This window comes from Delphinapterus leucas, chromosome 19 (assembly GCF_059928025.1).
Source record: "Delphinapterus leucas isolate spDelLeu-1000000601 "Yukka" chromosome 19, BTC_Dleu_Yukka2, whole genome shotgun sequence".
NCBI classification, from domain to species: Eukaryota; Metazoa; Chordata; class Mammalia; order Artiodactyla; family Monodontidae; genus Delphinapterus; species Delphinapterus leucas.
In genome coordinates, this window is record NC_143147.1 from 53641472 (window position 1) to 54201329 (window position 559858).

Genomic DNA, 559858 nt, shown 5'->3' on the forward strand with positions numbered 1-559858 from the left:
CTGCCGATGCAGGGGACACGGGTTCGTGCCCCGGTCTGGGAAGATCCCACATGCCACGGAGCGGCTAGGCCCGTGAGCCATGGCCGCTGAGCCTGCGCATCTGGAGCCTGTGCTCCGCAACGGGAGAGGCCACAACAGTGAGAGGCCCGCGTACCGCAAAAAAAAAAAAATAATAAAACACTTAAAGTTAGGGCCCAAATCACAGACCTTCCCATCAGGGCCGGGTGCTCTTTCAGTTTCTTTTTACTTCTTTTCTTTTCTTGCCATCCCCAAAGGCAAGGGGTTTAAATTTTGAAGACTTTGATTCAAGCTCTGGCTGTGCCATTAATAAGTCATGGGAATCAGGTATCTGAGGGCCCTGAAGAAGTGTGAGGAAGAGGGCTGCTGGCCCTCCTCTCTGGCTCTGTATTGACCTGCCGTGTGACCTCGGACAAGTCATTCTATCTGTTCCTGGGTTTCCTCCCATACAAAGCAAGGAGCTGGACTAGGTGGTCTCTAAGATCATTCCAGTACTTTTCTCTCTCCCATGACACTCTGCCTCGAGGGGCAACCAGCCTCTCAAGTAAATTAGGCCAGCGGAGCTGTCTGTGGTGCTGAACATCTGTCTGTTGAGCTCCTGGGCCACATCCTTTTCTCAATAGATCATGGCTATTCTCAGCACTCCCAGAGACTGGCGGACTCAGGCCGCCTCCATCAGGAGTCTAGGGACCTGCTTGCAGCTGGAGAGGAGACTCCAGAGGGTCTTGGAGTTCAGAGAGCACTGGAGGAGGAATCTAGAGGTGTGCTCCCAGCCTGACTCTGACATTTGCTGTCAATGGGTTTTTGATGAAGCCACACTTTCCCTGTGGACCTTTGTTTTCTCATCAATGAGACTAAGATGGGGACTAAGATGATCCCTAACACCCGATGGGCCAGAATAGTCCTGGGAAGCTTGCCTGGGCTACAGGGGACAGGAGAGCCCATACATATTCAGCCCATCCCCACCTGTCCCAAGGCTCAGGCTTCTCTAGTAGGACTGACGATGATGAACAAAGCACACTCCCTTGTTAGGCACATATGTTCTTTTGTCTGGAAGAACAGACAGGCCGTGAGCAGATGTGGCATTTACACTTTCTCAAGTGACAACCGAACACTGACGATGATTAGTGCTTGTCATGCAATGTGTCAAAACTATAATAAAACCTCCAACTTATATCATCCGCCTACTTATCTGATTACCTTTCCAGAATCTGCTTCACTTCTCAGTATCACAGGATGAAAAAGGCAAAGGGAGGGAAGCTCAAAGGCAGTTCACACCAGGAGGGACACAGACACCACAATTCTCTCTGAAACATGTTTTTCACCCTTCAACTCCCCCATTTGTTGACATAATGGGATGTTTGGGAGTGTGGAGTCCGTAATCAAGAAGGGCCCCTTGGGCTTCCCTGGTGGCGCAGTGGTTGAGAGTCCGCCTGCCGATGCAGGGGACACGGGTTCGTGCCCCGGTCCGGGAGGATCCCACATGCCGCGGAGCGGCTGGGCCCGTGAGCCATGGCCGCTGAGCCTGTGCCCCGCAAGGGGAGAGGCCACGACAGTGAGAGGCCCGCGTACCGCAAAAAAAAAAAAAAAAAAAAAAAGGGCCCTTAATTCAAGTCCTGCTTCTGCTCCTTATCAGCTATAAGACATGCTTTCCAAGCTTCAGTTTCTTCGTTTGTAAAATGGGGGTTAATGACACATACCTTTTTTTTAAATTTTTTTTATTTTTTGTGGTACGCGGGCCTCTCACTGTTATGGCCTCTCCCGTTGCAGAGCACAGGCTCCGGACGCGCAGGCCCAGCGGCCATGGCTCACGGGCCCAGCCGCTCCGTGGCATGTAGGATCTTCCCGGACGGGGGCACGAACTCGTGTACCCTGCATCGGCAGGCGGACTCTCAACCACTGCGCCACCAGGGAAGTCCTCTTGTCTAGTATTTTATTTCCACCTTTCTTTTTTAAACTCTCCCCAAAGTAGTCGTTAAAAATGTCTGTTTATTTTTAAAATTACATACAGTGAAATTCACTTATTTCTGGTGTATGGTACTAGGTGTTTTGACAAATGCTTCGAGTTGTGTAATCACCAACACAATCAAGATACAGAACAGTTCTACCAGACAAACACAGTTCCTCATGCTGCCACTTTGTAGTCAAATCCTCCCTCCTTCCTTTAACCCCTGACAATCACTGACTTGTTCTCTGTCCTTATGGTTTTTCTTTTCCAGAATGTCAAATCAATGGAACCATGAGATATATAGCCTTTCCAGTTTGGCTTCTTACACTTAGCTTAATGCTTCCACATTGCTGCGCATACCAATAGTCCGTTCTTTTTTATCGTTGAGTAGTATTCCATCATATGAATGCATCACAGATTTTTAAAATTAATTTTTGATTTTTATCTATCTCCAGCTGAAGGACATTTGGGTTGTATCAGTTTTTGGTGATTATGAAAAATCCATCACAATCATGTACAGTTTTGTTTGTATGTGTACAAAAATTTTTCATTTCTCTTGGGTAAATACCTAGAAGGGGGATTGTTGCGTCATATAGAAAGTATATACTTAACTCTACAAGAAACTGCCCAAGTGTCTTCCACAGTGGACGTCACACTTTGCATTCCCATCAGCAATGTGCAAATGTTTTAGTTGCTCTGCATCCTCACCAGCACTTGGTAATGTCAGGGTTATTATAATTTTTGTATTTTATTTGTACATGTGTCTTTCTAGTATGTGTGTAGCAATATCTCACTGAGTTAAATTTCTATTTTCTAATGAATGGTGGTGTTGAAAATCTTTTCATGGGCTCATCTGTCATCTGCATGTCTTCTTGAGTGAAGCGTCTTTTGCTCAGTTTTAAAGTTGGGTTGTTAGTTTCTGATTGTTGACTTCTGTATAGTTTGGATACAGTCTTTTGGCCGATTGTGATTTGTGAATATTTTTTCCCAGCCTATGCCTTGTCTTTTCATTCTCTTAACAGAGTCTCTCACAGAGTTCCATACCTCCCCCAACCACTGCCACCCCCACCACCGCTACTGTGTCCCCAGTACCTAGCTAGCACCTGCATGGCAGGGACGCCACAGATGTCTGTTGAGTGGATGATATAATAGTGAATGAAGAGGTGACTCACTCTGGTCTGGGCTTTGCATCACTCAGGTCTATTGCCTTCTTGCGCTGGTTCTCTGCTCTCCAAGTGGCTTTCTGATCTTTATTTTGGCTTCCCTGGTCTCCTGACTCCAAGAAAGGAGTCCCCAGAATAGTGAGCATGGGTAGTCCAGTGACTGAAAAGGCAGCCTCCATCCCTTCCATCCTGAGTTTAGGAAGTGATGCTCTGGTTGCTCATCACTGAGTCTGGTCAGTCCAGAGAGGCTGTGGCCACTGTTGAGGGTCCTGGCCCAACGTCTGGACCCTAATGAAGCCTGGACCATGATGGTCACTCTGAAGTCCACCCTGTGAGGTCCTGCCTGAGGGCCCAGACAACCTTTCTCAGATGGCACCTCTCTTGCATCTCTCTCTTCCCTGCTCAGTCCAGAAGGTGAGGGAGGGAAGTCAGCTCCAGGGTGGGAGGATTGGCTTCTGGGGACCCCCAGGGATGGAAGGACTTTCCGTGGTTAGAGAGATAAAAAGGGAGGAGAAAAGTTTTGGGGGTGGAGAGTGGGAGGGCAAAGGAGAGAGCCTGGAACAAAACAAGTGTTCAGGAAATACTCTAGCTTAATCCCTTCTCACCATCGTTCAGTGTAAAGGGATTGCTATCTGTGGGGGTTGGTAGAGAAGTTTTATTTCCAAATGCAGCAGAGCCTTCTTTGCTCTAGAGATAGAGTCAACTTGCCTTTTTTCTTAGTTCCCCAAAGAAAGATGGAGAACTTCTCCTTTCTCCAGGGTTTTGAATGCAGTGTCAGGAATGCAATGGGGGACCTAAGTGTGGTCGTGATCTACAGGATCTGAAAAACAGTCAGTGGTTCTTGAGCACTACCAGACAAAGAGAAGTAAACTTAGAAGTCGGGGTGGGGTAGTGGTAGATTTAGGCTTTTCCAAAAAAGAAAGCAGAATACTTTTCCTTTTGAGCCAAACCTCTTCTGAAAAATTTAAAGACTGGAGGTCATGCACTTTGCTGACTGCTCTCCGTCAGTCTGTCCATCTGTCTGCTGCTAGGAAGCAGGTGATGCTTCTGCTGCTAAGGCACCCTCTGCCCCCACCTTCCCACCAGCTCCCTGGTACTGCTCTCTGGCCACACTTAGGTCTCCCCTTGCATTCCTGACACTGACTCACTTGTCCTAGGCTCTGCCTGTGGAGGAGAGCCTTGGGCACACCTAATTTTGTCAAGCTGTCCTGCCTGGACACATGGAGACCTCTTGTCTTTGCATTGGAATTTACTTTGGTAAAGCATTTCCCATCTCACACTACTCATTCAGCCTTGTACTAGTTCTTCAAGGTAGGTTGTACATTTCACTGCTGGGGAAACTGAGGGGTCATACAGCAAGTTGGGGGATGGAGTGGGCTAGAGCCCATGTTCTCTCAACCCACATCCATGTGGGGGGTTTTCATGGACTGGACTCAGTCTTCAGGCAGACTCAAACTCCCCAGAGCCCCTGACTTCCCAGGAAGTTGGGTCCACCCCTTGTCCCCATCCCACGACCTCTGGAGGCAGGGAGAACTCTTGTGCACCGGACGTGGGTGGTGGGAGGGACGATGCCCTGATGGCCCAGTCCTCACCCCTGAGCTGGCACATCCTCCTGGAGTGTTCTGCAGCTAGGCCTCAGAGTAGCTCATCTTTAAGTCTCCTTCCAGCTCCCCCTTCCAATGGGTCTTGGCTTAGTCAGGCTCTGAGACGCCTTGGCTCCTGCCATCAGCACTTCCTTCAGTTTAAGAATAAAAGGAAGCCATCCTCTGAGCCCCCACGCGCATCTCCCACCCCCAGAGTCTTCTTTGCTAGCTCCTGCTGTTGCGGCTGTCAGGAGTAGATTTTTGGGTAATTGTTGCCATGGAGACCCTGTCTTGAACTATTGTGCAAATGTGTCCCATCTTTCTCCTTATTTGGTGTGTGATATGAATGCGGGTAAAATGGGGAGGCTGAAGGCGCGCCCTTGCCATGCAAGTTGGTTTACCTGGGCCCGAGCTTCTTGGTAGCCTGCACCCCGTTCCTGTCTTCATCAAGGTCTCTGGCCAGTTGCTGCCAATGGAAAGAAAGTCCTGGACAAGTTCAGAGACACCTATTTCTATAAATTACAAAATGCTTGACAGGGGAGGGCCCATGTCAGTCTTACTCATAGCTACATATACAGCATTTAGCAATGTGCCTGTATATAACAGACACTTAATCACTATTTCTTGCATGAATGTTGAATAAGCATAGATCCGCAAGAGTAATCTTATTGATCCTTAAGTACATACTTCAGTGGCTTCAGTAAGAATGAGTCCTCTTGTTCTATGTGTTTATCCCTCGTGGGAATGGAAACACCTTCAGGATGCTTCGTGACTTCTAAGGTTACACACACCTCTGGCAGAGCTCAGCCAGGTGCAGCTGAGGACAAGGAGACCTGCTCTCCACGGGTTGAACGGGATCACCCAGATCCACTGACTTTTGGCAGCAACAGATCCCCAAAGCAGTAGCCCCGATTCCTGGAGCCATCATCCCCTTGGGGAATTAAGCCAGAGCTCCCAGCACCTTCCTCCAAGAGATGAAGCCTGTCTAAAAGATGAGGACTCACTCACCTAGACCCCAGCTCCAACCCACTTCCATAATCAACAGCAGGCACACCAATCCTGCCCAGAATCCAGGCTTAGCACCTCGCCTCCGTTTCCCCGAGCACTCAGCCTCCCACATGCAGATGACTGGATCACTCGCACTATTTTTATCACGTCTCTTTCCTATCCAAGATCTGTCCTCATCTCCCCACTGCTTTTTCTACCAGATACAGACTCAACTTGCATTCAAGGGCTTTCATCAATTCCTTCCTCTCCCACCAAACAAGCCAGCCCTTCATGCCCTCTCCACCTTGCCCCTCCTCACCTTGGCTCCCTGCCCTCTGTACTTCCAGGTCAGCTCTCCGAGAGCAGCCTCACCCACCGTGCTCAGACTGGCTTTACTCAGGCTCTGTCCTCCCCGAATGACTTTCTCTGACCCTTGTTGGGAATCCATCACCTTCTCCGAGAACTTACGTTAGCATCCTTCCTCCACAATGGCTCACTGCACAGCTGCTGTTGAAAAGGCTTGAGTGTTGGAATGGGGGCAGGAGGTACAAAGACAGGGTAGCGTGTTGAAGAGAGCGGGAGGGTGGTATTGTGTCCCACCAGCACTGTCAGCTACACAGGCTACTCCAGGGCTGCCATCCAACAGGAGCCACGAGACAGAAAACATACGGCCACCCCCTCGGTGTCTACGTGGATTTGACAAGCTTCCCAATAAAGGATTCATTGTTACCCAACAGACAAGGAACAAGGGAAGCAAGAAGGCTTATAAGGCAGAATTCTGGCCTTGTGTGGGGAGCTTTCTGTTTACGCTGCTACACAGGAGGGAACAGGAGCTGAGTTAGAATATTTCTGGAGTTGCTGAATAGCATTCCGATCCAGGACTAACCTTATGGGCTTTTCATCAGCTTTCCCCGGAAGGTTAAGACGGACCCTCCTGTGAGTGAGGAGGGCCACTCTTACCCCCTTCGTCCAGCTCTCCATTTCTGCGGGGCTGTAGTCAGACCGCATTTTCCTGCCTTGCCGATGAGGCTACGTGAGGCACGGAGAGGTGACTCTAGATTGCACAGCGCCTAGTCTGACGTGAGGAGAGGCAGCATCTGGATCCCCGATCTAACAGGGGAGTTAGAGTCCCCGCCCCCAGAAGGTTCCTAGACTGATGGTGGAGACACTGCCCCTGTTCTAAAAAGCTCTTTAGTCAGTTGGCCAGGGGTGAGGTGAGAGGGATGACACACACACAGCTACGCTCAAATAATACATCTAACCAAGTACAGCTGGACCAAAGTGTTAGCAAAAGCAAGGAATCACAAAGCGAGGAATGGTGATGAAGTTAAGACCTGGTTTGGAAGGCTACCTGGAGGAGGTGAGCGCTGAAGGAATGGTTTGGTGAAGAGAAGGGATTCCAAGCCATGCACTGCATGGGAGGTGTGCTTGGCCTGAGACGTCCACAGAGAATTGATGAGTGTGTTCCTTAATGAGTCTGGTTCAGAAATCAAGTCCTTCCAAGCTCTACTTTGACTCCTGTCAAGACAAAAATTTGGGGGGCTCAAGGTCTATTGAGTTAATATTTACTGTGTGCCAGCTTTGCATCTAGCATCTTATAATGTAAATAACTTCGGAGGAGAGAACAGAGACAGACAAAGGCATGGCTTTGGTCTTGTAGAGGGTTTCCTTCTGAGCCTTCAATGAAAGACACAGAAACCCAGCTTAAGTAGGAAAGGGATCTACTGGCTCCCTAAATCGGGAAGTTCTGAGGGCATGGCTCAATCCAGGGGCTTAACTGATACTGTTCCCTCTCTCTCTCCCTCCCTCCCCCCTCTCTTTTCTCCTCTCTCTCTCCATCTCTTGGCTGTGCTTTCCTCTTGGAGGGCTTCGTTCTCAGGCAGCCTCTCCACATGGCTGGAACAAAAGCTCCAGGTTAAGATGTCTTGCTCTCACGGAGGCAGTGATCAGTTAGAATTAGTACTAAAGGGGCCATGCCAGTCTGAGTCTGTTCCTTTTGAAACTTTCCCGGAAGTCCCTTCCAGCAACTTCTCCCCACATCCTGTTGACCAGAACTGGGTGACATAACTTCTCCCACTGCAAGAAAGCCTGCAGAGGCAAGTATTTTCAACTGGGCTTCCAATAAAATTAGGGTTTTGTTATTGAGAACCAAAGGGAGAAAGGACATTGGTGGGGCAGCCAGCACTGTCTATAGGAATACCAAGGAAGATTCTTATTGGCTCTGCATGGTCATGTGGTCATCCCTTAACCGACCACTAGGGCCTACGGATAGAGTCCTCTGATTGGCCGGGCTTGCTTCAGGGGCTTCCCCCTGTTGAAGAAGGCAGCCCTAGCTGAATCCCATGGAACAGATTTTTCCATAGGAAGGAGAGATTATGTTACCAGCAGAAGGGGATAACGGCTTGTAGTCCAAAGAGGGGATGCTGGGCAGATAAACAACATACGCCCACGACAAGAATTCTCCAGTACAGAAAGAAAACATACCGGAAAAAAAAAAAAGCTTTAAAAAGAAAAATAGCTTCAGGAATCTCCTCCTCTCCCTGACACAATATATACAAAGTTATACTGCAGGAACCAAATAGAGCTGCACTGAGAAAAATGGTTTAGAAAGGAAGACATCCTGGTGGGAGTGAACTTGGAGTTGGGCTGTGAAGGAGGTGATGGCTAGAGAGGAGGAGCAGGGAGGCAAAAGCCCAGAGGGAGAAGCGCTACACAGAGGCCAGGAACAGGGCTGGCTGGGAAAGAGAGGGGAGGAGGAGTGGACAGCCCACCCTGAGGCTGTGAGGGTGGGGTCCTCCCTGAGTGTACCTGGTCCCCAGAAAACTGGAGGCTTCCCTTTCCCACCTGGGTCACTGTCTGGCTTTGGTGCAGCAGTGGCTGAGAATCCGCCTGCCAATGCAGGGGACACGGGTTTGATCCCTGGTCCAGGAAGATCCCACATGCCGCGGAGCAACTAAGCCTGTGCGCCACAACTATTAAGCCTGTGCTCTAGAGCCCGCGAGCCACAACTACTGAAGCCTGCGCGCTACAACTACTGAGCTCACGTGCCCCAACTACTGAAGCCGTACGCTCTAGGGCCCGTGTGCCACAACTACTAAAGCCTGCGCACCTACAGCCCATGCTCTGCAACAAGAGAAGCCACTGCAATGAAAAGCCCGGGCACCGCAACGAAGAGTAGCTCCCGCTCGCCGCAACTAGAGAAAGCCCGCACGCAGCAACGAAGGCCTAACGGAGCCAAAAATAAATTTAAAAAAAAAAGAATTATCTTGGCCTGGGAGGTGGGGCAGAGGGGTACGGGGAAGACCTCCAATGCCAAATTGCAGGGGAGAGGAGGGAGGTGGCTCTGACATGGCAGCAAGAGGGAGCCACTGAGAGCAAGTTCCTAACCCAGTAAGGGCTATGCCAGTTATCAGACACATCCCAGGCGGCTCTACCTGGCAGCGTGACAATTCACCATTAAACCTGGGATCTGGTGCCGGCTGATGCAGCCGCTGGGCGAGGAGCCCAGGCACAGACAGCTCTGGTGGGAATCTTTAAGGATGAAAATGATGGGAAAGGAACTTGCTGTTTCCATGGAAACTGACTCTGGGAGGATGAAAAATGGTCCAATGGGTAACCCGAGGGGAGAATGGCACCCACCACCAGGTTTTCACTGTGGGCGGCAAGCGGGCACCTCTGGAAGCGCCGTTTCAGCCACGTTCGTGGTCTCTGTCCACCTCTGTCTGCATTCTCTTAGGGACATCACAATCTGGCAATGTGCGTGCCAGATCACGTCAATATCTGAGGGGCCTGGGGAGATACCCCCTAATCAGAGAAGACTTGGCATGGCTCCTGCCACCCTGAGTTAGCTGTGCCTGGCAAGAGTATGGTACAGTGCCAGGCAATGGGACTGTAGCTCGGGCGAGGGCCACAGGCTAGGATTAGGACAAGCTGGCAAGGTGAGAATGCCCATGGCAGGGGTGAAATGGCAGAAGCACTGGACTGGGAGTAGGGGACCTCCATTCTGACTTCAGATCTGTTATTACAACTGACTGAGTGATCCCTAGCAAGTCACTCTCCCAGAAGGTCCCTAAGACCCTTCCAGCTCCACTTTTCCTCTCTTCTGGGATTTGGAACCTGACAGTTTTGATCTCATCAGCCCCACATCTCAGCCCACTGCACTACCCCACCACGGCACAGGGTGTCCCCCACAGAGACCAGTCCCGGCTCTTCTCAGGCTGCTGAGCAGGTTCTGAGACAGGTAAGATGCTGCGGCAGCCCCCAATCCCGCTGGCCTTCGCTGCTCGGGGCCATCTTGCTCCTGAGCTTGGGGGTGTCTGAGCACGCAGACAGACACTCCTGAAGCTCCCAGCTGCCCCCCGCATGCTCCCGTGACTGACATTCTTCCCTCCGAAAGGGAGTGTAGGGCTTGTGACTGCCATAGACCAAGGAGTATGGCAGAACTGATGCCGTGTGACTTCTGGGGCTTGGTCATAAATAGGATACAGCTCCCCCCAGGCTCTTACCCTTGGGGTGCTCACTCTTGGAACCTCGCCGTCATGCTGTGAGGAAGCCCTGGCTGCATGGAGAGGCCTCGTGCAGGTGCTCCAGTGGACAGGTCCAGCCAAGGAGCTCAGCGGACATCCAAGCTCCTATGTGAGTGAACCTCCAGATGATTCCCATCCCCAGCCCTGGAATCTTCCAGCTGAAGCTCCAGACGTTATGGAGCAGAGATGAGCCGTCCCAGCCCTGTCCTAGTTCCAGATCTTTAGAAACAGTGAGATACAACAGTGGAGTACTGCTATCTTAAGCCCCTATGTTTTGTGGTGACATGTTATGCAAAAGTAATGCAGGTGCGACCTCGTGAATCACGTTTGTACTACAAGGCCCAGCCCCATGATGATACATAGAGGGCGCCCAATTAGTATTTACTGAATGACTGAATGACTGAACTTCAGCAGGTGACAATTCTAGTCTAACCTTTCAACCATCACTCTCACCTCTCCTACATCCTCTCCCCAGAGTTCCCCTGCTCTCAGGGAACCCAGGCAGTCCCAAGCCGGCCCTGGATGACATCACTGAGCCCTGAATCAACCAACCCTGCAGGCTACTTCAGCTCCATCGGTTCTTTAAGCTACTTGGAGTTGCCTGTGCTTGCAGCCCAGAGCATCCTCACTGGTCCATGCAATTGATCGTTTTGTCCTCACCACAGTTCTGTGAAGTAGGTCATTATTACCATCCCCATTTCATACCTGAGGACACTGAGGCTGAGAGAGACAGTAAGCAACTGATAATAAGTAATAAAGCAGAGATTTGAATTCAGATCTTCCGATGCCAAATGCATTATTATATCCACGACATCATACCTGTTCACAAATAAAGTCTAACTGTGAATGTCTGCTGTACTTTCTTTAGGGATATCGGGTCCTTGACTAACAGCCACGTCAGCTGAACGAGAATGTACCAGACCTAGGTCTTATACAATACCAATTAACAATTAAAAAAAAAACCTTCGGCTACCATCTTCTTACGTCCCAGGCTGTGCAGAAGCACTTTATATACACTGCAGTGTTCACTGGCTCCCAGCCTCCCATTGGGATGGGCATAATTTATCCCTAAGAGATCCCAAGAGAGCAGAGTCTTGGGATAGGTGATATGACTTGCTTGAGGTAACACAATAATGACAGAGATGGGCTGCATACCCAGGCCTGCTTGATTCCAACCACTTAAACTTTTCTGCCTCTTAACAAATCACTTCCATTGACTGCCAAGACCTCAAATATGGGCACATAAGGCACCCTTATGAGGTAGCTATTATTATTCCCGTCACACAGATGAGGAAACAGGTTTGGACAATTAAGCCCAAGGTTATCTTGCTAAGAAGTGGCTAAGCCATGTCTGCCAACCCCATCACAAATACCATCCCACCACCCTCGTCGTGCTAGCTGCATCTCACAAGATCACGTCAAGGTCCTTGGTGGCCAGGTCCTCCCAGGAGAGCTGAACTTGTCCACACCACACGTTAGACTAACAGCTTCTCCACCAAGTCTCATCAGCATGTCACAAATGAGCTGTGGTGAGCTCTCAGGGTATGTGGCAGTGCCAGCCGCTGCCTCCACAACCTGTGCCCGTTTGGTGGTTGCTCCATGTCTGAGGAGTTCAGACCCAGGGGCTCCTGAGAAAGACTGGCTACCCGGAGCCCCAGTAAACCCTCCCTCCTGTACACTTACACCAGAGAGCAGGCTTTAACCCAGACCCTCATGGCGAGGCTGGCTTAGGAGCATCCCCCCTCCTCCTTCCTGAGTCCACAGAGCTCAGGGTGTGCGCAGGGATCCTTCCCACTGCTCCGGTTTCAGGACAACAACTAAGGATCCTTACATCTGCGTTCACAGCAGGGCCTTCCTCCACCCCCAGCGCCAGCTTCCTACCCAATACTTTCCCACTCTTTCCACAGGCCGCTCTGAAACCCGGCCAGCTGAGAACTGAGCTCATACTCCTCCCCTTCAAAGCAGCACCCCTCCCCAGGGAGGGATGTCCTGCGAGGACATCAGTCAGTACCATCCTCGGCCACTGACCTATTCTCCACCCGGCCCCTGTCCTCCCTCCTCCAGGAAGCACTCCAACACCACTCCGTCCCCATCTCGATAAGCTCTCGTCTTGCGTATCTACCCTGCCCTGTGACACCTCCTGTAGGTATTAAATCGACTTCTTATGTTAAAAGGGTACAATACTAGGGGTGAGCTTTTTTTTTCCTTAAGTGAATATCCCAGCCCTTCTACATCTTTAATTGAGCGCTGTTCCCTCCAAATGAATGATCTCAGAAAATTTGTTTCAAGATGCTTTCTCATTCGAGGAGGTGACCAAGGTTCCCAATCTGGAATTCTGCCCCGGGGGCTGCCTGCCAAGGGTCTCCCAAGGCCTGTGGGCCGCGGTAAGAGAGGCTGCTCCCTGCCACAGCGGTGAAGGAGGGAGAAGAAAGAAATGGTTTCCTGGACACTGACTTTTGCGCCCACATATGCATGCAGCAACAAGAACTCACACAACATCCAGGAGCGTTCAGAATTTTATCTTTTGATATTCACAACAACATGGGAGAGTTGCAGGGGACAGCGATGATTACTCTCTGCTCCTACAGAGGTCCCAGCTCTCCGACCCGTTGCCCCTGTCCCTGCACAGGCCCTAGCATGAGGAACTCTTAGCAGAGCATGCCGACAGGTGCCAGGAGGTGAGCAGAGCCAGAGGCTAGGCCTTGCCCCAGATGTCTTGGTTGAAAGAAGGGGGGGCCGTGGCCCAGGCTGGAAAGGGGAAGGGGGAGTGGAACCGTCTCCTGCACAGCCCACACCTGCTCGCCCCTGATGAGCGACAGCCCACCAAGGCTTCAGCCCCATTTCAGGCTTCTTGAGACTCTGAGCATCAACCACTTCTCCGATGGGCTGGGAGCCAAGCAGACGACGGCAGTCAGCCCTCCCAGCGGCTCTCCCTCGCCGCCTTTGACACTTAAGAGGCTGATTAGAGCTTGTTAACTCCCCCATGCCAGCCACCTCCCCTTCAACTTCTCCCACGACTCTTCCTCTCCTTCAAGCATCTCGCAGCCATCACCGAGCTCTCTCCCAGAAAGCCCATCCTAGTTAATGCCCCACTGAGACAGCCACTCTAAACTGCTGTCCCTCCACCTTGGGAGATTCTGCATGCTACTTTGTCCTCTGCTTGGTTTATGCGACTAGTTCTTGCCTTTCCAGTTAAACAGGAATAACCTATCACACCTGGAAGGCATTTAGAGCAGAGGTTCTCAACCTTGGCTGCACGTGAGAATCTCTTGGAAGGTTAAAAAAAAAAAAAATCCTGAAATCCAGGCCAAACCCCTGATCAAGTAGCTCAGATCCTCTGGGGGCAAGATCCAGAATCAAGACTTTTTAAAGCTCCCCCGTAAGTGGCCTAGGCTGAGAAGCACTTCTTCAGACCTCTGGAGTCTGCTACAAACACTAGGTTATTTGGGCCCCGTGTCCACCCTGGGAAGGGACAAAGACAGGTGTTACTCCCATTCTAGGAGGAGCGAGCTTAGGTTCAGAGAGGTGCCTGCCATGTGGCTGCTGCCAGCAGGGCTGCGACTTGAGGCCAGGCGTCCGCATCCTAGATTCAGGGCTTTTACTGCTGCGTTGTGCCTCTTTAATTACTGCTAGCCGCAGAGGGCAGAGGCTGCTCCCAACCCCTCTGTCTGCCCTGAAACAGCTAACACGGTGCTGGGCATATGCCAGGGCTCTGGTAGCTGGGTACCCAAGGCTGAGGAGGTGGAAGGCTTCCCTGCTGGGCCTGGGCAAGTCTATGTCAGCTCTCCAGGAGGAGGGGCTGGCGAGACACCACCAACAGAACTGCTAGGCCAGGGAGACAGCCTCCACAGCCACAGTCCCCTCTTCCTGGGTGCCCTGAATCAGTCACAGTCTTTAGTGTCCACAGGGTGACCAACCACCCTGGTTTACTCCAGCCTGAGGAGGTCACCAGGATTCAGGACTTTCAGCTTTAAAGCCAGAACGAATTAGCTGCCCCCTTGTCTCTCCCCAAACAGTGCTGGTTGGCGCGTTTTCCCTCCCGTGCCTCGCCTGCTTTCACAGTGACCATCGCTGCTGTTGAGGGCCTACAAGCACAAGGCCAGTGCCACCAGTGGCCTTCACCCTTCCGGCTCCCTCCTGGCCTAGTCACAGCAACGCAGCTGGTCCATGGCCTCCATTCTCAGAAGTCTGTCAGCTGCCTGGGCCGGGCTCAAGTGCCCTCCTACAGGCCACAACCCAATACCTGTGGAGCGCCTACTGTGTGCACAGGATGCACAAGAAAGGTCCCTGCGGTGACGACACCTCAACAACTACCATTCCCCAGGGACTGTGTGGTGCTACAGGTATGTTGGGGGTGGAAACAAAGATGCAGATGTACAAAAGGGCATGGCATGTTCCCAGAAGGCCAAGCAGTCCAGGGAGGATGGAGAACCGGGCAGGGGTGGTAGGGAGGGCCAGGAGGTGCACTGGAGGGGCACAGGCTGGCCTGTCACACTAAGGTACCGTCCTCAGCAGACACAGAGGCATCAGTCAACGAGGGGGTCCACAGGCCAGGAAGGATCTGGCCCCTTCCCAAACCACATGGGAGAAGTAAGCTTCTACCCCATCCCCAGCTGGTCTGGGGAAGTGGTCCCCCGCCTTGCCTTGGGTAGAACCCTCCTGTGCTAGACCAGTCTCTCTCACCCTTGTCTACACATTACAAATGCCTGGGCAACCCTTAAAACTCCCCATATCCAGGCTGCAACCCAAGCCAATTATATCAGAGCGGATCAGGGTAAGACCCACACACAGGTATCTTTAAAAGCTCTGGAGGGAATCCCGATGTGGAGCCAAGGTTGGGAGCCCTCTGCTAGCGGGACGTGGGGATGAGGGGGGGCCTGCTCATCAAGGAGGTTCTATGGTGGGGGGGCTTGCCAACCGCACCTGAGCGGGCCAAGGACCTGCACAGTCCCCTCACCGCCATGCCACTTCCCTCCTCTCCCATGTGTCACATGACACGAAAGGACACAAAAAGGGGAGAAGGAACTGACATCACACCGCGGAACACTTTCCACCCTTGTTTGCAATATGCCCGTGTGCTGAGGGAAAGACTGAAAGGGGAGGGGAGCCCTAGAAACCACAATGAACTAGGGTTTCAGAAGGCATTTGGGGCCATACCCTGAGAGCTCCAGGGAGCTCGAAGGGAGCCCGAAGCCGCTACTCGGCAGGGAATTTCTGGATCTGAAGCAAACTAAATCTGCAAGTGTTTCCTCCTCTTCCAAGTACACCAGCCCTAAGGCAGAGCCGAGTTCTGGGCAGACCAGCCAGAAAGGGTTATGTCGCCCCCTAGTGGCAAGATCTGAGTACACCTTCCATTCTCCACTCCAGAAGCTCCTCCTCAAATTCTCTCTCCCCCTTCAAATAAGGAAAATACTTCAGAGCAGAGAACCTGCCATGTAAGGTGCACCAAACGCGTTACTGCCCTTTACCCAATCCCAGAAAGCTGCCTTGGTCTCCTGCATCTCGTCCCGAGCACGGGTGCAGTGTTTATCAGCCTGGGCTATGAAGCCGGACAGAGGAGGGGTTGGTTCCTCCAGGACTCCCTGTGGGGCCTTGAGAAAAGTCACTAAAGCTCCATCCCTTCATCTGCACAAAGGAAATGACACATAGCCTAACTCAGAGGGTTTGTGACGATTAGAGGGAAGACCCGGGAAACTAACCATGCCTGACTTCCAGTAAGGGCCACAGGCAAGCTAGCAGTAGTCAAGGTCTGGGCTCTCCTCTGAGCAAATATGACATCCTACCCTTCAACAGACAGTAACAGATCATGCTTCTCTCTTTGCTTTGGCTCCAGACCTAATCAGGGATTCCCCAGAGTGTTTTTGTGGGGCTTCATGACTTGCATGTGTCTTTTTCTTGGCACTGACATTCTACTGACTTGTTCTTGGTTCTCACTTCTTTATATTTCACTGTCTTAGTTATTTCCTCTAAGTCTCCTCAAGTCTTTCCTGGAATAAGTTATAAACAAATTAAGACTTAATTTTGGACTCGATAAGTTTTGCTCTTCACTCATATATGCTTAGTTCGCATGTTTTCAAATGCTATAGTCTTTGATTAAAACAAAAGCCTCTGGGGCTTCCCTGGTGGCGCAGTGGTTGGGAGTCCGCCTGCCGATGCAGGGGACACGGGTTCGTGCCCCGGTCTGGGAAGATCCCACACGCCGCGGAGCGGCTAGGCCCGTGAGCCATGGCCGCTGAGCCTGCACGTCCGGAGCCTGTGCTCCGCAACAGAAGAGGCCACAATAGTGAGAGGCCCGCGTACCGCAAAAAAAACCAAAAAACAAAAACAAAAAAGCAAAAACACAAAAGCCTCTGTCTACCGCTTCCCTGGTGGCGCAGTGGTTAAGAATCTGCCTGCTAATGCAGGGGATAAGGGTTCGAGCCCTGGTCCAGGAAGATCCCACATGCTGCAGAGCAACTAAGCCCGTGTGCTACAACTACTAATCCTGTGCTCTAGAGCCCGCAAGCAACAACTAGAGAACCCTCGTGCCGCAACTACTGAAGCCCGCGCACCTAGAGCCCGTGCTCCGCAACGAGAAGCCACCGCAATGAGAAGCCCGTGCACCACAACAAAGAGTAGCCCTCGCTCGCCGCAACTAGAGAAAGCCCGCATGCAGCAACAAAGACCCAACTCAGCCAAATATAAAATACCTAAATAAATGTGGAAAATAAATAAAAGACACACATCAGAATTACCTTAGAGACTTAAAAAATATTCTAATGCAGAAGGTCTGGGGTAGGCCGGAGGAATCCATAATTTTTAAAAAGTTTCCCAGCTACTGCTGAGGCAGCCAACCCACCCCTCGTCTCGGAACAGTGTTTCTGAATCTCTGGCCTGAGAGAAAAAAAGGGTCATTGGTTATGACGACGAATGTCAAATTCCTTTACAAAATGTAATTTTCTAAATAAAATAAACAGCAACTTTATTCAACTGATGTGTTTCAAAAACAATGAGTGTAAAGCCAAATTTGCAAATCAAACCCATTTAAACTCATCAGGGCAAAGGACAGGAAAAATCCCAGCAGCGAAGCTTTCTATAAAATGAAGACTCTCCTACTTACTTGGTCGTGGAGTTCAGCTTTTCTTAAGGTTATCACACCTGGAGTACACATCCACGGAATGAAGATTCTCCAAGTTCCTTGACAACCCACCTGTCTTAAACCACAATAGGTGCACCAAAATCCTGTACAAGGTCGCAGAGGCAGCTCCTGGAGATTCTTGCACCTGAGAATTCACCCCAACTCCACTAGAGGGTGCTCCTTCCCTGGCCTGGAGACCCTGCCCTATACTCTGAGGACTGTGGAGACAAAGTGTGTTGCTCACAGAGCATTCAAAGCCAATGTGTGACAGGGAAGGGCAAGCACACGATGACACGAGGTGCCCCAGGGTCTCCAGACATACTGTGGCTGCTGTTCCTTAGCTCCAGGTGGTGAAGACCCACGAACTGCCCCCCCTCTATTTTTATTACAAAGTAGGGAGAATGGCTCTGAAGGTGCAGCACGAAGGAAGGCCTTACTTCCGGTTCGTCGAGGCCAACAATCACTAGAAAGGCAAGTGTGGAAACAGACTGGTGTACATTACAAATAGGTGTCACATCAGCCAACAGAGGGCAGAGGGTGGGGGGAGTTTCTGCCTCCCCAGAGTTCGAGTCCAAATGGCTTAGCTGCTCCTTGTACATCTTCTTCCAAAGTGCACTGTCTGGCAGGATCCTCAGGTGCCCAGGCTCAGAGCCAAGTCTGTGCAGTTTAAAAACCCATTTCATGCACTGCTAAGAGACCTGTGCTGGGTCCCTGGGATGGCAGGGGTGCTGGGTATGATGGAAATTTCCAACTGGGCCTCCCCAAAGTCAGAGCTAGTCTGAAGATGCTTCCACCCCTCTGTCCATCCACCAGGCCAATGTTTTCACTCTGGCAGAGCCTTCAATCCTTTTATGAAGGGATCAAAGATTCCCCTTTCCTTGGAAACCCAGGGCCCCTGTTTAGCCCAGACAAGTAAGAGCAACAGAGATCCTACCAAAAGTGTGAAATCAGTACCCAGGAAACTCATGTTAAAAATCTGTGACAGGGCTTCCCTGGTGGCGCAGTGGTTGAGAGTCTGCCTGCCGATGCAGGGGACGCGGGTTCGTGCCCCGGTCCGGGAGGATACCACATGCCGCGGAGCGGCTGGGCCCGTGAGCCATGGCCGCTGAGCCTGCGCGTCCGGAGCCTGTGCTCCGCAGCGGGAGAGGCCACAACAGTGAGAGTCCCGCGTACAGCAAAAAAAAACAAAAAAACAAAACCTGTGACAATTAAGAATCATTCCCCCAAAAGGGATCTACGCCACAGATGTGCCTACAAAGACCAATACTGCTACAGAAACAGGTTGGGGGGGGGGTGGTAAAGAAGGAAGGTGGAAGAGAAAACACACAGAAAAGAGAAAGATGACAGAAGATAGTCCAAATGACAAGAAACAAAGGCGGGAAGTAGGTAGGGCAAGACAGTCAAAGGTGGGGTTAATACTGACCAGGTTTACAGTTCCTCTGGGAAACTCTGAGTGTTATTTATGTCTTGCCATACTGAGCCTAGGGCTGGTAGGGCCTGTGACAGATGAAAAAATAGGCTAACCAGGTCTTTCTGGTACTTTCAGTGATTAGTCTTCTTGAACAGACTGGCTTTACAATAAATCCCACAATACGCCGGGTACCGGTACAACCTTAATCTAGGGTTGGTCCGAGAAGGAGAAAGGTCCTGGTCCCTGAAAACAGAGTCTTACAAGGACATACACACCAGAGACGTCTCCAGGGTGGCATGTGCTCACACTGGCTGGGCAGAACGGAGGCTTGGCTGGCAGTTGCTAATATATCTCAAGGAAGGGAAGAGAGCCAATTATTAATTAGAGACACTAAAACTAGAGATGAGACTGTAAAAGACAAATCACTAACCTCTGCTCACAGCTACCTGATAAGGGGCAAACGCCCACCAAAGCCTGGACACGGGTGCCAGGCTGCAGTCTTAAAAGCCAACCATTAACTACTGGGAAAAATATCGGTGACTAGGGTCTTCAGTTTCAAGACTGACCGTTCCCAGGGAGTTAACAGTGGCCTTACTTTAGAAAGGAGAAACACCCAACATCCGTGATGTGGAAAATCTTGCTATCAGCAACAGCGCCAATGCCTCTGTTTCCTCTAGGTAGCTGCTTCCGGGGAAGGACGACGAGTATTAGCAGTCAGTCATTGGCATGTCATTATTTTTTGGAGGGGTGTGGGGGAAGGTGGCTAGTAGCAAGAGCATGTGAACCCACCTACTGTAGTGGGTGCAGGAAAAGAAGGCCTCTTTCCCCTCCTCTCTTTGCTTCTGCTCTAGACTATCTACTAGGAGCCAGGAAGGCCAGTGGATGGCAAAGAGTGGACAGTCCTGTCTGCAAGCTCACCGTGAAAGCCTTCCTGGGTGCACATCAGCTACGAGGACAAAAACCACCAAGGCCATCCTCTTCCTCCCCTCTCCCTGGTCCTCCCTTACCCTTGCATCACTTCCTCCCCCAGTGAGAGTGACAGCGAGCATGAGAGAGAACAGACACTTCGTTCATTTCCTAAGCACCACATCTTGGTAGCACGAGTTTCCCCTCCAAGACGCCACAAAAAACAGAGGTTTGAAACTCCCACCAGGTTGCAGGCCACAATTACTTCTGAGTGGTCTTCACAGTTAAGATGGGCACGCGTTTCAGAAGGCAGCCTCCGGGCCTCCCTCTCTTTGCACACTCACACTCACACACTCTCTCACGCCGTGGGACCGTTGTTCAGCCACGGGGCCTGGCTGGCTCAGGTCAGGTACTGCACCACAAGGAACATGACCACACAGGTGAGCAGCATCCCACCGATCATGAAGTACTTGTCCTGGAAAGCTCGCTTCTCGATGAGCCGCATCACTGTGTTGGACAAGCCGAGCATATTGGCAATGTCGAGGAGCTTCTTCTGGGTCCCCTGGGACAGACAAGAAGAGGAAGAGAAACAAAGATCAACTCCTTCTACCAAGGATGGGTGAATGTCATCATGAGATGGGGCTTTACCAACAGACAGTCTCTTGGTCATGCCTAAAGCATACAAGAAGCAGCAGCCACCAGAAACAGATCACGCTCCTATGGCCAAATGACTTTTGGTCAAGGTTGTAGAGCAAAGCAAGGGGGAAAGGAAAGTCTTCCACAAATGTGCTGGAACAAATGGTGTATAATGAGTATCACATGCATGTATCATATACATACAGGCACATATATGTCTGTATATAATACATATGTGTTAAAAAAGACCTTTGATTCATATTATACATAAAAATTAATTCGTTCATAGAATTAAACAAAAACGCTAAAACTATAATAAAGCTTCTAGAAGAAAACAGAAGAATGCCCCCAAACTGGAAACAATCCAGGTGTGTATCAACCAGAGGATGGATTAACAGTGTGTGTTCTGTGCACAACGGGATATGCTGGGCGATAAAAAGGACCTGATTACGACATGTAACAATACGAACGAGCCTGGAAAACACTCCTGAGAGGAAGAAGTCACACACAAAATCGTAATGTGAATACATTTACATTAAGTTCAATAACAGTCAAAACTAATAAATGGTGAAATCAATCAGAACAGTGGTTGCCTGGGGCAGGCAGAGGGAGCAGGGGTAGACTGACTGGGAAAGGGCACAAGGGATCTTTCAGGGGTGGTGAAAACGGTCTGTGCCTTGACAGCAGTGTGAGTTACAAAGACGGATGTATGTATTTGTCAAAATTCAATGATCTGTACAAATAAGATCTGTATACCTCACCGTATGCACATTATACCTCCATTAAAAAAAGTTTTAAATTAGAATATTTTATATTGAAAAAAAGGCAACATCAAAAAACTTCTCTCTGCTCCCTGGCTCTAAAATGCTTGCTCTCAGCCTGTGTACTCTGTAGAGCAGAAACCGCAGGGATTCTGCTGAGTACAACGTATGGGTCTGTGTCCACGTTCATAAGAGAGTTTGAAGGGGGCAAGATGGAACCACAGAAACACAACTGGCAGACACCAACCCAAGGACCTACAACTCCTTATATGAATGTCACCACCCACCACCCAAAACAAAAGGGTATTTTATTCCTAAACCAACAGCCCAAGCCACCCAGGCCACCCTTCCTCTCTGCTTTCTAATTTTCATTTTTAAGCACATTCAATTTCATATGAAGTAACAAATATAAATGAAAGCTGGGCAGACCACAACTTAACTTACACACATCACCGACTGCATCTGTATGACGGCATCTAACCTAGTGTTCTGCAACCATTTTTTAAGTGAACACGGTAACGAGCAACTGAGAGAAGGTGCAAGAGAGGTGAGAACACAAGGCATCACGGACAGGAGTTCAAGACCCACGCTCTGCCCAGACAATGACATACAAGCCTCACGGAGAGAGATCTCTCAGGTCAAACTTTATCTCTGCCAGAGACCAGAGACATGTCTTTCCCGTAACAATGGTGGTATAAACTCGACTGTCACTAACGACTCCGCTGAGCTCTGAGAGAGCACATTATTTCACCACTCTGTGAAGTTCAAGTACCAAAGCTTCGAAACCACTTGAAAATTAACATGAATTTCAAAAATGTTATTCATTTTCCACCCCAAATCAAGGTCCGGTTCCTTCACGCTCCCTCCTATGTTCCTTTTAAATGGTTTGGGCAGAAACTTCCCTGACAGAAGTGGGGTAGGAGGCAGGTGGAGGGAACCAAGAGGCAAAAGACAGGTATAGTAGGCGTGCAGAGGAAACGGAATTAGAAACCTCTCATTCCAGCCCCTGACTGCCCACCAGACTTCCCGGCGCTTCACCTCTGGGGGCAGTGTTGGGGCAGAAGTTGCTTGGACTCCTCAGTGACACCAGACTTCGGGAAGAAGCTGACATGCGCTTTAACAATAAGCTCTGACCCGCAGCGGGTCAACTTGAGTGTGACATGGTGAGTCTCGTCCTAAAAGGGTTTTACTGTTTTTCTGAGATATGGGAAGGAGGCCAGCAGTTTTCTAAAGAAAGGGAGGATTAACCATCATGTATCAGTTTAGATTACTGCAGGTGGCTGTTCTGAAAGGGGGGCACCCACGGAGCTGTCAGAGACCACGCTTCCAGACCATCTGAAGCGCTGCGGCCATCAGCAAGAGATAAGTGTCACTCGCAGCTCGCCTGACCTTCTCCTGGGTAAAGGTGGCAGGCGCTGCTCAGAAATGTACAGAAGTCCCATAGAGCTGACAGGCTCAACACGGTCCAACAAAAACTAAGATAAAGCTCACGCTTCCGAGTGACTGCTTCTCACAGCTCAGTGGCTGGGAGGGCTTCGTCCACTGGGGACCACACCCTGATAACAGACACAGCCCACACCCCATTATCCATCAGGGTTGACACAGGAAAAGGGCTGAGGCTGAAACATCATGACTGACATCAGAGGCTGTGTAATGTTTCTGTAAACCACTCCCAGGGGTTTTGAGTCTCAGCCAATGGGGCAGGGCTTCTAGGAATACCTGTTGCTAAAGAGAGAGTGAAGAGTCACTGGGGATCACCAGCCTGTGCTCTAGAAGGCACCCGCTGCTAGTCAACCAAGGCAGCCCTAAGACCCCCTTCAGTTGCTGCAGTACAGAGGTCTCGGCTATAAGGCCGTCCACCGGTGGGCGCGGGGTGGGTTGGGGGCGCCACACAGGAAAACCGAAAGAGAGCGAGAGGCCAAGTACAGCTGCGTCTTCCTTCTTGCGAGAGCGGATTCTGTAACAGAATTTCCCAGTCCATTACTGCTTCCTCTCATAGCAGCAGTCACTTTACATTAAGTTCAGGAAATGGAAAAAGACCTGGATACCAAGAGATGCCACATTATGGTTCATTGCAAACACAAGAAACACCTACTCGCAAAGGGAATCTGGCTCCTTTTGGACTCATAATAATTCAATTCCAACAGAAAGGAACCCAAACTCAAAGGCTCTGCCTATCACAGTATCACAATTTAGGGGTATGCGATCAAAAGGTAAACGCAGGTCCCACACTTTTGGATAAAGCCAAAACAAAAGGCCTTCTCCCTGTCCCCCAAGAGGGCCCCCACCTTCATGGTCAGTCTCTGGGCCCTCAGTCCCTCCAGAATACTGTGCCCGCCTCCAATGAGGTCATCCATGCCGTGGTGAATTTTCTGGAGGGAGGAGTTGAACTGCAGTGATTCATCCATTGGTATGGTGGTGTCGGAGTCCTGTGAAAGAAACGCAGGCGCTTGGTTACTCTGCTTGCTGGTCAGCTCCAGGGGCCCCACCACATCTGACCGCTCTGCCTCCTGGCCAAGGTCACGCCGGAAAAACAGCCAGAGGGAATGGTGCGAGAATCAGAGGAACTTAACAGAGAAGAAAAAGCAGAGATCTGGGGTGGCCTCTGTTCACTCAGAGGAAAAGGAATTCTCAGACTTATCACTCTGCAAGTGGGTTCCACCACACAAGTCTTGTTCATCCCTGCCTCCATATCATTCCCCCAACTTAGGAAAAACTCTATTCTTCTAAGACCTTGCTGGGCTTCTCCTAAAGGCTTTCTCTGACTCCTTGCTAACTAGCTTATTCCAAATGTTCCTTTACTTGGCTTTCCCTCAGTGCAGTGTTAAAGGTTTGCTTTTGTCCTCCGGCTATTTTATCTACAGCTTATCCCTCCAATTAGACAGACTGACTAAGGAGAGAAGAGACTGTTTTCTATTAAAGGCCTAACGGTGTTGAGGATGGGTCTATCCACCTGAGCAGGGAAGAAAAGTCTATAAAGAAACGAAGGGAGAAAAAACTAATACTGATCAAGTGCTTTCCACTCTGCATGCTCTTTACCCTAAGCTCACTTAACCCTCACTCTACCCTTACACAGTAGTTATGATATTATCCCTGTTTTAGATGAAGAAACGGAAACCCAGAGAGGCGGAATGACTTGTTCAAGAGTACGCAGAGCTGGTAAGACGTCCAGCGGGGCACGAATCCCAGTGCTGGGTGCAGAGCCTGCCCTCTTAACCATCCTGTAGGGAGAAAAGCAAGACCAATCCCAGGGCTCCACTTTTACACGGCAAGTGGGAAGGACACAGAAGCAGGGCACGACCAGCCACAGCACTGTCTTCTCTCCCACCTCCTGACCATTACAAACTCTTCTGCCAAGCGGTGCCACTTTTGCCACTTTCCATCATCGTGAAGAGGTTAAAGCACCTTTTCTTGGCTGCTCAAGTTCACAATCATTTTTCATTCAGGTATACGTCCCCCCACCCTAACACGGGAGTTTCTCAGAGGTAGGAGTCATGGTTTTTAATTTACACACGCTTTACTCTCGGTACCTTAAACAGCATTCTGCATAAGCTGATGCTCTGTGGGTCAAGGCTCCAGTGTTTGAATCAATTAGAGACTTCTTTTCATTTATCTGACAAATATTTATTGAATGCCTTTTATATACAAATCTTTCTTACCCTCCCATCTGAAAAGGTATAGTTGATGGGCTGTTATCTCTCAGAAAAATGTATTATACCTCCCGATCGTAGAAAGACCAGGAAGAAGTTCATTCGGCCAATCAGTTTTTATTAAGGGCCCAGTGTATGCACAGCATCACACTAGGCTGGTAAGAAACAAAATAATTCTGAGCCATCATCCATGGCCTAAAAAGGCTGGAATAACCAATGCCACCACCTTTTCGTGTGTTGTACAGTTCTCTACTCTTTTGAAAGGCAGCTCTGCTTACCATTATACCACCAACACATGTTCATTGAACTTCTGAAGTGTTAATCACGGTTACCTGACTGCTTGCGCTAGAGAAACCAAACTACATAGGCACATTATGAAGCACCTGGGGACATTATTCCAAGTGTGGACACAGCAAAGAGAGTTAAATGTCTGCAAAGCGGGAGCTGATCTGAATTCTGATGATAGGCTTAGAAAGCTAAGATCTCTTTAGAAAATGAAACTCTCTGTAAAAACAAACAAAACAAACAAGCAACTCTCCCCCCCACACACCAAGACCCACCTAATTTGGTGGAATACATTATGCAGGACACGACAAAGGCCAGTATGTTCTACAGCCATGTGTGGGAAATGATCCTCTTGAGACCAAAGGACACGGACAAGGGTGTTCTAAGAAATCCAACGTGCAAACCAAGAGGCCACTTTCAAACAGGCTCGAGTCAAGCAATCCCGCTAAAATGAAATATCTGTTAACAAATCCCTCCAAACTGCCGCTCAGACTAGGGGCAAAAACATTTTAATGCATCTGACACTGGAACCACACACACACACACACCCCCCACACACACCACAACCCCCCCCCCCATGGCAACTGCCTGAAGGCAGCTTTGAAACGCTGCCCTCACTGCAAACAGCCTGAGCTCTAATCACCTGTCTCGATCTGGTCAGGAAAACATTTCCACCATGTGAATGTCCACCTCTCTGCATCGGACCAGTCAAACCAGGTAATTTTCACCTCTGCTCGTTCCCTCAATTTAACTGCTTCCTCTTCAGGTTTTTGTGACAGAGAAAGAGATTCCCTGCTTAGGTCTAGTCTCTGTGGCAACGCACAAAGTCTGCCGTCACTTCCGGTTGCTCTCCTCCTGTCCGATCAGTCTGCTTCAGACACCCCCTAAAAGACCGCCGCTCAGAGCCCTGAGCTGCAGCTCCCACAGGCTGTCGAGTTCCCGCAGATCCCACCCAGGAGCCTGGCTTACATTAGTGGTGAAGGTGCGGGACAGAAGCTCTTCTCGCTGTCTTTCCTGCTGCTCCTTTGCGTATCGCTGATGCTGGAAGTTTCGGAGAGCAGTCTGCAGGTGCTGGACATCATACTTTAACTGGTCGACACGACTAGAATTGACAGAGAGATTAAATTCCAGGAGTCCAGAGCAGCAATGATTGGAGGTAGCCAGGCTTTGTCTTCAGGAAAAAAGACATTTCCTTACTTCCCCCTACACCACTCCATGCCATCCATCCCCCACAAATAATCTGATTTTGATCAATGATGTTGAAATTAAAGAAGGAGCTTGTGGTTAGAGCAGGGTGGTAGCACATGAGATTCCAGCAGCTTTACTTAAGTATCTGCTGGTCTCTGATTCTGGATGCATGACAGGGAACAGGTGACAGGAAGCAGGTTTGATGACCTCTTCCTGACCTTCTAGGGGTTATATCACTCTCCTGGAAGAAGCCCAAGGGCATCTTTGGAGTAAAGCATCAACGAAGTTTCATAAAACTTTTGGGAGCAGGGGCTGGGGTAGAGATGGTGAGGGTGATTTCATTTTAATTTCATGGGGGTGTATCAAACATTAGATCAGTATTTCATTATAAATACACCGACTGGAGTGATTAAGAGCAAGATATTTCAACCCAAGAATGTAGTGGGAACCAAAGAGCAGACTGAAACTCCCCGGTAGCATTAGGTTTCAAGTGGCCATGGGTCTGGTCAGAAAAACAGTACTGGGGGCAAAATTTCTAAATGACACCAACGAGAAAAGGAGACATGAGGCTTCTGAGCCACTAACCTGACAGGCTTTTTATTCCTTTTTTTAAAAAAATTGAAGTATAGTTGATATACAATATGATATAAGTTACAGGTATACAATATGGTGATTCACAAGCTTTAAAGGTTATACTCCATTCACAGTTATCATAAAACATTGGCTCTATTCCCCGTGTTATACAACACAGGCTTTTTACTCCGAGGGGGTACCAATCAAACAGAATTGTGCTCTTTATGGGACTTTATCTTTTCATAGTCTCAGTTTTTCAATGTATAAATGGGATTTTCACAATATGTGATGGCCTCCCCTGGGAGAAAGGCCTGCTGTGATAGGCCTGGGGTGTCAGAGTACTCACAGTTTGGCATTCTGTCTTTTGTTAGGAGGCTCCTTGCTGGACAAGATCTCCAGACGCTCTAGATGGCTGAATACCTGGTCTATGCTTGCTTGGATTTCGTTTTCTACTACTGCATAAAAGAGAAAAAAGAATAATTACTGGAAAAATAATAAATACAGTCATTTACCTTATCCCTTTCGATAAACAGTTAAAATGACCTCTTTTCCATTTCTAATCATGTACCAACGAGATTGCTGGGAAGGCAAACAGAGTCAAAGAATAACTGCTGGAAGAATAATAATAACAGTGAACTTAAATTGGAAGAAATCAAACGTATCTTTTTTCTATATCAAATGGACTCAAAAATATGTATTTCAAAAGGAGAAAAATGCATACACTAATGATGATGGGGAAAAAATTCAAATTATAGTAAGTGACTGTAAACGTTTCAAAAAAAATATATATATATATAGCTGTTAATGCCATAACAATGCCAATTTTTTAAAAAGCTGAAGATACATCTGTAGAAATAAATTTCCTGCCTTTAGAAAATAAAATGAACATTTAAAGATTGTCCAAATAAATATTTTAAGCAAAATGTAATATTTTCTGATACAAAGTGAGGCCTCTTTTCATTTGAGATTATTTTCAGATATGGGTTATAAATATCTCGTAGAAAGACTGCCAACTGAACTCCCCACAGAACATAATGAGGTTAAAAAAAAAAAAAAAAAAGCTCAAAGGGAAAGATTTAGTATGTAAAACATAGAGAAGAGTTCCCTTAAGAATGGGCAGACTGATGTTGGAGTCCCCAGAATAGACCGAATATCAACAGGAAAGAATCCACAGAGGTAACGATATGATAAATACAGTCATTTACCTTATCCCTTTCGATAAACAGTCAAAATGACCACTTTTCCATTTCTAATCATGTACCAACGAGATTGCTGGGAAGGCAAACAAAGTGAACAGACAGAAGCAGCTGAACTGCGCAGAAGAAGGCGTCCAGACTGCCTCCTGCCCGAAACAGAAACGACAGCAGAGACAGAAATGTCACCTTCCTAGGGGAGCCCACAGCTAACGAGCACGGCTCAGAACAAGGTGTGGCACAAGACCAAGAGACCAGGTGCTTTTGGAGCTGCAGAAAGCGGACGTGAGAAAACAGGAGAAATGGGCACGGCGCCAGCCAGGAGTGAGAGGAGGGGACCGCATCTGCAGTGGGTGGGGGATCAGCAATGCCTGTGTGACCGACTCAGAAAAATGACCTTTTCTTTCAACAGAGAAGAAACGAAAACACAGAAAGCAGCACTCTTCTAAAAGGAAATCACGGTGTGGGAACTAAACCAATTAATACTGCTCATCGTTTCTGAATAATCCGCCTAAAAAGCCACAGTTCTCAGCTCAGAAGAAATGGCCAATTCCAGTTAAACATCTCTGAATTTTTATGGACCACATTCCTCTACAGACTAGGTAATGAGATTAAGACAGATGGAGGAGAGGACTTCCATTCCCATAGGGCCATGTCAGGTTGAGTGGAGGGGTAATGGGGGATAAGACTTGTGGGATTCCAAAGGGCACAATCAGGGAAATCAGTGACTTTGCCATAGGGTTTTTCTGTCCACCCTAACAACAGAACTCATTCCATGCTGAATCATTAAGCCCCTGAGGCAGAAACGCAGTCAGGAAACCCAGCCCATTAGCACCGTGTCATCAGAGAAAGGACTCTGGTCTCCATAGTTAATTACTCACAGTGCAGAGACTGCTTGTCGGCCGTCTCCAGGCGTCCCATGTGAGACTGGATCTCGTGGACCTGCCTATCAAAGGAAGAGGGAGGAAATGAGTGAGACAGGAGTAATCAACAGCGCTTCGGTCAGGAAAGACAAATTTTCTAATGCCAACATCTAACTGATTTAAATTGACAGTATCGCTGAACTGTAAAATTTGTATGTGGCACTTCAGGTCACATGTTTTGGCACGGTTTCTAACATTTTAACATTAATATTAATAATAATACTGACAGGCAGCACTTAGTGAGTGCTTACTGCATCTGACACATTCTGCAAAGTCAATAACCCTATGAGGAAAGTACTATTATCATCCTCATTTTGTAAATAAGACAACCGAAGCCCAGAAAGGTTATGTAACTTGTTCAAGGTCACACACCAAGTGACAGACCTCGATCTGGACGCAGCCAACCCCACTCTCTGTTCTTTGACCCAATGTGCTGAGCACTGGTCTGTACTAGGGAGAGTCAAAGGGCAAGAGAGATATAATCCTTGTCCTTGAGAAACAGTGTAATTAGGAAGGACAGGCCAGATAGACATGTAAAGTCCCAAGAAGATTTAAGAGAACACTAACACATAGAAGTGTAAACAAAAAGAAAGCTGAGGAGCTACACGCAGCAGTGCTAAGCAAAGGCAATGAACAGAAGAGTGAGCTGGGGAAAGCTTTGTGGGTGAAGGGAGTTCTCAACATCATTTTGAAGAAGACAGACGTGATTTGGTGAAGGAAGATGTGGAGAAAATGACATGCAAAAAGGCCTGCAAGGCACATCACGTGCGTTACCAGCAGGCTGGCCTGCCTGAGGGTTGGGGTCAGAGGGAAGAAGGGGATGAGGGATTAGCTGGAGGAAACCATTAGAGGAAGGCCCTGAAAGATACGGATCTCCTGTTTGGTCAACATCTTTCCCTGGCAATATGAGGAGACTGTCATCTCACTTGGAAACGCCAACACTGCACCCAGAACCTCTGGCATGGTCCCAGACATCAGGCCCCAGAGCATCTTTTGGAGGCTCCCCGGGGATTGGGCAAGGTCACCTACCCGCTGAGCCCTTCCGAGCCGTCCTCTGTGATCAGTCCTGGGGATACTGTTTATCCTACTCCAACAACCGCCTCCTGGTGCCTCTGGTCTCTCCACGTGAGAGCCACATGAGAGGGACCTGTGAGCTCTTCCATCATCACCAACCCTTGAGGGAAAGGTCAGCAACCATCCTCCACCGTGAGCACCACAAACTGTGACCCTAAATTTACCAATGTGAGCCAGGAGCCCAAATTTCATTTGAACTTGCCTCTAGTCTTTTCCAGGGTGTCCCTGTGGCCTCTAAACATGACCCATGGCCCCAGAAGCAAAAGCAGCTCTCTAACGACTCTCAGAGCGCTCCTGGGCAAGACCCATGGTCCTGAGAGGCACCAGGAAATCACTCCTAGAACCTGCTACTTCAGGAAGGCAAGTCTGGATGCTTCAGAATGGAGGCATGTGGAGATATGGAGGCAGATGTAGAAAGGCAGCTTGAAGAAACCAACATCTGGATCAGGGCAACTGTGAAAACAGCCAGAGAGGACTGGATGGCAATGCTGAGATGGAAAAGAGAACTAGGACTTCCCTGAAGGCCTGGATGTGGGCAGTGAGGTAAACTTCTAATGGCAGTGGGAAAAGAATGGACTACAATAAGTGCTGATGGCTCAGCTCGTTATCCACATGGAAAAAAGACACCTCATGCAATAGTACACAAAGATAAACTCAAGATGGTTTAAAGCCTAAATGTAAAAAGTGAGGCTTTAGAACTTTCCGAAGAAAATATAGGCATGCATATTATGACTTCAGGTTAAAGAAGGATTTCTTAAACAAGACAAAAACCAAAACTACCCCCAAAACCCCACAAACCACAAAAGAAAAGACTGATAGATCTGGCTACATTAAAACAAAACCCTTTTTACACCAAAGGCACAATTTACCAAAAAAAAAGACAGGCAGAGACTGGAAGATACCTGCAGCAGGGAACAAGGGAATAGTATTCAGAATGTATAAGGAACTGCTACAAATCAATAGGAAAAGTCAAACAAAGCAATTTTTAAAATGGGCAAAGGGCAACTGACAGAAAAGGAAACCCAAATGGCCAATAAATATATGAAGAGACTCTCTTCTAGTAATCAGGAAAATGCAAATCAAAAACAATGACATCATGGTGGTGCAGTGGTTAAGAATCCGCCTGTCAATGCGGGGGACACGGGTTCGAGCCCTGGTCCAGGAAGATCCCACATGCCACAGAGCAGCTAAGCCCATGTGCCACAACTACTGAAGCCTGCGCTCTGCAACAAGAAAAGCCACTGCAATGAGAAACCCGTGCACCGCAACGAAGAGTAGCTCTCGCGCAACTAGAGAAAAGCCCGCGCACAGCAACAAAGACCCAACACCATCAAAAATAAACAAAATAAATAAATTTATTTTAAAAAATAATAAACAATGACATCATATTTCTCCCATTAGATTGACAAATATTTTAAACTTTAAAGATGAGGGACTCATAGCAGGCAAAACCATGGTCCCCATGGTCCCTAATGGTTTCCTCCAGCTAATCCCTCATCCCCCAAGGGATCCTGGGAAGACTTCCAGGTTCCACCAAAGGACTGCCTTTGGCTCTGTGTTTTGCTCAGCGTTTTTTAAAAATCAACGTTTGAGGGCTTCCCTGGTGGCGCAGCGGTTGAGAGTCTGCCTGCCAATGCAGGGGACACGGGTTCGGGCCCTAGTCTGGGAGGATCCCACATGCCTCGGAGCAGCTGGGCCCGTGAGCCACAGCTACTGAGCCTGTGCTCCGCAACAAGAGAGGCCATGACAGTGAGAGGCCCGCGCACCACGATGAAGAGTGGCCCCCACACGCCGCAACTAGAGAAAGCCCTCGCACAGAAACAAAGACCCAACACAGCCAAAAATTAATTAATTAATTAATTAACTTTTAAAAATCAACGTTTGATTATGAAATTTGCACATGATTCTGTGCTCTAGTGAGTGCTTAGGATATTGTACCACAAAACAAATATTAACATTTTTCATTTAGGCTAAAGTAGTAAGATGAATTTGTCAGGGATAAAACACATTTTGTGTAAAACAGATAGCTAGTGGGAAGCAGCCACATAGCACAGGGAGATCAGCTCGGTGGTTTGTGACCACCTAGAGGGGTGGGATAGGGAGGGTGGGAGGGAGGGAGACGCAAGAGGGAGGAGATATGGGAACATATGTACATGTATAACTGATTCACTTTGTTATACAGCAGAAACTAACACATCACTGTAAAGCAATTATACTCCAATAAAGATGTTAAAGAAAAAAACCCACACATTTTGACTTGAGGTTAAAAAAAAAAGTCAAATGCACAATATAGACTGGCATTCAACTTTGGGAGCCATCTGCTAAAGGAACCCTACCAATTAAAGGTTTCTCCCAATGGAAGATGAACAGGACGGCTGGAAAAGAGTTTAGAAGTCAAGTTATGAAGAGGAATGGTCAAAAGAGCTAGTGATAATGATCCTCTGAGAAAAGAAAAGAAAAAACTAAACTAAAATGGGGCAGCTGGGGCTCTTCAAGTAGCTGGAGATGGCATACAGAAAGAGGAGTGGGCTTGTTCTCTGTTTCTGCTCCTCAAGGGAGACCCAGAACCAAAAGGTACAAATTTCAAGATGACAGATTTCAGCTCAACCCCAGGAAAAATGAGAACAATTACAAACTCTCTCTTCAAGAATAGGGGGAAAAAAAGAGCTCCGGCATGTTTAAACACAGAGTACATGAACTACCTTGAGTTTATAAAGGGTCTTCCCAACCAAAGTGAGTTGGAATGGAAGATCCTGCCAGTCACTTTCAATTCCGAAATTCTACGATGACAGCAGGAGAGATGATGCCCATACCCACAAAACCCTATAACCACTCTTCAGCTGGCTTTTACAGTTTTCTAAGCTACAATGGATAAACTTTAAATTGCAGGGAAACGTTACTGACTTTTTCCATCCAATCTCTATTTGCTATGAATGAACTGAAAAAGTTAGAGCCAATAAAGCAATACAATCTCTACATGTCATGCCCGAGAGGAAATAAATGCAAAACAACAAAGCAAGCATGAATGGCATGGTGGGAACTGCCGTGCCGAGTGGCAGATCTGTTTTATACTGAACTGGGAATTCGGACACACATTTGAAGCCAATACGGAACAGCTGCTACACAAGCATGACTTGGGAGTGTGGACACTAGAAATCAGAAGTCCTAGCCCTGCCTAGCATGGGGTCCATGGTGGGCTTGGGTGAAAACATAACCAAGCAGAGACCTAGTAGCAAATAAGCAAGGGTCACTGTTGCTGATTAAAAAAAAAAAAAAAAAAAAGTCTGTAGAAGATCTAGGAAGAATTTTAAAACAGAATTGTTTTTTAAAAGTCCATGGAACTACCCCAGCCCCATCATATACACCCACTTTGCACCCATGCTGCCTCTGACCAACTTGAGCAGGAAACAGGGTTTTGGAGTAAAAAGATCTGAGATGACATTCTAGTGCCACTGTGCAGTAGCTGAGGGACACTGAACAAGTCATTTAATTCCTTGGTGCCTCGGTGTTCTCAACTGTAAAACGGGGTACTGATAATCATAATTATTTAAAGCGTAGATCCAAATGCAATATGGAACTGCTGTGTAACCCATACAGCACCATACAGAAGTTTGTTGTTTTTACTCAGCTTTGCTTAAAAGTAGTGGGAACCATCTGGGCATTTTCACTCACCCACTTTAACTCTACTATATTTAGCCTCTCATCAGAAGGGAAAATCAAAAAAAGGAAAAGCTGGTTTTGAGATAAGGTAGCAGTCTTTAAACCCAGCTGTTCATCAAAATCACCTGGAGAGCTTGTTAAAAATAGAGCTTCTTGTGCTCCAAACCTATTGAATCAGAATCTCTAGTGATAATAAGGTCCAGGGCACTGAATGATCCTGGACAAATATGGGCACCTTTCCAAGCACTGGGATCTCAAAAATAGAAGCCTGGCTATTAGCTCCTCTATAAAGTTCATCCTAACACAGTATTATTTAAGTGCAAAATGTTTAACCTGTTTTTCATCTTTTTTCTTTTCATTCATTGTTCAGGTAGTTCAGGCGTTTTCAAGATACACACTTTAAAATGTTGATCTAATTTCAATGTACTTTCAGGGACGTGGCAAGAGATAACTACAAATTGGGTTCAAAGTTCCAGTAAAATTAATACTTTCAGTTACTGTTGTGTCCGTTCAGCTGCAATCACTAATTTCTGCAGCTGCAAAAGTTAACTGCTGATGCGCACAGGATTCTGTGTGTTTCCTGTTAAAGACACTCAATCACCAGTATTATGGAGCTGAAAGGAGCCTTACAGTTTAATCAGCCCCAAACCTTCATTTCACAGATGAGGAAAACAAGGTGAAGAGGTCTAGAACCAGAATCCGCAGTCCTGGTTCAGTCCTTGAGGGGAAAGGAGGCAGATCAGAATATACTGCAGCGTGAAACAAGGTAAACTCCCTAAGGGCAGGGCTGTACAGTTAGCACTGGGAATGGTGCCTGACACAAAGCAGGTGCTAAATAAATGAATGAATGAACCACTGCATAGTAGAAGGCCTAGCAGTGCTTGGCCAGATCTTGCCCCTTGTCTGTTTTTGTAATAAAGTTTTATTGGAATACAGTCACATCCATTTGTTTACATATTGTCTTACAGCTGCTTGCCCACTATAATAGCAGAGTTGAGCAGCTGCTACAGAGACCGTACGGCCTGTAAGGCCTGTAATATTTACTATCTGGCTCTTGACAGAAAGAGTTGGCAAGCTCTGCTATAGACTCTAAGGGTCTCCAGAGTTTGAGGGTAAATCACTGGAGGCCTGCAGAGGTAAGCAGTTCATCTACACTCCACAAATCTTGTTTGGGACACCGTTGAGTATTGCTCCTCTAAGTTTACATAGAATTGAGCTTCCTAGTTTACTATGTGATCAGCTACCTGCTGCAATGATAACAGGTAGTCTGAGACTCTGTGAACAAAATTATTCTTAAAAATAAACTGGGTCGTGGCCTCCTTAGCAACATCCTTTAACCAAATTAACCAGATGAGACTGTACATCACAGATCAACTTCAAAGCACTACTCAGTCCATTGAGCCTTATTATTATAAAAGATCTGCCCTTTCTTAATAACATGAGCATAATTTCCTGTTTCATTCCTTTTCCAACTGACTCTCAGATCTAGTTTTTAAAGTTCCTTCCTATAATTATTATATGAGAATAGGGCTCCCCAGTGTAAGACCAATTCTGTCATTTCAATACTATTACAAAGTAGGCTCTACATTTTCACCCACCCAAACCAAACACTTAATCAATAAAGTAAAAAGAAAGAAAAGTATAAAATGAAACAGTAACTTAATGAAACATAAACTTAGAAAATGAAACAATAACTGGATCATCTTCCTCTTATTCTAATGCTCCAAAGTATTGCTTTTGTTGTGAATCCATTAGAGAGGTGGGTCCCCATTTTCTTTCTTTCCCAGGCCCTGGAGGTGTGATTTTAAGTGTTTTCTTCAGCACAAAACTACAGCATATATTTGAAAGTTGTTAGAATAGGATAGGTATAGGCATACACTCCAAAAAAATTGAAAACAGAGACTCAAACAGATATTTGTATACCAATGTTCTCAGCAGTATTATTGACAACAGCCAGAAGGTGGAAACAACCCAAGTGTCCATCAGTAGATGAATGGATAACGAAACGTGGTGTGTGTGTGTGTGTGTGTGTGTGTGTGCGCGTGTGTGTATCCACAAAAGAATATTATTCAGCCATAAAAAGGAACGATGCTCTGATACACACTATGACATACATGAACCTTGGAAACGTTATGCTAAATGAAATAAGCCAAATATTATATTATTCAACTTATATGAGATATACAGAATTGGCAAATTCAGAAACAGAAAGCAGAACAGGTTACCAGGGGCTTGGGGAAGAATGGGGAGGTACTGCTTAATGGGTACATGAGTTTCTGATTGGGATAATGAAAAAGTTCTTGAAATGGATAATGTTGATGGTTACACGACACTGTGAATGTACTTAATGTCACTGAACTGTACACTTAGAAATGATTATAGGGACTTCCCTGGTGGCGCAGTGGTTAAGAACCCGCCTGCCAATGCAGGGGACATGGGTTTGAGCCTTGGTTGGGGAAGATCCCACATACTGCGGAACAACTAAGCCCATGTGCCACAACTACTGAGCCTGTGCTCTAGAGCCCCTGAGCCACAACTACTGAGCCCGTGTGCCACAACTACTGAAGCCCGCACACCTAAAGCCCGAGCTCCGCAACAAAAAGAAGCCACCGCAAGGAGAAGCCCGCACACCACAACGAAGAGTAGCCCCACTCACCACAACTAGAGAAAGCCCGTGTGCAGCAACGAGGACCCAATGCAGCCATACATACATACATAAATAAATAAAATATAAAAAAGAAATGATTATAATTTTAAATGGTAAACTGAATGATACTGGTAACAATTAAAAATTAAATGGTTAACTTTAAAATGGTAAATTTTTACGTTAATGCATGTCTGACCACAATGAAAGATAAATCATCCCCGCAAATACGATAGGTATGATCTTGTTTCCATATTCAATTACACATTTCAGCAAGTTCCAAAAATGCAGGACAATATGAATAAAGGACACTACCAAGGAATTTAAGTTATGAGAAGCTAAACCAAAATTCAATTTCCTTAAAGGTAACCTGTAACCAGATATGAATAACAAGTACCGTATAATACTGAATGCTATCTGAGCAATTTCTTTGTATTATAAAAATAGTCTTTAGTATAAACCAAAATCAGAATAAAAGAAAAAAATCACAGTGTAGAAGCAACAAGTTTTGAGTCAAAGAGTAGGGACTAACATCATTTAGGAGCTGTGAGCTATTAATTAAACTTTTTCTGACGACCTTATCCCAGTGATGGATCCTTCTAAATTACTTAAGGAGATCCTGCTGGTACTGCTCATTTACCTTCCACCTCATTGTGCCACACATTAGACCTTTTTTCGTACACGTCCTGACTCTCCAACTAGTAAACTCCTCTGTGCCGGGGCCCTGAGTCCGCACCAGCTCTACCAAATCGGACCATAGAGTTGGCAGGTGCTGGACAAAGTGCGACTTCCCCTTCACCTAGTCTACCCAGCGGGCAGTCATGGCCTCCAAGGTCCCCGGAAGCATTCGGCCCAATGTCCTCGGGCACCAGGTCGGACCCTCCGGCCTCCGCTACCTGGGCATCCCGCCAAAGACTGAGCACTTCCGAGCTGCTCCCCCCTGAAGCGCCCGGACGGAAGGACTCGGCCTCCATACCGGCGGACGCCCGAGGCCCCAGCCAGGGGGCAGGCCTCGCCCAGCCTGGCTTTGCCCCAGCCCGTGCCCGACTCGTCCCTCACTTGTGCGTTTGCTGGTACAGCGGCTCCATATTGCCGGCCCCGCCAGGTCCCGCGCTGGCTTCCACAGAACACGTACTCACAGCCCCACTTCCGGCTTCCGGCTTCCGGCTTCCGGTCTCAGGACCCTCCCTTCCCTGCCGGCTAGGGCTGCCCCAACGCGCGCCCTACTGGTGGTGACTGCGAGAAAGGAGAAGGGAAACGAGTAAAGGGGCCTGAGAAGAAGGCTAAGTGTAGTCAGAGGTTCTGCCTCAGACGGGGGACGAGGAAGCCTAGGTTTTGGCCGGAGGCCGTCTCCAGCATTGAGTTAGGCATTGGTAAGGGCAGTCGCAAGGTACCGACGTGGGGTCCTCAGAGCAAGTTTGGAGACCAGAGGACAGCAGTTCATCTTTGCGGGACGAAGTGTGGGAAGATTCCTGCTTGGCTTCGCTTCAAACTGTTTGTTGTGGGTCTGAAGATTTCACTCTTCGCTGGAGTCTCTGGTGCAAGCATCTCCTGTCTCGTCCCCCACCCCATTTATCCGTCTAATAAACCCAGAGTGAATGAGTAGTTACCATGTATCACATGTTCTTTGGAGGAAACCGGTTCTTCTTGCCCTCAAAGAGGTCTTGGTATAGGAAAGGAAATAAGATGTGTGTACAAATAAACATCTACAAGGTAGAAAGTCTGAAGAGGTTGAGCGAGCTGGAGTCGGCTCCAGTGAGAGATTCAGGAAAGACAATGTAGGAGTTGGCGTTTGAGTTAGGGCTTCAAGGATTTGGACACTTGCCTCTCCACGTAGACCTAATCCGTTTCCATCCTCCCAGGCTTATCTACCATTCCTCCCAAGGGAGGAGATGTTCCTCTTCCTTTGACAAGTTGATGCTTCTATTTTCCTGTATCCTGGATCCCACCCAGTTTTGTGCCCCAAGGGACTGTCCACCCATGTACCTTCTTTCCCTAACATTATTTTTGCACTTATTCTAATATTTATTAATGAGTACCTGCTATTACCAGGCACAGATACTCGGGGGGGGGGGCGGAGGAATAGAAGTAAGACACAGCCCTAGAGAAACAGACTAGAATGATCCCAGCCACTTAAGGAGGACTTAGAAAAAATTTAAAATAGCACTCCAAAGCGTGGGACACCCTGAGGCCCGGGACCTGGGCCAGGGACTTGGCTTGCCTAGGTCTTAGGACAATCTTGTGTGGTAGAATAAAGATGGTTTCGTATTCTTTGCTACTGTTCCGATTAAAAGGTGGAGTCTAATTCCATTCTTTTTTAATCTGAGCTGGCCTTAGTGACTTGCTTGAGCAACGGAATGTAGCAAGAGTGAAATTCTAGGGCTTCCAAGGCCAAGTCATAAGAAGCCTTGCAGCTTCTACTCAGCCCTCTAAAGGAGCACTCACTCTGGTGATCCTGAGTCACCTTGGAAGAAGTTTGACTACCTTGAAGCCATCATGCTGGAAAGGCCATGTCTATGTGTGTTCTAGTCAACAGGCCTAGCTGAGCCCACTCTTCCAGCCAAGGCACCAGACTTGTAAGTGAAGCCATCTTGTACCCTCAATACTAGTCTGTCCGTCAGCTGACTCCCACCAAGTGACCTCTGTAGACTCCACATGGAACAAAAGAATTGCCCAACTGAGCCTGTGCCTGAATTCCTGTCCAGGAAATCAAGAGATACAGTAAAGTGGGTGATATTTTAAGCCACTAAATTTTGGGGTAGTTCATTTTGCAGCAATAGATACCCGACCTCAAAAAGCTTATCAGCTAGTTAGACAGGGTACAGGGATTATGAAAAGGTAACAGTGCAAGACAATGGATGAATGTGTAATGAGTAGTAAAGACAATTAGTTTCTGTCATAACATAGGGAAGGAAGAGATCCCTTTCAATTTGGTGATGAAGGAAGGCTTTCCAGAAGAGATGAGATTTCAGCTAAACCTTGAAGTACAAGAAGGATTAAGATGTATGGAGATGCAGGGCACAGGGAGTTCTTGGCAAGCAGAGGGAGAAATTTTCAGAAGCTGTAGGTAGTCCCAGGCAGTTGGTGTGGTTCCTCTTGGCTAGAGCAGAGGGTTTCTGCAGTAGAGGAATAAACACAAACAGGAAAGATGCTTTGCCTCCACCTTGTGGAACATCTGGAGGGCTTTGAGCCTTGGGTAATGGAATCAAGTTTCCACTGATTTCAGGAAAATCAATATGATGACTTTATGCCCTCTCCTTTTATCTGAACTTTAAGAGGTGTCCCAAAGTTCTACTGTTCCAGGATTTGGTAAACTAATCCATATTCCGCCTGTTTCTTCCCTTTGTGGTAGGATAAACTTCAATACTCTGAAGAGCATTTTTTAAAATTTGTTTATTTTTATTTTTGGCTGCGTTGGGTCTTCGCTGCTGCACACAGGCTTTCTCTAGTTGTGGCGAGCGGGCGCTACTCCTCGCTGCGGTGCACGGGCCTCTCATTGCGTTGGCCTCTCCTGCTGCGGAGCCTGGGCTCCAGGCACGCAGGCTTCAGTAGCCGTGGCACACGGGCCCAGCCACTCTGCGGCATGTGGGATCCTCCCGGACCAGGGCTCAAACCCATGTCCCCCATGTTGGCAGGTAGACTCTCAACCACTGCACCACCAGGGAAGTCCCTGAAGAGTATTTTTGATGTGTCCAATTTGAGGAGCTTAATTCTTCTCTCTGAAGCCATTAATCTGTTGTGTCTCTCTGGTCAACTCAATCAGATGGAATAGAACAATTCTGTTATCCCTTCTACCAAACCATCACTGCTCCCTATACTGCCCCTGCCCTGGTGTCTACCGCCCTCCCAGTGCACCTTCTGATTCTGTTGCCTCCTAAGCCCCCCTCCCCCTATTGTCTATCCCACCTGTGTCAATGCTCGTGCAGCACCTTGCACAATTGGTACCAGCTGTGAATATGTCCCACTTCCCCTACCAAACCTGAGAGAGAGAGGCCCTCATCATTCCTCAACCACTCCCTCCCCTTTCCAATCATTCTCTTCAATGTTCAGCCTTTTGATAGCTCCCTGGTGCCTAAAGAACACAGTAACAAATTCTTATCTTGGCAGACAGAGCTCTCCTTACTGGCCACATCTCTGGCCTCTTCCCCCATCCTAACTAGAGTAATTGGAGTTCTTCTCTCAAGGGCCTTTGTGTCCTCTGGCCTTTGCATGCACTGTTCCCTGTGCTTCAAACACCCTTCCCTCTGCCTCAAGCCTGATGAACTCATTCAAGTCTCAGCTCTGGTTTCACCTCCCTTGGGGAGGGCCTCTGACACTGAGGCTGGATCTGAGCTCCTCCCCTGTGCTCCTCTGGCACCTGGTGCCCCTTCTCAGGACTTATCACAAGTATCCCAATTCTCTGTCCACCAGCCCAAGGGCAGGAGGTGTGTCTTTCATCCCTGTATCTTCCTAGCATCCAGCTCAGTGACTGGTATAAGGTAGGTGCTTGTTAAATATCTTGTTGCCTTGAAATGGACTCCATTTAATCAACTCACTCTCCTAAGTGTTCCACCTGCCTGCCATTTCAGAAGCCCAGAATTATTTGAAAGTTGACTTTTAGGCAATTAAAAACTGCCTGCATCAGAAGAGCCATTCTTGTTGAAAGCCTTGTCACTTGAAATCAGTGCAGAGCGCTAAACAAAATGTCTCCTCTTTAAGCGATTTCACAACAGTTTCTCATCCTGTGCTCATAACCACCCGGTCAGAGGCAGGACAGGCATCACCATCCTGGTTTCCTAGACAAGCATCCTGAGCGTCAGAGATTAACTTGCTTGCCTAAGCTGACTGTGGGTGAGGGGAACGAGGTCCAGGCTGCAGTCACACACCGCCCTCCAGGTAGCTGCTCTGTCATCCTGCCTCTTTGACTCCGAGGTCCTTGCACAGATAAATAAAACACCTCTGATGGTTTCTGCTTTGGACAGCAACAAAACCCTAGTCACCCCCGCCCCCAAAGCCGGAGAAACATAATCTCACCGCCTCTGGGTTTTCTCCCTAACCCCTTCGATTAAAGCTGAGCAGACAGAAAGGATGACATTTCTGAATTCAGAGGCTGCAATGAACTGAGCACAGCAAGCATCTGGGGCCCCTTCCAGGACCCACCAGGTGGAGGAGATGTTGCCCCGGGTGCTGTGGGAGGTGGGGAGAGGTCTCCAGGGAAGCTGCCCTCCACAGAGAGTCCATCAGCAAATTGTCTCATGTAGCCATAACAGCCAGGAGCAAGGTCGGGGAGCAGGGTTTGGTCTGAGGAGAGCCAGTGTATTGTAAACAGGATAAAAGGGGCTGGAAAGCCCCACTTATCACGGACTAATGTGTCCCCAGGTCATCGGGGAGCTGGACCCCCACCAGCAGCCCTGAGGGAGGGAAAGAGAATTCCCGATTAACCCCATCACCTGTGAGCGGAGCCAGGGCAGAGGTCTGCCTTTCCCCTTGCTAAGTGATTTCCATGGTCATTAGGCACTTGTGGGGCTCAGCACAGTTTCTAGGAAGCCCTCTGCCAGACTGGAGAAATGCCTTCTGAGGCCCCTGCTCTTTGGGGCCACCTAGAGCAGGGCATATGTGGAGGCATCTGTGGAAAGAGAGGTAGTCTGAGGAAGGCAGAGGTAGCAGGAGGCTGGTAGTTGGAGGGGAGAAGGAGGCTTGGGCGTCAGCACGTGGAGCCAAGGGTTGGCTTAATTTAGACTTGAGGGACTGACCGGGAGCTCCGTGTCTCTGGGCTCTAATGATCTCATTCATTCCTTACAACCCCATGTGTGGCAGGTGTCTTAATCTATAGATGACAAAACTGAGGTTCAGAGAGGTTAAGTGTCCACAGTAAACAGTGGGTGAGTGACCAGCTGAGACCTGAACTCAGGCCTTGCTGACTCCCAGTCTGGGCACTTCAGTGTCAATTGGACCAGATGCACCACATCAGTATTTAAGTGTGAAGACTTCCAAGGGATGCTTAGATCAAGTGAGTTCAGCTTTTCTCTGAATATACTTCACCCCTCCAGGGAGCCTTCCTTGGTCATCTCTGTCTCCTCCTTTCGGGCCCCCATTTTCCTGGACCCCTGAGCATGGGATAGAAAGAGTTCAGAGTTTGATACAGGGGGCCTGAGTCTGATTTTCCAACTTGGTCCCTTTGGCCAAATCAATCAGTTCCTCTGAGCCTAAGTTTCTTTTTCTGTCAGATGGGGACATTAATATCCACTCTCGGTATTTCACCAGGTTGAAGGAGGATTAAATGTGAAGGGATTTGCAAGTGATTTGAGTGTTAATTTCACAGTGATTGTCATGGGACCTCCTGAGTGAATTTGTGGCCTCTAGTTTTCACCTCCTCAGCCACCTGCCTCTGCAGGAATATTGCCTTCAGATTCACATACATAACATACCACCTTATGCATGTCTCCTGCTCAGGAACCATCAGTGTCTCCCTGCTACTGCTTCCTTGGCCTGAAACTCACCTTTCCAGAACTGGCTCACTTCTCACTCCCAAAGCTGGAGCCTCTGCTCCCCTGCCCGACCATGGCCTTGAGTCACGGATCCTACTTGAGGTGTCTAAACACACTGTGTGTTCTCAAACCTGTGCGCCTGGGCTGGCTCCTTGTAGAGATTTGTCCCCTCTTCCAAGTTGGCTCAGATCCCAACCCCTCGTCCAGCTGGCTTCCTTACCACCCATCCTGTCGCACCCTCTCCACCCTCTTGTCTTTATCATTCTCTGTTCCTTAACATTCACTTCCTAGGCATGTTGGCTTTCCATGTATAACCAGTCTCCACATTAGATGATCAGCTTCTTGAGGACAAAGACCTGTCTGCGTCTTTCAAAGAATCTGCTCAACAAATCTAGGCTAGAGAGGCAGTGAGCTTAAGGGGAGGTCCTCAGGACTCCATCCATCTACAAGTCAGGAGAAAGTGTTAACCTGCCACGTGAGCCCCTTGAGCAGTGCTGCTTTGAGGATCTGGCTCACTGGAGGGATCATTGTACATCCATGAGTTGATGTGAGCCATGGCAGGCCAATATGGAGGCGGGGATTGTTTTTGGCTGGTGGCAACTTTGTGGGACCTGGCCAAGATTACCAACCTAGAAGCCCTCTATTCTACAGCCCATAGGGCTTGCCCTGAGCATACAGGAGCCTCTGTGTCATCCCCTTTCATCTCCACCATTCAATAAGTCCTCAGGGATTCTGGTGGCAAGCAGGAGTATTGAGGAATTTTCCTCCCATGCCCTTGATAACCAATGAACTGATGACCATTCAACCTGCTCATCTACCTAGAGAGAAACTGAGGCCCCAAGAGGGGTGTGACCTATCCATATCACACAGAGTTCAAAGCCCAGCTGGGGCTGGAACCTGCATGTCCTGACTCCAGTGCAGGGCTCAGCTCCCTACCTCACACTATCTCTTGGGTGACACACACAGGTCAAGGTCCGCAGGCAAGGATTCCGGCAGTACAGGCCTGGGAACCAGCCTCCCCCATTGAAATAGCCTTTAATCTGCCAGGGGGTGGAGTAGGCCCACCCAGACTGAAAAGTTTCCAAGAAGGAATCTCTAAGCCCCTCTCCAAAACTCCTAAACCTGCCATACCTTGGTGCGGCCTGTTTTTTTCTCCCCTTGAAATGAAGGTGCTGTCACCATAGCCTAAGCCACCTGGTCTAGGGCTGCCCTGTCCAATACGCTCACTAGCTGTTAGCCACATGTGGCTATTGGGCACTTGAAGTGTGGCCAGTGCAAATCGGCTTGTGTTGTAAGTGTGAGATATCCACCGGCTTTCAAAAGCTTAGTACAAAATAACGTCAAATACCTCAATACTTTTTTACATTGATTCATGTTGAAACGATACATTTTTGGATGTCTTGGGTTAAATAAAATATATTATTCCTTTTTTTTTTTTTTTTTTAGCTGCGCCACACCATGCAGCATGCGGGATCTTAGTTCCCTGACCAGGGATCGAACCCGCATCCCCTGCAGTGGGAACATCCCAGGCCTGGCACGTGCTGATGCACAGATTGTGTCCCCAGTTCTCCAGACTGAAGAGCCCCTCCTTGTGCGCTCCTCTGAGGTCCACTTAGATCCAAAGAGTCTCAGAGTTAGGGTATGAAGGCAGTCAAGGCAGTCTTCCTGTTGGAGGCGAAGGGAGCTTCAGAGCGGGATGAGGCAAGCCAGGTACCCAGGTCACAAAATTTCAGGAGGAACTCACTCTCAGGGTGGCGCAGGGACTGAGCCCAGGTGCTTTGCTTGCTGCTCGCCCTGTTCCCTGCCCTGTCAGGCTCCAATACGGTCCCTTCAGTGGGGCCCGGGCAGGAGCCACATCGCCACAGAGGTCCACAGCTGAGCTCGCCGCCGTCCCAGGGTGGTCCTAATAGCCCACACCTCGCATGGGCAAAACCCCCACCCAACAGCCACCACGCCGGCCCCAAAGAGCCAGATCAAGCCCAGGTCTTCAGTAGCCAGGGCCTCCTCGCCCTACTTTCAGTGCGCTCCAGGAGACAAGCTGCATTAATGGCGATAATTTTGCAGCTTTGAAAGGGAAGCACCCAAAACCCCGAGGCCTGGGGCTAGAGGAGCCCTCTGAGGCAAGGGCCAGACAGCAGGCATCTCTCAGAGGCCTCCGTCCTGCTGCAGGCCATGCGGCCAACGTGTCCCAACACTGACAGGCTTCCTTGCACAAGCCAGACCTCACAGAGTGAGGGGGGCACGTGAGGAGGGGGGACGAGGAGGCTCGACAGGAGGGTCGTGGGCTCATCCATCAAGAACCGTCAAACAGTAGGGCCACAGGCCTGCCTGAACATTTGGCTTTTTAAAGGGGCCTTCTGCAGCACCCCCCAACCCCCCAAACCTTAGCCTCCCGGAATCAAGCACATTCCATTGGTGGGGGATTAGGGGGTCGGCAACCCAGGCTGGGCCGCCCCCCTGGCCCCGCCCCGTCCTGCTTACTCACGGTGCAGGGACAAATCTCCTATACGCCACCCAGCAGCTGGAGCTGTGGTTAGGGGCCCAGGGCAAAATAGAAATTGGTGGGGCCTTTTTGTCTGCCCCTGCTTTTAAGAAAATAGCACACAAATTGAGAGGCAATCTTGACTATCTTTTCTTTTTCTAAAATCAGGAGAGCTGGCTTGCACTGGGGGGGTCTCCAAAGGCTTGTTTATGCCAAGAGCTGGGGCTGGAGAGTGGGGCTGGAGAGTGGGAAGGGTCCCTCAGATAAGAGCAGAGGGCCGCTTATCCTCCCCACCCGGTCCATCACCTGCACCTGGTTCGCCCTCCTAAAGCACCAGGGGTCAGCCGGCCTCAGATGTGCTGAGTGCTTACGTCCACGGCCAGGCCCTCCCTGCCAGGTAGGACAAGAGCATGGACTTCCCATCTCTCCTTCCCTCCCAAGGGAGCCCCAACTGGGGGACTGCAGTCCTGACTACAGCAGGGCCAAGAAGAGCCCCAAGCCTTGGCAGTTGCTCATTGAGGCATCAGAGAGGCCTGTGTTTGAATCCTGACTCAGCCCCCCTTGTTGCCCTTTGACCTTGGCATGCTACTTGAATTCTCTGAGCTCCATTTCCTTAATTGGTGTGCTCCTAGTATATACTCCTAGTACAGTGGAAAGACATCTGGCCTTGCTATCAGAGAGATGTGGCTTGGGCCAGTGGCTAGCTATACATCTTTGAATAAGTCACTTGACTACTCTGACCATTTTCCTTATGAGATTTTTGCAAGGATTCAATGAAATCACGTATTTGAAAGTACCTGGCACAATACATAGTGGGTGCTGCCATCAGGTGGAATTCATGCTTCTGTCTCCCGCCCTCCTACTTCCCTAGATACCTTCACAATATAGCTCCAATCACACTAATTGCCCTAACTTCAGTGTAACTGTGGCATAGTTATATGCTGGGCTCCTGAGTGGTGGGCTCCAGGCAAGACCCCGTGATAGCGCCCAGCACACACATGGTGTTCAGGCAGTGCTCTTATTTTTATACCTTTGGGAAGTAGGGTTGCATATCAGTTTAGAGCATAACTCTGCAGTCTGAGTTCAAATCCGGTCTCTGCCACTTACTAGCTGGGCAATCTCAGGCCAGTTGCTTAACTTCTCTGTGCCTCAGCCTCCTCATTTGTAAAATGGGCATAATGATGGCACCTTCTTTCTAGGGTTGTTGTGGGATTTAAATAAGGTAAGAATTATAAAGGGCACATGATACAAGCTACAGGAGTGTTTTGTCAAATGAAATTTATTGACCACCTTCCCTGCCCAGAGATGCGCACCATCCATCTGCTGGTCCCCGTGCAGGCTTTTTGCAGAAACTGTCCTGTTCAGGGAAGTCCCTTCTGACCCTGTATCTATTTTCTTATAGGATGGGGAGGGAGTTGAGCTCCAGAAGAGGCAGGGTGAACGCCTTGGCTTGGTCACTGGTCCTTGCCTCCCACCCCACCCGTGAGCACTGGTCAGAAGCCAGGGCCTGTAGCTCCTTCCCTGCGCTGGTTTTCTCGCGAGTGGGGGCTGGGCTGGGCTAGACAAACTGCTTCTCACGGCTCAGGAAGAGACCATCAGGCAGGGGACACACTGGTGACCGCCCAGTGGTCAGCACAAAGGTGGCTGCGGGAGGAGCTTCCTCTCTGGGAGGAAGGGAGAAGGTCAGTGGCCCACATCCGGCCCTGCCCATTCCTCCCAGATGCTGTGGAAAGATGTCCTAGCCACTTCGTCATTGCTGGGCGGGGTCTTTCCTTCACACTGGGGCAGGCCCCTTGGAGGACCCTGGTCTGCAGGGCTGGGTACACACTCACAGGCACACAATGCCCAATCGCCACACGCACACATACGCACAGTCCCGGGGCTGTGGGATGAAGCAACCAGTTGTCGACTTGGCTGTCTGCTTGACATTCCACTGGGCTGTCCCGGGCTGCAAGGCCCCACTGTCCGGATGCAAAATGGGCTGTTGGGAGTGATGGCTTAGCTGTCAGTGTTCATTGCCCAAGAGGTCAAGGTCATGGGTCAATCCTTAGATAGGACCATGGATTTCCTTCTCTCCCATAGTCACAGACGTCACCCTGCACCAGAGCTTGCTCTCTCAAACATGTGTAACATGTCCAAAAGGGATCAGCTCATGACTCAGCAGAAAGAGAAAACTGTGTCTTCTTGCTACTGCCCACTCTGGCTGGGGGTGGGTTATTCCAAGCATCATCTTCACAGGGGACCTTTGGATGCTGGGATGCAGGCTATCTAAGAAGGTCATCTCACTAGGACCACTGTGGTTCCCCTTTATCCAATGTAGCAACAGCGGCTTTGGGACACATAGAGACCAGCTCCAAGATTCCAGAGCTGGTTCCTTTGTGGTAGGGGTGGGCATTTCCTGCTCTGCACACTGGGAGGGGACCCCCAAGGAGACATGAGTGCCTTATCTCCAGAGGAGAGGCAGTTCTGGGCAAGGGGCTCTTTCTGAGATCTTTGCTGGGAAGATCATGGTTTTCCTGGCAGGCCCAGGCGCAGCTCAGCCCTGTGTTCACGTGGAGGCTTCATGCAGGTCTCCCGAGTTTGAGACTTTATGCTTCTTCAGGGCCCTCTGAACTTGATCAAGGATAAAATGCAAACTAGAAGAGCAAATGCTAGAACAAAGATGCTGTGGGAGATGGTGAGCTCTATCCATCCGTCTGTCTATCCATCCATCCCTCTGCTCAGCAACCACGATAAGCCAGGCTTCACGATGGGTGCTGGAGATCCAGAAGAGAGGAGGCCATGGTCCTTACTTTCAAATTGTTTTCCAGTGAGGAAGACAACATTGATTAGGATAGAAGTACCTGGGAGCCCTGCCTGAAATGGCTCAAACAACAAGGAAAACTTATCTCACATGGCAAGAGGGCCAACTGTGATTGGTCAATTTAGGGACTCAATGGTGTCACTGAGAATTTAGATTTTTTTAAAATTTTCCACCTGCCTACCCTCCAAGTGCCTGCCAGCTCACCTCATGTTGTCAAAGTGGCTGCCACACGTCCATGTACTGCAGGCCAATACTGTAAACTACTGAAGTGTAAGAGGAACAGTTTCTTCTTGCATCCCTTTTTAAGAGAGAGGAGACCTTTCCCACAAACCCCAGCAGACATTGCCTTCAACTCTCATTGGCTGGCATTTCATCACCTGCCCAAACTCAAGTTAATCTCTGAAAAGGGTTAGGTGAATCAGGGTTTACCCCTGAAGTGGAGATCCCTTCCTTAGGGAGGATGGCTATCCCACCAGAACTGGGGTTCTCTTTACTGAGAAGAAGGAGAAGGTGGCTACTCATAGTACCTGTTGGTAACCAGAAGAAAAACCCCAGCGTTTTGTGTTTCTTCCCCCACCCCGTGAGCAGCTTGGGAAACCCATCCCTGCCTTTCTCAGCCCCCTGATCTGTTTGTTTTTCCCTCTAGACTGACTGCTTGGCCACAAACTGCTCTTTGTTTGTTGTTAAAACTTGGCCATGTGAAAACTTCCTGCCATGGTGTTCTTTCTCCCCATCTCAGTCTTACAACACACGCACGCACACACGCGCGCGCGCACACACACACACACACACACACAATCTAGGTGTCCACTGAATTACTCTAAATCCTACATCTACATGAGAAGCATGCCTGTTCTGGTGCATTGCCCCCTCCCCAGTACAGACACCACCATTCATTTCTGACAAGGTTTGCACAAGTCGGCATCTTTGAACCTCCATTTCTTCATAAACAACTCACAGCCAAAGACTGGACTTGATCTAAAGCAAAGGAAAAGCGACATCTAACCTCATGTGCTCTATGTGGCCCATCCAGAAGGAAGATGCTTATGGGACAGCATTCAGGGAGGGAGGCTGCTTATCCAGTTGCGTCTGTAGCAAGCACCGAAAGGAATCTCAGTGGTAAAATATTTTGCTCCATCCAGCCCAGAGACAGTGCATGGCAGCTGGACATTGTGGAGAAAACCCAAAGATTTGTTGTGAATGACTCAACCTTCACCTCATTGCCATAAGCATAAAGAGACACCATGCTAGATATAGTCCTTGGGAGGCTACTGTTCCCTTTTGGTTCCCTGTCACAGCAAATCTAAGAGAACCTTCCTGTGGCAGCCAAGCACACTAAATACAAAAATCAAGTCCCTGATGCAGACTTGCTCGCTGTGTGTAGCAGGACCTATGCCTACTCCGGGACCTCCCCTTGCTCACTCCCACTTGCTGCCTTAGCTACAGCCACCCTGGCCTTCTTGCTGTTCTTTAAATGTGCCAGGCTTGTTCCCTCTCCCTCAAATGCCCTCCTCCTAATCTTAGCTCAGAAGCCAGCTTTTCAGAGAAAGCTTCCTTGAACACCTAGATAAGGAAGTCCCTTCCACCTTTGTTTGATTTACTTTAATGGCATTATAGCTGATCAGAAAATACGTTCTTTATAGATTTACTTCTTTATTATCTATCATCACCACCCGCACTAGAATAGAAGCCCTATGAGGGCCAGACCCTGGACTGTCTTGGTCCCAACCCTATCCTGGAACACAGAGCTTGGCCTGTAGATAGTGGTCAACAATGAATTAATTAATGATGTTCCAGCCCAGGCCACTTTTCTGGGATGAAATGAACAACAACAACAACAAAGAATAAATGTAAACCTCCTTCCAAAGTGCCTGACAGAGATTAGCTACAACTATAGTCTCCCCACCCTGCAATGCTGATCACGCAGGAGTGAGTTGACAGAGAGAAGCAGGTGGAAGACTTTCTCGTAAATGCTTCTCCTTCTCCTCTAAGGGTGATTGCACTTCAGGAGGCTTGAGAAATAGAAAATGATGGGAAGACAGTGTGAAGGAAGCATCTCTAATGATAATGATGCCTACACACTCCAGGTACTGTGCTGTGTGTGTAACACACAGATCAGTGTGCCCATTTTACAGATGAGAACTCTGAGGCTCATGAAGGTCAAGAGACTTGTTCAAGGTCCTTGAACTAGTAGAAGGTGGAGTTGAGGTTGTACATTAGCAATCATTGCCATTCCCTCCTCTCCCTAGTCCTAGGCAACCACTACTCTATTTTCTGCCTCTATGGGTTTTTCTGTTCTATCCATTTCATATAAATGGAATCATTCAATAGATGGTGTTTTGTGATTGGTTTCTTCTATTCAGTAGGATATTTTCAAGGCTCACCATGTTATAGCACGCATTGGTACATTTTTTTTTTAGTAAATTTATTTTTGACTGCATCGGGTCTTCGTTGCAGCGCGCGGGCTTCTCATTGTGGCTTCTCTTGTTGCGGAGCACAGGCTCTAGAGTGCAGGCTCAGTAGTTGTGGCGCACGGGCTTAGTTGCTCCGCAGCACGTGGGATCTTCCCGGATTAGGGATTGAACCCATGTCCCCTGCATTGGCAGGCAGATTCTTTACCACTGCACCACCAGGGAAGTCCTGGTACTTCTTTTTCTGATGGCCTAATGACCACATTCATTTATCCATTCACCAGTTGGTGGACTCTGAGTTGTTTCCAGCTTTCCACTTTTACGAATAATGCTGCTTGGAACATTCCTATGTAAGTTTCTGCATAGACATATGTTTCAGTTCTCTTGGGTAAACACCCAGGAGTGTAATTGCTGAGTCATATGATAACCCTATGTTTAACATTTTGAGGAATATTCAGAGTGCTTTCCAAAGCAGCTGCACCATTTTATGTTCCCACCAGCAATGTAGGAGTGTTACAATGCATGAAGGATGCTAGGTGCTCTTGTATTACTGTTGAAATATATGGTTGACTAGAGCCTCCTGAATTTTGAGGTTCTGCAAGGCAAGAACCCCCAGCATGACTTTTATTTTTGTTTGGTTGTCTCTCCACTCCACCTGCCTTCTTACTTTCCTCTTTGCCCTAATCGCTAACTCTCCCCCAATCCTGTTTTCCCCACGGTTCTCACCTGTGCCCTGCTCATACACCGTGCGGTGGCTGAAGGCCCTGGTGGACCAGAGATGAGGCCAGGTTTCATGAGAACAGCCAAGTTCACCTGTACCATTTTTCTAGACTCCACAAACAAACGATATTTGTTTTTCTCTTTCTGACTTACTTCACTCTATATGACAATCTCTAGGTCCATCCACGTCTCTGCAATTCCTTTTTATGGCTGAGTAATATTCCATTGTATATATGGACCACATCTTCTTTCCATTGTATATATGGACCACATCTTCTTTATCCACTCCTCTGTCGATGGACATTTAGGTTGTTTCCGTGGCCTAGCTGTTCTGAATAGTGATGCAATGAACATTGGGGTGCATACATCCTTTTGAATTATGGTTTTCTCCGGATATATGCCTAGGAGCGGGATTAAAATGTACATTAAAATCAAAATCACTAAGATTTCAGCTAAGAGCTTGAAACTTTTTCTGTGTACACTTGTGATATTTTGAAGCTGGGTATTTGTTGGCTGGGGGTGGGTGGGGAGGTGGAAAGAGAAAAGTCCTTTCCCACATCTTCCCTGGGGTATCTCAGCAAGGTCACAGCACTGTCCAGGGCTGAAAAGTGTGGAGAAGGGCTGGCCCTGGGGTGGGTGGGATGGAGAGGGTATGATTTAGAGAGGTCCTGGTCCCAGTGACCAGTCCCCGATAATGTTCTGCTCTGTCCCTGGGGCATTAATGCTGCCTCCTCCAGGAAGTCCTTTGATCCTACTCCCCAAAGAACTTTCTGGAAAAAGAGGGGACCACGTTAGGAGGCCATGCACTCTCTCCCTTGCTGAACAGGCCCCACTCAGGGATGGACACTGGGTGTGCAGGATCCACCTATGTGACACATGCTACCTCTTTTTTCCCTCTGGAAAGTTCACAGTGAGAATCCAGGACCCAAGTAGGCGAGGAGCCCTTCGGTTCAGGCAGTGGAAGAAGTGGCCCAGGAGTGTCTGGGATATTTCATTGCCGAGCAGAGTCAGTGAAGGGAAATATTCCCAGAGCCTATCTGAGGAAAACCGTTCACTAAGCGCCATCAGGAGCTTACTACGAAGTTCCTCGGTCCAGCATGTGTCCAAGGATGCGCGACACATTGGTGACTCAACATGATGACTCGAAAGATCTAGTTTACGGCCGCCCTGGGTGAGCCCTTCTGGGGCTCCAGGTGCCTGTGTCCTGTGGGTCTAAGTGGCTCCAGGTGTCAGCAGCACCAGGCAAATTTAGCCCTGGGTTTCCAGGTGAAGGTGGCCCTGGCTAATGGTAACCTCTGATTCTAGGCATCGGTGGCCCTGTTTATGACCCTAGGAGGTGGTGGCTCTAGATGTTGGTAGCCATGGGCAATCTGGGTGCTGGTGACCCTGTGGCATTAGTGATGGAGGCCCCATGGCTCTAGGTGCTGGCAGCCTCTGGCACTAGGTGACCAATGAGTCTGTGGGCATTAACCTGGGCTGGTTGGAGAAGAAGAGAAAAGGAGCTTGGCCAGGATTGTCCCATGCTCCTGGGGTGCAGCTCCTGAGCCTGCATGGTTAAGCCCTTGGCCGGCCGCGGCTGCTTCTGAGCTGAGCGATCTGGAAGCACTTCGTAAGGGACAGGCCCCGCGCACAAGTTAGTTATTATAAGCCACTGACGGGGCGGAGCCGGGGGGATCCCAACCAGCAGTCCCCGCACTGACCGGCAGCTGAACCCAGGCTGGGCTCCCTGCCCTGGAAGCAGGGCAATGCCTGGGGACGGATGGTCCCGTGCCCTCTCGGCCTGGCCCCGTGGGAGCCTGAGGCTACCTCCCAGTGGGCTCTGTCGAGGTACAGGAAGGGGCTGCTGCTGAGGAAGGTGGGATCCAGCAGGTCTGGGCAGGTCTGTTCTGCCGAGGCCGGGCCCTCTCCCGGGTGGCTGGGACGCCCCAGAGCGGGCAGGCAAGCACGTCCGAGCTCAGGCCCCTGCCCGGGAGGCCCGGCTAATGACCCCGCGCATTCCGGCCTGCATGGGCCCGAGAATTGGCTGAGGGCAGGCCCATTAGCTGGAATTCTCCCAATGCTCACACATCAGAGTGGAAGGTGGGGGAGAAGTGAAAACTTGAAAAAGAGCTAATTATCGCTTTTATCAGAGCGGGTGGGTTGATGGGTCCTGCCCCAGGGCAGCTGGGACTGCATTAAAGATTAAACGCCAGGTAGGGGGGAGTGGGGCTCGTCATTCCACAGGAGGGAGGCCGCCCTATGGAGACCTGGTGGCAGGCGGCAGCCTTAGATCTGTCAGCCGAGCCCTCCGTCCCAGCGCCCACCATGGCCACATTCCACCAGGGGACCCCCGCGGCGCCCGGCGCTTCCGCCCCTGCGGGGAGTGCAGCTGAGGTCCACATCTGCTTCCTCAAGGGATGAGGGGTCGGGGCAAGCCTAATTATCCAATTGGTAGGTTTCCTGGCCCCTGTCTTAGGGGGACTTAAATGATTCCTGCACATCACCCAGTGACCTTAAGTGTAGAACCTACATTGGAATTATATGAGCCTGGCAAGGACTCAGGGTCAGGGAGTCTGACCCTCCTCGTTATTACAGAGCAGGAACCCAAGGCCCAGAGAAGTAAAGGGACTCAGCAATCAGGCAGCCATGTGGTTAGTCCCATGGGGTTGTAAGTCCCTTGAGGATGGGGGCTACATCTTTAATTCTCCTCTTTATACCTAGAGTATTGAGGCTAAGGGAACTGGGGTTATTAGCTTAGAGTAATCAAGGCCAGGGTGACTTCATTATGCCACTGAACCCAACAGTGTTTTGAACACCATGGGTGTTCAGTGAGCATTTGTTTCTTGTGTGGATGATAAAAAGTTTGCACCTAAGAAGCATAATGATCATTTGGAGCATCCTGCAAATCTTCGGAGCCAATTCACTGGCCATGAAGAATGGATGTAGGTGAGAACCATGGTCTGGAGTCACCAGGACAAACGAAGGCACGAGTGGGGAGTGGGTTGCTGAGTGCCACAGGCAGACGGACTATAGGCAGGTGGTGTCGAGGCAGCCAGCTGTGCCAATCCAGCTGTGCTAGTCTTTACTATGTGTGTCTTGACAAAGATGTCCACTAAGCCATCTCCGCCCCCACGGGGACCCTGGAAGCATGATGTCCATTATCTGGCTCCACTAGGGATCCACAGCCCTGTTTGGCCAACTGGGCTCTGAGGAGATGCCCTTGCCCAGGAGAATGAATTAGCCTCCTTGCTTCTTTCTCTTTTCCCAGCCTCTAGAAGCCAGAGCATCTCCAGTTTGATTTCTTCAGGCTTCTAACCTCAACTTCAAATTTGATGCTGTTCTCACCTCTATGCATGGTGAGCAAATCCCACAAATGATGTGTAGGTCAAGACCGGTCCAAGACAAAGAGGCCCTGGCCTTCCCAGCATTTCCCATACACTGTCCCACTGACCTAGTCTAGACCGGGCTAGTAGATCCCCTAGAAATGCCAGGTGAGGGGAATGAATGAGTCTGAGCAAGAATAAATAGAAAGGATCTGGGGTTCATAAAGGACCACAAGCTGAAACTACACCGGCCACACGGATGTTCTGCGTCAAACCAACAGGATGCTGGAGTGCTAGGAAAGATTTGAAGGTGGCAACCTGCTCTTCACCATCAGGTGCTTCTTAAGAAAGCTCAGGTAGTCCTGGCCCATATAACCCTGCATGCGTCTTCAACAGACCACTTACCACAGTGCTAATCAATCTTTTGATTAATTGTATGCGTATTTGATAATCAATCTTTTGATTAATTGTATGCGTATTTGATTATCTATCTACAGCCTCCACTAAACTGTAAACTCCATGACTACTGGGACTGTGTCTTTTTGTTCACCTCTGAACCCCCAGCACCTGGCTTGGCACATTACAAGACTGAAAAATATGTATTGAAGGACAGAGGGGAAGAGAGAGGGAGAGAAGAAGGAAGGAAGAAAGGGAAGAACTTTTTCAGGGATTGAGATGGATGAGAGTCAGGCCTTGTTTACAAGGAGCTCACAGTCCAGTGGGGGAGAGAAAGAGAGAGGTGGACACACAGTTGCTCACAGTGAAGGGTGATTGGTGCAAATGGAAAAGAAAAAGCAGCCTGATGGTGGGGGGTGGGGGGCTAAGAGGAGAGAGTGATTCACTCTGGGGAGCGTTGGAAGTTCATAATTGAGTCTTTAGGGCCGAGCAGGACTGAGTCAGGTGGACACAGGTAGGAGAGTCATTCTCAGCAGGACTGGATGGCAAAGGAACAGAGGTGGGAAAATGGGCCACATTCAGGGAGAGGTGAAGTGGCTCAGCTGAATGGGGTGTGGGGCACTTTGAGCAGGGCCCAGAGGCCTGGACTGGGAGGGCGGGGAAGGGCTGAGGTGCTCGCCTGGAGATAAACAGCCAAGGTTTTCAAGCAGGGGTGTGAAATGTCCACCTACCAAGAAACCCTGAGGACTGGAATGAACCTTCACTAAAAACAGAGACCATTTCATTTAGAGCCAAGAAAGCTCTGGGGTCCCTGAAGCCCCTGCAGAGAGCGGCCCTCTGGCCCATGGGAGCAGAGCACAAAGAAGGACTGGGACCTGGTGGCAGGGCGAGATGGGGCCACCTGTGAGGACGTTTCCAGCGGGAAGGCTGTTGGGATGAGTGGAATGGGAGCTATTTCCTGGCAATTTTCCCCCTGGTGTTCTCTACATGCAAGCTGAGGTCTTCCCGACTGGACTGATGGACTGGGACAGGAGAAGGTTTGAGGGCCCCAGATGAGATCCCACCCTTGCTCGGGTACCCACGGGAAGCCTCTCAGCTCTTGGGGCAGCACAGCTGGAAACTCTGCAGAGGGTGGGGAAATCAGAGCGCAGTGTCTCCACTCTGCACATTGGATTGAGTTCTGGTTCAGTCACCTTCCACCTGTGACCTTGGCAAGGTGGTCCTCACCTCTCTGAGCCTTGGTTTCCTCATCTGCGAAAGGGGACGATAAGCCTCCATCTACCCTGCGAACTACGGTGGGGGGGGCGGGACCAACAAAGGAAGAAGGGCCATGGGAGATGCTTTGTAAGTGGGAACGCCCTACACAAAAGCCAGCTGTGATCGTGAACATGTCACACCTGAGTCACAGAGCAGGGACAGCCCAGACATAGAAGGTCAGGGCTCTGCACCCAGATCTGCTAGGGGCTGGGCCTAGCCACAGAGAGCCCCGGACTCCACTGGGGGCCCTCCTTCTGTCTCTCGTCGTCAGACGCTCTGCAATGGAGACCGACCAACCTGAGTTCCCATTCTGCTTTTCCCCTTCTAGCCGTGTGACCTTGGGCAAGGCACTTCCTATCTCTGTGCCTCTGTTTCCTCACCTGTACAGCTGTGACAGGAGTGTCTACCCCAGGGGGCGGTTGTGGGAATTAAGGGCCGTGGCCAGACTGCAGGCTCTGAAAGCACTCACCAGAGTGGTTGTTTGTCCTCTTATCCTCCTCATCATGCTCAGCCCCCTCCCATTCCTCTGTGCCCACTTTTGTCACTTCCTGGGAACCTCCCTAGTGTTCCCTGTGGCCGGTCAGACCCCCGGAGCTTGGGCCTGAGGAAGGCAGTGGTGAGGTCTGAGAAGGTCTGAGCGGAGAAGCCACACCAGTGGCCGAAGGAGCTGGACCCCAGAGTGAGGGCCGGGCCCAGTGGTTTTGCTGGGAACCTCCCAGGTGCAGAATTTCGCAACTCTGGGACACTTCTCAGACTGAGTGACCAAGACACAGTCCTCAGTGTGGTTCTATCTGTCACGGGACACTGGGCTGGGAGTCTACCCCAGGGCAATGGGGCCAAGATTCTAAGACATCCAGTTCCCTGGTGTCCTGAGCGCAGCCCACAGAGGAGTCGCTCCTCCTGGGCACCCCACCCCCAACCCCTGCCAACTCCAGCCGCATCTCTGATCGGCAGGAATCTGGGAAAGCCCACCTGGGCAACTCACAGACCTGCATTCTTCCTCCCAAAGCTTCCTCCAGCTGGGCAGCCCTTGCCTCTCGTGGAGCACTTTAGGCAGAGCTGGGAAACCACAGAAATGTTAAGCCGAGATGAAGGGACGTAACGGGCTCTAATCTGAGTTGACAGTAGTGTTATTAGCCAGCCAAGGGCTGCGGGAGCAGCGGGATAGCAGCGAGGGGAGGGGAGAGAGAGGAGGAACGGGGACAAAAGACAGACAGCAGACACAGGCAGCACCGCAGGGATGGAGACTCCAGCGGGGCTGAGGAGGTGTGAGAGGGGCTGCCCAGGAGACTGGGGCACAGCCTTAGCAATAGCAATGGTGGTGACGATGATAATAATAATAATAGCAGCTATTGCTTCTTTAGAGCTGCAATGAGCCAGACTCCGTTCCAAGCTCTCATATCAACGCATGTAATCCTCACGATGTAGGTGTTAGTATTACTGCCCTGTTTTGACAGTGTAAAAATGATGGAACAGGGAGGTCCATCATCAATAAAGAACACCCATCCTAATCGCAAGGCTGGCGTCTGGCTGCTCACAGAGGCCTTCTTCTTCCGTCTAAAGGTCAAATGTCAAAGGCTGAGCTCAGGAGTCAGTGAGATGCTAGCTGTGTGGGACCCTTCTGCCCAGGGTCTGGAACAGAAGAAAGGACACGCACTCATAACCACCACCCAGGCCTGAATGATGCGGGCCAAGTGAGTGCCAGGGAGAGGAGGGACCAGGAACACAGAGGTCAGAGGTCTTCATTAGCCCTTAGGAGTCAGAGGTCAGAGGTCCATGTAGCCAATCAGGGGCTGGAGGCCATGACCAGTGACGGTTGGCTGAACTCTGACAAGGCCATGTCGAAGCGGTGGGTCAAGATGTGACTCCCACTTTCTACCGTGGAAAGAGGGGACATAGTCACCAGCATGGCTTCCCTGGGGTCAAGGCTCTTCCTCTCTGGCCCCCAGCCACCGGGGGAGACATGCTGAGCCCCCTCCTGAGGGACACACTTCCTGTTGGGCTGAGGCCGTCCTGCCCCACGGGGCCTGATTCGGAAGGGAACACCTCTAAATGAGCAGCGTACCACCCCCCACCCCCACCCCCGCCATCCTGCCTCTAGATGGAGTCAGCTCCTGACCATCTGGCCTCCCTGGGAATCAGATGTTCACGATTTTATTGGTGTCATCATGGGTTCTACATCCAGGACACAAAGAAGGTTTCAGTCATGCTTAGTGGGCTCACTGAGTTGGAGGAAATGGTCTTCCTCCTGTGGCAGGGACGCGCTAAGCAGACAAGCAGAGAACATTTGAGACATGGGAGCTCTGCTTCAGGGCCTGCAAGGGGCTAAGAGAGGGCCTGCAAGGGGCTAAGAGGCCGCCTGGGGGGGGCGGGGTCAAAGCCTGATCATGTGACCTCATGAAGGCTCCTTAACCCTTGCACGCCTCAGCGTCCTCATCTGGAAAATGGGGCTAGTAATCTTAGTACCTCGCTCCTGGGAGGATGGTTGTTAGCGCGTTATCCGTGCTCATAGCACTGGTTCTCATTTGCTATGCTATGTAGCGCCTTGAGCCTGAGGCTGGGAGGGGATTCCGTCCCTTCTCTTCCCAGCCTGGGGAGGTTTCTTGGTCTGTGACGTGAAATGAAACAACCTGGGCAGCTGTCCCCTGCGTCAGACGGTCTGGGCTTGTTTGGGTGCTGTGTCTTAGGCGGGGCGGATTCCAGAAGATCCAAGGCCTCCCCCTGCACCATGTGCCCTGAGTTTAGGCCTTCTCTCTGCCTTCCTGCCCCAGGGCTGGGTGCATGTAAACCGTAACATGCTGCAGCAGTGCCAGGAGTTCCTGCCACCATGGGACCCCTAGATGCCCAGGAATATGTCAGAGTCAGCGGCAGCATGAGGGCCCCTCTCCCTAGCCCCTGCCAACGGTAGCAACTATAATTGGGGAATAATAATAGCAGTGGCTACCATGCATTAAGCACGTCCTGCGTGCCAGTCACTTTCTAGAGACGCCCTCTAATGCTCCTAATGACCCTGCAAGTTTGTTTTTATCACCCCATGCCGTAACCTTCCCGCTGACACCTGCATCCCCCTCCCTCTCAAACTCCTCACCTGGCCAAGACCCCATTAAGCTTCAGGCTGGAGCTGGGCTATCACTCCTTTGGGAAGCCTTGTCTCACTTCCCCTTGGCCAGGTCTGCTCACAACCCCGACTCAGGGGTCCCATCAGCAGCCTGTTCTTACCCTTTGTTAACCCTCATTACACTTTATTTTTATTCCGTTTTTAGTTTTATTTATTTGGGGGTAAGCAATGCATTCACATGATTCGAAATCCAAAAGCCACAACAAGGGATACCGTGGAAAGTCGTCCTGCTCTCCTACTCCTGTTCCCCAGCCACTGAGTTCAGCCGCCTGAGGCCCAGGGCTGTCAGTTTCATCACACCAAACAGTGATGACTTGTTTATCTGTCTTCTGTCCTTTAGGACCAGGGGCTAGGCCTGTCTTGTTAACTGCTTCGTTCCCAGGGCCCAGCACAGTGCCTGGCATATAGTAGAAGTTCTATGTATATAATCGCTCTTTCTCTCTGAGAGATATCTATACAGACTTTTTTGTTGTTTTGCTTTGTTTTCATGAATGAGGCTCAGAGAAGAAAGTTAACTTGGCTGCTTGGCTCTAACTCCCAAGACAGTGCTCACCCAGGGATTCTGTTTATCTGACTTTTGTTTTTGGGCCTCGCCGTGCGGCTTATGGGATTTTAGTTCCCAGACCAGGGATTGAAGCCGGGCTCTCGGCAGTGAGAGCACGGAGTCCCTAACCACTGGACCTCCAGGGAATTCCCTGTTTATCTGACTTTTAGAGGCCACCTGTCCCTCCTTGGACTTTTGACCGTCCTGTGAAATGATTTCATTTTTTAAGTTCAATTTTTTAATTGGAACAGAAATAGTACCCCTTGATAGGTTATCACAGAACAAAGAGCCATGTTTCAGGAAACAGAGCATCATCATATTTTCAGAAGTCTCCCTGGTCCTGCCCAATCCCGGCCCCAGTGTTGTAGCCCCAGGATGTTATTGCTGCTGTGGCTGCTTACCTTGGGCCTCAGTCTCCTCTTCTGTAAAATGGGAAGGGACCCATTAGGTCTGAAGTTCTATGGATCTTTTACGTCTTCTCTGTCTTTACCCCTTCCAGCTGATGCTGTTTTATGCCAGCACTAAATGAAATGATAGCTGTGAAAGTCTTTTGATTAAAGCTAATATTTGATACCAAGGCAACAAATGCTTGATGTGGGTCAGGACAGTTTTCTCCTCGTCAGCCAATCTGGCCATGTTCCTAGCTCTGGCCCTGGTCAAGGGTCAAGCACACACAGCTATAGGTCCTCTGAAGAGCTGGAGGGAGAGGCAGGAGGGAGAAATTCATCCTGGGGAAGCAGTTAGAGCTGAGTGGTGAGGACCACGTTGGGGAAGGTGGGTTGGCCCATGCACCATCTTTACCAGGGGACCAGTGGGCTGCTTTCCAGCTAGATTAGCTCATCCCCTGCCTGGGGATTCAGCAAGCAGCCCGCATCTTGTGGAAACTCCAGGTTCAGGCTTCTGCAGGGCCTTGTTCCTGGTGGTTGAGGCAGTCAGGGATTCTGGGGATTGGGTAGGGGAGGAAAGAGGGAGTGAGGGGAAGGAAAGGGAGAAGAGAAAAGAGCAGGGAGCGTGGCTAGAGAGGAGTCAGTGTGTCAGGGAGGGACACGGTTCCAGGAAGCCTGTTATGGTAAGGTGCTGCTGGGGAGGGAAATGGAGAAGGGGCAACAGGACAGAGAGCAAGAGTCATAAATTCATTTGTTCATCTTTTCCTTCATTCATCCAGTAAAACGAAGGATGCCAGTGTTGTGATAATTGCTAATCAAGATACAGGTATATGCAAAATGCTACGAAAATTTAAAGAAGGAGCAAATAACTCTTTGGGGGGTTGCAGGAGTGGGAAAGTTAGGGGAGCAGGCAGATTTCACTGAAGATATTTAGGTCAAGCCATGAAGCAAGCAAAGGAGAAATCAGGCCCCAAGTCCTCCCCGGCTCTGTGGCCCAGCTCTTCCCAGACCTCCAAATCCCAGTCCAGCTGTTGCCCTCACTGGGTTTGAGTCTGAGCTCTGCTACGTGCTTGTTGTGTGACCTCAAGGAAGTGATCTAACCTCTCTGAACCTCCATTTTCTCAGCTGTAAAGTAGGGACGCCGCCGACTTAGAGGGTAGTCGTGAGATTCAAATATGACAGTGCGTGAGAGGCACTTTGAAGGGTGCCTGGCCCCTGTATAGCACATGCTCAGAATGATCTGCTGTTGATATTGTCAGTATCAGCAGTGGCAGCAACTTCATTCCCCCAAGTCTGGGCCTCTGTCTTTGGGCGGAGAGGAAAGCAGAGGCTGCTCCCATCATCCCCCATCCCTGGCCCCCCTGGCCCTTAGGGAAATATGAGAAGCAGAGCTTGAGGATCTAATGTGTGCCCCCCACGCCCCTTAATCCTTCCTGAACTTGGGGGGGTTGGGTGCGGGGTGGGGGGCGGTACCACTGTAACACCTGCACAGCTCTGACATCTCCTGCCTCTGGGCAGAGAAAGCAATTTCAGAAATGACATGTTGCCAACAAGCAGAAATCAGCTTCTGAATTAAAATGTGTCGGCGTCAGGTGACCCCAGGCTTGGAGGGCTGGCTGCACGAAGACAGCTGAGATTAGGGCCTGTCAGCCAGGGGAGGGGCTGTGCGGGAAGGGGTGCGGGGACCCCAGGGGCTACCGTTGGCCACCCGGGATTTGTTCGGACAGGGGGGCAGGAATTCGGACACTGGGTCAGGTTCTCCTGCGGCTCTGACCAGCCACCACCTCGCAACTGTCTGCTCTCCATGGTGGGGGGCGGGGTGGGAGTGCCCGGGCTCTGCTCCCCTGGGATGGCTCCAGCGTAAACACTCTAATGGGCCCGAGAGAGCCAGGGAGGAATGTGGGCCCCACAGCCCCTGAGGACTCGAGGACGGATGGGAGTAGAGGGGATAAGACACCCAAGAGGCTGTCAGCCTCAGCTCTGCAGGTATGCAGGGAAGAGAGAGAGGGAGAGGGAAGGAGAGGAAGATGAGAAGCAGGCGGCCCGAGGGAGAGGCAGGAAGATGCCACCGGCCAGGCTGAATCCTTGCAATTCCCCCATGCCGCCTGCTCCCTGGTGTCCAGGCCTTAGCGCAAACTGTGCTCTACACTGTGGGAGAAGATGCATGAAGAGGCCGTTTAATTTTCAGCCCTGCTATTTATTGTAGGGCTTTGGGCGTGGCAGGGAGCCTCTCTGAGCTTTAGTTTCCTCCTCTATAAAATGGGGTCGTGGTTGTATGTACCCCTAGGGTTGCCATATCAGTTAAATGAGATAATACATGGAGATGGCGCAAGGGTTTCGGTGTAGTCGGGCGCCTGTCACAGTGCTTAACCACTAGGGATCTCACTCCTTGTCTGTCTCTTTGTCTGTGACTCCGTGAAGGCCGGGCCTAAGTCTTGTCACCACGGCACCCCGGCACGTTCCTGGCACACTCTTTAGGTGGCCAGTCAGTGTTCGCTGAGTGAGCATTTCCATGAATGGACCAGGTGTGAGATGTGTAAGTAAAGAGTGGGAAATGAAAGGGGGGGGAGGGTCGGGGCTTCCCTGGTGGCGCAGTGGTTAACAGTCCGCCTGCAAATGCAGGGAACGCAGGTTCGATCCCTCATCGGGAAGATTCCCACATGCCGCGGAACAACTAAGCCCGTGCGCCACGACTACTGAGCCTGCACTCTAGGGCCCGCGAGCCACAACTTCTGAAGCCCACGCGCCTAGAGCCCGTGCCCCACAGCAAGAGAAGCCTCCGCGATGAGAAGCCCGAGCACCGCAACGAAGAGTAGCCCCCACTCGCCACAACTAGAGAAAGCCCGCGTGCAGCAACGAAGACCCAACGCAGCCAAAAATAAAGTAAATAAACTTCTTTTTTAAAAATAAAATAAGTGAAAGGGGAGGGTTGGGGTAGGCAGGGGACCCCACTGCCACTGTCCCTCCAGAATGTCCCCACTCCGACCACAGGTCATCCCTCTGGCCTTTCTTCTAGAGCAGAGCTTAGGCAGGACGTGCTTGCTGGCCGGACGGTGACCGCATCTCCCCAAAGGAAACCGGACGTAGGGGATCATTGGGCAGTCATCAACCTTGGGCCCATCTGAGGAGCTGCAGGACTTGGGGTCACCACAGTCATGTTCCACAGCTCCGGGAACCCAGCAAGGACAGAGCGGGGCTGGCAGGGGTGAGGGGCCCACAGGGGCAGCAAAGAGGGAGGCTGAGGCACTGCTGAGCCTCTAAGGTGGAAGGCGGGTCAGGGAGGCTGGAGCAAGGCTGTCTCATGATTGCAAGAATGGAAATCTCCCTTCCTGACCCCCCTCGAGTGCTACTCTAAACGCCTTCCCCACCTGCTACAGGAATTCCATCAGGAGAAGGCATGGCTTCTCCCCCCTGCTCAGAGCTAAGTCATCAGAGAAGAAACCCAGGAATTGGAGAAGATTCTAGAAGGCAGTGGGTATGAGCTCAGGCATGAAAAAGGCCTGAGTTTGAACCCCAGCTCTGCCACCCACTCAGTGAATGTTTCAAGCTTCCGGAAACTCCATTTCCTCATCTGTAGAATGGGGGTGGCAATTCTTACCCTGCAGGGTGATGGTGAAAATTAAAAGGAATGGTATGGTGGTAACAGAGAAGAAAAAGCTCTTCTTTACAGAAGAACACCAACTGAAAAATAGGCAAGGAATTATGGAATCAAAAAATCACCATTTGCAATTGATTTGGACAAGGATCACCAATGGATGCTGAAACTACTGGGTAAAGCGTTGCTGGGCAACAGGACGGTCCCAGAGTCTCCAAGCATCACCCTACAGATGAGTCATGAACGACAAAGGGAAAAAAGTAACTTTACATGGGAGAGATCTGGGGGAAACCACCTAAACCAAGTGATGAAATTCAGCATCACCAGTAACGTTGACAAATGGTGGCCCCTGACAGCATGCACAGAGAACGGTGCACACCACCAAGTAGATCTCTTGACAAAATGTTTAACCAAAATCTAATCATAAGGAAACAATCAGACAAATCTCAGTTGAGAGACATTCTACACGACAGCCAGCCTGAACTCTTCAAAACATCAATGTCGTGAAAACAAAGAAGGCAAGGAGACTCTGCTAGATTAGAGGGGGCTAGAGAGACATGACAGCGCATTCAATGCCCAGTTCTTGAGTGGATCCTGGATCAGGAAAAAAAGCTATGAAGGATATTTTGAGGGACAATTAGGGAAGTTTGAATAAGGAGTGTGTGGTAGATAATATTGTGTCAATGTTAAATCTCTCAGATGTGATGACAGCCTTGTGATTCTTTTGGTGAATGTTCTGGTTTTTAGGAGATTGGTGATAAATTATTTGTGTCTTGGTGTCTGCAGTGTTCTCACAAATGGATCAACAATATATACATGTATTTCCCTCTCTCTCTCCCCAGCCCCATCTACATAGGTATATATATATATATCTGCTCCTTGTGGCACCTCTGTCACTGCTCAGAACCAGCCCGTCTCCAGGCCCAGGAACACAGGGTAGAAGGAACACGTCAGAACAGGCACGCAGGTGGAAATGCAGGTGCCCTCATGGTTGGACTGCGAATCTCCTTCTGCCTGCCTCCCCGGAGACCCCGTGTGGACCCCAGCAGGCTGAAGAGCCAGGGCAGGGCAGGGACAAGGCTTCTCTGCTGACCTTTGCTCCCAAAAGAGGCCTCCTCCCCCATCAGACTCCCAGGAGCAGCAGCTGGTTGGGGACATGCACTTGCACTTCCCAAAGCATGCTGGGAGGGCAGTGGCCAGGGAGGGACTCTGAGGCTGACAAGTAAATGACCAGAACCATTGCACGGCCGTGTGTCTCATTTCTCCTACGGAACCGTAAGTCCCTGAAGGCTCCAGCTCTGCCTTAACTTGCCCCACCCCAACCTGCATGGCTGGCCATAGGATGCGGGCACTAAAAATACTTGTCATCTCCAGGAGGGTACCCAGGCTCTGGCCTGGTCCAACCAGGTATATAACCTTGGATGGGTCGCCTCTTTCCTCTGGGCCTCAGCTTCCCCAGAATCCATAGAATGGGATGACCCATCCCCGTGCTACATACTTCTGAGGGGAGGCAAGAACTCATACTTCGGAGGCCAGCAGCTCTGTGCTCTAATCCTGAGGCCGAAGCTTGCCAGTGGCATTCGGGAGCCTTCACACCTCACAGCCTCCGTTTCCTTGACCAGTGGCATTCGGGAGCCTTCACACCTCACAGCCTCCGTTTCCTTGACCAGTGGCATTCGGGAGCCTTCACACCTCGTAGCCTCCGTTTCCTTGACCAGTGGCATTCGGGAGCCTTCACACCTCGTAGCCTCCGTTTCCTTGACCAGTGGCATTCGGGAGCCTTCACACCTCACAGCCTCCGTTTCCTTGACCAGTGGCATTCGGGAGCCTTCACACCTCACAGCCTCCGTTTCCTTGACCAGTGGCATTCGGGAGCCTTCACACCTCGTAGCCTCCGTTTCCTTGACCATGAGATGGGCGTGGTCGTGTCCAATACGCAGAGTTATTGCAATAAAGCGAGACAAAATAGGTACAAAGAGCTGACACGTGGTTTATTGGTTTATTGTCTCTCTCTCTCCCGCTAGAGTGGCAGCCCCACGAGGCAGGGACTTGGTCTCCTTCACTGCTGCACCCCAGCACCCGGGGTGGTGGCTGGCCCTCAGTAGGAGCTCCCTAAACCATCGCTGACTGAATGGATGAACAGAACAGGTGCTCGATATACTATAGGTCTGGTTGTGATTCTAAAGTGTGCTGAGACAAAAGCTTTTGAAGTTCATGGTTGTTGAGAAAGGAAATTCTGGAAAGTAAGAAATAATCTTCAGGGTTGGCATGGGTGTCTCTGTCGCTCTGTCGGCCAGTGGAGGACACCAGGGAAGCTGGGCTTATCTGGACCAGGGGAAGACATGATGTGCCCACAAGAGCCAGGCGGCAGCATGCACAAGTGAGGTGGGAGGTACTTAGCAAACTGGGGAGCCCCCGTGCATCCTGTCTGATAGGGGTCCCTCTCTCTAGCTGACTGCGGCCAAGGTGGGAATGCAGGACCAATTTGCCAGTGCAGCTGATTTTACAAGAGAAGCCAGAAAGCCAATTGAAGACAGATCATTTTTAAAAGAAAAACACAGATGAGAGCAAACAAAGCCCATCTGTGGGCTGGCAGGGGCCCTGTGTCGTAACCCAACCCTCTCAGGCAGTGTGGGCAGAAGGAGGGAGGGCCCAGTGGTGGGGCCCCTGGAGTGGCGTCTACGGGGTCCTCATCTCTCCAGGCCTCTCAGGCAGTCCCAGCCCCTGAGACACAGGAAATGCTGACATGCTGCCGAGATCCAAAAGGCAGGGTCGCACACAGCCAGGGAAGCAGCCGCATCCCTGGGTTCTTGGACTCAGGGTGGATCCAGACTTGGGGCTCCCAGGCTCTGGGTAAGTCAGCACCCATAATCTGGCCCAGGTTAAAGTTCAATAAATATTCACTGAAAGAACCTCTTCAGTGTGACTCTGAACACAGACCTCCATCTCTGGGCCACATCTTGTAAAATGGGCACAGTTATGTAGCCGCCCCTACCTCACGGGGATAATGGGGAAATCAAGTGAGATTAAAGGGACAAAAGTGTTTCCAAAGATCAAAAGTGCTTTACAAATGCAAAGTGTGGTCGTCCTTGTCATCATTATTACCATGAGCAAGACAAGTTTGGCCAGAGCAGAAGAGGGGGCCTGGGACCCAGAAGAGCAGAGAATTTACAACGACTTTACAAGGAGGATCCGGATCAAGCCCATCAGAGCTCTTGTGCAGAAGGGATGCTGCTCACGAGCTCTGGGACAGACCGCGTCAAGGGACACGGAGCCCACAAGACCTTCTCCCCGGCCACCTGGTGTCCAGCTGGGTGGGCGCCCCAGTCAGGGCAGCTGCATCTCCCCAGATAGACGGCTTCCAGCAGAATACACAAGCCCCAGAGCAGCTGCCCATAAAATATAGAGACTATATAAATAACATAAATATTTTCTCATATATCTTAGCTATATAAATTATTCTCTTTTGCCCTAAAAACTATACATGCGAGGTAGACAAAAAAAATACCCTGTGAGTGTTTCCCTTAAAGCTGTAGAAGGAGAGGTCCGTGGTCACTGGTCCCAGGGGCCCCAGCGGGGCTGAGGTGGACTTTTGGGGGCAATTGGAAGAGAAAGGGGTGGGAACAGGGAAGTAGAAGAGGGGAGATGGCTGCACAGGGAAGACCTCATGGGCCGAGGGGCCCTCAGAGCCTGACCCGTGCCCTTGGCCTGGTCAGTGTTAGTGGCCGACTGTGGCCACAGTCCCTCAGAGGCTACCCTTTATCTTCCTGCCGCCCCGGCACTGCCAGCCATGGACTTGGATGCAGATGGCATGTTGGTGGACTGGGCGCCCTCTTCCTGCTGCCTTATGCCTAGGGCTGAGCCAGGGTGGAGGCAGGGCTGGGGTCTCAGAGCAGGAGGATAGAGCGGGCTGGCAGAGAGAAAGTCTCCTTGCGGTTGGGGAGTGGAAGAAACTAGGGAAACAGCCCTCTGTCCTTTTTCTCTTCCTGCCAAGATGTGGGCCAGCTGCTTGGGTCAGCAAAGTCACTCTCGGAAGGGGCCTCAGGTCAATTTGGCTTCTCATCAGAGCCTCTGCTGCCAAAGATCCTTCCAGCATCCCTCTGGAGGCTGCCTGATCCACCGAAGACGGGGCAGCTTCTCCTCACCCTTGGAGATCACGGGGAGCCCCGGGGGCTTCATCCTGGGCCTGCACAGATGGTTTCTCAGCATTCGGCTGATTCTGAAGAGTTTCCTGTCTCAGCAAAGGGTCAGCAACTCTGGGTTCCGGGAGAAAGGAAGCTGACAGAGGGCGCGGCAGGGCCAGCAAAGCAGCCAAGGGCGTCCCGAAGGAGGTCACTTCCTCCTGGCTGGCATCGGGCTCTGCTCTGGGAAAGCACACAGCTTCCAGCAAAGTGACCCCTGCAAGGTCTTGATCCTGAACCAGAGAGGTGTGTGTCACTGAATGAGAGCCCTCAGCCTGGCAGGTCCAAGGGGTGTGCATGCATGTGGGGGGGGGGGTGCCTGTGTGCACCCGTGTGTATGTACCATCTTCTCTCTCCTCCCTCTCAGGGCCTCAGTAGGCAGCAATGGAAAGGTCCACAGGATCAGAGGGAATTAGCAGTCACTTCTCTTCCTCAGGTAAGAGCCAAAGTGGAGGACCATTAGTAAATGAAGGGGTCCCCCAAGGCGCCAGGCTTAGCAAAGACTTTCCCACGCCTATAACGCTAGCCCTGGTAAAAATCTTAATTAGATGAGTAGCTGTGAGTGTACAAACGTAACCGAATCAGAACTCATAAACCAAGTCTTGTGTATCACGAATGCCAGCTGCACTGGGGCCTCACAGCACAAGTGGACCCCCGGTCACACTTACAGCTGGACTGACCCATCCCAGGCAGACTCCGGCCTTTGCTTCTGACTGACCCTGCCTCCCTGAGCCTTCCTGGCCCAGAAGCTCACCTCCCAACATCTTGCTGGCTTTAGGCCACTAATCCCAGGAATCGAGATGGCGGGATGCACCCCGTCTCCTCTCCAAAACCTCAGTCCTGCCCTTCTCTTGGCCTCCCTTATTTCCCTCCACATCCTTCCCACTCTGCCCTCCCACTCCAAGTCCTCAACAAGGCTGGGGACCCTTGGGTTCAGGGGTGGGGCTCCCACCTTTTGAGTTGAGGGAGGGGAAGCCTGATGGGACCCAGTGGGGAGAGGAACACATGTGCACTGGCATGCACGTGGGTGAGTGCATGCACGCTGCGTGCACCTGCCCAGGGGGGCTGGCTGGACATCTAGGTGGCCTCGAGGTGGCCCGGTGCCATGCGAGGTCCTGGCAGAGTCCAGCTGGCACACTGGGCAGGGGGCCTAATGCTTACAGGTGTACACAAGCTCCTCCTGCACGCACTGCTGGCACTCCACGTAGCAACACCACTGCACCTGGCAGTGGCAGGAGAAGGCCACCAGGCGGCTCTGGGTGTCATAGCCCCGCCCACAGCATAGGCTGCCGCAGCTGGCCTCCCGGGAGCACACCCTGCCCGCTGTGCCGGGCGAGTACTTGCTGCGCCGGCAGAAACTGGGTGAGTCCTCCATGTAGACCAGGTCCCCAGGCCGTGGGGCCGGGCCCTTGGTGGAGCTGCCTGCTCTGGCTGGTGCCCACAGTTCCAGGCGGCCCAAGGCCTCGTTGGTGGCACTGGACACCTTGACGGCTGAGTCGTGGCGCAGCTTTAACACCTGGCCTGTCTCGCGGAATGGGGAGAGCTGCTTCCAGCAGGTGCGCACGGCGCAGGAGCCCGACACGCCGTGGCACTTACACGTGGTCCTGAGGCCACTCTTCACGGCCTGCGAGGAGAGGCAGAAGGGAGGCGTGGTCAGAGACCCGGGCCCACAGACCCTAGAGCACCAACCCTGGCTGGGGAACAACAGGAGGATGGGAAAGAGACAGGGGAAGGTCCCCATGGGGGGGTGCAGATAAGACTCTAGCTGGCCCACGTGGCACCTTAGTGCAAACTAGCTCTAGGCGCCCCTTCCTCTGGGCAGAGACGGTCCTCACATCTTGGTGAGAGCAGTGTGGGCTGGATGTTAGCCCCAGCTCCTCCCCTGGCCCAAAGTCCTTGTGGAGCAGACAGCTTGCACAACTGAGCACAGCAGCCCTGGTTTACACAAATTCAGTGATAAGGAAACAGAACACAGAACTCAATTTCTTAAAGAAATGGAGGCCTAGCCTCTCCCAGCTTTCTGGTCCGAGTAGACCTAGATACTTTTTACCCTCCCACCCTCCCACTACTGTGTGACCTCAGCCAATTTCCTTCCCCTCTCTGGGCCTCCTCTGTCTTCCCATCTGTAAAATGGAGAAGGGACAGGGGTTGTACCAGCTCAGTTTTCAAACTACCTTGGCTTCTAGGACCTCCAGGAAGGCCAGTGCTTGGAATGGAGACCCTTCTCCAAACACGTTTCTGCCTCACCAAGGCCCCATCCTGAGCCAAGCTCCCACCTGCTGCCCAGCCGACAGTGATGCCCAGGATCCTTCTCTACTTCCTGGTACCTGGTAATGGTCCAGAATGGATGCCCAAGGAATGTTGGTTGCAAGGATGAGGTTCATTCTGGGCCGGCTCTATGTGTGTGCTAGGGGGCAGGGCGGATAATGGCCTAGAGACCTCGCTCCCCAGCCCTGCACTCTGGCTGGGAAGGGCTTGGGTGACCCGGGAACGTGCTCACCTTGATGCCCACGTGGGTGTTGTGGGCGTCTACCCGTGCCCGCAGGTCTTTGCTTCCTCTCTTGGGCCCCAGGAAGTTGTTCAGGAACTTGGTGCTGTACTTGAGGTTGTCGCCGCACACGCCCCACTGCCAGGCCTGCCGGCTCTCCAGGCCTGGAGAGTCATCACAGGTGCAACGCTCCATGCGCCCGGCGCTGCAGGCCCGGGCCAGAGTGTGCGTGAGGGCGGCCGAGGACACCGCATACAGGAAAGCCGTCTCCTTGAAACCTGGGCCGGGCCCCGGGGGGATCGGGAGGGAGGAGGAGAGTGGGCTCAGGGGCTGTCTGCTGCCCTCTGAGGATAGAGTGGGTGGTGGGGCCACTGTGGCAAGCAGGATGAAGGGCCTGTGAACCTGAGGGCACAACTCAGGGCAGCCTCCCTGTCACCTGCCCTTTAAACTCAGCATGCAAGTTGCTGTTTAAATGGAACTTCCAATTCCCAAGGAAGTGTGTGCCCAGGTTCTAAGGGCAGCAAGACAGGGGCTTCTCCTTCTACTAAACAGGTGAGAACACAGATGCAGAGAGAAGTGACATGGGCATCTGGCGAGTGGCGAAGCTGCGTTAAACCATTGATCTTGACTCCAAGCTGATGTGTGAGCAAGTTGGACCAACCCGTTTCTGAGCCCCTGATCCTCTGAAAACAATCACAACGCTTGCACTATGGGATGCAGCCCAGAGCTGGCCTCCCCTGTGAGCTCGCTACCTTCTACCTGCTCTCTGATATACCTGGGGTGCTTGTGACACTGAGGTGTGGGGGGGGCATCAGCTCTGCTCAGACGCTCCCAGCCACAGGGAACAGTTGCCTAAAAGGGGGTGGGCTGCTCTGATCCACCATCGCTCCCTTTTTTGTCAAAAACCCATTGATGCTTGGTGATAGTCACAGGATGACCTTTTCCCCCACTTGAGCTGAATGCTTTCTGAGGGGAGATGGGGTCTTGTTCGGCTCCGTATCTCCAGCATCCAGCACAGTGTGGCTCACGGAGAGCCTCACCAGATGCTTACTGAAATGATGGCCAAGTGGAGACATGGGGTGGGCGGGGAGGGAGGGAGGGAGCGTGGGAATGGAAGGGAGGGAGGGAGGGAGCGTGGGAATGGAAGGGAGGGAGGGAGGGATAGACTGATGCTTATGACCAACAAAGAAGCAGGTGAGTCAATGAACAAATGAAGTCTGTTGTTGGCCTGTGTCATGTCACTTGGCCAACTATTAATTGCCATCCCTCCTTAACTGCTCTCATACCTTTGTGAGTGTTAGTGTGTGTGTGTGTGTGTGTGTGTGTGTATGGAGGCTGAGGGAAGGGACTGGGGGACCACCCGTCTCATCTGTGGGCTCTTCCAGGAATGGGTTGTGCTCCTCCTCTCTTCTCTTGTGTCCTCCTTGCTCCCCTGCCCCCGCCAAACAGGGAAAAGCTAGGCCTCATTAGCTCCAGGACCCTTCTTACTCAGGACTGCGCTGGGCTCGTAAGGGCAACGTGGTCTTGGGAACGTTGGAGTGGGAAAGGCAGCCTCCTCCTCACCAATCCTCCTCCCTCCCAGCCCTCCTCCCTCCCAGCCCTCCTCCCCCCAGCCCTCCTCCTTCCCAGCCCTCCTCCCTCCCAGCCCTCCTCCCCCCAGCCCTCCTCCCTCCCAGCCCTCCTCCCCCAGCCCTCCTCCCTCCCAGCCCTCCTCCCCCCAGCCCTCCTCCCTCCCAGCCCTCCTCCCCCCAGCCCTCCTCCCTCCCAGCCCTCCTCCCCCCAGCCTTCCTCCTCTTAGTCCTCCCCCCAGCCCTCCTCCTCCCAGCCCGCCTCCCTACCTCTCTTGAGCAGTCCCGTCCTCCCCTCTAGGCTGCAGTTCCAGCGCTCATGCCGGAACTGAAACTGGCACTCGAGCAGGCTGAGGTGTGCGGCATCCTGCAGGGTCTCAGCCAGGCCTGGCTCCCGCCGGCAGAGCTGCTTCTGCCGGCGGGACAGCTTCAGGAGGTCACACTGCTTCAGGTGGGCCCCACCCTGTGCTGGGGCAGGGGCGGTGCCCAGACCCGGGAAGGGTGTCAGGACCTCCCGCCCGGTTAGGCTAGAGGGGGCAAGAAAGAAGGGAGACCAGTGACCCTTGGGTCGTGACAGGGGAGGAGGAAGAATGACAATCCCTAAGAATGTGGGGCAGGTGAGTGGAAGGGCCTCCCTGGGGGCTGTACTATTCGCCCTTCTAGGAGGGAGGCTGGCCCCATGGGGTCATGCCCCCATTTTACAGAGCAGGAAACCAAGGTGCTTATAACAAGAGCTAGTACAAGATCTCAAACCCAAGTTTTCCAGAAGCCAAAGTCTCTGCTCTTCTTACCCACCTTATTCCCCAAACTTGCCCAATCAGAAAAATCATCTGAGGTGCTTATTAAAAATACAGATGCCCAGGATCTATACTTAGCAATTCTGCTTCTCTTGGTCTGGAACAGGACCTGGGAATCTGTATATTTTCCACATTCCCTGGGCAGCTTTGGGGATCAGGGCAGTTTGGGAAACATTGCACATAGCATAGGCTGCTGCCTGGCTTGTATGTTCCTAAGAGGGGCAGGCAGAGGGATGTCGACAGTAAGAAGACGTCCAGCCAATTTCCCTGGTATCCCTCTCTCCCTTACATTAGGTTGCTGCCCAAGTAATGCCATGCCAACCTAACTTGTTTCCATAATCCCCAGAGAGATCTTTAATCATCGGGCCACTCCATGCCTGTTACAAAAAGATACTTAGGGAATACCTGAATGGATGGAAAGGTGGAAGGATGGAGAGGTGAAGGGAGGAAGGAAGGATGGGTGGATGGACTGACAGGTGGATGAACATGAAGGAAGTATATTTGCATCAGGCCACCAGCTCCAGACTCTTTGCTCTACTATATCTGAAGTCCATGGATGCTGACGTCAGGCTGCCACGTTCCAGTGGCCTGTCACTTCCTAGCTGTGTAACCTAGAAGCACTGATTTTCTCCTCTGGAAAATGGAAAGTGTGATCCTCACTACCTCCTGGGGCTGCTGGGAGGACTATTTGAAAAGTTACTAACCACAGGGCCTGGGACTTGCTGTTTCACTTTCCTGCTAGCTGGAGTTTCTCAAAACTCTTTCCTCTTGCAAGATGTTTTACTCTCTAACCTGGGCAGAGTCTTCCCTTTGTACAGATAAGGAAACAAAGGTTTTACAAAGAGGCAGTGACTAACTTGAGTCTTACAGCAGATCAGCAGCAAGGTGGGGACTACAGTGATTTTTTTTTTTTTTTTTTTGGCTGTGCCCCGCGGCATCTTATTTCCCCCACCAGGGATCGAACCCATGCCCTCTGGACTACAAAAGAGCTCACCCTCCCTCCGCCCAGAAGCGGTCCATGAGATGTTTCTCCCAGTTCAAAATATATGCTGTCCTGTACCCTGGTGGCCCTCGGAGTGGGTGAAATATATATCATTCCGGCACCCAGGCTGGAGGAAGCAGCCCCTTTCTGGAATTTGCTGGCCTTGTGGCCGTGGTAAAAGATCAAAGGTGGAACCAGGCGATGGCTCTTAAAGCTCCTGCTTGGATGTGGCACTTGTCACTTGTGTGGCCAGGTCTGGGCTGCACCCCATAGTGCTCAAGTGCCCCCAGCCAAGGCAAGCCCTGTGGCCAAGCCCTGAGTGGTCAGAGAGGCGCACATCCCACAGAGCCAAGGGCACGGCTCTCCTGTTTGGAGCCACCTGCCCCAGCCAGGACATCTGGCTGGATGCCACACCTTCCCCGTCTACCCCAGGGAGGGTGTGGGTCCTGGCCGGGTCCCAGCTGCCCCCAGAAAGTGCCCGTAGATCCCAAATCCATCAGGTGCAGCCATCCCAGTGTGGAGAAAATCTCGGAAACCCCCGAGCAGAGACAGATGCTATCAGGCTCCTCCTGGCCCAGCCTGGCCCTGGGCTCCCCTCCCAGACAGGGTGAGGGCAGGGACCCGTTAATCATTAATCTGGGGGCAAATGGGTAAATTTCCAGTCCACCAGGTCTACACCCAAACCCCTCCCTGCAGTCTGGCAGGAAACCCTTAGAGCTTGACCCTTGGCAGGTCCAGAGCAGAACCCAATGTCAACTCCAGCCCAGGAGACCCCACCCTGACTGACTTCCGGTGTGGAGGGCAGCTTGGGGGCTGCAGCCATCTAGCCCCTCAAATGTCTTCCTCCCCACACCAGGGACTGGTGTGAGGGGCAACTTCTGTTCACGCAGTTCTTGTGTTTCAGAAGTTGGGATCTCCCTTGTAGTAGTGATTAACAGATGAGAGAATGAGCAGGGAATGATGGGAATTTTGGCCAACAGGACAGCAGATCCTTCAAGGATCAAATTCCATTATAAGAACAATAGCTATTATTTTTATATCATTATAGCTATATTATATAATATATAATGTATAATTTATATTCTATTATATAATATTATCTACCACGGGGTTTTTTTTGGCCATGCCATGTGGCTTGTGGGGTCTTAATCCCCTGACCAGGGATTGAACCCAGGCCCAACAGTGAAAGTGCCAAGTCTTAACCACTGGACCATCAGGGAATTCCCTTATCTACCACATTTTGAGTGCTTATTACTAAGCCCTTTAAATTACTCTTTCAGACACTTGTTGGGTTGGCTGCCTACCTGTTCCTTCTATCTACATGGCTACACTGTCGGCCATTTTATACCATATGATCTTGCTGCTCTGGCCTGCTGATTGGACTACTGAGGATCACATGACCCAGGCTGGGCCAATCAGTTCTTTCTCTGGGAATTTGGAATTTGACTTAAGAGAGCATACATTTGCTTTCTCTCTTTCTTCGACTTAAGAGAGCATACAGTTGTTTTCTCTTTCTTTGGGCTTGTAACTCAAGAGATAGAAAGCTGGTCCAAAGAGAGAGAAAAAGAATGAACCAAAGCCATAGAGAGGAACAGAGGTGAAAACGGGAGGGAGAATTTGGGGAGCTTTTCAGCGCCTGGCCCCAGAGTCTCCCTGTGGTCATCTCTGTTCTTACTTGAGACACTCCTATCTGTAGAACAATGTCAAGGCTGAGAGTCAGTCTGTCTAATTAAGGGTGCCGTCCCTGATCACCACCTTCTGACAGCTGTGGAGTACCAGCACACCCTACGCTGCACTTGTGAGCCAGGCTCGGCAAACACATTTTCCTCCCATCAACAGGCCACTGTTTTTTTAATTTCGTGTAATAGACGCTGTGATTGATGGCCCCAGGAGTCCAGTATAAAGTCGGTTAATTTTATTAGCAGTAATGACACTTAGTAGCGATTAATGGTCAGGAAAGGCAGCCAACCGCACAGGAGCTTCAGGCCGTACTGGGCCCTGGTCTGCCCAGGGCTGCTCTCCAAAAAGGCCCCCTCACACTGCCTCAGGGGCCCCCATAGGACCTAGGAAGACAACCGAGAGACATACCAGGACCCAGTTTCCCTTTCATTTGTTTTCTATGTTGCACTTTGGGACCATTTTTTCTTTGAAGAAATAGTGGCAGGACATCAAACTTAGAAAATACCTCAACTGATTTCCTTAAACAGTGCTAGTAAATGCTCTGACACATGCCCTGTGGATGCCATGGCATCTGCTAGAGACGGTTTCTTCTTGGACCTCAGAAGAATTCTAGGTGTTGTAGGTTCCAATCTATTCCGGGGTCCGTGGGCATGATCCGTTCCCATTGAAGAAACCATTCTATCTGGCACTCCAAGCCTGAGAACCCCACCCCCCAAGCCCTTCTGCAAAAAGCTCTACATGTTAGTTGCATCTTGAGGGTAAGATGTACAACCAGAGAAGATCGAGTGAGCTTTGTTGAGTCTAAGGAGTCCAGACAAAATCTGGGGTTTTAATGAAGACACCTCCCCATGGTCAGGTGGGACGCTATCAGTCAAGCAAGCGAGCGGTGTTCTGGACTGAAGAGCAGAGGACAAATAACCTGTAAACTTGCTGGTTACCCTTCTGGGCTGAGGGATAAGAGCACCTTCAGGTTCCTGCCTGACTCAAGTGCCCCTGAGCCACCTGGGACCAACCCTTCCCCATCAGTTGCATCTGCTTTGGCCCAGCTGGTCTGTCTCCCCCATTCCTGTTTCCTGTCGGGCTCTCCCAGGTTGACTTCCGGCCTCTTTTGTCCCATTAGGAAAGCAACCACCCCACGTGACCGGCTCCGTTCACCTCCCTTCTTTGCCCCCAGCCTGTGCCCCTCTGTCCTTTGCACCCTCAGCCCATGGCCCTTGGTGGTCAGGTCGATAAGACTGGAAGCCCCCACCCTCACACAATGAGATGCCTTTGGCTTTGACCCCAGAGCCTCCCCAGCCACTTTCCAGGCCACCACATCTCCATCCAAAGTGGGAAAAGCCAAGGGTGCCCCTCCGGACTTCATCTCACATCCCGCGCCCCCAGACCCCCTCTGTCCATGCCTGGTCTTTCCCGCCCATGCCTTCTTTCACCCTGCGCAAGGCTCACACCATCCAGTTTTGGCTAAAGCTGCCCCATCTGGGATGACCTTGAAGGAAGCAAAAGTAGGTTCTCCCAGGCTTTGGGGAAGCCTCCCAGGAGACTGCTTTGGTCTATGGTCAACAGGACACCAGGGACCAGCGAACCCCTGAGCAGAACTAGAGTTCACCCTGGAATGATCACCCACCACTTGCTAGAGTGTGGGGACCAAAGGACCTCAGGCCCCCAAAGCTGTTCTGGCCTGGGTAGTCTGGTCCCAGGTCTGCCCTCACTCACTGGTGACCCCAGGGATGTCCACTCACCCCCTGAGCTCATTCTATCTAACAAATACACCTTGACTAGTGGGAGAGCATGACTGGAGCCTCAGTTCAAATCCCACCTCCGCCTCTTACTAGCTGTTCTAACTTGGGCAAGGCACTTCACCTCTCTGTGCCTGATCTGTGAAATGCAGATAATCACAGGACCTATTTCACATGGTTATTGTGAGGATTAAATGAATTAACATCTGTAGAGCTCTTAGAACAGTATCTGGCACACGGTAAGCTCCAGCTAAGTGTCATTCTTAAGCATCTACTACGTGCCAGGTGCTGTGCTGGGTGCTGGGACACACACTCATAACCTCAAGGAGCTCACAGTCTGGAGGGAACTTGGCTGGATTCAGAGCACTGCAAACTCTCCCCAGACCCCAAGGGGCAGGGAAGGAGAAGGCTCTGAACCAGCCCAGGTCCCAGAGGAACAATAGCTGCTCAGGGACCTGGATCAGATCTCCTAACACCATCTGGGTAAGACCCTGACCTCAGCCAGTCCCCTCCTGCCTGTAGTGGGAGGCCCGGGGTGGAGAGGTGGCTGAAGGAAGCTCTTGGGAGCTCTCTGGAGAAGGCTCGGCAGGTGTAGAGCACTTCCCATCACCTGGGGGTGCCCAGGCTCTGTTCTCCCACCCCCACCCCCATCCCTGTTTCTGCTTGAGAGGGTCTGATGGTTCCAGAGGAGACCGCCCCTGGGATGTGGGTGGGTGAGCAGGTGGGTGGCACAGGACAAGACTGGCGGTTCCCAGGACACCAGGTAATGCCAGCCTGTCTGGACACTTAGCTGGAGGGACCAGGAGCTGTTCCTGGCACCAGGGCTGGTGCCAACTGCAGGCAGCTACCTGGGAACCAGGAAAGCCTTGCCCTGCCTGGAGCATTGGCCTTGGCCCCGCAAAACCCTATTAGATGCTCCGATAACAGGCTTCCTCCGCTGCAGGGCCATTTGCATGGTAAGTGCACCTTTTGTGCTTTCATCTCAAATATCTTGGCCCACCTCTCCCGCCCTCACTAAATCCCCCTACACACACACACACACACACACACACACACACTCACACTGACACTTACACTCCCCACCCCCACCTGCCCTCTCCAGTCCCCACCTCTTCCCAGCAGGGGAGAGTTAGTGAGGACAGTGTCTGGCCCAGGAAAAGAGGGCACATGGCTCCGGGCAGTCCTTCTTCAGAGAGGGGCCCCCTCCACACCCCTGGCTCCTCTCCTCTCCTCCCGCCATCTGAGGGGCCCTGAGGTTTACTCTGCTGAGAAGCACATCCCTCTCTCCATCCTTCAGACTCCTCTCTCCTTGACAAGACTCACTGTCACCTCATACGTCCTCCATGAGGATGTCCTTACTGAGCAGCCTTAATGGCAAATTTGGCAGGTACCGTTTCCCACTTTTCCTCCAACTCCCCCTCCCCCATCCCTTCACTCACTCTTTTATTTAAATATCAATATTGAGCATCAGCTTCAGGCCACAGAAGACCAAAACAAACCAGACTGCTCCCTACATCCCTGTCTGGGTCTCAGCCTTCCTTTCCTCCCCACCTCTTAGCCTCAGAACCCACCTTGAGGACTGAATCAGCACACCTCCCCGCCCCCCACCAGCCCACCCCTGGCTCAGAGAGAAAAGAGACTGGCCCAGCTGTGGGCTTTATCTCTCCCAGAACAGCTCCACTTCCTGTTTTGCAGCCGCCCGACTCGGCTGCCTGCTGAGGATGGCATCGTGGAGACCGGTGCGCAGGAGCTAAGTGGGCAGCAAGCAGGCCGCCCAACAAGCTTGCTTTGCATCTCAACAATCTCGGGTATTTAGAGCCTGGCTGGTGCAACATCTGTGGAGGAAATGCTTCCCCCTTCCTCCTCCTGTCTCCCTGCCACTCCACTCAGGCTCAGGCTGAAGCTGAGGAGGGGAAGTCTTTGTCCCTGGCATGGATGGATCAGGTGGCACAGTGGCCATGGAGGGTACCAAAATCACTCCTGTGCAAAGGAATCCCTCCCCTTCACAAGTCTGGGATGATAAGCATCTCCCCCACTTCCCTGGCTGGGTCCAAATGTACACCACTTGAATCATTATATTCTAGGGCTGGGGAAACCCTTCAGGATCACCCAGTCCAGATGTTTTGCCCTGATGGCTTCTGGGAGGTACCCCAGAGGCTTCTGCAGTGCAGGCAGGAAGGCAAGAGGTTTGCCAAGTATGCAAGTCTCTGCTTTGATCTGTCTGGTGCCCTGGAAGTTCATGTAAGATTTTTGTCCAAGATGATCCACTGAGTTGGTGGCAGGGCTGGGACTGCACCCCGGGTCTCTCTGCTTTCAGTTTTAATGTAACACTTCAGGGAAGCAAAAGCAGCCTTCACCATAGTAAATGTCTACGGTGATCGGAACGCAAGGCTGGTAGGATTGAAGGGAAGGAAGACTGGTCAGGACTCCTCTGGCCCCCTGAGCAGCTGAAAGGAGAGAGGACCCTAGTCTAAAACTCAGTTTCTTTTCAGCCAAGAGTCAGAAATAAAGCTTGGAGCAGTGGCCTGCCAATTCATACTGAAGTGTGAGAGTCTGATATAATAATGCCAGTACCTGAGAACATACTTTGCTAGACAGAGGAAGCTCAAAGGAGAGAGCCTGGGATCATGAAGAGAAGAGAGAAAGGGGAAGTCTGGGGTGAGGAAAGGAAGGGGAGGAGAGAAGGGGGGCTGGAAGCCTTAAGATAAGCTTCCCCAGCTTCTTGGGTTCACAGGCCCAGCCCTGACCCAGGGGAGGAGTCGTTTAGGGGACACAGCATGGGGATGGCAGGGAAAGGCAAGTAGTCGCTGATGCTGTATCATCTTGGGGCAGCCAACACCCACACCCAGCTCTGCCCCGACCATGGGATCCTGGCTCATGGGCTGGCCAACTTTGGCCAAGTTTTTTTTTTTTTTTTTTTGCGGTACGCGGGCCTCTCACTGTTGTGGCCTCTCCCGTTGCGGAGCACAGGCTCCGGACGCGCAGGCTCAGCGGCCATGGCTCACGGGCCCAGCCGCTCCGCGGCATGTGGGATCTTCCCGGACCAGGGCATGAACCCGTGTCCCCTGCATCGGCAGGTGGACTCTCAACCACTGTGCCACCAGGGAAGCCCTGGCCAAGTTTTTTTAACCATGGTAAGTTGACCAACTAACCAGCTTGGCAGGCTCTTGGATGGTCACCCTTATCCCTGTGGACAGGCAGGCTCAGGCTGGGCTGTGGGCCCTGGGAGGGCCTGGCCCCTGGTGAATGCCTTGTGTGTGATCACCCTGTGATGTGGACAATTCCACAGTTTACATATGCTCTCGGAGGAGATGTTCCATGCTGCAGATTCCATTTGTCCTCCTGCAGGTCCCAGGGATGGCTCATGCCCCTCCACACCCCTCCCCTCAGCCCTAAGGATAGCAGGAACCTCCAGCCTGGTCAAGGAGCCGCTCCCTGAGTATGCCTAGTGAGGGCCCGAGTGGTCAGGACAGCCCCAGGGTATGGATGGAGTTATAAATGGCTTCCCTGAGAATACAGCAGGGTCCTCCAGAGCAGGACCAGGACAACTTCCCACCTCGGAATCTCCTGGATGCAGAGCCAACCAGGGTTGTAACAAAGGGCCCCTCCCCTCACGCCAGGCCATGCTCTTCCTTGTCTTCCTGCCATGGCTAACTCAGTCCAACCTCCATGCCTTTCTTCATGCTGTAATTGCTACCTGGGTTGCCTTTCCCAGTCTAAAAGCCCTCGTGGATCCCCTGGACTCTTATAACCACAGCCTTTTTCAACACTTGACTCAAAAATGCAGGGAATGGGAAAGGTGATCCTGAGGCCCTATCCAGCTCTAGTAGCCTAAGATGCTTGTCTGCCTCTTCCAGGAAGTCCTCCTTACTTGCCAGCCCCATCCCACTCTAACCATCCAACTTCTTTGTCTTCTCCCAGTTTTTCGGATGTAGTACCATTAGTTCTGCACGGCTCACTTATTTTCTTCCTCCTCAGGGCTGTATAGACAGTCTCTCCAAGTAGGCTGTAACCCCCTTGGCAGAGGTCCTGGTTTCTCATCCCCTGAGGCGCCCCCATCCCCAACCCAGGCACCTGCTGACTGCATACATCCCTCAGGTATTAACTGCCAGGCAGAGTATAGCTCCAGGCTCTCCCTCAGTCCCCTCCACTCCCAGGTCCAAACCACTGGCCTCCCTGCTGTCTCACTCCCAGGCTGCAGGGGTTACCTAATATCCCCCATCCTCACCACCAGACCTTCCCAAGCTCAAGCCTCGAAGGCTCTGGAAGGGCGTGGCCCTGGAGAGGTGTGGCTCTGGAGAAGCTTCCCTGTGGCCATGCCTGCCCCAGCCCTCAAACTGGGATCTGGACCGACCCAGATCTCAGGGCAGTCTGGCCTCAGTCAGTCAGACCCTGACTCCTCCAACCAGCTCAGCCCCTATGGGGACAGGGAGAGCCAGGCTGCCTCCCTCTGAACCCCAGTTTCTGGGGATAAGCTGTGCTTGGGCAGCCAGAGCCTCCCTTTGATACACAGTGAGAACTCGGCCCAGGTCTTTCTTTAAAACTCAATGTACCCAACCTCTCGTGATGACACGTGACAGGTTCACAAAATTTTATCCAAGATTCCAGACTCCAGAAATCTCCGACAACTACAATTTTGGGGTACAGTTGTGGCGAACTCATATGGCAGCAAGACTTGGCCTGAGCCAAAGTGAGAATATTTATGGTCTATATTTATCCCAGCATGTAGATGTTTTTCTGCAAAAATAATCGTGTCCGATTACTGGGGGCTGCCCTATACCTTGCTAGGGATATGATGTTATACGTGGTATGAGTATTATATTATCTTGCTAAAATTTGAAACCTCCTGAAATCTGAAACACATCTGGCCTCAAAGGGATTGTCACTATGGGGAAAGCAGACCTTCTCTGCTCTTGCCCTAAAACTGGTCTCTTTGGAATTTCCAAGACAGACTGAACATGGTGGTTTGATTTTCTCTTGACTCTTTGAGACCCTTCACCCTCTCTCTTCAGCCTCTCCAGTGAGAGGGTCTGGGCTTGAGGTGTCTGCCCCACCCCCAGCTCATCTCCGCTGCCCCCAGGATTCCCATGGAAGGCCAGGTGTGGTTGACCTCCGGAGTCTGATGGGGGCTAGTGCCTGCTCTCTGCTTTGCTTCCCATTCCTATGCTGACAGAGGCCAGGTCGTGGCCAAGCAGCATGTGCCTGAGAGGGCCATGCAGAAAGAGCAAACATGATGGGGCAGAGAGGGAGGTTCTGGGGGCGAGGAAGGGTCAGCAAAAGGGAGAGGGGACTGCCCACTCCGACACTCACTGTGGACCAGGAAGCAATGCTAGGGACCGTGGGTGGAGTCAACCAACAACAGGGCCCCAAGACTTCCGCTTAAAGGGCGCTATGCACGAATCGGAGACGTGAGCACACAAAAAATTAGGTAACAAAGCAAGAGTTGAAGACATGCAGTGCGAGAGATACCTACGACATATGCCAAGTGAGAGATGTAGGCTACGGGGTGGAGGGCTCAGAGGGTCAGAGCTGCCCAGGGGAAGGCAGGCCTCAGCTGGTAGTCAACAGGCGCAGGAGGCAGGGTTGAAGAGGTTGGCTCCGGGTTCTGACAGACTAGAATTCAAATCTAGGTGCTGCCCGCCACTGGCTCTGTGACTGTGGGCAAGGCACTTGGCCTCTCTGAGCTTGCCCCCACACCCCCACTCACCTGTAAATGAGGATAATTCCACCAGCATTTACCTCCTGGGATGTCACAATGGTTAAATGAGATTATGCACATAAAGGGCTGAGTATGGGAAGGATTCAAATTATATAACGACTGGATAAAGATGAAGAGAGGAAGGAACAGATGTCAAAAAGATACTCCTTAACCTGGGATGCTCTAAGACAGGCCACTAGATTTCCTGGACTCCATACATGTGGAGAGCATTTCAGCACTTTTATATACATAAAACCCTCATAACGACCCTACAAGGTAAGGACAAGCCCATTTTATAGATGGGAAAACTGAGGTCAGAGCAGTTAACTGACTTGCTCTGGGTCACAACTAGTAAGTGGTTGGCTGGAGGATTTGAACTCGATCTGTGTGATTCCAAGTCCAGCGCTCCTTACACTATAGCAGGGCATTAGGCTGGCTCCCATCCTGCTCAGGCTGATGCCAGGGTGAGGGTCTCCCTCACAGCACCTGGCCCACCTCCTCCTGAGCCCAACTTCTACCTGAGCACACAAGCCTAAAGGCACCAGGACCTCTCTTCCTTAGGAGATTCCAGCGCAGGTGTCCCCCAGACCCCTTGCTCCTCTCTCTTCTGTTTCCTCCCCACTCAGCCTCAGAAACTCCACCACCGTCCACTGAGGAGGCTGGTTTGACCCTAGCTCTAGAGCCCAGCTCCTCACGGGTTACAGCTGAGCCCAGAGACAAGCTAGCCTAAATTCCTTCCCCCAATACAATGATTCTTATCAGTGATGTTTGGCTTGCAATCCACCACCCCAAAGCAGTAACATTTCTTTTACCCTTTCTTCCCTCCAACCGTGTTTTTCTCAGGACCCGGTCAATTCCTAAAACTGTTTTTAAAAAAACATCCAAATACATAAAACACTTAGGAATAATTTTTTAAATGTTTGCAAGACCTATACACTGAAAATTACAAAACGCTGCTGAAAGAAACCTTAAAAGCCCCCAAAAGAGAGATACGGGCGGTTTATGAACCTGAAGACTCAATTGGTTAGAATGCCAATCATCTGTAAGTTGATTTATAGATGCAATGCAATCCCAGTCAAAATCCCAGCGGTCCTTCCTGCAGGTATTGACAAGCTGATACTAAAATGTATGTGGAAATACAAAGGATCTAGAGTAGCCAAAACCATTTTGAAAAAGAAGGACAGAACTTATAGTACTTGGTTTCAAGACTTACCATACAGCTACGGTAATCAAGACTGTGGTATTGGCCTAAAGATATGCTTATGGAATAGAATAGAGAGTCCAGAAATAAGCCCTTATATATTGGGTCAATTAATTTGCAACAAAGATGACGATGAAAAAAGGATCATCTTTTTGACAAATGGTGCTGGAACAAGTGGATATCTACGTGGAAAACAATAAACTTCAATGCTTACCTCACACCATCCACACAAATTAACCCCAAAAGAATCATAGACCCGAGTGTAAAAGCTAAAACTATGAAGTTTCTAGAAGAAAACATAGGAGGAAATCTTTGCAGCCTCTAATAGGCAGAGATTTCTTGGATGAGACACACAAAAAGCACAAACCATACAAGAAAAAGTTCAAAAGTTGTACTTCATCACAATTAAAATCTTCTGTTCTTCATAAGATAACAATAAGAAAATGAAAAGGCAAGCTACAGACAGGGAAAAAATATTGCCAATACCTTCTGACACAGGACTTATATCCAAAATATGTAAAGAACTCTTACAACTCAATAAGGCAAATAACCCAAAGAAAAAGACATTCAAATGACCATATGATCCAAATATCCAGTCCTAGATATGTATTCAAGAGAAATAAAAACATGTCCACAAAAAGGGATGAACATGAATGTTCATAGCAGCTTTATTTGGAATAGCCCCAAACTGGAAACGATCCAAATGTCTATCAACTGGTGAATAAATAAACAAATTGCAGTACATCCATACAGTGGAATACTACTCAGCAGGGAAAAAGGAATGTGCTACTGATACATGCAACAACATGGATGAATCTCAAAAAATTATTTTGAGCAAAAGAATTCATACACAAAAGGCTATATACCATATGATTCCATTTATATGAAATTCTACAATGGGCAAAACTAAAGTGACAGAAAGCAGGGAAGTGGTGAAGGGGGTGCTGGTGGGAGAGTGTTGACTGCAAAGGAGCACAAGGGATCCTTTGGGATGATGGCACTGTTCCATATAGCAATCATGGTGGTGGTTACACAGGGTATACATTTGTTAAAACCCAAACCATGGGGGCTTCCCTGGTGGTGCAGTGGTTGAGAGTCCACCTGCCGATGCAGGGGACATGGGTTTGTGCCCCGGTCCGGGAGGATCCCACATGCCGTGGAGCAGCTGGGCCCGTGAGCCATGGCCCCTGAACCTGCGTGTCCAGAGCCTGTGCTCCACAACGGGAGAGGCCGCAACAGTGAGAGGCCCGCGTACCACAAAAAAAAAAAAAAAGAAAAAAAAACCCAAACCGTGCACTTAGAATACATGCATTTTATTGCATGTAATGTTGATTTGGAAAAAAAAATTAAGGTTGTGTTTTGCTTCTTCACAATGATGACACTTCCACAACCCAAGGAGATGGTTAGAACCCTAGCAACCACCAAGAGTGAGCCTGTACTGAGCACTTAGTATGTGCCAGGCACCCTACCAGGCCCTTTCATTCGTTGTCTGAATTAAGCCTCACACCAGCCTTTAGGATGGGTATTATCATCACCCAAAGCTCAGACAGGTTAAGACATGTGCCTGGAGTCACACAGCTAGCAACAGGCAAAACCAGGATTCAAACTAAGTTCTAGATGACTCAAAAGCCTGTGCTTTCATAAACGGATCTGTACCATCCCTAGATAGGAAAGAAACCCAAACAGGGCAGAGGTCACACATTTAAAGAGCACCACCAAAGTCAACTACGATTTTAAAAGCTGCATCCGCAGGAACTATTTCTAGATACAAAATTCACTGAGATGACTTTTGACAAGGCCTAACATATACCCAGCTCATCACATAATACAGTGAGTGTTCATTTATAAAACACCACAGAACTTAATATTTGCAGAATTCCCAAGCCATTTGAGCCAAAACATGAGCTCGTGAGTAATCCTAGACTTCCAAGCCAGGACCAGCTGGTTAGGGAACATTAGGACCTCCAGGTGCTAAAGAACTTGAAGGCAAGTGACTCGATCGTGGACAACACTGAGAGTGGTCCAGAGCCAGGACAAACCTGGTCCACCTTCCATCCCACTGTCATCGTGCCATCCTCTGGGAGCCCACCTGATACCCGAGCAGGGCTCAGTGCATCCTATCTCACTGCTGAGGACAGAGGAGAATGCTGTGACCTCACCCATCCCGCTACAGCCAAGAATCTAACAGATTTAACCAAGTAGGGGAGGGGGCAACCCTCTACCTCCTCACCCTCTGCAGCTCCTTTGCAGCTGCAGCTCTCCTGGGTGACCACACAGTATTAGCTCTAGTGGCTAATACTCTCTGTAGAACAAAGAGTCCAGATTGGCGGCAGGACCTGGTTTCTATCCTGCCTCTCCCACTAGCCTGCTGTGCGACATAGCGTGAGTCACTGAAACTTTCTCACCCTCAGTTTCCTTTTGGGAACTATTTACACCCATCCTGTATACCTCAAGAATGGGTCTGAGGATCAGATGGCAGAGGGGCTGAACAAGAAAATTATTTGTAAACTGCAATACTAGTTACGTTATTATCGGCATCACCAGAATTAGGTACTAGGCTCAAGTAAAAGCACCAGAAGCAGTTGCTGGCTCACTGATTTGGGGATGATGGTTCTTTCATCTGAAAAACAGGAATAATAATACATGACCTGCGTGAAGCAGGGAGTTAGACCAGAGAAACTTTGGGGGTCACTTCCAACTCTAAAGCCTGATTCTATGATCTTAAAAGCCCCAAGAAGATTGGCCTCACCTGCTCTCCTGATGTCTGAATTTTCTTTTATCAGGATGCCAAAACACTTGATCTTATAATCAGAAATGAGACTTCAGATGCAAATGACCTAGAGGGGGGAGAAGCACATTGCCTCACATTCTCACTACAGTGTTATAGATTCCTTCCAGAGAGCGAATTCGGATAGTACGATGGAGAACCTGGCCTAACTGAGTCATGAAAGGGCTTCCTCAGTGAGAATTCGGGCTGCATCCTGTCTGTTCTCTGAGACCAAACACAGAACAGCACAAAACCCCAGTTTTAGCTTATTCTCTGAACATTTTTCCTCCTCCCCAGACTGGGGTGGTGGTGGCTTGAGTGTATTTTGCCAGCTCTGTCCAGGGGGGCTCACGACTTGGAAGAGGTTCCCTCTCAGCCCCAACCCATGCCTGATCCACCATCTCCCTTTTCATTTCCAAGACTGCCCCCTTGCTCACGGCCCTCAAATTCTAAACCCGTGCACTGCCACAAACTCCTTTCCCTTCCAACCACACCAGCCTGGGTGGCTCCAGCTTCCTGGAGCCCCTCTCCTCCCATCTCATCTGGCCCTTGCCCCATCCTCAACCTCCAAACCCAAGCAAACACAAGGATTGTGAAAATGAACTGATATCCAAGAGGATGCAGGCACCATTTGTCCACACCCCTCTCCTGCCCCCACTTTCCATTCCAGCTCAGAAACCCCTGCTGGGGCTGGAATATCAAGACACTGTATCTCCTTAATAATTAGTAACATTAGTTGAGCATTTACTATGTGCCAGACCCTGTTCTAAGTGCTTTACATGTACTAACTCACATGATCCTCATATGAAATAAGCACTATTATTCTCATTTTAAGGATAAGAAACTGAGGTACAGAAAGGTTAAGTGACTTGGCCAAGAGCACACAGCTAGCAACCAGATGGATTGGGGATTGAGCCCAGAGTCTGTGCCCTATAACCATTTTATCCTGTCTGCTGAGGCAGGAGCAGTGCCTTTTCAAGACTGAAATCATTGGGAAACGAACATGAATGCACAGTGCTCTTGAAGTGGATAGAGAGGCTCAGTCATATCAAGTTTAGCCCCTTCTCTGTACAAAAGGGAACAATGAGGCCAGAGACTAAGTGATCTTCCCAAGTCACCAGCAAGCTGAGCCCTGAGCTAGGGTCTGGGCTGATGCCACCCGCTATATATTTCAGGAGCGGCCACTGCCCACAGCCAAGGCGTGTTTTAACCAGGGGTCATGACCTGGAAATTAGCCCACAGCCCTTATTCCAGCCTGTGCAGGACCTCTCAGACCCTCTCAGACCCTTATTCGCCCCCTCCCTGCCAGGTCCTTAAGAGCAGTCTCTGGCAGGTCACTTGCTTGGTGGTTTATGTTTTTTGGTTTTTGCTTGTTTGTTTTTGCCTTTGCTGGGGTCAGACTGTAAACCTCACCTTGATTTGGGGTGAGGATCACAAAAAGTGCCATGATTTAAAGTAAGAGACTGTATATATTTAGAACAGGCTTTGGGTGGAGGTCAGGAAAGTCCCTTCACACCCACGACCCCATCTCCCACCCCAAGTCCCTGCAATTCAGGGTCAGAGAAGGGGGGACAATTGCCCTGTAACTTGCTCTTCAAACACTGCCCACTCCCACCCATTCTCTCCCCAGCTGTCACCCCCAACTCTGACCCTCCTTTTCCAATCATGTATACCGCCTCCCCTCTTACTCTCTTCGTCATTCTCCTGAGAAGTCACCCGACGCCAGGTCTGAGATTTGGTTGGGTTTCCCCCACAGACGGTTCCCTCCCGCTCTCCAGTTGACACTCCCCACGGTCCGCAGGTTCCCGCATCCCTCTTGGATCAGCGCGATCCCCTCCCCCGGCCTCGGTAAAAACCCACCCCACCCATCCAGCCTCCGGGTCTCCGCTCTGCGGGGCGAAGGCAGAGGGTCGGCAGGGAGCCCCAGGCAAGGACGGGTGGCTGGACAGAGCCCAGGACGGGGGCGGACAGGGCACCGAGTGAGGATCCGAGAGGGCATCCGAGCGCGGGAGGGACGCTTTGGACAGGCAGGGACAGGGAGCCCCGGGGAGGACGGGGACAAGGTCCGAAACGCCTGCAGAGTCCGGGAGCTTGGGTGGGGGTCTGAGACCCGGCCGAGTGGGCGGGATGAGGCCTCGGACAGGACGGGGTGAGAAGAGCGGCGGTGAAGGGGACCAGAGCTCGGACGCTAGAAGGTGGGATCCGGGTCTGAGTCGGGGAAGCCAGAGAAGGCGTTCTGGGCGCGAACTCCGACCCCGAGATGGGGCTGGGTATCACCGGGGCTAAGGTCTGAGTTCGAGATCCCGCCGGGGCCAGGGCCAGCGGAAGGGAAAAGTTGGCCTTGCTGCAGCGGGAGGAGGGGAAGGCAGGCGGGCCGGGGCGCGGCGGGCACTGACCCGAAGTAGGCGGCGGCGGCGGCGGCGGGCAGCGCCAGCAGGCAGAGCGCGGCCAGGGCCAGCGCGGGCGGGGGGCGCATGATGCCGGCGGCGCGGCGCCCTGTCGCATCTCCTCGCGCCGCTCAGCGCTAGCAGCGCCGCCACCAGCCGCCCGCGGGGCTTTAAACCCCGGAGGGGCGGAGCGGGCGGGCGGACAGGAGCGGCGCTGGCTGCGCACCCCCGCAGGCGGCGAGCCCCCCGCCTCATTGGCCCCGCCGGCTTGCCCCGCCCCGTCGCGGGTGGGGCCACCGCCCCGGGTCCGCCCCCGCCCCGCCCCCAGCTCCCGCGCCCACCCTCCCCAGGTGAGAGCTCACCTGACGCGGTGCGGGCCTGGAGACGCGGTGGCTGAACGTGAAGGTCCCGCGCCTGGAGAGGCGAAGATGGGGGTACGAGCCGGGGACCAGGGAGTTTTTGCCCCTCCGGGCGGGGTGGAGGCACACGCAGGATACCTTCCCCCAAAGAACAAGGCGGCGTAGAAAGAGGAAGGCGCCTGGAGTCTGAGCAGAAGTAGTGTCTCGTCCGCTCTCTAGACGGGCCGGTGCGGGTCCCTCTGCCCAGCCTCCACGACTCCGAAGGCAGGGCCGGCTGTGGATGCAGAGCCGCTCTTCCAGAGCAGGAGAAATGCACGTCTAACGGCAAAGGGAGTCCTGGTTGGGGCAGGGGGGGGGTCCCTTGGTCAGAGCGGAGTGGGGAGAAGGGAGCCCAGTTTCTAAACAGGAGACTGTCAGGGAGGACGTCTCAGTGAGCATTTGCTGATGTTCATGGAACAAAAATGCAGATCCTCTGGTCAGTGGGGGCAGGCAGAGCCAGGATCGGGGTGGGAGAGGAACCTGCTTTCTTCCAAAGAGTGTAGACGCCAGAACTTCTGTCAGATAGGGTGGAGGTGTCCAGTGTTGGGCCATAAAGCTCTGTCTTGCTTATTCTTTTTTAAAGTTTAACCCCAATTCCTGCAGCGAAGGTGCAGTGATCAAGGCAGTGTGTGGCACCCATCTAGGAGGGAGGCATACAACAAATGGCCCAAGCAAGATTTAATATGTTTTTGAGAGTCTTGAACACTGGGTCAAATCAAGCAAAACAAAATAGAACTTGCACTGAATGTCAAGATCTGCATGTAAAGTTTCCAAAAAATCAACCATGCATGCAGAACATCAGGTGACAGTGACCTTGGCTTTGTGAACACAAAGGCGCTGGGAGACTGGTGGGAAGACGGGAGCTGCAATATTAACAGAGGAAGCCCCCAGCCATAGTGAGCCTCTCTGGGCTCAGTTCCCCTGTCCAATGAGGGGAGTGATTAGCTAATGAATGATCTTTAACAACTCTGACAGCGATATCGCATCTCATGGTTCTGTTTATTGAGGCACACGGTCCAGTGTGGTGGCCAGAGACATGAATTCAAATCATGTAAATTATGAACCTCAGATATGAAATGGGGATGACGATAAATATCTCACAGGATTTTTGTGCAAATAAGAGTGCATGCCATGGGAGTTCCCTGGAGGTCCAGTGGTTAGGACTCCATGCTTTCACTGCCAAGGGCACAGGTTCAATCCCTGGTCAGGGAACGAAAATCCTGCAAGCAGCGTGGTACGGCCAAAAAATAAAAAAAAAAAAGTGATGCCAAATGCCTAGCAGGTGCTGGCACTCAATATCAGGGGTTGTTATAACTGCAGGTATGACCAGTGGTGTGCTGCATTGCGGGGTGGGTGGGAGTCTGATTTATATCATTTGCAGATTCCCGTGCTGCAAATGTTGCCACCGTGGCTGATTTCAAGCTACCAATGTGGCATCATCCTTGATCTAAGGAGTTAGGAAGAGATTTGCACAGGTGGCTCCACAAGCCAGTCCAAACCAGCTCCAGCACACAACTAGTAAGACCTTGAACCAGGCTCAACGAGGCTCAGAGGAGGGGAGGCCAAGCTGGACCAGTGTGAGTCAGAGAGGAAAAAGAGCCCCCACCAGGCGCCAGCCACCCCAATGGGCACCTGAGTTCGGGCAGGTGAGGAGGGAGCTGCCCCAGCTGCCCCTCCTGTCCTCATGCCCATGGGCACCCACCATACATACAAGTACACACAAGCATCCACATGCCTGGAGGGGGGGGTGAGGAGGGGGAGGCACATTCTCCCAAAGTGACACATTTCCAACGTTTCATAAAAGTTACATGTTGACATCTGACAGTTAAAGCTGTGATGCAGGGAAATTGGAGAAAACACCAAAGATTCACTGGGGACGTTAGTGGTTGGATGGTGAGATACACATGGAAATATCCAGAAGGAAGTTCTTTTTAAAAAAATTTTATTTTAAGTATAGTTGATTTACAATGTTGTGTTAATTTCTACTGTACAGCAAAGTGATTCAGTTATACGTATATATACATTCTTTTGCATATTCTTTTCCATTATGGTTTATCACAGGATATTGAAATAGTTCCCCATGCTATACAATAGGACCTTATTGTTTATCCATTCTATATGTAATAGTCTGCATCTGCTCATCCCAAACTCAGAAGGAAGTTCTTGAGCCTCCACCAGCCAATGGTGTGAACCCCACCCTTGGGTCCAGCACGTCTCACTGAAGCCTCAAGCCTCCTGAGAGGTTAGGGCAATCATTATTCCCATTGCACAGATGAGTTAAGTGAAGCTCAGGAGGATTAAGTAGCTGGTGCTTGTGACCCAGCTGGAAGTAGTGGAAGCAAGAGTTAAGCCCAGCCCCAGTGGGTCGGTCACACTGCTTGTCACTCATGATTGGCCACGGCTGGCTGAGGGCCACCCAGGCATAGCCTGACTCACAGTGGCCTTTTGCATAATTCATCCTTACAGAGCATCATGTACCTCCTAAGTGCCAATCATCATTAAGGGGCTCTAGTCTGGAGGAGGAGATGATGGTGAAAACAGATTATCTCCACAGTTGTGATATTGTGGGACCCCTGAGGAAAGACACAAGGATCAGCCCTCAGGACTTACAGCCTGGGCCATAATGATTTGTTCCTCACACCTCCCGCTCTGCCCCGTGAGCTCCTCAATGGGGGGTGGGGGGGAGGGGGGGAGGGTGAGTTTTACTTCTTTCTCTATCTCCAGGGCCTGACACAGGGCCTAGCCCTTAGTATGTACTCAGGTAATGTGTGTTGTCGTCAGCTTGTAACTTAGGTCTAAGGCCTTTTTATGGGGCTGCAGAGATAGAAAGTGTTGTTCTGACACAGTGCATGCTCACAGAAACACCCCCTCCCGTGCCCAGACACATGCTCCATCGCACACGCACACACACGCACACCTTGACACTCTACAACACAAGTCCAGGCATTCAGTGACACACAGACTCCCCCATACCTCCCCCGTGGCTGTCTAAATTCCTAGGCAGACCCACAGCTGCTCCCGGACCTACACGTTCACACAGGTATGCCAGAGAAGCATTCTTAGACATCCACATGCAGCTACCTGTCTCCAAGAACCAGCCCAAGGCAGCCACGGCTTGGGGATGGAGTTCTCCTGGCCCCCTGCGCGCGCAAGCGCACATACACACACACCATGGAGGTCACAAATGAGTGATCTGAAAGGCTTGTGTAGGCTGTATCAAATCCAGCTTCAGGCCTCTTCATCCTCCCTGCAAACCTGCCCCCAGACCAGGCCACCCTGCCTGAAGCAAACCCCCAGGAGCCATTCATCCTTGTCTGACCCCAGGTCCCCCAGAGCTCCAAAGTCAAGCCCAGGCCCCAGGCAGAGCCCGGCACTCACACGACCCTCTGTGCTCACCACCAGGCTGTGAGCAAGTGGAAATGAGGGATTCCAGGCTGGCAATCTCTCTCTAACCACCCTCAGGGCTGCACCGGAAATAGACTCGACCCAACAGGAAGTGGGGCAAGTGATACCCAGTGGCTCGGAGGGAAGGCACCAGCGCCCAAGCCAAGCCCGAGGCATGGCTGCTCAGGGGAGCTGGTCCCGGGGAGGACCCAACCGGACAGGTGTGGGCGCGCTCACTTGTCCCTCTGCCTGGGCTCCCCCACTCCCTGCGACCTAGCTTTCTGTGTTATGGCCTCATTGTAACCAGTTCTGTTCTGACCACTCCCATCCGTCCTACCCCAGCACATCTGAACTGGCCTTAACTCTCTCTCTCTCTCTGATTTGGTCCCAGGGGCCCATGAGGTATCACATGGGGCATCGCTGTCCCCCCTCTACAGATAGGACACTGGAGTTCAGAAAGGTAAGTAACGTCTTCAGCATTATGGGACTGATCGGCACTTGGTGGCTGGGTACTTGATCTTTCCAGAACATCAGACTGAAATAGGACTGAAACTAAGTGGGAAAAGTGGGCCACAGAATTCCACACGTGGGAGACACAACTATGCTTGAAAACAGCCAAAAAGATGGGAGAGAAGGATACGAAGATATTACTTTTTTGTGGGTGCCTTGGAGGTTGCGAATGTGTGTTAAAAATGTTTTTATCCTCTTTGTATTTTCCAATTTTCTATCGCAAGCATATTTAACATTTATAATGAAATTTTTTTTTCTTAAATGTGGGAGGGAACAAAGGCACAAGAATAAATCTCTAATGGTAGAACTTTTTTTTTTCCCCCATTTTTTGGCCACACCATGAGGCATGTGGGATCTTAGCTCCCCAACCAGGGATCGAACCCGGGCCCCCTGCATTGGAAGCGCAGAGTCTCAACCACTGGACTGCCAGGGAAGTCCCTCTAATGGTAGAACTTTAAGCATTGGCAGGAAAAATATTTGGGAGGGGAACCGGGAAGGTATTCCTGGACATTCTCCTATGGCATCCATCTACCTATTCTTCTATAGGAAGGGCTCCTGTCCTCTCTTGGGGAGCTTGTGCTATAGCTGGCAGGGCACACGTCACCCATGGCAATTCCAATTCGAGCCCTTCTTACCTCTGTTCCTTCCTCCCTTCCTAGCCTTCTTTGCTCCTGAACTATGATCTGAGTGGAGGTTGTGTTGTATGGAAGGTGGTATGACGCTTCCTTGCACCTCCGCCCCTGCTTCAGGCCCTTCTCCAGCCTTGATTCAACAGCATCTTTTTTTTTGGCCACACCGTATAGCATGCAGGATTTTAGTTCCCCGACCAAGGATAGAACCCATGCCCCCTGCATTGGGAGCATGGAGTCTTAACCACTGGACCACCAGGGAAGTCCCACAACAGCATCTTTGAGCTTGACCAAGGAAGACTGAATGCAGAGGTAGGTAGAGAAATGGCAATCTGGATGGACAACCCCAATTTCAAACAGCCTGCTCCATTGTCCCCAAAAGTGAACTCAGAACCGTCAGGTGACATATATGCCTGTGCTCTGCCTGGGTACTGGGCTCACCATGAATATACATACCCACCCCCTGGGTTCCCACTTCCAGAAGCATTAGAACACAGTGAGATGACCGGGCAAGCAGCACCGAGCAGCATGCTTTCTGCCTTCAACTACTGAGAATCCACTCCAGAGCTATCCCACTGGCAAAGCGCTAATGAAAGAGTCTACTTTTGGGTGTTTTATAACAGAAAGGTGTTCTGGACAAGCCACGGCTACTAACACGGCTCAAAAGAAAGAAAACAAGGAAGGAAGGAAGGGTACGAGGAAGACAAGAAAAACAACTTTCTAAGGAAATAGAAATGAGAAATCATCCAGAATTTACTATCAATAATATTCTGAAGATTCGACTCTGAACAGAGGCACACTTCACGTATTCTTTTTGTATAGTATGTTTTCATCTGAGTAACTTCTTGCTTCTGAAAGGGAAGGGTGAGAGGAAAGCGTTCCCATCTTGTTCAGAATGTTTAGCTGGTGCCTGGAGGAATGCAATCCGTTGCATTAGTTCTAGAAGGTGTCCATCACAGACCACCTTCTCCAGGTCACATTTGCACAACCACAGGTACACATGAGTTTGCAGGAAGTGCTCACTAACAAAGTCTTACTAGTAGACAGTTGGACCACAGCATGTATTCCTAAACTCAATGTGTGCGTTCAATGGCCCAGCCAGAGGTCTTCCTTGAAACTGGGGAGAGGCTCAAATCTTAATTTATCTCTGGGAAACAGTAAGCTCAGGCTTAACTCCTCACACACAAGTGTGCACACACACACACACACAGAGTGACTAACTCCATTTTACTACAAAATTTCCTTTTCATAGAAAGTATGATTATATACTATTCAATTTAACAAACTTTGACCATCTGATGTTAAGCCCTGGGAGTAAGAGATGATGAACCAGGTCCTGTCCTTGAGGAGCACAGAGTTTGTTGGGAAAGACGTGTCCATAAGTACATATAGCATTTTGACATTTCTATATCAGTATAAGCCGTTATTGAGTACTTACTATGTGCCAAGCATTGTTATAAATCCTATAGGAATATTAACTCATTTTAGCCCCAGAACATTTTACAGATGAAGAAACTGAGGCACAGGGAGGTTAAGTAACTGCCCAGCTAGTAAGCTTTGGATTAGAAACCAGGGAGCCGGTATGTTTCACCACTGAACTGCAGCAAAGAGAAGGAACTGCCAAATGAGATGGGAACCAGGCAAGAGGACGAGCCATTCATTGTTCCAGGGAAGGTATGCCTGGGACAATACTGAGATGTAGTGATATTTGAGCAGGATCTTGCAGAGTGACTTTTCTTCAGTCCATGTTTCTTCACTTTGCCAAATGGTACAATCCATCCTAATTTGCCACATAAATGTTTGAGAAGGAATCAAGTTTTACCACTGGTTGTCATTATAATTCTAAGAGATGATCCTGTGGAGAATCCCTTTGCTATTCTGAGTTCACCTTTGGAGTGAGAAGTAGATTGAAAGGGTGTTGGGGACTTTAGAATAGGAAATGCCTTTGAGACTTGCTGAACCTTGTCGCTCTGTGTTATTGACTCTGGAATCTCATTTTTAGCCCCCAGCTCCAATGTCAAAGTGTCCTCCGGTCTCTCCTTCTCTGGATTTTGCACCCAGGTTGTGCCTACATGTCTCCTCATGACCAGGCATTGTGTCCGCTAAGACCTGGATGTAATACAACGAGTCTCCAATAGGGGTCGCTGACCACAACGGGATGGACACCTGCAGTCGAGCGGAGAGAACCCTGGGTCCTAACTTAACTTTGTCCTGTGACCTCGGTTTCCTCATCCATCAAATGGATATAACACTCCCTGTCTGTCTCCCTCACACAACAGTGGTGAGAAGTGTGAGGATGAACGTGGACACCTTGCAGTGTCACTCAGAAGAGGCAGCTCCTGTCTGACTTTCTCACAGCTCCGGTCTAGATGATTTCAAAAACCCAGTCATTCCGCATCTGTTCAGCATTACTCATTGTGCCAGCGCCATATAGACTCCAGAAGTCATTTCCACCTTTACATAAAAGGACTTCGAGGGCTTCCCTGGTGGCGCAGTGGTTGAGAGTCCGCCTGCCGATGCAGGGGACACGGGTTCGTACTCCGGTCCGGGAGGATCCCACATGCCGCGGAGTGGCTGGGCCCGTGAGCCATGGCCGCTGAGCCTGCGCGTCCGGAGCCTGTGCACCGCAACGGGAGAGGCCACAACAGTGAGAGGCCCGCGTACCGCAAAAAAAAAAAAAAAAGGACTTCGAGTAAAAGTTTAAAGCAAACTGTAATCCTGACGGCGAGGGGGAGGCTCTGGTGGGCAGTAAAAGCAGCATCCCCCGTCCTGGGAAAGATCATGGAGTGTGAAATGGCAGGACATCTACTTGTCCTGGACACCTACTGTGGTTGGAAGTCTTTCCCACCCAATAACTCGTCTCTTCTTCCCATAACCCAAAAAACAGAGGCACAGAAAAGGGAAGTGACCGGCCCCCAAACCTGGATTCCAGGAACCTCCCTGCCAGCTAATCCCAGAAAGTGGGGTGGGAAGGAGCAGTGCGGGAAGACGAGTGACCCGAGAGGGCTGGGAGGGACGGAGAAGGGAGGACCTTCCTGTTCTGACCCCCTGGCCAGGCAGACGGAGCCGAGGGCGGCCGCGGCGGCCAGCCTTCTGCAGGAGCGCCCCCTGCTGCTCAGCGGTGCCGCCCGTTGCGGAGGCAGCCGGTGGAGGACGATGCTCCGCGCTGGAAGGGCTGTTCTCTAGGCGAGCCGAGACGCCCCCAGAGTAGAGAGCAGGGAGGACCCAGAGGAGTCGCCCCAACCTCTTCACTTTGCACATGGCACGCGAAGCTCGGAGGAGGAAGTGACTTGCTCAAGGGCCCTCAGCGAGCCAGCAGGAGGCGGGTCTCTCAGATGTCCTGCCTGACACCGCAGAGCCCATCTCCCCTCCCCTCCTACTCCGGGTTCCTGAGCCCAGAGGGCGCCTCCCTCCATGCACTGCGCCTGGCCAGCCCCCCCCCCCACCCATTCCTCCTCTCCAGTCCCTACCCGCCCCACAAGCCCATCTCCTCCAGGAACCCTCCGGCACTGCAGCCCCAGAACTCTCCCTTCTCCGAAGCCCTATTGCCTCCAGGGGCCGCGATGACTTTCAATTCGGAGACATGGCTTTGTCAGGCAGTTGGCACGGTCTTGGGAACCATAAATGAGGCCTCTTTCTTTGGAATTCTCTACTCACCTCCCCGCCAGCCTCTCCCCACGCAGAAGTGCCTGGTATAGGGCTGAACTCACTGGGTGATGAATGTTGATGAACGTCTTTTTCTTCTTCCCACTGCAAAGCAGCCCAGCAGTATCTGTAGCCCTGGACAGCCAGGATGCCTGTGCTGGCATTGGGGCTCTCCTTCTGAGCCGGTGACCTTGGGCAAGTCACTTGAAATCTCTCAGAGCCCTGTTTCCCGACTGTAAAATCAGGCAGGGATAAAGCTATTCTTTGGGCTGGTTGTGAGGATTAAATGAGGTAACGTGTACAGTGTGCCTGGAACATTGTAGGTGCTCAATAATCGGCAAGGTTGATCAGTCAGGCTTCCAAGGAACCTTAGGTTGGTCTCTCTGGCCTCATCCTTCTTCTAGCTGGAATCCTCTTTCCTAGATGTGAACCTTCCAACCCTAAGCTCCCCACCTCCTGTCCGCTGTTGTAAGCGGCATCAGGGAAGGGGACACACGGTGGCTATGTAAGGATCATAGGAAAGGAGGATGCTGTTGGAAGACAGAAAAGGCTACACAGTGGGGGGTAGTCAAGTCACACTGCCAGGCTGATGCTTCTACTAACAAGGCTCTCAGGTACCTTGGTCTGCCTCTCTCGCTCCCCTCTTTGTGCTGGCTTCCTCCCCCTGCACTCTTTCTAAACAGGTCTTTCTGCTTCTGCTTCTATTAACTCCTCGTTCCTGTTTCTTTCCTGTTTCTCTCAGAACTTACAGCCGGCACGTGGCTCATCATGGCTGCTGTGACACCCCCATGGTGCCACGGCCATTCAGCTCTGGGGCCCAGTGGCATCTGCCATGTATCCTAACACATGTCTGAGGGAGAAAGGGGGACCCCACACTGGCACTTCCGGGACCTGTCAAAGGCTGTGGCCAGTTGTGAACTGGGTCAGGCAGCCACACCTGGTCCAGTTGGCTGTGGTCGTGGGGACAGGGTATCTGCTGCAAGCATGGCCACCAACATAGTTGCATGTCTAATAGAATAAATATTCAATAGACACTGTTATTATTAATAATAACAACAATAATAATAGAAACTCATGGAAATTCAGTTGAAATTCATTAGTAAAGGAAACAACCTCTTGTGAGCTGCTCTATGTGGTGAATAATTCCCTCTACCTGCACAGACCTCATGCCATATTATCTGTTTTGTACACCCAGATTTTATGGACTGCATCTGCTGGAAGCTTGATATACTCATATGCTTGTTACAACAAATACTGCTCCAGGAAACAGTCCCAGGGTCCCCAAACTTGACCGAGGCTATTGAGAGGACTTTCCCCTTTCCCCAAATGATCTTTGATGTTATTTAAAAAATGAATTTGTGATGTGAAAAAAAAAAAGGCAGCCCCTGCTCTACATCTTCCTTTGGGCTCACCCAAGGAGCTCCAGACTCTTCCTTTCCTCTCCCTCCTTCCCTTCCCTCCCTCCTCCCCAGTTATGAGGTCCTGCCCCAGCAAGCAGAGCAAAAGCCTGAACCTTCAGCCAGGAATCTCTGAGAGGAGACAGCAGGACAGGGGGACAGTGAGGGCTTTCACTCCCTGTTGCCCCTCTGATGAGTGCTGGGAGCAACGAGATGGGGCAGAAAATGTTCCTCCACTTCCAACACCTGCTCACTCCCTTGGGCGGAGGTCTCAAGGAAGATGTGATGTACGTGTGGGAAAGGCTGGCAGGACACTGCCCAGCCACCATGAAGTCCCCCCGAATTATTTAGAAACAGCTATTTCCTCCTCCAGGCATTTTATTTCCAACTGTCAGAAATAGTCACCCCAGATATGCCTGTGATGCGGATGGCGCCCTCCTATGTGGGGTACCCTTTTGCAGTGCACAACCTGAGCAGTTGTACATGGCAGTCCTAACGGTGTATACCCGATCGTCTTCTGCCCCATGAGTGGGAAACTGGGCCTTGCTGACCATTGGCTATCTATTCCCCCAAACATTCCTCCATACCCATTCCGAGCGGGGTCACCACCACCTTTCTGTGTACCCAGCCCCAGCCCTTTGGAGTCACCCCTCACTTCCTGGCTTCAGAGTGAGGTGGACCTGGATGCACGTCCCCGTTCCAGCACTTACTAGGACTGTGACCTTGGCTAGGTCACACAGCCTCCCTGGGCCACAAGTCCCTTATTTGTTGTTGTGGTTGTTTTGGCCATGCTGTGTGGCTTGTGGGATCTTAGTTCCCCGACCAGTGATCAAACCTGGGCCCTGTAGTGAAACCACAGAGTTCTAATCCCTGGACCACCAGGGAATTCCCACAAGTCCCTTATTTGTGAAGTGAGAGTGGTGCCAGGTCTCATGTGGGGCTTTATTGAGGATTAGATGGGAAAGCAAATGAAACCCACCAAGACCAGGGCCTGGCGCCTGCTGAGTCCCCAACATTAATCCCGCTCCCCAAATTCTCCCATTTACACTCCACACTCTGGCCAAGGAAGAGCATCAGCATCTGGCTAAATGGGTAGGCTAGCTCTGTAGCCCTGTCGTTGCTGGTGGAGTTCGATTATCCAAGTTAAGGGGTGTAAGAGCAAAACAGATGATATGTGAAATACTTGCAAGAATCCTAGACTGGGTTCTTCCCGAAGTGAAGGGTTATTTGGCAAACTGAAACCCTTACCCCTGAATTTCTGTATTCGCACATCTGACTCTATTTATCCCAGGGAGTTAGAAGCAGCACACCTCCACGTTAGAAGGACGCAGCTCAGCGGATGGCTTCCAACCAAGACATCAACCAGCCTGTGGCCCTGGGCACCTCTGCTCCCCTCCAGCCTGGCTCACCAGGGAGGCCGATCACCTTCCACCGTGGAGGAATTGCCCTAACATATCGAGTATTTATCAGGTGTCAGGCACTGTGCTAATTCATTTCACTATCTTATTTATTCCTCCCAACTTCTTCAGAAATTGACTTTACAGTGATCACCTGAACTGTTTTTATTTTTTGTTTTAAAGGGCTTCAAATGCTTGGCTTTTTATTTATTTATTTATTTATTTATGGCTGTGTTGGGTGTTCATTTCTGTGCGAGGGCTTTCTCTAATTGCGGCAAGCGGGGGCCACGCTTCATCGCGGTGCACGGGCCTCTTACTATCGCGGCCTCTTGTTGCGGAGCACAGGCTCCAGACGCGCAGGCTCAGTAGTTGTGGCACACGGGCCTAGTTGCTCCACGGCATGTGGGATCTTCCCAGACCAGGGCTCGAACCCATGTCCCCTGCATTAGCAGGCAGATTCCCAACCACTGCGCCACCAGGGAAGCCCAGAACTGTTTTTAATCATTGACGTTTGCAGTATTACATACTTTTCTTCCTCTCATGAAGGAGATAAAACACAAAGATATACAAAACGTGTCCTTGTTCTTTGCCCTTAAAACTTCATAGAAATGCAGAGAACAACCTCAGACTTCCTCTGGGTACATCCCTAGAAAACAGACTCTGAATGAAGTTCAAAAACTACCACCGGTTCCAAGGAATGCAGCTCATGTCCCTGGGAGCCCCAGGTGGAATTCCCCACGCCCTGTTCCCTGTGCATCTTCTTGTGCTTCCCTCCTGGAAAGGGGATGAGGGTTTAATAGCTGAGGCGAATTTCAGGATCTGTGGTGAGATGTTACACCAACTGCCCCTAACCACCGCCCCACACCCGGCAACACTCATTGTCTGTGCTTCCCCAGCTGCTTGTCCTAGAAGCCCCAGCAGGTGTCACTGTGACCCCGGCCATCCTCACAGGCTCCAGTTCTGGGTCGGTGCACGTAACACGTTTGTGGCCTGGGGGACTCTCAGAGGTGGGACCTCACCACTAAGGAGTCCCACAGGGAGGGTCTTGTCCCAGAGAGAAGGGCCCTGTCTCTGCTTCACTCTTTTCCAGGACCATTTTAGGGAATGGCTGTGGTTCAGTGAAGGTTCAACCTCATGGTCAAGGGGCTGAGGGTGCAGAGGGTGGAGAGTGAAGGGCGCAGAGGGGATCTAGACCCTCCTCCCTTCCCTCCAACCCAGCGGGATATCTTCTTCCATTGCATTAGGAGAGTGTCCCCCCCACCAAGCCCCCTCCCCACTTCAACCCCCCTGACCACCAGCCCCGAGTTTTGGGGACTAATCTTGTTGACTGCTGAGGGCCCCTCAGGATCAGGAATCACTATATTGATGAGGAGCTAGAAGGCACAAAGAGGGCTGTAGGTCAGGGAGGCTTCCTGGAGGAGGTGAGTGTGGACCCAAGAGATTAATTCATGGCTCTGCCCCACATTGAGAACAAGGGAGATGAGGGGCCAATCTGGGGGATTCAGTACTGTCTTGGGGGAGAAATGCCACTGGGTGAGTTCATCAGTGGCCATTTGGGGAGATGTTTCTGGGGTCAGGGTGGGCTTCTCTCCCCCCACAAGTCAGAGAAGCAGGAGCCACAGAATAAGAGGGTGTGAGGGTATGGGAGAAGCTGGGCAGGAGTTATAAGGGGAAAACAGGACGCTGAGCTGTGAAAGCGGAGAGGGAGACCTCCCTTCCAGGCTAAAACTGGGTCCTCTGAATGGGGGAGGGGTGTGACAGCCCATGGAGTGGGAGGGGGCAGGGAGGAAGGACTAAACCCCGTGCCTAGCCTTCAGAACAGCGCTGAGCCACCAGGGGTGTTTGCATCCTTGAGCCCTTGGCCTTTCTTGGAATAGAAAGTCAGTGACAAGCCAGGGAGATGGGCTTTTCCACGAAAGACTCTCAACACCTCCCGTTGTAAAACCCAACCAGAGGACTTCCCTGGTGGCGCAGTGGTTAAGAATCCGTCTGCCAATGCAGGGGACACGGGTTCGAGCCCTAGGTCCAGGAAGACCCCACATGCCGCGGAGCAACTAAGCCCGTGTGTCACAGCTACTGAGCCTGCGCTCTAGAGCCTGCGAGCCACAACTACTGAGCCCGTGCACCACAACTACTGCAGCCCGCGCACCACAACTACTGCAGCCCGCGCGCCTAGAGCCTGTGCTCCACAACAAGAGAAGCCACCGCAATGAGAAGTCCGCGCGCGGTAACGAAGAGTAGCCCCCGCGCGCCTCAAGTAGAGAAAGCCTGCGCGCAGCAACGAAGACCCAACACAGCCAACAGTAAATAAACAAGCAAATAAATAAACAAATAAGTAATTATTTACAAAAGAAACCCAACCAGACCTCAGAGGGCCCAGCAGAACTTCCCGGTCCCCTAATGGCCCATCTCTCCACCTCTAACCCTAACCCTTCTGCCCAGCCAGCCTGCCCTCCCCCAGAGAGCCTCAGGCAATCAGTACTAGTCACCACCCACCCCCCTAGCCACTGAGCAGGACACCACCACCCCCTACACCCACACCCCATTCTCCCCTCTGAGAGTTTGCAAGTTTGCCCTTTTGGTTATCACCTCATGGAGATTTGGCCCTTCTGGAAACAAGTCTTGACACCTGGGGTGGGGCCTGGCCCCGGGTGGATGAGGACAGGAAAGAAGAGAACCAGGACAAACACACGCTTCAGCAGGAACAAGATGCAAAAGAAGTTGGAGGAAGAGCAAGCCTTCGCACCAGGAGCCGCAGACAGACAGCTTCTAGTGGGCAGTCTCACCCGCCTGCTCTCTCCAGGAGTCCTGTTTTCCTGGACACTGCCTCGCATGGAAAACATCTCAATGCAGACATACGTGCAAAGTAAGAGATTTCTTTGAAGATGCAGCGACTTCTCCATTTTGTGCAGAACTGGCCTCTGCTGAGCTATTTCTCTCCCTCACTCACTCCCCGGGGGCCAACTCCGAGGGGCAGCAGGGGATGCAGGGCTGCCCACTGCCCGGGGCAGGAAACAGGTGTTGGAGCCCAGGCAAGCCTCCGGCAGTGCCCCTGAAATTCAAACAGAACTTCCCAGACGACCAGCTGGGAAGCTGGGGCGGGCTGGCTAGCTGTGTCTTTCCAGCACTAACACTTTGATGCTTCGAAGGGGGTTGGGAAGGCTCACAGGACTAGAACTCAGACCTTAGCGGCTTCCGGGGGAGCAGAAGAAACCCCTCCTCCTCTAATTTGACTGCTACACGAAGCAACAGATATGGCAGCCTGTTTTCAGGGGGGCACAAGAACACAATGCTGAAGGAACCCTTATACCACGGAGCTCACACTCAAGTCCATTACGACCGGTCGGGCCTCCAGATGAGCTGCCAGGCGCACCTAGCAGAGGATGCCCTGGTCTCATTTACTGACAGCCCCTGGGCTGAGCGCACCATGCACAGCCCTCACGGTTGACATCCATCGATTGACAGCCGGGGCCTGGGACACCGGAGTCCTCGTGTTGCCAGCGGCCCTCACCCTCCATCTACCCCTGTGGCTGTGTGGCCGACTCCTCATGGAAACAGACGCAGTCACCAACTGACCAGGCTGCAAAGATACTGTCCCCAGGTGCCAAGGCACAGCCTAGGGCAGCCTGTTTCCACATGGGATCTGTGACAAGGACCAAAGGGCCAGAGTGCAGGCAGGGGGACTTGTCAGCCCCCCAGCCTACCCTTCTAAGTCCCCAGTTGAGGATTCCCAGACACCTGGACACCCCCAGGCGCTAATGGCCCATCCTGAGCCCACAGAATACTGTGACCTGCCTTGTCGGATTCCCCCAGTAACCCCATCCCGATGCCGCCGGCCCTGCCAGCTTCCTGGGGACCCTGGCTGGTGAGTTTCACCCCAGAGGTGGCTGTGGCATTTTGGTGGCCAGGGCCACCGCCTTCCCGAGTCCTTTTCCGTTGCTCTGTAGCCCAATCTCGTTCATCCATAACCCTCAGGAGCGGGTGGCAGGGCTGGGGGCGACAGGGGCTCTCTCCAGGCAGCGGCGGGGGCGGGGCCGGGGGCTCCCCTAACTGCAGAGGCTAGCCTTACACACCCAGCAACACATGTCCCCCTTTATGGACAGGGCTTTCTCTCCTTGCTTAAAGGCAACTGTGAAAAGAGCAGGGCTGATTCTAGCTGCCTAGCCGTCTCCTGGCAACAGGCCTGGCAGGAGGTCTTTCTTTCTCCACCCCCCCACCTCCCTTCTCTCCTCCACCCCCCACCCCTTTCTTTCCCCCCTGTGTCTTGTGTTGTGTATCATTAAAACTTCCCTCCCAGCCACTTCGCAGCCAACAACCAGGCCCTTCTGGGGCCAGTTCCCTTGGGGCAGCTCAGCCAGCCGGGCCCTGGGGGTGGGGGACCTGAGGGGTCAAGCCCCCAGAGAAGAGCCTTTGTGTTCTGGAACCAAGGCTTAAACTCAGTTTGGCAACCTTCGGCATGTTCACGAGAGCAGCCACTAGAACTGCCTCCACCCAGGCACCTCTCCCTTCTCTCCTCTCCTCCCTCCTTCCCTCCCAGGGCTCCGTCTCTCCTGTTAGTGCCTTAAGCCTGCCAATAGGGCCCCTGGGCACTGCCCAGCCCTGCTAGAGCCTCACCGGGCTGGACACCAACAACCCCTCACCTAGAAGGACAGTCCCAGCCACAGGCCTGCAGCCAGCGCTGGCCAGTGTCCTAGTCTGCCCTGAAAGGGGCAGGAACACAAAGGGTGGCGGTCGCGGGAATCATGGGGAAGGGGACCATCCAGTCCATGATGTCAGGACCAGAAGGACTCCTCACTTGGCCACTGTAATCTAGAGAGACACCGGGACCCAGGGAGGGTAAGTGCCTTGCCAAGGACACATAGCCAGTTGGGAGAAAGCTGAGGCTGCAGCCCTGGTTTCTGGTCTCCCTCTTCTGTGGCTCTTTACACCCCTTACAGGAGGGAAACAGGTGGCTCTCTGAGGCCGATGCACCTTCTGGGGCTTGATCTGCCTCCTCAAGTCCTTCTGGCTCCCCCATACAGAGAGCCTCTGTCAGGCCTGGACTGGAGATTCGGCTTCCCCCTCCACCCCTCCCCTGATGGGAGTATCTGGGTCACCAAGGCCTGGTGCTGGGCCACCCTGTCATCCAACACATTCGTAAGGCTGGATGGCTGGCCCCAAGGCTCCTATCTGATACCTCAAGGCAGGGACGATGCTGGGGTGATTCTCAGCTCACAGCAGGGGTAGCTGCCACTTACGACTCCAGTGCCCTCCCATTCTACCAGCTTCTGGAGATAGGTCACCCCCCGGGGCCCTGGCCAATCGTCAGGTGCCGGCCCCTAAGGTGCCCTGACCACACAGTGGGACTTGCAGGGCACCCTGAGTGCAAGCGCTCAGCTCTGTTGTCCCCACGATCCAGTGTTTTCCAGACTGCAGGCATTTCCATGCCGCCTTCACTTCACGGGTGTTCTGCTATTACCACTTTTCTTTAAATTCATTTGCTTTCCTTTTAATAACTTCAATTACAGAGGAAACTTTAGATCACTATGATTTTCAACAATTTCTTTCTAACCAGAGGCTACGCCCCTCCAAAGACTGAATGTGTGACCTTCTCTCTTTATTACAAAGGAACCTTAGTAAGCGTTGCTTTAGCACCAGACAGACTCTCTCCTCCCTCGACAATAATCAGGAGGAGTGAAGGGAACAGGGATAGGAAATGTGAATAAATGAGATTTCTCACGTGTGACTCCACGTGATTTAACACCACGCTTCATCTCATGGGGCATCCACGGTCCTCTCCGGCCTCTGAGAAACATTACCATTAGCCATGAAAATGCTCTTGAAATTCTAGCCTTTGGCCAAACTGTATTTCAGACTTTCTTAAATTCTGGAGCAGAAAAAAAAAAAGAAAAAAAGATAAGAGAAAAGAAAGTAAAAGAAAAATATTTTGGTTATGCCACGTTCTCTGATTTGGGTTTCAGAAAATGATTTTTCCTCTTAGTACTACCCTCTTAAATATGTAGAACAAAAGGCAGAGGGGAGACGGTCAAACTCGGGGTAGGTAAGGAGGACGAGTGGAAGGAAGCCTTTCGGACCACGCAAAGCAGGGAAGCTGGGAACATCATTGTGGTCACCATCAGCCTTGAATCAGGAGACGGTCTGGTCAAGATTTTGCCATTTGTTTGGTCACAAGTTAATAATAAGTTTTGGGGAACCAGCATTTGTGGTCAACTGTATGCCCCCAGCTCTTGGGGTAAATTATGCCATTTGACCCTGTGAGCTGTGGTATTAGTACATGTACCCATTTGCCAGATAAGGAAACAGGCACACAGAAGTCTAAATAACTTGCCCAAAGTCACAGCTAAGCAGTAGAGTCAGGGTTGGAAATTGCCCTTGTCTGATCACAGAGCCCATGCATCCCCACAGTATTATTCTGACACCCTCTCCCCAAACCCGAGGCCATCTGGCCAGTGCGGACAGACCCGAGGAGATCCTGGTCCCTCAGATAAAAGGGTGAGGCTGATGCGCAGAGGCCTGAAAACGGTGCGTGGAAAGTAGAACTCAGCTCTCTGTTCACAGATGAGTCTTCCGCCAGCCCCTCCGAGCAGCCTCAGAAAGTGGTGCATGGATGTGTGGGACGGGGGAGCCTGAGGAGGCCAGCGACTGTAGGGCCGAGATCACAGGTGGAGGAGAGAGTGTGGAAGGAAGGCAGGGGAGTTGCTGCAGCTTGTTTTTCTTTTTTTAAAAAAATGAAGATATAATTCGCACACCGTGAAATCCACCCGTTTACAGTATACCATTCAGTGGCTTTTGGTATATTCAGTAAGTTGTGCAAACATCACCATTATCTAATTCCAAAACATTTCATCACCTCTAAAAGATACTCTATACCCGTTAGCAGTCAAGCTGCCGTTTCTTAAGGAAAAGGAAAAGGCAACACCAGATGGAACGCTATTCCGGATTAGTTTTAAGCCCCACCTCAACCCTACACACCCTCCCTTTTGTTGTTTCCTTCTTCCCCCAAGCCACCTCAGAGTGAGTCTCCCAGCTCCAGGCTCCAATTGCAACCTCATCCCCAACCAGACTAAACCCCCAAACCAAGAAAAAGAAAACCAACCAGCCCTTAAATTAAAGCAACTCAATTTGTAAGTTAATTAACAACACTTTACCTAACTGCCCTATGCCAGACACTATGGGCAGGAGGATACAGAATTCAGTTAGAAGGACTTTGGGTGCAAGTAACAGCCTGAAGTAGCCTAAACAACAAGGAAAATACGTTATTTCACATAAAAAGAATTTCCGAGGCAGGACTCCCCTGGGGTCAGCTAATATGTCAGCAATGGTGTCAGAGACCCAGCTTCTTTCTCTCTTTTTCTTCTTTTCTTCCTCTGCTAGTCAGCCTCATCCTCAGGCAGCTTCCCTCATGGCACAGAATGGCTGCTGCAGCTCCAGGCATCACACCCAGACACAATAATGTCCAAAAACAGGAAAAAGGGACATGTCTTAGTATCATTTTAAGAGCCCCAGAAAACTTAGGGCAGAAAAGTTTTTGTACCCTCCAGCAGACCTCCCCTCATGTCTCATTAGCCTAAACCGGGCCCCATGCCTGCCCTTAAACAAATCCCTGGCAAGGGGAATGGGTGTCCATGATTGGCTTAGATGAATCAGAATTTAACCACTGAGCCAGGTTGGGGAGCCAGAACAAACTGGGGACCCTTGCCAGCCTGGAGCAAGAGGCCACCAGCAGTGTGGGCTACACTACAGCCTAAATAGAAGTCTTTGCCTTTGAGAGGCTCAAGAAAGAGCAGCTGACTGTCACAGAGGAATGGAAGGGGCACTTACCCATCACTGAACATGTCCCAGGTGCCATTTCTGACACTGCAGGAATCACTCCACTGAACAAGCAACAGCCCTTTGAAGCAGCTGTTATTATACCCATTTTGCAGGTGAGGAAACAGGCTCAGAGAGGATAGGTAATGTGCTCAGTGTCACACAGTTGAGAGGCAGCACTGGGATTCATTGGGGTTGTGGTGGTGCCATGAGATCTGGGCTCTAAGACCACCACTCAGACAGAGGGTCTCTCCAGACAGATATAGGAAACTCCATTCAGGCCTTACCTGGAAGCCAAGGCAAATGAGCAGAGGAGGTGGGCTATGCCAGGTGTGGAACAATGCCAGACAGGTGCCCCTGGTCTGCCCAAGGACTCGCCTACACCTGTGCGAGCCACAGCTACCTGTTCCTGGGTACCTGCTGGTGAGGCAGCTCTGACCCCATTGCAAGCCCACTGGATCCACATCCATATGTCCAGGCTCCCTGGACCCAGAGCCAATGGTTGGGCCCATGTGAGTTTCCAGCAATGGCTGCTACTGGCTGCATTGTTCTGTGGGGAAGATAATTAGCTGGCAGAACTCTGGAGGGTGCAAGCCAGGATTTGACCAGAAATTTCTGTGTCATCTCCAAGGATAACATTAGGCTTGCTCTATCCCATCTCCCTAATGGGCCCCCACAAAAGTCTCCCCACGAAGACGCCTGAGATGAAAAGAATCTTCACAGCTCTTACCTTGGTTTAAAGGAAATATTTATTTGATCTTCTGTTGGAAGACTGTCTCTCCCACAGATGGCAAGGCCTGGACAGTTTTTGGTCATCAGCACTTACCCTGTGCTCTATGAAAATGTGTTGAATGAATGAGCCATCCCCCCACCCTGTGCACACAGAGCACCTACCGTGCTCCTGGGGTCCCCTTGAGGATGGACCATTCCTCCCCCAGAGCTTGGCCTCAGGCTTTGCCCACAGCAGGCGCAAAGTATGTGTTTGTGGGTGATGGGAAAAACAGAAACACTTTCCTGCCCTGAAGCCCAGGTGAAAGGGGCCACAGCTTGGCTGAGGTTGGAGACAGAAGAAAGCAGAGATGGTTCCTGGGTTGCATCTGGGGCTCCCCTTCCTGGTTATGTCCCACCCACTGGGAAATGGAAAGAACACTGGGACCAAGAGAAACTACGTCAGCCACACACAGACAGCCACGCAGAGGTCTGGCTCGACTTCCTCAAGGAAGGAGCACTTCCCCGGGCAGGAACGGACCTTGGGTTAGAGCCCCAAGGCCTCAGGCAGGCCCGTCATGTCTGGGTGTGGGCTCAGGGCTTGGAGGCAAAGGCAGAATAAAGAAGGATGGAAAAAGACTGAAGAGTTGGAAGAAACGGGGGAGGGAAAGAGGGGCAGAGATGGGGGCTGGCAGCACGAGGCCCACCAAGCCCCAGGTGTCCTGTGTTGTGGTAACTTCCCGACAGGCTGCCAACCCCTGATCTCAGCCCGCTTGGGGCAGTGCAGGTGTCATCTGAGGGGGAAGCAGGTGCCAAACCCAGAGTAGGGTAGCTAGGGGGGAGTGGCGAACTCTAGGTGCCAAGATCTCAAGATGGGGACCCCAAAGGGCCATAAGGACCTCAGACAATGGTCCCCCATCTGAGGCCTCAGCCTCTGCCTCCCCCCTTACTCCCTCAGCCAGTCATCGGCGGCGTTTATAAGGGCCTGCGCCAGATCCTGCTCTGGGTGTTGGGCCTTCAGCAGAACTGAGATTTTCGAGTAGGAAAGAGACAACATTAAATGGGCAACTTAACAGACACATTCAATATGGAATATATGAAATACAAGGTCAGTGTTTAGGGCTATGCAGAAAAATAAAGTGGAGTAAGAGGCCCAGAGGGACAAGGTGGCGGAGCAGCTAGGAGGATGGGGCTGAGGGTCTCGCCGAAAAGGAGATTTTGAGGTGGGTCTCAAGTTGGGGTGTCAAACAAGATTTTCCTGAACAAATCCTTCTGGCAGAGGCTCCTGGGCGCCTGAGGAGCTGCTTAGCTGAGGCTGACAGGAGCAGAAAAAGCAACCCAAGACAGCCACTTACTCCTCAGCCCCTAAGAGGAGAAGAAAGAAACCCAGTATTTATTATTCGCCATCCTCGGTCTGGCGTTCTGTCAGCACGGTTCTCATTTAACGCTGACAACTCCCTATGAGATATTAAGTATTGTCTCCACCTCGGATGGCACAGAGGAGGCTCAGAGATAACAGGCAGCTGGCCAGGGGTGCCCCCAGCCCATTTTTCTGTTGTCCCCTCCCTTCTAAAGGACTTTGACCCCAAATCCCTTTCCAAAATGCCCTTGGGGAACTAGAGATGACTAAGACAGGAGGAACTACTGGGACAGGGAAAACCCCTTACCGCCCCACAGGTGGCACCTGTGATCTTGGGGTGCTGGTGGGCCAGGCCAGGAAGGACTCAGTGACATCACCCTGCCGTTTGCAGCCTTCCGTGTCTCGACACAAGGTTGAGGCAGCTGCACAGAACCTGCCTGATGCCCAGGAGTGGGAGCCCGGGGCCTCACATCACCCCGCCCGCGCCCGCGTCCTGCATCTCGGGCGTCCTGCGTCTGTGGCGCGGCCCACTCTCCCAGGGGAGCCACCTGGGTGGGGAGGAGAGGGGAGCCTGAAGCCACGCACACCTTATCCCCAGCTAAGCTCGGGGATTGCGAAGTAGATTAAAGGCATTCACTCACGAGGATGCCTACTTAACCGGGATCCCCAAAGATCCGGGCTGCTCACCGACAAAGGCTCCGGCTCCCAGCCCGCGGGGTCGGGGGCGGGGCGGAGCCACCTTCCTCGCCTGCAGACTTCCTGCCTTATTATCAGCACCGCCGCCAGGGGGCGCGCCGGGGCCGGGAGACCGAGAGGCTAGTGGGCTCCGGGTCGCCTTTGTGCGTTCGGTTGGCGTTTGTTGCTCACCTATGTGCTTACCCAGTGCACGCTTCCGGCATTTCCAGGACGCTGCCTCTACACTGGGCGGTTTAAAGAAATCTCGTTTGATTAATTCCTGCGCCACCACCCACGCTGTGGACCACCTGCCTCCTGGTTGCCCTCTCCGGTTGTCTAGCTTTCTTTCTAGTGGCCTCCAAGGAGAACCTCGCTTGAAACCGTTCTGCGGCTCCTGTAGCTCTTGGGGTAAAGTTAAAAGCCCCTCTCTCGGTCGGAGTCCGTGGAGGGAGCTCCCACGCGCCCCCTTCATGCTGTTCCCCGCGGGAGTCGCGAGGTTGCAGACCTTCCGCACTTGCTGCTTCCCCCGCCCGCAGCAGCTTTGCCCTCTCCCCTCACCCTCCCCAGGCTGGTCTGGGCTCCTGGCTCCCTGGGCCCCAGCAGCCTTCGGGCAAGTTTCGAGCAAAAGTGAAGCGCACAGCCCTGGATCGAAGATGTCCTCCTCCTCCCTCCCCGCGATAGACGGGTAGCCCGCTGCGGGCGGGGACAAGGCTGCCCCGTCCTTTGTCTCGGCGGTGCCTCCGCAGGGGGCCCGGTTGAGCGGCGCTGAATACACAGCGGCCGACTGCTTGCCCCGGGGGAGCGCACGTAAAAGGGAACCTCGGGGCAGCTAGAGAGGTGGAGGTGGGATGGAGATGGGCGGTCACTCGGTCGGTCTGAGGTCCCGGACACTCACACAACACAGAGTGCTTCCCACGTGCCACCCCTCAGCCCCCAGGTCCCTTTCAAGAGGCCACCCTCCCACTCAGGCGGAGGCCTCGGGGTCCAACGCCCGGGAGCCTCCACCTCACCCGCCCTGGCTGGCCTTGGAGTGAATTTAACCCTTTCCCCACCGCGTGCAACCCTTCGTGCGGTTCGGGTGCCCATGAGAGAGGGCGTTTCCGTTCGTGACACTTGGCTCTGGGGTGCCCTCCCCCTCCTGGGCAGGGACCATTCCTGTGTCCCCACTGGCAGCGCTGGGCCGGCAGGAGGAAGGAAATTAAGCCTGTGTTGAAGGAAGGACACCTGGCAGGGGAGGGAAAGGGCTCAGGAATCCCCTCTTCTGGGGAGCTTTCAAATGGGGGGAAACCCCCACACAGTTTCCATTCTCCAGGGCGCCTTGCCCGGCCGCTAGCAGGTTCCCACATCGCCCCATCCAGTCCTCTCCTTCTTCACTTCCTCAGTGTGAGGCTAGCAAAAGTCTGGGACTCCACCCTACCACCCACTTGTGTCCCTGTCTCTCTTCCATTCTCTGCCCCATGCTCAGGATCGGGATCTCCAGGTGCTCCCAGGCTGCCTGGAGAAGGCATCAGGTATACACGCATCCCTTCAGGGAAAGGCCAGCCTTGCCTACACAGCCCAGGGCCACTGGCTGGGCGAGCCAACCCCCACCCCACCTGCAGCCTCGGGCATCTCCTGCCCCCACCTCCCAGGCTGGCACCTATGGAATTTGGGGACCCAGAAATGACCCCGAAGAGATCATCTAGTCCATCCCCCACCTGCCTCCTGGCCACCCTGAATCTGCAGTGGTGTCTTGGTGGCCAGGGAAATGTAGCCCTCCTCAGCTCTCAGAAAGACGATTGTGGGGCTCCAGAGCCCCCCAAACTGACAGGCAGGATTGGAGTTCCAGCGGGCACGTCTGATCAGAAAACCAGCTGAGAGCCCCCGTTGGGGAGGACAGAGCTCCGGGTAGGACTTAGGGTGTGTGTGGAGGGCTCTCTACCCCTAGAGTCGGGGCCCTGAGGCTCCGCAGTCAGGGAAAATGGCAAATCCTCCGCAACCCCCTTTCCAGGTGAATCAGAAATACGGCACACCGGAATCAGCCCGCCACGGGGCCATCTCTGAAGGTCCCCATCTCTGCATCCTCCACCCCGTCCACTGTCCAGGGCAGGTTGGGGTTTTCTCTTCGCCTTGTTCATCCTTCCCCGTCTCTGCCTCTCCCTCCCCTCTTCTTCCCCTTCTTTCTCCGTGGGCTCCCTCTGCTAGTCTCCCCTCCCTCTCCTCTCTCTCTCTTTCTCTCTCAGGCCCTCGCTTGTGCTCTCTCTCTTTTTTCACTACTCTGTCTCTCCCTTTTCTCCCCTTCCCTCCCCTCCTCTCTTTCATCTCCCCCCCACCCCCCCTCCAGTCGAACACCGGGCTAGGAACGCGGCAGAAGCGGTGACAAGCCCAGGCGGCTCTCCCGACCCTTGATGCCCCCGGGCCAGTTTTCCAAGCTCCCCGCGCCCATCACAGCCTTGTGCGGAGAGGGCTCTCGGGATGGGCAGGGGCAGTGGGTTCAAGTTATGGGCACGGGTGGCCCAGATCCAAGGCTAGGAATGTCTGGCCCTGGCGTGGACTTCCTCCAGCCATGCCCCCATCTGGCAGAGGGCCTGCCACTCCCAGCCTTGCACCACTGGGGGTCAGCTCATTTGCTGCCCCTTCTGCCACAGTTCTGGGAGTCACTGCCCTCAATCCCTCTTACTGCCCTTGCTTTCTTTGCCCCAGGCCCAGGGATGATGCTCCAGCACCCATCCCTCGCCTGGGGTGCCTCTGGGGGCCTTGAGTGGCCTGGGAGCAGGGTTGCGGGGCAGGTGCCCAGGTGACAGAGGTCAAGGGCCCCCAAATCTGGCTTCAGTCTCAGCACCACTTAAGGCAGACCTAATTCCTTGACTCTGGAGAGGGAGAAGAGAGAAAGAACCCACGGAGGCCTTGGAAGGACTTTTTTCCTATGGCGAGGGGTGGGGTATTGGGATACATTTGGTGTCCACACAGGAAAGGGGGACGTTATCACCAAACCCCAGGTTGGAGCCCAGGGCCTCAGGCAGGAGAGTTGGGCAGGGAAGGGGGTCTCGATGGCAAGGAGGTCCTCCGAGGACCCCAGCTGCTCCCTATTGGGGCTACTGCGTTTCACGTGCCCCAAACTGTTCATCCACAAGATCCAAATGGGATCGCGGGTCCTCCTTCTGACCTGAGCCTGAGGCCGGGCCTGAACCCCTCTAGGAGGAGAAAGTGACCCGGCTCCCCGCGCAGGAAATGCAACTGGCCGCTGGTGTCAGTTGCAGGAAATGCAAAGGCAGCAGGAGGTCCCGATACCGATCTGATCCCTGACAAAAGACTCAAATGACACTCGGCTCTGTCCCCCGGCGCCGCCCGCAGCCAGACCTTCGAGCCTCCGCGGACCCTTCTGCGCGCCTCTCGGATGCCCGGGAAGCGACCTCCCGCGGCTGGGTCGCGTGGCCGGCCCGCTCGCGGGCTCGGGAGGCTGGGAGGGGTTGCATTTTCCAACCCCCTCCGAGACCCTCGGATCCTGTCCTGCCCGAGCGAAGCTTCTGGAAACATCCCTGTGCTTTCTACTCTCGATTCCTCATAGGCCCAAGTCCCAAGAGGTCACGGTCTCCCGAGGGAAAAGGAGCCACCCATCAATACCCACGCCAACCTGGCACCACGTGAACGCCCCAGTCACAGCCCCGGCTCCCTAAACCTGGCTGGCGGGGGGCCGCGGCGGTCCCGCGCCAGCAGAGGGTCCAACGTGCCGTGTCCCCCCAAGTTCCCACTGTGTCCGGGGTGCGGGCTTTGCCCAAGTTTGCTGGGCGATGCCCTTCCCGGAGCCCGACTCGTGGGCCGGGCGGGAGGGGCGCGTGATTGACAGGCTGAACTACAGACTCATCTCTTACCTTAGGCCGCGGGCGCTGATTGGCTGCTCGCTGACATCCTCAAACCCGGCTGCTCCGCGCTGGGCTCGGGAGGGGGGCAGCTGCGGGTGGAGGTGCGCTTCTGACAAGCCCGAAAGTCATTTCCAATCTCAAGTGGACTTTGTTCCAACTATTGGGGGCGTCGCTCCCCCTCTTCATGGTCGCGGGCAAACTTCCTCCTCGGCGCCGCTTCTAATGGAGCCCCACCTGCTCGGGCTGCTCCTCGGCCTCCTGCTCTGTGGCACCAGGGTCCTCGCCGGCTACCCAATTTGGTGGTAAGACTCGCCTCTTATCTGCCCGCGGCCAGATTTCTCCGCGGAGCCCCAGGGAGGTGGGGGGCGCTAGCTGGGGGTGGGCTGCGGCAGGGCTGGGGCTCCTTTCTTCTTACCTCCCTCCAGCACCCCGACTCGCCCACCTCCCTGGATTTTCTGCTGGTGTCGCCTTCAGAATCCAACTCCTGGTTTCTCTGATAATCACCATTTTCCCTGCTATTCGCTGCAGAGGCTGGAGGACTTTCCCCGTCTCAGAATGTCTCTTATTCTTAGATCCTAACCCTCCACCCGTCCCAGTCTGGGGGCCCCGAAGACCCTCCATTTGCTTGCAGTTGTCTTTCTGGCAATCCATCGATGTCCCTGGGGCCCAGCCACTCCTCTTCTCCATTTTGGGGTCTTCATGGGCAAAATCATCCTGTTCCTTCATTGCCACCCTCACCTCCTCCGGCGCCTCCATCAGGAGATTTCCCCACAATAACCCCCCTGTGCCTTCAGATTTTAGACCCCAGTCGCTTCAGGGATCCCCCAGGGCAGGGGGGTGGGGGGTGGATTTCATCAGATTCTCCCCACTCTGCTCTAGATTAATCTGGAGCCTCAGAAGTGAATATGGTATTTGCTGATCCGAGATGCCATTGAATTCAGATTTAATTCATTTCTTGCTTGTCCATCCTGGCAAAAGCGGGGCTTCTTGAAAATGTAGTTGTTTGGGAGGGGGTGGGTTTGTTCTTTGACCAAAAACCCAATTCTCCATGTCAAATTCGTTCCTTTTGGAAAAACCCGAGGACCGAGGAGAAAGGGAGAGAGGGAGAGGAGGATCCCGGTCCCCGAGAAATGTGGATACAAAAGACATTTTTAGTAAATAAGGCTGGGAAACCAGGCGCGGTGTTTTGGCGGGGGCCGGGTGGGGGGTTGTGCGTGTATGGGGGAACTGGCCGTGGAGTAAACAGCCCTTTGGGAGCCCCAGTTCCAGGGAGTCCCCTTGTTTTCCAAGCGGCCTCATCGACACCCAGCAGGTCCCAGAGGCCAGAGGGGAAAGACACACTGAAACCAGTTCTCTAAATTACACCCCGCCTCTCCTCAGTCTCCAGCCCCCTGCATTCCGGAAAACTTTAATTAAAGAATCTTCCCCTCCTGGATGTAGGAGAGGCTCGGCCAGGGGGTGGGGGGTGGGGGGTGGAAGGTGAGGAGGAAGAATTTGGGATCTGTGAGTTAGCAGAGGGACTGTGGCCCTGGAATGAAAGTCAGAGAGGAGTGCCACCTGCGTGTCCGCCTTTCCCTTAACCACCCTTTGCCCAGCTTGGGATAGGGGGAGCAGAGCAAGGAGATTTGGGGCCACACCCCGAGTCTGCCTGCAGCTGTTTGGGGGTGGCAGCATTTGTGTCTGGGTGTTTGGGGGGGTCAGGATGGGAATAAGAGCAGTGTATGGCCAAGGGTCTCCATTTAGAGGGTACTGAGAGTTGCTCCCAGGACAGACATCCGAGGGGAGGTCTTTCTTCTGCCCAGCCCTTCCTTCCCCGTGGCGATGGGCTGGCCTGAGGCCTCCTGTACATAAAGAAGTCCCCAGGGTGGCCAGGGCAGCCAGGGATGCCAGGTTGGGGACTTTGCCAGTTGCGAGGAAGGCTGCTGCAGAAACCAATCCTGCCCCACTGGCCCTTCCCGACCCTCTTCCCATCCCCTGCCCAAGGCCATGCTGTTCTCTTCTTTCACAGGGACCTTGGGGGTGGGCGGGGAGGGTGGGAAGAGAGGGCTTGGAGCCCCATAGGCTGCAGGAACCAAGGGGGGAAGACCAGCTTCCCCTATCCTATGAACTGGACAAGAGCACTTCCGGGGTCAATGCTGGTGGCTGGGGGGTCTGCTGTGTAATGGTGTATTGGGGAGCATCCCGGTAGGGACCACCCAATAGGAAGGTGTTGGAAAAACCTGGAAAGCCAGGACATTGGCCCTAACATAACGCTGGACACATGGCTTGTTTGGGGTTGGCGGGGACAGGGATGCTGCTTTGTCTGAGCAGTGTGTGTGTGTGTGTGTGTGTGTGTGTGTGTGTGTGTGTGTGTGTAGGCCTATGACCCTAAGGAGTGTCATCTGTACACTAGTGTGCCTCTGTGTGAAGGAGTGTCTGTACCTGCAACTGGATGACTGTGGACGTGAACTTGTGTGAGATGTGCCTGAGGGTTCCATGGCCCGTGACAGGGTGTACTGTGTATCTGCACACAAGTGTCGGCAAGTGGTTGATTCTCTGTGAGCGCGTGTGTATGTGTATGAGACAGAGAAAGTCTAGAAGTGTCTATGCCCACATAAAGGTCAGCACCTGTGTCTGCTTATGACGCCACATGACTATGTTCATGACCAGGCATGTGAGCGGTGCGTGTGCGCGTCTGCATGCGTGCACGTGTCTTCATGATTGTGTAAGGGGAAAGCTCCACAGATGTCTTTGTGCATGGATATCAGTGCTTATGGCCATGAGCCGATTGTGAGTATGAGTGTGGTGAGGGCTATGTCTGAGTTTGCCTGTGACCCTGTCCTCAAGTGCTAGTGACCATGGCTGGGCCCATGGCTATGGATAGGTTTGCAGACATATGACCTGTAAGCGTGAATGACATCCCAAACTTGGGTGCTTGGTGGGCGTCCATGGTCCTGGAGGGACAGTCCAGCAGACACAGACAAGGGTCTAATGAGGAAGCTGCAAGGGCCACAGTGACCTGGGATCCGGGGCTGGGCAGCATGGGGAAGGGGGACGGCGCAGAGCCTTCTGTGGCACAAGCTCATCCTGTCTGTCTGAGGACTATGGTCACCAGCCCTCCCCTCTTACACCGTTTGTCTTTGGGCTTGGAGCTAGGGTGGTGGGTGTCATGTTCTCAGGGCCGGGGCAGGGGGCCAGGGCTGGGACAGTGACAGTAGAGTAGAGGGGCCTCAGATTCCTATCCCTGCTCTGCCCCCAGGGCAGCCAGATACCAGTTCTTTAGCCCATCACGGCCTGCCCTCTTTGGCCCTCCCAGCTCACACATTCCCTAGGAGAGACTTTAGGGGGAAATAATTCAGCTGGGATTTCTGCCCCTATCACCCCTCAAGGAAGGCACCCCCATCCCAAGCGTCCTGTGCTGCTCAGGCCCCAGCCCTGAGAGAAGGTAGACCAGAAGCCTGAGCTACAAGGGGCCTCAGACAGAGGCTCATGGAAGGAAGAGACACGTTCCAGGGCCTCGCAGCCAGGTAGTGGCGGAGCTGGGACAGGAAGCAGTGGCAGCAGCACTGATTTCTATAATTCTTCTTGTCAGTCCCAGTTAGCGCCTGGTAGAGGAAGTTGTCTTTCTTCTCCTTCCTGGGGGAAAAATGAACGATCTTATTAGGGCCTAGCCTAGTGCCTGCTGCATTCCGGAGGCAGAGGCCCTGATGCAAGGGGCCTGTGCTGGGGGTCGGGAGCCCACCTCTGTGGGACACATCCCTCTGGGTCTCTGTTTCCTTACTCAGGAATCACCAGCCTGCCCCTGCTTCACAGCTTGGGTGAAAGTGCTCCGCAGAAGTCAAGGGCAGTGAGCCGGGCAATAACAGCTGAGTTCTCTCTCCACCATCCTGGGAGCCATTTCCCCACTCGAGCACTTGCCCTAAGCCCTGCCTCAGTTTCCCCATCTGTCCGATGTCCCGCTGCCTCCCCCACCCACTCCCACCTCCACCCGCCTTTCAGAGGCTTGTGAACATGTTCAGTCAAACCCCGTGGGGGTCAGTGGGCTGGGCCCAGGGAGGCACCTGGAGACTGCGGGGGAGGAAGGCCCCAGGCCAGGTGTTAACACTTGTAACAGGCAGGAATTACAGCTGGCTGGGGCTGGGGCTGGCGAGGAGCTGAGCTGGCTGGAGGCTGTTGATCCCACAGACAGACAGACAGACAGACAGATGGGCAGATACCAGATCGGATGGCCAGGCTTTAACCGGGTGGTCTCTCCCTTCCAGGGCAGGCCTTAGCCTGGGGGGATGTGGTGGGGAAATTAATCCAGGTCTCTTGGAAGTGAGTTAACAGCCCTCCTGCCCGCCCCACCCCCCATTGTGGGCGGGGCTTGCTGTCCAAAGGGAGCAAAATTGGTTACTGATCTGTTTGTCTTCTGATGGGACCACATTTTCCCTAAAAAACAAAAACAAAAACAAACCAAACAAACAAAGCAACAACGACAAAACGCAGGTCAAATGTTACTCTAATACCAGGAGCCTGGAGCTGAGTTATGTTCTTGGAAGAACCTGCTTTAATATGTGGGGGGGAAGGTATGGGGGGTGGGAAGGGGTAGCAGTCGGGGAAAATTCTCCCAGAATCTCAGAGCATTTTATCAACAGCTCTGTGGCCATGAGGTGAGGGATGGGTAGTATCTGGGTCTTGAGCATCTCCCTCACCCCAGGTATCCTGAGGGCCTCTGGTCTGGGAGGGCCTGGGACAGCTGCTTGGTGGAAAGAACTTTTGGGGGGAGGTCAAAAGAGGCAGGAGCTGGACTGCAGTGCCAAGTCCTTTAGTGGGCACGCTCCCCTCCCTTCCTGCAGCTTTCCCAGTGGCAAACCCGGCCAGGCCCTGCCAGCACCCACACCCTGTGGCATCTGGGTGCTTGCTCAATCACTGGTGCAGGTGGAGAAACTGAGGCAGACAGAGAGGGCCTTAGGTAGAAATCCCCAAAGAATAGGCTCAGCCAAGCAGGTATCTCCCATCCTTCCCACTACAGAACTTAATGCTAACAAACCTGAATGGTACTCAGGCAGATGTAGGATGGAGAAGGTGTTATGGACACCAAGTGGGCGAAGGGAGCTATGAGCTTGGGGTTTTCCTCTAGACTTTGAATAGCTCTCTCCTGGGTCTGGGCAGGAGACAAGGAGCTTGGGGTTGGGGCAGGAGAGGTGACTCTTCTCAGAGGATGTAGCTATCGGACCCTTCCAGGGAGCGTGGGAAAAACCAAGACCTTTCTGGCTTCAGAATGTGGTCAGCCCAGGGGTTGAGGAGGACCTGGTCTTCTAGCCTTTTCTGCCCACCCTGCCATGAGCCACAGAATCCTTCTAAAGCCACCAAGGAGGGAAAGGACATTCTCTACTCCCTATCCCTAGTTGGGGGAGGAGGTTAGCCTAACCCCTTCCTCAAAGGTTAGTGCCATCCTGATGCTACATCTACACATTCATGTTACCTGGGTGCCAGGAAGTGGGTAGAGCTTGAATGCAGGGACCTGTGTCTGGGTGTGGAGTTTACCAGTGACTGGCTGTGTGACCCAGGAAGAGTCCCTTTCCTCTTCTGTGCTTTAAGCCCTGTCCTCCCTCTGGGCTTCATTTTTCTTGAGCAGCCTGAGGGATGCCTTCTGCCTCTTGGAGTCTACAGGGCTATGACAGGGAGCTGATTCACGGCTGTGAAGCAGGGAGCTCCAGGTGGCCCCAGTGCCACTACCCCCGGGAGCCTATCTCCCCCAACCCTCCCTCGCCATTCAGACAGTCAGAGCCTGCCTTAAGCAGCCCAGCCCTTTCGTTCTGCAGCCCCATCTGACCTACATCCCAAAGCTGGCTGCCCCACTACTGCCAAGCCTGCCTGCTTGCACCCCCAAACCTCATTTTCCCCAAACACTCACGTTCCTCTGGAGCCAGGCTGCCTACATTCACGTTCACACGCTGGGTAACCTAGGGCAAGTTCACCTCTCCGAGCCTCAGTTTCCCCATCTGTAAAATGAGAACAGTGACTGTTTCTACCTCACAGGGTTGTTGTGAAGATTAAATGAGTGAGTACACGTAAAGCTCCCTAAATAATGCCTGGCATACCGGAAGTACTATATACATATTATTTTCACCCCCTGTGCGCAAGCTATTTTGACTCCTTTAAGTCCTGGATCTAAACTTGCCTCTTCCAAGAAGCCCTCCCAGGTTGGCCCCACATGGCTCTGTTTTCTCCTTATCCTCAGAGCCAGCTTGCCCTGTTATACTTGGTACTGGTGACCATGAGCCTGTGGCTTTATGCTTAACCTGAGGAAGTTAGGCTGGGCTAACCTAAGCTCAGCTGTTTGCCTGCCCAGGAAAGGGGTGGGTAGAGAGGGCACTGTAGTCTCCCCTAACCCTCCTCCCATCCTACAGTTTGCTGGACTCTTGCAGCCACTGCCATTTCCAGCTGAGCCACCTTGGGCTAGGCCAGGGAGGGGTAGGGGAGGCAGGTTCACGGCAGGGGGGTTGGGAGGGGGGGAGTGGCACTGGGGCCGCCTGGAGCAGCCCGAGCAGAAGTTACTCCTCCAGGAGCTGAGAGATGATTCAGAAGGTGATTTACAGACGGAAGGCAGAAAGCTTGGCTCCTGGCAGAGGCCTGCTGCTTAATTACATTCTTTGGCGGGTGGAGGTATGAGTGGGGCAGCAGCAGGGGAGCATCTTCTACCCCCTCCCCCTCCAGATCTTGTCCCTGTAGCTGCCCCAACTCCAAGCAGGGTCCCTTGGTCTCATGCTGCTAGAGAGGGAATTCCCTGTTCTCAATGAGGGACTAGGCCGGGGGGCAGGAAGAGCTTCTGGGGGTCAAGCGGGTGGAGAAAAAGGGAAGAGGCCGGAGTCCCAGCTCCTGGGACTCCTGCAGGGGAGTCTGGGATGCAGAGGGGGCTGGAGATCACTTGGTCTCCTCCCTGCTCCTGGGCAGGTGAATAGCTAACCCACCTGGGCAGAGGGTTTCTAGAATCTTCCTGAGGGTGCAACCCCATACTTTCCCCCCAGTGGCCTATCCTACAGCTGCTTCAGGGTTCTTCCTTCAAGTTGGCTCCATTTCTGTTGCTTGGTTCTCAGTGGGCTGGGGGCTGGGGATCTGGCTCTGTGCTCAGAGATTGAAACCCAGTTCTTCGGCGTTAGGCAACCTGTGGTACGTGGCACAGTGGCCGCCTTAGATCCAGAAGGTTCTCCAGGCAGGGTCAGCCTTGCATCGGAGGGAGAGAAACTTTCTTATCCTCACATTAAACTAATGTCTCAGGGAGTTGCCACAATTCAACTGCTAAAGCTAAAATCACTTCTGTGCTGCTAACAAGCAGTCCCCGTTCTGTCGGTTACTGGCTGTGGTGATGTCTGGGTTCCCTCTATGAACACTGACCCGTGCGGCAACCAGCCTGACATCTCTCCACTGTTCCTTAGTTCCCATGCAGCCTCCATCACAGCTTTGAAACCCCCAAACTCCGCCTCTAGTTCTTGAGGCCAGCAAGGTGTGTCGGGGGCAGGGGGTAGGGAAGCCCAGGACGATGGAGTCTGTTTAGCATGCACAGCCGGGAGGAGTTGGCAGGGGTCAGGATGGGGACACTAGACAGCTCTCTGGTTCCCCCTGAGGCGAGCCTTCTCAAAATGGCCTCATTATGTGTGTGGAGTGAATTCCAGAAATGTCAGGCACACCCATACATCTAGGGGAAGTATGTTGGGAGACAAGAGGGGGCAGTGTGGGGCGGTGGGAGGTTTCTGGGCAGGGAGTTAGGAGACCTGAGACCCGGCTCTGCCACTGGCTGCAGTGTGACATTAGGCAAGTCCCTTCACTGTTCTTGACTCAGTAAATAGGGGAGTTGAACAAGCTGCTGGCCTTGGACTTCCAGCTATTCGGATTATCTGTGTCTGGTACGTGGGTGGGGGCAGTCACTTGAGAGCTGACCTCAGGGCAGTGTGGGGAGGACTGAGCCCAAAACTTTATACTCAAACAGCTGTGAGATCATGGATGAGTCTCTAACCTCCCCAGGCCTCAGTTTTCTCATCTGCAAAACGGGCCATGATAAGGCTGTTAAGAGCTTCAGAGGAATACTCTTTATGAAAGCCCTGGAGAAATATGAAGTTCTTTCCAGAGAAGCTCTCTGTCATTGCTGGTCCTACCAGAAAAGAGGAGTAAGAGCCAGCCCCTAGTCAAAGGGTGCTAAGGATGGACCTGGCAGGACTCTCTGAGTCTTTGAGCTTGAGATTTGGTATTTCCAGCAGAGGAGGAAGGAATGGGAGCCGGACAGGGGAGTTCTCAGCTCCTTCCTGAGGGGGTCTTGAGGTTCAGTGGGGAACACCGAGGGGAGAGAGCAGAGGTCGGAGGTCAAGTGGCCACAGGGCATGCCCAGGTTCACCCAAACTAGTGCAGAGATCACAGGCCTGACCTGGGCTTAGCCAGGTGTAGGATTTCTAAGCAGGGACACAGTGGTGGGAGATGGGAGTAGAGGTTAGGAGGAGTAAGGGGAGAGGGCCAGGAGCTGGAAGGGGCTCTTCTGAGGTCTGTGGCCATCAGGAAATCCAATCACCTGGATGGGCACCAGCAAACTGGGAAACCATTCACTCAAGCTAGGCTGGAAAAACAGGAAGGACCGTGTGTGTGTGTGTGTGTGTGTGTGTGTGTGTGTGTGTGTGTGTGTCCCTCTCTCTCTCTCTCTCTCTCTCTCTCTCTCTCTCTCTCTCTCTCTCTCTCTCTCTCTCTCTCTCTCTCTCTCTCTCGGTGGTGAGGGGGATGGGAGCAACAGGACCAAACGCCCTGCCCCTGGGCACAGAGTCCCACTTATCTGCCAGAGCCAGCTGGGCCAGCGAGGAAAACCGAGGAAAACCAATCTCTCCTCGCAGGGCCCATTGGGAATGCAAATAGGGGCTGCGGCAGCGGGAGTGAGCCAGCCTCCTACATCCTGTCCGGCTCACCACGTATCTCCCTAACCTGGCTTTCTGAGGCTGTCTCTCCCCTGCTCTAAAACCTCCCATGGTTCCCCACTTCTTGTCTGGCACCGAGGCTCCCTAGGCTTGGCCTCCACCCATATCAGCTGTACCTTTCATAATCCCCCACGAGCCTCCCAACATCCCTCTGTGCCTGTTCATGGAAATACTTCGCCACCTCCTCTCTCCCCTCCCCACACGCAACTGCTGAAATTCCATTTTGCTTTCCAGACCCAGACCAAAATCCTCTTCCTTTGGGAAGCCCTCCTAGATTCCCGAACCATTGCCCTGCAAGCAGGGAATATGTCATCACTCCCTTCCCTCCCCACCTCCCCCCAGCCATGCCATGTATTCCCACCACCTTCTCCCACGGGCTGTGGCGTCTTCTGCTCCTCTACCAGACTACAGATACCTTTTAGCCACCTCGTGCTCTCCTCCCCCAGTGCCGAGCCTATGGTGGGGGTCAGTAAACAAAAACACAGCTCTGTGCTGCGTGTAAAGGCAAGCGGGCAAAAGAGGTTCTGAAGAGAGCCAGCTTTACACGGTGAATCACGACAGTGCCGTGAGCGGACTGGAGGAGCAGAATGAATTAAAACCTCGTCCCTGGGTGTGACCCGGGGTTCAGGGCTCGGAGCACAGTGCTTCTACTGACTTTGGAAGGCAGCTGAAACTGATTCCCATTGCTCAGCTCAGGCCCCACGTGGCTAACAGCCCCTAGGTTCAGAGGGTACCCAAGAGGATGGGACCCTGATCTGAGTAGGCTGCCGTCCCAGAAGCTGAGGTGCACCTTGTCTCCATGGGCTCAGTTCCCCTGGGATTATTTTTTCCATCCCAGCTCCATTTGCAAATGTTTCCTATCCGTGTCATATTTCTCCCTCACAGCTCACACGATGCTTAGGTGTCTGAGTCTTTAGCTTAAAAATCCCATTCGGTGGGACTTGTTTCCCTATCCAGGCGTGGGTCAGTATGTTTGTTAATGGTGTGTATGTGCCGGTCCCTATACACCCATCATGATTTAGAACGAAACCCTGCCCATTTTACAGATGAGGACTCAGGTCACAAAGCCTGTGCTCTGAACCCAGGCTCTGTTGGGCCCAAAGCTTTTTCCTTCTACCACCATTCAGACTCAAAAGTGGATTTCTTGGGAATTCCCTGGCAGTCCAGTGGTTAGGATTCCACGCTTCCACTGCAGGGGACCCGGATTCGAGCCCTGGTTGGGGAATTAAGATCCTGCAATCCGGCATGGCCAAAAAAAAAAAAAAAGTGGACTTCTTACATGCGGCAGGAATTTACTTATTCATATTCTATGTTGGTCCTCAAAGGATGGCTTTGAGTCAAGATTACATTTGACCTTCAACTTGAAAGCTGCTGCTTTGTGTTTGTTGATACTATTTCTGAACCTCTGGGAGGTCTCTTATTTGGGGACATGTGCAAGTCACTGGCAAGCTTTCCACATCTACGAAACTGGCAGTAGTGGCCCTGTGACTGTTTTGTTGCCTGGGTGGGAGTGGAGGGAGGGTGGCCTTGGGCAAGTCACTACTTCCCGGGCCTTCGTTTTCTCACCTGTGAAATAGGAAGAAGGTAGAGTCATGACCTCTCACCCCTCACATTACTTCCAGCTGTAAGATTTCTCATTCTACTTAATCCCTTATGCTCCTTTGCATCCAGCCCCCATCACACATACCAGAAAACAATAGGACAGAATCCTCTTTCTTGCCCAAAACAATTCTTGTGTTAGTATCTCTGATATAGATGATTTTTTACTTGACTTTTATACTTCAATATTCACCTTGATCTCTCTCTGAGGAGCTAGGATGATTCCTCCTTGCAGTTAAAGTATGTTTCCCTTTCTGTCCTGACTGTGAGAAAACTAAGTCAAACGTGAGCTCAGTCCTTGCACCTGTATTGACCTTGACTTGGTGTATTTGTCATCTTCTTCACCTTAATCCTGATTTTCTATTTTCATTTTGTTATTCAATCCCATGTTTTTTTTTTGTTTTTTGTTTTTTGTTTTTGCGGTACGCGGGCCTCTCACTGTTGTGGCTTCTCCCGTTGCGGAGCACAGGCTCCGGACGTGCAGGCTCAGCGGCCATGGCTCACGGGCCCAGCTGCTCCGCGGCATGTGGGATCTTCCCAGACCGGGGCACAAACCCGTGTCCCCTGCATCGGCAGGCAGACTCTCAACCACTGCGCCACCAGGGAAGCCCCCAATCCCATGTGTTTTGTGTTATAAATTCCTTGAGGGCAGGCACTGTCTCCACACCGCTGTCTTCTCTGTGACTGGCAAGTACGTAGTAGTTGCTCAATAAATATTTGTTGCCTTTGGAATTTGTTGCCTCAGGCACTTCAAATCCTTCTGGAAAGAGGCAAGGCATACATAAATTTAAAATATTGCTATATCAGAGAGCTGGCCCTCACTGGATTGTTTTGGGTTGCAGGAATTCTGATCAGTTTCTTTCTGTTTCTTTATCGTCAGAGTGTCCTCCAAGTCTACAGAAGCTTTTTCTTTGGGGAAGTCACCATCTTTTCTTTTCTCCATGATCTTCTTCATTCTAAACTTGAAGCTGATACATAATTTTCCTCTTGGGAAGCTCTCTTATTTCTGGCCAATGGTTGTGCTTTCCTCTTTCCCTGTCTCCCTTCACCCCTGGTTCCTCCCGCCTTCCTTTGCCCTGGAAGGCAGCCAGTGCTATTGAGGCCATTCTGCAGGTGACGGGATGCCCTGGTAGCATCCACCCTGTCTCTCCAGCTGGGCTGCTCCCACCTCCCGCCCCCCAGCCATCTTGAGAACTGCTGTCACTGTGGGCACAGGTGGGAAGGAAGAGGGAGGCCCGGGCAAACATCGCACACATCCCTCGCTGCCAGCCAGGCCCTTCCCATTAGCAAAACCCTAGCGGGGCACTGGCTTGACCTGGGAGGTGCTAAGCCCCCATCAGTGGGGGGAGCCTCAAGGAGGGACAGAGAATGGCTGGCGAAGGGGGGCCAGGCTGGCCTCACCCATCCGCCAGCAAGGTGTCCTCTTAGCCTCTCACCTCCTCTCTGCTTCTGCACCTCTGGGACCACCCTCCTCAGCCCCTAGACTTCAGGAAGGAGAATGCCGAACCACAGGCCGGGTGGTCCTCCATCCTAACTGAAGCTTCTGCAGGAGAGACTCTGCAGCCTTCCTCAGCTATCAGTAAGGAAGGAGTCTATGACCTTGGCACTGTCCTTGAAGCTAAAAGAGCCCCATGAGATTGGCATCTTCATCCCCATTTAATCTGTGAGAAAATGGAGACTCTCAGAGCCCAAGCAAGGAGCTGGGAAGCAAGTGGGGAGGCAGGATTTAACGTTCAGCTGATAATTCATTGTGTATGGTGTGTGCTGAGGGAACACAGCACACACTTGAACTCATCCTCCCAACACCCTCGGGAGGCAGATACTCTTGCTATCCCCATTCTACAGATGAGGAAACTGAGGTCCTGAGGAATCCACTCCATTGCCCAAGGCTCCACAGCTGGCAAACCCCAGAGCTCCAACCATGACACAAACTGCCTGGAGCCGAGCTCGCCAGGCTTCACAGCCTGTGACACCACATCTCAACAGTCAGGAAGTTCCTCCTTAGGTCTGACTGCAGTCTTTCCTGACTTAGTCCAAGCCCAGATTCTCTCATTTGGTCTCCTGGGGTCATGAGCTTCATAGTAGATTTTCAGCTTGACTCAAGGACCAGGATGCATTGCTCACTGAGTCTTCCTTTTTCCAGAACAATCCCTCCCAGATGACCCAGTCTCCTGCACACCTTTAACCATCTTGTTCTCCTTCTGATCTCTCTCCAGCTTCTCTACGTCCTTTTGCCAGTGCTGTGACTCATAGCACAGCTGTTAGAACAGGGCAAGGGGGTCCTGCCAGGCCCTTCAATTTAGAGGGCTCCACTCTGGTGTCCTAAGGCTGCACCCCTCCCCGCAGGGCAAGGAATCTGGGGCCCAAGGGGTCATACCCACAACACCTCACCCCCAGCCATGCTCTGGGTGCTCAGAAGTATCTGCAAGGCACCCTGAAGAGCCTAGCTTCAGTGGCTGTGAGTCTGCTTCTGGGCTGGGCGGACCTCTGCCTGGGGTTCATCCTATCAGGTCAGGCCATGCTGCTGGTGTGTGTGCCCCTAGGGATGAGAGTGATAAAGGAGAGGCCGTTTGCAGGGCCTGTGAACGGAGCCTGGCGGTTCAGTCGGGGTGACCAGTGTGGATGAAGCAGGGATGAGGGGGCTGCTGGCTGTGAGCTGGGGGCTGGTTCTCTCCATGTCACTTTCTAGCTCAGAACGCCGTGGAGAACCTAGCCTTCCAGGTGGTGAATAAGACGATAGAATTTTTTTAGCTTATTATTGAAGAATACCTAAATAAAAGTACATGAATTATAAGTGTACAGCTCATCGAGTTGGATAGAATATATATATATATTTTTTTTTAATTGAAGTATAATTAATTTACAATGTTGTGTTCGTTTCAAGTATACCACAAAGTGATTCAGTTATACATATATATATATATATATATTCTTTTCAGATTCTTTTCCATTATAGGTTATGAAAAGATATTGAGTATAATTCCCTGTGCTATACAGTAGGTCCCTGTTGTTTACCTATTTTATATATAGAAAAGATATTTTATTTAACAGTATTTTAACCTGACATGAAATTTTTAAATATTGGGCGCCTGGTGGATGAGGCTTCCTTTAGTACTCTCACCCCAGGTCCTGTAAGTGTTCCAGCCAGACCTGGGGACTTGGACAGGAAACGGGGTTCCCCGGGGTCTGACTACCACAGAAGCTGGAAGAAGCCCTGCTTTCTCCATCTCTGCATCATCTTATCATCTTTCTCCATTTCTGCATCATCTTCCTACCTTAGTAGGCTGACTTCCTTCTACATCAACAACACTTCTACCTCCCTTGCAGTCTGTGGTCACCTCTCAGCTTCAAGTCCCTTTTGATAAACTGGGACCTTGTCTTACACAGTCTTGGCCTCAAAGGATTTTCCTTCATAGTTGGTCAGTTTTGTCTTCTTTCTTTATTTATCTGTTTAATAAAGACATATAATCCAGGCTGGATTATATTCATTTTTTCTCTTTCTGATTTTTAAAAAAATATTTACTTATTTACTTTATTTATTTTCTTTCTTTTTTTTTTTTTTTTGTCTGTGTCGGGTCTTAGTTGCGGCATGTGGGGTCTTCGCTGAGGCATGCGGGATCTTTCACTGCGGAGTGGGCTTCTCTCTAGTTGTGGCACGCGGGCTCCAGAGTGTGTGGGCTCTGTAGTTTGAGACACGTGGTCTCTCTAGTTGAGGCATGCGGGCTCAGTAGTTGTGGTGTGCGCAGGCTTAACTGCCCTGTGGCATGTAGGATCTTAGTTCCCTGGCCAGGGATTGAACCTGCGTCACCTGCATTGGAAGGCGGATTCTTTACCACTGGACCACCAGGGAAGTCCCAGTTTTGTCTTTTTTTTTTTTTTTTTAAATTTATTTTGGCTGCATTGGGTCTTCGTTGCTGTGCACAGGCTTTTCTCTAGTTGTGGCGAGCAGGGGCTACTCTTCATTGAGATACATGGGCTTCTCACTGTGGTGGTGGCTTCCCTGTTGCAGAGCACGGGCTCTAGGCGTGTGGGCTTCAGTAGTTGTGGCACTTGGGCTCAGTAGTTGTGGCACTTGGGCTCAGTAGTTGTGGCACATGGGCTTTGTTGCTCCACGGCATGTGGGATCTTCGCAGAACAGGGCTCGAACCCGTGTCCCCTGCATTGTCAGGCAGATTCTTAACCACTGCACCACCAGGGAAGCTCCCAGTTTTGTCATTTTTAAATGGCCCAACAGAAGAGCATTCAACCAGCAGGTCTGACTGTGATGTTCCACCCTCTTTTTTTTTTTTCTTTTTTAATTAAAATTTTTTCTTTATTTCTTTTTTAAAAAATTTTTATTGAAATATAGTTGAGGGCTTCCCTGGTGGCGCAGTGGTTGAGAGTCTGCCTGCCGATGCAGGGGACACGGGTTCGTGCTCCGGTCCGGGAAGATCCCACATGCCGCGGAGCGGCTGGGCCCGTGAGCCATGGCCGCTGAGCCTGCGCGTCCGGAGCCTGTGCTCCGCAACGGGAGAGGCCACAACAGTGAGAGGCCCGCGTACCACAAAAAAAAAAAAAAAAAAAAAAAGAAATATAGTTGATTTACAATGTTGTGTTAGTTTCAGGTGGTGTTCCACCCTCTTTAGCATGGCCTGTGAAACCCGGAATGATCTCGCCCCTTCCTGACTCTCCACCCTAACTCACCTCCCACCACCACATCCTCACCCTATGACCTACTTTCACCTGCACAGGCGAGAGCCTGGACGTTGGGTGACAGCAGTCCTGGGCTCTAGATCGTTCTGCCTTTAATATCTTGGTGACCTGAACCTGTCTGAGCCTCAGCTTTCTCTCTGTAAAACGAGGAGTAAAGGATGAGGTAACACATGAGAGACTTAGTATAGTGTCTGGTGTCCACCCTTTGCCATCAATGTTTCTTTATCATTTGGGTTGTTCTTACACTACCTCCCATCTCCAGGCCTTTGCGTTTGCCCCACCTTCTTTGGAATGACTTCTGTGAACTCCCCTTCGTTCTTCAAAGCACAGTCCAGGCACCACCTTCTCTGGGCTTCCTTCTTTCACACCTGGCCCCAGCTCAGCCCCTTCCGGGTGTATCTGTTTCATTGATTAGACTGTGAGCGCCCCGCAGGCAGGACCGGGTCTCCATCACCTTTGCGCCCACATCACAAGGATAACGCAGGGCACACATTGCATCCTCTATGATGGGTGGTAGGATGAAGGGACACCATTGAGAGACACCTGCCAGTTGCAGGCTCAGTCTGCAGCCCCAGCTAGATTCCCATTGCCTCTGTGAGGCCCTCCTAGGAAGACCTGCGGCCCCTGTCACTAGTTACCTCTTCACGTGCATCTGGCTTGTCTTCCCAACTAGAGGGTCAGCCCCTTGAGGGCATGATTCTGCTTTGTATTTCTTCATATCCCAAGTGAGCCCCACACGTCATCCTGAATATTGCAGGAGCACAGCTGGTAATAGTATTGGTTGGTTGGCTAATGCTCCGGGCTCCTTCCCAGGCAAGCTTGAGTCCAGGCCCAGCTGGTTCCCACTCTCTGGGACAGTTTTCCCCTCACTCTGTGATTTCCCAGCTCTGAGCTTCTAGCCTCTGTGCTGGAAGGCAGCATGGTGTTCCAGGAAGAGGAGTCAAACCGGCCTTGATGTGAATCTCAGAAGTGCTACTTAATAGCTCTGGAACTTTGGGTTGTTAAAAAAAAAAGTGAACCTCAATTTGTTCATCTGTAAAGTGGGAGCAGATTCCGATCTCAGGGCAGTTGTGAGGAAGAAATGAAATAGTACTCAGGAACTGAGTTAAAGATAAAGAAGTATTAAATGAATTAAGGATGTTCTGAAGTCATTCCAATGTATCAAGGGTCATAAGATATTCTATCCCAGACCAGGCTTCTTTGGAATAGGAAGATCTGAATTCCTTCCAAAACAGGAAAGGCCATACTCAGGGAAAGCTCTACACTTCGTGGCTGTTGGAGTTTTTTTGGGGGGGTTCCTAGGACTGGTCTGTGTAGGTTTAACATGGCCCTAGCTAATGGCTAGACACTGGCCATTTCAGCCCTGCTAAGCACAGTGAGAAAGTTTGACTGGGGTACCAGGCGGCCTGGGTGGGATGCAGGCTGACCCAGGGATGGCAGTCACTGTACACTTCCAACCTTTAGGGGAGAAGAGCCTGCTGGACCATAGGAAGGAAGGTGAGGAAACCGAAGCACAGAGAGGCCACATAATGCTTTCTGTTCTTAAAAACATTTTTGATTGCAGACTGATACCAAATGTTTTTTTATGATGTGACGCTTGATGCACATGAGAGAGTAAACATACCATAAATACAGGATATAATAACAAGATAAAAACAACCTGGGCCTTACCACACCCCTGAAGAACCAGAATATGATCAAGGTCATTGCATCTATCTGTGGGGTTCTCCCCGTCCTATCCCCGTATCTCCCTCCAGGCATGATCACATTCTGAATTTTGTATATTTATTCCATCATTTTATTATTTTTTAAATTTTTATTTACTTATTTATTTTTGGCTGCGTTGGGTCTTCGTTGCTGCATGTGGGCTTTCTCTAGTTGCGGCGAGCAGGGGCTACTCTTTGCTATGGTGCAGGGGCTTCTCACTGTGGTGGCTTCTCTTGTTGCGGAGCATGGGCTCTAGGTGCACGGGGTTCAGTAGTTGTGGAGTGCGGGCATCAGTAGTTTTGGCACGTGGGCTCAGTAGTTGTGGTTTGCGGGCTCCAGAGCACAGGCTCCGTAGTTGTGGCTCACAGGCTTAGTGGCTCTGCAGCACGTGGGATCTTCCCAGACCAGGGCTGGAACCCGTGTCCCCTGCATTGGCAGGCAGATTCTTAACCACTGCGCCACCAGGGAAGTCACTATTCCATCACTTTAAAATAATAGTTCTCCCAGCTAGGAATGCCTAGACAATATATATTTTTTGTTTATTTTATTTTATTAAAAAATTTTTAATTGAAGTATGGTTGATTTACAATGTTGTGTTAGTTTCAGGTGTGTAGCAAAGTGATTCAGTTATATATATATATATATATATATATATGTGTGTGTTTGTATATATTGGGTTGGCCAAAAAGTTCGTTAGGGTTTTTATCAGAAGATGTTTGTCTGTTCCATCTCCTGTCAGTGGGCGAGTGTCTTGAGGTGCACATGAGGGAGAGTAGCTCTCTGGGAGGGGTACCTACCCAGGAGTGGAACTTTGGGGCTGCAGGACGTGTGAAAGTTCTACTTTGCAAGTTGATGCTAAACTGTCTTCCAAAGAAGTTGTGCCCATCTGCACTCTCGTCTTTGCTCTACATTTTCACCGACACTTGAACTCGAGTGAGTTCACTCTTGTCAGTCTGGCAGCTGTAGAATGTGGTCTGTGGTCTTCATTGGCAGAGGTGGGACTGCTTTAAGGTCCCAGAGTTGGGAGAAGCAGAGGCAGGGCTGGGACCCTGGGGTTCATGTCAACACATAAAAATGTGCATTTGGGGGAATTCCCTGGTGGTCCAGTGGTTAGGACTCTAATGCTTTCACTGCCAGGGCCCGGGTTCAATCTCTGATCAGGGAACCAAGATCCCACAAGCCGCACGGTGCAGCCAAAAAAGAAATGTGCATTTGGAAGAACATATGGCCACGTCTGGTGTGTCTGGTGGACATCCTCCCCGACCGCCAGCGCCTCACGTTGTCGGCCCGAAGGGCCAGAGGGCGCCACTGGCCATTTGGTGGCAGGGGCAAAAGTAGCTAACGGAGCTCCAGCCTTCACTTCCCTGGCTCACCTCTTCCCCCCACCATCTTCCCCTTCGTACCCTCACTGGCTGTGAATGCCCTGCCCAGTATTCAGAGATAAGGCCACTCTTCCCAGGAGTCCCCATCCCATCAGCCCCACCAGAGCCAGGGCACATTTTCCTCCTGGCCGCCTCTCTGCCCTTCTGTCCCAATGGGCCACCCTGCCTGAGTTACAGCAATAGCATCTCTCAGGTGCCAGTTTATGCTTTTTTTTTTTTTTGCGGTACACGGGCCTCTCACTGCTGTGGCCTCTGTGGCCTCTCCCGTTGCGGAGCACAGGCTCTGGACGTGCAGGCTCAGCAGGCATGGCTCACGAGCCCAGCCGCTCCACGGCATGTGGGATCTTCCCGGACCGGGGCACGAACCTGCGTCCCCTGCATCGGCAGGCGGACTCTCAACCACTGCGCCACCAGGGAAGCCCTATGCCATTGTTTTCTTTTGGCTGTGCTGTGCAACTTGCGGGATCTTAGTTCCAAGCGTGGAGTCCTAACTACTGGACTGCCAGGGCATTCCCTCAGGCGCCTTTTCAGGGAATACCAGCAGGTGACCTTCTTCCCCCAAGCCTTCATCCAAGTGCTGGGACTCCCTCCTTCTGAAAGAAAAGCCATGAGCTCTTCAGTGCACATCAGAAACCAGATGCGGCTGCCATCACCTACTGGCATCTCTGTCCTCACTGTTTGGTCCTTATTCATCCTCCCTTCCTGCCCTGGAGCAAAATGGTACTTCCTCGGGCCTCCATTATAAAGATAAAGTGGTCTTAGGACCCCTTTCCTGACCAAAAAATTCTTTTCCATCACTCCTCCATCTGGCCATGACCTTCCTGGAATTTTTCAGAATCCCGTTCAGAGCTGTCACCTTCCTGGGAATCTTCCCAGTCTAACTTCCACCCTCTCTCCCAGGTCTTCTGCACACCTTTTGGGTCAGAGCAGGAAGTTGCAAACTGTGTTTCTTACACCAGTCCCACATAATCCTGCTGAGGAGGGCTTTTGGCGACAAATAAGTTTGGGAGGTGCCACCTGCTACTTTCAGGCTCTAGGTGTTTGTGGTGCTCATTAGCATATTAGCATCTTGTATTAGCAACACAGAGAGGCCTGCAGGCATGATCCTTGTTTTCATTTGTTTAGTCTGTTTTCCAAAAATATTTACTCTCTCAAGTAACAACTTATTACCTGTTTGGAAAATGTGATCTAGGAGATTCTCCTGTCCCTTTGTCCTTGTGGTCTTATTCATCTCAGCAATTGGGCTATGATTCCTCCGACTTTTAAAAATCATTCTGTGTGAACTAGTTCAGTCCAGAGCACCCATCCCAGAGAGTCTTGAGTTGAATGAATGCATGAATGGATGAATGAAGCAATCAGCTAATCAACTGGTCAATTTAGCTGAATCCCCTTTCCTGTGAGGCTGGCAGAAACCAGGCCCAGCTGATCTCCGTACCCTGGGGACATGGGTCTCTCTGGCCAGTGTCAGACCCTTCCCACAGTGTTTCTACAAAGCCTAACCCCATCACCCCGGTAGAATGCATCTCTTGCATTAGGTCTCCTATCGTTTTCGTTTTAGGCATCTGTCTCCCTATGAATCTGGGAGCCTCTGCAGGGCAGGGACCATGTCACACTCACCTCTCTGTATTCCCATGAACGGGTGCTCGGTCCCCACCTGCTGAGTGAGTAATGAAGCTCTCCACCGACCTCTTCCAGAGAGCCGGTAGAGCACTGTGGTTAAGGCTGAAGGCTCTGGAGTCAGGCTGGATGCGCTCCAGACTACCTGGGTAACCTCCAGCAAACTACGTAATCTCTGCAGTTCAATTTCCCTCCCCCCCGAGGGTGATGATAACAGTACCCTCCTCACAGGGTCGTTGGGAGGATTAAATGAGTTAATACGGGTAAAGCACATGAAATAGTACCCGGCATAGAGATGGCATTGGTCTGTGTTAGCACTTATAACAATAGCAACTACCATCCATTGTGCCAGGGATCGTGATAAGGGCTTTACCTACATCCTTTCGATGACTCCTCCCTCCAGTCTCTTTGAAGTAGGTGATGTTTACAATTCTCCACCTCATGAACTGGTGGTAGCAAAGGGACCAGGACTCAGGTCAGCCAGATCGGCCCGTAGTAGGCGGTGCTGCTCTCCACTCAGGGATTGGGCGTCTCCTCTACCTCTTTTCACCTATAATTAACCCCAATGAGAACCTGACTTGTCCTCTAGCCTTCCCAATAAGACGGAAATCCATCGCAGGGTTGGGTTTTACGTGTACGCATGCGCATAACAGAGAGCACATTCGCGCGAGAACGAGAAAGGCCGCGGTTGTTGCCAGCACCTTCGTGGCTGACCCAGAAAGACCAAGATACTGAGGCAGGACTTTGAGACTACACAGCAGAAAGTCACCCGTGAGTCAGCAATGCTGCCGAAAAGGCAGAGAGGTCCTGGAATTGCTTGGTATCACCGCCCCCCAGCACCTCGCCGCGGGCCCCGGGTGAGCCTGGGAAATGTTCGCAGGCAGGACGACTGTGGTGGCGTTTACCCAGTTTGGTTATCCTGGTGAAAGATGGAAAGATTCCTGAGGGTTATAAAGGGGCACCCGGATTTGCGGGGGAGGGGGCGCATCTCCCCGACTTCTGAAATGAGCAACCTGGAGTTCCCTTCCGCACGTGGCAGCTGGGCTTCTCAGACCCCGGAGGCGGACTCCATTCTTCCCCAGCGGTCACGGGGTTGACCGTCCTCCTCTTTCCGTACTGGCCAGGGCTTTATTCTAGCACCTTCCCCGGTCTGGCCGCACAACAGAAGTGAGAAGTGGGGGCCTTGGGAGAGGGGCTGAAGCTGGTTATGCGAACCAGGAGATTTAAGATGCACATGCCAGGGTTTCCCTGGTGGCTCAGTGGTTGGGAGTCTGCCTGCCGATGCAGGGGACGCGGGTTCGTGCCCCGGTACGGGAGGATTCCACATGCCGCGGAGCGGCTGGGCCCGTGAGCCATGGCCGCTGGGCCTGCGCGTCCGGAGCCTGTGCTCCGCAGCGGGAGAGGCCACAACAGTGAGAGGCCCACGTACCGCAAAAAAAAAAAAAAAAGAAAAGAAAAGATGCACATGCCAGAGGCTGTTTCTCTTGGAGCAGAGAAGGTTGGGGGACTTCATTCCAGGCAGGTGAGCGGCTGCTGCTTCAACACCTGAGCACAGGTCACGGGGGCCCAAATGGCGGCCGGAGGGCTGGCGGTGCGGTGAGCGGGGAAGATCTCCCACCAGCTGTCATGAGGCAAAGGCACCCCCGAATGGAAGCAGCCAGTGTATCTGGCAGAGGGAGTGAGAGAAGGGGGTGCTGAGGTCTTCCTGGCCTGGAAAGAAGAGGGAATTCCCAGGAATCCCTCTACTGATTGGGCTAGCAAAAGCTTGAGTCTGGTAAGGTGTCAGCTTTTAGATTTTTATCCTCTCCACATGGTGCAGTGTGTTTGTTCTGTGAACAAAGGAGAATCTGAATTCCCTGAAGGCTTGGAAGCACCCCCCCTTCCCCCAGTTGGCTGAGTTGCCCAGCACCTCAGCTTCTGGGACCCCAAGTGAACTCCCCCATCTGGGCCATGGAGCCTCCTGGGGGCCTTTGTTTTGTTCCAGCTTCCCCCAGCATTCCTTCCAGCTCTGAGGGACCCCTTTCCAGGGGTCCAGCCCTGTGTACGGCCCGGGCCTCTTTCAGGTCCATAGGTGGTCCCCACTTCCCTGACTATGGGATCTAAACTCATCAGCTGGGACCTCAAGCCCTGGCCTCCTCCCTCTTTGCTCCTCGGGTTTCAGTGTTTTGAGTCACATCACTGTCTCAGAAGTGCCCTTCCTCTTCCTTTTCTCTCATAAAGATCTACCCCAGAGCACAGCCCTTTGAGGTCTTGTGGATTATCCGCACCCATCCCGCTCTGCGTGTTCCTTCCATCTCCACCAGGACGGTCTGTGTGCTGGCTGGTCCTCTGTTCCTGTGCACGTGGCCTGCCCGTTCCGTTTTACCCTCCTCCAGGTCAAGGACGTGACACTGTCCTGTGCCCAGTTCCGTACCGAGCACACAGTGGGTGCTGAATCAATGCGTTTTGCTTGAATGAACTGGTCATCACCAGTGGGTGGAATCTCCACAGTGGAGCAAAGTAGCAACAGTACAGGATTTGGGGTCAGACAGACAAGGGTCAAACCCCACTGCCACTTACTGGCTTATGCTGCCCTGTCTGAACCTCAGTTTCCTCATTTGTAAAGAGACAGTATTTACCTCCCAGGGCTGTTGTGAGGATTTCACTGAGATGCCATTGATGCTTTGCAAACTGGAAGGTGCTAGAACATGTGTCATCTACCCTGACCTCTCTTGGAAGAGGTCCTGAATTCATGTGTCCTGTCTCACACACAAACCTCTTCAGCCCTCAGATGGCGGTCTCCTCTCCCCGGGGAAGCCTTGAGTGTGGGTCTGGCCTTGTCTGAGATACAGAGAAGTAAACCTCGAGTGTGGAAGATCCATGGCAACATTCAAAGGAAGAAAGATCAATAGGCAGGGGGCCCAACATTTGAATTTATAGGGCTGTTAATCCAGGGAGCAGCCTGAGTAGCCCCCCCCCCTCAGCCTTCCACCAACACACTCCATACAGACCTTGTCCTAATGTCTCACCTCATTGCTGTAGTGGCCAACTCAGCACCACCATATCCTAGCTGTGTGACCGCAGACAAGTTACTTAGCCTCTCTGAACCCATGTCACATGGGGATAATAATAACCTCATAGGGTTCTTTGGCAAATTAAAATATATGTTCTATGTTAAGTGCTTTACATGGCTCCTGGCACTAGTCAGGGCTCAATAAATGTTAGCTATTATTAGTAGTAATAATGACCATTCTGAGTGCCCCAGTAACTTGGTCCCCTCACTACCTTACACAGTTCAGTAAATTATTTCCTCATGACCTTATTAACCACCCTCTACCCACATAAATGCACTCACGTGATCTTATGCACCGCTGGGTGTGCACCTGTAAAGGCCTTCCGCTTTATTTTATTTACAGATCTGCATGTCCCTATTACATCGCTCTGTGTTTTGTGGCTACCTTCTCCTGTCTGTGGTACTCAGGCCTTCTCTTAGCCCAGGTGATTTATGAAGGACCCTTAACTGGAGCTAATTGCTATGATATTTTTCCCCTCATGTTGAACACACATCCTATTAGTAGAGAAATTGGTAATTAATTAAAAATTTTTTTTTACTTTAAATGTCTGCTCTGTGTGTGTGTGTGTGTGTTTGTGAAAGAGAGAGAGAGAGAGAGAGAGAGAGAGAGAGAGAGAGACTGATTTTATCCTTTCTGTCCAAAGTGTATTTCCCCTGGAAGAAATACTTTTGTAACAAATGTGACTAGGAACACAGGACTGAAAATATGGAAATTGCCTGTGGCACCAGCACTCGTGCAGGGATGCAGCTGGTCTGGTGGGACAACGGTGTATGCAGTGAGCAGAGGTGAGGGAGGGGAAAGTGAGGACAGACCGAGAGGAGGCGGGTGGACAGGAGGGCTCCACCGTGGATGTGTGGAGAGAAAGCACTGCCGGTGAGAGATGAGTGGGGAACTTGAAATCCTAGACAAAAACAAAGTAGCTGTGGGCAAGAACCAAGAAAGATGGGGAAGAAAGGAGGAGAAAGGCCTTGGTACCTTGAACCCCAAGAGTGTTTGGTGGCGTCCTGCATTTCTGCAGAGAGAATTTCCACTTAACAAACATATACCCCACCACTGCAAGGCTAAGAAAAGGACGCAGGATTGAAGGCTTGGGTGGGAGGTCACTAGATGAGGCTGTAGGAGGAAATGATTCTTTTGAAATATACTTGCTATCTTGTCTTTTTCCAGTGCATGTTAGCGTGTGTTTTGTAATGCACCTGAAAGGTGAGCATGGTGGCAGGCTGGCGTGTGATTTAGACCTAATGTATGTAAATGGAGGGGCATGCCCAAACACTTTTTACTGATGTGTTGCCGGATCAAAAAAGTTTTGCTTCCGTTCCCATAAAGATGGAGATTTGTTGGGAGGCCAGGAGAGAGACGATGAGGGAGAGCTGCTTCATGAGAGGATGTGGACAAAACCGTGGTTGTAAAGGATGGGTTAGTGCTGGCGCAGGAGGAGGTAGGACCCTTGGGGATGGATGGCAGAGGGCTGAGGAGGCCCAGCTATGCCCCCGCCCGACCCCCGGTGACCACTGGCAGGTTCTGAGCCTTGTCTGTGACCGAGGACAGTGTTTCTCCTCCATCTTGCCTCCTCTTTTATTTTTTTGGTCCCCGACCAGGGATCCAACCGGTGCCCCCTGCAGCGGAAGCGTGGAGTCTTAAAACACTGGACCACCAGGGAGGTTCCTTGTGTCCTCCTCTTATAATGGAGGAAGGGAGGCTACCACAGAGAGGAGTGGGCACCCAGACCAATTGAATCCCTTTCTCTGGGGATGGGGCCCCAGCATCAGTAGTTTTAAACTCCCCCGGGGCCATGTGACATGCAGCCAGGGTTGAGAGCCGGTGACCCACCCCTCTGAGTGCTGGAACATTTAAAGGTCCTGCATGGGTCTGCGGTAGACCCGAATATGACTCCTAATAGGTGCTGAGTAGATGCTTGCAAAACTCAGGCGCCTGTGGCGAGGGGGCCCTTGAGAAGAAAGGACAGGGGGAGTGAGTGCAACGACACTGCAGAGGAATTGGCGGCGGGACTCCGGGACTGATGAATTTGGAGGGGCGCAGGGGAAGATGTTGAGGCTCGCTCGGGCTGCCTCGCCTGAGGATGGGGATGGGGCCGGGAGGGAGGGGCAGCCACCGCTTTGAACTTGCGTGGAGCCTCCCTAAACAGAGCGGGGGGTGGGGTAGGAGTCCAGGTGCCGGGCAGGGCTGTTTCCCACCTGCGCGTGCTCAGCGCCGTGGGGGGACCAGGCTCAAGGAAGGGCTTCTGGGAACGTGGTGGAAGTACCCGCCCTGAAAGGCGGGGAGCGGACGGCGCCTTGAGCGCCCAGCGATGGCGCAGTGCACCCCCACCCCGCCCACCCGCCCCGTTGGGTGCACCTGCTGCCGCAGGGGCCACGGCGGGTCCGGAGACTTGGCCACCCTCCGTGCTCGGGGCGGGCCAGGTGCGAGCCCCGCGCGGGTCGTGTCCAGAAGTCCCCACGAATTAGTTGGAGTTTATGTTCCTTCTAACTTTTATTATGAAAATTGTTAATCAGGAAAACAGAAAAAATAATTCCAGGAGCACCCACGTACACACCTCCTAGTTCAAGTGTTTTTCATTTTGCCGTAATTGCTCCCCACTCCCCTTTCTCTCCTCCCTCCTCGCCCCCCATCCCCTACACAGTGTTTGGTTTACTGAACCATTTCAAAGTAAGTTATAGTCATCATGACTCTTCACCTCTGTATTTTACAATGTAAGGATGACGCCTATGACCACGTACCATTATCACACTTAACCCAATTATTAATGATTCACATTTCCCCGATTATCCTCAAAATGCCTTCATGGCTAGGATTTTCAAACCAGCTTCCAATTATTTGATTGTTCTGTCTCATAAGTTTATTTTAATCGAAAACATCCCTCCCCTCCTTCCCCCAACACACACACACGCACACACACACACACACACACACTTTTTAAAAGTGACTTGGACTTTGGAGAGTTCAGGCCTGTAGCCTTGTGAATTTGTCTGGTCGCTTCCCCATAGTGTCATTTGGTTTGTTCCTGTATCCCTCGTGTTTCCTGATAGCTGAAAGTTACTTCTAAAGGCTTGTGGAGATTCAGGTTAAACATCTTTGGCCAGAGAACTTTCTAGGGTATGCTGGATACTTCGCATTGCATCATCTTATACTGTGCTGTTGTCACACTCTGGAGGAGGTTTTTCACGATCCAGCTTCCTGGACTCCTCCCCTGAGAGTCTGATTCAGCAGGGCTAGCTTTGGAGCCCAGCTGTCTGTATTTTTCAAAACCACTGCAAGTGATCTGAGTCCCGTAGTGCCATGGCCTGCACCCCCGAATAGCAGCCAGCTGGTAAAATCATGTTCTTGGTCCTCCAAAAGGCGTGGTGTAAGGGAGTGTGGGTGGGATGGTCGAGGCAGGTGAAGTCCTCAGGGCCCCAGCCCTCACCAGGGCAGGTGGTCCTTGCTGTGTGGGTGTGAGGCAGGGTGGGTGGGCACACCGGCCCCGGTCAGGGAGGAGTGTGGGCTACCTGGGGCAGTGCCCAGGCTCAGCTGGGAGCTCATGCAACACCAGGGGTGCCCCAGGCACCACAGGGCCTGACCTACCATGAATATTTGTTGAGTTGAAGACATAGGGCTTTCAGAGGAGCCCTAGGGAGCCACTGTGAGAGTGAACTCCCAGCCAAGCAGCTCTGATTTCCAAGTTCCCTCCTGGGCTTCTTCCTAAGATTCAGATAAAGGATTTCCAGACAGTGGAAGCAGAGGCTGTGTGATAAGGCCCAGAGGACCAGTGTGGCCATCACCTGCCCTCAGCTTGTCCTGGTGGCAGCCTGTGGGATTTGGGGGAGGTGAGGAGGTTGGGGTAATCCGGTGGAGCCGCTCAGTGTGGCAGAAGGAGGAGGTGTGCTGGGCCTGTTGGTGAACCAAGCACTCTGTCCGCCCAGCCTACAAAAATGAAAGAAATGGTTCCTCCTCTCAAAAAACTGCTTTAGTGGAAAAACACAGCGTCAATGGACAATTCAATGGAAAGTGTCTGAGTTTCCCTCTGAAGTATATATAAGAACTGGGAAATACCCAGAGGGAACAGTTTAAACTGGACACATTAAGAGGGGCTTTTAAAATTGGATCTTGATGGATGAATAGGAGCCCAAAGTAAATAAGAGGGCTGATGGGCTTCCCTGGTGGCGCAGTGGTTAAGAATCCGCCTGCCAATGCAGGGGACATGGGTTCGAGCCCTGGTCCGGGAGGATCCCACATGCCGCGGAGCAACTAAGCCCATGTGCCACAACTACTGAGCCCACGCGTCACATCTACTGAAGCCCATGTGCTCTAGAGCCTGTGCTTGGCAACAAGAGAAGCCCATGCACTGCAACGAAGAGTAGCCCCCACTTGCTGCAACTAGAGAAAGCCCGCACGCAGCAACGAGGACTCAACACAGCCAAAAATAATAAATAAATAAAAATAGATAAATTTATCAAAAACGAAAAGAAAGAAGGAACTGCGTGGTGGAAGGGAAGCAGAGTTGTGGCTGGGGGCATCTCAGGCCTGGGCTGTGCTCCCTGCACTGTCTCAAGCCTGGAGGTACCCTGGGCAAGTCTGGGCTTCAGCCGGAACTGGACCAGATAGCGGCCAGGGTCCCACCAACCTGGACACTGTGCGGCCTGGTACTGTGATAGAGTAACTAAGGCCTGTGGCCGCTCACAGAAGGCTTTATAAAGCCTCTGTAGGGCATCTCATGTCCCTCCCCCGCCCCGCCTCCTCCAACTAGCAAGAGACGGCAGGGGAACCTTCTCAGGCTGACACTTTCGTTCCCCAGGCTTTTATCAAGCATCTACCTTTGTACCCAGTGAGCACCCCAGAGACCTGGTCCCACCGTGGTTTCTAGAATGCTCAGTGCCTCTCAAGTTGCTAAGGCTGGACTCGTTTGGAGAGAAGACATTTGGCTACCTTTGTACCCAGTGAGCACCCCAGAGACCTGGTCCCACCGTGGTTTCTGCTCAGCGTCTCTCAAGTTGCTAAGGCACCCAGTGAGCACCCCAGAGACCTGGTCCCACCGTGGTTTCTAGAACGCTCAGCATCTCTCAAGTTGCTAAGGCTGGACTCGTTTGGAGAGAAGCCATTTGGCAGAAGTATCCTGAACCCCAAGCCAGTCATTTAACGTCTTCAGGCCCCAGCTGCCTCCGCTGTGAAACAGCATAACCATCTGTGCGGGTCTGGGGGCAGAGGGCAGAGGCTGGGCCGCAGCTTCCAGCTCTGAAGGGTCAGGACTCAACAAGTGTGATGTGTTTTTTTGTTTTTGTTTTTTAAATTATTTTATTTATTTATTTTTGGCTGTGTTGGGTCTTCGTTGCTGTGTGCGGGCTTTCTCTTGTTGCAGTGAGTAGGGGCTACTCTTCGTTGTGGTGCGCAGGCTTCTCATTGCGGTGGCTTCTCTTGTTGTGGAGCACGGGCTCTAGGCGCGCGGGCTTAGTAGTTGTGGCACACGGGCTTAGTTGCTCTGCGGCATGTGGGATCTTCCCGGACCAGGACTTGAACCTGTGTCCCCTGCATGGGCAGGCGGATTCTTAACCACTGCGCCACCAGGGAAGCCCATGACGTGGTTTAAAGGGCTCGCCTGTGAGTTCCGAAGTGCTCGACGAAGCCCGTGCACTTGGGAGTGCATCCCTCTGTGTCACCTGGAAACATTGTCCACCAGGGGTCTTGGTGACCCTCGGGAGACCCTTTCGGGGTCTGAGGAGTGAGGCCCTGGGCCCCCTTTCGCTTCTCTCTGGACACCCACCTGGGCTCAGGCCCAGTCTTCCCAGGCTAATACCTGCCTGAAGGAAGAGGCCGAGAGCTCGTGTGTCCTCTCGGTGCGAGGAGGACACAGCCCTGAGGACCCAAGCTGGAGCCGCTGACGGGCCAGAGAGGCAGGAGCCCCTCCCCCTTCTCCAAGGCCTCTGTCCCCCTGCTTCCTCTCAGTTCTCACCCTCTCTTCCTCCTCCCCAGGTCTGACCATCCTGCCCTGTGCCACCCCCCTCCCCCTGCAATTTGCCTGAAGGGGTCGATCCCTCTCTCTTACCTCCTCCCCTTCTCCACTCTGATCAACTCCACTTTCCTATGAAATTGAGAAGGCAAAAAAAAACCCTAACGCTCACAACACAACAAAAAACAGGTTTCAACATTTTACAGGTTTCAACATTTTTCAGGCCGCCTTGTCACATCTTATCAGATCAGCCAGGAGCCTCAGGCCAGGCACTCTGGGAGCCGCTTTGGAGAACAGAAGCTGTAACATTCCAGCCGAGGCCCTGCCCCACCCTCTGCACCCCTCTCTTCCCTCCCCCCTCCCCACCTTCTTCTCCCCAAAGAAACGTCCCGCAGGGCCCACCCCTCCCTCTTACTGGGAACTCCACAGGACCTTGGCTTTGGGTGTCCCCCCCACTCGCTTCTCTCGCTTCCATGGCTGTGGCCCCTCTGAGCTCTCAGGTGGTCTGAGGTGCCCACTCGGTCCTGAAAGGTGGCTTCTAGAAGTTGGGCAGCAGAGGGGAGTTGTCATAGCCACTCACAGAGTGCACAAGTGGCCACTTGGCCAGTAGGGCCCTGAGTTGTGCTGGAGAGTTTAGGGCACCGTGGCCAGTCCTCAGGGGCTGCTGCCAATGGGAGGGAACGGCTTTTTACTTTGGTTCCATTTGGGGGGGGGATGTGTGGGTTTTGTCACCCATGGCGATGCGGACTGCTGGCCTGGAATACCCCCTTTCCCCCACATTCACACCAGTACAGATCCAGGAAGTGCTGACCGAAGTCCAAAGGGCCAGATTTCAGCCAAAACAACCTGAGGGAGCAACCCAGATCCTGGGTCCCAGGGCGAGCGGGACGAGCTCCCCGGGGTGGGGGTGGGGCAGGCTGGGAGGTCCCACTGTGAGCACAGAGAGGTGCCTCCACCCCACCCCGCAGGAGGACAGGGCTGTGAACTGAAGGCTTAGGGTGCATCACCCAGGGAGGAGGGTGGGGACAAAAGTGGAAGAGGGAAGGAGCAGAGGAAAGGGAGGAAGGAAGGGCGTGGTGACTCGCTCTGTCCAAGGCTATTGGCTGCACGTCTCCTGATCAGGAATACCTGCAAGAAAACAGACCCGGGTGCTTGGTGCCCGTGTTGGCAGAGCCCAGCCCGACCAGCCTGCCTCCTGCCGGGTTTTGAAAAGCCCTCCCCACCTCTTGGCCTGAAGTTCTAGCCCCCGTGGTGTGAGGGCCCTGTCTCCACCCTCGTGCCTCCTCCCTCCCTCCCTTGGCACATGGCATCCACCGCCGCCACCATGAGGCTCCCCGATTGTCTCACCCTTTTTCCGGGTGCCCCCTGGGGGAGACAAGGCCTCGAGTACTATTCAACTGTTAGCTCCGGGACAGATTCCCAGATCTGAACTTCTAGCCTTGCTCTTTCCCTTGGGCTCCAGCTCTGCACCCCCGGTGCTGTCTGGACCTGGGTGCCTGCAGGTCTCACCAGGCCCCACAAACTTCCTCTTTTTTCCCCAAACTGCTTTGCCTCTTACGTCCCCTTTCTCGGTTGACGGCATCTCCATCTTTCTGGTCATCCTGGCTCAAAATCTTGGTCATCCTTTCCTCCTTCCTGTTGTTTCCATGTGACCCATGCTTACTCACTGCTTCTCTTTTGTTTTTTGTTTTTAATTTATTTAATTTATTTTTTTGGCTGTGTCGGGTCTTAGTTGGGGTGCACGGGCTCCAGAGCGCATGGGCTCTGTAGAGTGTGGCCTGCGAGCTCAGTAGGTGTGGTATGCAGGTCTTAGTTGCCCCGCAGCATGTGGGATCTTAGGTTGGGATCAAACCCACGTCTCTTGCATTGGAAGGCGGATTCTTAACCACTGGACCACCAGGGAAGTCCCTTCCTCTCTGCTTCTAAGGCCACTGTCCTGAGACCCAGAGCCACAGGCCCTGCTAAACTAAATGGGAGGGGCTCGGGCCCCAGGCCAAAGAGGTTCACCCCTGACCCCTGAAACCTGTCCCCCTGGGGGACTGTAATACGCAGACAGGCCTGAGACTCTCCTTAGCATAGAGTGTCACCCCGGCCACCTCACCCCCACTCCTTTCCCAGCCTTGGGTCTCTTAGTGCCCACCCCCTGGCCCCATTCTGCAGTTAGACGTTGTCTAATAGGTTAATATTCCAAAGCCCAGCTCAGGAAACTTCAATGGCTGCACATGTTGCCAGAGTAAAACTTGGCCCTCGGGGCCCCCTTCCCCTCCTCTGCTCCTTCGTAAGGTCCCTGGACTCCAGATGGGGTGGGCCCACCGCTGTTCTCTCCCACCTCTTGCCTGGGGCTCTTCCCGGGCACCCCAGCTCCCCCTGAGGGAGCCCCAGCCATCCTTCGCCAGCTCAGTGCCTGCCAGCGTGCTTCATGGTCACCACTGCCTGGGACTCGCTCGCCCCTCTTCCAGGATGCCCCCGCTCTTACCATGTGCTTTCTGGCATGAGGGTTACTTGGGTGCTAAACTACAGGTGCCTGGGGACCCTTTGTCACTCATGGCACACATGGCACCCAGACCTAGTAGGTGCTGGAAAAACGCTTGTTGGTCTGTAATTGACAGATGCCTCCTGGTCTGGGTGCCCCATGGGTGTGGCTCAGTTCATCTCCATGTTTCCAGTGCTTGGCACTCGGCCCCATTCAGTGGTCACTTAAATGTGTGTTGAGTGAATAGGTGGGGAATGAATTTGTTTACCAAGGGAAGGCTTTAACCTACTCTGCTAAGGGCAGGCACCTCTATGCGCTCCACGTGTTTACTGCTCTTGGGGTCAGGTTCTTGCAGTTGCTTCTTCAGTGACTCCTCTCTGGACCTTGGGTCCCGGTTCAGTGTGTGGATGCTTTCTACCCTCACCCTTCCCTTCCTGTGTATAAACAAGGGTGGCCCTGTAGCTCTTCTTGGGACACATGAGAACCAGAGGACTCATCCATGCCTACTGAGTGAATGGACCAGCTGCTGACCGGAAAGGTCCAGGGAGATGTTGATGAAAGGCACCTGCTGGGGTATCTAGGCCTGCTCTGAGGACTACGGGACCACGTGAGCCCTTTGGACTCAGAAGCAACTCCCTCCCTTTGGCTCGTACTGAGATGGGTTCAGGGTTGGGTTGGGACGGTATAGAGCTGTGCTTAGCACCCGTGGGGTCCACATGTGCTCCAGGGAGGATAAGCGGATGGGTAGAAAAAAGTGGGAGCTTGTGACTCTTGACCTAAGGCCCTCCTCTTGCTTTGTCACAAGCTCCCTGCCAGAGCACCAGGGTGAGTGGCCCTTGCCACTCGTGTTTAAGCTCTTTGGAAGTTCCAGGAGTTGGGTGCATCAGGGCCCACTAGGCCCTGCCCTCCCCTACCGCACTGGGTACATGTGCCCCTGAACTTGTCAGGCTCCCCTCATGATGTCCACCAGCCCTGAGTGGCCTCTTGAGCTAAGTAGAAAGGTAGTAACCTTGAGTTCCAAGGCCAATGCTGGATCTTTACTTTCTGCCCATTTTCAAGATTTTCTTTCCCATTCTGGAAGTTTCCATCTTGCCCCAGGCCAGGGTTGGGCCCCTCTGGACCCAGGAACAGGAAGGCCATCTGTCCAGTACTGTCCAGGAGCCAGCTGGTAGAGCACCAAGCACTGGGCTATTGTTTCCAGAAACACGGTGGTCACTCTGGAGGAAAGAGACAAAGGACCACAAAGGAGGTGGTTCTGATTCCTCCCTTTTTCCATCTCCTTCCCTTCCTCCTGAACTCATGGCAGTCAGCTTAGGAGGCACCGGTTCTTTGGGTCAGCATCTTCAGGTGGCCTGTCTGGGGCTAGCAGAGATGGTCAGTCCTCGCCGTTGGAAAAGGTGAGGCCGAGAGGACCATGACTCCAAGAAAGGCAAGACCAGGGGAGGCTTGGCCACGGAGCTCACGCTGAGACTGGAGAGCAGAGGTGGGGACCCCGGAGCCTTTCCCTGGGCTGCACCCTTGGATCCACCTTCCACAGCCCCGCCCATATGTGACTGTGTGACCTGGGAAAATAACAAACTCTCTCTGGGTCTCAGTCTTCCCATCCAGGGGAGGAAGGGATTAGATAAGACCAGTGGTTCTCAGACTGCATCCTGCAGAGGGGCCACAGGTGAGAGCAAGGGGGAAGGTCAAGGCATAGGTCTCTGGGCCCCTGCCCTTCTTTTTTTTTTTCCTTCAATTTAACCATTTTTAAGTGTACAAATCAGTGGCATCAAGTAGGTTTGCGATGTTGTCCAACCGTCACCACTGTTTCCAGAACTTTTCATCGTCCCAAACAGAAACTCATACTCATTAAGCTGTAACTTCCCCTCCCAGCCCCCAGCTACCTCTAACCTACTCTTGGCCACTATGCATTTGCCTATTCTTGGTACCTCATGTAAATGGAATCATACTATATCTGTCCTTCTGTGTCTGGCTTATTTCACTTGGTCTAATGTTGCCAGGGTTCATCCATGTTGTAGCATGTATCAGAGCATCATTCTTTTTTGTGGCTGAATAATATTCCACGGTATGGATTTACCATGTTTTGTTATCCATTCATCTGCTGATGGACACTCAGGTTGTTTCCACCTTTTGGCTGTTGTGAATAGTGCTGCCGTGAACACTGGTGTACAAGTATCGCTTGGACCCCTGCTTTCAATTCTCCAGGCTCTACACCTAGGAGTGGAATTGCTGGGTCACATGAGGATTCTGTCTTTAGCTTTTTGATGAAGGGTCCCTCTTTTTATCTGTTCTATGTACCAGGGAGGGTGGGGGGAGGATGTATATTAGGAAAAAATGGCTAACAAATAAGAAACACCCTAAACTAGATGACTCCTGAGGCCCCTCCAATCTCTCAAATACTATAATGTTGGAAGAGTCGAAGGTCAAAAATGTAGGAAAGTTTGAGTGCAGGGGAGGGCACCTGGTTGGGTGTAGGGCTCCAACCCACGTGGCTCGTTAAGGGGAGCAGGGCGGGGACGCCGGCAGGTCATTGCTGGGTGGACGGCGGAGTCTGTGGGTCCACGGTGCCACGGTCACTGAACAGGCTGTGCTGTGTGGGACCCTTGTAGGCCTCTCACTATGTGCTGTGTGCCTAGGCTGGCTCAGCACTGAGGTGGCCTGTGCTCACCATGCAGGCCCACCTCCAGCTTCTGGAGGCCGAAGGCGCCGAGCGGGGCGGTGAATGGCTTGGTGGGGCTGGGAGGCTGATTAGACCGTGCATGGCATTTAAGCCTGGCCTGTTTGGAGAGGGGGTTTCATCCTCAGAGGTCAACATCGAGGCCTCTGGAGCAGGCTGTCGCTGGCTGGCACCTGCCACCCATCCTCCTGGCTGCCTGTGTCTGTCCTCAGCCCAGCTGGGCAGTGGGTGGTTGGGCGGAGGATGAACTGTCCTTAGGGGAGGGTGGCAGGGCCCTTGGCCCGGGCAGGGCCAGGAGCTGGGTATAAATAGGCTTGGCGGTGCCCTCCCCCCTCCCCCTCACCAGCTGCCAGTGCCAGGCAGGTCCCCACCTCCCTTGGGAGCCCAGCCACTGTCTCGGGTCCTAAACGTAGGAACTTCCTCAGCAGAACTGAGGAATCTTGTCCTGTGTGTAGGTGGAACCTCCGGATGCCTGGAGGCCTGGGGAGTTTGGCTGAGGGGCTGCAAGACTGGGGGTGGATCAGACCGGCCTTTTGGGAAGGAGTCGTTCGTTTATTCCACCCCTGGAGAATCAGCGAGTACCTGGCATGGGCCTGGCCCTTTGGTCGGCCAAGTGTGCTTGTGTGGGTGCTTGTGTGTATGTGTGTGTGTGTGTGTGTGTGTGTCTGGTATGGTGAGAGGTGTTGGTGGGGGATGGGAAGAGATGCAACACAACCTCTATCCTCAGGGAACTCACACTAGCACAGCCAGATGGAATTGGAAACAAGTCAGTTCAGCCCTTTGAGATAAGTAGAGGAGAAACAGAGGGAGGAGAGCTTACTTCTGTCTGGGGGCCCACGAAATCCTTCAGAATGGAGGCGACCCAGGAACTGGAGGTTGAAGGATGGGTAAGATGTTTGCCGGGGACTTGGGCAGTGGAGAGGCGATGGCGGGCTGCTCATCCGCCAGCAGGCCGCTCACACTTGGGTGCGAAGAACTGAGGGGCGTGAGGCTCGCTGTGTGGCCTCCTCCAGGGGAACATGCACTTCGCTGGTGGGGACAAAAGGAGCTGTGAGTCAAGTTAACGCATCTGTGGTGGTGGAATCTCAGACATGCGCATGTGTGGGTAGGAGGCTCAGGGGTCGGGTGGCAGGGCGTATTTGGGGGAGGGCAGCTCTCCTGCAGAAATCAATCCCATGGCCACAGCCCCATTAGCCCCAGCACCAGCCCTCAGAGCTAAACCCCCATCCCTAGAGGCCCTTGCTCATCACCGGCAGGATGTCCAGATCTGAGCTGAAATCCTTGAACGGAGCATCCTGGAAAGGTCCCTATGCCCTTGCCCTTTGGGTTAACTTTAACACTCGGCCAGATCACAGATGTCTTTTCAGCCACCCTGGTTAGGACTGAGCTTCCGGGAAAGGGGCCAGCTTTGCATCCTTCCCAGTGATGGATGGGAAGGGGCTCTGAAAATTCCGATGTGTTCTGTCAAGTCAGGGATGGGAGGGCTGAGAAATGAGGTTGATGACGTAGCAGGGGACAAAGTGCTGGGGACAGCCCCTAAACACATGGTAACCACCATGACCACCGTGACTTGAGGGCTTCCTATGTGCCAGGAGCTTTCTATCCTTTATCCCTCCCATTATGTCTATTTAATAGGTGAAGAAACTGAGGCACGAGGGGTTAAGTAAACTGCTTGAGATCAGCAGCTCGGAAACAGCAGAGCTGGATTTGAATGCAGGCAGCCTGGCTCCAGGTGCACGATGGACCTGGACAGCAGGAAGGAGACAGGGTTTGGTGGGAGGAGGGAAAAGAACTCATCGTCTCTGAGGCTGGGAGTTATTCTTGGAGGATATCATCCCTGGAGTCAGATAAACCTATGGTTGCCCAACTTCTCTGCCTCAGTTTCCTCATCTGTAAAACTGAGATGACCGTACCCACGTCATAGAGCTCTTGTTGAGGATTAAGTGACATGATATCTGTGAAGTGCCTGGCATATAAGTGCTAAATAAGTGGTTGTCGTGATGATCGCTAGTGTTGAATGCGACTGCAGAGGAAAGGAAATCTGCTTGGTCAGAGGAGAGATTGCAACTGTCCAGGAGGAAGGATTCACAGTCAAGGGCTTGGTGCCCCGGAGGAGAGCGCAGGGGACCGTGGCAGCTCCCTACTGGGAGATGTTTGGGGGACAGCTCTGGCCTTTGCAGCCAACCAAGCCCTGCCGGCCAGTGTGTAGGGCTTGGGCATTTTGCTGGGCTGGGTAGGCCCACCTGGGACCCACTGGGGTGGGGATGCTGGTGAAATGAGGGAGCAGGGAGCCGCTTGGAGGGCTGGGATCAGGGGCAGCCTCACTGAGTGGAAATGAAGAGCCAGCCGGGGATTCCCCACAGCCCCCCACCCCCACCCCGCCCCCTGCAGCGGCACCAGCTGCACCTGGCTCCGTGCATCTGGCTGTGTGGCCTTGAGCAAGCTGCTTCTCTCTGTGGGCCTCTGCTTTCTCATCTGTATAATGGGCTTTGTGCTCTCTAAAGGCATCTCTTGTAGGTTCTTATTCTGATCCAGCTTAGGGTGCCCAGGCCTGCAGAAGTGCCAACGGGTGTAGGGCAAAGGCCACTAGAGGGCAAGGAAGGAGGAGAGGGACAGAGGATGTGGAAGGAGTAAAGGAAGGAGCCCTGGGGCCCTGGTGTGGTTGGTAAGCAGACCAGTAAATGGGGGACGACATGGGACAGAGCCCCCTGGTGCCAGAGGTGATCGTGACACAGGCCTGACCAGGTTGGAGTTTGCAGTGGGTCCAGGAGGCCAGGTTGAAGGAGCGCGTGGGCTCCTCAAGGCCAGTCCATCCCTCTAGGGACAGGCATGGATGGAGCTGCCTTTTGGGGGGAGACCGGGGAGGGCTCTGGCCGAAGGGGAGGGACACGGAGGCTGGGCAGTTGGTGCCAGGTCTCCCCATGATGCTCTGGGACACTCAGGGACCAGGCTGGGTATGAGGAGGTGGCAAAGAATCGCCATATTCCTTTAGAGGGGTCCTCAAGGCCCACGCTCAGAACCAAACCCAGGTGAGGCCATGGGGGTAGCAGCGACCTCCATCTGGCCCCAGCTCCCCTCTCCAGCTGTCTGCATATAGGGCTTTGGGGCCTAAACGTCAGAGGAGGGAGTGGGAAAGGCATGGCCTTCTTCCCTTCCTCCCATGATGGCCCAATGCTGAGTCATCTGCACTGAACCCTGGCTCGGTTTCTCTATCCGGTGGTTGCAGTGCCACTGGGGCAGCTGCAGGGCAGGCCTGGATGTGCTGGTTAAGAGCACGTGGAGAGGCAGCCTGAGCTGGGGCGGGAGGCTCAACTCTGCCGCTGCACAGTCCTGCAGACTTGGGCAGTTTACTAAGCTCCCTGGCCTCAGTTTCCTTGTCTATGAAATGGGATGTTGACGATGATAATGAAGTTCCTACTTCACAGGCTTGCTGTGAGGTTTCCATAAGGTAAGACATGAGCACTCAGAACCGGTCCAGCACATAATAAATGATAGGTGTTTGATTATCATTATTATCACAATAACCAGTTTATAACTGTAAACAGGGCAGGGGCAGGAGAGGGCAACCTGCAAAGCCCTGTCAGATGCTGTGTGTGTCTTGGTGTGCATCAGGGGGCTCTGGGCTGACCTGCTCTATCACTCAGGTCCAGTCTTAAGGCCCAGGGTGCAGACGGGCCAGGCCTGCAGTCACTCCCACCCCTCAGGACCCAGGCAGGCACCGCAGAAGGCAGGGTGGTCCGTGGTTAGCCCCACCTAGACTGACAGACTACTGACTGAAAAATGAGGGACATTAGAGTGACGTGACGTGATTTGATCAAGGTCACTTGAATTGGATGGGGGGAGTACGATCTGAGGTCTTCTCCCTCCTGACCCTGAGCTAGACTTTCATGAAACAAAGCCAAGCTCCAATCTCTGGTCAGAAAAGAGATGGTGCTCCAGAAACTTCTAGGGAGCTGCAAAGATGGTCACAGAGGCCCTGGCGGACAAAGACCTGGGGAGAGACACTGGGAGGCTCTGGGCTGGGCAGGCATCGTCCCAGGGAAGAGGCTGAGAGGCATTGCCACAGGTGGTATGTGTGTATGTATGAGTGCAAGCTTGCACACGTGCAAGCTCCCTGCTAGGACTGAGGCTTCTCTACTTCCTGCTTTCTCTGAGATGTGATGGGGGTCAAGCCAGCTCCTGCCATCTTCGTCTCCATAGATTTTGTTTCCTTCTGATGGATCATTGAAAGTCTCCATGTGGCCCTAGAAACTGAAACTCCCAACCTGACCTCTCCCCATCAGGGAAACTGGCCCAGAGCCTGGGAGGGACTTGACCTGGGCCTCTAATACCATCTTTCCATCCAGGGTTCTTTTCATAGAATTGCATTGCTCCCGGGTGCCCCTGCAAACAGGAAATGCCCATGGCAGAGGGCCGACTCCCTGGATCAGAGCTCTGCTCTTCAAGGGACAGTATACACGCCAGGTCGAAGGTAGTGCATTCAGATGCCAGGTTTCTCAGGGCCATGGCTTCAGGCTCACAGGCCCTCCATGGCTCCACCTACCCTGAGTACTCACGGAGAAGAAACGATGCCCACAGTGGGCCGCGTGCTTTGTGCCTGCAGTGCCACTGCCTTCTGTCTGCCTGCAGGTCCCTGGCCCTGGGCCAGCAGTACACATCCCTGGGCTCACAGCCCCTGCTCTGCGGCTCCATCCCAGGCCTGGTCCCCAAGCAACTGCGCTTCTGCCGCAATTACATCGAAATCATGCCCAGCGTGGCCGAGGGCGTGAAGCTGGGCATCCAGGAGTGCCAGCACCAGTTCCGGGGCCGCCGCTGGAACTGCACCACCATCGACGACAGCCTGGCCATCTTCGGGCCCGTCCTCGACAAAGGTACCGTCTCTGGGTGGGTAGGAGGTGCGCGAGGAGGTGGGGGGAGGGCATCAGGGCACAGTCACTCTTCCACATCAGGGCGTCTCAGCTCTGAGCCCAGGGTCACCAGGGGAGGGCGATAGAGCTGGTCACGACCCGCGGCCTCCACAGAAAGTGGGCCAGGTCCCTCTCTGGCCTGACCCAGGCTGTTGTCGGTGGTTGCCACACTTTCCCAGGTGCTGCTGGGGGCTGGGCAGCCTTGAGATCCCATCCCGAGATCCTAGGGTAGGCTAGGAGGCTGCAGCCTTCCTTTCCTCCTGGCCGGCACAGTGGGTGGCCCCAGGCTTTGATGTGGACTTTTGTGACGTTTTCCCAATGCTGTGTTAAGTGCTATGTAAATCTAGTTTTGGGGTGGGGTGAGAGCATTGTCCCCCTTAGGTCCCTCCCATGTAGAAAATTCTGGAGTTGAGGAAGCTGCCTTGTGCTGGTGGCACTGCATTGCCCCCAGGTGCTTCCGTGGGAAGCTTCAACTGGTCCCCATGCCCCTGATAGCTGGATATGCCCACGGATTGTGGTGGGGCTAGAGGGTGTGCTGGCTTTTGGGTAACTTGCATCTTGCAACCTGGGAGTCTCATTGGCTGTGTCGCAAATGAATGGGATTCACATTACTTGACTTTGAACATGAAGGCACTGGGAGAGAGGCATGAGAGGCACAACTGCTCCCAAGAAGGGGATTTTGGGGCTGGTGAGTTCTGGGCTGAAGTTGGGCTACTCTTTGAGCAATCGCAGTGTCTAGGAATGTAATGACCCAGCTGGCCTCCCGGGAGCTACCATTCCTTTTCCTCAGCAACTTGAACACTCCTCCGGCCACCGCCAGGGCTTTGGCACCCAAACAGGTGAACCGGGCCCTCCCTCCTTTTAGAAGAGTTGCATTTACAGCCAGAAAGAAAAGGGATCTGAGAACCAGCTGGACCTGGGGAAGGGTTGCGGGGGAGTGGCAGGGAATGAGTGGGGCGAAGCCGACCCCCCATTTTAGAGTGGAGTCCCCCTTTACCTGTGTCTCAGGTGCACCTTGTAAGTCCGACCTACAGGCTATTGTCATGGGACAGAAGGGCAATTAGCGAATCAATGGATGATGATTCTGCTTACGCTTCTATTACCAAAGCTAATTATTCCTTGTTTACATAAAAGGTTTGGCCTCCAATTGGGGCCAAGTGGCGGTGGTTTGCATTTCAAACCTGATCTTGCCGGCGTGTCAGTCTCCTCGCCTTCCGGTGCCCCACCTCGGGCCAGGTAGTGCTTAATCAAACAGCCTAGCGTCTAGACGCGCTCCCCAAAGCAAGACTCACCTTCTGATTGCTCTTCCCCGCGCGGGACGTTAGCCTGTGAAAACCGGGTCTCTGAGCTTATTATCCCTTCACGTCTGTGTTTAACGTTTTAAATCACCGTTGTAGGTTCTAGGACTTGCCTACATCTCGAAATTGCAAGAGAGCAGTTTTGTGTGGGGGGAGGGAGGGAAGGTGTCAGAGACACTGGGAATCTGAGGGAAGCTCTGCGGTCTCCGGGAGGAAGGCCCCGCATGCACGCACGCCCCAGCGCCCAGAGCCCGGCGGGAACGGGTTCGAACGCAGCTCTAGGCTCCACGCTCGGGCCCCGCTTCTGGCGAGTCCCGCACCCCTGCCGTGTGGGCCGCCAGGGTAGACCTCTGCCCACGGTTTTGAGACCCAGGGTGGCAGGGAGGCGGTCTGCTCCGGGGCGCGCATCTTCCGCGGACGCCGGGGACCGACTCCCCGGGGCTGGCCCGCCCGGAGTAGAGGCCGGGGCGGGGCTGCACCCGGGCGCGGGGGGCGCAGGGGTCAGCGGCCGGAAGGCGCAAGGCTGCGACGGCGGGGTGCGGGCGGCGGGGGATCGCGGTCCCCGGGCGGGGCGGGCGGCCCGGAGGGGCTTAGGCGGCTTGAAAAGGGGCCCGAGAGCCGCCCCCCACCGCGCGGCCCATCCCCGCGCCCGCTGCGGCCGCCGAGCCATTCACACGCCCTCTGGCCATTCGGCGCGGCGCGGGGGCGGGGGGCGCCGCTTCAATGGGGATTTCGCGGGCCGGCGCCGGGGCCGGGGGCGCGGCCCGGCCGCGGGAGCCGCCCGTTGCTACGCGGTGGCGGCCGGCCCGGCGGCCCGGGCCCGGCGGCCGCATTATGCGGGTAATGCGGTGTGACACCGCGCGAACAAAGGCGGATTGAGCGGCCCAGCGGGCCCCGCCGGACGGGGACCAGCACAGCAGGGCTGTCAGCGCCGCTCCCAGGCTAATCCCCGCCCCGCCCCCGCCGCCCCCGCGTCCCCGGGGCTGGGAACCGAGCGCGGCCCGGGGCCCGGGCGCCGCCGCCGCCGCGAGAGGCCGCGGGCCGGCCGGAAGCGCGGCGCTCGCCCTCGGCGCCCCCGGCCCCCGGGTCGCTGAGGGGTGGGCAGCCGGGGCCGGGGTCGGAGCAAGGGCGCAGCGCCTCAGGCCTCGGCCGCGCCGTGTCGCAGTCGGCGCTGGCTGCGCGGGTCCACTGCCCAGGCGGGGACCGCTCCCACTCCCCGCCGGCCTGCTCGGGAAGGGGGACGCACCCTCCTCTGCAGGTGGCCCACGAGGGCCCCGGGGCCTCTGAAGAGATGGCAGTGGCCACGAGGGGTTACCAGGCTCCCTCGTCCGCCGAGCTGCCCTCAGCGCTCAGGACCAGAGCCACAGCCCAGGAAAGGAGGCATCCAGGCCAGCAGCCCGGCGTTTTGCAACCTGCCTGGCCTTGGGCAGGTCACCTCCCTGCTCTGGGTTCCTCACCAGTAAGGAGAGAGATGGTTGGACTGCAGGTCTTTCAGGCCTTTGCCTCCCTAGTTGTCAATGTCTGTATCTGCTAAATGGGCCTGTAATAAGACTTTCTGCCTCACAGGGGTGAGAGGATTAAATGGGATAAAGCACACGAAGGGCAGAATCTGGTGCAAACCCAACACTCAAAGGTAGTTATCATTATAATGATGTCGGCGGGGTGGTGGGGCACCCTGAGAATCTCTTCTTTCTCTTTGCTGGACCCTGGGGCAGAAGCAGGGAAGTGCCCTGTGTCCCTCCATCCTCCCGGGAGGGGCTTGGCCTTCTCAGTCCAAAACCTTGGCTTTGTCTGGGTGGAGGACAGGAGAATGGAAGGGGGAAGCTGACATGCTGACCACTGCACTCCTGGTCAGGAACTCTGGTGGCAGAGGGAAGTTGTACCCACCTGCCAGAGTTGTCTTTCCACCCCTGTTTCTAACAGGCTCCACTCTGCCAGCTGTTAAAGCCCTGGGTTAATCAGCAGCTCTGGGCCTCAGTTTGTTCATCTGTAAACTGGGGATACCCACTAGGGGCTAGGCCAACCAAAGAGGAAAAGGCACTTCTTCTCCCTTGGGGCTGCAGAGCCCCTTTTCGCAGCTGGGGAGGTCAGGGCAGGGCAGCCGCGTCCCAGGGCCCGGCCTGAGCAGCGCCTCCCAATGCCTTCCCCACAGCCACCCGCGAATCGGCCTTCGTGCACGCCATCGCCTCAGCCGGCGTGGCCTTCGCCGTCACACGCTCCTGTGCCGAGGGCACCTCCACCATCTGTGGCTGCGACTCGCATCATAAAGGACCGCCCGGGGAAGGCTGGAAGTGGGGAGGCTGCAGCGAGGACGCCGACTTCGGGGTGCTTGTGTCCCGGGAGTTCGCGGACGCACGTGAGAACAGGCCGGACGCGCGCTCGGCCATGAACAAGCACAACAACGAGGCTGGCCGCACGGTGAGCCCTGGCCGCCCTCGCCCCAGCCCTGCGCAAGACCCCTTTTCCGGACCTGTCCCTGCCCCTCCCTGTGGCCCTTGTGCATTCCTGGCTCCCTGCTCTCCTCTTTCCCCCTCCTTTCTCCTCGGACTGCTCCGGGTCCCCACCCCCACCCACCCTGGGGATGCGGCAGCCCGCGAGCGCAGGTACCAGCCAGCCCATCCGGTGCACTTCAGCTGCCTGTGTAGGGCTGTGAGACCCATGGACCTGGCTTTGAATTCAGCCTCCATCCTTTCTTATGGTTGCTTGACCTAGGGCTAGTCACTTAAGCTCCCAGCCAGTTTCCCTATCTGTTACACGGGAATAACAATCCTTTCCTAGGGCTTTGAGAAGTGGATGTGATTTCTGCCAGTGCTTGGGGTGTGAAGGGGAGGGAAACAAGGTCATCATTCTTTAGGTCTGAGCCTCAGTCCCCAGTCAGTTCTCACCCTGGCATAGTGTAGGAATAGAGAAGGCTTCAGCGATGGGGGTGGGTGGGTCAGAGTGGGAGGGCCTGGGTGTGCTCCCAGGTGGGGTCAGTCTGGGGACCAGCTGCTACTCGTACTCTTTCTAGACCATCCTGGACCACATGCACCTCAAGTGCAAGTGCCACGGGCTGTCGGGCAGCTGTGAGGTGAAGACCTGCTGGTGGGCCCAGCCCGACTTCCGCGCCATCGGGGACTTCCTCAAGGACAAGTACGACAGCGCCTCGGAGATGGTGGTGGAGAAGCACCGGGAGTCCCGTGGCTGGGTGGAGACCCTCCGCGCCAAGTACGCGCTCTTCAAGCCGCCCACTGAGAGGGACCTGGTCTACTACGAGAACTCCCCCAACTTTTGCGAGCCCAACCCCGAGACGGGCTCCTTCGGCACCAGGGACCGGACTTGCAATGTCACCTCCCACGGCATCGATGGCTGCGACCTGCTCTGCTGCGGCCGTGGCCACAACACAAGGACGGAGAAGCGGAAGGAGAAATGCCACTGCATCTTCCACTGGTGCTGCTACGTGAGCTGCCAGGAGTGTATCCGCATCTACGATGTGCACACCTGCAAGTAGGGAGCCAGGTAGGGTGGCCCGGTGGGGAGGCTGAGGTGCCTTGGTGCAGGGCCCTGGGTTTGGCTGTCTCCTCTTCTTGGCAACCCTGTTCTGTTTCTGGGCGGTCCAGGACACGTTTCCAAAGCCAAGGTAGGAAGCCAGGATTTCCCAAGCTTCAGTGGGAACGGTCCTTGGGCAGTGTCTTGGTGGATTACACAAAGCACAGATAATAACCAAGTGTGTACACACGAGGCTGCAATTGATTAAATTTGTGTACAAGTTAGTAAGTAAATTAGGAGCCAGGTCAATTTTTCGCACAGCCACTAGCTATCATTATTGAACATCTGTGGAGCCAGAGGAGGGACTGTGGGGTTGGAGGCTGGGACGCCCGACTTCTGGTCTTGACTGTGCTCCTAACTTCCTGTTCTTTCACTTCTTTGGGCCTCAGGTTCTTACTGTAAAGTGAGGGGGTTAAAATACTTGAAACAGCAGGCCAAAAAGTCTCTTGTACCCCTGAGGCAGAGTCGTTTTGCATCCACCTTGAACTTAGAGGGCAGGTTTTTGTGCAAGCGTTAACTCCTACCACCCTCAAGGAGGTGGGCGGGAGGAAGCAGTGTATAAGCCCATATCCCGGCAGATCTGAAGCTTGGGTGGAGCGGGGCACACTCTCACCGTGTTTATGGACGGTGATGGGGAGGAGGAAGGAGTCAAGCTCAGAGTGACGGTGGTGAGTAATCAAGGGATCAAAGGCTGGTGGATTAGGCTCCCACGCTTCCCAGAGGTGGCCTGCGTGGGAGACACTCTTGCCCGGCCCTCGGGTCCATAGGTCCCCAGGACAGGTCAAGATTGGCGTGTGGTGGTCCTGGTCTTGGAGGGTCTCTAAGGCCCAAGGGGGAGGGTTTCTCCCCTTTCTCTGCCCTGAGAAGGGGCCTAATCTACAGGGGTCCGAGCCCTGGTCCAGCTTCCACCACTCGCCCACCTCGTGACCCAAACAAGAACATCTCCTCATCTGTCATCCTCCCCAGAGGTGCTGTGAGGAACAAAGTGAAGGACACTGGAGACAGTGCTTGAACTGTTGTGAAGGACTCCCCTGCCTGGGTCATCGCTGCCTGGGGCTGTGTCAGCGAGGGCACCCCACTGGGCGATGCGGTCCCACACAGGGCGGGACTGGGGGAGGGGTCGGACTTCTGTGCTGCATGGAGGGACCTCACGTGCTGGGGAGAGCTCTGCTGGAGGGGTGGCTCAGCCAGTCTGGGAAGCCCCTCTGTGTAGCTCAAGTTCCGTCCTGGCAGGGGCAGAGTCTGGGAAGACAGCAGGAGGCACCACTTTTCTTGGTGTCTGAATAAAAGCAGTGTGGGGAGTGGAAAGAGGACAGAGGCAGTTCTACCTCCACCACTTCCCAGCTGGAAGCCCAGTTTCCTCATCTGTACAGCAGTGGTGATGATGTGGGCCTAGCAGAATTTTCCTGCGGTTCAAGCAAGCCAGCAGATGTGAATGCTCGTCTGAATAGGGTGCTAATAGAAAGTGATAAATGCCATGAGAGCCAGGACGTGAGGGCAGTCATCGTGCAAGGAAACGGTGTCATCACTTGGGCACTTTCATCTACTGCTTTTCAAAACGATGGAAGAGAAGTCAGTGAATAAGAGAGAACGCCCAGGCTCCCTGTGGCTTGTCAGGTCGAAGGAATGTTTGAAACCTGCAGTGCTTCCTTCCTCTGATGTCCACTCTGGCCAGAGGCAACAGTGTCCCCGCTGTCAAGCAGGACACGGCTCTGGCCATTCTGAGAGGAGGCTGGGGGGAAATCGGAATTTCAGAACACTAGCCCTGGAGGGGGCACAGAGGGCCGTTTGTCTAGCCTGCCCATTGCACAGATAAGGACACTGAGCCCAGGGCTCTGCCTCCAGAAAGGCCCCATATGTGGGTCCTGCAGAGGCCACAGCGGCAGCAGCCCAGGCCCCGGCAGTGGCTCTACGGGGCTCCAGGGTGTCACAGCTCTGTTCCAGCACCTCCCCTCCCCTCCCCTCCCCTCAGTGAGCAGCCGAGAGAAGCCATCTGCCAAGTGGGAAGGAGATGCTGGGTTTGCCCTCAGTGTCCATAAAAATCCCCCGCCTGCGATCTGATACTGATCGTAAGAAGAGTCAACACTCTCCATCAGCCTTCTGTTCCCCGTTTCTGAAACAGAATGGCATTGCCCCCAGTCTTATGGAAAGTACTACGTGGATGTGGTTTCAACATGCCACACCCAGGTAGATGGTGGCCCCCCGGGCCCTCATATATGGATACTCTGGAGTCCTTGCTCTGGGACAAGTGGAGAATTGTCCCCCAGTGTGGTGCCTTTCTGACAAACACTCAGTTTGGTGAGTGACTTGGGGCAAGTTGTTTTGCCTCCGAGCCCCAGTTCCCTCACCTGTGGACTAGAGGTCATCCATACAAACAGCCCTGGCACAGGGTCCAAGGAAGCAGCAAAAGATTCCGAGGCTGAGTGGAGCTTACCTCCAAGGGCGACTTTCCCCCAGGCCTTCTGCTGGTCTGGAGCCACAGGCTGAGACCAGCTACCTTTCCTGTCCTTTCATCCACACCGACACTCTGCAGGCAAGATGAGAACTTTCGAGACAGGCTGGCAGGGACTTCAGGGAACAGAGCCTGCAGCCTTTCTCTTGGCTGCACTGTCTCCAGTGCAGGTGGGAGAGAGAAGGGCGCCCCAGAGCAGGACGTGTACCCTCCACACTCTCAGGGAGGAGCCCCAGTCAAGATGCTTTATGCCACAGGAAGGCCAGAGTCCTGGGCTTTCCTTGTGGGGAAACCTCTTTCCATTGCTTGTAGATTTTGTCCAGTGTCTCAGGCTAACCACTGATTTCCTACCTTACGAGTTCCAGGCTTATTCCTTGTTATCCAGATTGTGTGAGCACAGTAAGCTGGAAAGGGCTCTGCGTGAGAGTCAGGTGGCCTGGCTGACCCCAAGTCCTGGGTCTGTCACTGTCTTGCTGCGAGACTTTGGACGTGTCCTTTTAATCTTGCTGAGTCTGTTTCTCTCCATGTAAAAGTCTACTGGCCAAGGAGTTGGGGGTTGATTGGGAACACCCGTCAGAGCCCTTTGGGCTTAAATCCTTTGTGACATGTAAATTCAAATACAAATGAAGAAGATGTACACATCGGTGCTCCTATGAGAAGGAATTATTCATAATGTAATAGACTGTCTTCTGTTTGGAGAGCCTGATACAGAAACACAGTGTACAGGAGTCTATGAAGTTGGGAATTGGGCCCTAGATCTGCAAGGTTTCTCCCAGTCTCTATGCAAGACAGGTTCCTATATCAGTCTAGTTACCTGCTACTGGGCTTCCTGTTGCCCAAGCCCCAGCTAGAGGGTGGAGAGGTAGGATGTGGATCCCAGCGTGTAGACGCTGAAGCTCTACTGTTCTGTAGCTCACACGCCCTTCCTCAGTGGTAGACCCCAGGTAGCGGAGGGAGCATGGAACAGCCACTGGAGTCTCCTGTTACCTCCAAGTTCAAGAGAAATGCTGAGACACCTGATCAGGAGCCTCTGAGCTTTGCACCCTGTGGGTGGTCTCTCTGGGAAAATAATCATGTTCCTAATTCTTCCTCTTTACTTTCCAAAGGGCACTGGGAACGGGTGAAGTGTGTGGCTGGGCAGATTCACCGAAGTCCTATGGGAAGCGGGACCCAGAGCCGGGCTCAGCCCTCAGCATCAGACAGCAAGGAATCCGGACTGTTGCCAGATGCACGTGTGGTAAATTACCTGGATCCAACCCGCCCGCTGCCTGGGAGGCCTCCCTCCCTTCTCTCTCATCTTAAGTTTCTCACCCTACTCTGGATGGTGTGTGGTTTTTAAAGAAGGGGCTTTCTTTTTAGTTCTCTGGGGTCTGATAGGAACAGACCCGAGGCTTATCTTTGCACATGTTAAAGAAAATAAAAATGGAAAAAAATAACCCCCCACAGAAAACCACTTCTACTCCAACAGAACAGGCTGGGCTCATGTGAGCGCTCTGCCTGGTGGTAAAGACATCAACGTGGGCAAGATTCTGTTTCCCAGCTGCTTCTTCTGGTGACATTCCAAGATGCCTGCGAGGTGAGAGTTAGGAAGTAGGACAAAGCCCTGCAGTCTCCTTTTCTCTGTCTACTCCCATTCAAATCTGATAGACTTTCACATTCTGATAAAAGCCATAGGTTTAGCTGGGATCAAGTGGTAGGGAGGCCCAAGGCAATCGTTAGAGTCAGGTTTTGAGTTTGAAGAACCGGGAGTTCCAGGCAGCCTGGTAAAGCTGTTTGAAGAGCAGCGGTATGTTCTTCTCAGTCCCATTTTCTCTGTAACCCTGTTCTGCACGAGAGGCTCTTGGGAACTGCAGTCAGATCTCAAAAATCTTTTTCTACCATTCTGCAGTTTCCACCATTAACGCAGTACTTTTTTTTTTTTTTTTTTTCTTCTGTAGTGAACGTTGTAAATAGGTTATGTGTGGGGGGCAAGCCTCCTCTAGCTCCAATGGCTTCCTGAAGAAAGTGGTATCTTTAAAGGGGCCATTCTGTCCCTCCCAGCCCTGCTCACCTGCAGATTCTCCATTAAAAACAAACTCCAGGTTGAGCAGTTGGACTGTAGGTCACCTTAGTATAAATTAGACAAAGGGTCAGAGGGAGAGTAGCAATATATTCCTGAAGTTCCAATGTTGTGGCTAGTAGATGGGGAGGATACCGATGATTCCTTCGTTTCCTCTCCTATAAGGACACGTCGTCCTGCATCCTTGTCTTTCGTTGGCCTGCGTGAGGAAACAGAAATGCAGAGTTCCTTCACACAGGTCTTCCGGCCTCACCTGTATGCTGACAGCATCAATCCGTGCAGACACCAAGGATCAGCATTAGGTGTTCAAAGTGGGGCAAGCCGTCACTTGCTCCCTTGGGTAAAGCGTCTCACAGCTGAGTTCTCCTTGATCCACACGGGTCCTCTGGAGTGTCCTAGAGGAAGCGAGCACAGTGGAGGCAAACGGGTCTGATGGTACGAGTCAGTGCAACAGCTCTGCCTTAAGAGTCAGAAAGAAGAGATGCAGCAGGGGCACGGTACAGAACACAGTGATTTCTTCCTCTTCCCCCTTCTCTCTTTGCCTAACACTGACCTAAGGTACCGGGTCAAGCCATCTTCCTATGTGCTCAGGCAGGTTCGCCAAGACGATTGTCTAGAAGCCGTGCCTGCACTCTTGAATCTGCTGGCAGTGAGCCCTGCTAAAAAGATACACATCCCATCCCCTCTAGAGAGTCTGAAATGCCCCTCCCCATCTCAGACTGAAGTTTTAAATCATGTCAACCAGATAATGCTTGCTTTATGTGAGAATTCTTTCAGCAGAATGGATACAAATTTTCAAAACAGTCTTTTCATATCTATGTATTCTATATTAAAAGTGATAAAGTCATGTTTCTGGGGCGTATTCAAGTAGCTGACAAGTAATTATTTAATAATAGTACATTGAGTGCATTGTAATTATTCTCGCCATAGTCAGGTAATAGTATCCAACAGAAATTTCCTACCAACCTGCTGTATCCAAAGTTTTGTAAAAAGTTGTAGAAGTTGTTGATCTTTTTGATTTTATATTCAAAAAGTCTCTTTTTATAAATATTATTTATTATACAATGTATATACCTTTGAGTTAACTAAGATTATATATTATATAAATATATATATATTTGGAGAAAATATATTTCATCATGCAGTTTTTTTCTGTTAAGTCATTAAAGAGAAGGTAAACAAACTTAAAACGGATACATTGTACAATGTGTGGAGTTTCCAGATTAATGCTTAGGAGGTCAAGAATATGAGATTCTGAATGTGGTTGCCTCCACTTTCACTCTGAAATTAGTGGCCCAAATTAAGGTAATTTCCTTTGTTTTCTAAGCAAGATCATCTGAGATGTCGTGGACAGTAAGTCTTATCTACTAAAGGACTTTCTTACAGGCTTACTTTGTTCTAAATCAGCTTCTAACAGAGAATTTCCAGTTTCAGAAGTCAGCAATTGGGGCAGTAATTCACCTCATACACCCCAGCACTTCCAATGCACAAATTAATGTCACAAACACTGAGATACGGCTCGAGGCCCACAGACCATGGGGTTGGCCACCGACTTAATCCCTTTCTAACCCATGTTTTCAACTCCATTTATTGGGAAAAAAGGATTTGCTTTACTGAAAATGAAACTTGAGTGGACATGGCTCTCCCCTGCTAGTTCCACTTGAGAGCTAAGCTTCGGAAAGGGTAGGTTGGCAGGAAAGAAGAAATGGTGTGTCCTGGGCTCTGGAACAGGTGCCGTTTGAGGGTTTAGATCTGTTTGGGCAGAACAGACCCACTAGTGGGCATGCTCTTGGGAAGGCCATTCTCTCCTTGGACTGAGGCTCCTAAAGGACTCACCTGAAGCTAATAGGTAACGCCTTTTCATCAATGAGATGCTGTAACTCAGTCTTATGACCACAGACAATCCTTTGGTCTTCAGACCTACCCATAAAATGTCACCTTCGGTTTACTTGGCACAGCAAAAATGTTTTCTCTTCCTTTTTCTTTCTCCTGATTTACCTTTAGTAGGAGTAAGTAAATTCATCTCACTTCACAGAAAAAACAACAGAAAAATAGAGGGGTCTGCCTTGTGCGGTGGAGATGGGCTGCCTGTGCTCTAACCTTAGATTAGGGATGGCTACTAGAAGTTCATGAACTTTCTTTTGCCCGTGACATGTCTTTATTTAGTACCTGAAAAGCTCAAATCACAAAAATGGTGGTTTCGGCTGTGCAATGAATCGGACGTGGAAAGGATACAGATCTCCCCGTCTCATGGAGCTGCTCATCTTTGTATTTCACTTTCACATGAAGCTAATACTCATCTACCCCAGTATTTTGGGCACTTTTTTTTTAACCTATAAAATCGCCAAATATTTAAATGGCCCCTGGTCACACTCACCAAGGCCATTGGTAATCCTTTCTATGATTGATTAATTATATTCTATGATGATTTAAGAGAATACAGTTTATAGCAGTGCTTGAACATTTAGTTTCTCCATAAGCATGAATACTATTAAACATCTAAAAACAAGAGGAAGATCCGCCCCCCCAAAAAAATCCAAAAGAAAGAAAAGATAATATAACGGGAATCATTATTATCTTTCAAAGCAGTATTATTTTATGAAGAAAGAAGGGAAGGGAAGTGTGTGAGAGAGTTCAAGGATGAGGGGATGAGGTACAAATAAAGGCAGAAGGAAGAGGCAAGGCTAGGGGAACGATGATGGTGAGATTATTCTAGGTGCGTCAGATGGTGGTGTCCAACGAGCCAACGGTGTATCCACACCGGCCCTGGGGATGTGGATGTGTGCTAATGTGCGTGGCTCACCTACACGCACACACAAGTGAAGTTATTTCAGCAAAATTATGGCTGCTATAGTGTCATCATTTCTCCTAGCTCAACAGAGGACTTTCTAGGAGGCAAAAAATGATCTTACCATTAATCTTAAACTCCCAAAATGGAGTGACAGAGTCAGCTGTGTGGAGACTGTACGCTGGGAAAATTTCAAACCTGAATCCCCCTTGCAAACTGTCTCCGCTCCTTGGGATTCTTGCCGATCGCAGGCGCCATCTCCTGCATCTTAATGTCACGGTGTCCACACAGCACACGCCCTCTGTGGGCCCAGCTCCAAGACCCAGTCTCGGCACTGCTTGCCAGCTGAAGAGAAACTTTGGATCATTTTGCAATAACTTCTGAAATCTACATGCTTTTTTGAACTCTCGTACACACCTTTCCCAGTCACTTCTTTGAAGAGGCTTATGGATCACGTTGCCAGGCAAGGAAGATGAAATCTTGCTTTTACCTTCTGTGTTTGGGCTGGGTCGGTTGTTTATAGCTGACTCAGTGCTTCAGCAAGTCTGTTTACCAGGATTTGATTATTATACACACTTAAATCTACTTCAAGACTTGTTGCTGAAACTTAGGGAGGCTGTTCACTGTAGTTTTTAGGATATGAAAAAGCCTTAAAGTAAAACAAATTTCAGGTTTGACCGTCATTATCCAGGTTTTCTGTGTTACATTAAAAAAAAAAAAAAGGTGTTTCAGGGAAGTTGTACAACTTTAGAAAGGATAAAAGAACCTCCTTTTCTGAGGTTTTAATTACATCTTCTGATAAAAAGTACCCTGTTAACAGTTCATCCATAGAAGAAGCAAGCTAAGGCAGCAGATGGTGCAGTCTCCTTTGCTTTATCACCAGGCCGTGCTGTAATCGCGAACGCTCTCTGCCCAGCGTCGGCTTTGAAGAGTTCCGGGATGGCTTTAAGACATTCTCAAGGCTACGCAGGGACCAGGTGACCTCAGGGTCCTCCTCCCAGGAGGGTGTGGACAGCTCCTGGGGAGCTGACCCTGCTGTTGGAGGAGCCCTGAGGTTGACCTCTCCCCACAAGCCTTGCTGATTTTCTGGGTGGCTTTTACTCCTAACCCGAGCCACCTCTAAGGATCAGGGTTTAGGCTAAAAGATCTGATAGCTCAGAAACATGCAAAATGGATGAAGGATACCAAAACGAACCATGTGAAGAAATCTCACTGAGAGTGTTTGAGTCCCTTGGCTTGTACGTATCATAGGAAGGAGTAATTCTACTTGAGAAACAATTTTCCCTTCCGGTTTATTACTAACCCGCTTATGGCGTTGGTACACTTCAGTTTTTTAGTAAAGGGAAATAAGTAAAAGAGGTATAAAGATTCTTATTGTGCACTAACTTTATAAAATATGCTATCAATCTGTATTTCCTTTATTTATTTTTACATCTTTATTGGAGTATAATTGCTTTACAGTGGTGTGTTAGTTTCTGCTTTATAACAAAGTGAATCAGTTATACATGTACATATGTTCCCATATCTCTTCCCTCTTGCGTCTCCCTCCCTCCCACCCTCCCTATCCCACCCTTCTAGGTGGTCACAAAGCACCGAGCTGATCTCCCTGTGCCATGCGGCTACTTCCCACTAGCTATCTATTTTACATTTGGTAGTGTATATATGTCCATGCCACTCTCTCACTTTGTCACAGCTTACCCTTCCCCCTCCCCATGTCCTCAAGTCCATTCTCTAGTAGGTCTGTGTATTTCCTTTAAATTAACTATATTTTCTGAATGATTAAAATCAGAGATTTTAAAATAAAAATCATCCATCTCCTTACACTAGTTAAAACAAGGAGGGGCTTTTCTGATCCCTTTCTTCATACACTCATATCAGTTATGTATATTGTTTTGTACAAAATATTGGTCTACAGAATGTTTTCAAGTATATGTACTCTTTATTGCATTCCTTCATTTGCATTAAACAATATTTATATTTTTTCAATATAGTTTTGGACAAAACACAAAGACATTAACCGTATTTAACAAGACACATAAGTTAATACAATGTGTGCTGCTTTCACGGGAAGAGAAAAAAGAGGCAAGATCTAAAACAGATAAGGGAATCCAGGATACTGGCCACCAGCAATCACAGAATTTCACAATACAATCCACCTAAAAAAAACACAACAAAACAGCCACAAAATAAGCTAGGGATGAAAACCCAAAAGAAAGTTGTTGTTACATACAAGTCTACCGAAAATATACAGAGAGCAAGATCTGGAGATAATTTACCTTCTACCATGGGGACAGATGACATAGCTACACCCAAGTACCTGATGCGTGACAAGCCTTACAGGTGGTGTTAGGTACCTTCAGGTGGCTCCTGATTGCTTGTCCTAGAAGTTTAAGCAGCAACGGAGAGAGAGTGGCATGTTCCACAAGTCTCCTCACCAAACATGACGACCTGATTAAATTTCTTCAGACTCGGCTCACACCACCGTTCTCCTTCTCTTTGGAAGAAGTGCGTAGCGGGGAAAGGAAATGTCTTCAGTGTATTGGAATGGATGTTAAAAGACTGAGGGGAGAGGACTAGAAAGTGGTTTATTTTTTCTGGAAAATAGTGTTTTATTTATGCTAGGTAGTACAGATAATTTGAAGGAAGGATACATTCTAAGTAAGTCATTAAGCTAAGGAAAAAGGAAAAGTGGTGATACTAGATAAACCTTTAATACTAAACTAAGGGACTGACCCATTTAGAGTTGGACACTAATGAGTGCTGAGAGGGTTTTAAGTTACTTTCAGGACGCCTTTCTGTTTAGGGGTGTGTGTTTGTCCATACACATCTCTCACAAGCTGTTAACATCTACCAAATGGTAATGATTAGCATATCTCTTGCCACAGAGCAAATTACTTATATTAAGGGGGTGTCACAGCCAACATGGTAATAATCTGACTTTCTGTTAAGAAAGATTTCCTGACTGCAACTTGGAAACATCTCTGAAAATGACTGAGAACAGCATCTTAGAAATTCAAAGCCCTGTTTCTTTAGGCAAAGATAACCGGGCTTCCGGGAGAACCTTTAACCGTATATCCAATTACCTTTAGTGTTAGCACAAGGAAGTTACAAAATAATCCCTTTGAACCCATACCTCTATTCACTGCTCCTGGTTTACATGTAGAAAGTCTTCCTTCTACTCCGTGAACTGCTGTTTTGCAACATCGTTGCGTTTATTGAGAGTTTTTGGCTGACGGTGGTGGTAGGGAGCTTAGAATGTGTAGTGTTCACAAGCACAGTATGTTTCCCACGTTTAAAGACTGAGCAAGAAGGAATCGGCTTGCACGGAAAGGTGAGCACAGCATATTCTAAAGCAAATTTATACCTTCCACAAAACTGGGTATCTCAATAAGCACAAGGAAGCGAGTTTCACTGCACTAATCATGCAGAGCGGGCACGTGTTGAAGGTAGGGAACATTTCACTTTGTCCAGTATCTTGAGTAAGTTGAGTGAAGATCCCAGGCCACCTTCACCTTGGTCCCTTTCCTTGGTCACTTTGTATCTGAAAATAGTTCATTTTCAAAGTCGAGGGGGCTACTGAAAAAGACATATCCAAAACACAAAAAACAGATGACGGTCTGCAAAAAGCTGTTCATCACAAAACCACACTAAGAGCTTCTTAGTGGCTTTTCTACATTTTTCACTATGTATTTGCTATTAGATGAGCATTTCACAAAAGAAAATGGTTATGCTCCATGCAATTTAAAAGCAGGTTCCAATAAATATGTACCATTGAGCTTTTTCCTGCCTTGTGACAAGGAAGTTTTGCAAAGCAGGACAGGGAGAGCAAACCAAAAGTACAACCCATTTCCTTGCGTGGTCTCCTAGACCTACAACACAGCCAAGAATTCTAATAAATGGAAACAAAGTTGTCCAAGAGAGGCTGAGAATTCAAATTCACATGCACTGTACAGCAACTCTTAGAATAGGCACATGGGTTTAAAAGAGTGGGAAGTCTGGCTGGCGGTCTTAAGTGTCGCATGTACTTACGCTCCTTCTTCTCTCAAGAGGGCCAAGAATTTTCTCACACGGTACTCAGGATCCATCTAAACACATCAGAAGAAATAAAGACAACGGGTTAGTGGTGCCTTCTAATAATGATGCACTTACTTCAAGCCAAGAAAATGATCGGGTTTATACTTCCTTAGCGCTTTGCTGAGTCACAGAAATGTGTTACCTGCTCCTTGACCAGTATTCTGATACACAGCAAAGCAGACTGTGTCACTCAAGGGAAGTGAATGGGATTTCCCAGCATAGAGAATCGCCATGCACGAGGTTGCGAATGACCCAGCTGGTCATCCACAGGCACCTCAGTTGAGCGCTCCCTTAGCTAGCACCGGGTGAGGAGGCAGCACTGAGAGGCACCAAGTGTGAGACCGGGGCTGCCCATTCATGGGGGTGCACACGGCATCCAATTCATAGGGTTCATCGAAGGCATCAAAGTAAGACCAAAACTGAAGAAACCAATTGGTGTTGATTAAGCAACTAGAAAATAGCTTATTAACTCTATATAATGGACACTTGAGCTTTTCTTAGCCTTGGTCTCTCTTGCATAGTTTCTTCTTTGCAATTAATGAAAAAAATTGTGCTGAAACTAAAAAAAAAAAGAACAGTGGGGCTGATTCCTCTGACACGCTCTCTGGATAATCCGGGTCTCTTGTGACTGAGAACCACATTGTGAGTCTAAAAAAAAGATGGGGGAGTTAGTTCTGGCTCAGGTTGTAGGTTCAGGTTGTTGTTATTAATTATCCCTACTCATTTTCATTTCATATTCATATTTCTACTAATTTGTTTAATTATATTCTCATTGGTCCACCAGAGATGTGAAGTAATCTAAAAAATGATCATTAGAAACATCTTTAATGGGGCTTCCCTGGTGGCGCAGTGGTTAAGAATCCGCCTGGCCAATGCAGGGGACATGGGTTCGAGCCCTGGTCCGGGAAGATCCCACATGCTGCGGAGCAACGAAGCCCGTGCGCCACAAATACTGAGCCTCTGCTCTAGAGCCCACGTGCCACAACTACCGAGCCCGCATGCCACAACTACTGAAGCCTGTGCGCCTAGAGCCCATGCTCCACAACAAGAGAAGCCACCGCAATGAAAAGCCCGCGCACTGCAACGAAGAGTAGGCCCCACTCGCCACAACTAGAGAAAACCCTGCGCGCAGCAACGAAAACCCAATGCAGCCAAAAATAAACAAATTTATAAAAATTTAATTCCTTAGGATTAATTTTTATTGTAAGAAACACAATAAATTTTTATTGTAAGAGACACACCTAACTTTTTAAAAAATGTTCCAGGGCAAGGAGTCTGTTTCCCAAGAGGGAACTCCCTGCCCTCCAGGAATAGCTTTCAAATGCTCAGTGCAGCTGTGGGTAAATGTGCAATTGGATTCCCCCCTCCAACCACTATTTTTTTTTTTTTTTAAGATTCCTTCTCTTCTATCCCAGAAAAACATCTGAACAGAAGTTTCAAATGTATCAAAGTTAAGAGGTCAGACTACAAAGGACTAAGAAAAAGTGTGAATATTTAACAAGAGAAACATTTTTCCTCTTTGGGAATAGAATTACATATGAGTCAATTGTCAAGTTCTTTAAAAAAAAAATGGAACTGGCTGGAGTTCCGCTGTAGTCAGTACTTGCAGGTCTTTGCCCATTAAATATATTTAATATGTGTGAGCAAGGACTTACTGACTTGCCTGTAGCTATGGAATTAAAAGTCAAGAGAAAGGGAGGAAAAAAGTAATCTAGATAAATGACTTTATTCCCTCAGGTGACATCCAGTCAGAGCAGATCCTCAGCACTGTGCAAGTTTTAACAGAATTGTGTATAGTGAACAGAGAGGTAACATGACTTACATTCTGCTAAACTACATGCCTCCTCACTTAGGCTCGGTCTCTCTAAGGCAGATCTAAAGAGAATTCACTCAGCTGCACCAAATCCATTTGATGTGAAGGGGTTCAAACTCAGAGGCCCATGAAGTGTCAGTCGCCGAAGATTAGGCCCGAGTGCCCCACTCTCACTTTCCACCCCACATACAGAGGAAGCATTAACTCAATCACTGACCGGTGGGCATCAAAGGAAGAGGAAGGGGTAGGGATTGGGGAGAAAAACCCACATAGTTTCTTCTATGCAATTATTGAAAAAAAATTGTGCTGAAACTTAAAAATTGAAGAGTAGAGCTGACTATCTGACAAATTTATCTTTTCCAAGGAAAGAGCCAATGTATATGCACCTTTACCAAGAATAATCCTAAGCAAAGTGATTTGTCTGTAACTTTAATTTACTGCTCAAAATGAAAAATAAATAAATTGGCTTTAAAATAGTCCAGCTGAAAGTTCAGTAAATTAAACTTTAGGTTTCCGAAAGCTACAATTTTATTTTAAAATAAATTTACTGGACTTCCCTGGTGGCGCAGTGGTTAAGAATCCGCCTGCCAATGCAGGGGACACGGGTTCGAGCCCTGGTCCAGGAAGATCCCACATGCCATGGAGCAACTAAGCCCGTGTGCCACAAATACTGAGCCTGTGCTCTAGAGCCCACAAGCCACAACTACTGAGCCCGTGTGCCACAGCCACTGAAGCCCATGTGCCTAGAGCCCGTGTTCCACAGCAAGAGAAGCCACCGCAATGAGAAGCCCACGCGCCACAACAAAGAGTAGCCCCTGCTCGCCACAACTAGAGAAAGCCTGCGCACAGCAATGAAGACCCAATGCAGCCAAAATTAAATAAAAATAAAATAAATAAATGTATATAAAAAAAAGAAATTTACCAGCAAAGATTAAAAAGCATTTGCTTCGTGATTCCAATTTGTTATTGGTCCAAGAGGCTATTTCAGAAGTAAGTGAAACTTAAATTTCACCTCATCCACCCACAGCTCGCACTGCTGGAAGAGCAGGACTGAGCATAATACATGACTCTCAAAATGCAGCCAGCCTGTCCACCTAAGACCTGGGAGAGATTCATCCAACGGAAGTTTACTGAGTGCCCAACTATGTGTCCAGTTCTGTTCCAGGGGCTGTGGATTTAGTAGGGAGTGAGAGCCAAGGTCCCTGAACTCACAAAGCTTGGAAGTGATTTATTATCTAACTAGTATGTCAGATAAGGACAAAAAGACACAGGATGTGCACACGGAGGGGTGGAGTTACAAAAAGAAGAAAGGGAAGTTGCCCGTAGACGTGAGAAAGTCCCAAAGAGGTTTCATCTGTTTTTGCCCAGGCAGTAGCCAGGGGCTTAGTTTTCTATGTGATCCTGGACGCTTCAACCCTACAGTGGTTTGCGTAAAATTTCTAGGAGCCCTGCCAGGGGAGAATATACACAGCTTAAGTCCAATCTGTACACTCAATTACCTTGTCCCTTGAAACTGTCTCCCAGGCCCCTTTTGGTGTCTGTGCATCGCTTCCTGACCTCTGATGGACAACGCCATCCCACCCTCCGACCCCTGTAGATAACTGGCTGTGACCCTGCATAACTCATTGACAAACCGGTGGGACACTCAGGACCCTCACCTCTAAAATGAGGGGGCAGCAGAACAATTGTTCTTTTAAGTCCTTTCTAGTTCGAAGACCTAGTGACTCCCTAAGTTAAAACTTAAAGTAACTCTATATTCTTTTCTTCTATTTTTGAATTTTAAGAAGTAGGAAAGAAAAGTACCAGTAAGTTATTGTTTGATCTCAGAAGCAGGCTACTAACACCAACCTGATTCTGGAAATAATATAAAAGAATTATAATTTAAAACCTCAGCGAGAGGGAATGATAAAAACTCTTGGGATATATCGTGAAGCTTCTATGTCTGAACCATACGGAGAAGGAAGCATCTTACCTGTAGGGACATCTCGATCAACATTAGTAACTTCTTGATTCCTATCCACACCTTCTTCCCTTTGACTTGCTGTGCAATTGTGGTACGTTCTTTATCCCTGAAGTTGCCCAACAGCTACAAAAACAACAAAAAAAACGAAAGCACTTCTATAAGTGCATCAACATTAGTTAATTCCCACATTTACCCTTAAAAGAACAGTGATAAGAAGTACCTAACTGGTTCAAGCTGACAGAATTCTCTCATATTTTAAAATCTAACCTGACTTGCCTGAAATCCATTAGCTGCAATCATGAAAATGAAAACTGGTATCCTAAGCTCTGTTTTCTTACGGACCTTGATTATAATTTAGAGATATATTTGCTGGGGGAAAAATAGCTCCAATCCATAATAAATATCAGTTAAAATTTTTAACATTCCTTTCTAGGAATAATCTGTTATGTGTCAAAGCAGACTAAATTTAATTCTCTTACTCAACCCCAGCACAAAAACTGCTCAAACAGGTAAGCTGGAAACATTTATCATATAGATAGTTTCTATTTTGTTGGGAGTATGCCCCAATTGTATGGGTCTTGAGGATTTTTTTTTTTTTTGCGGGCCTCTCACTGTTGTGGCCTCTCCCGTTGCGGAGCACAAGCTCCGGACACGCAGGCTCAGCGGCCATGGCTCACGGGCCCAGCCACTCCACGGCATGTGAGATCTTCCCGGACCGGGGCACGAACCCGTGTCCCCTGCATCAGCAGGCGAACTCTCAACCACTGCGCCACCAGGGAAGCCCCGGGTCTTGAGGATTTTAAGAAGCCTTCCTGGGCTTCCCTGGTGGCGCGGTGGTTGAGAGTCCGCCTGCCGATGCAGGGGACACGGGTTCGTGCCCCGGTCTGGGAAGATCCCACATGCCGCAGAGCAGCTGGGCCCGTGAGCCATGGCTGCTGAGCCTGCACATCTGGAGCCTGTGCTCCGCGACGGGAGAGGCTGCGACAGTGAGAGGCCCGCGTACCGCAAAAAAAAAAAACCAAAAAGAAGCCTTCCTGACTCTCACTGCTGAACAAGTCACTAGATAATATTTTCTAACACCTCATCAAGTCATTTGTGCACATTGATATTAATCAAAAGTTTAATAAAAGATATATATTTTTTAAAATTAAAGACTATGTCATCCTCAAAAAAATATTTCCACATTATGAACTTGTTAATAAAGGGGTTGCTTTTACTTCTATAGCTTTTTTCAAGTTTCTAAGGCTTTAACCATTGCTCCAATTTATTAAATGCAAGTAAATGGGCTGAAAGCAACTATGAATAACTGAATTTTCTATTTATTGATTACTCTCCTCCCTTGCCCCATTCCAAGTTTCTGGTCCATGTAATCTATATGCATTAGTCATGCTGGGCACAAAGTAATTCACTTCTGTCAGTGTGTATGCTGCTTCCACCAAGGAATGAGGAATTACTTCACTCTCACTTATATTTATCTCTTCTTCCTCTAATTCCTGAAAATGACTGCAGGTGTATCCCAGGTTCCGTGTTCTAGGTTAACACAGAAACTAAACACCAGGTGTGATGTCTGGGGCACCCTTAGCATTAATCCAACCTCAATTCCTTTCTTTGAACGGTGTGCACTCCACTGGCTCATTCTCACCTCCAAAGCCTCTAGCAGCTGCTCTCCTGTGGCAATGCTGGGCACATGGATGGTGGTGCTGAAGGCGTTAAGCATTTCCATCTCCTGAAGGACATCTTTGCGGCTCGTGGTCCCAATGATAAGAAGCTTGCGGCCCTGATCATAGGGAGAAAATGTGTTAAAACACATGTGAAAGGACTGATTAGGAAACTAGAGTAAGCCTGAACAATATCCATTTATTTAATCGCAGAAATGCAAATGATTAGGCAAAAGAGAAGGAAAAAAATTCAGAATTGTCCTCTTGAAAATCCTTTTTTTTGGGCCGTGCTGCGCGGCATGTGGGATCTTAGTTCCTGCCTGCAGTGGAAGCACAGAGTCTTAACCACTAGACCGCCAAGGAAGTCCCTTGAAAATCTTAAAAAAATGTATCAACAACATGATTCAGAAAGAGCAACACTTTCTTCAGCACGTGGTTCAGAAAGAGGCAACTGCTCTTCCTCCTTATCCATATCAATAACATCATGGATCAGTACATCAGGAAGATACACAAACCAAATAGCAAGATACCTGAGTATATGTTTGTAATTCATTTTTCACAGCCAACATAGTATCAATATATGTATGGTTGGGAAAAAAATGAAATGAATGAATGGAAACCCCATGCCACCCACTTAGCAAGGCTTTATTACGGTTTTTAGGAGAGGTAGGATAATAATAATAGCTTACATTTATGCAGCAGTTAACTGTGAAAGGCATGGTGCTAAGTGCTTTACATAATTGTCTCACTTAATATCTTTAATTTCTTTTTAATTTTTAACCCCAAAATATATAAGGAATGTTTAAAAACTATAGCAGGCCTAGGCCACCACTCCTGATTCCCTCTCTCCAGAAGCAACCATTTTCTACTCTCTTAGTTTTTCTTCTTGTATTTACTTCCTTATCTTTAAATAACAATGGTACACTATTATTTTTTCTTTTCACCTTTAAACATTATTTCCTGAATTCCTATTATGGAAGAGGGAGAGTTAATATTAATTTTGCACAGCCCCCCACCCCAATATGTCCTTTTTCTCATCCTTCCAATTACTTCACAGTCTTTAGTTAAATCTATATTCAGTATTTATTATGATTATATAAATATGATTTACAGCTAAGCCATGTAGTGTACTATTAAATTTCCTTTCTTGGGCAACATTTTGTTTTTATTAGAGTTAATAATTGCCATCCCCCCCACCCCTTTGCTTAGTTTATCAAATACTTACCACAAGTTCATCCCAAACAAATACAGCCATGGATATCATACCAATATGTTCAAACATGTTAGGGAATTTTAAAGTTTTGGCTGTTTTTTCTCAAAGACATTCCCCTCCTGGAGTCCTCTGTTCTCAAAGTTCAATCTGAACTGACTGTTCTCTAGGCCTGCTGCACAGCTGTAGCCCTAGAACTTTCTTCTCTCCTCTGTTAGATCCCCTGTCTCCTCACCTTCCTTTGTTTTTTCATTTACACTCTCTTTCCATGGTACATATACTTCAAAAGCTTCCTGAGAAAGGGTGTATGGGAGGTAAAAATTTTAAGACCTGGAAATGCCTTTATTCCACCCTTAATACTGTACACTTTATACTTGATAGTTTGGCTAGGTATAGAGAACAAGGTTAGAAACAATTTTCCCCAAAGAATTTTCAAGGCATTGTTCTATTGTCTTTTAATTTTCAGTGTTGCTGACTAGAAGACTGATGCCATTCTGATTTTCTGACTCATTGTTTCTAACTTTTAAAAATAAATACAATTTTAAAAGAATCTTTTCTTTATCCGTATGTTCTATAAGTTATGAACCTTGAGATAAGTCACTCTTTCTTGTTTACTGAATGTTTCTTTTTTAAAAAAATTACATCCTATTATATTTCATGGATACTACCTTATTTTAGATCTCTGTGAATACTACACATTTTAAAAAATGTTTTCTTCTTTTCTCTGCTTTGTCTCCTCTGAGTTCCTTTTTCTTTTCTTTCCTTTTTTTTTTTTCTTATTTGTTCATTGGTGGTTTTCTTCAAGTGTCTGGTGATTGTTGGATTACTATTCACACTTAAGAGTTAAACTAGTGACTGGAAGCTCTGAGTCTGAGAGCTTCATGATAGGATGATAAGACTTGGCTGATTACTGGGCGTCCCTCAAAGGTCAGGATGTGTACATTTTCCCCGGAGAATCTTCCAGTCTCCTTCCTGAGGGTTATAGAGACTAGTTCCCAACATACTACATGGGAGTCGATGGGGGAAGGAGTCTGGGTACCTCACCACTCAATATGGAGACTTCCATTTACTCCTATTTGCAGTATGGCACCTCTTTAGATCAATCTATCATTCAGTGTCCATTATAATCCTAAGAATTAAGTATGAGCATTATCTCTATTTTACTGATGAAGCTACTGAGTCTTATAGATTTAACTAATTTGTTCAAGGTCTAATAACTAATAAATGATGAAGCCAGGAATGGAAACCAGATCCAGAATCCAAAATTGTATACTGCCTTTTTTCATGAAGAAAAACACGTTTTAAAAATGTTTACTCAGAAAATGGAAGAGGAATGGATTTTAAACTATGTCACTAGATTTATGATACATACTCATTCCACAGATAAGCCTTTAATACAATTAAACCTTTCACAGATCTTAGAAACTCAGGGCATTAAAATAAATGAGAAAATTTAAAAATTATGTGAAAATTAAATTAAATGTAGGAAAAGATTTTAAGAAATTGAAGATCAGATGCCAAAACAATTTCAATTGGGGTTTTGTAAATATTAAACCACTATTGCTAATAAGGTGTGCTAGCCTTCCTCAGTCTTACTGATTGCTTTTGTCCATCTGTTGTGCCAAGAATGGATGATGCACCAACATAAACAAAGGCCTACCAAAGAAACAAGGTTGAGGCTTTCTGGTATAATTAGTAACTGGCATACCAAATGCCTGTGCAAAGACTGTGAGAGAGAAGTATACCTCTGAAGTATACACTTAAAGGGTAATCATTGTTATTATTCAAGAAACCAACTAGCTAAAAATCAAACACATTGTCAACAGACCTTTACCAAGCTCCTGGATGAATACGGAACAGGCCTCGTATATACAGAGAGACAGATACAAAACAGATCATTATAATACAATATGGAAAGGTAGAGGTATTGCACATAGGATGTCATGGTAGAGGGAAGAAATGTGTGGCAGAGACACATTTTCTTTTTCTCTGGAGGAGACAATATCTGAACTGAGTCTTAAGGAGTGAGTGGGGTGATTAGGAGACGAAGGGGAAGGACATCCAAGCCAGAAGGAACAGAAACAGATAAATCCAAAGGCAAAATAACAAAAACAAAAACTGGGGTGCTGGGGTAATTACGAACACATAAAGACATATAAGCTTCTACTATGTAACAGAAAAGTGGTGCATTTACACTCGAACTATTTTTCAACTATTTTAAAATTCTCTTTGTAAACTTAGGAACATATCCTTGAAGGCTCATAGATGCCAAAAGCCACATAGGCTGGTATATCTTCATTACAATTAAAGATAACTGTTACTTTGCTTTTTTCCTTAAGTTTTTAATGTTCCAGAGTCCATAATTCAAACCCCCTCATCTTGCCCCTCTCTTACAGAGGACAACACTGGCCCTAGAAGAATGGCTCCTTACCCATTCCCGAAGGCTGGAATTGCCATTTTCCTAGTGACACTTTGTCTTATGTTACCAGTGACTATGCTCTTCACAGTGTTAAGACTGGGAAATGTAGAGCAACTTATAATGGAGATGTTAATTTATGTTCTGCTTTTCTTCTTGTTTAACAAGACTGCAAACACTGCAGAGGTCATGACCCAGGGAAGTTCAGGCCTTGACTTGTTAGCATCATCTTTAAGAAAACACCGAAAAACATTACCAAATAATTAAATTGTGCTGGGTCATTCTGTATATTAATTAGTGGTAATACTCATGAGGACGCTTTACCATGAAAAACCAGCTCTGAATATATTAATATCACAAATCACACTGGAGAACATTTTGGAGAAAAAGTTGCCAGCAGCATGAAATGAGAAGGCCAGCTTTAAAAATAAAAGTAGAGCTTAACCCAGAAAGAGAAATCCAACTACTAGTGGCTACTAGTCTGAGTCTATAACGCCAAAACACGCCCCTTGATGGAAAGAAAAAAAGCTGAGCGACAACTTACTTGGAAAAAATCGTCCCCAGCATACTCTTCACTGAGATTTTCTAGTCCTGATGCAATAAAGAAAAGGCCTAAATAAAACGACTATCTGCCAATCGGATTATGATAAACATTGTTCCAAGGTTAAATAAGTATTAGTTAACTAATTCTTAGTACCATAAGAAGCAACTCAGGTGAAAACATTACCATGAAAAAGGCAGGGCTCAGTCAGGTGTTGATCCTTCAGAAAAACCACTTCTTTACATGATGAAGAATGAGCCAAGTACTAAGCAGTATCTAAGCCTTTTGCCACACAAAGGACTAACCAGATAATCCACACCCTTTCATAGGTCCTGCCCATTGATTGGCCCCAATAAACTGATTTGCAACAAAAGTTCATGTGGAAGAAAGCTTTTTTTTCCCTCCCTTAAATAAAAATGCCACCAATATAATACTGCAGTGAAATGGAAGGTCTGATTTTAACCTGCTAACAAAAGTAAAGTCAGTTATGCAGTAAAGAAAGGCCAATTATTTCCATATCATTCAATGCTGAGCAAGGGCAATACACCCTTGCTAAGAAGAATGAACTGTGAACAACTGGAAACCCTGAAATGGATTAAGGAGTGAGTGTGCCGGGGGCCTTAAACTTTATTTTCTCGTTGTTAGAATTTGAGGCTTTTGTAAACAAAAGTGAAATTTTTCAGAATTCAGAATTTATAAGCCAAGTTAAAGATAAAATAGATTAGTTGATCAGACCATTAACATGAATTGACTCTGTTCAGGTATTTATGGAATTATGAGATTCAGTTTGTGCCTCTAAAGTGAGTACAATCTGGCTGGGGAGACCAAGTAAATATTCAGGGACCACTGCCAAGTAACACACCAGCAAACACCAATGAATAATGGCTGAGGGGACACAGCTTATGGGCACAGCTTCACTGGCATGGGGTCATCCGGGAAGATTCCTACAGTATCATAGAGGCACTGATGAAGAGGAGGCCCTGGAGGAGAAGGGACAGGCCTTCCATGCTCCTAATTCCCATGTGGGTGGTGGAGGCAGCTGAGCCAGAGCCCTCAGGGCTGAAAACGAAGTCTTTTTAGAGAGATGCGGAGTAGGCAGCCGACAAAAGGAAGACTCAGAATGCCAAACTAAGAAAGGAGATTTAGTATAAAAAGCAACAGGAAACTAAAGAAGGTGCTGGAGGAGGAAGAACTGTGATGACGAGAAAGATGATCCCAGCAGCTTCATGCCGGCAGTCCGGCAGCCTGTGAGGGGGCTGCTGCGGGAAAGGCGGCTCTGAGAGAGGGTCTCAGAGTGAGCGCGCCTGGGAAGGGTCGGCGCCTCGTCATCAGTGATGCACACACGTGCCTTCCATTTCAACGCAAGCCCAGGGTGGGCAGAAAGCAAGGGAGGAGAGGCAAGTCCCCTGATGGACAGGTGGCTTGGTGCCATACAAAAAGTACAGGCTCCACCATTCATAGCTGGGTGATTTGGGCTAGATTACTGAACTTCTCAGCACCTGTTTCATCCTCAACCATAAAAGCGGGATTAAAAATCCTACCTACTTGTCAGAGTAGAGCATGAGGTGAGAATGTGTGGGGGAGGGAGGCCTTTGCCATCACTGTCAGAGGAGGCAGGAGTGAAAGGAAGTGAGAGCTTGAACGATGGTCTTGAGAGGAACCTGAAAAACTGTCCTCTGCCTGGGATGTCAGGAATCTATGACATCGGGTTGGGTGGGCGAGCAGTGGGGCACCTGAGAATTCCTCTCTTCTCAACAATGCACGGCACTGGCCGCAAACGATGCCAAGAGAGTGCATTCTCCCAGAAGGCCAAGATTCACTCTGCATTAGGGGGAGATGAGCGCACCGATCTTCAGCTTAACGACAGTTAGTCAAGGCCCAGACGAGGCCTGAAGCTAAAGATCAAACGCCCCTCAGAAGCAGCCGTGACAGCAGGTTGAGAGTGAGGGGCCTCCGTGAGAGGCAGGGACTCTGAGGAAGAAATCAGCTCAGGGCAGAGGATGTGAAGCTTTTCTGGTAAGAGGTGCTTCAGTTTGTCACACTAGCTTCATTCTTGAAATGGGAGTAATGTCTGATATTTTAACTTAGTTTGTTATTATTCAGTGCAGATTAAATAAAAAATTCTATCCACCATAGAGCTTATACAACTTTACCACTGCATTTATTTGCAAGTCTGAATCTTGTTTCTAGCTTGTCAGCTCCCTGGGGGCGGGGCCATGTTTTATTCATCTCTGTCCTTGCAGGTCTTTAGCACAGCATGCCTGGCACACAGAAGATACTCTGATGTTCCCTCTACCTAGAATGCTCTTCCCTTATACATCCACATGGTTCTCTGCCTCAAAGTCAGGGCTCTGCTCCGGTGTCACCTTTCCCACAAGGCCCACCCCCCCCCCACCCCCGCTTCATCTCCCTTTATCCTGCTCTTTCCCCCCACAGTAGGATCACCTCTTAACATACTATATACTTTACTCATTTACTGTCTTTACTTATGTATTCTATTTATTGCTGGTCTTCCCTCATAAGGACAGGACTTGTGCCTGTTTGGTTTCACTGATGGATCCAGGGCTAGCATAGTGCCTTGAACATAGTGACAGGTTGATACATTTGTGTTGAATGAATGAATGGTGATCTCAGTGTAGGTTTCAAGGGCTGCAGATCACTCCTTCCTTGTTACACTTCTCTTCTGGCCCTGAATAATGCACACTATACCAAATGTTCAACAGGAAAATAACTACCATTTCAGAGTCTATACATCTGAGCCCCAAGTGTTGAATACTATGATAACAAGCCAACAAGTTTTAAAGAAAACAATCCAGAATGATCAGCATGTATGCTTCATTTACAATATAACTAGATGCAAAGGATGTCATACCGCTTTCTTTTAGCTAATCAATTGATCGTCAATAGTTAAGCTATTCATAACTATTCATAATACAGACTTCTCTAACAGAGAAAAGGTAAGACTCATTAGAAGCCATTAATTTAAGCTAGCGAGATAACTATTATTAAGCATCTCCTACAACTCTTGGTTTCCCCAAATCAAGGGAAAAATTTGACTACTATTAAAAACAACCAAAAGTCTGGACAGCAAAAGGAGAGGAATGGGGCCTCTTTGCATATCCTGCATGCATTTGATTTCTCACGCTCAAATGTCTGTAACTTCTTTTTTTGGTAGTTAAATGTTTAAGTTGAATACCAAAGGAAGGATGTTTCAAATAAATCATGTTACAACTAGGCAGACAACTACATTTAAACTCTCCATTAGATTTTACCCTGAAGCAAATTCTTGGCCTACTGTCTTTGTAACCATCCTCCTGGTGCTGTAGGCAGGACAGAGGACAATAAAGAGGGGGAATTCATAATACATATTGAATATGAAATAAGGAACTTAACCCCAAATAATTTTTTAAAATTACTATAGGCAAGAGCAGACCACTCTGAGATATTAAAGAATATTCTAGTACCAGTTTGTGAAAAAGACATGGAATCATCAGATTTTATACTCGGAGCAGCTCTGAAAGCTTGCCTAGTTCTCTCCTCCTCCCTCTCCTCTCCTGGCTATTTTGTAGGTGAGAAACGGGGGTAAGATTTTACATCCAGGGAGGGAGCTGAAACCAGAGTTCAGGCCTCACCGATATTCCCACTATGCTTTGCTGTCCACTCTTTTTTTTTTTTTTTTTTGCAGTACGCGGGCCTCTCACTGTTGTGGCCTCTCCCATTGCGGAGCACAGGCTCTGGACGCGCAGGCCCAGCGGCCGTGGCTCACGGGCCCAGCCGCTCGGCGGCATGTGGGATCCTCCTGGACCGGGGCACGAACCTGTGTCCCCTGCATCGGCAGGCGGACTCTCAACCACTGCGCCACCAGGGAAGCCCTGCTGTCCATTCTTATTTGTGTAATTTTTAACTTATATCAGCAATGGCTGATCTCTTAATTATGAGTTAGATATATCACCTAGAAATTACGACCTCTGAGCTCTTAGGAGAAAAGGTTAAATAAATTAAGAAAATAAGGACGTACTGATGTACGGTATTCTTAGTGCCCAGTTTTGCAGGTGCTCTCATTAGAAACTTAACTAAGATGATCATCACTGACTCATCAGCAAATCCGGACTCTTCCACCTGGCACCCACAGTGCACTTCCCCTCCCTCCCTCCGCTTTTAGCTGAGATGCCCTAAAATGACCCCTGTGCTCTAATCAGTTCAATTCTCTTCTTCTTTCTCATTTAACTTCTACCTCTGTGATTTTTATCCATAGCATTCCTCTTTATTAAAATGCTTTCCAGAGTTTTCTACCAGTTCGCAATTATCCCTTATGTTCAAGATATTTCAGAACTTGCCTTCTCTCCACATTCTGCCCTCCTTTAACCCTACACAACCCAGTTTGCTCCTTCAGGCTCCACCCTCTCCGAGCATGGATTCAATATGCCCAGTAAAAACACCTCATTTATCTGGAGGCCAATTTACTGAACAATTTCAACTATCTAGAACATAGCCAAGAACCAAGATATATGCAAAGTTCTCTAACTTCTAGAACTGAAAAAACACAATAAATGAGGTTCAAGTGACTACTCACAGGTAGTACCAACTTATCCACTGGGCACAGCGGGCACAGGGGCAAGGGCCCACAAAAATATTCTAATTTCTTCTAAAATCAGAAGAAAAATAAAAGAACTTTCAGGTTGAGGAAAATGTTTTAAATACCAACAGTTGGAAAATAAAAGTTTAACATTTTCTTTATGAAGAAAGGGATCCACGGAATTCACGACATGGCCCTGCTGGCAGGAAGCTCCTCTGCCTCTCATCAGAGTCTAGTTGCTCTCACTTTACAGACAACTCAAGGGTCCTGGAGGTTGCCTTTCTTAGCTCACAGCTAAGAAGCAGCAAATTAGACGAGGGGGAATTGTCAGAGGCAGGCAGACTGACACAACTGACTTGAATTCCTCAAGTAAAAGCTGATAGCAAAACCATTAAAAACAAGAAAAAGTACAACAAACTCAAAAAAACAGGGCACACTAGGTCTACTTAATGACTCCCAGGGCAGAGTCCTCTACATTCCAATAGTTCTTGCATAATCGCCATGTGATTATGGTTTGTAATGAAGATCCTTATTCATTGACGTAGTGTTTATAATACTTTGCTTCAGACACCAAAGATGTATGTAGCATTTCTTTCCTTTTAAAAAAGGCTAAAGTATTAGAGCAATTAATATTTAAAGAGGTTAAGCTTCAGTCGTTTCGGAAAAATGAAGCCTTTGATTTCTTACTAATTCCTATTCTTCCCTCCAGTGAAACTGAATATGCCATATGAAGCCTAAGATAAGTAACTGTACACAAAACGTATCCTTAAATTCCCAAGTATCAGTTAGTATGTAAATAATAAAAATGTGCTAGTTCTGGCGCAGGCATATCCTTCACCATCTCTGCCCACTGCTGCAGAGCTGGAATTCCTCAGCACAGCATAATGGTCCTGATCAATCTCCCTTTTACTCATCTTTCAAGGCCAGGATCAAGAACTACTATTTGTGAAATACTTGCAGATTTTCTCGGGCAAAATGGACCATACTTTCCTCCATAGTCCACTGGAACCCACATAAGTTATAAAAACTTAACTATTTACATCATCATGTTTACACATCTTTCTCCCTCACTGGATTGTGTCAGGGACACTAGTTGGCCTGCATACAGAGAAGAAAAAAAATACCCCTCCTAGGTGGATGAATTAGAAAAAAGCAGTCATCTAGGTATATGTAGCCACCCTTGTCCCCATCTCCTAAAGCCCCAGCACCTTGTATGAGTAAAAAGGCACCCCTTTTCCTCTTCCTCAGGCTAGGGTTGCCAGATAAAGCCCTGAGTATAAGTATGTCCCAAACAATGCATGGGATATACTTACACTAAAAGATTATTTGGTGTCTTTCTGAAATTCAAATTTAACTTGGCATCCTATATCCTCATCTACTAAATGTGGCAACCCTACTCAGCTGGGCAGTTACAGCCCACGTCAGGGTACACGGCTCACAGGGCGACTGGAGTGTGGGCTGGATGTTAACCCCCACTTGCCAGTTGACCTTGTGCACAGCTTGTGCCCAAACTGCGCAACTGAATAGGTGGTCCTGGATTATGAGCTCTTTGAGGGCAGGTAGCATGTCTTACTCATCTTTGTTATTTCTATAGTACAGAACAAAAGTTTATGAAATGTACATCCTAATAAAAGCATATAGAAAGAAATATTTCAAACTTGCATTTCAAAAGAAATATTTTTGGATAGAAAGAAACTTCTCATCTCCTTTCCATGAAGCTTAGTAGAACTGTCACCATCTATCCTGGTCAACCTTGGTCACATTGGCATTCAACCATCGTTAAGTTCAGCCTGGAAGCACAGCACTGAGCTGAATGCCAGGTGGGTGTCCAAGGACAACCGTGAGAGTCAGGGGGCACCTACATACACACTTTTACTTGCAGGACCACAGAGTATCTTACAGACCAGACCTTAAATTAAATCAGCTTTAAAGAAAAAACAAGGCTAACAAAATATATTGCATACAGACAAGCTTAGATACAAAGGTAGATTCATTTAACGGTTATTGTTAGTCAAGCAGCAACTTAGTTGCAAAGGACTGGAATTTTGACAGTTATACTGCTGAGTTAAAAATAAAAATGACTGGGCTTCCTTGGTGGCACAGTGGTTGAGAGTCCGCCTGCCGATGCAGGGAACACGGGTTTGTTCCCCCATCTGGGAGGATCCCACATGCTAGGCCCGTGAGCCATGGCTGCTGAGCCTGCGTGTCCGGAGCCTGTGCTCTGCAACGGGAGAGGCCACAAAAGTGAGAGGCCCGCGTACCGCAAAAAAAAAAAAAAATAAATAAATAAAATAATAATAATAAAAAATAAAAACGACTGTATACACATTAAGTTTTTATTTTTCCTGATTATAAAGTAACAAATGCTTATTGTAGAAAACGTATAAAATGTAAGAAATAATAAAGCAGAAAAACCCACCTATGATCTACCATCTGAGAGCAGTTGTCTTTAAGATGGAGAAATAATAGAACTTCCTTTAACTTTTGTTTTTCTCTTCATTCTTTTTAAAAATTCCTTTTTTGTACATTTTAAAATGAACATCAACTAATAGAATAATAAATGCATTAAAATATTGGGAGGATGAGCTCAAACTTTTTTTTCAAAATTTTGAGGCAATCACAGAAAACAATTTTGGCATATTTCCTCCAGTCCCTTTTTCTTCATAACTGAAATCACACTTAGAGAATAACTGAGGATTAAGTGGAAGGTGATTTGATCCTTAGGCAGGCAGTTTCTGACACGGGCCCACTTTATATAGATAATGGATCACTAGCAGGGCGGCCACCAAGCTTTTCATCTCCCTGCTCTGGCTGGTATTTCTCCCTGTTCTCCCTTCCCATTATTACTCCTTACTTGGGGAACTGGCATCCTTCTTCCACCTGCTCCAGGGCTAGCCCCAGCAGGGTCTGCAGGAGCCCGATGGCTGGCAGCTAGAGGGAAAGGAAGCTGTCATTCCTGCTGACATTTCTAGGGCTGGCTTCTTCCGCAGCAGCCACCTGGAGCCTAGCTCCTTTGATATGGGTTGGTTACTTTGTTGGTTTTACGTATTTTTTATGTGAGGAAAGACAGAGTCAGAATTTTCTTTAAAGTGAATAATAAACTAACAATTGAGTTGTGATTTGCAGTTTACAAAGAACTATAATCAACATTTATCTTATTTAATTCTCACGATCTAAATATTAGTTAAATATTACTACTGTTCCCATTTTACTATGAGAAAACTGAGGCTCAGAAATTAAGTGACTGAATTCAAGTTCAAGTCTTCTAATTCTAACTCCTGAGCTCTTATTTACACTGCCAATGCCAGTTCTACATGTAGACTCACCATCTTCAAGATATCCATTCAACAAATATCATCATCTATGTAGCCTAAACAGGTCTGCAAAGAGAGAGAGAGGGGAAGAGAAGAAGAGAGGAAGAGAGGAAGGAAGGAAGGGGGGAAGGAAGGAAGAGGAGAAAGGGAAGGGAGGAAGGGGGAGGGAGGGAGGAAGGAAGGGGAGGAAGGGGAGGAAAGAAGGAAGGAAGGAAGGGGAGGAAAGAAGGAAGGAAGGAAGGGGAGGAAAAGAGAAAGAGAAAGAAAGAAGGGAAGGGAGGGTCTAGGCAGATTGTCTGGAGCTTTCCTTGTGAAAAGCACTCTTGACATTTGCCATTCCCCAATGTGAGAGGTAAACAGGATTGTCAAGATGAAAACGTGGTTACAGACCAAGCTGTGACGTGAAAAGATCAAGGTCTTGTTCCATCTACATTCCAATAACTATCAGGAATATTGACAGATTGTTTTGGACCCTTTGTAAGGTTCCCCTTATTGGTTCTTCTCACCCAATAGTTGTTATGTCATATAGTATAAACCCTTGTGGATCTTCAAAGATCTGTGTATTTGTTTTGGGGAAAGGTAGGTAGAAGAGAAGCTGTGAAATGCTATTCTGTCCCACCTTGGATTAGAAAAAGAGGTGAACTTTAGTCACAAGCAACAGGTAGCTACAGGGAAAAAGGAAGGAGGGCCAGTCCCTGGAGGCTAAGGACAAGTGTAATTGGTAGTGTACTTGGGATCCCACAATGGCCAGAAGCCCTGGCTCTCTCTCTACTCCTCACGCTGTTGAACTCTGAAATTCCTGTTTCTACTTCATTCTCCCTTTTATAATAGGGATCTCCAATCCCCAGACCAGAGTATTTGTCTTAGGACTCAGGAAGCTTCTAAACTTCAGTGAATGGGTGATGGGGAAGCAGGGTGCCTTTACTTCTTTTTCCAGTATTGCAAATGAGAGAAGTTGAACCTGGGCATTCCAACTTGAAACACTGAACTCACTTTCCATGGAAATTTGCTATATACAGTTACATTCTTTAGTTTTCCTATCTTAAATGCTAAAGAGGTTCTGTGGACTATCTAAAGGCACCTCTTTTCTTAAAACAACAGCTGGGAAATACATTTCTAGTTCTATACAACAGCCTTAATAAAATACTAAACCCCTAAGAACTTTGAAACATTAAGAAAACAGGAAGAAACAGAATCTTAGATGTCAACCCCTAGGCTCCAAGCAATGGAAACATTCAAATCACGCAAGAGAAACATTCATCCTTTTTTAAGGATAGGACTTTATAAACTGATTCTTTACAAATGACCTTCTCTGTGGAAACAGCATACTCCTACTTCTCAGTAACTCTATGCTTTTCACAGTAAGGCATTAATACCTTATATCTGTGCAGCCCGCAGGTTTACATAGAACTTACATTATGTGAGTTGGCCGTCACTGTGGTAGGTAAGGAGGAATTATCTTCATTTTACAGATGAAGAAATAGACACAAAGGTATTAAGGGACTAGTTCAAGACTAAAATGCCAGGGCTGTGCTAAGACTCAAACTCAGGTTTTCTGACTCCAAGTCCAATACAATGAGTGAGTTGTGCAGAGAGGATACTCATAACTAGATTCATGGCCCCATGGAACATTATGATGGTATAGTCAACACTTTTCTAATGCTGATGTCAAGTCGCAGTAATATATTTAAGGCGGTGAGAGGATATTTTGTCTCAGCACCATTAGTATTTTTCTATGATTAAAATTTAGATATTTAATTTTGAGCTACCTGAAAATGGTGTGTGTGTATGTATATATTTATCTTATAATTTTTTGCATTAATTAATACATATTTTAGATGTGCTCTACTGAAAAACAAAACAAAAAGCCCTGTTTTGAAAAACATGATTTAGCAGATATCTGCAGCAATGTTTTATGAAAGGACTCACCAAATTTCTTTCACTGTTTTTTCTTTTTTTTTTTTTAACATCTTTATTGGAGTATAATTGCTTTACAATGGTGTGTTAGTTTCTGCTTTATAACAAAGTGAATCAGTTATACATATACATATGTTCCCATATCTCTTCCCTCTTGTGTCTCCCTCCCTCCCACCCTCCCTATCCCACCCCTCTAGGTGGTCACAAACCACTGAGCTGATCTCCCTGTGCTGTGCGGCTGCTTCCCACTAGCTATCTATTTTACATTTGGTAGTGTATATATGTCCATGCCACTCTTTCACTTTGTCACAGCTTACCCTTCCCCCTCCCCATATCCTCAAGTCCACTCTCTAGTAGGTCTGTGTCTTTATTCCTGTCTTACCCTTAAGTGTCCATCAACAGATGAATGGATAAAGAAGATGTGGCACATATATACAATGGAATATTACTCAGCCATAAAAAGAAACAAAATTGAGTTATTTGTAGTGAGGTGGATGGACCTAGAGTCTGTCATACAGAGTGAAGTAAGTCAGAAAGAGAAAAACAAATACCATATGCTAACACATATATATGGAGTCTAAGGAAAAAAAAAAGGTCTTTCACTGTTTTTTGATGAACTTGAAATTGTTCTCTCTCTCTCTCTCTATATATATATATATATTCAATTTACATAGAACTTTCTGAGATAACCTAGTAAGTAAAGTACACTTTTAGAGAATTTTTAAAACTATAGTAGCCATCTAACGTCACTGACTTAATAAATGAGAAAACTGGGCTACTAAACAGTCAATCATCACACAGATTTTTTATAAAGAAGTCCAATGCAGAAGTCACCACATCAGTGATTACAATTAATGTGTCTGGCAAAACTACTAAACCTCTCTCTTAAAGTGGTTATATATCTTCTTGAGTCATATTGTAGTCATTAGCCAGAGTTAATTTTGAACAGATAGACAGAGAGATATTCATGTTTAGGCCTGTGTGATTTGGAATCTCTTCCATTATTTGGTTATTTTGCTAAAGCAATCCAAAGACTGAAGAGTTGCTTAATATCACCAAGACTCCTAATAACATATCCGAAGTAAGATTGCACTGAGATGTCATATAAGGATTACAGAAAAAGCAATCTTGTAGAGAGACTGGTGATCTTAAATTAAACCCATGGAGAAACAAATATGCCTGCCTGAGTTCCCACCAGGAATTTACTAACAGTCTTATTGTTAGTTATGCCCTTCCCAGCTCTAAGCCCTACTTCTTTCTTATCAGGTAATATTCCTAAGTGCCAGAGCAGTAAGGAAGTAATTTTTTTCAACAACTTTATTTTTCAGCTAAAATTCTAACTGTCAGGTCCAAGTTCTACTTCAGTAATATTGCTATTAATTTGGAGTGATCTTCTTTTGTAAAAGTTTACAGTTTCCAAAGAGTTTTCCAGCTGGCATGCTGTGAATGAATTAAGTGTTCTAAGATATCAATTCTCGTCAGCCCTTGGGAAGGCTGAGTGGCACTTGGCGTGGCTGCATCTCTGGCCAGCTGTGAATGGCCTCATCTACTTACCCAAGTACATCATCAGATGTTATCATTTTCTACATGCCATGATATGAAAAAGGCTGGGAAGCACTGAAGTGAAAAAGGAGTGGTTCTCCATTAGTTACAAGGTTATTCTGGTACATATGGATGAAGTCTTCCAAGCTGATTTGCAAAAGTGTCAGGTAAACATTAAAGCAGTCAGGGTAATGGGCTTAACTACTCTCACACTTGTTGAGGAAACTGGAAGTCATGTCATTTTACAGCTGAGGAGTTCCTTTTCAGGCACTTTGTCTCCCAAAAAGAAAAAAAAGAAGGTGCCAGAAGAGACCTATGAGGAAAATCATAAAGCCGCTGGTGCTGCAGTTTGCAGGAAGATTTACCTGGCCTTACTGCATTACTACTGCCTCTTCCTTGACACGAAGACTAAGGCTTTCATGCTCCTGATCCTGAAAGGCACATTCCCTTCGACTTCCATAAATCTGCAAAGCTTGAAAAGAGCCCCAGTGTCATCAAGCAAAAGAGCCGGCTTTAGGAATCTCACTGGAAGGAGGGGTGTCTTCAAGCCTCTCACTGCTAAGCCGGACATTTCCTAACACTGGACAAATTGTACGTCCAGCTCAGGGAGGGTGAACTGCAGTGGTCTTTTACCCTCCAAGCCAATTGTTAGCTTTTCACAAGAATCAGCAGGGAAGCACATGTGAAACCTCTGTGGTGATGGTGAGCACCCCCATGCCTTGTGTGACTCTGCATGTAGATGAAGCAGGCTGGGAGCTTTCTTAGCTACTGCTGCTGAGTTCTCAGAGCAGCCCTTTTCTGCGGCGTGGCTCCCTGCTGGGACAGCCCTTTTCAATTTTTCTATCCCCCCTCGATCTCTTCTCCTGCAGAACACAGGGAAACTTGATTGAAATAAAGACTTAGGGAACATGTTTTATTTTCTCCTGTTCAATCCATTTTAGAAAAGCTTTTAATTGGTTTTAAAAAGATGCTAAACAAAATGTGATGATGTTTTTCAGTCTTCATGAACTACAGATACCACTTTTTATACTTTCAAAGGGCTAATAAATCAATCATGAAATTAACTCTCCAGCTAAATTTAAAGCAAATCCACTGAATACTGGGTTCATTAAAAATCTATGCATTAACTTAGAAAAATTTTAAATTCAAAGAAAATTATCCTAGTAACTGAAATCTGACTTGAATTTTCAGTCCTACACTGAAAATCCAAGACCAAAGCAATCACAAAGGGAAAAAAGGAAGGCTTGTGAACCAGTTTTAATAAGCCAATTTACAATGAGGGAGGGGAGATGGGGGAGGGGGAGAAGTAGAAAAAAAGAATATCTTGATACATAACAACATAGTACCCCTGAAGGGATTCTTTTATTTGAGCATGTGCACACATGCACATACAATTTTTCTATGTGAAAGCTGAATTACAACAAATGCAAAATTAAGGATTCTGTGACTGATATGATTACTGTATTGTATGCATGTACAGTTCCTCTTTTGAAAGAAAAATGCCTACAACTTTTCTGTTTTCTTGACAGTGATAAAATAATAGCTTTCTATCAGTCTATGCATCTCTACAACATTCAGATTCATATACATTTAATATTTAATTGAAAACATCTGAAAAACCTACATGATAATGGTTTGGTAAAGTAAATGCTTCTACTTTAGAATGACAAATAGTCTTGACACTGGATCAGCCTGAAAAATTTTCCCTTATTGTCCTGAGAGAATACAAACTAATTTAAAAAAGCAAGGTGGTACAGAGAAAGCATATTTTTATTTTGTTAAATATATGCCAACTAGAAATATTTTAAATCTTACCTTCTTCTCCCACTGATTCACTTATACAGCAGGTCATCTAGCAGTCCAGGTCAGAGTCACCAAATTCTGATTAAGGACAGGCTGGTATTCTCTTAAAAGAGAATCCCCACCATTTCCAATCACTAAGGCAACTAGATCTATCTTCTACTTCTTACATGCTCCTATATCCTTCCTTTCCAATCCTTAGAGAAATTCATTCCACAGCCCTTTTTTAAGGATTCAACTCCTGTTTCTAAGATTTCTTCCAATCTGGGCCATGTATGTTGTATGCTCACTCCTTACCTCTAGCTCTGCATGGAATCCTCCTTTCATCATTTAAGCTTCTGACACTATCTATCTATGTATCTATCTATTGTAACCATTTTATCAAGATGTAACTCATATAACACACGGTTCACTGACCCTGTCACTGACCCTGTACAATTCAGTGTACAATTCAATGGTTTTTAGTAGATTGCACGGATACGTGCAACCATCACTGGAATCAATTTTAGAACGTATTCATCATCCCCCAAAGAAACCCTGTACCCATTATCAGTCACCTCTCATTCTCCCTATCCACCCCTCCAGTCCTAGGCAACCACTGATCTGTTTTCTATCTCTATAGATTTGCCAGTTCTGGACATTTCATATAAATGGAATCATACAATATGTAGTTGTTTGTGACTGGCTTCTTTTGTTTAGCATGTTTTCAAGGTTCATCCATGTTATAGCATGTATTAGTACTTCATTTCTTTTAAATGCCAAATAATACTCCATTGTATGTATATACCATAGTTTATTTTACTTGATGAACATTTGGGTTGTTTCCACTTTTTGGCAATTATGAATAATGTTGCTATGAATATTCATGTACAAGCTTTTGTGTGGATATATATTTTCATTTCTTTGGGGTATATACCTAGAAATAGAATTGCTGGGTCATATGGTAACACTATCTTTAACTTTTTGAGTGCGAGACTGTTTTTCAAAGGCTGCACAATTTACCTATTCCCACCAACAGTGTATAAGGATTCTAATTTCTCCATATGCATATCAATACTTGTTATTATCTGACTTTTTGATTATGGTAATCCTAGATGATATAAAGTGACATCTCACTGTGGCTTTGATTTGCATTTCCCTGATGGCTAATGATGTTGAGTATCTTTTTGTGTGCTTATTGGCCATTTGAACTTTACTTATTTTTGAATGTTTTCACTTTAGTCATATCTTGCCAAATATAAACTACAGCAATACTAAATACTCAATCCCACCAAAATGAGGGGACACTCAAAAAATATTTAAAAGTTTATATATATATGTGTGTGTGTGTGTATATATATATATATATATATTTGAATAAGTTATTCATGAAGCATATCTGTATAAACCTCAGTGCCAGATGCTGTAAGATTTAAAAGCATAAGACAATGTTCCTTTCCTCAAGGGTGTTAACAATTATTTTTATAAAACAAAAAGTTATTCCTAAGTCTTCATTCAAGATTTTGCAAATCATTTGTCAATATGTTCTATTTATTTCTATTAGTATCTATTTTGGATTACAAATAATTCTCAGGGGATGTCTCTGTTTAAATCCATGTGTATAGTATTTAACAATGTAAAGGGATAAGCAGTTTAAAAAGTACCATTGAAAAATTATTCTTTCTTCTTTCAAACGGCTTGTAGCATAAATTATTTTTAGCTAAAAACCTGAATATTATAAGAAGTAAATTTTAATACCTGGGAAAAGTCTCCTAATCTTAAATGCTGATTTCATAAAAAGGATTTTTTTTGTGTGTGATATATATATTTTAAAAATTTATTTATTGGGGTTATTTTTATTCTAGAAACTTTAGATATATCTATATACATTAAAAAATTTTTTTAACATCTTTATTGGAATATAATTGCTTTACAATGGTGTGTTAGTTTCTGCTTTATAACTATATACATATTTTTTGAAGGAATCAGAAAAGAAAAAAATTCTCACTTCTCTAATTTCAGCTTCGATATAAGCTAAAACTCCAACTCCTGGGAATAATAGTTTACAGAAAAATGATTTTAAAAAATCCTTTCACCGTGCAAATATGTAGTAAATTTTCAAGGTTGTTGTATGTTTCTTTTCACTAGTTTAGGGGAAAAAAAAAAACCCCTAGAAAGTCAAGACAAGTCCTTTACCTTTAGGCCTAACACATACACACATATAATTTTAAATGTTAAATTAAATATTAGATTCACCAGCTTAACACTAAATATTTTCCATACAGCTTAGTTTATATCTCTAACTTCAAATATGAGATTCCCATACAGACATTAAGATGTTTTTTAAGTTAGTGCTTCACCCCTTTGTATCTGCCTTTGATTGGCATTTCTTCAAGGTTACAACACGCAGAATCAACCAAGAGAATTCATGTCTTATGTCATAGCCAAACATGCGCAGCCTCTACATAATTAACATATTTAACCAACCCTCACAGGTTAGTTTAAATGTGTCAACCTATCAAAATCACCAGTCTCCAACAGCCACATGAGTAAAAACTACAACCACATGAACCAAGGTTCTGGCTATAAACTCACTCTTCAAAACTGCCACATTACACAAGAAAATAACTCAAGCTCATCCGTAAAAACTAAAAACAAAACAAAACTCCCTACAGGATGTAAATTACCCCAAATACAAATTCTTAGGAAAACTTATGAAATGAAAAACAAAACAAATGGGAACACGTGTTTAATCCCTTCTACATTACTATCATGTATTAATATCTCTCATGGGAAACGGAGGGAAGTAGGGATGTGTAATATGGTGGTGAAGTTATAAAGCAACACAGAATACTAACTGAAACTGGGATTTTGAGATCTTCAGAAAAAGAACAGAAAATTTCTCTGATTAAGAAAAGTGATTAAGAAAATCATTTACCTTAAGGCAGAAGGCCAGACCAGACAACCTTTCAAAATCTCTTCAACAAGAAAATTTTATATGTTTATGATAATCTGCTTATTTAGAGAGTGCACCGTTGTATAATTTACTGGAGAAACTCTGTGAAAATGTTCCTTATATTATTTTTACCTGAGGAGGCGCCTTTTTCAGTAACACAAGAAGAGCCTGTAATACCAGATTAGAAAATCGAGGGCCAATAGGGACATAATCTGAAAGAGAAACATTGCTATGTTTAGGGATTCGATATACATATGCACATATTCCAAACATTCTGATTTTTCTGCATAAAGAGTCCTGGGGGGTGGTGGTAGGATGAACTGGGAGATTGGGATTGACATATATACACCAATATGTACAAAATTGATAATCAATAAGAACCTGCTGTATAAAAATAAGATAAAAAAAAATTCCAAAAAAAAGAGTAAACACAGTCCTAAATAACAGTCAAGCAACTAACGATAACAAGACAAAATATCTACAATAACTTAAATGCTTAAAATAGTACATAAGAACTCTTATCTGTAAATTTTTTAAAAAGCGTCTAAATATCCATTTTGAGTTCATGCAGACATCTCTGTCTGATATTCAGAGACAGTTTTGTTTTTTTTTTTAAAAGAGGAAAAAAAAATCTCCAGGAGTATTTACTAAACATTTCCAAGAAGTTACTGCAAACCGTGGTAATACAGTGAGTACACAGGCAACAAAACATGATACTAGAAAATGGGTAGAGGGGGAAATGGCAAGTAATAATAATGTAAGTAAGGTACTTCAATACAACTGAAATGATGGTAAAGCCACTAAGATTGGTCCACAGATGGTGAAGAACAGTGAACTTCTCAAATAACTTTCTACCTGTTAAAACTTCTACCCATCCTTCAAGATTCGACACTAATGCCACCCCCTTTGCTTTCTCTGCATGTTGTACATGCACCCTTGCCCTGCGCTTAGAGCTGCCTTCAGGCATCAGCCCTCTGAAGTCAAAAGTGATCCTCCCCTTTCTGAATATCCAGAACACATGGCACATTCTACTTTGTATTAATTTTTGCCAATGTATGTCATAATGACAGCATCTTACTGCTTATTTTTCTGAAACCCTAATAATTCTAGCACAGTGGTAAGGGCTCAGCAAATGCTTACTGAATAAAGGAACAAATAAGTACGGATAATAACTATTCATACAAGTGAAAATATACTCAGAGGGCACACATTCCTGACATAGTACTGTTGCTATGACCACACATCTCAATTGTGTTTAGATAAAGGACTTTACACAGAGCTATGAGTATGTGCCTAAAAGCTTTTAAAGAAATAATCCCAGAAGCTGAGCTGAAGTGTATCAAAAATAGCAGACCCAAAACCCAGGTCACTAGATAAAACTATTGATTTAAGAAGACCTCATAGATATACCTGCTTTGCTTTGTAATAAACATTGCCTTAGGAAACAGGAAAATAAAGAAGTAATAGAGGACGTAACGCAGGTCTGAAAATCATGGGAAAAATGTAGTAAGAACAGTTAACGTGAAATCATTACTACACCATTATGGACCCCTTAATGAAGAAGGGGTTAGTTAACCAGGTGCTGGCAGTATTTTCAGATACTTATTAAGTTACCAGGTAGGTTCAATTTCAATCAAGTTTATTATAGCATCCTGAGCCATTGTTACAATGAATTTATTCCAGATTTATCTATTTTTTTGCAATGAAATAAAATGTAAGAGTAATAACACTGTTCTGGCATTTATTTGTAGCATACATCTTATGAGCTGAGTACAGGGGCTGTTTTATTCATCTTTGTATTCTGTAGGAGTGCACTTAAACATAGGAGATGTTTAATAGGTATTTTAAAAAATTACTGTAGAGCACTTTTAACTTTCAGAATGTTTTCAACTTTCACAATATTATCTCATTTTTGTCTTTACAATTACCCTGTGGGATAAGTAAGGAAGAGAATACAGTCTCTTTTTTATGTGAGCAGAAACTGATGTACAAAGAGATTACAACTTCTGCCCCAAGTGTTATAGCTAACCTGTAGATTTCACTCCAGCCCTAAACCCTTCTTTCCTTAGTTCTGTCAAAGTTCACAAATGGAATCCCTAAGCTACAGGCAGCTCAGAAATAGTATACAGCAAATATATCCATCAACGAAAATTACTAATCATTTATTATGGGCAGGGAACTCTGTGAAAGATACAAAATAATATGAGACATGGGCCCTTATAGGAAAGCAGTTTATAATGTAGCTACGGTCATAAGGCATATTTAACATGAATACTATTGTTGACTTCAGATGTAAGCGATAGTGTTATATTTCCTTATTAGACAAAGAAAGGTATTTCTATTGCCCTATAGGTTATAAACACTTGTATTTTCTCTTGTAATTTGTGAGACATTAGCTGTAATGTGGCAAGGATAGTACGATGGCAAAAGTTATGACTCACCAAGCAGTCTCTCAATGTCATCCACAACCACACAACTGAGCTGGGATTTATATGCATCATCAAAGATCTAGAAGAAAGCAAAACCATTTATTATCTCACTGCCCTCCATAATTATGACAATTTCCAAGAAGACAAAATTTAGCTAATTCTTGACCAATGCTCAAACAAAACACAGTAAAACACCCAATATTTCTGACTACACAAAACTAGAATTTAATAGAGCTTCAGAACTTGAAGAGTTCTTACAATTTTAAAAAATTAATTAATTTATTTATTTTTGGCTGTGTTGGGTCTTCGTTGCTGTGTGTGGGCTTTCTCTAGTTGTGGTGAGCAGGGGCTACTCTTCGTTGAGGTGTGTGGGCTTCTCACTGCGATGACTTTTGTTGCTGTGGAGCACGGGCTCTAGGCACGCAGGCTTCAGTAGTTGTGGCTCGGGGGCTCTAGAGTGCAGTCTCAGTAGTTGTGGCGCATGGGCTTAGCTGCTCTGCGGCATGTGGGATCTTCCTGGATCAGGGATAGAACCTGGGTCCCCTGCACTGGGGATAGAACCACTGCCCCACCAGGGAAGCCCAAGAGTTCTTACAATTTAAAAGAGAGGAAACTGAGGCCCAAAGCAGTTAAATGACTTGCCCAAGATGTCACAGCTGGATCATGGCTGAGCAAGGGCAGGGTAATGCTGCTTTCAGCTCTAAGAGCTGGATGTGTCACACTGGGGCGTGCTGAGGAACAGCTGGAATTAATCAACTGACAAATCCATCAAGTTTATCATAATGGTCTCTCCTATCTATGTCAGAAGCATGACTTCAGTGTTATGACTCAAGAGCTAGATGGAGCCACAGGGATGTGCAGGGTAGAACTGAATATCATTTTATTATCTATAAGAATTGTGGCCTGTCAAACAGGAATAACACAGAAAGCAGAGAATTCTGTCAACTCAAATCAGACCACAGCAACCAAAGTGTTTACAAAAGAATTAAAGCTGGTATAAAGGATCAGATAGATGCATGTTAGAACTAGACAAAAGATAACAGAACATTATCTTAAGATAACCAAAGAAATGCAAATTAAGCAAACAGTGAAGGAAGCTGTTATATGCTGGCAAGGATGTAGCAATTTCAAGCCAGACAGAAGAATTAATTTATGTATAAATTTAATGTCAGTGCTCAAGGCCTTGAGACCAGCCTTTCTGTAAATGTTGGGCATTCCTATTCCAGTGACCATAACTGGGGCTCAGTGAATCCCACTGGTGTCATCTGTAAGAATTAATTCCTGTATCCCAGCCTAATCTGATTGATAAGTAACCTCAGTGCACCAAGATGGTAACCACGCCTCTCCCAAGTTTGTTTGTAGTAGCACAATATTCCTTACTGGGTATCTTTTAACTATAGAAGATTAAGAATTAGGTATAGAAATAAAGTAAATTAAACCTAAAATATTAATCTTTTTCATATTAAGTATAAAGACAATCTGTGAATAGTTGGTCTTTAAACTTCTGTAACAATTAACTTACCATGTTAGATTAACAGATTAGCCTTGTTAGTTCAATTTAAAATATGCAGTTGAATAATTAATTTTGATAAACTTTTATGTTGGAAGGTAAAATATAACTTTAATAGCCCTCCAAATGGTAATGGTAATCTGAGATTCACCATAGTTATATTATTAGTTTTAATTTATTACTAAGTAAATGTACTTATAGATTTACTTTGAAATTTAGAATGTTTTGTTTGTTAAACAATTGAAGTACATCAAAGAGAAAATAAAATATTTTAAATGTGTAAATATTGTTTAAAATATTTAAAGAAATTTGTTATAAAAGTCTCTTTTTGAACTACCTTTTACTAGACTTACAAATAGAATAAAAGAAGTGGACTTAATTTATTTTTATTTATTATGTATTTATTTATTTTAATTATTTGTTTTTATTTTTGGCTGTATTGGGTCTGCGTTGCTGCGCGTGGGCTTTCTCTAGTTGCAGCGAGCAGGGGGGCTACTCTTCATTGCGTTGCGCGGGTTTCTCATTGTTGTGGCTTCTCTTGTTGCACAGCACGGGCTCTAGGCTCGTGGGCTTCAGTAGTTGTGGCGTGCAGGCTCTAGAGCGCAGGCTCAGTAGTTGTGGAGCACGGGCTTAGTTGCTCCCCGGCATGTGGGATCTTCCTGGGCCAGGGATCGAACCCGTGTCCCCTGCATTGACAGGCGGATTCTTAACCACTGCGCCACCAGGGAAGTCCCAGGGGTGGACCTTTTTAAAGTTTAAGTTTTCTTTTGTGTTGAAAAACTGGATTTTAAATTATATAATTTTAATATGTTGAATTTTAATTTTTTAGACCTCAAATTAGCTACACGTGGTCTTTTCTATGCTCAAAAGTCGCCCTCACAGATGCAAAAACAACAAAAACAAAAGCAAAATAATAACTCATGTTGACAATCTAGATGGTAAGTTCCTCCCCAACATACTGTATATATATATATATTTTTTCTTTTTTTTGTATATTCTTTAAGGTAGGAATTGTCTTCCTCAGTATTATGTTTTCAGGGTCTGATGCCTCACAGGTGCCTAATAAATGTTTGCTGTATGCATGCATGAAAGAATGCCTCTGTTGCTTTCCTTTGCACCATCCCCCATACCCCTCAGTCACCCTCCCACATTGTATCAAAATCTCACCTACCCTTTCGTCCTTAGCTACCTGTCTCCTCACTGGACTGTGAGGTGGAAAAAGAACTTTATTCATGTTATCCTCAGTACCCAGCATAGAAGAGTATTTAGTAATAATATTTGCTCAATGGATTCAATGGTTGAAACAACACAAGTTCTAATTCCATCTTGCCGTAAGTCACTTGTTTCTCTTCTCCTTTGGTATAGCATTTTGTATATTGTGTATATATTAACGGATTCATTGTATTCTTCCCTATATTACACTAGATTTTAAGCCCTGTGAAGGCAAGTACTATTGTATTTATCTCTGTATCCACATCACTTCATATAATGCCTTATCAGAAAGTAATCAATAAATATTTACTGAAGGAATAAATTTAAATTTATGCATTAAATTCAAGTAGAAATACCAAGTAAGTAGTTGGAGATATAAGATTGAAGTCAGGGTATGGACATCACCCTCAGGGCAATGACTGCTGAAACCATGAGAGAGGCATGTGATCTTCAAGGAGAAATGGTAGAACTAGAAGAATAAAGAGCTAAGGACTGAATCTTGGAGTGTTGTTCTATTCATTCATTCAACAAATATTTTTGAATTCCTATTATGTGTCAAGCACTAATGAAGGCAATGGAAAGAGTAATGAGTAAGGTCACATGTAACTATAATAAAGCATGGCATCACGATGTTAGAGGAAATACCAGATGATGTGCTGGTATACAGCACGGGAGCGGTGGTAGTCCTTGGGGATACCCTACACATCCTGGTTCTCTCTCTGGCACATGGTAGGATTGTACTTCCTTACCCCCTCTTAAGTTAGGGATGATTATGGGGTTTGCTTTAAGTAGTAAAATGTGAGTACAGAGTATATCACTTTCTGAAAGGAGCTTTAAGAGCCACTGCTTGATTCATCATACATCCTTTATCCTGCTTTGGCTATCATGGAATCGCATGTGAGATGGAGTCTCTATTACCTATTAGCTTGAATCTCTGAGAAACTATGGCAGAGCTTCCCCTCTGAGTCATGATGGACATGTAATGTGGGCAAGAAATAAACTTTGTTGTGTTAAGCCCCTGAGATTTTCAGTGTTGTTCATTATCGCAGCATAACTTAGCCTATTGCTACTGATAAGAGCTTATGGAGTCAACGATGGTCTCCTAAATTTAGGAAGTGACATTTAAGCTGAGACCTGAAGGATGAACAGTGCAGTAAAAACCAGGAAAGAAAGTGTTCTAAGCAGAGTGTACTGATTATTACGAGGCACAGAGATGAGAAAATTTAGGAGCACTGCAGGAACTAACATACAGTCAATAAGAATTAAAATGAAGAGGTGTCAGCGTTGGTGCTGTGTGTATGGGGAGTGGTGGGTGAGAGATGAAGCAGAAGAGAAATGGAAGAGACAATGGAAAAGTTTAGAAGCAGTTCCACTGTGGTTCTTTGCTCTTTTTTGAAAACTGGACCATATAGCAGCCAATGTGGTATCCTGCAAACTCCGGTGATTTTAAGAAGTCACTGAAAAAAATGCTTGGCTCTTTAAAACATTTGTTCAGAATTCTACTAAGGGCTCTGATGCAAGCATATCATTCTGTCTGGCAGGCTGTAATATCGTGGATTAAAGCCACAGGGGCCCAAGACATCATGGACTGGCTACTTGCATTAGTTTTACACTTTCCTTGAATCAGCCCTTCTCCCTTCTTAAAGCTTACAGGGCTACAGGAACCTTATTCAGGACTCTGCTGGGGTCTAAACTGATGATAAATTTATATGCAGTCTCACTAACTTATCTCAGATACTGTGATTCACAAAGCATTACAAATCATTTCACAGCTGACGACATGGGTTACCTATAACATTTTAGAAGAAAAATACCTAGAGCAGTCTTTAATTTAGTTTTTTTTACAGACAGCTCTTAATGTACTAATTACTACCACGGGGATAGGGGTACTCACAGCAAACTCTCTTAACAACATACTAACCATGACAAACGCTATGCAATTCCAGTTGTAATCTGACCAGTTTCAGTTAACTCTGCTTTAATTTAAATACACACACACACCTTTCACTTCTTACACACACATTCTTTTCCTTATGTAGTCACGAGTGTAATATAAGGTCATCACTCTTTCCCTGAATCCATGTTTCTGCCTAGTCTCCTCAGCCTCTTCCATTCTTGGCTTCCTGGCCCAATGCTAAATAAGGAGATACTCAGATTCCACTGGCAAATATATGCGATTAGCTGCCAGACTAAAATCTAAGTGAGATATTTACATACTGAGCTGGGAAGTTCTACCATAACTTTAGGTAGATAAACCCAAAAAGGAGGAGAGGTACAAGAAGGAAAGATGAAAGAAAAGTAAAATTGTACAAACTGCCGCAGCTCGAATTGAAGAACTAAAGTGCCAAACTTGCCGTCAGTAACCGCACACAGCAAATACACAGTGCCTGCTCCAGACCAAACGTCCAAACAACATTTAGCCAGGTGGGCTGAAGCTGGGGCTACTAGTGGTATCTTACAGACTCTTTAAAAAATTAACTTAAATTTTGATCCTTTCATTTAGTAAGATGAAAGTATGATGCTCAAGTCTTTTCTTGCTGAAGAGGTTATCAGAAGGGGATCATAGAAGTTATCATGCAAAGCAGGACACTTGAAAGGTGGGAGTTGTTAATAATCATGCTGGAACAACAGGTAAAAACCATGATTGCACACAGCACATTGGAGTGTATGGTCATCCTAGTTCTATCAGGGAGTTTCCTGTAGAGTAGGTAAAATTAGCAGAATAGACGTATTCTTAGAGTCAGGTGAGAAGTCTGAAAGAGAAGGCTAAAGAAACAGAATGGAAGAACGGAAGAAAGGAAAAATGTGGAAAAGAGTGTCAATAGTCAACAGGGAAAAAATGAGAGGTCTATTCTAGAAGATGAAGAACGTCTCTAGAAAACAGAGTTCCATAGTCTATCTCTAGCTGTGGACATAATGAGGTTGTCATCATTAAACTCTCTGGTGCCTCCACTGTTGCGTGCAAAGGCAGGTGTAGTGCGTCATGAGAGACAACGTGGAATGTGTGGGGCCTGGGACTGCAGCAAAGGCATGCTGGAGGCCCTGTGAGAGGAGGTGTGGGGCTCCTGCTGCCAAGGGTTTAGGGGCAGGTCTGTTATGGTCCTGAAGGACACAGCAAGCTCTCAAGGCACAGAGCCCGCTCCTGGAATCTTCAGACAAGCTGGGAGCCACCTGTGTGCAGGGGAGGGGCAGCAGCTGCAGACGCTGGAGTCTACACGAATACAAATGGGAACACGCCAGCATTAGCTCCATGTTAATCCCAGCCTTTCAGAATCACAAACCACAGCAAAGCGTGTTCTAAGTAGATTCTGTCCTCCTTTTTCTATAACCTCTAGCGCTCTGAGGTAAGTGAAGCCAAATTTTCAGGTTCTTTGGGGGCTGTAAGAGCTCATCTCAGTTCTGAAGTGGCTGGCATGAAGTACCTAGTTAGTAGAAATCTGATGACAGTAGGAATTTGATGACTTAGAAAATCCCTAATGTAGTAAATCTGTCAGCAATTAGTTGAAAGAATACTCTAATCATATTTGGTAGCACATAAAAACGTAAATGAGCAAATTCAAATTGGTGCTATCAGTAATAATCTCTAGTTTCTAAAAATAACTTGGGAGCAGACCAAGCAAACATTAGTTGTCTTCTAGTGAAACTGCCTCAGGAAGTGGACCTAAACTTTTGGCAAAGCACTCAAGCTTCCTGGAATGACCTTAAAATCCCTTATTTGTTCTCCCTGCTTTTCAGGAAAAATTCTTAAATTTTCACATGACATGAGCGACAGAGTGGGGTATTTTTAATAATATAAAAAGTCACAAGATCTGAAAGTTAAATTCCACTATAGAGCTACACCATCTTCCTTTGTGTGCCGAACAGATACAAACATCAAAAGACAGAGTGTATTAAACAAAAACAACAAGTGCTCGTCCCCCAGCAGTACAGGGACCTGTAGTCACTTCCGGGGTGTCCACTTCTCTCAGTTAATGCATGCACAATCTTCAACAAATCAGCTACATGATATATTAGGATGTTAACCAAAAACATCCAAATTCTGTTGCTTAGTAACTGCTGTCAAAAGATCCAATTTCCAGCTCTGCTCTTTGTATGGACTAAACCATGAAAAGAGGAGGATTAGGCACCACGATTCTGTTCTGTGCAGACTACAATTTGCAGTGGGATTTACAGGAGGATATTCAAAGAAGATTATTTCTTTCTTGCAAAGCTAGTGGAAAGGAAAATTTCTTCCATTAATTTTCAGTCCTTTTAAAAACAAGACTATATTATGCTATTAATGGGTATAGTTTTATAAATCACTAATTTTCTACTTAATTTTGTTCAAACAATGTAGTCACATCAGATTGTTCTATTTCACCTCTGTACTGATTGTATACTCGGAAAGCACCAACATTAGGTAATTAGTTAAAATCAAATTCTACTGCTTTGTTCTTTTGTTCATTTAATGCCATTAATAGAACTAGTAAAATAGGGTTTTTTTTTTAAGTATACATGCAAAAATGGATAAAGGAATGAAAATTTTTAAACAGAATAAAGTTGGGGAAACAAAAATAAAATGGGGGAGAAGAGAAAGATCTGTGAACACTTCAAATATCTTAATGGAACACATAGTATCCCCCCCAGAATGTAAGGATAATACTTCATACAGACTTTGCTAGTACTGAGGAGTTTATCTATGGAGAAAGGATTTATTAAGCAGATTAAGTATAAGGTGAATTTTAAATTAATTGAGAATAAACTACTTTCATATATTTTAGCACCATCTGTATGTGAATAAGAATACCTTAGTTGCAATTAAATCTTAGATACTCATTAAAGCAAGCCTAATGGCCCTCTCTACTAACAAAAACTCATCTCTTGGTTTAAGTAATAAAATGGTATATAAAGATATTCTATGACTTAAGTATTCAGACCACCTCTAAGAAAAATTAATGTATTATAATATTTCTGAGTTTCACAAACTATTGCCATTGCAAAACATTTTGAAAAATCTTTAAAACTGAGGATCTAGTCATTAAAATGTAGGTGAATAAATGATTTTAATGCCAATCTTTTACCTATCAAATTTGCAAAAAATATATATATATTTTTAACATCTTTATTGGAGTATAATTGTTTTACAATGTTATGTTAGTTTCTGCAAAAAATATTTTAACAACATCAAGTTCGGGCAAGAGCCCAAGGAAACTGACACTCTTATATGATGGGGCTGCAAGTGTAAATTAGCACAACTTTCTTAAGAGGTGGGCTTTATAAACATTAGTATTTTTACATAAGTTTTAATAGCAATACTTATAAAAATTTGAAAACCATTAATATTTTTACCTTAGCAATCTCAATTCTGAGAATTTATCCTAAAGAAATAACCAGAAGTGTATGTGCAATAATAATAAGTAAAAACAACCACTATACTTTACTGAGCACATATTATATCCCAAGGCACTACGTGACACCGTACATAAATCACCATCTCATTTAATTCTCGTAACAACCCAATGAGGCAGCTGTTAATATTATCTTCATTTGGTAGATGAGAAAACAGAGGCTTATATGTTAAGTGACTATAAGAGCTGGTAAGAGCAGTGGAGCTGGGATTCAAATTCAGGTCTATTTGAAACCTAAGTCCAAATTCTCAGCCAGTAAATCAGGATGCTACTCTCAGAAAAATGTAATAAGAAAATGGGGGCAGTGATTGGGAGTTCTACAGAATATTGTTTATAATTGTGAAAAAACCTGGAAACAACATAAATGTTCAACAAAAAAGCAATGTTTAAATGGATATTATACAGCTATTAATTTAACATAATATTGAGATACATTTAATGACAATGAAAAAATTTCATATTAAGTGAAAGAACCAGGTTTAAAACAGTATGTCCAATGTGATCCCCAATATATGTGTGTGTGTATGTGTATCAGAGTAGAGAAGAAAATAGAAGGACAAATATGGGCTTTATTTTCTTCTGTATCCTTTTCTGCATTTTCTAAATTATTTTTGAAATTGGGAAAAGCTACATTTTGGGGGTGGGAGGGAAGCATTTAAAAGGAAAGAAATGTCTTCTCCCTAATGATAAAGAATTATAAATTATTTGTGCTTTGAAAAAAAAAATCTTTCCATCTTCACACTAAAAAAAAAGAAGGGAATAGAACAATGGTGGGAGGGAGACTAGAACTACTAAATAATGGCATTAATATTTCATTTTCAAAAGCAAACTGGAAGACTTAGCACCTTTAGATGGGTTTGAGCCCTCAGGCTTTTGTCAATCTATCATTAGGCAACAATGTGAAAACTATTTGCAGGGAAAGATTTTGCAGTATTTCTAATATATTTCTAAGACACCTATGCTTCATTCTTTTCTCTGTTCTGTTCTTTAGTCACAAGGAATAATATTTTCCCCCAAGGAAAACCCAAAAAGTCTTAATATGAATTTATTATACTGTTGAAGCAGAAATGATTTTTGTAACTTTAAGGGTACAAGGATGATCCAGACAGTGAATCATGAATCCAAACCATTTCAAGTAAGCTTGTATAGACACTTATTTTTATACACCTTAGCCTTCTACTCATCTGAAACCCTACCTTGAAAGGCTTCAACAATTTAAAGATTAAATCATAAGTTATTAAGCCATTAATTTAACCATTTAAGCCTCCAAAATCAGCACATATTACCTTCCCCCCTCAAGTCAATTTGCAAGAGATTGAAATAATAAAAATGATAATATCTCACACTTGCAAAGCAGCTTTGATGTGCAGGAGCCTAAAATACTTCAAAAAAAAACTTTATAGAAAAAACCAGGACCATCCACCCACATCTCAGAGTACATGTGAGGTAGAAGCTGGCAGCTGGTGGAAAGCAGTGGAGTAATTTACCATATGCACAGAAGACGACTACTTTGAACAAGTATAAGGAATAGATGGAGTTAGGAAAATAGAATCAGCTGTTCAATTAAATGCTAAGTTCAATGGCCACCAATTCCAAGGGTTATTTAAATTTTCAACAAAAGCGGTTTAAAGGTTCCCTTTAAAGGGAAAAAGACCAAAAAATAAAGAAAAGCAACCTCTACCTACATTAGGGAGGTTACTGGTCCTAGTGATTCTGTCCAGATTTTCCTGGGAAGGATAGATACTACAGGTCTCACTTCAGACACAGAATAAACAGACTATGATATTTAAGTTCTTGATCTACAACATTTCCCTTGCTTTCACACTCAACTTCAAAGACCTTACGCAGAATATTTACCTTGACGTTTTGGTGTGGAATCCTGTTCCAAGCTCCGCCTCCTCTATCCATTTCAAGCAATCTACACAAATGATTTTCTGCTACCTGCACAAACATGAGACTAACTTCTCAAACTTATATTTTTTTGGAGTCTGCTTTTGAAAGAATGTATTTTCCTCTTCAATCTCTTCCCTAAAGAAAAACTAAGGTAATTCTATCCTACATCTTTATAAAGTGAGGGCCTAAGAACAAGGTAAAAGAACATCTGAGCTGTCTTTACTAGGCAGCAAGCCCATTCTCAAGATTCTTTCCCCTCATTCTGATTTTCTCACATCTCTTTAACTTACAGTAAGTTCTTATTTATAAAAGATCAAGCATGAAAAAAAGGATTTAAGTAAAATAAATACTTCAACTAAATATATAAAAAAGAATCTTTCTTCACTGTCTGGGAGTATGCAAAATCAGAATATCAGTGGAAATTAAGTGAGGTGAAACAGGCATTAAGAGTGTTCAGCATTGATTTTTGTTGTTTTTGTTTTCTGTTTTTAATGAGCAACCACCTACTATCCTAAATGCCTTACATGGTACCTGCTTGAATGTAAGAGCGATGAACCAGACGATCTTAGAGTTCTTTCAGCGCTAGGATTCTATGTTGTTCTAACTTTCACCAGTGGTTCAAAGCAGCTGTATTAAGAAGGTGACAAATGGCACTTGGAGAAAGGCAAAAAGACAAGGACCGCACTAAGTCTGCCAAGCAGACTGATTACTATCTAATATACCACCATCTTTCTGTAGGGGTTTTGAGAATATCTTTCCAATGATACACCTCTGTTCTTTCCCAAACTATACAGTCAATTTAATTGACCCTAGTCTGACTTTTTACATTGATGAAAGAACTTAAAAAATCCTAAATGAATTTGCTCCACTCTACTCAAACAATCTTAACTGTGATCTTTCAATCAAGACAATACAAACTTAAGAAATGAAAATTAGTCATAATACACACTAAACAAAGCATAATTTGGAAGATAAGGATACTCTACTAAAAATGCATTACAAAGTTAAATACTATGTCTAAAACAGTTGCTGTTTCCCACCAAATTCTGCTGATAATTTAATTCTACTTGAGAAGAACATAACTGCCATGGCATATATATATACACACACAAGGACAGATATATATGTACATGTGTACGTACACACGCACACGCGCGTGCACACACATCTAAGAGATAGGAAATTAAAATGAAAGTAAAAATCCTGATACCTTCTTCATGGCCTGACACTTGGCTGTCTCAGAAAAGCCAATCATCTTATCAGGAGAACAGATCTTGATGAAGGGGAAGTTGGATTCCTCTGCGATCTTTGCAGCCAAAGCAGTCTTCCCACTGTGAGGAGGACCTGCATAACAATACGAGCAAGTCAGGGGAAAAAAGCCAACCTAAGCAAAGAGGAATAAAACAAGTTTAAACTTTTATCCACAATGTACTGAGGCCTCAACTAGTTGCTCATTAACATTTCCTGACACAATTTCATGGCAGACATGTTTTCTCTTATTTATTAGCAACTAAATTTAATGAACTGATTAGCACTTCTCAAAAGTATATTGAAATATATTCCTTCTTTCTTTCTCACATAACCTTAATCTTTCAAACTTCTGGCTAAATATACAAAATGCAAGCATTTTGCTTCTTTAAAAAGAAAGAGAATGCATTCAAATGCATATCAGTACCTATGTTATTAGTTCTATCAAATCATTTGTCTGACAAAAAAATACAATCTTCTTAGGAGGTGATATTAGGGGCAGGGAAAACTGCCTTATTAGAAGCAAACGTGACTTAAAGAGCTAGGAAACTAAAGACTCAGGTCTTCTCATGAAAGCAACCAAAGCTACAAACTTACTTAATATTTAGACATCTCCTCCTTCCCTTCTGTGTAATAAAAGATGTGCCCCTCTTCCAACCATAAACTGACCAATCATTCTTTCCCATCTTCTCAGGAACCTGACATTATTATTATTTTTTTTAATTTTATTTTTTATACAGCAGGTTCTTATTAGTTATCCATTTTATACATATTAGTGTATACATGTCAATCCCAATCTCCCAATTTATCACACACACACACACACACACACACACACCACTTTCCCCCTTGGTGTCCATACATTTGTTCTCTACATCTGTAAGGAACCTGAAATTATTGACTGTACCCTCTCCCCCATATGTTCCACCCCTCCCTCTTCCCTGGAGCCTTACCAACGGCATTTAAACACGCTCTAGTCTACTGACAGTTTAATAAACAAAACAAAAAAAACCTCTTTCTTGACTTCACTACTCTCAACACTACTCTGCCTTCTCCCTTCGAAATGGAACCTCCCTAAATAATCATTTACACCAGCTGCCTTCACTCTTCACCTTCCATCCATCCTCAAACAAACGCTATGGCTTCCATTGCCATTACATGGGACAGGCTCCCATCAGGGTCACCAATGACCTCCACGTCACCAAATCCAACACTTTATCTGTTGGTCTCTCAGGAATATTTGAAACAACTGATAACTCTCCTCTTTATTTATTTTTCTTTTTTTTTATAATTAATTTTTATTGGAGTATAGCTGCTTTACAATGTTGTGTTAGTTTCTACTGTACAGCAAAGTGAATCAGCTATACCTCTCTTCTTTCCTTAAATACTTTTCTTGGCTTCTGTGACAGCACATTCTCTTTTCCCCCCTCTTACCTCTCTGGTTATTTTTGCTCAATCTCCTTTGTCAACTGTTCCTGCTCTACTTAGTCCTTAAATGTTGACACACCTCAGAGATTAGTCCTAGGCGCCCCATTTCTTCTCAACCTACCCTTTCTGTAAGTGACTTCATCCACTCCCATGGATTCAACAACAGTCTACACACTGACAACTCATGAATGTATACTGCCAGCGAGACCTCTCTTCTAAGCACTAGACCCACATATCCAGTGGGCTACTCAACATTTCCCATTCAATTATCCTATAGGAACCATGAACTTAATGTGTCCAAAACTGAACTCATGATCTTTCTTTCTGAAATGTTACTTCTCCACTAGCGTTCCCAGTCTTAGTAAACAATAGCATTTACCAGCCGTGAATACCAGAAACCTGGGGATCATGTTTGATCTCTCCCCATTTTCAGTCTACTTACTATTTCTAAGCTTCAGCTTCCTTATCTACAAAATAGGGATAACAGCAGCATCTGCCCCCACAGGACTGAAGTGGGGTTTAAATGAGAAAGTATATGTAAAGTGCTAGTAGACTGACTGGCAAATAGTTAAGAGTTCAAAGAATGTTAGCTTAATTATGCTTAATAATTAATTAATCATTATTATAATTACCATAAAGTCTCTTTTATTCTCCCTCCTAAATATTTCTCAAAATGGTCTACATAACTCCATCTCTCCTACCACTACAGTACTTCAAACCATAATCAGCTCTCATTAAAACTAATGCAACTGCTTCTCACCATTGGTCTTTCCTGTGTATTCTTGCCACTCTAATCCTTTCTCTATCACAAAGCAGTCATGATGTTTTGAAAATATAAATCTGATCATGTCACTTCACTGCTTAAAATCCTACAAACGGCTCCCCACTGCCCCCTGGACAGAGTCTAAATCCTTAACATGGTCTACAAGGCTTTGCATGAACTGGCTCCTGTCTACTTCTTCAGTCTCATGTCTTAGCCAATCTCCCTTTCTGGTTCAGTCTCCTTCCAGCCCAGGGCTTTTTCACACGCTGGTCCCTCTGTTTAGAACATCTTCCGCAGTTACTATGCACGCCCAGCTTCTCCTCGTCCTTTAGGTCTTGGCTTAATGTGTTTCTCTCAGGGAGCCCCCACCCCTAGCCCTTTGGAAGGGGCTGGATTCCCCTGTCATGTGGACTCACTGAACTTTTCTGTTGTTCTACTAATTATAACTATAAAAAATAATTGGCAGAATGTCCTTCCTTTTTTGTCTACTTGGTAAAATCCTAACTGATCCTACAAAATCTAAATTGAACACTTTCTTTGACCACCCCTGGGCAAAATGACTTGCATTCACATACCCTTACACACATACATGGTAGTTAGGTATTTGTCTACATGGCTTTTTTCATGACCAGACTCAACTCTGTGAATGTCTTTGTGTCTCCAGCGACCAGTTCAATGCCTAAGACATAGTAAATACTCAGTGAATATTTTTTTAATTGAATTGAATATTATGTGGTATCGTAGAGTCTATTAAGTAACATAGAAATTTAGATACATCTTATAAGAAAACTAGTTGCTATCATTCATTAGTAACATTCTAACCCAAGAAGATTTAAATTCGTGCACAATATCGGAACACAGAATGGATTGCTATTTTCAAATCATGAACAGGTTTAGAACTGAAAATAATTCATTTTTCTGGAATGGGCTAAATGGCTTTGTAAAAGTGCTTCTTTTTCTTTTTTCATCTTTTGATGCTATCACATCATTTTTTCTCACCTTCCAGAAGGACGCTAACCAATGGTGTGCGGTCACTGTTTTTAGTCTGTTGGACCAGCAGCTCCCCATCTTCTAGAACTCGAGTAACTGGATCACCCCATTTGATGATACCATTCATAATGTAACTTGCATAATCCTCTTGGTTTGTGCCAAATGCCTATGAAGGAAAAGGACAGTTTAAAGCATTTTCAGCGTCAGTATTAAAAATTAAATATTTAAAGGTATAAAGGATGAGTAATAATTCCTACATGCTAGGGCTATAGCAATATCCCATATTAATATAAAAAGCCTGAAAAGAAAAGAAAAACTTTTATAATTTCTCATTTAACTTTTTACCCAATTGGAGCAAAAACTGCTTCACGTGACTTAATGGAATAAAAAATATATTCTAGGCTCAGATTCTGTGAGGGCTCAAGCCCTCGCAATCCCTGAGAAAGGGTATGTTCCAACGTGCTTGTTTCTATAAGGAGTACATGGGTTGTGGCCTTCTGTCAAGAGCAAAGAGAAAGAGAGAATATGGATTTAGAAATTAGAAACAGTTGGCTCAGCACACAAAGATACTATCCTAACACTGACTGTAGGTGTCAGATATTAAAATGGAAATATGAAATGGTAATGAGGAGATCTTGTCCACATACGCTTGGTGGTAGGGGATATAAGTCGAATCGCACCAAAAGGTAAGTGTGTGTGTAAATGTAAGATTTAGAACGAGCTAGAAATGAGCAGAGGTAATGAAGATTGAAGGGTTAGGGAAAGGAAAGAAAAGCAATTGCTATATATAATCATTTCATTTGTACTATATATTGGGGCATAAATCACAACCCTTTTCATTTTCAACTTCTAATCTCAAATTGTAACGCCCATCAAACCAGCTACCAAAAGTAGTTAAAAACTTTAGTACTTATTTACTTAATTGAATAGCATTTCCACAAGGTTAACAGGAGAAGAAATGAGTAGGAAAATATAACCCAATGTAATATGAAGCTCATATAGCTTGACAATTTCTAATTTAAAAAAATTATCACAACCCTCAAGTCAAGTTCTCACTCCCCAATGTCTGGAATAACTTTAACAGCTCTTTAGAACTTGCACCTAACAGAAAGTCATCCTTTGTAATACTGTTTATAAACAGTATACAGTGGTCTCATCACTCTGTTACTTTGCCACCAAATCAGTTTTCAGACCACTCTTTGGTCCTTGCATACACTAGTGCTTTGATTCCTGAGTACAGAGTAAAGTTCTTATTCCCTGGTCTGAATATGGTAAATGCAGTGGCTGTGTAAAAAGTTATAAAGGAAGAGCCTAATAAATACTGGTTGGAAGGCTGTTGTAGGAAATATGTAGATTGGCTGGCTTTTGTCTAACAGCACTGAGATACATGAACCAGAAAACAGTGACCCTCCCAAGCTATATAGTATGTATGAGCCATCCTTACTTATCCTGTCATTTCAGTTTTTGTTTTATCCCCCAGATCCCTGGAATAAATAAAAGTTACTGCTTACTTAACTAAGTTATCTTAGTTGCCCCTTTCCTTGTAGCCAAATTACCTGCCTTGAAAAAATTTTAAGATAGATCAGTTAGGCTGGGCTCTAATATTTTTGGTAACTATTACGAATAATAACAGCAAAAGATTAAACCATTTCCACTGCTGAGTAACTTTTGAAAAGTCAGTTAAAAGTCAGAATAGTCATAAAAAAGCAGACAGGGGGCTTCTCTGGTGGCATAGTGGTTAAGAATCCGCCTGCCAATGCAGGGGACACGGGTTTGAGCCCTGGTCTGGGAAGATCCCACATGCCACAGAGCAACTAAGCCTGTGCGCCACAACTACTGAGCCTGCGCTCTAGAGCCTGTGCGCCGCAACTACTGAAGCCAGTGAGCCACAACTACTGAGCCCGCGAGCCACAACTACTGAGCCCGCGAGCCACAACTACTGAAGCCCACGTGCCTAGAGCCCATGCTCTGCAACAAGAGAAGTCACCACAATGAAAAGCCCGCACAACACAACGAAGAGAGTAGCCCCCGCTCGCCACAACTAGAGAAAGCCCACGCGCAGCAACAAAGACCCAACGCAGTCAAAAATAAATAAATAAATTAATTTTTTAAAAAAGCAGATGGGCTAAAACAAGTTGATTTTTGTCTTTAAAGGAGATACTTGCAACAAATAATTGTTGTCAAGGATATATAAAGAACTTATACAGATCAAATAAAAATAAACAATACAACAGAAAAATAGGCAAAACACATGAATGGCATCTCACAGAAGATACTCATATGGCCAATAAACATATGGAGAAATACTTCATAGGTAATCAGTGAAATGAAAATCAAGACCAAAATGTGATCCCATTTTACATCCAACTGAATGGCAAAAAATAAGTCTGACAATACCAAGTGTTGTAGAGGATGTAGAGAACAGGATCTCTTTTACATTATTGGGGGAAGTGTTCATTGGTTCAACCACTGAAAAAAACAGCTTGAAAGTCTTAGTTTGAATTGTACATTCATATACCCAGCAACCCAGCAATTTAATTCCTAAACATATATCTAGGAGAAACTCATTCAAGAATGCTTTAGCAGCAGTTGTTTGTAATAACAAAAAACTGGTAATGTTCCAACTGCCCATTGACAGGAAAACAGACAAATTGTGTTAGTCACACAATGGAAGGCTATTCAGCAATGAAAATAAATGAGGCATAGCACAATCATATAGATGACTTGATAATAAAATACATAATAAAATAGCAAGTCTCAAAAAATCAATACATACCATATTTTATTTTATACACTGTAGACTAATGACAGTATGTCATGAATTAAAGATTAAGGTTAATCTAATTCTGTGCACCCAAGGTCCATTGAAGAAAGAAAAACAACATACACACCTTTTTAAGGTTCTACAATTTGTTTTTGTATTAATATAGGACTCCAAATAATGGTTACTCAAACATGAGTGGTTGTTTTATAGAAAAATGGGTTAATGACCTTATAATGTATTCTAAAACTCCAACTATGACTATTGAGTTTTGAGTATATTTTAAGAAAATTGACACCTTTTTAAAAAAGGGCACTGAAAATGGTTAAAAGTTTTAGAAACTATAGCAGTTAGAGGAACTGGAGGTATTGAGCAAGAAAAAGGGATGCCTTGGAGGAGGGTGGGGAAAGGGAGAGAGAAAGGAGATGAGAATTACTTTTAAACATAATAACTAACATATGAAGGATGGATGAATTAGGATGAATTTAGGTTTCCGTAGCTTCAGATTATATAAGAACTAATGAGAAAACTATTTCTAGTTCAGAACAATTTAAGAACTAATAATTAGAAAGTCTCAAAATTGAATGGTCTGCCTTACAAGATGGTGAGCTCCCTATCATGAGAAATATTTCAGTAAGTCTTGGTTAATTACCCAGCCATCAGAGTTACTGAACAGATGTTTCTTATATTGGACAGTTCCAGTACTGAGATTTTATGATTTTTTTAAAAACTACATGTGATATAACCTTCCAAAATATTGGGTAAAATGGCACTTATTTTTCCCCTGAATTATTATTATTATTTTTGGCTTATACATCACTCGGTATTCATACTCACTGGTTTGATATCATTCTCCAAAGAAGCAAGGAAGTCTCCTCTTGTCACCTGCAGGCTCTCTGCTTTCTCCATGTCCACTTCCACTTTAGTACTGGCCTGATTAGAAATGAAAACAAAACGTTAAGGACTTCCAAGATTTAAGAATATTTTCAGCCTAAGAATATAACACCTGAGGATATAAAAGGCGTATTTCCACAGACAAAAAAAATCTCTCTCAAATTCACAAACATACACACACACACACACACACACCCCTACATATACATATATTATGCCTTTTGCCTGAACAACTCCACTTCTAGGTGTTTATCCCATGAATATACTCACAAATGTGCACAAAGTTATATGTACCAGGATATCTACTAGAGTAATTTGTAATAGCCGAAGACTGGAAGCAAATTAAATGTCCACGAAGAGGGTACCAGTCAAGTAAATTATCACATATCTTTACCAAAGGGCACTGGATAGAGTTTTTTTTGTTTTTATTTTTCAAAATGAGGCACGAGGAGGAGAAACTATATAGAGAGGGTCTCTAGGAACAGTGGTTTTCATCCTCGGCTGCCTATCAGAATAATGCCTAGAGTCTTTAAAGATATACACACACACACACCTACATACTTATATAGATGCCCAGCCCCACCCTGCAGGATTTTGATTTAACAGGTCCAACAGAGGGTCCATGCATTTACATTTTTATAAAGTGCACAGGTGGTTCTGATGCTCAACCAGGTCTGTGAACCATTATTCTAGGAGACCAAGGACCTACAACTTTGATTTTTACTCATACTCTCTGCTTGAGAATCTATGTGCCAGCTCCAAATATTCTGCTTATTGCACCTGAAGCTACCACTTAGAACAGACATCTGCAGAAGCATCAAGGCCTTTATCAGCACTTGGAGCTGTCTGGACCTGATGAGTGATTGAGATACCAACACACTTTTTAATGTGACTGGGCTCACTCCCAATAGCACAAGACAAGTGAGTCTAATTTTTAAAATGGTACTATGGGCTTTAAAAAAAACATATCTTCAAAAAAATCTGACTACAAAACCAAAGCATGTTAAGCAGTATCAACCTTCCAAAGGTTATTATAAAATATGAGTCATGTTCCTTTAGGAATGGACTGCTGAGACAAATAAAATGACAAACATTCTGTAAAACTCAGCCTTATGGGACAAAAAGAACTGTCAGAAAACTAGATCAAGATGGCAAACAGAACACTTTTATTTGTCTCCCTTCCTGCCCCAAATCCCATGAAATGACAGAAAGTGAGAGAGAATGGTTAAAAAGTATGGAACATGTATCTGGAAGTTTTAACACTGATCTAAGAGGAGTCTCAGAAGGAAGAGAAAAAAACAATAAAAGACAGAAGAAAAAAAATTTCTCCGGCTGAAGAGAGGTGTATCTTTGTAATTTAAAGGTTTCAATGAGTGATCAGGGTAAATGAAAAGAAACCCACATCTGTCTAGACACAGTGTTGTAAACTATCAGAACACCAAAGGTGAAGAGAAATTTCTAGAACCTTTTTGAGAGACAAAAACAGGTCACCTGTAAAAGGAACCAGAATAAACACTAGAAACTAGAAGACAATGTAACCATGTCTTCAAAAATCCATCTGGCTATCTATCTATCCTAGAAAATGATTCTCGTATGTACACAGGGAGGCATAGGCAAGCATCTTCATAACAGTGTTATGAAATACTATTATGATTTCCTTTTAGAGTGAAACTGAATTCAAATGACAGAAACATATAGCAATATGAAGGGAAAATCTTGTCTATCTTTCAGCATTTGCTGAAAAATATGACAGATTTCAGGACTGCAGCTGGTATGAACCTTGCATTTTTACTACTAAGAAAGAACTCACCCAATGAATTAAAGTGAATTAAGATGGCTGGGGGACAGTTATTTTAGAACAAGTTGTTTTTAGACACTCCAGGAATTTCAGAAGTCACCTAATTGTAAGTAATCAATACTACAATGATAAACCTTTCATACCTATTCATTAAAATAAGTTTAAGGACTTCTCTTGGCTAACTTTTACTATTTTGTCAAAATCTCAAAATGTTATTTAAAAAAATCTACAATTCTGAATTTTTACTCATTCAGAAAACCTTTTCTTATTTGTCTGAATTAATGTGATTTTTTCTGCATTTTATTTATAACAGCTAATCAATATGGAAGAGGCAACATCTTTCAGCTTATACCTGCAGAAACTAATAAACTTGTATTTCAACACTAGCAAATATCCAGTGGTCACACTTAAATTTCATAACCTTTTAAATCTGACCTTTCAAAGTTCTTATCATTCCTCTTAAATTAAGGGTAGAATGACCGTAATCATTCAAAATTCTACAGAAAATAAAAAAGAATTTTATTGAAATTCTGAAAACATAAATCAGCTTTGATTCAGTTGTAAAGTGTGTGTGTTTGTGTGTGTGTGTGTGTCCTCAATTTATTTCCTTATAACAGATTAGAGCAGAAGAAATTTGTGTTATCTTCTCTACCTGAAGCAGAAATTCCTTTCAAGCTAAAAACAACCAAATGTCACATGAATTTTAGTTGACCACAAACATGGATTCAAGCACAAGTGACATGCACATCAGGTGTTCATGACTGGATTTTCCACTTGCTTCAAAAAACCTGAAAGAACAGTTTAACAGGGAAGGCTTGTTTAGTTTATTCCACCTGACTTTGTTTAAACCTAATTCTTTTGAAAAGGAAGCAAAATAACACTAATAATGGCTTTTTTCTTGGCCATGCCAGTAGACTTGCGGGATCTCAGTTCCCCGACCAGGGATTGAACCCAGGTCCTGGCAGTGAGAGCACCGAATCCTAACCACTGGACTGCCAGGGAATTCCCAATAATGGCTTTTTATAATACAAACAAAGAACATCATAATAAACAGATGAATGTTGTGTATAAGTTCTACACCAACTGAGGCACTTCCACAAACAGTATTTGATTTCATTTTCACAAAAACTTGATGAAATAGGTAGTTATTTCCCCTTGACAAATCAGAAACAAAAAAAGTGGGAAGAACTGTAACACATAACCACACCTTCTGACTACAAAACTTGTGATTTTTCCACCGTTTCTCATTTCCTCGTGTGTAAATAAATCCAATACATGCTTAAAGAAAGCATGTTTCTTGACAATGGCTTAGAGACACTTTGGGATAAGATTATTGTGATAAAAATGACAAATGACTAAATAAGATAAAAAATCCAGTGGCTAATGATATGAAAAATCTGATACCTAATAAACTAGCTATTGTGGATTATAGTATCAAGAAGCACTGATGTGGTCTGAGGTGAAAGATCGGTATCGTGGGGAGTAATTTTCACATCATTTATACAATTTTTCTTGAAGTCACCATCACTTTTTCTAAGACATTTCTTATGACAAGGAGAAAGAATGGATGAATGAAATGAATGGGTCCATTCTATAAAGGACCCAATACTATATTTCCCACACTATCCAGTCCTTCAGCATTCTCAATTTTTTTTTTGTTTTGTTTTAATGCAGTAGTACTAGTATCCTCCTCCCCACTGGGCCTCCGGTATTTTAAAGAGGTTTACCACCTTGTCTAAAGTGGCCTCTTCCATTATGGCATTCTTGAGCTAGAACAAAGTCAGTTCCATTATGTAGGGGAATTATGGCTTATAGAAAGAGTTTGATACAGAATACATATTTACTAATTTAAAAAATATTTACTAAACAGCTACCATATTCTCAGTATTAAGACCTATATGAAATACTGTGGGAGATTCAGAAATGAATAAGATATGGACTTAAAGTCTACAACAGGGGTTGACAAACTTTTTCTGCAAAGGGCCAGATAGTAAATATTTTAGGCTTTGTGGGCCATGCAGTCTCTTTTGCAAATACTCAACTCTGCCATGGTAGCATGAAAGCAGCCACAGACAATACATAAATGAACAAGGGTGGCTGTGTTCCAAAAAAACTTTATTTATAAAAACTGGTGGTTGGCTGGATACGGCCCATGGGCCACAATTTACCGACCCTTGGTTTAAAACCATTGCCAGGGTATACCCGAATAAAACATACTCAACCTGACTGTTCAGGCTTTTACTACTTCCTGCGTGAATTGTTATACAAGTTCCCCTCTCTTGTCTTATGTCACCAACTTCACTCCCCTAAATACTCCACTCGACAAAGCTGCCAGAGTGAGCTTATGTTTTAACACTATGTCACTGCTATTCTTAAAACTCTTCAATGGCTTAGCACTACTCACAGAAAAGAAGTCCATACTTCTTAGCACAGTATAAAAGGCTCTTTGTGCTCCATCCCCTGCTTTAGCCTCCTGACTTATCCCCCACATCTCTTTCTACCTCCCCTTCCCTACCTTTTATGCTGCAGCAGTACTGAATTACTGTAACACACCATGCTGTTTGTGTGTCTCTGTTCCTTTGCATATTTGTTCTTTCTACCTAAAATGCCTGACTCCATCAGGAAACATATCCACCCAGAAATTCCTCTGTGAAGGCTCCTCTCACCCGACAAGCTGACCACACCTGACACCTTTTCACTTCCTTACCCCATATGTACTTTCTATTACTGCATGTGGCGGATTAGACTGTGAGCTGCTCAAGGGTAGGCAATTGGAGCATTAACCCCTAGTACAGTGTCTGGCACACACTAGGCTAGATAAATCCACTGATCGAAAGTCAACAGAAGGTATTGTAAATGATGCGTTACTATTTCTTTTTTTTTTTTTGGCCGCACTGTGTGGCTTGCGGGATCTTAGTTTCCCCACCAGGGATTGAACCTGGGCCACCGCAGTGAAACCACCAAGTCCTAACTACTGGACCGCCAGGGAATTTCCGATACACTACTAGTTCAAGAAGGAACAGAACATACCATTCTTGAAAGGGAGAATGAGAAAAAGTTTGAAGAAAGTGGTGGTACATGAGCCAGGTATTGAAAAAATAAGTAAACATAGAGGGTAAACGTTCTCAGTGAAGAAAAAAAAAAAAAAGAGGTAACAGCAGAGAAGTAGAAAAATACATTAATATCTGATGACTGGTAAATATTCAATATTTTAGTTTGGCTAAAGTGTATGGAGGGCTTCCCTGGTGGCACAGTGGTTGAGAGTCCACCTGCCAATGCAGGGGACACAGGTTTGAGCCCTGGTCTGGGAAGATCCCACATGCTGCGGAGCGGCTAAGCCCATGAGCCACAACTACTGAAGCCCATGAGCCTAGAGCCCGTGCTCTGCAACAAGAGAGGCCACCATAATGAGAAGCCTGCGCACCAAAACAGAGAGTCCCCGCTCGCTGCAACTAGAGAAAGACCGTGTGCAGCAATGAAGACTCAACGCAGCCAAAAATAAATAAATAAATAAATAAATTTATAAAGTGTATGGAGAATAACCGGGAACACATCAGGAAAGGCCAATTTAGGGTCAGATCTAAGAGGACCTTAAAGACCAGACTAAGACTTCTGTACTTTGTTCTGTAGATCATGGTGAGTCACTGAAAGTTTCTGAAGAATAGAATGGTGTGAAACAGGAAGGTTAATCAAACAGAAGACAGGTGGTGGCAATGAGAACTGAAAGATACCGCCAAGATAGAACTGACAAAATTTGGCAAATAACTTGATGTAGGACACAGTAGAGTGGTAGAAATCAAAGATAATCTTGGAGTTTTAAGCTTGGGAAATTGGGATAAACAGGGAGGTAGGAGCAGGTAAGAAAAAACAACAACAAAAAAGTGAATTTGGTTTTGGAATATTAAATTTGAGACCTGATAACATATCCAGGTAGAGGTATTTGGTATAAATCTGAAAGTGAGAGAAAGATACTTTCAAGAGATGAGACATAAATTTGGGAGTCATCTAACTACAGGTGATAAGTAAAACCTCAAGAGAAGCGATGGTCAAGGATCAAATGTACTTTATCAAATTTTATTTACCAAAATGAAAGTATCCTTTGTATGTATTTCTACCAAAGTATCAATAACATTATTGTATTAATTTGCAAACATATCCATTTCCCTGACTCTCTACTCCTTGTGGGAAAAGGTCGTGCTTTATTATCTTTGTGTCTCCTGCTTAATACCTTGAAAATAGCAGGTATTCAATACATTTACTTAATGAAGCAGCCCCCGTAATTCTAGCATGTAGAAAATCCAACTTCCTATGTCATGATACAAGTCAACACAGCACAAATTTTTAAAAAATTCTTCAAAATCTTCATCTTCACGTGTCTGTATCAAATGGTGGCCACCTAAGGTAAATGGGTCAGTGGTTACCATGGGGCAGATGCTACCATTATCTTTTTTCCAACTACTCGGAAGATTTAGCAGTTGACAATTAATCCCTATACCTTTTACCATGTCTATTCTCCATCAAAAGTCAGTATTACCCTAGTCCTTAGTATGCTTGAAAGGAAAGAGAAAGAATACTGGCATGGTATTTACAGGGCTGCAGACTCCTAATACACGGTAGTTGATTTCACTGACCTTTATGTGTCTGTTCATAGCAGTGGACTGCGCTGCTCGCACCAGACCCTCGAGCTCAGCACCGCTGAAGTTCTTGGTCTCTACGGCCAGTTCTTTTATGTCTACATCAGCAGAGAGCAACTGATGCCCTCTCATCCTTGCTGTGTGGATGTGAAGGATCTGGAGTCGGCCTTTCTCATCTGGTAAGCCTGATAAAATTGAAAATAAAATAGACATTATTATAATCTTAATGTTTTTCTTATAGGTACTCAAGCGTGTAAATACCTGCTTCTGATACACAACTTTTCTAACAAATATTAAGTTATATGACTTTGCTCCTGCTAATGAACTCTAATTACACTCCCCTCCCCCAATCAGTGACAGATCTATTTACCTATCTCCATTTTAACTTCCAGTCTTCCAGGTCGAAGGAGAGCCTCATCTATGAGATCTGGTCTGTTGGTCATTCCTGAGCACAGTTGTTAAAACAAAACAACACACAAATTATCAGAATTCAAAAATAAGATAAAATGCCCCTTCAGTATGTGTAAGAACAGCAATTTCCCTGACAAGCTAAGAGGACATTTTATAAAAGTCAAATAGAAAAGCAGTCATTTTCAAAAATATCATTTGTTCTCGAACTAATGAAAATACCTGGGGACTTTGCTTTAGTATTTCACTACTGTACAGGCCAGTGGAATATAAATGTAATGAAATCTTCAAATATTTAAAAAGAAAATTTTAGGTTCAGAGAAGGTAAGTAAACTATCAAAGTGAGACAGGGGCAATGTGAACATGATCTGTCTGACCCCAACATCCCTTCTCTTTTTTGTAGGCCAATGGTTTTCAACCTTCATAAACGGCAGAATTTTTGTTTTGTTTTGTTTTCAAAGTCATCTTAAGAAGAACTTCAGTACATAAAGCAGTTAAAAAGATAAGTTATAATAGGGATGCATGATCTGAAGCTCAAACCCTGGCCGCACAGACCCTGAAGTAGCTCTGAGGACTCCTGGAGGCCTACAGGACCCAGTTTGAAAACCACTGCATTACATCGTGCAGCCTTTTTCACCTGTTAACTATAAGTTTAAAGCCATGAGTTGGGACTTCCCTGGTGGTCCAGTGGTTAAGAATCCGCCTTCCAATGCAGGGGACGCGGGTTCGATCCCTGGTCGGGGAACTAAGATCCCACATGCCACAGGGCAACTAAGCCCACATGCCACAACTAGAGAGAAGCCCGTGTGCCGCAACGAAGAGCCCGCGTGCTGCAACAAAAGATCCCACATGCCACAACTAAGACCCAACGCAGCCAAAAATAATAAAAAATGAATTTTAAAAAAAAGTGAGGAGTTTTATTAAAAGAAAAAAAAAAGCCATGAGTCACTAAAACCCATTTTTCATTTGTCCTATTAAGGCTAGACATTAAAATAGTGAAATTCTTCAATATCACTTGATTCTAATTTGGAAACACTGGCAAAATAGTATAATTACAAGCTACACAAATCTGAATTCAGAACCTATGTATCTAATGTTTTTGAAATCATAGTACCTTTTTTTTTTAAACCAAGCAAACATACCAATGACTAAGATGTTGTTTAGTTGCTCTACCCCATCAATTTTGGACAGCAACTGGTTGACGACAGTGTCATGAACTCCTGTGCTACCAGCCATGCTCCCTCTCTGTTTGCAGATGGCATCAATTTCATCAAAGATGATGATGTGCAAACCACTGTTAGCACCAAGCTAGTAAAAGAAATAACATTAAAGATCATAATTTGAATATATTATTAAACAAACTAATCAAAAGAGCAAAACAAAGCTTTCTCGCTTTTTGATTAATAAATGTAGCCAATATAATCATGACTGCTGCCCTCTCAAAGGTGTTGGAACTGCAGTCTCAGAATTCTGCAAAGTGAAAAGGCATTCCAGAACCTCATATTTAATAGACATAAAACGAAAACACACATTATATACTGATGAAAATGAATAGTCCATCATAACTAACTATTCATTCACACACATTTCTTATCTCACTCTTTGAAAGAAGAACTGTCAAGCATTTCTTAAGTCAATGAACGGCAGCTCCCTCCCATTTCCCCTGAGTTTTGGTGAGAGGATAGCCCCCAAAGCAGTAAGTTTAATATTTGTCATACTATATAGCTGAAGAGTAACTCCACACAGAGGTGGACTGGGAATTGGGCAAATGGGAGAAGATACTGAACTTGATTCATATTCAGTTATATCGTATGAAAACAGATTGCTTCTTCTGAACAGTAAAGTGAGAACAGAGACAAAGTTTATAAAAAGAACATGATCAAGCAGATGCTGTTTCTTCTACATAGTGATTTCTGTTTTACTTTGTCAGATATAGAGTTATCATTAAAAGAAATCAGTTTATATATTTTGAACTTTTAATAGATGCAAATACTTTTAAATGCCAATAGTTCACTAGGTTAAGTTAACATGGACCTTCTAGCAATTTATATTTAAGTAATTAAGCCTCTTGTTAGGAACCAAAGGGGGAAGTGCATTGCAGAGATTTTTTTTTTTTTTTTTAACAAAAACCATTAGGGATTAGCAAAACAAAACAGGTGAAAATGAACATAACCTAAATATGACAACATACGGATGGTATAAATGATGGGCATAATGAGATTCAAGATTAGATATGGTTGGTATTCACTAAAACTCTGGCAAGGATACCATTTTTTTTTTAAATGGACTTAAAAATTTTACTATGAAAGTACTAGATGTTAACTGAGCAAAAGTTATAAAACAAATAGAAATAAGTTAAAAATAAACTATATTATATTGCTTAAAGATAAATGCTGTTAATGCAGATTTATTTCTGTTTTAATTTTATTTTAATTAAAAATTGGAAACTCACTGCATCTTGCATTCTCTTGAACATTAACTGTTTTTTAAAAACAATTTAAAATTGTTATTTTGGGTTCTAATTGCAAAATACATGATCACTATAGAAAACTTTAAAAAATACCAAAAGATGTAAAGAAATCTCAATCATCCAAAATTCAACTAGCTAGAAATAACTGATATTATTAATTTGGTACTACATAAAAAGTTTGTATCTCTTTTTTTCAGCCCAGATATTATCTTAAGCCCTTTCCCATGTCTATAAATACAGCTATACATTATGAGTTTTAATGGCTCCATAATGTTTCATCATATGACTGGTTTCACAATTTAATTCCCCTACTCCACATTAATTCTTTACTGTCACATATTCAACAATTTCAAAGTTTTTAGTATCAAGAAGTTGTTGCAATGAACTTTTTTTTTTTTTTAAAGAAGATATTGGGGGTAGGAGTTTATTAATTTATTTATTTTTGCTGTGATGGGTCTCGGTTTCTGTGCGAGGGCTTTCTCTAGTTTTGGCAAGTGGGGGGCCACTCTTCATCGCGGTGCACGGGCCTCTCATTACCACGGCCTCTCTTGTTGCGGAGCACAGGCTCCAGACACGCAGGCTCAGTAGTTGCGGCTCACGGGCCTAGTTGCTCCGCAGCATGTGGGATCCTCCCAGACCAGGGCTCGAACCCGTGTCCCCTGCATTAGCAGGCAGATTCTCAACGACCGCGCCACCAGGGAAGCCCGCAGTGAACATTTTTATACTTAAATCTTTGACAATATGTATGATTACTTCATGAAGGCAAATTGTTATGTTAAAAGGTGCTTTGAGTATTTTAATGCTCTTGAAATAGGCTTTCAAATATTTTTCTAGAAAGGTTTTTATCATTTTGTAACAATCCTACCACCGTATATGACAGTGACTATCTTGGTATATCCTCGAAAGTAATGAATACTAGAAAATTTTTAAAGTAGTTATCAACTTGATGGATGAATAATGATATTTTTCCATCATTTTTAATTGGCATTTGTCTAATTATTGACGAGGCTAGCACTTTTTAAAATCATTTTTTTTACCATTGATAATTTTTCTCTTATTTGTTCATGTCCTCTGTACATTTTTCTGTTGGGATTTAATAATTTTTATTGATTTATAAAAATTATTTATATATTAAGGGTATTATTATATTTGTTATAAACGTTTTATCCCAGTTTGCTATTTGTCTTTTAATTTTATTTATGGTATATTTTTGATAAATGGAAGGGTTTTAAAAAATGTATTTTTACTATTTAAACAGCCAACATTATCAATTTTTATTTTTATGATGTTTTCCATTACTTTTATCCTTAAAATCCTCTCCCATTACAGACGCTGGTAGTCACCTACATTTTCTTCTCTTGTAAATTTTTACTTTACATATAATTCTTTAGTGTATCTGGAATTTTATTTTTGTATATGGTACAAGTGAAGTAAGAATCCAAGTAATTCTTCAAAGAGTTAACTAACTGATCCAATATTGTTGACTAAATAACCTTTTCTTCATTGACTGAGATGCCATTTCTATCAGGCTTTATATTTTCATATATGCTAGACTATTTCCAGCCTATACTATGGACCATAGCAGTGGTTTGGGCAAGCTCTTACCCTCCACACATTCTTCTTCTTTTTTATAACTGTCTTGGCTACTTTCAACCATGTTTACTTCCTGACGATTATTAGAATCATTCTACTAGAGCAAAAACAACTTTCTCCAATGAAAAACAAACAAAAAAAGTAAAAAGTGAACAAAAAAGCCAAGCTTTGATTGGAATTAGATTCAATCTCTAAATCAGCTTAGGAAGTACTAATATCTTTATAGCACATTCAGTTCTTAAGAATATGTCTCCAATTATTCAAGTCTTTTACATCTCCCAATAAAGTTTTGTACTTTTTGTCATACTAATTCATTCATAACATTCCTAACTATTTATGTTTTTTGGTTGCAGTTGTGCATGGGATTTTTACATTATATTTCAAAAACAGTATATATGAAGAAATATTAATTTTTGTATATTTATTTTATATCTGGCTACTTAACTTTCTTCTAACATCTAAGTTTTTTTAGTTGATTCTTTTGAATTTTCTAAGTAGACAATCATATTACCTGCAAATACAACTTTGTGTCCTCCTAAATCACAGGTATACTTGTTTTGGGGTATGAGAAATTATTCCTGAACAAAGACATGTAGAAGGAGAAAGAGAGGGCCTAACAGATAGAATTTAGAAGCATGCAGGGCTACTTGAGCAAACGGCTAAGAGGCAATCCAGGCCCTATAAAAGGGATAATAAAATTTACCTAACGTGAGAAACAAAAGTTATAGTACTAACACAACAGGGAGCAGGCCTTTCTATTGAAACTCTCTCTCTCTCTCCCCCTCTCACACACACACACACACACACACACACACACACACACACACTTGCAAAAGCAGAATGCTCTTTATGTAAGATGATTTTAATCCTGACTTTAGGATGGAAACGGAGAAACACGTAGTTGGAAGGTCAGTGAGAAACAATGGTATGTAAATGAGGTAAACAGAATCTGTAAGAGTTTTGGTGATGGGAGTAGTGATGACTAAAAAGCCAAGTCCTAGGTTTGGTTACTCCCTACAAGTAGAAGGGGAAGTAACAGCAAAGGTAAGAAATTATCTTGTAGTTATGATAAGAAAGCTGTAGAAGGGAAAAGATGAAAGGGAAAAAAATTTTTTTAAGTTTCTACCATAAGAAGATTAAAGAGTTAACAGGACATCTAATTAGAAATGTCCTCCAGAGAATAAGATATAAACTGAACAAAACAGGTGAGAAAGATAGATCTGAAAGTCATCTACAAATGGTAAAGAAGAGTATAGTAGCAAACTAGATTCTGTAAGAAGATGAATCATATAATTAAGCTGGAGGCATATAAAAGCAAGACAGATTCTGGGCTACAACACCAGAAGATGACTCCAATAAAGGCAACCCAAAGGAAAAAGGATCAAGCAAACATGACAAAGATAAAAGATGAAATGTTACATCAGAAGTAGGAAGAAAAACAGTTCTAAAAATGACCTGAAGGAAATTGGATTGGATCTAAAACACATCTGAATATATATTAAAAAAAATAAAAAACAGATAAAACACTGTATGATCAAGCAATTCCACTCCTTGGTTTATAGCAGCTCTACTCATAACTGCCCCAAACTAGAACCAACCCAAATGCGCTCTAGTGGGTGAGTGAATAAACAAACTATGGTACATCCATAAGATGGAATACTACTCAACAGTAAAAAGGGATGTTTGATACATGTGACAACTTGGATGAATCTCAAAGGCAATATGATGAGTGAAAGAAGCCAGTCTGAAAAAGAAGAAACTGGTCATAGTTACATACTATGATCCCATTTATATGACACTCGAAAAGACAAAACTATAGGGATGGAAAACAGATCAGTAGTTACCAGGAGTTATTAGCAAAGGGACAGCATGAGGGAATTTTGGGGGGTGATGTAAATATTCTGCATGTAGATTTTGGTGGTGGTTACATGAAACTATACACATGTTAAAACCTATAAAATGGTACACCAGAAAAGTTAGTTCTACTTCATAATAATAAACAAAAAATAGATACAGTATCTTATAATACTTACATTTTATTATTCATTATTTGGAGTACTATTCATTCTTTAATGCATTCTTATGCAAGATGATACTCATGTGTTCATTAAGGTTCCAAAATTTAACTAAGTTTCATTATATTTTTTCCTGAACATAACTTACAAATTGTTCTCTTTCCACAATTGTTTTAAAACTAAATTAAAACCTGAAAAAATTAACTTTATTTCTCAATTACTGTCATATTTATTGAACAGATGTCTGATGATAAGTGATAGCTTGTTGCTTAAAAAAATTTCAACACCAAAAACTATTCACCTTTCCATCTGTAGAGAAGACAGAGAATGAAGAATTGGAACAACAACCTTAGCTTTGCCAAACACTTCTATATAGTAGAGCATTAATGCTTGCTGCCTTCAAAGAAAAACTAGGACACTCCTGTTTGTGACTAAAAAGCTGTGAGATTCTACATTATTTTTAGAAAACAATTTTATTCAAAGTTGTCTGTCAATACAGCATAAAACAAAAAGCTGTTATAATGTATGAATTTTGCTATCAATGTGCCTTATGTTAACCACTGGAATCATGACTTCCTTCTCAGTCGAAACTCAAAAATCATCTATGTGGAAGGGAAGCCAGAGACAATAAGGATACTGTGCTTGATTTAATGATCACAGGAGCAATCTTCCCTAAACATAATTCAGTACAATTCTGACCTTTTCAGAACCTTGCTAATCTTATGACTTGTCATCAGGTCCCTTCCGCCAACCTACTGAGTATGATAACATCAATTTCTACAGGTGTGTTACTTAAATAAAGGCAAGTTCTTACTGCAATAAATTAAGAATCAGGTAAGGAAGATGTCAAGATTAATGTTCACAGATTAATATAGCTGAATTATCAATAAACCCTTTACCAAAGAGTTTAAAGTTCCACAATGCAATTCTCTTCAACTCACTGACTTCTAGCTCTGTTCTTACCATTTGCAAAGTCTTCCCCCATAGAAACAGAGCTGATGCTGTTGAGCCCCTGGCAACAGCCTTGGAAAATGGCTGTTCTATATTTAGCTAGTTTGACCTATATGCAAGTGTTCATCTTTGTCAGCCTGGACTGTCCAGAATCACAGAGGTGATGCTTTTCTTTATTATGTAACACATATATATACTCTCCATGGGGTCATTAACTGAATATACCAAGCCTTTCTGGATATAAGGATTGAGAAAAGTATATCAGAAAAAGCTGGCTATGATTAATATCTACCTAGAAATTCTTTGCCAACTCAGTTTTATTATTAATAGTGTCATACTTAAACTGTCTGCAAGTTTAAAAACAGCACCAAAGATACCCATGCAGCCATGTGGAAACTATCACAACAGATTTTATAAAATGCTTCTCACCTGCACCTAATAATTTAATCCTCAGTATACCATTAGGGTCCACTTGAAAAACAATTTCAGTTTTTAATTTTCACTGTTAAGCAGTTTTAACTACTTATAAAGATTGATATCTCATGACTACGTTTTTTCTAGAAGTATTCCACAGGAACAAAACGGAAAATATATATTTTTAAAAACAGAAAAAAAACTCACTCTATCTTGCAATTACTGTATGGGTCCACTGGATCTTTTTTTTTTTTTTTTTCCCACTGGATCTTTTTATAAATCTAAGATATATTATACTATTTCAAAATTCTAGAAATTATGTCATCATTACTCATGTTGGAAGGTCCCACATGCTGTGGAGCAAATAAGCCCATGCGCCACAACTACTCAGCCTGCACTCTAGAGCCCGCGAGCCGCAACCACTGAAGCCCACGAGCCTATAGCCTGGGCTTCGCAACAAGAGAAGCCACTGCAATGAGAAGCCCACGCACTGCAAGGAAAATAGCCCGTGCTCGCCACAACTAGAGAAAGCCCACATGCAGTAACGAAGACCCAATGCAGCCATAAATAAATAAAGTTAAAATGATGCTTTAAAAAAATTAGATTGGGGCTTCGCTGGTGGCACAGTGGTTGAGAGTCCGCCTGCCGATGCAGGGGATGCGGGTTCGTGCCCCAGTCCAGGAGGATCCCACATGCCGCGGAGCGGCTGGGCCCGTGGGCCATGGCCGCTGGGCCTGCACGTCCGGAGCCTGTTCTCCGCAACGGGGGAGACCAAAGCGGTGAGAGGCCCGCGTACCGCAAAAAAAAAAAAAAAAAAAAAAATTAGATTGGCCATTCTAAAAGGTGTATACAAATCTAAAAGCCAAAGATTTTTTTAAAAACTCTTCAAGTATTGTCTTGACGACGCAAGTAGAAGAACAAGAAGTAATGATAAGCTATAATCTATTAGAGATGTATTTGAAATTTAGAATCAGTGTACAACTTCACGCATGACAACTGATGAACAGTTAGTTACATACAGAGGCTCCTGCGCACTTTGGGTATATATCTATCGATCAATCAGTAGATATCTTCAAACCCAGGAAAATATGGAATAAAAATTTGGTTTGCTATATTTAAGCTCTATTAAATATTTTAATAGTCTCTACTTCCCTTTATTTTTGTTTGTAAGTGATCTGTAATCAACTTAAAAACAATTTTTAAAAAGAAGTTCTTTCAACCCAGATAGTAAATGGTAATGACTATTTTTCTTGGTATTCTGAGAGGTAAAAAGATATCTGAAACAAAAAATATTGTAGTATTAGGAACGAATTGTAAAACCGAATTGGTTCTGGGACTGTCTGAAGAGTTGAGATCAGTTATTAGACTTGCAATAATATACCAGGATGCAATGGAGCTGAGATGGCTAGAGATCTGAATATGAACAAGAACTTAATGGGATATAGGGAAGCAGGGGAGAAAACCACCTTGTGTAAAACTGAAATGATTAAGCACCCAACGAGTAGATTTGAAGCAGTAGAAGGGTTGTTATAAAGGCAATGTTTAAAATTTATTTTTACCATCAACAAAAATAAGAAAAAGTAGGAAATGACAGGATAAATTAGATTTAATAAAGCTTACTAGATTAAAAAATAGATATTATGTTTCTGGGTGTTACGCATATTGATCCATGTAAATCTGTTATTTATTTTAATGTCTAAGATGATATTCCATTTCCTATTGAGAAGAATCAAGATGTTTCTAGCTTTCCCCCCATTGCATATAGTGTGGCAATCAACATTCTGGTACACGTGATTTGGTGCACAAGTGCAAGAGTATTTCTCTAGGGTAGCTGTCTTGAAGTAGAACTCATGGGTCATGAGGTTTGTGCATCTTCATTTTTGTAAGATGTCAAATTAATCTGCACAATATTACTATTTTTCTAATTTATACTATGACTAGTAATGTATATGAAGCCCTGTTTCTCCATAACCTCATCAACTTCTGGCATTATTGGCCTTTGTAAATTTTATCAGGTTGTTTATAAAGTGATTTCTCTTTTATTATGCATTTTCCTGAGCATTGTTTCATCTGCTTATCGTCAGTTGGGTTCTTCCTCTGAGAAATTGCCTATTCGTATCCTTTGCCAGTTTTTTAAAAAAATTGTGGTGTTTGTCTTTTTCTTACTTATTATATAGGAGTTATTAAAGAGAATTTATTATAGAGGAATACCAATTTTTTGTGGATTATATGGGTTGCAAATATCTTCTCTAGTTTGAGACATTTGTATCCAGTGTAATTTGTCAGAGAGAATTTTCTTTATATTAATGTAGCCAAATAAACTTTTTTTTCTTTTATGGATTTAATTTCTATATCTTATTAAGAAATTCTTCCCTAGCCTCAATTCTTAATGCCTTTCCCTAGTTTTCTTCTAAAAATTTTCTCTTGTAAGTTTTAGTTTTGTTTTTTGCAAATCTATTTTGTAATTCTGTATGAAGCGAGACAGGGACTGCATTTTATCTTTTTCCAAACAGAGAGCCAATGATCTCAGTCCCATCTTGGAACAGTATATCATTTCCCCTCTGATTTGTATTGCCACTTTTCACGTAACAAGTTCTTCCTGTGTTCCTCTATTTCCATGGTTTGTTTTTTCATGAATATATAAAATTGTTTCAATTACTATAGGTTTCCAGTAAGTCTTGATATCTGAATAAGTAACTTTTCATTATTCTCCAAAATTTTCATGACTCTTCAAGCATCCAAAAAAAAAAGTGTCAAATTCCAAAAAAGTCCTGTTAGACTTGACTGGAAAAGCACTGAACTTACAGATTAATATGGGCAGAACTGTCATTTTTATGATAATGTCAGGATTCCCATGTGAAAATGTTCTATCTTACCATTTATTAGCTCTTGAAAAAAGATTTTCAAAAATGTTTATAATTTTCTCCTTTAACGTTCCTGTTAGATTTAATCCTAGTTATCTTATCATTCTGAATGCTATTCTAAGTGAAATCTTTTTAAAAGTTACGTTTTCAGTATCTTCACATTTTCTTTGAGTCTTGTTATTCCTTTCTTGCCTTCTAAAGTATTTGAGTTTTCTTTATTCCTTCCCCCACTCCTCCCTCATGCCTTGAAAAAGCTTGAGAACTATAAACAATTTTCACATAAACATTTACTTAAGTTTTATGTTAATTAACATGTCTAACTTCTTCCCAAATAATACAAGGATCTTACATGGATTCAACCCACTTCCCACATGTTTTGTTCCATATTTTAGTTCTATCCTTAAAAAGATATATTGATCATCATTATTATTTTGTACAGTGAATCCTTCTTAAATTTAACCTCTTTTAAACGTTTTTATTGTGGAATATGACATACACAGAGGGAAAGTTCCACAAATGTGAATGTATGTCTGAAGGAACTGTCACAAAATGAACATCCATGTAACCATAACAAGACGCAGAAGAGTGCCAGCATCCTGGCAGTGCCTCCTCACCACCCTTCCCCAACACCCCTCCCCTCCGTGCCCCAAAGGCAACCACAATCTGATTTTTAAGGTAATTATTTCTCACTTTCCTTTATAGTTTTACCAACTTAGAAGCATGCATCATTAAACACTGTACTTTAGTTGAGCTGTATATAAATGGAATCATATAGTATATATGATCCTTTCTTGTGTCTTCTTTTGCTCAACATTTATTTGTTAGATTCACAACTGTGTACAGCCAGTCTATTTTTATTACAATACAGTACTTTATTGTATATTTACATGACAATGTAAATTCTAAGTTGACAGCTATTCTCTTAAAAAATGACATTCAACTGATTTCTGATTTTCATCATTTCTGTTGAGAAGACAGCTGCCAGCTAATTGCTGTTTATTGGAAGGTAATCCTTTTTTTTCTCTAGCTGCTTTTAAGATTTCTCTCTCTCTCCTTTTTTTATTTTCAGCCATTTAACAATGATTATAAGTGTAGAATTCTTCAGTATTTCTTTTGCTTGAGGTTTATATCACTGCTGGAATCCATGGACTGATGTTCACCCATTTTAGAAAGTTCTAAACCCTTTTCTCTTCAAATACTGCTTTTGCCCCATCGTCTTTCTCCTGACTTCCTGGAAATTTAAATTGTGCACTAGACTTTCTTGTGGTATTTATCTCTCTTCATTCCTTTCATCCTTTGTCTGTAGTTATTTTTGTCTAACATCTTTCAGTTCACTAATTCTCTCTTTAGATGTGTCTAATCTGTTGTTTAAACTTGAGTTAATTTACTGAATTTCTCATTCCCAGAATTTCCATTTGATTTTTTTAAGTTTCTAGTGCTCTGCCAAAATTTTCAATCTTGTTTCTCTTTGAATGTAATAAGTATACTTATTTTAAAAGTCTGTATCTGAGAATTCCAGTATCTTGAGGCCCAATTTCTATCATCTTTTGTTTCTCTTTCTTCATGTTGTTTATGTCTTTGTGTATCTGATTGCTTTTGATTATAAGCCAGGCATTGCATTTGCAAACTATAGAAATAGTTTATGGCCTTGCATGATACTACCTTCCACCAGGAAGTATCTACAATTCTGCCAAATGTCTGGGGGCACTAGTGGTTTAGGAACCCTCAGCCTAATTTTAGAGAATGACATGACTCAAAGCTGATCTGTAGCCTCTGTAACAGCATGTCTGCTTCTGGTTAATGCTTGCTCCTATGGTGTAGCCCTTCAGAGTCCCAGCTCAAAATGAGGCATGTTCATCAGACGTCCCCTCTTTGTGGGCCATAGGCTCTAATCTCTGTCCCCCTTATACCCACTAGCCCGTCAAGAGGGCTGCATAGCTGTTTAGCAGCTCCCTCCAGAAATGGCTAATTTCTCCAGAGGAACAGTGACCCCCATAAACTGGGACCTTTTTTTCTGGGCCTCCATTCTCCCCCTAGATCTTGTAAGCTCTCTGATACCTCCAAGCACATAAAAAAAAAAAAAAAAAATTAAACATTTTGTTGAGCTTTTCCAGTAGTCTTCAGTGGCAGGCATGATTCAAATTACCTAATCTGCCACAACTAGAAGTAGAAGTTCCAGCTTTTATCTACATTTTTACCAATTTCATTGCTCACCATTGTTTCTCGCATCCACTGCTTTCCTTCTGGGTTCAATTTTCTTCATTCTCAAATATATCCTGCTTCACATTCTTCCAACAAGCTTCTGTGACTAGTTAATTCTATTAGACTTTGTCTGAAAAAATATCTTCATTTCATCTTATTCCTGAATGAGAATTAAGCTGGGTATAAAATTTTAAGTTGACAGTTATTTTTACTTAGCTCTGTGAAGATATTCTTCCACTCTTTTCTGGTCTCTCTTGCTGTTGTTAAAAAGTTTACTGTCAACATAATGGATATTCCTTTGGATGTCATCATCATTTTTTTGTTGATACTAAGACATTTCTCTTTTTTTCTTTGGCATTCTCCAGTTTCACTACAATGCATCTAGATATAAATTTCTACTTATCCCATTTGGGCTCATGGTGCTACATGAATCTAAGTATTTATGTTTATTAATTCTAGAACATTCTCAGCCATTCTATCTTTGAATATTGCCTCTACACTATTCTTTCTATTTGGACTTCTCATTTTAACTCTGTTATCTCAATTTCTCTTTCATATTTTCCATCTCTCTATCTCTCTGTGCTACATTCTGGGTGATTTCTTTAGATCTATTCTACTGTTTATCACTTCTCTCCTCAGCTGAAACTACTGCTTATGTTTAACCTAGTTGCTGAGTTTAAAATTTTGATGATGACATTTTCCATTTATTGGAGCTATTTTAGCTTCCCCTGTGAGAATCTCTTGTGGCCTGGCTTTGTTGGAGTATCCCTTGGGGTGTGCTTATATCTAACAACCCTATGTGGTAACATTGGCCCAGGATTCATTTTAAAATTAATTTCTCAATTTTGGGGCCCCAGACTATATAGTGGGGTATTTGTGTGTGTGTGTGTGTGTGTGTGTGTGTGTGTGTGTGTGTGTGTGTGTGTTTTCAAATCCTAAACATGAGTTAAAGATCCATGGGTTAGAATTCCCATGGCAGATTCCTCATCTCCCACTCTAGAACCCAGGCAAATAGTTAAAAGGTTTTGTTATTGCTCTGTGCTGGTAGGGAAATATTTTCTAGTCATGCTTTTCATTGATGACAGAGCTGCTTTGAAGGTTCCAGTTCCTAGGCCACACCTTAAGTAAGTTCAAGGACTCATTTTATGTCCCCTAGTGGATGATAAAACCCAAATGCACACATTACCAGAACCAAAAGCTGCAGCTCATTATCTTTACTACTCTAGTTTTCAGTTTTCTTTTGATTTCTGAAGACTTCCTTTTCTTTCCTGAGAGCTCAATTGTGCATTTGAAATGATTTTAGCTGGATTATATTTTATCCAGCATTTGAAGATTTTTGTAGAAGGAAGATTTTCAGGTTACCTAGTCTACTGTATTGCCAGAACCAGAAATCCCACAATACTGTTTTTAAACTTTCCTTTAATGAAACAAATATATTAATACTAGTATATTAGTCAAAGTTTTCCAGAGAAACAGAATCAATAGATCTATAGATCTAGTCTATCTATTCTATTGGTACCTGAAAAAAAAAAGTATATATATATATATATATATATATATATATATAATCTATCTATCCATCTATCTATCTAGAGATTAAATGTAAGGAGCTGGCTAACATAATTATGTAGGCTGACAAGTCCCAAGTTCTGCAGCTGGCAAACTGGAGACACAGAGAGCTGATGGTGTATATACTGGAACCAGTCCAAAGGCCTACAAGCTTGAGAGCCAGGAAGAGGTGTTTCAGTTTGAGTCTGAAGGCAGGAAAAAACTGATATCCCAGGTCAGGCAGTAGGAAATTCCCTCTTACTCAAGGGAAGGTAAGCCTTTTTGTTCTATTCAGGCCTTCAACGGATTGGATGGCATATTAGGGACAGTCTACAGATTCAAATGGTAAACACAACCCACCCAGAATAATGTTTAACCGATGTCCGGGCACCCTGAGGCCCAGGCAAATTAGCACAAAATTAACCATCACAATTAGTAAACTCTGGCTTGATTTTTAGTTAATTTTATTTTTTTCTAAGACCCCAATCAAGTTCTCCTTTGAGATCTAACAACTTATACCTGTCACTACAGCTGAGTTAAGTCAGTGGTAAGTAAACTAGCTTTCTGCACATGAACCTTACACATACTTAATTCTACAAGTCCCTTTATGGATTTAATTTCTCTCTTTTAGGATAAATGAGTTCAAGTCTCTGGAAGTAATGTGGAATAAAAGTGTCACTTAAATATATATTCATGATCTGTTTTGCAAAACCTTTGGCTCATATAATCATCTATCTTTGTATTATGAACGTGTGGATATTGACATCTGCTCACAACATGTAAATCTCCCATAATCCCAGTTCAGTGACATAACTCGGTTCAAAATAAATTTTATCTGCAATTTCTTCAAACTATAAATCACAGCAACAAGTCTTCCACCATAACTCTGGGTTTCAATCATCATATCAGTGATAACAAACTTTCACTAAATTGTACTTATATTACCCTCCTTTGCTCCTCTTCAGCATCAGCAAAGAGTTTACGAATGTTAGCCTCTGATTCTCCCACATATTTGTTGAGGATTTCCGGCCCATTGACCACTTTAGGCTCTCTTGCATTCAACATCTTGCCAATCTGTCGAGCCAAGAGAGTCTTACCACAACCTGGAGGCCCATATAACAGGATGCCTTTAACATGTTTGCAACCTAAAAAGGAAAAGAAAACAGTCTTACATCAACTAACTAAAATCCAAGTAAGACATCAAAGTTTTCTTTCTTCTTCACATGAATGTCAGGAAGAATACAGCAATAGTATTAACATATATTAATATCTAGGTGCTATGAACAGAACAAGAATGAACTGAAGATCTTTTTAAAATAGAAAATCCACAAACAATTCCTACACCAATACCAAAAGTTGAGGGGGAAAGCTGCCAATTAAAGGTCTTTGGAAAAGTATATTTGAATTATCATTGAGAACGAATACTTTTAACTCTGAAAATGTCTCTTTGACCTAAATACCTAATTAGGAAATACTACTTCTTTTTCATTATCCTTTACTTTAAAGCCAGGGGGAAAAAAGATCTGTTTTTAGGCAAGTTTAACCCAAAACAGATCTATTATGATACGACAGGCTACGGAAACTGTATCTTAGTCAAAGAAATTACAGGTCTACCTGTCAATACAAGCACTTGAAGAAAAGGCAGACATGTCTGAGTTGGGTGGGTATAGAGCAATCCATAGGATCCAGATGGATGTTACAGACTTTGTGGATGAAGTCGAATGCCCTATTTCACGTGACTATGCCAAGTGAGAAACGTGTTTTCTCAGAGCCACCAGGATGAAAATGAAACTGAAGCTTCACGAGAACAGTATTCAATTCTTTTCTAGGCAACCATTGCTAAATGCCTTAAAGGTATCATTAACAATAGCAAAATAGCAAGACTAATGATTTAGACTCCCTGGGATTTCTTTAGCCCACTCTACACAAGCATTTACTCCATTTCTTAAGATTAAGATGAAATTTGGTTTCTGTTTACTCACTCTAGGAATTCTCACCTATTTAAGTTTCACACTTAAGATGCATGACTCTTTACTTATGCGTTTTTTCTTTATACTACACCAAAAAAGCACTCTGTGAAATAATGAATTCTTAGATTTCAAGCGTTACACTCAAAACTACAGGTGAACGAGAAAATTTCTGGAAATGGGATACAGTGTATTTTTATGGAAAATGTCCTCATTTGGAACAAAATCCTTAAAAAATTATATCTTTAAGAAAAATTACGACAATACATCAAATGACTCAATAAAGGAAACCACAAGATTCAACCAACTCTACTAGAAATTTTAGATTCTGAGGAGGAAGATATTTTGGGTTGCCAGTACAGCCATTGCTTCTATATTTGTTTCAAAAAAAGACTCCCTTTTAAATCCTTAAAAGTAATGAGATCTGTGCTTCTGGTTAGACTTGGAGAGACAGGGGGAACTTAGTGGAAACCCTTAAAGGCTTAGATTCTTAACCCTTCTCATCACAGAGTAAATTCCTGTCCTAAGAACTGTGGCCCAGGGACTTCCCTGGTGGCTCAGTGGTTAAGAATCCGCCTGCCAGTGCAGGGGACACGGGTTCGATCCCTGGGCCAGGAAGATCCCGCATGCTGTGGAGCAACTACGCCCGTGTGCCACAACTACCGAGCTCGTGCTCTAGAGCCCGCGAGCCACAACTACTGAGCCTGTGTGCCACAACTATTGAAGTCCACGCGCCTAGAGCCCGTGCTCTACAACAAGAGAAGCCACCGCAATGGGAAGCCCGTGCACCATAATGAAGAGTAGCCCCCACTCACCGCAACTAGAGAAGGCCCGTGCGCAGCAACAAAGACCCAATGCAGCCAAAAATAAATAAATTAAATTAAAAAAAAGAACTATGGCCCATAAAATGTCTTTGCCCTTGTCCCACCCTTGGGGGATAAGCCTTGAGCTTCTCCTAGAGGCCAACACCACCAGGCACTGTCAGCATCCAAGCCACTGGGACACATCTGATGAGGACTTTGGAACCTGGCTCCTAGCCTTCCTCTCCAAACCAACTGCTATTATCATGATTTGAAACTATTTGTATAAACCATTAAAGAGGCAGGTGGTGGTGGAGGGAGTGAAACAGGCACAAGGAGGGGAGAGCCAGGAAGGATAAAATGAAGACTTGCTAAGTACCTACAAAGTACCAGCCCTTAGCCACATCTCTCCAGTCTCAACCTTCTCCAATTTTATCAACTTCCTTCTAACCACACTTCCTTCCATATTAAGCCATGCTTTCTTTCAAAGACTCTCACCTCCTCAGCATTCTTATACTTCTGTTATACCTACCCTATGAACCCTGAACACAATATGGCTTTACTGCACCTAAACATTGGCCAGAGCATGACCAGAGAAAATTATACCACTGTGCTGACTGATATCCTAACAGTCTCATGCTATCTGATTTCAGTTCTACTCTCACTGCTTTCTCAATATTGCATGCCACCCCTTACCTGTTTCTGTTCATCTCCCATTCTCCTTAGTTATTATCCAGACTTCACTGTTCTCTTCTCAAGCACTACCCATGCCATTAATTCTTAGAGATGATCTAGTTTCCTACTTTTCATATTAAAAATAAAAAAAAAAAAGACTATCAGGTATGAACTCCCTTCAGCTCCCTGCTTCTTTTTCTCTCCTTTTGGCCCCCCTCTTTTTTTAAACACTGCAAATTTACTATTTCACAGTTCTTTAAGTCAGAAGTTTGGGTGGCTCTGCTCCATTTTTCATAAGACTGAAATCAAGGTGTGGGCCAATGGGGCTCTGGGAAGAATCCACTTCCAAGTTTACGTGGGTTGTTGATAGAATCTATTTTCTTGTAACTATAAGACTGAGATCCCTCTTTCTTTGCTGGCTGTCAGCTAGGGGTCAGGTTGATCTTTTCTCCTAGAGGCTGCCTACTTTCCTTTTGACACTTTCCATGTGGTCTGCCTCCAGCAAGTGACTGAGTTTCTCTTATGCTTCAGTTCTCTTCAGCTTCTCTTTCTGACACATCTCTCTGCCTCTTCTGCCTTAAACTACCTTATGTGATTATGTTGGGCCCACCCAGATATTTCAGGTTAATCTCCCTATCTTTTGATGAGGTTATTAGTAATCTTAATTACATCTCCAACCCCCCTTCACATCCCTGCTTCTTTATCTACAAATTTATCTGCAGGCATCTCTTTTCTCAGCCTCAGCATCAGTTCTCAAAGAAGGAGCTTCCTTCCTCTTCTCCAAAGTTTAAATTGCAATTATTTGTTTATATACTTTCTTTTCTCTTAAGACTGTAAACTGTTCAAGGGCAGGTACTGTCTCATCAATCCTCAATTGCAGACACCCAGCCTAATGCCTAGTACATAATATGTACTCAATAAATGGCTGAATAAGTAAATTATTCTTTTCCTACAAAACTCAGAGAAAATGGGAGGATAGAAGATGGTTTTTAAAAATTATTTGAGTAAGACAGGAATAAAGACGCAGACCTACTGGAGAACGGACTTGAGGATATGGGGAGGGGGAAGGGTGAGCTGTGACAGGGCGAGAGAGAGTCATGGACACATACACACTAACAAACGTAAGGTAGATAGCTAGTGGGAAGCAGCCGCATGGCACAGGGATATTGGCTCGGTGCTTTGTGACCGCCTGGAGGGGTGGGATAGGGAGGGTGGGAGGGAGGGAGACGCAAGAGGGAAGACATGTGGGAACATATGTATATATATAACTGATTCACTTTGTTATAAAGCAGAAACTAACACACCATTGTAAAGCAATTATACCCCAATAAAGATGTTTAAAAAATTATTTGAAGCTCTTAAATTATGAACAGTATGTACTTTCATGGCTGAACTAATTTAAATACCTAAAAAACACCTTTGCAATGACTGGGACTTACAAATTTAGCAAGACAAACTACATAATACATAAATACTAGATTTTTAACTCTGTAACTCTGTTTTTGTACGTGGGAAATGCTCAATTTAATGTGTTCTGAATTAAATTGACTCAGATGTCATAAAATAAATAACCCACAAAATATCACCATGACGCTTGAAAGATAAAATGCACATCTGTGGAACTTATATGTAATACAGATCTGTGAAATTACAGAATCTATTCAATATAACATCAATAAGAATGTCATAGAAACTCTAGTCTGCATGAGAACCATAATTCTTTTAGGATGTCAAGAAAACACATCAAAAGTATACAATGGGGCTTCCCCGGTGGCGCAGTGGTTGAGAGTCCGCCTGCCAATGCAGGGGACACGGGTTCGTGCCCTGGTCCGGGAAGATCCCACATGCCGCGGAGAGGCTGGGCCCATGAGCCATGGCCGCTGAGCCTGCACGTCCGGAGCCTGTGCTCCGCAACCGGAGAGGCCACAACAGTGAGAGGCCCGCGTATGGCAAAAAAAAAAAAAAAAAAAAAAAAAAAAAAAAATATATATATATATATATATATATATACACAATGACATGTGAAGATTTTCAAAATCCACTTCCACAAAGGAAGCAGTTACTTGAATAAGCAGTGGAAATGGGACTTTGTTATTCCTATTATTATCATAGCCTTTCTGACTTATTAAATAAGCACTGGTCTCTAATTTAAATGAGTCATAAAAACTCTGCATAAGTAATTCCATTCAACAAAAGTGTATTAAGCTCCTGTTTGGACTGGGCACGAAACTAGGTGTGTGGGATACAAACATGAAAAAGGCAGTCCCTACCTGCAGGGCATTTCTGATTTAGTAGGAAAGACAAATAAAAATAGGTTATCTACAACATAATATGACATTATCAGAGATGTGCATGAAATGTTTTTTGGAACCTAGCCAAGAGAGACTGATTCTGCTAGAGTGATGGCAGAAAATTAGGGATGGACACAGGGGAAGAGGTAACATACAGTCTGGGTCTTGAAGGCCAGTTTGAGGTTCATGGTTGGGCAAGTGAAGGGAAATGGCACCCTAAAGAGAGAGATTAGCATTAGATTAGGCATGGCAGTATGGACCTAGAAGTTGTCCTCTCAAAACAGCCAGTTATCACCTTCTGTGGCTGGGAGCCTTGGAGGTGAGTGCCTGAGTAAGGGGATGACAGGTTCCCAACTAAGGAAGGCCTTGACACCATGTCCGGGAGTTTTTAATTTGTTTTGTAAAAACCCAGTGTTTTTTAATCAGGGAGGATACATAATGAGATGTGTGCTTAAAAACTAACCGGCAGTGGAGTAGACAAAGGACTAGAGAACAAAGATCAGAGGGCGGGAGTCTAGTTGGAGGAATGTTCTTAACCTTTTTCTGGGGACACTGCCTCACTGGCTGGCTCTGGATTTTTGCCAATTAAGCTTTCCTTTTCCTATCCCTCCAAGTCCCTCCGAGCACATAAACAACTGGGTCCAGAGGCCTCAGAAGGCTGCCTCCCTACTGATACCCCAGCTTTCCCCTGAGCTTCTCCAGGACATTAAGGCCTAGCTCTGATGCTGGGGAGCCTCTGATCTCTGGCTGCTGGACTGTCTGACTGTGAGCTGTACTGTTCCTTTTTTTTTTCCTTTATGTCTTACATGCCCCCTCACTACTCAGAGATCAGTTCCCTGGGTTAGGGAACTACATAGCAAAGGGCAGGCACAGAAGAATGAGAAATCAGTGGAACTGACTTGTTTAAAATGTCATATTCTCTCATTCTATCTCTCATTTTCTTTCCCATGGAATAGTCTAATGGACCTGCCCAGAAAAAATGCCCATGTACAAAAATTTGCATCCAATTTTGAGAAGATTTTTTGATCCTCTGGGGTCCAATCATGAAATTCAAATGAAAATCCCTGAATGTACTACTGAAATAATCCAGACAAGAGACCAGGAATGGAAAGAGGTAATAATCTTAAGAAATAGTAGTAGGAAAAGAATGGAAGAGAGGAGAGATATTCATCAGAGCTTAGAGACCAAATGAAAATAAGAAAAAAAGGAAGAGTCAAGGATGACCTTAAGGCATCTAGCCTGGGGGCACATGGGAAAAATGATAGTAATCTCAGAAAACAACCAAGAGGTTAGCAAGAGGAAATCATAACTTTGTTTTTGGCTATAAGGCATTTGAGATTCAGGCAGTAATGTCCATTAAGAAAGACTTGTTGAAAGCTCAGAGAAGATATCAAAACTACTGGTTCAATATTTTTGAATGCCCGCTCTGGGCACATGAAAAGCCTCAAAAAGCTTTAAGCAGAGGAATGTGACAATAGGGACAAATGCTCCGGAGACAAAGGATGAGGCCTGGAAAGAGAACATCAGATTTAAAAATCAGAAAGTTCATGCTGATCTGGGTCAGATCATTTTGGGTTGTGGTAGGAGAAGGAAGCTAAGTAGCATAAGCAAGAACAGACAGAGATCACACTTTCAGGAACTCTGGCAACAAAGAGTAGGGATTTAAGGAGACAGCTGCAAGGAAATTTCTTCTGAGACTAGTTAAGTAAAGAGAAGAGGAAGTAAGCTGAGGTTATGCCTGTTGGGTTCTGTTTACTATGTGAAGTAGGGGGCTTAGGTCATCTACAAAATGCAGGATGAGGAGATGATATTGGGAAACATGGTAAAAGGTTTGGAAAGAACGTGGGGAATTGGGAAAACGTGTGGGGAAATGTGCTTGAGCAGACAGATGCCATTGGGTAAGTGAGCTCAGCATACGAAATTCAGGTTACTGAGGGACTCTCCTCTTTGCTGTAATTATATAAGCAACTTACAGTTAGGTAAGGTAGGTTCTTACTCAATTATATAAATATAAATTTTATCAAAGCTGGCATAAGAATATTGACTTTTTTGGTTTTAAACATCTTTTTTCAAAACTGAATCTTAAAGTTTAGCAACACAAGGTAAAGTATTAATTTAATTTGAAGTTTATTATCTAATTTTAGCTAGAGTCTATTATCTAATTTTTGCTCATGTCTATTATCTAATTTTCCATCCAAAAAAATCCAAAACTATCACATGGCCTGTTTTCAACATTCTCCCTCCATTCTCCACCAAGTTTGAGGCTTTAGTCTTCATTTCTAAGTCTTCGCACCTTTTCTCCTTCCTCCATAACTTACATAAGTAATAACTAATGTGGGCTAATGGTATAATCACATATAGTGCCAAAGCAGTTCTTCTCTTCATTTCCTGAGTTCAGTTATTTAACTGCTTATTTTATTAACTGCTCCTGTTAATCATCTTCCTAAAAATAACTAATTTTTATTTGGATGAGGCAAAACCTAACAACTCTTGGTTACAGTAACATAAAGGAAGGTGGTAGTGAAAAGCGTAATTCAAAATGGCCAAAAATGGCTTTATATATTTGGTTTTGGAATTTTAAGTTGCTAATTATATTTGAATATAGGAGTAAATGAAGTTCTGGGATATCATGTTCTTTGATTCATTCAACAAATGCTACATTTGGAGGTGGGAAGATGAAGCAGTTCTCTTCTGATTATTTCTATTTTCTCAGTGAAATAAAGATTCCAGGTCATCAGCTGCTGGTGAGGATGGAAGGATGGAAGAGGTGGTGTTGGATGTTTGAGAAGAATGGAGAGGAACCAGTCATCTCAGAGAGTAGGTGAGGAAACTGATGAGGCTAAGGAAATACATCCCCTCTCGGCCTTTTGGCTAAGATCAAGTGTAGGTTAAGGAAATACAGAAGGAATGCAAGGAAATACTGATTCCAAGAAATACTGAGGGCTCGCCTGAGATTTGGTTCTTAAATTTAAAGTGAGGTCAAATACCATGGTTTTGTGTTTTTCTTAAGCCATATTTAAGTCTGGGTACTGATACAGAGTAAGCAGGTAGCTGAGAAACACCTGACATATACAAGATGAGGAGCAAGGCTGTTAAGGGTGTATGTGAGGAGGGTGAAGGTGATAGACCATGGAATCTAAGCTGGGTAAAGATGACAAAAAGGCTGGGAAGTGACAGAGTAAATTAACTGGAAGGTCCCCATGTCAAACTTGCTGGAGTTGGGGTAAGGGCTATGCTAGAAGAAAGCAAGGAAAAAATGGGAGGTGGCTAGAGAGGAAGATGCTTAAAACTGAGATCCCCGAAGTCGTGGTTATTAGTGATGGTGCAGTCTTGGGTATGACCAAAGAGTGAGCAGCTGAGATGGAGTGAAAGAAAAGTTAAATGGAAATGAGAACTCCAAAGAACTGTGAAGACAGACTGTTGAACAAATCACCAACAAGAATACTGAAGTCGCCAATGACACATAGATAAATAAAGCAAACAATGAGGATTACAGTTAGAGCAACAAGTAAGCCAGACAACTTCTTTGTCTGGTTCCCCTGTTCATTCTTCTCTAGCAGGGCTACTCTTGTTCTCTTCCATTTTGTTCTCCATATGTTAGGGACAATGAAAAGTATTAATATCTATTAATATATCATTACGTAATAGCTATTAATAAGAGTACAAATAATGTAAAACACCAAAGAAATAAACATAGCAAATGGTAACGCCATTGTTTACTAAGGATTTAAGTGAACATGACCCTGGAACCTCACTATAAGACTACATTCTGTAAATAATTTAGTATAAGGCTTGTTTGTATCTCATTCTAGAGCCCTTGTCATAAAGTATTTTTAATGATTTCCTAAAATATGAACCGCAAAGCTGCATTTCAATTATATTTCACAACAGATATTTGTCAAATGGATGAAAGTATGACTTGTGGTCAGGTGCCAGATAGGTGAGGACTGATTGGATTAAGTGCATTAGGAAATAAATCAAGTGAAAAAATCTCTAGAGAACATTAAAAATTAGTGACTAAGAGTCCCATTTTTCTGACCAGTGATTCTCAGACTTAGATTTCCAAAACTAGCTAAACAACTTCTTTTTTAAAAAATATCTGGAGATTAGTGTTGTCACTGGGTTGCTTAGTTTTTAATTTGCAAGGTAAAGATTTCTTAAACAGAAATATCAAACCTGGCATCTTCTATCAGCACCACTTCATATAAGAAAATATACTGTAATATCAAAAGGTAGGGTGGACATAATCTCAGAATAAAGGACAGCTTTTTGTATTAAATAAATTCAAAAGTGGGGGCTCTGGAGTCAGCTTGCCTGGATTCAAGTCCTGGTTCTTCCACTTACTAACTGGAAATAATAGCAACTACCTCAGAAGATTATTATGAAGGTTAAGTATAATGCACATAAGGCACTTAGAATACTTCCTGGCACATAGGAAGATCTCGTAAATATTGGCTTAATAAATATTAACTTATTTTTTATCACCTTGCTATAGAGGAGTGATGAAATGGAACCAGACTCCCAACTGTTAATGTGAGAATTAGATCATTGTTAGGTGACTGTAAAGCTTGAAAATAAGTGACAATCTTGCTTGTGAAATTCTTTCTGAGACTATTGTGACCATCTGGCCCCTTAGGCACTTTATCTAAAACACAAGTGTCACTTGGACACTGCAAATTATAGTGCCCATTCCTTTGATGAATCTCAAACTCCAAATTAACACTGTAGTAAATGAGTTGTAACACAGCAGTTTCACAAAGATTTTACTAGTGTTCAGTAGAGCAGGATTCTCTGTAGCTTTAGTCTCTCTCTTCCAGGTGGATTACTATCAGAATCAATCCTGCCTGCTTCTCTTATGCCTTAGGCAGAATTCAATTCACACCTATTTCTCAAGCCTTCCAACTTCATTCAGGGTCAAGATGTAGCTCCATCCATAAAAACCAAGCTACCACAACTATCAGTTCCATGTGTACACATCCTTCTATCATCTTTCTCCCCAACCTGTTCTATTAAAATAAATATTTCTTTTCCAAAGTTCCCCTTATCCTCCCAATTGCACCCACTCTCATAGCCCTTAACTACCAGATATTAGAAAGCTGCCCCTCCTCTTTCTTACGGGGGCACACACCTCACTCTGCTAGCACCCACCTGGGATGATTTGGTTCTACTGAGAGGAACTGGGGCTATTTCTGGGTTCTTCACCCAAAAGGTCATTTGCAATGCTAGATTACCACTGCCCATCCTTTGCCTCTTAGTTTGAGGTAGGTTAGTATGATATGCACTTCTCACCTTAATTCTAACTACCACTCTCTGCCAGTTGAATTAGCAATTCTCCAACAATGTAAAAATTTGCAGCCCCAGGTACTGATATTCACTGATACTGATATTCAGTGATTATAATCATACAAATTTTGGTGGAGAGAACTTTAGGAGGCTTTAAGTGTGTGCTATGAATAGCTTGAAATGATTTTTGACCTAGAAGTCTAAATATAATAAGAACTTATCCATTATAATAAGGCTTATGTAGCCCCTCTGATGAAAATAATACATGAAAATATGTATGAGACCTAATATACTAATTGTAATCTCTTTTCTTAAAATAGCTCAATGAAAAATACATAGCCTATTTCTGCAGTAAAATGAATAAATAGTAATGTTTATAATCTTTCAAATATTATCCATAAAAGTGACAAATTTGTATTTGCTAATCTCTTCAATTTTAAAAAGCAGTGAATTTTCTTTGCTTTCCTGAGATTATATCAGAGGCAAGCTGCACTGAGGAAAAATTGTCAGTCAACTTTTAGGTATCCAAAAGAGGAAAAAATTACAGCAAACACTAATTTTACACAACAGTAAGCAGAATAATAATAAATTAGGAGGAATGTCTGTCAAATTAGCATCAGGATAAAGAGTGTTTAATTTATTTTGTGGGAAACATGATCTATAAAGAGAGAGAAGTGTGAAGTGGGTTTTGTGATGTTTAAAGGGGAATCCCAAGTAGCTTCCAGTTCAAATGCAGACAGATTTGCCAAGTTTGCCAAAATAGGGAGGCTATCAACAGACTAGCAGCAAGTCAGGACATATTCACAAGTCTTGCAAGCCTCTCTCTGCAGTTGTGCAAACCAGATTTGAATGCTTATTTTTAAGTCATGCATGCACTTGCAGAAAATACAATCACAAATTAACATCAATATTTAATCTTTTAAAGTTTGCATAATTCTAACTTCTCCTAGAATTATGAGTATTTTCTTAGTTCTATTCAACTTCTCATTTTAGTAGTACAATATGATTATTTACACTAAGAAACAGTTTTCCAACCATGCAATGAGGACCTGGAGAATAGCTTCCATCAACTCATAATATAGGAGGGCTTTTTGTTTGTTTGTTTCAAAGATCGTCAGTCAGCCTCTAAAATGAGTTATCTATATTTGCTTAGCTGGGCACTTAGCAAATCTTTAAGAAAAGGAAGTACTTAAGACTAAAAACACAACTTCTGACCCCATTTGAGCAGTCAGGTCTTTGATCATCTAATCTCTGGGTATCATTTTGTCCAGTAGAGACCTGCTGTTGCCCCATCAACTTTAAAATGCCAAGAGCACCTTGAGTTCCGTTATGATAAAGTGGAAAAGGCCTGTGCCCTAAGCACCAAGCATCTATGCAGGATGCCTACCACCCAACTAGTCTATATCCAAATTAGTCACCTGAGATTCACTATAGATCCTCTCATTAGATAGCCTAGAACTAAAGATGGGGTATGTGTAGTAACTCTCCAAACTAATCTTTGCTGACACCCCCATCCGTTTTTTACTCCCTCAGAGGGTGTGGCCTGGTATTTCACAAATTCTTGATGACAAAGATCATGCTTCTACTATAGCAGGTCCTGCCTTGCTGCCATCTGGCAGCATGTATCTTTATTAGTTTCAGAATTTTACAGCTTTTCCTTTCTTCTTTTTTTCCCTCTGTCCCTTAGCTTTAAACCCATTTTACTTGCAGTCCCCAATGGAGCCTCTTAAAATGCAGATTTCCAAGCATTACTCCTAGAAATTTGAATTCATTAAGTCTGGAGTGGAGCTGGGGAAGCTATTTAACAAGCACCCTCCAGGTGACTGTAATGCAGGCCAGAGGACACTCTGAGAAACATCATTCATAGTTATAACTGACACTACATTAAGCTGCCTTCTAAGAGTTCTTAGGTTTTTATTTTATTTAGTGTACATGTTCTATAGCATTAATTAAATCATAAGCTAATAAGGATATTTTTTTATTCCTCGACAAGTTGTAGCTGTTGAAAAGCAAAGAGCTATTCCAACAAGATAAAAGTTACCAAGAATAAATGTAAGGGACCTCCTTGGCAGTCCAGTGGTTAACACTCCACGCTTCCACTGCAGGGGGCACAGGTTCAAACCCTGGTCTGGGAACTAAGATCCCACATGTCACGAGGCGTGGCCAAAAAATTAAAAATTAAAAAAAAATAAATAAATGCGGGACTTCCCTGGTGGTGCAGTGGTTAAGAATCTGCCTGCCAATGCAGGGGACATGGGTTCGATCCCTGGTCCAGGAAGATCCCACATGCTGCGAAGCAACTAAGCCCGTGCACCACAACTGCTGAGCCTGTGCTCTAGAGCCCGTGAGCCACAACTACTGAGACCACGTGCCACAACTACTGAAGCCTGTGTACCTAGAACCCGTGCTCCGCAACAAGAGAAGTCACTGCAATGAGAAGTCTGCGCAATGAAACAAAGAGTAGCCCCCACTCGCCACAACTAGAGAAAGCCTGCGCACAGCAATGAAGACCCAACGCAGCCAAAAATAAATAATTTTTAAAAAGAATAAATGTAAGATTTCTACACTTGAGTACAATTGGGGGAGATATGGTTTTGTGAGAGATGACTTGGGGGTTTTACTCAACAATAAAGTCGGTATGAGTCAAGATAGAATGTGGATGTCAAAAATGTTAACGCAATTTCATCCTGCATTGAAAGGAGATTGATGTTTTGAACAAAGGATGGATAGTTCTGGTCTACGGCATGACACGGACTACACTTGCAGTAATCGAAGTACTCCACTGATTTCTGAGTTTCATAACTTAAAGCAAACATAAACAGATGTTAAAGTTCAGAGAAATGAGAATAGAATGGTAGAGGAATAAAAATTAAGTTATAAAAGGGTTTACTAGAAGAACCAATCAAGCTGGGAGTTTTAGCTTAGGGAAAACATGAATCTGAGGAGAGTTTAGTTCTGGACAGAATAGCTTTCTTCACATACCTAAAGGGCTTTCACAGGGAAGCAGGATTATCCTTGTTCTGTATAGTCTTAGGGGAAGAAATAGAGTTTGCAGAGAAGCTACAAGGACATGTATTTCATCTTAAGTTAAGGAAGACTCAAATCAACAGTTGTCCAAAAAATGGAACGCAGTGTTCAGAAAGAATGAGTTTCCTGTTATTGAAGGAATTCAAGCTTAGCCTAAAGAACTTGGCAGAAGCTATTCAGCAGAAATGGAGAGAAAATGTAAACAAAAGACAAGTATGTGAATTAAATGACTTTTAAGATCCCTTGCAATGCTGAGATTCTATAATTCCTTTGATATTCTGATAGAAACAGCTAGTTTTGCAAAGATAGTAATATTTAAAATAAATATTCCAGGATGGGAACAAAGGAGACCGAAGGCTAGTAAGACAATAAAGAAGCTATTGCTATAATTCAAGTGTAATTTACTGAAGCTATGAAAAAGATAAGAGGAATGACCCAAAAAACAAAGCAGAAACAAAATTAGGAGTAGTCAATAATGGATTTGAAAAAAATGCATGCACACATGAATAGAGCCAACTGATCTTTGACAAATAATCAAAGGCAATACAATGGGGCAAAAATAGTCTTTTCAAGAAAGTGGTGCTAGAACAATTGGACATCAACATGCAAAAAAAAAAACTGATACAGACTTTATACCCTTCACAAAAATTAATGCAAAATCGATCACAGACCTAAATGTAAAACGCAAAACTACAAAACTAAATGTAAAACGCAAAAACTACGAAAGTATAAAACTTCTAGAAGATAAAGCATGACCTTGGGTCTAGATGACCTTGGGTATGGCAGTTTCTTTTTTTTTTTTTTGCGGTACACAGGCCTCTCACTGCTGTGGCCTCTCTAGTTGTGGAGCACAGGCTCCGGAGGCGCAGGCTCAGCGGCCATGGCTCACGGGCCCATCCGCTCCGCGGCATGTGGGATCCTCCCAGACCAGGACACGAACCCGTGTCCCCTGCATCGGCAGGCGGACTCTCAACCACTGCACCACCAGGGAAGCCCCTGGCAGTTCCTTTTTAGATACAACACCAAAGGCACAATCCATGAAAGAAAGAATTGATAAGCTGGACTTCATTAAAATAAAAAACTTCTGCTCTATTAAGAACAATGTCAAGAGAATGAGAACACAAGCCACAGAATGGGAGAAAATATTTACAAAAGACACATCTGATAAAGTATTATTATCCAAAATACACAAAGAATGGGACTTCCCTGGTGGCACAGTGGTTAAGAATCCGGCTGCCAATGCAGGGAACATGGGTTCGATCCCTAGTCCGGGAAGATCCCACATGCTGCAAAGCAACTCAGCCCATACGCCACAACTACTGAGCCTGCACTCTAGAGCCCGTGAGTCACAACTACTGAAGCCCACGTGTCTAGAGCCCATGCTCCTCAATAAGAGAAGCTACCACAATGAGAAGCCCACACACAGCAACGAAGAGTAGCCCTCACTCACTGCAACTAGAGAAAGCCCGTGCGCAGCAACAAAGACCCAACGCAGCCAAAATAAAATGAATTTAACAAAAACAAAGAACCCAAAATACACAAAGAACTCTTAAAACTCAACAATAAGAAAACAACCCAATTAAAAAGTGGGCCAAAGACCTTACAGACACTTTACCAAATAATATAAACAGATGACAAATAAGCATATGAAAAGATGCTCTACATAATATGTCATCAGAGAAATGCAAATTAAAACAACAGTGAGATATCACTATATACCTATTTGAGTGGCCAAAACCCAGAAGACTGACAACACTAAATGCTGGTAAGGCTATGGAGCACTGGGATTCTCATTCATTGCTGGTGGGAATGCAAAGTAGTACCGGCACTTTGGAAGACAGTTTGGCAGCTTCTTACGATCCTAAACATATTCTTTCCATTTGATCCAGCAACCGCTCTCCTTGGTGTTTACCCAAAGGCGTTGAAAACACATCTAAACTAAAGCCTGCACACAGATGTTTACAGGAGCTTTATTCATAACTGCAAAACTTGGAAGCAACCACAATGTCCTTTGGTAGGTGAACGAATAAATAAACTGTGGAACATCCAGACAATGGAATATTATTCAGGACCAAAAAGGAATGAGGTATCAAGCGACAAAAAGACATGAAGAAACCTTAACTGCATATTACTAATCCAAAAGGGCTACTATATGACATTCTGGAAAAGACAAAACTATGGACACAGTAAAAAGATCAGTGGTTGCCAGGGATGGGTGGGCGTGGCAGAGAGTATGTTTAGGGCAGTGAAAATACTCTGTATGATACCATAATGATGGATACACATCATTATATATTTGTTCAGACTCAGAGAATGTACAACACCAAGAGTAAACTGTAAGGTAAACTGTGGACCTGTGTGTGATTATGACATGTCAAAGTATGTTCATCAGTTGTAACAAAGGTATGACTTTGGTGGAGGATGGTGATAATGGGGGAGGCTGTGCATGTGTGGGAACAGGAAATCTCTGTCCTTTCCCCTCTATTTTCCTGTGAGCCTAAAACTGCTCTAAAAAAAAAAGTCAATTAAAACATGCATACAAAGCAAAAATGATATGACTGATAAGGGATTAATATCCAACATAAACAAACAGTTCATACAACTCAACACCAAAAAAAAAAAAAGACAAGCCGACTGAAAAATGGGCAGAAGAACTGAATAGACATTTTTCCAAAGAGGAAATGCAGATGGCCAACAGGCACATGAAAAGATGCTCAACATAGCTAATCATCAGGGAAATGCAAATCAGAACCACAAAGAGGTATCACCTCACACCTGTCAGAATGGCTATCATCAAAAAGAACACAAATAACATGTTGGTGAGGATGTGAAGAAAAGGGAACCCTTGTACACTGTTGGTGGGCATGTAAATTGGTGCAGCTACTGTGGAAAACAGTATGGTGGTTTCTCAAAAAACTAAAAATAGAACTACCATATGACCCAGCAACTCCACTCCTGGGTATATATCCCAAAAAAACGAAAACACTAATTTAAAAAGATAAATGCACCCCAACATTCCTAGCAGCATTATTTACAACTGCCAAGATATGGAAGCAACCTAAGTGTCCATCAACAGATGAATGGATAAAGAAGATGGTGTGTGTGTGTGTGTGTGTGTGTGTATGCACACACATACATACACAATGGAATACTACTCAGTCATAAAAAACAACGAAGTTTTGCCATTTGCAGCAACATGGATGGATTTGCAGGGCATCATGCTAAGTGAAATCAGTCAGACTGAGAAAGGCAAATACTGTATGATATCACTTATATGTGGAATCTAAAAAATACAACTAGTGAATATAACAAAAAAGAAGCAGACTCACAGATACAGAGAACAAACTAGTGGTTACCAGTGGAGAGGGAGGGGAGGAGTAATACAGGGGCAGAGGAGTGGGAGGTACAAACTATTGGGTATAAGATAGGCTCAAAGATGTATTATACGACATGGGGAATATAGCCAATATTTTGTAATAACTGTAAACAGAAAATAACCTTTAAAACTGTAGTAAAAATGTGTAGAAAAAATAAAAATAATAAAAAGTTAAGAAAAAAAAAAGCATGCAAAGCAAAGGAAAAAGGGAAGAAAACATGACTCCAAGGACCTAGAAAATAAAGGTAACTGGGAAGACAGAACTATTTGTGGGATGGGGAAAAAAATGTTTAATAAACGTAACAAAGTTTTGAACATTTCAAGAATTCACTTCAGTAAGAATTCTAATGGGAGATGGTGAAAGCATCTGGAGATACAGTCATACATTACATACAGTAAAGGTGATCTAAAAATTACCACTAAATGCTTGGATAAAAGGAAATAAGCCTCCGGAAAATAGTGAAGCTTATTCTAGAGAATGGGTAGTGTGGCTTCACATCCAAGTTGTGAAATCTAGAATAAGAAACCTAATAGTAAATCAACTCATTTAAAATGCTGAATCAAGAAGCCTAAAGAGCACCAGACTGGGAGTAAGGCAACCTGCATCCTAGCCCCTACTGTGACTCTAGCTTAAATAAATTGTTTACCCTCCTGGGGCCCCAAAATCCTCATCTATGAAATAAGCTTTTCTCAAACTGGCGTTCCTTGAAACATTAATAGTTATATCTTTATGTCCATATGTTTGTTAAGTAAGTTTAAGTAAATTTGGAAAATGTCAGACTAGAAAATTTCTATGGTCTGCTGCTCTAACATGGTGAAATTCTGATCCAAATATATAGTTACCTTAATGAATTTAAATCTAATGTATATACAGATATACTATTTGCTTTTGATTATCTCATAGAGAGGAGTATCAAAGAATGTAAAATGGGTGACAATCCTTTTTAGAAAATTTCATACCTCGACAGTGGCGATTGAGAGCAGAAAGCAAAGAGTCTAATAACAAGAGGGACAAAAACTGAGAAAGGACTGGATAATTAACGTAATAAATGTAAATAATGCCTTTCATTCTGTTTGTCTATCCTTCTAAATGATCTTTTCCTTCAAATTCTTAGACAAGGTGCTAAGAACAGAATTACCCAACTACAGGTTCAACCCATTTGATTTTTTAAAAATTCATTTTTAGGCAAAATGGAGAAAAGGATTCAATCTTTTAACCGTGGCAATAAACTATCATCTTTATGTTACACACAGTGTCTCACCTGGAGCCATTACTACATATAAGACAAATATGAATTTTGAATGGCTGAGTTCTATATCATTTAGTATGACATATGGTCAGCCTTCTGTAGCCAGATAAACAAAGATCAGACTACAGAGAATTTGTAACACAATAAAGTGGGTCTTCCTATCTCCCTTTTTCTAAGCTTTCACAGCTACAGTTGGTTGCCTAAATGAAGGGTTATGTTCTGGGCAGTTTTTTGCTAACATTATTGTTAATTCTTTCTTCCACTTCCCTTCCTACAACAACCTATTCTCTATAGTGTCTATCAAGATGGTTGTTGTTTTTCTAAGTCAGTATACCACATACAAGAAGAAACTGATGAGATTTATGGAAGGAAGTGACAGAGCATTTATCAGCTCTCCTCTGATGGAATGTGATAAAAAGTAAATATAAATCAGCCAAAGTATGAGTTCACAAACAAAGAAAACATATTTCTAGGTGTTCCCTTGACCACCTTATCAACAAACACTGTTCAAAATGGGTAATTACAAAATAGCATACGAGGATAATCTAAGGCGTAAACTATTTTGAACAGCAACAAAAGTTTAAGATAAGGATTTGATTAAAGGGAATAGATTAAATATTTTTGTCTTTCATAAAATTACTTTTTGGCAATATAATCATACCAACCACCATCTACATAGTACCTTGCTCACTGTGAACACTATGTTAGAAAATTTATATACATTAATGCTATACTGACAATAAACATACAAAGTAAATAATTTTGCAGGTGAGGGTACCAAGACTCAGAGAGTCTAGGGCCCAGGGCCCTTAAATATTAAGAGGCCCAGGACCATACAAGTGACAAGTGCAGCAATGGTAGACTCAAAGCAAGCCTTGTTTTGGCATACCCAAGAGCCTTCTTACTGCTGAGGAAGAGATGCTAATTTACCAGTACAGAGCTTACCTGGATACAATTTTGCTAATACTATTTATCTTAAAAAAAAAAGTTATCTACCTGTTCTTTCTTGGAAAAAAGCTCATGACACACTACTAAGTAGAGAAAAAAGTTACAGAAAAATGACTAGTATGATCCTATCTAAACAGAAAAATAACCTATACATGAGTACAGACAATCAAAAATACATATGTGTATAAATGCCTGAGCAAAATACTTTCCCCCTTCTTATTTCTGTAGTCTAGTTCCATCTGGGGCCAATAAAAGAGGTCTTTCCTAGATTAAGAAGGAATCTCAGAGGATCAATGTAGATTTAGTAACTTTTTAAAGACATGGCTCAAGTCTTTACTCCTTGAGTAAAGTGCATCAGCAGTGCATCTGCTGCTTCCTCATATTGCCTACTTTGTTAATTTGGTTCACAATGTGCCTTATACTTTACACAACACTGCTCTGCGGGACTTCCCTGGTGGTCCAGTGGTAAAGAATCCACCTTACAATGCAGGGGATGCGGGTTCGATCCCTGGTCGGGTAACTAAGATCCCACGTGCCACAGGGCAACTAAGCCCACGCAACACAATTACTGAGCTCACAGTCCTCAACTAGGGAGCCCGCGTGTGGCAAATTACAGAGCCCATGCGCTCTGGAGCCTGCACAACACAACTAGAGAGAGAAAACCCACACGCCACAACTAGAAAGAAGCCCGCACGCCACAGTGAACGATCCTGTATGCCTCAACGAAGATCCCATGCGCAGCAAATAAGACCCATCGCAGCCAAAAATAAATAAATAATAAATAAATCTTAAAAAAAATACTGCTCTGGGATGTGCAAATATAGTGTTAGCCCCAAATACACTGTAAGCATCTTGAGGGCAGGACTTGGGTCTAACCAACTAAAGTGTTCCACAACTGAGATTAATCAAGTTCTCAGCGTTTATTCTTTTCCTGAAAATTTATACTATGAGCCAGGCACCAGCACAGGAGCAGAACATACACTAGTAACCAAATAAACAAGGTCTCTTCCTTACTGAATTTATATTATGCTTGTGGGGGGTAGGGGCATGCAGGGGGCTGGAATATATGTAATAAGCAGTTATGCTACAAGGTAATAATGCATAAAAGAACACATGGAATTACTGGAACACCTAGGAGGACACTAAAGTCAAAGCATTCTGAAAAAAGTGAGATCAAAGCTGAGGCCTAAAGGATAAACAGAAGTTGGATAAAAAGATGGTGAAAAAGTACCCTCAGATATAGAGGTAAGAAACAGTAGCATGGCAAATTAGATGAACTGAAAATAGCACAGGTTGGCTGGAACCCAGAGCATGGGAGAGGGGGCAGAGGCTGAAAGAAAGGGTGGGAAAGTCTGGCAGGGGGCAGACCACATAGGGCTTGTAAGCCATGGATGGAGTTAAGGAGAGCTACTAAAGAGTTTTAACCAGTGGAGTGACAGGATCAGACTTGCCTTTTTATAAAAATCGCTCCAGTTACAGTGTGGAGAATGGATTAGGGAAGGGCAAGGCTGAAGGCTTAAGGAGCAATTCAGGCAAGAGATAATGGTGGCCTGAAGGAAGGCAGTGGCGGGGGAGATGGAGAGAACTGGATAGATTTGAGATTCTGAGAAGACTGCAGCACTGACAGGAAATGGGAGGTGAGGGAAAGAGATGAGTTAAAGAGGGTGCCCAGATTCTCAGCTAGAGCATTGCCTGAGCTAGAAAACAGAAGTATGTTTAGGGAGGATGGAGGGGGCAGTTGAATGAGTTTGACTGTGAATTTACTGTATGATCATGAGATAGCCAAGAAGTTATGCTGCTAAGAGCTCTAAGTTAAGACTGTGATGGAATATGCATATTTGAGAGTTAATGGCATAAAGACACTAATTTAACCTGCGGAAATGGATGTGATCAATTTGGGGGAGAACAATTACAGAGTGAGGAAAAGAGTAGCTCTGAGACAGACTCCTGAGGAACTCCACTGTAAAGGACACAAAAGAGACTGAGAAGGGACACCCAGAGAGGTCAAAGGAAGATAAGAAATCCTTGGAGGGAGAAAAATCAAGTAATGAGATTATTTCAAGAAAGAGTGTTCCACAGTGCGTTTCTTAAATGTGTGTAGACTGACTGAAGCTCCCCTTCAGTAAAAGTAAATATCAGCAATTCTTCCTTCTATCCTCAATTCAGCTTCCAGCTTCTTTTTGTGGTGATGAAAATATGTGCAATGATTATTCTCCACTCCCCCCAAATGAGGTCCTCCTGATTTTCTTATTTCTAACATTTCCTCACTGAGACATGAGTCTCACCTCCAATTCTGTCACCACAGTAAATAATGACCAAACTCTGCCAATTTCATCTTTGTAATTGTTTTCACATCTTTTCTTCCCTTTCCATTCCCACTGTCACCGCCCTAATCCAGGTTCTAAGTACCATACAACTGGACAATTATGGTCTACTGGTCTCCCACTATTCCATCTTTCACTTCCTCTCTAGAGCAATGCTTTTCACATAGAATAACCATATTAATTATTTAAAATATTAACTTTAATTGCTTTATGCCACTGCTGAAAATTCCCCAATGATTTCCCATTATAATTGTTCACAAATTTCATTCATTTAGCAAATATTTATGTAGGGTAGTACTTCTCAAACTACCTATGCTAAGGTCCTGTTGTTTTTCTTTTTCTTTGAAGTTTTCAATCCATTGCAGACCAATATTGTAAAATGCAATAAAAAACGTTGTGGTAATGTTAAATTCCTAAAAAAAGTTTCTAAATTCTTGTTTTCAATTTTGATATTTATTTTATCGTGGACTGGTAACAACAGTTCATGGTCCAGCAGTGATCTGTAGACCATATTCCAAACAGCCCCAGTGTTGATAATACATGGATAAAAAGACATTACAGTTCTGCCTTCAATGCATGCACTCAATGCAGGGCAATTCTGCAATTCCGGGGAGACATTTTTGATTGTCACACAGGAGAAAGGAGGGAACTACTGGCATTGAGTGAATAGAGCCCAGAGATGCTGCTAAACATCCTATAATGAACAGGATATACCCCCTCCAACAAAGAATTATCCAGCCTAAAATGTCAAAAATGTCAAAAATGTCAAGGTTGAGAAACTCTGCTTTACAAGTGTAATGCAAATGAATAATTAGAAGACATTAAGAACAGAGCTATACACCCGAGAACTTGCAGTGTGTTTCACTGGCATAGTTTCACCCATTGTTGGAGCCCATTGGGCTGGCCAGCCTCCCGCCTCTCCACCAGTGTGTCACGCATTCCTTCCGCATCTACCTACTTGAAAGCATCCCTCCGTGATGAGGATGGGGTGGTGGTCCACAGAGTCCAGTGCCAAGAGGGAAAACCGTGTGGCTGACAGGGTCTTGGTGCTCTGGCCGGGTGTCAGGCCTGAGCCTCTGAGGTGGGAGAGCTGAGTTCAGGACATTGGACCACCAGAGACCTCCCAGCCCCATGTAATATCAATCAGCGAGAGCTCTCCCAGAGATCTCCATCTCAACTCTAAGACCCAGCTCCACTCAACGACCAGCAAGCTCCAGTGCTGGACACCTCATGCCAAACCATTAGCAGGACAGGAACACAACCCCACCTATTAGCAGAGAGGCTGCCTAAAATCATAAGTTCACAGACACCCCAAAATACACCACCAGACACAGTCCTGCCCACCAGAAAGACAAGATCCAGCCTCATCTACCAGAACACAGGCATCAGTCCCCTCTACCAGGAAGCCTACACAACCCACTGAACCAACCTTACCCACTCTGGGCAGACACCAAAAACAACAGGAACTAAGAACCTGCAGCCTGTGAAAAGGAGACCCCAAACACAGTACGTTAAGCAAAATGAGAAGACAGAGAAATACACAGCAGATAAAGGAGCAACGTAAAAACCCACTACACCAAACAAATGAAGAGGAAATAGGCAGTCTACCTGAAAAAGAATTCAGTGTAATGATAGTAAAGATGATCCAAAATCTTGGAAACAGAATGGAGAAAATACAAGAAACGTTTAACAAGGACCTAGAAGAACTAAAGAGCAAACAATGATGAACAACACAATAAATGAAATTATAAGTTCTCTAGAAAGAATCAATAGCAGAATAACTGAGGCAGAAGAACACATAAGTGACCTGGAAGATAAAATAGTGGAAATAACTACCACAGAGCAGAATAAAGATAAAAGAATGATAAGAATTGAGGACAGTCTCAGAGACCTCTGGGACAACATTAAACTCACCAACATTCGAATTATAGGGGTCCCAGAAGAAAAAGAGAAAAAGAAAGGGACTGAGAAAAAATTTGAAGGGATTATAGTTGAAAACTTCCCTAATACAGGAAAGGAAATAGTCAATCAAGTCCAGGAAGCACAGAGAGTTCCATACAGGATAAATCCAAGGAGAAACACACCAACACATATTAATCAAACTATCTAAAATTAAATACAAAGAAAAAATATTAAAAGCAGCAAGGGAAAAGCAACAATGACATACAAGGGAATCCCCATAAAGTTAACAGCTAATCTTTCAGCAGAAACTCTGCAAGCCAGAAGGGAGTGGCAGGACATATTTAAAGTGATGAAAGGGACAAACCTACAACCAAGATTACTCTACCCAGCAAGGATCTCATTCAGATTCAATGGAGAAACTAAAACCTTTACAGACAAGCAAAAGCTAAGAGAATCCAGCACCACCAAACCAGCTTTACAATAAATGCTAAAGGAACTTCTCTAGACAGGAAACAGAAGAGAAAGAAAAGACCTACAATAACAAGTGCAAAACAATTAAGAAAATGGTAATAGGAACATACATATCAGTAGTTACCTTAAATGTAAATGGATTAAATGCTCCAACCAAAAGACAGAGACTGGCTGAATGGATACAAAAACAAGACCCATATATATGCTGTCTACAAAAGACCCACGTCAGACCTATGGACACACGCAGACTGAAAGTGAGGGGACAGAAAAAGATATTCCATGAAAATGGAAATCAAAAGAAAGCTGGAGTAGCAATATTCATATAAGATAAAATAGACTTTAAAATAAAGAATGTTACAAGAGACAAGGAAGGACACTAAATAATGATCAAGGGATCAATCCAAGAAGAAGATATAACAATTATAAATATTTATGCACCCAAAATAGGAACACCTCAATACATAAGGCAACTGCTAACAGCTAAAAAAGAGGAAACCGACAGTAACACAATAACAGTGGGGGACTTTAACACCTCACTTATACCAATGGACAGATCATCCAAACAGAAAATTAATAAGGAAACACAAGCTTTAAATGACACAACAGAGCAGATAGATTTAATTGATATTTATAGCACATTCCACCCAAAGAGGCGGAATACACTTTCTTCTCAAGTGCACATGGAACATTCTCCAGGACAGATCACATCTTGGGTCACAAATCAAGCCTCGGTAAATTTAAGAAAACTGAAATCATATCAGGCATCTCAACGCTATAAGATTAGAAATCAATTACAGGGTAAAAAAATGAAAAAAACACAAACACATGGAGGCTAAACAATACGTTACTAAACAACCAAGAGATCACTGAAGAAATCAAAGAGGAAATCAAAAAATACCTAAAGACAAATTACGACGAAAATACGACAATCCAAAACCTATGGTATGCACTAAAAGCAGTTCTAAGAGGGAAGTTTACAGCAATACAAGCCTACCTCAAGAAACAAGAAAACTCTCAAATAAACAATCTAACCTTACACCTAAAGGAACTAGATACCTAAAGGAACTAGAGAAAGAAGAACAAACAAAACCCAAAGTTAGCAGAACGAAAGAAATCATAAAGATCAGAGCAGAAAGAAATGAAATAGAAACAAAGAAAACAATAGCAAAGATCAATAAAACTAAAAGCTGGTTCTTTGAGAAGATAAACAAAATTGATAAACCATTAGCCAGACTCATCAAGAAAAAGAGGGAGAGGACTCAAATCAATAAAATTAGAAATGAAAAAGGAGAAGTTAGAACGGACACTGCAGAAATACAAAGCATCATAAGAGAATACAACAAGCAATTCTACGCCAATAAAATGAACAACCTGGAAGAATGGACAAGTTCTTAGAAAGGTATAACCTTCCAAGACTGAACCAGGAAGAAACAGAAAATATGAACAGACCAATTACAAGTAATGAAATTGAAACTGTGATTAAAAATCCGCCAACAAACAAAAGTCCAGGACCAGATGGCTTCATAGGTGAATTCTATCAAACATTTAGAGAAGACCTAACACCCATCCTTCTCAAACTCTTCCAAAAAACTGCAGAGGAAGGAACACTCCCAAACTCATTCTATAAGACCACCATCACCCTGATATCAAAAACAGACAAAGATACTACAAAAACAGAAAATTACAGGCCAATATCACTGATGAATATAGATGCAAAAATCCTCAACAAAATACTAGCAAACAGAATCCAACAACACATTAAAAGGATCACACACCATGATCAAGTGGGATTTATCCCAGGGATGCAAGGAATCTTCAATATACAAAAACTAATCAACGTGATACACCATATTAACAAATTCAAGGATAAAAACCATATGATCATCTCAATAGATGCAGAAAAAGCTTCTGACAAAATTCAACACCCATTTATGATAAAAACTCTCCAGAAAGTGGGCATAGAGGGAAACTACATCAACATAATAAAGGCCATATATATGACAAACCCACAGCAAACTTCATTCTCAATGGTGAAAAACTGAATGCATTTCCTCTAAGATCAGGAACAAGACAAGGATGTCCACTATCGCCACTATTATTCAACATAGTTTAGGAAGTCCTAGCGACGGCAATCAGAGAAGAAAAAGAAATAAAAGGAATACAAATTGGAAAAGAAGAAGTAAAACTGTCACTGTGTGCACATGACATGATACTATACATAGAGAATCCTAAAGATGCCACCAGAAAACTACTAGAGCTAATCAATGAATTTGGTAAAGTTACAGGATACAAAATTAATGCACAGAAATCTCTTGCATTCCCATACACTAACAACAAAAGGTCAGAAAGAGAAATTAAGGAAACAATCCCAGTCACCACTGCAACAAAAAGAATAAAATACCTATGACACAAACAGATGGAGAGATATACCATGTTCTTGGACTGGAAGAATCAATATTGTGAAAATGACTATACTACCCAAAGCAATCTACAGATTCAACGCAATTGCTATAAAATTACCAGTGGCATTTTTTACAGAACTAAAACAGAAAATCTTAAAATTTGTATGGAGACACAAAAGACCCCGAACAGCCAAAGCAGTCTTGAGGGAAAAAAACGGAGCGGGAGGAATCAGACTCCCTGACTTCAGACTATACTACAAAGCTACAGTAATCAAGACAATATGGTACTGGCACAAAAACAGAAATATAGATCAATGGAACAAGATAGAAAGCCCAGAGATAAACCCACGCACCTATGGTCAACTAATCTATGACAAAGGAGGCAAGGATATACAATGGAGAAAAGACAGTCTCTTCAATAAGTGGTGCTGGGAAAACTGGACAGCTACATGTAAAAGAATGAAATTAGAACGCTCCTTAATACCATACACAAAAATAAACTCAAAATGGATTAGACACCTAAATGTAAGACTGGACACTATAAAACTCTTAGAGGAAAACATAGGAAGAACACTCTTTGACATAAATCACAGCAAGATCTTTTTTGATCCACCTCCTAGAGTAATGGAAATAAAAACAAAAATAAACAAATGGGACCTAATGAAACTTAAAAGCTTTTGCACAGCAAAGAAAACTACAAACAAGACGAAAAGACAACACTCAGAATGGGAGAAAATATTTGCAAATGAATCAACGGACAAAGGATTAATCTCCAAAATATATAAACAGCTCATGCAGCTCAACATTAAAAAAACAAACAACCCAATCCAAAAATGGGCAGAAGACCTAAATAGACATTTCTCCAAAGAAGACATACAGATGGCCAAGAAGCACATGAAAAGCTGCTCAACATCACTAAATATTAGAGAAATCCAAATCAAAACTACAATGAGGTATCACCTCACACCAGTTAGAATGAGCATCATCAGAAAATCTACAAACAAATGCTGGAGAGGGTGTGGAGAAAAGGGAACCCTCTTGCACTGCTGGTGGGAATGTAAATTGATACAGCCACTGTGGAGAGTAGTATGGAGGTTCCTTAAAAAACGAAAAATAGAATTACCATATGACCCAGCAATCCCACTACTGGGCATATACCCAGAGAAAACCATAATTCAAAAAGACACATGCACCCCAATTTTCCTTACAGCACTATTTACAACAGCCAGGTCATGGAAGCAACCTAAATGCCCACTGACAGACGAATGGATAAAGAAGAAGTGGTACATATATACAATGGACTATTACTCAGCCATAAAAAGGAACGAAATTGGGTCATGTGTAGAGACGTGGATGGGTCTAGAGACTGTCATACAGAGTAAAGTAAGTCAGAAAGAGAAAAACACATATTGTATATTAACGTATATATCTGTAACCTAGAAAAATGGTCCAGGTGAACTGGTTTGCAGGGCAGAAATAGAGACACAGATGTTGAGAAGAAACATATGGACACCAAGGGGGAAAGCAGGGGCTGGGGTGGTGGTGGTGGGATGAATTGGGAGATTGGGATTGACATGTATACAGTGATGTGTATAAAATAGATAACTAATAAGAACCTGCTGTATAAAAAATAAAATTTTTTTAAAAAAAGGAATCCTAATTGAGACAGTTTGTCCACTCAAATTTTAAAACCCAAACAGATAAAGAGATCTTTATGCTTTCAGTCAATACCCTCACTGCCTTGACAGAAATCTGAGATTTTATAAAATACCTCTACTCTTAAAAAGAAAAAAGGGAAGAAGGAGGGGTTGGGGGGAAGGGGGAGAAGTAGGAGGGGGAAAAAGAAGAGGAGGAGAAGGAGATGTAAAGGAAGAGGACAAAGAGGAAGAAGGAGGAGGTAGTTTAACTTTTTAGCAGAGGAAGAGAGGCCAGAGAAGTTTAAACAGTTGTCTGATATCTAAACGCAACGGTCAGATTTCTGTAGTTATTAACTATCTCTATATATTAACTATCTCTATATATACTCAATATGTAGAATTCTACCAGATCACTAAAGTACTGGATAATTTCTGAGTTCGAAGGCTGTCATTTATAAGTGCATATAGGAAATGGTAGGGGGTGAGGCCAGACCTATAGATCTTCAGTGTTTTAATAATTCCTCCCTTCCTTTTCACCCCCAAACCTATTTTGTCTAAGTTCTCACAACCTTTACATACATGGAAAGCTTCGTAAATTTCCTTGAGAATTAATTCAGGAAGAAAGGCAAACATGGAACATATGTACTCATCATAGGATATTCTCTGACATAAAATTCAAGGCTTTATTGACTACTTGATTCTTAGATTTCTTCAATATCCGGAGAGGCAGTTCAGAATACAGACCCTGGAACCAGACATCCTGATTTCCAAACCCAGTTCTGCCAATTACTAGTTGTACAAACTTAGTGAGTCATTTCCTTTTCCTCTTTTTCTCCTGGTTCCTGGACCAGGAGAACCAAGTTCTAGTCCTAGTTCTGCCTGTGACTTGCTTAGTGACCTTGGGCCACAGTTTCTGCATCTGTAAAGAGAAGGAGTCAGGGGACTGTAGTAGATCAGTTCTCAACCAAGGGTGATTTTGCCCCCAGGGGATGTTTGACAATGTCTGGAGATACTTCTGGTTGTCACCACTAGGGGTGAGATGGGGAGTGTTACTTGGCATATAGTGGGTAGAGGCCAGCGATGCTGCTAAACATCCTACAATGCAAAGGACAGCCAGCACCCCATGACAATTATCCGGCTCAAAATGTCAGTGGTGTCACAGTTGCAAAACCCTTGGCTCCAGCTCCCTCGAAGACCACCTCAGAGGTCCCCAAGAAGTGGGGCTGAGAAAGCCCATTTTAACGGTTTTATGTTATGGGCTTTCATGAGAAAAGAACAATATAAGAGTTAACAGCATGGGACTTTCCTGGTGGTCCAGTGGCTAAGACTCTGGGCTCCCAACGTAGGGGGCCCAGGTTTGACCCCTGGTCAGGGAACTAGATCCCACATGCCGCATCTAAAGATCCCTCATGCCGAAATGCAGATCCCACATGCCGCAACTAAGACCCGGCGCAGCCAAATAAATAAATAGAAAAAAAAAAAGAGTTAACAGCATGGACTCTGAGGCCAGACTGCCTGAGTTCAAATGTGACTCCACCACTTACTAGCTATATGTCTTGGACCAATTACTCAACCTTTCTGACACTCAGTTTCCTTCTTCATAAAATGGGGACAATATAGTATCTACCTCATAAAGTTGTTGTGAGGATTAAGTAAGTTAATATATGTAAAGCATTTAGAAGGGTGCTGGCCCTATATAGGTATGAGCTAACATCATCATCACCACCTAAATATGGGGATAAAATGGAAAAAAACACCAACCATTTCACTTTAGGAGTCACATGAGTTAGGTTCCTCAGTGGAAAGGTTTTTAAGACTGAACAAATTCAAGCACAGTTCCTCACACGTCAGAAACTCTGCTCTCCCTCCTTCCCTTCTCCCACTCTTTCCTCTCTAATGCTTTCGTGGCTGCTTAAGCACTCAGATGCAAATGTTCTCACGGTTTGGAGGGAATACAAACTACTTGTACCCATTCTATAATGCAAAAAGTAATTGGAGGAGGTAGTTTGTTACACATCAAGAAATTGTTTTTATCTTTTAGTAGAAAAGGACAGGCACGTCTGCCTATGCTCTGTAAGGAGCTGCAATTAAAGCCCTCGGGATCCAGGCCTCACCCTCTTCTCCACTGAAACCTCATGAAAGGAGTGGGTCATATCCGTCCCCCTGCTCCTTTGCTGTGCTGTCAGGGGAGCCGCCACAAGACAGAAACAGCCTGTGATAGTACCTTTTTGTTTGTTTTTTAATTACACAAGTAGAAATATAATATCCCAGTTAAACATTCAGAGAAGGGGTACACAGAGTGAAAGAGCAAAAATCTCCCTCTATTTCCATCCTAAGTTCCCTTTCACAGAAGTAAACAATTTTTTCAATTTAATGTGAGTCCATATGGACTTTTGTAATGCATTTGCTTCAGATTTTTTAAATTACTAAAACATATCTGCACATTTAGAGCTATACCATTTTAAGATTCGCTTCACTCTATTTCATAATGAGGATGCAGCATAGTTTATTTAATCATTTCCTTACTGGTGGACATTTAGGTAAAAACTCAGACTTCAACTTCATAGTGACCCGATTATTGATTTATAAGTAACTCAACTGTAGTTGCCAGCAAATCTAATCCATTGGTGATTCTATAGACAGCTCTGCCTCCCCAAAAGAAAGAAATCACTCTAAAAGTCTGTTTTTAAATAAAAAATGCCAACTGAATTTACATATAATTTGACTCTGAGATATAAGCACAACTACATTATTTCTATTCAAATGTAAGTAAATTTAACCTGAAAAATTAAAACCAATGGAAAAATTAATTCAAGGTTAAATTTTTCAGCTTATTAAAAGGCACCCATAGTATTTTTAGGTTGTCTGCTTTATTTCTATATCCTGCTCTAGAGATTCTGGAAATCACATGATCATAAGGCCATTTTCTTCTTCTAATTAAAAAAAAAAAAAAGATAAATTCCCCAACCTGAGTTAGAATTAGTAAATTATTACATTCTTCATATTCAAGTATCATCTATAAGTACTCTGTGGAAAAGCAGAAAGGGTAAGTTTTGCATCTCTGACTAGTTAGTGAGCAATTGCTTTCTTTTCCTTTCTTAATAAATTACAGGCAGACTTGAACAGATGTCAGGTTGGCATTCAAAACCTAAAATATAGCTGAAAAGCAAGTTATGACTAATACAAGGAAAAAAGATGAATGTCAGGAAGCTTCATTTTTTTTTTTTTTTTTCAAATTTCAGATAAGCTCTTTAGCCTTAGGGTTCCTTTTACAGAGCCCTGGAGTTCGGTAAGATGTCTTAACCACCATGTAAATTGCAATCTCTCCTCATGAGTTGGGGGTGTGAAAATGCATTTTAAGAGTGTCAGTGTTTATGTTAATCTTAGCGAGAACTCCCTCTCTCCCAAATATGGCATGTACAAAACCGTAGTGCCCTTTCTTCCACTGTATTTTATTTGCACTGTTCTTAGCATGTGAAAGATGTCTGCATGTGACTGAAAGGCTCCTTATCTTCTCCACAGCTCTACTCACAGAGTAACTGCAGTTTCACTTGTGATATCAGAAATGAGTTGCTTTCCTCTAGAATTTCAAAAGAAACCTTAAAAATACAGATTGAAAATGGGCTTAGAGAGGGAGGCACAAAAAGGGGGACAAAAAAGAACAGTGTCAGTTTCAAAGAAAGGGCATACAAAACTCTAACCAGTGGCTTTCCTCCCCACTGGGCAGCCTGCAATATCTACAAGGTACAGGTCCACCCAAAGACAGGACAAGGCTTGAGGCCTTTAAGTCTCTACACTCTTTTCCTTTCAGCTCTAATACAGATAACTTCTGCCAAAGCCCCTTTCCTTGGATACATGTGAACCTAGTCCTAAAATTATATTACAATTCTTTTAATTCTTTAACAATTATTTCACTGTTCTTTGAAAAAAAATTGTTACTGTTGTTTTGCTCTGACATTTATAGTTTAGAGGTAACTTGCCAGGGATGCCAAAAAATGAAGTTTCTCTATGGAAACTATCTTTTCCAACAAAAGAGCTACAATGAGAACTAAGGTAATCAATTATTTATCCAGAGCACTATGCACAAAACTGCACACAAGGGAATAAGCGTGGTGAATGTCTGAAGAGGAGTACATGCATATGCCATCGACACCTGGGTACACCCAAGGACTGTTGAGTTTATTCACCCATACTTCCAGATGCTGGTTTTTGATGCCCACATTTCTATCCTGGGACCCAAAAGGTACTTCTATATTATCCCACAAAGGATTTAAGGTCTTTCCTAACTTAACGGCTATCATTGTAGGCATTAGAGGATATTCTAACTAAATTGCTGAGGGTATCTGCTAAGTGCAAGGTTTAGGTCTAGTTTTCCTTGCTAATGCTTTCATGTGCTTTCAAGGAAGAGCTGCCCCATGTGGGTTTGGGTGAGTCCAACTGCTCCAGACAAAGAAAAAGTTAGTTACACTGATTAAATACTTACACTGATTAAAACAAGAACAACAAAAGTCTAAACTGATATCCCCCCAAAGTAATCCCTTTTCATACTTCTACATATGACCTTTCTTCCATTCTCTATAGGGCTGGCTGTATGTGACGACTTCTTTTCCCTTTTAAGGCCTTCCTTGACTTTAATTCTATAAAAATGTTACAACAAAAACAGGAAGTACTTGAATGCATTTCAAGAGAGAAACTAACATTTTGGAAACTCTAGGACACTTATTTCATGTGTATTACCTCATCTGATCCCTATATTTTCTGCATAAATGTGTGCCTCTGGTTAGTCCTTTAGTCTCTCTGTATCTCACTGGCAACATTCTGTATTACCTAAGGTATATTTGCAGTTTTCAAAAGCAACATGAAGTTTTTCAAGCAAAAGGAAAGAACTATTATTACTTACAATTCTCAGTCTCATAAACACAATGACAGAAGATAATTCTAAATTTATCACTTTGTGAATCTGAAACTTTGATATATAGGCAAAAAGATTCATTTAGTTAAGATTCCTGTTTACAAAGTAGACATAACTCTAGACTCCACGGTAAAAACAATGATTTGGTCTCAAGCCAAAAGTAAAAATGTTCTCTGCTTAAACAAAATAAAATAGTCCCATAACCTATGTTAATTATTCTTTTCTAATCCCTATTTTTCTTCCATTTGAATTGATTTAACCAATCATATCCAGTGTCCAGTGAGATCTCACAACCATATAGGTTGATGATTTAGTTAACAGAGAGAATGAGGAAACAAATTAGCCATTTTGTTTCCACCCGGCAGGGTAAAAGAACACAGGATATATATAAAAAAGGACACATGTAATGTCATTTTATTTATTTATTTATTTTAATTAATTAATTTATTTTTGGCTGTGTTGGATCTTCGTTGCTGCGCGCAGGCTTTCTCTATTTGCAGCGAGTGGGGGCTACTCTTCGTTGCGGTGCGCGGGCTTCTCACTGCGGTGGCTTCTCTTGCTGCGGAGCATGGGCTCTAGGTGTACAGGATTCAGCAGTTGCGGCGCACGGGCTTAGTTGCTCCGTGGCATGTGGGATCTTCCCGGACCAGGGATCGAACCCGTGTCCCCTGCATTGGCAGGCGGATTCTTAACCACTGCGCCACCAGGGAAGTCCCTGTAATGTCATTTTAAATTAAATGTAGCAATCTGTTCTTTTATATACCTTTATCAAAGCCCAATGAGAACTTTAAAATAACACTGCACTTAGAAGGCAATGAAATATTCTATTATGTAATTCCCCCAAAATTCAAATGAAAAAAGAACATTCTATTGGAAAATAAGGAATGATACGTGCACAGCAAGAGAATTATTTTTCAGCCATTTTACCATAAAAAAAAGTAGCATAAGGACACTGAGAATCTTAATTCAGAATAAAGAAAAAAATGTCTTTCAGTTCAGCTCAAAAGCCAATGTACCTTTAGACTTAATGTCTTTTAAATCAAATTGATAACACAAGCTTCTGCATAGCAAAATGCCATAAAGCAAAAAAATTTACTACATTAAAAAAAGAAAAAAAGAACTCATTTATGCCTAACTAAGTCAGTATAAAAGTATTAGAAAAGTAAATCCATAAAAAAAGGTTCTAGGGATTTCCCTGGTGGTGCAGTGGTTGGGAGTCTGCCTGCCAGTGCAGGGGACACGGGTTCGAGCCCTGGCCTGGGAAGATCCCACATGCCGCAGAGCAGCTGAGCCCATGTGCCACAACTACTGAGCCTGCGCTCTAGAGCCCATGAGCCACAACTACGTAGCCCACGTGCCACAACTACTGAAGCCCGTGTAGCTGGAGCCTGTGCTCCACAATAAGAGAAGCCAATGCAATAAGAAGCCCACGCACTGCAACTAGAGAAAGCCCAAGCACAGCAACGAAGACCCAATGCAGCTATAAATAAATAAATAAAATATAGTAATTCTTTGTTTGCCTAAAGTAAGTTAATGGTTAATGTTGCAATTAAATAAAAGATTTATTTAAAAAAAAGGTTCTGGGTAGTAGTACTCACCAACAAAACTGAGATTCAAGGTCCTTGGTCAAAAAGCACATTAACAACAACAAAAAGCATACTATATAATTCAACTAAGTTCAATATGGATTGCAAAAACAGACTGAAGTCACTCAGAAATCCCAAATCTATTTTTTTTTTTGTTGCGGTACGTGGGCCTCTCACTGTTGTGGCCTCTCCCATCGCGGAGCACAGGCTCCGGATGTGCAGGCTCAGTGGCCATGGCTCACGGGCCCGGCCACTCCGCAGCATGTGGGATCTTCCCAGACCGGGGCATGAACCCGTGTCCCCTGCATCGGCAGGAGGACTTTCAACCATGCGCCACCAGGGAAGCCCCAAACCTGTTTTGATTTAATTTCAAACTCTTCAACAGCTGGCAGAGTCACAAATTGACTGAAATGAGTTTACTCCTTTACGTGTTATCTCCTCAACCTCAGACAGAGGCCCTAATGAGCAGGGTTTGGATAATGCACAAACAGGAAACTAGTATCTGAATAACTGAATCCTCAAAAGTTTCTAAACCGTGAGAAAATACTTATACTATAATTAAAAGATATAACTTATAGAAGCAGTAATTTTTCTACTTGTTGGCTGAAGAGTATACATGCTCAAAGAAACAATCATTAGACTTTTTCTATATGGGGCTCAGGCTTGAAAACTAGTAAAAATATTCCACAAGAATAACTTAGAACATTTGGAATCACCCTTTAATCTCTGCTTATACCCCAAGTATACTTAAACAATATTTCCATGTCTTTATTTAAAAGTTTTATGGATTTATTGTGCCTCAAAATACACATTACCAAGATAGTGAACTACCATATTTTTAACTATTTTCCAAATTAAAATTCTGTTTTTTATGGACTTGGCCTTTGTATCTTTCAGATAAAAAAGTATGCTATTGCCATTTCAAGGTGTATAAAACTCAGGTGATGAGGGTCTCTGTCATTTTCTCTTAATCCAAATCCAAACTCGACCTTTAGCCAGTGAACAGGTGTGTGCTGTGCCTGTAATTTATCAGAGTGAGCAACCAGGCAGAAAAGCTACCAACAATAGGAGGTTGATAGAACCAAGCACTTAGTGCCTGGAAAGCAGTTCTTATCCCCACCATGATGAATGTACTTTTATCTCCCAGTAGCAATTTAAAGATAAAGAATGATGGAGGTGAAGGGAGTAATATATTTGTATTCCTTCAGTTTTTTTGGATACTGTTTTTAATACTAATAGTCTTCCAGAAGCTGTTATGTTATAAATTCCTTTCTCAGATATTCTGTTGCTCACATTCCAATCCAACCTATGATATGGATATGAAAACAGTCATGACAGCATTTCCACCAGGGCAAATAAAGCCATTTCACACACACAGATAAATTAAATAAACCTTCAAGAAAAAAGTGATAAATGACTAGTGCATTTCTTTGTATGCAACATGGAAATTCCAATGTCTATCCTGCATCTGTCCTTTTGCACAAATTTAAAACATGTCAAGTATCCATTTACTAGGTATGAAGATGCACCAACTGGGTAATACAACAGTACAATAAGAAGAAACAACAGCTAATATTAGAACAATGCCCATAGTCTAATCGGTAATGACTATTCAGCAGGGTAAATCTGACCTCTAGTGAATCTTTACAGTCAGATGAAATCTCTAAATATGACCTATTAAAAAATTCATAAATATATAAATAAAATGAAATTTATAAATATGTCCTATAGAAAAACATACTTGAATACATAAAATCAAGCAACCACAAATATTTCTATGATTTCCCCATAAAATTAAAATGTAATTTAAAAAATCCTAATACTTCAAAGTTTTTTTTTTTAACTTTTTTTTTTAAGTTAAAAATACTTTGTCGGGTCTGAAAAATAATTTCAAAACATTACTGAAAAGGGACTATCACATCCATTTTTTAAAAAAACAATACAAGATTTTATCAAAATTTCCTTTTTAAACTCACCCATCTGCTCCACAATCTCTGGAGGAAATACCCGGGAAGCAAACGCTCGTCGAAAAATATCTGAGAATTCCTTGTCCAGACCTCCTATTCCCATTTTTTCAAAGTTCCAGTCAGGATTGATAATAGACTGGCGATTTTCCTTGGTTTTAGCTTTGCCTATGTCAAACAAAGATAATCAAATGTGAGACAAAAACTTCATCACTAAATGTAAAAAGATAGAACTCCCTGGGTATCCTCAGTGAATAAAGAAAAGCTACCCTTATACAAAGATGAACAACATGCTCTTAGCTGATTTCTAAGAAGGATGAGTTTTGCTATATTCACTACTTTGTCTGGTCCCCATTTAGGGTCAGTAAAACACTTTCAAAATGACTAGCTAAACTCATGCTGTAGTCAATCTGTGGAGTCTGGTCTTATTAACCTCTAATCCTAACCAAGTTAACTAACTTGGTTGATTAGAAGAAATCAACCATATGCATGTCTGATGAAGAAAACACTAGTTGCCAGAAATGCAAATGAAATCTAGCAGTCCCTCAAGGCTCCTAGAGCAAGATTTTAAGATACATATATTTATCTAGACTAAGTATATAATTGGGAATATAACCCCTCAGTCTGAAAAGATGCACTAAGTTTGATGCCTTATTTTTGCTTTTTCTTCATTTGCACACAAAAGTCTAAAATCATCCTAAAGTCTTTCATGATTTCAAAATTCATGTTTTCAAATTCTTTCACAAATGAAAATTATCTAACTTAAATGTCATAGTGCCCCCTAAAGTAACTCAAGAGAACCACATTAACTATCTCAAACACAAAGAATAAAAGTGCCTTAGTACATTCCACTATAAACAAAAAAAAGAAATATTATAGTTTTTTTAAATTAGGGGATAAAAGGTCACATTAGAAAAAGTTTACCCTAGATGCTATTTGTATGGTTAGTTTTGTGGACTTAAACATTTCCTTTATGAAGCTATCAAAAATATTTTTCTTACACTCTACTGCCCTCTTGTGGTCAAATTTACTGCATGTTAAATCACTACACAATTTTACTTTCCAATGGAAAAAAAACTATCAATTACACCTTTGCATGAATTACTTAGAAATATCCACATTGTACGAAAGTCATGCGACTCTCTTGGGATAATATACCTTAACGAAATGTGTACAGAATATGATATACAAAGAAATCACTCCAGAAATGTATTGGATCAATAATAGGAGATTATGATATATCCTACATCCATGAAACAATATGTATAGTCATTAAAAATTATATTGTAGAAGTGTATTTATTAAGATGCTTGAAATATGTTAAGCAAAAAAGAACAGATTATAAAACAGTATGAAAATATAATCAACTTTAAAAATTTCAGAGTGTGTTATTTTTGAGTATCCACATTTCATGAGCTAAATATTTTATTTTATAATTAAGAAAAAACAATAAGGGAGGAATGATAATTTATGGATCAAGAGAAAGGCCACATACTCGAAGTTAAATGACTTTGGATATAATGGTGTGCAACCATTGAAAATCATCTACCTTGTACTGGGTTAGACATAACATAGTTAAGTCAACCAAAAGTAAGAATTACAATTATAATTAACAGCATCATTATTCTGGTGAGTTACTATTTTTAGAGATCTTCATTATTTTAATATAATAAAAGTAGGGCTAACGTACAAGAGTAGGACTGAACTATGAATCTGTTGGAAAGATGCTCTTTAACTGTACATTCATCATTTAACTCAATCAGTAATGGATGTGATGCTAGTACCACATTTAACACACAACCAGCTGAGGGACATCCTACAAAATAAGTGACCAGCTCTCAAGGTCGTGAAAGACAATGAAAGACTGAGGAACTGTCAGAGACTGGAGAAGACTATGGAAACTAACCCACTAAACGCAATGTGGAATCCCGAGTTAGATCCTGGAACAGAAAAAGGACATAATGAAAAAACTGGTGAAATCCAAATAAAGTCTGTAGTTTAGTTAGTAGCAATGGAACCACGTTAATTTAGTTTTGGTAGCTGTACTATGGTTATTTAAGATCTAACATCAGGGGCTTCCCTGGTGGCACAGTGGTTGAGAATCCGCCTGCCAATGTAGGGGACACGGGTTTGATCCCTGGTCCGGGAAGATCCCACATGCCCCAGAGCAACTAAGCCCGTGTGCCACAACTACTGAGCCTGCATTCTAGAGTCTGTGAGCCACAACTACTGAGCCCACGTGCTGCAACTACTGAAGCCCATGCGCCTAGAGCTCACGTTCCACAACGAGAGAAGCCACCACAATGAGAAGCCCGCTCACTGCAACGAAGAGTAGCCCCCGCTCGCCGCAACTAGAGAAAGCCTGCGCGCAGCAACGAAGACCCAATGCAGCCAAAATAAAATAAAATAAAATAAAAAGATCTAACATCAGAGGAAGCTGGTGAAGGGTATACAGGAACTTTCTGAACTATTTTTTATGGAACCTCTGTAAGCCTGAATTTACCTCAATATTAAAAGTTTAAAAATTAATTTTATCTGTATCTTTTCCCTTATTTTTAATGTAGTTACTAGGAAATTAAAAATGACATACATGGCTCACATTATATTTCTATTGGACAACACTGACCTAGTGAAGGTTTTAAATTCTTTTCTACATCATCACATGTGACAGATATGACACTCCATGATTTTGTGATAAGCCTTCTCAAAGGAGGTGTCCCTATTCTCCTTCCCTGCTTAAAAATCACTGTAGTTGAGTCACGTGTTATAACAGAGATAGTCCCACTACTCAGAATCTTCTAAAAACTGTAAATCTTACCAATAAGATTGAGTGATGAATTTTCTGCTTTTTCAAATGCAACTTGACTGTTTCCAACAACCAGTCCTACTTCAATCTGTATAGAAAGACAGTAATTAGTAGTTAGTCTAATAGCAGACTTCTGGACTTCTCAAAGCAACGCAGAAAACAGGGGAAATGAGGTCTCTCTGAGCAAAGTAAATCTTCCAAACTATCAGCTAAGTTACATTTATTTCTGTCATAACTACCTTCTATTATTCCTATTTTATTTCAACACATATATTTTTGATAACACCTGTCTTATTATTTATTTACAATAAATATCACTTGCATTCAACCAGAATTACAAGTATATATACAAATTTCAAGTTACTATTAGATCTGCAAATAAGTATATTTTACACTATATTTTAATAAATATGCTGGCTAGAAAAGCAATTTTTTCCCCTACTATCTTAAAAGAAAGAGCGCATAATATAAAACAAATCACTGAGGGAGAGAATGGCTAGGAAAATTATATTAACTTGCATAATGCACATCATAAAGATTATTAAAAATAAAACATACCTTTTGTCTTTTACCTGTCGCAGGCTCTCCCTTCAGGATGCTAGGATCCATGGCTTCAATGTCTTTTACCAGTAAGCCAAAAAGCTTTTCATTGAAGCTAAACACAAGCTATGTAGAAAAGAAGTAAGAGGAGAAAAATCACTTCATGATTCAATGGCTTGATTCTCACATCATCATCAATGTTTTCCAAATGCAGGCAAGCAGCTTTCTCTTGTATATCACCATGAGCAAACTACCCACATAACCAATGAGAGGTAACCACTGGCTACCATAACCAACTAACATTTATTGAGTATCTGCTGTGTGCCAAACAAACATTACAGGAGGTTGTGTAACTAATACTCACAAAGTCTCTTGCAAACAGAAAGTATTCCTCAGTTTTACTAGGAAGGAAGCTGAGATCCAGAGAGGGGCTAAACAATGGGACCTAGAGTCACAGTAAACGACAGTGCCAGGATGCAAGCCTGGGTGTGTGACTCTAAAATAATGCTTTTCTACAACCAATACAAAGTGCCTGCCATTCGAGTGCAGAGACAGCTTCTGAATGGTCATTCATTCACCAAATACTTATTGAGTACCTTCTACAAGCTAGGCCCTCTTCTAGGTACCAGCATACAACAAAAATATAATAAACAAAGCTGACTGTCAATCCTGCCACTACTAATTACTACGAATGAGAATAAATACTAAGAAAAATGATTTGAAGTAAGATGTTTACTTCTTCTCTGTATTATGGAGGATTTTGTTTCATGGGTTTATAGACATCTGCATGTTACTGGGTTTTACATTATTACAAATACCAAAGTATTTTCTATTAAAATACAAAAGCTAAAGGAGAAGGTAAAAACAATGAAGTCTAGTCAGGCAATTTGAGCACAACTATCAGTCAGAAAGTGTAGGAATCCAGAAGGACTATGGTAAAGCCCCCAAAACAATGGACAGGTAAATCAACAAATTATCAGCTAATCTCTGCCATCCTGCGGAGCCTCCTCAATCCATCTAATCCAAAGTAGCAGCCCAGTGGCTCTCTAGTGCATCATCCCATTTTACTGACATCAAAGTACTAAACAGTACGTGGCATTTCTTATTTTCTGTCTTTCCCAACTAGAAAGTAAGCTCTATGAGGGTAGGAATTCTGTTTATTTTGTTCACTGCAGATCCACAGGGATACTAAAATAGTATGTATTGAACACATACTAGGTGTTCAATAAGCATTTAATTAACTAATTGATCAACTGACTAATAGGTTCTTGTCTCAGCTACAACCCTGGCTGAGAAGGTCATGGACCTTCGCTGGATCTAAATAAAATTCCTCATTTGCAAAATGAGGTTAGACAAGATAACCTCTGAGATTCATTCCAATTCTAGTACTTTTAAAAACAATAATAAATGCTCTACATCCTTTTCCTGTCTACCATTAATTGAGTTTACACTTGTAAAAGTTTGATATTATGATGTATGGTGTATGTATGTATGTACTCTCAAATCATTAGAGTCTCATTTCTCCAGCTAATGACACTCCATTCACTCCCACAGGTCTTTCCTTCTACCACTTCTCTCATTCCCCATCTTACAGACCTTCCCATGTGAGAGACGCAGAGACAGTCTACGTAACTTGTTACAGATCAGAATTCTATAAGCTGGGATTCTCAAACTTTTTGGTCTCAGGATCCTTTTATATATAAGCCTAAACATTTTTGAGGACCCCCAAAATTTTGTTTATATGGATTATATCTCTTGATAGTCACTGTATTAGAAATTAGAACAAGAAACTTATTTTTCAAAAAACAATTAAGTACATTATGTGTTAATAACATATTTTTAATTTGTTTAAAAAAATCCCTCCATTTTCCAAAATAAAAAATATAAATGGGAAGAGTGGCACTGTGACATTTTCGCAAATCTCTTTAATTTCTTGCTTAATGGAAGACTGATGGACACTCATGTCTGCTTCAGCAGTCAGTGTGCTATGCTATACCCATCACACAGTCTACAACACTCCACTGTAGACTTGTGAGAGAATAATAGGAAAAGGGCACGTAATGTCTTGATATTATTATGAAAATAGTTTTGACTTCACAAACCCCTTGAAAGGGCCTCAGGGACCCCCATAGGTCTCTGGACCACAGTTTGAGAACAGCTGCTACGGAGCTATGGGAGGAGGAAGGAATTAGGAATGATTAAGAAAAGTCATAGAAAACGAGACAAATGTAATGGTGAGGTCAAAAGAGCAATGATTATTTATGTGTACAAAGAGCAATTTATGAACTCATACATTTTTTTAACTAAAATTTTAAAAGAACAGAATTTCTTCCTAGGAGGTTAAACAATATGATATTAACTGAAGTCCAAAAATAGGGAGCAATGTAAATATCATTTTCAAGAAAAGAAAATCTGGGTTTCAAAAGCTCCATGAAAAAAAGTAAGTATATATATATATACACATATACATATACACACACACACACACACACACACAATTTTCTTAAGATTCTCAAAGAAGTTCATAACCAAAAAAGTTAAGAATTACTTTTCTACAGAAATATATCAGTAAAAGAGAACGACATCCAGAGACAAATGTTCCACAATAAGAAGAAATTTGAGACATGTATGTCTATAGTATTTCCAAATTTACAGAAGGAAAAGCTGCTGTAATTATATATGACACTGTAACCTAAAAGCTACTTTAGAATTTTCCTGAACAGACTGCTAGAGGTTCAGCAAACATATTTCCCTCACTTTTTATCATTCATCTTAGATATAGCTGTTCACATGCAAAGCTCCTCTCAGTTTTTAAAAAACAGAATTAATTTTCCACAACTGCAGAGATTAGAATGTCTAGAAATGAAAGAAATGAAAGAAAATTTAAAACTACCTGTTGTCCCACTGAGAATGCCTGGTTGTTGAACTGCTGAATAAATTCTGCGGCCATCTTGTCAGTATCATAAGGGTTAGAGTCAATACTTTTTTTCTGCAGGAAATCAATCTCGATGGTCATTGTGCCAATACATTGTTTGGCTTTGTCAAATGTATATAAGAACACTAGAGAAAAAAAGAAGCATTTTTTAAATCACAGAGACACCAAATACTTGCTGTGCTTCAAGTAACTAAAAGTTTCATATAAATGAATTATAACAGAACTTGACCAAAAGGGGATTTTACATGGCCTTCATTGGAGAGACACATAAGCACAGATTTTTTTAAAATGACAATAACCACTAGAGATGTTCTTCCCTCTGACTTAATCAGAACATACTGAACAGCACTCTCCTATACTTCTACCCCTCACCTGACTCTTCTAGGGAAATCACAGCCCTCCCTACGCAGCCTCTGCATCTTCCTCCTTCTCATTAAACAAAGGACAAAATGACAGTGGGAAGTCCCAGTGGAGTTGGCATAACATACTGTTTCCAAACAAGATTTTTGTTTGACACAAGAAAGAGCTAAGGTGAGAGGTGTGTGAGCTCTTTTGCCCTAACAAATTAGAATGTAGGACACACACACACACAAAAACCTTGAGAAAAAAAAAATGTTTACTAGAGGGATTTCCTCCAGAGCAACAGAGTGTAACATTTCTTTTTTTAATACTACAGAAATATTTACTGAGCACCTATGATATGCAGGGAACTACAGTAAGTTCTACATGTATAACAGGACAAAGGCCAGGTTTTTAGCTCTTCTTTGTATTAACAGCACCCAACAGTGTCTGTAGGATGCTTAATATATTCATGAGCTGTTTAAATGAAACAACAGCAGCAAAATACCTATCGTCTCCATGCTAAAAACAAAGGAGGCAAGACAAAGGGACTTTGGAGTCTGTGTGCTTCAACAGAGTCTGTTAGTAACTAAAAGACTCTCTGTGCCTTGATTTGTCAGTAAAATAAGACTGCCTAGATAAATCTTTATGGTCCTTTCATACTCAATTTCTGTTCTAAACTTATCTCTTATAGTCTAGCCACTTGAAGAATGTAAAAGGATTTTCTGTAAATCCTCTGAATGAAATTGCTTGAGTAATCATATTTTTATATTTTGGTTTGCCATAATAAAGGAGACACACATATTTTAAAGATAAACATTTCAAAAGCAAAATAACAAAGAAAGCCAGGGTGAGGGTTGGGAAATTCACCGAAGATTGAAGAATAAGTTCAAATCTCAGCTGAAAGTTTCAGAATACTCTCTGACCTCCACTTCTGGGTGTTTTGTTCTTTAACATTTCCTAGAAAGTACAGGTTACATTCTGAGTAACTTTCACAAGCAAGAGAGCTTAGTTGTTTCCCAAATAATGAAGATATTTATGGGATGAAATAATGTGAAAAGGAATAAGGTGATTCAGCAATTCCATTTCTGAGTGTCTATCCCAGAAAGACTCTTGAACATTTGTCTAAAAAGAGATTTATAGGGCTTCCCTGGTGGCGCAATGGTTAAGAGTCCGCCTGCCAATGCAGGGGACACGGGTTCATGCCCCGGTCCAGGAGGATCCCACATGCCGCGGAGCGGCTGGGCCCATGAGCCATGGCCGCTGAGCCTGCACGTCTGGAACCTGTGCTCCGCAATGGGAGAGGCCACAACAGTGGCCCGCGTACCGCAAAAAAAAAAAAGAGAGATTTATAGGGAGGTTCACTGCAGCATTATTGCTAATAGTCAAACACTTAAAAAATGCTGATCAGTAGGGAAATGATTAATAAAATGTGGCATATTCATAACGTGGAATAATGTATAGCAATTAAAATTAAAACTTGATGTATATTTAATAAACACAGATGGTCCATTAAAACATAATATTGAGTGAAAAAAGTACACTTCAGAAAGATGTGCACAATATAATACCATTTTGTGCATTAAAGACTCCAAAACAATTCCATAATGTCATAATGCATATATATGTATGCATATATATACATATATGCATTTATACATGTGTATATATACATGTGTACATCATCCTTATATCAAGAACTTTGAATAAGTGTATTAAAATATCATCATCACTGACTATAGTTTTCAAATGCATTTTAATTTAAGGTCAATGTTCCTAAACAGAAAAGACCAAGCTGTTATAATTTCAAATGCTAGAACAGTACCATGGACAGTTTCATAGGCAGCACCATGGCCAGCACCATCATCGGCCCCAAAGGGACAGATGCCCTGAAGGTTTCAACCAGAAGCAAAGGGCCAGAAGGTTGAGAATGTTTTCTTATTTTATGATTAATAGCATTTTAATGTCAGACTAATAAAAAATATTTTTATAAACAAAAGAATTATAGCCAATGCTTTGAATAAACAGACATTACAAAGACAGGTAATGGGCAAAAAACATGTGCTAATTGAACATCAGTATGCAGTACTTAAAATATGGCATTTCCAGATGGAAAGAAGACAATGATTCTTCTAAGAAGATTTAGTCTGAGGACTAAAATCATTGACTTGACTAAAAAAATGTCTCCTTGCAGACAGAACTCCTGTTCAGAATCTCTGAATTAGCACTCCCCTTCATACCAAAACTTCCTACCCTTTCTTTGCCTACATCTCTACTTACACTGAACCAGCTTTCTATCTTTATGCTATATCATGACATCACTCAGGGCCCCAAATCCTTCCTTGCCTCATGCTTACTCCACCTTAGTCCCACCTGAACACTTAGTTTTATAATTTTGCCCATTAGGTCTGTTTGAGTTGCCTTTTAAAGAACTGACTTTACAATCAAGATAAGCATTTCTGGTAGCAGGAGAATGCTTTAAACACAATTCAGGCCACAAAACACATTTCTCATTTCATCTTGAATTTTCACTTCTTCACAACAGAATTTATCTGCATTAAAAGTTAAATTTACGCACACTCCACCCTATATTTAGAAAAGTTTAAGGAAATTAGAAACCTAAGCTACTTACACACCCATTTCCTCATTAGATTTAACAAGTATTCATTTTTATTTCTGCCACTGTCCACAAATAGGGAACCCTGGCTTCAGGAACTGACCTACTTCCCTTTGGCACCAAACTCCTCCACTGTCTCAGCTTCACACTATGCTTCAGGTGAGGCAGTGATAGTTAAGGGAATTACTTATGTCAGTGTTTCCAAAAATGTGGCTGATAAGAGCTACTTAAGGGTGATTGTTAAAAACACAGATTCATGGGGCTTCCCTGGTGGCGCAGTGGTTGAGAGTCTGCCTGCCGATGCAGGGGACGCGGGTTCGTGCCCCGGTCCAGGAAGATCCCACATGCCGCGGAGCGGCTGGGCCTGTGAGCCATGGCCGCTGAGCCTGCGCATCCAAAGCCTGTGCTCCTCAATGGGAGAGGCCACAACAGTGAGAGGCCCCCGTACCGCAAAAAAAAAACAACACAGATTCATGAATCAGACTTCCCAAGGGAGGGGCCTGGGAATCTTTTTCTTTTTTATAAAACAAACTCCCCAGGTGTTTCTCTGAGGTAAGTTTAGAAAGCACTAATTATGCAACTACCAGCTACCTATATCTAAAGTAATTTCCTTTATTTTCACCCCAAGTCAAAAAATTTTCTCTCTCATCCTACTTCCACAAAGGCCAAATAAAGATATTCCCAATATTTAAGTTCCCTCTAACTCAGAAAAAAAAAAAGAATAAGTTGAAATGTTCCTAAATGAGGAACAAGATATTCTCTCCTTCCACTTTACCAACTTCTCTTCTCAGGCATCTCGACTACAGACAGACTAACCTCGTAATGTGTTCCAAGCAACTGCTTTCAGTATTTGTTTTCTTTCAACCAGTTTAAAGTTAATGTATCTTTGAATATCTTCAAAAGCATTGGATCTAGAGGATCTGAATGTGAATCTGAACATTCCCACACATCTTCCTAAAACCCCGTGGAAACAAAAAGGTGAACAAATAACGCTACATACGTCCATACCTTCAGCATTACTTGGAGACAGAGAATACCATGAAACTCAAATTACTTGAAAGTAGAGAAATATGTAACAAAATTAGACAGAGCTCCCATTGAGGAAATAAAGGAGAAGGGAGAGCACTACATAGAGAAAATATAGACAAAATCACCCCTCGAAAGAGAAAGTCCAACACCAAAAGCCAAAACACTACACACAGGTTTGGGACTTGGTAGTCCATGACTCCAGGTACAGGGAAAGGACCTGAAAGTAAGTAGGACTGGAAGTGGCAGCATCAAAGAACCACTGGAAAGAATCAGATAAATAGAGAAGGGATGGTGTCCTTTGAGATGTGGCAATGAAGGGAAGAAGGCAGTAAGAGAGGAAAATTAAGGATCATGCAGAAACCAAAGAGAAATAAGCTATGCCAACCAACCTCTCTACCTCCCCCTCCACCTCACCATTATTCCTTATTAAAGAAACTGCACTTCTCTGCACTAACAGAAAAGAATGCTCTTGCACTAGTAATTTTGTCTACAAATCATGTGAAACAGAAAAAAATAACTCCACAAAGTTACTGTAAAGAAAATATAATAACAAAATATTGTAGCATTTCAGCTCATGAAGCATCTTCCCTAAAAAGATCAACTATGAAATAGAAAATGTATGTAACATTTTAAACTAAATTAAGTATCCTCAAATAAGTATTCAGACATATAACAAAACACCTAAAATCAGAAGATTAAAAACTAAGACCAGAAATAGACAAATAAAAGAAATGCAATGACAGTTTATCAAACACAGGAAAGAAATTGAGGAAAAAGACAAACTACTCAGAAGTGAATAATAAATTACAAAGTGCCCATGGGAGAACAGATTCAAATTAATATTTAATAAGAGGCAGTGAATAAAGACAGGAAAATAACCAAGGTAGTAAAAATAAGGCAAAGAAAGAATTTGCAAAGAACAGAGAGAAAGTAGTTGAAATGGAAGACAGGCTGATAAGGCCTAAAATACATTTATAATTGGAGCTCCTGAGAAGAAAATCAAAACAACTGGGCCAGAACTAACACTTAAAACCATAATCTAAGAAAATTTTCTGGAAATAGAGAAAACTTAAATCTACATATTGAAACAAAGCATTGTATACCTGGGTTGTTGATCCTAAATGACCAATTCCAAGAAATATCCCAATTAAGGATATTAGAATTTAAAGACAGAAAAACCCTCAGCGTTCCCAGGCAGAAAAATCAAATTCCTTATAAAGATAAGAAATTTAGACTGGCATCAGCCTTCTCAAGAGTTTCATACAAAGCAAAGCAATGCGATGCACTATTTTCAAGAAATTCAAGGGAAGAAAACAAGCCAAGAATTTTATATCCAGCCAAGCTGTCCTTAAGATATCAAAGGTATAAAAAAATTAGTTTGAATATTCAAGAACTTAGGAAACACTGTACACATTTATACTTCCTGGAGGGATCTACTCAATTTATCCAACTAAGTAGAAACTGGCAAAAGGACTGATCATGATCATTTAAGAGATTTAATTGCAGAGTTAAGGCTAAAACAAGTGTGGGGTCGTACGTGGAAGAACAGCATGAAAATACCATGCTCTTATAGACAGAAATCAACTAGCATGGTTGCTATAATTAGTGATACTGTACTGCATATTTGAATGTTGCTAAAAGAGTAGATCGTACAAGTTCTCAACACAAGAAAAAAAAGCTGTAACTATGTAAGGTGACAGATGTTAACTAGACTTATTGTGGTAAGCATTTCACAATGTATACAAAATATCAAATCATTATGTTGTATACCTGAACTAATATAATGTTATATGTCGATTATATTTCAATTTTTAAAAATTTGCTTCTTCCAGTAAAAAAAAAAAAAAGAGAAGACTTAAAACTTGAAAAAAAAGAAAACAATTAACAAAATGGGAGGAGAAAGGGGAAGGCAGAATATTACAGTTAACTGTTGTATAGGTAATAGATGAGAGTCAAAGGATATCATTTAGAACGGACAGGACAGTTTTTTGAAAAGGTTAAGTAAGGAAAAAAAGAGGAAATACTAAGGGCACTACGAGAGGTATAAATGCAGATGTAATCACTAAAACAAAAATGTAAACATTCCTAAATACCAAAATAAATTTTAAAAAATAGCAAAGAGGTTGGTTCAAGATGGCGGAGTAGAAGAACATGTTCTCACTCCCTCTTCCGAGAACACGAGAATCACAACTAACTGCTGAAAAATCATTCACAGGAAGACAGTGGAACTCACCAAAATAGATACCCCACATGCAAAGACAAAGAAGAAGTCACAATGAGACGATAGGAGGGGTGTTATCACAATAAAATTAAATCCCATAACTGTTGGGTGGGTGACTCAAAAACTGGAGAACACTTATACCACAGAAGTCCAGCCACCGAAGTGATGGTTCTGAGCCACACAACAGGCTTCACAACCTGGGGGTTTGGCAACAGGAGGAGGAATTCCTAGAGAATCAGACTCTGAAGGCTAGTGGGATTTGACTGCAGGACTTCGGCAGGACTCGGGGAAACACACACTCCACTCTTAGAGGGCACAAACTAGTGTGCACCTCGGGACCCAGGGGAAGGAGCAGTGACCTCATAGGAGAAAGAACCAGACCTAACTGCTAGTGTTGGAGGGTCTCCTGCAGAGGCGGGGGGCAGCTGTGGCTCACCGTGAGGACAAGGACACTGGAAGCAGAAGTTCTGGGAAGTACTCTTTGGCGTGAGCCCTCCCAGAGTCTGCCATTAGCCCCACCAAAGAGCCCTGGTAGGTTCCAGTCTTGGGTCGCCTCAGGCCAAACAACCAACAGGGAGGGAACCCAGCCCCAACCATCAGCAGACAAGCGGATTAAGGTTTTACTGAGCTCTGCCCACCAGAGCAACACCCAGCTCTACCCACCACCAGTCCCTCCCATCAGGAAACTTCCACAAGCCTCTTAGATAGCCTCATCCACCAGAGGGCAGACAGCAGAAGCAAGAACTACAATCCTGCAGGCGGTGGAACAAAAACCACATTCACAGAAAGATAAACAAGATGAAAAGGCAGAGGGCTATGTACCAGATGAAGGAACAAGATAAAACCCCAGGAAAAGAATTCAGAATAATGATAGTGAAGATGATCCAGGACCTCAGGAAAAGAATGGCGGCAAAGATTGAGAAGATACAAGAAATGTTTAACAAAGACCTAGAAGAATTACAGAACAAACAAACAGAGATGAACAATACAATAACTGAAATGAAAACTACACTAGAAGGAATCAATAGCAGAATAACTGAGGCAGAAGAATGGATAAGTGACCTGGAAGACAGAATGGTGGAATTCATTGCTGCGGAACAGAATAAAGAAAAAAGAATGGAAAGAAATAAAGACAGCCTAAGAGACCTCTGGGACAACATTAAACACAACAACATTCGCATTATAGGGGTCCCAGAAGGAGAAGAGAGAGAGAAAGGACCGGAGAAAATATTTGAAGAGATTATAGTCGAAAAATTCCCTAACATGGGAAAGGAAATAGCCACCCAAGTCCAGGAAGCACAGAGAGTCCCAGGCAGGAAAAACCCAAAGAGAAACACACCAAGACACATAGTAATCAAATTGACAAAAATTAAAGACAAAGAAAAATTATTGAAAGCAACAAGGGAAAAACGACAAATAACATACAAGAGAATTCCCATAAGGTTAACAGCAGATTTCTCAGCAGAAACTCTACAAGCCAGAAGGGAGTGGCATGATATATTTAAAGTGATGAAAGGGAAGAACCTACAACCAAGATTACTCCACCTGGCAAGGATCTCATTCAGATTCGACGGAGAAATCAAAAGCTTTACAGACAAGCAAATGCTAAGAGAATTCAGCACCACCAAACCAGCTCTACAACAAATGCTAAAGGAACTTCTCTAAGTGGGAAACACAAGAGAAGAAAAGGACCTACAAAAACAAACCCGTAACAAATAAAAAAATGTTAATAGGAACATACATATTGATAATTACCTTAAACGTGAATGGATTAAATGCTCCAACCAAAAGACACAGGCTCGCTGGATGGATACAAAAACGAGACCCATATATATGCTGTCTACAAGAGACCCACTTCAGACCTAGGGACACATACAGACTGAAAGTGAGGGGATGGAAAAAGATATTCCATGCAAATGGAAATCAAAAGAAAGCTGGAGTAGCAATATTCATATCAGATAAAATAGACTTTAAAATACAGAATGTTACAAGAGACAGGGAAGGACACTACATAATGATCAAGGGATCAATCCAAGAAGAAGATATAACGATTATAAATATATATGCACCCAACATAGGAGAACCTCAATACATAAGGCAACTGCTAACAGATCTAAAAGAGGAAATCGACAGTAACACAATAAGAGTGGGGGACTTTAACACCTCACTTACACCAATGGACAGATCATCCAAACAGAAAATTCATAAGGAAACACAAGCTTTAAATGACACAATAGACCAGATAGATTTACTTAATATTTATAGGACATTCCATCCAAAAACAGTAGATTATACTTTCTTCTCAAGTGCGCATGGAACATTCTCCAGGATAGATCACAACTTGGGTCAGAAATCAAGCCTCAGTAAATGTAAGAAAACTGAAATCATATCAAGCATCTTTTCTGACCACAATGCTATGAGATTAGAAATCAATTACAGGGAATAAAACATAAAAAACACAAACACATGGTGGCTAAACAATATGTTACTAAATAACCAAGAGAACACTGAAGAAATCAAAGAGGAAATAAAAAAAAACCTAGAGACAAATGACAATGAAAACACGACGATCCAAAACCTATGGGATGCAGCAAAAGCAGTTCTAAGGGAAGTTTATAGCTATACAAGCCTACCTCAAGAAACAAGAAAAATTTCAAATAAATAATCTAACCTTACACGTAAAGGAACTATAGAAACAACAAACAAAACCTAAAGTTAGCAGAATGAAAGAAATCATAAAGATCAGAGCAGAAATAAATGAAATAGAAACAAAGAAAACAATAGCAAAGATCAATAAAACTAAAAGCTAGTTCTTTAAGATAAACAAAACTGAAAAACCATTTGCCAGACTCATCAAGAAAAAGGGAGAGGACTCAAATCAATAAAATTAGAAATGAAAACGGAGAAGTTACAACAGACACCGCAGAAATACAAAGCATCCTAAGAGATTACTACAAGCAACTTTATGCCAATAAAATGGACAACCTGGAAGAAATGGACAAATTCTTAGAAAGGTATAACCTTCCAAGACTGAACCAGGAAAAAATAGAAAATATGAACAGGCCAATCACAAGTAATGAAATTGAAACTGTGATTAAAAATCTTCCAACACACAAAAATCCAGGACCAGATGGCTTCACAAGTGAATTCTATCAAACACGTAGAGAATAGCTAACACCCATCCTTCTCAAACTCTTCCAAAACATTGCAGAGGAGGGAAAACTCCCAAACTCATTCTACGAGGCCACCATCACCTTTATACCAAAACCAGACAAAGATACTACAAAAAAAGAAAATTACAGACCAATATCACTGATGAATATAGATGCTAAAATTCTCAAAATACTAGCAAACAGAATCCAACAACACATTAAAAGCATCATACACCATGATCAAGTGGATTTATCCCAGGGATGCAAGGAATCTTCAATATATACAAACCAATCAATGTGATACGCCATATTAACAAATTCAAGGATAAAAACCGTATGATCATCTCAATAGATGCAGAAAAAGCTTTTGACAAAATTCAACACCCATTTATAATAAAAACTCTCCAGAAAATGGGCATAGAGGGAACCTACCTCAACATCATAAAGGCCATATACAACAAAACCGCAGCAAACATCATTCTCAATGGTGAAAAACTGAAGGCATTTCCTCTAAGATCAGGAACAAGACAAGGATGTCCACTATCACCACTATTATTCAACATAGTTTTGGAAGTCTTAGACACAGCAATCAGAGAAGAAAAATAAATAAAAGGAATACAAATTGGATAAGAAGTAAAACGGTCACTGTGTGCAGACGACATGATACTATACATAGAGAATCCAAAAGATGCCACCAGCAAACTACTAGAGCTAATCAATGAATTTGGTAAAGTTGCAGGATACAAAATTAATGCACAGAAATCTCTTGCATTCCTATACACTAATGATGAAAAATCTGAAAGAGAAATTAAGGAAACAGTTCCATTTACCAATGCAATAAAAAGAATAAAATACCTAGGAATAAACCTACCTAAGGAGACAAAAGACTTGTAATGCAGAAAATTATAAGCCACTTATGAAAGAAATTAAAGATGATATCAACAGATGGAGAGATATACCATGTTCTTGGACTGGAAGAATCAATATTGTGAAAATGACCATACTACCCAAAGCAATCTACAGATTCAATGCAACTGCTATCAAATTACCAGTGGCATCTTTTACAGAACTAGAACAAAAAATCTTAAAATTTGTATGGAGACACAGAAGACCCCGAATAGCCAAAACAGTCTTGAGGGAAAAACATGGAGCTGGAGGAATCAGACTCCCTGACTTCAGACTATACTACAAAGCTACAGTAATCAAGACAATATGGTACTGGCACAAAAACAGAAATATAGATCAATGGAACAGGATAGAAAGCCCAGAGATAAACCCACGCACCTATGGTCAACTAATCTATGACAAAGGAGGCAAGGATATACAATGGAGAAAAGACAGTCGCTTCATTAAGTGGTGCTGGGAAAACTGGACAGCTACATGTAAAAGAATGAAAATTAGAACACTCCCTAACACCATACACAAAAATAAACTCAAAATGGGTTAGACACCTAAATGTAAGCCTGGACACTATAAAACTCTTAGAGGAAAACATAGGAAGAACACTCTTTGACATAAATCACAGCAAGATCTTTTTTGATCCACCTCCTAGAGTAATGGAAATAAAAACAAAAATAAACAAATGGGACCTAATGAAACTTAAAAGCTTTTGCACAGCAAAGGAAACCATAAACAAGACGAAAAGACAACCCTCAGAATCAGAGAAAATATTTGCAAATGAATCATCAGACAAAGGATTAATCTCCAAAATATATAAACAGCTCAGGCAGCTCAATATTAAAAAAACAAACAACCCAATCAAAAAATGGGCAGAAGATCTAAATAGACATTTCTCCAAAGAAGACATACAGATGGCCAAGAAGCACAACACTAAGTATTAGAGAAATGCAAATCAAAACTACAATGAGTTATCACCTCACACCAGTTAGAATGGGCATCATCAGAAAATCTACAAACAACAAATGCTGGAGAGGGTATGGAGAAAAAGGAACCCTCTTACACTGTTGGTGGGAATGTAAATTGATACAGCCACTATGGAGAACAGTATGGAGGTTCCTTAAAAAACTAAAAATAGAATTACCATATGACCCAGCAATCCCACTACTGGGCATATACCCAGAGAAAACCATAATTCAAAAAGACACATGCACCCCAATGTTCACTGCAGCACTATTTACAATAGCCAGGTCATGGAAGCAACCTAAATGCCCACTGACAGATGAATGGATAAAGAAAATATGGTACATATATACAATGGAATATTACTCAGCCATAAAAAGGAAAGGAATTGGGTCATTTATAGAGATGTGGATGCATCTGGAGACTGTCATATGGAGTTAAGTCAGTCAGAAAGAGCAAAACAAATATCGTATATTAACGCATATATGTGGAACCTAGAAAATGGTACAGATGAACCAGTTTGCAGAGCAGAAATTGAGACACAGATGTAGAGAACAAACGTATGGACACCAAGGGGGGAAAGCGGCACGGGGTGAGGGCTGTGGTGTGATGAATTGGGTGATTGGGATTGACATGTACACACTGATGTGTATAAAATGGATGACTAATAAGAAAAAATTAAAAGTAAACATAAAAAAAATAGCAAAGAGGACTCACCACATAAATACAACTAAAGCATAAAATGAAGGAATTGAGGGCTTCCCTGGTGGCGCAGTGGTTGAGAGTCCGCCTGCCGATGCGGGGGACGCAGGTTCGTGCCCCGGTCAGGGAGGATCCCACATGCCACAGAGCAGCTGGGCCCGTGAGCCATGGCCGCTGGGCCTGCACGTCTGGAGCCTGTGCTCCGCGGCGGGAGAGGCCACAGCAGTGAGAGGCCGCGTACCGCAAAAAAAATAAAAAATAAAAAATGAAGGAATAGAGAACAAAGCAGTCATATCAATAACTGTGAATGGGCTTAACAAACCTATTAAAAGAAAAAGATCTTCAAATTAGTTCACAAAGCAAAATCCAACTCTACGTTGTATACAACAGACACATCTAAAACAGTGATTCAAAAAGGCTAAAAGTCAAGAGATGGGGAAAGGTATTTTGAGCAAATTAAAAACAATAAAAAAGCGGGGATTGTGATCCTAATATCAAAATATAATTCAAAACACATTAAACAAGATTAAAAAGGATACTTTATAATGCAAAAAGGCATAATTCACAATAAAAATATAACAGTTATGAATATCTACATACCAAATAACACAGAAAGTACTGTGTAAAGTAGAAACTACAGGAGATGCAAGGAAAAGTAGAAAAACACTAATAATAGTAGATTTTAACACACCATTCTCAGTGCAAGACAGGTCAAGTGACCAAAAATAAGTCAGAATATAGAAGATCTAAACAGCACGATCAATAAAGTAGAGCTTATGGATACACAGCAAACAGTACACGCTGATAACAGAGAATATATCTCCTTCTTAGTGCACATGAACCATCTTCTTTCCATGTGCGTGTGTGTGTGTGTGTGATGAGAACACTTAAATCTACCCTATTAGCAAATTTTAACTATCCAACACAGTATTGTTAACTACTGTCATCACGCTGTAACTAGATCTCCAGAACTAATTTATCTTGCAAAACTGCAACGTTGTACCCTGCGACCAACAACTCCCCGTTATATAAATGTATTCTTCAAAAATGTCACCATCAGGCTTCCCTGGTGGCGCAGTGGTTGGTTGAGAGTTCGCCTGCCGATGCAGGGGACGCGGGTTCGTGCCCCGGTCCGGGAAGACCCCACATGCCGTGGAGCGGCTGGGCCCGGAGCCATGGCCGCTGAGCCTGCACGTCCGGAGCCTGTGCTCCGCAACGGGAGAGGGCCACAACAGTGAGAGGCCCGCGTACCGCAAAAAAAAAAAAAAAAAAAGTCACCATCGTGAAAGGAAAGAAAACTGAACATTAGAGAAATGATGACTAAATGCAATACACGATCCTGAACTGGATCCCACACTGAAGGGGAAAAATACTATAAAGGAGATAATTGGGACAATTAACAAAATTGGAATATGAGCTATAGATTAAAGTTTCAAAGTTTCCTGAATTTGATCACTACTACGAGCACATCTTTTTTCTTAAGAAACACACACTAAAGTATTAGAGGTAAAGAGGAATGATTTCTGCAACGTAATCTCAAATGTTCAGGAAAAAAATGGGTGTGTGCAGGTGTGTGTGTGTGTGTAGAGAGAGAGAAAGAGAGAGAGAGAGAGAGAGAGTAAGGACAGAGAGAAAAATGATTTTAAAAAATGACAATTAGTGAATCTGGGTAAAAGTAATACATAAGAATTCTCTGTATTATTTTTGTAACATTTCCATAAATACAATTTTTTTTTTAGGTCTTAAAAGCTAGCAGAAAAAAAAGCTGACTTAATCACACTTGCATTTTCTTTTCTCCCCCTACTGAACCCATTAAGTTGACATGAAATTACCTGACAAAAAGACTCATACTCCATTTTCCCAACTTTGCCACAATGACTAGCAATTCCAGTTTTTACTTATTAGCTCCTTAGTTTATAAACCACAAGTGGTTTAGTCTTTTTTTCCCCCTGAAGTCATAAGTTGCCTTCCATGCCCTTCCCTAATGAGCTATGATGACTTTATAACACATTTCATTTTAAAAAGTACATTGTTTTCTTAAGTATTGTCACCCTTTCTTCTCCTTACCCTAAATCAGATTTATCTTTCCAAACAAAGACATTAGGAAACATATCTCAGTATACAGTAAAATGGAATCACCATGTAATACCAATTATTCCTCTTCAAAATAACTTTGACTTTTAAAAAAATTTTCCATAGCCATAATTTCACCAAGTCCTATTCAGCTTAATTCTAGGCAAGTCAAATAACCTCCCAGCTATTTTCCTTCACTCCTGAATTCTCCTCACTCCTCACTAGACTCCACAATGATACTAGAATTCTTTTCTAAAGGTAGGATTTTGTTGGGCTCATTCAGAAATTCTCAGGAGCTCTAAGTGTCTTTGTGTAAAATCCAAAAATCTCAGTATGTACTTCTAGGCCCTCCACTAACTTCATACTCTACTCTAATCACTTAATACAATCCATTCAGGCAAATCATTTCAGTCAGACAAACATACTTATGAGCACTGCCTATGATTTGCTTGCTTCCAACTCAATGCCTTTTATTTATGTTATGTCTCATCTTAAGAGTCTTTCTTCCTTGTCTCTATCATGTCATGCTTTTCCCCTACTTCATAATCATGCTCAAAATTCCAGTGCCTAGAAAGACTTCTCTGGTTAATTTTCCAATCAATTCATCCACTCCTGTTCCATCTTCGCACTTTTACACAGAGCTCCTAAAGGTAATATTTGTGCACAAAGTTACCTTGTACATCTTCTGTGAGGTATGAACATGTGGATATTCCTTTCCCTACTAGACTGTAATTTCCAGATAGAATAACAAGTAGATAAAGAGGAGGTTCCATAACTATTTACTTTCCATTCTCATAGACCTAACTGTAATATGGATGAAAGTGTAATGGCCTGAGAAGTAACAGAAAATTGTACAGATATCTATAACTATGAGAAAATCATAAAGAAAATCTACCTCAGGTAGCTAAAAAAATATACCTACCTTCTATTTCTTGCCCAATAGAAAGTCCAGCCCATTTTCGCTGTAAGATAAGAGAGAAAAAAAGACACTTAACACAAAATCAATCAAAATTAGAGAAATGAGGAAAAGAGGATTTCTTTGCATTTCATTAACACGTTCCCAGACTAAAACATGGCTGTTAAGTGTTGAATTGTGTCCCACAAAATGATATGTTGAAGTCTTAGCTCCCGACACCTGTGAACGTGACCATATTTGGAAATAGGGTCTTTGCAGATGATATCAAGGTAAGATGAGGTCATATCGAATTAAGGTAGACCCTAAGCCAATATGGCTTCCTTATAAGAAAAGGACACACAGCATACGGGGAGAAAGTCATGTGACAATGAAGGCAGAGGCTGAAGTGATATATCTACCAGTCAATGAACATCAAGGACTGTCCGCAACACCAGAAGCTAAGCACGGAACAGATTTTTCCCTAGTGCCTTCAGAGAGAGCCTGGCCCTGCTGACACCTTGACTTCAGACTTCCAGCCTTCAGAACTGTGAGAGAATACATTTCTGTTGTTTTAAGCCACCCAGTTTGTGGTACTTTGTTACAGCCACCCTAGGAAACATATGCTATAGTTTATTTATGCCTGAACATCTATCCTCAAAACATATAAAGCTTTTGCCTTTTTACAGTAAAGCTGGCACCACTGAATAGGATGCTCCTTTGCACAATATAATGCTCCTGAAAGACTTCGTAGTATCAGATATTCCAGCGTTCTAAATGTACTGTGGATAGTTATACTGTTTGATACAGTAGCACAAAAAGAAAGACGGTCAATTCATGAAAACTAAACTAAAACTTATCAGATAATCTATACTGAAACCCAAGCAGGGATTCAAATCATTAGATGGTCATGACTATTCTTTGTGTACTAGCCAAAAGAGTGTCAGGCATTTGGCTTTAGCTTCTCCCCAGTACTGACTGGCAAGAATGTATGGAAGCAGGACAGATTGTGTTCAGGCAGGAATTCAAGACTGGCTTGGTATAGATTCAAAATTAGCAGTTACTGACAAAACTCCAAAGAACAGTGAGAAAAATAATTTTTGACTGGAAATCAAAAGTTTGTCTACTCATCTGAACTTTGTGGATTTTGTGGTGGGTAGTTAAGAAGATGCTGCGTTTTGAATATGTGCAACAGGTGCTCTACCTTCCAGCTTTCTTACCACCTCTCGACCCTTCACCTCTCTCTTCTGTAGTACCCCATCCCACTTCTGGCCAACTGGAAATTTAGTAGCATACTGGTTAAGCCCAGACTTTGGGTCACAAAGCAGCCATAATTAGGTTCTACACCCAGAGACAGCCTCAAGGACGATAATAACAGTATCTATCATTTGGGGTTGTTAAGAGAATTAAATGAGTGAACACAGGCAAAAGCACTTAGAATAGCACTTGGCCTATAGTAAATGTTGGGAAAAATTTTTTAAAGCAGAGACAAGGAAAAATAGTTAGAAACCCCATTTCTGGCCAGCAGAATCTCAAATGCAGCTCTGTAAAAGCTGGTTAACTCTAGAATATTCCAAACCTTTGATCTATAAGAAGCAAATGCGAAAGGTAGTCCTGATATTGGAGAGGCATCTGAACAGAGAAAAAGGGAACAGTGAGTGAACACTTCCCATAATTTTTGAGGGATTCAAGAGATCTTTAATAGTTCCCTAACAAGTGTTTGATCTCCTTCCTTAAACCTCCAGGTGTGGGAGGGCAGAAATCAATGCTTATTAGCATACTACAAGGAGGTAAAGGTTGCATTTGCATTGTTTAGGACTGGGGACCAGCAGCATGAGTAAGGTGACAAGGGAGGAAAGGATACAGACTCCTACTGGCGATGCTCCTACATTATATATTATGTGCCTGCAATAGTGCTAGGCAATTTCTCCTCCATAGAATCCACCAACGGTTATAAATGTAATCATAATCCTTTCACTTATTACAGAAGCCCAGCAAGTTAGGTTGTAATTTGAGATAACAGCTACTCATATCACATTCTTTAGCCTAACATCATTGCATTTTAAAATCACTATTAGATGTCAATTTTAGAAGTAAATGCTATTTTTATATATTTTATACATTTTCTGTTACCCTGTGAGCTAACATTAAAATAACTTGACACTTTGATAGCTGATATCACTGCAGAATTCTTTTAAATTAGGGGGAAAAAGTCAAGGCAATAAAAGGTAGACACAGTAAAAATTGGCAATTAAGAATATATCTTTTAATCCCTTACATAATACCTAGATGGTTTTCCTCAATATGAATCAATACAGTTACAGTGTGACACAGCTTGCTTTAAATGAATTGATTCTTCTACGACTTTCAAGAATAGAAGAGAATAAATTCCTGAGTTACCTGAGGTAAGCTGAATGCAATGCTCCCTGGAACCACAGATGGGTGGGTCCTCAGTGTAAACGTATACCTGTGGTTGGGGGAGGTCCTAACCATCACGTGCCTAAAGGACAGAAACACAGTCAATACTCCACGTCAAAGGAAATAAAGAACATCAATTCCAAATGTGCTCATTTCCAACAAATGATGTTTGATGAGTACTGGGTGGAAACATGGCATTATATGAGTCCTGAAGAAACAGGACCACAAATTTCATTTCCAAAAATTGTCAGCAATTCAAAACGTTTTCCAGGAATAAGGACCACCTCAGGCCAAACAGACATCAAGCAGAATCAGGACCAAGTTCAAGAGAGTACATACCATCCAAAACCTCAACGTCATTGCATTTCCAGTTTACATAAAACTGAAGACAGTAATTTACTTGATATTAAGTAAAAATTAGATGAATTTCCTCTCCTGAGACTTATTTCACATTCTAACTAGACTAAAGGAAGGGGAACCAAAGATAGAATAAAGCCAGGATATAGCAGTCAAAGAAAAAGTTAGTTTTTAGGACTATTCATTAAATCTCTTTGCAGATTCCCACAACAGGTTGAAATAGTAACAGCCTGTAATATTAAAAAGGTGGTAAAAATGAAAATTTTTCACAAAATATATCAGCTTCCATATAGATATCAATATTTACTATTTCAAAGCATTTTGTGCTAATTCACCCTGCTCAGAAGTTACCTGTAAACAGATGAACTATAGTTATCTCATGATCATCTCCTATACCAAGAAACTACCAAGGACTGTGTGTGAGATAGAAGCTTCAAACTCTGCTACAATAGCACTATCTTTTTAAAAGTTATCTTTTAGAATGCTATAATTTTAAAAATATTAATGGTTAATGTTTCTATACATATCGTTTTGTCAGTAGGACACAAGTTCCTTGTATCTACTATACTTTTAAGTAACCCCCTCATGTGTACAGTGAACATCTAACACGTAAAAGTATTCCATAAGCATATTCTCACACTGATTGTCTGTAGTGCAGTTTATATGTAGAAAGTTCTATGTTCAACTTAGAATCACAGAATTTTTAGGACTGGAAACAATGTTAATACAATTATGCAGTATAGCCCTTTACTCTGAGGCGGAAAACCACAGATGATTAGCAGTTCTAACCCTGTGAAACTCATGTATTTCTCAGATAGCTTTAGAAACAGAAAAAGGCTCAGTTAAATTCCCACTTCCTTCCTCATTTCCCTAGTCTGCCTTCTGGAACAGCCCCTTCATGTCCTTATCTCCACCAACCTTAGAAGCACATGGATGGCAATGAACTTGGTAGCAGGGTACTTAGAAGTTCTGCCAATGGTGATGTGAATCAGTTAAAAATAAATGACAGTGAAAAATGCTTGTAAAGATTCTACAACTGTTGTGCATCTTCCAATTTTCATATCTCTTGGATTATCATAGTAATAATGATCAAAACAGCTAATATTTATTGAGGACTTATTAATGTGGTAGACTCTGTTCTAAGTGCTTTATTTGTGTAACTCAATATTCACAAACACCCTGAGGAAGATAGTACCACCGTCCCCATTTTACAGACTAGGACACTGAGGCACAGTCAGGGTATATAACTTACCCATGGTCACCCAGTATATAATTGGCAGAACCATGATCCAAACTCAGACAATCTGACCCAAAGCCAAAAACCTAATGACTACGCTATATATGATTCATATATCCAGTATGTTTAGTTCTGCTAAGAAAACCAATGGAAAAATAAAGTTATATATAAAAAACTATGTATCATTTAGAAAACATTTATCAAAATTTGATACAGTAAATACATGACTCTTTCTCATCTCCCATTTTCCAATTCAGCAAGAGGAATTAAAAAATTATACTCAAACGTTTCCCAAAATAAATTAATTAATTAAGGACTCTCTAGAAGTTTCTAAAATACCATTTAGCAGGTTAGAAGAAAACAAAGTCAGATACTCACTGGCCAGACTGGAAATCCTTTTCATTCACAACTGCACAGTTAGTTAAAGATAATTCATCTGTAGGACATCTTGCAGCTTGCATACTCTGTAAGAATCAATGATTAGGAAAATAAAATTAAGTCACCTTTTATTTTCTTAAAGAATATTTTATGCTTCCCTGTCCTCTATTCCCCATCACCTGTAGTAAACGCTTACTGTTTTTGACCCCCAGCACCCCTAACTCTGTGGTAACAATAAACCCTGCCTTTCGGAAACTGCTCCCTCCCCATTCCACGTGCTTCTGTGGGCCTGCCAATCACAGCACACGTGCAATCACACAGAGTACTATCCCATCCACGGGACTTTATATAGACAGGCGCTAGAAGAAAGGCACTCTCCCTCGCATCACCACCACACAAAGCAAGCCTTTCTGCTCTAAAAGAAGAAAACTATCGCAGAGAAAGCAAAGGTGAGAGAGACACAGACAGACACCTTGAGACTCAGACCTGACAACGAAGTTAAAACCCTTGAGACCAGTCTGAAAGTTGGTTGAGTCAATAAACTCTTTTTTGCTCAAGCTTATTTGAGTTGGTTTTCCATTTCTTCCAAAAAAAAAAAGATTTTGACATAAAAATGCAATGATGTAACTTCAATACATTTGAGAAAGTATCTCTTCATAAGAGATCTCAAGTGGCTATGAACCATTTCTTCTATAGACTAAGAAAAGCTATCTTCCAAATACCTCCCAACAAAAATAATTACAGGTATATTTAAAATAAAATAGCAATTAACAGTCCTTTTGATTAACACTGATCAACAGCTACTAGTAAAACATTCCTTCTTATAATGTATGTAACCAATAATCCTTCCACCATCCTCTAGGGTTTCCTAGTTATTGAAATATGACACTCATAGTCTGTTTATGACTAACGTACTCACTCTTCAAACCTCAAGCCAAAGCTGATTCTTCTTAAATTTGTCTCCCAAATACAAATTTATAGAGGAAAATAAATTACTCTTTGCCTTGCTTTTGTTTTTAATAAAAGGCTAGTTTCAATACAGCTATCCCCGTTGTTCAGAGCAGTGGTCTCTAAAGTGGGGTATGTGCACCTGAAGGGTTTGCTGGATAATCCTTTGGGGTATAAGAAGAAAATATCAGTTCTTCTATTTATATTTATTTATACCCATTTTTATTAAAGATGAACCCCATGCTAAGTGTATATTCTGCCTTAAGATATAACCTAATGACACTAATAAAGTCTTCATAATCTGCCAGGCCTTTAAAAATTCAGTATTCACAGAAGAGATAAACTTCTCTAATTTTTCCACCTATGTTTAAAGTCACATCCTATTGAATCTAGCAATTCACAGCATTGTATTAAAGTTAAATAACTGTTGAAACTGCTAAGGTTTCCTGAGAGAAAAGACAAGAAGCTATGACCCACAGTAAAAATGACTAAAATGATACATGGAAAATAAAATGGTGACAAACTAGTATTCTTTTATTGGTAAATATAGCCAAAATCTCTTAGAAAACTCTAAAGAGCTGAAGATATCAGGACATATTATAGAGTGTAGGAGGTCTGCTATATAGTTGAATCAAAATATAGTTATTTCTTTCATCTTAGAAGATTTGCTAGGTAATTGCAAAACACACCAAGAAATACAGTACTAAAGGAAAGAAGTACTGAAAAAGATACAGTCTAAACTATAAATGAAACAATACGCTTTATGGGAAAACTGTAACCACTGATGGAATGGCTGTTTTGACTGGAATAAAAAGAATAATTCCAGAATAAAGTTACAAAGACAGCACATTAAGTGAAAGTTGTTCACTGTTTCATTCACAGGTAAACTGTTGCTGCATACAAGTCAGAGCCAAAGGTGTGCACATGTCCTTCATGATGTCACTGAGGTCAACTTTATCAAAACAAGACCCTTACAATATAGAATCTTTCCTACACTCTGTAAAAGGCCAGGAAGCAGTGTAAAATCTTTTTTTTTTTTTTTGTAAACCATATAGGGATTCACTGGTTACCAAAAGGTAAAGTGTTACCAATAAGATATTAAAAAAAGAAAGAAGAAAGAAAAAGAAAAGAAAAATTCACCTTGCTCCTACAAGATAAAAATGAACAAAAACAAAAAGTAAAAAATACCTTGTGCTAACGAATAGAGCACATTTCAAAAATGGTTACTTAGAAACATTTCCATTGCTAAGCGATTCTGCTATTGAAAACAATGTATATTACCTAAAAACAAGCAAGAAATAAAAACTCTCATATCTGCATGCTTTAAAAAGTTAGAAACAAACTTTTCTAATCTTTAAAAAAACCATCTAAATGATTTTTCAATGATTTTTGAACCCATTTATTAGTACTATAAAAGTACAATACATTCTGATTAGTCTGCAAGAAAAACTAATAGATGGAAATTTACCAACCACATTTCACACATTTCAATAAAACATTTCCATAAATGGTACACAATCTGGGGGAATTTCAAAAGTACAGCTAAATTTCCCCCATTCTTATCTATACTTTCATGGCCATTAAAATCAAGTAACAAAAAACCCCTAAATTTAGGGCTTCCCTGGTGGTACAGTGGTTAGGAATATGCCTGCCAATGCAGGGGACATGGGTTTGAGCCCTGGTCTGAGAAGATCCCACGTGCCACAGAGCAACTAAGCCCATGCGCCACCATTACTGAGCCTGTGCTCTAGAGTCCTAGAGCCACAACTACTGAGCCTGCGTGGCACAACTATTGAAGGCCGCACGCCTAGAGCCCGTGCTCCGCAACAAGAGAAGACACCGCAATGAGAAGCCTGCACACTGCAGTGAAGAGTAGCCCCCACTCGACGCAACTAGAGAAAGCCTGCGCACAGCAACGAAGACCCAATGCAGCCAAAAATAAATAAATAAATTTATTTTTTTTAAAAACCTGAATTTAGAAATAGACCTCTGAATAGCTGTATCACAAAATATTAAACCTAGATTTTAAAGAATAGTAAAGCATCACTTTGCTTTCTGAATTATTAATAAATAAAATTAAGAAAATTTTCTACAGTTCATCTTTAGCTCATCCTTTTTTGTGTATGTTTTACTATGTATATAAACCATTAGTGTATCACTTAAAAATAAATAGGTATATATACTGGGGATATAGGATCAAAACATATTTTGTGTATGAGATCTATGAAATCACTAATTTAGAACATGACACAAATAAGGTCATAAGTTTGCTTTCCGAATGAGATAGTATTTTTGCCCATGGTCACCGTTTGACCAGCCACCTGACCAAACTGTGCAGAACTTTGTTTCCCTCTTACCCTGGGGTCTCTCTCACCTACAAGCTTCTTTCTTTTTTTTTTTTTTCAATATTTTAACCCCGAGGCCCTGCAAAATCCAGAACTGCTTTCTATGACATTCAAGTTCTTTTTTTTTTAATCCTATAAATTTTTTTATTTTTGGCGGCACTGGGTCTTCGATACTGCGCTCAGCCGTTCTCTAATTGTAGCGAGCAGGGGCTACTCTTCGTTGTGGTGCGCGGGCTTCTCGTTGCGGTGGCTTCTCTTGTTGCAGGGCACAGGCTCTAGGTGTGTGGGCTTCAGTAGTTGTGGCTCGCAGGCTCTAGAGCGCAGGCTCAGTAGTTGTGGCACACAGGCTTAGTTGCTCCACGGCATGTGGGATCTTCCTGGACCAGGGCTCGAACCTGTGTCCCCTGCATTGGCAGGCGGATTCTTAACCACTGCACCACCAGGGAAGTCCCACTTCTTTCTCTTATATTCCTCTCTTCCCTAACTCTGAGCCCCTTGTCCAGCCAACTCCTACTTATTCTACAATTTCTCAGCTCAGACATTACATTTTCTAGAAGACCTTCCTAGATATCTTCTCCTCATATAAGATAAAGGTCAAATGGAAGAACTTAACTGTATTTTTATTATCTGTTTACACTGCGTAAAAGACATAAGGTTCTCAAGGACTGAGACTACATCTTGCTCGGATCTATGGTTCCCAGGGCTAAGAAAGGGCATAGCACACAGTCAGTGCTCATTAAACATTTGTTGAATAAATGAACTTACAGATCAATACAATCTATCCCAACTTCAGAATAAACAATTCAAAGAACATGGACACAAAGGACATTTCAAGGTTACTTAGGAAGTGATATAATTTAAATAAAATTATCTAATAGTTCAAAATTACACAGAATTGATATAGCCAAAGTTATGTAAAAATTTACAAAATGCTAAGTTAACCTTTTCATTTGTAAACTTGTTTACTTGTCAAAGAGTTGATGTCCTTTAAATAAGAGTGAAAAAATCTGTAAAAGTCATCTGGCTGGCCAACTAAAACAGATGCTGTGAGCAAACGGCCTCCCTACTGGAGTCTAGAAGCATCTGTGTTTTTATGGTAAGCCAAGCACGGTATCTCATTTTCTCATCAAAATATGAGACCCTATAAATAGTAGCTGTTTCCTTATCACAATAATGCCAAGGGAACATTCCACAATTTTTCTAACACTGACCTTGCCTCTAGGAAACAATGATAAAAGCCCAGCCACGACAGCCACATAGCTATTATGAAATGAAAATACGAAACTGACAGGCAAATTTATATAAGTTTAGTTATCTGAGGTACTAGAATATTTAACTGTCTGAAGGCTATAAAATGTTTTCATTAACAACTTGAAATGTAAAAAATTATTAACTCATTGCTACGCAAAAGAATGAAAATCTCAACAAATCTTTAATGAAAACTTCAGCAGAAGTAATTATATCATTACTTTGAACCCTCTTGCACTGTTGGTGGGAATGTAAATTGATACAGCCATTATGCAGGTTCCTTAAAACACTAAAAATAGAACTACCATATGACCCAGCAATCCCACTACTGGGCATATACCCAGAGAAAACCATAATTCAAAAGACACATGCACCCCAATGTTCATTACAGCACTATTTCCAATAGCCAGGACATGGAAGCAACCTAAATGTCCATCAACAGAGGAATGGATAAAGAAGATGTGGTCCATATATACAATGGAATATTACTCAACCATAAAAAGGAATGAGGGCTTCCCTGGTGGCGCAGTGGTTGAGAGTCCGCCTGCCGATGCAGGGGACACGGTTCGTGCCCCGGTCCGGGAAGATCCCACGTGCTGCGGAGCGGCTGGGCCCATGAGCCATGGCCGCTGGGCCTGCGCGTCCGGAGCCTGTGCTCCACAGTGGGAGAGGCCACAACAGTGAGAGGCCCGCGTACCGCAAAAAAAAAAAAAAAAAAAAAAAAAAAAGGAATGAAATTGGGTCGTCTGCAGAGACGTGGATGGACTTAAAGAGTGTCATACAGAGTGAAATAAGTCACAAAGAGAAAAAAAATATCGTATTAACACATATATGTGGAATCTAGAAAAATGGTAGAAATAATCTTTTTTTTTTTTTTTTTTAAATACATTTATTTATTTATTTTTGGCTGCTTTGGTTCTTCGTTGCTGTGTGCGGCCGTCTCTAGCTGCAGCGAGCAGGGGTTACTCTCCATCGTGGTGCATGGGCTTCTCACTGCAGTGGCTTCTCTTGTTGCGGAGCACGGGCTTTAGGTGCACAAGCTTCAGTAGTTGTGGCACGTGGGCTCCGTAGTTGTGGTGCACGGGCTTAGTTACTCCGCGGCATATGGGCTCTTCCCAGACCAGGGCTTGAACCCATGTCCCCTGCACTGGCAAGCGGATTCTTTAACCACTGCACCACCAGGGAAGCCCGATACAGATGATCTTATTTGCAAAGTAGAAACAGAGACACAGACATAGAGAACAAACGTATGGATACCAAGGGGGAAAGGGGGTTGGGTGGGATGAATTGGAAGATTAGGACTGACATATACACACTATTGATACTATGTATAAAATAGATTACTAATGAGAAACTACTGTTTAGCACAGGGAACTCTACTCAATACTCTTTGGTGACCTAAATGGGAAGGAAATCCAAAAGAGGGGATATATGTGTACATATAGCTGATTCACTTTGCTGTACAGCAGAAACTAAAACATTGTAAAGCAACTATACTCCAGTGAAAATTTTAAAAATACTCCTTTCTTTTCCAATTACATATCTGCATGAGACAACAGATTGAATGCAGATGCAGATGTGTGAGAATTACAGCTGTCTTCTAAGTCAGAGATTTGCAAAAATGTAAAACAGCGCCACTCACTATTTTTTTTTTTGCCTTGTAAACTATAGTTATCTTTTCATAAAGATAGGTTCTTTTTTTTTAAACATCTTTATTGGAGTATACTTGCTTTAAAATGGTGTGTCAGCCTCTGCTTAAAGATAGGTTCTTTATGATAACCTGTAATGGGCTTTAATGTTATTTTTAAATGACTCAATCAATAAATATTAAAAATTTTTTTAAATATATAATCCTTATGCCAAAGGAAAAAAAAGTTATATCATTACTTACGTGAGAGCCTTTAAAGTGCAGAAAGAGAACTGGCTTCTTCCCATCAAAAAGAAAAAAATTGGGCGGGGGGGGGCGGGTAATCAGGACTCCTCTGGGCATCACTGCATAGTTTTCAAATTTAAATAACATACTTTCATCCAAAGGTCCACTTTAAAAATTGGATTTTTAAAATATATGCTTTATTGTTTACCAAAGAACTCAGTAGGGCAAAATAAATAGAAAAACCCAAAGCGTGTAGTACCTGATTATAAGACCTCATTACAGATAACTGCAGCACTCATGAATCCATTGGTCTTCTCTGTGGTGCTTCAGGCCTAGGTTACATCTGTCTAGAGACACAAATTCCCCCACAGGAAAGGGAAGTAGGACAGAATATACGAACTTGCCCCAGAGCCAGCTCAGCTAACAAGTCTCACTCAATTTTGTGCTTCCTGAAAAATAACATTTTATAACTGCACTATTCAATAAAGTAACCACTAGACACATATGGTTATTAAAATTAAAACTAATTAAAATTTTAAAATTCAGGTGCACTAGTCACATTTCAAGTGCCACATGTGGCTATTAACTGTCACTGAAGAAAGTTTCATTAGATGGTCCTAGTCTAGAGCAGTGTGAGAAAGGCCATCAGTAATCCGTGTCTTCAGGCCTATGGAACCACTCTGCTATAAACTCCTGAAATAATAATTTCTATTAAAATTGTGAAGTCCTGTGGGACTAGAAGTGATGGATAGAAATAAGCTAAATTTGTGTGTCCTATAGTAATCTTGCAAAGAGCATGGAGGGATACCCTTCACATTATCCATCTCAAATCAGTAACTATTCACATAGGTGACATCCCTTAGGGCCTTAAAATGCCTTTACAAACTTATATTGAAAAAGAAAAAAAAACTGAGCTCCCATTTTGGTTTTTTGAGGGGAAAAAAAAACACAAAGGAAAATATAAAAGGCTGACAGCACTAAATAGTGGCAAAGATGTGATGCAGTTTCTTATAAGGTTAACGTGACCCAGCAGATCCACCCCTAGGTTTTTAGCAAAGAGAAATGAAAACATACAGCCACACGACTACTGGTACACAAACGGTCACAGCAACTTTATTCATAATAGTCAAAAGCTGAAATAACACGAAGATCTACCAACAGTTGAATGGATAAACAAATTGTGGCACAGCCATACAATGGAACACTACCCAGCAATTAAAAAGAAACCACCTACTGATATATGCAACAACATGAGTAAACCTCAAAAACATAATGCCAAGTAAAGCCAGATGCTTATATAATATAGGATGAACTCTTTTTTGCATCACCTTGTAATTACATGAAATCATAGAAGAAGCAAAATTAATCTAGAGTAACAACCACACACACACAATCAGTGATTGCCTGGGGCCGGGGTGAAATGAACAGCAGAAAAGCATGAAGTAATTTTTTGAGATAACAGAAATGTTCTATATCTTGATTGTATTTTATTGTATACAGGTTATACCTCAATAAAGTTGAGAAGTGATGGTCTGATTTTTTAATGGCTGGGCAATCACCAATAATTCCCATGTAAAGACAGTATAAATGTTCAAACAAGAAAACATAGTTTAGGTACAAGGTACATACACACATGCAACAAAGACCTAGACCTTGGTACATCTGTACTCAGGTAGGCCTACTGGAAAAGAGAGCCAACTAGGTCTGCAGAACAGATTCAGTTCTCTCCTCAACCAGTCCTCATCCAAGCTGTAGGAATAAACAGAACTAGGAGAATGGCCAGATCTACCTCTAAAGGCCAGTCTAAGGTTGCTGACCATATTGGCCTGCTAGTCCTGGGCACAGGATGTAAAAAGAGGAAGTATAAAACCTACATCTCCTGGCATGAATGTCCCATACTAACCATCAGATTGGCAATTCTTCCTCCTGAGAAAAGTAAGATTGTTTGTTTTCCCTGTAATAACTCTTCCACTAAGACGCAAGGGAATTTGATCTAAAGTTCTACTCTCCCTATGGGCAGGAATGGAAACAGGAGGACATAGGAATAAATGCACAACCACCCAAACATACACAAGAGAATTAAATGAGTATTCTTATTTACTTGATATAGAGTAAATAATAAATCTCAGCTATTATTATGACCATCATAGAGATATTCAGTAAAGAATTATTTGTAATAGAAAAAAAAATCAGTCTAAAGCTAAATAAATGCCGTGAATAGGCGCATGGTTAAAAGTATCACAACTATGCAGCCATTTAAAAGGTCAAGGTACCTCTGTATGTACTGACAAGGGAAATGTCCACAATATAGAATTAAGTTTTAAAAAAGAAATAAAATAGCATGTAGAGTAAGTTTTTAATAAAAAAGATACACACTAAATTAGTTACCACTGAGGTGAAACAAGAAGGTATAAATGAAACACCTTTGCTTTTCACAATTCTGAATGGTTGGAACTGTTTTTTACAATAAATTGTTTTTTACAATAAATAACCCTTATGTTAGGAAAATAATTTTAAATATAGAGAACTTTTATGTACAAAGTTTTCCTCTACAGGATTACTTTAACGGTGATGAATTAGAAGCAAACTAAAAGTCCTATTTCAAAGTGATGGTCAATGAAAACTAAAACATATCCACTTAATTAAATATCATATCCTCATAATATTCAAATCACAGGATAGTATATGTATACATGTATATATATACATATATATATATAAATTTCACTTTATAGTTTTATTTTTTTAAGTATAGCAAAGAAATTAAATAAAAACACACCAGGGCTTCCCTGGTGGCGCAGTGGTTGAGAGTCCGCCTGCCGATCCAGGGGACGCCAGTTCGTGCCCCCGGTCTGGGAGGATCCCACATGCCGCGGAGCGGCTAGGGCCGTGAGCCATGGCCACTGAGCCTACACGTCCGGAGCCTGTGCTCCGAAACGGGAGAGGCCACAACAGTGAGAGGCCCGCGTACCGCAAAAATAAATAAATTAATTTAAAAAAAAAACACACCAAAATGTAAAAAACAATTGTGATTGGACAGTGGGACTATGAGTGATTTATTTTCTTCCTTTCTGCATTTTCCAAGTTAAAAAATATAGATAGCTGCTATTTTACTACCCAAATTAAAATTTTTGTATTAAAGTTAATTGATGGTATATTTCATTTCAGACCTCTGTTTCTGCATAGACAGTGATGACCTCACACATTAGGAAAATAACTGGAAGGACATGCTTAATAAAAGGACACTGTCATTATTCATGAAATATAAGACATGGTCTCATAATTTGCTTATGTGTGTTTTTTCTTCATAATTAAACCACATAGGTTAAATCTAATTCTCTTTGACTACAGTGTGGCAAAGATTTCTGTATATAAATTAAGAAAACATACTTTTTAATAAACTCTGTAAGAAATTACAAGATATGGTCTGAAACACAGAATCTTTTGATAGATATACAAAGAGTTAAAATTTTATTTATACTGGGCAGATTAACCAATGACTGAGTATCAAAATGAACACCAAGTCATAAGCCAGTTAACTAAATCCTTGGCTCTGTGGATAAATAATTTCCTCTCCAAGACTGCATTAACTTGGGAAAGTTCATTAATGCCTCAAAATACATTACTTAAAATTTGGAGAAGTACCTGGTACAATAGTTAGCACATAATAGACACTCAATAAATATTTGTGGAATTAAAAAATTGGTAGGGCTTCCCTGGTGGCGCATTGGTTGAGAGTCCGCCTGCCGATGCAGGGGACACAGGTTCGTGCCCCGGTCTGGGAAGATCCCACATGCCGCAGAGCGGCTGGGCCCGTGAGCCATGGCCGCTGAGCCTGCGCGTCCGGAGCCTGTGCTCCGCAACAGGAGAGGCCACAACAGTGAGAGGCCCGCGTACCGCAAAAAAAAAAAAAAAAAAAAGAATATCCAAGTAAATGTAGAGATATATGATGTCATTCTATGCAATGACTCAATACTGTAAGGATATCATCAACTCCAAATTAACCTATAAACTTAATGTAATTATAAGAAAATCCAGTGGGACTTCAGCAAATTCAATCTAAACTGTAACTGGCAAAGTTTTATAAATGTAACAGGCAAAATGAGAAGGGAACAAAATTTTTTTTTAATTTGTGAAAGTAGCCAAGAAAAATTTCACAAAGAATGAGACTGGCCCTACTCGACATCAAAACATGCCGTACACAGTAATTAAAACAATTTAGTGGAATTCCCTGGTAGTCCAGTGGTTAGGCTCCACGCTTTCACTGCCGAGGGCCAGGGTTCAATCCCTGGTTGGGGAACTAAGATCCCGTGGCCAAAAAAAACTAAAATTAAATAAAGTAAAACAATGTATTGTAGTATTAGTACAGAAACAGTTCAATGGAGTAGAACAAACAATCCAGATATAGAACCAGGTGAGAACTTAGGTGAGATTTAGAATCAGTAGAAGAAAGCTGAACTATTCAATAAATGGCACTGAGGTGAATGATTATCCACTTGGTGGCTGGACTGCAGGAGTGTCAATAATAATAGCTAATGTGTTTTGAGAGCTTATTACACACCAGGCGCTGTTTTAAAAGCTTTACACACCTGCAAACACCCGGCCCTCGCTCTAGCTAACATTTTTGTTTTCTCATAGGAAAATTACTTCTCTCTAAATGATTTTTAAAATATGACTCATTCTGAATTTTGTATACTTAGAAGATAAACAATCTAATTTTAAAGTGAATAAACTAAAGATTGTGTGTTTTAATCCTATAGCTACCTCTAATTTGATTCAAGCTCGTACTGTAGCTCCATTTGGTCACATTCAAGGATCACAGCATTCTATTCTTAACCTTACAGAAGCATCTTAAGGCACATATCTCAAATGTATAAGGAGGTAGAATCCCTCATCTGTAGGTTTGATGGCAACCCGCCTATCCAGCCTTTGGTCTTTCGCCTCTTGGGTCACTGACAGTAAGCCTCTCTCATTCCACAGGAAGGTCCACACCCCTCATAGTGACTTAAAAAGCAAAAGTTCCTTAATTCTCTTACCTCAAATTATCAACCTTTCTCTCTTCACTTTACAACCAAATTTCTCAAGTCTCCCTTCCTTGCCTCCCATCTTCTCATCCTCTGGCAATCTTCTTTGAAATCCTCTCCAGCAACTACTTTACTGCAATGGCTCTTCCAAGTCACCAATGCCTTTCTAATTGAGAAATTCAGTGGTATCTCCCTCTCCTCAGTATTCATTTTAATTTGTTTCTCTGGCTGTCCTAACATCATCATTATCCTTTCAATTCATTCAAATTCACAATTTCAAGGTCATTCTCCCCTTCACCATCCAATCCACTCACGCACGTGTACACACACACACAAATTGGGGCCAAGACCTATTAATTTTACTTCTGCTCTGTAACTTGCATTTGATTCCTCCCTTCCATCCTCACAACTGTTGATCTATTTCAGCCAACATCACCTCTCTCCTAAAAAAACTGCGATAACCTAATTGGTTTCCCTGACTCTAATTTCTCTTCTCCAATTCAATCTTCTGTCTGCCACCAGACATGACCTAAAACTAAAAATGTGACTCCTAAATAATAAAGCCCATGTATTGATACTTCATATTCCTAACTCCATACCTTTCTTTTATACTACCCCTTTTGCCTGAATTTCCTATTCCAAACCCCTTCCACCTATGGAATCTTACCCATCTTACAAAGCCAAGTCTATACAACTCTTTATTTGGTTCCTAGTAAGACTGGGTATCTCCCATATCTCTATTATTTGTGCTTCTCCAACAGTCTTATCACTACTTATCACCAGCTGCCTTAAACTACTTAGTTGGGTACCACTATTCTAAGCTCTGGCATGCCTGTGCCACCCAGTATATGCAACGTTAGTTGAAGTGCTTATTAGCATTTTTTGAGATACACTTCTGCTATGGTTTGATGTTTGTCTTCCCAAAATCCATATGTTGACAACCTAATGCCCAAGGCTATGGTATTAGAAGGTGAGGCCTTTGGGAGGTTGAGTAGGTCAAGAACCCTCATGAATGGAATTAGTACCTTTATAAAAGAGGGCCCAGAGAACTAGCTTGTCCCTTCCAGCAGGTGAGGATACAATGAGAAGTCTGTGACCCAGAAGAGGGCCCTCACTCAACCATGCTGGCACCCTGATCTTGGACTTCCAGTCTCTAAAACTGTGAGAAATAAATTTCTGTTGTTTATAAGCTACCCAGTCTCTGGTATTTTGTTACAGCAGCCCAAACAGACTAAGACAAGTTCATATAACATAAAATTCATCACTTTAAAGTGTACACTTCAGTGATTTTTAGTATATTCACTACATTGTGCAATTATCACCACTATCTAATTCCAGAACATTTCTAGCACTCCAGAAAGAAACCCTGTACCTATTAGCTATTTAATCCCCATTCTCCCCTCCCTCATCCCTTGGCAACCACTAATCTACATTCTATCTCTATGGATTTGCCTATTCTGAACATTTCATATAAATAGAATCATACAATCTGTCATCTTTGTGATTGCGTCTTTCAATTAGCATAATATTTTCAAGATCATCTATGTTGTAGCAAGTGACAGCACTCCATTCCTTTTTGTGATCATATTCCACTGTATGGATAACCCACATTTGTTTTATCTATTCATTAGCTGATGGACATTGGGTTATTTCCACGTTTTGGCTATTATGAATAATGCTGCTATGAACATTCATGTACAAGTTGATGTATGAACATATATTTTCAACTCACTTGGTTATATAGCTAGGAGAATTGCTGGATCATTCTATGTTTAACTTTCTGAAGAACTGCCGAACTGTTTCCCACAATGGCTGCTCCATTTTACATTTCCACCAACAGTGTATGAGGGTCCCAAATTCTCTACACTGTCACCAACACTTTTTTTTTTTTTAACTATAGTCATCCTAGTGGGTGTGAGGTAGTATCCCATTGTGGGATTTGATTTATATTTCTCTAATGACTATGATGCTGAACATCTTTTCATGTGCTTATTGGTCATTTTCACATCTTTTTTGGAGAAATATCTATTCAAATCCTCTGCCCATTTTAAAATAGAGTTTCTTTTTATTGTTGAGTTATAACGGTTCTTTATACATTCTGGATACTACACCATTAACAGACATATGATTTATAAATATTTTCTCCCATTCTGTGGGTTGTCTCTTCACTTTCTTGATGCATGATAATTTTAAATTTTGATGAAGTCTAATTTATCTATTTTTCCCTTTGGTGCTTGTGCTTTTTGTGTCGTATCTTTTTTAAAAAATCACTGTTTAATGCAAGGTCATGCAGATTTTCACCTTTGTTTCCTTCTAAGAATTTTATAGATTTAGATCTTTGACCCATTCTGAGTTCATGTTTTTATGTGGTGTGAGGTAAGGGTCCAGGTTCATTCTTTTGCATGTAGATATCCAGTTGTCTCAGCATCACTTGTTAAAAAGACTATTCTTTCCCCACTGAATGGTCTCGGCCCTCTGTTGAAAATCAATTAACCATAAATGTATGGTTTTCTTCTGGACTCTCAATTCTATTCCACTGGTTTACATGACTATGTGACTATCCTTAGGCCAGTGCTATATCATCTTGATTACTGTACTTTATAAGTTTTGAAATCAGGAAGTGTATCCTCCAACTTTACTCTTCTTTTTCTTTTTCAAATTGTTGTGGCTAAAATGGCTTTGCAACCCCATATGAATTTTAGGATCAGCTTGTCCACTTCTGGGAACAAAGCAGTTGGAATTTTGAAAGAGGCTGCACTGAATTTATAGATCAATTTGGGGAGTATTCCAATCCATGAACAGATTTTCATCTACGTTTCCTTCTAAGAAGATGTCTTTCCATGTATTTAGATCTTTAATTTCTTTCAATGTGTTTTATAGTTTTCAGTGAACAAATCTTACAATTCTTTGGTTAAACTTAGTCATAGGCATTTTGTTCTTTTTGATGCTATTGTAAATGGAACTGTTTTCTTAATTTTATTTTCAAATTGTTCATTGCTAGTGTATAGAAATGCAACTGATTTTTGTACATTGATCTTGTATCCTGCAACTTTATGGGATTCATTTTTTAGCTCTACGTTTTTTTCTTGTAAATTCTTTCATCTGTATATAGATATAATTTTCTTTCTTTCTAATTTGAATGCCTTTTTTACTCTTTTACTTGCTTAACTGCCCTATCTAGAACCTCCAAAATAGTGTTCAATAGAAGTGTAAGACAGCAGACATCCTTATCTTGTTCCTGATCTTAAAGGGGAAGGCTTTCAGTGTTCACCAGTAAGTATGATGTTAGCTGAGGGTTTCTGTGTTAGTTGAAATATATTTGCTGAACTGAATTTTGAGAGTGCCAACTCATAAGGTTGCTCTGAGAGTCTAACAAGAAAGGATCTGTGAAGGTGTTTTCAAAACTGTAAAATACCATTCGTTCAATTTAAGATATTCTTATTTAGTAACTTAGTGTTCTTACTCTGAAAAGTTTACTCCAAATGTTCTTAAAGAAATCAAAACAGTATTTGTGAAGCTTTTTTTTTTTTATTCCCAACATCCTGATGAAAGTTTGGCACCTACGTTCTTTTGAAGGGTGAAGAAGGAGAGAAGAATTTTTGGAGAAGGAATCAGAACAAGGATCCCAGGCCTTAGAGCCTCTCCCCAGTCCCAACCCCTAAGTCCCATATCTCTGGGCTCTTCCCTTAGCGAGACACAGGGCATTCAGGAAAGCAGAAAGTTAGAGATGCAAGGCAGGCAAGAAGCAAGAGGCAGCATGGTACAGAAGGTAGAACACAAGTTTCAGTAGAAAAAGTTAGCTGTGATTTCAGTTGTTCAGAAAAAAAAAAAAAAGAAAGAAAAAAAGTGAGATACCCGAAAATATTAGAAAGTCTACTAAATTTCACATCTTCAAAGCTGCAAAATCTATTGATTTACATCCATATTAATCTAAATTGCTGATGTTAATCTGAGTCACTATAATTAAACATGCTAATAATTCATGATGCAAGTGCCTGTAATACTGAGAGGTTTCTCTGTTTAATAAACTCAGCTTGATAGTATAAGAATAATATAATGGTATTATTTATATTTTTTGGTTATTTAGAAATAATTATTTATAAATAATTGAGTAAAATATTGGCTGTCGGAAGGCAAAAAGGAATTACTACCCTACTTTTGTTCAATGGAACAAATATTTAATGAATACCTATAATGTTCCAGGCACTGTGCTCTGTGCAGGAGATGTTCAATTAACAATGAAGTAGTGACTACTTTTTATATTTTTTGAATACTGAATAAAAATAAAATATTTATGAAAAACGTAAGATATAAAATACCAAGAAACAATCACCATGTTCCTACCGCCTAGTTTAAGGCAAAGAACATTACCACTTCTTTAAATCAACTTTTTATTAAAGAAAACATAGATACAGAAAAGTACACACATTGTGTTTGGCTCAAAGAATTTCTGCAAAGTGAACACACCCAGGGTAACCAACACCCAGTTAAAGAAAGAGAACATTACCAACATCCCATACTGCCCCCTCCTAATCACTAGCTCTTCACCCCCAACCACAGATAACTGCTATCTTGTTTCTACCACCAGAGATAGAAATCAGAGTTTAGCCTGTTGAAAACTTTATATAAATGGAATCATGTAGCTTGTATTATTTTGTGTGTGACTTCTACCCATCAATATTATGATTGTCAACACTCATCCATTTTGTTGCATGTAGCAACAGTTCATTTTCCTTGCTTTTTACAGTATATAATTATATGAATATACCACCATTATTTATCCATGAGTTGTTTCCAGTTTTTAATTATGAATACTGTCACTAATAACATTACATGTCTTTTGAATAATATATGTATGCATTTCAATTGGATAGCTATACTCCCACCCCCACCCCCACATACACCCACTCCAGAAGAACTGCTGGATCGCACGCATACATGCACACGTTCAGCCTTAGGGAATTTTGCCTAAGGTACACAAAGTGATGTTTTGATATAAGTATACCTTGTGTAATGATTACCACAACAAGCTAATAAACATATCCATCACCTCACAAAGTTACTTCTGTGTGTGTGTGTGTGGTAAGAACACTTAAGGTCTACTGTCTTAGCACACTTCTTTGGCGCCCCAGTGGTTAAGACTCCGCGCTTCCAACACAGGCAGCGCAGGTTCGATCCCTTGTCAGGAACTAAGACCCCACAAGCCACCCAGCACGGCCAAAAAAAAAAAAAGAAAGAAAAAGAAAGATCTGCTGTCTTAGCAAATTTCAAGAATACAACATTTTTTAATTAACTATAATTACCATGCTATCTAGCATTGCAAATATTTTCCATGGAAAGGTCAGTCAAGGTACCTAATTCTCCATACTGCAGGAAATAACTTATGCTTTCTTAAACGTCTGAAATTGGATACAGGTGAAGAAGGTATTAAAGGAAAGGTAAGACAATAACGCTGAAATCTAGAAATAACAAGGTTGAGTATACATTTGGAAGGAAATCTGGAGAAAAAAATCTCGAACAATTTGTTAAAGTAAATTGGAGAGCTCAAAATCCTAAGTCAATGGTCCTCAACTTTAGCATACAACATCTTCAGAACTGTTAAGGGACTGCAGGGGCCCCACCTCCAGTATTTCTAATTTAATCAACCTCTGTGGGGTAAGAGAATCTGCACTTTTAACAAGTTCTCAGGTGATGCTGATTAGCTGGTCTGCAGATTCCACTTTGGGAATCATTGCACTAAGAGAAATAAACTTCATAAAAACAGAAATAATGGCAGGTTCATTTCCTTCTACAATAGAAGAGAAGAAAATACGGAAAAGAGACTTCAATAATGCTCTTGGTCCATTTCATCCTTTAACTTGGTAAAACTTTATAGTTAAGTTTATTTTGATGCTTTATAAGTAGTAAATTGATTGGAAGTCTATATAAACAAAAAAGTTATCAGACTCAATATTTGCAGATCAAGAAAAGGACTGTATCGGAGGCCAGCAGCTATTTAAAGTTAGATCTATGCTATATTAATGATTTGGATAACAGAATAAACAACAGTATTCAATAATTGGCAGAGAACATAACATTAAAATCCAACTACAGACACTGTCCAAAATGATAATTTACTAAGGTATACAGAAATAAACATTCACCCATTCAACAATCATTTACTAAATAACACTTTCATGCCAGGCTTTGTTCTAAACAGTGGGATGTAAGTCTGCTATCATCTCAAAAAATTTTGTCAATATTATTCTCTAGGAGAAAAGTAACTAGGATAACTAAATTGTTTTAATCTCCGCACTCAGATGTTTTTTTGGAAGACCCAGAATTAGTGATAAGTTTTATTTTCATTGCTTGTCAAACCAAGTAAGAAAATGTTTGCTCATATGCCCATAACACTAAAAACACTTTACACTTTTAAAAAATCCACCAGCGATGGGAAGTCCCTGGCGCTCCAGTGGTTAGGACTCTGCACTTTCACTGCCGAGGACCCGGGTTCAATCCCTCATGGGGGAACTAAGATCCCATAAGCCACTTGGCCAAAAATAAATAAATTAATAACAAATTAAAAAATAATAACCCATCAGTGAAATCCTAAAATTCTCTTTAATATTTAGTGGTTTTATAAAGAAGTGAATGTTGGATTTCAAAAATGACAACTTATTTCTTACTTTAATAATTTTCCTATTTTCTCCATTACCAAAGATCTACATAGCTAGTGCAAAATACATCAGAATTTTAGCACTTCATTCCGAATTTAGCAAAGGACCAAAACACCCTGCATTACTCAAAAACAGCTAATGCTAATTCATCTGATTGCAAATCTATAGGGCACGAAGTTGCAATAAATTATTAGCACTTTTTGCTTAATGGCAAAAAAACAGGAAAGAAAGGAGGGAGGGAAGGATGGGGAGGGAGGGAAGGATGGGGAGGGAGGGAAGGATGGGGAGGGAGGGAAGGATGGGAGGGAGGGAAGGATGGGGAGGGAGGGAGGGAAGGATGGGGAGGGAGGGAGGGAAGGATGGGGAGGGAGGGAGGGAAGGATGGGGAGGGAGGGAGGGAAGAAAATCAGCTTATCAGCTTCCTAGAGTAATTCAGCTAAATTTTATTGAAATGATCTTTGTATCTGCCCTTATAAAATACTATAAGGAAAAATGTAAATCAATGGCAAAAGATAAATTTAAATATAAAATTTTTTTAAAGGAGGGATTAAGTTGCTCATAAACTTCATATGGAAAAGGGCAAGAAATGCCAAATGAAGAAAAATGAGGGGGACTAACACTACCAGATAGCAAGAATAATTTTAAAGCTATGGTAATTAAAACAGTGGTATTGGTGCACATACAGACAAACAGAATAATGAAACAGAATAGAGTCTAGACTTACAGTGGATATAAAACAGAGGTAGCATTACAAATCAGTGGGAAAAAGGATGGAGTCAATACATGACATTGGGCAACTGGTTATACATACAGAAAAGATAAAATTAGCTTCCTAATTCACACCAAACACAAAAATAAATTCCAGATGAATCAAACACCAAAACCTTTTAAAAGAAAATCTTTCTAATTTCAAAGTGGGAAACGATCTGTTTTAAAACATACAAGTACACTAATTATAGAGGTTTAAAAAAATGGGTAGTTATAACTAAAATAAAATTTAAATCTAAAACTCTGCAAACATGAAAAGATCACCACTGAACAGCCCAAAAGAAAAAAAATGGGCAAAGGACATGCAAACATAATTCACAGAAGAGGAAACTCCGAAGACCAATATGAAGAATGCTCAATCTCACTAGTAATCAGGAAAAAAATGCAAATTTAAACAATAATATTATTTTACCCCTATCATATTGTAAAAATTAAAATGTCTGCAATATTAAGTGCTGGAGAGGACATGAGTATCAGGTACTCATATACTGCTGGTAACACTGCAAACTGTTACAACTAGGTAAAGATAAAGGTCACTGATCACCCAGCAATTCTATGTAGCTATTCTACATAGGGTACATGTCCACGTCTCTAGACATACATCTTAAAGAAACTGTTACACTCATATGTAAGGAGACATATACAAGAATGTGTGCACCAGGAGAAATAAAATTGAAAACCACCTAAATTGTCCTCTGATAAGAAAACAGATAATTGTGGTATATTTACAAAATAGAATACTACACAATAAACAGAATTAACTAGCTCTATGTAATTTCAACATGACTAAATCTCAATCACAATTTTAAATGAAAAAATGCACGCTGTAGAAGGCAATATACATTATGACACCACTATATACATTTTTAAAACACAAAAAACAATATATTAGTTATGGGCACAAACATACGTAGATGTGAACAGAAAGGATTTATACCAACTTTAGGGTAGTGGTTACTTCTGGAAAAGGTCAGTGGAATCAAGAAGGGATACAAAGGGGATTCAATTGAATCTATAAGGTTTTATTTCTAAAAGTTAAAAGATATAGAGCAAATTTCACAGTATGTAAACTTCCCTGGTGGTGCAGTGGTTAAGCATCCGCCTGCCAATGCAGGGGACATGGGTTCAATCCCCGGTCCGGGAAGATCCCACATACCGCGGAGCAACTAAGCCCAGGCGCCACAACTACTGAGCCTGCACTCTAGAGCCCGCGAGCCACAACTACTGAGCCCTCGTGCCATAACTATGGAAGCCCATGCGCCTAAAGCTCTGCAACAAGAGAAGCCACCAAAATGAGAAGCACGTGCACCGCAACGAAGAATAGCCCCTGCTGGCCGCAACTAGAAAAAGCCCGCGCACAGCAACGAAGACCCAACCTAGCCAAAACTAAATAAATAAAACAAATAATTTTTTTATAAAAAGAAGGGATACAAAGGGGATTCAACTGGATCTATAAGGTTTTATTTCTAAAAGATACAAAGCAAATATCACAATATGTAGACACAATCTGGATGATGGGCACATAGATATATGTATGTTATACTATTTTCTGTACTTTTCATCATGCTTGAAATCTCTTAAGGCGCATATGAATTATTCTTGTTTAAAGTGCATAGAGCTAGAAATAGTTATAGTCACACAAGGAATATTTAGTTTGCATCATAAAAAAATAAGTTGAAAATGAGTTTAAATCACTAGGAAATTGAAGGCAGTGTAAGGTAGGTCTCAGAGCCCATTCAAGGGCATTAATACTGAAGTAGGATAAAGGACCTCATTAAGAGATTTTAACCTATACACTATACCCAGAGTATGGACCCTTAAGAACAGCCTTATAGCAAGTGACTAATGTATTGCCAATGTAGCTGTTTCCAAGGATTCACTGCTCTAACAATTCAAGAATTTTCAATAGTAAAATAATATACTTTCACCTTACACCTTTGCACCCTTACTTAAATACCTGAAAAAAGAATACATCCATCTTAAGCATAAATTCCTCTGGGTTTCAGAAAGGAGCTAGTTGACAGTGCTTAAAGAGTTCAATTTTATTTTCTAAAATGTATTGCATTTGAACATACTTTATAAAATCTCCACTAGAGTGATACACAAAAGCAATAACTACTGCATACAAGATTGCAGAGAGCTGATATGTTCCGGACAGTAAAACTCTGATTTAGGAAATGGGACTACAAGACATTTTATATTATTTGTTTTGACTTGTGGTACTGCCCGTGAGCTGTCCCCCATCTAGGACTTGTGTTCCAATCTGAAGGTTGGTTATTTGGTAAAGATGTCATTCACCCATAAAAATGTTATAAATGGTTAGGTTTCTGGACTAGGTTACAAAAACTTTTTCAATATACTGATACTAAATATACTAGCCTGACCTAGACAAACAGCCAGATTAGGTAAAACTTACCTCTAACATCCTTCTAAACCCCTTTCAACAGCTAAGAGAGTTCCCTCTCTTAGATTCCTATTTAACATCATCTTACTCCTATTTCTTAAAACAAATTACCTCCACTAGATGTAAGAATTTATGAAGAAAACAATCCCTTGGTTTTATTTTCATTAATGTATGTGTATTTTCAGAAAGGGACTGCTAAATTTCCAGTAAGTGAGATTTCTGGCAATTTTAAAAGGGAGAGTACAAAAAAGTTCAGGCACTGTGGAAAGCCTATCTTCTTCTCTTTCCTTTTTCTTCAGGAGTGGGGTGACAGTGGTAGTCTAAGGGGTCTGGAAAGCAACACCAAACAGAGAAGCTTTACTAAGGAGCTTCTCCCTGCCTAGAGTCAGCTCTCCTCAGCTATTAAGGCTACATTTCAGATTCTTTCCTCTGCTTCTGATTCCCTGATTCCAGAGCAAATGCAGCACGAGAGTTCTGAAAGACGGTGTGGAGGCCTAGGGCAGTGGCAGCCATCTGTACGTGGAGGTCTTTTATAAATAAGAGTCTATAGTCAATGTAAGTAATAAGAATTATAACTTTAGAATCTGATTTATTACTAGCAAAAATTTAAAACAGCTGAGAAAAACCTATTACCTAATTGAATCTTTTGAAAGGCCAAAAGGAACCAGATACGTTTAAATTAATTGATCGTGTTATAAAATGTATCCAACTTGTCATTCCATATTTTTCTCTTATAATAAATACACTAAAACAATAATGACAAAAATTATTTTCTTTTAGGTTCTTTAGTTTTGAGATTAGGGGCTTCAAAGTATTTTAGGGATTAACCAATTTCTGATGACCTAGATGCTATATTGAATAACATCACACAGTTTATTCTTCAGTTTCCCAGATGGACTAAATATGATGCTTTCTTTTTTGGTCAGGAAAAGCAAAGGCCAAGATACACAGGTTACTAATGCTATCATCAGCAACACTGATACAAATCTTCAATTACAGAGTGAACATAAATACCATTTACAAGATGATGTCAGAATGCCAAAATTAACTAAACCAATCAAAAGCAGTAAAAACTCAAAATAGCTTTTCTCCCATAAAAAGAGAATTACAACAAGGCTGACTGTATTTGTTAAACATGGATAGGTAGTTGTTAGACAATTATGGCTATAGGAAGAAAAGATAAGACCACTCAAGATGGGCCAAAGGTGCTTAAATTTTCCGAAAGATAGAAGGTAGTTTTTGAAAATTAAACTTTGACAGCAGGCTCTAATAAGTTCTAGGTAAGGTAAACCTACTCTCCTTTATACCCTTGCAACTAAGTTGATGAACTGACCTGAATTCAAATGCTAACCCTGCTTCTTGCTGGCTGTGAACCTGGCAAGTTACTAAGTCCCTCTCTCTGAGTAAAACAAAGTTAATACTACCTATCTTGCAGGGTGGTTTTGTCATGATTAAATGAGATACATTTGTAGCTAAGCAACGGTACCCAAAGCACTAACCCTAGGCCCCAGGCAGGTGCAAAGCACTGATGATAGTAAGTAAAAAACTAACATGGTCTCTGCTTTCATGGAAAGCAAAGTCTAGTGGTAGAGGCAATCACACTAATAAATTTTAAATGACAGACATAAATATCTAAGGAAAGGAATTCAGTTCTTCAGGAGCATATTAACAAAGGATCCTGACTTAGTGGGGGATCAGAACAGGCCTCCCTTGAGGAGCTGAGTGATCTATGAGTAAGAGGTAAATGGCTGGGAGCAGAACATCACAAAGAAAGGAAACGCACATGCAAAGACCCTGTGGTAAGAGGGTCAAGGAACTGAAAGGCATAACCTGAGCATAGAGAGTAAGGCAGTGAGTAGAGATGCAGGAGCAGAACCACAAAGGGCCTTCAAGGCCCAGTTAAGGATTTAGTCTTCTCCCAAAAGTAATGAGCTGTTACTGAGGGAGGGGTTTAAGTAGCAATGGGCACGGGAAGGAATAATCAATGTGGTGAATGGCATAAGGAGGCCACTTGGGAGCTTCCCAAAGTAGTCCAGGCCAGAAATGATAGTAGTTTGGGAAAAGGGGGTGGAAATGAAGTTGTAGAGAGGTTGACAGATTGGAGAGGCTTTTAGGATGTTAAAATGACAGAACCCATGTGAGTAGTCCAGTGGGTGTTTTGGATACAGTTTAAAGCAGTAATGCCCAACCCGGATTCTTTGGTCCTAATAATTAATAATACCCTTTTCTGAGGGGGGAAACAGAACTCAGTGATGAATTTTCCTTGAGGGCAGAGGATATGGTAAGAGACAGAAGTATAAAGAATGACCCACTCCCCCCCTCCTCAGGTTTCCAGCTTATTATAAGTGGAATGCATTGTGATGCCATTCACTGAAATAAGAAACCCTGTAAAAATACTAATTAGGTGGGCTAAGACCATGGGTTTGAATTTGAACAAGTTGAGTTTGAGGTGCCTTGATTTTAAATAGTCAGTGTGACATACTGATCTGAAACTTAAATGATAGTCTGCACCGGGAGTAAGATACTGGGAATCGTTGGCATCTAGATAGTAGTTGAAGCTGGGCTTAGAAGAGATTGCCTGGGGAGAAAACAGAGTGAGGAGACAGCCTTGAGGAATATCTGCACTGAATAACAGAGTAGAGGAGGGTGAGTCTGCAAAAGAGCAGTCTGACTAAAAACAGGAGGGAGGCTGAAGCCAAGGGAAGAGCATTTTCCATGAAGGAGGCAACGGTCAACAATGTCCAACGCTGTTGAGATATCAAGTAAGACAAGGAATGAAAAATGTCAGTTAAGTTTAGGGGCACGTTTCAGTGTGATGATAGGGCCAGAAATCAGGCTGCAGTGGGTTGAGGCGTGAGTAGGTGGCAAGCAAATGGGAGACAAATAAATGGAGACAAGATTTCTAGCTGTAAAGTGGGAAGAGAAAAGGTGACAGCTGTGGGAGTGGAGAGAGGGTTTACGATGGGAGAAGCCTGAGTTTGTTAAGAGGGAGCAGGTGAATATAGAGGAATGGGGCTCCTTAGAAGCGGGGGAAAGAGAATCTGAAGCACAGTTGGAGTAGCCGTAGATAAAAGGAGAGGTTGCGGGGAAAAGAAGAGAAAGAGGCCTAATTATATGACCTTTAAGGTCTCTTCTCACTCTAGAATCTCCCGACTTAACAATTTCCTTTAGGGAGAACATTTGCGTGTATGCATAATCTATGCAAATTTATTCAAATATTCCAGTAGAAATAAATCAGTCAAGCACATCCTTATCCCCTAATGACGCAGTTAACGTCCCCAGGTTTATGACCAGTGTAATCTCTGGGCAGGATCCATCCCTCTAAGAGGTTTTTGCTCAACGCACACTGCAGTACACCCCAGAACAGGCCTTATCTCCCCTCGCCAAACCCATACTACCCCGCGATCTCAGAGGCTAAAGGAGGAAGTAAAATTTTAAACCCTGAAACTACAACATATCCTGCTGCATTCGAAACGGCTGTCATTCATGAAAGGAAAACGCGACACTCCAAATCCATCCCCACTCCAAGCTCAAGGCATTTCTACCTGAGCCGGCAGTGACACGTCCCCCAGATGGCCGGGGTTCAACACTAAAAGTCATTTGCACCCCCTCCTCCTTTCTCAAGACCTTTTATTGTGAAGAACCAGAAATGGGTTCCTTCTGGTCCCTGTCACAGCCCTCGCCCCAATGCAGCGGACGGATCCCCCGCAGTTTTTCCAGAGGCGGCACCTAATAAGCCCTCGCAAGAGAGTGCGGAGAAACCCCTAGAGCCCTCAGACCGGCCTGGGACGGCCACGAGCCTGCCGCTAGCTTGAGAAGAGAGGGGGACAAGCCCCAAGGGATGTAAAGGGAGGATTAAGGGACACCTAGGAGACCCGGGTAGCGAGGTGGTCTCCTCCCTCGAGCGTCTAACGGGGACGGAGTTTCTGAGGAGGGCTAATCCCCTGCCACCGCTCCCTCTTCCCAGCTTCTCTGGCCTTCCACCCCCCTCCACCGCCCCGTTTGCTCAGGCTCATTCCCCTCCCCTGGGGCTGTCTGAACCTCCAGTTGTCCGTGAGCCAGGCACCCCCGCCTCGAACCGCGGCTCCGCGAACCGTACTCACCCTGCCCGCCATCTTCGCGGACACGTCCGGCTCGGCAGCTGCAGCTCGGCGCTCTGAAGAGCCCGCCCCCGCCGCGCGCGCGCTCGCTGCCCGCTCTCGCGCAGGCGCGCAGCCGTCTAGACGCCGCGCACGCGCCCCGCCGCCCCCGCCCTGCAGTGCACGCGCGGACTCGACGGCAGCCCGGGGCGGGCGGGGCGGTGGCGCCATTTTGAACGCGAGCTTCCGGGGCGGAGGGGCTTCTGGGTCTTTTACGTAATTGTCAGCTGCTGACTTTGTCCAGGGCTCCTTTTGTGAATCTCATCACAACTGGCCGTTTGCGCCGGACTTTATAGGAAGTATAGGACATTGATGCTTTTAATCACTGAGCCCCTGCTTATCTCTGCCCTTTAATGGCCTTTTAACTTTATGCTTCCAGACTCACTTAAGTGTGAAAATGTACGTAAGAGCACCCAGCGCGGTTACTGGCCTTCGCCCCTGGGAAGATCAGTAATGTGTAGTTGGTTCTGAATTCAAATTCTGCGTGAATTCAGGCTTTTGTTTGTAGGCGGACGTGTTTCCTAGCTCCTGAAAGTGATGGGCCTTGGCATTTACATTTAGCTTATGTGTAGCCTGGAAAACTCAGGTTAAGATTTACTTCAGGGGCTTCCTTGGTGGCGTAGTGGTTGGGAGTCCGCCTGCCGATGCAGGGGATGCGGGTTCGTGCCCCGGTCCGGGAGAATCCCACATACCGCAGAGCGGCTTGGGCCCGTGAGACATGGCCGCTGGGCCTGCGTGTCCGGAGCCGGAGTCTGTGCTCCGCAGCGGGAGGGGCCGCAGCGGTGAGAGGCCCGTGTACCGCAAAAAAAAAAAAGATTTTCCTCAAATGTGTAAGTGAATTGTGACTGTTTGTATATCTTTATATATTAGTTTATTATTAAATATATTTATTAATAAAGGTAATTTGTGTCTAACAACTTTTGTCAATTCCCAGTGTTCATTTCAGACAATATATACACGGTGGAATTTGAATAAACTGTGCCCTAAATTCGGCCTTTTTTTTTTTTGACCTTGATGTTTCCTTTCTACCATACCATTTCCTCAGAATAGATAATAATAACAGCTCTCTACAAGAGGAGAGGTTCTCCCAAATAGGGTCTCTGATGATCTTATTGCTTCTACTATCTTATATTTCTCTTTATATTTACACAAGACAATAAAAAATGATCAGACGTGTTACCTTTTCAACAGTTAATTAGAAAAAAATAGTTTTTTCCAATATGAGCAAAGGAAAGAAAGAATTAGAAGAGCTGGGCAGGCTTTAGCGATTTAAAATGGAAAACTAATAACAATAAGTGACCTGAAGATGGGCAGGGGGACAGAAGAAAAAGGTAAGTTTCGTAAACTCTCACACTGTACCTGAGAACCAGAGTGTGCTGTTGGACAAATCAGATGTTAACTAAATCATCGATGGATCAGAGAGTTTATCAGGAAGGACAGGGAACTAGTTGAACTCTGATCTATTAACTTGGAAAAGCTATAAAAATAATTTAAATAGATTGGGGAGTTGGAAGATTCTCGTCCTTTTCCTTTCTCTGCCACTAACTCCCCACCTCCCTTCACCTCTCTGAGCCCCAGTTTCCTTACTTGGAAAGTGAGAGGTGTAATTTGATGAGCTTAACAGGTTGTCTTACATTTTTTGATACTTTGAATCTATAAATCAAGAGATTTTGCCCAAATAATTACCAGATCCAGAAGATGACATTGGCTCTCAGTACAATGATCTGACGTTATTTTCAAGGCCAGAGAATAAGCAAACGTATTTACCACTGCTTTGTTGTCTTGTTTTGCTAGGTAAACTAGATTGCAGGTGAAAATGTCTTCAATCTCTACACCGAGAAGTGTTTATCATGTAGGAAAGACAGGTTTGCTGAATGCTGGAGAGGTTCCACTGTGTCAGCTTACAAGCATATCTCTGCACGATAAGGGACTCTTTGTATCCTCTCACAAGTGGTATAAATTCATTAGAATCATGTACACAGCCCTCTGCAGGGCCTACCAAAGAAATCATAAGCAGACATGAGCTCCTGCCCTTGGGGTGCTTAGCAACCAGCTGGAGGGGAAACATTACCCCAGGTTGTCACATGCCTGTGCGTCCCATCTGTGCCTTGCTCTAATATTCAAGGTTGTCTTAGAGAGTGGAACTGATTCTGCGTCACCTTCTGAGCAATCCTTGCAGTTATGGTTGATAGATAACAAATATTTTTGCTGCCCCAAATTCATTCCCCTTTTTTTCTGGTCACAGCTACCCTGGTTCATGCAGCCTTGAAAGCATTGTCAGACCATGCACCCTGCCGTCCCCTGGCCTAGGAGGGAGCACAGAATCCAGGCTCAGTCAATCAGATGCTCTCTCTATCAAGCAACTACAATCTGGACCATCCTGAGGAAGAAAGACAGAAAATAGCAAGAGCTGATTTACCCCAATGGTGATATTCTGAAAAGACCATCCACTAATTATCTAGACCTGGAATTTACCTGATTTCTGTCTTTGGCAAAATCTGGTTGTCTCTCTTTGTCTTGATTTCTGTGACTTAATCAGTCTTTCCTTTCCTCAAAAAACAAAAAGCAAAACTAAACGAAACTCCTTCAGTTTGTCATTGATCCCTGAAATCCTTAATATACTTTCCTCTCACGGTGATGAGAAAATAGGTAAGACAGCTTACAATGATTTAAATTTAACCTAAAGTGCAAATGTCTAAGGTCATTTTCTAAGGTCTGGAGGGATTTTTCGGGGTAGAGGAGCTTGGTGAGGTGAGACTAGGGATAGACTAAGAGAGGAAAAGGGGACTAGGTACCTGAAAGGTGAGGAGAGAAGATGACGACATGATGAAATGGAGATAACAGTGCCCAGGATAAAGAACAGTGAGGCACGTGGGGAGAGGGGTAAGGGTTTGGATTTACATTTAAATCAATGGACTTTGAGGAAAGCAGATTGGTCTCCATGAGGCCTCACCTAATCCACTGAAGGCCTGAATTGAACAAAAGGCTCATCTCCCCAGAGCAAGAGAGAATTCACCAGCAGACTGCCTTTGGACTTGGACTGTAGCTCTTTCCTGAATCTCCAGCTTGCCAGCGTCCCCCATCAGATTTTTGGACTTGTCAAGCCTGCACAATCACATGAGTCAATTTCTTAAAATAAATCTCTCTATATATACACATCCTGTTGGTTCTGTTTCTCTGGAGAACCCTGACTAATACACTATGTTTCCTGTCAGTGACAAGGAAGTGATTCCAGACTTTTATGTAGTGAAACTTGGTATCACCTGTTGCACCCTGTTAGGTAACGGGCATCTATAGGTGGAGGCCCAATTCAAAGTCTTGGAAACCCCATGGATATAATTCTATTGATATGTTCAAATTACATCCAGTTAAATATCACTTAACAAGTGCTCCATTAGAATGGGGCTGAGTAACTTTGGGACATTCTGGTTGTAACAGTGATGCTTAACTAGGGGGAAGTAGATTTCTTCTGTGTTTTGAGGAGTGGGAGCAATAGTAAGCTACATAAAAGTGAACTGATTCACTGTTATCCAGTTTATTTAACAAAGCAATGTGATGTTTTGCTGATTTCCACAGTAGTCAAAGGAAAACTAGTCTGTGGAAGCCTAGGGTTAAACAAATGGCACTGGGGATAGAAAGGAGTTTTAATCACTTCAAGGTGTAGGTTTCAAAGATCTTCCAACAGGACTGCATGCAGGAGTTTCGGGGAACAGCGCTGTGCATTGAATTCACCACTGCATTGTGACTGTCAGAGGGTATCCTCCAGGGTGTGTGTGTGTGTGTGTGTGTGTGTGTGTGTGTGTGACAAGGACCTGCACTGACCCCTTGCAGAAGATATCCCTGTGAAGCAGACAAAGGTGGTCTTAATAAATCCTTTGATACCCTCCTCCTCTTTCCCAAGTTCTTTCACCATTAATAACCTAATATATTACTCTTTCCAGGAGTGTATGCAATTTAAGAGAATATTGCTGGGGAGCAATAAAAAAACAAATCTCTAAGGGCAAAATTTCAGAGACTGGGACATCTCTATGTGGACAGCGATCCTTATTCTTGCCCTTCCAATCATAACCCACGGGTCAGCCACCCATGTCCTCAGCCCAGGCTTTCAGAGAGCCCTGTTGAAAACTTGATATTATGGCCCCATCATAGCCAGTTTTAGGAAGATGCAGCTGCCATCTGTTTGTTTTCTGTCAGAGAAAACTAGTTCCCAAAAGGATGGATAAGGCTAGAGAACAGAGCAAAATGGAGAAAGAATACAGGGTTTTATTTAAAAGAAGGAAGACCAGCTGATGCAATGCAGCCTTTTAGCTGCAGTCAGGTATTTTATTGTTGGGTTATTTATTTATTTATTTATTTTGATGAGTATGTCTTTTCTCTTTGGAGGATCAAGGACAAACACCTATATTCACAAAAATCAATTCATTCTGGAAAGTCTCAGTGGGCAGAAGAGATGATAGACTCCTACGTGGAAAGGAATGAATGTTGCTATGGAAACCAGCTGATCCTTTAGTGCAAGCCCCAATGCACTTGCCAGGCTGCATAACCCTGCATAATAAACATCGTGGGTCCAGAGAGCTGCCTGCATCTCTTTGAAAAAGAATCATTCAGATACTGGTCTGATGAGCTTTTATGCATCTTGAGAGAAGGAAGTCACAGTCTCCTGGGAGTGGTTGAGTTGCCTAGAACTTCAAGACACCAGAGGCCCACAAACCACATTGGGGGTGACTATATTTTCTCCAGAGGACTCCTGAGAAAAAGTGAAGGGTGTCTTAAGGTTTCTCCTAAGGGCAAATTTAATGGAGAGGTTTGTTTCTAGGGCAAGGAGTATGTACAGCAGGACTTTCCAAGGGAGGGAAAATACATCTCTCCAGCAGGAGCATGACCAGAATAGAAGGATAAGTTTAGTGATACTTGAGGGGAGGTGGTCCCGGTATACTGTGTTGCATTTAAACTCTCTAAACTTAAATGTATTCATGTGAGAACTGGATGAGGTAATTATCATACAGTACCTAATACATTAAGCACCTGACCCAGCAATTATAAGGCAAATACTAACTACCACTACCAAGAGTGCTAAAACTAATACTAATAACACTATTAACCAATTTTAAAGTCGAACTCAGAGGCAGGGAGCTATCTCCACATAATACGCTTCTCAGGATGAAATTATCTCTCTGCTTCTCCCAACAGCACTTTGTACTTTCCGTGCTGCACAAATAACATTATATTGATGAGAAGTGTTTTCTATTAAGAAAAAAAAAAACCCACTCAATCAATATCACCATAAGCAATTTGTATTTATAGAGTTGCCAGAGTTTGAGCTTGTTAAATTTCCCCTGAGTACCAATCATGATTTCTATTATTCTATTACACTTCCTTCATAATTATCAAAATTTTGTGTTTTTTAAAAAATAAGTTGTTTTGCCTTATAAAGTTAGTACAACATTTTCTCACAATCACTTAAAAAAAAAAATCACAACCTCAACTCCTGAATACAATCACTAGTAAGTTAGGTCTCTTTTCCTTCTAGCCTCCTCCCATGCATGTCCCATGGATATTCTTTTTTTTTTTTTGGCCAAACCAGCGGCATGCGAGATCTCAGTTCCCTAATGAGGGATTGAACCCGGGCCCCTGGCAGTGAAAGCATGAATCCTAACCACTAGACCACCAGGGAACTACCCCCATGCATGTTCTTATTAAAAAAATAAGCTCTCCCTCAGCTAACAATGTGGTTATGTCCCTATAAACCATCATAAGTTGAAAATATCGTCATGTCGAAAATGCATTTAACACACCTTACCTACCTAGGCTGAGCCTAGCCTATTTTAAATATACTCAGAACACTTACGTTAGCCTACATTTGGGCAAAATCATCTGACACGAAGCCTATTTTGAAATAAGGTGTTGAATATCTCATGTAATTTATTGGATACTGTACTGGAAGTGGAAAACAGAATGATTGTAAGGGTACAGAATGATTTTAAGTATATCAGTTGTTTACCATTGTGAACGTGTGCATGACCCACAGACCTTGTGGGAGCTGTGTGGCTTCGTGTTAGATGATTTTGCCCAAATGTATGGCATATCACTGGCCCAGAAAAAGATCAAAATCCAAAATTTGAACTATGGTTTCTACTGAATGTGTACTGCTTCCCCACCATTGTAAAGTCGAAAAATCGTAAGTCAAAACTGTAAGTTGGGGGACTTCCCTGCTGGTGCAGTGGTTAAGAATTCCCCTGCCAATGCAGGGGACACGGGTTCGATCCCTGGTCCGGGAAGATCCCACATGCTGCGGAACAACTAAGTCCGTGCACCACAACTGCAGAGCCTGCACTCTACAGCCCGCGAGCCACAACTATTGAAGCCCGCGCGCCTAGAGCCCGTGCTCCGGAACAAGAGAAGCCACCGCAATAAGAAACTCGTGCACCATAACGAAGAGTAGCCCCTGCTCGCAGCAACTGGAGAAAGCCCGCGTGCAGCAACAAAGACCCAACGCAGCCATAAATAAATAAATAAATAAATGGACCCTATTTTTTTTTTAAATTGTAAGTTGGGGACCATCTGTTTATATATATGAAATATATATGCATGTATGAAACATATATATGTGTATGTATGTACCTACATAGTTGTAATCCTTTAGCAATTGAGTGCCATATGGACTGGGACTTTGTTTTATTCACAGGCTTGATGCAGCTCATGTGAAAATAATGCATATTCTCAGGCGGTGAAGGTTGGAGACAAAAAGCTCTATTGTTATCAGCCTAAACATTGCTTCTGTAGGCACAAACAATGGTAGGTAAAAAAAAAAATCTTATCTTTGCTGTTTCACCTTTTTTTTAGGTTATGATGACTCCATTCGAGCAAACAAACTTCATAGTTGCTGGCAAACTTCTTTACATCTTTTCTTGCAAGTCATCAGGACATAAATAGATCATTCATAGTACAGGAAATAAAAATACTAGTAAACATTTGGGGAAAAATAAACCAAGTAATCAAAGAATTGAAAATTAAACCAACATAAGATACTTTTTTTTTTTTTGGTTATCAAGTTAGTAAACAAAACAAAAACACTAAAAACCCTCTTTTTAAAAAGAGCTTACCTAATGATGAAGTAAGTAAATTTGGCTTTCACTTGGTTGATGGGAATGGAAATTTTTATAATATACTCAGAAAATAGTTTGGCACGTAATATGTATCAAGAACCTTAACAATTTTAATGTTTTGACTGAGTGATTGAACTTTTGGAATTCTTTTTTTTTAATTAGCAAGGAATGCAGGAAGGGAAAAAACTGTTAGCTGCAGTATAATTCATAAGAGAAAAAAAAATTTTTTAATCTAAATATTGAACTATGATGAAATACAAATTTGTACTCTAAAGCAAGTCAAGGAAAATTTAAACTTATTTTCTCAGGAATTCCCTGGCGGTCCAGCGGTTAGGACTCCAAGCTTTCACTGCCGAGGGCCGAGGTTTGATCCCTGGTTGAGGAACTGAGATCCCACAACCTGCGTGGCGCGGCCAAAAAAAATTTTCTTTTTCTCTGCCCTTGGGCCTCCTCTCTCCCCTCTACTAGGGATTGTGTATCTGCGTTACACATTCACCAAACCTCCTTATCAGCAGAAATACCTGCTCAACCATAAGTAGCAACATTCTCCTAGCGTCAGCAAGACAACTCCCCTCTCTGCTTAATTTTATAAGGGGCCACCGTGACCCATGACCCACTACTCGCTTTGTCCATGTAGATCTGGATTCTGTAAACTGTCAATAATATGTCATTTAGGGACTTCTCTGGTGGCGCAGTGGTTAAGAATCTACCTGCCAATGCAGGGGACACGGGTTCGATCCCTGGTCCGGGAAGATCCCAAATGCCTCGGAGCAACTAAGCCCTGGCGCCACAGCTACTGAGCTTGCGCTCTAGAGGCCGCAAGCCACAACTACTGAGCCTTCGTGCTGCAACTACTGAAGCCCGTGTGCCTAGAGCCCACGTTCAGCAGCAAGAGAAGCCACAGCAATGAGAAGCCCGGGCACCGCAACAAAGAGTAGCCCCCAATCCCTGCAACTAGAGAAAGGCTGCACGCAGCAACAAAGACCTAATGCAGCCAAAAATAAATAAATTAAATAAATAAATTTATTTTTAAAACCTATAAAAAATAATACGTCATTTAATGTACAGCCCCCTCTGTCTCAAAAAATTTATATAACTGTGCTTTGACCTTTAATGGGCAGAACAGTTCTTGGAGCTTTCTGAGGGGCTGTTCCTGGGTTATGATCCTTAATTTGGCTTTAATAAAATTGTCCATGTCTTTCTTAGATCAACCGATTAATTTTTTTCTTCGACAACTACATGAAAATGATTAAATAAATCAGTATATCCATATGATGGAATATCACACAGCTATCAAAAACGTTTGTAAGAAAAATGTTAAACAATCTGGAAAATGCTCAAATTAAAATATTAAGTGAAAAAGACAAAATTGTACATATTCATAATCTGAACTATGTAAAAATTTCATGGAAAAATGACTGGAAAGGAATAAACCAAAATGGTAGCAGTGATTGCCTCTGGATGATAGGATGATGGGCAATTTTTTTCCTCCTCCTCCTCTTTTTCCTCTCTCTCTCTGGTGGGAAGTGTCTTTTTTTTCATTATATTTTTTAAAATGACTTTTTTTATAGTTAGGAAAAAATATTATAATTTTAAAGGAGTCATGTAGAAAAACCTCTCATATGTACTTATATTTACCCTCATATATACAGTCATTGTGATCAGGAAAGCATTTGATTAAAAAGATTAAGGTGTCAGACAGACCTAGGCTTAAAACTCTGACCGGTTACTTAATTTTCCCCTTTGTAAAATGGGAATAATAGTAGATTCCAACTAACGGGGCTTTGTGGTCACGCAGGTTAAGTCCTTAACATATTTCCTGGCACATACCACGTTCAATAGGTGTTAGTTTCTCTGTTTATGTACCATTAGGAACAGTTATGTACCATTTACGGGCGTTTGTAAACTTTTTAGCGAACCAAGTTGGCATTAGGGGGCTGAGTTACTGAGAGTATTTCTCAGGAATTGAGGACTGTGGTTCTGTGCTCCTGAACGCAGGTGCAGGTGGCTAGTATTTTCCCCAACTGTTGAAAACCTCTTCAAAAGCAGGGCGGCTGTCTAGCTTCAGACTGAACAGGAAACCTTCCTTATGCCTAATTTCGGTGTCTTGTCTGGATGTTTCCCACACAAAACAACGCCCCAAACTAGTTTCTACTTTTAGCTCAACCTCAGCAAATTTCCTTAAATAGCACTATGAGCTTGGCCCCGCCCACATGCCCCTACCCAGTTGGTCCGAATGGGGTTAGTTCGACCCTTTGAATTTTTCCGAGTTGATTGGCAGAGCAAACCGGAAATCTTTTTACTTTTTTGATTGGTCGTGAACAGCCTAGGGGCGGGGCATATGGGCGTGTCTCGCCAGGACCCGGTGAGCTGTCATTGGAAGATTAAGCCGGCATTTCCAGAGCTTCGTGCCGTCGCCTAGGTCGCGAGGGGCAGGTGTCCTCCCTCCCCGGCTCCTATTGTCCTTTTCATTGGCAAGATTTGTTGTCACTCACGGAACCTCGTGCTCACTGGTACAAAAGCTCCAAGAGGCGAAGGGTGATTGGTTGGTTACTGTTCCCGCCCCAAGCCTGTCGCCATTTCGCAGAGAGGATCAGAAATCCTTTAAAGGCCGCGGTATTGGTACCCGTGGTCAGTTTGGGGACCGGTGAGTCGCGGACTGGGGAGGGCGGGTTGCGGCACTCAAGGCCTGGCTGGATTTCCGCACCTTCAGAGGTCGGGAAGCTAGAGAGCAGCGGGTGGCTTGCAGAAAGGGATCTTGTCCCTTCTCCGCCCTCGTGTAGGCCAGGGGCTGCGGGGATCGAGAGAGGCTTGGCTCGTCCGTCGCTGGGCCCTCCGCTCTCCCCGGGGTCCGGAGGTCGAGAGGAAGCGGCCTGGCGGCTGGGCAGAAAGGACACTCGGACGCCTTCCCCGGGGACCCAGCGCGCGTGCCTGTCCGCTGCGCACGCCCACTTGGCCACCCGCTCTGGTTCGTGTCCTGGAGATCTCCACGCAGTTTTCCCTGATATACAGCTGGTGCTTGTAGTAGGGGAGGTGAGCGTGCCAAAGAGGCGCCAGGGTCGCCGGCGCCTTCCAGAGGGTCTCTGGCAAAGCAGCGGGCTCTGGCCGCCTCTGGCAGATGAGTAGGAAAAAGGAAAAGAGAAGCAGGAGGGAAAACCTTGGAGGTGTGCTGTAGTTGGGAGGAGGAATCAAGTATTTGCTTCATAGGACATCTAAGTGGGAAGTACCTTCCCTCCCCCAGAATGTTCCTCACTGTTTTTTTCTAATCTGTGAGATTTATCTTTTTTCGGAAACGAAGATAAGGAATCTTTAGTTTTGTCGCCCAACAAGATTTTGAGTGCCATAGTGCATTGGACTTCTATATACTTTCTATATGGCCCTTCTATGAATGATTAAAACATTCATCATTATTCTTTGGTTGTAGCAGTTCCCCTGTACCTAATTTATGTACAGGATAAATGCTCTGCTCTTTTTCTCAGGTCGTAGAATAAAATGGTGTGTGCTTAGACATCATCCATGAAGTTAAGCTACTGTAGGACACAGTTGAATTTCAGAGGTGGGTCTGTGGAACTTGGTGACCTCCCCTCTGAGGTCCCTAGAGTCCCAATGAATGGGAGATGGGCTGTCCTTGTTCTGTCTTAACCCTGCTCTGCCCAGGAATAAAGTTTTCCTATGGTTAGCAGTTTAAAGGGAAACAAGGATTTTTTACTTCTCTTTGAAGAATCTTTGTAGACTTCCAAGAGCAAGGTTAGAGTTGTAGACAGTACTACTTTCTTTCTTTCTTTTTTTTTTTTTTTTTTGCGGTACGCGGGCCTCTCACTGTCGTGGCCTTTCCTGTTGCGGAGCACAGGCTCCGGACGCGCAGTCTCAGTGGCCATGGCTCACGGGCCCAGCCGCTCCGTGGCATGTGGGATCTTCCCGGACCGGGGCACGAACCCGTGTCCCCTGCATCGGCAGGCGTACTCTCAACCACTGTGCCACCAGGGAAGCCCGACAATACTACTTTTAAGTCTTTAATTAAAATGTCAAGTTCACCCTTCAAATAGGCTGATCTGTTAAAATTTAAGATGTAGAATAAATTTCTGCAGAGCTAATCTGTTTTTAAAATTTTTATTTATTTTTGGCTGTGTTGGGTCTTCATTGCTGTGTGCAGGCTTTTCGCTAGTTGCAGCGAGCGGGGGCTACTCTTTGTTGTGGTGCTCCGGCTTCTCATTGTGGTGGTTTCTTTTGTTGCAGAGCACGGGCTCTAGGCACTCGGGCTTCAGTAGTTGTGGCACGCGGGCTCAGTAGTTGTGGCTCGTGGGCTCTAGAGCGCAAGCTCAGTAGTTGTGGCGCATGGGCTTAGTTGCTCCTTGGCATGTGGGATCTTCCCACACCAGGGCTCGAACCCATGTCCCCTGTATTGGCAAGCGCATTCCTAACCAGTGCGCCACCAGGGAAGTGCGTAATCTGTCTTTACTATTGCCTTCCTTTATAGAATCTATCATGCACTCTACTGAAAAATATTGAATATTTATGCAGTTAGACATCAAGATAGTGATTACCTTTTGGGGAGTAATGATTGGGAAGGGGCACAAGGAGATCTGGGTCGCTGGTAATCATCTTTTTTTGATTGGTTCATGACATTTCACTGAACTGTACGTTATCATTTATGTTTATATGTGCGTGAATTGTTTCCAAAAAAGCTAAAAATAATTAAGAGTAAGGTGATGGTCGATGCTGGATGCTATGGTATCTCCTCTACTCTTTGCCTAGTTAATTTCTCTGTTAGCAGTGCAGTTTCCCAGTGCTGTATTTCCTCACCTCTGAAGTTTTTTAGGTTCTTTTCTGGGTCTTGATACTGTTTGCTAGCCAAAGGCAACTACTGAATTTCTAAAAGGTACTGATATTTAACCAGCCTGAAAGACTTTGCTTCACATCGTGTAAAATAAACTGGTTCTCCACGTCCTGAGTTCTCCTTTCAGAAGTGTTAGTTGTGTCTGTTGTGACATTGCTTTCATACTTAAGATGACTAAAGCCTGCCACCATTGAGACTGTGCTTCACGTATCCCACTTGGATGCTGCAGTGGAAAAGAGAATTTTTTGGCAAGGCATCAAAAGGCTTAGTTGAGTTTCCCTGTGAAAACAAGATACTCTACTCCTTACTGGCCAAACTATACTTAAAATTGTTCAGTATTTACTAGGAGCCACCTCTAATGGAGACTTGTATTTCATGTATATATCTTGTATTTATGTTTCTATATCTCTGCAAAGAACAATTACTTGAGTTGCCTTTCTTTTCCTTCAGGTCACAGAATTCAGTTACAATGGGGAACGTTTTTGAAAAACTGTTTAAAAGTCTATTTGGGAAAAAAGAGATGCGGATTCTTATGGTGGGTTTGGATGCCGCTGGAAAAACCACCATCTTGTATAAATTGAAGCTGGGAGAGATTGTGACTACCATCCCTACGATAGGTATGTTAACGACCTATGACAAGACCAGTTTACACTTTAGTATGTTATACTTTTACATACTTCTTGCATTATTGAATTTTTTGGGGGAAAATCTTGTCCGCCCCAAGAGCGGTTTTGAGACCAAAACCAGGTAATATACAATTTCCTAATTGCTCCCTGGCATCTCTGGCACATTGCTAGGTTTACAGGGGAGTCATACGAACACATTTAGGTGGAACAAGTTTAACCCTATCTGCTTGGCCAAAAAAAAAAAAAAAGATAATGATTATTAAAATCCATCTTTCTTCCAGCTGGCCTTTCTAAGTGGAAGCATCTCTCCATACCAAGTACGTTCCTAGTGTTTAAAGATGTAGTATGATTTTTTTTTGAGCTGGTGGTCAAGTGAAGAATCTGATTTGTTCCAATGCTGGAGGACTATCTGGCGGTGGAGTTATTCCTGCGAACCAGCACTGTGTTTTGTCAGCTATTTAAGACTTTTGCAAAGGCAGGGTTTTTTTTTGTTGTTTTTTTACAAATTTTTTTATTTTATTTTATTTATTTTTGGCTGCGTTGGGTCTTCGTTGCTGTGCGAGGGCTTTCTCTAGTTATAGTGAGCGGGGGCTACTCTTCATTGTGGTGCACAGCCTTATCATTGTGGTGGCTTCTTTTTGCAGAGCACAGGCTCTAGGCGCTCAGGCTTCAGCAGTTGTGGCTTGCGGGCTCTAGAGCGCAGGCTCAGTAGTTGTGGCGCACAGGCTTAGTTGCTCTGCAGCATGTGGGATCTTCCCGGACCAGGGCTCAAACCCGTGTCCCCTGAATTGGCAAGCGGACTCTTAACCGCTGCGCCACCAGAGAAGCCCCTCAAAGGCAGTTTTGACAGAACTTAGTGTGTGCCTCATCAGCTGCCTCCAGATCCAGACTCCTGAGCGAGAATAGCCTCCCCAGGATGGCATGTGAATGTCGGTAGTGTTCCGAATGGTGGATTAGGCTCAGGAGCCAACCGATCAACTTCCAACTTGGGCAGTTAGCTTCAGAGATTGCAGCACTTAAAGGAACAGGAAACCAGATGGAGAAAGTGTTCATACCCATAATTTTAAAAATGTTATTAGTCCAAAATGAAAGAGCATAATTACTTGGTTTTCTCCAATTATAAAAATAATTCATGCTTCCATAATGTCATACATACAAAAAAAATCTAAACGAGTGTTAAAAAACACTGTGACTTTGGTGAATATCTTTGTGAAGTCATATGCATGCTGTCTTCCAACTTACTCTGCGTTAAACAATGTGTTTGGATCTCTTTCTATGTCATTTCCTCTCTGTGGAATGCTTTCCTGCCTTCTTTTTTACTCCCCCTCCCCCCCTTTACGTAGCTAATGCCAGCTCATTCTTTCCGTCTCAGTTTAAGCATCATTTCTCAGGGTCGCTTTTCCTGATCCCTTGGACGGGTTTTCCCCTGTTGTAAGTTTCCATAGCAACCTGAACTTCTTAGTAACTCTGAGCACATTTGTCATTGCTTGCTCACTGTCTCTCTTCCAAAAGTGTGAATAAGAGCAAGAATCATGTCTGCGTTGTTCACCACTGTCCCCAGGCGCCTAGCAAAATGCGTGACACATAATAGATGTCCAGGAAATATTTGGTGAATGAATTGGATACTGATTTTGTGGTAGATGGTTAAACTAATGGTGCCCAATGAATCATGCCACTCAGTAGCCATACCCCTGTGCAGTCCCCTTCCACAGTGGTACTGAGCTTCGTTGGCCATGTGACTTGCTTTGGCCAAGGGCACATCAGCAAATGTGATTCACACAAAGAGTTGATAAGTGCTGTGTCTTGGGGTTTGTTCTTTCGGAACACTACCACCACCACGTGAGGAAGCTCAGTGCTCCTTGGGAATAAAAAGACCACCTGGAGAGAGAGAAGTCCAGCCTAGCCCCCAAAGGACTCAATAGTTGAATGCATCTACAAGAGGAAGCCCAGGCAACCCACAGAATTGGGTAGGGGGGAAAATCATTGTTCTAAGCCACTATGTTTGGGGGCTTAATAATCAGTACAGATCAACGTGAAATTTTAGTAACTTGATAGTATTCCATTATGTGGCTATATGTTTAACAAATTTCCAGTGATGGATGTTCAGGTTATGTGCAACAGTTCTATGTAAATGATTTTGAACTAAGCATCATTTAAAGATCAATCAGATGTGGCTGAGCTCACTAAAGAGACTGAGAAGGTACAGCCATGGAAACAGAAGAAAAATGGGAAGCCAGGGAAGAGTTTCAAGGAGGGAGTGAGCAGTAGTGTCAGATATAAAATCAAATAACATAAAAACTGGAAAGCATTTGTCAGATTTATTGACATGGTGACCTTGCTGACCTTGGCAAAACCAGCGAAACATGGTAAAGTAGAACTAAGGTGTATTGGGTGAGAGCTGACAAAGTTGGCACAGTGAAGGTAGCTAAACGTCTTAGAGAAGTTTGACTTTAAAAGGGAAAATAGAGGGTGGTAGCGCGTGAAGGTGTGGAGTCATCTTTTTTGAAAGATGCAAAGGACTTAAACAGGTTGGAGATTTTGAAGATTCCGGACAGCGTGGGTGAATTGGATCCAGCACATGGGGGGATGGGATTGGCATTAACTAGTTGCCCCCTTCCATTGCTCCAAGAGGGAGGGAGAAAAGGGTGGGTGAAGATGTAGTTGGGTTTCTACAGTGTGTGGTGGGAAGTGGAAGCAGTCCCATTGATGGCTCCTGTTTGCTCTGAAGTATGCAGGAAGAGCTGCTGGGAGGGGAGGGGAGGGGAGGTGTGAGGAGGGAGGCTGGAGGGAGTGGAGAAGGTTGGAGACACCTGTCACAATGCATGGGGGAGAAAGCTGACTAACACATTCTGTTTTGTAAGCTATGGATCTTTGACCGGCAAGCTGCGTTGTAAATGAAAAGTACTGTCCAAATGTTAGCTGAAATTATTTTGAATTGTTGAACCAGGAGAAGTCTTCATTAAACACTTTCTCCATCTTCCCAATTTAGGTTTCAACGTGGAGACGGTAGAATATAAAAACATCAGCTTCACAGTCTGGGATGTTGGTGGCCAGGACAAAATCAGACCTTTGTGGCGACATTATTTCCAGAACACACAAGGTAAAGATTATCCAGTTCTAGCCTTGCAACCATTTCTGTTAAACGCACCTAAAGGTCGATGCTTGAAGCAAAACCTTGTGGCGCGCTGCTTTATTTGGACTGTCAGTCATTCCTTCTTTTCTGCTGACCCACTTACACTTACTGGGGAGGTTTCTTTTTGAGAAGTGGTCCCTGCCTTCCTTGAAAAAGTACTTGGGTGTTAATGCCTTATATAGGAATCTCCTCTTAATCCAGAACAGTTAGAAAATGGTTGTTCTAATGAATTTCATCTTTTGGTTAATTGAAGGTTGTATGTGCCTTTGATGAAGTACCAATTTTTGAAGAACTTGAATTCAGTACACTCTTTTAAACCTGTGGAGAATATTTGAAAATCATCCCTATGGAGAGAAAGAAGTGAACAGGGATGGCTGGAATCCCAAATCCCAGCATCCTCTGTGGCCACAGTGCCTCCCTACTGCGCTGTTATTCTACAAGTGCTGGAATAAGCATGAATATCCCAGATCATTACCTTATTTCCTTATCACTGGTTTCTTAAAATTTGGGGTTTTAACGTGTCCCAGTCCCCTATCAATCTATTTGAGTTTTTTTCATTGATTATATTTTGGATAAATGATATACCTTACAGAGTATCACCTGTCAAGATATCTGTAAGCTGTTCATATAGTTTTTACACCCTGATTCTCACGTAGAATCATAACCACCTGGCATCTACATACTTATTTTAGAATTTATTTGGACTCTTAATTTTGAAGATTCTACTACCTATGGTGTTTTCATTGCATGTGTTTCATAGTAAAGACCCATATTTGTTGATATTTTCAGACCAAATACCCGAGTCGACTGTCCCTTTATATTTTGTATCATTATTTTAGCTATTACCTTTAACACTTAACTCTATTTGTACTTATTTCCTTAGCCTATAGATTTAGAATGTCTTTCCTCAAAATAGAGCGTTTATCTTTTCTTTTTTCAGTTTTGTTAGTGGAAAATTTAAAGCAAAAAAGGAAGAGGATACTTAACAAATCCCCATGTACTCATCACCCAGCTTCAACAGTTATCAGCGTTTTGCCCAGAGTGTGTTACAGCAAATGCCAGACATGATGCCTTTTACTCATACATCCTTCAGTGTTTATTTCAAACTGATAAAGACATTTTTAAAACATAATCTCCATGCATTATCACACTTCCAAAATTAACATTCTTTCTTTAATATCTGGTACCCAGTCCTTATTCAGATTTTTCCAGTTGTATCAAATATGTCCTTTTCACATTTGATTTGTTTGCGAAGGAATCAGAGTTCACACGCTGCCGTTCACTGTTATGTCTCTTTAGTCATCTGCTACTCTCCAACAGTTTATCCCTCCATTTTTTCTGTCATTCCATCTGAGTCTATTAAGCTGAAATCCTTCGAAACAAAGAATCCCTTCATCAGGTATTTGCTTTCTCTGAAATATAGTTTATATGAGAAAGGCAGGAAAAATATTTAATTCTTTCCTTTTATTGATTTTTTAGAGAAACAACTCGATACCCTAGCAACCTTCCATGATGACTCTTAGATTTTTCTGTCTTTGTGTTTCAATCCGTTGCAGACAATACGCTTTTTGATACTCAGAGTGTCCATTTAACCTGGATTGGCACTTGCCATATTGGTCAAACTATTGTAATTCCTCACCAGTGATAAAAGTAGAAAGTGTGGGTTTGAACCACAGCTCTGCTATGAAACCTTGGGAAAGTTAGGTAATCTTTCCTGTCTCGATTTCCTCATCTATAAAATGGAGGTGAATACCTACTGTGCCGGATCATTTGGCTTGAATGAGATTAATTTTATAAAATGCTTAGTTCTGTGGTTGGAAGGTAGTGGGCACTCAGGAGCCTATATTAGTCTGGGTTCTCCAGAAAAACAGAACCAGTATGATGGATGGCTATCCATACATGTTTGCACATATGCTCTTGTGTATATATATGTGTGTTTGTATGTGATTTCTTATAAGGGATTGGCTTACATGGTGTGGAGGCCGAGGAGTCCCGGGATCTGCAGTGGGCAGAGGCCGGAGACCCGGGAGAGCTGATAATCATCTAAGTTCCACCCCAGAGGCAGAAGGTGCATGTCCCAGCTCCAAGACGAGTGAATTCTCTCGTCCTCTCTTTCGTTCTAATCAGGCCTTCATTGGATTGGACTAGAGCACACTGAGGAGTGCAATCTGCTGTACTCAGTGTCCTGATTCAAATGTTCGTCTCCTCCAGAAACACCCTCCCACGCACACCCAGAATACTGTTTGACCAAGTGTCTGGGCACCCTGTGGCCCAGTCAAGTTGACACATAAAATTAACTGTCACAGAGTCCAAATTACTAGAGGTTTTTTGTCCTCATTCTCAGGCAGGGTTCCCTTTACCCACCTTATTAAGAGTTGTCACACTCAGTCACCAAGTAGAAATGCCTGTTTGTTTTCAATCTTCTATTTATAACAAGCCTAATTTTTTTTTTTTTTTTGCTGTCCCTGAAAATTGCATAATACTAAAGTGCTGCCCACATTTTTCTGTGGATGTATAGTTCCCTGGGCTTGTGGTCATAATTAACGTGGATCAGAAGGATTACTACATTTCTCTTCTCCATGCCCCTTCCCTACGCCAAAGGGAAGGTGATTTTTATTACAGATAAATTCATATTTTTTCCTTTCGTTTTTATTTTATTTATTAATTGGCCTACAATATTATGTTAGGTTCAGGTTACTACATAGTGATTCAATATTTTTGTGCATTACAAAATGATCACCATGACCCTCTAGGTCCGTCCTATTGCTGCAAATGGCAAGATTCTTTTTTATTTAATGGCTGAGTAATATTTCTTCCTTTTACTCTTCACACATTAGAAAATCCTGTTGGCTTCTCTCCAAACTATATTCAAAATTGACCACATCTCCACCACTGCCCCTCCAGTCCCCTGGACCCCAGCAGAGCTGCCTAAATGAGCTCCTTTTCACTCCATTGACCCTTTAAGGTCTTCCTCACAAAGGAGTCAGAGTGATCCAGTTAGAATGTGAGTTATATTACATCAAAGGAGTCCTATAACAAGCCTAATTTTATTGAGTTTCAGTAACTACTGCTGTGATGGTGGAGAACTAACTGGCTATATTCTAGGACCTTGTGGTGGGTGGTTTAGACTCTTCATGAAATTAGCAAATGGGGACTTTTGAAGAATGGATTTGCTGTCTGGTGGGTCCAAACATTTCAGCCATTAGTAATCTTGCATGTTGCCCCTATTTTTCCTGCCAACTTCCCAACAGTCAGGCTGTCCTTTTTATTTTTTAATTTATTTTTACTTTTATTTTTTTTTTTGCGGTACGCGGACCTCTCACTGTTGTGGCCTCTCCCATTGCGGAGCACAGGCTCCGGACGCGCAGGCTCAGCGGCCATGGCTCACGGGCCCAGCCGCTCCGCGACATGTGGGATCTTCCCGGACCGGGGCACGAACCCGTGTCCCCTGCATCGGCAGGCAGGCAGGCAGGCAGGCAGGCAGGCGGACTCTCAACCACTGTGCCACTAGGGAAGCCCCAGGCTGTCCTTTTTAATTTAAATTTTCTTCTCCCCACTTCTAAAAACAAATTACAGCATACTATTCATTTGTAAATTTACCTTTTCTAGGTTTTCTTAGTTCAGAAGTGTAGTAGGTCTGATGGCTAGGTTCTTTTGTTTCTCACATAAGGATCTAAATAAAAACAGTATAAAATGGGACCTAATATTTATAAACCTTTCTTTCTATTAGGAATGGCAAAGGGATAATATGTCACCTTCCACCCTGTCAGTTTTGCATTGGAGACTAAGGATCTCCTCAAATTTCAGGATAACCTCGTTTGCTTAGTTATGATCAGAGTCCAGAACTTACTGGCAGCCTGTCAAATCTTTGGGGGGGAGTTTTGAATGTTCTTCATTTTTTGGTCTGATGTGATGTAACAGACATGACTTTGAGTCTCATGTAAGCCCCAGACATTCAGAAGCTGTGGGCACTCCTATCTGCCAGAGTGGGCTGCTCCAGACAGCTGGTCAGGCAGCTGTTGGGTGGGCCTGGGAAGCACAGAGGGAAAGGGCCGAGGGCCAGCACAGATTTTCCCTCCTAGACATGGTGGTGCGATCTCAGTGTCAGAAGGAACCCAGAGGTCCTCTCATTCCACTGCCCTTCCCGTCAGCAGAATCCCTTCTGCAGTGTCCCCACAAGCTGCCACTTAAGCTGGGCACAAGCATCTTTAGTGACAGGCACGCTCCTGAGGCAGCCCATTGCACCTGCATTTCTCTTGACTCTGTATCACCTTGACCTCCTGGAGTTTTACCCACTGATCTTCCATCTACTTACAAGTCGAACCTTTTTATGTCACAGCTTCTAGGTATTTGAAGACAGCTGTCAGTCCCCTCAATGAATCTTTTCTCTAGGCAAAATATTTCCAGTTATATAAATTTGTTTTACATATGACACGGTATCTAATTCCTTTGCCGTCCTAGTCATTCTTTGTCCCTCCAGTTCGCTTGTGTCTTAGAGTGTGGGGTCCAGCACCAACCACGTAACATTCCCAGGATGTTCTGACTGACGCACTGTAGCATCGGCGTTTTGTTGCCCATATTTTAGAAACTGAGCTGCTGTCACTACTGTTGATACAGCCTAGGATCAAGTTTGTTCTTTTGGCAGCCACTTCCCATTTTTGTCTCACAGAAGGCTTATTGTCAGCTAACCATCCAGTTGTTATTACGATTAATGTCACGTGGACTACTGTTAAGAGAGGTTTTTGCATCCTGTGTCTGGAGTGTGTGCTGGATCCCTCCTGGGCACCTCCTCTGAGATCCTATTGGCCCCGCCTCTGTCTCCAGCCAATGTGGCAGTGACCAGATCTGTGCAGGTTTCAGCCACCTTTGCTCAGATACAGTGTGGTGGTCCCTTTCTCTGACCTGTCTTTTGCTTCCTGGGATTTCTCTGCTGCTGTATAGTGTGGGATGCTGGGAAGACTTCTGACACCAACTACCTGGGGTTGGGCCATACATCACAGGTTAAGGGCGCAAGACTCCCTCACTTCAGACACCAGCTAGAAATTCGGGGCTCCCCAGACCACCCTCACTTTTTTCCAGCTGTCTGCAGATTTGGCAGTTCCAAATATCCCCTCAGGTTCAATATTCATTAAAACAACTCACAGGACTCAGGGGAGCGCTATACTTAAAATTACAGTTCTGTTATAGCAAAAGGATACAAATGAGCAGCCAAAGGAAGAGATGCATAGGGCGAGATCTGGGAGGTACCACACAAAAAGCTTGCATCGTCCTCTTCCCATGGGGTCAGAATGCATTACCCTTCTGGCACATCGCTGTGTGACATACGCAGAGCATTGCCAACCAGGGAAGCTTATCTGAACTTGGATGTCCATAGATTTTTATTGGGTCTTCATCATGTAGGCATGATGTAGAAATGAAGTGATTAAAAGTAAGCCTAACCTTTTCTCTCTCTATTCTTATTATTGTTAATCTGGTGAAGGGCTATGATGCCTCTGAAAAAGGCTAGTTGGGTGTACAGGAGGCTTCCCAACTCTAAAGATTATATATCCTTCTGTATTGATTGCTTTCGGTGAAACCACATGTGTAAGCAGGGAGATGCTGTAAGGACATAAACAGCTGCCTTCCCAGGTTCAGATTACTAACACACTTGTGCTTTCTTTCTAGGTCTGATTTTTGTGGTCGACAGTAATGACAGAGAGCGCGTCAATGAAGCCCGAGAAGAACTAACCAGAATGTTAGCCGAAGATGAGCTCAGAGATGCAGTTTTATTGGTGTTTGTAAATAAACAGGTATGTCGCTGGCTTTCCGAATCCTGGGACTGAAAGGTACCGCCAGCTGCTCACTTAAAAACGGAGATATCTAATTAGCTGCCTGCCTTCCTCTCTCCTGTCCTTAGCCTTTCTCTCCACCTCTTTGTTAGCATGTCTTAGATTCATTCACTCGCTCAACAAATATCGACTGAGCATTTACTAAGATCTAGGCATTGTTTTAGGTATTGGTGATATAGATATAGCAGTAAACCAGACAGACAAAAATCCCTGTGTTCATGGAGTTTATGTTCTAGTGGGAGGAGAGTCAGTCAATTAACCACAGGTAATATGTCTGGGGGGAGTGTCGTGGAGGAGGGGGCAGATGTGGGGAAGGACTAGAATGCCTCTCTGATAAGATGACATCTGATAAGATGACACCTGAAGGCCGGCAGGAAGGCAGCCCGTGCAGCTGGGATGGGATTGGGGATGGGGGGAAGCAAAGGAGGAGATGAGATTGGATCATCTGGGGTCTATCCTTGGGAAAACTCGGCTTCTGTGTAAATATAACCAAAAGCAGTGAAAGAGGAGTAGGAGGAGGGTGTAGAAACATCCAGCCTCAGGAAGCTGAACTAAGCGTGGAAAAGAAGGCAGAATCCTGTGGAATGTACCAGCCTGAGATAAACCAGGGGCATGTTTTGATGTGTGTCCCCGCACTTTCTCCTCCATGCGTACATTCGTTATGTAATCGAGATCGTACTGTTTGGACAGTGTTGCATCCTGTTTTGTCCCTTTATTGAAGGCATTTTCTCTTGTCATCTAGCCCTTTGTAAACATGGTTTTAAATGGTGGGTGGATCATCATTCACTCGGCCATTAGATTCGATGTCAGTTTGAAGTTCACTAGTGAACACAACGGACTTCCATAAAAGAAAATGACATTTGTTCTTTTTAATTATAAAAGCAGAACATGCTCATGGTATAAATATGCAGACAGTTCACAATATCAAGTGAAACATTCTAGCCCCACTCTTCAGGGTAAAACATTGTTAAATGTCTTATATTCCTTTCCAGAGATAAAACTTTCTGTGCCTATATGAGCAGTTATATGATTGTATTCATATTTAAATTCTGGGGATCATATTCTGCATTCTGGTTTTTTTTTATATAACTTTTTTTTCCCCCCAAATGTATTTATTTATTTATTTATTTATGGCTGTGTTGGGTCTTCGTTTCTGTGCATGGGCTTTCTCTAGTTGTGGCAAGCGGGGGTCACTCTTCATCGTGGTGCGCAGGCCTCTCACTATCGCGGCCTCTGTTGTTGCGGAGCACAGGCTCCAGATGCTCAGGCTCAGTAATTGTGGCTCACGGGCACAGTTGCTCCGTGGCATGTGGGATCTTTCCAGACCAGGGCTCGAACCCGTGTCCCCTGCATTGGCAGGCAGATTCTCAACCACTGCGCCACCAGGGAAGCCCTCTGCATTCTGTTTTGTAACCTGCCTCTTCACTTAGCATATCTTTGATGTCCTTCCAAATCATTGCGTCTAGATCTACCTTGTTCTTTAATGCTAATTTATTCAAATTTGGTTTGAGCTTACTACGTGCTAGGCGTAGTTCTAGGCACTTGGAACACATCAGAGAACAAGATAGAGATTCCTGCCCTGGTAAAGTTTGCATTCTAGTTACGAGAGGCAGATAATAAACACACTAAGTAAGTCAATTTTATAATATAGTAACTTGTGGTGAGGGCTGTAGGTAGAGCAGGACAGTTAGGAGGGGTCACGGGGGCTCAGGTCACGAAGGCCTTGCAGAGCATCCTGAGGACTCGGACTGTTACCCCGAGAGAGATGGAGATGTCACAGGGTTTTGATAGAAGAATGACTTTCACTGACTTTCACTGACTGCTGGGTTGTGTTTAGACTTTCTGGGAGCAAGAGCAGAAGCTTGGAGACCAATTTGGAAGTAATTTCAGTAAAACCCAAGTGAGAAGTGATGGTGGTGGGATCCGGGTATAGCTGTGCAGGTGGCGAGAAGTGGCCAGATTCTGGATATATTTTGAGGGTAGAGCTGGTGGGATTTCCTCATGTGGAGTTTGTGAGAGGAGAGAGAGAGAGAAAAAAAAAAATTAAGGATGATTTCAAGGTTTGGAGCCTGAGCCACTGGAAGGCTAGAGATAAGACTATGGCTTAAGGGCAGATGTTGGGGGAAGAGCATAATGTTCCATTATGAGGATATAACATTTGTCAACTGACTTTTGAATATTCTCTCTCAAGGATCTTCCCAATGCTATGAACGCAGCAGAGATAACGGACAAGCTTGGTTTACATTCCCTCCGCCAGAGAAACTGGTACATTCAGGCTACTTGTGCTACCAGTGGAGATGGGCTTTACGAAGGCCTGGACTGGCTCTCCAACCAGCTCAAAACCCAGAAGTGACGGGCAGCGCTGCGTTCCCTGTGCGTCGTGGCAAAGTCAGCTGGCCTCTGCTGTGTGCGTGTGTGCGTGTGAGGAGCTGAGTGTGGGCTCGTGGCCGGGCGTGGGAGCAGCTTTCCCACATGGTGCCTTATACGCCCTCTAAGGAAACCAGTCCTACATGGTACAAACAGCCAGTGTTACATTTTATATGCCACCTTCCATTTCCATAGCTTTGGTGACCAGTTTTGCAGTCGATGGAGGAGTCCCGAGGGCTCCCTGGTGCCCGATAGCCAGAGTGGTCTTCGTGGTGGGAAGAAGGGGGAGGGTGGGCCGTGGACTGACTTCTTTTGTGTGGTTCTAGTCCAGGTGTGGGCTCTCTGCATACCTGGGGGTCCTGTCAGACTTGGCATCCTTTCGTTAAAAAGGAAGGAACTGTCATTCTTTCCCATCACTGCCAGAGCTAGCAGCTCACTTCTCAGTGCTTTAAAGCAAATGATCCTCAAAGACAAAAAGGCCCTTGCTTACTGCAGATGTTAAGTTGTTAAGATGTTAAGATGTTAAGATCTGAGCTTAAGTTATTTTCCAGCCCAGACACCCTGGTTTAATGTACTTCATTGGGAGGAATCAGTGATCTTTTTTCATTAGAAAAAACCCCCATAACACTAGACCCCGTAACAGTAGAAATCATCTAGCCCTGCCCTTCCTTGCCTCGTATTTGCCAAATGGAGACCCTTTTGGGGGTGGGAACCCAGTGCACGGCCAAGGCTCTTGCAGGGCCGCTTTAAGGAGGGGAGGCGCCATCATGTTTGTGTCCCTACATGGCTGTGTCCTGAGGCTGCTGCCGCCAAGCCTCTGCGCTGAGTGTTCTCGTTCCCGGGCTGGAATCGTCACCGTGTACAGTATCTTAGCCCAACTTGCAGTTTAGGTTAGCTGTGTTCCCAGAACCACACACCTGTGAGTTCTGAGAGTTTGTGAGAGAATCAAGAGGTTCATTCGGGGAACGAGACTCCCAGCAGCCGAGTTGGTTGGTGCTAAATTTCGCTATGAAGAATGTCTCGTCCAGACCACTCTCCGTGGCACTGACTCCTTCTTCTGGTTGGCAGCAATGTCTTCCGTGGAAACGTGCTTTATGTTATCCTCAAAATTGTAACAATGGCCTGGAAATGAGCTGGATTCACTCAATAGTCTAGAGCTCTTTTGCTCAGACACCTGTTGGCCACATTTGTACCTAAGCTGTTCCACTACTACCTTTTAAAATTCCTTTTTCAAAAAAAATCTTCATTTCAGATTACAGAGGAGGAGAATGTAAGATGAATTTTAACAAAAGTAAACCTTGTTTACTGATAACAGTGAAGTTGCTCTTACTAGGAAGAAATTTCGTGCCATGATAAATGTGGAGTTTTTTTCCTTAAAACATTGACTTTAAAGAATGTTCCTTGCAATACTGGCAATGAAGTCCAGATTTGATTTTTAAGCATGGAGTTAAGTCCTGAGAAAGATTTAGATTGTACGCCTCAAATTGGCAGGGACTGTGTCTTAGACTTTTGTGTTTCTGCTTAGTACCGTGTATGTGGTACGGTGCTGTGCCTCATTAAACACTTGTTGATTGGTTGGACAGTAGAGAACTTGCTCTGGAGGAGGAGAGGACAGCCATGTGCTGGATGTCTCGAGCTACTACTTTAAAATCCCTTTCCCTCTCCATCTTAGCAGACTTGCTATTGAAAACTCCCAGGGCACTTGGTACAAAAGGCAGAGCCCGCAGAGGTGCTGTCCCGGCCCTTCTGCTTTCAGCAGTGCTCCCCATTCTTACCTTACATGACACTTTCAACTACTGTCTTTCTCTTTCTGTGAGTTTGGAGCTGGTCATTTGGGGTTTATGGGGGGGAGCACTTCAGTGTACTGGGTTTGAGCAAAGACTTGGGTCCCTGAAAGCCATGTTCACATCCCAGCTGCTTGGCCTCAGGCCTGTTACTCTTTGACTCCGTATCTCTGAGCCTCAGTTCGCTTAACTGTTAAATGAGGACAATACCTACCTCATAGGGTTGTGAGCCCTTTGTATGCCTTGCCTGGTGTTTCCCTGGGAATATCTTGATGTCTAAGGTGTGAAAAGCAGTGCTGGCCACAAACTAACTGATCAGTATTATTTACAGGAACAGTTAAGTGGGGTGGGATGGGGGGCTGTGTTTAATCTTTCCCACTCTGTTCACCTAATCCTGCTGAATCCCCTGTCCTTTTCTAACCATGGGAAGTGCTAATAAGACCATTTGGGATGCTTGTTTGAAAAACCATATTGCTGTGTCCCACACTCACCGTTTTTCTTTTTTTTTTAAGTGTGATTTTTAGCATATTCACAGAGTGTGTGACCACCCTACTAATTGTTCATCATCCCCCAAAGAAACCCTGGATCCTTGAGCATCCAGTGCCTATTCCTCCCTTCCCCATGGCCCCCCGGCCACCACTAATTGACTTCCTATTTCTATGGATTCACCTATTCTGGGCAGGTGAGGGGTCTGGGGAGCTGGTGGGTGCTTTGGGAAGTGCTGAGGTGCTGTTGGCCTGAACACAGCTTCAGTCCTGAGGCATCAGCTTGATGACAGATGAGGCAGAGCCCCAGGGACTGCCCCAGAGTTAGGTGACTGGAATTTATTACCGTCAGAGGGAAAGAGGTGCTTCTAATAATTATGCAGGGACACGGGGCATAAAAGGGGATGTATGGTTGCCCTGTCAATCAGAATGGCGAGAGCTCTGAATCTGGAATCAAAGGCCAAGGCTGAAATTCGAGCTCTGCTCGTTCACTAGCTGGATTCAACTGGGCTCAACCTCTGACTCCCAGTTTCCTTGCCTGGAAAGGAAGTTCCCAGGCTTACCTGGGGTACAGCTCTGTGTGAATACCAAGAATATGGGGTTAATGGCGGGGAGGTCCGTGAGTCAATTCTATATATTGTGGGTCATGTAATTTGATCTATTTAAAACGCCTGAACAGGGCTGAGAATATTTGCATGTGAGTTTCTGAAGACAGGTAGCTTTATACTCCTGTGGAGGTAGATTTCAAGTGAAAGGAAGCATGACATCTTGAAGTGACCTGACTCCTTTGTCCACGGGTATCTGGAGGTTGTCAAACAGTACACAGAAAATCTGACAATATGCTCTGAGGACACTTTTTTCTTTTGAAATTTTTGATATTCTTTTCACCCTTTCTGGCAGCAACCTTACTGAGACACATTTCCATAAAGTTCCCCCATTACACTTTGCTGGTTTTATTCGATAGTATCCTCCCAGGTTTGTACAACCATCACTGCAGTCAATTTTAGGACATTTTCATCACCTTGAAATGCAACCCTGCAGCCTGTAGCAGTCACTCCCCATTTCTTTCATACCTCTCGGCCGTAGGCCATTACTAACCACTGGTCTGCGTTCTATCTAGATTTGGTCGGGACTTTTTTTTTTTCCAGCTGTACGCGGGTCTCTCACTGCTGTGGCCTCTCCCGTGGCGGAGCACAGGCTCCAGACGCGCAGGCTCAGCAGCCATGGCTCACGGGCCCAGCCGCTCTGCGGCATGTTAGATCTTCCCGGACCGGGGCATGAACCCGTGTCCCCTGCATCGGCAGGCGGACTCTCAACCACTGCGCCACCAGGGAAGCCCGGTGGGGACACTTTTTAAACTTTGCTTTTTACCACCAGGTGAACTTGGAGGAGTACCACAGTTAAGAACTTTTCTCCTATTTTGACTTTCATTCTTTTACTCTAATGTACGGCATGGGAAGGCTTCTAGGAGGATGCTGTGACCAACACGTAAGCCTTGGAGGGACCCCTGAACTAGGTGACTTCCAAGGTGTGTCCAAATCCTTAGACCAGCTACTAATTTGGTCAGTAAATAGCTTGCTGCAGCTCACTGCCACTAGGTGGTACTGCTGCGCCACCCGACTGACCCGCAGCCCTTGCCGGGGTGGGTCGCCGGGGTTCCCAAGTGTGGGAGAATCCATCCTCTTGCCTGGACACCAAGAGTGACCCAGAAAACTACAGCCAGGGATATGCCTGGAAGAGAAAGACAAAGTAGGCACCCAGAGCACCCAGGAATTGACTGCCAATAATTATAAAGGTGGCCCCGACAATTGTAATCGTGAAGCAGCAATCTCTGCTATTTACTGAGCATACTGGGTACTCTTCTAGGCACTTTGCACACATCATGTCTAATCATCACACCCAGCAAGGCACTTGTATCTGCTTTGCAAAGGGGAAAACCAAGGTTCAAGGATACAAAGTGATTTGCTGGTGGCCACGTGATCATGATTCAAATGCAGGTCTGGGGCACCAGGGCCCATGTCCTTCCAGTACATACTACTGCCGTGGGCTCTGGCCTCCAGAGGTTGCCAGAGGTGGAGGGAAGGCAGCAAAAGTGCCCAGTGGAGACGTCTGGGGAGGGACACAGAGCAGCAGGTGCAGAACTGTGTCAGCTGACACGCCAGGGGAATGAGCAGTGGATGAAGGGGAAGAGCCAGGGCACAGACATGCGCTGAGGCCAGTGGAGACCCGGACCTACCCTGGATGCTGATAATGTTCTTGGGAAGCAAAAGTGATAATCACAGTGTTCTAAAACTGGATTGTGGCGATGGTTGTATAACTATAAATTTACTAAGAACCATCAAATTGTTTGCTTACCGTGGGTGAATTGTATGATATATGAATATTCAGTAAAGCTGTATGAAGTTTATAATCAGGAAACCAATAGCGATGAGGGTGCCAACTCGGCAGGTCTCAGCAGTGCTGTAGGCACTTTGAGAAGAGAGGGGGAGTAGCATCTCAGAGTAGAAAGCCTGACCAATGGCTGTCCAGCATCTGCTTGAACGCTTTCAGTGTCAGGGAGCTTAGTACCTCATAAAGCAGCCCATTCTAGTTTGAGAGAACTCTCTCTAATCCTTAGAAAGTTGAAGTCTATCTCTTAGCCTGTTGTGCAGAATAAACCTCTTTGCTTTGCCATATACCATCTCTTTCAGCGCTTGAGGACAGTTGTTGCATTCCCCCCAAGTCATTTTTATCCTGTATAGAAGTCCCCAAGGTTTTTCATAGGACAAGATTTCCAGCCTCTCCTGTTCTTCTAGTGGCTCTCTCTGCCATACTTGCTTTGATCTGTCAGCATCCTTCCTAAAATGCGGGGCCAGTGGTGGGCCCGATATTCTGCAGATGCCAGCCCAGTACTATCGTTAACAGGTTGGATCCTAGAGTTAAGGCTCTCTGGATTCAAATCCTCCTCACTCCACTACAGGCCAGCTGTATGACCATGGTTAAAAGTACAAACTTCTCTGAGCCTCAATGTCTCCGTCTGAATTATTGTCAGAGTGGTGCTGACTCATTTTCTGAGGGGTTCTGCTGTCCAACCCCTTTAGGTGGGCTTGGCCTGGCTTGGTGATGGCTAGAGTAAAGGACAGCAATCCAAAATAGCAAGCTGTCACAACTGCTAATCAGCCCAGTGGATACACACAAACCAATAGGGGAAGGGGATCTGCCATCTCTGCCTACAGGGCTTTCCTCCCAAGGAGCTTTGGTCCCTGGTAGAGGGGGTGTGGCGATGGGGAAGGAGTGGGAACCAACATCAGCTGATGGGCCTGACTCAGACGCTCAAGGAGTTACTTCCTTACATAGTTGTAACTCCCTTCTTTTTCTTTCCTCAACATTTTTATTTGAAAATTTTCAAACATACAGTTGAAAGCAGGATTTAGAAAATCTTCACCTAGATGCAACAATTGTTCACTTTGTTCCATTGGTTCTTTAGATCTCTGTTTATATACACTTCTTGTGCTGATTCATTTGAAAATAACATGCAAACACCACGACTCTTTTTTTTTTTTTTTTTTTTGCGGTAGGCGGGCCTCTCACTGTTGTGGCCTCTCCTGTTGAGGAGTACAGGCTCCAGACGCGCAGGCCCAGCAGCCATGGCTCACGGGCCCAGCCGCTCCGCGGCATGTGGGATCTTCCCGGACCGGGGCACGAACCCGTGTCCCCTGCATTGGCAGGTGGACTCTCAACCACTGCGCCACCAGGGAAGCCCCACCACGACTCTTTACCCCTAAAAATTTCAGCCCAGATCTCCTAAACGTGAAGATATTCTGAACATAAACACAAGACAATTATCACACCTGAGAAAAGCTGTACTCATTTCGTAATATCTCATTTCCAGTTCATATTTAAATTTCCTCAATTGTCTACCAGTTGTCATTTATAGCAGGTTTTTTTTTTTTCCAAACCAGAATCCAATCAAGTTTTATCCATTACATTTGTTTATTTTTTTTTAAATTTCTATTTATTTATTTATTTTTGGCTGCGCTGGGTCTTCGTTGCTGCGCGCTCTAGTTGTCGCGAGTGGGGGCTATTCTTCGTTGTGGTGTGCGGGCTTCTCATTGTGGTGGCTTCTCTTGTTTCACAGGCTCTAGGCACATGGGCTTCAGTAGTTGTGAGGCACAGGCTTACTTGCTCCGCGGCAAGTGGGATCTTCCCGGACCAGGGCTCGAACCCGTGTCGCCTGCATTGGCAGGCAGATTCTTAACCACTGAGCCACCAGGGAAGTCCCTGTTTATGTTTCTTTAATCTCTTTTAAGCTGTAGCAGTCTGTCCACCTATTTCTTTTTTCTTGGCTTTTTTTTGTTTTTTTTTTTTTTGGCTATGCCGTGCGACCTGCGGGATCTTAGTTCCCCAACTAGGGATCGAACCTATGCCCCCTGCAGTAGAAGCATGGAGTCCTAACCACTGGACCGCCAGGGAAGTCCCCATGGCATTTTTTTCAAGAGAGTGTCTTCTTAATCTCACCCTTTATCCACTGCACAAACCCCTCTCCCAAACAACCCCCAGGGTGGGGCTCACTGGACAATGTGTTGCTCCACAATTTAGTTATTGTTATTCCAGCCCTTTCTCTTTGCAATGCATTCACTTGAGGAAGAGGACACCACACTGAGACCCCTAGGCTGGGTCAACATAATTCAGCCTTAGGTCAATGGCTCCATTTGGTTGAAATCTAACTCGATTCACTGCTCACCTCCCCCTGAGGGTCCCAGGAATGTAAACACCCTAATTCTCCCACCACCACTGTTTGTCTCTTATGATGTTGCCCTCAATTCACGGACCCCACACATTATACTTCTGCTCAGTCTTACATACAAACAGCCTTTTCCCTCTGCCAGGATGATTGACATCCTTTTTGATCAAAACGATACAAGAAGTATCAAGAAATCACTCATGTAGGCACAGCACAGTACTGACATACAGTAAGCACTCAATAAATACGAGCTGTTGTTGCTGGAGAAGTGTGCGCTGGGACCGTTCTTCCTCGAAACTCCTGTATAGCCGAAGGTTGCCATTGTGCTTTGGCAGATACTTCATGCTAATGTAACACATTAACTTCTGATCATTTCCAATCTCTTTGTCAGATCTCTTCCATGAACTGCAGTGAAGCCACATCCCTCTTCTACATTTGTTCAGCTGCTTTCAGGAACCTCATTAATGACACTTGTCTCTTTTCATTTCTTCTAGGCCCTGGCCCATCATCCCAATCTGTTGGCTTTATTTTTTTTTTTTTGAATATTATTTTATTTATTTTTTTATACAGCAGGTTCTTATTAGTTATCCATTGTGTACATATTAGTATATATATGTCAATCCCAATCTCCCAATTCATCACACCACCACCACCCTGCCACTTTCCCCCCTTGGTGTCCATACGTTTGTTCTCTACATCTGTGTCTCTATTTCTGCCCTGCAAACTGGTTCATCTGTACCATTTTCCTCAGTTCCACATATATGCGTTAATATACGATATTTGTTTTTCTCTTTCTGACTTACTTCACTCTGTATGACAGTCTCTAGATCCATCCACATCTCTACACTTGACCCAATTTCGTTCGTTTTTATGGCTGAGTAATATTCCATTGTATATATGTACCACTTCTTCTTTATCCATTCATCTGCGATGGGCATTTAGGTTGCTTCCATGACCTGGCTATTGTAAATAGTGCTGTAAGGAAAATTGGGGTGCATGTGTCTTTTTGAATTATGGTTTTCTCTGGGTATATGCCCAGTAGTGGGTTGCTGGGTCATATGGTAATTCTATTTTTAGTTTTTTAAGGAACCTCCATACTGTTCTCCATAGTGGCTGTATCAATTTACATTCCCACCAACAGTGCAAGAGGGTTCCCTTTTCTCCACACCCTCTCCAGCATTTGTTGTTTGTACATTTTCTGATGATGCCCATTCTAACTGGTGTGAGGTGATACCTCATTGTAGTTTTGATTTGCATTTCTCTAATACTTAGTGATGTGCTTCTTGGCCATCTGTATGCCTTCTTTGGAGAAATGTCTATTTAGGTCTTCTGCCCATTTTTTGATTGGGTTGTTTGTTTTTTTAATGTTGAGCTGCATGAGCTGTTTATATATTTTGGAGATTAATCCTTTGACCATCGATTTGTTTGCAAATATTTTCTCCCATCCTGAGCATTGTCTTTTCGTCTTGTTTGTAGTTTTCTTTGCTGTGCAAAGGCTTTTAAGTTTCATTAGGTCCCATTTGTTTATTTTTATTTCCATTCCTCTAGGAGGTGGATCAAAAAAGATCTTGCTGTGATTTATGTCAAAGAGTGTTCTTCCTATATTTTCCTCTAAGAGTTTTACAGTGTCTGGTCTTACATTTAGGTGTCTAACCCATTTTGAGTTTATTTTTGTGTATGGTGTTAGGGAGTGTTCTAATTTCATTCTTTTACATGTAGCTGTCCAGTTTTCCCAGCACCACTTATTGAAGAGACTGTCTTTTCTCCATTGTATATCCTTGCCTCCTTTGTCATAGATTAGCTGACCATAGGTGTGTGGGTTTATCTCTGGGCTTTCTATCTTGTTCCATTGATCTATGTTTCTGTTTTTGTGCCAGTACCATATTATCTTGATTACTGTAGCTTTGTAGTGTAGTCCGAAGTCAGGGAGTCTGATTCCTCCAGCTCCATGTTTTTCCCTCAAGACTGCTTTGGCTGTTCAGGGTCTTTTGTGTCTCCATACAAATTTTAAGATTTTTTGTTCTAGTTCTGTAAAAGATGCCACTGATAATTTGATAGGGATTGCATTGAATCTGTAGATTGCTTTGGGTAGTATAGTCATTTTCACAATATTGATTCTTCCAATCCAAGAACATGGTATGTCTCTCCATCTGTTGGTATCATCTTTAATTTCTTTCATCAGTGTCTTATAGTTTTCTGCATACAGGTCTTTTGTCTCCCTAGGTAGGTTTATTCCTAGGTATTTTATTCTTTTTGTCGCAATGGTAAATGGGAGGGTTTCCTTAATTTCTCTTTCTGACCTTTTGTTGTTAGTGTATAGGAATGCAAGAGACTTCTGTGCATTAATTTTGTGTCCTGCAACTTTACCAAATTCATTGATTAGCTCTAGTAGTTTTCTGGTGGCATCTTTAGGATGCTCTATGTATAGTATCATGTCATGTGCACACAGTGACAGTTTTACTTCTTCTTTTCCAATTTGTATTCCTTTTATTTCTTTTTCTTCTCTGATTGCCATAGCTAGGACTTCCAAAACTATGTTGAATAATAGTGGCGAGAGTGGACATCCTTGTCTTGTTCCTGATCTTAGAGGAAAAGCTTTCAGTTTTTCACCACCGAGAATGATGTTGGCTGTGGGTTTGTCGTATATGGCCTTTATTATGTTGATGTAGGTTCCCTCTATGCCCACTTTCTGGAGAGTTTTTATCATAAATCAGTGTTGAATTTTGTCAAAAGCTTTTTCTGTATCTATTGAGATGATCATATGTTTTTTCTTCAATTTGTTAATATGGTGTATCACATTGATTGGTTTGTGTATATTGAAGAATCCTTGTTTCTCTGGGATAAATCCCACTTCATCATGGTGTATGATGCTTTTAATATGTTGTTGGATTCTGTTTGCTAGTATTTTGTTGAGGATTTTTGCATCTATATTCATCAGTGATACTGGTCTGTAATTTTCTTTTTTTGTAGTATATTTGTCTGGTTTTGGTATCAGGGTGATGGTGGTCTCATAGAATGAGTTTGGAAGTTTTCTTTCCTCTGCAACTTTTTGGAAGAGTTTGAGTAGGATGAGTGTTAGCTCTCCTCTAAGTGTTTGATAGAATTCATCTGTGAAGCCATCTGGTCCTGGACTTTTGTTTGTTGGAAGATTTTTATTTTATTTTATTTTTAAAATTTATTTATTTATTTAGGCTGCGTTGGGTCCTTGTTGCTCTACATGGGCTTTCTCTAGTTGTGGTGAGTGGGGGCTACTCTTCACTGCGGTGTGCGGGCTTCTTATCGCAGTGGCTCCTCTTGTTGCGGAGCACGGGCTCCAGGCGCATGGACTTCAGTAGTTGTGGCACGTGGGCTCAGTAGTTGTGGTGCATGGGCTTAGGTGCTCCACGGCACGTGGGATCTTCCCGGACCAGGGATAGAACCCCTGTCCTCTTCATTAGCAGGCGGATTCTTAACCACTGTGCCACCAGGGAAGTCCTGGAAGATTTTTAATCACAGTTTCAATTTCATTACTTGTGATTGGTCTGTTCATATTTTCTGTTTCTTCCTGGTTCAGTTTTGGAAGTTTATACCTTTCTAAGGATTTGTCCATTTCTTCCAGGTTGTCCATTTTATTGGCATAGAGTCTCTTTGTATGGTCTCTTAGGATGCTTTGTATTTCTGCAGTGTCTGTTGTAACTTCTCCTTTTTCATTTCTAATTTTATTGATTTGAGTCCTCTCCCTCTTTTTCTTGATGAGTCTGGCTAATGGTTTATCAATTTTGTTAATCTTCTCAAAGAACCGGTTTTAGTTTTATTGATCTTTGCTATTGTTTTCTTTGTTTCTATTTCATTTATTTCTGCTCTGATCTTTATGATTTCTTTCATTCTGCTAACTTTGGGTTTTGTTTGTTCTTCTTTCTCTAGTTCCTTTAGGTGTAAGGTTTGATTGTTTATTTGAGGTTTTTCTTGTTTGTTGAGGTAGGCTTGTATTGCTATAAACTTCCCTCTTAGAACTGCTTTTGGTGCATACCACAGGTTTTTGATTGTCGTATTTTCATTGTAATTTGTCTCTAGGTATTTTTTGATTTCCTCTTTGATTTCTTCAGTGATCTCTTGGTTGTTTAGTAACGTATTGTTTAGCCTCCATGTGTTTGTGTTTTTTTTATTTTTTATTTCCCTGTAATTGATTTCTAATCTCATAGTGTTGTGGTCAGAAAAGATGCTTGATATGATTTCAATTTTCTTAAATTTACTGAGACTTGATTTGTGACCCAAGATGTGATCTATCCTGGAGAATGTTCCATGTGCACTTGAGAAGAAAGTGTAATCTGCTGTTTTTGGATGGAATGTCCTATAAATATCAATTAAATCTATCTGGTCTATTGTGTCATTTAAAGGTTGTGTTTCCTTGTTAATTTTATGTCTGAATGATCTGTCCATTGGTGTAAGTGAGGTGTTAAAGTCCCCCACTGTTATTGTGTTACTGTCGATTTCCTCTTTTATAGCTGTTAGCAGTTGCCTTATGTATTGAGGTTCTCCTATGTTGGGTGCATATATATTTATAATCATTATATCTTCTTCTTGGATTGATCCCTTGATCATTATGTAGTGTCCTTCCTTGTCTCTTGTAACATTCTGTATTTTAAAGTCTATTTTATCTGATATGAGTATTGCTACTGCAGCTTTCTTTTGATTTCCATTTGCATGGAATATCTTTTTCCATCCCCTCACTTTCAGTCTGTATGTGTCCCTAGGTCTGAAGTGGGTCTCTTGTAGACAGCATATATATGGGTCTCGTTTTTGTATCCATCCAGCGAGCCTGTGTCTTTTGTTTGGAGCATTTAGTCCATTCATGTTGAAGGTAATTATCAATATGTATGTTCCTATTACCATTTTTTAAATTGTTACGGGTTTATTTGTGTAGGTCCTTTTCTCCTCTTGTGTTTCCCACTTAGAGAAGTTCCTTTAGCATTTGTTGTAGAGCTGGTTTGGTGGTGCTGAATTCTCTTAGCGTTTGCTGTCTGTAAGGCTTTTGATTTCTCCGTCGAATCTGAATGAGATCCTTGCCAGGTGGAGTAATCTTGGTTGTAGGTTCTTCCCTTTCATCACTTTAAATATATCATGCCACTCCCTTCTGGCTTGTAGAGTTTCTGCTGAGAAATCTGCTGTTAACCTTATGGGGATTCTCTTGTATGTTATTTGTCGTTTTTCCCTTGTTGCTTTCAATAATTTTTCTTTGTTTTTAATTTTTGTCAATTTGATTACTATGTGTCTTGGCGTGTTTCTCTTTGGGTTTATCCTGCCTGGGACTCTCTGTGCTTCCTGGACTTGGGTGGCTATTTCCTTTCCCATATTAGGGAGGTTTTCAACTATAATCCCTTCAAATATTTTCTCTGGTCCTTTCTCTCTCTCTTCTCCTTCTGGGACCCCTATAATGTGAATGTTGTTGTGTTTAATGTTGTCCCAGAGGTCCCTTAGGCTGTCTTTATTTCTTTTCATTCTTTTTTCTTTATTCTGTTCCGCAGCAGTGAATTCCACCATTCTGTCTTCCAGGTCACTTATCTGTTCTTCTGCCTCAGTTATTCTGCTATTGCTTCCTTCTAGTGTAGTTTTCATTTCAGTTATTGTGTTGTTCATCTCTGTTTGATTGTTCTTTAATTCTTCTAGGTCTTTGTTAAACATTTCTTGCATCTTCTCGATCTTTGCCTCCGTTCTTTTTCCGAGGTCCTGGATCATCTTCACTATCATTATTCTGAATTCTTTTTCTGCAAGGTTGCCTATCTGCACTTCATTTAGTTGTTTTTCTGGGGTTTTATCTTGTTCCTTCATCTGGTACATAGCCCTCTGCCTTTTCATCTTGTTTATCTTTCTGTGAATGTGATTTTTGTTCCACAGGCTGCAGAATTGTAGTTCCTGCTTCTGCTGTCTGCCCTCTGGTGGATGAGGCTATCTTAGAGGCTTGTGGACGTTTCCTGATGGGAGGGACTGGTGGTGGGTAGAGCTGGGTGTTGCTCTGGTGGGCAGAGCTCAGTAAAACCTTAATCCGCTTGTCTGCTGATGGTTGGGGCTGGGTTCCCTCCCCGTTGGTTGTTTGGCCTGAGGCGACCCAAGACTGGAACCTACCAGGGCTCTTTGGTGGGGCTAATGGTGGACCCTGGGAGGGCTCACGCCAAGGAGTACTTCCCAGAACTTCTGCTGCCAGTGTCCTTGTCCTCACGGTGAGCCACAGCCACCCCCTGCCTCTGCAGGAGACTCTCCAACACTAGCAGGTAGGTCTGGTTCAGTCTCCCCAGGGGTCACTGCTCCTTCCCCTGGGTCCTGATGTGCACACTACTTTGTGTGTGCCCTCCAAGAGTGGAGTCTCTGTTTCCCCGAGTCCTGTCGAAGTCCTGCAGTTAAATCCCACTAGCCTTCAAAGTCTGATTCTCTAGGAATTCCTCCTCCCGTTGCTGGACCCCCAGGTTGTGAAGCCTGATGTGGGGCTCAGAACCTTCAGTCCAGTGGGTGGACTTCTGTGGTATAAGTGTTCTCTGGTTTGTGAGTCACCCACCCAGCGGTTATGGGATTTGATTTTACTGTGATTGTGCCCCTCGTACCGTCTCATTGTGGCTTCTCCTCTGTCTTTGGATGTGGGGTGTCCTCCTTGGTGAGTTCCAGTGTCCTCCTGTCGATGATTGTCCCACAGCTAGTTGTGATTCCGGTGCTCTCACGAGAGGGAGTATGTTGGCTTCATTTTGAATCTTGGATTTTGCCATTGAATGTATCAGTTCTCCCTCCAAGTTTGACTTTCTGCAAATTTGATATCATGACTCATAAGTCATCATCTCAATCACTGATAAGACATATTGAATGAGATTAGGGCATGCCATCAGAAACCTCCCTCTAGTTTGATTCATTCATGTATTTGTATAAATAAATAAATAAACAAATATTTACTGAGCACCTAGAATGTGCTCTGGATTGGGCACTCTTTGATTTTTTTTCTTTTTAATTTATTTTTTGGCTGCGTTTGGTCTTCGTTGCTGTGCGTGGGCTTTCTCTAGTTGCGGCGAGCTGGAGCTACTCTTCGTTGCAGTGTGCAGGCTTCTCATTGCGGTGGCTTCTCGTTGCAGAGCATGGGCTCTAGCGAGGGCCTCAGTAGGTGTGGTGCGTGGGCTCAGTAGTTGCGGCGCATGGGCTCTAGAGTGCAGGATCAGTAGTTGAGGCACACAGACTTAATTACTCTGCGGCATGTAGGATCTTTCTGAACCAGGGCTTGAACCTGTGTCCCCTGCATTGGCAGGCGGATTCTTAACCACTGCACCACCAGGGAAGTCCCTGTTTAATTCTTTAGATGTGGATATTCAGCCACCTACAATTTGGTAGTCATACTTTAAACCTAGCCCTTATTCTTCATCTTGCCCATCAGAAATCCTGAAAAATTCTGTCAGGTGCTTTGCTAAAATTAAGTATACAATTTGTATAGCAGTGCCTCCATGTACCAATCTATTAATAATGGAAATGAGGTCAATTTGACCAATTACCCTTAATAAGCCACCTTGGCCACCAGTAACGCCTGCCATCTTTGATAAGGGCTCAAAACCTAGCTGACTACAGATCAACAGGAGACATACCAATCTATAATTTCTGGAATCCATTTTCTCTGTCAAATCTGGGCATCTCCAATTTTTCCCCACCCCTCTCAGCCTCCTGATTTCTCAAGATTTACCAGTAGGGGTTCTATATCATACTGGAAATTTTTCAGATATATTTAGTTGGAATCAAGAGCTCATGCAAAGCAGCAAGGCTCTCCTTGAGTGCTGCATTGTCTGTCTTGGGTCCCCATTATTCCATAATCATGTTTGTTAACCTTTCCAGGTTGAATATTATTTTCTTTAACAAAGGAAGTGGAAGAAAATTAGGAGAAATAAGGCTTTAACTTTTTTCAGTGTTTTATTAACATCACATCATCCGCCTTGGACCGTTATTCTTGCTCTGAAAAAAAATTTTAGCTTTTAAAGGCTGCTTTTGTTACATTTGCATTTTATTATAAGCTCTCATCATTCTGGAATTCAATGCTACTACTACTAATATGAATACCACTTAATATTTATTGAATACTTACTGCATTCTAGGCACTGTGCTAAATGACTTACACATATTCATCTCATTAGTAAACATTTCTGAAACTATCCATTCTTATAATTTGTCCTTTAGTTTTTCTCATTTGCAGCCTCTTAAAATCTGAGTTTAGCCGTGAGCTCCTGGTGCAACCACTTGTGTTTCTTTTCTTTTTCTTTTTTTTTTCACTTATTTGTTTTGGCCACACTGCACAGGTTGTGGGATTTTAGTTCCTCAACCAGGGATCGAACCCAGGCCCTTGGCAGTGAGAGTGCGGAGTCCTAACCACTAGACCACCAAGGAATTCCCCACTTGCATTTCTTAAAAAGCTGCGTCTCATTACCCTCTCGTGGATGGGTGGGTCCTGCCTCTGAAGCCGGAATGATCCGGGTTTGGGAGGAGTCCTGCCTTCCAAGACCTGCAGGAGGGGTGGTTCCCTGGGGCTGAAGGGATGATGCAAGGTCACGACTCAGGCTAAATGTTGGCTTTGTAAGAGAAGCGAGAAGCTAAAAATTAACCAAGGAAGGATGCAGAAGATGGAGAGGTAGGTTGAGCATCAGGACCTAGGCTCTAGGATGCAGGGAAAATGAGTCCAAAGGTTAAAGTTTGGGAAGCAGGGCGTGGTCAGGAAGTGGAGGGACATCATTCCAGATGGGGGCTGTACCTCTGTGAGCCCATCTGTGAAAGTTCACTTTACTAGTCAGCTTGACTGGGCTGGGGGATGCCCAGCTGGTTGGTAAAACGGTATTTCTGGGTATGTCTGTTGAGGGTATTTCCAGAAGGGATTAACATTTGACTCAGTAGACTGAGTGAAAAAGATTCATCCTCACTGGTGTGGGCTGGCATCATCCATTCCATTGAGGGCTAGAACAGAACAAAAAGTGGAGGAAAGGCGAATTCTTTCTCTTCTTGAGCTGAGACATCCATCTCTCCTGCCCTCGGACATCGGAATTGGAGGTCCTGGTTCTTGGCCTTGGTCTCCAGGACTTACACCAGGCTGACGCTCCTTTGGCCTTCTTTATGCCACCAGCTTTCCTGGTCCTCCAGCTTGCAGACAGCAGATCACAGCCCATCTCAGCCTCCATAATTGTGTAAGTCAATTCCCGTAATAAATTTTCTCTCATATATCACTGTATATCCTACTGGTTCTATTTCTTTGGAGAACCCCACTGCACCATCATTTCTTCTTTTCAACAATGAGGGTCAGAAATGAGTCCAGAGGAGTGGCTCTCTCTACTGTTTTCTCAACTTGCTGAGGACTGAGGCCGGCCATAAACAGGTAGAAACTTACAGGACGCTGTACTTTTAGCAGAATGAGTCTTTCTTATGACTTCCCGAGAGCCGAATTTCCTCACCACTCCTGAATCTTGACTCTGTTCCATGCTGTGATTTGCATTAAAAAAAACCCTAAAGATAGAGCCTCCTCGCTGTGCTGTCAACTCTTGGAGATAAGGGCCCGTTTTTTTGCAATCCCTTTGTTTTTGAGAAATTGCCTCCTAGGACCTGGCACTGGGTAGGTGTTTAACAAATATTTGGTGAGTTAGTGAATGAAATCAAAGTGCTCTCCTTTTGCTCTTCTGGCTGGGTCGTGTAGATAAAAGTCCCAGGGCGATATCATTTCTAGTTCTTTCTCCTTTAACGACCTTAGAAATTCTCCACAACGGATCCATTCTCAGAAGTGAGGATTTCCAGGCAAGTGATTTGCACACAAAGACTGCTCAATATATGTTACTTGTTCGTCTAACTAAAGACCCCAGAAGACGCTAACGCCCCAAAGGAGCAAATATTTCTCTTTTAGGACTTCCCATTCCAAAGCAAACATCATAGGGATGAGCAGGCAGAAGGCAACCAATAAATACTTGGTGACTAATTAGGGAGTATAAATATGCAACAGTGGAAATTAGAAAGAAAAAGAGCTGCATTATAGATAAGCAGATGACAAAGTTATCCAGAACAGTAGAATCTACCTCTGTGAGCTCTGGGTGTAGGAGAGGAAGCGTTGGCTGGCGAGGCCGATCTTCCTTGTAATTGGCTTCCATTAGGATAATATTGCAATTAGCCTGGGATATTATAGCAGCTACCTTCTAGTCTTGGGACAAACTCCTGGGGGATTTAAGTTGGGTGGTAAAAGCAGGTTGTCCCAGGAATAAATAAATTCACTGTGAACCACTTCTGAGTCAACCCTCCCCAAGTGGCTAATGGAAGCACAACTGTCATAGTAAATTTGACTGGGTCGCTTTGTTTTGTGTCAATGACACTTAAACACAAGCTCGAGAATCTGGATGGCCAATTAACAGAACATGGCTCAGGAAGTTAGAAGTTTCAAATTTCAGAAAAATCAGTGAGTTTAGACAACTTGAGTATTTTCTCCTCATTAGGGCAGACAGCCTCAGCCTCCAAGTTCTGGCTGACGAGGATTTGCTGTGAAGACAGGCACCAAAGAGAGTAAAAAAGAGTGTTCTCAATTATCTTGTCAGTTATTGAGGTGTTTAAAAACTCCACCTCACCCCCCTCAACAATCCCACTTAAACAGCTCAATTTCATGTGTTTAATCTGCTGACAGACCCAGGAGAATGGGCTGTCTCCCTGGCTGGGGTGGGTATGGTTTGGCAGGTTCAAGGTCCTCTCTGCCTGTGACAGAACCAAGCCACCAATTCTTGCTCTCTGACCCCTCCAACCAGCAGATTTTCACTTCATTCATCCCATCTCATCCACCACACTTCTTCTCTTTCTTCTGTGACAAGAGAGACAGCTGTAGTGCACAGAGTTTTTTGTCAAAGGGTCTGAGCTGGAATCCATGCCTGGCTCCACTGCCAACTAGTTAGGTTCTAGCTTTCTGAGGCTCAGTTTCTCCATCCATAAAATGGGTACAGTAATATCCTCCCGAATCACTCAGAAGGTTGCTGGAAAGGAGTGGTGACTATGTGACTGCCCTAAGCTTTAGACAGCTGCCTGGGCGCTGGTTTGTAGCCCACAATCATTACCAGACACTGACTGATGATCAGCAGCCCTTAAGATCAGCCCCAGTAGCCTCCGTGTTGATGTAGGGTTCCCTGTAGATGGCACTCTGGCCCTGAGAGTGGTGCTAGTGATAAACCAGGGCAGGTGGGATCACACCCGGGAGTCTGGCAATCCGTGAGTCCAGCCTGGGTTTCCACTTCCTGTACATCCTGAATCTGTGCCCGCACGAAATGTCTCCTACTGCCACCTTTGTTTTCTTGTAGGGCCAGTTATCTGCTAAAATCAGCAGTCCTCTATTTCTCGTTTTCTTTCCTCTCCAGTGGATGGAGCAGTGGGTGTCCCCGGCCCCCTCTGCCCCTGCCTCTCCTACTTGGCCATGCCCTTTGACCCCTGTGAACCCCTGCAGCCCATGATGTGTCTGCAGCTCCTTCGATCCCTTTGGGGCATCTTAGCACTTAGATGACTCCCGTGGGCTTCCTTCCCCTGTGACAGAGGCTGCCATCTCTGCTCTTGGAAACATCCTTGTTCGGACTTCATTTCTCATCTGAGATGAAGCTATGTAGTCTGAGAAGGTATCTAAGCCAGTGCTAAAAGAGAGGGGCCCCAGGACCCCTTGCGTCACTAAGAAGACAAAGGCTGAAGGGCATGGCTTGGCTCCAACAGGTAGGTTAGGTTGGAATCCCAGCCCACCAGGGGATGCCCTACACCTCCCTTCCCTCCTGCACGGAGAAGAGAGTGATACCTGCCCTCTAGGATGCGGTAACAGACTCAACGAGGTGAGTCACGCAGTGGACTCGACAGAGTGCCAGGCACAAGGTGATACTCAAATGAGGGTGATTACTATTCAGTGAGGAGTAGAGGTGATGGCTTGGGGCATCAGACCAGGGAGAATACAAGGCCCAGGTAGTGAGGGAGGACCGTGGGAGGGAAGTGATAGTGGGTTCTGGAGAGGAGGGTTTCTTGGTGGCCTTTGAAAGCCACTGTGGGAACCCTCCCTCACTCAGCTGACCCCCCTGGGGGCAGCCCGGCTGGCTGGGATCTGGGCACCGGGCAAAGTGAGCTGACCGTCTGGCCAGCTGTTTTTGTAAAGAGATGGTGTCCGAGGCTTTGAGAGCCGAGCTCCTTTGACCCACAACTGGCAGTGGAGGCCAAGGCCCCCTGGAGACCACCACACTCCTGATCGGGAACGCTCAGGCCAGCAGACTGCAGGAGCCATTGGGCGCAGGATCGGGTCTGCAGGAAGCCCGTGCAGAGGCCTGAGGGCCAGAGCCTGCGCTGAGCAAACCGCGAGTGCACTGTCTCACCCTCCTGGTCAGTGATCCCCGTCCCCCAGGGGCGCCGTCTACTCTGTGTTCCATGAAGATCCTTCCCTTCCCTGGCTGCGGCATTTCTCACACTGCACGGTTAGAAGAGCGGGTTCTGAGGCCAGGCGGCTCCCCTGTGCATTAGCAAGTTGACCTTGAGCAAGTTACTTAGCCCTTTTGGCTTCAATTTCCTCAACTGCAAAATGGAATTGTTGTGAGGGTCTGTGGAGTTTATTCATGTAAGGTGTTGCAATAGGGCCTGGAGTTTAACACGTGCCCCGTATGTGTGATCCGGAACCACTGTGTGCCCGGGGTCCTCGGTGCTCTCAACACCTCACCTCGTTCTCTCCCATCTGAAAATCAATCTTTCTGTCTGTCTCTCTTACTCCCCTCTTCCCTTTCCTAGCACAGTTTTCCTTCAACAAACACGTATGAAGGGCCTGCCACATGCCAGACACTGGGGAGGGGAGGGTTTTGGGCCACAGAGATGGAACACAGTGAGTCCTGGACAGGACTCTCCAAAGCTGTGATCTGTCCACCCTGCTGCTGTTTTTACCATTGCTACCATGGAGCCGGTCGCCCTGGCCCTGAAGACTGGTCCAGCCCAGCCCCCACAGAGACAGGGCTGCCCCCGCCCTTAGCCTCCCGGGAGAGCTGGCGATTCTGCGGAGGGGCAGGGGGCAGTGGAGGTAAACGTCTGGCTGGGAATGAATGGGGCTGGTGGCTGACAGCACGGCCGTCAGATCCGGAGCTCCTCATCCAGGGACAGCGTGCCTCTGCCCTGCTAATGACAGAGCTGTCACTCACAGGACACCATGGAATCATGCAGGACTAGACATGGCTGTCTCTCCCCTGACAGGGTGACACATGTCACGGGGGCCTGGGGAGCTCGAGGGGAGAGTTGGGATACCCTCCCCCCAATCGGGTCACACAGAAATGTCCTTACACACCTCAGTGCCTTTGCACAGGCCGTTCGCTCTGCCAAGCCTGCCCTCCCCTCCCTTGGGCCTTCTCCATCCGATGGTGACTCACGTGTCCTTCAAGACTCGGTTCCCGGGTCACTTCCTCTGGGAAGCCTTCTTCAGTGCCCCAGGATGGAAGGAATCCCTACCTTCTCTGCGCTGCTCTGGCGTCCACAGTGGTCATGGTGAGTGATGGTTATTTGTTTAGGTGTTTGTTCCCCTGCCACACACAGTGAGTTCTTAAGAATAAGGGCCAAGTCTCAGGTTTCTCTGTATCCCAGGGCCGAGCACATAGTTGGCACTCCACAAGTGTGTGCTGAGGAGTGGATTGTTATTGCTGCCACCATCCACCCCGCACAGTCTCGACACTGAGCAGGATCCAATCCCTGCCTGATGCCTGGCCTAGAGCCGCAGAACCGCTTTAGTGAGGGGTTGGGGTTTGGAAGGCCAGCTGGATAGAAGGATCTAGAACAAGGGGATCTTTTCCTATTGAGGACCAAATTTAAGCTCTTTTTTCCTAATGAACTAGGAGAGACCCGTTTGGAATTGTCTCCAAATGTACACGATGGATTTGAGCTCAGAGCTAGCTAAGCCTCTTATTCTCATCTGAGGTGACCTACAAAACGTGAACTGCACCCACCAAAGGTGGAAATGAGACAGGATCTCCCAGGCAGAAACCCAGGGAGAGTCCTCCCACAGACTACAGAGGGAAAAAACAAAAAGCAGCTTTATTTCAACTTTGTAATCAAAAACATAAAGTGTTCCGTATGTTTGATCTTAAGATGGAGAAGAGAGAACAGAAAATGACAACAAATGAAGGAAGCAATTAGGAAAAAAATTCCTCCCATTCTTTGTGATGGTCAGTTAAGGAAGAAAGACAAGGAGGAAGAGAGAACAGGAAGGGGAGAGGAAGGAGGGCAGTGTGCAGAAAAAATGACGTGAAAGAAGAGAGAGGCCTGAGAGAGAGGGTCTTCGAGAAAGCCAGAAGAGATGAACATAGAAACACGCATCCCCACAGACACACAGACACAGACTCACATACACACCCCCACAGACACAGACTCATACACACAGACACACATGCACACAAATAGACACACAGACACACACATAGACACACAGACACATACACACAAACACACACACGTTTGATCTCATCCAAGACTTGCTTTCTGAAATTAGTTTTGTTTGTGGTTTTTACCATTGGAGGGGGCAATTCTGGACGTATTCCTCTGTTGTTTTCTGGCCTCTAGAATGAAAAGTTGCTGATGAGAAGTCTGATGCCATTCTTAGTATTGATCTCTTTGTTTTACAATCTGATATTCTCCCCCCCCTCTGGAAACTTAATATCTTCTTTTATCTTCATACACATCACCGTGAAAGAAGTCTGGGCCTCCATTTATTCATGTGTTGGATGCTCAATGGACTTTCAAAATCTGGAAATGCAGGTCCTTCAGTCCTGGGAAATTTTTTAGTGTTATTTCTTTGATAATACATTCCCTTCCATTTTCTCTATTCTCTTTCTTTTGTTGGGCCTCCCAGGTAGATCTTCTGCTTTCCCTATTTTTTCTCTCTCTTATTTTCCATACTTTTATTTTTTTCCACTTTCAAAGATTTTCTTGCCTTTATCTTCCAAACCCTTCTATTGACTATTTTATTTCTGCTATCATATTTTCAATATCCAAGGGTTTGCTCCTTTTTTTTTCCTGATTATTCTCTTTTATACAACAGTATTTTGAGGGTTCAATTTACATACCATAAAATTCATCCATTTTAAGTGTATGATTCAATGATTTTTAGTAAATTTACAGAAATGTGCAACCATCACCACAATCCAATTTGGATTATTCCTTCTCGTATAGTCTTTTGTTCTAGTTTCATGGGTGAAATATGTCCTTTTATCTCTCTGAAGATATTCATGACCACTTCTTTTTTTTTTTTTTTTTTTTTTTTTTTTTTTGCGGTACGCGGGCCTCTCACTGCTGTGGCCTCTCCCGTTGCGGAGCACAGGCTCCGGACGCGCAGGCTCAGCGGCCATGGCTCACGGGCCCAGCCACTCCGCGGCATGTGGGATCTTCCTGGACCGGGGCACGAACCCGTGTCCCCTGCATTGGCAGGCGGACTCTCAACCACTGCGCCACCAGGGAAGCCCGTGACCACTTCTTTTATGTTTTCTTTCCTCCAAGTTCCTCTCTTTGGTTGGTAATCAGCTGCTTTCAGTTCCTGTCCTTCATATTGCTGATGTTTCTCAAGTTCTTGGTTATCCTTTGCAGTCCACTAATATTTAAGAGTAAAGTATTAAGAAGCATCTGGACATTCTCTGCACGGGTGTCATTTGTCAGTTGATGAGCTTCACCATAGGAGCTCTATAGAGGCCATTTCTTTGGGGTTCCCCAAATGTCAGTAGCAGGTCTTTTTTAGGGGCCATTCAATTTCTCCAAAGAAGAATCCAGCAACTGCCTCTCTGGGGTGGGGGTGGATGAATGGGGTGGTGTCGTGCAGATCAGTTGCCAATATCCTTGGAGCTGTGTGGCCCTGGGGGTACAACCATTTGTAGGTAGGGTTTCATTTAGTCCTCCTATTTTCCCTCTGGTGCCTCTCTCCTCTACTGTTCCTGTTCTTTTTTTTTTTTTAAGAGGTATTTAATTTTTTAAAATTAATTAATTAATTAATTTATTTTTGGCTGTGTTGGGTCTTTGTTGCTGCGTGCAGGCTTTCTCTAGCTGCAGCGAGCGGGGGCTACTCTTCATTGAGGTGCACGGGCTTCCCACTGCGGTGGCTTCTCTTGTTGCTGAGCACGGGCTCTAGGCATGTGGGCTTCAGTAGCTGCAGCACGTGGGCTCAGTAGTTGTGGCTCACGGGCTCTAGAACTCAGGCTCAGTAGTTGTGGTGCGCAGGCTTAGTTGCTCCGCAGCATGTGGGAATCTTCCCGGACCAGGGATCAAACCCGTGTCCCCTGAATTGGCAGGTGGATTCTTAACCACTGTGCCACCAGGGAAGTCCCGATTTGAGCTTTAGACTCTCAGTTTCTCCACTGAATAAACCCCCTGCTGGGGTATAGAAAGGTGATCACCTAGCTGTACCAAATGGGTGTGGGGACCTTGGGCATCTTTCTACTGATCCCCCAGTTTCCAGTTGGGCTGAACTCGTCCAGTTTCCATTTCTACAACTCATCCTTGTCTTTTGCGGTCCCCGGTCGGTACCTGCAATCCCTTTGTCTTGCCAAGATTCCACAGCTTGAACTGGCTCCATTCTCATTAGCATCCCCCCTGTGTAGGCACATGGTATTCAGATTTCTCAGCTCTGATAATTCCTCCACCTGCTTTCCATCTTCCAAAAATCTGTTGACATCTTTTGTCTTCTGCTAGTTTTTTTTTCTCTTATTCTTTTCATTCCTGTGGGCTTATACCTTTTTTATACCTTGACGCACATTTTAGTGGACTTTCAGAAAGAAACAATGATAAATCCATGTGCTTGATTTGCCAGGTTTAACCTGTGGGATTAAAGATTTTTCATGCTATATTGTGTTTTTGCAGCTATAGACATAAGAAAAAACAAGAGGAGGTCTCCTGTATTCTATACCAAATATGTTACAGAGTCTCTTCTTATCAGAGCGATCTTTCTAATCTGGGTCACTGGTTCTTAAAAAAGATGTGGGAATCTGAGGGAAATCCTGAAAAAGGAGCCTTAGATGATCAAAGGGATGGACTTTGGATCCAGGGGAATGTTTGAAGGTGTTGGTGATGTTTAACTGGGAGAGGAGGCTCAGGGATGGTTTAGTGATGCATTTGAATTCATTTTCCTTAAAGTGATTTCTGTCGTGATGCATCCCCCGCTCTCCTACTTTGTGTTCGTGTGAACTTCTAAGTTGCCATGGAAGAGGCAACCTAAACTTGAGAGAGTGGGGGCTGTGGGGAGAGACCAAGACTGTATTAATCAGGATAGGTTAGGCTACGCTGCGGTAATAATTCAATGCTGGAATTTCAGTGTCTTAACACAGTAAAAGTTCATTCCTCCGTAATTTCTCCATCTCGTCCCTGCTTGGTAGCTCCCTCCAAGAGGTGGCTCAGGGACCCGGGCTACATCCATCTCACAGCTGTATCGTCTGGAATACACATTTTTCCCAAGGTTCTGCAGAAGGGGAGAAAGAACTGGAAGTTCATGCAAGATGTTTTTAAGGGCTGAGACTGGAAGGGGTGTATATCACTTTTACCCATAACCATTGGCCAGAACTCTGTCATATGGCCCCACGTTACCTGTAAGGAAGGATGGGAAAGGAGGTCTTCCTGTGTGCTCTGGAGGAGGACGCAGTGTGGTAAGGACGTTGCATTGTCTTTGCCATCTGTCTACTAGGTTTTCTGAGGGAGATGCCAATATTCTTAGGGGAAGGGGAAGTATGGTCTCTGTATCCACAAAGCCTGAAAGGAGGAAATGATGTTCAATTAAAGTAGGAGGCAGCAGTCAGACTTAAAGAGAACTTTCTTGATTTTAAGGGAATCAAACATTAGAAAGGCAATTGGGAGGTGACATCTACCCTTGCAGATTCCTGAGAAAAGAGGTCCTGGGAGTTGATGGATCTACCTGCTTGCGGGATGAACCAGATAATCTTTTGGAATTCCACCTAATGCTGGGATTCTACTTTCAAATATGCAGGTCTCAGAGTTTGTAAAGCTGGAGCACAAGGACCAGGGGTGGATCCAGGTTTTGTGAAGCCTGAAGTTTTATACCACTTTGGGTGCAAGTAGAGGGCCTCGAGCATAAACTCCTCTGGCCAGGAGAGGCCCATTGTTCACTGGAACCAACCGATTCCAACACACCCGCCCCCAACAGACTTGCTCTTCCAGATTCTAGATCACCCTCATGATTTTTTCCCAGCTCTTTAACTCAGCAAAAAGTTGTTGAATGCATACCGTGTACAAGGCACTGGGCTGGGCCCTTCAGTATCTGCCTCTGTCACAGGGCTGAGTTGGGCATCAGCCCAGGGGGTGTCGGTCCTGATCTGAGAGGCTCCTGGGTCTGTGCAGGCAGCATCAGGGCAAAGGAGGAGGGGGAGGACGGGCACAGAAAGCCAGAAGGGAGAGCAGGGCCACGTGTGACCTGGGGACAAGGGCATTCATCTGTGGACGTCAAGGCCCTGTGCTTGGAGGAGAAATCCATGCTGCTCTCTGTCTTGCTTCTAAAAGGAAATGTTCCTGCAGAAGCCTGCTGTGGATTGGGAGGCTCGGCTGTTTCCTGCGGCCCCCCTGTCAGACACATCACTCCTCCCCAGGGGCTGGAGTAGAGTGTCACCGCAAAGAGTCAGCAGTCTGCGCTCAGACACTTGGTCTGGAGCCCAGCTGTCAGCCCTGTCCCCACTGCTGTCCCCAGCACTGTCTGGGCCTTTTTGAGCTGATCAAACTGCGGTGTCTGGGAAACTCCAGAGCAATGCTAAGTCCTGTATACAACCTCCAAGTGTTTTCTTTTCTCTTAGAATTTTTAACCAACAGAGTCACAAGCCAGCAGTGGTTTCTGAGGCCCCCTCTCTAGTCAGAAGACCAGGCCACTGATTTGCTGGACAACTTGACAGACACTTTCATCTCCCTGGGCCTCTTTTTCCTCACCTGTAAAATTGAGAAAATAACCCCCGTGAAAGGTGATTTTGGTCATGGTGACCAATGTCACTGTGGGTCTGGGGGACAGGAGGGGACATTGACATCTCATAGTTTATCCTTTGGTCCAGCCGCACAGGTGCTAGCCAGGGGTCCCAATCAGTTAGGTAGAATGGAGGTAGTTGGGCAGGTAGGGTTCTTGGAAGCCCCAAATTTGCTTTATGGTTTGTGACGTTCTCACATGGTTTGCACTGGGCCGTGGCCTGGCAAGGTTGGACGGAAGGAATAAAAACAATCAACTTCCTTAAAGTGACTTGCTTGGAAATTTTTACATGGAGACACACTGTACTGAACAGACCCGAAAATGCATTTTTAAAGCCTTCCTGATGAAGCAAATGCAAAACAACTCACGTTAGATATACCTCCATGGAAGAGGACTCTTAGGGAAGGAAGAGAGGTTTTCTCAGCCAGAGAAGGTGGGCCGAGGAAGAGGCGGGGGAGATGTCAGGGTGGCCAGAGAAGGCGTGGGGAGGCTGATTTGGGGTCTCCTCCAGGGTTCACTATGACACCGATTTCTACCCAGAAGCCTCAGAGCCCTGCCCTCTGCTGTTTACACTAGTTCTTCCCAGACTTCTTGGGTGGACGTCTAATTTGGGGTCTAAATGACTTTGGGGCTTCATTGATGGACTTTGGGAGATGCCAAACCATCGATATATGCAAATTTCCTGTACGTGAAAAAGTTTCACGTGGCTGGGCTTCGAATTTTTTCTGCAAAGAGGGGCCTGACTTTTCTCCCGATTCTTCCACGGGTCAGGACCCAGGACAGAAACCCTCACTCTAGACCAGTGGTCCCCAACCTTTTTGGCACCAGGGACCGGTTTCGTGGAAGATAATTTTTACACAGACTGGGGAGGGGTGGGAGAATGGTTCAGGCAGTAATACGAGCCATGGGGAGCGGCAGATGAAGCTTCGCTTGCCGTCCGTTCACGTGCTGCCGCATGGCCCGGTTCCTAACAGGCTGCGGTACCAGTACTGGGGGTTGGGGACCCTTGCTCTAGACCATGCTGGGGGCCAGAGAAAGCGGGCAGCTGGGTCACTGGGAGGGTGGGAAATATAGGCCACTCCCAACTTTAGAGGGAGATGGGGTACCCAAAGGAAGATGGAAACTTGAACCTCAGAACGCATTTTCCTCTAAGAGGCCTGCCCCTGTGGCAGTGACGCTCCCTGGCAAGTAGCAAGAGCCTCCAATGTATGGACCCATTCAGAGCCCCTGACTGGGACCCAGTGTGAGCCTGGGACTGTATTGGGTGTGGAGCACGGGAGGAAGATTAGACATGGTTCTTGTCTGCCTGTGTGGGACTCTCAAGTCTAGGGGCCTAGGTGCCCAGAGAAATGACAATGCGATGTGGAAGGTAAAGAAAGGTCAGGCCACACCGAGGGAGGAAAGGTTAGCTCAGTCTGGAAGCTGGAAGGCCACCTAGAAGTGGGAGCACCATGGGCCTTAGGGCCAAAAAGACGGGTGTGAGACCAGGCTATGTGACCTCTGAGAACCTCAGTTTCATTTTCAGTGGGATGTAATGAGAACTATTTAGAGTTGTTGAGAGAGTCAGATGAAGTCGTGGTCATGCAGCACCTCCCTGGATCGGACCTTAGAGTGGGATTTGGCTTTTGGAAAGACCTAGGAGCAGCAAGGGCAGCATGGGTAGAGGCATGGCTCAGGAGGGTACATTGCACTGACTCAGCAATGCGTCCCACTTGGAGAGACTGCTCCCTTTTGATGGTCCTGCCCACTGTGGATTCAGTGACTCAGCAATTCTTGATTCGATGATGCAGCAATTCAAACATTTGTGCATACTGGTGATTAAGCAAGAGGACTGTTTATAAGATAGGGCTACCGGCAATAATAATAATTGTCGGTTACAATGAATGAGAGCTTCCTACGTGCCAGGCCCCGCATGGTGTCTGTGGATTAACTCACGATCATTTGATCATGTGAAGGGAAGAGATTGGGACAACCCCCTCACCAGAGGCCTCCTGTCACCTTCGGTTCCAGTTCATTCCTGCCCCGCCCCCATTCTCACCCAAGCCTCCCCACCCCTGCCCCGCATAAGCCATGATCCTCTTCTGAAAGTCCTAGGTCAGAGCCAGGAGGGACTCTGGAGATGTGCCTCATATTATAGAGCAGGAAACTAAAGCCCTTGAAAGGAAGGGATGTGTTTTCTAGACCACAGAAAGAAGCCTCAGAGCCTAGCAGGTGCTGGATGGATCTAGGCAGGGGGTGGGGGTTAGCTTGAATTTAAAGCCCACATGATCTGGGGTGGAGGTCTTCTGGGTAAGGTCAGACCGGTGATACGCTGGGTGTCCACGTGTTCCCCAGATTCACATCCGGGCCACTCTCCTTCCGAGCAGCCATTGTCTTCAGTGACCCAGGCCACCTGGTTTCCCCTCAGGTCAAGCAGCTGAGGTGGGAGGCCCAGGCCTGTCCAGGGCTCCATCTCAGGCCTTGTGGACACAGGAGACATGGTCTGGGTGCCGTGGACATGGTGAAGTGTGAGGTGATGGGAGCTGCTCACTGCAACACTGTGTGAGGGACCAAACTCTCACCCACCTTGTGTCCAGCCTCAGTTCTTTTTGGGATATACCTAGGAGTGGAATTGCTAGGTCAAATGGTAACTCTGGGTTTACCTTTTGAGAAACTACTAAGCTGTTTTCCACAGAGGGTGCACCGTCTTACATTCTCACCAGCAAAGTACAAGGGTTCCAGTTTCTTCACATCCTGGCCAAATTTTGTGATTTTTAAAACAAGATTCTTTTTCCTTTCTAACAGCGGCCCCTGCAGGGTCACCCCCAGCACGTTTTGTTCTCCTTAGGGCCTGATCTCAAATGGCCCCATTCTCACTCCCGAGTCTCCTCAGCCCAAGTGTCGCTGCAGTAACTCAGGAACAAGGCGCTAAGGCAGCAGTTCTCAAATTTTGCACAAGATCCCCTGGAGGGCTGTTAAAACACAGGCTGCTGGGCCGCACCCCTACAGTTTCTGATTCAGTAGGTCTGGGCTGCGGCCCTGGAAAATGCATTTCTAACAAATTCCCAACTGGTGCTGGCGCTACTGCCAGGGGACCGATCTGAGAACTAGGCTTCAAGGTAGTACTTTGTACATTTTGTCCTAGGAGGTCCCTGCTTTGTTCTTTCCCTTCCTCATTTATATAACAGTAGCACCCCCATACCTCAATTATACTTTAAACTCCCCCTCCCCCAGATCTTGTGAGGCTGGGGGTGGGGAGGGGAGGGGACAGGAGGACAGTGATTCTTCCTCTTCTCAGTTCTCAGACCCTCAGCCCAGCCGCGCTGCTCCATCTAGAAAGCGAGTGTCCCCTGGCTGACAGCATCACAAACATTGAGGTCCCAGTGTAGCCTTGGATCAGCTTCAATTGGCTTTCCACTTTGGATCTATTCTTGGTGAGAGACTGATATCTCATTTAGTGTGTTAAATGGCTGTTGGGAGTTGAGTGTGATGAAGATTGCCCTGGGAATACTCCCCCGGGGCCTGGTGTGAGGGAAAAAGACCAAAAGCCTGGCCTCTCTTCTGGGGTGAAGGGCCTCTCATCTGGGCTCCCCTCCCCCCAACTCTAGCATGGAGACCTTGACCAACTGTTGGCTCCTGGATTTGGCAAACAGATTCCGGCATCTCAGCTCCAGCCTGGCTGCCCACTTTGCACGACAAATCACTTCCTTTATTTGGGCCTCTGTTTCCCCATTGGTAAAACGAAAGACTCGACTACAGCAATGGTTTTCAAAGCGTGTCCCACAGAACCCAGGGTTCTGCTGAGGGTCAAGGTATGTGTCAAATCCTTCACCTCTGCTTAATTAGAGTGGCCTCACTTGCCTTTATGTCTTCGGGTTCTATATAAACATCTTGATCTCCAGTGGCCTCGGCCTGCAGCATCTTGAAGCAGGATTTCGGTTCCCTGGCCAGAGATTGAAGTCAGGCTGCAGCAGCAAGGGCGCTGAATCCTAGCCACCAGATCACCAGGGACCAGTGGCCAGTGACGACACCCTGACCTGTCGGCTTTGTAGAAATGAATTCCCACAAAGAGACAGAAAGTAGTGAAACAAGTAAAGTGTTTATTAGAAGGAAAATGGGTACGTGTGAATAGACACACAGGGGCGACTCAGAGAGAGAGTTGCACCCTCGTGGTAGTTTGAATCACTTATATGGGGCATTTCTTCTGGGTTTCCTTTGGCCAATCATCTTGCTTTGCCTGGTTCTGAGTCCATATTTGGTTTATCTCAGGATCCTCCCCTGTGTACATGAGCATCTCTCAGCCAAGATGGATTCTAACGAAGAGGCCTATGGGTAGGTTGACAACACTTACTATGGGGGAGGTTGACGTCCCCTCCCTTTTTGACCTCCAAGGAGCCTTTCTGCTCATGTGTAGTCGGGGATCCTTGACTTTGAGAATGAGAAATACGTGGTCTCTTATCCGGGCAGGGCTCAGCTCCTCTCTCACTCTTGCTATTATCTTCATCTTGGAGTATCTGTCCACAGGGGACACTCCAGCTGCTCAGCTTGGGGCCCATCTATTTCCTGCCTCAATCTCATTTGGAAGACCAAATTTCTGCTGCTGAAAAGTAGTTTGAAAATCACCGGCTTAGATGATCTTGAAGATTCTCCCCATTCTGGTTTTATCTTCTATATTCTGTAGTTCTTTGGCCTCTGTATCTTTTTTCAAGTCCAACCTGTGTGTGACTCCACCTTGAGATTTTTCCTTGAGCTTCTGAAATTCGGTGCTCAGGAAGTGTGTTTCTTCCAGGACAGATGTGGGGGGCAGGCCTGGCAGGTTGGCCTCTGTTCCAGTTGACTGATCTGTTTAGGGGGGCGTCTCCAGGCCAGGTGGGAGGGGCTGGGGTGCGGAAGGAGGTTTGAGTGGACACCAAGAGCCTGTCAGTGTGTGTGTGTGTGTGTGTGTGTGTGTGTGTGTGTGCGCGTGTCTGTGTTTTCTACTAAGAAGAAGCCATTTGCAAAGGAGTAGGAGCCCATTTCACAGCCCCTGTGACAGGCCTGTGTGAAACCAGCAGACTCCCAGGCCCAGGGATGGTGAGAGGGTGAGAGTGAAGGTCGAGGGGGAGCCATCCATGAGGGTGTTTTCTGGATATCAAACTGACCTCCCGCGAGTGAAGTTGGTACAGGGCAGCCAGTAAGCATGATTAAAGAGCTGTCATCAGGACAGAAAAAGGCATCCGTGGAATACTTCTTTGAGAGCCAGAAAGGCGGTAGGAAGATGGTAAACTTCACTGAATTGAAGGAGCTGAGGCCATTTCTCCTGGAGAAGAGTAGGCAGGGGGTCGGGGCAGTCAGGGGGAGCTATCTATTACCAGGCTCAGGTACATAAGGTTGAGTATCCTTATTCCTGGGAATGTGATGCACAGTCTTCTGGATTGCCCGTGAGAGAGAGGTAGGGCTAAATCATTTTACAGACCCTGAAGCTGCAACTGAAGGCTTCTCAGGCTGGAATATATTATGCGTGGGAGCACCTCCTGTGATTCGCCATAAATTGTGGCACCATGGCCACTCTGGAGACACTGAAAATATTCAAAGGGAAGAAGGAGGAAGGGAGTTGGATGACAGGAATGTGTGTATGAAGGGAGTGCCCAGGCAAGGGAGAAACAGGCAGCTGTGGTGAGAATAACGCTCCCAGCCAGGACCCAGGTTCTAGCCCTGCCCTGGCATTCCTTAACTGCGGAAATTTGGTCAAAGGCCCTTACCACGTAGAAGAAAGGGCTTTGCAGCCAGATAGAGCTGGATTTGAATCTTAGCTCTACCAATTCTCAGCTGGATGACCTCGGGCAACTTATTTGAACTCCCAAGTCTCAGTTTCATTATCTGTAAAGTGGGAAATAATAATACCTGTGGATGTCACTGTGTTTGTTGCCCATCCAAAACCTAATCTCTCCTTTTTCCTTAGATTTTGTTTAGATGGAACATGCTCTGGGAAGGAGGGTCCCTCCTGAAATTTCAGTGGATAAAGTACAATTGGTCTACTCCAAGCATGGTCATGTCATTTTCTTTTTGTTATTGATTAGTTTCAGGGTGGGCATGTGACCCAGTTTTAGGCAATGAGATATAAAGGGGAGGCTACTGGGGGACTTCTGGGGAGGATTTTTCTTCATCACATGCCAAGAAGTCCTGCTCCCATTTTCCTGCCATGAATGAGATTGGGTGCTGATGTGATGCTTGGAGCTGTGGCAGCCATCCTGCAACCATAAAGTAATAAGCCTGAGAAAGGAAAGCTAACACAGCAAGGATGGTGGGGCAGAAAGATAGGAGGCTGGGTTGTTTTTTATTGTTTTTTTTAAACTTTTTATTTTATACTGAAGTATAGCCAGCTAACAATGTTGTGATAGTTCCAGGTGCACAGCAAAGGGACTCAGCCATACACATACATGTATCCATTCTCCCCCAAACTCCCCTCTCATCCAGGCTGCCACATAACATTGAGCAGAGTTCCCTGTGCTACACAGTAGGTCCTTGTTGGTTATCCATGGAGACTTTGTTGATGACTTTGTTGAGATGTTGCATCAACCCTGGGATCTCTCCAGACTTCTTTTCTGATCTGGTGAAGAAGCTTTATTCCATAAGACATTAGCAGACACACTGTAATCTACAGCCGCAGCATTCCTTCCAGTAACACAGCGATCTCGGGTTCGTTGTGAGAATCGAATGAGATCATAATATATGGGAAAATTCCAAGCCCAGGACTTGGCTCAGAGTAGGTGTTCAATGTGTGCTGGTTTCCTCCCTCTTCTGTATTTTCATGTCTTAATTTTAGATTTTATTTTTCTACTCTACCAGCCTCACAGGATTGTGATAAGAAACAAATGAGATAATTGTTTTTTATTGCCACAATAATGCTGTAGTAAAAGATAACCACAAAACCTCAGCGGCACACGACAATAAACATTTCTTTAGCTCGCAAGTTTGTGCCTTCGTGATGTAGGCTGGCTTCCTCACAGGGCTGGTGGTTGGCTGGCTGTTGCTGAGGTGATGGGGCAGCTGGACCACGTACCTCTCTTTCTCCACAGGGCAGCCCAGCTATAGCAGAGGAGCAGGAGGGGAAGTGGAAACTTGCAGCACTTTCTCAAGCCTCTGCTTCGTTCCTGTTGGCTAACATCCCACTGGCCAAAGCAAGCAGGAGCCTATTTGAATAACAAAGGGAGGGAGGAAAAATTGGGCTAGTTTTTGTCTTTGTTTTTGTGTTTTTTGCAATTAGTCTACAACAATAATATATATGAAAGGACTTTGCAAGTTGTAAGGGGCTCTGCAAAAGATAGTGGTGATGAGGATGATGACTTAGACAATGGCCAAAAAAAGGAGGAATGTTACATGAAATGTCCAGAATAGGGAAATCAATAGAGACAAAAAATAGGTTAGTGGTTACCTAGGGCTGGGGGAGGGGGTGGGGAGTTTTGGGGGTTGATGGCTAAAGGGTGCAGGGTTTCTTCTGGGGGGTCATGAAAATGTTCTTAAAAAAATTTTTTTTTTTTTTGGCCATGTGGCTTGTGGGATTTCAGTTCCCTGACCAGGGACTGAACCCAGGCCACAGCAGTGAAAGCACCAAATCCACCAGGGAACTCCCCGAAAATGTTCTAAAATTGATTGTGTTGATGGGTACACAACTTTCTAAATACACTAAAGGCCATTGAATTATACAGTTTAAATGGGTGCATTGTATGGCATGTGAATTATAGCTCAATAAAGCTGTTTCAAAAAAGGAAGAAAAAAAGGAGGGATGGGGCTTCCCTGGTGGCGCTGTGGTTGAGAGTCCGCCTGCCGATGCAGGGGACACGGGTTCGTGCCCCGGTCCGGGAGGATCCCACGTGCCGCGGAGCGGCTGGGCCCGTGAGCCACGGCTGCTGAACCTGCGCGTCCGGAGCCTGTGCTCCGCAACGGGAGAGGCCACAACAGTGAGAGGCCCGCGTACCGCCAAAAAAAAAAAAAAAAAAGGAGGGATGATCCTGTATTAAGGATAGGTGCTGTGACTGACTAGGTGGTGGCAATATCTCCCATTTCCTATAAAGCTGCCAGGGCACCACGATGGGAGACCATTGAAAAACCAACTTGTTAAGGTTTTCTCCACCTCCCTTGGAAATTATCTCTGACTTTATAATGGATTCTGTGCAGAAAATAAGATTCTGTTTGCAGCAATTCACTGCATGGCCAACTTTAGGACAGCAAGCCCTCTAAGCCTGGAGAGGGACCCGGGGTCTCAGGCATGTGGAATGTGGAGGCTCTTTACAGGTACCACATGAGGTGTGGGAACATTAGCCCCAGGCCTGTGGAGGGAGGAAAAAGTCTTCTACACTCTTAGGGTCCCTGGCTGGGTCTGAAAACAAAACTGACAAAGACAGAACAGGAGAAAAGCATAAAAATTTATTTAACCTAAGGTTTACATGATTCCAGCACCTTCATAAGGAAATGAAGACCCAAAGAAACGTTAAGCCTGGGTGTTTTCGTGCTAGGTTTGCTGAAGAGTGGACAGTCATGTTGAAATATGATAGGTCAGAGAGTATGAACAAGTGTAGTAAACTGGGGGAGACTTAGCAAGGCCCATTCGTCCAGATTCTTCTCGGCGTCCCTCTGTCTTGGAGATAAGGATGCTCCTTTCCTCTGGGTATAGGGAGGGCACCTCTCATGGGAGGATCTTAGGACCTGATTCAGGGGAGAAAGACGGGGGAAGGTCAGAGATACTTTCCTCTTCTGATGTTTTTCTCAAACTCTTTCAGCTTGAAATATTTGATATGCCAAGGTGCCGTATTTTGGAGCAGAGTGTCCAGAACCCATCACCTGCCACCCCAGCTGGAAGGAGCATTAAGGACTTCTGTTCTGTTGCGTGTTTGCAGAGGTAGGGTGTGTGGAAAGGGGACAGGCTAGAGCATGAGGACCTACAGGGAAAGATGAAAGCCATTGAGTTATGAGTTGAAGAAGGCAAGCTCAAAGGGTGACTTAACACCATCTTCAGGAAACAAGTGGGCCATGTCCAAAGGCGACTCTGCTGACTCTTTGAACTTGAGTCCTGACCCTGCGACAGGCTCTGTGCTTTGTCTGGAGATCCACAGCTGGCTGCCCTGGGCGGGAGGGGACAGCATCCCAGCAAGTGCATGGGTACCTGGTTCAGGCTGACGTGAGCTTCCCCTTTTCTCTAGAACATCTCCCTCCACCCTCTTTGGCTGCCCAGCTCCTACCTGCCCTTCAGGACTTAAGGAAGACATCTCCTTCTCCAGAAAGCCTCCCCTGATGCTCTGGGTGCCCCTTTGAGCATCCATGGCACCCTCTAGCTGAATGCTTATCAGGCTGAATTGAATTGTTTTCATGTTGGACTGTAAGCTCCCTGCCCTAATAATCCCAGAGCCCTTACATCTGGCATAATGCCTGGTCGGAGAAGGAGGAAAGGGAGGAAGGAAGGGAGAAAGAGGGAGAGAGGGAAGGAAGGGCTCCACTGAACTCCGGTGAGGGGCTGATTAATCTGGCACGTGGTGCCCATTTCTGAGGCAGGCAATGACCATCTGATCAACCACTGGCATTGCCTTGGTCCCCACGGCCCCAGCACTATGGTTTGCAGACATCTTGGACCTGCTGGGATAACCCAGGGAAACTGGGAGCTGTGGCCAAGTCTGGACCCAGGGCCTATTGCACTGGTTATATTAGCACAGAATAATGACATATGTCATGGGTTGGGTTCTGCAGAAGCAGAGGCTGGGACAGAGTTTACTGGGGATCAACCATAGAGGGAAGGGGAAGCAGCAGGGCCAGGCAGAGGGAGAATTGGGACTGTGAGGCCCGACAAAGTTTCAGCCAACCCGGGGTGGGGTGGGGCTCTGAAGCAAGCAGTCAGCGTGCCCTGCACCCCAAAACATGATGGAGCCCCTTCTTGCTCAGCTACCGGATGAGGGCTGCCCTGGGAGGGGCTTGACCTGGGGCAAAGCCGCTCTCTGTAGCTGAAGCTGTGTGCTTACCCGGCACACCCCGCCTCCCAGCCCCCTGAAGCTGGGCAGCCACCCCTTCCTCGAAGGGGTTTCTGGGTGGCAAGTCTCCGTGTCTCCCACAGTAAGAGAGTCACCAAAGCTACAATTCATCGAGCCCTTCTGCCAAGCTGTACAATTATCATCCTTTACAGGTGAGGAAAGTGAGGCTCAGAGAGGTAAAGTAACTTGCCTGAGGTCACACAGCCAGGCCAGAAAGTGGGGGAGCTGGACAACCAGACAGGCTGATTTCAGAAAGTTCACTTTTAGCCACTGATCTTAATTGCTGAGATGAAGGGGCATAGTTATACAGGGACAAAATGGATACTTTTTCACAGTGAGTTCTTAAAATAGAAGAACTCTTAAGGGTATATACACGGGTGGGGTGTTGTTCACAGGAGAGCCCTTCACCTGTTTACCTCACTGCATGCTTCTCACTGTCCCCAGCGGGAGTGGAAAAAACTGTTGGTGCCCTTCCCCCATCGCTATCATCAGCTGATCCCGCTGAGGGAGGGACAGCCTTCGGGTAAGGCCCCCTTTCAAAGCCGCACGCTGCCCACTGAGCTGGGGCTCGGGCAGCACATTCAGTGAAGAAAAAGCCTGCAGTGCAGCTCCGAAGATGTGGAGGGGCCGAGGGAAGTTGCCTTGCAGTTCCGAAGATGTGGAGGGGCCGAGGGAAATTGCCTTGCTGAGAGAATTGCTCACATTTTCACACTTTTGCAGAGAGGGCGGCTCAAGGCGAGGGGGGCTGGGGGCTGGAGGGAGGCGGACCTGGGGCCAAAGCACCTTTCTTTGTCCTGGGTCTCACTGGGGGGTTGAGGCAGTCTTGCCTGAGAACCACTGCCCCAATCCAACGGCATCATCTTCCATTGCAGGAAGCCAGAGCCCAGGGAGAATAAGCACGTTGTCCACGTTGACACCGTCAGTCTGAGTTGGAGGACTCATCCAAGGTGGCAAAGTAGCATCAGGATCCAGTTTTTTGACTCTAGTCAGCCCTCTGTCCGTGACCCGAGGAGACTCTCAGGGCTGGAAAGAGGGCATCTGCTGTCTGTCTGTAACTGCTATGATTTAGATGGCCTGTCTATGAACTGGGTTGAAGGTGTGATGTAGGGGACACCCTGAGGTGTCTCTGGAGAAGCGGAGTTTCAAGCTTACCCAGTTTGGGAGGCAGCACAGGCGGCAGTTGTAAATGCGGGCTTTAGCGGGAAACAGAACTCCACTGACTAGCTGTGTGACTTTGAGCAAGTTACTTTACCTCTCTGAGACACACTTTCTCCATTTATAGGATGGGGACAAAAATACCTTCCTTGTGAGACTGTTGTAGGACTAGAAGAGATTATGCATGTAAATGTTTAGCGTTATTCCTGGCACAGAACTAGTGCTAAACAACAGGCACTATTACAGTATTATCTCCTCTTGGTATTAGATGCACTTCTGAGCCGTTCATAGCGTCATGTGGGGTATTCTTAGCAAAGCGAGAGGCAGGAACCCAATAGGAAGATAGAGGGCATTTCAGGCACGGGGAATGGTTGAGGAAAGGCCCCAAGGTGGGAGTGACTGAGCTGTGATGAGATCTGGCTCTGAGGGGCCATTCAGATACCACCAGCCCTGCCCACCTCCAGAATTTGCCTCCCAGAACCTCTCCCCCATCCCAGTTCCTGAGCTCTGTTCAGCTGTGGGTGGAGTTCTCGCTGCCTTCTGTTACTTTGGGGAAATGGCCTCTGTGTGAGGGCAGGCGTGCCGTTTACATTGGTAGCACCCTAGGTGCCTAGGCCCCTGCGTGGCACACAGTAGGTACAGCCAGTCTGGCTGAAAAGAAAGTGACTTCTGATAAACATCAAAGAGAGACAGGGCAGGGAGGGCCGTGGCGAGAAGGCTAGAGAGCTCGCATCCGACGCTGTGGGAAACAGGAAGCCGTGGTTGGCCAAGCTGAGACTTGTAAACAGGAGCCTTCCAGGGGCTCCTGGGGACCCTGTACTTCTCTGCCCCTAAGGCCAGCTGCTCTGGGCGGAAACGTGCCTTGGCCCAGGCTGGGCTGGGAACGCTCCCTGCCCATCATGGTCACACCCTTCCGCGTGTGTTTGATGCAGCAGCTCCTACCCCAGAGCTTGCAATCCATCCCCTCGCTCACTGCCAAGGCTGGGCCCAGGGTGTCTGAGCCCAAAGCAGCCACCCTGCCTGATAGTGCTGGGCAGCCTGCCCACGGCCCAGGGAGGCGGGGAGGAGAAGGAGGGGACCGGCTAGGGAGAGGCAAGGGCTCCCCTGTGTCCTCACAGGCAGGTCTCAGCAGTGGGAGAGCTAGGGGGTCTGGAGGGGGAGCAGCTACGGGTGATTCGGGGTCCACCCAAGCCAAAGCGGTTATAGCTGCATTCAGAATCCCGATGTCACCCTGTGCATCTGTAATAACAGCATAATAGTGTTGACAAAGTGCTTTCCCATGACTTGCTCATTTAGGCTTCTCAAGCCGTGTCTTAGCCTCTCTACTTGCTTTCTCGGGGCTCGGAGATGTTTTGCCAGGTGGGCCACCGGGGGAAAAGTGTTGGCTTTTCACCTTTTGCTTATGATCCCTAATCTACCCGTGCCTGACCTACCCCATCCAAATAAAGGGGCACAAGGACCCCTGCTGCGGCTCTCCCATGCTCCTCCTGGGATCAGGGTGTCATGGGGCTGGTACAGGGAGCACACTGTGATTTTCCTCCAAGGCCATAGACCCAGTCTGGGGGTGCCACTCGTTCTCTGAGCTCCCAGGTTTGTCCTCCCCCAGGGACCCCTCCCCAGGCTAGTGTCTGCCCCACCTCCAGCCCCCTCAGGGCAGAGAGGCTTCAGAATCCATCTGGAGACAGAGAGCATGGGGTAGATGTGCTGTTTTTAGTTCCATGGGAGAAGTCACAACTGGGGTGGTAATTTCTCTGCGGTTTCTCCCCTCCACAAGACATCTGTTGGCATGCTTTGAGGAGACTCTCATCAGAGCCGGCAGGGCCTGTACTTGGAGCCAGCCTCACAGGTGTGACTGAGCCTCACAGCCCCTTCCGCCTCTCCGAGGCACTTGGCTTTGCTCTGAATCAGGGGAGCCCTTTCGGGGCCTGTGGTCTTTCCCTCCCTCTCCGGCTGATTCCCGCGCAGCCTTCAGGCCTCTCTGCCCTGAATGGCACCTGCCTATGTCTTGGTCACAATCTTGTTTCACGCTCTGAGCCAGGTGGTCTCCTCGATACAACCCCTGAACCCCGCTCAGTCACCTCTCTGACCCTGCGCCAGGCCCTGTGCTTTGTCTGGAGATCCACAGCTGGCTGCCCTGGGCGGGAGGGGAGGCTCCGAGACTGACACGGGATGCTTGGGCTCACAGGGGGCCTCAGAGCTCATAGAGGGAAACCCTCACTTCTCGTGGGGAGTGATTGCCAGGGCTGGAATCCCAGACTCGTCAAATAGAGAGACTGGGCTTCCCTGGTGGCGCAGTGGTTGAGAGTCCGCCTGCCGATGCAGGAGACACGGGTTCGTGCCCCGGTCTGGGAAGATCCCCCATGCTGCAGAGCGGCTGGGCCCGTGAGCCATGGCCGCTGAGCCTGTGCGTCCAGAGCCTGTGCTCCGCGACGGGAAAGGCCACAACAGTGAGAGGCCCGTGTACCACAAAAAAAAAAAAAAAAAATAGAGAGACTGTGATATTTGGGGAAAAAATGATTTTAGATTTTGTAATGAAAAATGTTACTATACTTACCTGATGACAGGACATGCCTCCTACACAGCGAGACACTTGGTAGGAAGAATGGTAATTTAAAATAGGCAGCTTCCAGGTGCATATACTTAATAATACGCTGCTCCCCACCCCTGAGCCATATCCGGGGCTACCAAGCTGGTCTTTGTTCTTGCCCTGGGCACCAAGGGTTCCGGTGGTTGAGGGTGCACCAGAGAGCGGGTGCTGCTTGAGCTGAGTCCTGAAGGGGGCCAGACCTGGCCAGGGAATGCGGGATTGGGGGTGGGGGATTCCGGGTGGGGGATGGAGGTGCGAAGGCTCACACCGTATTCAGAAGGTAAACATGGTTTGGCTGGGCAAAGGCTTAAAGGAGAGAGGGCAAGAGATGGTCCTCAAACGGTAGGTGGGGCCAAATCCTGAGGGCCTTGAATGCCATGCTAAGGAGGTCACAGCATCCCACCTTCAGACCTTTGCTCATCCTGAACTATGAGTCCCCCAGGAGGAGGGCTGGGAATGGGGTGAGATGGGCAAGGTACCCAGGGAGCAAACTTTCAGGAGGCTCTCATTCTCAGAGTCATGAGAGGGCAGGGCTGGCCCCTGTGAGTAAGTAACTCCTTATTTTGCCCACTCGCTGCCTACTTGCCTCACCCTAAACCTGGCCTGCTCAGGAGACAGGTCACATCCTGTAAACCTTTGTATCCCAAGGACCTAAAACAGTGCCCGACCATAGTAGGTCAATAAGTGCTCACTGAATGGATGAATGAACTTTTTTTTTTTCTCTGTCTGGATTGTGTTTGCCTTCCTCATGGCCAAAGTGTCATTTCTTTCATGGCTTACTTCTTCCCTGCAGCCCCTCCAGAGAGCCCTTCCCTGAGTCCTCAGCTCTTATGTTGAATACACGTCTCGTCTCCCAGCCAGATGGTGTTGTTTTGCCTTGGACAAAGACGTAGACACAGTAGGCTCTCACGCTAGGGGCATCACCAGCCTCTGAACCTTTCCTGGGTAGGCTCAGTAGTTCTAGAATATCCTGGCCCCTTGGATGGGAAGGACCAGCTGCAGCTGCTGCTGAGATCTGAGGCCTCTCTTCTTCCCCTCTCCTTCTCTACTCTTCATAGGGCCAGACTCAGAGAAGGTTCTGGAGGCAGTGGCTCCAAACTGCCCCTCCACTGTATTACCCTCTTATCCAGCCTGCTTCCTTTGCTCAGCCCCCTTGGACCACTCCCAGCTGGCTGCTACTCATGCAGTTATGAAGGCGCCAGAGGTCTTCTGATATACCCACCCCTCCCTGCCTTTCTGACTGATGGCACTCCTCGCCAGGCTAAGAAAGGACGTTCTTGGGCTGTTGAACATTCCTGGACTATTGAATCTGGGGGATGATTAATGATGCTACTTGGGAAAGGTTGAGACAGTCACCTTTCTGTCCAGTGGGGGGGTCTGTTTCAATCAGGGAGTTACTCTTGCTGCCCAAAGAAGCCGATCATCAGTCCCCTCCCACGATTACTTACTGCTGAAGGGAGAACAGGCATGTGACATCGACTGGGCACCAAGAAGGGGGCCACCGCTTTGGCATCCTTCAGGAGCTGGCATCCTGTAGGTTGTATCTCAGAAGGCACCAACCTCTCAGGAACGTTGTAACTAGAGGATCTGTTGCACAGGTGAACTTTGAGCAGCTGCGGACAGAGGACGAGACCATCTGCAAATAGCAACAAAGGGCTGGAGACAATGCCAAAGCCCAAATTTCCTGTATGGTGAAAACAGCTTGGGGGTCCCGGAGGAGTTCCAAGGTCTGCAAAACAAAGAACAAATTCTACTTCAATCAAGGAAAGAACTGGAGTATCCTCTGCCAATCCTGACCATAATGGGTACCTACAAGCTGCTCTGGTTGTTAATCATGCTTGAGCTGGGAGGCAGTGTAGAGTCCTGGTGACGAGCTCTGCCAGTTTTCTAGCTGTGCACCCTCAGGCAAGTTGCTTAACCTTGCTGGAACATAGTTCCCTCATCTGTAAAATGGAGACAATAATTGTACCTACCACAGAAAGTTGTGATGATTAAATAAGCCCTTCGAAGAGGGCCTGGCCCATAGCAGGTGCTGTGTGCAGATAGCAGTCTGTGGTTTGTCTCTTCATTTTCATAATAGTATCTATTACGAAAATAATAATAGATAGAAATAATAATAATTGAATGGTAGAAGTTTTAAAAAAAATTTATATAGCTCAACTCATCACTTTTTTCTATTATGCTTGGTCTTTTTTTTGTGCCTTGGACCCAAAATTTGAACCCAGATCTGTGGGCATCAACGTCCTCCTTCCTATTACATTTAGTGTAGTGTTTCCTCAAAATCTATCCTCAGGGCTTCCCTGGTGGCGCAGTGGTTGAGAGTCCGCCTGCCGATGCAGGGGACGCAGGTTCGTGCCCCGGTCCGGGAAGATCCCACATGCCGCGGAGCGGCTGGGCCCGTGACCCATGGCCGCTGAGCCTGCGCGTCTGGAGCCTGTGCTCCGCAACGGGAGAGGCCGCAACAGTGAGAGGCCCGCGTACCACAAAAAAAAAAAAAAAAAAATCTATCCTCAGACCAGTGCTATGCTGGTACCACCAGAATCACCCCGGGAGTGTGTTAAAACTAAAGAGTCCTGGGTCCTCACCCCAGGGAATCTGCCTCGTTGGACCAGGGTAGACCTGGAAATCTGTATATTTAACAACTCCCCAAGTGACTAGGTGAGCAGCCAGGTGTGGAATGGACTTTACTCAGGGCCCCAGGCATCCCTGAGTATTCCTGTCTGGCTACTTCTTGGCTTCTAGCTGGCTCCTGCAAAGCGCTGCTGACAGCGGTGCTTCTTGGTCTGTTTCTTACTGTATCCCCGCTTCTTTCTTCCTCCTCAGTTCCTTGGCACCGTATCCAACAATCAGCATATGATCAAAGCATGCTTTTGAACTAACCAACCTACTCTCCACCAGTAGTGGGGAAAGGCAACCCCACTCCATGACTGGCACTAAGTGGGACCAAGTAGAAATTGTGTAATTACTGACCTTGGTATGAAGTGTTCCCATGCAGCCCCCTCCGGAGCTATGGGTGGCCGCTTAAGCCAGTTTCCTCAACCTCTAGCCCAGTCAGAGGGTCTCCCACCTGGAGAGACTGTTATGTTAAAGTAGCTCCAAGATCGGCTCATTGGAGTAGAGCAGGACACTTCTGCAAGTGAACAGCTGTGCCAGCCTCCAAATAAAAGAAAACTGTATGCATTTGCAGCAGGGAGTGGGGAAATGGAGTGTGTTTTGGTTTAAGAGCAAAACAAGCACGTAGAGGTTTTAGCAATTTTTCTCTGACGTGTCAGATTGTGACCTGCTTTCCCCAAGTACACTGGGTAGTGGATAAGGGAACTAGGATCTGTTGAGCCCCTTCTATGAGCCAGGGATTCATATTTTTAATTCTTCCAATAACCCATAAAGTTGATATTATTTTTCATATTTTACAGATGAGGAAACTGAGGCTCAGAGAGGCTATAGAACAGCCAGGAAGTGCTGGAACCAGGAGTTAGAGTATAGCTGACAGGACTTCCCTGGTGGTGCAGAGGTTAAGAATCCGCCTGCCAATGCAGCGGACACGGGTTCGAGCCCTGGTCCGGGAAGATCCCACATGCCGCGGAGCAACTAAGCCCGTGCACCACAACTACTGAGCCTGCGCTCTAGAGCCCGCGAGCCACAACTATTGAGCCCATGTCCTGCAACTACGGAAGCCCACGCTCCTAGAGCCCGTGCTCCGCAACAAGAGAAGCCACCGCAATAAGAAGCCTGCACACCGCAACAAAGAGTAGCCCCCGCTAGCTGCAACTAGAGAAAGCCTGCGTGCAGCAACAGAGACCCAACACAGACAAAAATAAATAAATAAATTTATTTAAAAAACGAATGTAGCTGAAGCTGAGCTACTGTAAAAAGAGACCTCAACATACCGTGGCTTAAACAATGTTGGTTGATATTCTTTCTTCCTCATGTAACAGCCCAAGGTTAGTAAGAAAGCTCTTCTCCAGGCAGTCACTCAGGGACCCAGGATCACCACCCGTGGCTTCTACAACTGGAGTGGCAAATTGTTTTCCGTAAAGAGATAGATAATGAACATTTGGGGCTATGCAAGGCATATGGAGTCTGTCCTTACTACTCAACTCTGTTGTATCATGAAAGCAGCCACAGACAATATGTGGATGAGTGGGTGTGGCTGTGTTTCAATAAAACTTTATTTATAACAAACAGGCCACAGGGTGGATTTGGCCCAAGAGGCTTAGTTTGCTGACCCCTGCCCTAGAATAGCGGTTCTCAAAATGTAGTCCCAGGGACCCAGCAGCATCAGCAGCATCTGGAAACTTGTTAAAAATGCACCTTCTTAAGCCACTCCTGAGACCTACAGAATTAGAAACTCTAGGGGTGGGGCCCAGCAGTCTGTATTTTAAAAAGCCCTTTGGATGATTTTTTTTTTTTTTTTTGCTGTACGCGGGCCTCTCACTGTTGTGGCCTCTCCCGTTGTGGAGCACAGGCTCCGGACGCGCAGGCTCAGTGGCCATGGCTCACGGGCCCAGCCGCTCCGTGGCATGTGGGATCTTCCCGGACCGGGGCACGAACCCGTGTCCCCTGCATCGGCAGGTGGACTCTCAACCACTGCGCCACCAGGGAAGCCCACCTCTAGATGATTTTTATACATGTTGAAGTTTAAGAACCACTGTTCCAGAGCCCTGGCTGCACGAGAGCATCACCTGGGGAGCTTTCAAAGTTCTCAGTGCCCAGGCACATCCCAGGGTAATTACATTAGACCCTGTGGAGTAGGGCCCAGGCCTCAGCATTTTTAAAGCTCCCCAGCTGAAGCTGAGGTGCAGCCGGCATGGAGAAGCACTGCCTTAGAGCGCTGTCACCATTTGCATGGTCACTGGCTTGCCACCTGGCCTACTGCCACACCTGCCTCTCCAAGGATGATGTCCTTTGCTCCCTGAGATCTGGGTTTTGTTCTCTTCCTTCGTCTTACCTCCCAAGCCCCCAGCACCCTGGCCCTTTCCTGGGGACTCTGTATGGGGCTTCGTGATATGAGAGGACCTTGGTTCAAGTTTGTCAAAGTAACCCATCTCTGGCAGGAGGCGGGCAGGAGGAGGGGACGACTTCATGGGGGGTGAGTAGTGGAATGGAAAGCAACCAGAAGAGGAGGGAGGTGACAGCAGGAGGAAGACTTGGATGTGGAAACACCTAGCACAGTGGCCTGTTGCTGGGGCTCAGTCAAGTCCAGTTTTCTTCCCCATCCATGCTCTAGGGTGACCGAAAGCAGTTTCCATGTATCCCGGAGCCTTCCTTTATACGGAGAGCACGTATGTGGCACTTACTGTGTGCCTGTACTCTGAGTGCTTCACGTAACTTAACTCATATCCTCACAGCAACCATCTGGAGTAGGAACTATCATTACTCCCATTTTATAGTTAGAGAGACTGAGGCTTTAAGAGGTTAGGTACAATAAAGATGTTATTTTTAAAAAAAGAGGTTAGGTGACCTGCACAAGATTACACAGGTAGTAAGTAGTACAGCTGGGATTCAACCCAGGAAGTCTGGCTTCAGAGCTGAGCTACTGGCCACTATGCTCTGTTACCTCTCTTCGTAACGGCCACAATGATATTATTATTCCCATTTCACAGAGGAAGAAACTGAGACCATGAAACTGGCCCAAGGTCACAGAGCCAGGAGGTGGTAGAGGTAGGATTTGAACCCAGGTCTCTCTGCTACCAAAGTCCTTGGATTTGCCAGTTTGCCCCACAGGCTGGTTTGGGTTCCCTCCCATCTTCCCTTCATCTGTCCACCCAGAATATTCTGGGTTTGCATGTGTGTGGCTGACTCACGGGGGAGAGGAGAGTACATCCTCTGGAGTGAGAAGGCAGATTTCATTTCTGTTCAGAGCCTTCTTGGGTTGGTGCTGGGAGAGCTGCCAAACCCAGCTGACAGATTTCCCCTGCCAGAGCTGCGGAGTGGGTGGGCAGCCCCCAGGGGCCCCAGGAGGCCCTGTGACACCAACTCCTCAGATGAGTCTCAGCACTCAAGAGAAAGACGGGCATGCCTGCTTCATTTGCCTTAACTACAGTCTCTTTCCCTGAGGGAGTTTACTGGTTCCAGTTGCCAAAATCTCTCTCACACTTCCTCTCTGCTCTGGTCCCGAGCTGAAAGGAACCCCAAGAAACCATTTGTTCCAGGCTTGCCTTTAGGCAATTGACATAATCCTGGTTATTCCCATTTTACAGATTCAGTAACTGAAGTTAGCTGTGGCTCCTCATTGGATTGTCCTCTTTCCATCAGCCCTATAATTTCCCAAATGTCCCTGATGGTAAGAGTCACCTGGGGTACTTTGTCAACTCTCTAGATCACTGGTCTTCTGCTCTGAAAATTCTGACGCAGTAGGTTAGAGCTGGGGCACACGTGATTCTCATCATCAGGGATGATGGGAAATACTGACTAGAGGGACCCCTACTGGGTGCAAGGATTCTCCCGCATTTCAGGTGCAGCCCTGACTGGCTGCCTCAGCTATGCCCAAAATAGTAGTAATTTGCCCCTTGAAACTTGGATGAGCAACATTTCACCCCCAGTCTGACTCAGGAAATCAGGAAGGGGCTGGAAGGATGGTGTGGGTGGGGCCTTCACCCACTCTGGCCAGTTCTGCTGTGTCCTCCAGGGGATGTTTGCTGAGGGCTATTAGAGACCTTCCAAATGTCCTCAGATATTTGGATATCTTATCCCCACTTCAACCAAGTCCTCCAGATGCTGAGGGGCTCCTACTGGCTGGAGGGTCCCTAGCTCATTTGTTTGTGGTCTGTGTAGGGAAAGCCAAGATGTGGTGGTTTTAAGATATGTATGCAAATTCTTTGACACTCCATCCTGTAGAGGTGGAGTTTGATTCCCTTCCCCGTGAGTGTGGGCGGACTTAGTGACTTCCCTTCAATGTGTAGAAGAAAGTGGAAACAGCAGTATGTAACTTCTGGGACTAGTCAGCAAAGGCGCCACGGTCGCCTTCTCTTTCTCGGGGAGAAAGCCGACTGCCATGTGGTGGGAACACTCAAGCCACCCAGTGGAGAGAAGGCCAGAAGCTCTCACGTGGTGAGAGACAGAGGCCTCCTGCCACAGCCAGTAAGAACTGAGGCCTTTGGCCAATAGCCACGTGAATAAGCCATTTGGAGCAGAGCCACCAGCCCTGGTCAAACCTTCAGATGACGGCAGCCCAGACCAATGTTTTGTCTGCAGCCAGAACCCCCCAGCCAAGCTGCTTCTGAACTCTGATTCACAGGAACTATGAGATAATAAATGTTTGTTGTGAAATAATAGGAAAACATATATCTTGGTCTTTGTCTCTGGTTCCTGACACAGAGCTTCTAAATCCCTTGGACATTCCTGGATGATAGGAAAGTCTTTTGTTCTAATGAGGCAACTCTTGGTGGGCTCCTGGAAACCTTCAGGTTGGTGGCTGGTCACCAGAAAAACCAAGGCACGATTAGATGTTTGGAACTTGCAGCCCCATCTCCCCATCCTTCAGGAAGGGGAGAGGGGCTGGAGATTGACCTAGTGATCGATCGTGTCTGCGTGAAGAAGACTCCATAAAAATCCCCAAAATCTGGGGTTTGGAGAGCTTTCCAGTTGGTGAACAAATCCACATGCTGGGAGAGTGATACACCCGAACTCCATGGGGACAGAAGCTCCTGCACTCTGAGCACTTCCAGACCTTGCCCTGTATGTCTCTTCATCTGGCTGTGTATCTGTATCCTTTACCATATCCTTTACTATGTAATACAGACCTTGCCCTGTATGTCTCTTCACCTGGCTGTGTATCTGTATCCTTTACCATATCCTTTACTATGTAATACAGACCTTGCCCTGTATGTCTCTTCATCTGGCTGTGTATCTGTACCCTTTACCATATCCTTTACTATGTAATACAAACCTTGCCCTATATATCTCTTCATCTGGCTGTGTGCCTGTACCCTTACCATATCCTTTACTATGTAATACAGACCTTGCCCTATATATCTCTTCATCTGGCTGTGTATCTGTACCCTTTACCATATCCTTTACCATGTAATAAACCAGTGAATGCAAGTAAGTGTTTCCTTGAGTTCTGTGAGCCATTCTAGCGAATTATTGAAGATGGGGACCAAGAAGGAGATCCTAGGAGCCCTGATTTATGACCAGTTTGTCAGAAGTACAGGAGACAACTTGGGATTTGCAATCAGCCTCTGGAGGTGTGTGTGGGGGAGGGGTCAGTCTTGTGGGATCTGATGGTCTTTCCAGGTAGATCCTGCCAGAATTGAGTGAAATTGTAGGACACCAGCTGTTGTCAGACACTTGCTTGATGTGTGTTTTTCCTGTACAGTTGTTTTAAGTTTGGGGTAATTTTTTTTTTTCTGCCATGGGATGCGGCTTGCAGGGTCCTAGTTCCCTGACCTGGGATCGAACCCATGCCCCCTGCAGTGGAAGCTTGGAGTCCTAACCACTGGACCCCCAGGGAATTCCCTTGGGTAATTTTTTTTCATACAACAATAGATAACTAATACACAAAGCAAAAGCAGAAAGACCCTCTACAAGCTGAGAGGGTAGTGAGAGAACTGAGGCAGGTATGATACCGAAAGACCTGCCACTGCTTGGTGGACAGGGAACCAGCATTTGCAGGGCTGAAGATCAGCGCTTTTAGGTGCACCCTTTCCTTTGCTGTCAGGGCTCTTATCCTGCCTGCTGTGCACGTGAGGCTCAGAGAGGTCAAATCACTTAACCAAGGCTGCTCAGCTGGTCAGTGGAGGCGCCAGGACTTGAGAGCAGTCTGTCTGCCCTTGGCCGTGCTTTTTCATCCTCCACGCTGCTTCCATGATCTTGGTGACCTTGGGCAAGTACCTCCCTTTCTGAGAGCTTTGCACAGAATTTGAGCAGGCGGCTTACACATCCATGAGAAGATTGAAGCTACTGCCCCCTGGCCCTCAATGCTCTGATACAAGGTGTGTGCACAAGGCTCACACAGCCTTCGCTCTGTAGGGTGCCCCGGAGTAGGGTGGCCCTGTGTGCTAGAGATCTAGTGACCCAAGGATGAGTTTCGGCAGCTTGGCTTTGGGGGCCCCATGCAAACTCGCAGCAGCCCTCGAGAGCACCCTCTAACCCACCCTTGCCTCCCCCCGCTGAACACACAGACACCCGCACCCAGGCATCATCCCCTGCCCTTGGCCTAGCTCCTCTGGTCACCTTTATCCACACAGAGGCCAACAGCGGGCACTTGTTCAAGAAACATGTGCTTGGGGTGATGAACCTTGAGGCCATCCTGTCACCTGGACCCTCAGGTGTGAGGCTCTCACCACTTATGGGGACACGACGCGGGAAGCATTGGCCGAGGGGCAAACCCAGCCTTCAGGGGTGGGCTCTCTCCTGAAGAGTCAGGTCAGGAGCACAGGGATCTGGGGCAGTCTCGGGAAGTAGGTTGCTTAGCAGTTGCCAGAAGTTTCCGTCCATCTCCTGGGGCCCTGGCCATCACCCTTGGCATCTGACTTCTTTCTTCCACACCTCTTTCTGCAGGCCAGGACAGATGCCACTCCAGGACCCCTCCCCACAGCTCCATGCAGGCCTTCGATGGGCCACTCCTCAGCCATGTCTCTCTGATCCACAGCTTCCATCCTGGCCACAACCCCCGCTCCCATCTCAGCGCCCCCCTGCCCGCCCCAGCGCACATTCTCACCCCCTCGGCTGACAGCCCCCATTAGCTCCACGCTCACAAGTAGTGGAGCTCCCCCAGGGAGCTTCCTGCAGCCCCACCCCACCTTGCCCCCGACCCTCTTCCTGAAGCGCCCCCACGGGTCCCTACGCCTACTCTTCCAAGCCCTCCGCTCTTCCCCAGTCCACGTACTGCATCGTCCTCTTCACCAGCCTCTCTCCAAGTGGGCTGAGTCCGGGGTCGCTCCCAGGGCTGAAACCCCTCCTGTAGACAGCCCCACTCCCCTGCACCCACTGCCACACTAGGAGTAGAAGAAAGGCAGATGGATAGGGGTGTCTGCACAGCTTGTGGGGGGTGACGTGTGGAGACAGGCGGGTAGGGCAGGCCCCAGGATGGACGGATGGACAAGGCATCCGGCTTTCACCTCTCCCTGAATGGCCACAGGAGGAATGAGGTTGCCGCCCCATGCCTCTCGCAAGATGCTGAAAGCGCGAATGAGAGCAGCTTGTGAGGGGCTCTGACGGGCAGGGCCTGGTGAGGAGACCTTTTGTAACCTTCCGGACCTGGCCTTGAACCAGCGGACAGGTCACGTGACCCAAGTTGCTCTGTCCCTTTAGCCTTCCCAGCTCACGTCCCAAATGCCCCTTCTCTCTGCAAGGACTCTTCAGTCTGGGGAGGGGACATGGATTTGTCTGGGGAGGGAGTGGTGGTTCTGGGATGCATGGTGTATGTGAAACCTTATGCGTATGTGCGCACGTACGTTTTTTTCCCCCAGAGTGTCTGCAGCTTCTCGAAGGGGGTCTGTGACCCATGAAAGGGCCCACCTTGGTACCAGGCTATCCAGACTGGGCTCCCATGTATGTTTAGTCCCAGCAAATCTGGTTTCCAAGTTTAAGGGCTGTCAGCATTCACCCTGAAGAAGCGCTCACCTCTTCACGTTGAAACCCTAACACTTAACCTGCTTTGGGAGATTTGAGATCAGACCTGCCCGGCAGGTGCATCCTCTATCCTTCTCACCCTCCCAGGCAGACAGGTTTCCCTGCATTTCAAAGTGGACCAGCCTCGTGTTCCAGCCACACCCCAGGCTACAGGAAGTGTTCCCAGCAACAGGGAAGTCATCTGCCCCCTGCAGACATCCTGCATCTCAGCAGCCCCTTCTCAAAGGCTTTTTAGAAATCTAATTTAAATGCATGGGTTCTGCGTTGTGTAGGAGTTCTTGTATGTTTTCTGGACCTGAACTCAGCTCCCTAACATGAAGTATAAACAGGATTGTTCTTTGGCTAATGGCCTTGATCACGGCAGAAATGACTTTTGTCTTGATCTTTTCTAAATTCTTCCTCAATTCTGCTTTGATATGAGGTCTGAAAGTTGACCACAGCGTGCTCATGAAAGCCAAGTGCAGCAAAGAGGGAGCTTTCCTCAAGGATTGCCCTGTCCCAGTAGAACTTTACCTTATTTTTTTTACATGGAACAAATTCCTGAAAGCGTCTATGAATATCAAATGTATCAAAGTTGGATGATGCCCTTATTCTATACAAGAGGCAACGTGGTCTAGTGGTTCAGAACACGGACAGCCACCCTGGTTGCATGGGCATAAATCAGCCACTTCTTGGCGTTTGGCTGAGAGCTCTCTGTGCCTCAGTTTTCTGAAAATGAGAATGATTATAGTAACTACCTTGAAGGATTCTTGTGCAAACTAAGTGACTGAATACACTTAAAGCCTTAGAACAGAATCTTATTGCACTCTGTGCGTTAATGATTGTTGTATGTTTTAAGGTGGATTCTTTACTCAGCTGAAAAGAATGATCGACTCCCTAATTATATCTTGCCTCTAAGACACAATTAATGACAATTTATTTCTAAGACTTTTTTGGAGGGCTGCTCCATGCGGCTTATAGGATCTTAGTTCCCCAACCAGGGAAGCAACCCGGGCCCTGGCAGTGAAAGTGCTGAGACCTCACCCCTGGACCAAAGTCAGGGAATTCCCAAGACTTTGTTTTCTTTCCCTCACGTGTGAATCCAATCAATAGGCTCAGGACCAATAAACACTCATTGAACCTAAAGATTTGATGCTTTCAGCATCCTGACGATTTTCATCTTAGTTTCAAAATTATCTTAAGTTTGTGAAAACTTCTGTTTTTTATTACTAATACTTGCATTTTCAATTTCCTGGTTTTGCTCATTTTTTGCATCAATAAACACAACAACATATTCAAACAATTGCACCAACATGTCATATGGCACAGGTCAAATGGAATGGGGATGCTTTAAGAATGGGACTGTTGGCTGGTGGTTTGTGTCACCTTATAACAGCTCAACATGTTTGCCAATATACGTGCAAAATCCGAATCTGGCGAAGGAAAATCAATTTAGGAATGTTAAAGTCCAATGTAATGTGATGATGGCAATGGTTCGAGAGGTAAAGACCACTGAGGCTGGTACACGTTTCTGGGTTCAGGTCATGATCTGTTTGTTGAAAGGACAATTTGTTACCATGAACTTGGAGACAGGTAGCCTTCACTTTAATAGAAGACCCATTCCAAGAGAGCTGGCTATAAAGCAACCATTTGTAAAATGTCATATTTTTTAAAAAATTCACTTTAAAATTAAGGTGGTCTTCAAAGGAAAATGGACTACTTTGAAAAGTTTTGGTGATGGACCAGGTCTATGTCTTGCTGGATTGCGGGGAGAGAGATTTGAGAGTGCTTTTCATAATTGCTGTTCCTTCCTGTAGCAGAAGCTTCAAAGGAGGTGATTCTTAAGTGGAATTGTGGTGAGTTCTGCTGTGCACCCTGCTTAAGAAGTTACAGGGGGCAGCAGATACTCAAGGCTGCTTCCTCACTGTAGCCTGGACCCCTCCCTTCTTTTGTTCCCCTGGAGAGTGTCTTGCATTATAGCTGATAACTCTCACTAACATCTCTAATTCTTTTATCCCTCATTTCTTTGACTTCTCCTGTGATTGTGGTTAGTTAGGTCGAGTTGGAGTTCTCCATTCTCCTCACAATTAGGGTTTATGTGATCTTGGTATTCTCCTTACTTTTTTGGCTAGATTCTAGAAGCTGGAGAAGACACATGTGACGTTAAGCGGCATGAGTGGCAATGAAACATCAAGAGAGTCCTGATGGAGACTTTCACATAATCGTGGGATGGCTTTGTATATAGAAGCAACCACTGGGCCCAGAGACGGAGTACCATCACCAGAGAGCGCTTCATAAGGACAAAACACAGAATTCCTTCCTTCCCCTCTTGTGGTAATGCCCCCTACTTTTTTTTAATATAAATTTATTTATTTGTTTATTTATTTATGGCTGTGTTGAGTCTTCGTTTCTGTGCGAGGGCTTTCTCTAGTTGCGGCGAGCGGGGGCCACCCTTCATCGCGGTGTACGGGCCTCTCACTGCCACGGCCTCTCCCGTTGCGGAGCACAGGCTCCAGACGCGCAGGCTCAGTAGTTCTGGCTCATAGGCTTAGTTGCTCCGCGGCATGTGGGATCTTCCCAGACCAGGGCTCGAACCCGTGTCCCCTGCATTTGCAGGCAGATTCCCAACCACTGCACCACCAGGGAAGCCCACCCCCTACTTTTAAATTCTGGGATGTGAGTTGTGTTAGTGACTGGGGCTTGCTAGATTGACAAGGGATGGCAACTGTCATAATGTCAAGTGGTGTTTGGATCATATGAACATTTGTGAATTTTTTTTCTATTTCCATCCCCTATGCCTGTCATGCCAGTAGGCATGTGAGGTCAATCATACCTTCTCAGCTTCTACAGGTCAGCCTGGCTACCACTGTCCCTACATAATTCTGGGGACTCCAAGGAGGTTCCAGAGACCAAGGAGAGTCCAGTATTATGGTCCTAGCCAGACTGGGATTTCACCCTTGACCTTCTTCTCATCCTTATGCTTCTCCAGACCGTAAAGATTTCTCCTACTCGGAACACCTTAGCTGTATCCTTGCCAACCTCGTTAGTCCCAAGGCCACAAGTCCTTAGATTAGGTGGTTCCAGGAACTCCTGCCTAACTCCTCTCCCCCGGACCCCTGGACATTTGTCATAGCTGACAGAGCCAGACGCCATGTCATATTCCTTCCACTAGTGGGAATGGGCAATTAACATGTGCGGTGCTGCCCGTTGAAAGCATCTGCCCTCGAGAGTTCTAGAAAATAAACTCTTGCCCAGCTTTATCGATCCTGGAATCTCACATTTTAGTAAAGTTCATTGACTTCAAAGGAGGTGTGAAAAATTGTTCAGGCCCACTCGGAAATCCATTATAAGTGGTTCTGGCATTTACAAAATTTTATTATTTCCCCGACTATGAGAGTAATACATGCTCATTGCAAAGAATTAAGAAAATACAGAAAGGTGCTCATGGAAAGAAGTAAAAGCTCCCAGAATCTTCTCTCTCAAAAATAATCATTATTAGCATTTAACGTGCCACCCTTTTTTTTTTTTTCCTGTGCACAACTATTTATAAGATTAGGTGGTACGTTATATACAATTCTGCATCTTGCTCTTTTCATTTTATACAACCAGAGCTCTTCCCTATGTCATTATCTAGTTTTCAAAAACGCCATTTTAATGACTACATGATATTTCATTGTCTGGTTGTATCAGAATTTATGTAGCCAGTTCTCTATTTGCAGGCATCTAGGCGGTTTCCTATTTTTCATGATTATAAATGGTGCTGTGGCAAATATTCTCGTCCAGGAAATCTTTATCTGGGTTTCTGATAATGGCCTTAGAAGAAATTCTCCGAAAGGAAATTATGGAGTCCCAGCTCTGCTGTTTGGTACCTCTCTCTTTACAAATGCCCTGGGGAAGTGAGTGACTCCTGTCACCCCCTGAATTGGTGGCCTTTGCTGTTGCCTCTGAGGCCTAGACAGGAGGACCTTTTATTCATGTCGGAGAGAGATGCAAAGGGGGCCCCTGCAGCCTCCCCAGGCTACTTACCTGAACCCACTCCATGCAAAGCAGAGTTCCCCCTGCAGGAACCATTTCATAATTAACTTAGAGGCTAAAGCATATTTAATTAGCCATGAAAACCCTCCCAGCCATCTGCCTCTGTTTTTATTTTGAGGAAAATGGCAGATCTTTTTTTCCTTTGCACTCTCTTTTTGGGGATGGAGCTCATTTCCAGCATCTTGGTTCTTTTTTTTAACGTCTTTATTGGAGTATAATTGCTTTACAATGGTGTGTTAGTTTCTGCTTTATCTGAATCAGCTATACATATACATATATCCCCATATCTCCTCCCTCCCACCCTCCCTACCCCACCCTCTAGGTGGACACAAAACACGGAGCTTATCTCCCTCTGCTATGTGGCTGCTTCCCACTAGCTATCTGTTTTACATTTGGTAGTGTATATATGTCCATGCCACTCTCTCACTTAGTCCCAGCTTACCCTTCCCCCTCCCCGTGTCCTCAAGTCCATTCTCTACATCTGTGTCTTTATTCCTGTCCTGCCCCTAGGTTCTTCAGAACCATTTTTTTTTTTTTTTTTTAGATTCCATATATATGTGTTAGCATACGGTGTTTGTTTTTCTCTTTCTGACTTACTACACCCTGTATGACAGACTCTAGGTCCATCCACCTCGCTACAAATAACTCAATTTCGTGTCTTTTTATGGCTGAGTAATATTCTATTGTATATATGTAGCATCTTGGTTCCTGAATGGAGCAGAGCCCCTGCTCTGCTGTGGTGCACCAGAGTGGCAGAGCTAGGGGCTTAGCCTGAGGTGGCAGTCAGGGTCAGAGGTCACGCAGGCCTCTGCGTGAAGGAAGGCACCTTAAAGGAAAAGACCAACACCCTCATTTCTCAGGTGAGGAAATGGAGGCCAGGAGAGGCTCAGGGTGAGTCCGAGGACACTAGGTCTGAGGCCCTACTTCTTTGCTCCTTTGTCGTGCCCTCCAGGGAAGGGGTATGGCTTTGCTTTCAGCTGCACTCCAAGGCCAGAGGATTTAAATGGAATCCTAAGGGCTGTAATGGCCCACATGTCGGAGCACTTTAAAATGTGCAAGTTGCATTCCCAGATCGCATCTTGCTGGACACTCACCCCAGCCCCAGAGCACTCAAGGGAGACTCAGGAGGTCACGTGATTTGCCTGTAGCCACACAGCTGGTGAGTGAATCTGGAGACTGAGTTGGAAACATTAAGTGCTTTGATCTGAATTGCTAATAAGTCAAAATGCCTTTCATTTCCATGGTATTCCTTAGAAGGCCCTGACCAGGAGCTCACGGAGGAAGGGTCCAATGGAACGTTAGTCCAGTTACTTCTCGTGACATCACCTCCTCCAGGAAGCCTTCCTGGAGTCACCCCCCTACCCAACTGAGTTGGGAGAGAGGACTGATTCTCTGCCCCTTTGTCACCTTACATGTACCTCAGTATTACAGCCTAAAGCTCTCAACTTCCTATTGTCCCCAGTTCTAGCAAAGAGCCTGGCTTACACTAATACATCAATAAATGAAATTGAATTCAATGAGACTGAAAGTGCACATAGGAGTGATTGCTTCAGTAGTTTCCCCTCCTCCTTCCCCTTCACTTTGGCAGGGGGTCATCTGTGATCCTTCTGGGGGGTGAGCATCATGTATGCCTTGGGATGGTCCCTGAGGGCTGCCATATGGACCCACTCATGCTGCCAGGCTGGCCGTGTGCCCCAGATCCTGGAACTGTCAGCAGAGATGGGGATCTAGTCCACAGACTCCAGCCAAGTAGGGGATACTGGGGACATCCACCACCAGGTAGCCTTGTGCTTTTGGGGCAAATCATTTCCATCCTCTGAGACTCGTTTTCTCCTTTATCAGGTGAGGCAATTAGCCTGGGCCCTTTCATCCCCGATGTTCCATGTCCTGTGACTCTATTTATCATGACCCCTGGGAGAGTCCAGGAGTGACAGGATGAGGGCCAGGACAGAAAGATGGAGAAGTCAATTCCAGCAAGAGGTCGAATGGAGCGCTGGACCCGATAACCTAGCAAAAAAGGCGTCCCGCGTATCAAAGGTCTGAGCCAAAGAGGAAAGTGCAAACCTTCGAAGAGTTCCCGGATCTAGTTCAATGTTCCTGCCAGGCTGAAAATCTCTCTCCTTTTTTTTTTTTTTTTTTTTTTTTCCTGCGGTACGCGGGCCCTTCACTGCTGTGGCCTCTCCCGTTGCGGAGCACAGGCTCCGGACGCGCAGGCCCAGTGGCCATGGCTCATGGGCCCAGCCGCTCCACGGCATGTGGGATCCTCCCAGACCGGGACACGAACCCCCGTGCCCTGCATCGGCAGGTGGACTCTCAACCACTGCGCCACCAGGGAAGCCCCTCTCTCCTTTTAAGATGTAAAAGATTTGCTCCCTGAGACTATCTTCAATCATATTCTATCCCTCTCCGGCCACTACAGACAACACTGAAGAGGGAGTCTGTGGTGATGAATTAGGAATCCGTAGATATTCCTCCAGAGCTGCCTGTTAAACTCAAAGCACGTTTTGGCTCCGATAAAATCAGATCAACCAAGAAAATCCCTCAGTGGCAGAGCACTGGGGCACCCCCAGCCCAGAGCCTCACTGCTGTCTCCCCAGCGTTACGCGCCTTGGTGCCTCCACACCCCCTGGGCCTGGGCCAGCTCGTCACTGAAATACAGTGAAAGGACAGTGGAGAACTTGTATTTTTTTCCTCTCAAGGGATGACCCACAGAATAGAAAAATAAATCAATGGAGGAAGATGAAAGTAAAATGCAGCTTCCTTCAGGGAACATTAGGGTGAGAGAAATAGAAAACGTTTCCATCAATTGCTTTTAAAAATCAAGAATGGGGAGCATGTAACTCTAGTCGGTAAATACAACCAGTAATAGAAATATACTTCAGTTATCTACTGTGGTCAGTTATTGAGAGAGGCTAAAGACAGAGGAGGAGAAAGAGGTTCAAGGAATGGGGAAGGGGGAGAGAAGCAGACTCAGAAACAGGTGACTAGAAATAAGAAAAATATTGAAACTCAGAGAGAGGCAGAGAGAGAGAGAGAGAGAGAATGCGAGCAACAGATTCAAAGAAACACAAAAATGCAGACAAAAAAAGAGAAGCGTGTACACACAATGCACACGCACAGGCACTCAATGTGAAGAGAGACAGAGGTGGAGAAGCCAAAGCAAGAGAGAGAGACACCTAAAGAGAGATATGAGAGGAGATGGCAAAATTGAGCTCATCAAGGAAAACACCTATTCAAAATAAACAGGGCCATCTACAGTTGGGTTTTTTTTTTTTTTAAAGAGACAAACATTACCAGGATTAATTCTTTTTCTTCAGAATTCCTTTGTAATGTGTTTTCATTCCTATCTAACTTTGAGAAGCACGTACACTCTTTCAAACCCGTTTTCCTCACGTGCCACAGCAGGAAACCCCTCGTTCATTGTTCTGGGAAGGAAGACATCAACCTCAGATGGTAGCCTTTTAAGATGATGCCACTGCTGTGTTTTCACAGCCGCAGACCTAGGGGGTCTCACCTCTCACTGCAGCTAAATGGCCACATTCAGCTCAACCCTGTACACCCGTTGAAGTAAACCTTGTTTGCTCAGAGATCACTAATTCGGAATCGGGGATGATTCCAGCAGGGCCAGAGCTGCCCGTGCCACTCTGTCAGAGTTTGCCGATCAAATGAGTGAGGGAATAAGATGGCAGCAGATGTGCTGGGTGACAAGCACCAGGCACTCTGGCCACATTGTACTCAGCAACAGCTTCCCAAACCTGCCAGCCACTCTTACACCTCGCAGCCAGGAACACCCTCTCCTTCCTGCCTGCCTCTGCCCGGTAAAATCTTCCTATCCATCGCTCATCAATCCGTTCATATGTACTGAGCATCTCCTCTGCGAATCCGTTTCCAACACCCCTGTACTCCCTGGGAGTTCATCGTTCCTTCCTCTGGGTTCTCATTATTAACATCAGTCGTTGCTATGCTGCAGGTTTGGCATACTCTGTTAGAGCAGACTTTCTCAACCTCGGAACTGTTATTTGGGGCTGGGGGCTGCTTTGTTGTAGGGCTGTCCTGTGCGTTGTAAGATGTTTAACAGCATCCCTCACCTCTACCCACTAGATGTCAGTAGCCCAACCACGCCAGTTGTCGCAACTGAAAATGTCTCCAGTCACTGCCAAATGTCCCCAGGGGGCAAAATTGCACCCAAAGATGCAGTATTAGAATGAGCTGTTTGGTTGTGTCAGCCCTCAGAGAGGGTGCATCCTCTGGACCCACAGTGCTAGAATGGTGCCTGGTGTGGAGAAATCACCTGGATCCCATGGAGGAAGGATCCAGACCCTTGGACTGGGACCCTGGGCAGGCAGATGTTGAACTAGCCAGCTGTGCACATTGGTCATGCTAATCATTGCAATAGGAGCGTATGGCACTTGAGGTCTGTAACCAAATCCACAGGTCTCTACTGAACGCTAACCTACTATGAGCTGTGGGGGACACACACAAGGAAAATAAAAGCTTCTACATTTAAGGCACATGCCATGATCTAGTTCATCAGAAAAAGCCTGTAGCCACGGGATGCTGAGGTAGGAACATCAGGCAGCTTAGAATGAGGCTCTGAAGCAGTGCGGGTTCCTCTGTAAGGGGTTAAGGACTTAGACCAGAGTGGTCTGCTACTCCTGTGGAGGGCTTAGGACACTATGTAGAACTCGACCTGGGCCTTTAAAGATGGGTAGGACTTGGATGAGGGCAGTGGAGTTGGGATAAGTGTGGCGTTGCCTCAGCAGAGAGAGTCCACCTCGTGGGGCAGACCTAGCCAGCCTGGCCCAAAAGTTGGTTCTTGATTCAGGGAGGTCAAGTGTCTCCAAGTATGTCCGGAACAGCTTTCATCGGGGTCACCTGGGATACTGGTCACAAATGCAGATTCCTGGTCTGCCAGGCTCAGTGAATCAGTTTCGCTGGGGTGGGCCCAGGACTCTGTATTTTTCACACACACACCCCCAGATGATTCTGATGCTTGGTTAAGTTTGAGACCTACTTCCTTGAGGGGAGGGCCATTGAGCAGGCTTAGTAATAACCTTGGTCTTCCATTGTGTGCAGCCTATAGGGTTTACACAGTCTAACAGAGCATATGAGTAAACAGGAAGTAGAGCCAGGCTACCAGGGTTCAAATCCTGGTTCTGTCATTTCTAGCTGTGCAATCTTGGGCAGTTCACTTGAAACTTCTGTGCCTCAGTCTTCTCTTCTATAAACTGGAATCAACAATGTCCCTGCCTCGTAAGGTCTTTGTGATGATTACATACATGTGTATTCGCTTGGCAGTTAGTAAATGCTCACGTGGTAACTATTAGTCATCGTCATCATTATTTCAGCATTTGATGCTTGCTAAAGGTTTCAGAGGGCTGAAGCCACCTTTCTTTAAACTACGGTCTGTCGGGAATTCCCTGGAGGTCCAGTGGTCAGGACTCTGTGTTCTCACTGCCGAGGGTCTGGGTTCAATCCCTGGTCGGGGAACTGAGGTCCCACAAGCCTCTCGGTGCAGCCAACAACAACAACAAAGTATGGTCTGTTACCCACAGCTCTCCCCTTCTCCCCCACCTTGCTCCTAGTTACTCCCAGATCTGAAGTTACACGGGCCCCTCCCTCCTCCGGTAGAAAGCTGAGCTCTGAGGCTTTCTGATGAGGTGAGAGGCAGCCCTGGGACACAAAAGAGTGTCCTGGTGGGGTCAGGTCCCTCCCAGTTTGCAGTGTGAGAGGAGACACTTCTTGCCTCCCCGGCTCTGGGGTGGATGGACATATTGGAGGCCCAGAACCTCCTCTTGTCATTGCCAGATGGCAGTGTCACTCCTTAGCAACTCTCACCCTGGGGGGTCCCAAGTCAGAGCAGAAAAGAAGGGAGGGCAGCAAACTGCTCCATTGTATGAAGAGCCATGGCCCCAGCCTTCCTATTTGTACTAACATGACACGGTGTCTAAGACCCTGCACAACGTCCTCCTCTGAGCCTCACAAGAACCCTGAGAGGTGGGTGGGGAGGTCTTGCCCACCCCATTTAAAAAATAATGGCGTTATTGGGCTAAAATTCACAGACTATGCGATTCAGCATTTTGAAGTGTACAATCCAACGGTTTATATTCTATTCCCAGAGTTGTGCAGTTGTCACTACTATGTAATTTTAGAACATTCCATCACCCACCAAAAAAGAACATTTTCCTCACTCTTAGCCCCCCAGCCTTCCCCCAGCTCTTGGCAACCACTTATCTACTCTCTGTCTCTATGGATTTGCATGCTCTGGACATTTCATGTAAATAGATTCATACAATATGTGATCTTTTGTGTCTGGCTTCTTTCACTTAGCATAATGTTTTCAAGGCTCGTCCATGTTGTAGCATGTAGGGAATTCCCTGGCGGTCCAGTGGTTAGGATTCCATACTTCCGCTGCAGGGGGCATGGGTTTGATCCCTGGTGGGGGAACTAAGATCCCACAAGCCTTGCGGTGCAGCCAAAAAAAAAAAAAAACCCAAACATATTGTAGTATGTATTAGTACTTCATTCCTTTTTCTGGCTAAATAATATTCCATTATATGGGTATACCACATTTTGTTTACTTATCAGTTGATGGACATTTGAATTGTTTCCATGTTTTTGGCTATTATGAATAACACTGCTAATAAACATTTGTGTACAAGTTTTTGTGTGATCATATGTTTTTATTTCTTTGGGTAGAGCCCTAGGAATACAACTGCCGGGTCATATGGTAACTCTATGTTTAAACTTTTGAGCGATGGCCAGATGGTTTTCCAAAGTGGCTGCACCATTTTCCATTCAAAGTGTATAGGGTTCCAGTTTCTCCATATTCTCACCAACGTGTGTTATTACCTGTCTTTTTGATTATAGCCATCCTAGTGGGTGTAAATAGGCATCTCAGTGTAGACTGATCCCACTTAATAGATAAAGAAATCAAGGCTCAAAGAGGTGATGCAACTTGTCCAAGTACACTCAGACAGACAGAGGTGAAGCCAAAATTCAAACCAGACATGTCTCACTTCCAAATCCACATGTTTTTCTATTACATCAGGCAGCCCTCCAACTGGACAACTTTGTCTGGGTCTGGCCCAGTCCCTAAGTCCAAGTGGTTCTTGGGATTCACACCTGTCACGGGACAGGGACACTCTGGCCACGAGCTGGTCGTTGTCTGCTCTCCTGGCCAGGCTACCAGCCAATGCTCATTGAACCCCTACTCTGGGCCCAGCTCCAGAGATGTAAGTAGAATAAGAAAGGCATAATCCCTGCTTTCAAAACGGACGCATTTCTCAAGATGCTACGTCAAATAAAAGATGGATTTTTTAGCTTCTAGATTTACAATGTGCCAGCAAAGGGCAAAAAGGTGGCCTGGACAACAGGCAGGAAAAGAAGAATGGAGAGACCCCTGGCAGGAGGCTTGGAGGATGATGGTCTGAGCCTGCTTAAGGAAGATTTGGTGCCAAGGCTGGGGGCATGGCCAGAAAGGAGAGGGCCAAGTTAGAGAGGTAGGTTGGACTGCTTTCCAGGATGGGGTTTCGCATGTAACTGAGGAGTGATTAAGAGGGAGAAATAAAGAAGAGGGTTGGAAGACGGAGGGGAGAAAGAGTGAGGGCTGGTCAGTGTAATAATATCACATGCATACCTTCCATTTAGTGGGCACTTCAGGGCTAGGTACTCTGTTGAGTGCTTTGCATATCCTACTAGGTAAATGTGAATATTCTTATTTTACAGATGAGGAAACCGAGGCTCAGAGAGGTTAAGTGCTTCAGCTAAGGCCACACAGCTGGTAAAAATCGTCTGACTTCAAACCCCGTTCTCTTAACCACTGAAACATCTACTGAGTGAATAACTGAGGGATCTGATGGGGGACACGCTGCCAGGGGTACTGGGAATGGCAACCTCGTTCAACCTCCTTTCTAGAGGGCTGGTAGTTTTGGAAATAGAAATGCTGTGGAGCTGAGGGGTTTTCCTGTGATGTTTCAGCCTGTTTGGGCTTTCACACTTCAGTTTATAGCCTCAGCCAGGAGGTTTGCTTACTTATTTATTCTTTTTACAGGAAAAAAGCCAATGAATTTTCAATAAATTGGGCTTGAGTATTTGACCAGTGAATCAGAAAGGTTTCCAAGTCTTAGGGTGGTTGAGGGGGATAGAACATTCATCCCCATCTATCCCGAAGGAGGTGGTGCTGCGGAGAGAGAAGGCCTGGGGGTTCCGTCCGGGGCCGGCACAAGAGGGCTGAAGATCAATCCCACAGGCTCTCTGTGCAGGATCTCCAAGCTCTCTGGGCATCGTGTCTCTCAGGGGACAGCAGCTGGTGAAGGCGCTGCTAGTGGATAAAACACCCAGCTGCACGAGGATGGAGTAGCCCAGGGGCAGCAAAATTTTCCTGTAAAGGGCCAGATAACTTTAAGCTTTGCAGGATGTCTGTGGTCTCTGTTACACGTTCCTGTCCTCTTCCTTCCCCTGCCCCTGCCCCCTTTTCTTCTTCTCCTTCTCCTTTTTCCATAACCATTTAAAAATATAAAAACCATTCTTAGCTCATGGGCTTTACAAAAACAGACTGTGGGCCAGATTTGCCTGCAAGCCAGTTTGCCAGCCCCTGGTTGAGATATATCTCGGAAACTCGCTTGGATGCATCACTTAACTTCTTGGGGTTTCATATAATATATTTATTGAACACCTACTGTGTGCATACCAGAGAATGTTCACATTCTTTGTAATAGAAAAAACATGACAATAAATCAAGAAGCTTAGTTCTAGTGGCTGTAGGGATGAGGTAGGAGGAACAGCAGTGGACCTGGAGAGAGCAGACCTGGGTACCTGACCTGCTTCGGTTCCCCTGGAGCCTGCAGAACCACATCTGTAAGATATGTTAAAAATAATGTATTCTTTGAAGGATTAAAGAAGCTCGGGAGGAAAATAACTTTGAAAAGCACTATATAATAGGAGCTATATTTAGACAGTTGGAGATACACAAACCTATGCATAGTTGATTGACAGTATAAAGACTGTGTAAATCTATGATATCAGAGATGTCACAGGTTAGGAGAGAAAAGAGATTGACTGAGATGCTGTCATATGGGACTTACTATTTTGGGTACTTTCACCCGTGTTAGCTTGTGTGTAATTTAGGCAGTATATCAATTAGGATTGGGTTTGGCTGCTTCCTATAAGAAACTGAAAATAATAGTGGCCTAAACAGGATAGAAGTATGTCTCTCTCTCTTTTAAAATGCATAGGTAGGCAGTCCAGAACTTGTAGTATAGCCCCATAGTGTCAAGAACCCATACTTCTTTTGCTCCATCATCCTTGCATGTAGCTCCCATTCCCCAAGGTCATCTCATGGTCCAAAATGGCTGCTAAGCTCCCTACCTTACATCTGCATTCCAGGCATGTTAAAGGATAAAGGAACAAAGAAGAACAGGGCTAAAGGACACACACCGGCAGACTTTTAAGGAAGTTTCTTAGAAGCTGGCTCTAAATACTGCTGTTTATATCTAATTGGCTATACCTAGCAGCAAAGAAGGCTATGAAAATCAGCCTTTATCCTGAGTGGCCATGTGCCCAGTTAAAACTAAGAGGTTTTGTTTTTAAATAAGAAGACAGCGGATACTGGCATAGGCAACTAGCTATGGCTACTGTAAGTAGCAAATTCAAAGAAAGGACAGGTATCTAGGTGGCCAGATCAGCGAGGGCTTCATCAGGGGAGCAAGACTGAACCTGGCCTTGAAGAAACTGATTGTATTTTAAGTGGTAGACATGAGTGGAATGGGCATTCCAGGCAGGGGAAAGAATATAAGCAAAGGGAAATGCACTCTGTGTGGGGGAAGATAGTGGGATATTAGTCTAACCTGGAGCATTCCTCTAGAGGAGGTTTGAGAATTAGTGCTGGAAAAGATAATATAAATAAACAGTAACCAGCGATCCTACCACCCTGGGTGGGGTTTGGTCCTTGACCACTCTGTGACTCCCCAGAAGCTCCTCCCCTCGTCACTCACATAGCCTCCTCCTGCCAGGGCTGCCTCCCCGCCCCAGGAGATGGTCCTTGGGGCCTCTTGGGTGCGCCGTCTCAACACAGGTCCTGTCCATCCACCTCCCCCTGCATCCACCTGGTCCTCGGAGAAACTTGGCATCTTTGCCCCACTAAACTCGGCAGGTGGGGATTGTTCCCTGCTCAATGGTCTCTCTTAATTGACACAGTCTGCTCCAGTAGGTCTCTTGACTTTAGACTTTTTCGGGGGTGAGTTGGGCCCTAGTCTCTATATTTTCTCAGCTTTGGCGGGGAGGGGAGGTCACAGTTCAAGTTTTTCTAAGATATCTTTGATTCCAGGTCCACAGTCGTGTCTGGCCAATGGAGTGCCCTCACTTAGCTTGGGGAGATGGAGACAGGTGGGTCCGTGGTTACGCCAGCTCTCACCATTAGCCGAGGAGTCTAAAAAAACCCACCTCCCTCCCATCACCTCCATCTCTAGCCTTCTCTTCCACATGGGCCGAAATGTATAATGGGGCAAGTGTTGTAGAACCAGCATGGGGCCAGTCTTAACAAGTCCTACCCAGGTGGCTCGGCATCTCCCTTCAGAACGTGTGGGCACTTCACACCTCAAGTCCTCAGCCTTGGGGCCTCAGGTGAGATTCCAAAACAGCAGAGCAAGCCCTCACTGAACATCTTGATTACATTTATTGAGCGCTAACCATGTGTCGGGCACCGTTAGCTCATTACCTATGATGTTATTACAGGTGAAGAAACTGACAGTAGAAGCGAGTGAGGACTGGAATATCCTGGAAAAAAGTCTTGAGAAACGAGGCCAAGAAAGAGAGGTGGGGCCCGACTGCAGAGGCTCAGAAGCTCAGACTGTCTCCTCGGAGCACTTTGGATTTTGAGCAGGTTGTGATGGGGTCTCAGTTGTACTTTTGAAAATTTGGTCTCAAAGCAAAGCGTGGGATGGATTGGAAAGAGAGGGCAGATGTCTTCCCATTAGAATGTGAATACTGGGCCGGGCTGGGGTTTGGGGAGGAGAAAAAGGAGGAGGAGGAAGGAAGGGGAAGGGGAAGAGAGGAAGGTGAGGGGAGTCAGGAGGCAGAGGAAGGAGAGGCAGGAGGAGGAAGGAGAGAGGATTTGGGTGTTCTGTTTCTTTCTTTATTTGCTCAACAGGAAGCATACAATTCCTGAGCACCCACCACATGTGAGAGGGGCTCAGATAAGCAATGCAAGGATCATCCATGGTCCTGGCAGGAGCTCACAAAGTGGAAGCGGACAAACGCAAGGCCCTTGGGGGCTTACATAGAGCCTTCACAAATATAATCTCACTCGATCCCTGCACCTGTACTGTGCAGTAAGCGGGATGTGTATTCTCATACCCATTTCATAGATGAGAAAGCTGAGGCACAAGCGGGTTAACTGGCTCACAGTTGCACAGCTGGGTGGGGGCAGAGCTGGGGCTCAAATTTAATGCTCTTTCTGTTACATCAGGCACATCTGGGTACAGGAAATGTACCCAGAGCTCTGGGGGATGTGGAATTGGGCAGAATGATTAAGGGCTAGGTTCTAGAGTCAGATTGCCTGGCTCCAAAGCCTGACTCCATCTCGAACTAGCTGTATGAACCCTGGACAAATTTCTTAACCTCTCTGTGCTTTAGCTCCTTCACCTGTAAAATGGGAAGAATGGTGTCTACCTCGTAGGGCTTCTTGAGCTTCACTCATGATAGCACACATAAAGTGCTCAGCACAGGCCTGGCCCAAAGTAAGCACTCTTATGTGATTCTACCATTATAGAATCACTACAAAATATAATTATTTTGAGGTGAGTGAGACAGGGAAGACAGTCCAGGCAGAAACAACAAACCAACTCAGGGGGATGTGGCAGAGACCCAGGCCACTGTTAGGACATGTTTTCTATGCCCAGACCCCCTATAATACCCTGTATCTAACCTTTGCTTCCTCTCTTGCATCCTTCTCCCATCCTTCTCTTCCTATCCCTTTCTTTGTCCCATCGATTTTTCCCTTTCTTCCCTGCTGCTACTTGCTCAGTTCTGCTGGGAGCCCTGAGGGCTAAAGACCTTGCTGACACCTCCACACCCGCTCCATGTGACTGTGGGCCAGGAGCCAGCCTTCCCAATTGCTTTGACATCTACTCAGGGGCACTCTCCAGAAACATCAGCCGTTCACCAGGTCTGCTAAAGGACATGGCCGAAGCATCTGGTTTTCCTGAGGGGAGAGCCTTCTGCAGGCAAACGTCTCCCTTCCTTATGCTATTTCTCCTGATCCTCAGCCTATATGATCTCCTTTTTATTAAAATGAGGAAATGAGAGAGAGGGAGAGGGAAAGGGGAAGGAGAGGTGGGGAGAGAGAGAGAGAAATATTCTTACCGTCTGCTCTGTGGTTTCACAGAAGGTAATCAGGAAAGAGAGGAGGGTAGGACCGGGCTTTGTGGTTATCACAGCTATTAGCAGGAGCTCAGCTCATTTGTTCATCAGCCTGTAAAAAGTTCCCAGCTTTGGCCAAGGTAATTACCAGCCTAGGTGGCTGGCCAGGTTGGGGCATGCGGGAGGTGAGGCTGTCATTTCCAGTTCACCAGCCTCCATTTGCTTCTTGGTCAAGGGGTTCAAATGAAACGGTTAATTAAGAATCAGAGGATTTGTTCTTCAGGTTAAGTCATGTATACACAGCACAAAAGTCACATCCGTACATGATAACTGCTTTTAAAAACCAATCCAATCCCACATGAACGTATTGACATATGCACCTCCTCTCCCACCTCCACCTGCCAACCACATCTCCATCTTCTCTGGACCAGGTGTCTGCTAGGCTTTGATCATTACAGAGGCTGAGTAGCAGGTGCGGCATGGGTGCTGCTTTTTTGGTGCTCACTTGGGAAATGCGGCTCATACCCCAATGGCAGCCCACAAATACCTGGGCTCCTTTCACGCTAGCCGCTCACCTGCTGTGTGTCCCTGGGCAAATCACCTCCTTTGTCTCAGGGCAGGTGGGAGTAGATCAGCAGTTCCTAACCATGATGGCCTCTGTGTGTGGGGGGTAAGGTTGTAACAGAACATCTTGGACAACTCTTTATGCCTCCTCCTGGGATTCTGATATGTGCCCTCCACCCAGTGTGGTCCAAACCGTTGGTCCAAGTTGTTGGTCCATGTAGTGGATGATGTGAGGTGTCACCCTGATCTCTTCTTCAGGACCAAGGTCTTCATTCCTCTAGCTGTTGGGAGTGTTGGCAGATGCCTGTCAGCTGAGTCCCTCTCCAGGACTTGCCCTCAGCCATCTCGCTCAAGGTCATGCCACCTTCCTGCTTCCTGGGAGCAGCCGGCATCCAACTCTGAATGTGGGGATGTAAATACCCATCCCTTTTGCCTCAGGACAGGACAACTCAGAAGTGTCATCCCAGCTCCAGAGCTCCCTGTAGAATTGGCTGAGAATTTTATTGAAGCTTCAGCCCAGTTCAACTCCTCTCTCTGCCCAGTCCCACTTTGTTCACTCTCCTCCCCAGCCCTCACTCCCAGGTGTTGCTGCCAAAAGTACTTTCAATAAGTTTCCTATGTGTAAATTTATTGAAATTTACAGATCTCCATTTCAGAGTCTGTTTCCCAGGTAACCTATTGTAAGACAATACAAAAAAATTGAGAACCACCAGATTCGATGCTCACCAGGGCCATCCATTCAGCAAACAAATGCTTGGCACCTAGGCTAACTCTAGCCCTAGAAGTCTTCCTGAATGAAGAAGGATTCCAAGTGGGCCTTGAAGGGCAGGCAGAATGTGAAAGGAGGAGGAGAGGCAATAAATTTAATGGAATTGGTGTGTGTGTTGTGCTCGTTGTATTTGTTTTATCTCAGCCTGTGGAGCATCCACCACAGTGGAGATGCAGTAAGCAAAGGGATTTTTGAAATGATCATGGATTACCAAATTTACTAATTCCAGCTTTAGAATGGTACTATCTGACCTCTACTCGTGCTGGATTATTGCCCACTGAAAATTCTATCTTTCTTCTGCCATGTGATGTGTCCCACTGGCACGCCTTCTTTTTTTTTTACAGTACGCGGGCCTCTCACTGTTGTGGCCTCTCCCGTTGCGGAGCACAGGCTCCGGATGCGCAGGCTCAGCGGCCATGGCTCATGGGCCCAGCCACTCCGCGGCATGTGGGATCTTCCCGGACCGGGGCATGAACCCATGTACCCTGCATCGGCAGGCGGACTCTCAACCACTGCACCACCAGGGAAGCCTGGCACCCCTTCTTTAAAGTGGTGACCCATCTCCACCCCACAGCTAATATCAAAAAGCCAGAGGAAACTCCCAGCCCCATAGTATTATTTGCAACCTTTGTCTTGAACCTACCAGCACTTTCCATCTTCTCTGAATTGTCCCTGCAGGCCTCAGCTGCTGGCCCCTTGCCTTGTCCCCTGCCCAGGCCTTTGCCGACTTTAATGACTGAGGTTGCCTTCCCAATCAGCCTTTGAGTCTCTCCTTATCTGCATTCCAAACGTGTTCTTCATCCCGTCAGTCTCCTGCCAAGCCAAGGGTCTCCCCAGCTCAGGCCAGCCCAGGCTCTCTCCCAGCATCACCCCAGGTGGCCAGGTGTTCTGCTGGCCTATAACCCCGTGACTACAGACCATGTTGGGCACTATTGAGATGGGTATCTGCAGCTCTTGGGGGTGCTTGGGGACTGTGGCTCTGGCTGGGACACAAAATTCAGGTGATCTTCTCATTCTAAGCACAGCAAGAAATGTAGTGAAATCCCTTCCTTTCCAGGGTCCTTCTCCCACGTTTTCTTCTCCCACCTGGCATGGTGTGGCTTCTGGCTCCCGGTGCAATCCCCCCAGGAGAAAGGTGTGTTTGAGGGGAGCTGAGCCCTCAAGGAGGCAGCTGGAGGCTTTGTGTTGAAAGAAATCAAACAGCCTGGGAAAGGGAGGAAGAGAGGAGAGGTTCTGTCCATGGTGCTGAACAACAATCACAGAAATAATTAGCCGCTGAGCTTCTGTTCACGGATCGGCACTCAGCTGTGTACTATGAAGAGCCCAAAGGACACAGGGAACCCAGTTCCTGCCATAAAGAGTCTTTTAATCAAGCTGGAGACAATAAAACACCCATGTGAGAACACACAGGAATAATCCTAAACAGTCCATATAATGATGGGTCTCAGAAAACTGCACAGGGGGAAGGGCTCTGGCCATCTTGTTAAAGGGATCCCTGAGACAAGCCCTGTTTTAGGAACTATGCCCTTTAAGGGGGGGGGAAAAACCCACTTTATAATGAAATGTTCTTTCTTTAGTCACCATATCATTCCCTAGAGTATTTAAAGCCTAAAGGTCTTGGATATAAAATCAGTTGATCTAACCGCAGCAGTGCAGTTTAGATTTAAGTGCTAATGCTACGTTTGAAATGTAAACATATGATTGGTTTCTTAGTTATGTCTTTTAAAAGGATTGGTAGGCAGAGACTTCCCTGGTGGCGCAGTGGTTAAGAATCCGCCTGCCGGGCTTCCCTGGTGGCGCAGTGGTTGGGAGTCCGCCTGCCGATGCAGAGGACGCGGGTTCGTGACCCGGTCTGGGAGGATCCCACGTGCTGCGGAGTGGCTGGGCCCGTGGGCCATGGTCGCTGAGCCTGCGCGTCCGGAGCCTGTGCTCCGCAACTGGAGAGGCCACAGCAGTGAGAGGCCCGCGTACCGGAAAAAAAAAAAAAAAAGAATCCGCCTGCCAGTGCAGGGGACACGGGTTTGAGCCCTAGTCTGGGAAGATCCCACATGTCGCGGAGCAACTAAGCCCGTGTGCCACAACTACTGAGCCTGTGCTCTAGAGCCCACGAGCCACAACCATTGAAGCCCGCGAGGCTGTAGCCCGGGTTCCGCAACAAGAGAAGCCACCGCAATGAGAAGCCCGCGCACCTCAACGAAGAGCAGCCCCCGCTTGCCGCAACTAGAGAAACGCCCGCGCACAGCAACGAAGACCCAATGCAGCCAAAAATAAATAAATAAATAAACTTATATAAAAATTTAAAAAAAGGATCGGTGGGCAATTTTTGTCTGGGTGCCCAGCCCCAGACTGCATAGCCATGGTCTCAAGTCCTGCTTGTCATCGTCACGCCCAGCTGTCCCTCTCAGCAGGAGGCTCCAGAAGGGCACTGCTGAGAGAGTGCTGTCCCTCCTCAGTCCCTCCTCTGCCCACAGCATTCTCAGGACCTGGGCCCATGGGGACAGTGCCCATCCCCCTTCTCCACCCTCAGCATGTGAACTCCCTTGCCTTGAACGGGGAGAGGCTGCAACTTGGAACTCCCTCTTTAGCTAGGGACCTCCCTGCCTTCCCCACTCATTTGCAGGAGGGATAGGAGGAGGCAACTTGCCCATGCCTTCATCCAGACTGTATCTTTGTGAAGGTCTACTACTCACAGAGGAAAGGAATTGCTTTAGCTCTATCACTGGAATTGGAAAAGTTGGTATTTCATCAGACCAAAACACTGATTCCTGCCTAACTTGCTGAATGAGGGGCAGGTCGCACGTCTATTGGTCTGTTTCTCCTTTAAACTAGAGGAATTGACTGGATGGTTGAGCAGTGTTCCTGCTGGTTCATCCTTGTAGTCTGTGAATCAGAAAATGTTGGCTAGGTCGTTACTCACCTTGGACATGTATGGAACCCGTTCATCGAGCTCACTCCCTGAGGTCCTAACTTCCTGACAGCTAATACTCAGGAAAGTTTCCATCCATGGGTATGCTCTTTATTCTCATACGGGACTGCTGCTTTCAATTTTATTTGGTTTCTTACCAGTGGAGCTGGGTTAGATAACACGGACCCTAAAGGAGCCCTACACCCGTCTCTTTCCTGAAACCTTAACCAGAGCCAGGCTTACTAGCAAGACCCTTTTTAATTTCTATTAACTCTCAAGAGAAAAGGCAGTGGGTATGACCAGCCCCAAAGCCTCACCACCTTGGAAGGAGAAAATAGAGAAGAAAGAATAGGTCTTCACCCCTCCAGACAAAGGTTTCACTCTCATGGCTTCAGGAAGGGACTGAGTAATGCCAAGAGGAGGCTCGTGCAGGTGGGAATGTGGGATAAGACATAAACCCTGATTCAGTGTGTGACAAGGATTCCCCAAGAAGGTTTCTTCATAGAAGCTTTCAGAAGAGGTACTGAATCAGGACTGGCAGAGAGATGGGGGTCCTCATACATTGTAAAGACAGAAGCAGTCATTGGCAAGTTGAATGTGTTTGGGGAGCAGGACAGCTGAGTGGGCTCCAGAGGGCTGCATCAGTGCAGTTTAAATTTAAGTGCTAATGCTATGTTTGAAATGTAAACATATGATTGGTTTCTTAGTTATGTCTTTAAAAAGGATTGAAGAGAGTGTGAGATGTGTCCGGTGAGGTGCAGGACTGTGGGGTGGGCAGACGACCAGGGCCTTGCATGCTGGAGTCTAGAGTTGCTTCAATAAGAATGAGAGAGATGTTGGTCCTGACACCATGTCTCTGTGGGTTGGGTTTTTGTCCTGGGACTCCCAAATTTGGGGAGACTTTAGGGCTCAGACATAAGTTGGTGTGAGTGTGTGAATTTGTGTGGAGGAGGCCATGGAGATGGAATTCATTTGAGTCATTTTGGTTTGATCCAAATTAGTTTTAATTTGGTCCAGAGTATTAGTTCAATGTTTATTAGTAATTAGTTCCAACTCAGCCCAGGCCCCAGGGACTGGCTGTCAGGCTGTGTAATTGCTTCCCTGCCAGGAAAAAAGAGAACGGGGCTTCAATGTTTGGTAAATACTGGGTTGGGGAAGAGAAATGGAATATTTTTCTCTTCAGTCCATCAGTTTCATTATTCTCAACTGCTGTCCCAGTGGATTCTGCGTCCCCTAGACATCCCTGAAAATTCTGCCACATTTGGTATGGCTAGGGACAGGAGAAGAAATGCTGGGAGGGGTACCTGGGGGAGAGTCTAAGCCCTTCTCAGAGGAAAGGCAGCCATATCTTGATGGGCAGCGGGACTGCACCAGTCATGTAAATCCAGCCATCTCTGACTTATTGCCTCCGGCCCCAGTTTCCACCCTACTTTTCCCTACATTTCCCCTATTTTCTGCCTTTAGCAGAAATCCATGAGCCTTCCCTTTCGGGGGCTCCAGAGACTTCATTTCCAGGTCTCCCTCTTGCTCCCTGCCCAGCAGCATCAACACTGGAGCCAATGCTGAATCTCCCCACTCCCTGCCCCCTCCAGCCCCATATGCACCAGGGGCCAGTCTTGGGAACTGCAGGAAGGGTGGGGAAAGCATGCAGGGTCTGTTGACATGAGTGAGTCACTCTGAGTGGGAGTAGATGACGAAGAGAATATGACTCAGGAAAGGGAATACAGTGTGGGTGAAGGCAAGGGGTTTGCACATTCTTACCTGCTCAAGGAAATATGGAAACTCAGGGGTGTTGGAGTGGGGGTACCCACTGATGGCTTGACATTCTCAGGTCTCTCTTGAGGTCACTCGTGTATATGGCATTGTCTTCCTGATCTTGTCCCATCGGCATTCTTTGGTGCTTCCCTGTGTATTTTGTCTTCATCTCTTTAGTCCTTCTTAGTCAGTGAGGTTGAACAGAAGCTTCAGGGAATCTGTAGCCAATGACCCCCAAGCTACTGAACTGTGTGCACATCCATCAGAAGAAGATGGAGCTAGTGGCCAGTGTCCTGGCCTGAGTTTTGGAGCAGAGTCTGCCATGGAAAAAGACTCTTAAGGGTCTGTCTTATTCACTGGACATAGCAATAGCCTGTCTGGCCCTCTCTTTTTGGAAAATAGGGCTAGGAATATTATCTTGGAAGATGTTGCCTTCCTTCTGTGGCCAGAACCTTGAAAGGAGCAGCAGGACAAAAGAAACTGAAGAGGCCAAGCTATACAAGGAAAAAGAGCAGGGGGTATTGCCACAAGCCACGCAGGACTGGCAATCACCTGCCTCAGGACCTTTGCACATGCCATTCCCTTCAAATGGAAGGCTCCCCTCCCACCCCCAATATATCTGGGTGGCCAATTCCCTTACCTCTTTTAAATATTTGTTCACATTTCACCTTCTCAGTAAGGCTTCCCTGATCACACTATTTTAAAATGTCACCCCACACCCAGCATTTTCTATCCTCCTTTTCTACTTTACTTTTTCCCCATTATTACTTATCACCATCTAACATGCTGTATCTTATACTTATTTCTTATGTTTATTGGATACCTCCATCCACTAGAATGCACGGTTCACAAGGGTAGGGATTTTTGTTGGTTTTAGTCATGGCAGTATCTCCTGTATCTAGAAAAGCACCTGGCATGAGGAAACTGCTCCATAAATCTTAGTTGAATTAGTGAATTAACAAAGACAATTCTGAGTGCTCTTAGGACAAGTTATATGCCCAGCAATGAGTTACCCACCGTAGGAGATGAAGTGGACAAGGTCTCAGAATGGGATTTGGGAGAGCTGGGCTTGAGCCCCAGCCCTGTCCCCCACTAGCAGTAAAGAGAAGATAAGGCAGCTCCCCGCATCCTCCCAGGTAGCTGTGAAACTCAGGCCATGCGATGGAAGTAAATGCATGCTGTGAATTATAAAGGGCTGCCTCTCATGGCCCCTCTCATTCTGGCGCTACCATTTTGTCTGGGGCTTAGTGATGGTGTCGTCAGGTGAGGATGGTGTAATTAGAGATTTCTTGGGGGAATTGAGTCTTGAGCTGGGCTCTAAATGTACAGGGAACAACAGTGGCAAAGGCCAAGAGGAACAAGCCATTTGAGGTGGGAGAGCAGCAGGGCCTCTATGGAGATCATTTCTTTTAAAGTATTTTTTTAAAAATATTTATTTATTTATTATTTAATTTATTTATTTTGGCTGCTCTGGGTCTTCGTTGTGGCATCTGGACTTCTTAGTTGTGGCATGCAGACTCTTAGTTGTGGCATGCGGACTCTTAGTTGTGGCATGCATGTGGGATCTAGTTCCCCGACCAGGGATCAAACCCAGGCCCCCTGCATTGGGAGCGCAGAGTCTTACCCACTGGACCACTGATGCTAATTCAAGATGCAGGGGACTAGGGTAGCTTCTGCTGGGGCCACAACATCTAAGGCTGTTTGCCCTGGCTGAGCTGTGTTCTACTTAAGGCATGCTTGTTACCAGGAACTGTAACTCACTGACTGCCTAGGTGTGTTGCTGTTTGGCAAAGAAAACAGGCAGCCTCAGGGCAGCAGAGATGGGCCTCAGAGGCTGAGCTGGAAGGTCTGAGACTCCAGCCCTTCTCCTGGGGCCCTGCAGACTACTCACTTTGCACAGAGCTATTTTAACTGCCCCTGCCTTCTCCCCATGTTACAGCTTTTTGGTTTCAGTCCCCGTTCCTGACCATAGTTTCTGTGTGTCTCAGTGATGTTCTCAAGAGAGAGCATTTCTGGTGCCCTTGAATCAGACTATGGATGAAGCAGTCACTCGTCCACCCCTCATCCAAGCCCCTGTGGCCTGGAGGGGGGCAAAGTCACATGGCACATGGCTGGCGGGTGTATGGCTTCCCCTTTAATGTCAGGGGGCAGGGAGAATTGATTTAGAAAGGCAGTCGGGCAGAGAAGGCCAAGTGGCTGGGGCTGAGTACAAGTCCTCAACACCATTTTGCAGGCAGGGCTCCCAGGGTAGATCCTGGGAAAAGGAAACAGGGCCCTTCCCAGAGTGACCCTGCCTGAACTTTAAGCTTTACCTTCATTGTCGCTTCACTCACTCACGAACCCTCAATGTCTACCTCTGCCCTGCCCACTTCTGCCCATGCCGTCTCCCCGCCGGGCTCTTCTCCATTGATTGAAATCCACCCATCCTTCAAAGCTCAGTTCTGCCCCATCTCCTGCCAGAATACTTCCTTAATCTCTCCGTCCCCTTGATCCCACCCCTCCTCTCCTTCTCTCTTACGGCTCTTCAAGAATGATGAAGCAGAAGAGGAATCAGATAGGAATTTGGGTCCTAACTTGCTGTGTGATTTTGTCCAAACATTTTACCTTGTCTGGGTTTCTTCACTCAACTGGGGAGGTTGAACCAGATCAATGACTTTCAGTCTATCTTTTTCCACCCATGAGTGCACATGCTTGCCTCTCCCTCTGGCTACTCCAGGACTACTCCAGGGGCTGTAGTAACACAAACCCTTATCCCCCTCTCCAAAAAGCTCATCAGAACGATGACCAAAAATGGCATTGCCGGGATACCCTCGCATCTGTCCTAATTTACATCACAACATTCAAAGCTTTTGCACTTGACATTTAGGAATGATTTACTGAGCACCTGGGTCACTGTCTTGAGAAACTCCAGGCTTCCCAGGTCTCTCCACTCAGGGGCTAAGATGCTCTGATTCTGGCGTTCTGGGTGTGCCCAAGCGCTGGTCTACTCAGGGAGAAGCAAAGCGGGGCCAGGGCCTGGTGTCCAGTGTGCATGCCCTTCACTGCCAGGGACCCCATTGCCACCCATTTCCCCCATTGCCACCTCCCTCTGCCTGAACCCCAGACTATGGCCAATGGCAGGGAAAGTGGGTCAAATGCCCAGATTCCTCTTCTGGGCTGGAGAAGATCCAGCTCTGAGCTGCCTTTTTCCATATCTCCACATCCCTTTCTCTGGTCTCCAGTGAACACTGCCATACAGGGAGACTGATTTACCACACCTTGCAAAAGTTGAGTGATGCTAATAGACCCCCTGTGGATGACAGGATGGGGCAAAGGCTGGCATGGAGAAGGCAGACTGCACAGAGGCTCCCACCCTGGCACTGAGCACTGCGGGCTGCGCTGGCTCCCACACTTCAGAGACACCCTCATCAAGGTCATTCCTACCTCTGGGTGAACAAGCCAGGCTCAAGGGCACTGCTGGCTTGCGCTGCGGGGGCCTCTAGGCAGCACGGAGGGCCTTCCTGGCGCACCCAGGTTGGAAATTTTTCCTGCTCTAGGCACAGTCCAGCACTGATTTCAGAGCCTGCGTGTGGTGCCTGCAGGTGCAGGGTGCCCTGTTCCGATGGAACTTAAAGCCCCAGGAAGGAGGAAGAAAAGTACACTTACTAGGACCTGGGGGGTAATGGTGACTCCTTCAGGCATCATCTCATTCGTTCCTCACTTCCCTACAGCCCTGAGCTGCAGGCAGCACTATTCTATATATTTACAGGGACATTGCCTGCACCCTAGAGACACCAAGCAGCTGGCCCAGGGTAACACAGCTGGCCAGAGGCAGTGCAGGAATTCTGCCAGGCCCATTGCCCAAACCAGGGTGAGAAAAGCCAGGAACTGGAACCCCGTTTAGGGTGGATAGAACGGGACATGTTTCTTCCTTCCCTTGCCCTGGGTGGGGGTGAAGACCCTCTTCCTGCACCAGCTCCCACTTGCCTCTCTTGAGACCCCAGCCGGGGCAGTATCTTTTCTGTTCAAGAAGGAAGAGATTCCTCATCTCCTGCAGGCAGAAATCAATAATTTACGAACCACGGCTCCAGCCAGAGCAGAGAGCGACTTCTTTTAAATGCTTCTTAAAACACAGTATTAACAAGTCTTCTAATGGGTGAAAATATTTGAATTAGGGGAAATGAATGTTTTACGAGTTGGCTGGGGAGCAATCCCCGGAGATGGGCATGTGGGGAGGCAGGAGATAGTCTTGGATCGGGACTGGCTGAGCTATCCTGGGGCTCCAAGCCTGAAGCCACAACTCAAAGGGCAGAGCAGGTTCAGAATCAGGCCCAGCAAAGGGCCCCAAATGGCCTCCATCCCTGACATTTGTTAGGTGATGGCCACGGGTGTCCAGGTCTAAAACTACTGCAGATTTTAAATTCTGGCTTCTTGGGACCTGCTCCCCTAGTATGGTCCTCCAGACCTTCCCGCCCAGGTGGCTGTAGGCAGAGTCACGCTTTATGGAATACTGTGTTACGTTCAACATATATTACTCTCCCGGTGTCACTGTGCAGCCCTGCCCTGCTGACTGTGGCTTTGCCGATAGATTGTAGCTCATCCAAGCAGAGGTCTTAAATGTGCTTGCTTGGATGGCTTGGCCTCTTGGGCTCCAGCCCTGCACCCTGAGAAGAGCATGCCTCGTGCAGCCACTGCTCCTTCAACCTGGGTCCCGGGATGAGAGTCAGGTGGGGCAGAGCTGAATCCCACCACAGCCGGCCTGCAGACTCATGAGCTCATTGTTATAAGACACTGAGATCTGGGGGGTGGTTTGTCACAGAATCAGCATCATCACAGAAAAGTGAATACACCTTCCCAGCCCCTCTGCCTCCACCCCCTTGTTGAAGAAGTATCTCCTTGCCCCTTTGTCCAGGCCCCCCATTGTCAGATGCATTCCCTTGGAAGAGTACCCACTTTCCTCCCAGACATGCTCCTACCAAAGAGGGCAAAGCAACTTCCCCCAACTTTTTCCATTATGAAAGCCCTTTTACATCATCAGCCCATGTCTCAGACCCCCAAGGTTCAGCAGTTTTATTTTGGTCACCATCGATTGGGACCAGATTGGGGGGAGGGACACAGTGTTAAAAAAGCAACGCTGAATTTGTTACCCTTTAAAATTGATTTGTTTTTATCCAATATAACAGCAGTTTACAAACATTTGAAAAGCAGTACACAAACAGAAAAGCTGTAGTATTTATTCTGTCATTGTTTGATACACTACAGATTTGTGGATTCTTTGCAATCTGAGACTCCGAGGTACCGGGAAAAAACGTGAATTTTACTGTAACATAGACCACTCACCAGCAAGCCCCTTAAACTCTCTGGTTTTCAGTTTTCTCTTCTGTAAAATGGTGAGAAGCACACCCGTGCTGTAGGGTTTTCCTTAATATTACGTTTGTGAAAACATTAGTGGCAAAGCACTTGGCAGACATGGGAGGCACTGGGCTAATCTTCTTTCTGTTCTGTCTTTGCTGCTTATTTAGCCCTGTGACCTCAGGCCAGATTTAGAGCCAGCTGTGGGCCTCAGTTTTCTCATCTGCCGAATGGGGAGCACATACTTACCTCCAAGTATTATTGGGAGGATGATCCAGAGTTCTGAATGTAAATGAACCTGGTGCACAGTAGGCACTAAACTAGTTTTCCTCTTTCTTTCTTCTTTGCCATCCCCACATATCTTTTTTCATGACTGTGTGCAAGTCACACCTTCTTCAAACAGCTTTCCCAAGACCCCCACTCTGCCCCGGAGCCTCCTTTAGGACAAAGCTCTTCTCCAGGAATGCATTCATCACAAGCTAAAGACCCAATAGCTGATGTCAGTAACAGAGAAGTCCTAGTCACAAATTGATTTAAGATCCTGTTTACACCCCTTAACCATGATCATGTGCTCCTTTGACCTGCAGTCCTGAACCTTAATTAAAGCAATTAAGTGCTGGGCAGTGAGTGACAGTCTGGATTTCTCAGCCCTCTGCCAATTTCACACTTGCCTTCGCTACCCGAGGCCAGACTGGGTCAGCCCAGCTACACCTGGTGTTCATAACGTGGCCAGGCTCTCACCTAAGTGACTTGATCACTCTTCAAAAGGGAACTGGAAATAGAATCTCACCAGGCAGGGACAAAACAAGGCAAGAGGAGTGTTTTGCTGAAGCAGGGACCACGCGACTTTTTTTTTTTTTTTTTTAGCACAGACCTCCTATTTTCACATCAGTAACTGGGCCACAGTGACCTGCATCAGCCTCCTAGGGGCTGAGATATGTTCTCCTCTCCCACATGTCCTCACTAATATCCTCTTACCCCGAACTTTGCTCTCTGTTCTGAGGACAGAGGCAGGATATTAATATTACTAATAGTTAGGATTGGCTCTGCATTCATTTGTGCCAGGCATGGCACTGAAATGTAGTTCAAAGTGTGGTGGCTAAGAGCTCCATTTCTGGGCTTGAGCCCCAACTCTGCTGTGTGACCTTGGACAAATTACTTAACCTCTCTGAGTCTCGGTTTTCTCATAAATCAAATGAGGCAGTAATAGCACTGGCATTTAGGGCTGTTGTGGGGGCAAAAGGAAGTAATGCTTATAAAGTGCTCGGTGCAGTGACTGGCACATCAGAAGAGCTCAAGAATTGTCAGATATCATTATACTTTGATGACGAAATGACTTCTCCCAATAACCTATGGACTAGCTGAACTTATACCTCTTTTACACACGAGGAAATGGGGACTCAGGGACGTTAAGTAACCTGCCCAAAGTCACACAGCAAATAAGAGGCGCTGAGCCCAGCTCTGTGTGGCTTCAGCCCTTGCTCACAGCCCTGGGAAGCCACTCTGTGTCAACGAAGGAACAAATGCCTCCTGGGTGTCCAAGGTGGGATCCCATCTGAGAGCCCCATCTGGGGAAAAGCAGTCGGGCCGTGAAAAGACTGAGTTCAGAGCCACAGACCTTGGGGTTGACAACAAGCTCCATGCCTCACTGGCTCCGGGCCTTCACAAGCTCTTGGCATTACTCAGCCTCAACTTCCTCCTCTGTACAATGGGTGTGAACGCCTGCCTGTGGTGGTGATCAGGACACGGACACTGGGGACAAAGGTGGTGCAGCACAGTGCGTGGCACAGGGTGGATGCTCATGAAGTGTGAACTCCTCTTTCTGCTCCACTAAGGGTTTTGGAGTTGAGAGTCCCTGCAGTCACACCTCAGCCAGGCCACCTCCCACCCTGCTGATACATGGTGCTGGTCTTAAGTGAGACTGCAGCCCATCAGTTCCCGGACACTTCTGTGCTGAACCTTCACACAGCACAAGCTCGACTGTGGGTGACACTCCACCAGCTCTCTGGGTGACCTTGGCGAATTACTGCGCTATGTGACTCAGTTTCCCCACCTGTCCCATAAATGGTTTGGCCTAGATTGGGGGCCCAGTCAGCACATCTTGGATGGTGGGCTGCATCGGAATCATCTAGAAAAATATTTTAAAATACAAATTCCTGGCCCCATCCTCTGGAAGATCTGCTTCACTAGGGGGGGAGGGGGCCTGGGAAACTGTATTTTACTTTTTAAAAATTTTATTTATTTACTTTATTTATTGGCTGCATTGGGTCTTCGTTGCTGCACGCAGCCTTTTCTCTCCAGTTGCGGCGAGCAAGGGCTACTCTTCATTGCAGTGCGCGGGCTTCTCACTGCGGTGGCTTCTCTTGCTGTGCAGCACGGGCTCTAGGCGCGCGAGCTTCAGTAGTTGTGGCGCACGGTCTCTAGAACACAGACTCAGTAGTTGTGGCTCGCGGGCTCTAGAGCACAGGCTCAGTAGTTGTGGTGCACGGGCTTAGTTGCTCCGCGGCATGTGGGATCTTCCCAGACCAGGGATGGAACCCGTGTACCCTGCATTGGCAGGCAGATTCTTAACCACTGCGCCACCAGAGAAGTCCCTATTTTTTTACTTTTTATTTTATTTTTTAAAGATGAAAGGGTGTTTTTTTAATGAAGTATAGCTGATTTACAATGTTGTGTTAGTTTCAGGTGTACAGCAGAGTGATTCAGTTATACATACCTATGTATCTTTTTTTTTCAGATTCTTTTCCCTCATAGATTATTATAAAATATTGAGTATAGTTCCCGGGAATCTGTATTTTTAAATGTTTCCCCCCAGTGATTCTGTTGCTCAGTCAGGCATGGGAACCATCAGCCTAGTTTCTAAACTCCTTGTGGCTCCCCTAGGCTGCTGTTCCGAGCAGGGGCCATGCTGCCTCTCTGTGTGCTCCCCTCCCTCTGGTGCCACCCTGCACCCCAGCCTGGGCTGGCTGGTGAAGCAAGGGATTAGGACATGATGGTTGGAAGGAGGAATGACTTTCCAAGTCAAACAGGAACCTTGCCAGATGCCTTGGGGCAATCACATGCTCCCTGGGAACTGTTCCCATTTTCTACTGGGGATGAGGTACTTCTCAGCTGGGAAGATTCACGCCCATGTGGTTAGATTCCCTTCATTCCCCACAGACCATCCCACCCCAGACACACATACCAAGGAATCGAATCTGTCCAGGCCTTGGCTTTGCCCATGCTTTGAAACAGCTGGGGGTTTGGAATTTGCTAGGGCTGGGGTGGTGGGAGGGGCAGCTAGACTTTTTCATTAATTTCCGAGAGGTGGGTGGGGTCCCACAGGAAATTTTTTTTTTTTTTTTTTGCTTTTGCTTTTGAGAGTAATGGGCACCAACCATCAGAGTGGGGTTATTTTTGTTTGTTTGTTTGTTTTAATATTTATTTATTTGGCTGCGCCGGGTCTTAGCTGCCGCATGGTAATGTAGGATCTTTAGTTGGCATGTGGGCTCTTTTAGTTGTGGCATGAGGGATCTAGTTCCCTGACCAAGAATCGAACCCACACCCCCTGCTTTGGGAGTGCGGAGTCTTAACCACTCGACCACCAGGGAAGACCCCAGAGTGGCCTTTGAAATAAGAAGACCAACACATGATGAGCAAGAAATAAGGGTCAATCATGACAGGAAAGCTGTTAGACTATGGAAAGAACTGGGTTTGGTTTTGTTTTCAATGATTTTATTTGTTAGAATCAGAACAAAATCCAAAACTTACCAAAACGGTTTCCTCTGAAAAGTGCCACCTTCAGTTCACACACTTAGGCCCGCCCCACAGGCAGTCACCACTCCACTTTTTTACAGATCCTTCCAGAGACGGTCTATGTCAATCAGTGCACGTAGGAGGAAATTATTCTTGTTCTCCCAGAAAAGGTAACATATTATGCACATTCTTTTGCCCCTTGATTTTTCCAGTTTACTTGTCTTGAAAATCTTTCCAGATTGGCACAGAGTAGCCACATTTTTTAAACAGTTTTGAGACAGTTGCTGGTATTCCATATTATGGACAATTCATTTAGTAAATCCTCTATTAACCATTTAAATCATTTTCTAACCTTTTGTTTTACAAGAGGTGCTTCAACACAACAGCCCTGCAAGTACCCACTTCTATGCTTAATCTGTGAGATAAATATTTGGGAGCAGAATTTCTGGGTCAGAAGGCATATGAATTTTTAATTTTGTTAGGGTCAAATTGCCTTCTTCAGAGATTGTACCAATTTACACTCTTTTATATAGCAATATAAAAGTGTGTTAACAAATATTTTTTATCTTTGCTGATTTGATAGGTGAAAAAAAGTGCTATCTCCTTGTAGCCTAATTTGCTTTTCTTTCATGAGCGAAGTTGAGCATCTTTTCATGTGTCTGAGAGCTGTTTGTTCTTCCTTCCTTGTGAACTGTCTGTTTATACTCTTCACTTGCTAACTTTGCATCTGGAGTGCTGTTCCTTTTTCTTATGGATTTGGAGGAATCTTTACATATTAAGAAAACAACCCCTTTGCCTGGTGCTAAGGGATGCCAGCTTGTGGTTTGCTTGTGGTATTCTTTCCCATGGCAGAAATTCTTGACTTTTATGTAGTCCAACTTATCAACCTTCTCTTTACGACTTCTAGGTATTGTATCACATTTTAAAGGTCTTCCTACCTCCAAGTTAACGTTTAAAATCTCAATATTATTTTTCTGGTGTCATTTTCTTTTTTTCTGTTTAAGCCTTTGATGGATATGACATTTATTTTAGTATAAGGTGTGAGACAGGGATCTAAATTTTTTTTCCAGTTGTTCCATGCTACATAATAAATAATCCGTCTCATCTCCAGTAATTTGAAACATGATCTTCACCACATACAAAATAGCTGTTGCTATTTGTTTTCCTGATAGAGTTGGGTTTTTTTTTTTCTGTTCCATTGATCTGTTTGTCTATTTATGTTGTTTTACTCACCATAGCTTTATACTGTTTTAAATATCCCGTCGGTATAAGCCCCCTCACTATTCTCTTTTAGGTTTCTGCCTATTCTTGCTTGGTGATTTTTCTGTATAAACTTTAGAAAGAGCTTGACTGATTCGCAAAAGGAAGATGTTTTAGTGGTGGTGTGGGTGGTATGCTGCTTGCCTCCTCTGGTCCTGACATGGAGCGCCCAGCAGAGAAGACGCGATGGTGCCGGGCAGCTACATGGGACTCCTTTTTCCTTTCTCTCCCTTACTCAGGTAAGGCTTTCCGGAGGAAGAGGAGGGGTAGCAGAGAATCTCAGAGCAAGGGATAAAAGAGGCCTCCTGGTACCACTTTCTGAGGAAGAAGAGACAGACCCAGAAGAGGCTTCTTGGAAGAGGAACCAAAATCAAAGCTGCAGAGAGGTTTCCTTGCGGAGATTGGAAAGGAGTGGGTGGGTGAGGAGCTCAAGGCCAGCTGGGAGGCCCTTGCCTGGCCGGCGCTGGCCTGGAATTGATGAAAGTGTGGTCAGAGAGAGGCAGTCAGCCTATGAGTTAAGAGGCTGGCCTTCAGTGAGCCAGCTGCCCAGGCTGCCTGGAAGACGGGCAAAAATGGAACGGAAGCCAGAAACCCCAATGGCTTCTCCAGGCCTGTTGGCTCCCAGAGGCCCTGTCTCATGTTCCTTCGGGTGACACAGGACCCCTCCCTCCAGGGGAACCATGACATGGGGTTTTGACTTGACTGCTGTGACCAGGTGGGTACATTTACTCATGGAGAGAGATCAGAAGCTGGATTTTGAGAGCCTGTGATGGGGTTGTGTGTCCTGGGCTACAACAGAAGCACCTCGAGGGGATGTTGCAGTTTTATGAGAAGCTGTGATTCTCTAGACCAAAGAAGGCAGCAGGAGCTCAGTCCTGGGAGCAGGGGGTGTGGAGTCGGAATGCACCATGATGGGGAGATGGCTAGCACCGGGGAAAGAAGGGAGGCTGGATGAGCCTGAGCTTGGGCCCCAATCACAGCCCTATCTTCTTCCGGGAAAGGATGGGTGAGGAAGGAGATGAGTGCATGGGTGGAAATGAGCCCAGACGGTTCTCTGTCTGCCCAAGGCTTCACTCATTCCCAACCAGAGGAATTCTCACTCTGGGAAGTCCTCCCAGGGTGAGGACCCCCTCTGCCCCAAGCAGGTTGGTATACACTGCTGTAGACATGTGCAATGAGCTGCTTTTGCCCCGCTGCAGCAGCCTCCTTCATAGCCCCTGTCCAGAGTGGCTGGGACCATCTCCTGCCTCTATCCATCCTAAAGCTGGCTCTTCTCTCTGCTCGCTTCTGGGCTAGGCTGGGCTGGGAGTAGAGTCCTGCTTTCCTGCCTGAGGATCTAACAAGGTTTCTTTCCTCAGCAGCTGAGATCACAGAATGTCATCAGGTCCAACAGCCACCCACCCCCGAAACTTACCACCTAGAACAGTGACACCCAGAAAAGGCAGATGAGGGTCCCGCAGTCACACGGCAAGGTCATCATTGATGAGACCAGAATCCAGGCTGCTGGCTTCTAGCTGCAGGTCTCCCACCTACTCTCGGCCCCCCACTCCCCGTGTGCTGTGGTGCACATGCTGCATCCCACCCCTGGGAGCCCGTCCTCATTCCTGGGGAAATCTGCCGGCGCTCGGACTGGGGGGTTGGGAGCAGGGGATGGTTGTCCTTCTGGAGAGCTGGGACGCCTTGGTTTCTAAAAGCTCAGGGCTCAGTGTTTTGAGGGGCTATGCTCATTTTCAGTTAGAGTGGATAGAATGTTTGTTTGCAGTTTGCTTTTTTAATACAAAATACATGCCCTGGGTATGAGGCCAGCAATACAAATCTCTAGGAAGCTGGCGGGGTTTAGGAGAACATGTTCGTGCTGAGGAGCTGAGATTTAAGCTCTATCTGGCAGTCCCTTCCTCCCTCTGGGCCTCAGTTTCCCCCTCTGTAAATTGAGGGGATTGGATTAAGGAGTCTCTCAAGGCCCTTCCAGCTCTGACCTGCTCTGATTTTCTGCAAGGGCTAGAGTCCCATGACACTGTGTCCTAGGCCCCCCAGTGGGGACAGGGTTGAGGACCTCAAAGTCTTTTCCCAGGGATGGGGGTTGGCATGATTTGCATGGAACACTCTCAGGCGTCCCTAGGGGAGGCATTCCGGCACCTTCTGTTCAGCAGGTCATGGGTCATGGGGATGGGGCTTACTGTAACACACGTCTCATTTATTTATTTATTTATTTATTTATTTAGGCCACGTCACACAGCTTGCAGGATCTCAGTTCCCCAGCCAGGGATTGAACCTAGGCTACAGCAGTGCAAGTGCTGAATCCTAAACACTAAGGGAACTCCCACACGTCTCATTTTTAGAAGGAACGTATTGATAGCTGCTGACGAAGCTCCCAGGGACCCAGCATGGGGCCACAGTCCAGCAGGGGAAGACAGCCCAGGATGGAAATGGCCAGGTGAGCAGAAACACTCCTCAGTGCCAGGCCAGGACAGCTGGGTACTTCCTGCCCCCAATACTTCCCTCCATCAATGTAGCATGGGGTGCCCCCAGAAAGAGCATTTGCCCTCATGACTCCTTAGAGGGAAAAATATGCTTCATGCCAGTTAGAAACATGAGAATTGTCAGAAGTACATTCAATCAGTAATGTAAGTTAGGAAACAAAAGTCAAAGTTCAGTTTGTAATGAAATTGGCAAAAAAAAAAAAAAAAAAATCAGGAAAAGCCCAAACTAAGAAAAATCATGAGCCCTGCAGCAAAACACACATGACAACAACAGTTCAATTACAGCATCTCTGCTAGACCTTGCAGCCACCTGCATGGACTTTTGGTTCATGTTAAAGCTTTGCAGAACTTCGCGTCACTCAGCACACATATTTCTGACTTTCCCTCAATTGTTTGCAGCAGTAATCAGCCGTGGTTTTTTCTTTGGTGTATTAGTTAGGGTAAGGCAGGCTGCTGTAACAAAGAGACCCAACAATAACTGGGAAGATAGAAGTTTAATTCTCTCTCCTATAAAGAGGTGAATATTCCAGGTCAGTGGCAGCTCTGTTCACACAGACATACAGGGACCCAGATTCCTTCTGTGGTGTGCCTCTGTTGACCCACAGCCTTGGGGTCAAAAATCGAGCCTGGGTTTCCATGGGGACACCCCTGTCTTAGGCTCTAGCCTGGAATTGAGCCCCTCTCTTTGCTCACATTCTATTGGTGAAAACTTAGCCCCAAGGTCACACCTAACTGTAAGGGAGGCTGCTTAATGTGGTCCCTAGCTAAACACCACTTTATTACTGAGGAAGAAGGGGATATAAAATCTGAAGGATCACTAGTAGATTTTGGATCTCTGAAAACGCTGTCAAGCCAAAAGTTTACTTTTTTCCTCTGGCAGTCCTTTTCATGTGATTCTGCTTTTTGCATCATCTATCCACTAATTACTATCCCTCCCCTTCCTTGCTCTTTTTTCTCCTCTTTCTCCTTCATCCTCACCACATGGCTTGCCCTTACTCTTTTTTCTACCTCTTCCCTCACTTGTTACAGAACTCTTAGGATGAGCAGGATGGAGTTCCAGGTACCATGGGTCAGGGTGCACAACCATGCCCTGGATGGTCAGAGCTAAGGATGATGGTGTGCATCCCTGTCTGCACTAGCCCATGACCCCTTCACCTGTGCTAAGCCATCCCCAATCCATATGGCCCTTGAGGGTGCATTTGCGAAACATGTAGACTATATGAGAAAGAAGTACCGATTTTGCAGGCAGGAGACCCGAATTTCATGTCCTGCTTCTGCCAGTTACTAATTGTGGGATCTGAAGCAGGTCTCCTGGCCTCTGCTCTGAATCTTTATCAAAAAAAAAAAAAAAAAAAAGTGAATGCAACTTCACCTGCTTACCCAAAGAGGTTTTGTGAGGCTAACACAAAATAATGTTTGGGTAAGAGCTTTGTATCTTTTAAAGTATTTTTCTTTAAGTAACTTAAACATGCTTGTTTATAGTCTGCATTTGACAGTTCCAACATCTGAGGTTCTCTGGATGTCTAATTCTGCTGTTGGTTTTATCTGTTGATTTTCACTTGCACTGGCTTATTTTCTTACATATCTTGTAATTGCAGGTTGTAAGCTCATATTCACCTGGGCTTTCCTTATCTGTGGGAATCCTGGGAGGCCTAGGTTAAGAGTGTCAGCTCCAAAGAGGATTAGCGTTAGCACCCCAAGGTGCAACTAATCTGGTCCCAGTTTAAATAAATTTCTTGGCTTGGTGCTTTCCAAATCACATAAACAGTGTATGTGTGAACCTCAACCAGCAGAAGAGAGGAGCTCCAATTCCAAATTCTTAGGAGAGACTGATTTTTTTCAAGCCAGAGTCCAGGCCAAGACAGACATGTTTCCTTCAGTCTCTCTTCACTGATGGGGCCAGCTTTTCATCCCAGATTTAGCTCTTCAAGGATCTAGGTTTTATGTTGAGATCTCGATTAAAACTTCCCACCTTGCTTGGGTCCCCATGTGGATTTTAAAACTCAAGACCCTCTGTTAAAGGGTCGGACTAATGCCCTAAGGGAAGCTGCCACCTTCAATGTCATCTCAGCATTCTTACTTCCTATTCTTTCTTAATTTGGGGTCTTTAAGGAATGCCCTCACCTGCCTCTGAATTCAGGGCTTCATTGAAAGGGTGTTTGTGGTATTTTGCCTAGCATTCTAGATGCTGGGCAGTGGGAGAGGTTTTCAGGATGGCCAGTGGACTCTGAAATGCCACATCTTTCACCTTTATTTAAACCCCTACTCCTCCCCTCTTTCCCTTTTCCTCTCTGGTGTTCTTCCTAGTCTTTGGCTCCTTCTTCTCTCCACACTGTAGCCACACTTGTCTCCTAGATCTCAACTGTTAGCTTTGCTTGTCCTATGGGAACATCCTGGCAGTGTTTCTTCAATGCTCCTGGCTGTCTCTCCCCAGCTCCTCACTTTGGTTTTCTAGCTCTAACTCCTTAATGTGGCCAGTGAACACCCCCAGACACTCCACTGCCCCAGTTGGTGCCCTCTGGCTTCATGTTCTGCACAGACTTGTCATAATCCCTCTTTATTCAGCCAGGGCTCTTCAACCCATCACTATTCAACACGTCAAAATATGCTCCACCAGGAGCAGGTTTTGGTCAGAGCTTTTTAATAATCTCTTTGGAGCTTTCCTCCTTTGAATCATTGTGAACATTATCCAACAGAAAAACTCAAAGGTTTGAGCCTCAGAGCCCCAAACATCAACACCAAGCCTTCAGTCCCAGCTCTTCACATGGGCAAGGTCCTAGCCTGTGAGCTCCAACTATGGGCTCAGAGGGACCAGAATTTGGCTAACTTCTCCCCAGAATGGAGTCAGGGAATGTGAATGAATTCTGGGGTTGGAGAACAGGTAAACTGCCTGAGAGGGAAAGAGGATCTTTGGCCCTAATTTGAGGGTCATTTTTCTTCTGGTTGCCACTCCTCTCCCCACAGACCGGACCCTGAGACCCTCATTCAAGCAGGCTTCCAGGAGGGTTTGCTGAAGCTATTACTCCAGAGGGAATTGACAGGGACTTTGGAATGTAACCCCTCTCTTTGGGGACTTTGTAGGGTAATAGGAGGCAAAGCCTTTCACCCAGCGGACAGGATCCCAGCCTTCCAGGAAAAGGAAAGCCAAACAGTGGGGATCAGGGACCCTCTTCCCAAGGCTATTAGAAGTAGGCCTAGAAGGTTCTGGATTCTCTAGTGCAGGCAGTGTGCCCCAGCACCTCACTTCATATGCAATGTCTCAGTTAAAGCTCATAACCGCCCTAGGAGCACATGACATTATCATCATTTTATAGGAAACGGAGGTTGAGCAGGCCATAGAGGTCCTGTCACTTTCTGACTTCCTTTGAAACCTGTCTTCTACCTACTGTGTTTTCGGGAGGCAGAAAGATGGATGGGCAGTTTGACTCCTGCAACAATCCAGGTAAGAGCTGACACCTGCACACCAGCCTTCAGGAGATGGCAGACCCAGGGGTGAAGTCCCAGGGCTCTGGAGTGAGAGTGGCTGACGTTCAAATGCCAGCCGTAGCCCTGAACTAGCCAAGTGGCTTGGGTAACTTTTACTGAAGCCCCTTCCCTAGTCTCTCCCTGCCTGTAGCCAGAGTGAGCCTTTAAAACACAAATTGGATCATTTCACTCCTCTGTCCTCAACCTTCCAACAGCTTCTCATCACTTTTAGAATAAAATCCAAGTGCTTCACCAGGGCCAACAGCAGAGGCTGTCTGTGCTCACTGAAGCATCCGTCCTCCCCTTGTCCTACACGCAGAGCTGCAGCCTTCCTCAGCCTCCTTGCACAGTGGGGGATTGGGGAGGATGGGGGCATGCAACTGGTTTTTGCCAATGGAATTCGAGGGGAGGTGACACGTGTGCCCCCCACCCCAGGCTGAGGCAGTTGAGAGGGGTGTGCCCTCTCCCCCCCTTTCCCCATCTGCCAGCTAGATATGGGGGATCCAATGAGGACTCTGAGAAGTTGATAGAGCCCCAAGATAGGAGGCACCTGGATCCCTGGGCGTGTGGAACAAACACCCTCTACTCCAACTCTGATGACAATAATTGAGCTGTTGCCCAAGCCAAAAAAAATGAACCTTTATTGTGTTAAGCCATTAAAACTTGGGTTACTATGTGTTATAGCAGCTGGCTTACCCTGACTCGTACAAGACCCGACACGGTCTGGCCCCCCTCTGCACTCACCCGCTTCTCTCCCTCTCCCTCGCTCTGTCCTGGCCACCGGCCTTCCTGCTGCTCCTCAGGCACTCCAAGCTCATGCCCACTGCAGTGCCTTTGCCATGCATTGCTCCCTCCTCCTGGAATGTTCTTCTCCCAAAGGTTTGTTGTTTCTTTTAAATAAATTTTTTAAAAATTTGTTTTTATTTATTTAGTTTTGGCTGCGTTGGGTCTTTGTTGTTGCATGCAGGCTTTCTCTAGTTGCGGCGAGCGGGGGCTACTCTTCATTCTGGTGCACAGGCTTCTCATTGCGGTGGCTTCTCTCGTTGTGGAGCACGGGCTCTAGGTGCGTGGGCTTCAGTTGTTGTTTCTGAACAAATATCACCTCCTCAGAGAGAGAACCCCTGGTTACCCTTTTAAAGCAGTTCCACCATCACTCTGCATCCCCTGACTCTGCTCTATTTTTCTCCAGAGCAGTTATCATTACTTGACATTTATTATCTATCTCCTCCTGTGTCTGTCTGTCCCTGGTGCCTAGAACAGTGACTGGCACATCATTAAGTACTTAATCAATAGTCTTTGAGTGGAGAAAGGAACAGTCTTCTCTCTGATTCTTTATGTATTTCATTCTCCATTTTCTCATCCATAGAATGGGGGGTGCATGTTGAGGAGGACGATGCAGGTTAAGTGTGCGGCACAGAGACTACACACAGATGCCCCAGGAAGTGCAGTTTCTAGTGTCCTTAGGGATATAGAAGGCAGAGGTTGCAGAAAGAAAAATTTGAATGGTGTGATGGCACCTGCCCTCCCAAGAGAGGGAGTGGGGCTGAGCCAGCAAGCTCGGGATCCTTGGGTTGGCCGCCAGCTGCCAACACTGACAGACACATGGAGCTTCACCGGTGCAGGTAATTGAACTAATGGAGTGAGCTGATGGGAAGGAGGGAGGTTTAGGCTGCACTTTAGGCGATAAGCCACAGAGTTGGTATCTGAGAGGCTGTAGCCACAGGTGGAAGGAATTCACCTGCCAGCCTTTCCAGCCTGCAGGGTGGAGACCCAGGGGCTCCTGCACTTGTGGCCTGAGGGAGATGGACAACTTCAAGATTGCCCTCTGGTTGTCGGAGATGGAGATGGGCTTTCAAAGAGAGAATAGCACAGGCGAAGGCATGGAGTTGTGAAATAAAAGAATAACGGAGTGCTTGCCAGTTAGGATGGTGAGAGGAAGGCGTCATTGGTGGCCCTAGGATGGTGGGTGGAGTCAGGAACTGACCTCAGAAAAGCCATGTGGGGAGGGCTGAGCGCTAGACTAGGAGCCAGGAGACCTGCCTTTCAAATCCCAGGTCCGCCATGAACCATGGATCCTTGAGCAGGTCATTTACTCCCTCTGTGCTTCAGTTTCCCCATCTGTTGAACTGAAGATACAGCCCCTTACATGAGGCGAGGTGGAGAAGGAGTGGGTGCCTGGGCAGCTTGAAAATTGCAGAGTGTTTGGCTATTTGGACTGAGAGGTAGACAGGAACAGCTGAGACATTCTCCTGGGGCAGCTGTGATGGGAGGGCTAAGGGTCAACCGGGAAATGACTTTGCTGAGAAGAGAGAGGGAGAGAACAGAGAGAGGAAACCCAAAATGGGCTGCAGGGGGGAGGAGAGGAGCTGGAAGCAGTTCCAGCAGGCGACCAGATGTGGCCAGTGGACAAGATTGCTGGTGTCTCACGACACAGTCAGTCCAGCCGCTTTCTGTGGAAGCAGTGAGAGTGCAGACTGGGTCCCTGTGGCTGTCAGTAGGCTGTACACCAACACCCTGGCGTCCCACCATCTAGGTACATGGTAGGACTGCGTCCTCCATGCCTTTGAAGCTCTGCATGACCATGTGACTGGCTTTGGCCAATGACAAGTGTGTGGAAATGATAGCATCACTTCCAGGTGGAAGCTTGAAGAGCTAAGTATGACTCACCACGGAGGCGGACTCCATCAGCGCCCCACCCATACCCCTTGGACCTTTCTTTTACCTGCAGCGTCTGCATCTCGGTGCCTGAGCACTTTCTCTAGACTCCAAAGGACAGTCTGCCTGCGTTCTCAACAGGCCCGAGCGCCCGGAAGTTACAAACCACCACCCCCATCAGCCCCCATGAGTGACTGGGGAGTTGAGATGTAAATACCCCAGCTCTCTCACCCCTCAGGTGGGCTCGCCCTTAGCAGGCAGGTTCCTCACCACATGCTTGGGATTTCCCATTGGGATTAAGTTCATTCACCCACAGTGGCAGCTGGCTTCCTTTCCCTGTTGCATTTTCCCACTCCACACCAGTGTTCTGTACACCTCCCAGATAAACTCTTTGTGCGCACGTCTTTGCTCATGGGTCTGTTTCTGGAAGGCCATGTTCCTCTTTCCTGCTGTCATGACAACCCCCTGAACAAGGAGAGAGTGGCTGCTTTGTCATGCCAGGCCTTGGGGTGCAGATAACTAGCAGCAGAGCCCCCAGTGGACTCACCGTGGACAGGCTTCAGGAGTAAGAAACCCGGGGGCCGCCATTTGTGCCTCTCACCTGCTATCCTCTCGGGTAAAAAGTTCAAATTCCTGGCAGGAAGAATCTGGCTGGCTAGCTCCAGTCAGATGTCCTCCTTTGCTCCAATTAGCTAAATCCAGGAGTGGGGAAGAAGCTGGGGCACGCTGGGGCCAGGCCTGAGGGTGGCCATTTCCTGGAGGATGGGGAGGTGTGAGTCTGCCATCCACTCACACCTCCTCTCCGAAGGTCTTGCTGTTCATTTTTCCAGAGAGCAGGGGTCTCTGTCACTGAATTCAACCCTCACTGAGGTTCTAATTGACGTGTCCCGGGCACCAGGTGCCATAGCGACAATCCTCACACCCCTTGTTAAGACAAGGGAGTCCACCAACCACAGCATTGATCTGACTGAGCTAATCACAGTTGCATGTGGACAGAAAGTGCTAGAAGTTTCCTTCATCTGCTCCCCAGGTTCCTACATGGAAGGCTTCAGGTTTGTCAAAAATTCCAGAGCTGATTTTCATTGACTCATCATATTAAGATTCTGTCAGTGGAGGGGATTCCCTGGCGGTCCAGTGGCTAGAACTCGACGCTTTCACTGCTGGGGCCCAGGTTCAGTCCCTGGTCAGGGAACTAAGATCCCGCAAGCTGCGCAGTGAGGCCAAAAAAAAAAAAAAGAGAGATTCCATCAGTGGAGTTTTTCCTGGAGACGGAGGCCTGCCCTTTGACTCAGCTGTGGAGCTGCCCACAGTGTTCCCTCAGCTCAGTCTCTCCCCGCACCGCCCCTCCTCTCCCTAGGGACTCCCTCTGGGTGCCTCCAGGCCCAGATATCCTCCTGCTCTTGGAGGGAGCCTGGCCAGAGGCCCTGTTGTTATTTTCACTCCTGTTCTCATAACAGTCCCTGTGGAAGGAAAGAAAAATGTCACCTAGATAAAGACACAGAGCATAAAGAAGAAAAAGACCAAAGAGCGACATTTGGGAAAGTTTAGATAAGAATGGCCTGGGCAGGGCTGAGCTTGAGGGGAGGAAGGTCAGAGCCTGGGGGAATGGGGACGTCAGACGAATGACAGGGTGACAGGAGCTGTCTGGCCCTGGGTTCCTCTTTCATAATGATCAGAGATTGCTTCCTGAGCTCTGCCAGAGCGCTTGCTATATGCTAAGAAGCTTCCATTCATTGTCACATTTAATCCACATGACGACCCTAGGAGGGCGTTACTATTATTCATTCAGTGGATGATGGGGAAACTGAGGCTCAGGGAGGTAAAGGAACTTTCCCAGGGTCCCCTATCCAGCCTGGACACGGTCTGACATCCATCTGACACCAAATCTTACCCACCAAGTCTTGCTGGGCTACCAGAACCCCTCTGGTTTTCAGGTTCAGAGTAACTGAGATGTCTGAGATAGTAAAAAGCTTAACCTAAGCAGGTGAGACTTGCTTAGCGAGCCGTCCTTGTGCTCCTGGAGAATAGGGTGGCAAACTGGAAAGAAACTGGCTTGCAAGTCAGAAATAACTGAGTGTCCACCCTGGCTCTGCCTCTTACTATCATGTTACCTTGAGTAACTTACTGTACTTTTGTGAGCCTCAGTTTTCTCATCTGTGAATGGACTAATAATACCTACTCTGTAGGGTGTGCTATCTGGCCCAGCTCAGGTACTCAGTAAGTGGGAAGATTGTCCCTACATTATGGCTTCCTCGGCATCTTCTTCTCCAGTGTGCAGGGTTTCAGAGCCTCAGTACTGCCCCGATGACTTTTTCGCAGAACTTTCTGGTGGGGAGCCAGCTGCACACACACACAAGCCACCCCCTCCCCCTGGTACAGACCCATCTTTGCTCCAGCTTCTAGAAAAGGGGAGGGAGGGGACTTAACGGCTCAAGTAGCCAAACCATTGGCTGGGCAGAAATGCAGCCGGCCTCAGCGGTGACTAGAACCAGGGCCTCTGGGGCCACCAGGCCTCACTCCTACTGTCTTATCTCTGATCCCCTGGGTGTCGCCTCCTGCTCAGACACCTCCTCCAATGCTGCTGTTCCAAGGCCTAATACTCCACTGAGGACCAAAGCTCTTCTCTCCAATTCCAGCTACAAACACACAAACAAGGAAAGACTCCAACTGGCCAGACTTGGGTTACCCATCACCTTCTCGACCAATCATTGAGACCCAGAAGCAGAAAAGGACCATGAATGGCCAGGCTTTGATCAGGTGATCACACCCAGACCAATCATTTTTAGCAAGATGGCCACTCCCATGCAGATCCCCTAACTAGAGCAGGAATGGACAGTTCTCTGTCCAGAAAAAAAAGGGGATGAAAGGTTCTGGACAAATTAACACATGTCTTGTATTTTTCAAATCCCAGTTCTCTCTGCTTCTAATCATTTCCATCCAATACTGAAGTGCCACTACTGAAATTTACATCCTGCCACCTCCTGTCCCCTACCCAGGTGCTCAGGTCTCTGCTTTCTGCTTGCTGGGCACAGCTAGCCTGAATCAGCCTGGCTGAAAAACCTGACAGGTTTTCCTGAGTTCAAAGAAGTCCTCCCTTCCTTTCAAGTGTCTTCAACGCCTTCCCTCCTCCGCTGCTTTAGCAATTTCACTATTGGAGATTCACTTTTTAGCTTAATAGAGCTTGTTCCCATTAAAATGCACATCCTCTTGTGAGCAGGCACTCGCTGTCTGAACAATTACCTCTGATTTAGTGCTAGAGGTTTTTTTCGCTTTTCCCCATTTGGGCAGGGGAAAGGAGAGAGAGAGCGTGAGAGGACTTGCCTGAGGCTGGAGAAGGGAAGAGATCGGATGCAGAATGAGGAAGCTGACCACTCTTCTGATTCAACGAGTCTATCCTAGGTGAGTCCAGGTGCCTGTCTGGAAGCCTTGGCCATTCTTATTTCATCTTGGAGAAGTAGCAGCTAATTTTCCTTTTTCCCCCTCTCTCCCAAGTTTAAATTTATTTATTTACACCTTTCAGTCTTGAGATAATTGTACCTTCACATGCAATTGTAAGAATTAATACAGAGAAATCCCACGTGCCCTTTGCTCAGTTCTCCTCAATGGTAACATCTTGCAAAAGCATACAAGAATATCACAACCAGGATACTGACATTGCTACAGGCAAGACACTGAACATCTCCATCACCACGAGGATCTTCATGTTGTTATTTCATAGCCACATCTACTTCCCTTTCCACCCTACTCTCTCTTTAATGGGTGTCAACCACTATTCTGTATCCATCTCTATAATTTTGTCGTATCAAGAATGTTATATAAATGGAAACATACAGTGTGTAACCTTTGGGGATTGGCTTTTTTTCACTGAGCATAATTCTCTGGAGATTCATCCAGGTTGTTGTGTGTATCAATAGTTCATTCCTTTTGATTGCCTAGTATTTCATGGTAGGATATGCCACAGTTTAACCATTTCCCTTTGAAGGACAACTAGGTGGTTTCCAGTTTGGGGCTATTATAATTAAAGTTGCTATGAACATTTGTGTACACGTTTTTGTGTGAACTTGTCTTCATTTCTCTATGCAAAGGAGCTGGGACTAATTATTCCAAAATGATTTTTTAAATTACACATATTCAATATACATTATTTACATTGGATATATTATTTATATTATGCAATTATTTTGGAAGAATTTTAGATTTACAGGAAAGTTGCAAGGATAATATAAACAGTTCCCTTATGCCCCTCATTCAATTTCCCCTAATATTAACACCTTCCATTACCATGATACATTGTCACAACAAAGAAATGACATTGGTACACTACTATTAGTAGTATTTGGATTTAGTATTTATTTGGATTTCACCAGGTTTTCCACTAATATCCTTCTTTCTGTTCCAGGAGCCAATCTTGGATCCCATACTGCATTTAGTCATGGTTTAGTTTTATGGTTTTTGCACTAAGGCCTCAGGGATGTGGCAGAAAGCTACTGTGGAGGTGAGGTGGGGAGATGAGGGAGGCTTTAAAAAAAAACTATGGTATAATTTACATCCGGTAAAATTCAGCCTTTATTGTGTACATGTCTTTGAGTCTTGATAAATGCACACAATCATGTAATCATCACCACAATCATGATACAGAACATTTCCATCACCCCCCAAAATTCCCACCTGCCCCTTCATAGTCAACCCTTGCCCCATCTTCAGCCCAGAGAATCACTGACCCATCCCTACAGTTTTGCCTTTTCCAGAAAGTCACATAAATAGACTCACACGACATGTAGTTTTTTGGGGTCTGGTTTCTTTCACTTAGTAAGATGCACTTGAGATTCATCCATGTTGTTGCATGAATCAAAACTTCATTTCAGGACTTCCCTGGCGGTCCAGTGGTGAAGCCTTCACCTTCCAACGCAAGGGGTGCGGGTTCAATCCCTGATCGGGGAGCTAAGATCCCACACGCCTCGCTGCCAAAAAACCAAAAACATAAAAGAGAAGCAATATTGTAATGAATTCAATAAAGACTTTAAAACTGGTCCACATGAAAAAAAAATCTAAAAAAGAAAAAGACTTCATTTCTTTTTACTGCTGAGTATGGGTATCCCATTGCATGGATATGCCAGTTTGTTTATCCATTTACCAGTTGAAAGATCTTTGGGGGGTTTTTTGATGATTATGAATAACATCTCTATAAACATTCATGCACAGGTTTTTGTATGTATATAATTTTCATTTCCCTTGGGTAAATACCTATGAGTTGGATTGCTGGGTTGTATGGTAAGCGTGTGTTTAGCTTCATAAGAAACTGACAAATTGTTTTCGAAAGTGGCTGTACCATTTTGCATTCCCCAAAAGCAACGCATGTGAGTTCCAGTTGCTTCACTCAGCCAGGCTTTGGTATTGTCCAGTTATTATTATTGTTGTTGTTGTTATTTTAGCCATTCTTTTTGGTGTGAGTCAAGAATTTTATAGCCCTTCTTTCTGTCTCTGCTGCCCCCCTCTCCCCGCCATGGGTACCAGAGAGGAGGGGGTGTGGTCACAATCCAGAGAATGCAATTATTTTGGAAGAATTTTAGATTTACAGAAAAGTTGCAAGGATAATATAAACAGTTCCCAGAGCCAGAGAAACAGGGGACTGGCTCTCAGAATTCCCCTGGACGCTAGAAAGTTCAGGACTGCAGTTTTTAGGAAGGCATGACCATCAGCAAGTATGTCAAGGAGAATCAGGACAAGGGCTAAGGTGGGAGGGGCACTAGGGCACAAGGCTGGCAGTGAAGGGCCTGGGGGCATCAGTACAGAGTGGCAGGACCTGGAAGACCTAGCCTGTCCACTCAGGGCTTGCTGGTAGAGGGAAAGGGTCTCCTGGGGCCCAGGGTAGGCCCCACGGTCTCAGCACCCTCCCACTGCCCTCCGAGCCTCCCAGCCATTTCCTACAGAGAGAACTGAAATCTCCTGGGATCCCAACCGGCTTGAGAGGGAGAGGGAGGGAGCCTGGGAACCAGAAGCCTGGCTTGGGGCCCAGTTGTGTGACACCTGAATCTTGGGGAAGGTGGCTGAGGGGCCAGGCCACTGGAGCCTCCCAGGACAGCTGGGGACAGGGAGGGGCAGCTCAAGTTTCATCACTGCTTGGTGTGTTACCTGGGCCCTGACTGGGCAACAGAATAATGCCAGGTCCTGGCCCCTGAGGGGTGATACCTTTCACCAAGAAACTGCCGTCCTTCCATGCTCCACAGGGACTACTCTGGCCCCGACTTTGGGTCCTGTGGCCTAGAAGTAAAGAGACCAGATTTAAGTCAGGTTCCAGGACATGAGCCTAGAAGCTCCGCTCTGGAGGGGATATGTGGGGTGTATATGTGCATCTGTGCCACATGTGTCTGCAGCATGCAGAGGGTGTCATGTGGGGGATGAGTAGCCTCCAAATATTTGCTTTCAGTTTATTAGCTGTGTGACCTTGGACAAGCAACTTAACCTCTTTGGGTCTAGGTTTCCCTAACTTTTGACTCAAAGGTTTGGTGATTTTCAAATTTCACTGAATATCAGCGTCGCCTGGGATTTTTAAATTAACTACAGATTTCTGGGCTCCACCACAGACTTAATGACTCAGCATCTCTGGGTGTTTAACAGGCTCCTCAGGTGGGTTTTTCTGTGGCCAGCGAGGCACTGATATCCCTAGAAGCACAACCCAGTAGTCCAGCAAGTTCAGCCTCGGGCAGCCTCTGTCGGGGGGCGGGGGGGGGGGGGGAAGGTCATGAAGAACCTAGGGGCAGGACGGCAATAAAGACGCAGACCTACTAGAGAATGGACTTGAGGACACGGGGAGGGGGAAGGGTAAGCTGGGACAAAGTGAGAGAGTGGCATGGACATATATACACTACCAAATGTAAAATAGATAGCTAGTGGGAAGCAGCCGCACAGCACAGGGAGATCAGCTCGGTGCTTTGTGACCACCTAGAGGGGTGGGATAGGGAGGGTGGGAGGGAGGGAGAAGCAAGAGGGAGGAGATATGAGGATACATGTATATGTATAACTGATTCACTTTGTTATAAAGCAGAAACTAACACACCATTGTAAAGCAATTATACCCCAATAAAGATGTTAAAGAAAAAAAAAAGAAGTTAGGGAGGCCAGTCCAGAGAAAGAGAGGAGCCAGAGAAGGGGAGCCAATCATAGACCAAGAAGGAGGAGGAGCCAGAGAATGGGAGCCAATCAGAGACCAGGAAGGAGGAGGAGCCAGAGAATGGGAGCCAATCAGAGGCCAAGAAGGAGGAGGAGCCAGAGGGGAGCCAATCAGAGACCAGGAAGGAGGAGGAGCCAGAGGGAGAGCCAGTGAGGAGAAGCAGACGCTTCAGGCCTGGGTTTTGATGGGGAAGGAACATTTAGTCTGTATAGAGAGACAGCTGGGCTTGGAGCCCAGGAAGAGAAGTTTCTGAGAAGAGAAGCCAAAGTAGTTTGGCTGTTACTGTCTGGGTGTGGCTTCTCGCATCACGAGACAGTAAGAAGGGGACCACCTTTGGGTTTCAGGAGAAGAAGGACAGGGAAGGGCGGGCAAGGGGGCACCTTCCTTGTCTGCTTGGAGACTCTGAGCAAGTCTAGGAGAAGCTGCCTCTGCCTGGAAGGACACTGTAAACCCTGCAAACCCCGAATAGCTCCTGGGGCATAAATGGCTGCTTGGACCCTGGCCAGGCCACCCGCTCTGTACCTGACTCGGTTTGGAGGACCCAAGAGTCCTGGTTTGCTGCTTCCTGGCTTTGTGACTATGGGCAAGTCCCTCAAGCTTTCTGACTCCGTTGCCTCATGTGTAAAATGGGGATAATAATTACAACAGCCCTACCCCTCATGGCATTACTGCGGGCATCACCTACGATGAGGGAGGTAGTAGCGCTGTGGGACCGGCAGCATGGGAGTGGGCACTATTGGAACCCCGGGAAGGAAAGGATTGGCCTCGCTCCTGTGCCCCATAGTTGGAATGTCCGTGCTTAAAATAAAATCACACAGGCCAACTCCTTGTAAATTGTTATACAGTTACAGATCATCTCCCTTTTGATACCCCACTTTCAGGGGTAACAATTACTCTATGAATTTGGTGTGATCCTTCCACTTAAAAATATTTGGGCCCATAGGAAATATACAGTATTTTGTGAGTGTGTGTATATGAGTGTGGTTCATTTCACATAAAGAGTGTCACAGTGTCGTATCATTCAGCAAAATGCTTCTTTTAACTCAAGATTTTATGTCTGAGATCTAATTAGGTCACATCCTTTTATCCGACGTGTAGCATTTCACTGCGTTTCTCTCCCACATGCTGTTTGGCCTGATCTCAGAGCTTTCTTGTGCCTTTTCTTGTCTCAGGGCAGCCAGATGGGCTGCCTTTAGCCAAGCCCAGCAGGGTCAGTAAGAAGCTGGAGGCTGTCGAGGAAGCCTGAGGGTGAGCCGTCACCTCCGAGCCTGGAGAGAGCGTCCTCTGTGCCTGACCCTGCTGGTTCATCCACAGCCAGCGGGAAGGAGAGCGAGAGTGAGCCAGAGAGAGAGAAAGAGAGAGGGAGGGAAATAGAGCTGAGGCCCCTGCTGCCAGAGAAGACCTTGGGTGGCCATCCTCCCATTGTAATAGCACTGCCCCCTATCCCTTCAGACGAAGGTCAGGGACCTTTGTCCGGAGTCAGGGCAGGGGACATACTTTGCAAGGCCCAGTGCAAAATAAAAATGCAGGACACCTGTTTAAAAAGTATGACGACTGCATTGACCCAAAGGCAGCCTCCTTCTAAGTGTGGAGCCCTGTGTGACCCTATGAAAGTGCTACCTGAAACCGTCCCCCGGGGTGTTGGGAAGAGGGAAATTACTGTCATTTCTGAAGTGCTCGGGGACTTTGAGCGCGATCACACGGACCCATGGCGGTCACTGCTCCGAACAGGTTGGGAAGAAGCTCTGATTTGCCGGAACAAATAGACACCTCAACAAAAAAAGAGGCCCCTCCATCCCTGGGACGGAGGCTGGGGAGCAGAGAGGGCGCAGCGCCAGCTGGTAAGTCAGAAGGCCCGGGCACAGATCCTCCCTCTGTCCCTGTTGCGCTGAATGACTGTGGGTTTGTTGCTCAGCTTCTCTGTGCCTCAGTTTCTCTATCTGTGATATGGTGTCTATTAGGCAGGATTGCTTTGAGGATTAATCCTGACACTCTACCGAGAGCCTTAGAAGCGTGCCCGGCATGTGGTGAGTACTTAGTCCGTGTTAGGCGCTCTTTCCCAGAAAAACAGAATTGGGGGTGGGGTGCACAAAGACGGAGGGAGCCCTGGATCTGGAGTGAGGAGCCCTGGGTTCCACCCTCAGCTCTACTACTGACCACTGTTTACCAAAGGCAGGCCACCCTCCCTTCTGAGTCTCACTAAAATCCAAGGGGTGTGTGTGTGTGTGTGTAGGGGGGGTGACATGTCCCTTCTAGCTTTATCTTTCTGTTTCCAAGGGAGCCTACCCCTCCCTCTCATTGGCTTATTCAGTTATTTATTTTTCTTCTAGATTTAAGAAGTTCTTCCTCTTATCCGACTGCAAATCTTTCTGCTTTGGTTAAAGTCCGTTTCTCCTTGTTCTGCCCTTCATGTGAAAACAACTGGTCAGTGACCCATTTTATAGGCTAAGAAACTGAGGCACGTGAGCCATCTGCTCTCCAGATGGAATAATCCCAGTCCCTGTCTTTGATTTCTCCTTTCATTGGCCCTTCACTGTATCCCCTCCCCAGGAACCTCCACCTCGTCCCACATTTAGAGACGCACACAGGTCGCTCCTGTGAGCCAGGCACCGAGCTACATCCCTCCCTGCGTCTTCCTGTTCAGTCCCTCATCTGTAAGGAAGCAGGTCTTGTTCTCATGGTTATAGCTAGAGAAGCAGGCTCCTGGAGCCTGGACTGAGAGGGTCCTTTGTGGATGACTTCTAAGACCCCCTAATGATGTGAGGCTGAGCCCCCGTCCTGTGGGGCCCATCCTTCCCTGGAGAAAGTCTTCCCCTCAGCAGTCATGATGGGAGTTGTCCCTGCTAAACCCACCCTTGGGCATGCGCAGCTCTGGGCATGCCAGCTGCAGCTGTGGCCCCCTCGCTGACACTAGACCTTGTCGGGGGAAATCCTCAAATCCGGGCTTCTCTCCACAAACCAGGTCAGGGCCCCCATCAGCTCCAGCACTATTACAATGCAGTTTGAATATTTATTTGTGGGGATTGTTCAATGTACATCTCCCCCTAAAATACAACTCTTGGTTGTATTGGGTCAGGGGGCTTGGCTCGTTCACAGATGCCTGGCATGTGGAAGTGCTCAGTAAGTGTTCCACGGGTGAGCAAACGATCCACTGTGGTTTCTTTAAAGTAAACTTCTGGTAAATGTTGGCTTTTGACTCTTACTAACAAACTCCTAGAGGCACGGCTCTGACAGGATCACTACGACCTCATACCAATTTAGAAAAGCACTGTTTCTGTATCACGTTGTGACGGTACATTCCTTCGGTCAGTATGTACTGAGCACCTACTAAGAGCCAGGGCCCCGGGGAGACAGCAGGAAACTAGCCAATGTCCCTGACCACATGGAGGTCACATCCTAGTGGGGAGACTTTTAAAAAGCAAACGACCACTCACGGCTACGCGATAGGGTTAGGCGATGCTTTATGCTATGGAGAAAAATAAAACTCGGAAAGAAGACAGGAGAGGGGTGGGGTGGATGGGGTCCTATTTTAGACCGAAGGGTCCATGAAACCCTGCAGGAGAGCTGGTATTTGAATAAAAGCTGCCACTGGGAGTGAATCAGGGGATTTGGAGCATCCCAGGTGGCCAGGGGGATTCAAAAAGAATTCCTTGAAGTCTCAGGCTCCTGCATGAGCCAGTGGGGACACACTCTGCTCACCATCAAAGTGAATTAGAAACTCATCCGGCTCAGAGCCTGTGCCAGAGTCATCCAGACAGCAGTGGCCTCTTTCAAAGAAAAGAGTTTACCGAAAAAGAGGGCAGCATGGCATCCTGATGAGGACCGGGGGCTTTAGAGTTTTAGGCAGAAACATGTTGAAATCCCGGCTCCAACAAGATTAAGTTTCATGTCTGAATCACCCTGTGCCTCGATTTCTTCACCTGCGAATGGGGCTAACAATAGTGTCCCCCACCACAGGGTTGCTTGTTCAGAGAACTAACCTGTGTAAAGCGCTTAGCATTCTCTTCGCTCCCAGTGAGGCTCTTCTCACTCGTTCATTCCACAATTCTCCCACCAGCTAGTTGCCAGGTACTAGGTACTAGGGTACCCAGAGGAAAGACACTTGAGCTGTCCAAAGGTGGGACAGAGGGAACACCCATCCAAGAGGCAGAGCCCTGGGCTTTAGGCTGCCATTCCTACCGGAATGAACTTGGCCATGCTGCTTTGTCTCATTGGGCCTTAGTTTCCCCGACTGTCGATGGAGGGATCCGCTTGGCAATCCCTAGGTAGTCAGTGGTGGGGCCTGCCACCTCCAAGGACCCACCACATTGGCCAAGGCCCCTCATGGGGACATGGAGGGAGCAGCCTGCACAGGGGGCAGAGGGTCCAAACATACCTTCGCAGGAATAGGACATATGGGGCATGTTCAGCAGCATTGAAGGTGTCAGGAATTTCGAGGGAGGCTCCTGAAGGAGAAAGCCACCTGGGGAGGTAGCCAGCGGGGTCACATTGAGGAGGAGGACCTCAAGGGGGAGAAGGGACTTGTCTCATTTCTTCCCAAGTCCTGTTTTCCCTTCTGGTTCTGGGAGTACTTATCAAACGTATTTTGGGGCTCCCATACTTTGGGCACGCCCTCTCCTCCTTTCCAGCCCCCTCTCCTCAGAGTGCCTCATTCCCTGGTACTGTCCCCTTCTAATTCCTCCTCCTTCCCTCCACATCAAAACTTACCCATCCTGTGCACCTCTCCCTCAGGGCTATGGGGAACTAGGCTCTAAATAGTGTTCATTCACTTATTCAAAAATCTTCCCACGAGTTTTGTGCCAGGAACTCTTTGGGCACTGATAACGTAGTAGTGAACAAAACGAACAAAACCCCTGCCCTCTGGGAGCTTGCATTCTAAAAAGTTAAGGGACAATAATGATTTAGTGCAGCATCTTGTTAAAATTCGGTCTCATTCAGTAGCTCTGGGGTGGGGCCTGAGAGTGGTCCAGTGTTGCTGGACCACAATTTGAGTGGCAAGGTTTTATGTGTTATCCCTTGCAGGGGGATTAAAAACTGGAAGAGAACTCCCTGAGATGAAACGATGGCGTTCTCCCTGGAAGAGAATTTCCTTATCCAAAGGAATGGCTATCTAATAGTGGAGCCCTGGATTTGTATAAGTGGTGGTAGGCAGGTACCTGAGGACATATGGCGGCCATTGGCCTGACCTTATGGGTGGCTGCTTTCTTTGCCTGTGTAAAAGGCTGGCTCAGCTTTCCAGCTCTGGCTCTTTAGGTCCCCACTGCTCTTGTTCAGCGAGGCTGTGGGTGAGAACATCTGGAAGGGATTCCCTGGAACTGGAGGGAATTTCCAGGCAAATGAGGCTCTGTCACCCCAGCTGGGAACACCCACCCCTGCCATCTGCTCCAGACATCATTACAGAGTCTGTGTGAGAGGAATCCGGCCGTTTCCAGCTCCTCCAAGGGAACATGCGTGTCCTGCCTGGGGCACATCAGCAGACCGCCCCTGCTGCTGCTGCGGCCCTGCTGGGAGCCCGGCTTCCTGAGCACATGAAGCGGGTCCCTTTCCTTTCTCCCTTTCTCTGCAGGGAAGTAAGGTGCCTTGGAATTCCAGAGATGCTCTGAGTGTCTTTCCAAGAATAGTGATGGAGGGAGAGGCTGCCCTGGTTGTCAGAAGCAGTGCCATCAGGCCAGAATTTTCTCATCCTCACGAGGCAACGTTGGTCCGATACCCTCTGTGCTCTGCCTTATGCGACACCTTGGTAATACCCACTTCTATGTGCGGGCAGCCCTGTGTAGCAGGGGCTTTACAGCTTGACCTCATTTGATCTGCTGGAAGCTCTGTGAAACTGTTCTTATTCTCACCTTCATACAGATAGGGACGTGGCAGCTCAAAGAAGTCAGGTTACCCACAGGAAGCGGCAGAGCCAAGATGTGAACCCAAAGTCATCCAATGCCAAGGCCCAGTGTTAACCCCTCGGCCATATTGCCTCCCTACATGTTCTGAGAGCAGGTGCTGCCCAAGAGGGACAGCAGGGCTGGGTGGGAACTCACCGAGCTGAAAGTCTAGCCTCTCCCTCTCCTCCAGCCCCACGGGCAGCTCCTTGCCCAGGGCTATGGGTGGCTGTATCCGCCATATTTGTCACACGCATCTGCAAGAGACGAGGCAGTACTTGTTAATGAGAGTGACAAATGACTGTCATCAAGCCTGGGAGTTACTCAGCACCAGAGATGGATCTCCAATTGTGACGTCCTCATTAATAGCACATATCAGAGTAGAACGCCTAACCCAAACCAGGAGGCCCAGGTACGCATTCGGGAACTCCCAGGGGACTCCAGGGAAGCTTGCCCGGTCACAGGGCAGCAGGGTGGGGGAGCCAGGGCCTGGGGTCTGCTCTCATGGAGGGAGTCTGAGACTGCAGTGTCTCTACCCTCCATCCCCAAGCCCCACCACCATCAGAGGATATGGGGGGGAGTGAGTACCATATTGATGCTAAAGTTGTTATTTTATTATATTCCCCTCCCACCACCACCATTGTCTTCCACTCCTTCCTCCTAGCATGGATGCCCCTGGCCTGGGAGCCCTGTGCTGAGCCGGCAGGTGGATTAACAAGCCTTGATGTGTAGAACTTGTGCCCAACTATGGTGAAACAGAACCTCCTGCCCCTCCCAGCTGGCTGGGACCATAAGACTAAACAGGCAACACAATCGCTCTGTCTTCACCTGCTCCGCTGCCCTCTTTGTCTGCTGTGCCCTCAGCTTTAAACCCGAGCCGGGCAAGTGTGATCAGGGAGAGAGGGCTCCGTGACCACGATTGGCCGGAGATTAGGGGCCCCTGAGGAAGGGCCTTTGTTTCTGTATTTTGGTTTCACAGCTTGGGGAGATTGGAGATAGAGTGCATTCCCTTGAGCAGACTGGCTGTGAAGGTTCTATAAAAGCCAGGCAGCACTCTTGCCTATAAATGGAGGACAGACATTGTCATTTTATGGGGCTGAATCATCTCCCCTGTGGGGGAGGGAAAAGAAGACAGGCCTAAACTCCCCCCTCCGAATGAGGCAGCAGTTGGGGTAGGGAACAGGGTCTCGAGATGCTTGGAGATGGGTCCTGGCAGTGGACTGGCTGTGTGTCTCCAGGCCGGTGAGGCACCTCTCTGGGCCTCAGATCCCAGAGGGAGGAAGGAGGGAGTGATTTCGGAAGATGAGGGTGCAGGGTGTTGGTGAGAGACGAAAGAGTGACTGGGGAGGTGGCTGCAGGTTGGAGGGAAGAAGGAAGGGGGACTGGGAAGTAGGTGGCGGGAGAGACAGGACAGGCTCAAGTGTGCTGTTCGCAGAGACTGGAGGGCCCCCTTCCACTGGCCTCCTCCTCTATCTCCTGCTTCTTCCTCGTAGCCTGGGTGCTGCCGTGCTGAGTTGGCAGATGGGTTGAGTACAGGACTTGTGCCAACCACTGTGAAGCAGACGCCACAGGCCTCCAAAATCCTGCCCATCTCCCTGCCCCTCCAGCCCTCCCCCACCCCACAAGGGGGGCTACTCAACCTCCATCTGCAGGGTTGCCCCCTCCCCAGGCTTTGCTTCTGACCCTGTTCCCAGATTGAGGGTCAGAGGGTCCATAGATTCAAAATCAAGTCACCTCTTACCTTCTTTTTTCCATTGAAATCTGACCTTCATCCTGGGCCTGGTTCCAGGCATGGGTCTGGATCCCAGCTCTACAGCCTTTAGGTCTACAGCTACCTTCTGCCCTGAGTCCCATCTCCCTCTTTTGTAAAATGATTATAATAATAGTGCCTCCCTCCTAGGGCTCTTGAAGGATTAGATGAGAAAACCAGAGGTCCCAGCAAAATGCCCAGACACGGTAGGAGTTCCTCTCCCTCACCTCTCCTGATCAGCGCCTTGGGTTATGTGGCTAAATGTGCTTGTTGACAAAGGCCTGGCCAGGCAGCGCACAGCTAAGGTGCACGGAGAGGTTCCCCGCTGCCGCTGTCAGCAATAAGGGTGAGGGCGTGCCATGGGCTGTCACTTACTGACTGCTGTAGACGGCCAGACCCATGCCCTGCAAAACTGTAATCCTCACATCAAGCTCTCAAGGAGGGTTTTATTATCCCTGCTTTAGAGGTGAGGAAACAGAAGTTCTATCTTCTTAAACACCCTGCCCAGGTCCCAGGGCTAGTGAGAGGTGGAGCCTGGATTCGAATCCAGCCCCCGTTTCCAAGCTGGCTGAGCTCTCTCCATCGCCTCACTCTGTGAGACAGTGTCACTCAAGCGATGGGTGGCTGAAGGCTGATGGGCCCAGGTGAGGAGCACCGATGCTAGAAGCAAAGTACCCCAATGTCAAGGCCAGGGCTGTGAGGAATGCCCAGGTGAACAGAGACCAAGGGCAGGGCAAAGGGCCCCTGGGACCCAAGATCAGATCCTGGACTGGATCAGAAAACAAGCAGACAGAAACCCAGGCAAAGCAACACCTAGGGACACAGCTGTGACCGTGGGAGCAAAGAAGCATGGAGAGGCCTCCGTGGTGGGCCGTGGTGGTCAGTGGGTGCTCAGGGTGGGGGGCTTATGCGATTCCTTCTAGACACATTTGTCCAATCTGACAGCGGCCAGCAGGAAAAACTATTTAATCTACAAAAGCCCCGTGTATAGATATGACCCACCAATGTTTCAGGGAGCCCCCAATCTCTTCGTGTTTCCAAACAAAGCTATTTCTCCCAGAATCCCACAAAATGGCCAGGCACTTGGGCAGACTCGCCCAAGATCAAAAACACTATTCCAGGTATGAATTTGATTGTTAACCAGGTGGCGCTCGAAGAGGCTCAGAAATCAAGGTGGGAGGGCTTCCCTGGTGGCGCAGTGGTTGAGAGTCCGCCTGCCAATGCAGGGGACACGGGTTTGTGCCCCGGTCCGGGAGGATCTCACATGCCGCGGAGCGGCTAGGCCCGTGAGCCATGGCCGCTGAGCCTGCGCGTCCGGAGCCTGTGCTCCGCAACGGAAGAGGCCACAACAGCGAGAGGCCCACATACCGCAAAAAAAAAAAAAAAAAAAAAAAAGAAATCAAGGTGAGAAAAACTCCCTGGTTGTTATTACTCAGTACAGCCTGGGAGGAAGAAAGGGCTCTTTGTGGAGCAATGAAAGGGATCCAGATAGAGGCAAGCCCCTGCCCTCCTGAGCAGAAATCATCTTTTCCATCACCAGTTTCTGCTTTGCACGGCCCAACCTCATTGTTCCCCTGCATTCCGCCAGGGGCGAGAAGAATACAGTTGGATAACATTGCTTTCTCAGTGCAAGTGCAGGTATTTCTACACAAGGACCTGAATGTAGATCTATTCTAGCCATCTAAATATTATTGAGAAATATTCTGACAAATAATTTCTTTAAAGGTACTGCTGTTCCCCTCCACTCTTTTTGTTGTTTATCTTTTTTTTCCCCTCCTCCAGGCAAGGGTATAATTCTCCACCACAATTTGCATTATAAAGCCGCAACAACATTGAACTGAAATGTAGCAGTGGAGGCCTGGTAGGCAGAGATGGCCTGTGACAAGAGCATAAATCCAGGTGGCCACCAGCACATACGGCTCCTCCAGACTTGGCCTGCCATGGTCACGGTCACGCCCCCCCACCCCCACCCCGCTCCCTGGTCGTTCTCCTCCCCCTCTGTCCACCCCAACCCTCTGTCCATCCCACCCCTCTGTCCTCCTCCTCTGTCTGTCTCAGCACCACAGCTATGGTGGTGAGTCAAGGAGACCTCTTTCCGCGCCGGGGGTGGTGGGGCAGGATACTTAATAAGGATGTTTCTAGGAGCGCTGGGTGGCGGGCGGTATAAGGCTGATGGGACCAGGTGAGGAGCACTGATTTGGGAAGGGGAGCACCCAAATAGTCAAGGCCAGGGTTGCAAGGCAGTAAAAGAGGCATCTCTAAAAAAAAAAAAAAAAAAAAAAAAAAGAGGCATCTCAATTCTTTGAGGGCTTATGTTCTGGCTAAGTAGGTAAGACGAGCTTTCCAATGTGTCACCGAGGCTGTGGCCTCCATGCAGAAGGCAGTGACAGTAAGAGAAGCTTGTTGGGCTGATGAATGTGGGCGAGCTGGTAAAACACGCAGCTGCCCTACCGCGGTGGGTGCACCGGGTAGTGGGTAGCTCGCCCCCAAGGTGGCTGCTGCCTACACCCTCCTTTTCTATGGATATATGCCATTCTCCCATCTGCGCCTCTTGAATCTGAGCTCTCCTTAGTGATTTGCTTGACCTGTAAAATGTGGCAGAAACGACGCTCAGGATTTCTAACCAAGATACCAAGAATCTTGCAGCTCCTGTCTGAGCCTCTAGGGGCTTGGAGCCTTAAGCTGCTGTGTAAGACCAGATTCCCTGAGGCTGCCGTGCAGTGAGGAAGTCCAAGGTGTCACGTGAAGAGACTGAGCAAGGAGAGGGAGACGTGCCAGGCCACCTCCATAGGTTCCAGCTCCCAGCCCTCTGAGTCACCTGAACTTCAGCCATGAACACCCTGGAGCGGCGATGAACCATTCCCTCTGTGCCCTGTCCAACTGTCTAAATTCCTGACCCACAGAACTGTGAGACATGATAACCATAAATTGTTTCTTCAAGCCACTGAATTTTTGGATTGTGTATCATGCATCAATAAATAAGAACTTGGGCAGGGGGTATGTGTAAGTGCCAAGTATGTCTGTCGACCCAACCATCCCTCTTTAAAACAGTACCCAGGACTTCCCTAGTGGTCCAGTGGCTAAGACTCTGCATTCCCAATGCAGGGGCCCAGGTTCCATCCCTGGTCGGGGAACTAGATCCCATGTGCCACAACTAAGACCCGGTGCAGCCAAATAAGTAAATAAATAAAATATTAAAAAAAAAAAAAAAAGACAGTACCCATCTCCTCTGCTCCCCCAGACCTCCACCTCCATGGCCCTCATAAGCCTTGGAACTCCCACCCCCAGGACTAATCCCGATTCCTACCAAATTTCCTTCTAGAAGCCCAGTTTGAGAATTAATTTGCTGCTTGGGGAAGAGGTAGGAAACACTGGGGGAATGGCAAAGATTCCGTGTGGCCTGTCTCTAGGGTAGTCCTGATGGACTGGCCAGTGGGACGGGAAGCAGTGTGAGTCTCGTGTGCACAGTGGCTATGTGATTCCTCGATGGAAATGATTCCTCAAATGAAAGCTCGTTCTTGCCTCCCCTCCAGAACTCCTGTCCAGTGTTTCCAGCCCTCAGCTGGACTCTCCTCAGCACCTCCCTCAAGTCCCTCAGATCCAGCACATCCCAAACCAGAGCTTTCTCTAAACATACCCTTAAGGCTATTTCCCGCCCTGCCCCATTTCTGGAGGGAAGCAGACGTCACTGGGCCCATCCAGGTGTGGGCAGCCAAACCTCCAGGGATAGGACCTGCCCAGCGAGAGCTGGGGCCAGCAAGAGTTTTCTCAAATGGCTGGAAGTTGGTTCTAGGGACCCCAAGGCGGGGGTGGAGGGAGGCTTCTGGCTATGGGCCAAAGTGGGAAGACCTGTGGCTAAGGAGCTGGGCAGAACCCAGACAAGGTCATAGGGTTCCTCCTGGAGAGGAAAGGGGTCCTGAGGCTGTATCCTGGGGGCTGGGAGATGCCCACAGGAAGCTAACAAGGCCGTCTCCAGTCTTAGAATCTCCTCTGCCCCTTCGGCCTCCTTCCCTCCCACTGCTTCTGGAGCAGCCATCAGGAAACGCTGTGGCTTCCTGCTTTCAGGGCTCCTCACACCCCTCCTGTCCTTTCCATCCCCCTGTCAGACCCTGGTTCAGCTTGTCATTGCCTCATCCCTCGCTCTGGTCTCCCTCTGGTCCCCTGTCCCCCACCCCCCCCCTCCAGCCCAGCCATTCCCCCCACCCATAAGTCACTCTTCTGAAGCTCCGTCTCCTCACAGCACCCCTCTGCCAAAGACCTCCAGTCACTTCTTACTGCCTGTGGGATGAAGCCCCTCGGTGGCCCAGTGGTCCCAGAGCCTTGACCACTGCCTGTCCTTCAAAGGGTCCGCACATGAACTCCTGGCTTCTGCCACTCTGGCCTCCCTCTGGGGCTCCTGACCCCCTCTGTGCAGTAGCCCCCTGCCTTTGCACACCCTAAGCCTGCCGGGTCTTCAGGCCTGCGGTCTGGTCTTGTAGCCAGGTTCCCTGCACCCCCACGGCTGTTGAATGCTTGGAGCTGTCTAGTGCGATTGAGGAACTAAATTTTTAATTTCATTTACATCAGTTTAAGTTTTAAAAACGGATAGTGGATTCAGTTATTGGAAAACTTTTAAGTATGTTTGGAACAATTTGGGTATGTGAACCTACTTTTTCAACTGTACATTTAACGAAATCCAAACGCAGATCTAATATATCCAGTGAAATACACTTGTGTCTGAATTTAGCATCTACGTTGAGATGTGCTGTAAGTGTAATATACACGTTGGACTTTGAAGATTTTGTACAAAATTTAAAAAGAATAAAGTATCTCAATTTTTAAAATTGATTCCAAATGAGATGATCATATTTAGGGTATACTGAGTTGATACAGAGAGCAAAGAGAAAAAAATCTTTGGTTTCATCTTTTTTTTAAACTTTTAATCTGTGGCTTCTAGAACACTTAAAATTATATATGTGGCTTGAAGTCTATTTCTGTCGGACAGCACTTATGTAGGCCCCTGATCTAGCACTTGATTGACAGTTTCAGCCCCGCCCAGTCTTACCCTCCCCTACAACCTCAGGCTCAAATGCCAGCGCCCTTGGGTTTATGGATGGCCCATACCTGGCATGCTGATCTCAGTAGGACACACACGTTTGCAAAGAACATGCGTGCATTCATGAGGTTGTGTGCATGTGTGTCCCTACCCACATGTATGTGTGTGCGCGTGTGCATCCAGACCTCTCCACGTTTTCAGTGTGTAAACACCCGGGAGGGCCCCCTGCATGAAGGCATTCTCAGGTCAGTGTCTGGATGGGAGCCCAGTGCCTATGGGGAGTTGATATGGGGACAAGGCCTTGGGCGTGAAGCCTCAGGCTGCTTGTCCACCCCAGGGGGACGCTGGAACAGACAGCATTTCCTTGGCAAGCTGATGAGAATGTCGTGTAGGAGAGAACCCAACAGCCGCCCTGAAAGCAAGATAGATGACAGCTCCTTCTCGCCCCTCGCCAATGAAGCCCGTCACTCTATCACTGGAGAGGAAATTAAATTGGTCTGGCACAGTTTGCTCTTCCCAAAGCCAATTTGGTCATTGCCGTGTAGTGCGTTATGCACTTCTGGGTGGTGTCTAATTGATCATTTGGTTTATAGATAAATTTCCAAGGTACAGCCTGTGGCGCTAACCACACCATAGGAAACCAGGAGGATGTCCTTGTTCCTTTTCTAAAGATATGAAACAACCCCGCCCTCCATCATCCATTCATCCACCCATCCATTCATCCTCTGAGTCATTCAGTTATTCAGCCAATACATATGGAGCACCCACTGTGTAGTGGGCAGTGTGTAAAATAAAAAGAACTGTGAGGTGAGAGTCTGGAAAACCAGATTCCAACACCAGCCCTTGGGTAGGTCTCTACACTCTTGAAGCCTCAGTTCTCCTCTGTAAAATGAGGGGGTTGGACTAAAGATCTCAAGGCCCCTTCCAGCTCTGGCACGTCAGGGATCAGGGCCGATTTTCTGGGCAGAGATTTCTCACTTCCAGGTAGAGGTCCTCTCCTAGAGCCCAGGGGCTGCTTTGACACTATAGTGGGATGAGGGGGACACAGAAGGATGCCAGGGTCATGGGCATCACTAACCCCCACAGGCTGAAAGCCTGATTTACAAGAATGGCGGGACCCAGAAATATAGAGGGTTTAGCTCAAGGGGGTATTTGTGTGTTTGGTTGTTGTACCTCAGGGATTTGCAGGCACCAGGCGGAGTAGCAGTGGCTTAGTCTGTTTGGGCTGCTATAACAAAGATACTACATTCTGGGTGACTTAAACAACAAACATTTATTTCTCAGTTTTGGAGGCTGGGAAGTCCAGGCTCAAGTTACCAGAAAATTCTGTGTCACAGACGATGGTCTTCTTGCTGTGTCCTCACTTGGTGGAAGGAGTGAGGGAGCTCTCTGAGGTCTCTTTGATAGGGGCACTAATCCCATTCATGAGGGTTCCACCCTCGTGACCTAATCACCTCCTAGAGGCCCCACCTCCTAATACCACCACATTGGGGACTCGGTTTCAACACCTGAATTTTGCGGGGGAGGACGCATACATTCAGTCTAGAGCAAGCAGACTCTGGCATTAGTATTTTGGAGACTGTGGCTTGTCTTGTGATGTGGCTTAGCCCCTGGAGCACGTAGGGTTGCTGGAAGCCCTTTCTGGTTTCTAACCACTTCCACAGGCAGCCTGTGTCTTTGGGCAATTCCAAGGCTCCCCTTTCTTGCACCAAGTAAGATTTCACCATTTCCTGCCCTGTCTTCCCTGCTTCCCTTCCACCCTGGGCTGGTTTGGTTTCAGGGTCTGCTTCTCAGTGCTCCACATGTTGGCCGGAAAGCCCAGCCCTGGCGCTCTGAGGCATCTCGTCCAGCTGGCTGTCCCCGGCTCCCAGGACCCATTCCAAGCCCTCCTAGGAATCCTTTGCCTCAGCCTGGCTGATGGGTGCAGATTAACGGAGACGTGCTGATCTGGTTACTGAGGGCGCTAAATTTCCACCACGAAAGTCAGACAAGGCAGAAGCTTTCTCAGATCCCCGTCTGCGTACCATCAGTCTTCGTAATGAAGGTGCCTGATTGCAGGCTGGCTTTTAGGAGGGCAGAAGCAGAGGGACAAGGACGGGGAGAGGGGAGATTTGTCGCTGAGCTTTGCCTGCTATGATCCCGCCCGCAAAGAGCAATTTCCTCGGGCTCCTCCTCCAACATTCAAAACCTGTCAGAAAACCTCTAAACCAAAACCACAACGATGATGGCATTTGGAACAACCCGCATTCAGAAAACAAGATGGGAGGAAAAGCAGATGTTGCGAGTACCCATACTCACCTCCCAGAAGAACATCTCCCCCCAGCTAACCTCCTCTCTTCTGTAGTTTAGACCATGAAGGGGCTCTGATTTCTGCTGTGTCCCCTGAGCCTAGCACAGTGCCTGGCATGTCATAGATGTTCAATAAATATCATTGAATAAATGGATTTCTAGCCCTAGGATTACACTGAGATTTCTTGGTCATAAACCAATTCAGAAGTGGCTGACGGCATCATCTATTCATTCAATGAGCATTTGTTAGGCAGCTCCAGGCTCCTGACACTGTGCCAGGTGTTGGAGACTGGGATGACTAGACAATAAACCAGTCAACAATAACAGTAAGCTCCCATCCTGCACCAAGCCCTGTGCGGGGCTCTGGACATAGAGAGGTGAGCAGGACAGATATACCCACCTCCACGGAGCTCAAATGTTCCCCTCCACAGGAGACAGACAATAAGTAAGTACATAATTAATAAGCAAGATGATTCTAGATTGTGTAGGTGCTGTGAAGGAAATCTGTAAGTGTTGTGATAGAGAGCAGCTGGACAGGGGCAATCAAGGGACGGGCTCTCTAGGACCTGAAGACTGAGGAGAAAGAACCAGGAAAGAGCATAGCAAGTGCAAAGGCCCTGGGCTGGAAACAGCTCAGTGGGTTTGAGGAACAGAAAGGAGGTCAGCACAGTAGGAGTGCAGGACTGAGGGGACAGCAGGGCAAAATGAGGTTGGACAAGTCGTTGCTCTCCAGTGGGAGAGGCAGACAAGCAAACACTCAGAACAGAATGGTAGATGTGGCAATGGAGGGGGGAATGTAAAGAGAAGCCCTGGACTCAGCCTGGAGGAGATAACATTGGCACCAAGTCTTGAGACTTCACCCCCCAAATCTCTCTCCAGTCCAGCGTGGCCTTCCATCCTTCTATCTTCATGGACCTTGCTCCAAATCCCTCCCTTTGCTTGCCAGGAGCAGGGTGCTCTGGAGTGGTATCAGCTGCACCCTGCTCCAGCCCAGCGGAACATCCTCTGAATGATTTCCCTGCGCTGAATCTCCTCCCAGTCTCTTCCACTGCTGCAGAAAACCGTTGGAGTTACCTGGGGCGAGCAAGTTTGGCAGATGTACTGCGTGGGGTGATATCGCCAGCATGGCAAGTCTCTTCCTTTCATCTCCCTGGTCTCCCTGGAGGTTTTACTATCATTGAGCCTAGCATCTAGCAAATAGCTCCTTTTATCTGGCTGGCTTTCAACTTGAGACACCCTCTCCAGGGGCCTTGCTTGGCAACAGCACTCTTTGGAACTACCGTCCTCAGAGTAGGGTATGCCAGGTGCTTGAGTAATGATAATAATAATAATAATAAATGATGTAATAAAAACTGTATCATCAGCTCCCCACTTATTAGGGTCTGGGCATGCCAAGCACTCTGCTAAATACTTTTCATGTAATTCTCACTACCACCTTATAAGGCAGGTGTTGGTATGAGGCTCAGAGAGGTTAAGTAACTTGATCAGGTTGCACAGCAAACAAGAGCTGGAATTGACATTAGACCTAGGGAGGTCCAGTTCCACAAACACTTCCCATTGGTTCCCAGCTCCAAGCTGGCTGCATCGGAATCATCAGGGGAGCTTGTTGGAACTTAAGATTTCTGGTCCCTCATCCTCAGAAATTCTGATTCTGTAGGTTTGGAGTAGGGCTCAGGAATCTGGTTTTATTCGTAAGTGTTTGTTTTTTTTTTAGCAGGTTCCCTCAGGAGATTCAGATACAAGGCCAGGTGTATACAGGTACACCTCCTATAGGTGTCCACTTAATCTTCATCTTCATGAGTAGAAGGCAGAGAGAGGAAGTGGGTTGGGGGAGGGGGGTGTCCCTGAGGGACACATCTGACTCCGTGGCCCCTAGCTGTCCTTTCTCCAGTCAAGAGCCAGAAACCAAACCCTTCTCAAGCTCACCTCTTTCTCCCACAGTGAGGAACAGTAGGGAAAACACTGTTGAGAACAGACCGAATAGAAGGGCTTTCAGGGATCACGGGAGGGACTTGGGGAAGGGTATCTAAAGCTGGGAGCCAGGCAGGTAAAAGGCATGAGAGAAGGTGGTGAGGTGATCTGTGGGGTCACTGGTCTACGATAGTGATGGAGACCAGCATGACTTTTCAATCACCGAACACATTTAAAAAAATTTTTTTTTTTTTGTCGCGTGTGCGCGGCACACAGGATCTTGGTTCCCCAACCGGGGATCAAACCCATGCCCCCTGCGGCAGAAGCGCAGAGTCTTAACCACTGGCCCTCCAGGGCAGTCCCTGAACAAATTTTTATTAAGCAGCAGTATGAACTAATACGTCACTGGAAAGGTGTCGTACGGCAGAAAGGAGCATAAACGCTATCCTTGCCCCAAGCCTCCATCCCAGCGCCTAGCATTTTTTTGGCCCATATTAATCTTCCTAGACAATTCTGTCACAAGAATAAAGATCTTCAATTCTAGTGGGAGGGCAAGTGCAACATCAGGAATAGCAGAAATGACTATTGGGACCAAATAAAATTAAGTGTTAACACATGTGACTGCATGGATGGACCTTGGGGACAGTATGCTAAGTGAAACAAGCCAGTCGCAGACAAATACTCCATGATTCACACTTACAAGGCACTTAGAGTAGTCAAATTCGCAGAGACAGAAAGTAGAACGGTGGTTACCAGGTGCTGGGGTGGGGGAGGGAGAATGGAGAGTTGTTTAATGGGTACAGAGTACCAGTTCTGCAAGATGAAAAAAGTGCTGGAGGTTGATTGTATAACAATGTGAATGTACTTAACACTACTAAACTGTACACTTCAACATGGTTAAGGTGGTAAATTTCATGTTATGTGTATTCTACCCCAATTAAAGCAATTTTCAAAAATTTTTATATAAAAATAGTTGTGTTACATTGTGTGTGGGGATGGTAGAGGTTGTTAGTTTCCCTCCAATATCCATTCACCCCTTTTCTTTTCCTTTTTGGCTGCACCACACAGCTGAGGGTCTTAGTTCCCCGACCAAGGATTGAACCCAGGCCCCAGCAGTGAAAGAACCAAGTCCTAATTGCTGGACAGCCAAGGAATTCCCTTTCCCCCCTTTCCTAATGGAAAGAAATTTTAGGGAATTCCCTGGTGGTGCAGTTGAGAATCCGCCTGCCAATGCGGGGGACACCAATTCGAGCCCTGGTCCGGGAAGATCCCACATGGCGTGGAGCAACTAAGCCCGTGAGCCACAACTACTGAGCCCACGTGCCGCAACTACTGAAGCCTGCGTGCCTAGAGCCCACGCACCACAACAAAGAGTAGTCCCTGCTCGCCACAACTAGAGAAAGCCCGCGCACAGCAACGAAGACCCAATGCAGCCAAAAATAAAAATTAATTAATTAATTAATTTAAAAAAAAGAAAAGAAATTTTAGCTGAGTGCAAGGTCACCCAGAATAAATATTACATTTCCCAACATCCTTTGCAGGCAGATGTGGCCATATGACTAAGTTCTGGCCAATGGATATAAGTGGAAGGGTCCTTTGGGAGCCTCTTGGACTTCTTTAAGAGATTGCACCAGTGCACCCTTTACCCCTCCTCTTTGTCCCTTCCTCCACTGGCTGCCAGGAGCATGGGGGCTGCCATATTGGAGCGTGAAGTTGGGAGTCATGAGCGCATGGAGCTCACACCTGGTAGAGCAATAGGGTGTGAGGCCCTGGAATGAAAACAGCGTATCAACCCGGATCTATAGGCACTGACTTCTCATGAAAAATAGACTTTCATCTCCTTTGAGCCACTGCTATTTTTTTTTTGTCATTTGTACTCAAACTTCATCCTAATAAAGAGAAGGGTAGGGGCTTCCCTGGTGGCACAGTGGTTGAGAGTCCGCCTGCCGATGCAGGGGACACGGGTTCGTGCCCCGGTCCGGGAAGATCCCACATGCCGCGGAGCGGCTGGGCCCGTGAGCCATGGCCACTGAGCCTGCGCGTCCAGAGCCTGTGCTCCGCAACGGGAGAGGCCACAGCAGTGAGAGGCCCGCATACCACAAAAAAAAAAAAAAGAGAAGGGTAGGATGAAGGATGGTGGGAACAGAAAGGACCATGAGGGTTAGAACATTCAAGGAAGGCTGTATGGGTGAGGTTGGACCTGAGCTTTCCTGATGGATAACGAACGGGCTGCAAGATGAATAAGGTCTGGTCCACGTCCTCAAGGAGCTGCCTGAGTAGTGGAGGGAACGGACATTTATACCTTATCTATAGTCAGGGCCACTGCAATCAGCTGACATTCGAGGAACACTTGCCATGTGTCAGGTCACATGCATGAACTTTTATATTTAATCTTCACAGCAGTCCTATGGTGTCAGTACTGTTATTATTATCTCCGTTTTTTCAGGAGGAAACAGCTGGTGGAGGTTAGGCAGCTCATGAAGGTTGTACAGAGCAGTGGCAGAGCGGGGATGGTGACCCAGGCGGTTTGATCCTTAACCACGTAACTAGGCAGAGTATAAAGGAACTCAACAGAAGGAGGATTCATGGTCATTTGTAGGGATTTGGAAAACTCTATGCAGGTGGTGACATTTTTTCTGAGCCTTGAACGGGGCATGGTGGGGAGGGGCACTCTAGACTGTGGACACAGCAGAGGCAGCGGCGTGGCAGGGAGCTGGTGAGGCTGATCCAAGAGGGGCGCAGTGGGAGACGAGGCTGGAAAAGGGCTCCTCCTCCAAAGGGTTGGAAGGAAGCCGTCTCATGGGCCTGAGAGTATTCCCAGCAGAAAGGCTTGAATTATAGAAGACTTGGACCTGGGATGATGGGTCTTCCCATGATTATTTTTAAAAATCCAAATTTGGGAATTCCCTGGTGGTCTGGTGGTTAACACTCCATGCTCCCAGTGCAGGGGACCCAGGTTCAATCCCTGGTCAGGGAAGTAGATCCCGCATGCCACAACTCAGTGCCCACATGCTGCAGCTAAGACCCGGTGAGCCAAATAAATAAATATTTTTAAAAAGCCTATTTTTTCTTGTGAAGAAAGAACTGGACAGGTGCGACGGGGAGTAAGGCATGTGAATTCCTGTCTGGATAATTAGTACTCGATGGCTTGATTCGCATGGCAGGCAGAGGAACTGGGAAAGGCTTTTTTAAAAGCAGAATTGAAAACTGCTTACAAATGTCCATGGAGAGTTCCAGACCATGGATTCTGAAAACTAAAGTATTTCCAGAGAGGCTAAGGGAGGGGCCAGAGTTAATTTAAGCAGAGATTGATGATAGTTTGTTTGACAGAAGGCACCCATCTGTACTCAGGTGTTGGGGGTACTTTAAATCTTGCTCCAAATGAGATTTTATTTTAAATTTAAGGGACAAAAGAAAGGAGTTTGATAAGCATTTGTATCATTGTTTTAATGTTGCTGCTTTATGAAAAAAAATCTAATTACAAATAGAAATGTGTGAGTTGTGGTAGCCCCTGAGGAATAAGCCACCCCTCTGACTTATGCTCTTTGGTTGGGGGTGTCTACTTGATTTGGGGAATGGTGGCCAAAGAGAAATTAACCAGCCCCTCCAGGGCACAGTCCCCTCGCCAATGCCACGCCCATATCAGGAAGAGAAAATGGGTAGGATGGGGGGTGGGGGAAGAGAGTCTGAGTGAGGGAGGCGTGGGACTGGGGAGAAGCCTGCCCTGCACATGGGTGGGAATCAACAGCCCCTCCCCCCCACCCCGCCAGTGGGAGAAACTTTAGGTTCTGCAAAGTGCTTTTATTTTCTGTGATCACAACTTTCCTGTAGAATAGGAACAGCATCCACAAAGTGGCATTATCCTCGTTTTGCAGGCAACGTGAATCCCGGAGAAGTGATGTGGTCTCTCCAGGTGGTGCAGGAATGACCCCCAACGTCAGGGAGAGGGATGTGGGTGCAGGTGTCTGAGCAGAGGACTCATGACTGACAGAAGTGGTATGTGATCCAACCCTATCTGGATTGTGGGAGGGAAGGAGTCAGGCAGGGACTGAAGCCTGGGGGAGCTTCCTCATTCCAGTGTCTTTCTCATGCCCCTCACCCGCCCTGGGCACCCGCCTGCACCCAGTGGACAGACAACCCCCTTCCTCCAGGGGACTGTGCCCGACTGCCCACGCAGAACCATTATATCATACCATTTGCAACCAAGCTCCCTGTCTCCACATGCATCGTTCTCATTTTTCTTTTTTAAAACATCAGAATGAAATTTTATTTTAAAAAAATCAATACCCATGACATAACCCACGGCAGATAAATCAGAGAAGCTTATGTTTCACGGTCTGAGTGCCTTTTGCAAGGATTCCCCAGTGTCCCTTCCACTCCCTTGCCAGAAACTTTCTGTCATGGGGTCTCCGATGAAGCCAGCCCCACCCTCCGGTCTTGCCAGCAGCTTTGCTCAGCAAGTTTTCTCTCCTCTCATTATACCTCTGTTCCCCAACCTGGCTGATTCCCCCCAGCCCCAGGCAGGCCAGCCTCCTACAGACTCACGCCCCTCAGCCTCAGTTCACCAGCCTCTCCAGCAGTCCCGCCCATCACTTCCTTCAACACCCGCTGTGGTGTCACCTCCTCCAAGAAGCAGGCACTTTGGAGTCAACAGCCTCTGGTCTCCTCTCACTCCTGTGTGATCTTGGGTCCACAGCATAACCTCCCTGAACCTCAGTTACCTCAAGGGTAAAAATGTGGATACCGGCACCTCTTTCATGGTATTTTTGAGCTAAGAAAATTACCTAGGGTACGTAACAGCCCTTAGCACGTGCTCAGCACTAGTAAGCTCTCTGTAACACCTGATTCCTTTCTCTGGCCCTATCTGCGCCCTGCTCCTTCATCCCACCTCTCTGGGCACTTAAATGCCAGAGTTTATCCTGGGAACAAGCATCCTACCCTTTTCCCCTCGGTTTGGTGCATCCACGGTGGTGGGCATCGAGCTCCCCTCTAGATGGTCAGAGCTGGAATTCTGTCTGTCATGAGCACACAGTGCCTGCCCTAGGGAGATGGGACCAGAAAGGCAGAGGAAGGAAAGGAGGGAGAAGGGAAGGGAAAGAAGGAAGGGGGAAAGGCAAAAGAAAGGAATAGAGGGAGGAGAAAGAAAGGATTCTTTCCTTTCCTCCTTGGGAGCAGGGAGGAAAGGAAGGAATCCTTTATTAGCAACAGACGTCTGGTGAATCCCACAGTGACTGGTACAGAACAGGGGCTTGAAGCACTTTGAATTGGATGGGTAGATGGATATGGTTAGATGGAGGGAAAGAAGAGAAGGAGGGAGGAGGGAGGTAGGAGGGAGGTGGGAAGGAGGAGGGAAGGAGGGAAGGAAGAGAGAAGGAGAGAATGTGGCATTAGTCTGTGTTCCCCTGGTCTGGAGCCCCCCTTCCTGTCCAGCTCTGCTCTCCCTTGAGGCAAGATGGGGCTTCCAGGTACGAGACCTTCGCTCCAGAGGCCCTGTGCTGCCCAGTAGAATCAGAAATGCCCCATGGCCAGATGCAGCAAGGGGCCAGGGACAGCAGCTGCCAGACACAGGCCTGGCTGGTGAAAGACACTTTCGCCTTCCTCCTCGGCTTTCCAACCAGCCCGCAGCTCTCTATCCTGGGACCGTACTGAGGGGCAGGCCTGTTTAGCATGCATGGGGGCCTCCGGCCTGGCTGTAGGTGGGGAGGGAAGCGGGCCAAGAGCCCTCTGGAGATACTGGGCTTGTAAAGGCCTGTCTGGATGGATGGATAGTCAGCCGCAGCATGTGCATGGCAGGCAGGGGCTGGGAGCCAGCCCAGGCCTCCGTGCAGGTGCCGGAGTCCGCGCTCACCTGGAAATCTCCAGGAGAACCCTTTTGCAACTGGATTCCATGGAACTCTTCAAGATGAGGAGAGGGAGGAAGGGAAATCCTTAGTCTCTAGCCCCTCCCCAGACGTTCACAACGAAGTGAGTACAGTAAAGGGTCTGAGGAGTCCCATAGCAAGGGAGACTGTTTAATTTGAACTCTTTGCTTCCCAAACCTTTTCCATCATGGAAACATTTTTTTCCCCCTGAGGGCACTGAATTTACATCTTGAAGATACTAGAGTTTGTAGGATGCAGTTTGGAAATGCTGAGGTGGCCTGGGGAATAGAATTTTGGCGCTGGACTTACTGAAAGGATCATTGAGGTCCCTCTGGAAAACTCCTACCTATCCATTGAAACCCACTTCAGATGCCCTCAGGTTCTCTGTGGTGTTTCTCTACTCCCCGCTCAGGGAGAATTAACCAGTGTGTGCCCCATGATGCTCACATACCACTTTACTCTGTTGCTTTTTTTTTTTTTTTTTTTTGCGGTACACGGGCCTCTCACTGTTGTGGCCTCTGCCGTTGCGGAGCACAGGCTCCGGATGCGCAGGCTCAGCAGCCATGGCTCATGGGCCCAGCCGCTCCGCGCCACATGGGATCCTCCCGGACCGGGGCACGAACCCGTGTCCCCTGCATCGGCAGGCGGACTCTCAACCACTGTGCCACCAGGGAAGCCCTGGAGTGGGTACTTTTTGTACTGATGCCTGGAGGTGGGAGCGGGGCACAACGGAAGTGCCAGAGGTAGTTTCCTTTTAGGGAGCTTAGCATCGAGTTACCCCAGACATGCCTCTGGACCTTTTCTAGGGCTCAGCAGCTGGGAGGGATCCTGCAGGGCCAGATGATCAGGTGTCAGCCTGGGGTAGGGCAGCAGGATGGGGTGAGGGGAGGGGTATTAAGGGAAAGAGGACTGGGCTTCCAGAAGAGCCACGTGCCTTTGGTGAAGGAGTAGGGCAACAGGACACCCATGTCTCTGGAGGAATCTTACCCTCACACCCCCACTAGGATAACGCTGAGGCACGCATCCCACACAGGCTCCCCAGTTTCCTCCGTGGGATTAAGCTCCAGTCACCACAGGGGTTACTTGCTCAGCTTCCTTCCCTTCCATCTCACTTCCCCACTCCCCTACTAAAGCTTCTTGGGATCACCCCCCAAATAAACTACCTGCTCTAAATCCTTAGCCCAGGGTCTGCCTCTGGGAAAACCCACCCTAAGACAGTGTAAATTTTGCAATCTATCTGGAGGATGATTTGGCAATAATCAAAATTATGCATTTGGCAAGTATCAAAATTATAAATGCACATGTCCATGGGCCATGGACATGAAATTTATCCTGTAGATATACTCTTATAAATGCCAAAAGATTTATGAACAAGGTTATTTTTTGGCAGCACTGCTGATAAGAGCCAAAGATGAGAAACATCTAGATGTCCATCACTGGGGACAAGATAAGTAGATCATGGTTCATCTAACACATGGAATATTATGCAACCAGGAAAAGGAATGAATGGGGACACTCTTTATGGGCTGATTTGGAACCATCTCCAAGATAAATTAAGTGGAAGAAAGCAAGGTACAGAAAATCATGTTTGTATGAAACAAAATCATGTTTGAAACAAAAAGAATATACAGCCATAATTGCTTGTTTATGTAGATAGACAGGCGATCTCTGTCAGGAAACTGATAACCGTGGAGCCTCTGGAAAGAGGAATTAGGAGGCTGAGAGCAGGGAAGGGAAGGAAATTTTCAGGCTATATCCTGTGCACCTTTTGATTTCTGCATCATGTGCAAGCTCTGTGGTAGCTATTAAAAAAATATATATATATATATACACATACAACTTAAGAAGAATTGTAAAGAATGACCATATACCTGGATGCCTGATCACAGAGTTTTGCTATAATGATCAACCCAATTTTAGCTCGTCTCAGGAAAGTTGAACCCATGGCCAGCGGCGTTCAACCTTCCTTTTCTCATTTAGCTTTCCCATAAGGTGGTTCTTCATCATTAGTCCACGTTTCTAAATGAGGAAAGTAGGCCTGAGTCCAGTCTTCCCCCAAGATACCGAGAGTCCAAACCGTCCTTCCCCTACCCCTTACCTGGGATGACAGAAGCTTCCTAAATCTTCCTGACACAGGGAAGTGTGCAGCCCTTCCTTTATTGAGCTATTTGCAATGCAGAGTGCCCTCTTTGGAGAGGATGAGGAGAGGCAGGGGGCTAGATAAAACGACCTCTCCACGTGGGCTCCTTGTGGGCAGACGCCATGTTCTATTTCTGTATTCCAGAGGCTTGGTGCAGCACTTGGTACATTTGTTGAGTGGATGGATGGATGGATGTCTTTTTGCCCCAGAATTCCAGGTATGGAGGAACAAAGGGGGAAAGGACCCCCTCCTTCCAGCTCCTAGGATCCTAGGTCAGTAAGCAGAGCTCTGGAGTTGAAAACATTCTGTTTAAAATTCCAGTTTTGCTCCTATGGCTGCCATGTGACCTTAGGTTGCTCTCTTCACCTGAGCCTCAGTTTCCTTATCTATGCAATGTGCAGTGGACACAGAGTCCTCCTCTGCAGAGGATTAAATAAGATTCTGTCCAGGTGCCCCCAGTGTGCCTGGCACAGAGTGGGCTCTGCCAGGTGTTTGCTCTCCCCGCCCCCCCTCATTTCGGCAGAAGAACAACCAGCACCAAGACCAGACGTTGTTGCCTCTGCCTGCGTCAATCACTCTCATGTCAAGGGGGTCCTCCTTCTGTCTAACTGACCCAACCTACTATAACCCAAGTCTGCAGCCTCCTGTACTGTGGTCCATGGGCAAGAGTGAAAGCTGTCAGCATGGTCCCCACAGGAGGCTTTTCCAGATCTGAAGGCACAAAGAAAGTCAAGGTTGAGTCTTGCTGACTGGGGGCGCAGCAGCCCCAGCCCCTCCTGCTTGGCCCGTCTGTTTTAACTTCTCTACTTCCTCCTGGGCTCAAGGACTCTTCGCACAAGGTCAGCTGAGGATTGCCCAGGGTTCCAGGGCACAGCGCCTGCCCCTTCTGCACCCCACTCCCTTCCCCTCCACCCAAGCAATCAGCAAAGAGCTCAGATCCCCAGAGCTAGGAGAGTGAACCCGGGCATGGAGCTGATGAGCTGCATTTTACAATAAATCTCCGCAATTAGACCCTTGCAAACATCTTCACTGTCGCTTCCCTGATATACGGCAGGGAATGAGCTTAATGTCCCTGGCAACCAATTCTTGGACTAAAAATAGTTAGCTTGTGGGCCCACCTTTCCTTGTTTAACATTCTATCTCTGCTGGGGCCATGGAGGGAGTGAGACTGGGGTCTGGGTCCTTCCCTGGAGCTGGGCCGGGTGTCAAGGGTTAACCCAGTTTTAACTAATGTAACTGCCAAGGAATTAGCCAGCAGGGCAGGGGCGGGGCCGCCTTCTTTGACAGAGGGGAGCCAGGCTGAGCTGTTTTATTTTAAGTGTGCAGGCTTTTTGAGCAGGCAGCTACCTTCCCAGAGGACTCGTTAGTTGGCCTTCTGAAATGCCACCTCTTCCTACACCCTCACACTCCCACGCACCCCCCAGCAGACGCCACCATTCAGTGGACCAAGAATGGGCTCTAACCCACTGTGTCACCTTGGCCTGGTGCCTTCTCTCCGGTTTGCTGTTTCCTCATTTGCAGAAGGAGGGATTAAATGAATCCATCTGTTTATGTATTGGATTTTCAGATACCGTGGACTCACGGTTTCCAGTATTTTGTCCCAAATGTCCTCACAAACATCAAGGCTCCTGAAATGCCAACACCTCAACGTGCAAACTCCCTCAGGGGCCATCAGGCAGATTGCACTAATTTTTCCCCTGGAGGGAGAAAAAAAAAAAACAACTTTAACATTACCTTTAAAGTCCTGTCCAGAGCTAAAAATTCTAAAATCCCTCTGTCTTAGAGCGACTTGCCAACAGTAAAACACCAACTATCCCCATAAAACAGCTTGTTCATGAAGTCTTATCAGTCAGTCACATCTTAGTATAAATCAGCCTATAAAGTCCTTTCCTGGAAGAGGAGGAGCATGGAGTCTTGGGGTCCCTCATGGGGCTGTTAGGATACTGAAAGCCTCGCCTGGCTCCCCACCACCCCATATGAGAAGCCCCCATGTGGAAGCCAGGGGCCTCCACCAGCTGTGGCCCCAGCCCACCTGTCTAACCTCAGGACCTCCCAGTCACGCTCTGCTCCAGTGTCACAGGACTCCCTGGAGTAGACCAAGCAGAGTCCCACCACTGGGCCTTTGTTCACAATGGTGCCTCTGCCTGGAATGCCATTTCCCCTTCTCCCCTCTGTCCCCACACCACATTTCTCGGTTGGTGGAAACCCTACCCATTTTTGAAAGTACAAATGCCTTTTGTGAAGGCATTCCCTGTCCCATGGCGAAAATGAGTCCCTCAGGGTCCCTCTTCTACCGGCATTTGGAACCATGCAGTATTAGAGAGAGAAGAGCCTTAGGGACCATCTACACCAGCATTTCCCAAAGTACTTTGACTGTGACCCATTATAAGAAATCCGCTCCATGTTGTGACTCAACACACACATAAAACATACATAAGTGCACATATGCACACAATGAATACATGCATACACTCAACTATAGACACATGTAAACACACACAGATACAAAATACACACATGTACACATACCCATGTCTTTTTTTTCTTTTCTTTTTTTTTGGTTGCATTGGGTATTCGTTGCTGCATGCAGACTCTCTCTAGTCGTGGCAAGCGGGGGCTACTCTTTGTTGCAGTGCGCAGGCTTCTCATTGCGGTGGCTTCTCTTCTTTCGGCGCGTGGGCTGTAGGGCGCGCCAGTTTCAGTAGTTGCGGCTTGCAGGCTCTAGAGTGCAGGCTCAGTAGTTGTGGCGTGTGGGCTTAGTTGCTCTGCGGCATGTGGGATCTTCCCGGACCAGGGATCGAACCCGTGTCCCCTGCATTGGCAGGCAGATTCTTAACCCCTGTGCCACCAGGGAAGTCCCCTCATTTCTTTATGTACTACTTATCTCTACTATGTGCAATGGTCTGATTCTGATATAGTTGCTTTCCTTTTTTTTTTGAATCCTGGTTCTGACTCACTAAATTTATTTCACCATATTGTAATGGATTGCAAAACCACAGTTTAGAAAATGCCGACCTAGTTGAACTCCTTATTTTACAAATAGAATTACCAAAGTCCAGAGAGAGGAAGGGACAAGCTCGAGGTCACAGAGCTGGCTGGCGGCAAGACCCAGACCAGACTGCAGTTCTGTTGGCTTCACAGGGGCGACCTCTTCTCTCACACAGGTTGCAGCTGTTCCTGCAAGATTATAAATCCAGGAGGAAGAGGGCGGTGTCCCCAGCCACCCACCCAGCCCCTCCCCCTGTAAATGTCTCGTCCATAGCAGGTGCCTAATAAAGGGCTGCATTGGAATAATGATGAGAAAGTGTTTGGGAAGTCAACGACGGCCCTGCTGGAGCGAGGGGTTAATAAATGCAGCAGCCTCGGCTTAGAGACCAGGTCAGCTTTAGCTCATTAGTGGGACTGGGTTTCCCAGGATTTCGGAATGCTGAAATCCGCGGGGGGGAGCAGAAATCCCGCTGCTGAGTTGGGGTGGGGGCGGGGAAGCCAGGAGGGAAGGATGGAAGACGGGTGACGCCCCATGGGGAGGGGATGTTGGAGGGACGGTGGGCGGGGGCGCGGTGTCAGGGCGCGAGCGAGAGGGAATCTGAACAAGCTCCAGAGAGAATGGAACTCAGTCTCCTTCTGCCTCGTCTCCTCCTGTCATTCTGGGAGAAGTGGCTCAGCTCAGGAGGTCGGAGAGGCGAGGCAGGGATGTGGAGAGGGAGAGATGAGAGAAGGCGAAGACGCAGAAACGAGCAATTTGGGCACAGTTAATATCAGACGCGACGATGCTCAGGTAGTCACTTGAGGCTTCCCACAGCCCCTTCCCCCTCCACTGCCACCCGCCAGAGCTCAGCCACCCTTGGAACGGAGGTGCCAGTGGCTCATCCACCCACCAGAGCGCCCCCCTCCCCAAGTCCGTGGGCCTTGTGGGAGATCAGAGCTGGGGGCTGGGCAGCCTGGGAGGGACAACACTCATTCACGGACCACATGAGCCACGTTCTCGGCCTGAGATAGACTCGGAGTCTTCGAGCAGAGGCCTCAGGAGTCATCTGGGCCCACCTCCTGTGTACCTACACCCCTGTGTACCTGCGATCAGCACAGGCTGGAAAAGGAGACAAGTAGGGTGACCTGGCAGGAGCAGGGGCCTGGCCACTGGTTTATTCATTCATTTGACAAGTATCTAGAGTTCCTGCTGCGTGCTGGGCCCAGGGCTAGGTGCTCTGGAGTGGACTTGTCAACAAGGCATAGAGCCGAGGGTGGAGCAGGGAAAGCAGACTCTGGACAGGGGTGTTTTGAGCGGCCAGGGGGAGACCAAAGAGCTGGCCTGGGGTGCTGGTGAAGGCTTCCTAGAGGGGGTGAGGTCTAAGGTAAAATTTCCAGAGTCTAGATGAGGAGTTGACGTGTGACAGGTGGCCTGGGAGGTGCCTCGTGTCTGCGGTTTGGTGGGGTCGCCTCAGCCCTGTGTCTCAGCCTCAACTTTGCAGCACTGGGAATTTTGTTATTTTAGCCGTCTCCAATGGGACAGAGCTCAGTGGGACTGACTCACAATAAACAAACCTTCCAGAGACTGAGTCATACGTCAAAATGCCAGTTTGTTTTTCTGTAATGGAAGTATATTTGGCAAGCTAAGCCTCGCTGGCAGCCTACTTTAGGCCTAGAGACCCATAGTGTGAGTCTCAATGCTACATCACACCAACTAAGGAACTTGGGCAAACCTTTAATCCTCTGTGAGTCTTGGTTTCCTCATCTGAAAACAGGGATAATCATGGCTACTTAGGGTTGTGGTGAGGATTAAGTGAGCTATCGCATGTAAAAGTGCCTCATTTCTCTGTGAGAATATCTATACATGGGTTAGTGATTTCTTAAATTTGTATTTATCTTTTAATAGATGGTGAACGCACATGGTACAAAAGTCCAAAGGTACCAATGGATTCAAACTGACAAACGGGTCTCCTCCCTGCCCCCCACCCCTGCCTCAATGATCAGCTACCTAGTTCCCCTCACTGGAAGCAAAACAAATAATTATCATGACTTAACAATATTTTTAAGTCAAAAAAATTATGACTTTTTTTCAAAAAGATTTGTGTTATATTATAAAAGTAACTCATGGATTTAAAAATAATCCAGAGAGAATACAAGGGAATACAATGAATACTTTTTCTTTCTCCCAAGCCACCCAAGCTCACACCCCAGAAGTAACTATGGTCGATCGTCTTGTGTTCCTTTAAAGGATAACAATTATTGCTTGTTCCCAATGCACCTTTCAAGGGAGGGTCTGCACAGGAGAGGTTACAAATGAGAACGTGCTGGATTAGTCAGGAGGTGAGCAGAGGTGGTAGGAAGTTCTCAGGAGACATTTCTGTCAATTTAGGGCCGTGGAATGAATTGCCTTTCTCCACTCCGGGGAGATTTATCATCCATCCACCCACCCACCCACCTACCTACCCATCCATCCATACAACCCTTACCAGCTGGGCCCTCTGCTAGGTGCCGTGGGGAATACAAGGATGAATGAGTGAAGTATGCTCTCCTCTCTTGCATCATCAGTGGGACAAAAGACATAGATCCATGGATTTATACAAGTCTGAAAGGGACAGGAGTGGTACCTTAATATACCACCTGCCACCACTACCGTTTCATGAACAAGGAAACTAAGATCCAGAGAAGAAGTGTGACTTGCCTAAAATCACACAGCAAGTAAATGGCTGGGCCAGTGCTGAGAGGCAAGTCTGGCGACACAGCCCTATGTAAGATGGGAACTGATGGAGGAGAGAAGTGGGCCTGGAGTGGCAGTCCAGGAGAGAGTCTAGCTGTCCTAGAGAGGGTCAGGGCACTCCAGGCAGCCAGCAGAGCTTGAGGAAAAGTGCCAAAGCAGGGAGCTTGGCAGTGTCCAGGATTCATTCCGGCTCCCTCAGGATGTTTACAGGGGAGGACCCAGAGCAAGGCGGGGAAGGTAGGTTGGGCAGAAGTTCCTTGTCCGGCAAGAGGGGCTCATCCTTGGGAATTCAGCAGCCATGGGCCCAGACCCCTAGAGCACTGCTGCAGTGGTGTGGTGCATAGCTGCCTTCCTCAGCACAGCTGGAGAGGAATGGGCAAAGCCTGGCCTTGCTGCTTTTTGTCCTGGACCCCTCCACCTCTTACCCTCCCCTGCCCCATGACAATATCCTTCCAGTGAGGTCTGGGGAGACCCTCAGTTCTCCTTCTGACACCTCTACCAACCACACCTCCAGTTGGATGCCCTGTGCTGGGCTCTCTGCTCGTTTGTTTTGGGTTGTCTCACATCCCTCCTTCACCCTTTGCCCTCTGGGTCCAGTCAGGCCCCCAGGGGAGGCCTCACCATCCCTCCAGTTCACTAGGGTTACATGCAGAAAAAGACTCATTGTGCAATCACGTTTGCAAACTCAGCCTCTGAGCAGCCTGCATCGATCAAGGACTTAGCAGGGAAATAAATGGCCCACCTGAATCTAGATAAACGAGAAGGGTTTATTAAAGGGACTGTTTACAAAACTTTGCACAAAATGGGGAAACCACAGGGTTTCCTGTAGTTAACCACATGCAGTATCTTGGGGGACAGGGGAAGGTTACCAGAACCCTGAAGGAGAGTCATGGAGAGAGGCTGCCATGAGAGCTTGGGGACCCTCAGTCAAGGGACATAGCTAGCCCATGGCCTCCCCACAGGGAGAGAGCTGGTGGGTTAAATACCCCAACTCGCGCTCCTCCCTTCCTCTCATCTTCAGCCGGGGCTTCCTATTGGCTAAATCCAACTGGAAGTGGGAGGGTGAGGAAGCCCATTGGTGCACTTCACACCAGTCAGCCCTGGAGTGCACGGCAGGTAGGGAAAGGTGGAGGGTGGGCGTAGAGGGGCAGTTGGGAGATCGCTTGCACAGCCACCATGGCCTCCTTCATCTCTGACACCCCTGCTCTTCCTTTGTGCCCTCCCGAGTCCTACCAGGCTCTGTTTCCTGTGAATGGATCACCTACCTGTCTCACAGACAATTTCCCCTCTTCCTCCCCTCTTCTGCCTCATGACTCAGGAGCCCTCTGTGCTTCTTTCCCACGTGGCCTGCCGGTAGGACCCAAGAACTTCAGCCTTTGTCACCCCTTTCCCCTGACCACATGAGGATGGAAACATCTGGCCAGCCTTAGGCCAGTCCTCTCATGCAGTAGGGACTCGGGAAGGAGCGAGCGTGAGACCTTCTTCCGGAACAAGCTGCAGTGTGCGTGTGCAGTGGATTGAGCCCTGGTCAGCACTTCTTTGGCTCAGGCCTGACTGGATGTGCTGGCTCCCACCCAGCTGAGCCACTGGGGCTTGGCCAGATGGCAGCCAGCAAAGCTGAGGCTGGTTCTGAGCCACAGGCCTCGCTTTGGAAATCAGGCAATGAGTGGCCCATGGAGGCTGCATACCATAGGCACCTCAGGTCAGGGGTGGCATGGCCCGGCCCCCAGCTCAGCTGTGGCTCACTAAACCTAAGCCTCAGGTCTTCCTGAGGCTTACAGGGGCTGTGGGGCATCAGCTGGGCCTGAGGAAGGCTGTGTGGTACAGTGCAGAGCACAGGAGGCTGAGAGGCAGGAGACTGGGCTGTGTCCAGCTCTGCCCCCAACACAGCTGGTCTTGGAAAAATTTCTTCTCTCCTGGGCAGAACCCTTTTCCCAAAATGAGATCTCCCATAGAACTCCAGTATCTAAAACTGGTTCAAACAAAAGTGCAGCCTCAGAGCCCCCTAGCCAGTCTCCTTACCACCACTTTCTCCCCCCACCCCATCTCCAGCATCACTCCTTGGAGTATCTTTTTAAAATCTTGGGGTTGCACAGAAAATGATTTGGAAACCCTGGCCAATATACTCCCTGAGAGGTCTCAGACAGCTTTAACATGCTGTGAATCTTTAAATACATAACAATAGACAAGGACTTCCCTGGTGGTCCAGGGATTAAGGATCCGCCTGCCAATGCAGGGGACACAGGTTCGATCCCTGGTCGGGGAAGATCCCACATGCTGCGGAGCAACTAAGCCCGTGTGCCACAGTTACTGAGCCTGCGCTCTGGAGCCTGCGAGCCACCCTACTGAAGCCCGCACACCTAGAGCCCGTGCTCCGCAACAAGAGAAGCCACCGCAATGAGAAGCCCACGCACCACAACGAAGAGTAACCCCCGCTCTCTGTAACTAGAGAAAGCCTGCATGCAGCAACGAAGACCCAACGCAGCCAAAAATAAATAAAAACTAAATAAATAAATTTATATAAAAATAGACAAAATGTTACCATAACCTCCCATGTGCCCATCACCCAGATTCAATCATTAACAACTCATGGCCAGCCTTGTTTCGTCACTATCCCCACCTGCTTTCTCCCTTCCTGTATTACTTCAAAGCAAATCCCAGACATCATGTCATTTCACCTGTAACTATTTCAGTTTGTGTCCCTAAAAGATTAGGACTCATTTTAAGTATATAACCACAATGCCATTATTACACTTTAAAATATCTAATCAGAATTCATATTTCCAGTTGGTTATTTATAGGGTTTTTGTTTGTTTATAGTTTGTTAGAATCAGGGTCCAAATGAGGTCCACATATTGCAGTTGGTTGATAAGTCTCTCTTTGTCTTGTTCTATGAATTGTAAGTGGCCAGTGAAAGTCAGGGTGGTCAGTTTTTGTGGGCTTCTCTGGGGGCAGTGAAGACATTCCCAGGAAACTTGAGGGAGAATCTGTTCAGTCCTGAGCCTCTAAGGGAAGAGGCGGGAGAGAGTGAAAAGGCCAGACAGAGGTTCAGTTCTGTGGTTTCCCACCAAGAAGCTGTAACTGTCTGTTTGCAGGGGGTGGGGGGGGGCGGTGAGGTCAAACCCCAGAAGAGGGGGTGCCTCACCAGTGATGTGAAGGACCCAGAAGAATATGGATGCCTACAGAGTCTTCTGCCCTGGACGCAGGAGCCTGGGGTCTAATCCACTCGTAAAACTGACCATTAACTGAAAACATTTCCTTTAGCATCTCCTGAGACACAGGACTTTGCCAGAGGCTGAGACTGTTGGGATGAATGGGGAAAGTCTGCCCTCCAGGAACTCATAGCTCTTCAGTGAAACAGATAACATTGTATATTTAACCTCTAGACTTCAATTAGTGATATGTAAAATGGAAATCATAGCACCTTACTTATCAGACCAGCAGGTTTCTATGAGAACCCTCCGAGTTACAAATGGGATTTTATGAATAGGAAAAAGGGGACAAACTATACCTATGAAAGAGGTGGAGGGGAGGGCGGGCAGGGTGCTAACCTGGTGGTGGGACGAGGAACATTTATGAAGACCCCAGAGTCCTCTCAAGTCCTGGCTTTACCAACTACCAACTGGGTGGCCTTAAGCAGGATGCCTCCACCATTGGTGTTACCCCAGTGTCTTCCCTGGGGCCTCAGTGTTTTGGAAATGATGGAATTCAGGAAGGTAGAGTGGGAAACCCTTGCTCTCTGGTGATTCTCAGACAGAATAGAATGTCTGGGTTTGGATCATAGCCCCATGGAAAGCCAGGGTTTCTGCTGTCCATGGTACCAAACTCTTGTCTAGGTTTCAGTGCCTCAACCTCAGCACTGTGGGTGTGTTGAAAGAGATGATTCTATGCTGTGGAGGCTGTCTTGCACTTTGTAGGATGTGTAGTGGCATACCAGGCCTCTACCCACGAAATGTCAGTAGCTTTCCCTCAGTTGTGAAACCAAAAATGTCTCTAGTCTTTGCCAAACATCCTATGGGAGACAGAAGCACTCCCAGCTGAGAACCACTGGTCTAGGCTAAAGGGATGCTACTTCTCTGTAAAGATATGTGAGTGTGTGCCCTTCCTTTCGACTCCACACTTCTGACTGGTGCCTCTGATCTGTTTTCACCTCCAGAATGTTCCCAGGGTGTCAACACTTCTTATTTCAGTGCACCTTTCAAAAGTTCTTTTGTGGGGGGAGGGAGATGCAAGAGGGAAGAGATATGGGAACATGTGTATATGTGTAGCTGATTCACTTTGTTATAAAGCAGAAACTAACACACCATTGTGGAGCAATTATACCCCAATAAAGATGTTAAAAAAAAAAAAAAAAGTTCTTTTAGGGACTTCCCTGGCAGTCCAGAGGTTAAGACTTTGCCTTCCAAAGCAGGGGTGTGGGTTTGATCCTTGGTCCGGGAGCTAAGATCCCACATGCCTCGGGGCCAAAAAACCAAAAAACATAAATAATATTGTAACAAATTCAATAAAGACTTTAAAAATGGTCCACATAAAAAAAATCTTAAAAAACATTCTTTTAAAGACAAACAACTTCAATGGCCCTCTTGGCCACACTTAATGCATGCAAAAATATGGTAATTGTGGCCAAGGTAAGCACATTTGCCCTTGATTGATACAGACTCAGTCTTGGGAGGAGGAGTGGGTAGGTCACCTGATGAGCCTCTGTGACCTAGCGGCCCACCTAGCAGACAGCGTCTGCGGTCAGGCTGTGTCGTGTAGCTTGCCTTTGCTCCTCCCTTTTGTCTGTCCACTGGGGGAAGACTGGTCCTAGAACGTTGTTTTTCTGGAGCCAGGGCCTCCTCTAGGTGATATCACAGCTCCCTGCGGGTCTAGGCTCAGGTCACCCCTCCACAGTACACTGGGAAATACCTGAACAGGAGCTGAGGTCATGGGGCTGGAATCCTGCCGTGTGACCCCGGGCAAGCTATCAACCTCTGAACTCATCCGTAAAGTGAGGCTATTAATACCTCTTCCGCAGGGTTGTTACAAGGATTAAATGAGAAAATGTTTGTGAAAGAGCTGTGTGGCACAAACTGGCCCACACATCCTAATTCGTATTGTTATTATCTGTTGTTCTAAAAGAGAGAATGAATAATATCACCCAGTCACTGCACCCCCATCACCTGTCCCCATCAGACCAGTCTCCTCCCCTGTTCCATACCTGTGCCTCTGGCTGTATCTCTGACGGACGCTCCTCCCTTGAAGGTCTCCTTCTCTCTTCATCTGTCCACATCCACTTCCTTCAATATCCAACTCCTGGGACTTCCCTGGCAGTCCAGTGGTTAGGACTCCAAACTTCCACTGCAGGGAGTTGCGAGTTCGATCCCTGGTCCGGGAACTAAGATCCCACAAGCCTTGTGGTATGGCAAGTGCTGGATAGATCTAGGTGGATGAAGATCAGGAGGATGACAATAATTTATAAGATTTTAATAATAAAAACAGCTAAGACTTTTGAAGCACTCGCTCTGCGCCAGGCACCACACTAAGCACTTTACATGGATTAGCTCATTTGCTGAGTGCCAGCAGCCTACATGGAATTGAACATCTGCCTCTCTGCTTCCAGACCCCAGCACCATATCACTTCCCCATCGGCCCCGAGCAGAGTTAATATGTCTCCCTCCATGCTCACGATGCCTGGTTTATTACTGACCTAATTTCACTAGCTTTCAATTATTCATTAGAGTGGCTGTCTCCCCTTCCAGTCTGAACATCTTGAGGGCTAAGGCCCTGTTTATATTAATCTTTATTAGCTTCGGCGTCCAGTGGTGACTGGCATATAGTTGCTGCTCATTAAATGTTTGTTGGATGAAGACACAGATGAATTGAGTAATTAACACCATCTCCCACGATGTTCATGCGATTTTATAAGCTTCTCCCTCCGTGAGGCCATTTTCAGAAGCATTCTAGTGCTATCCAAGCATGATCTGCCTGCAAACTATTTGTTGCCAGTTGTAACAAGGTAGGTGCAGAAATAGAATTTAAGCAATTTTAGAGTAGTTTTAGGTTCATTGGATCTAATAATTTTAAAAATTGAGCTTTTCTTTTGTATGTCTTTATTCTTTTTCTTGCTTTTGCTTGATTTAATTTTTAAGTCATGAGATCAGAAATTGTAAAAATTACAGTTACTGAGCTCTTATGTTCTGAATATTAGGCTTGTATGTCTTTATTTTTATTTTCTAATAATTCATTCCCACTATATTTTGCAGTGGTATCATTCTGCAACAGATTAGAAATTTAAAAATCAAGAACTGGTTCTTCATCACAAGTGGTCTGAGAAATACAGTTCCAGACCATCGACCTCACTGGGATGCCCATGGTTAAGCCAATGGCAGAGGGGACATACTCAGCCCTCTCTCGCTGGGTCCCACCCATCACAACTTATTCTCATATCTGTTTCTCCTACTGTTTGGAAGGGCGTGGCATTGTCTTTTAATCCTGTTTGGATTCCTCATTATTTCTCTTTTCTTCCAAATCTGGCAGATTCAATGGATGAAAGCTGACTCTGGTCTGGGCTTGGACAGGAAAAGGAGAGGGCAAGGGAGGGGTCCGAAGAGAGTTTGGGAAGGGTCTGGCTGGGATGGAGCAGAAGGTGGTCCTGAGGAGGGTTGGAGAGGTTGCTAAGGAGACCGTCCTGAGCCATCAGGGCTGGTTGGCTGGAGCGGCTGGGGTTGATGGGGGGGAAGGGCAGCGAAGGCACCTGAAGGTGGAAGGAAGCAATTTCAGGACAAATGAAAGGGGACGTGGAATTCTTTTACAGAAGGAGTGTTAAACCTGAGGCTTTCATAAACCCCCTGAGGTGGTCAAGGCCAAAACTATAAATAAGTAGGTCATGGAGTGATACAGGAGGCCCCCTTCTCCTACCCAGGGGTGGGGGCAGTGTGGAGGTTAAGTCAGTGAAATCAACACAATCAACTGGATGGGGAGAGAAAGGGGGATGAAATGTGCCATCCGTAGATGTCCTTTTAGAGAGAGAAGGTCTGAATCCCAGGCCAAAAAGGCCGGAAGAGCAAGACTTGATTACAGCCTGATCGATGGCATTAGCATATTTAAAGATCACCTCAAGGAGAGAACAAAGGGGCTCCGAAAGGGGAAATGGTGTTTATTAAGCAGAGAGAAACAGAATCTGGAAATCTGGAGCTGTCTGGTCCTTGGAGAGCCAGCTCCAAGGTCGAGCAGGGATGGGGAGAAAGGGCTCTGCGGGGCCTGGGCAAACTTCCCTTAGGACCTGCCAGCTTCTTCTCCTCTGATTCCACAGTCCATCGCTGCTGTGACCTTCTAATCGAGAATTCAGCTTTCCATAAAGAACTGCCTAGAGGGAGGGACCACTCTGCGCATTTGAGCATCTGGTCCATTCGGTGATGGTTATGATGATGGTGGTGGTGGTGATTACAGCTAACCTTCACTAAGCCCTTGCTACGTGCCAGGCACTGTTCCAAGCCATTTACAAACATTAACTTGTTTAAATCACCCAACCTGTGAGGTAGGTAGTCCTACCTCCATTTTTTGTTTGTTTTGTTTTTGTTTTTGTTTTTTTTTGCGGTACGCGGGCCTCTCACTGCTGTGGCCTCTCCCGCTGCAGAGCACAGGCTCCGGACGCGCAGGCCCAACGGCCATGGCTCACGGGCCCAGCAGCTCCGCGGCACGTGGGATCCTCCCGGACCGGGGCACGAACTCGCGTCCCCTGCATCGGCAGGCAGACGCTCAACCACTTTGCCACCAGGGAAGCCCCTACCTCCATTTTATAGATGAGAAATTTGAGGCAGTGTTAAATAATTTCCCAGGTTTATACAGCTTGTAAGCGGAACAGCCTAGACTCAAACTCAGGCCAACTCCAGAACCTGCACTATACCGGACTATCCTGCATTTAAGTTTTGCTGAAAACAATTAATTGGCAATCTGGTTGGTGCATCCATCTCTTTGGGATTGGTTGGGATGAGTCTGTGCCAAGATCAGCACGGCCAGCTCTGGGGCACTAACCAAATGCGGTTTTTTTTAAAGACTCCGGACTGTGTGCTTCATTTAGAAAGTGCTACCCAGTGTGGCTAAGCCAGTGTGACCAGCTGGTTTCCTGGGCACGGCCCCTCCCCCACTTCAGAGCCCCAAACCCCATCAGGGTCCAGCCCTCCGGGCACTTTGAGCTGAGAATCAGGAGGTTGCGGACTAGGCTTACCTGTTACGCCACTTTGGGCCGGTCACCACCTGTCTGTGCGCCCCAGCTTCCTCGCAAGACCTCTTAACAAAAACTCCCTGTCTAAATGAAGAATCAGTTGGACCCATGAATGTGCTGGCTTTTGCTCAGTGTGCTGAGAAGTGGGTGGAAGGAAGAAGGCCGAAGGTGGAAGGTGGGCGCGGCAGGGCACAGAATCCAGGGCGGTTAGGTTCAGAGTTGGCTTGCAAAGCCGGCTGACCACCACTCCGGGAGCGTGCTCCGCCCGGAGCGCTCCCGCTTCCTCGGGAGGGTCTGCGGTTGCCGCTGCAGGCCCAGGCTCAGTGGGGTAGAGTCACTTCTCTACCTCCCCCTTCGGCTCTGGCGGAAGGAAGGAAGAGATAGAAGTCAAAAGTTTTGTCTGCCTGGAAGAGCTGGAGGGGAAAGTGTAAGGAGCTGGGAGAGGCGGGAGCGGCTTCCCAGTGCTGGGGGCGGGATGAGGGGCTGGATGGAGGCCAGGAGGCCTGGCGGGCCGGCTGACCCTACCCTGAGGGCTAGGGCGAGAGGGGGCGCTGTGACCTCCTCCTCGCCCAGCCCGTTGGATTCCTAGCTGCTGTCCCTTTCGTAGCGCAATACGCGCTCGACTTTCCCCCTCCGCGGCGTTCAGAGGCCGGCTAGTCCAGCAGGGCACCGCCATCTCCCCTGCTCTTGGGGTTCCCAGGTTAAGCTCCTTGCCGGGACCAAACTGGTTTGGCAGGCGCTTAGTTTGTACAATAAATGAAGGATGAACGAACGAATGAAAGAAAATGAATGAATGAATGAATGAATGAGAAGGGTTCCCCCCTCAGAGCTTTCGCGCCTCAGCGCGCACCTGGCGTGCCAGTTTCAAAGGCGCGGGGGGTCTGGACCAACACCTCGGCCCTGCTGAGGTGGGGGCGGGGGGACCTTCCGGCCCGCCGCAGGGCGGGAACTGCCCGAACGCAGTTCCCAGCTTCACCAGCTTTCCGCGGCGCCTCTGCTCAGTCCGGGCTGCCCTATTCCCCAGCCTCCAAGAGCCTCGCTCTTAGAGATTCACCTGAGCCCCCCAAGTCCCCTCAGACTCCCTCGGACTCCCCAGGCCCCAGCCTGAAATCCGGCGGAGGGCGGGAAGCTGCCTCCTCTCCCGCCCCCGGCCCCCCACCCCCCAGCTTCTCCCCGGGCTGCGGCGGCCGCCAGCGCTGCCAGCGCGCCCAGCCGACTGCCGCAAACCCGGGCTCGGGGAAAAGGGGGTCAGCGCCGCGAGGGCGCGGGGAGCCAGCCCCGGGAAGGAGAGGGGACAGAGGAGGCGGGGCGAGGGAGGGAGCAGAGGGGCGAGGCGCGGAGGCGGGACCGGAGGGGAGGGGAGAGGAGCGGAGAGGAGGGGACGCCCAGGCGAAGGGGCGGGGAGCCGAGGCGACTAGCGGCGCGGACCGCGGGGTAGGCGGCGGGGGCTAGGCGGGCTCCCGGAGGGCGAGAGGCAGCTGCGGGCCGGGCTGAGTCAGAAAGCGGCGGCCGGACTCGCCCGGGAAGGGGAGAGCGAGAGCCCGGCGGGCCGGGCTGCGGGGCCGGGGAGCGCGGAGCCGGGCGCCTCAGCCACCCGCGGCGACACAGGAGCCTGGCCGCCCACCCACGCAGCCCGAGCCCTCACCCGCCGGCCGGCCCCTCTGGGATGCCCGAGGGACCCAGGCATCCAGGACGGTGACAGAGCGAGCCCGAGGATGGGACGGCGCTTGCAGCTCCGGCTTGTCAAGGTAAGAGCGAGCCGGTCAGCCCTCGAGCACTGCGGGCCCGCAGCTCTGGGCGCGCAGGGCTAGGTGGGCTATGGGTGTGATGCGGAAAACTAGGTGTCACTGAGCAGAACTGTGCCCAGGTCCGGGGGCGGCCGGGGTTTGAGGAGCAGCCCAAATCCCTGCCTCTAGACCTTTGGAGCCGGCATTGGGCGGGGGGAGGAGGGGGACGACACTGGCGAAAAAAGAAATCTTTGTGGCGAAGCTGCCGGGAGGTGGGCGTGGGGTGGGGGGGTGTCAGCCCGCCCCCCGGGTAACCAGCTCAGTGAGGGGAATCGCTCTAGGCTGTGGGAACCGACGCAGGGTTCCCCCTCCCACCCTCCCGGGTAGACTGGGGTCCCGAGACAGGAGGCCCGGCAGAGGGGTTCCCCATCCGCCCCAGCACCGTCTCATCAGGTCCCCCACTCCGCACGCCTCCGCCCTGTCCCTGGGAGCTCCTTCCTGCCCCTGCAAGTCCGGGGAGATAAATGTCCCCGGTGCCTGCGAGCCCTGGATCAATATCGCAATCTCCGGGGAGCAGACCGAGCATCCGGCGGTAGTTACCGTTCCGCCGCCGCCGCCGGCTCGCCCGCAGGAGCACGACGCTGGCTCTCCGAGCCTTTGCACTAGCGGGTCGGTCCCCGCGCCTGCTCGCTCCTGCCCGGGCTCTGGCGACGCGATTCCTGCGTCCGGAGTTTAGGAAAGTCGTCAGACCGCACGTCCAGAGTCTGTCCGCTGAAGTTCTGGGGCGGCGGGGCCTGCCCCGGGGCCCGGGGAAGGGCTGGGGCGTCGACACCCGGGCCCGCCGCTAGTGACAGCTGCCACTTCCTGGTGCCGGGCGATTCCCAAAGCGGTTCGGCTTGCGGGGTGTAGGCAAGGAGGCGGCAGAGGAGGGAGGGGTGGGTGGGCCTCGGCGCCGCCGCGGGGGACCCCAGCACGGCTCTTGCCTGAGGATCCGGACTCCGCAGGGTCAGTGGGGACCAGAGCACAGACACCAGCTTGACTGGATTCAGCGCTTTTACAAGCTATTAACTTCAAAAGAACTGAACGGATTGGGGGGAGGGGTGCGGATTGACTGAATTTCATTTTTCCGTCAGTTATTAAACCAACTGTACGTACATCAGCACACAGAGTGGTTTGAGTTAAACCAAGATTTAAAACTGCAACAGCAGCCGGCTCGTCAGTTGAGACATCACTAGTTACCGAGGCTTTCTCCATTCTCTCCCTCCCTCTCCCGAATATATAAGAGTTGGTTTTTAAAAATGACTAAGGGTTGGTCTGATTGAACCCATAGCCCCTCCCCCACTCCTAAACTGAGGACTGGGGGTGAACCCAGAGATTATTTTCTGGGTGATGAAGGAGACCCGGGGAGGGAGAGAGGAGGAGAGACATCCAGAGAGCTTGACTAGATGGCACTGAGCGGGTATATTTTCCAAAAGGCTAGAGTGTAGCAAACCTGGGTCTAAATTCACCAATCAGTTAGACCAAATTCAGCGTTTTAAATGGACTCAAAGGATTGAACTGTAGGTTTTTGTTTTTGAGTTTACATGGTAATAGGTAAATGTTCTTTCTCTGACCTTTCTTAGAATCATGTGCAAATTTCTCTTAGAATTATGATGCTCTTCTAAAAGGAAAAACAGTTGTTTTTTTTTTCTGTTGCTGTGTTTCCTGCTAGGTGGTGAGATGTGTGCCCTTTATGTCTGGCCTAATGAACTCAGTAGGTGCTCAGTAAATGCATACTGAATGAGTGAGAGGCAGTGAATGAATGCGCAGCTAATGCGGTTTCAATTAAATAATTGCTTTTTCTTTTATTCATGTGGCATATACAGCTTGTTGGGTAGTGTTCTACCTGCCTTGCAAATATTAAGTCACTTAGTCCTCATAACAGTCCTGGGAAGTAGGAATTATTACTGAGGCACAGAGAGGCTAAGGAACTTGTCCCTCACTGATACAGCCAGTGAGTGGTGGAGCCAGAATTCAGAGTCAGGTAGTGTGGCTCGAAGGCTTTGCTTTGTTAGCTTTTATCAGAAAATCTTTTAAGCCACTAAAATCTCATCCTAGACTTCTGCCAGATGAGAGAGAGCGCAGGCGGTTTTGTTGGTATCAAAGTCTGAATCTAGGTGGGGTTCATCCAAAATCCGGTGCTGTCCTCAACAACTCAGCCAGTGTTGGGAAAGGATCCACTCTGGGGCCCTTACCATGGGCCTCACACTGTACTGGTTACAGAGAACTGGGGGAGAGTGTGTGTGAATGTGTATGAGTGAGAATGTGTGTGTGCATGGGAGGGTGGTTGTGTATGTCAGTGAGGGAGAAATGATGTGTGTGTGAGTGTGCGTGGAGGCCAAGGAGACAGGTGAAATATTGTCTCTGCCCCCACGGGAGGGCCAGGGACCGACCACCTCCGAGTCACCTACCCACCAGCCACAGCTCCTCGCAGGGAGACCCAAGTGTGGCTCAGAGTGGTGGGTTTGGCTGAGTGTGAAGAGCGGAGAAGGCAAGTCCTGGTGGGCTACTAAAGGAAAGTGAGTTCTGCAAAGAGAGAGCTGGTTTTATTGCTTTTGTCATAAAAGCAATCTAGCAGTATTACACAAAGTTTGAAAACCAGAGGGGGAAATTATTACAGTCTCACCCTCCTAACACAGCTATTGTTGCCATTTAAAAAATAATCCCTGGGCTTCCCTGGTGGCGCAGTGGTTGAGAGTCCGCCTGCCGATGCAGGGGACACGGGTTCGTGCCCCGGTCTGGGAGGATCCCACATGCCGCGGAGCAGCTGGGCCTGTGAGCCATGGCCGCTGAGCCTGCGAATCCGGAGCCTGTGTTTTGCAACGGGAGAGGCCACAACAGTGAGAGGCCTGCGTACCGCAAAAAAAAAAAAAAAAAAAAAAAATCCCTGCAGGCCTTTTTTTCAAGTGCAGGTTTGGACACAGCTGTGGCCACTGGGCCCCCTCACTTACTGTCACAACCCAGGTCTGTCCCATGTTATTCCGGAGCCTCCAGAGGGAGATCGTCAACGTCTGCGTATTCCCTGTGAGGGGATGCTCTTCTGCCATGTCTGTGTCTCTGCACATTTGGGCTGTTTCCAAATTGCTTCTTTGACAAATAATATGGAGCCGGGTTTTGAGGGGAGCATGGGCAGGAGGGAAAACAAGGGCAAACAAGTGAGCCATGGGGTGTGGGGACTATTGGCATGGCCACAGCCCAGGGGCAAAGTAGGAGAGGGGGGCTGACAGCCAGGCCAAGCCGTCAGGATTTGATATGTCCAGCCCTGGGGAGGGGCATGACTTGGGTCCGTCCAGTTCTTAAGGAGGGCATAGATTCGTGGAAAAGCAGGACACTGACCAAGGGCCCCTGAGGATGAGCTCAAGTGGAAAATCCATTTCTCACCCTCTCTAACATTTGCATCCTCGGAGAGCATCAGTGGTGTTCAGCTGCACAGAAAAAGGAGTTTGGAGGGTCGAAGGTGCCCTTGGCAACACCCCAAGTGCCCGTGGTGCTTACAAGCCCATGGGCCTGAGCCCCGGACATGATGTGACCTAGAAGGAAGGGGTTAGGTATAGGGCTGATCATTTTAGAAGCTATTGGGTTGGAAAGACCATCAACCTGGGAGTTGGCAAACCTGACATCAGTCACAGCTATGCCTCTAATTAGCTGTGTGACTTCAGGTAGGTTACCCTCCCTCTCCGAGCTACCGTTTCTCCGTAAACGGGTATTTGACTAGATTCTCTTTTACCTTTCATGTCTCTGTGCAAGATCTGTTTCCAAAAACACTCCTTAGGGCCACAACCTCATATGAGAAGAATGGGGTGCAGCAGATTCAATTCCCAGCTCTGCCCCTTCCCAGCTGCAGGACCTCAGTACTTGGACCCAAGCACCCTCTCTGAGCTTGAGTGTTCCCAGCTATGAAATGGAGGCAATACCTAACTCGAAAGGTTGAGGTAAGGATGAAATGAGTTAATACACAAAGTGCCTGGAACAGCACCTGGCACAGAGTTTGCTTTCAGAAAAAGTTGCAAGGTGCCTGCTCTTCAGAGAAAATAAAATAATGCAGGAAAAAACAGCTAGGAAAAGCTCTTGGACATTCAACATGTAGTGTTTTTGCATCTTTCACCCGTCATAGAACTGGGCCTAATAATCAACTGCACGTAATAAGCGTTTCACAAATGTTTGTTGGCTGGATGGATGGTGTTATCGCTGCTTCCTTCAGTTTAGTATTGCATGATCAGAGTGGACCCGTTGCTGTTCCCAGGAGGTGCAGGTGTCCTGTCCAAACAGACTGAGAGATGCCAAAACCATCCTGGCAGAAAAGCCACCTCTGATGCAGAAAAGACTGGAACTGCCCCCCTTAGGCCCACTATGGTTATGTTAAAAAGAAAAGAAAAGAAAGCAACAAAGAGCCAATGTAGCACCTGGTGATTTGGAGAATCCATTGAGGGTGGGGCCTTGGCTGGTCTGGAGGAGAGCAGGCTGTTAGCAGGTGACCTGGGGCCTTTCTTGTTTCCTCCTCTGTGAAAGGAGAGGGTGGGGTGATCTCTCCCAGCTCTGACTCTACCTAACCATTCATGGCATCAAAAGAAGGAAGAGTGAGCCCATTTTGGAGCTAAGGCCAAGTCTTAGCTGCAGTTTTATATTCAATGAATGAATTTGTTAATTACAAATGACTCCTGTCTACTTAGATCCTTGGGGGCCCCTGTCAGCAGAGTCCCTTGAAAGTAACATCATCAAGTCCTTTTTAAATGCTTGTCTTCCAACTTGTCAGTCTCGGCCAGCCAGCCCTCACTCCACCCAGCGTGGCAATCAGCATCTTCTTGTGTGGGTGGGAACATCAGGTGAAGCAGATGTGAGCTTGAAACCTGACTCTGCTATGAAGCTAGGTTATCACTTGGAACCTCAGTTTCTTCATCTGTTTAACAAAAAAAAAGAGGAAAAATAGTATCTACTTTATGGGATAATCATAATGACTTCATGAGATGTCAAGTGTGAAATTAAGCACAACTGCACATTGTCTGGCACACAGTAAGTGCTTAATAAATATTAACAATAGTAGTCACTTAATAAATCTTTACTGAATTTTATCAATCCAAGGAAGAACAGCAAAAGGAGGAGTGGTGAGGGAAAGGGAGGTGGAGGAAGGAATACTTAGCAATGTAGAATCTCCTCCTGCCCCAGAGTCCTTTTCGTAGACCCTGGGGAGAAGGGATGGGGCCACCTGCCATCAGCCAAGCTCAAAGGGCAAAGGACAGAGGTGCCTGCTGTTGGCCCTCTGAACACCTCTGACATGTGAAAACATTTGGCATTAAGAGTAGAGACATGGGGACTTCCCTGGTGGCGCAGTGGATAAGAATGTACCTGCCAATGCAGGGGACACAGGTTCGATCCCTGGTCCGGGAAGTTCCCACATGCCACGGAGCGACTAAGTCCATGCACCACAACTACCGAGCCTACGCTCTAGAGCCCACAAGCCACAACTACTGAGCCCGCGTGCCACAACTACTGAAACCCGCACGCCTAGAGCCCATGCTCCGCAACAAGAGAAGCCTGTGCACCACAACAAAGAGTAGCCCCTGCTTACCACATACAACTAGAGAAAGCACGCACGCAGCAACGAAGACCCAATGCAGCCAAAAATAAATAAAATTAAATCTTTAAAAAAAAAAAAGTAGGGCTTCCCTGGTGGCGCAGTGGTTGAGAGTCCGCCTGCCGATGCAGGGGACGCGGGTTCGTGCCCCGGTCCGGGAAGATCCCACATGCCGCGGAGCGGCTGGGCCCGTGAGCCATGTCCACTGAGCCTGCGCGTTCGGAGCCTGTGCTCCGCAACGGGAGAGACCACAACAGTGAGAGGCCCGCGTACCGCAAAAAAAAAAAAAAAAAAAAAAGAAGAGACATGTAAGGAGGATAATACAAAATGATTAAGTCACTGACGCAAACAATTATTTTAAAACAACCAACTAGATTCCATTAAGCAACAGATTATTAACCATTTCTTTTCAGAGTAATTGGTGTCAACTTCAACAAAACTGAGAAGCTAGAAGGCAGGAGGGCAGGAAGGGAAGGAGGAAGATTTGGGGAATATGGACATGCACTTCCTTTTCTGTGAAATGGGTGTGTTGAGATGCAGTTCTGGGAGATGGGTCCCATGTACACAGAACCCCCGACTCAATGCTTTAGCCGAATGTGTTTTTTGGCAACTCTCCACCCAGGAGCCATGAATCCATTTCAGGGACAGATGAAGATGTTTGTGGGTGCTCTTTCTTCCCTATAAACTCAAGCAATATCACAGTCCCTCCCCTGGCCCCGCTGGTCTCCAGGGAGCAGCCCCAGTGAGGTGCTTAGAGATGAGGTTTGTGGGGTGCACACCTGGCCCCCCCCTTCACCTGTCAATCTGTTCCCATCCTCCAGCCAATCTGGCCGGGAGCCAGGACGCCTAGGTCAAAGCCCAGGACAGAAACTGGCCAGACTGGTCCAGCTGCTTCTGTGCCTGAAGAACCAGGGAGACGGGGGTTTGTTCTAGGCTGACCGACTACAATTTGGAGCCCACCCATAGCGAGTTTTAAGAGGTAGTGAGGCTACCCGGAGGCACAATGGGAGACTTAGTTGAACCTTTCAGTGCTGGGAGGTCAGGCCTTTGGGACAATGTATTGCTCAGTACCCCTGGCAGGAGCATGGAGCCGAAGAGCTGGAGGGGAGGCTGCCCAGGGTGATGGGCTAGGGCAAGCGATGGCTGCGACATTTCCATTTACATCAGGGTTTCCCCTGCTTTCATCCGTGTCTCCCCAGCCTCCTTGGCAGGATGTGTGAAGGGCTCCGTGATTTCCAGAGATACCAGCTGTTCCTGGAGCAGCCCCGCCACTGTGCGGACAGAGCTGGGTGGGATAGGGAGGGATGGCCAGGGATGAGGGCCTGGGCTGTGTAGGCTGGAGATGGAAACCAGGCCCAGGAGGGCTTTGGCTACCCTGGGGAAGGGTCGAGGGAAAGCCCCGGGCTGTCTAAGGGGCAGAAGGCCCCCCTGCACTGAGGGCCCCGACCCCACAGTCAGAAGCAAAGGCCCAGCTGGGTGCCCATGGGCCTGCTCAGGATAGATGATTTTATTATTATATAAAATATGGACATGCAGAAAGACAAAAAGAAACCAAAGGTGATGCAGAGATGGAGACCACTGGCTAAAGTTGGCATGAGAGAGAGAGATGAGGCCAGAAGGGCCTGGAGGAAAGTGAAGGGAGGAGGGTGGAAGGGAGAGAGAAAGATGTGATAGCAAGAAAAAGACCTGCGTGTCTTTTTTGGCTGTTCTTGTTTAGTACTTTCCCTTTAGCAGCTAAGTGAACGTGTGCCTCTGGTACTGAGGCCAGAGATGGCCTTTACAGGAAACGCCCCTCTCCATTTCTTTTTTTTTTTTTAAGAGTTTCTTTCATGCTTTGTTTTTTTTGGCTGCGTTGGGTCTTGGTTGCTGCTTTCTCTAGTTGCGGCGAGAGGAGGCTACCCTCCGTTGTGGTGCGTGGGCTTCTCGGTGCGGTGGCTTCTCTTGTTGTGGAGCACGGGCTCTAGGTGCACGAGCTTCAGTAGTTGCAGCACATGGACTCAGTATGTGTGGCTCACGGGCTCTAGAGCGCAGGCTCAGTAGTTGTGGCACACAGGCTTAGTTACTCCGCGGCATGTGGGATCTTCCCGGACCAGGGCTCGAACCCGTGTCCCCTGCGTTGGCAGGTGGATTCTTAACCACCGCGCCACCAGCGAAGTCCCATCCCCCCTCTCCATTTCTTACAAGAATTCCCCCCACTCTCCCTAATCTGCTGCCAGGAGCCTTCCTCAGCCATCAGGGTCAGCAGAGCCCCGGAGAGCAGGGATGCTCTGAGGCGTGCCTTGTGGAGGCTGCGGATGCCTGCCCACGGGAAGGAGCTCCCCCCAACCCCACACCCTCCAGCGACCCCAGGGCTGGGCTCTCCCAACCCAGTCAGAAGGAACAAAGCCTGTTGCCTTTGAGGATCTACCTGGCCCCCAGTGTGCAGTCTGTCTCTTTCTTTCTTACACACACACACACACGCACACACGCTGGGATCCTCAGGGAGTCATCTGCAGTGTTTCTAATAGCACCCCCCCAACTGCTACCTACTCAGAGGCTGCTGCACAGTCAGGCCGATGAGACAGGTGGGCAGCGCCCTCCTGCCCGGGCCAGGGCTGGAAGACTGACTCCCAGAGTAGCAGCTGGGCCCCCAGGGCCCTGGGGTCAGTAGTGGGGGTGGATGGCAGGTTGGACAGCCTCCGTGACCACGCCCCAGGCCGCACATGCCTGGCTGGGAGCCCGAGAGGCTGGTCCTTGGAGGGAGGCCTGTGTCCTGGGCTTGGTCTGAGCCGCTGCCTGTCCCCCTCCTCCTGCCCTTTCCCTCCACTTCGCCCAGCTTCTCTGGCTCTTCACCGAGCGGCCTCTGTGCCCACGCCCACACACGCGACCCCATGGAGTTTTTCTCTCCTACTCTAGGGGTGAAAAAACCAGATGTTCCCCGCATCTCTCCATCGGCTCTTCTGGCCCTCTGCCCCAGCCCTCCTTCCTACCTCCACAGAATACTCATTTCTGCCCGCCGCCTGCCTTTGGCCATAGTATTCCTCCTTCTAGGGCTTCTGTCCCCCCAGTCTCTCTACATCAATCCTGTCTAATAGGTCCACCAAATTCTCCCTGAACCACCACTACCCTCTCCTCCAGGAAGCCCTCCAGTCTAAGTCCATCTCTCCCTGGTCGTTCCTTTGCTTGCCCTCCTCCCCATCATGTGACCCTCTGGCTCACGGTGGAGCCTGGGCTCTCCAACAACAGGGGACCCTGCAGCTCTTTGGTCTGTCCCCCTACAGGATGCTCAAAACATTTACCAGCCAGACCCCGCATGGACCTCTGGTCACTCTCACCTAACCCAAGCCCTTGTCCCACCATAGATTCTGAGCTCTGCCGGGTCAGGAGGATTCCCTTAAAAATGAAAGCAAAAACAAGACTGTGTCCCTAGCGCCTAACCCAGTACTCCAAGCTCCGAAGGCACACAATAGATGCTGAATTCAATGGAGGGCATCTCCCCGCTGAACATTTATCTGTGTGTGTGGAGGTGCTATGGCGACAGGAGACATGGAAATGACAAGCTAGACAGATAGATTCCCCCGGCTCTGCAAGTGGATTTATGACGCAATGGCTTATCGAGTGCTACGCTGTTGGCGCCATTTAGTAACATTTAGCGATTCCAGTCCTGCCCCACGTTCCATCCCTGGTTCCCGTAGCACTGGAGGCATTTGTCCACATGTAAAAGCAAGGGCAGGGCTTCCCTGGTGGCGCAGTGGTTGAGAGTCCGCCCGCCGATGCAGGGAACACGGGTTTGTGCCCCGGTCTGGGAAGATCCCACATGACGCGGAGCGGCTGGGCCCGTGAGCCATGGCCGGTGGTCCTGCGCGTCCGGAGCCTGTGCTCCGCAACGGGAGAGGCCAGGCAGTGAGAGGCCCGTGTACCGGAAAAAAAAAAAAAAAAAAAAAGCAAGGGCAGCATTTTGCTTCATGAGGGGTTCGGGCAGGGCTGGTAGGAGACATTGCCAGAAGCAGGTTTGGAGCTGGGCTGAGGACAGAGATGCAAGAACTTTCTCAGAGCCTGGGGTTCTCAGAGAGCAGGTCCAGGGCACTTTAGTCCCCAGGCAGGGGCTGGGGAGGAGGCTTGGTGGCAGCCTGGGGCTCCCTCCCCGCCGCTGTCCCGGTTCTGCTGGTTACAAGGCAGGAATAGCCAGACAAGGCAGAGGTGGGCAGAGGACACTGGGGGAAGGGAATGAGCCCATTCTTTTTTTGTTTGTTTGTTTGTTTGCGGTACACGGGCCTCTCACTGTTGTGGCCTCTCCCGTTGCGGAGCACAGGCTCCGGACGCGCAGGCTCAGCGGCCATGGCTCACGGGCCCAGCCGCTCTGCGGCATGTGGGATCTTCCCGGACCGGGGCACGATCCCGTGTCCCCTGCATCGGTAGGCGGACTCTCAATCACTGCGCCACCAGGGAAACCCCAGGAATGAGCCCATTCTTGGCTCCCTCCGTGGGATCTTGTCTCTCAGTCTACATCCCTACCCTCTAGCTCCCTAGGGGTGGGTGTGGGGCAGACTTTGGTGTCTTTCTCTCCAGATTGCTGGGCCCCAGTGACCTCACAGTGAACACCACTGCCAGGCTGTGAAACTACGGGCCCATGCAGTGGCACATGTACATCCCTGAGAAGCAGAGCATCCCTGGGGGAGGAGAACTGTGCCTAGAGCTGAGGAAGCAGGAGGCCTGGGATTGGGGCCGGCTCCGCCACTTCCTGGTTGGGTGACCTTGGGCAAGTCACACAACCTCTCTGGGCTTGGTCTTCCTCTGGACCATGATGGAGAATAAAGGAGGAAATGCCTGTGTGCTGAGGGGCCTGTCCCCCCTGAAGCTCAATGAGTGGGACCTGCTGCTTTCCCTGGTGAGGTCCCTCCCCCAGCCTCCACTCTGTCCCCCACTCTCCCCTGACTCCTCCCCTTGACACGAGCCCAACTGGTACTCAAGACCCTCTTCCTCCATGGGGCCTTCCCTGATGAGCTGGCCATCGTGTGCTCTCCTCCAGCCAAAGCAGGGCTTCTCAAACTAGCTGTAGGGAAGGCCCACGTGGGTCTTTCCAGTCCACGGCATGTGGTCCTGTTGTGCATGACAACCATGCAGCCTGCATCACGTGACTCTTCTGGAGAGCTGGACAACATCTGAAGTGGTCTAGACCCTGTTCAATGAGATCACAGCCAAGACAACTTCGTATCAGCGTTTCCAGATGCTCACTCTCAATAATGAACAGTCTGCAGTCCCGCACAGTCCCCACCGCCCTTTCAGCAGCGCTGATCTAAACCCCTCCTTTGGGGCCAGGATTCATAGCCCAGAATCTCTGGTTCACTTTTCAAGGGAGTCTGGCTGCCGGCCAGCCCTGTACCTGGGCGCCTCCTGCTGTAAGACTCGGTGCTGTAGCAGCTGGGCTGGGCTGCCGGAAGCAGGAAGAACCCCTGTCCAAGAGGGTGGAAACCTTCGGTTTATTCAGAGCCCTTACCACCTGGCAGATTCTGGGTGGGCCCCTTCCCCCGCTTCGTTCTCACTCATCAACCCGCACATTATCACCCACCGAGGTCGGGGCAGGGGTTGGGGAGACACATGACAGTCACAGAGCTCTGGTGAGACACGGGAAGCCCTTCCTCTGTGGTGGGCTCAGCCCCACGCTGGTTCTAGCCCTCGTCCCTGGACTCACCCAAGATGAGGGAGCACGACTTCTCCAGGGTCAGCTCTGCCTTCTGCCTCTGAGGAGCTTGCCCAGGGGGCACACTGGGCAAGCCCTGGTTCACGGCTCCAGGAAAAGGCTGCGTACGTGCCCTGCCTGTGCTGCTTGATCCCCAGCGTTGGCTGTACCCACAGGTGGCCACCTTCCTGCTTCGTCTGCATCTCCTGTGCACACCCTCCAGGAGGAGGCCTGGGGGCTCCAGGACAGCAGTGAGGGGAAGGACCTCCCATCTCCCCACCTGGCCAGGAGGGGTCATTCCCAGCAGTCTCCTGACTTTGGGCTGAGGCTAGGAGGTGGGGGAATGACGGGTCCAAGGCCACAGGGTGAGATCAGGGCCTCTTCCTGTCCTGCAGGCTCCTCCCTCGTGTCCTCTCATTCTTTCCAGCATTCTCCTTCCCATCACCATCTTCCTTCCACACTCCCAACTTCCATGATGGGCAGGCAAGTGAGCGTTTTCCGAGCTGGGAAGGAGCTGCAAAAGCCTCCAACCCAGGGTTTCCGCTGCTCAGCACCGTTGACATTTGGGACCAAGTAGTTCCTTGCTGTGGGGCTGCCTGTGCATTTGAGAATGCATCTGAGTATCCCGGGTCTCTAGCCACAAAATGCCCGTAGCTTCTCCTCGCTGTGGCAACCAAAAATGTCTCCAGATGGTGCCTCGTGTCCTGTGGGGGACAAAATTGCCCCCACTTGAGAACTACTGGGCTAGTGCAGTTCCCCTCAATTCTGGTGACACTTCAGAATCACTTGGAGAACATTCAAAAAACAGAGAGACTCCCAAGTTTCCCCTCAGGCCTGCCGAGCCCAGATCTCTGAGGTGAAGCCTGAGAAACAGAATTTTCTGTCTCTTGGCTGCCAGGCATTGTGTGAAACTTCTGATTTTGGCTAATTCACTTCTTTCACAGACAAAGAAACAGGCAGGGCCATTGCCCAGCTTATGGGTGATTAGATGGCTATTCCTAGTCTCTGCCCTGAATCTCCCTGCTCACTGGGGTTGGGTGGTCCAGCAGCCCCCTCTAAACCACCCTCATGGCCTTGGAAGGCAGTCACTTGTCCAGGAAAAGCAGCCTCAAAACCTTTCGCAGTTTTCTAACAGAAATTAATTTCCAGCCGTCAGATCATTTCACTCTACCCCCCCGACCCTCTTCACATCCCTTTTAAAACGCAGCTTCTTAAAGGACGTCACTTTGCTGCTGACACTGAAATCTCCCTCACTTTACACTTGTCAGAGAGCTGACTGAGCGAGAGCACAGCTGATGGTGGCACCTGCGTGGCTGGCGTCTCCGTGCTGTCCCCAACCTCGGCTCTGTCTCTCCGAGTAGCAGATGCCTTTCCCACCCCCTCAGGGACCGGTTCCCAGTGTCTGGGAGAAGCTCACAGCTCACGGCTGAGCAGTTCCCAGGGTCAGGGGCTGGATCAGAGCCCCGGTCGGGCTCCATTCCCTTGCGAGAACCAAACTCCACCCTTCCTGAGCCCCCAACTGACAGGGCCCCACTGGTGTCTACCCCCCAGTTCCCACTGCCAGCTTTCGGGGATCCAGGCTGTGGCCCGGAGGTAGAGGTCAAGAGGCAAAGTAACCTGTCCCTCCTCCTTTGGAGGATCCATGCAGTGGTGGGGCCTAAGAAGGGAGGCCGGACAGGCAGGGAAACAGGCTGACCTGCCCAGGGGTACAACCCCAGGATCGGAGCATCTGTATGGTGGGTAGATAGTAAAGGCTCCACTTCTTGGGGTTGAGAAGGATTAAATGAGAAAAATCACAGGGTCTGGCACTGTGCAAGTCTTCAGTCAAAGCTGGAATTTAGAAGAAGAAAGGAAGGAAGGAAGGAGAGAGGGAGGGAAGAAGGGAGGAAGGAAAAAGAAAGGAAGGGAAGGGAAAGGAAGGGGAGGAGGAAGAAAAAATGGAGGCTAGGGAAGACTGAGACCGGCAGAGAGCTTAAGACCAGGAGAGAGAGGAAGATGTGTAGGAGGGACACCGGGAGGCCGAGAAGGCACGAGCTATGAGAAAATGTTAATGAATGAATCGAGAGCGAATCATATCAAGAGGAGGAGAGAAAGAATGTGTGAGCAGCAGAAAAGGAGGCTAGACCAGGATGGGAGGTCAGCGGTGCTCCAGGGCACTGCCCGCCCCCCACCTCCCTTCCCTGCTCTCAGCAAATCTGCATCAGCGACAGTGATGCAAACTTTACTTTCACAGGTGTCTGCTGGCTCCTGGGAATGGAGTGGTGGTGGAAAGTGGGTGTGCACACCCTGGGTGGACAGGCAAACCAGTCAGGGGGCGCTTCTGGAGAGACAGGCGGAGTCAGGAAGGAAGCAACTTATACATTCATAGTCGAGTAATACTAATCACTACCGTTGGTTAACGGCTTACCGTATGTTTGGACCTGTGCTGTGTGAAACGCACCATATTGTTGAATCTCTCCAGAAGTTTTAGAATATAAATACTTCATCCCTATTAGCGCCATTTACAGATGGGGAAACTGAGGCTCAGGGATGTTAAGTGATTTACCCAAGGTCACATGGGTAGGAGGGGGCAAATAAAAGTTTCCAATGTGGATCTCTCTGGCCTCAAAGTTAAAGGTCTGAATTTCTACTCTCCTGTAAAACCTGGAGTCAGAGCATATTCAGACCTAGAAAGGAGTGTAGGAAACACTACCCTCCTCATTTCACAGATGAGGAAACTGAGGCGGGGGGGCAAGGGAAGGAGACTTGTCCATGGTCACAGAGCAAGTTTGCCAGATTCAGAACAGGAGCACAGCCCTGCACTTTCCACCCCCAAAACACTTTTTCCTTCAGCACAGCCTCCTGGAGTCCAAGGTGGAGATCAATGCAGGAAGGAAGACTAGGGCCAAAAGAGAGCTCCTGGTGGGCAGGGGGAAGAGATGCAGGAAAACATGAACCCGTCAAAATGTCCAGGTGCGACCCCATGGTCAGAGGGGACAGAAAATGAAAACCCATCCATTCATTCACTCTGTCAGTCATTCATTTATTCATTCAACAAACATGTATGGGGGCCCACTCTGTGCCAGGCCCCACTAAGGGTACAGAATTAGCCAAACACAGACCCTGCCCTCAGGGAGCTTATAACCAATGGGACAGCATATCTGGGACCCTTGGAGGGGAATGTGTGAACTCCAGAGCTGGGGTGTCTCAGGTCCTCACTGCCCTTAGGGTGGGTGAAGCAGGTTTCAGCTCTCCTGTGGGGCCCCGTTGTGGGAGCAGAGGAGTGAAGTAGCAGGGAAGGGGGCAGGGTGTCTCCTGAGCCCAGGGCTGCAGGGAGAAGACCTGAAGGTGGGAGCACCCAGGTGTGCCCCACTCCCTGAAATGTAGGCAGGAGATCTTCCTTCCCATTTTTTCCTCTCTGCACAACAGCGATTTAAGTTAATTAAGTGGAACAATAAATTCTTTCTCAACTGCCTAGAACAGAATAATCTTTCACTGCTCACCCGCTTTGGGGAAAGCACAGGCTCTTTGCTTTGAGGTGGCGACAGGTTGTGGCTGTCCTAGAAAGAGGCTGTCCTGGGGCAGGATGGGGAGAAAAGGGTGGTTGGGGGCAGAAGTCCTGGGCAGTCAAGAGGGCTGAGAAAGGACATCTAGCATCACCACCCTCTGTCCCAAGTCTGGTTTTACCCTGGCTAGTCTTTAGAGCACCTCTGCGTGGATTAGAAAACGCAGCCCCCACCCGAGGGTCCCGGCTCTGCTAATGCAGAGCCTGCAATTCTAGCCCCCAGAGACCTCTCCACTTGGCACCTCTGTGCAGGGCAGAAATTGCACAATTGCCTGTGGGCTCTGTACCTCCCCTGTATTGTCATTCCTTCACTACAGATATATCCCCTGTAGGCACACAGGTTTCAGAAGAGTTGATTGCGCATATGTTTTATTTCTGCAAATCAGATCCTAATTTTTAAATCCAATGGGGAGCCAGCTTTCTAAAGAAATCTTGATTTATGATCCCTCTTCTTTTTCATATTTAGATTTTTTTTCTCTTGGCTTTGCTTAAAACAGGCTATACCTTGAAAACCACATCTCTGATAAAGGGTCACTATCCAAAATATATAAGGAACTCATACAACTCAATAGTAAAAAAAAAACACCCCCAAAAACAAAAACAAGCCCCACAAATAATCCAATTAAATCTGGGAAATGCAAGTAAGAAACACAATAAGATTTCACCTCACATCTGTTAGAATGGTTATTATAAAAAAGCCGAGATAAGTGGCAGGGAGGATGTGGAGAAAAGGGAACCCTTGTTCACTGTTGGTGAGAATGTAAATTGGTGCAGCCACTGTGGAAAATAGTATGGAGGTTCCTCAAAAAGTTAAAAATAGAACTGCCATATGATACAGCAATTCCACTTCTGGGTATGTATCCAAAGGAAATGAGATCATTACCTTGAAGAGATATCTGCATCCCCGTGTTCATTGCAGCATTGTATACAATAGCCAAGATGTGGAAACAACCTAAGTGTCTATAAATGGATGAATAGATAAAGAAAATGTGGTATATACATACAACAGAGTTTTTTTTTTAATTGGAGTATAGTTGCTTTACAATGTTGTGTTAGTCTCTACTGTGCAGCAAAGTGAATCAGCTCTACGTATACATATACGCCCTCTCTCTTTTTGGATTTCACCAGATTTTCACCACAGAGCACTGAGTAGAGTTCCCTGTGCTAAACAGTAGGTTTTCATTCGTTATCTATTTTATACTTAGTATCAATAGTGTATACATGTCAATCCATACAATGGAATATTATTCTGCCATAAAAGGAAGGAAATCCTGCCACGTGTGACGACATGGATGAACCTTGAAGGCAGTATGCTGAGTGAAATAAGTGAGACAGAGAAAGACAAATACCATATGATCTCACTTATATATGTGGAATCTAAAGAAGTCGAGGGCTTTCTTGGTGGCGCAGTGGTTGAGAATCCGCCTGCCAGTGCAGGGGACACGGGTTCGAGCCCTGGTCTGGGAAGATCCCACATGCCGCGGAGCAACTGGGCCCGTGAGCCACAACTACTGAGCCTGCGCACCTGGAGCCTGTGCTCCGCAACAAGAGAGGCCGCGATAGTGAGGCAAATAAATAAAAAGTCGAACTCAGAGAAACAGAACAGATTGGTGGCCGCCAGGAGTGGAGCAGAGGTGTGGGAATGGGTGAAGGTGGTCAAAGGTACAAACTTCCAATTATGAATGAATACATTCTGCGGGTATGATGGACAGCATGGTGACTATAGTTAACGATACTGTGTTATATATTTGGAAGTTACAAAGAGAGTAGATCTTAATAGTTACCAACAGACACGCACACACACACACACAATTGTAATTACGTGAGATGATGCATGTATTAACTAATCTGATTGTGGAAATTTTTTTGCGATATATACATATATCAAATCATTATGTTGTACACCTTAAACTTACACAATGTTATACGTCAATTACATCTCAATAAAGCTGGGAAAAAAAGCCACAGCCCAGAGCTGTGGTCAGATATATGGTCAGATATTCGGGTTGTGGAGCCAGGGGACCCCAGGACCCAAGAGGAGTGGGCCTTCCTTCCTCGGCCAGCAGACGGCAGTGTCCACTGGGGGTCTTGCCTCCCAGGGAGGGTTGCAACCTTGGCTTCACTGGGGAGTTGGGGGGCCTCTCTGTGCTCCAAGTCAGGATCTGCCACAGTCTCCTAGGCTAGGGAAGGCAGCCAGGCTCAGGTTCATCCCCAGCTACTGAAGTGCCTCCACTGAGCCGGTGCCTCTGAGGTCTCACTTCCCCTCTCTGGGCCCGTTTCCATACCTACCAATGGTGAAACTGACCAGCTATGACAAGTTGATGCTCAGGAATCTACCTTGGCACTCCAGGCCTGAAGGATCCATCGCAGCCCGGTGTCTGAACCCTTCCACAGATGGCCTGTCCAGTCTCCTCAAGCTCAGGACCCTCCCCTTGCCTGGAAAGCCCTCTCTTTCCTTCTTACAGTCTGTGCCCACTCTGCCATTCTCAAACTCACCTCCCTCAGGAAGCCTGCCCACACCATCACCTTGTGCTGAGCCCTTCTGTAATCCCATGGTCCCCCTGTGCTCACCAACACCTTGCCTTGCCATTCTCCTTTTAGTGTGTGTGTGTGTGTCTGTGTGTCTGTGCGTCCTTCCCTGCCTCTTCTGAATTCTTTTCCTTTTTTCCAAATCAAGGAGTCCTGGACTCCTTGAATGTAGAATCCCAGTTCAGCAAGGGGCTCAGTGAGATCACTTAACCTGGTGGTTTAAAAAAACAAGAGACAAAAATCAAAACAACTTTCCTTCTAAGCTGAAAAATCCCTTTTCAAAGGAAAGCTTACAGAGAAGGCAGAACAATCTGACAGAGTGAAGGAGAAGGCCCTGGTCCTGCTGCAGCCCCACTCCCCGGGGCCTGGAAGGAGCACCAGGACCAGCCTGCTCTAGTCCAACCTTCTCGATAACCAAGGAAGATTCAAGGGCCCAGAGTGACCAAGTCATGATAGTGACCCCATGGGCGCTTCTAGAAGACTTTAAATTTCAGAAAGCATCTTCCTCCTTTTCTCCCCCCTCCCCAGGTGACCTGCATCCCTGTGAGGCAGGAAAGAAAGATTACATTGCCCAGAGGGGCCAGGTGACTCGCCCAAAGTCACACAGTTAGTAGCAGCAGGATTGGGCTCAGAACTCAGCAGCAGGGGGAGGAATCTTGCTGAAAGATCGCTCGCAAATGCTGCAGCTGTGGTTCTGCCCAAGGGCCAGCTCAGTCCCTGGCTCCTAGGGAAGGTTTTCTTGGGGCCTCTGAGGGCTCTCCCAGGCTGAGCATCAGAAGTTGTTGTGTAGGGGAGGGCAGGCAGGCCCCCGTCTCCTTGCTCCTCATGAATCTGGGGAGATGAGCGCGGCCCCTGGTGCCTCCAGTGGCCCTTCAGGATTCTTGCTGAAAGGTTAATTACCAGACCATCCCATCAAAGGAAATTGCACTTCTGTGCCTTAAAGACCAAACTGAGCTTCAGCAACATAGTTATTTATGGACTCTAATAAGCATTTTCTGGGTGTGATTAACCTTTATGCCAAAGTCACACTGGGAATTGGGATGGCAGCTTCAATTCTAGCCATGCTGTGTGCTGGCCAGGGGGTGGGGGCATGTACAGCAGCTGGAGCAGCCTGGAGCCGGCAGACAGCTGTCACACTCCGGCCCGCCCACCCCGCCCTCTCCGTGGCTCCTGCGCCCTTCCCTCCCTCTCTGCCCATCGCTTCTTCCTGTGCCCTGCCCTGATCCATCCCCCTCCGTCCTTCATCCACTTGAAAAACAGACCTGATAGCCTGCTTACTGGGCCGTAGTCTCCACTCAGCTGCTAAAAACAGTTCTGTGACCTTGGGCACCTCAACTATAAAACCCCTGTAAAATGGAGAGCATGGAACTTGCTCTGTCCGCTTTCCACAGCACAGTGCCGCTTCCGTGTCAGCGACCCCTGGGCCCTAGGACGGTCAGTTTATGTGATGCTGTGATCGAGCCACAGCACGCCCTTGACCTTCTCAGATTTAACATTCCGGCTTTCGCTCTCTGGCAAGTGGAGAGATTTGCAGCTGAGGTGCGGGTTTTATTTGGGGGCCTCGGGGCTGCCAGGCTGGCACACAGAAGTGAGGATCTACCTCGTGAGTGAGCCTAGCGCCTGCCAGCTTCAGATCCTCAGTCCCATTTTGGTTTTCTCTCCACCTCACCAAGTCCTGAGAGCTTGGTTTGTCAAAAACGGTTCCGAAAGGAGAGCCAGCGGCTAAGGCTGATGACAGAGGGGTCCAAGAAAGTGGCGATTCTTAAGGTCAAAACCACTTTTGGTTTACTTTGAGAGACGATGACATGTCCAGTTTGGTGAAGCCCAGGCCTCTGATGTGACCCTACTCACCACATGCTCCAGCCATATTTTTTTGGAGTGCTAGACCTCACCACAGAGTGAAGGAAGCTCTTCACCCTCCCCAGGAAGATGGTCAGCATTACACGCAACATTCTGCATTTAATTATAGGGTTTCATCCCCTCCCCTGCCTCGTGTGTTTGCAGACACCAGATTAAGAATTCACAGCTTTAGCAGGACACAAACAACAACCTTGAAACTTCAGGGGCTTGTCCCTACAGGGCAATACTCTCCTGTTGGTGGAGTTGGAAAACTAGTGAAAGTTGAAGAGGAGATCAACGTATGGTAGAAGGAAATACACAGGAAAACTCTGGACTTTTCATGAAACTGTGATTCAGGAATAAGCCAGGAGCCTTGACAAACCCTTCCGCAGAGCCAGAGGTGTCACAGGCCCAGATTCGTACAGAGCCAACATTTCCTGAGAGGAGAGATTGGTTTGGGAATTTTAAGAAACGTTTTTCTGTGCACAGTGCAAAACCGGCCCTCTATTGGGAGAAAATGACTGTGAACTAGCACATCCAAGGAGAGGGAAGGGTCAGGGTTACAGTCAGCCAGCCAAGGGCAGGCTCCATCCCGTGGCATTTGCTTTGGATTCATGATGAATCTGGAGGCGCCCTGCTCCTCTGTGAACCCCAGGACATTCAGATGCGAGGCTAAGACCTTCTGGCTGGTGTATTTGCCATCTGATTAGAATCCTGGGGCGTAAGTGCATTGTACTGAGGCAATTCCATGCATTTGGGACTGGTCTGAGTTCTCTGATTGCCAGGGTCTAGCACATGTACAGAGGGGACCTGGGCATATTGACGGGGGACCGAGCTGCTTTGCTTTGGAGGGTCGGAGAAGGTGCTGCCGCGGGGAGGGGCTCTGGACCTGGCGTTTGAGGACTGCAGACTTCACCAGGTGGGCCAGGGTGATGAGGGGGCAAAAGTGTGCAGACACCAGCAGGACCCCACATGCTGGGGAAGCAATAAGTAATTCAGCGTGAATAAAACGTGGTGTGCTTTCAAGGAGAATGTGAAAGACTGAAACACAAAGCACAGCTTCAGGCTTAGAAGGATAGCGATGGAATGTCAGGCAGCAGGGCTGACATTTTCACGTAGGGTGTTACCGGTTCCTTTAATTTGCCTGCGGCTGAGCTGCCTCTGGGAGCCCCATTTCCATGCTGTGTGTGTACATGTGTGTCTGTGCTGGGAGGTGGCAGAGGCAGGGGTGGGTGACAAGCCGTGGGTGGGTGTCTCTAGTCCGCTTCTAGAAGAGGCCTCTGGCCATCCCAGCTGATTGGCCCTCTCTGGGGACAGCTCAGAGCTGGGTCCCTGCTGACTGTCAGCGAGGACACAGCTCTCCGCTCGGCACGCAAGAGCCAGTGGCGGGCCTGGTGGCTTCCTCCTCTCTCCGCTTCTGCGTTTTGAAGTGGAAAAGGAGGGTAAAGATATTTCGCCATCTCTCCGGGGACAGTGAAGTTTAATTAGTGATTAATAAAGTGTTGGAAGTTCCTTGGGGCCAGAGAGATGAATGGGTTTGTTCTAATCACTCCCGAGTCCCAGGAGCGAGTTAGCTGACCCCAGCGCCGTTGGCTGAGGCCAAGCGCTGGGCATAGGATGGGGGTACAGGACCGGGGGGTGGACCTCGGAGCCTGGAGCTTGGCCCAGAGCAGAAAGACCCCTATGATGTGACAGGAGGAGTGTGCCAGTGAGGGGATAAACAAACCCACTGCGGACCCGGGCACAGCACTGAGGGGACAACGTGGGGGAGTCATCAGGGTCAAAGGGGGGGCTTCCTACAGGAGGTGTGGGTGGAACAGGTCCTGACCAGGAGTGGGGAGCATTCGATTCCATCTTGGGTGGGAGAGCGGGGAGCAGGGTCTGTCTTTGTCATCAGACGGCGGGAGTGGGCAGGTGGGTGGCACAGGTCGTGAGGGTCTGGGGCGCAGGGTGGAGGCCAGTTTGGGAAGAAGGTACGGCAGCAACAGGGTCAGGACTTGGGTGAGGCAAGTGAGGCACTTTTCTCAAGCATGGAATTTAAAGAGCTGCCCCAAAGTGCAGTATCAAGATAAATCATATTTTAATATTATTACTGATTTTTCCGTTTACCCAAGGCTCCAGTATGGCCCAGCACTGTTAGTGATCCTGGCTTTTTAAAAAAAGCTTTTGATATGTTGTTCATCATGGATTTTTTTGCATTAATTTAGAGTTTAAAAGAATATTGCATTAAAATATTATGTATCTTGACTACTAAGTTTTCTGGTGCCCCCCCCTCTTAAATTTTGCACTGGAGGTGAATGCCTTGGTCTCCTCACCCTAGTCCTGGCCCTGCGGTTGAGGTCTGCAAATGAGGGCTGCGAATGTGTGCTGCTCGTGTTGGCCACCACCCTAGCTCTACTCTAAATTAGAAACTTGCTCACGTGGGACTCGGACAAGTCCCTACCTCTCTCACGAGCTCATTTTCCCCTGTGAAATGGCTAAGGCTGCTTCCAGATCGAAGTGTCCCTGTCTGAAGCTCTGCAGTGAATTTTGCAGAACTGTTTGGAAATGGGCTGGTGCTGAGACACCATGGCAGGTTGGGGGGCAGTGGGGAGGAGAGGAGATGGTCCCGGGGAGGGGACCCCAGGAAGGAAGAGCAGAGGAACAGGGGTGGTGACGCGGAGAGCAGCCTCCCATGAAGTCAGGGAGACAGGGCTCTGCTGGTCCTTGGGCTCTCATGTCCTGACAACTGGAGGGGGGGCTAGTTACAATCCTCCACTACCCCAACCCCCCACACGCTCCTTAGCCCTTCACAAATCAAATCCCAAGGGAAACAATCACCTCGCCTCCAACCCGTGACTAAATAAGAATCACCAAGTTCAAATCAATCAGCGTGACCTACTGAGTGCCTCTTGTAGACCTGAAACACAATGTAACTCGTTAATATATTCAGCAAATTAGAATGCAATAAACAAAACAAAATCCCTCCCATCTTGGATCAAGCTGTGCTGCTCACAGAGGACTTCTACATACACTGCATCCTGTAAGCCTGGCGGAGTGGTGGTGGGGTGGCTATTACACCCGTCTTTACAGGTGAGGAAATCGAGGCACAGAGAGGTCAAGTAACCTGCCCATGGCAACACAGTGAAACTGGGGCTGGATGCCAGGTCTCTTTTGACTCTAAATCCACAGGGAAGGTGTTGACCTTAAGGGAGGGGACACAATGATTATGTGCGGGTGTTAGTTGAAGAAGTGGGCAGCCCTCTAGGTGTGAGGCCCATGCTACTCTCCCCAGGTGGGCTGAAATTTTGGAATCAGAGTGACACAGAGTCCCCAGGGAGGGTAAGAGGCAAAGATTCTCCCTGGATTAGGGCAGGCATCTTTCCAGACACATTTATCCCTTCACCTCTCTGGGCCTCAGCTTCCTCATCAGGGACAGCCAGCCCCACAGAGAATGAAGTACCGTCGCGGATATAAAATGACTTGGTAAATGGTGAGGCACGATTTGTAGTGACCAGTAATTAGCTGGGTGGGGATGAGGGCCCGGGAGGCAGCTCATTAAACCACAGGTCCTGAGCTCCTGCAGCTGGGGAGGGAGGGAGGCTCACTAATGGGGGTCTTCTGTGAGCCCATGCGGGTGGGGGGGTGCTGGGGGGGGCAGGTGGGAGGGTGTGGGTGTGGGTGTGTCGGGACACTCCAGGAAGCTCCAGGCCAGACAGCTCATGACACAGTCGAACTGTGTCCCTCACCTCCCTGTGCCCACAGACCCTTCTCCTCCTGGGGCTGCACTCCATCTCCGCCTCCCTCCAGGACCAGCACTGCGAGAGCCTATCCCTGGCCGGCAACATCTCTGGTGAGCACCCCCACCTGCCTCCTGCAAGATTCCAGGTCCCCAGCCCCCCACCCCCAGGGCTCCCAGAGCCTGCACACAGAGCCATGCCCTGGGGCAGGAACAGCGGAGAGATTTCCCCTCTGGGGCTCCAAGCAATCCATCATTTATCCACGGAGTGCTGTGTTGAGCGGGATCCTGAAGGTGGGTGTAAGTGTGGTGGGAAAGAGCTGCGATTAGGTGACAGCATCAGCCAGGGGCACAGAGGGGCTCGGGGCAAGCGTGCCAAGTAGCTATCCTCCCTGCTTTGGGGTGGACAACAGGGGAAGTCGCCCCAGCCCTTGCAGCCGTGAGAAACAACAGAGCGGAGGGCTGGGCTGTGACTCAGGCATCAGTGAGGAAGAAAGCCTGCTGTTTGCTGCTGCTAAAAATGCCTGAAGCATAATATGTAGGGCGCTCTGCGTGGGGCACCGTCTGAGGTATTTGAGATACAGCTCTTCCTTGACTTACAATGGGGTTACGTCCAGATAAACTTACCATAAATTGAAAATATCGTAAGTCAAAAATTCATTGAATACACCTAACCTACCGATCAGCATAGCGTAGACTAGCCTACTTTGAAATGCTCAGAACACTTACATTAGCTACAGTCAGGCAGAATCAACTGACACAAAGCCTATTTTATAACAGTGTTGAACATCTCTTGTAATTTATTGGACACTGTACTGAAAGTGAGAAACGGAATGGTCGTCTGGGTACAGAGCGGTTGTCAGTGTGTCCGCTGTTTACTCCCATGATCGCGGGGCTGACTGGGAGCTGCTGCACCTGCCACCGCCAGCATCACGAGAGAGGATTGTACCACATATTACTAGCCTGGGAAAAGGTCAAAGTTCAAAATCTGAAGTGTGGTTTGTACAGAATGCATATTGCTGTCAAGCCGTCGTACAGTCGAAAAATCATTAAAGTCGAACCATCGTAAGTCGGCGACCATCTGTATATTCACCCAGTTTTTACGACCTCCTGAGGCAGGTGCCGTTCTCCTCCTTTTACACATAAGGAAACTGAGGCACGGAGCAGAACTAGTAAGTGCTGGAGCTGATTTGAGCCCAGGAAGCCTGGCTCGCGGATACGTTCTTTATCACCGTGCTCTAGCCCTCCTCGATAGAAAATACTGCTTAATTGCAAATATTACTAATACTTGTATAACTTCACCATTTACAAAGTGCTTTTGTAAAATAATCTTATTTCATCCTCACAAGAGTTTAAGATGAGATATTTGTACAGATGAGGAAACTGAGGCATGGGAGAATTTGGTTTTTGGGCTCCTAAGGCCATGCCTTTTCTAATTTGGGGTGTGGTCCTTGAACCCTCATCCTGGTCCCTTTAACCAGGGTCCTGGGGATGCTGCTGCCCAGCGAAGGTGGAGAGGTGCACCTGAGGGTCTTTGGGAGGCTTGTTCTTTGGTGATTCATTTTCCTCTGCAGGTCTCTCTCCTTGATTCAATCCAACTCATTAACTGAGCACCTACTGTGCGCCAGGCCCCATGTTCCCTGGGAGAACAAAGAGGAGCTCACAGTCTGGTACGGGAGTCAAGTGCACAAACACACGTGCTATGAGGTGCAAGGCCCGCGCTGTTGGAGAAATGGCCACCACGTGCTAGCAGGGAAGCAGGGGGTTTCTGAACCTGGGCCTGCGGGGAGAGGAGGCTTCCACAGCTCCAGGCAGCTGCCCACTGGCCTACTGTTCCCTCAGTAGGGTGGGGGTTGGGGGGCGAGAGAATGAGCACTAGACCTGGAGCACCGACTGGGTTCCCATGCTCATAGTGGTGCTCAGTCTTGTCCTGTGTGCCCTAGGGCCCCCCACTGGCAGCCACAGGGGTGAGTGCGCCTTTGACTCCCTTGAGCCTCACTTTGCAGTTATAGAGTAGGGTGGGAGGGCTGACACCTGCCTCAAGGATCTGTTATGATTAAATGCACTATGTTTAATGGCAATATTTCACAAACTGTAGAGTGCCACACCACTACTGAGTATTATTTATTATTGTTGGTAAGAACAGGCTTTTAAAGTGCTTACTGTGTAGCTGGAATGAGGGGCAGGCACTTGCCATGAATTGCTCACTACAATGGAGGTGGCAGGGAGGTTAGATTGGGGTGGTGTGAATTCAGGAAGCCTTCCTGAAGGAAGAGGTTTCAAGGTAAGTCTCTGAGAGACTCTGAGCAGGGACTGGCAGAGAAGAGCCAATGCTCTGAGCTGAAGCTAGAGTTGACTGAGGACTAGCAGGTGGGTTTGGTGGAAGAACAGGGGAGGGGTCGGGAGGGGAGAGCAATAAGCCTGGGGAGGTCCTGGGAGCCCAGAGCATCTGCCTGCAAAGTTGGCTAAGCTGGGCCATGAGGAACAGAAAGTTCTTGAGCAAGAGTCTGGAGAAAGACCGGGAGGGAAGAGACCTGCTCGGAGGCCTGGCCTGAGAAGAAGCTCCCCCTGATCCAGCCCCTTGCACGGCAGCCAGGTCAGTCTCCACTGACTCGCTTATTGTGTTCCTGCGCAGTGACAACCCTGAGCCCACGAAGGTGTCACCTGTCCTTGGAGGCAGCAGGCCGTGATGAATGTCGTTCATTTCCCGATGATTTGTACTCTGTGCCCCTACCCCCAGCCCAGCGCAGCCTGCCTGGCTTCAGGGCACACAATCCATCAATCCCTCCACGGCAGCCTCTGAAAATGGGCTATTTGTCTTCCAACGCTAAGACCTACCCAGACTGATGGGCACTGGTGGAGACAGATGGTGAGGGTGGGGTGGAGGGACTGAGACAGATGGATGGGCGTCTGGCCGGGGTGGCTGGCACTGAGCTGGGGCCTTTGGGGGGCCTCTCACATGCCAGGAGCAGGGAGAAGGTGGGTCCCCAGGGCTGAGGCTCCATCATGTGGCAGATCACAGACTTGACAACTCATAAAATCATGGCATGAATATGACGATGCCAGAAAGTAATAGAATTATTGACCCATGACATCAGAGATAAATGGAATCATAGCACTGACAAGGACTCAGGGTCATCTCCTGTCTTAAGGTCATGAATATAATAATTAATGTAATAACTAATAATAACAACTAATGTTTACTTAGTGCCTATTGTATGTTAGACACCATTCTAAGTGCTTTAATCTCATTCAGTCATCAAACAATACTGTTAGGAATTTTATTTTATTTCTTTTTTTTTTTTGCGGTACGCAGGCCTCTTACTGTTGTGGCCTCTCCCGTTGTGGAGCACAGGCTCAGCGGCCATGGCTCATGGGCCCAGCCGCTCCGCGGCATGTGGGATCTTCCCGGACCGGGGCACAAACCCGTGTCCCCTGCATTGGCAGGCGGACTCTCAACCACTGCGCCAATCAGGGAAGCCCAGGAATTATTTTTATCATCATCTTACAGAAGAGAAACGTACAGCTCAGAGACGTTACGTAATTTGCTCAAGTACACACGGTTACTAAGCAGTAGCCCCGAGATTTGAATCAAGTGGCCTGATTCTGGACTTTCCCGCCACCATGTATGTGGTCACCTGGAAAGTCGCGGTACCCAGGGCCCACTATGGTCAGTCCTCCAGGGGTGCAGAGACGCCCCTGCAGTTTCCCATACCTATACTGGGTTTACACACAGCTCCCAGTGTTCCTCAGAACCTACAATGTGCCTGACACCATACTAGGTGCAAAACTGAAGAGCCCATAGACCCACGGGACCGGAGGCTCCCGCCCACTTGTCCTGATGAATCACACACCCTACAAAGGCATCTTTCTATTCTGCCCAGCCAAGGAGAAGACAGTCCAATGACAAAGTGGCTGAGCAAAGAGCAGGACTGTCTGCCTGGCCTCTCTATGCCAGGTGACACAGGCAGAGCCCCTGCCCATTCATCCCAGCAGCACCTTCCTGGAATGAGCAAGCATGTGTGTTTCAGAGACTGCCCTTGGGCCACTTGGCTGCCCCTCTGGGCAGCCTTGGCTGAGTCTCCCTCCTGGGCTTAAACCAAACAGGGGGATGGGCTTCCCAGCTGCAGGGCTGCTGCCACGTGCCCACCTACCCTAGTTCATTCAGAAGCCCCTGATGGGAGACCCGACATAACTGGGGACAGGAACCAGGTTCCAACCTTTCTTGGAAGTTATCTGCTATGGAAAGATTTGCTGAGTACATTTGGCCCTGAGCCTGATGGGAAGCGAACTATATAATCTGTTTGGGGGAAGAAACCACCTTCAGAGGGTGGTGGCCACCCTCAAAGGGTTCTTTTCTGTTCATTAAAGCAGTTCCCCCCAGGACTCTGACTCAGCAGGTGTTTTTCAGAGGCAGGTGGGAGCCCTTCCTACTGTTCCTCTCTCCTCTTCCCTCCATTCGCAGGCATCTGGGGCGGGCTGACCACCGTGCTCCCATGAACACCTGGAGTGTCGGCCCCCATGCATCTGCTTTGCGCATGTGTGGGGAAGGAGGAAGATACAGGACCAGTTTTATGGGTTACTTTCGGCTGCACCCACCCCAGCCCCAGAAAAAACTCTGTAGGGATCTAGCTGCCCCATGAGTGAGGGGGTGAGCCACCAAGTGACAGGAATGTTAATACCTCAGACACACTGAGCACACACCTGCCTGAGGGCCTTTGTAGCTGCTGTTCCCTCCAGAACCCTCTTCCCCCAGGTAGGCACACAGTTACCTCTCTCACTTCCATTGGGTCTCTGCCTAAATATTAGGACCAAATTAAAATAGCACTCCCGGGCTTCCCTGGTGGCGCAGTGGTTGGGAGTCCGCCTGCTGATGCAGGGGACACGGGTTCGTGCCCCGGTCTGGGAAGATTCCACATGCTGTGGAGCGGCTGGGCCCGTGAGCCATGGCCGCTGAGCCTGTGCGTCCGGAGCCTGTGCTCCACAACAGGAGAGGCCACAACAGTGAGAGGCCCGCGTACCACAAAAAAAAAAAAAAAAAAAAAAAAAGCACTCCTGTCAGTCTTTATCTCCTTATCCTGCTTGTTTTTTCTCCATAGCATCTCTCACTGGTTAACAGGTACGTCTGTCTGTCTGCACACCCAACTCCAACCCCCAACCCCGTAGACTGACAGCAGGGCATTTTTAATACAGCAGGTTCCTATTAGTTATCTATTTTATACATATTAGTGTATATATGTCAATCCCAATCTCCCAATTCATCCCACCACCACCACCCCGCTTCCCCCCTTGGTGTCTGTACGTTTGATCTCTACATCTGTGTCTCTATTTCTGACAGCAGGGCATTTATTTTATTCATTACTGTATCCTCAGCTCCTAAAACATTTTTTAGGTAGTCAGTAAAACTTGTTGAGTAAAGAGCAAAGTCTTTATTTCTCCCCACCTATTACTTTACTGACCAGGAGGGGATCCTGGTGACCGGTCTGCATGGGGAGGAGTTGGGTCCTAATAGTAACTCGGGCTTCGTGCTGCTGGCTGGTGAATCTACCCGGCTATTTGCAAGGCTCGTTTACTCTGGTCCAAAGTGCTCCTCAGCCCAGAGCTATGCTACCCAAGGGGGAACATATCCCCCAGGAGAGCAGGAGAGACTGCACATTTGTATCAGTGGGACCTGGAGAATCACAGTCCAACAGCCCTGACCTCTAGGTCCTTATAGCCCCCATGCTGAGTGACACCAGGACTTCCTTTCCTTCCTTCTCCCCTTCCCAACTAGGAAATCCAGTCCCTCCCCACCCACAGCACCTCTGAAATTATTTTTCTCTGTACCTTGTTCTCCTGGCTTTCTGTCTGCTTCTCCCTGTTTTATTCTCAGTGTCTTTTGTCTTCTGTTTCCTCTCTCTCCCCCTCTCTCCTTCTCCCCTTGTCCCCTCCCTGCTTTTCTTCTCCTCAAAGAGTGATGGAGTGAATTGAATGGGTGGCATGAATTTCATCAAGTGCCCTTCACATTGCCTGGTACAGAGTAGTGTTCAACAAAGGCCGTTTCCCCCGGCCCCCCAAATCCCGTACACCCTTCCTTTCCTCCTCTTTTCCCTCCCTACCTCTCTCTTGTCCGTCTACTCCCTAAAACCAAGAGGCCAATTCCGCTTAGAACTTTCTAGCCTGTATTTGCGCGTCGTAGCCCGGTCGCCGCTCCTGATTGGCCCTGTGCCTCAGGCCGCACCCCTGCTTGGCTCTTCTCTCCCTCGGACCCCGCCCCCCCAGTCTCTGGAGCCCAGGCCAGCACACGGGGGCCTTTTCTTTCGGAGGGAGGGGCAGCGTTGTCCCCCGGCCGCTTGCATTTAGTTTCTCTTCTCCATTCTTACAGCCTCTCTCTCCCTTTCTTCCCGTCTCGCACCAAGACTTTCATTCCCTCCAGGATTTTCTGGGCTCTTCATGTAAAGGTCATGTCTGATGCAGTGTTCCCCCGCACCACCTCCACGCAGCCTTCTGTGAGCGTCGAGGGACGGGAGGAAGGGAGAGAGGGAGGCACTACCGGAGGAACCCAGGACACAGAGACCCGTGCACCCAAATGCTGAGAAGGCCAGTTGCCCAGACTGCGGACCGCTGTGGTGCAGTGGGAAGAGCCCTGGGCAGGCGTCAAAACCCAATTCTGCCTCTTAGTGTCTATGCGACTAAGGATAAGCAATTTTCTCGGCCTCAGGTTTCCTATCTGTAAAACAGGGAGAATTAGCACCCACATTGGCAGATGGTGTGAGACCCATAGTAGGTGGTATGGAATCCTAATCTGTACCACGGACTAGAGGCAGAAAGCTCTACCCTGCCCATTCCCACCTGCATATTCCCGACCAGCCGTGGGTGGGGTCAGGCCTCTGGGCATTGGCCGGTACCTGGTCCTTGAGACCAGGAGGGCCATTGGTTCAGCAGCCGGTCCCTGCCTTGGCTGTGGCCTGGTCTTGGCTGTGGTTGGTGCCCAGTCCTGCCCTGCCCTCTGTTCTTTTCCGAAAGGACTCTGGGGAACTTTCCAGGGCAGGAGAGAGAGCGCAGTGAGGGAGGGCAGATGCTACACTGAGAGTGGGCCTTAGGCAAGTTCCAGGCACCACTTGTGACATTCCATTTAATCTCCCAGTGCCTAGCTCAGGAGATAATGTGAATGAGTGAGTGAATGAACAACCTAATGAGGAAGGTTATGAAGTCAGATGGTATATGTAAAGCACCTGGCAGGTGCCTGGCACATAGTCAGCCCTCAGTAAATACTGCCCCCTTTCCCTGCTGCCTCTTTGACTGTTCTCCTCCCTTTATCGGCAAGCAATGTGCTGTAATAGAAAGAACACTTGATGTAGAGTCCCAAACACCTGGTTATGAGTCTTAATTCTTTCACTCATTGACTCACGACCCTGGGCAAGTCACTTACTTCCCTGGGCCTCAGTTTCCTCATCTGTAAAAAGGGAATAATGAATCTGTAAATTAAAAACAAAAAAAAGGGAATAATGACATTGCAGGGTGAATGAGGAGCAAACAAAATACATGAAGAAGGCCTTTGGAGAAGCAGAGCACGGTCCGTAATACTATCCCTCCCTCCTGATGGCCACATGCCTCCGTTTCTCCCCTCCTCCAGGCTCAGCACGACTGGCATGACCCATGGCAGACTAAAATCTCAACCTGATTTCCTCACTCCCCTACCCCCATCACCTCTCTGTGATGTCATTCGTGGAGGCTCCACTGTGGCACAGCACCAGGGCTTGGCCCACCCCTGCTGCCTAGCTGGCCGTCTCCTTGTGTCCATTAAGCCCCAATCCAGATTTCTTTCTCTTTCAATTAAACCACTTAGCCTCGAAGCCTTTGGCCCTTGAGCCCAGATTTGCACACACATCCTATGAATAGCTTTGCTTAGAAAGAAAAACCAGAATTCGGTACAAGTGTTGCTCAGCACTGCCCTGCATCCAGCAAGTAAAGGATGCCAGTCTAACCCAATGCTGTTTCCTGAGAGACTGGGCACAGGCTAAGCGGGGCGGGGAGATGGCAGGCGGGCCCCAGCCAGGGCTTGGCAGCTGCTGATGCCCTGGACTGAAAATGCCACCCCTTCATTGGCTCATGGCTCTCCCTGGCTTGTCTGTATACTCTATGGCCAGTCTCAGGTTATTAACCTCTCCCATCGTGATGGACACACTGGGTCTCCACAGGACTGGTGTGCCAGCCTTGAGAGGAGAGGGGCATGGAAAGGCAGAGAAAGAATGGGCAGCATCAGGAGGGATGTCAGGACTGTCCTCAGCCCAGCCCCCACCCATTGGAGACCAAAAACCCCCCACCTTCCCAGAAGTGTTACTGTGGCTTCAGCTCTGCTCCAACACACACACACACACACACACGCACATGCACACGCACACTCCACTCCAAAAAGCTCTTAATTAAGGGCAAACATTTGGAAGGGGATTTTGACATCCTCTCTCTAGTCCAGTTGTTTACATCCTTTTCTGAGTCACAGACCCCTTTGAGAATCTAATGAAAGCCATGGTGCCTTTCCCAACTGCATGTATAGGACAAATTTTTCATTTAATTTCAAAGTCTCTGTGAACCCTTAAAGCTTCCAGTGGACTGAGATTAAGAATTTCTGATCAGATCCAACTACTTCATTATCGATAAAACACTAAGGCTCAGAGAAGGCAAGAGACTTGCCTACAATCACACAGCAAATTAGTAGCAGAGCCCAGTCTGAAGCCAGGGTTCCAGATTACTGATTCCTTTCCACTCCCCCACGTGGTGTCTCCCTCCCTTTTTTCTCCATGGTCCCCTTCTCAGTCAGTCCTCTCCTAGGTCCCAGCACAGACCAGAGCACGAATGTTCGGTAAAAGTGGTTATCAGGTGAGCTGGAAGGTGGGCCAGCTTCCTTTAGCTGGTTCCTCCCTGCAGGTCCAGAACAGATGTGGTTTGGTTCTAGAGACGTGTGAGGGAACTGGGTCAGGGGTTGGCTGGGTCTCTTCCGAGCCATTCTAGGCTGTGAATTCTTTTTATTTATTTTTTTAATATTAAATGTGGGTTTTTTCTTTTTCTTATTTATTTATTTATTATTATTTTGGCTGTGTTGGGTCTTCATTGCTGCACGCAGTCTTTCTCTAGTTGTGGCGAGTGGGGGCTACTCTTTGTTTCAGTGTGTGGGCTACTCTTTGTTTCAGTGCGTGGGCTTCTCATTGTGGTGGCTTCTCTTGCTGCGGAGCACGGGCTCTAGGCGTGCAGGCTTCAGCAGGTGCGGCACTCAGGCCCTAGAGCACGCGGGCTTCAGTAGTTGTGGCATGCAGGCTCAGTAGTTGTGGCTCGCGGGCTCTAGAGCGCAGGCTCGGTAGTTGTGGCGCATGGGCTTAGTTGCTTCACGGCATGTGGGATCTTCCCGGACCAGGGATTGAACTCATGTCCCCTGCATTGGCAGGCGAATTCTTAACCACTGCGCCACCAGGAAAGTCCCAGGCTGTGAATTCTAAGAGCTGTGGTCCAAGTAAAGGGCCAAGAGAAGTGTCCTCAGGCTACAGAGCAGGGGACCTGGAGCACGTCCAGCCTTCCTCTAAATGCCAGCCAGGATCTCAACTTTTAACACCACCTCCAGCCATCTGTTTCTCCTCTGCTCTGGAACCCACATTGTCTCCCTAGTGCCATAGCATCAAATTCAGATTCCTTTCCCTGGTGTCTCCTCTGCAGAAAAGGAGCTCATCTCTGCACTGGGGTCATTGCTCCTGTCCTGTCCCCATATGGCTTGTGAATGTGGCCCAGTGGGGAGGGGGGTGGGACACTGCAGTGGGGATGTTGCTCTGCCTCACCAGCCGTCTCTGCCCCCAGGACTGCAGTGCAATGCATCCGTGGACCTCATTGGCACCTGCTGGCCCCAGAGCCCCGCAGGGCAGCTGGTGGTTCGACCCTGCCCTGCCTATTTCTACGGTGTCCGCTACAACACCACAAGTAAGGGAGCCCGTGGAGGGCAGACCATCTCCTGGGAGGTGGGACAGGATGGGGAGAGCTTGGGACTTGTTGGAGGTGGGGAAAATAATAATGACAATGATAATAATAATAATGCCATTCATGGGTACAACCGCCATTGACCAGTGGCCAGCTCTGTGCTCTGCTGGGTATTCTGCTCATTACTACTGATGCTCACGATACCCTGGAAGATGCTACATGTGACTATGTTATATAACTAAGGCCTCCGAGGCTCAGAGAGGTTAGGGAAGTTGCCCAAGGTCAGCAGCTGGTAAGAGGTGAAGCTGGAATTTGCATCCGGGTCTGTCTGACACTTTCTTCTGCAGTTGACAAGCTGGGTTAACGTTGGAATGAGCCATGAGGTAGGGCAGAAATCATCAGAAAGCCCTAACTTTGCTCAGAGAGGATACCAGGCCTATCCTGGGCCCTCCAGCCACGAGATGGGGGGACTCAGAGTTTTAGATCCGTAGGCAGGGGGCTTGTCCTTGCACGTAGGCCCACAGGTGGGGTGGGGGTGGGAGACGACTGCCCCGGGCAGGGTTTGTTCAGATACTTGATCCCCATGTAAACACCCTGCTCCCCTGGGGCCTTGAGCCTCCACCTCCAGGCTTTGCGGCTTCTTGCTATGCCACCTGTCACCCTCAGAATTAATTTGCTCTCCCCTGTCAATGCCTCACAACCCCTGCTTATCAAGAGAGCAACAGCTGCAGGCCAGGGGCCCTGAGCTGTCTGAGGGGAGGGTGGGGGGTTCCTTGGGTGGGCCCTTGGGGTCTGGTGGGCCTGAGCTCAGAGCCCCACCAAGAGGTGACAGAGGGTGACCACAGACACCAATTGTGACCTTTAACACAATTTTCCTCTCTTATGGCCCTCTGGCCCCTCATCTGAGGATGGAGAAGGCTCGATGACATGGCTTCTTAAGACTCTGTCCAGCTCAGAACTCCCAAGTTCCTTCTCTTGCTCCTCTCTTTTTTTTTACCAGCTGGATTAATGGGGTTCGGGTTGGGGGCCACAGCCAAGGAGGGGTGGGAGGGCCCTGGGGAGGTGTTGGGACTGGGCGGGAGGCTGGAAGAGCCAGACCATGCAGCTTCATGTGTCTGCAACCGCACCCTGGACCCCAGGAGGAGAAGAAAGCCTGGAGGAGGTGTGGGGAGAATGCAAGTAGGAGGGAGGGCAGAAGGACCTAAAGGAGAGTTTGTGTATCCTGCCAGCCTCTAACTTGGGCCCATCGTAGTTGGAAATGCAGGCAAAGAGGCTAAAAATGCCCAAGGTCACAGGCTTGGAGGCAGCGCCGGAACTGGGGAGCCAGAGCCCTCCGGCTGTTCCCCTCACCCGGCTGGGTGCCCTGTCCTGGAGCTCCCCGGAGAAAGGCAGCGTTAGGGCTGGTGCTTGCTGGGGCACGGGAGGGCTGCTTCCAGGAGGAACCCCCCCAAGTCCCCTTACCAGAGCACCAGGTCCTGGCAATTCCACCTCCAAAGTGAGTCTCATGTCTGACCCTCCCTGCCCTCCATCCCCAATGCCACTGACCCGGTACAGGGTACCCCAATCTCCAGCCCTAGTTTCTCATCTGACCCTGTCACACCCTTGCTTGGAGTCAGCCCTTCTGTGGGTCCCCATTGCCCCCACAGTCAAGTCCACCCGCTAGCTACAGTCCTGCCTACCTTTGCAGCCGGTCCTGGCCACTCCCCATGAACTACCCCCACTCTCGTCCCCAAAGGTGTCTTGACGTGCCCCGAATAAACCTTTAGTGCCTGGGCACATATAACTCAATTGGGCAGCCCTGCCGTAAGTAGAAGCCAGGAGTCTTGGGTTCTAGTCCCAGCTCCACCTGTACCCTGGTTAAGGAACCCTCTGCACTGGCTCTCCCCGGGCCTCAGTTTCTCCACCTTCAGGATGGGTGGTGGGAGGTTTGGGTGAGGTGCTCTCTCGGCTCCCTTGCGCTCCCCTCTGTGATCCCAGGAGAGGAGATGGAAGAGGTGATGGTCGCTTGACGTGGGGGCAGGGCTGGAAGACTGCCCTTTCCAGGTGCCCCCAGTGCCAGAATGATGAGGAACACCCGTGTACTCCGTAGCGACTGGGAACCCAGAATTGTACCTAATCGTTAGGCGCTACTTAATTCATTTACCGACGAGGTGCTGCCAGGGCCTCTAGGCCTTCCCCTTAATGGCCTCCTTCCCACTGCATCTGATCTTCAAAGGAATGGGAAGCATTTCCCAAAATATCCATTTTCCCCGTGACTCTCCAGGAGGACTGCTCAGCTCAGCAATTAAAGACAAGGAAGTCACCTCCTCCCTGGCAACGACTCGCGGCTTGTTGGGCCTGTTTTCTTGCAGGATCGCCTCCTGTAAGCCTGCTCCCTCTATGACCCGGCCTGGGAAGGACTCCAGGCTCCTGCCCCACCTATGGGATTCAAAGGGGAGCTTAAGCCAAGGGGATGCCTCCCGGAATCCCCGCCAGTGCCCCCTATGATAGCGACAAGCGACATGTTCTGAATCTTAGGTAAGGTTATAGAAATATAGCTCCGAGACAATAATGGTAAGAATAACAGCTCACACCACATGCCAGGTAGAGCTCCAAGCACCCTGTACATGTCAGCTAAAAATGCCCCTCAACCATTGAGGTAGGAACCCTTGTTAGGACCATTTCTGTCTTGCAGATAAGGAAGCTGAGAAGTCGTGGGACTCATCCAGGTTCACACACAAAGCTAGTGGCAGCTGGTGGCAGGATTCGAACCCAGGCTGTCTGGGTGGAGAGCTCGGAACACTACAGTATACTGCCTCTCTTAAGACAGCAGCTCCCACCCCTGCCCTCATGCCCCTTCGCACCAGATCTCTGACCCCAAGTCCCTTTCTTTGAAGACACTTTGGAGCAGCCTCGGTCCCAGGCACTTTCCGTCCATGGCAGACACACTGGTTTCCCCTGCTTACGTGCCTCCCCCCAGGCGTCCCCGAAACCCCAGCCACTGAGCCCTCAGCCCTCTGGTAGCTTTTTCCTCATTCAGCAGTTAGGAGGGAATGGGCAGCATCTTCAACTCTGCCCAAGGGCTCAACTCTGCCGAGACTCAGGTCCACTGGCAGGGAAGCTGAGCAGAGCTTTAAAATCCATTTAGCCTCATTTCCCTACTGGTGTGCTGTACGAGAACAGCCTCTCAGCAGAAGGGCCGAGGGGGCAGCGTTAGAGAGGAGGTCTCAGCCCGGCAGCCCTGGAGGCCAGGCTGGGGCTGCCTCTCCTGGGGAGGCAGCCGCAAACCCACCTCCCACCCCATCCTCTCCCTCCTGTGTGGTGCTGCCAGCAGAGAGGCAGGTCCCAGGCTGGACGGCCTCTTGGGGATCAGCTGGTCCAGCCCTTCCTCTTACACGTTAGGAGAGGGTCCTGAGAGGCCAGCTGGCCGATGGCACTCACGCAGTGGGGGCCCCCGTTCTGCCTCTCTCATGGCGCTCTGCCACTGCTGGGACTGGGACTCAAGCAGCTTCCGCAACCTCCTTCGGCCCTGCTGGGGGGTGATGTGAGGTGAAGGTCAGTGTGAGCCATGGAAAGGCTGCAGCAGGCGAGGGGCTCCGGTGGAAATGGCTCAAGGCTCTTCCAGCCAGTGCTTCCTGGTGTCAGGACCAGAATTTACTCAGGGAAACATATTTAGAGCTACCGATGCCTGAGAGGGGTACAGGGTGGAGCAGGGTGACCTCCGCCAGCAAAGAAGAAAAGACTCCAGATTTGAATCTCCCTTGGACCCCACCCTACTGGGTTTCAGGGCCCTGGTGTCCCCGGGGGGTGGGCAGGAAGGAGGGTGTCCCAGAGCCCTGAAGCCAGGCCTCAGTTCAGACCACAGGCAACTCCCAATCTCCTTAGAAGGTGACACGTTCTGGCTTCCAGGCTGATGACTGCTTGGACCCCCCCACCCCTTCCCGGGCCACATTCCTGCCTTTTTTTCCCAAGTGCCATGTGCCAGTCTGGGAGCCAGTTGGAGCGGATCCTAATTACGAAATAATTGCTACACGAGACCCACTCCCATGACATCCCCCAGCACATCTCCCATCTCCTGCCACCTGTCATTTTCTGTCCCGAGAGACCTCCACCATGGATGCTCCCACTACGTGACCCTCCAACATAAGGCCTGCCGTAGGGAAATGCCACCCTGGGGACCTTCCCTAACAGCTGCCCTGTGATCCCCACCCCCGTGAGACACTGCTACCATGTGAGACCCCAAAATGGGAGATTTCTCAGAAGGGTGCACACCGTGTAATCTGCCCCACATAAGGGCTTGCAAGGAAGCAGGAAATGGCCCGGTGAGCTGGTCAGGCCTCTGCCCGTGGGCCAGTCCTGTGGGCATGATTGTGCCAGCCTGGGTGGGCAGAGCCATGGCCCCGTGGGCATGCATTGGGGTCACCACTGTACCTCTGTGGGGGGCCAGTGGGCAGAAAGAGGCAGGAAGGTGGAAGTAGTAAGAAAGCCCCTCCCCCCAGCTTCACCCCAGAGCCCCCCAGCAAGCCGGCTCCTGTGCTGGCCCAGAAGGACGGTTAGATGGACAGTCGAATGGACGGACAGATGCTCATTTACTCTTTGGGAGAGGAGCCACGGGTCACTTTGACTCTCTTCTTTTTCCAGACAACGGCTACCGGGAGTGCCTGGCCAATGGCACCTGGGCCGCCCGCGTGAACTACTCGGAATGCCAGGAGATCCTTAGCGAGGAGGTGAGGCTCCGAGCCAGCTACCCTGTTGAGGGCTGGGCCTGGGCCCCCAGCACGGCTCTGTGCCTGCTACCAGCCAGTCAGATGGGAGAGCCAGAGGCTGGTGTCTCTGCCCTGCAGAGAGAAGCCAACTGGGGAGCCAGAACTAGGCCAGCCCGTGAGTGGGCATCCTCAAGGGAGGGTGAGGCCAGAGGGCAGTGGGCAGGCTCTGACAGCGGCGAGTTGAGTCTCCCTCCCTCCCTCCCACTTCCTAGCTCACTGGGACCGGTTCTCATCCGTTGTCCACCCCACCCACTGGAGTGACACATCCAGGTCCAGCCAGGGTCCTGCGTTCGAATCCGGGATGTGGGTGGGAGGAGCCATGGAGCTGGAAAAAGCCCTTGAAGAGCCTTTCAAATATTTAAATGTTTTTGAGAAAGACGTTGTTTAGACGCAATACAAAATTCAACAGGTACAAATGGGAAAACAAAATAATCTCCCTCCCAGCCCTGTCCCAGCCACTGGGCTCCCACACCAGAGGTCACCATTTTGCCAGTTTCTTAGGAGTTCTTCCAGAGACAGTGTCTGCATAGGCAAGCAATTATGTATATATATTCTTTTTTGTTTTTCACACAAACGTTGCATATTATACACTTCGTTCAACACCTTGCTTTTTTCATATAACCATCCATCTTGGCGATGGTTCCGTATCAGTACGTAAAGAGCATCTTCATTCTTTTTTTTTACATTTGCATAATATTGTACAGATGTTCCATAGCTTAGTTAACGAATCTTTATTCTCATCTTTGCTTATGACAAACAGTGCCGCAATGAATAATCTTTTAAGGGTGATGTTTGGCAGACGCACGGGCATATCTGTCGTTCTGTGTTGCTGCTACCTCCGTCCCCCTTGTCTCCTCCCCTACATCTCCACCCACCCCTTTGGTGGGTGCTGAGGAAGGTGGGGGTCATGGAGAGGGAAGAAGGAGTGAGCAGAAAGGAAAGGGCAGATGGGAGATGCCCCCAGTTGTCCAAGGGCCCCAGGCTGCTGGGGTGTGGGAGAGAGGGGCTGGTCTAGGCAGTTCCAAGAATTCCAGTGCCTAAAAGATCTAAACTGGAAGGGACCTTGGAGACCCTCCATCCCATCTTGATCTGCCTGGGGATAAGAATCATCCCGAGCGCTTGTTCAAATACAGGGCTACACCCAACATCCGATAAATCAAACTCTCCAAGGACAACCTGGGAATCTGTATTTTTAACAAGTGCAGGGGGGAGTGTGGGGGAGGGGTGATGGGGGAAAAGTGAGAAACTCTGATCTAGGGTAACCCATTCACCTTACAGCGAGGGAGACTGAGGCCCAGAAAGGGGGAGTGACTCACACAAGGTAACACAGCCAGCGTGAGTCAGAGCCTGGACCCCGGGGCTTTGGAGGTGGCTCCCTTTGCCCAGAACCAGGTACTTGGTGTGCAGTGAGGTTGATGGTGGGAGAACAGCTTTCCCCACCTAGCACTCCGCCCATCCCCCCACCCCCCCCCCACCCCACGCATGCCTTGGTTAGCCGCTCCCCCAGGCTGCCTGGCCTCACATCACTGAGATACTGGGGCTCTGCTGTCTCCTTGTAGAAGTTGCAAAGGTAGGGCAGTGCTTAGCCCAAAAGAATGACACGCTCTTTAGTAGTTCTGCTTTGGCAGACAAAACAGTTACTTGGGATGCAGGGCGAGAGGCTTCCTGGCATCTAATGTCACACAGGCCAGGCCATATGGTCCACCCCAGGCCGGGTGGGTTGGCCCAGCTCCCCAGTGACCTTGACCTGAGCAAAGATAGCCCCCAGGTTGCTAAGCATCTACATGGTGAGCCAACCCCAGAAGTCCAGGGCTGGGGAGGAAGGCATCCACCTGGACTGGGGGAGGAAAGTAAGGTTCCCATATTGGGAAACGTAGTCGAACCAGAAGAGATGGGCTCGGGTGGGCAACTCCTTACCTAGCACACAGCGGAGTGGGGAACTCCTTACCTAGCACACAGTAGAGGAGGCAGGAGGATGGGAAAGGCGGGTCAGTGCTGTCTGCGGCTCTCAGGACCGCGGTTCACACCCGGAGAGGGACGGCGTCGGGGAGCACAGCTAAGGCAAGAAGCCTGCAGCCCCTCCGTCGCACCCCACCCTGCGCTTTGATCGTCCTGCTGGGTCTGCAGGGCCTGAGGCTGACTGTGTGTCTCCAAGTGGAGGTCAGATCGCCAGCCTCCTGCCTTAGGATGGACACCCCTCCCCCACCCCAGAGAAGCGGGCGTCTGTCCCCTCCTTGGACATCACCAAGCTGGAGACGTCACAGCTGCCTTCAATCTCCCTCCCTGCATTGGAGCCTCCTGAATGTCAGAGGACATTCACAGGCCCCCAAATCTCTCCTGCTCTAATTTAAGCCCCTTCCTTCTAGTTGGCTGACGGGGGACACTCAGCAGCCCCCCTTGCCCCCAACACCCTTCACAGAATCAGGGGCAGAGGCCCTTCTCCACTCTGCAGCTCCCACCCCTTCTGCCTGGACTGGGGTCTCTCCCTCTCTCCACCAGCGGGTTGGGGGGAGAAGGTGGATTAGGGGGCACCAGCTTCTCATCAGGCCCCTCTTAGGCAGTGTAACGGGAACAGCACCGGCTTTGGAGGGGTTTGGATTCTGGTTCCAACACATGTGCTGTGTGACCCTGGGCAGGTAGCTCAGCCTCACTAAGTCTCAGCTTCCTCGTCTGTAAAAGGCCGGAGAGCAGTTCAGTCTGCCTCTTGGGGGAGGGAGGGCGGTGTCCGCCTGCATCTTGGCCTGTAGAGGGCGCTCCATCTATCCGCCACACCTCGGCCTCATCACCTGAGCTCAGGGGAGGCTGTTGTGTTCAGCAGGGAGGGGGGATGGTTGGGAGGGGTCACCAACCATCGGTCACCCCCGATGGGGTCACGGGCACCCCCATTCGTCTGGTTGCAGGGCTCACCCCGACCCGGGATGCCCCGCCCACCCTTTCCCCGGCAGCCCCCGCTGGCCACTTTGCCTAGCACTCTGGGTAATCAGTTAATTTAATTAGTGAAAATGCCATCCCCTTCTGCCAGCCCCCAGCCTCGCCAGACCCCTCCCCATTCCCAAGACTCCCCGTCCCCTCCTGGAACTACTGTGAAAGAGCAAGAGGAATGTCGCCAATTAACCGAGCAGCCGATTTCTCAGCTCTGGGCCCGGACTCAGCCCTAATGAAGCATCAGCGCCCCAGGAGCTGCAGAAAATGGATTCGCAGAACCACTGCCTGTGAAATGAGACTTGTGAGGGCGCCCAGAGGCCAGGCCAGGGAGGAGACCTGCCCACAGCCATCACCAGCAGGGGGCAGGCCCCCAGCCGGGGAGCTTGCTTCATGCATGGCCCAGCCCCTGCAGTGACCCCCACCCCGGCACCAGCCTGCACCCTCCCCACACACACACTTGTCTCCCTCCACTGCAGAGACACCCCAAACTGCCCCAGACAGCTCTCCCGTCCCCCCACCGCTCCCTTGACACTTGCACACACTCTGCTTCCCTCCCCTACACTCTGCTGAGCTCGGGGAGCCCTGGCCTCCGGCACATCCTGGGAGGGCACACACTTTGATGGGACATAAAAGGGGCTCTGGGAGTGTGGGCTCATGGGCCGGCGTTCACTGCTCGCAGAGGGCGTTGGTTCGACCAGGGCTTCTGGAATGCTTAGGAATCATCTGGACTTGTTGCTAAAATGAAGATTCTGACTCAGTGGATCTGGGGCGGGGCTTGAGGTTCTGCATTTCTTAAGATTCCTGCAAGCTCCTAGGTGATGCTGACATTGCTGGTCTGGGGACCACACTTTGGGGAAGCAAGGGGCTGGAGTGCCCAGGGTGGGGTGAGGGAGTAGCTCAGGAAACCCAGGTGGAGAGGGAGAGCCTCAAAACGGGGTGGATGGAGGTGGGAGAGAGGCTGAAGCAGTGGGGACCAGGCGGGGAGAACCCATCATGCCATCCTGAAAAGGCATCAGGACAGGTCTGACACTGCCACCACTTGGGACCAGGTGTGCCTTGCAGAGAGTCTGGTCAGAATTACTTATTGGATTCTGGTCGTGAGGGTGCAGAGGAGTGGCTTCTGCCCAGTACCACACGGTGCCACCCTCTTCGGGGTACTTACCTGCCAGTCTCTGGTCTCCAGACTGGACAAGGACAGAGTGCTGGTCAGGTCCCCAGGGACTGGCTGTGTCCGTGTGACCTTCAGGCATCCCAGCTGCTTCTGCAGTTAACGGTGGCTTTCTCTCAGGAGGTCACTGACCGTCTCTCAGGGTGTCACTGGGTGTCTCTTAGGATGTTGCTGGCTATTCTCTCCGGGTATCGTTGAACACCCCTCAGGGTATCACCGACCGCCTCTTGGGGGTGACTGGCCGTCTCTCCTAGTGATGCCGGTCATCTCTCGGGGTGGCACGGCCACCTCTCCAGCAGTCTTCTCAGGCTCTTGCTGCACCGCAACCCCCCAGCTGCCTTGCATCGGGCTGATGTGGCAGCAGAGAAGCAGGGCTGGGAGCCAGCTTGGGCCCTGCAGCTCGAGGAGTCAGGCAAACGTGGTCCCCTGCATGGTTCGGCCCAATTCTCCCCGCTCAGCCTCAGTGGAGAAAACCCCTCATGAGCCCCCCACCTCCCCGTAGAAGCTCCCTGAGAACTCTGGGCCCAGGACGAAGACAATGCTTCTGTTCTCAGTCCTTGCTTATCCCCCAAGAAATGCACCGCGGGAACAGAGGAAGGAGGGTCTTTAAGGCCACGCAGACCTGGATGCCGATGCTGGGCCGATTATGCAGCCCCTTCACCTGGAGAAACGGGGACAGAAGGACACTCTCAGAGGGCAGTTGTGAGAAAGAAAAGCAGTGATGTCTGTAAAGCCCCCGGCGCGGTGCCCGGCATGCAGTCGGTGCTTAATAAATGACTCATGCCACCCCAAACCAAAGGACCCCGGCTCGGCCTGCTGTGGGGAGCAGTGAAGGGCCTCCCTGCGTACTCTGCTCATCTTGCCCACCTGGGCCTGTGTATGAAGCTGGGGCATCACACCGTTCTGGGCTCCACAGACTCTGCCATTACCCAGGGGCTTTGCAGCATGGATTTGTGGAAAATTTAATAAGAGGAAATTAAATGTCAGTTCCAGACAGGCTGGATGTGTGCATATCTGCTGGAGTCTCTGGACTTGGCATCTACAGCCGGGCACTCAGAGATGCTGCCCCGCCGCCCCCCGCGTTTATATGATGGCAGTGAATACCCTCTGCCCCTCCCGCCCTCTCTCCCCACCTGCCATTTGCACCTCGCTGGGTCTCAGCGCTCCAGAGCCCGAGCTGCTAATGTGATTTCCTGTCATGTTCCTGAAAGCTTTTTCCAGGAAAACCAGCCCCTAGAACAGAGCTGCCTGGGCCTCAGAGCTTCTTCGGTGAGGATGCCCCTTCAGAAGGGGGAGAGCGGGGGCTGGGGAGAGCAGGGGAGCGAGGGCTTCACCCCTTCTCAGATGCCTGTTAGGTGTCCTGCTTCAGAGGTGCACCCCTTGTCCTTGGGTGGGTGAGTTTAGGCCTCAGTTTCCTCATCTGGACGATGGGTAGGGCTGGACTCCATCGCTTGGGACCAGTTCTGATGCCCGTGGATTCTGTAATTCCGACAGGAGGGTCCACAGAGAGCCAGGAGCTCTGGTGGCTCTGAAAGGGTGCACAAGTCTCCTGCGAGCTTGTCTTTTTCTGAATACTTGCCAGTTTCCGGGCATCATCATGCCCATGCCCCACCCCAGAACCTGGAAAGGGTGAAGGAGGGAGGGGTTACCAGGGACCCTCCCCTTGCAAAAGCCAGTGCCTTTCCAACATCCATTTTTCCTTCCTGCACTCGACACACATTTCCCAGCGCTCCACCGTGTGCCACACTCTGGCTCTTAGGCCCTGCCCTCTTGGGGCCTACAAAAGGGTGAAGGGGGCCTTTGCTCTCACGGGGTCAGGAGTCTGCAGAGAGCTGGGCCCTGAAGACCCCAGTCCACCCTCATGGGGTCGGGACCCGTCTTCTGCCTCACTTGTCAATCTGCACATGAAGGGGAGAGGTGGTTTGAAGCTGAGTGACCTTGAACGAGTCCGTGTACTTTGGGGCCTGTTTTTCTGCAAAATAAGGTACAGACCCCCTACTGGCTCTTCCCCCAGTGTTGCCTTGAGGGTTTGAGAAGATAACAGATGTGAAAATACTCTGTAGGGAATTCCCTGGCGGTCCAGTGGTTAGGACTCCTAGCTTTCATCACTACCGAGGGCCCGGGTTCAGTCCCTGGTCGAGGAACTAAGATCCTGCAAGCCGCGCAGTGCGGCCAAAAAGAAAAAAAAAAAGGAAAGAAAATACTCTGTAAACGGCAGGGCTTCCACACTCATGGAGCGAACTTTGATTGGAAAGGGGCCTGCCGCGTTTCCCAGCTTCCATCAGTGTATGAAATGAATTAAGTAATAACATTGGGAACTTTGTTTTAGTCCTGGGAGAGGACCCCACTGACTTCAAGCAGACCCCCTGGGCCAGGGGTGGGACCCGGGAAGCAAGTTATAGAGCCTAGAGAGGTTGTTTATGGTTTCTAATGATTCTGTGGATGCTAACCCACAGCAACTGCCCTTTCCCCTCCTCGCTGAGAGGAGCGGGCCTCAACTGCAGCGGGAGGGATTTAGGGGTGATGGAGAACATGGTGGCTCAACTCAGAAATGGGAGGAGGAGAGAAGTCCTAGAGGGTTGGTCTGCACCACAAGGGCCATCTGGTGTTGGGACTGAACGGAAACGTGAACATGAGAGAACATCCGTGAGCCGTGCATGCGTGTTTGTGCACACGGGGTGGGGAACCCTATGTGCTGTGGAGATTCAAGTTAACTGACAATTTTCCCACAGCACGGAGCAGTGCACAGAGCATGGGATTGGAGGACAGACAGACAGACGTAGACTCAGATTGGACGGCACTGCTGTAGGGCAACACCTCACGCATAGCAGGGGCTCCGGAAGGGACAGCTATTGTTATCATGGTCCACTTTGTCCCAGGCACCTGTGGGGGTGGGCTGTCCTGGCACATCCAGTGGGCACGGGCGCAGCTGTGAAGGAGCCTCACCTCTGCCCCTCTCTCCTGCCTCAGAAGAAGAGCAAAGTACACTACCACGTTGCCGTCATCATCAACTACCTGGGCCACTGCATCTCCCTGGTAGCCCTCCTGGTGGCCTTTGTCCTATTTCTGCGGCTCAGGTGAGGAGACCCTGGCACCGTCCCCTGCCACCGCCCCCCCAGGCCTTGAGCAGCGGGGAGAAGTAAGATACAGGAGGCAGTGGTGGGCTAGGGGAGTCCAGCTCCCTCACCTCAGTGGGAGCAGGTGACAGATATACATGTCCCAGGTCTCTTGGAACCTCTGGCAGGGTCACTTCTGCAACCCTGCCCAGTGACTGCAGAGGGGAGGGGGATGGCCAAAGCCCAGGCTCACCTGTGTCACCCACACCCAGGCTGGGCTGCACCCATTTGGGAGACCAGGAAGGTGGAGCCCACTTTGGGTTTGAAGCTGCCTGGGCCCAGCACAACTGCCATGGATGCAGGTGGCAGTGCCAGCCAGGTCTGTGCCAGGAATGGGGGCTGCCAGCAGGGGCTGAGCATCAGGGCTGAAAGCTGGGAGGGAGGCCTATTGCTGGAGGCTTTTTATGTTTTCTGAGCCTCAAACTTGGAGCTACAGGGAGGGAAGGGTGCTCATGGGAGAAGGGGCGTCCCTAGCAGCCAAGCAGCCCCTGGTCCCTTCAGCATTGGCCATGTGGCAGGCTCTGCTCCGGAGCTTAGGTCTGGACCACAGTTAGGAAGGGGCCTGTGGGACATCAGGAGAGCCGCTGCTGCCACGTCCCAGTGTGATTTAGTCAGCCCGCCCTGCTCGGAGCCTCGGTTTCCGCATTCATACATCTGGGCTGGAGTGACGCTGGTGACCTAGCCATCATCTCCTCTCTCCTCCTCTTCCGCCTGTCGCCCACCCTCCCCTGCTGCCCACAGGAGCATCCGGTGCCTGAGAAACATCATCCACTGGAACCTCATCTCGGCCTTCATCCTGCGGAACGCCACGTGGTTCGTGGTCCAGCTCACCATGAGCCCGGAAGTCCACCAGAGCAATGTGGTGTGTCCTGGAGGGGCAGGCCCAGGGTCAGAGGAAGGGTCTGGGTGGGGCTGCCTTTGCAGAGGAGGGACCGGAGCCCGGCCTTGGAGCCCACAGCACAGGAGTGGATCCTGGGGGGTGCCCCATCCTGCCGGGAGGAGGCCCCAGGCTGCTCCCTCCCATCCCCCTCCCTGGTTGATCATCACCTCTGATGGGGTGGGCGGCAGGGCTGGTGCAGGCTGGTGACAGCCGCCTACAACTACTTCCACGTGACCAACTTCTTCTGGATGTTTGGCGAGGGCTGCTACCTGCACACAGCCATCGTGCTGACGTACTCCACCGACCGGCTGCGCAAGTGGATGTTCATCTGCATTGGCTGGGGTGAGCGGGCCGCCCCCACCCTGACCCGCCGTGCTCTCCCCGCCCACACTCAGACCGGCCGGCTGGGGGCCTGAGACTGAGGCCAGGTTAGGGTGGTGGGGTGTGCACACAGCCCTCCGCCGCTACTTGGGGGGCAGGGACGATGGGAGCATCTTAAAGGAGGCATGATAGGCCAGTGAGTACCTGGGGAGGCCCTGCCCGCCTCTAGGCCCTGGGCCGCTCTGGGGTCTTCCAGGCCTGCATCCCCCAGACTCCACCGACAGGCCCTGTGACAGCCGGTCTCTCCCGCAGGTGTGCCTTTCCCCATCATCGTGGCCTGGGCCATTGGGAAGCTGTACTACGACAATGAGAAGTAAGTCACCTCCTCTTCACTGTCCTCGGGGCCCCCTGAGCCCCGAGATCCAGGCTTCCAGCCCCGCTCTGCCTGATGCTCCTCAGGGACCTTCAGCCATGTCACCTTCCCTGTCAGGGCCACAGTTTCTTCATCCACACAGGGAGGGTGCTGGGGGTCAGATTCAAACTGACTCTCCCTAACAGCGTTCTGCCTGAGGTGGGGCTGGACGGGCAGGTCCAGGCTCTTTTATCTGTCTCAGGCTTTCACCACAGGCGGAACAAAAGGTTACTGGCAGTCCCTGGAGCCCAGCCACCCAGGTTCTGAACTGTGGCTCCCATCATTAAGTAGCTTTATGACCTTGGGCTAGTTACTACAGTGTGCCTCAGTTTCCTCATCTGTAAAATGGGCATCCTCATAATAGTGCCTCCCTCAAAGTGTTGTGAGGATGACATGAGTTAATATATGTTAAGCATTTAGAGTCTGGCACATAGTAAATGTCATATAAATGTTTTCTATTAATAAAGACTTGTTTTAACAAACGATTCCATTGACTTAATAGGAACTGATCCAGACAATCTCAGAGACTCCTTCCAGCTCTAAAGTCCTGAGGGGCTGTTCTTAAATGAAAGTAGGTGTTCCCAATCACCCCTGAAAACTGCACTTCCGCTGCAGTGGTTCTCAGCCTTGGCTTGGGTTAGAATCACAGGAAGCTTTAAAAAGTACCGATGCCCAGGTTTGACCTCCAGAGAGTTGGATGTTATTGGTCTGGAGTGTGGCCTGGGCACCAGGATTTTTTAAACCTGCCCAGGTGATTCTAATATGAAGCTAACATTGAGAACCACTGAAAAAGAGAGGCAGAAAAAGTGGACATAGATGGCCAGGGGAGGTGCCAGGATCTTCTTTGCCAAAGTGTTCTCAGGAACCCACTGTCTGGCTGGGGTTCCAGGTGGCCTCCATCACCATGGCTATTCCTCTCCACCCCTGACAAGGAGCCTGGAAAATTATATTCACGTTTAGGAAGGATCAAGGTGATCCCTCCTGACTCCAGCCCAGCCTGGCTGGCTCTCTCTGCATTTGCACAGCCGGTGGTATGGGGGCCTGAACTGGGAGTGGGGGGGCAGCTGACAAGCAGGACTGAGGGCTTGGCAGTGATTCCAGAATGGTGGCCTGGGTCTCAGAACAGGAGCATTGTAAATCCTGGGCGATGGAGCCTGTGCCTGCAGGTGTGAAGGTGAGCAGGGAAGGAAGAACAGGTTTCAAAAAGCTGCCCAGTGTGTGCGTCTGGGCACATCTTGGAGCAAAAAGGGTGGCTGAGCACAGAGGAAGGTTGGTCTGAGCGTCTCTGGAGCTCCACCTTGTGGTAAGATTCTGACACTGCAGCAGAAGGGATCCAGGTGTGAGACCTGAGAGAGACTGCAGGCTCTGGGGCCAAGGACTGGACCTGGCCCCAGGACAGCTTGCGTTTGGTCTGCCCCGTGTCTTTTGAAAACTTGAATTGCTTCGAAACTTTGAAAAAGTCAAGAGGTTTCACATAAAAATCTCAGTTTAGGGCTTCCCTGGTGGCTCAGTTGTTGAGAGTCCTGCCGATGCAGGGGACACGGGTTCGTGTCCTGGTCCGGGAAGATCCCACATGCCGCGGAGCGGCTGGGCCCGTGAGCCGTGGCCGCTGAGCCTGTGCGTCCGGAGCCTGTGCTCCGCAGCGGGAGAGGCCACAGCAGTGAGAGGCCCGCGTACCGGAAAAAAAAAAAAAAAAAAAAATCTCAGTTTATTGTTTATGGAAGCATGCTGAGATCTAAGTACTGCGGATCTGCATGCCCGAGGGTCCATCGTCTCTGCACAAGGACATGGGACTTCCTATGTGCCTCATCCCAACCCACCCCCCAGAGCTCCCTAGATCTTGCTGGAGGGAAACTCAAGAAAACGAAAAGCAAGTCTGCCTCTCACGACAGGTGGAACCTGTAGAGTCTCTGCCTCTGGGTCGTTCAGGCTGCCATTAAACAAATTCAGAGATTGTTAGCTACTGAGCGTCACTGCATGACATGTACAGGGCAAGGCCCCCCTCGTGGGCATGCACCAGAGACACAGTGGGGACTGAGGCGAGCAGTGTGTGTTGGACCCATGCTTGTTCTATTCAGTGGTCTTTTCCCCAATCCCGCTCCCTGCCACAGTGCCTGCTTCCAGCTTTACATCTCAAAGGACGCTATCCATTCTGCAGATGGAAAGCTATCTTGACCTTCTGCCAGGGTTGGAATTGAGGCACCCAGATCCTGGCTTTTGGCTCCAGTCCTGGCCTGGCCAAGCACTGTTCCTCCCTCATGCCACTGAACTGGACCCAGGTGACCCTCCTCCTCTCACCTCTGTGGCCCTCTAGGTGCTGGTTTGGCAAAAGGCCTGGGGTGTACACGGACTACATCTACCAGGGCCCCATGATCTTGGTCCTGCTGGTAAGAACTTGGGTAGGGGGACAGGAGAGAGGGGCTCAGTGGGGAGGGGCAAGCAAGGCTTACAGTGGACTAAAAGGATCCCTCTACCTAGAAGTGGCGGGCAGAGGGCCAGGAATATATAAGGGCTCATGAAGGTGGAGGGAGAGCAGCAAGGGGGCAGAGACCAGACCTGGGACAGCTGAGTCCCTGCCCTGTCCCCCACCTTCCCTCCAGCATCTTGCACACACCCATGCCCAGGCCATCCCACCGTGTGTCAAATTACAGATCAATTTCATCTTCCTTTTCAACATCGTCCGCATCCTCATGACCAAACTCCGGGCATCCACCACGTCTGAGACCATTCAGTACAGGTAACCAGACCTGCCTCCCCCACACATGGGGCGCTTCAGAGATCCCAGCCTCGGACCCAGGGTGTACCCCCGGGCCTGAGAGTCCCTCCTGAAACCCCAGATCCCCTTGTCTCAGACATTCCAGGGATCTGCTACAGCCCTCCCCCAGACCCGGTCCTTCTCACCAAGCCAGAGGCCCCAGCCCCATCCCGGGTGGGCTGTGACTCTGGGCCTCCCCCCCTACCTGCCCCACCCCAGGAAGGCTGTGAAGGCCACCCTGGTGCTGCTACCCCTCCTGGGCATCACGTACATGCTGTTCTTCGTGAACCCCGGGGAGGACGAGGTCTCCCGGGTCGTCTTCATCTACTTCAACTCCTTCCTGGAATCCTTCCAGGTACAGCCGTCCCCCACCCCAGCCCCTCGCTCCAGCCCTGACTGTCCCCTGCACCTCTTCGGGTGGGAACTCTTCCAGGCAGGGGCCTGGAGGAGTGGGAGGCTGGGGACAGAAAGGGGTCAGCCCCAAAGCTGGATGGGGCCGCACCTGCCCCCGTCCCTTGACCCACCTTCTCCCTCCACGCCAGGGTTTCTTCGTATCTGTGTTCTACTGCTTCCTCAACAGCGAGGTAAGGACCTGGGGCCCCAGGACTCAGGACGGCAGGAGCCCTGCTGGGACCAGAGACTGTCCGTAGCCTCCTCCTGCCCGAGGTGGCAAGCCCACTTCTTTGCTCTCATAGGCAGTAGGTGTGGGAGCCAGAAGCCGGGGCTCCAGTCTCATCAATGAGTCTGTGAAATGGGCTGTTGAAAACCAGGAAGCTGAGCCCTGGGACAAGGGGTGTATGTAGGTTGAGGGCAGGAAATGTGTATGGGTTGAGGGTAGAGATTCTTCATGGCAAAGGCCATATGGCACCTTTGGGTGGATTTGAGAAAGGTACCCTTTGCTCAGAACGCTTGAGAAAATTGTCCTAACAAATATGCAAATCAACAATGTTGATGATGTGAATGTTGCCACCTCCGACGTGGCCCCCTGTGCACAGCTCCCCGTATGGCTGCTTGTGGAGCCCTGGGGGAGGGAGGGGGGTCCTGAAACCCCGGCTCAGCCCTTATGCTCTGCTCTGTGCCCACAGGTCCGCTCTGCCATCCGGAAAAGGTGGCACCGATGGCAGGACAAGCACTCGATCCGCGCCCGCGTGGCCCGCGCCATGTCCATCCCCACCTCCCCCACCCGTGTCAGCTTTCACAGCATCAAACAGTCCACAGCAGTCTGAGCTGGAGGGCTGTGGAGTGGCCCCCAAGATCCACGGCTGGGGAGATGGTCGCCAGGCTCAGCTGGCCACCCTGTCTGTGGAGGGGACCAGCTCTCTCCCACACCCTGTGCCCCCAGGAGTAGCTGGCTGGCACTGAGAGCCCGGGAGGCCCCTCCCGCACCCCCAGCTGAGCAGGAGTTCCAGGCCTCTGAGAGCAGTCTGGGCCACGGGATGAATGGAAGATAACCTATAGGCCTGCGCTGGGCCCAGGGCCTCTGGCTCCCCTTTGTCCCAAGAATGGAACAGAAATGGAGTGGAGATGGAGAGCAGGGAATCCAAAGCAGCATGTGGGTCCTTCCAAGAGGTGTTTGCTTCCAGAGCACAAGATGGCAGCCCATTGGAGACCCCGGGATGTCCTCAGCGACTGTGCGGGGCCATCCACTCCTCCAGGAGAATCATGGGAAACTCTTGTGACAGCGTTCAAGCCACGGTGATGATGCCTCCAGGCCTTAGCAGTGCTTTCCAACACCACTGGGAACCAAGGCCGTGTTGTCAGAAGCCCTGCTGACATTGTTAGAAGTCAGGCGGCATCATCAGACATCAGGCCACGTCACCGAAATCCTCCCAAGCCACCGGAAATTCGTGTGACCCTGTTGCACTGCCACCAGAAATGCCCTGCCTCGCTGCCTCACACCCTTGGACCTTTACTACCGCACAGCCCACATGGGTTCCCCCTCCTTAACCTCCTGCCCCAGGTGTCTCCCCCTTCGTGAGATGATGGGGAGGTGGGAGGGTGACAGAGTGTCCTTGAGCAAAAGCCAGTGTGTGCCCCAGCCAAAGCCAGCCTCCCTTTGAGGGGCAGAGAATACTGGGGGCCACCCAGCCTGCTGTTTTCAGTGACCTGGCCTCTGGGGCAACCCCTCTGCTGGTCAAAGGGACCCTGTGGCCCTTGGATGACCTCATTGGGAAGCATCATTAGCTAAGCAAAGATAGAAGAGTGTGGGGCACTCAGCCCCCCTCTGCCTCAAGTTCCCCAGAGCAGGACAAGTGGCTCCTGGGGCAACCAGCCAGCTGACCGCTTACACCCCTGGTAAGGACCCAGCCACATCCAGAGATACTGGACAGCCGGAGCAGGGCTTTGGGGGAGTGGGGCTGGGAGATGGGGGTGGCTAGTGTAAATAATAATGTTTATCTTTCAACCAGCACTTGTGAAGCCTGGTATGTGCTAGGGCTGGGTAGGGAGGGTACCACAAAGAAATGGAGGCCACTTTCAGCCTTTAGGGTCACCGTGTGGTTGGGGAACCAGTGGCACTCAGACACACGCCAATGATGGGGCGCTAGGGGAGCCCCTGAGGTCCAGGAGAGGACTTAGGAGAAGGGCATGGGTCTGTGGGGACCAGGTAAGGGCAGCTTTTGTAAGGGGGCGAGTTGTAGGGAGAAGGTGGAGGACACCACGGGCCGGGCACAGCTTGAGCACAGGGACCAGACCGAAGTGTGTCCCAGCCCCAGGGGAGGAGATAAGCTGGGAACAGGAAGGAATTAGGAAGCAGGGAAGGCCGAACAGGCTTGAATGCTGTCTTAGCATGGAAACCCCAGAAGCATACCAAGAGACAAGGCTTCGAGAACCAACTCCAGGGTAGGGGCGCACACGCCCACCACCGTGGGCAGCTGCAGCCAGTCCTGCTGCGGAAGCTGGGAGAGCCGGGTGGGACCCACACCTGCGCCGTCCCACCTGAGGGGCCAGGGATGTGTATCCACCAGCTCCTGGGGGACAGTAAATCCCTGCACCTCCTGCGGAGTCCGGGAGAGTGCCGGGCACAACGTGGGCCACGTCCTCGGGGCAGGAGGTGGTTGGGGCACAGACGCTCCACCCAACACACTCAGGCCCGGGCCTTGCCTCTGAGTCTCTGACCTGGAAAGAGGGCCACGCAGGGGTGTGTGTGTATGCACGAGTGCATGCGCACACATGTGCACACGGGTGCGTGTGCTATCAGGACACCAGGACAGACAGATGACCGCGGTGCTGGGAGCCCCGCAGCTTCGACTGGGGCAGGGGAGGTCCAGTGGGTGAGGATCTGACTGCTCCCCGAGGGAGGAGCTGGGGGTGTCCCTGAAGGCCATGTGGGGTACCCTGCTCTGCTAACTCCCCAAGCGCTGTCCCCTTAAAGAGGGAGATGGGGGGACCAGCTGAGCAGAGGAAGCCATGAGAATAGGACCAGGGGCACCAAGACGGAGATATGCTGACAGCTTCCAGAGCAGCTGGGGTGGGACAGCCGCACAAAGGGTCCTAGCTGACAAGGGGGACCAGAAGTGACTTGAGTCTCAAATGGCCACAAGTGAGGCGCCTTTCTCAACGTTGCCTTCCACCCAATGAAGGAGAAGGGAGAAAGCAAGGCATTTCATGGACAATGTTGGGATGTGGGGGGCTGGGGGCATCCCAAGGACAGAGGAGCCTGAGAGGGGCTGGGGGCGACTGTGAGGGGGTTTTATAGGCAAGGGGTCTTGAAGGGGCCAAGCTGGGGCGGTGCCCCTTTTCCTGCTTGTGCCTCCAGGCTGTTTTAGCTGATGGGCACCCTTCGCATGCCTACTGTGCTCTCAGCTCTGTGGGCGGGGGCAGGCGAGCAGCACCCCCAGGACGTACGCCACACAGCCTGCAAAGCTCAGAGCTGCCGGCTCTGGAAGGTTGTGGGAGGACATCCAAGGCGAGGCTGGGGCTCATCACAGAAGACACAAGGGGTCCCTGAGCCATGGGCGCTGTTTCAGATGAACCTCAGGATCCCTCTCGTCCAGAGACTGTAAGGGTAGAGGGGCTGCTGCAGCACAGCTGGAAACAACTGGGCTGCAAAGAACTGCAGCCCCTCCTGCCAGGGGCAGGTGTGCCGAGTTTAACCCTTCCATGGGCTGCAGGGCAGGAATCAAGGCAGGCCCCCGATGGGATTTCTGAGTCATTCTGCCCTGAGCTTCGACTTGTGGGTGGGTGGGAAGGGAGGTCCCTTGGGGCTGTGGCTGTGTGATGGGCCAACAGACACACATGTCACCCCACTGTGGGAAGGAGCCGAGCAGCTGCAGGGTGGGGATCACTGCGGGACAGGCCCCTCTCTCAAGCTGGGAAGAATTTTTCTCCAGGGGCTTCCCTGGTGGCGCAGTGGTTGAGAGTCCACCTGCCGATGCAGGGGACATGGGTTCGTGCCCCGGTCTGGGAAGATCCCACATGCCATGGAGCGGCTGGGCCCATGAGCCATGGCCACCAAGCCTGCGTGTCCAGAGCCTGTGCTCTGCAACGGGAGAGGCCACAACAGTGAGAGGCCCACGTACCACAAAAAAAAAAAAAAAAAAAAGAATTTTTCTCCATGCCACACTCAGAGGCTGCAGTTCCCTAAAAGTTCCCCCACCTGAGCCCTTTTCTCGTTGGGTCCCTCCCTCATGGGCACAGATCACCAGTACAGGAAAAACCACCCTGTGGGGTTTGGGTTTTCCAGTTCTGGCTCCCTCCTCCCTGAGTGTGAAGGTATAGCCCCTGCTTTGGGGTCCTCGGCTTCCCCTGCAAGGCCTCCTCAGTCCCCCTGCTGCTGATGGGACCCAGACTGGGACCCTGACAGACACCCTGGGACCGGAAGTCAGGGCAGAGGGTGCAGATCGAGGAGGGAGGGAGGTTTTGGAATCCAGATAATAATTAATTGAGGACATTTGTAGATTGCTTTGCAATCCACAAAATCCTTTATAGCGTTCACGGAAGTAGGGAACAGAACCAGCCCATTTTACAGCTGAGAAAACTGAGGCCAAGCGACTCCCCTGAGATCAAAGGTCTCTGGCTCCACATCCAGGCCTCTTTCTACCCCATCAGTGGACTGAAGTCACTGGATTTGGGTTTGGGGAGGCCAGGACTGATAAAGCAGCTCTGCGGGGAGGGGACAGCGAGGAGGCCTCGGGGATTCAGATCGGGGACGTGTCCCAGGCAAAGACGAAACCAGCCCAAAGACGGCCCGGCCAGTGTCTGTCTGCTGAGCCCAGCTGGGTGGGAGCGATGAGGGTTCTGTATATCCAGCAACCCCTTCCCCACCTTCCCGACATCCTGCACCCCTCCACTCCTTACAATGATGCTTAACTGCAAACAGTACAGCCCAGGTCACCAGGAGCCTCTGTGGGTCTCCCTGCCCAGCCCATGTGAGGATGTCACTGGCCTCCAGCTCAGGGGTCTCTCAAGCTCATCTCTTCCAGCCCCCTGACTTCAAACTGACCTGCCCACCCTTGGTTCAAACAGAGGGGGTGCTTCGTACATTTCAGCAATACTATCACTGAGCACTCACCGGGAGCCCCCTTGCTAAGCCCCTTACATACTGGCCTCATCTACTCTTCATACCACCCTATGAGGAAGGAGCTGTTATCCCCATTTAACATATGGGGAAAGCGATGCCCAGAGAGGTTGGGACGTGCCCAGCAGTGGCATGGCTGGATGTGAACCCAGTCTGGCCTCACTTGGCCCCCACGGTGTTTAACCCCTGTGCAGCAGGAGTTCTTTGCAGAGTTCTCCTCACTGACCCACTGCTCCGTCCAATCCTCTTCCTACGGAAATTCTTGTTTCTCCAATTTTGTGGACGAACGGTGTTCAGAGACGAAGCTGGATGCAGGAGTTTGTGCCCGCCAAGCGTGGCCTCAGGTGGGCCCACTGCCTAACCCGCCAGCCCAGCCTCCAGGCCAGTCCCAGGCTGCCTGCCTCCCGGCGTCCCCAGCCCTGTCCCTGCTCCATTTCAGAGCATCACCTCCTCTTTCCTACCTTCCACGGCCCCGCTACCCCTGCAGACCCTGCTGGGCAGGCTTGGGTCAAGAGAGTCCTGGACCAAGTATAGTTTTCAAAGCTTTCAGTGTGTTGAAAACACCAATGAGATCATCATTTGGAAATAACTCCAGAGACCACCTTTGGCCACCAGGCTGCCACCCACCCCCTCTGCCCCTCCAAGGGGTCCAGGACAGATGCCTGCTGCCCAGCCTCATTGCCCACTGGTCCAAGGCAGGTGGGGGCAGAAGCAGCATGCTCCTGCCTCTCTTGCTTTCATTACTGGGATTTCGGGGGAAGGAGAAGACGGTAATCTGGTCCCTTCTCGGTGTCTGTACCATCTCTAGAACATGCAGCTAGGACAGATCTGGGCCAGGAAACAAGGGCAGTGCACGGGCCCTGTGAGCTGGGCACCATCCCACACTTCCTGAGCAACCCCACTGGGCTGAGACCCATTGCCTGGGACCTGCTGCCCTGTCTGCCCTGAGTGGATAAAGATAAGTGTTCCGGGTGCCACCTACATCCCCACACAGAAGGCAGAGACACTGCCCCTGGCCTGCCCTGGGCAGCGACCCTGAGAACCCAGGCCATAGCTAAGGGGGGCAGTGGGGAAGGAACAGAAGCTTCAGATCGGGGGATGCCCTCAAGGAAAGGGGTGCGATCTGGGGAGGGCGTAGGGGACAGTGGGTGATGCAGGGTCTTAGAGCAGAAACACAGCCTGGGGAGTGGGCATCGGCCACTTGTGTGACTACGCCTACCAGGGCATCCTGCAGGGCGTTGTCAGGGCACCAAGCAGCCACAGAGAGGAGCAATTCCATGGCTGGGGGCTGGGGGCTGGGGGCTGGTGCTGGGAGATGGGGTGGGGGGATCTGGGGAAGCAGCAATTGGACAGACACCCAAAAGCCTTCTGTGAGCTGGGTCCCAGGAAGAGCCTCAAAGGAAATGAGCCTCCAGAGAATTCGTTGAGCCCAGGCCACCAGGACCCTAAGGGTAGATCGGGGTGGCGGAGAGGCAGGAGCAGGCTCTGGGGGGCCCGTGTTTTTGAACCCCAAATGGGGGCCTATGCTGGTCTGATTGGGTCCAGAAGAATTACAAGGGGGCCTGTCCTGAGCACAGTGCCCTGGAGGGGACCGGAGCTGCTCCTTGCTTTGTTCTTTTGAAAATCGTGGTAAAACACACACAATATAAAACTTACCATTTCAACCGATTCAACACATTAAAGACACTCACAGTGTTGTGCAACCATCACCTCTATCCAGTTCCAGAGCTTTTTCATCACCCTGAGGAAACCCCGGACACATTGAGCAGTCACTCCCCGTCCCCCCTCCCCCAGCCTCCAGCCACCACCAGCCTGCTTTCTGTCCTACGATTTGCCTGTTCAGGAAATTTCATAAAAGTAGAGTCGTGTGATATTTGTCCTTTTGTGTCTGGCTTCTTTCCGTTGCTTCATGTTTTCAAGGTTCATCCACATCGTACGGGTACATCAGAGCTTCACTCCTTTGTAGGGCAGAATGATGCTCCATCGTACGGGTAGACTAGGGCAGAATGATGCTCCATCGTACGGGTAGACTGCACTTTCTTTATCTGTTCATCAGCTGAAGGGCATTTGGGTTCTTTTCATCTATTCCAAGTTATTGTGAAGAGTGCTGCTTCAAACATTCAAGTACAAGTTTTTGTTTGAACACCTGTTTTCCATTCTTTTGGGTATATGCCCAGGAGTGGAATTGCTGGGTCATATGGTAACTTTCTGTTTAACTTATCAAGGAACGGCCAAGTGTTTTCCACAGTGACTGGATATTCCCGCCAGCAACGTACGAGAATCCCGATTTCTCCATATCCGTGCCAAAACCTGTTATTATCTGTTTTATTTTATTTTTTTTTTATAATACTACCCCAGTAGCTGCCTTAGTCTTTGGTTTTTTAAAAGACCCAGAGACTTCTCTGGTGGCACAGTGGTTAAGAATCCGCCTGCCAATGTAGGAGACAAGGGTTCGAGCCCTGGTCCGGGAAGATCCCACATGCCGCGGAGCAACTAAGCCTGTGCGCCACAACTATTGAAGCCCGCGTGCCTCAACTACTGAAGCCCGCGCTCCTAGAGCCCGTGCTCCGCAACCAGAGAAGCCACTGCAATGAGAAGCCCGCTCACCGCAACGAAGAGTAGCCCCTGCTCGCCACAACTAGAGAAAGCCCACGCACAGCAACGAAGACAAAAAAAAGAACAGGGCCTAGAGTCTCCTGGACGTGGTGGAGCTGTCCTTGGAGGTAGGGCCTGAAGGACAAGAACGAGCAGCGGGTGAGGCCTTGGGCCAGAGATCAGAGCTGCAGTCAAGCCGTCAGGGAGACGGGCAGGCCCCGGGCAGTTCCCTGGACAGGGCAAGACCTACGGGTCATGTCCAGTGTGAGAGCTGGATCTGGGAACCGGGGCTGGGGCCCACGGGGTGGGCTTCTCTGAGCCTCGGTTTACACATCCGTGAAGTGGGGGTATTCAGGTAAGTTTAAGCTGCTGTAACAAAGAGACTCATAATGAGCCAGTGGCTTAAGGAAGATAATGTATCTAACAGTCCACGGTGAGCATCCCATGCCCCATGCAGACATCCAGGGACCTGGTTCCTTTCGCTCCCTTTCTCCCCATCCCTTAGGACAACGCCCTCCTCTCCATAGCCAGTGGCCTGTCCATGACTGATTTGTGAGAAAAGGAAAGGGATGGACAAGGAGCCCCACGGTCTCTGGGTCCCCGAGGGACTCACATCATTTCTGCTCAATTCCATTGGTGAGAAATGGCCACGTGGCCATTCCTAAATCCAGGGGAGTCTGGGAATAAAACTCCAGTCATGTGCCTGCCCAAAGGGGTGTGATTTAAAAGACAGCTCGCAGCCTCGTGCTGGATGGGTGTAGTAATACCTCCTTGCAGGGTGCTGTGAGTACAAGGAAAGAACCCGGCACTTAGTAAGAGTTCAATAAAAGTGCACAATATCACTGAGGTCAGGGCTCCCAGGGGCCTTGGAAACTCTCTGGTCTAATGTCCTCATTTCTCTGCAGTTAACGAAACAGGCACAGAGAGGAGAGGCCTCTGCCCGGGTTGCCCAGTGTGTAAGGGGCAAGGTGGCTCCAGAATCCTGGGTCCTCAACCCCATCCTCTCACTTCTTGTTTCAAATTAGCTGGTCCAGCTCCACTGGGAGCTAGGCAGAGCATGGGGACCCAGATGACCTCTGCACCCAGAGGCAGGGCTGGGGGACAGGATTCCGAGAGGCTGCACAGCTTTGTGACTCCATAGGTGTGGCCCTGGTTTCCTGGACGGAAGTCAAAGCTGCTGCTCTGTGACTGAGGGCCACACCCAGCCCCCAGAGGGGGCAGTGGGCTGTGGGCAGCTGCCACACGGGACGCGGCAGCAGGTGCCTGAGGAGCATGGCGTGCCCGGGCTTCCTCCTCTTTCTATTCCTCTTCCTCTTTGCCAGCACCGTGGCCCGGGGGGAGTGTGCTGTGCTCCACGTGGTGTCGGACAACTGGAGCAAGGACTACTGCGTCCTGTTCCGCTCCGACTATGTCACCCTGCCCCAGGACCTACACCACGCCCCACTCCTGCCCCTGTACGATGGCACCCATGCACCCTGGTGCCCAGGCGAGGACTCCCCCCACCAGGCCCACCCCGGCTCCCTCAGCCAGCAGCCCCTCCGCCAGACCACCGCCATGGTCATGAGGGGTAACTGCAGCTTCTACGCCAAAGGCTGGCTGGCTCAGGCCCGAGGAGCCCACGGGCTGCTCATCGTGAGCCAGGTCAGCGGCCGACAGCGCTCAGACAGCACCCCGGCAGCCCAGGACCGCCACAAGCCCCTGCCAGACCTCACCATCCCCGTGGCCGTGCTCCGCTACACCGACATGCTCGACGTCCTGAGCTACACCCATGGTGGCGCCAGGGTCCGCGTGGCCTTGTATGCACCCCCAGAGCCTGTCCTTGACTATGACATGGTGGTCATCTTCCTCCTGGCTGTAGGCACCGTGGCCGTGGGCGGCTACTGGGCCGGAGTGACCGAGGCTGACCGGCTGCAGCGGCGCCTGGCCCAAGGGGGAGGGGGGCCTGGCGGTCAGAATCAGCAGGAAGCAGTGGCAGCCCAACAGCGGCACAAGCGAGAAGACGCAGCAGTGGACTTCACGCCGGCCATGACGGGCGCAGTGGTCGCCGTGTCCTCCTCCAACATGCTGCTGCTCTACTTCTTCTACGACTGTTTTGTCTATGTCCAGATCGCCATCTTCTGCCTGGGCGCCAGCACCGGCCTCTACAGATGCCTGGTGTCCGTGGTGCCGCAATACCGGTGGCTCCTGCCCGGCCGCCGGGCCTGTCTGCAGCTGCCCCTGCTGGCCGGCCTGTGCGTGGTGGTGACGGTCCTCTGGGTCGCCTACCGCAACGAGGACCGCTGGGCGTGGCTCCTGCAGGACATGCTGGGTGTGGCCTACTGCCTTTTCATCCTGCGGCGTGTGCGCCTGTCCACCCTCAAGAACTGTGCCTCCCTCCTGCTGGCCCTGCTGGCCTTTGATGTCTTCTTCGTCTTCGTCACACCCCTGCTCACCAGGACCGGCGACAGCATCATGTTGGAGGTAGCCTTGGGCCCGGCAGACTCCTTGAGCCACGAGAGGCTGCCCATGGCGCTCAAGGTGCCCCGGCTGAGCTTCTCAGCCTTGACCCTGTGTGACCAGCCCTTCTCCATCCTTGGCTTCGGTGACATCGTGGTCCCCGGCTTCTTGGTGGCCTACTGTCACCGCTTTGACGTGCATATCCGCTCGCGGCAGGTCTACTTCGTGGCCTGCACCGTGGCCTACGCTGTGGGCCTGCTGGTCACCTTTGTTGCCATGGCGCTCATGCAGATGGGCCAGCCCGCCCTGCTCTACCTGGTGTCCAGCACCCTGCTCACCAGCCTGGCCGTGGCTGCCTGCCGCCAAGAGCTCACCCTCTTCTGGACTGGCCAGGGCAGAGCCCAGACCCCCGCCCGGCCGGTGCCAGGGCTCTGCGGTGCCCCTTCAGTTGGCTCTGAGCAGAAGCAGGAGCACGCAGCAGATGTCCACAGAGCCAGCGAGCTTGTGGGGGCCGCTGAGCACCTGGCAGGGAACTTAGACGGCGGCCTTGGGAAGGACACGGCTGAGATTGTCACTATATCTGAGGGTGAAGCCACCAGTCCTGAAGGCCACAGTGACAGCTCTGAGGGCTGGAGTGATGCCAACCTGGAGGCTGATGAGCTGCCCTGTACCCACCCTGCGGCCTCAGAGGAGCTGACGCCACTGATGCCACTCATGCCGCCGCCCTCGGAGCTGGGCCACACCCACGCCCAGGCCCAGGGCCACGATGCTGGCCTGCCCCGGATGGGGCTCCACAAGAAGAAGGGCCTGGAGGTAAAGAAGAGCATGTCGACCCAGGCTCCTTTGTGAACCGGGGGCCCCAGGACTTGTGCCTCTAGACAATTGCAGAGCAAAGCCATGTGTGGCACAAAGAAATCGGGGCATTAAAGATATTCCATATCTACCCAATGGAGCCTCTTTGTTTGTTAGGACTGTAAGAAAGCAGCAGCCACGGAATAAGTCCACGCAGAGACTGGAGGGCCCTTCGGACAGGCCCCATCTCCCCCTGCAGCCCAACCCCGGCCTCACTGCCCATCTTTTTCTCATGCTCAGGTCCAATTGAACAATTACTCTTCCTTGATCACACCACATCCTCTCCCTCTCTCTTTGCGCATGCTTTTCTCTCTGGCTGAGACACCCTTCCCATCCCAGACAGATATATCACAGCCCAGCTCCCTCACTCATTGGAGAATTTCTAAGCAGCCTTCAAGTGTCAGCTCACTACCACCCTTCCTGCTAAGCGTCCCTGCTCTAGGCATCCTGGACAGCAACACCACGCCCAGCATGTGCCTGCTGTCATCCGCCTTCTGCATCCACAGACATCAAGTATGCGCCTACTGTGTATACCACCCTGTGGCGGGCACAGAGGGAGGCTGCTGTCCAGCTGGGGGAAGGGTGGGGGATGGAGAACAGACAAGAAACAACTTGAGACTCATCTCAAAACGGGGATGGAGAGGTTGGAGCCGGAGTGGAAGAATTTAGGAGACCACGGCTCTAGTTCCCGTGCTTCCTTCCCTGACCCTGGACGATGGACCAATCTCTTAACCTCTTTGAGGTTCAGGAGTCTTATCTTCAAAATGGGACCTATACCATGTCCACCTGGAGGCAGGGGCATGGACAAAATGACCTCTTGCGGACCCCACAGTTTCTTTAGTTTTATGGTGTGTTTATATGTTGCTTAAGCAGAGCAAACAAACTCTGGGGTGAGGGAAGGCTTCCGGAGGAGGCTATGTGGGAGGGGCAGTGTGGTACCGTGGTTAGAGTTCTGGAACCCGCAGCCTACCGGAAATTCCAGGTCCACCACTGACCTGTCCTGTGTCATTGAGCAAGTGATTTAACCTCTTAGTGCCTCGGTTTTCTCACCTGTAGAATGGGATAATAATAGGACCTACTGTGGGGGTTTGGGGGAGGTGTGACCGCATTGGCTTATATACGAGGGCTGACGCAATGCATGTAGGGAGATCGATATGAATGTTAGCTCTGTGTATATTACTCCCCTTTGTAAAAGGAGCTGAAAGAATCAAATCCAACTCTACAAGCCTTTGGGTTCTGGCCCCAACTTCCTCCCCTCCTCCCCTCCACACCCAGCATTCCTGCTCTTACCACCACCAGCGAGCACACACCAGTCCCCGTCACACACATCTTCCCTCTGCCCCCCCAGGACCCTCCCACGTGCTGGGTCCTCTACCTGCAACTTTCCACTCCTCCTACCCCCAGAATCGGGTCTGGCCAGTTTCTTGTCCGTCCAGCCCCAGCTCAAACGCCCCTTCCTCATGGAAGCCTACCTTGATGACCCTTCCTAAAGCAGCCCCTGGCCTCAATCGCATCACCCTATACCCGGTTCATTAGTCTTCTCGTCTCCCCCAGTCATGTCAGCTTGGTGAGGGCAGGGAACCCTCTGTCTTGTTCATCTGTGTAGAACAGGGCCTGGTAGGTAGCAGGTGCTTGAGTTATATTTGTTGGAGGAATGAATGAATGAATGAATGGAATAAATGAACCAATGAATTCTGGGAAAAGCCTGGCCACTGCCTGGAGTTCTGACCCAGACAATGAAGTGAGCCTGGGCAAGAGAGGCAGCCCTCCTGCGAATCCTCACCCACCACAGCCTTCCCGACCATCCTGGGAATCCTCACCCACCACAGCCCAGATTGTCTTCCCAACCATCCCCTGCTGCAGCCACAAGAGTGTGAGCCAAGGGCAGGTCTGGTCTCAACCCACCTCACTTAATTCTTAAAGCTGGTTGTAATGAATGAATGCATGAATGAGTTGCTCCAGCCTGAACACCACGAGCGAACACCCCAGGCCGCCTCCCTGGGGTACTGCAGGGCCTTGGTCAGTGTGGAGATGAGACTCTGAGGGTTCTGGCTGGGCCCTGGGGGTGGGGAGGAAGGGGGCCAGGTAAAGGGCATCTCAAAGAAAGTCCCACTCACTGGGGATGAAGCGCAGCCCCCTAGGCAAACAGCATCTGAAGGCCGGGTCTGGACAAGGGCAGAGAGAGGAACCCGGGCCAGGACACTGACCGGAGAGGTTGGCAGCCCCTTCTGCTGGAGCCAGAGACCATCTGGCCTGGACAGAGGGGCCTCCACAGGCTCTGGCTCACCTCCAGCCAGGGCGAATTCCCCACTGCTGACCTGCGTCACTGGGCCCGCCAAGCGTGGGCTATACCCCTCTGCCAGGCCCAAGGGGGAGGGCTGAACAGAGCTGAGGCCCCTCGGTCCGCCTCACCGCCTAGACTGGGGGGCAAGGGAGCTCTGCTTTCCCAGGAACTTGCAGTCGGAGTGGCTTTGAGGACGCTGGACTGGAGCCCCCTGGGCAGGGCGATGCCTGCCTCCAAGGAGAGGATGCTCAAGGGAAGCCCTCCCCATCCCACCCACCGCCATGTCCAAACAGATTCAGGGAAGAATGAATCCAACTCTGTCCTCACTCTTCTACCCAACAGGGGCTAACATTCAGAGACTATTCTGTCTATAAAATGGGGGGAATGATACTGCCTACCTCGGGGGTTCTGGCACGTATTAAAGCATCCAGGTAAGGAGCCGAGCCTGGGCTCCCGACATCTTGTAGCGCTGCTGTCGCTGCTCTTCTCTGATGACCCAGCATCCCCTGCTCCTGCCCTGACTCCAGAGCCAGGATCCTCTCTTAGCTGCGGGCTGTGTTTCCCTTTGCCAGTCTGCTTCCCAGGGATTGGGCCGAATCCAGGTGGCTGTCACCTGTCAGAGGTGCCCAGAGTTGGCAACCCCCATCTGAGTGCCAGAGGGACACAGAGTACTGCACATGTGCATGTACACACACACACACACACACGGATACGTGCAGGTAGACATGCACACACATCCGTACTGCACCCTCAGGTAGCTAACGACAGAGCGGTACAGCGGGACCAGGGCCTGACCATCTTCCCCTGGGCTAGCAGAGACGGCGGCGGGCAAGCCTGCGCCCCGGTCTGATGGCTCCCCTGCCCTCACCTGTTCCGTCCTCTGCTGCTTTTGCACTTTGAACCCCATCTCAACATTTGCAGGGCCCAACCTGTGACAGGTGAAACCTAAGATGGGGAGGTGGGGAATTCCCTGGCAGTCCAGTGGAATCTCTGGTCAGGGACCTAAGATCCCACAAGCTGCGCAGCACAGCCAAACCCCCCTCCACCCACCCACCCCCCCCCCAAAAAAAAAACTAAGATGGGACCAGGGCAGGAATGAACTCCTGAGCCATGCCCAGGGCTCCAGGTGGCCCAGTCCCAGCTCTGGGGCTGTGCTGTGTTCAGGCTGCCTGGCATTTTTCTCTGTGGCCTCATTTAATCCCAGCAAGAACCCCATGAGCTGAATGGTCACAGCCTAGTTGTTTTCTAGTTGGTGAGAAGTTTGGTACCAGAGCTTTTGGCTTCCCTTGATAGTGAGAACCGGCAAGGACCCAAGAGATGCTCTGTCCCACAGATGAGGAAAGGAAAGCCCAGAGAGTGTCAGGAGCCACCCAACATCACACAGCAATGGGACAGCATAAACAGAACACAACTCCGGTCTTCTGCCTCCCAGCCCAGCAGCTGGGATCAGTTCCCATCCTCAACACCGTTCCTCTCTGCACAGCCCGATCTGCAAAATATGCCTCCTCCAGGAAAACCCAGGGTCTACCCATTCCTTTGCCTTGTGCCCCTCAGGACGTTCAGCCCTCTGTCCTCTTTGAGAAGTCATTGTGTGTGGAAGGTTTGTGATTCACCATCAAGCATCTCTTCAGCTAGCACAGGAGGACACAGCTGCGCTCTGAGCCACTGAGACTTGGATTCAAAGTCCAGCATTGCTCCTCACTTGCCGTGTGCTGCTGGACAACTGAAGCCACCCCTCTGCCTTGACATCCTCATCTGTAAACTGGGCTGCAAAGGTTTACACTGTGGGTTTGTCGAAAGGATTAAATGAGGTGAGGTATGTGTTCACTCAGCTAACACATGCTAAGCACTAATGATAGGCTAGATACACATGTTATCTCATTACCCGATGCCCAGGTTTCAGAGCAAAATTTCCAGGACAGCACTTGTCACACCTCCAAATGCCGTCTTTCCCAAATCAGCTTACAATTCTTCCTGGCTGAGCTCCCAGACGGGGTGTCATCCTCTTCCCTTCCAAGGGTTAGGATGTCCGGCCATGCCCAGTGAGGTGTGGTGTGAGGGTGGGTGCCTGGCGGCGAACAAGGGCACCACCGCATAACCAGAAGAGGAATCCCTCCTCAGTTAGACTGAAACGCGGAAGGTTTTGTGCCTTTTTTCCTGCAACGCTGAACTTTGCGCGCTCCTGTCCTGCCATCTCCTGGTCAGTAATGTAAGAGCAGGCGGGCTCACGCTCCAAGGGCCAGGGGCATTCCATCAGGGAACTTTGGAATAATTATAGTCAGGGGTGATATTCAAAAAATGTACAATAAACTACCCATCAGCAAAGTTCTGGAGTCCCTACTGGGCCCAAGGTTAACTCTTTAGAAGCCGGCTGTGAGGAAGCGGAGGTGTCCTGGAGAAGGGTCTGAGAGTATTTTGATATTTTATGAAATGAAGTAGCCCCAATGCAGCATCACTAAACATCCTTAATGCTTGAAGGGTCCATGCCCTGGTGCTTACCCCACCCCCATAGAATCAGGTCACCTTGAATAAGTGACCTTATTGTGAATAACGAATTCTGTGTTTCAAGACCCCCAGGACGTGGACCGTTGCTAGGTGAGGGGGACTCCCCATTTTGTCCCCTGGTCCCCCCAGTACTTGTTCTTGTAGGTCCACAGATGCCCCTTCCCAGACACAGCACAGTGATTATTCATTGTGCTTGTGAGCACGTCCCTGCCCATCACTGGTTTACTTTCCAGACGCTTAGTTTTATCTTTGGGAATACCTACTCTTCAGCCTCTAGGACTCTTGGCTAGAGTTCTTCCAGCCACATAAGTCTGAGTCCAGGTCTCACATCTCACCTCTGAGCCCACCTAGAATTATGGGACACAGTCTCAGAGAGACCCCAGGAAGGGGAAGCTGGAAAGGGAAACCGAGGCTCCACTGGGAGAACCCTGGGCTGCTGACATTGGGAGGAGTAGTTCTGAGAAATGCCTTTAAGTGGCTTCCCCAGCCTCTTAAGGACTTGAACGGTGCAAAAGACTAGGGGGAGGACGGTGTATGAGGTCTGAGTGAGGGTGTTGGCAGAGCCTCCAGGGACCTTTCAGAACTCTCCATAACTGAGGACAGAGAGCGAGAGCTGCCTGCCCGAGGTCACACAGCAAGCCACTGGCAAGGCGAAGAACGTGGAAACTAACCCAAGAACCCTTCACAAACAGGAAACTCTTTCTGGAATGCAACTGCTTGCCTTTCAGGGATTGTTTCACAAGGTCCCAATTTCCCACCACATTCTTGGTTTTCTTAAAGCAGGAGGCTCTTGGACCCAGAGAGCAGAGAACTTCTCTGGGCAAAATCCTCAGCCCCTCATAAGTCATCCTGGGCAAAGCCTGGCCACTGCCTGCAGTTCTGACGCAGACAATGAAGCGAACCTGGGCAAGAGAGGCAGCCCTCCTGCGAATCCTCACCCATCACAGCCCAGATTGTCTTCCCAGCCATCCCCTGCTACAGTGTGAGCCATGGGTGGGCCTGGTCTCAACCCACATCACTTAATTCTTAAAGCTGGTTGCGATAAATTGAATAGCGTTCCCTCCAAAAGACAGTCACGTCCTAATCCCTGGAACCTGTGAATGTTACCTTATATGGAAGAAGAAAAAGACGACTTGGCAGGTGTGATTAAGTTAAGGACCTTGAGGTAGGGAATCTGTCTTGTATTATCCAAGTAGGTCCTAAATGTAATCACAAGGGTTCTTATAAGAGGAGGATTACACGCACAGAGGAGGAGAAGGCAATGTGAAGATGGGAGCAGAGCTGAGAGTGATATGGCCACCAGCCAAGGATTGCCGGCCGCCCCCAGGAGCTGGAAGGAGCAAAGACCAGATTCTCCCTGGGAGCCTCCAGAAGGCGCACTGGCCTGCCGACCTCTTGCTTTCAGGTCAGCAGTTCTGATTTCAGACTTTTGGCCGCCAGAACTGTGAGAGAATGAATGTCTGTTGTTTTACTCCACCGAGATTGTGGTAATTTGTTACAGCTGCCACAGGAAACTAGCGCGCTGGTCAGCAGGTAACCCTGACACAAGCTGCCTGAGTGCCCAGCCCTGTGCTTGAGAATTAAATGTCTCACAGAGCAGACGAGACAAAGACACAGCCCCACAGCGACACACCTAGTCCTTCCCGCTGGGGAGAGCCGGGCACCTGGAGTCAGTGAAGGAGAGACCGGAGCTGGGGGTCTCCGTTGCAATAGCCAGTGAGTGTTTCCCAGTTCCAGCTGCTTTATCAGGCTCCAGGGGCTTCTTTTTATCGTGATTTTACTGTGCTTTGGAGAAAAAGTGGAGAGCACAAAAAAGTAGAAAAAAAGCACAATTCCTGTTAAACTTCGGTATGTTTCCAGGCAGTCATTTTTTTCCCCATTCACAGGTTTTTATTTGTGTGTTTCATTTACATAGTTATTATCAAAATGGATATATACATTGGTATTCTGCTATGAATATTCTATGTACCTTTTGAACCTTTATTTGGAACGGGCTATCACATTCTCTTTATTGGATGTTTGATCTGTTTCCTACAGCACCGTGAGGAATATCTTTGGCAGTAAGTTACTTTACATGTTTTAGGAGATTTCTGTAAGATAGATCTAGTAATTTTACTTCTGGGAAACTAAGGGTATGAAAATCTTTAAAGATGGTAATGCATTTTGCTAAATTACTTTCCAAATTGTGTGTGTGTCAATTTACCTTCTGCGTGTGCTGTAAAACATGGAAGTAACCATTTTACCACACTTCCACCAGGATCTTTTCCAATTTGCTATGATGAAAAACAATATCACTTTCAATTTGCATGTCTCTACTTAACAGTGAGGTTGGACTTTTATTTCCACACTCTGGTTTATTAACAGAATACTCTCCACTCCCGGGCTTAGCATGGTGTCCAACCAGTTGTAATTTCCTGTTGATTCTATGCTAGGAAAACCTCTGGGACCTATTTTCTCCTTCCCATTTTTACAGGCTTATTTCAAGATGTCACCTCTCACCTGGGGATGAGAGGTCATTAGGATCCTTGAGGAAAAAAAAAAGAACACAACTATTCTTGGTCGTGTTCTTCTGGCTGAAAGACCTTGGATGCCTCCCTACTGCCTGTCAAACCAAGCCCAGCTCCTCGGCTTGGTGTTTAAGGCAGTCCGTGATCAGCCTTCCCTACAGCCAAGCTTGCCTGCTATATCCCCCAGCCACCCTGTGTGTGTAGCCCTTCACACATGCTCGCCCAGCTCCGTGCCTCTGATCCACCTTCCACTCACTTGGAATGTGCTCTTGCACCCTCCCCTAATACCTACGCACGTTGTATATCCAGAGATTCACGCCACACTCTCCAGCACCCCTGTGCAGGGCCCTGTCCAAGGTCCTGGACACAAACATTACCCGGGATGTAGTTCCTGCCTCAGAGGGTTTCACCGTCAGGAGTGGGTGGATGAGGGCATAGATTCATACATTCTGATTAATTCAGGTCCTTTGGCTTCAAGGAACAGGAACCCATTCAAAGTATCTCAAGCAAAAAGAAGAGCTTATTGGAAGGACACGGGGTTTCTCAGAGCACCAGGGCAAACAGCCCAGTTGGGGCTCATGGGAATTGGGAATTAGAGAGCTGTCAGAAAGCAAAGGCGTCCTCTGCCTCTCCAGGCTGTACAGGCTCTGTGCGTCCGCTTCCTCTCTTCCCCTCCCGAGCCAGCTGCCTCTGCATGCTCATTTTTGCTCTTGCCTCATCATGACACTGATCCCAACTCTGCATCATGGTCTCTGCCCAGGGACCACCACCAGTGGGCAATGGTCTCTATTCAGACACCATTCTGATTCTCAAGAGAGGGACTCGGCTGGGCTTAGATTTACTCTATGTGGTCGGGGTCTTTTCATTGGTTGTTGGTGAGCCCATGGGCCCTTGATTCAACATCTACTCCTGGTCCAGTCAGCTCTGGCTGGAAAAGGACAGTGGGAAGAGCAGGGTCAGATAGTACAAAGGGCTGTCAGAATCTGAATTATATCACGATCCCAAGGTGAAGCCTCTGCTTACTAAGGTCTAAGAAGCACTGCTTTAGAGCAAGGGTTCTCAAAGAGTGATCCCTGATCCAGCAGCAGCAGGCTTGCCTGGGAACTGGTCAAAGATGCAAATTCTGTAAATCAACTATACTTCAGTTAAAAAACAAAATCGGGCTTCCCTGGTGGCGCAGTGGTTGAGGGTCCGCCTGCCGATGCAGGGGACACGGGTTCGTGCCCCGGTCCGGGAAGATCCCACATGCCGCGGAGCGGCTGGGTCCGTGAGCCATGGCCACTGGGCCTGCGCGTCCGGAGCCTGTGCTCTGCAACGGGACAGGCCACAACAGTGAGAGGCCCGCATACCGCAAAAAAGAAAACACACACACACACAAAAAAAACATCCAATGTCTTCTTAACCAAACAAAGAAACAACCAAAAGAAATGCAAATTCTCAGGCCCCTCCCCAGGGCCTGGAGGGGGCCTGGGAAGGAGCTGGGCGCTTCCCACAGGTTCTCAAAACAAGCCCCACCCCCGCCCTCTGTTTTCCACAGAGAAAATTCCCACCTTCCTTCCATGGTGAAGAGCCAGTGCCTTGCTCTCCACCTGTCCCCTGTGGGGCTGACAAAGACATACCACCACACAGGCTATTGTATATAAATGAAACATGCTGTTGTTTGCTTATGCTGGCCAGAGGCAGGGCATCCCTCCCTTCTGTCCTCATTTTCCTACTCAGGCAACAATGGATGATTTCTGTAGTCCCTTCAAGGATTATGGGTTTTAATGGCCTGGTTGGTTCCCACCTATATTAGTTTCCTGTGGCTGTTATAACAAATGACCACAAACCAAGTGGCTTAAAACAACAGAAGTTTATTTTCTCACAGTCTGGAGGATGGAAGTCTGGACTTCAGGTGTCACCAGGGCCACGCGCCCTCGGAAGGTTCTAGGGGAGAAGCCTTCTTTCCTTCTTCCAGCTTCTGGTGACCCCAGGCGTTCCTTGGCTTGTGGCTAAATAACTCCAGTCTCTGCCTCCACGTCCACATGGCCTTCTCTTCTCTGTGTGTCTCCAATCTCCCTCTGTCTTTATCGCGTGACAATATGTGTCATTGGATTTAGGGACCACCTTGGTAACCCAGGGCGACCTCTTCTTGAGGTTCTTAATAATTATATCCCCAACCGCCTAAATGGGAAAAGAATTTGCAAAAGACTAGATACGTGTATATGTATAACTGAATCACTTTGCTGCACACCTGAAACTGACACAACATTGTTAATCAACTCTGCTCCAATATAAAATAAAAAGTTTTTTAAAAGTTGCATCCTCAAAGACCATTTTGCCTAATTAGGTCACAATCACAGATTCTGGGTGGACATATATTTGGGGGGGGGGGCACCATTCAACACACTACATCACTGGCCCTGCCACATATTTGGGACAAGACTAGGGAGAAAGGGTGTCTCCACCCCATCTCCTTCCTTATCTAGAGTAACTACAAGTGACAAGATTTCTGTTTAGCCCCATTTTAGAGCCAGAAGGAGAAGAATATCGAGACACAACCCCCCTCCTCAAGGAACTGATGGTTGGGTGGAAGCAGAGCAGCCAGAAAGGGCGCCACCTTTGCACCCCCGCCCACGGCAGTGCCCACCTTGGCCTGCCATCTCCCGTCAATTTCTGGAGCTGTGGCTGGAGGATGAGAGAGTGGCCCAGAGGGGGCTCGGAGCGCCCTGGGCGGTGCTCTGGGAATTGCAGGGGCCCCAGCGATACCAAGACGCACACTCCTTCCTTCTGCACTTTCCATTCTGCCAGGGCAAGAGGTTTTATGGTTGCCAGGACAGCAATTAAAGAAGGGACAATCGTCAATGGCACATTCTCGGGCCTTGGCAGCCAGCGTTCTCTGCAGCCTGCCTCAGAGGGAGATGAGAATTTCCAGAAAGCAAGCTGGTGTCCAGAAAAGGCCCATCCCAGACGGCCCCTAATGTCATTAGCCCAGCGATGATGAGTGAAATGAGGTACAAGCGAGCAGCCCTGGCCCCACTTGATTCTCTGAGGGATGCTGATAAGAACATGGTCTCCCAGCTGGGGACCACAGAGCATGGACCAGGAGAGAAAGGAAGCAATTGAGAGGCAGGAGAACTGAGGACAGGGTGTTTGTAGTGGAAATAGGCGATCGATAGACCTGGGTTTTCATTTCACTAATTAGCTGTGTGAGCTTAGAAGAGTTCTTAAATAAAGAGCCTCTGCAAATCATTATAAAAAGACAAACAATCCAAGAAGGGAAAAAATGGGCAAAGAATTTTGAACTGGCATTGTACAGAAGAAACACAGATGGCCAAAAAAAAAAAAAATACAAGAAGGTGTTTGATCTTTCTAGTAATTAGGGAAACAAAACTTAAAACAACCAGAACACAAGTGAGAAAATTGGTGATATCTGAGTAAAGTCTGCTGTTTGTTTAATAGCTTTGTACCAATGTTAATTAATGTCTTAGTTTTGATCACTATATGAGGTTATGTAAGATGCTGACATGAGGAGAAGTTGGGGGAAGGGACTATAAGAACTCTGTATTTTCAGAACTTCTCTGTTAGCCTAAACTTATTTCAAAATACAAAGGTAAATAACAACTACTATAACAACAGTAACAGAGGTATCACTGTCTTCCCAACACAGGGGCAAGAATTATAAAGATTAATACAGCATTGGAGCTATATGGCTATAGCTATTGAACCAGCATTGGAGGTGGTGGTGCTGAGAAGCAGGCTGTCATACATACCGTTGGTGGGAAGGTGATTTGATACATCCTTTTTGGAGAGCACTTTGGCAGCATTGATTACAATTTCATTATGAGTACCCCTGGACCTGGGACTTCCACGGCTTGGTATTTACCCTAATCCTTGCACTCGTATTCAGAGAGGCATGTCCAATGGTATTTGC

The 559858-nt window shown here is 47.2% G+C and overlaps 7 protein-coding genes across 20 annotated transcripts; 4 read left to right on the plus strand and 3 right to left on the minus strand.

Annotated features, from left to right (window-relative positions):
* Positions 1 to 16955: 16955 nt before the first annotated feature.
* GOSR2 (golgi SNAP receptor complex member 2) lies at positions 16956 to 37394 on the minus strand. Of its 3 annotated transcripts, none has more exons than XM_022589010.3 (6): positions 37306 to 37394; positions 28827 to 28891; positions 27099 to 27207; positions 25961 to 26093; positions 23345 to 23485; positions 16956 to 20221 (listed from the first exon to the last, which is right to left on the minus strand). In XM_022589010.3, exons 1-6 carry the CDS (start codon positions 37332 to 37334, stop codon positions 20060 to 20062), a joined length of 639 nt encoding a protein of 212 aa, XP_022444718.1. In that variant the 5' UTR covers positions 37335 to 37394; the 3' UTR covers positions 16956 to 20059. The 3 variants fall into 3 exon arrangements, with proteins under 3 accessions (XP_022444718.1, XP_022444719.1, XP_089757485.1); XM_022589011.3 differs by lacking the exon at positions 37306 to 37394 and adding an exon at positions 29898 to 31327; XM_089901359.1 differs by lacking the exon at positions 23345 to 23485.
* A 31664-nt stretch (positions 37395 to 69058) lies between these two features.
* On the minus strand, positions 69059 to 89301 carry WNT9B (Wnt family member 9B). Its single transcript, XM_089901833.1, has 6 exons — positions 89222 to 89301; positions 88691 to 89033; positions 75718 to 75806; positions 72235 to 72491; positions 70409 to 70674; positions 69059 to 69532 (listed from the first exon to the last, which is right to left on the minus strand). The coding sequence occupies exons 1-6, from the start codon at positions 89299 to 89301 to the stop codon at positions 69059 to 69061; spliced, it is 1509 nt and encodes a 502-aa protein (XP_089757959.1).
* Positions 89302 to 114980: 25679 nt separating this feature from the next.
* Positions 114981 to 163534, plus strand: WNT3 (Wnt family member 3). The gene is given in 6 exon segments (XM_089901364.1): positions 114981 to 115268; positions 153658 to 153899; positions 157386 to 157651; positions 158244 to 158719; positions 162320 to 162500; positions 162502 to 163534. Coding segments are annotated over 6 exon segments (1296 nt in total). The 5' UTR covers positions 114981 to 115188; the 3' UTR covers positions 162553 to 163534.
* Positions 163535 to 167979: 4445 nt separating this feature from the next.
* NSF (N-ethylmaleimide sensitive factor, vesicle fusing ATPase) lies at positions 167980 to 325085 on the minus strand. Of its 4 annotated transcripts, none has more exons than XM_022589013.2 (21): positions 324972 to 325085; positions 299603 to 299688; positions 297613 to 297712; positions 295243 to 295282; positions 280286 to 280452; positions 277411 to 277518; positions 276865 to 276940; positions 274059 to 274214; positions 238177 to 238376; positions 224317 to 224482; positions 223137 to 223211; positions 222764 to 222951; positions 216278 to 216373; positions 212689 to 212845; positions 209461 to 209594; positions 198261 to 198327; positions 195952 to 196031; positions 175553 to 175687; positions 173920 to 174033; positions 170090 to 170145; positions 167980 to 169601 (listed from the first exon to the last, which is right to left on the minus strand). In XM_022589013.2, the coding sequence occupies exons 1-21, from the start codon at positions 324981 to 324983 to the stop codon at positions 169481 to 169483; spliced, it is 2334 nt and encodes a 777-aa protein (XP_022444721.1). In that variant the 5' UTR covers positions 324984 to 325085; the 3' UTR covers positions 167980 to 169480. The 4 variants fall into 4 exon arrangements, with proteins under 4 accessions (XP_022444721.1, XP_089757488.1, XP_089757489.1 ...); XM_022589014.2 differs by having other exon boundaries at positions 169487 to 169636; XM_089901362.1 differs by lacking the exons at positions 297613 to 297712; positions 299603 to 299688; positions 324972 to 325085 and adding an exon at positions 292263 to 292442 and having other exon boundaries at positions 295243 to 295257.
* Positions 325086 to 334528: 9443 nt separating this feature from the next.
* LOC111182578 (ADP-ribosylation factor 2) lies at positions 334529 to 409802 on the plus strand. Of its 8 annotated transcripts, XM_089901368.1 has the most exons (6): positions 334529 to 334760; positions 337401 to 337567; positions 340566 to 340676; positions 346374 to 346498; positions 383572 to 383690; positions 401239 to 409802. In XM_089901368.1, exons 2-6 carry the CDS (start codon positions 337420 to 337422, stop codon positions 401243 to 401245), a joined length of 510 nt encoding a protein of 169 aa, XP_089757494.1. In that variant the 5' UTR covers positions 334529 to 334760; positions 337401 to 337419; the 3' UTR covers positions 401246 to 409802. The 8 variants fall into 8 exon arrangements, with proteins under 8 accessions (XP_089757494.1, XP_089757495.1, XP_089757496.1 ...); XM_089901369.1 differs by lacking the exons at positions 383572 to 383690; positions 401239 to 409802 and adding an exon at positions 391966 to 396595 and having other exon boundaries at positions 334537 to 334760; XM_089901370.1 differs by lacking the exon at positions 383572 to 383690 and having other exon boundaries at positions 334540 to 334760.
* A 77822-nt stretch (positions 409803 to 487624) lies between these two features.
* Positions 487625 to 538584, plus strand: CRHR1 (corticotropin releasing hormone receptor 1). 2 transcript variants are annotated; one of them, XM_022589037.3, is made up of 13 exons: positions 487625 to 488105; positions 511011 to 511098; positions 520810 to 520929; positions 525547 to 525632; positions 532735 to 532841; positions 533622 to 533742; positions 533949 to 534102; positions 534394 to 534454; positions 536808 to 536880; positions 537094 to 537230; positions 537468 to 537603; positions 537791 to 537832; positions 538334 to 538584. In XM_022589037.3, exons 1-13 carry the CDS (start codon positions 488073 to 488075, stop codon positions 538472 to 538474), a joined length of 1299 nt encoding a protein of 432 aa, XP_022444745.1. In that variant the 5' UTR covers positions 487625 to 488072; the 3' UTR covers positions 538475 to 538584. The 2 variants fall into 2 exon arrangements, with proteins under 2 accessions (XP_022444745.1, XP_022444746.1); XM_022589038.3 differs by having other exon boundaries at positions 488055 to 488105; positions 537145 to 537230.
* An 8025-nt stretch (positions 538585 to 546609) lies between these two features.
* Positions 546610 to 548801, plus strand: SPPL2C (signal peptide peptidase like 2C). The gene has a single exon (XM_022589898.3). The coding sequence runs from the start codon at positions 546634 to 546636 to the stop codon at positions 548644 to 548646; it is 2013 nt and encodes a 670-aa protein (XP_022445606.2). The 5' UTR covers positions 546610 to 546633; the 3' UTR covers positions 548647 to 548801.
* The last annotated feature ends 11057 nt before the right edge of the window (positions 548802 to 559858 follow it).

Bases quoted from the DNA above. Each gene is read 5' to 3' on its own strand.
- GOSR2 (XM_022589010.3), bottom strand. From the start codon at position 37,334: ATGGAGCCGCTGTACCAGCAAACGCACAA. The intron at 28,892-37,305 runs GTGAGGGACGAG...TTCCTTTGATAG, and splicing joins CTGTACCAGCAAACGCACAA to GCAGGTCCACGAGATCCAGT. The intron at 26,094-27,098 runs GTGAGTACTCTG...TGTCAATTCTAG, and splicing joins AAAAGACAGAATGCCAAACT to TCGTGTCGACCAGTTAAAGT.
- LOC111182578 (XM_089901365.1), top strand. From the start codon at position 337,420: ATGGGGAACGTTTTTGAAAAACTGTTTAAAAGTCTATTTGGGAAAAAA. The intron at 340,677-346,373 runs GTAAAGATTATC...CTTTCTTTCTAG, and splicing joins TTATTTCCAGAACACACAAG to GTCTGATTTTTGTGGTCGAC. The intron at 346,499-348,728 runs GTATGTCGCTGG...TTCTCTCTCAAG, and splicing joins TGGTGTTTGTAAATAAACAG to GATCTTCCCAATGCTATGAA.
- CRHR1 (XM_022589037.3), top strand. From the start codon at position 488,073: ATGGGACGGCGCTTGCAGCTCCGGCTTGTCAAG. The intron at 488,106-511,010 runs GTAAGAGCGAGC...CTGTGCCCACAG, and splicing joins TGCAGCTCCGGCTTGTCAAG to ACCCTTCTCCTCCTGGGGCT. The intron at 537,833-538,333 runs GTAAGGACCTGG...CTGTGCCCACAG, and splicing joins ACTGCTTCCTCAACAGCGAG to GTCCGCTCTGCCATCCGGAA.
- SPPL2C (XM_022589898.3), top strand. From the start codon at position 546,634: ATGGCGTGCCCGGGCTTCCTCCTCTTTCTATTCCTCTTCCTCTTTGCC.
- NSF (XM_022589013.2), bottom strand. The intron at 238,377-274,058 runs GTGAGTTTAAAA...TTTCCTTTTTAG, and splicing joins AGAGATTGTGGAGCAGATGG to GTTGCAAACATGTTAAAGGC. The intron at 175,688-195,951 runs GTAAAAATAATA...CCCTATGATCAG, and splicing joins TGAAAAAGGCGCCTCCTCAG to GGCCGCAAGCTTCTTATCAT.
- WNT9B (XM_089901833.1), bottom strand. From the start codon at position 89,301: ATGCGCCCCCCGCCCGCGCTGGCCCTGGCCGCGCTCTGCCTGCTGGCG. The intron at 89,034-89,221 runs GTCAGTGCCCGC...TCCCCGACTCAG, and splicing joins GCCGCCGCCGCCTACTTCGG to ACCCGGATCCCACCTTCTAG. The intron at 69,533-70,408 runs GTGAGCACGTTC...CTCTCCTCGCAG, and splicing joins ACACCCACGTGGGCATCAAG to GCCGTGAAGAGTGGCCTCAG.